A 522510-nucleotide genomic window follows, 5' to 3' on the forward strand; every position below is an offset into this window, starting at 1 on the left:
CTTATTGTCAGTTAAATTAATGGACCAGGATTTCTGCTGAGAGTGGTTTTTATTCAGATCCTAAATGTAAAGCAATTTATGGTCAAAACCACAGGGGAAAAAAATAAATTTAATTACTTCATTGGTTGTGACCTGATAGGATCCATGCTCGTTTCTGCCATACTACCTCTGGGGTTCACTGCTGATGATATAAAGGAAATAATTTTGATTGATATGTATATGACTGTTCATTCTGCTTACAGTTGGATGTATCTTCTTGCTATTAAGAATTTGAAACTTCAGTGCCAATTTCAGAGAAAGCTTTTCCCCCCATTTTGCTGAAGTAAAGCATGAAGTTAATTTGCCTTATGTGATATATGTTTGTGTGTGTGTGTGTGTGTATGTGTGTGTGTTTTAAATAAGTAAAATGAGAACTCTCTATTTGTACAGTTTCTGGAGGTGGTAGCAACTCCAGAACTTATCAAAGACTGATGGCCAATTGACTTGTTCCTTTTGAAGTAAAAGGAAAATCTAAGCCTCCTTTCCTTTGGTGATTGTACCTGCTTCATGAATGGCATTTCAGTTACTCGTGTGCATGGCTCCCAGAGCAGGACTGAAAGGAAGAGGTACTGGTTAATTAAGGGATGGCTTGTGTGTCTGCCCAGTATGCTGCCAGCTCCGCCAGTTCTTGGAGCGTTTCAGTATACTGGGGAAATGCATTCCTCTGGATGGTGTGAGGAGAGGAAGAGGTTTTACTTGTATGTGTGCATTTGTTTACATTACAAAAAAGTAACTTGTGTGCTGAGTCATCCATTAATTGTTATAGGCAAAATATCCAACAAATTGCATTTGTCTGCCTTACTGAGTAATACCCCCTTTCTCAGTAAATCAAAGTCAATATTACCATACAGCTCTAAGTATATTGGAAGATATAGTGTATGTTTCTTTTGCAAAAGACCAAAAGAAAATAAAAGTATTTGCAGTGTACATGTTTTTAAGTGTATACATATAGCATTGTGCTGTTTTAAAAACAGTGCAGTGTTTGTAACTGTGTTTAGTATCTTATTGTTAATATTGCTGGGGTTGGAAGGGGCTGAGAATAGAAAAGAGAGTTGACATTTTGGAAACTGACCTGGTATGTTCAGCTAAATTTGAGTATGATGCTACACTTTCTGACATAATGTGTGCTTTACTGTCCCTTGGCTCCTTTTGGCGATTTTCAAAGGTAATACCTTATTTTACCCATCAGAGAAGGCTTGGAGCAGGCTGAGCTCCTGATAGTAGTCACCAAACTTGTAGTGACCGCCTCCCACTTACAATGTGAAAGGCCTCTCCCTAGCGGCCTCACTGTTTGTTACTCTGGCTTGCTGCTAGCATCTGCAGCAGCGCATAATTTTTATCCAAACAACCTCCACCTCACCCACACTCTTCCACCACCAACCTGCATGCATTTGCAAGCCTGGCTTCCAGTTGTGCCCTGGTCCTCCAGATCTAGCCAGTGAGTGTTCCAATGAGAGCAGGACTTGGCTGGGGTTGGCCCTTTCTGGACCGTTTATATCCCCATCTATAAGGTAAGAAAGTTCATGAAGCTAGGAGAGACCTCACTGATAAACTTGGTGGAGGCTTGTGTGACCATGTGCCTCTGGTTTGCCAAAGAAGTAAAGGAAGTCAGATCTAAGTCTAGAGCCTTTCAACTCTTGAATGACACAGAAGCTGACAAACAGTGAATGTGTTGCAGCAAACATCTAGATAATCTTGAGTAATTGTAACCAACTTAAAGACAATTACCAAGAGAGACTACAGAATGGTGGGGTACAAAAACTTAAGAGGGGTGTTTTAATCCTTTCCTGGTCTTATCCCTGAATTTGTATCATTTAGGCAGCTCCTTCTGAAAGCATTCCAGAAACATCTTCCTTGCCCTTGTCAGTATCCAATTGCCTTATAACCATGGTACAGTATCAATAGCAAGCCCTCCTATACCTCATACTGTCTGAAGGACTTTTTAGCTGTCAAAACTCTTAACATAGGTAAGAGAAAGACAACAGCCATGTATTTCAGAAGTCATTTATTTGGTGCTTATTTTAAGTTATCCCAAAATAGAGTCTGATGCCATCTCAAATATTTTCCCTTCGGTATAAAAATACTATTTCAAAAAGCCACACTCCCAGAGCAGTGGCATATGGATTCAAGCCCTGTAACTACTCATATAGAGAAAGCTTCCTCTGCTTTAATCTGGGCCACTGGGAGCATATAGGCACACAACTTTTTTTAAAAATGTGTTGGAAGCACTTGTCTCACTGAAGAGAGTTGATTTGGTCAGGTTAAGATAACCAAGACGCAGGCTTTGGGTTTCAGCATAAGATACCAGTATGTTAACATGGCTGAATAATGTCGCTGTGTAGGTTTGGAATTGCTACAGTCTCCTAGTACCTGGGGCTGTATTCTAATCTAGATGCTCAAATAGAGAAGGGTCTCTTTCCAAGCTCCTTAGTTTGTAACAATTATTTTCCTTGTGACCGTGAAATTCATAATGTTTGTAAAACCATCCATCACTAAAGGTTATTATTAGCTGCCTGGTGAGGTCCACTAACTAGGGGTTTTAATCCTATCTTCCAAACCTTCATGTTTGCTATATTCTATTGGCTTGAAGCAGGTCAGTGGCCTTGCTCACTTTTGGCATAAATAACAGGAATTATAGGGTGTGTCTGTCTCATCTTTGTAATCGGATAACTGCATCTTGCTACCATTCACCCCAGCATTCCTTTAACACTGAACATTAGATTAGGACACTACTTGTACAGGTTATAATATTCAGAATTACTTGAGATAACACCTTTTGAATTATTTGCCAAATTGTATAAATAATTTTTATTTTTGTTATTTTAATTTTAAATAATCTGTTTTACATGTCAATCCCAGTTCCCTCTCCCTCTCCCTCCCCCCTCCCGCACCTCCCCACCATCCCCTCACCCAGCCTCCCACTCTATTGCCAATTCCTTCCACATAGGGGATATCTAGAGTCTGTCATTTCACTCAGGGCAGGGTCCAGGCACTCCCCTAAGAGTCCAGGCTGAGAGAGCATCCCTCTTTGTGTTATGGACACACGATGTCTGTTGGTATTCCAGGGATAAACACTGATCCACTGCTCAGGGCCCCATAGGTTGCCCAGGCCTCCTCACTGACTCTCACATTCAGGGGGTCTGGATCAGTCCCATGCTGGCCTCCCAGCTGTCAGTCTGGGGTCCAAGAGCTCTCCCCTGTTTAGATCAGCTGTCTCTGCTGGTTTTGCCAGCCCATTCTTTGCCAATTTGCTCATCGCTCCTCTCTCTCTGTCACTGGGTTCCTTGGGTTCAGTTCAGTGCTTAACTGTGGGTGTTTGCCTCTGCTTCCATCAGTCACTGGATGAAGGCTCCAGGATGGTTATAGACATCAAGTTCATTATCAGGAATGAGCATTTCGAGGTGGTCTCTCCACTATTGCTTAGCTTGCCAATCGGTGTCATCCCTTTAGATCACTAGAGGTCACACTGATGCCTGATCTGTCTTCTAGCTTATGATTCCCTCTTACCCCTATTCTACCCCCCCTCAACCTTCCTGTTCCCCCATGACCTACTCTCCCTCTTTTCCCCCTCTCTTCTTCCCAGCTCCCACTCTCCCCCCCACCCCTCGCCGTGTTCCCCATCTGTTCAGAGGATCTTGCCTCATTTCTCTTCTCTTAGGTACCATGCATATCTTTTAGGTTCTTTCCTGTTTCCCAGACTCTGTCAGTGGAAGTGCAGACTGGCACTATCCTAATCCATGTCTAAAATCCATATATGAGTGAGTACATACCATGTTTGTCTTTTTGTGACTGGGCTACCTCACTCATTGTTTCTTCCAGTGCTATCCATTTACCTGCGAATTTCAAGATTCCATTGTTTTTTTCTGCTGAGTAATACTCCATTGTGTAAATGTACCACATTTTCTCTATCCACTCTTCAGTTGAGGGGCATCTAGGTTGCTTCCAGGTTCTGGCTATTACAAATAATGCTGCTATGAACATAGTGGAGCAGATGCCCTTGTTGTATGAATTTGTCTCGTTTGGATATATGCCTAAGAGTGGAATTGCTGGGTCTTGTGGTAGATTGATTCCCATTTTCCTGAGGAATCTCCATACTGCTTTCCAAAGTGGCTGTACAAGTTGGCACTCCCACCAGCAGTGGAGGAGTGTTCCCCTCTCTCCACATCCTCTCCAGCATAAATTGTCTTCGGTGTTTTTGATTTTAGCCATTCTGACAGGGGTGAGATTGTATCTCAAAGTTGTTTTGATTTGCATTTCCCTGATGGCTAAGGATGTTGAGCACTTTCTTAAGTGCCTCTTGGCCATTATAGCCTCCTCTATTGAGAATTCTCTATTTAGTTCTGTACTCCACCTTTTAATTGGATCCTTTGGTGTTTTGGAGACTTGCTTCTTGAGTTCTTTGTAAATTTTGGAGATTAGCCCTCTGTCAGATGTGGGGTTAGTGAATATCTTTTCCCATTCTATGGACTGCCTTTTTGTCTTGTTGACTGTGTCTTTTGCCTTACAGAAGCTTCTTAGTTTCAGGAGGTCCCATTTGTTAATTGTCGATCTCAGTGTCTGTGCCACTGGTGTTATGTTCAGGAAGTGGTCTCCTGTACCAAATTTAAGGTACTCAGATACAAACACAGCTGTTTTATTAGGCAGGCGATAAGTTCAGGACTGAGAAAAGGCATCAACAACCCCAACCCCAAAGCCTTTTTCGAAGCTGGAATTGATGAGAACAGCAAGAAGCAGAGCCTGAGCATCTACGTGGGCAGCGTGGGAGAGGAGCCAAGGAAGGAAGAGGCAGTCAGGTGATAGGAGAACCGTGCAGAAGCAGAGTGTGGGGGAGAAAGGAGCAGTCTGCAAGGAAATCCAGGCAGAGATGTTATCGAGTAGGTAGGAGATGTGAGAAAGCCTGAGGACAGTTTGGTTCAGCACTTCTGTGCTTCAAGAACATCTAAGATTAGAGAGCTACATGTGTAGGTCATTACAGAGCACACCAGCAACTTAGGAAGCTGAATCTGGGCCACAGCAATACCTATTCAAGTGCTTTAAAGGTACTGAAAATAAAAGATATGTGACCTCACTTGCCAGGCTGAGGGAGTCACGAAGATTGATTCAGGATACTAGTATTGTGTGCTTAGATCATTGCAATTCTTGTGTAGTTGGGTGGGTGGGTTGGCAGGTTGTCCCCAAGCTCCCTTGCCACATAATAACTACAGCTAAAGTTAGTGTTTCTGCTTTATATTCAAGTAGCTGCTTGGAAACACAGATTGTATTTCCTTTGCCTGGCAAATGAAGGAAATTATTTCCCCAGCCTCATTAACTCCCCTGAAGTACAAAAATTTCTCTGACTGAGCAAGTTCCCAGCCGCCAGAATTCATGTGGATTATAAAGAAATTTCTAACAACTGCTTTTCTCTATTCCCCTTCAAGCTTGTGAGATTTAGGGGGAAGCACTCTATTTCAGCAATGCATTGCAGATCTAAAATGTGGTTACTTAAAATTCTCTCGTAAGTATTAATATATCCTCACACCTTCCCGTCTCAAGCAATCCAAGCATCCAAGAAACATTTTTGGATGCTGTTCTTGGAAAGTTCTTCCAGAACATTCTGCTCCAAGGATTATCCCTCTCTGGCAGTATGATGAGCACTTTCAAGTGTTTAAAGTTTATAGTCTCTCTAGACCAACTCTGCCCACACGCCTTCTCTAGTATGTGTGTGTCACTGTGGTGAACCCATGGGGATAAATCTCAAGTCCTCCAGTGGATGCCTGAAGGCCAAGATAGCAAGGAACCCTATATTCTGCTCAGAAATGGGTTCCAGGACTGCTGTAGAATATTAGTTGAAGTTGTGATGTGGAATTAATTTGTGCTGTGGAATATTTGTTTAATGACACAAGATGTGTTGCATTCTTTTGTGTTACATTTATTTAACTCGGTGAAGCTGTGTTACTTTGCCTGTCTAAAACACCTGATTGGTCTCTAATAAAGAGCTGAATGGCCAAAAGTGAGGCAGGAGAGAGACGTAGGTGTGCTGGCAGGCAGAATAAACAGAGAAGAGAGAAGAAGGAAGGAGAGAGAAGAGGAGAGGAGAGTGCCAGGGGCTGGTCACACAGCCAGACACAGAATAAGAAAAATAAGATACACAGAAATAGAGACAGGTAAAACCCAGAGGCAAAGGATAGAAGGGAAATTTAAATTAGGAAAAGCTGACCAGAAACAAGCCAAGCTAAGGCTGGGCATTTGTAAGAAGCATAAGTCTCCGTATGATTATTTGGGAGCTGGGTAGAAAACCCCACAAAGTGTAAAAAGAGAAATCAACACAGGACCCCCTAGTGGGTATCAAAATCCATAGCTATCTAGGTCCCAACTGTAAAATGGCACAGCATTTGCACTGGCTGACACACACACACACCTTACTTCCCAAGGTTGCTTACTCCCTGGGAAGCTTGCAAAGAACCTTCCACTACCATGAAAACTGGTCCTTAGGGAATAAGCTTTCAGAGTGGACCCAGCTCAGGTTCTCCTGGGTCTTGTGTCCCAGGCACATGCTGTCTTCTGCAATAGGGATTTACCTCCCACCTCTTCGAGACAGCCGAAGACAACAATACCCTGTAATGTTTTAGGAGTCCTCCGGACAGCTCTGACGGAAAACTCAAAAGGATGCTGCTCATGCGTGGTATTGGGGGAAATTTTCATTTAAACTAAATGGATATGAGGATATACAGATTTAGATCTATTATCTGTAGCTTTATGTGGCTAGATAATAATTTGTCTTCTTATGACTTTTCTCAGACATTCTCACTGTTATTTCACCCTCATCCTTCCGCCTGCATTTACTTCCCTCCCCACTCCCTAGTTAAAGCTCTTTCGGATCTTTGCAGCCTGCTATTCTCCCCTCTATTGTCTCCCTCGCATGCCTCCCCTACCCCCCCCCCGTTTACTTTCCTGGTTTTTACAGTTACTCCAGGGTATGGCGCCTCAGGTGAGAGAGGGCATGAGACATTTGTCTTTCTGAGTCTTATCTCACTCAACCTACTTTTAGTTCCCTCCCTTTACTTAGTGAGGCCCTGATGGAGGATGTCCTTTCACATACATTTAAGTCCTGGCTAGACTGCTTACAGAGTCTTATCCAAGGCCAATACTACATAAGGAGCTGTTATCCACTCTTAGGACAAAATAGGTCTGTATTCATTTAGAATAGAAACAATGTGTCTGATCATTTCTTTTTTGACCCTCAGTTGGTCGTAGCCAAGGAAGTGGAGCCCCTGGGTGTAGAAGGTATAGGGGTCAGTTTTTCATCACTATGACAAATGACTCAGAAACAACTCAAAAGAGGACATGGTTTATTTTGGTTCTCAGTTTCAGTCCATGTTTAGCCAGCTACGTTTCTGGGCCCCGTGAGACAGAACGTCACCAGTCAAAGGGCATGGCAGAGCAAAGCTGCTCACCTCAGGGAGGTCAGAACATGCCGTGGAACAATCCTTCTGTACACTGTGAATATGTATTACTCTCATTGGTTAATAGAGCAGACTCGCCAATAGCTAGGCAGAAAAGGGTTAGGCAGGACTTGGGGACAAAAAGAGAGAGGAGAAGAGGAAGGGGTCACCAGGGGACATGGAAAGAAGCATGAGCTCGGTGTGTTGAAAAAAGGTACAGCCACGTGGCAGAACGTAGATAAGAAATATGGGTTAATTTAAGTTGAAAGAGCTAGTTAGTTACAAACTTAAGCTAACAGTCCATCATTTATAATTAGTATTATGTCTCTGTGTGGTTCTTTGGGTGGTCCTGACACACACACACACACACACACACACACACACACACACACACACACACAAAGACTACAAGGAAACAATAAACAAGACAGAGATAAAGACATAGAGGGACGCAAGACAAGATATGGTCCCAAGGGCGCCGCCCCAATGGCCTACATCCTCCAAAAAGTCCCTAGCTTCAAAAGTGCTTATCACCTCCCAGTAATGCACTCTAACTGGAAACTTAGCAATGGATTAGTTCATTGGTTATGTCAGAGTCCTCAAGATCCAGTCACACTTCAATGATTGGATATTCAGCAGCTTGGATCATGCTTTTAACACACAAACCTTTTGTTAACTTTTGAGAATTTCATAAGTGAATGCTCTATTTATGCCATTTCTACCCTCTCCCCTTTCTACCTCAAACTCCTTTGCATCTTTTCCTCCCCCTCTCAACTTCATGACTTCTTTAATTATGTATCTATATGCATATATTTAATACAACCTGTTGGATCCATTTAGTGCTACGTGTGCGTGCATGTATATGTGCGTGTGTGTGTGTGTGTGTGTGTGTGTGTGTGTGTGAGAGAGAGAGAGAGAGAGAGAGAGAGAGAGTGTGTGTGTATGTGTGTGTGTAGGGATAGTCACTTGGGATTGGATAACCAACTGAAGTTCGTCTCTAGCAAAGATGTATCCTCCTTCTCTCAGAAGCCATTTATTTCCTGTAGCTCTTCATATAGGTGTGGGACCTTGAGAGATTTTCCCCACCTGGATAGGCATGTCAGCAGATGTTAGCATTGATCAGGTCTTATTTACGTGACCACATTTCTTTTAGTTTTCATGGATACAACTTCCCTAAAATGTATAGAAGACACTGTCTCACAACAGATAGCCTGGACTCTTACAATATTGCCACCCCCTCATCTACAATGTCCCCTGAACCTTGGGTATAGAGGTGGTATTGTAGATGAATGAATGGGGATGGACAACCCACAGTCAATTGTTCTTTCAGTAATGGTCTCTGTCTACTGCAAAACAGCAGCTTCTTTGATGAGGGATGAAAGCTCCACTCTTCCATGGGCATATGAAAAAGTATTTCGAATGCAGTTAGGAATTACACTGGTTTGTAAAAGTAGTAGTAGATTCTCACTAGGGTCCACAATCTCCAATCACAGGTACTTGACTAGACTTACAGTTCTAGGTACAAATTCCCTCCTGTTGAGGGGGCCTTAAATTCAATTAGACAGCTATTGGTTAATTCCAAAATGCAAGTGCCATTTACTGCACCCTTGGGAATATCTTGACATGCTGGTCATTGTGATTTGTAGGCTTTACAGCTGGTAGGAATAGTGGTTGTTTTTCTCCCTTGGAAACTTGCATAGAATCTTCAGATTCTATGAGAGCTAGTCCCTACGAAGTAGGCTTCTAGATCAATTCCAGCTCAATTACTCCAAGGCTTGTGTCCAAAGTGTGTGGTGTCTTCAGTAACAGGGTCTTACTTAAAGCTCTGGGAGGCAACTAAGTGCCAGGGCAATGACCTAGATTATTTTGGGACACACAAGTCTTTTTTAAAATGTATTCTGTTTTGGGGAAGCTAGAGAGATTGCTCAGTGGTTAACAGTATGTGCCCCTCTTGCAGAGAACTTGGATTTGATTCCCAGCACCCATGTGAGGGCTCATAACTATCTGTAACTCAAGTTCCAGGAGGATCTGATGCCCTCTTCTGGCCTCCATGAGCACCAAGAATGCACATGTAATGTACATGCATGCAAGCAAGAACACTCATAAACATAAAAATATACCTTGTAAAACCTTTTAATGACCATGTGTTGATTTTGCATAATAATGGGTTTTATTATGAAACCATGTTTTCACACTTGTACAGAATTTATTCTAATCATATCCATACACACCCTGTGTCTTATTTATTTTTATTGTCATAACAAAACACCATGGTCAAGGCAACTTATAACAGAAAGTACTTAATTTTGGAGTTCACAGTTCCAAAGTGTTAGAGTTATGACCAACATGATAAAGAACATGGCAACAGCAGGTATGCATGTTGCCAGAGAGGTAGCTGAGAATTTATAATTGACCCTTAAATATGAGGCAGAGAGACAGAAAGAGCTAACTGGGAACGTGTGGATTTTTGAATTCTCAAAGCCCACCTACACTGACACACCTCCTCTAATAAGACCATCCTTCCTAATCCTTACCAAATAGTTCCACCAACCGCCAACCAAGCATTTAAATATATAAGCCTATGGGGACCATTCTGACCATTCTCATTCAAACAACAACTTTCTGTTACCATTTTGTATTAGTTACTTTTCCATTGCTGTGATAAAACACCATGAACAAGGCAACTTATAGAAGGAAGGGTTTATTTGGCTTATGGTCTCAAGAGGTACGAGTCTGTCGAGGCAGAGAAACATGGCAGCAAGCAGACATGGTGGCTGAAGCAGAAAGCCACTCACACCTTGAACCACAGTCCAAAGCAGAGAGAACATGTGATGGCTATTCTTGGTTGTCAGCTTGACTACATTTGGATTGAACTACAATCCGGAAGTGGAGGACACACTGCAATTCAGATCTTGAGGCAAGAAAACAGCCTTTGATCTGGATCTTGAGGCTAGCCTCTTTCTGCCTAACTATTGGCCATTTATCTCTTTACCAAACCAATCAGAAGGTGCCTTGGCAAAGATACATCTTCAGTGTAAACAATTATTCCACAACATTTCCCCCCTTTTGTCTAAATAAAAAGGAAAGGGTTTAACTCTAACACAGTAAAACTGTATACAATAAGGACAACTACCAAGTAAGAATTACATTTACAGTATCCAGACCATTTGTATTTGACAAATTTGGAGAAATTACTCCATTATCTATCCAAAGTTTTGTACCCAAACAATTTTCTATAATAACTTGTATTACAATCCTAAAAATATCTTTTTAGGCCTAAAACTATCTCTTCAGATAAACAACTTAAGCCTTCACGCAGCTTTACATACTTTACATCACTAATGTAAGTTTCTTTTCGGAATTTGTTAACATAGGAAATTGTAACTACACTAACTGGTCTTCAACCCCATCAAAGATCCAAGAAAGATATACTATTACCTGCAATGTTTTCTGACCATGTGAGACAAATCTTCAACTGTTTGGTGGCAGACAAGCCCTCTGCTGCATAGCTTTGTCTCACAGCACTAGCAACTGGCTCTGCCCCTCTTGTCCCAGCTACACCTAAGCATCCCTGCTCTGGGAAGTTGCTGTGTGAATGCTGCAGCAGGCATTTCTATCCAGCCTCCTGCTGCAGAGTAGTACGTCAGCGGCTCATAGCAGGGCCTCTTAAATTAGCCATGCCTCTGTATGCCAGAAGCAGTGGGTTCCATGTATGTGCCGCATGTTGGATGCCAAATGAAATGGAACTTTCCTTTGGGCCACCAGCTCACAAATAATGGCATGGAGATTTATTATTAATTATGAAAGCTCAGCCTATAGCTTAGGCTTATTCCTAACGAGCTCTTTTAACTTAAACTACCCCATTTATATTAATCTACATTCCATTATGTGGCATTACCCCTCTTCTATCTTGCACCTCCTGTTTCCTCTCCATTTCTCCTGGCGTATCCTCCCTTCTTCTTCTTCCCAGAGTCCTCTCTGTCCCCAGAAGTCCCACCAAACCTTTTCCTCCCTAGCTATTGACCATTCAGCTCTTTGTTAAACCAATCAGAAGGCACTTTGGCAAAGACACATCTTCACAGTGTAAGCAAATATTCTGTAACACTCTACCTCTTGGACCATATGATCCAGCAGACCCGATGAGGCAGTGGCAGATAGGGATGCTGATTGGAGCCTTTGGCAGGTCCCCATAAGTGAATCCCAGAAGAGATCTTTGAGATTTCAGAGCAAGAAATCTTTGAGATTTGGAGCAGACAATTATTCTCCCTTTGAAAGACAGCTCTTGGCCGGCTATTGGGCTTTGGTGGAAACTGAACATTTGACAATGGGCCGGCAAGTTACCATGTGACCTGAACTTCCCATCATAAAGTAGGACATGCAAAGTAGCAATCTATTATCAAACAGAAGTGGTATATATGAGATTGGGCCCAAGCATGTCCTGAAGGCACTAGCAAGCTACATGAAGAAGTTTCCCAAATGCCTATGGTTTCTACTCCTGTTACAATGCTGTGTGCTGCCAAACATGCACCTATAGCCTCATGGGGTGTTGTTCCCTATGACCAGTTGACTGAGGAAGAGAAGACTAGGGTCTGGTTTACTGATGGTCCTGCACATTATGCTGGCACCACCAAGAAGTGAACAGCTGCAGCATTACAACCCCTTCCTGGGACAACCCTGAAAGATAATGGTGAAGGAAGTCTTCCCAGTGATCAGAACTTCAGGCAGTAAACATGGTCATACAGTGTGTTTGGAAGGAGAGATGGCCAGATATGCGATTATTCACGGATTCATGGGCTGTAGCCAATAGACTAGCTGAGTGATCAGGGACTTGGAAAGAACATGATTGGAAAATCGGTGAGAAAGATATCTGGTATCTGGGGGGAAAGTATGTGGTTAGAGCTCTCCAAATGGGCAAAGGCTGTGAAGATATATGTGTCTCGTGTAAATGCTCATCAATCTAAGTTGGTTGGTTCTTCGTTGACTCTTGGGCATACAATAATATTATCTTCAAAGAAGGCTACTTTGACTTGTTCCTTTCCCATTTGTATCACTTTTATTTCCTGGTCTTGTCCGATGGGTCTAGCTAAAATTCAAGCATTAAATTAAATATGAGTGGAGAATGTGTGCTTGTCTTGTTTCAGACCCTAGTGGGAATGCCTTGAATTTTTCTTCATTTAGCATGATATTGGCTATAGGTTAGTCATATATAGCTTTTGTTAAGTTACCTCCATTTCTTATCTCTTCGGGACTTTTTAAGTTATTTTTAATGATTTATTTTTTATGTGGACTGGTGTTTCACATGCATGCATGTCTATATAATATGCCAGGCTCCCTGGAGTGAAGTTTCAGATAGTTGTAAGATGTCATGTGGGTGCTGGGAATTGAATATGGATCCTCTGGAAGAGCAGTCAGTGTACCTGCTAAGCCATCTCTCCAGTCTCTCTCTTCTTGGTTTTTATCATGAAGTTTTGTTAGATTTTATCAAAGACCTTTTCTTAAAGTACCTATTGATGTGATCATGTGATCAGTCCTTGAATATGCTTATGTGATATTCTATATTTACTGATTTGCATTTGTTGAAGCATCCCTATATCTGTAATGAAGCCAATTTGACAGTAATGAATGCTCTCTCTCTCCCCCTCTCTGTCTCTCTCCCTCTCTCTGTCTCTCCCTCTCCTTCTCTCTCTCTCTCTCTCTCTCTCTCTCTCCTCCCTCCCTCCCTCCCTCCCTCCCTCCCTCCCTCCCTCCCTCCCTCCCTCTCTCTCTCTCTCTCTCTCTCTCTCTCTCTCTCTCTCTCTCTGGTTTTTCAAGACTGGGTTTCTTTGTAGCTTTGTAACCTGTCCTGGAACTATCTCTGCAAATCAGTCTGGCCTCAAACTCACAGAGATCTGCCTGCCTCTGCCTCCCAAGTGCTGGGATGAAAGGCATGTGCTGCCACCACCTAGCTATGAATGTTATCCTAATGTTATTATTTTTATTGTTTATTTATTTAGAGACAAGGTCTCACTGAATCATAGTGGGCTTAGAACTCATTAGATAGATCAGGCTAGACTCAGAGTCACAGTAATTTGCCCCTGAATGCAGGGAGTAAAGATGCATGCCAACATGTCCAGCAATGAATTCTTTTTTTAATGTGCTCTTGCATTCACTTTCCAAATATTTTATTGTTAATTGTTGTGTCTATGTTCAACACAGTGGTTGGTATTTCATTTTGTTGTATCTTTTTCTGGTATGGGATTTAATTGATACTGGTTTGATAAAATAAGTCTGAAAGTGTTCCTTCTTTTTCTAGCTTACGGAACAACTTGAAAAGCACAGTATTGGTTGTTTAAAGTAGGATCAGGATGCTGCAATACATCTGTGTAGACCTGGATTTTTTTTTAGGTTGGGAAAAATGTAGTGCTTCAATCTTATTGATCTGTTTAAATTATTTATCTTATCTTGAGTCAACTTTGATATGTCATATACATCTAGAAATCCATTCATTTTTTTCACATTGTACATGTATGCGTGTGTGTGTGTGTGTGTGTGTGTGTGTGTATACATGGGGTTGTACATACTATGGAGAGGGTATGGAGATTGAGGACAGCTTATGTGAGTCCAATCTATTGGTGAGAATGAGGTATTAAAGTCACCCTCTATAATTGTGTCTCCATGTCTGGTAGTATTTTGTTCTTGAAGTCTGCTGCATCTGTATTTAAGGTGCAAACATTTAGAATCTTGATGGCTTTTTTTCCTTTAGTCCATATGAATGACATTCTTTATTTCTTATGACTTTGGGTTGGAATCCATTTTGTTACCTTTATTGTGAGGTTTCAAAATGTTTATTTTAGCCCAGAACTCTGCTCCAAATTGCACTCTCCTACACCTACGGCCTCTGTGGAACTTCCATGTAAAGTCTCACTCGCATGCCCACACACCTCTTCATCCCATCCCCTCATAGACTGCCCCGTTTCAGGGCATGGTACCACCTCACCCCATTGCAGTCAAGCCACAAGTCTTTGGATGGGTGCTCCAAAATATATATTGCACCCACCCATTTTTCTCATGCCCATGATGTTTCTGCCTCGTCTAGGTGGCTACCAGCTCTTACACTATAATGACCCCCCCATGGTGCTTTTCCCAACTCCTGATCCTGATAATTTGGTAGCAAATGTGAGCCTCCAGCAACCAGATTGGGCAAAAACCAAAAAGGAACTCCTCCCTTGCCATTAGTTCCTATTACAATTCCCACCACAGCTCTGAAGACCTTGCTGTTCCTCTGCCTCACTCTTGTGCCCCAGCCTTGTGGAGGCTCCTTGCCTTTAACCATCTGCTTTGCTTCCTTTTCCTCTGCCTAGAGCACCCTTCGCTTTGTCTGCTTATCTTGTAGTTCTTACAGATCCCCTCTTCAGAGAACCCTCCCGTTCGTTTCATCTCAAGAACTCGCCTTCTGGCCATCCTCCCCTGGGAGCACGGGACCATTGTTTTCTGTCCCAACCATCTTACTATGAATGAATGCTGTGAGTGACATAACTTTATTATTTGTCTGTTCACTGGTTCTTTCATCTCATAATGACAGGGACTTGTTCTGCATTGCATCTCGGACACTTGGCATGGGACTAAGCACATGGTAATTATTGTGATGTTTGTTGTGAAAGCATAACTATCCTGTTGTTAAATAAACTTACAAGATTTTCTATGTCCCATCTATTACCATTTTAAACCAAAACGTGGCCACCAAACGTGGTTTCAAATCTTACCCCAACAGATTTGAAACCTAAAATAGTTTCTGCTGAAGCAGGCTGACCCTCTGCGTCAGAACTCGCTTTTCCTCGGGAAGCCTTCCTGTGAGATAGTGACCACCTTACACATCTCTCATCCATCATCTAGCAGATGGTTGTGGGTGCAAAGTGGCAGAAAATAGGATTTAAGATTCCCCAAAGTGGCTTTTCTGTCTCTATTTATACGGATAAGTATTTGTGTTCCAAGTGAGAGAGAATCTAGGAGCAGATTGACAGCCCTGTGGCCATCCTGCTTGTAAGCTAGTAACATTTCATCAGGGGTTACTGCCAGACACACAGCAGCATCTTCCATGTCCCCTTCTGCATGGTGTTGTCAAGGTGATGTCAACAGTGATCAGTCAGGGAGCAGTCAGCTTTCTGCCTCAGCTGTTTAGGGAGGAGGCTGCTTGCAGCCATCAGAAGCCATATCAGGTTGTGCAATGTGGACCCTGTCTCCAGAGGCTGATGCTCAACACCAGGTATCCAGCGTTGGTTTGGATCCAGCTAACTTGTCATCTATAGACGGCTCTGCTCTCATGACTTCACAAGGAGCTGTTGAAATTTGGTTTTGTGTTTACAAATGAGTGAAAATCCTTTTCCCCAAGCTTTCACTTGTTTCCATATGCCTTGGGGGAATAGATGGCATCCATTTTTCATAACTGAAAAAGAACTCTACAAATGGTGTAATCCATTCCTCACCTGGGTCCCAGACAGGTGAAAGAGCTTGTATGAATCAGAGCTGGGTGTGCCCAACCTGAGACCCATCCCCAATGCACTCCAGTTTCATGTCCTTCCCTTACAGTTCCACAAACTGCTTTGGTGGCCCTCAGCTCTTAGTTATCATTCTGGAAGTATCTAGTGACACTATTACCCATAAACACTGAGGCACTTTATCATATACATTATATAGGTCAGAGCAGTGGTTCTGAACTTTCCTAATGCTGTGACCTTTTAGTACAGTTCCTCATGTTGTAGTGACCCAAGCATAAAATTATCTTATTGCTACTTCATAACTGTAATTATGCTACTGTTATAAATTGTAACATAAACATCTGTGTTTTCCGATGGTCTTAGGCGACTCCTGTGAAAGGGTTGTTTGGCCTCCCAAAGGGGTTGTCACCCATAGGTTGTGACTGTTGTGCCCAAATTCTGAACCCCAAAATCACCAAGAGGCCCATTTCGATGCAAAAGCAAAGAGTCTTTTATTGAAGTTATTTAACAAGCTAAACCCATTAGCTCGGGCCCCTCACCCTGCCACCATGGCAGATGGCTGGAGAAAGACCCAGAGCAATCTTGAGGCAGGGACCTTAAAGGGCAGTGTAAGGGGAGTGTCTAGGGGTATGAAACAGTCTCAGGATTGGCGCCCTTCTGGGTTTGGGTGACCTGCCCTGTGTTGATTAGTCAACTGGTTGTTATGACCCAAGGGCCCTCCTTGGGTGGTTGCTATGTTCTGCACGTCACTGTTGTGCACTTGTCCGTAAAGCACACCAAGAGCCATAAAGCACAGCCCCGCCAGCTAACTTCTGATTGGTTCCTTGCCTCTTGGAGGGCATCTGACCTCCTAGTGACCAGGACAGGAGCAAGCAAGGTCATGTAAGCACATGTTAGCCTGTCATGGCTGCTAAAACGGGGTTGGGTTAGACTTCTTAAATATTGCCTTGAAATCGATATTTTTAAATGTTCATTTGCTATTAGGGTGAGATTAATATTGCTGTATCTAAGTAGAAGCTCATTAAATTGCCAAGTTTCATTTGTCTGATCTTTGTTTTTGGATATGGGACCTCCCCCTGTAGCTCAAGGTGTTCTCAAGTGTGAGTTTCTCCGGCCTCTGCCTCCTGAGAGCAAGAATGAAAATGTGCACTGATGTGCCAAGCCCAACTCCAATTCTTAAGCAAATATAAAAAAAATCAAGTCTAGAAATTTCTAATATATTCACTAATTTAGCTTAATTCCATTACACTGAAGGATCCTTCTTTGCATTTATCTTTATTAGGCATATATTTCAAAATAGCAAACTCAGTAGAAGGCCTGGCAAGGGAGGGAACTCAGCACATGTCGCTGAGTCAGGCCTTTGTCCTGGTGGGTCTTTTCTGCATCCTGTCACGGCTGCCAAAGCAGGGGGTTGGGTGAGGGGCTGGTCCCTTCACCTCTGCTTCCATAGTGCTGCGATTATAGGCTTTGTTGGATAGATTTATGTCAACTTTACACAAATTTTAAGTCATTTGAGAGGAGGAAACCTCAATAGAAACTTCTATAAAATTGTGCTGTAGACAAGCTGGTAGGGCATTTTCTTAATTAGTGATTGATGGGGAGGGCCCAGCCCATTGTGGGTGGGGTTATCCCTGGGCTGAGCAAGCCATGAGGAGCAAGTCAGTAAACAGCATCCCTCCATGCTCTTCACATCAGTCCTGCCTCCAAGTCCCTGCACTGTTTGAGTTCCTTCCTTACCTTCCTTGGATGAGGAACGCTGGTCTGGAAGTATGAGCTAAACAAACCTCCCCAACTTGCTTTTGGTCATGATGTTACATCACAGCAATAGAAACCCTCACTAAGACACAGGCCTCTGCCACCACACCACCGTCTGTGAGATTCCCTTATATGCTTGATACTAGATCCTCAAGAGTGATATGGTCTGTGAAGATTTCCTCTTTCCACAGCTTGCCTTTTCTCCTTCCTGATGGAAAGTCTTCAGTTTCCAAGTTTCCTTTATTATTGTTGTTGTTGCTTGTGCATTTGGACACATAATCAAATCCAAGGACATAAATATTTCATCCTGTGGCTTTTAGTCAAATTTTTGTGCTCATCAGCTCTTGGTTCATTGATCTGTTTGGGTGAGTTTTTCTGAAGGTGTGAGAACAAGTTCATTGCTTGTGAAATACTGGGTTCCCAGCCAGAAGCCCAGGCTCCCCAAGGCCCACATCCAGACAGGTTCCCTGCTACCTTTCCTCTGGGGTTCCTACAGGTCACCAACTCCAGCCCTGCTCAACTTCAGGGTTCCATTAGTGAGCCTGGCAACAGTGTGGCCTCTCTGTCCTTGCTCTGAAAGCTTTGGCACCCAATGTCCCATCCTCCCCTGCCTCCCACACTCCCATCAGCTGAGCTGTGTTCCTGTTCCTGACACTTTGCCAAGGCTCTGGGATCCCACGCCAAGAAACCTTTTGTGCTAATTTCTATACACAAGTGCCCCGAACACCTAACCTTGAGGACATCTGTGGAACATATGCTCACCACAGAGCTGGCGGCCACACAAGAGCACGCCTGGGAGAGGGTTGTTCAAATGTGGGTGCTGGGTTCCTGAAATCCTCTGGTCATCAAAAATTGGGGTCAGTTTCACCTTGCCAGTTTGGTTCTATGCAGAGAGTCTCAGCCTCTGCCAGGATAAGAGGGCAGAGGTGTCCACACAGTCTTGTTGCCTAGGCCTTGGAGCCGTTGACAATCTGTAGAAAGTGAGGCAAATTTCTCTCTTGCCTAGGAAACTTGAGTTTTCTCTTCAGCCCTCTCAACATCTGCCCACCCCACAAAAGCCTTTCAGATCCTGATGTGTATGCCATTTTCCAAGGACCTCTCCTGATCGGCACTCACTGATCTGTCACCGATCTGTCAGAGACTAGACACCTTTCACTCTTGGGAAGTCTCCTTAGCAGCTTCGCTTGTCAGGTTGGTGTGTCTACAAGCTAAGGTGAAACCCATGCCTTAGTCACACTGGCCATGCCCCAAGGGTTTGATGGCTGAAGCCCATGCAGATTCGACAGTGAGTGGCGGCAGTGGCCAGCTCCGAGGAAGCTTTAGAAACTCACTTCATTGCTGAGTGCATTAAGCAACCTTTTGTTTTTGCAGGTAAACAGCCAGAAACTCTGCCTTGTGGGTTCCTAGAGATGCTCCCATGGGGAAACATCAGTGCCAGCAGCCAGGCAGAGTCCACCTGATATCCGGTTCATTGCCTCACCCTGATGACGTCTTTCACCTGCTCTAACCCACCCCGGGGCTAGGAAGCAGGCGACAAGGACAGCCCTCGAGGCCCAGCCCTAGGAAGATTAGTCACACGAGTTGGATCTAGGCCTGTGGACCCTGCTCCACCTAAGCCACTGTGCTGAAACACAGAGGGTCCAAGGAAGGCCTTAATTTGAGCTCTCTCCCTCTCCTGGCTTGTCCTGGTGGTCCCTAAGTGACACCACGCCCTCGGCTCCTGGAATCTGTAGGCCCAGTAAGCTTCTTTTCCATATGTAGCCATCTCCATGCTTATGTGTCTTTCTAAGCCAGTCTAGCACTGTAAGGATACCCTGATTTGGGGCTCATCTTCACCCCCAAGGCTGCCCCGTTCTCCTTCGTGCCTCCCGTGTTTAGGCTCCTGTTTCCTGAGCGAGGCAGCTCCCTGCCTTTGTGTATACTGCCCGCAGCAGCCAGCTGAAGCTCATGTTCAGTCTGTTTCTAAGGGCCAGGAAGACTTCCTGCCACTCCCCCATCTCATCATTCCACTTCCTTAACTTGTGTTCACCCGGTATCCTTTCTAGGTCTGCCTGCAGACCTGCTGCAACTGGAGCAGGGGCACTGTCGGCTGATGCAGCTGCTTGGTCACCGAATCGGAATCATTCTTCCGCCAGCCACCTGGCACAGCAGCCAGCAGTCGGCAAAGATTCACTGCTCGGCTCTGCTCCTGGTAGGGTCTTGCTTCCAATGCCTAGCTCTCCGGATACATCCCTACACATCAGCAAGGAAATAACCAGAAACTATCTGCACTGGGGGGGGCGGAGGGGGGGCTTTTCCCTGACAACTTCCTGCTTGTAATTCAGGAGGGCCCACCCTTTCCAACAGAGAAGGCCTCTAGAGTTCATAATCTCTCAGAGGCCCCTGGAGGGCTGGCTCGTGAAAGCAGATGACAGGACCCCAGCTCCAGAGACTGCTGTAGGAGGTCTGAGATCCATGGTGAGTTTCATTTCTACCATGTTCCAGGAGATGCTCATGATGGTGGCCCATGGATCTCACCCTTGAAAGCCATTGCTCTGGATGTGTGGCCTTGAGACCCCGCCAATCCCTGGGGTACCCCGGCCCCTGTTCTGGTGAGCAGGGTTGAGCTTTCCAGAGAAAGTGGTCTTGGTGAGACTCATTAGGTTCCCCTGAAGCGGTCCTCATGTGCTTACTGCAGAGCTTGGCGGCTGGGAACAAACCTCCAGCCTCATTTGCATACCGCGTTTTTTTGACACTCCGGTGATGGTGGCAGTCTTCACTGTTCCACGGAGTCATTCATGAAATTCCTCTTCTCCCTGCCTCAACCAAGTGATAGTGGGGCTGGGAATAAATAAGGACCACTGGGGCTCATTGCCAGGAGCTATAAACATCGCAAAGAGGAACATCAGGACAGGGGTTGTTTTAGAGGAAGCTATTTGCTGGCTGTTGGGGAATATAGCTCAGCCTCCAAAAGCCACAGTCCTGTCAGCAGAACGCTGCAGAGCAAAGTGGGACCCCTCCCCCACCACATAGCGGCCTTCCTTGCAGCCTCATTAAATGACAGCAAATTGAAATTTGTCAGTGAGAGAGCTGTTTGCAATGAAAAACGGAGACCCCCTCTGCAACTGTGGATTACCAGCTGCTAACGCCTGACTGCAAGGACACCTTGAAAGGCTCCCCAGGCTGCTGCAGGTTCCAGAGCTGGACCTGGTTTCTGGAACTGACATCTGAGTGTGCTGCCTCCTGGGAGTTGGGGGTGGAAGAGCTGTTAAATTAAAACCTACAGCATCTCCCATCTCCCGGCAGAACTGCGTCAGCCGGGCGCGCTTTCTGTGCGCACAGTCTGGGGATGACGCTGATACCGGCTCAGGATGGCCTGCCATTTAATGCTTCCTGAGCCGATGGGAGAGTGATCCTTAGGAGTCAAGCCTTGAGCCAGGGACTCAAAGTACATTTTGAATCAGACATTCTAGTCATCAGAATCAGTTAAGGAGCTTTTTAAAAGTACCTGTGTCTGGAAGCTTCCCTGGGGCCAATTAAATCTGAAGTGCTGAGCTCAGTGTTTTGGCACCAGACTTTAACATCACTTGATGCCACACGGTCGAACTTGCAGCCAGGGTTGAGGCTCCCTTGCTCAAGGTCCTATCTGCCCCTTCCCAGCTAGGAGACTTTGGGAGGCTGTTTACCACCTCTGATTGATTGCACACAATGGCTCTTGGCCTGCTAAAGGTGTGGTCCATGGATATTGGGAACCTAACGAAGTAGAGGATCCAAAGCAAGTGTTCAGTAAACGGTATGTTCAATTTGAGCTTGGGTTCCGGTTGAGGGAAGCCCCAGGATTGTAAGAATAGCATGAAAACAAATGAACGAACAAAAACAAAACAAAAGAGCAAAACAGAGCTGGAGACCAAGCATATTGGTAAAATCAGTACCTGGCATATGTTGGTTAGGAATTCAACAACAGTCTTTGCCCAGAAGTAAGGACAGAGGGAGGGAGGGAGGGAGAGAGGGAGGGAGGGAGGGAGGGAGAGAAGGAAGGAAGACAACAAACTGTAGCTTACAAGAAAGTTCTCAAAATGCATCTATCTGATGATTTGAAACTAGAACACAGAAAGACAGCACATCAACAGAGAGTCAAAGGACAGGCACATCACAGCAGAGGACCCAAGAAGAGCCCACAAGCACCTAAACATAATCAACAGCCTAGGGGGAAATGCAAACATAAATCGCAGTGGAAGCCACTCCATGACTACTCTAGCTCCAGAGCTCAATGGTCTGGTAACACCCAGTGCTGGTGAGGATGGGGGACCATTAGAATGTTGCGCAATGAGGTAGAAATATGTGGCGATGCAGTCACTTAGTAAAACTATTGGAAGTGTCTCCTGAAGTTAAGCATGTAATACTGAAAATCCAAGCCCAGTTCCCATCCAGGAGAAATGAAGGCAGGAGTCCATCACAAGACTTGTGCTTGGCTGCATATATCAGCTTTACTTATCATAGGCAGAACCTGGAAATGATCCAAATGACCATGAAAAGATTAATACATTCTGATGTGTAGCAACTCCATGTTCAAAGTAAACAGACCACTAACAGTAGGGATACACCTCAAAGAAACATAAGAAAGAAGCCAAAAACTAGGGGAGTCCATTCTACAGAGTCCCACTCATAAGTCCACAAACAAATGGCATCTTCAGTGGTTTTAAAAATAAAGTCATTGGCTCCATTTGCGTGCGTGGGTGGGATCCAGCAGGAAAGAGGTGAGTGGGAAACTTCTTGTAGAAGGAGATAGGGCAACAGACACACGGAATATGCATTTATCAAAAACAAGCAAACAAAACCCCCCAAAAGACTATTAACCTGTACACACAAGAGACCTGTGTGTGTAAGCTATGCAACCTTTAGAAAGAATGTCTGAGGACAATAAAGTTCCACACAAAGATTCCTAGTGATGCAGAGAATAGACAGATGTGGGAAGATGGAAGACTGATTAGCTGCCAAGTTCATGACTTGCTTTTTGCCTCAACGATTAGGACTATCTCCTGAAAGGAGATGTGGAGTGGGTTTACAGGTAATGAACATAAACCCAAGATGTTTGTCTCTGTAGGGGAGCATGACTCACTCTCCAGTCAGACAGCCCTTCCTCCTGCCAGGCTAAGAACCTTTGCATTCTCCAAGGTTTGTACAAATGAAATTGTTGTCAGAGTGAAAGCCTCCTCTGTGCATTTTTACCCTGCATGGCGACAAGGACTAACAAAAGTGGTATGCTATGTCTTCTTGTCTTCACCTAGCATGTACTCAGGAACAAAGCAAGAGCTACCACTCGGACAGTGGACAGTCTGAGCATCACTGACGCCCACAATGATAACCACGGTGAACCAAAGCACACCAGATATATTTAAATGCATGGGTGTGTAATAATAGGAAAATGGTAAGGACAGCAAGAGTACATCTGAATGGCCATCATTGAATGATGGAATGAAATGCATCAAAGAGATAATTAAGTGGCTATCCAGCCTTGTATTTACTAACTGTGACACAAGGCAAAACAGTACTAGGCAGGTTACTTTTTCAAAGTGTCCCAACTAGTAAATGGAGAATAGTTCAGCTGTACACTCAAGGAATGAAACCAGCAAAATCCAGACTTGGGGCTGGAGAGATGGCTCAGTGGCTAAGAGCATTTCGGATTCTTGTAGAGGACCTGCGCTCAATTCCCAGCATCTACCTGGAAGCTCACAGCTACCAGAAGCTACAGTACCAGACACACATGTGGTACATACACATACATGCAAGCAAAACACTCATACAGATGAAATAAAATAAATAAACCTTAAAGAAGTCCGGATGAGAAACCATGACACAAACAACCCATCTTGTTCAACAAATAAATTGGGGAGTCATGGACAAAGAACCTAACAGCGGAACGGAAGCAATTGACATAACCAACTGCAACATGTGAACTTTGTTTCCCAACTCAAACAAGCTGCAGGAACAAGAACACAGTGACATTTATGAGACACTTGGGATTCTGGGTATTTGATGTCATTGATTCATATGTATAGCGGTGATATGTAAAATTCATATGTCTTGGTGAAATGGGGAAAATTTCTACAGATAAAATAGTATGATATCTGGGATGTATCTCAAAATAATAGAGAAGAAATAATTGATCAGGCATGAATTGGTCCATGTGCTTCATATTTAAGCTGCTGAAAATTCATTAAGCTTCATAGTAAATACTTGTCCGTATTAAAAACTTTCATGATGAGTCAGGTAGAGGTGACACATGCCTTTAGTCCCAACTCTTGGGAGACAGAGGCAGGTGGATCTCTGTGAGTTTGAGGCTAGTCTGGCCTACTAGCCTACAAAGCTACACATAAACCCTGACTCGGAAAAAAAAAAGCTTCCATGATAAACAACTGTGTGTGTGCCTGTGTGCCTGCCATGTGTGCTGTGTGTGCTGTGTGTGCTGTGTGTGTGTGTGTGTGTGTGTGTGTGTGTGTGTGTGTGTGATGTATCTGGAATCAAACTCAGTCTTTACTAACTTAGCTACATCTTCAGCCCCATAACATTTATTTTATAAAGTTATACTCTCATTTTTTTTTACAGATTAAGAATTTCATACAGACCTGGCCATGATGGCACACACATTTAAACCCCCCACCAAAAAAAACCCTTTTTTAAAAATTTGTTTTTTGAGACATGGCTTCTTTTTGTATCTCTGGCTGTCCTAGAATTCACTCTGTAGACCAGGCTGGGTCAAACTCACAAAGATCCACCTGCCTCCACCTCCCAAGTGCTGGGATTAAAGCCATGCACCACTACTGCCAGGCAAAAAAAAAAAAAGATTTTTATATACTCATATGATGTACTTTGAACAAGTCCACCCCTACCCCCCACACGGTTCCTTCTCAAGTTCCTGTGTTCTCTCCTTTTTTAAACCCACAGAGTCCTCTTAATGTTACATGTTTGTGCATGGGTTTAGGGCCATCTACTGGAGCACTGATAGATGCTCGGGGGCCACATCCTTAAAGAAAACAGACTCTCCTTCAGTTAGCAGTCATGAATTGCCAATAGCTGCTTGGTGGGGGTAGGTAAGATTTCCTGACCACCTCCCCACCTCATACTGGTGTTTTGTCTGGCTTGATCTTGTGCAGGACTTGTACATGCAACCACAGCTGATGTGTGTGAATTCCTGTGAGCAAGTGTGCTGTCACGTCTGACGACTCTTGCTCTTATAATCCCCACTCTCCTTTTTTGTTTGTAATGATCCCTGACTCTTGGAGGATGACTGGGATGTAGACATCTCACTTAGAGCTGAGCACCCCTACAATTTCTCATTCTCTGCACAATGATCAATTGTGGGTCTCTGTGTCAATTGTCATCTACTACAAAAAGGACCCTCTGATAAGAGTTGAGAGATGCACTTACCTGTGGATGTAATAAGTCTGTAGGAGTCAGTTTAATATTATGTCTGTTAGCTGAATAGGAAGTTATACCCCTGGGACCTAGTACCTACCTAGCTTCAGGTTCTCGTCTCCATGTACAGTGCCAGACATGCATTCTGTCTTCTGGAGGGTGCCTTACATTCAGTTAGAAAGGGTTTGGTCACGCCCATAACATTTGTACCTCAATTGCACCACTGGGCGTGTCTTTTTATTTTAAAAATGTGCATACATGTTTGTGTACCATATGCCTGCCTGTATCCAAGAAGCCAAAATTGTGGATGGTAGTGAACTGCCATATAGGTGCTAGGTATTGAACTTTGGTCCTCTGGAAGAACAAACAATGGTCTTAACCACTGTTGTAGTTAGGGATTCACTGCTGTGGAGAGACACCATGACCACAGCAACTCTTTTTTTTTTTCCAAGACAGGGTTTCTCTGTCTTGTTTTGAAGCCTGTCCTGGAACTCGCTCGGTAGACCAGGCTGGTCTCACACTCACAGAAATCTGCCTGCCTCTGCCTCCCGAGTGCTGGGATTAAAGGCATGCCCCAACAACGCCTGGCAACTACAGCAACTCTTACAAAGGAAAACTGGATGGCTTACAGTTTCAGAGGCTTAGTCCATTATCATCATGGTGGGAAGTATGGCAGCATTCAGGTAGACATGACGTTGCAGAGGTAGCTGAGAGTTGTTATGGGATTTCCTGCCTGGTTCCACAACTGCCTTGCCCCAAATAAACACTCAGACGCTATATTAGTTATAAAACTATTGGCTGGTGTCTAGGGCTTCTTATTGGCTAGCTCTGTCTTAATTATTAATCCATTTCTATTAATCTATGTATTTCTACATGGCCTTATCGTACCGGAGAATGCCAGGCACGTCCTGCCATCCCAGGCTCCACATGGCCACCCCTCTCTGCCTATACTTCCCAGAATTCTCCTCTTCTGGTAGCCTCACCGATCCTTCCTGCCTGGCCACTAGTCACACAGTGTTTTATTCATCAACCAATAAGAGAAACATATACACAGAAGGACAACGTTAGAGAGTTCTACATCTCACTCTGCAGGCAACAAGAAATGAACTGGCTTGAGCTTCTGAGACCTCAAAGGCTGCCCCCAATGACATAACTCCTCCAAAAAACCCACACATACTCCAACAAGGCCACACCTCCTAACAATGCCACCTCCTAATGGGCCTATGGGGGCCATTTTATTCAAATCACCACAACCACTAAGCCATATCTCCACCCACCATTATTGAAGGATTGGCAGGTAAGTAAGACTAATGATTAATTTGCTCCCCTGGTAGTGCATGTAGCATCTTCTGATACTATGATAGCTAGCCAGCAGGTACAAAGCTTCAAGGTCAGTACCAGCTTGAGTTCTCCATGCACAATGACTAAAGTATTTGGTATCTTCAGAAGTAGGGTCTTACCATCGAGTTCTGAGGGTTACCAAAGAGCAATGACAATAGCATGTAATTTTGGAGGGTCTATGGGACTCCACTGACCAACAACTCCTAAAGAGATGACTCGTTGACACTCAGCTTTATATTTGATAGCCTATTGTGTCTGGGAGAGGTGCTGTCCCCTTGTTAAAGGGTAATTCCATTTTAAAAATATATAGATGCAGAGTCAGGCAATGGTGGCTTTAATCCCAGCACTCAGGAGGCAGAGGCAGGCAGATCTCTGAGTTTGCAGTCAGCCTGGTCTACAGAGTGAGTTCCAGGACATCCAGGGCTACACAGAGAAACTCTGTCTTGAAATATATACTTACATTTGCATATGTATATGATTATGTAATACACACATTATATATACTTATACTATATATACACGATGATGTAAAACGAGCCTCACCAAGGATACTGGGCAGGGGAGTCATATGATACTTTATTAGATAGAGAGAATCACTTACATGAGAAGCTGAGGTCTGAGGTCAGCACTCTGCTCATCTCCGCCCTCAATTGCAGTCCCAAGAGAGAGAGAGCAAGCACCCCTTCCTCCTTCCCTTTATCTTTCCTACCCCCAGGTACCTCTGATCACACCCAAATGGGCGTGGTCAGTGTTGTGGGTACTGAAATCTCTCCCTACATATTCTATGAAGTTCTTAGAGTTGTAGAGTTCCATTTAGCTTTTTAAAAAGTCATTTATGTTAGTTGTCTTTCTCCATACTCCCGCCTCTACTATGCACACGTCTTTAATACCAGAACTGGAAGGTAGGGGTAGGTGGATCTCTGTGAGTTTGAAGCCAACCTGTTCTACAGAGCTAGTTCCAGGAGAGCTAGGACTGTTACATTGAGAAACTCTGTCTCAAAAACCAAACAAATAAGAAAGAATCTGCCCAAGGAAAGAAGATTTACAAATTCTTCTTATGAAATTACTATTACCTTGATATCAAAACCTGGTAAAGAGCCAAGAATAAAAAAAATATCTTTGATGAACATAGAAATAAAAATACTTGTAAACCACTGAGCAGTGGTGGTTAATGTCTTTAAACCCAGAACTTGAGAGGCAGAAAAAGATGGATCTCTGTGAGTTTAAGGTCAGCCTGGTCTACAAAGCAAATTCCAGGACAGATAGAGACACATAAAGAAAACCTATCTTGAAAAACCAACCAACCAACCAACCAAAGCAAAACAAAAACTTGAAAACCAAATTCAAGGACACATCACAAATATCATCCACCACAATCAAGTGGGCTTCATCTCAGAGATACAAGAATAATTCAACATGCATGTAATCCACTATACAAATCAACTCAAGGACTGAAACCACATAGATACAGGAAAGACTTAACAAAATCCAACACCACTTCATGAGAATAGTCCTGAAGAATACAGAGATACAAGGGACATATCTCAATATCATAAAAGCAATTTACAGCACGCCCACAGGCAGCATCATGGCAAACAAAGAAAAACCCAAAGCATTTCCAGTTAAATTAGGAACATGACAAGGATGTTTACTCTCTCCACACCTTTTCAGTCTAATGCTTAAAGAGTTAGCTAGAACAATAAGACAAGTGAAGGAGATAAAAGTGTTACAAATAGGGAAAGTAGAAGTCTTTTATTAAACTTTTATTTTTGATTTGTGTGTGTGTGTGTGTGTGTGTGTGTGCGCGCGTGCGCGCGCGCGCAAGTCAGAGGACCATTCTTCAGTAGTTGCTTCTCTCCCACATCTATGGGATCTGGGGATTAATCTCAGGTCACCACATGTAGAGACAGCATCTTTATCTCCTGAATCGGCTCTCCTAGCTCACATGACTTTTTAAAGAGGCAAAATAGTAAAAGTTTGGTACTGGTACGATTGGCACTTTGGATTATGAAAGTTTTAGATACATACCTTTAATCCCAGGACGTAGGAGAAAGGCAGACGGATCTCTGAGTCCAAGACTACCTTGGGCTACTAGAGACTGAATCAGAGCTCACGCTCTAGCCACGCTAAGTAGAGCACAGCAGTCTGAGTGAATCTGAGGAACAGTGAAGTTGAGAACAGTATGAGGATTGCCCCTTTGGTCTAAGTTGAGGCAGAGGTAAGAGCTACTGGCTGGCTGCTTTGCTTTTCTGATCTTCAGCTTGAAGCTTGAACCCCAATATCATGCTACAGGGCAGAACCCAGGATACTTGTGATTCATGAGCAACAACGTGAGAAATGCTTTCTTGTGCTTTCAAGTGATTTTGTGTGTAAAGAAGAATCTGTCTAAAAATGCTAAGAAGAAAAAGGGAGGCTCAGATACTTTATTCTGAGAGAACAAGTAGGATTTCAGTGGGAATAAAGGTATTCACTCATCTTCCTTTGTACACCTGTGCGATGGCTAATTTTAGGAGTTGACTTGATTAAGAGCTAGTTAGACAGCTGGGAGAACATTATGTCTCTGAAAGTGTTTCCAGGTTGGTGGACAAAGTGGGAAGATTTACCCTCACTTTGGTACCATGCAATCAGCTGCCACCCCATATGGAGCAAATGAGCAGCGGGAAATCTAGCTTGTTCTTTTCCTTTTGGAACCATGACATCCTCCTTCTCCTCTTAGATATCAGAGCTCTGTGGTCTTGAATTATAGGACTTGGATCAGGCACCAGTAGATTCTCAGGCCTTTGGTCTCAGAGTCAGAGTTGCAACATAATCATCAACACCTCATGGCTGTGAGACTTTGGAACTTAAATGGAGGCATTCTACCAACATCCCAGGGTCTTCATCTTGCAGACTACATATTGAGAGACTTCTCAGCCACTATAACCTTCCAATCCAATTGCCCTAATAGATCCAATAACATCTATCTTTTATCTGTCTGTCTGTCTATCATTCATCTACCTATCTTCTATCTGTCTGTCTATTTATCCATCTTCTATTGGTTCCATCTCATTGGAGAACCCTAATACAACTTAACATTATGTCAAGTTTTTAATGTAGATCTATTCATTTGGGGAATATTATTAAGATCTTTCAAAAACAAGTGGCTAATTTTACCTGTTGTCAGGAACTGCTTGGCCTGCAGAAGGGCTTGCATGCTGCATTTTTACTCCACCACAAAGATTCACAGAGTTCCTACCTCCCTCACACCCAGCCTCCACTACTGCTTGTATCTTATGTTACTATGGTTTGTTTATCACAGATGATGAGCCAGTGTGTTTGAACTGCTCATAGTTAAAGCTACTATTTTATTCATTTCTTACCAAGTGCTTTCTTTATGTCCTATGACCCTACTTGGGATGTTTATCCACTAGTTGTGGTGGTTTTTATAAAAATGACCCTCATAGGCTGATATATTTGCAGACTTGGTCCCCAATAGGTAAACTGTTTGAGAAGGGTTAAGAGGTATGGCTTTGTTGGAGTTGTGTCACTAGGGATGGACTTTGAGGATTGTGGATCCATTTGTAAAGCTCTCAGCTACTGCTCCAGAGCCATACCTGTCTGATTCCCACCATGATGATGATAATATACCAACCCTCTAAAACTGTAACCAAGCCCCAATTAGATGCTTTTGTTTATAAGAGTTGTCTTGCTCATGTGTCTCCTCACAGCAACAGAACAGTGACTCAGACAATAGGTCACTTCATACACTTCTCAGATGTGACATTCTCTAACTTTGCTTCTTTTGGTTGACCTTCAAAGATTTGAGAAGTACTGATAAAATATTTTGTAATATGTCCCCAATTTTGTCCACCACTTTTCTCATGGTTCAATGTCAGGTGTGGCTACAGGTTTTTGAGAGAATGATCACTAAGCTGCAGAGTCATGCTCCGTACACTGAGTCAATCAAGGGTATCAACCATCAACATGGCATCACTGATGATACTGAACTTGATCATTAGACATGTTTATGCCATATAAAGATGTCACAATACATTCCCCGGAGACGTTCTTAAATACAAGTGTTAGTAGCGTACATATCTTTCTCATTTTTTTTAATGAGGCAACTGAAACAATGAAAGACTGAGGATGGGACTTTATTCTTTATCACATACACGGATCCAAGGTATTTCCTGCAAGCTTGTGTGATCTACTCCAGAAGGTCATGAAAGCTTCCAGGCCAAGGTTTGTGCCTCCATGCTGATGATTTGCAGACCAGCACCAACTTAAGCTCATTAGCACTCTACACACAGTAGGTGGCCAGTATATACTTGTGAAATAGCCTCCATGGCCTTAACTAATGAATGAAGGAGGCTCTGATTTGAGTTCTGGCTTCCTCCTTGGTATTCCTTCTTATGTTGTCAAGCAAGGCTTCACACAGAGATAAAACTGAACCCTTGTCCACAGGTCACACATCATGCTTGGCATTTACAAAAAGAAGGGTTTACACCAGTAAATGTGTAACTCTTGTAGCCAGGCTATGTCTTTCAAGGACCTAAGACCTCTTGTCAAGAGTGTGGTTTTCAGAAGAATAAAACCTGGGTTTCCAAGTCTTCATGACCACACAGAGAAAATGTAGACCATGTGGGGAGGGTCCCGCAGCACTAAGACCAGCTAAGAGACTGGACTGTGGGCTTTGGAGATCTTCCTTTCTTTTTCATTTGCTGGGCAGATCTATTCTTCCCATGCATGCATCAGCTCCTCTCATCTTACAGCACCTCAAAAAGAAAAGATTTTGTCTTAGTTCTAGAGTAGATATCCAAGGACAAGGTCCTGGCTAGAGTCTGCATATTGGAAAGTAAGTGCTGAAGCCAAATGTGGCAGAGAGATGCAGTGATGGGCTGGGATGAGGGGATGTAAATCCAGAGGCTGTTGTAGAGGCAGCTGCCACACAAGACCTGCCTGCCTCCCCCGGAGTCCCAGGAGCACACAGCTCCTTTCACACTGACCTGCCAGCTGCCTGGAACTCCTGTCTGACCTTCACCCAAGCTGCTATGGAGCATCACTCTTCTGAACCCCCACAGCAGCCGTTCCTCTCGGGATCCTCAGCATAGACTGAGGATCCTGCCTACCATGGTGGTTTGAGCATCTGCTGCAGAACCTTTGGTAAAAGTATGAGCCTCTCACAATGGAAATGTCCACACCAGCTCAGCTGAAACCAAAGGCAGCTGCTGGGTACGGGCAGCCACCCACAAACCTCTATAACGGTGACTCTCAACTTTTCTAATGCTGTGACCCTTTAATACGGTTCTGCATGTGTGGCAACCCCCATACAAAAAAAATTTGCTACTCTATAACTAATTTTGCTACTATTATGAATTTTAATATAAATATCTGTGCTTTTCAATGGTCTTAGGCGATGCCCAAAGGAATCATAACCCACAGGTTGAGAACCACTGCTCTATAACATGCTACAAATGTCATTCACACATGGAAACTGAGGCATAGAGAGAAGGATTAACATATCCAAGGTCACACAACTTAGCAAGGTGTTCAGCCTGGATTGTGACAATGGTGGTGCCTTCATCTATTTAACCATAATTCTCCTGTGTCCAGTCCTTTGGTTGCACTTAGATCCATTCCAAATCTTGCTGATGCCTAATGGACTCCATTCAATATTCTCATCTTGATGTACCTTCCCCTGGTTCTGTGCCCATCATTTCTAAGACAGCATAGGCCTTCCTGCCTTGTTTATCTTTTATTCCCACTGTCTCTTCTCTTTGAGCTTTCAAGCTGGTACCACAGGCTAGAAGTATCCTGGGGAAGTATCCCCCAACCCATCAGCCAGTTCTATCATCAAGGAAACAATTTCTCTTATATGTTTTTGGTTGTGAGCCTAGCCTTCAACAGCTGAGCCATCTCTCCAGCCCAAGGAAACAATTTATCATGCCATTTCTATTGTTAGAAATTTTCTGAGTTAGGATATGCTGCAGTTTGGGTCTTGGGTCCTGAATGTCCCCTTAGTGCTATGTTTTCTAATGCATTGTTCTCCAGCTTGCAGCACTGATTGAAAGTAGTGGAACTTTTAGCATCTAGTAGAAGGAAGTCTGGTCATGATGGCCTGTCCTTGAAGGGATATTAGGATCCTAAGCTTTTACTATCTCTTTCCCTCCTGGCTGCCCTCAGGCATAGTTTTTACATGCTTCCATGACAATGTGCTGCCTCACCAAAGCTTTAATCCAGTGGAGCAAAATATGGGCTGTAAGCCCTGAATCTGTGAACAAACCTTTGTTCCTTTTAGGGTGACTTTCGTGAGGCACATGTCACTGCAATGGAGAGCTGACCAACAGAGGTTGTGGGTTGTTGAAGAGGAGCTCCCAGCTTTCCATCATCCAGGTCGGGCTGTGCCCTGAGTGCTCATGGTTTCACTTGGCAGTAGTGTGGTTCACAGTGAGTCTCCCATCCCACCCTGATGCTGACTGAAAAGAAATAAAATGGAAAGGGGCATGAGTGTTCCAGGGTATGGCAGAGGAGAAGATTTATCGTAGATATGTGGGTGAGTGTAGCCAGAGGCAGGGACCTCTGAGAGAGTCCAGAATGGACATGACCCAGAGTCATGTGAGGAGATGGGGAGGGTGGGGAGAGAAGAGAACAGATGCAGCAGTCAGGAGGCCCAAAGAGTAGATGAAAAAGCCAGGTAACCAAAATGGCTGGATTAAATAGGAAAGGGCAGACCAGTTCCTGGGCTGGAGACATTCAGGATAGGGGGTGGGGTATGCAAGCCAGTAGGGTCCTGTAGCAGGTAGGGATTGGGGGTTCAGGGAGAACCTGAAGGCCAGGCCCTCTTTGATGTATTAAACAGGCACTTTAGTCCTTTGTCCTGGTTTGAAATCTAACATTGAACATCTGTGATAATGAACATCAAGGTTCGTAAACCTTGGGATAAAAGTTAGTATTCAACTTTCTTTCATCTACTCTTTTATTTTAGGTACCAAACTCACAAAAGTCGTGGGTCATGTCTGCATTGTCATGGGTGCCTTGTGGATTGACTCTACAGCTAGGTCAACTTTCCTGGGTTGGATCAAAAGGTAATAGAAAGAGGCACAATACAGGACAGGTGTTGCTGTGCAATGAAGGAGACTAGGCATCAGCTTTTACACATGGCTTGTGCTTTTTCCCCCAGGTGTGCCTGTCTAACTATCAATGGTCACACAGTTGTTCTTTCCTTTCTAACTGCTAAAATGTGACTAATTGATGAAACAATGTGAGGAGAGGGAGTGCAGCCTCCTTGTCACAGGCACTTGCCAAGAAGTTGTACACAGATTGATTGTAGAGCTCAAAGGACTTGGGTTTGGGCAATTAGTTGGACAGGGAGAGGACTGAGAGTCGGAACAATATGAAGCTGTTGTGGGAATGCCCAGAAAAGCGGAAAATGGTGCACCGCTGAACCTTAGCACTGCAGGGTATTCAGATGCTTGATTCTGTCTTATGGAATGGCACAGCATTCGCGCCTAACCTTGCACATAGACCTTAAGTCGTCTCCAGGTTGCTTATACTACTTAATGGAACGTAAGTGAAATGCAGATACCTGCTACAGTGTATTGTCTAGAGAAAATGACAAGAAACAGTCTGAACATGTTCTGTATGGAAGCAGCCTTTTAAATTATTTTGATCTACAGTTGATTGAATTCTTGGATGCAGAAACAATGTACAGGAGGGCCAGCTGTACAAAGCTGTGTGTATTCACGGGCTGAGCTGGAAATCTGAGGTCAAGAAAGCAACAGAAAAATCTCAAGGACTCCAGCCAGGGCTGGATTCAGAATCCAGGCACACATAGTCCTTCATGGGTGGAAGAAAAGAACAGGCCGTTCATGGGTTCCTATTCATCTGTATCTGTGGGGGCTTGGACAGGCTGTCAGGATGGCCAGTCAAGGCTGTACAGGCAGCCAGAGGCAGGTCTCTGTGGCCATTCTTGCCTCTAGCAGGGACAGGCTGTCCTGAGTGTAAGCTCTGCAGGTCTTCTTGGTCATCCTCGTGTGAACTTCACTTCTGGATAACACATTGTCCACCAACCGTGCTTGTGTTCAGAAGTCACAAGAGGGCAGCTGGCAGGTACAGGCAGCTGGTGGGAGCCAAGTCCAGGGTCCAGGGTAGAGCGAGCTGGGACTTGTGCACAGCTGTGCCTCAGAGAGCATTTTTATTTTGTTCTTCTGGTTCTCTGAGCTCGGCTGCTCAATGCCCATTAGAGCTCAGAGTCAAGTCGCCTTGGTGGCTTGAACAGCAATCACAAATTGAAGAGACAGGTTTAATGCAGGAAAGTGGAGTGCTGGCACACTTGCTGGACTCCTGATAAAGAATTTGGAAAAATACAAGTTGCTGAGGACATTGCATACTTTGTTCTAAAGGATGATGGATTAGAGTACAGACCAGCGGGGCTGCCTCAGGCCAAGCACAGGGCTTGCCTTTAGCTTGCCTCTTCTTGTAGCAGCCTCTTCCCTGTGTATTTCTCCTATCTGCCATCATTGGCTTTGATAGCTGAGGGGAACTGAGCACCTACTATGTTCCAAGAGTATCTGCAGTCACTGGCAGCACAAAGAAAAAGTGTGCATGTGTACTCTGAGGGAGGGCACCACAACCCTTCTACAAAAGAGCCTAGACCAGGGCTGGCTGACGCTGGCTGCTGTGTTTCTCCTGGCCTTTAGTCTCAGTGTTACTTTCTCTTGGCAGCTCCCATCTCGTGACAGCCATTTTTGGCTACAACAGCTCCTCATGAATGGTTGTCAAGGCTATCAGTATTGAGGCAGGGACACTAGGTAACTACTAGACCTTTCTGACCCCTCCAGTCTCCTTAGATGTAAAATGAGGCCGCTGTGCTTTTCAGGGGGACACTAATTTCCTTAGTTAGGGTTTCTATTACTGTGAAGAGACACCACGGCCATGGCAACTTGTAAAAAGGAAGCCATTTAATTGGGTGGCTTGCAGTTTCAGAGAGTTAGTCATTGCGGTGGAGCGTGGTGGCATGCAGGCAGCCATGGTTCTGGAGAAGGAGCTGAGAGTTCTAGGCAGCAAAAGAAGTCTCTCCCACTGGGTGTGGTTTGAATATATATGAGACCTCAAAGCCCACCTCCACAGTGACAGACTTTCTCCAACAAGGTCAACTCCAACAAGGTCACACTTCCCAACAGTGCCATTCCCTATGGCCGAGCATTCAAACACATGAGTCCATGGGGGCCATCCCTATTCAAACCACCACACTAGTCAAATGTAAATTAGTGCCATAATGTTAGCACGCAGAAAGCAACCAATAGTTTCCAGGCTCTCTCTACCCTTACTCTTCAGAACTCTGCACACCCTCATCTACCACCATCCAAACAGCAAGTCCAGTAGACTTCTCGGGCTTCCAGGTACCTGGGATTGGTTTTGAATCATTGAGTAGCTACAGAAAACCAAGGTTTGCCTAAGCCCTTAGCTCCAGTGTCCCAGTATGGCTAAGGATAAGAAAGGACTCCCCAGCTAGGTGGTGGTAGCGCACACCTTTAATCCCAGCACTTGGGAGGCAGATGCAGGCATATCTCCGTGAGTTTGAAGCTAGCCTGGTCTACGAAGTGAGTTCCAGGACAGTCAGAGCTACACAGGGAAACCCTGTCTTGAAAAACCGAAACCAAACAAATGAATAAATTTTTTAAAAACAGGAAAGAAGCCGGGCGTTGGTGGCACACGCCTTTAATCCCAGCACTTGGGAGGCAGAGGCAGGCGGATCTCTGTGAGTTCGAGGCCAGCCTGGTCTACAAAGTGAGTTCCAGGACAGAGCCAAAGCCACAGAGAAACCCTGTCTCGAAAAACCAAAAAAAAAAAAAAAAAAAAAAAAAACAGGAAAGAAAATAAAGAAAGGACTCTTTTCAGTTATAGAGTTGGCAGCTTCTCACCTATCTTCCAGTGTTTTCGAGACCCATGATAAGTCTCATATTTCGATGTAGCTGTGCTTAACTTTTCAATTTCACATGTGTTCCAATATGGCTTTCTTCATGCTGTGCCATAAAAATAGAAGCATGACCTTTGGGACCTCAGTAACCCTGTTTGTTTACTCTTGGGTATGTTCCTGCCTCAAGAGAGTCCATTGACCCATCTTTTCCCGTGGGTACTCCGTGTTCAAAGGCTTCTTAATTGGTCCTGGAATTTTTTGTAAAGTGTTCCTTAAGTGCATTCCTTTCCACCTAATTTTAACTAATGTATCAGAGATTATCTATTAACTCTACTTTCAATATGTGTCCGTATCAGGACCAAGCCCTTATCTTTAAAAAAGATTTTTATTTATTTTATTATTTTTATTTTTTTGAGGCAGGGTTTCTCTGTGTAGCTTTGGAGCAGGTCCTAGAACTCTCTTTGTAAATCAGCCTGGCCTCAAACTCACAGAGCTCTACTTGGCTCTGCCTCCTGAGTGCTGGGATTAAAGGCGTACCACCACCATTCAGCCAAAAAGGTTTGTATGTGTATGTGTATGTACTCGCATGCATGCATGCGTGAGTGTACACACGTGGAGGCTCACCTCAAATGTCATTCCTTTGGGAGCTGATACTTTCTCTCAGGCAGGGTCTCTCACTGGCCTAGAGCATATCAGCTCAACTATGCATGCTGGGCAGCATGCCACAGAGATCCATCTGTTCCTCCTCTCCAGTACCAGAACTAAAAAGTGAGCAGGTTCAGGGGAATTAAGACCAAATCTTCATGCTTTCATGGAAAACACTTCACTGAGATTCTACTACCCGCCCTCCAAACACTACACCTTACTACTTTATTCCCTATAGTCCTAGTTAATAACCTGGTCCCTGCTGGAGTGTTACTCCCTGCCTGCTGTCTGCCCTCCATTCATCATCCCAATGCTCTTTTCTAGTTCTCAAGTTCTTGAGTTCATTCCTGTTTGCAGTGGCGTCTTCTGTGACGCTTGGTCCACGTTGTCACAGGATTATGTCTCAACTCTTCCCATAAATCTCCTCCGAGCATCTGCATGATGTGTGTGATGTCTCTGCTCTGTGTCCCTCACGCAGTTAGCATTTATTACTCTACAATATGGCACATGCAGCTTTGTGTACCTTCTGGTAGTTATCTCCACGCCAAACTGGAATGCTCATGAAGCTAGCTCTTAAGCACGGTGAATCTGGAGTCACGCAGACTCTCAGTATTTGGTGAGTGCATTAATGGATGCCTGCCTCACTGGAGGAATTTCTGTTTCCTTTGCCAGGACTATCTTTTCCTCGTCTTCGGGATCCACAACCCTTTCCCTTTTCTCCAGTACCAAGTGGCCCTGAGGCCAATTCTCATACACCCATGTGGTTTGTTGTTGTTCCAAAGTCCTTAACATTCTCTTATAGTCTTATACTTTGAAAGGGATTTTTTGAGACTTGCGTAGCATTTATTTATTATGGTCTATTACATTTCTGATGCACAACATGATATTTTGGCATATGAATATTTGTGGAATGGTCAATTCAGGCTAATGAACCTGTGTATTATGTACCTGATTTTTGTGGTGAGAACACCTAACATAGCAATTTAATGTGTGATACACTATTATCAGCTACAGTCATCATGTTGTGCAGTGTTCTTGTATTTTACTGATACTAACTTGCCTTTAAGAGTTACATTTTTGGTTCTGTGACCACTGACTTCCAAGTGACTTATCTTCTATTCTCCAGAAGTCAGGCCCACCCTTTCCTCTTGACTTCTGTTTTCAGCCTTCCCTCAGCTCAGGTGCCTGTTTTCTTGCCTAGACTATTGGAAACGTTTTTGGACCTTAAGGTCCTCTATTTCCAGACCATTAGAAAAATAAAGACATCTTAATTGACATTCTCACATAGTACACATTTCAAGTATTAAGTATATGATGTAATGGTGCTTAGTTTCCTCACGAAATTGTATAACCATCCTGACAATCAATTTTAGAATATTCTCATTAGCCCCAAAGAAACTTTATACCTTTTGGACTCCCCCCCCCCTCCTCCTAGGCAACCACCACTCCTTTCTCTGCAAAGTTGTCTATTCTGGGCATTTATACAAATAAATTGTGACCGTGGGCTTTGTGACTGGCTCCTTTTGCTTATCCGTGTTTCTATGGCTACCCCATGATATAGCACTTAGCAGTCCTTCGTTACCGATGAACAACGTTCCATCGAGTAGGTATTCCGCAGATTTGAAAACCTGTTCTCAGCTCAGGGTGTGGAGCTTGTGTTTCTTTAGGAGTTTGTTCACTTCATCCAAGTGATTTCAACTAGTCTTCGTAAATATTCTGTTACATCCCTGTTACTGAACAGCAACGTTCTTTTCCTCTCTGGAAAACTTATCTTTTCTCTTTGGTTCTTCGTCGGCTTAACTAAAACCTTGTCGGTTCTTTTCATCTGTGTGCAGAGTCTGCTTCTGATGCCTGGGTCTTTACTCTAGTCCCTAATCCATTTGTCTCTGCTCTAGTCTGCAGGGCTTCCTATAAGCATGCTTAAAAAAACTTATCAAGACTTAATGTGGAAACATTACTCATATTTATATTTCTGTATTTCTCTTCCCCATTTTATGCTATGATTTTTGTGTGTATCATATTTATAAATGTTACAAACCCAGTAATTAATTGTTAAAATTATTACTTAAATTTATACTTATTAAAGAGTCTAAAAAAGGAATATATATATATATATCATGTTTAAAGTTTAATATACTCGCTTTCTAATTTGCTGTTCCAGGTTTTCCCTGAGTCTGTGGTTTGAATTACCACATAGTGTAATTTCTTTACTGTCATCCAACTCTGCAGTCACCCGCGGACATCACCTAATTCCTTCATGCTGTTATTATCTTTCTATGTTTGCAGGTCAAACAACATAGTTATTTACATATTATCTAATAAAATTGCTTTTAAAATACAGCTTAGCTGGAAAATAAGAATTCATACTATTTATTAATAATTGCATAACTACCTTTTATGAGTGTTCTTTGCTTTTCATGTGACTTGAAATTTCTATTTTAGTTTATTTAGTTTCTGGATAAGGAATGTCACTTAGTATTTCTCATGTGGCAGATCTGCCAGTAACAGTCTCTCTGTTTATTTGGAACGCCTTTATTTCATCTCCATTTTTGAAAGGCAGCTTTGCTGACACACTCTCAGCTGATAGCTCTTTTCCTTTGTCATGTTGAACCATCATCCCATTGCTTCTAGCCCTCCCTGGTCCTGCTGAGAGGTCAGGGTTAGTCATTGGGTGTCCTTTGCAAGTAAAGTGTTTAGTTCTTTCCTTTCATAGATTTCAGGTTTACTTCACAGCCTTTTATCAAGATGTGGCTGCATGTGGATGGTTGCTTTTATCCTGCTTACAGTTTGTTGGGCTTCTTGGATGGACAGATTGGTGTCCTACAGCATTGTGGACATTTCCATCCATTGTTTCTTTAAGGGCTTTTTCTGTTTCTTTCTTCCCTTCTAACATATTAATGTGCTTAAGCATGCTCATATTTTTACGAGACTCAGTTCCTTTTTAGACAACGTATTTTCTCTCTGTTCTTTGGGAGCATGGTGGGGTTTTATTTTTACGTACTTTGTTCTTGTTTGTTTGGCTCTTTGAACATCTCAGCCTACTGCCTTTCTCCTCCACTGTCTCTGATGAACTGTGTGCTGCCGATCTTACTAAGGGTCCCTTGTTAACGGTGAGCTCTCTCTCGGTGCTGTCTAAGTCCTTATTTACTCTGGCGATTTGATTATACCGCATTCAGACTGGGCCTATGAGTTCACCCTGTTTGAGGTGTATTGAGCTTCTTGGAAGTCCCTGTCTATGTCTTTCAGCAAATAGAAGTTTCAGCTACAGGTTCTGCAGCTGTCTACTTAGCACGTTTTCTTATGGGACACCTACAATCCAGCTGTTAAATCCAGCTGTTAGCTCACCCAGCTGATGTGTTCCATGGCTTCCTTAAGTCATGTCTAGCATTAGTTGTTTTTTCTGTGCCAGATTCAATTAAAAAAATGCATTGATTCCTCCTTAATTTGCCCTTAAATTCTTATAATGGATTCCAACTTTGTTTGGTTACAAAATTTCTTTTTGGTTTCCTTTTAGGTTTTAGAAGGTTCTTTATTGACACTCCATTTTCTTAACAACCATTTACTTGGTTTTCTACACGTCTTCTTTGAGTTCTCTGACACCTTTAAGGAGGCTGCTTTACAGCCATCATCATCAATTGCATCTACGGCCAATTATTTTTCAGAGTCAGTTTTGTTCATTTATTCTTCATGATGTTTTTTTGTTGAAATCTGTCCTTTAGATTTTATAGTGCAGTAATTCCAGAGTCAGATTGTACCCCTTTCCTGGAATTCCTGGGGAGTTTTGGGTTTGATTGCTACCAGGCTATCAGCAAAAATTGACTAAAATTTGCATCATAATTAGCTTCACTGGACCTCCCAAGCCTTCCTCTGGAAGTTAAATCCTACAGTGGACTTTGGGGTTCCAAAATAGGGTCCTAGTAAGATTCTGGGGGTGTCTAGGAACACAGATAGCTGCTTCTTTCTTGCACTGTTTCCCAGAATCCCCCAGGGATAGATTTGGGGGCCAGTTTTTGATTCACCGTCTGAGCCAGGCGGGCTCTCCCTCAGTTATTTGCGGTAAAGTGACTAGCCTGTGGTTTTGTTTGTTGCTCTTATGCAAAGATGCACGTTTTTAGGCTTGATCCACATGTCACTATTTGAAATGAAGTCAGCTTCTTTGGCCAGAGTCCTCTTGTGTATGGATTGCCTTTTCCTTGAACAGACTCCCCAGGCCTCTTTTCTGACAGCCAAGAGGGTAGTGTGGCTGTCCTTCTGTTTGACTTGGTCCCTACAAATCAGTAAACTAGGATAAAAGGCAATAATAGATGACCTTGGGTAAATGCTAATTTGTTGGGTGTCTTTTCAGCACATTTCATAAAATGTAAAAGGTTTTTTTTTTTTTTAAGTTTTCTCCCACTTGAACTGTTTTGCTGGAGAATGGGGCTACAGAGCATTGTACACTAGCACATCTAAACCTTCATTCTTATTCCTTACTTATAAGTGTTGTTCTTCAGGGTATTTTGATCTTCAAAATTTCAATGCCAGGGAACACTAATTAAGATTCTATGCTCATTTCTCCCTCTTCCTCATGCATAGATTCCCAACATTATTTGAGGCATACAGGTTTTAGGTACCTCCTAATGATCACAGTTGCTTAGTGGGGTCGTAAAACACATTTTAGTTCAGGAGTTTGAAGTGAAAATGCTGTCTGAAGAAAGCCAGTGGAGTGAGTTATTCAGTCGGGAATGAGAACCCTGGCTTTTCTTGTTAGAATCCGGCCTTGAGGCTGGTGCACTCGCAGTCATTTTGGGCAGAGAAGCAACCTTAAGTTCTGCTTTAAGGACGGCCGAGCAGAAACAGAAACTCTTTTTGTCTCATTATGGTCCTTTGTAACCATGCAGAGATGCCTGTACATGCTGAGTTGCTTTCTGATGAAGGGTACAAAGCTTGTGTGTTTCCCTCAAATGTCACCATCCCTGTGAAATTTTGTCTCACCTACAGGCAGAAAGAAATAGTTTCTCTTTCTGCTGCTGAGTTTTCATAGTGCACCAACTTCCCTGTGGTGCCGATTCTCAGCATTGCATTTCCCTTTGCTTTAATGCTCTTAGGTTCTATACTATAAGGAAGCCAGATGGTCTGCTTAACAAAATCTAATCCAGGTCCTCCAAGGCTTGCTGCTGGAGATGGGCCATTTAGTCTAGAATGCTGGCTGGACCTCAAAGACCAGCTCCTTTCCCAAGATGCACTTTCTTCCCCATACTCACCACTTACTGTTCCTGCCTACAGGCTGGCCTGGGGGACCTCTGTTTTTCCTGTGAGCATTTAGCCCATGTATTAAGCCTTTTGTTTAATTCCATTTGGCACAGCTATGGATAGGCAGAAAGATATTTTTCAAAGATCATCAAGAGCTCAGGGTAGCAGGGGGAATATGTGGAGACAGTAAATGACATTGGGCAATCCACCTCACTTGTCATATTTAGCTCAGGGATCCTACTGCATCCTTTGCTGCCCCAGGTCACAGATACCATCAGTCCATTATCTCAAAGCCTTTTGGAACAGGAAGTGAGTTTGCACATGTGTCTGGACCCTAACATCTATTTTAAATTTATTTTATGTATACGAGTGCTTTGCCTAGATGGTATGCATATGCACTGGATGCCCAGGGATGTCAGAAGACGGCATTGGATCCCTAGAACTTGAATTATCAGCCACCATATTGGCACGGGAAATGAACCTAGGTCCTCTACAAGGGCAGCTGGAGCTCTTAACCACTGAAGCATCATCTTTAGTCCAGATCCTAACATCTTTGAAAGTCTGGTACCTAAGAAGATAAAAATCCAAGAAACAATAAACTCCAGTGCTTGTTCTTTGTACACTCTGTGTCTTCTTTTACAGATGAAGAAGCATAAGCAGAGGGAGACTAGCTAACTTCCAAAAGTCACACAACTAAGAACAGGAGGGATCCAGAGGCTGTGCCGTTACGTGCTCTGAGACCACTCTGGGCTGTGTCCACTTTGTTCCATAGTGATGAGATGCTGGAAGACAAACTATTAACTAGGTAGTTTATAAACAGCAGAAATGCCCTCACTCTAGACCCTGGAAAGGCCAAGGTCAGGACTCTCAGATTTGGTGTCTGACCAGGGTCCCCTCATCTCAGCACCATCTCTCTGATGTCCTCACGTGACAAAAGAGACAGACATACTATCTTGGGCTTATTTTGTAGGCTCAGTTATCTCAGTGATGAAGTATCTGCCCAAATATCCTAATGTCACCACAATGTCCCATCAGCTGACACCACCATATTGTTGATTAGATTTGAGTACAAAGTTCAAATGGCTGTGAACATTCAGGCTATAGCCCCGAGTGCTGGCAACTCTCACCACTGGGAGCCACTCCCCCCTATGAAACTGAATACTCCTACAAAACAAAAAACAAGTGATGTCTCATCTACTCATTTTTCAGCCACCTTCCTGAACTCTCAGACGTTAGTCCTGTTAGCATTCTAGTTTACTCTCTTGGGTTAGGTGGCGGTGTAATGATCTTTCCTGCGGTAATGTCGCGTGGTTTTGTTTCCACGTTTCCTGTAGCTATGTTTCCCGTTTCTGTTTTCTGTCTCACTGCATCAGCTCTAATTTATGGAATAATAAAAATGAAATTGAGTTTCCTGGTGATTGTCAGGAGAATCCACGAGATAAAAGAACACAGGGCCCATTGCATTAATTTTGGTGTGCTGTCAAAATGGTTTATCTAGGATGAAAGATGTCTTGGCAAAGAACTACCTTACCTTGAGATGAAGGCGAGCAATAAAATAAATACACGCTACCTGAAACCAAGAGATGCATGGGGTATAGTAACATCAAATAAGTGTCACAATCTAATGAGAATTTATGGCTGGCAAAAGAAGTTAAGAGTCAGTAGGCGAATGCCAGGTGATAACATTAGCATATGTCTTTTCTTTTGGTTTGAGACAAGGTCTCACAATGTTGCCCAAGCAATGTGGCCTCAAACTCTCCACCTACCTGCCTCAGCTTCCCATGTTCTGGAATTACAAGCATAACAGACACGAAACACAGTTTTTAAAATGCCATGGTTCAGTTTTCTTTCCTTGAACTGTCTGTCCTTGTTTTTACTTGCTGGCTTCACCAATGAGCTGATCTCTTTCTCTGTACCCACTATCCTTTCCTTCTAACTGTTTTTATCCAATTTTGGTATTAATTCTTCTACCATCTCGGTTTAATGGCCTCTGACTAAGATTCCCTTCACTGTCACTACAGCCCAGGGACTAGTTCCGCTATGCCGTCTCTCAGCATCTTATCTCCCCCTTTCTGATTCTCTTTACTGGCTGCAGTTTAGGGTTTGGGTGATGGGACTGTGTGGTCTGTTCTCCTACCTAACCTGGTAGATGAGCCTAAGCTCCATGAGGCTCAGGTTTATCCCTGATGGAGACAACTTACTCATCACTACTAAACATCATTTTTGTTTGTTTGGTTTTGCTTTTTGTTTTTGTTTTGCGAGACAGGGTTTCTCTGTGTAGCTTTGGAACCTATCCTGGAACTAGCTCTTGTAGACCAGGCTGGTATCCAATTCACAGAGATCCGCCTGCCTCTGCCTCCCGAGTTCTGGGATTAAAGGCGTACGCCATCGTGCTCCAAAACATCTTTTTTTAAATTGTGTTTTTATTAATTCTTTGTTACTTTCATATATGTATACAATATAATTTATCATATTTACCTGTATTCTTCCCACAACTCATCCCAGATCCACTTTCTACCTCCTCCTTCCCCAACTGCCTCCCAATTTTGTGCCCTTGATGCTGTAACGATAAACGGCACACTTACTGAAAGTAAAACTAAGTATTTATTGTAGAAATTACTCACAAGATACCAAACAAGTAACCCAGATGAGCCGAGTAGTTTTCCACCGCCGAACTGGAAGCTGAAAGCCGGAAAAAGAGACCAAGACTTCCATTACTCAGTCTTTTATACCTTCCCAAGTAACGCCCCTAGCCATGCCCAAAAGTGGGCCTGGCTAGTGACGTAGTCCACCGCCTACGTACATATACGTCTTTACGTCTATCTGTATACGTCTTTAGTCATGCCTAAAGTGGGTGTGGTTAGCGGTGTGGTAAACCGCTCTTTTATTACCTCATCTGTATGCGCCTCTAGTAAGTCACATGGTTAATGGCGGCATTGTTTTCCTCCTACATGCCCTTTTTAATTTTTTAATAAACCACTGAGTCAATTTGTGCAGCCTATATATTGGCTGCCATCCACTGAAGGGTGTCCACCTGCCAGGAACTACGGCCATAAGAAAACTTTCTTTCTCTCAGCTAGGGGTGCAGATGTATTGGCTGGCTTGATTTTATGCAGGTGCAGGTAACCATAGCTACTGTTAGTTCATGAGCTCAGCAGTTCTTTCTCGTCTGGAAGACACTGTTTTGATTTGTTCCTCTCAACCTTTGGCTCTCATAATCTTTGTACTACTCTCTCTTGGTTGTTCCTGGCCTTGGGGAGAGGTGTGATACAGATGTCCCTTTGTGGCTGAGCACTCCATAAATACTTACTGCCCGTGCTTCGATCAACTGGAAAATCCTGCATTAACAACTGTGTTCTGCATAAGGAAATTTAGTGAATGGAAGTTTCTGTACTGCCCAGACCTGCAGGAGTTTAGTCCCAAATAAACACACAGAGGCTTATATTAATTATAAAGTGTTTGACTGATGGCTCAGGCCTCTTATTGGCTAGCTCTCTCTTAATTATTAACCCATTTCTATTCATCTGTGTATCTCCATGTGGTCTTGGTTTACTAGTGATGCCCAGGCCTCTTGCTTCCTCAGCAGCTACATGGCTTCTCTGTGACTCGGCCTGCTGCCTTTCTCCATTTCTGTTTGTATTTCCCACCTGGCTAAATCCTGCCTGTCCATTGGCTGAGACAGCTTTATTCAACCAATAAGAGGAACATATATCCACAGCATGCAGTCGGACATCACCCATCAAAACTTCTCTAATGAGGTCTGAGAGCTGCACTAATTTATGGGTAGAGAGATATGAATTTAGAGACCAGTATGAGATTATGTCCATTTAATAGTAAGTTCACCATTGAGGTAGACATATGAACTCTCAAATCATGATTTCTGGATAGAGTTACAGTACCTGACCTGAGTTTCCTCCTATGGAGTGAGCCTTAAAACCTATCAGAAAGCAGTTGGTTACCCCCATATTTTGTGCCACCATGGGTACATCTTGTCAAGCTTAAGACACGTCTGTCTTAAAGAAGGAGCACTTGTGTGATACCTTTTAGTTTACAGAGACTACTTTATATCTATTCTGCCTCATCTGGTTTTGACATCAACACTGTGAGAATCACAGATCTGGAACTTTTGGCTGGCACTTCAGCGTGTCCCATGTTCTCACTGATATCAGTGTGTGAGACTCTGGACATGTCAAGCCCTTTACCCAAGCAATCCTTCTCTCAACTGAGCGTGGCTCCCCATTATGGACGCCATGTGCTCAGGCGCACTCCTCCCCCAGCTTCTGTGAACAGCTCCTAGCCGCTCCTTTCCCTGATGAACTACCTTCCTCCAAAGAACTAAGAATAAAGCCTGCTCCTCCGAGAGGAAGCAGCTGCACTCACTGACTAGCCTTGAGGCATAGAGGGCCACACCACAACGTGATGCAATTTTTGTGCTGGGATTGATTTCCTCATGGACCAGGCTGAGGGCAGGATCTTGCAGAGCCACACCCTCACTCACCTCCTTCCTGGACCTGTTCCTCAGGCCTGCCCTTTCTGACTCTCTAAGGAAGAATGCTCACAGGAATTCCCGCTTCAGTCCCCCACCCCCACTTGCTGACAGAGTCCAGTGGCAGACTCGCTGCCTCTTGTGCACCTCGGTCCGTCCTTCCTCCGTGCTTTTCCCACTAGAGGAGAGCCTCCTTTCTGGCCGCAGAGGCTCCTGAGTGCACATTGCACCATTCAAAGAGAAAGCCCCAGGCCAGGCAGGGCCAGTACGTGTGGAAGAAGCACCAAAAGCGGTGCCCATGAGGCCTACTCTAACAACTCGGGGCTGAGGACACCTGCAAACGACATTCCTTGGACAAGGAGCCTTCATGCCTCGGTGAGCAATACTCACTCTTTGACTCTGTCCTAATTTGAAGGCCTGAGCAGACAGGAGGAAAGGCTTGGATCTCCACTGCTACAAGATGACAGGGCTCACTACCACCTGATCCCTTGGCCCCCGGCTTCCGAGAGAACTGAACTCTATCTGCCTAAGACTTGTGCTCTTCTTCCAATAGGCCTATTATGGGCCTGTCTTCCCTTCTCCACTCACAGACGCTACCTGTTACCTGCTAGAATTTGGCTTTCTCCTGTGAATGCCACAGGCTCACTCCTCTGAATACACGGAGGACAACCCTAAATTCACCTCAGAGATGTGCACGTACATCTATGCCCTGCTTGTCCCTCCACCGTTGTTTATTTAGCAGATGGTAAACTCTTGGGAGGTGGGAACAATGTCTTGCTTATCTTAGTAGCTCTCATAATAGAAAGGACATACCACTGAGTTTTGGTGTGTGTTTATCTTATTTTGTTTTAGTTTTGTTTGTTTGTTTTTTATGAGACAGGGTTTCTCTGTATTGTTTTGGAGGCTTTCGGTCCAGCCCGGCCTCGAACTCACAGAAATCTGCTTGTGTTTTAGTTAAAAAGCAGCCTTACCGAGGGCTGGGGACATAGCTGAGTGGTAAAGTATTTGCTTAGTATGTGTGAGGCCTTGGGTTCAATTCCCAGTGGAACCTTATCCCCCTATACACAAGAGTTCTTAGTGATATTTGGTACAACTTCCTAAAACGAATACACAAATGAATATTGTTTTCCTTTGTAAGATCTTGTAATAGCTCAAGGCAAAGTATCTTTTAAATTATTTTTTTATATTTATTTTATACACCAACCACAGTTTCCCCTCCTTCCCCTCCTCCTGTTCCTTCCCCCTGTTCCCCACCTACTCCCCTCTCCAACTACTTTCCATTCAGAAAAGGACAGGCCTCCCATGGATATCAACAAAACCTGGCATAATCAAGTTGCAGTAGGACAAAGCAACCTCCCCTTGTATTAAGCAAGACAATCCAGTATGAGGAATACGTGCCCAGACGCCAGCCAAAGCATTAGGGACAACCCCTGCTCCAACTATTAGAAGTCTCACAAGTAGATCAAACTATACAACTGTCCTCTATATATAGAGGGCCTAGCTCAGTTCCATGCAAGTTCCCTAGATGTTGGTTCAGACTCTGTGGTCTCCTATGAGCCTAAGTTAGTTGTTTATGTGGGTTCTCTTGTGGTGTCCTTGACCCCTCTGGCTCCTACAATTCTTACTCCCTCTCTTCAGTAGGATTCCCTAAGCTCAGCCTAATGTCTGGCTGTGGGTTTTTGCATCTGTTCCCATCAGTTACTGGATGAAGCCTCTCTGATGACTATTGTGGGTAGGCACCAATCTATGAGTAAAGTAGAATATTGTTTGTTAGGCATCATTTATATTGGCCTTTTTTCCTCCAGTTGTGTTTGGTTCTATCTTAGGTCTCTGAGCCATCCAGCCTCTGGGTTCTGGTACTCCAGGAATTATCAGGGGTGGGCTCACTCTTGTGGCAAAGATCTCAGGCTGGACCAGTCATTGGTTGGCCACTCCCTCAATCTGTGGCACTAACACATCCAATAAGCAGGGCAAACTGTAGTTTGAAGGTTATGTGAATGGGTTGGTGTCCCAATTCCTCCACCGGACGTCTTGCCTGGCCACAAGAGACAGCCAGTTCAGGCTAAATATCTACTATTGCTTGGAGTCTTAGCTGAGGTCATCCTTGTAGATTTCTGGGAGTTTCGCTTGCATCAGATTTCTGTCTAACCCCCAAATACACCCCTTTTCCAGTCATCTCTTTCAAAACTCTCCTCCTCCATCCATCTCCCAACCTGATCCCTAATGTTTCCGTCCCCCGCTTCCCCCATTCCACCTAAAAAATCTCTTCTATTTCCCCTTCCCAGGGAGATCTGAATACATGCCCTTGACCCCTCCTTGTTACCTAGTCTCTCTGGGTCTGTGGATTGGGGCATGGTTATCCTTTACTTTATGACTAATATTCACTTATGAGTGAGTACATACCATGTTTGTCTTTCTAGGTCTCATTCAGGATGACTTTTTTCTATTCCCACCCATTTGCCTTCAGATTTTATGATGTCATTTTTTTAGCTGTCAGAAATATTTCTTTTTGATGTCATTGCTTTTAATAGCTGATTAATACTTCATTGTGTAAATGTACCACATTTTCTTTATCCATTCTTGAGTTGAGGGATATCTAGGTTGTTTCCAATTTCTGGCTATTGCAAAAAAAAAGCTGTTATGATCATAGCTGAGCAAATGTCCTTATGGTATAATTAAGCATCTTTTGGGTATACTCCCAAGATTGGTATAGCGGGGTCTTGAGAAACAGTCATATTGATTTCCAAAGTGGCTATACAAGTTTGTACTCCCACCAGCAACAGAGGAATGTTATCTCTGCTTCACATTCTCTCCAGCATGAGCTATCACTTGTGTTTTTGATGTTAGCCATTCTAACAGGTATGAGTTTGAAATCTCAGAGCCATTTTGATTTGCAGTTCCCTGATGACTAAAGATGTCAAACACATTTCTTTAAGTGATTCTTGGCCATTTGAGGTTTTTCTGTTAAGAATTCTCTGTTTGGTCTGTGTCCCATATCAATTGGATTACTTGGTATTTTAATATCTGGTTTCTTGAGTTCTTTATGTATTTTTGAGATCAACCCTCTGTCTGAAGTGGGGTTTGTGAAGATCGTTTCTCAGTCTGTAGGCTGCTATTTTGTCTTATTGACAGTGTCCTTTGCCTTACAGAAGCCTTTCCATTTTATGAGGTCCCATTTATTAATTGTGAATCTCAGTGTCTGTACTACTGGTGTATTCAGGAAGTTGTCCCATGTGCTAATGCCTTCAAGCCTATTTCTCACTTACTCTTCTATCAGGTTCAGTGAGTCAAGATTTATGTTGAGATGATTTATGATCCACTTGGACTTGAATTTTTACAGGGTGATAGATAAGGATATATATTTGAATTCTTCTACATGACAACATCCAGTTATGCCAGCACCATTTGTTGAAGATGCTTTCTTTTTTCAATTGTATAATTTTGGCTTCTCTTTCAAAGATCAGGTGTCCATAGGTGTGTGGATTTACATCTGGGTCTTCGATCCGATTCCATTGATTTACCTGTCTGCCAATACTATGCTGTTTTTATTACTAAAAGCTATTATATATACTGTGCAGCATAGGTTGAAATCAGAGATGGTGATATCTCTGGAAGGTCTTTTATTTTACAGGATTTTCTTAGATATCCTGTTTTTTTTTTGTTGTTGGTGTTGGTGTTGGTGCTTTTGTTTTTCTATATGAAGTTGAATATTGTTCTTTTAAGGTCTGTAAAGAATTGTGTTGGAATTTCATTAAATCTGTAGGTTGCCTTTGATAAGATTGCCATTTTTTTTTCTGTTAATCCTTTTGATCCATGAGTATGGATCTTTCCATTCCCTGATATCGTCTCCAATTTCTTTCTTCAAACGCCTGAAGTCCTTATCATACAGGTCTTTAATTTGCTTTGTTGTAGTTACCCCATGATATTTTATATTATTTATGGCTATTGTGAAGGGTGTTGTTTCCCTGATTTCTTTCTTAGTCTGTTTTATCATTTGTATATATGAGAGCTACTGATTTTCTTTTGAGTTAACCTAGTATCTAGCCACTTCACTAAAGGTGCTCATCAGCTCTAGGAGTTCCCTAGTAGAATTTCTGGGGTTGTTTATAAATACTATCATACATCTGCAAATAGTGATACTTTGACTTCTTTCTTTCCAATTTCTATCCCCTTGATCTTCTTTAGTTGTCTTATTGCTCTAGCTGGAACTTCCAGAACTGTATTGAATAAATATGGAGAGAGTGGACAACCTTGTGCTGTTCCTGATTTTAGTGGAATTGCTTTGAGTTTCTTTCCATTTAATTTGATGCTGACTGTTGGCTTCCTGTATATTGCATTTATTATGTTTAAATATGTTCCTTATATCCCCGATCTCTCCAAAACTTTTACCATGAGGAGGTGATGGTTTTGTTATCTCTGCTTCACATTTTCTCCAGCATGAGCTGTCATTTATGTTTTTATTTGTTGAACCATTCTTGCATCTCTGGAATGAAGCCTACTTGATCATGATAGATGGTCTTTTTGGTGTGTTCTTCAATTCGGTTTGCCAGTATTTTATTGAGTATTTTTGCATCAATTTTCATGAGGGAAGTTGGCCTGTAATTCTCTTTCTTTGTTGAGTCTTTGTGTGGTTTGGGTATCAGGGTGACTGTGATCTCATAAAAATAATTTGGCAATGTTTCTTCTGTTTATGTTTTGTGGAATAATTTGAGGAGTGTTGGTATTAGCTCTTCTTTGAAAGTTTGGTAGAATTTTGTGCTAAAACAATCTGGTCCTGGGAGACTTTTAATGGCCACTCTTATTTTCTTAGGGGTTAAAAGCCTATTTAAATTGTTTATCTGATCATTATTTAATTTTGATATGTGTTATGGCAAATTTATATAAAAATTTGTTCATTTGTCCAATTTTGTCGAGTACAGGTTTTTGAAATATGACCCAATGATTCTCTGGATTTCCTCAGTGTCTGTTTTTTTATGTCCTCTTTTTGTTTCTGGTTTTGTTAATTTGGATACTCTCTTTCTGTCTTATTAGTTTGGATAAGGGTTTGTCTATCTTGTTGGTTTTCTCAAAGAACCACCTCTTTGATTCTTTGTATTATTCTCTTTGTTTCTATTTTATTGATTTCAGCCCTCTTTGTGTACTTCTCTTGGGTGTATTTGCTTCTTTTTGTTCTGAGCTTTCAGGTGTACTGTTAGGTTGCTAGTATGAGATCTCTCTAATTTCTTTATGAAGACACTTAGTGCTATGAACTTTCGTCTTAGCACTACTTTCATTGTGTTCCATAAGCTTAGGTTTGGTGTGCATTAATTTTCATTGAATTTTAGGAAGCCTTTAATTTCTTCATTTCTTCTTCAACCCAGTGGTGATTCAGCTGAGAGTTGTTCAGTTTCCATGAATTTGTAGGCTTTTTGTTGTTTCTGTTCTTGTTTAACTCAAGTTTTCATCCTCGGTGATCTGATAAGATACAGGGAGTTATTTCAATTTTTTTGTATCTGTTAATACTTGCTTTGTGATCAAGTACATAGTCAGTTTTGGAGACAGTTCTGTGAGGTGCTGAGAAGAAGGTATATTCTTTTGTGTTTGGGTGGAATGTTCTGTAGATATCTGCTAGGTCCATTTGAGTCATACAGTGTTAGTTTATTTCTCTGTTTAGTTTCTAGCTGGCTGACTTGTCCGTTGGTGAGAGTGGGGTATTGAAATCTCTCACTATTTCTGTGTGGGGTGGGGTGTGTGATTTAAGCTTTAGTAATGTTTCTTTTACAAATGTGGTTGCACTGTATTTGGGGCATAGAAGTTCAGAATGAGACATCGTTTTGGTGGACTTTTCCTTTGATGAGTATTAAATGTCATTCTCATCTCTTTTGATTAATTTTGGTTTGAAGTCTGTCTTATTAGATATCAGCATAGCTACAGCAGCTTGCTTCTTAGATCCATTTGATTGGAGAATGGTTTTCCAACCATTTATTTTGAGGTAATGTCTATCTTTGATGTTGAAATGTGTTTCTTGTATGTAGTAGAAGGATGGATCCTGTTTTCATATCCACCCTGTTAGCCTGTGTCTTTTTATTGGTGAATTGAGTTCATTGATATGGAGAGATATTAATGACTAGTGATTATTAATTCCTGTTATTTTTGTTGTTGGTGACAGGTGTGCGTGTGTGTGTGTGTGTGTATGTGTGTGTTTTCTTTCTTTGGGTTTTGCTAGTGTGAGATTATCTATTGCCTGTGTTTTCATGGGTGTTGCTAACTTCCTTGTGTTGGAGTTTTCCTTCTACCACCTTTTGTAGGGCTGGATTTGTGGACAGATATTGTTTAAACTTAACTTTGCCATGAAATATCTTGTTTTCTCCATTTATTGTGGTTGGCAATTTTGCTGGGTACAGTAATCTGGCCTGGCATCCATGGTCTCTTAGTGTCTTTAAGACATCTATACAGGATCTTCTGGCTTTTAGAGTCTCCATTGAAAAGTTGGGTGTAATTCTGATATCTCTGCCTTTGTGCGTTACGTTGCCTGTTTCCTTTGCAACTTTTAATATTCTTTGTTCTATATGTTTAGTGTATTGATTACTATGTGATGAGGGGACTTTTTTCTCTTCTACTCTATTTAGTGTTCTGTAGGGTTCTTGTACCTTTATAGGTATGTCCTTCTTTAGGTTGGAAATTTTTCTAAGATTTTGTTGAATATATTTTCTGGGTCTCTGATCTGGTATTCTTCTTCTTATATTCCTATTATTCTTAAGATTGATCTTTTCATGGTGTCCTAGATTTCCTGGATGCTTCATGTTAGGATTTTTTAGATTTATCATATTCTTTGACCAGTGAATCTATATCCCCATTATATCTTGAGATGCAATAAAATGCCTGAGACTTCTCTTCCATCTCTTGTATTCTGCTAGTGATGCTTGTATCTTCAGTTCCTGTTTGCTTACCCAGATTTTCCAGAATTCTCTGTTTGTGTTTTCTTTATTGTTTCGATATCCATTTTCAGATCTTGAACGGTCTCTTTCACTTGTTTGTTTTTTCCTGGTTTTCTGGCATTTCAGTGATTTATTGATTTCCTCCAATTTTTTGTCTTTTCCTCGATTTCTTTAAGGGATTTTTTTTCATTTCTTCTCTAAGGACTGTTATCATCCTTATAAAGTTATCTTAAGGTCATTTTCTTGTGCTTCAGCTGCACTGGAATGTCCAAGTCTTGCTGTTGTAGAATAACTGGGTTCTGGTGGTACCATATTGCCCTTTCTGTTATTGATTGTGTTCTTACACTGGGATTTAAGGCATCTGGATTTGGAATGGTTACAGGTCTAGGTGTTGAATCCTGCACCTTTTAGATAGGTATTTTGTTTCTTGGTTTCTCTTTCTTCTCTGTTTTTCTGGCCTAAGTGGCCAAGGATTCTTGTGATTAGCCAGTCTTCAGGTCCAGTAGAGTGCTTTTGGGGTCCTTGGGTCCCAAAATCCAGCCTGGCCTCTAATAAAGCTGAAGTCTTCTTCTGAAGTTGTAGGCCAGAATATGAAACCCCAGGGGGAGGGGTGCAGTCTGGGGTTTTGGGCAGGCTTTAAAAAGTGTTAGTGGGAGTGGGTGGTGTCTTACCTGGGGTCTCCAAATCTGGTCTGGTCTCTGCTAAAGCCTAAGTTTTCTTCTAACGTTGTAGACTGGAATATAGAACTCAGGGGAAGGGGTGTAATCTTGGGTTGTTGATCCAGAATGATATTCTTAAATAAATCTATTCCTAAAGCTTGCCTGCCATTTTGAGACAGGCAGTGAATAGGCTATGATGAGAGTCCTCCAGACAGAACCAGAGCTTTTCACACAATCCTTGTTCCATGCATGGAACATCTCCAAATCATCTCCATTTATTTTTGGAATAGAATGAGCCAGACCCAAGCTCTGTCTCTGTCTCTGGTTTCAATGATCTTTCCCTTCTGTTTGTCCTGGTCACAGATGGAGACTTCAGATAAGCCACAAAGCATGTGATTGTCAGATAAGAGGAGGAGGGCTTTGCTTAGATTTTAATTATTCACATTTAAAAGAAGTCGTCTTCCTCTTCCCGTCTCTTCTTTCCTTCTTCCGTCCCTTTTCCTCCCTTCACCTCCTTCTTTTCATCCTTCCCTCCTGTCTTCTTTCCTTCCTTCTTTTTGAAGGTCAAGGGCTATGAATGACCTTAATGAATGACCTCTTCGTGCCCACATCAAGATAAGTGAGCTCATTCTGTAAGAACAAAATGTGTCAACTTCCCACAAGTCAAAATTGCCTGAGTAAGGAACCTCAGAAGAGGAATTGCTTGCATGAGGTTGGCCTGTGAGTATGTATGCGGCTGCATTTTCTGGGTTACTAACTGATGTAGGTGGGCCCAACCCACTGTGGGTGTTACCATTTGTAGGCAGATGGGCCTCGGCTGTATAAGAAAAGCAGCTGAATTAGTCAGTGAATAGCATTCTGATCTGAGCTTCAATTCCTGCCTCCAAGTTCTACCTTGACTTTCCTCAGTGAAGGACTGTAACCTGCAAGCCAAAAGAATCCTAGCAACAAAGAAACAAACTAACGTAGGCTTCAAACAGCAGAATGTGATTTTCTCACAGTTCTAGAAGCTGACAGTTTAAGGTCAAGGTTGTTTCCTTTCCTGTAACAGCGTCTTCTCATTGTCTTCACATGTGTAGAGAGGGAGTCTTTCTCCCTTTGTTTTCAAAATAATATACCTATTAGATTAAGATTCCAAATTTGCTGAGTCTGGTGCCATAGACCTATAATCACAGTTATTCAAGAGGCTGTATCAGTGGGATTGCAAATTCCAGGACTGTCTGGACTAAAGACCTATAGAGAAGCCTTCAAACTTAGGAACCCATTGGAATGTCATCCCACCTACAGATCCTGTCTCCAGGTGAAGTCACATGGGGGTTAGGGCTTATGAACTGGAGGGAGAGGCACAGTTTCAGCCTATGCTCTATAGTAACATTCTCTGATGCATAATATTCTCGTCCCCTCTGCATGTGTCTGGCTTCAGCCACATGGCCTGATTTGGTCAATGTTATCAACTGGTAGGCAAGAGACAGCATGACAGTGTAGTAAGCACGTGTTCACTGGTTCTCTTGTTTGCTGCCTTGGTCAGCCTTGGGTCTCTGCCTCTGCATGAAGATGTTCCTGGCCAAGTGTTGTGAAGCCAAGGCCATGCCAGGATCAGCAGATGGACATTCAGAGTTTTGAGCCCATGTTGGATGGACATAGCAGAGGTCAGCAGCCCTACCCAGATATTCCGTGGACTGTGAGAAATGATAGGAGTTTGAGAGGCTGAGGAGGAGATTGCTCAGTCAGTACCTACTGCTCAAGCGTGGAGTTCAGATCCCCGGTGTTAAAGTGTGTGTGTATGGGGTGGGGGGCAGAATCCCTGTGTAGCAATGTGTAGCCCTGGCAGCAGAGGGTGAGGTGAAATGGACAGACAGTGTAGCTGAATCAAAGAAATCCAAGTACACTGAGAGACCCTAGCTCAAAAAATGAGGTGGAAAGTGATTGAGGAAAAACCTGACATTGACCTCTGGCCTCCACATGGGCAAGCATGTGTGTATGTACATGCATGTGTACATACTTACATGAACACACACATACAACACACCACACACATGGTGTTTTAAGCCACCAACTTTTGGGGTGGTGTGTTACATGGTAATTCCTAATCCCTCTCTATCACTCCCCCATCCACCCTGGTTTGTGTGTGTGTATGCTGAAGCTTAAAAACTCAAGCGTAGTTACAGATTCCTTTTAAGTCCTAAAGCTGGAATAGAACCCCATCCTGTACTGACTTTTTACCAACCTTGCATCTTCACTCTAGCTCCTGGCCCTTATTAGTGCTATGGTATAATGTCATGCACTTATGTGTTTATTGGCTAGCTCCTTCAGTATACCATGTGAAGACTTGGACCACATCTGTCTACCTGAGACAGTGACTGGCACTTAGGGGAACTTCACTTTTTAAAAAAAAATTTTTGGAGAAGGGTTTCTCTGTGTAGTCCTGGCTGTCCTGGAACTGTTTTGTAGACCAGGATGGCCCTCGAATTCAGAGAGTTACCTGCCTCTGCTTCCTAAGTGTTGGGATTAAAGGCGTGCAATGCAGCACCACACCCAACTAGAAACCTTAAAGACATATGTAGGTGAGGCACCAAGAGGCCCCGGCCCACACCCACAGCACAGGTGGACATAAGATACCGGAGAGGCCCTGGGCTTTGCCACCACACGGCCGCCACTGTGATGAGCAAGTGTGTGGTGGAGAGACGGGAGAGGAAGAGAAGCAGAAACGTTTGTGCACTACGGAGAGAGGAAAACCTGGGGCTGTGAAGGTGGGGAGGAGCAGCCTGGTGTGAGCAGCGGCCCGTGTTACCACCAAAGGCCACGCAGACATCCCTGGTCTAGACCACCACCTGGGGCCATGTTGATGTCTAAGAGCTGCACAGTGCTGGCCCCTCCCCTCACAGGCAACAGCGCTACACTAGGGAGAGTTGGTCCCACCCCCACCTGGGCAGTGTGGGAGAGCTGGCGCTAGAGGAGGGGACACGCCTCCCTCGTCTGCGTGAGGTGGCCTGGGCACAGGAGAGACACCCATTCCTCCCCATTCCACCCCTGCCCCTATGGCAGGCAAGAAAGCTAGCCTTGAGAGCTGGTCATACCCCTCACCAGCTATAGAACGTAGGAAAGCGGACGCTGCACCCCACAGGGGTAGTGCGGTAGAGCTGGCCCCACCCTTTACCGACCTTGGCACTGGGGTGAGCTGCTCCTGGTGGCACAGGTGCAGTGAAGTGTGAAAGCTGACCAACTCAGCGACCACCCAGGCCCACATCCAACGTCTACCCTATCAAAGCGTGTGAAGTGGCTGACGCTGCAGAACCAACTCTCCATGGTACAGGGCAACAACAGGATATCTGAGAGGAGTCCCAGTGAAAATATTTAATCGCGGGCGGCTCGCTTACAGTTTCAGAGGTTCAGTCCGTTATGATAATTACAGGCAGCGTGGCAGCATGCAGGCAGGCATGAGCTGAGAGTGCCACATTTTACAGGCAACAGGAAGCCCACTGACTGTCACACTGAGGTAAGCTTCAGAAAAAGAGACTTCATAGTGACACACTTCCTCTAACAAGGCCACACCTTCTAATCGTAGAAGGAGACTTTCCTCCATGTAGCTCGAGGTCCACTTGGACCAGTTCCTCTCCACATGTTGGGTCCCAGCCCCCACAGGGTCTCTGTGAGTTGCTTGTCAGCCAATAACCACAGGTGCATCCTGTTCTCTAGTCCTGGCTTACAGCCCCAGCCTTGCCCCACTGGCATCAACCTCTAATTATGAAAACATGACACCTGGGGGTTTTCCACTGTGCTGTAAGTCTGTATATAAGGCTGCTCTCTACTTGCAATAAACACACACACACACACACACACACACACACACACACACACACACACACACTGAAATCTCCAGGCTTTCGTCCGATATGTTAAACTTGCTCATGGCACAGGTGCCACATCCACCCACTGGGTTCCTGAAGCCACTTCAAGATAATCTCTCAGAGACTTAATATGTATAATTATTTGGCAAATGGCTTAGACTCCTTACTGGCTAGAGCTCTCTTAAAATATTAGCCCGTTTCTACTAATCTGTCTGTCTCCATGTGGTTGTAGCTTGCTAATGATGCCCTTGGATCTTGTTTCCCTGGCAGCTACATGGCATCTGTTCAACCCCTGTTCAGATTTCCTGCTTAACTTTGCTCTGGTAAGCCATTGGCCAAAACAGCTTTCTTCTTTAGTCAATAAAAGAAACATGTAGTCACAGAATACAGAAGGATGTCCCCCCACCACCTAATAGTGCCACTCCCTTTGGGAGCCATTTTCTTCCAAACCACCAAACCTTTCTTGTTGCTATTTTCTTTGAATCTTACTTTCTCTTCTGGAATCCCTCCCCCAATTGTTTCTACAAATACCCTCCAATTAAATTCTCCCTATTTGGATTCTAAATAAATAAAGATATGTGTAGAATGAATAAATGAGCAGTCTTTCTCAAAACACTAGAACACGATCTCTATCCTGTACATAAATGTGCTGCATATATGCCCATGCTTACACATATCAACGTACAAGCCGAGTGCTTATAGCATGGAGTAAATACTGTGAAATGGTAGAGTTCACTGTGACGCTAACATTTTGCTGAGGTGCCAAATGAATGCAAAAAAAAAAAAGAGGACAAGCTTGATTTTCATTAATCAGGGTTGTGAGGCTGAACATCGCTAATGTGAGTACTGTAGACGTAAGGAGCGCTTCACACAGGGCTGGGAATACTTGCCAAATGGTGCAAGCTGTTGCCCCGCCCACAACTATGTGCTTCTACTAGCAGAGCCTGGAATCATTGCCAGTGAGGACAGGGTTTGATTTTAAAGTCCCATACAAATTCATTGGTTTTTCTGGGTTAGTTCAGAGTGCCTTGTGTAGTTAATTCCTTGGTAATCCAATGGCTCTCTTTCCTCTCTAAATGAACAGGTCCTGTAGGGAAACAATGACGCTGCCCACCAACGCGGGCCATTCAGCAACAAGTGAGTCGACTGGCAGAAGTAGAACCTGCCTGCACCGGCTGAGCTGTGGCCATTTCGGGCCATTTCTTTGATCTAGGGTTTAGCGACTGGATGAGCAGACAGTCGAGTGTTTGCCTGTGGTGAAATGAATGGCATTGTAGAGGACACGCCGTGCCAATGGCCCCAGTGTCTGTCTGAGGGAGGATTCCAGGGGACAAGGTGACTCCCTAAGTCTCACCGTTATCAACCCCGTGCTGGTTTCCCAGGACTTGCTTTCTTGGCACATGCTCCCCACCCTTCTCTGTCCAACCCGCAGATTATGGGGCCGCTTATGACAACCAGGATTGTCAAACCGGACGCTGTCCTGGCTCAGACTTGGTTTGTCTGATGGACGCGAACCTTCCCTGAGCGCAAATGCTGAAACAGAGGGAAAGAGTTTCTGTCATGCCCCCAAGTGTCAGGCGTGCAGCTGAGTATTCTGTGGTCCTGCTTCGAGAAGGCAAGGAGACCCATACACAAGAAGATGGACGCACACAGCAGTAGCATTCAGAAGAAGAGAAACTTTGCCGTGTTCAGATCACTGAGTCTAGATTGTTTCTGAGCTCAAGTGTAGTTTAGCCTCATAATTCTTCAAGAATGTGATTTGCTCCTTCTCTGCTTTTGTTTTAGATAACTTACATGTATTTCTGTTGCTTGGAACCCAAAGAATCCCAACTAACCACGATGGCTTAGCAATCTCCTTTCTTTCATTTCTTGGTAACTTCAATGCTGGGTCTGGGATATCAGGCTCACAAGGCCATAGGCTTCTTCTGTCAGTGTCAGAAGGAGCCCTAAGGCTGAGCTCATCTAGTCTCTACTGAGTACTAAATACTGATTGCCTCTGAGAGACCGTGAGATCAAAGAGAGAAGTCCAGAGTTCTACTGGGAAGAGGAATACGTATTCCGAATTCTGCATCTGAATCCCAATGTATTTCCTAGGGGACCTAATTGTATTGAGGGATTTTTATGTTTTGTTTTGGTTTTAGCCTTCATACTCTATGCACTCCCAGGGGCTTTCCACTAACTGTCAAGACTACCAGCAAACCCACCTGCTTTTCAATTTTCTCTAATACTTGGCAAATTTTCCAACTTCCATTCTCAGATGCCGCCATGTAACATTCCAATACCTGTCCCCCTGAGCTCACATGCTCATATTCTGATGCTTCTGCCATGATAGCAGGAAGTCCGCATCTGTGCATCTGTGAAGTTCTGATTTATGTTGCCTTCCTAGAGAAAAAAAATACACAAATCTACCTCCTTAGCAGTCGGATGAGAGAAAGCTGCCTTCCTGGCATACTTTGGAGTAGGCAGTCCTATTATTCTTTGTCATCCTTGCCAATTTAACAGGCATTCCCCTGGTTACTAATGAGGCCAAAGAGCTTTCCATGCATTTCCGGATAATTTATAATTATTTTGTGTGTCATGTTTTAGCGCACAAAGTTACCTTTTCTACTGTGCATTTACAACTGTCGGATTGATTTGTAAGGGTTCTTTATTAAAGGTATTGTGCTCTTTATCATGTATGTTACAAAAGCCTTCTTTGGCCAAGTTTTAGAATTTATTCTCCAGTATGGATTTTGATGTATAGGATCCCACTTTTAAAGAGTTGCACTGTATTGCTATTTTCCTTTATGACTGCTGTGTTGGGATATTGCTTAAATGGCTATGTCTCTCTGTAGTTTATGCTTCTACTGAGGCTGTATGAGAAAAGTGTGTATTTTGGCTCAGTTGTGTTCATTATTCTACTCTGTGCCCCATTTCTGTATAAGAAAGCCAGGAGTCCATGGTTGCTGTGACAGGCGGCTTGTTTAAATGGTTCTCAGTGGGCAGTCCCCTGAGTATTCATTCTATGCCCACCAAACCAGTGACATGCTCCTACTCACTGTAACGTGGTTACTGTCTGGTTCCCATCCTCTCATCCATTGTAATGATGCCTATTGTTGTGGGAGACCCACATCGGGAGAAACTGAGGGCAGCTTCTGGCTAGCAACCATGAAGTATCTTTCTGAGTCAGCTCTTAAAATGTCTACAGCCCTGGCTGTATGACAGAGCCCTGGGCCACAAGACCAAGGTACATGGCTCCAAGATTGCTGACCTAAAAACAGCAAGGGCTGCTTGGAGCGTTGGAGCGATTTGTTACCAGCAACAGATAACAAACACAAGTGTTGAAAAAATAAAAAGGCTCCCAGTGTCTGCATGCTTTCCCTTGACCTCTGTTGAGGAGAACCTCATCTCACTTATGGCTTCCAGGAGAATAGGAGATGCTTATGGGAGCCCCACCCCCCACTGTTGACTCCAGTGTCTGTGATTGCTGCTGATGCTGCATTGTGGGCATTAGAAAGCTGCACTTCTCCTTTCTTCTTCCCCCAGTCTAGGAGACAGGGTGCGGCCTGCAGGAGCACACTGTCTTTTTCTGAGCACGGTATTATAGTTGGGATCACAGATCTGGGACAGAGCTAGGTCACCATGGAATGACTCTGTCGGGGGAGATTCTCCTCAGAAGGAAGGAGCTATGTGGGCTATCGTAAGAGAAAGGACCCCTTGAGGTTGTAGGACACAACGAAGACCTCAGTAACATGAAGTCTTCAGTGAATTTTTATGGGGCTTGATGTGGGGTGTGTGACAGATAACGCCATTGTGTTTCCTCGTTCATTTTTTAGGAGAGTTTACCTTCTTAGTGACTCCCTGTGAGTGGATTTTAGAGTCACTACCAATGTTGAATTTGATGTCCAGGTGGGTCTGGGATGAATTACTGCACGTTGACTGTGGTGGGTTATGCTGAAAGGGCTGGGTGCTTCAGTGCCACTCACCTCCTGTACCTCAGCTACCTCCGAGGGCCAGTTCTCATTCACACGTGCTCTCCTGCTACAGGTTAGCAACCGACACTTCTTTTCCTGCTTTTCCTTGAAACCAGCGTCCCTCCCATGTGATTCCTCTATATCGTCCACTGTTTCTGTGCCAGTCCTCAGAGAGAAGAAAGTGCTCTCTCCCACATCAGCTGAGGCCACGCTAGAGAGATGCCATGGTTGTCCCTCCTTCCTTACTAAGGTTCAGATTTCTCTGTTCTATGATAGCACATTATCTCTGCAAGTTTCAAAGGGACTTTTTTTTTTTTTTTTTTGAGCATCTTTAAAACTAGTTCGTCTCCTCCTTTGGTTTCTAATCTTCACTAGGGTCAGATCTTTACTTTTCACTCTTATAAGAATGGGGCTGGGCCCGGGCAATCAGAAATGATTAGACCCACACGGTAACCTGCAGACCCCAGGGTTTCAGTTAAATGGCCATCCTGGGGACTGCCAAGACAGGAGCTGACGTGAAAATTGAAGCAATTACCTGGATCACTCAGGCAGAAGAATTTCTGAGGCTTTTTTTTCCTTGAACAATCCAGATAATTGCTTCAATTTACACTTCTTACTGGCAGTGGAGATGGGGACAGAGACTATTCTTCAGGAGAGGGCTGAATAAAAGGAGGCAGAGTGCTGGAAAATTATTCTGGTAAGCAGGGTTATCAGAAGGGTGGAAAAATTCACCTGCTTTGGCCTTGATTTCTATCAGGTGCGAGTCACTCAGAGCAGGACTGCTTGCTCATTATCCGAGTGCTGAAGAGATTTCTCCATTTTCTGTTTCATCTCAACAGTGAAGCTTCGGGCTGTGCAAGTATTGTTATAAAGGTGGTGGGAGAGACTAGAGACCTTGCAGTCTGTCTGAGGCCCTTTCCTTGCTAGCTGTGAGCCATTCATTAGCTCTCTGAAAGCACATGCAAATCTTTGCTGTGGGGAGGCCTGGCCGGGCCAGGAAGTTGAAGAGTAGGCAAGCAGCCTGCTGGTAAATCATGCTGTGAATTTAGGCATGAGCTAAAGATAAGGACCCTCATTCTCTGAAACAAATGTCTGTTGGCTAGAGTCCTCAGGATCCATTTCCCACCACTGAAAACCCACATTTTTAGAAGACTGAAATGGTGAGCAAATTCACAGAGTGACATTGACTGGGTTGTATTAATGCTGGGCCTTGGAGTTAGAAAACAATGTTATGTTTGCGTAAGCCTGTTTTGAGCCAGGGGTAGTGGCTCATGCCTACAATTTCAGCACCTGGGAGGTGGAGGCGAGAGTTCAAGGTCACCCTTGACTGCATAATGAGTTTGTGGCTAACCTGGACTACATGAGAACCTGACTTTGAAAAACCTAGGAACCAATGAGCTGGCTCAGAAGGTAAAGGTTCTCACTGCACACGACTGGCAGTCTGATTCCATCCCTGGACTTACGTGAGGGGGGAAGGAGAGAAGCGACTCCTCAGAACAGCCCTCTGTCTTCACACCTCCCCACAGTAATAGTAAATAGAAAAGAAAACAAAAAAAGTGTTATAAGTACGTACATGAGTACGCACACACACACATGTGCGTATACATACACATATTTCTAATTCCTTCCTTTCTTGTCCCATATTGTCTTGGGAAGAACAGTCCTTTCAATCTTTTCACTGCCTTTCCGAAGATTTTATTTCCAAAGCATTTCCCCCCAAGTATTTCTTTTTCAATTCTTTTTATACACCGAATAGTTATTTTTAGTTTCAGCAGATTGGATAAAAAAGTAGACAAGATTTTTTTTTTGCAGAAATAGCCTATATCTCCACCAGAATTTGTCAGCAGCAAATCTGGAACGAAAAGCAGAGGACCCTCTGCTCAAGGCTCCATCCATTACTTGGCTCCATTGCCTTCAGGTTCTTGTGTGTATTCATAGATTTTTGCCATTACTGGGAATATGATGGAAATAGATCAATCAATCATTCAGAAAATAGTGATCAAGTATGTAAGTAGGACACAGTTCTCACAACACAGAAAAAGGAGCAAGACGTAGGCACAGAGCATTTAACATGAAGGAATGACTATGAAGGGAAGGGGACTAGCACAGACTCAATACGAAGGCCTCTGTAAGGCTGCCAATGGTTAGGTTTCCAGTTGGAGGTGAAGATGGAGGTTTCTGTCCCTCCTGGTCCCACAGCTGCTTTGCCCAAATAAACACACAGACACTACATTAATTATTAAACTGTTGGCCGATGGCTAGGGCTTCTTATTGGCTAGCTCTCTTTTAATTTCTACTAGTCTAAGTATTTCTACATGGTCTTATCTTACCGGAGAAGGATCCAGACCTGTTACTCCTTCCTCTGCTACATGGTGTCTCTTTCAGATGGCTTCTCCCTGCCTTTCTACCTACCATTCTCCTTGTCTGATAGCCCCACCTATACTTTCTGCCTGGTTATTGACCAAACAGTGTTTTTATTCATCAACCAATAAGAGAAACACATGTACAGAAGGACATCCCCCATCATGGAGAAAAAAGACTGCAGAAAGTGATCGGAGTGTTGTTTAAGTTCTTTTATTGTAGTAAATAAAGCAATCACAAATTTTCATTTTAAACCATCTTCAGGCCCCAACTCAGTGGCATCAAGTACACCCATAATGTTGCTCAACCATACCATCACCTAATTTCAGAATGTTTTCATGGTTCCAAATGCCAGCTCCATGTTAGAAAATTTGATGGGTTCTTGGATATCTGGGATTTGGAGAGGTGAGAGAAAAGTACCAGGAATGGACAGACTGGGAGCGAACCATGTGAGCAGGGTCAGATGTGTGAGGAGAGAGGATGACAGACCCATGGGGACCTTCCTCTCCTGTCAACAGGACTTTCTTTCTCTGTTCCTTTCAGGGTCATCTTCCAGTAATTGATTTTTGTTTCTTTGTTTGTATTTTAGACAGAGTCTCACTATGTATCCTTGGCTTGTCTGGAACTCCCTATGTAATATCAGGCTGGCCTCGAACCACAGAGATTTATCTGCCTCTGCCTCCCGGTGCTGGGGTTAAAGGTGTGTGCCACCATGTCTGGCATCCCTTCCAGTAAAAGGTTTGGGGAAAACAGGTATTGAGTTTGTATTCTTTCCTAAGGGAGCAGCCTTTATCCTCAGTGGTGTGTTCCCAAACACCATCTCAACCCTGCTGAGTAGCATACTCTGTCTTGTCCTGTCATAGTCCCTATGCCCCAAGTCTGATTCTCCTTCAATATGTCACTGCTACTGCTGTTCCATGCAGGACTCAACCAGGAGATGAAGTGGCACACTGTCTTTTGTCCTTTTCTTTTCTTGAGCTGTCATTCCTCCTGGCATCTCTGCTATCAGGCTGTGGGGTATAGAGTCTTATGGGATGGAGATCACTAGAGGGAATTTCATCATGGGGTTATATGGTTAGATGTGGTTTGAGTGTCCTCCAAGGTATAGATGCAGAAATCTAATCTCTGGTTGAGTATAAACACAGTGGGAACATAACTTAATCAAATCATGATGTTTAAAAGTGAGGTGACCATTAGGGTCGGGGCATCAGGATTACCCCCAGTGGCTATCTCTCATCATGTGATACTGGGTGAACCATTAAGATTCCAACAGCAAAAAGGTCATCAACAGATACATGGCCAGTTGACTCTGTACCTCCACAATCTGAGCCAAAATAAATCTCCTAAAAACAAAGTAAGACCACTCTAGGCTTTGTTATAGTAATGTGAAATACCTTAATATGAGGGAATATGTTTAAACTTCATTCTAATTTTCATGATTCCAAGAGTCTAAATAACCAAGATCACCAACATTACACGCAGTTCCTTGCCAATACACTCTCTCATGCGTATTTGTTGATCATACTGAATTGGAAGTAGCAGCTAGACCAGTGCTGATCAATCAAAATGCCACGTGAGACATTTATGCTCAAACAAACAAAAACAAGAAGCCACTGAAATGAAAGAAAGAAAGATTCCTTGGTGACCCTTCCCGCTCAATTGTTCTCTCCTAGGACTCCTCATCCACCAGCCTTAGCTGGAACCCATATTCTTGCGTCACTCAGCACTCATCAGAGAAGCTTCATCTTGCAAGGGATGGTTATTCACAGAGTGACCCACAGCTGGAGAATGTGCAGTGAGAGACTATGGAGCACTGTGTAATAAGATGTTTATATGAAACTCCTCCCCTCGAGGCTCAGACATCTATGTGGAAGAGGAGAAGCAGTGTAAGAGACAGAGGTGGTGAGTGACCCCAAGGAGGCAGCATCTCCCATACACAGCAGGGCTGGTGCCCACGGGAGTTTACAGGCTGTGACAGCACGCTCGAGACCTGCTCCAACTCAAGCCAGACACAATCTCAGCACTGAGAAGGGGAAGTAGGCACAGAGCCCCTAGCCAAGAAGCTGTTTGCTTTTGCTATCTGCTGGGAGAAGGAAAGTCGGTTTTGTCCATTGGAATGTCACTGGGTAGAATAACCACACCCCAGAGAAGGCTCCATGCTCAGTGGTTACCCAACACAAACCAGGTTCCATGCCTTTTTGTGTGTGTTTTATTGACTTTTTTTGGTCATGGTTTTATGGGGGGGGGCTGTTTTTGTTTGTTTGCTTCCTTATTTTTTGTTTGTATATTTTGCTTCTGGTTTTTGGTTGTCTTAGTGTTCTACTGCTGTGAAGAGACACCATGACACCATGACCAAGGCAGCTTATAAAGGAAGACATTTAATTAAATTGGTATGCAGATAAGCTGCATTTAAGCTGGAATCTTCTACTCCTTGTTCTCATGGGCTCATGGCTATATTACAAGCAAACCCATTCAGTCTAATTTTAAAAGTCCTCACCATGAAAGTTCAGAGTCTAAGAGTCTAAGACTCAGGCAGTCTCTTTAGTTGTGAGTCCTGTACAATGGCTTTCTAAGGGTTTCTATTGCTATGATAAAATACCGTGACAATGAGCACCTTAGGTAACTGGGCGGTGGTGGCACACACGTTTAATTCCAGTACTCAGGAAGCAGAGGCAGGCGGATCTCTATGAGTTTCAGGACAGCCTGGTCTACAAAGCTACACAGAAAAATCCTGTCTTGAAAAACAAAAACAAAATAGCCAAACCAAAAAAGAACACTTGGGTATAACGAGTTTATTTCATCTTACACTTTGATATCAAAGCCAGGGCAGGGACTCAGGGCAGCAACCTGAAGACAGGAACTGAAGAAGTCATGGGTGAATGCTACTTATTACTCGTTCCTTCATGACTTGCGCAGTCTGCTTTCTTATACACCCCAGGACCTTTTGCCCAGCGATGGCACCATCCACAATTGGATGGCCCTTCCATATCAATCACTAATTAAGAAAATGACACACAGCCTTGCCTATAGGCTAATCTTACTGAGGCATTTTCTCAGCTAGTTCTCTCTTCTCAGATAAATTTAGCATTGTTAAGGTGAAACAAACAAACAGACAAACACCTAGGACAAAAGGTCTAGAGTAAATATTACCATTCCAAAGGGAGGGAGGGTGATGGGGGTATTCAATTCTTCTTCTTCCTTTTATTTAGTCCAGAACCTCAGCCCATAAAATTATCCTTCCTTATGATAAGGAGGAGGTGGAACATCTACAGATCTTCCATGATGGGTGGACCCTGTTTATTACATCTACAGGCGCCAAGTTTGAGAACCATTACCCAATAGCCCCTTGATGCCTTTTTTTTTTAAACAACACCCTGTGATTTTTCCCAAGATTTTAAAGGAGAACCCTCTATTTGGAGCTTTCTCAGTCTTTACAGACAGCCCCTCCAAGGGTTTCGAGGTGGTGGTTTCTTCTCTGGTGCAGAAGAGGGTACCCATAGGGCAGATGTCAGCACAAGCCACTGAGTTGTTTGCCTGCTTGATGGCCTTCCAAATGTTTGAGGGGGAGCCCTTTAATATATATACTGATAGTGTTTATGTTGCCAACATTGTTAGACCTTTAGAAACTTCTCCATATATTCTTCCAACCACTCAGGTTCGTTCTTTATTAGTTCAGCTCCAACATCTTATTTGGCAGCACATCTACCCTGCTTATGTGGGATTTGTTCATGCATATACTAACCTTCCAGAACCCCTTGCCCAGAGCAATCAATTTACTTACTCCTTGACCTGCCCTAGGGTCTTATTCAGTCAGGAGCAGCTTGCCCACCAGCTCTGTGAGCAGTAGCATCTAAATGCCCGCTCCATTAAATTTCACACTGGGTGCCCCTTATCCATAGCTACACAGATTACCTCTCAGTACCCTGATTGTGCCCCTTATCATAATTCTCCCAATGAGGGGGTAAATCCCCAGTGCCTCAGGGCCAACCATCTCTGGCAAATGGATGTAACTCACCTGCCCGCAGGCAGGGAAATTAAAATACATGCATGTCTGGGTGGATACGTATTCTAAACTGATTTTTGCCTCTTTCCACTCAGGAGAGAAGATTAAAGATGTTATTTCTCATTGCCTGCAGGCCTTTGCCTACATGGGCATGATGCCCTAAAAATTGACAATGGCCCTGCCTATGCCAGCAATCGCTTTGCTGCCTTTTGCAGGGAACATCACATTGTCCATTCTTTTGGTATTCCTCACAATCCCATGGGATAGGCCATTGTGGAGCACACCCATGCCACTCTCAAACAATATTTTAAGAAAATAAAAAAGGGGGAGTATGTTATCTCCCACAATATTCAGTTAAATGTAAATTTAAAAATTTTTGACCATAGACAGTAATAATTTGTCTGCTATGGAGAGACATTGGAACAAACCCTCTTTGGGATGGGTCAGATGGAAGGACTTAATTACAGGAAAATGGCAGCCACCCACTCCCCTACTAGCTAGGTTCCAAGGGGCTGTTTGTGTTTTCCCTCCAGGAAGTGAGAAGCCCATTTGGGTCCCTGAACGGTGCATCAGGCATGTCAACCCTGATACTACTCCTGATACTAGGAATGCTCACCATGATAAAGATGGTCCAAGCATCGCTGAACACTCAGGTAAGGGAAGTATGGGTGCTGTTAAGGATCCCCCCCCCTCATGTTGATGCCAGTTAGTCATTCCAGCTCCCTGTTCATCAATTTTTATAGCACCAATAATACATTGGGAGCGGCTGCTGCCAATGAGAGATTAAAAAGTCAGAAACTAAACATTCTGAGTTTCCCCCTCCTAAAGGGGAATCTCTCTTTTATTAAAAATATTTAATATCTCCTGGATTACTCTCTAGGCCTCTGCCTGACACCAAGATTGGGAAAGAAAGGAGAACCTGAGAAATCACCCTCAGTTGGAGAGTGGATTGAGTAAATCTTAAGGCTTTTGCCTGAGGGAACATCTTCAGTTGGAGGATGGATTGAAAATGGGTGAAAGGCCAGGCGTTGGTGGCACACACCTTTAATCTCAGTACTCAGGAGGCAGAGACAGGTGGATCTCTGTAAGTTCAAGGCCAGCCTGGTCTACAGAGTGAGTTCCAGGATAGTCCAAAACAATACAGAGAAACCCTGTCTCAAAAAAAAAAATTGGTAACAGTAAACGAGGTACTGGTATTAAGTAAAGAAAAAGAAAAAAGGTATATGGAAAAAGTTTGTTTGCATTTAAGGTCAATTTTGTGAGTCCTCTAAAAACTTTTGGCCAAAAGCCTGGCCTCTCCACCTTACATCTACAGAATTACAAGGAGTAGGTACGGCTGTACCCCATGACTGTAGCTCAAATGGAGGAATGATGAGGGGTATACAGGACCTTTTTTTAACCTTTTTAGTTCAAGGATTGGCTGGAGTTGTTCTTTTACATAGATTTCAATTAAGGAAGTTTCATTTCAACAGACTAATCATGACCTAGGGAAAAAGGATGACCGAAAGTTGTATGTATGTTCTGAATGAATGGTGTGGCCACACTGGTATATATGAAATGTGATTGTGAATGCGTGAGTGTGAACTGCTTATATGATTAAAAGGATACTCAAATCCCTTCAAAAATAGTTAAAAAGCTACCTAAATTGCTTTAGATATAGCCAAAAGGAACATCCAGCCAGTTGGTTAATGTCTTAACAGAAAAGTTAAGATGCAAATGAGGCCTTGTCAGCTAGTGAGAGCTCTACCGGTTAGATTGGGAAAGACTGCTCACAGACTTCAAATAATTTTCAAAAGTTATTTGGGACACAGTACAAGTTACAATTGTTGAGTGATTTTCAGAAGTTTTTGGGAAATACTTAATGGATATGTCCTTTTTAAAGGGCATCTACTAATAATCTAGATAGTGATCCCAATTCACCTAGATAGTTAACTAAGGAGGGTAGACAAATCCTTTTTCTGTTATGGTCCAGCTTCAACAGTTCAAACAAAATTTAGAAAATAAAAAAGGGGGTAATGTCCCTAGTTCCCACATAACTCTTCAAATAATACACTCCTCATTTAAACATTTTTAAAATGTGAATGCCAGTGAGCAATCTGCTTCAGACAGATTCTGGCATGACGGAACTTGAGCAACTATTGCTCAGGTCAAATGGAGACATCCATCCATGCACTAGACAGTGGAGAAGACCCTAATTTGGGGTCGAGGGCATGTTTGTGTTTCCTTGCAGGAAAAGAATAAAGCTTTGGCAGCTGTCAGAACATTTAGTGAGATACATGGAGCAGAGAAAAACTGGACCTGAGACCATGGGAGCCTACCTAAGCCAGTTTGAGTGAGATCTCCTAAATCAGTATTCCTGACCCTTGATGTCATCGAATCTATAGGCTGAGAAAGAAAGAAAACAGTCGGTTCGAGATTTCCAGTTTCTCAACAGGCCTGCTGCATCAACCTCCCAGACCTGTGAGTTTTCATCCCGAAGTCAACAGAGAACTGGAAGATTAACAGTCTGCCCTTGACACACCTTGAAACAAAAGAATTCATTTTGCCAGTTTTTCCCTTTGGGGAAAAAAGGACCCATTTAAAACAATTAGACACTGGTATAGACTGTGATGAGTGGCAAAAGCCCCTTTTCAGTATTTGAACAGGACTTGGCCACTTAAAATATCAGTCTTGGGTTATCCTGTTTCTGGGATTGCGCCTATGCCAGTGTATTTTTCTGGAGAAAAGCAACTTGTCCTAATGCGACAAAAAGGAGACTTTGGCTTAAGTCGCATATTCAACTGAGGCTGCTGACGTTAAGTCAACAAACTGCATCACCACAGGAACAAATTGGTGCTCTGTGGGTAGTGCAACAAGACTCTTGTTCATATTTTTTATCATGCCACATGTGTAACATCAATGAGTGTACCTAATGTATCTGTGCAAGTGCACTTTCTAAATGCTTTCCTGAGTAGATCTTGGAACGATTGTAAACTTTATCACTGTTTTGACCATCAAATTGTAACTGTAAATCACATGCCGGTTACCCTTGTAACAGAGAGAGGCTGGTAGAATGATATGGCCCAGATTGGGGGATGGTACGGCGATGGAGAGGCACTACGTCAATGGGGGTCCTGGGAATGGTAGCAGTGGCATTAGGCATTCTGGCTTTTATCCCAAGTTTAAACGTGCCTTGTTCCATAGGCAACAGATCTATCACCAAGTATTGCTCAGCTTAGCCCATGACAATCCTGTTAGCCCTGAAGTCTGGTTACAGGTGATACAAGGATGAGGTTCTCTGATGATGGACAACCTGTGGGGAAGAGACCTCCCACCTAAGATAGGGGTCGCCAGGTTCCCTAAGGACGTTTAAGGGAGGGTGACCCTACTTGACCTAAGACAGGAGTGCCTCATCAGAAAACAAAAAAGGGGGAATTGTGGGAACAACAGACCTTGGCCGGAGGCCCACTTCCCTATCAGCCTGGAAGCAGGCAGCTGTAAGACAATGTTTACTAAAACAATACAGTTCCCGGGGCAATAAGTTCCTGATAAGGGCTGGCCCACAGGAATGCCCTGACCTTGACCTTTTCCAATCCGGAGCAATAAATTTCTGATAAGGGCTTGCCCATGGAAACGCCTTAATCTTGACCTTTTCCAAAGACTAAATGCCTCTTCCTGACCCACCCACCGCTGCCTCTGGTATCAGGGTATATATAACCAGCCAGGGCAGGAATAAAGTAGAGCCTTCTTGAGGAGCTTTCTGGAAGCCATTGACGGGTCTCTGTGTCGTCAATCCCGACACCCTCGCCACATTCTTGGACACAGGCTGCGCAGCGGGCACAGCAGAATGGTACTGCCTAAATTAAGAGGGGCCTTATCCCCTCAGATAACCTAATTTAGACCCCCCTCACAGATATGCCCAGTAGATTGTCACCTGAGTGATTCTAGATCCTGTCCAGCTGATAATCAAAATTAACCATCAGATAAGGTTGATGACTACCCTATATGCCATCCTAGAACCTTCATCCAGTGACTGATGGAAGCAGAGACAGATACCCACAGCTAAACACTGAACTGAACTCCTGGAACCTAGTGACAGAGATGGAGGAGTGATGAGCAAAGGGGTCAAGACCGTGCTGGTGAAACCCACAAAGACAGCTGACTGGACAAGGGGGAGCTCTTGAACCCCAGACTGATGGCTGAGAGGCAAACAGGGGACTGATCCAGACTCCATGAATGTGGTACTAAACTGTGCAAAGATTTTCTTCCTGTTATTTGCTGAATAATACAGTGTAGCAACTATTTATATAGTGTTTACATAGTTCAGATATAAGAAGTAACCCAGAACTCCCGGCAGTTGTGGCTCATGCCTTTAATCCCAGCACTTACGAAGCAGAGGCAGGTGAATCTTGTTGAGTTAGAGGCCAGCCTGGTCTACAAGGCGAGTTCCAGGACAGTTAGGACTGTTACACAATAGAAACCCTGTCTCAAAAAAACAAAACAAAACAAAAGTAACCCAGAAATCATTTAAGGTGCATAGAAAGACTTGTATAGGTGGTGTGTAATGCTATGCCATTTTCTATGAGAGATTTCAGCTTTCTTTTGTTCTCTCCAGAGACAGGATCCAGGAATCAACATGCCTGATATGGAAGGCAGCTACCTGTTTCTTTGCTGAGTAACTTGTTAGTGTAGATTCTTCAAGGTTCATTCATATTGCTGCATGTGTGAGGATATCCTAGCTTTTAAAGACAGAGCAATACTTCATTATATGTTACACATTTATCAGTGATGAGCACTGGATTGATTTCATCTCAAGGTGAATAATGTTGCTATGAATACTGATGTACAAATTCCCAATTATCAATTGACTGGGGAATCACATACCTAGCAGTAGAAACTGCAGGGTTGTATGGTAATTCTATGCTTCAAGTTTTGATGGGGCTGATACTGTTTTCACAATAGTTTTACCACTTTTACTAAAAACTGTGCAAGGAGTTTCAATTTCTTCGCATTGTAAATGTTTTCTTTCTCCCTCCTCTCCCTGTCCCCCCCCCCTTCTGTCTTCCTCATCATCCTACTAGGGTTTAAGTAATGCATCTAAGAGATTTCAATTTTCTGGTCTCTCTATCCTTTCATGTGCTCACCGGTCATTTGTAGATCCCCTTCAGAGAAAGGGATCTACAAATGAAAGTTCACTCCTACAGAAAGTTTACTCAATTCCTTTAGCAATTTTTATTTTAAACTTAAGTTCATTGGTTTTGGGTGTAAACTGCATGATTTCTCTTTGCATATTTTGAATATATGATAACCTCTGTGTGGGTGTGCACGCGCGTGCATGTGTGTACATGTGTGCTATGATGCTCCTGAGGAGGTCCAAGAAAGACTATCGGAAGTCCGTTCTCTCCTTCCATGTAGGTGAAAGAGGTTGCACTCAGGTTGTTAGGCCTGTCTTTATCCACTAAGCTATCTTGCCTGGCCCCAAAGTCCACATTTTTATGTATTTGAACTTAACAAATTTTCTCTTGTTACTCATTGGTTGCCGTCATATTGTTTTCTTGGATCCCACTTATCCCATCTTTTAGATATGCTGAACACTTTATTTTCTGTATTTTTGACTTGGAGTCCCTATGATGACCTTCTTGATAAGGGTTCACTTCATACACTTAGCAACTGGGAGCGAATGTTGTTGTTTGGTAAATAGCAGATGGTTGAATGGATGAATTGATGCGTGAACAAGGAGCCCATAGACACCTAGGCAGGTCTCTGTGTATCCCTGATCATTCACAGTTCTCAGACTCTCAAAGAAATGAGTGTATGTCGAGTTCTGAGCATCTTCTACTGGGCCCGAGGAAGTTACCATGAATGTCATTGTGTTGTGGAATATTACTTTACCTATGGGAAGGTATGTTACATTTGTTTATGCTGCATCTGTAAAGATGTGTTACTGTTATACCTTGCCTGCCTAAGGCACCTGATTGGTCTAATAGAAAAACTGAACAGCCAAAAGCTAGGCAGTAGAGGGATAGGTGGGCCTGATGGAAAGGAGACGCAGAAGAAGGAATCTAGGCTCAGCAATAAGAAGAGAAGTAGAGAATGAGGGAGAAAAAGGAGGAGACCCCTGGGGCCAGGCCAGTCAGGCAGCCTCCAGATAGCCAGGCATGGAGTAAGCAGGGATGTAGGACATTGAGAAGGAAAGAAAGGTAAAAAGCCCTGAGGCAAAAATGTAGATGAAAAACAGGTTAAGCTAAGTTATAAGAGCTAGTGGGGCAAGTCTGTTGACTTATAAAAATAGGTTTGATTTGGCTCATGGGTCTGGAATGGCAGGAGTCTGAGACTGGCACCTGTTTGCTTCTGGTGAGGCTGTCCATTCTGGTGGACAGCCAGAAGAAGCATCCATCGGAAAGATCACATGGTGAATGAAAGCAAGAACAAGAAAGGGCAGAGGGAGCTGAGCATGGTTGGTAATGCACACTCCCAGGCTAACTGATCTAGTCTCACAAGAGCAAGAGTTCACTCCTGTGAAAAAGGTATTTATCCCTTCTAATGACCAAATCACCTCTTATAGGCCTCACTCTCTCTCAACCAAAATTTGACATTGGTTTTCCAAAGGCCAAGTGGCCTGTCTGTGAGCTAGAGCCTGAGATCTACTTAGTGTGAGACAGATAAAAAAGGAATATCAAAGTTCCCCCCCCACCACCACCACTTTAGCTGCTTCTGAGGACAGAAAATCAAACTGCTATTGCTTACAATGTTTTAGAAACATTCACTTCAGTGGGTCTGTCTTCTCAGCTAGGCAGGGAACTTGTATTCCTGGGTGTAATGAGTCGTTTTCTGTCCGGCCAGCCAGCTCCCAAATGATGACAGGGAGACTTCTTATATTTTTGGTTGTGAGCCTAGCCTTTAACGGCTGAGCCATCTCTCCAGCCCGACAGGGAGACTTCTTAATTATGAAAGCTAAGCCTATAGCTTAGGCTTGTTCCTAACTAGCTCTTATAACTTAAATCAACCCACTTATGTTAATTTGCACTCCATCACAAGCTATTGCCTCTTTTTCATCTTGTACCTCCTGTTTCCTCTCCGTGTCTCCTGGTTTCTCATCTCTTCTTCCATGAGTGCCCTCTCTTTGGAAATCCTGCCTATACCTTCTGCCTAGCTATTGGCCACTTAGCTTTTTATTATACCAATCACAGCAATATATTCTTACACAGGGTGCAAATATGCCACAACACCTAGGTATAACTAGATGGAAGCAATAGATATATTTCTAAATAAATAGCTGATTATTTACAATTATTTATTCAACACTTAGTAAATATATATATATATGTACATATACATACATACATACATACATACATACATCAGTAACCATGCTAAGGCTTTACAAGTAATGTTGCGCTTAATTTGCTGAAAAGTTCTGAGGCAACATTGCTATTCTAATGTCAGAGAATAGGAAACTGAGTCTGAAGGGAACTAAATACCTTGCCATGGATGAGAGAGAAAATCTTCATACAGCGTGCCTCCCGCTATGCATTCTGTATTGCAGATGGCACAAAGGCAAGGTGGTATTCACTGTCTAGATGTAGAGATGCAGACACAGGAGCCTGAGGCAGTAAGTAGGGACAAGCATCCTCAGGCCATTAGGGAAATTCTCCTGTAGAAGTAGTCTTAGGTTTGACAAATCAGTGTTGGCAAAATTCAACCAGTTATTGGCCAATGCGTTCTTCTGGGATGTGGGAGCTCATCAGTTTTCAGGAACCTTCTTACTGTGAGGGCCCTTCATGAAGTTGCAAAGTTTCTGACTCTAGTTTATTGTGCTAGCCTAATCCCAGACCATTTGTAGACCTTCCCTGGGAGGTTTCAAATCAAAACTTTGAAAACCATCTATCCTTATTTAAATTGGAGAACGACGAGCTGTTGGCACTTGGTTTCCTATAGGTGGGGATGGTTCTTGAGTAGAAACAAGCTAAGAACAGAGACAATACTCCCTAAGGCAAAGTCATAGTAGCCCATCCTTACTCTGGCTTGACTGTTTAGTATCTTCTTGAATAAATAAATAAGACCATTTGTAGTCTAATAAATTCTCCATTTGCTTTGGTGGCTCTGGTCATGTTCCTGTCAACTCTTATAAGGTCCCCGAGCCACTGATGGATGGGAGTAGGTCAGTCTGGCAGAGTCAATGACCTAAACAAGTAACAGAAAAAAAAAAGCAGGAAAGTTGAATGGAAGAAGTTTCAAGAATTTGGTACCTGTTAGATTGTAAGAATCAAGACAGGAAGTTACAGGAGAGGAAGGAGCCTAAATATATAGGGGTAAATGTGATTATGGGGGCCTGGGTCTGTCAAGAACTTTGGATTTGATCTTCTATATATTCTGTTCATTCTGCAGGATTCTAAACAGAATTCTAATTGATCTATGATTAGTTGTAACTGAGGTACTCTTTTCTTTTCTTTTTTTGTTGTTGTGTGTCCCAAACTGCCTTCTGAGTGTTGTGATTCCAAGCATGTACTACCTCACTTGGTTGAAAGGTTCCTGACTTGGGACTCAAAAGCCAGTTTCAATGTCCAAGCTCTAAAGTAGCATGCTAAATATGTGGGTGTGTGGGTTTGTTTTTTGACTTAGTTTTGTAGTGATAAAGTCCTGGACTTTCATCGAATATGAGCTGTTATGAACTACCTATGTATAGACATTTCCAGGTATAACAGGCTTCCATGCAAATCTCATTTCTTTCCTGTTTTCCTTAGAAGTCTTGCAAAAACTACTATGCCGAGAAACACTGTACAGCTGTTCAGTTGTACACTGTGTTGATCAGTATTTTTCCTTTGGGATCAGTAAAAGATGTGACCTGTATTTTTATAGTTTTACATGGGATATTAACTATGGCTTCCGTTCAGTACTTGACTTATGCAGCCACGTCAGACCTGCAGCTCCCCGGGCGTGGGTGGGAGTTTGGGGAATGTCCACACAAATAAATCCAAGCGTCCTTGCCCCCCCACCTGTAGGTAGAGTGACCGACTACAAGTCCCGGGATGCGCCACGCTCACGCCCAGGGTGGGGCGGGCTCTGCAGTGACGTCACCGTACCGAGGCGGGGCAGAGGGGCGGGCCTGGAGGTGCCGGAGCGCCCTGGTGCTGATGCAGGATGGCTGAGCGCGCCGGAGCCCGGGAGGTCTGAGCCGGGCGGGGATCGCTCCCTGCGCATCTCCTACTCCGCTCGCCGCGTGGTCGCGGGCAGGTGGACCAGGGCGCAGGACCTGGCTGGAGGTCAGCAGCAGGGGGGCCCAGCTAATAGGCTGCTCTCCTTCCCGGTGGCGGAGCTGTCCGGCTGTCCAGAGCAGGCTCGCGATGACCTGCTGAGAAGCTGCGGGAGGCTGCGGGAGGCGGCCTAGCTGCGGGCAGCGGTTGGTTCGCGGCCTCCTCGGTGGCGCAGCCCAGCCCGGCCCCCCACCCATCCCCGCGTCCCCTCCAGCAGCGTCCGGAGATGGCGGATCCAGCCGAATGCAGCATCAAAGTGATGTGCCGGTTCCGGCCCCTCAACGAAGCGGAGATCCTCCGCGGGGACAAATTCATCCCCAAATTCAAAGGCGAAGAGACGGTGGTGATCGGGGTAAGTGGCCTTGGTGTCTCGCCCCTTCCTCTGGCTTTGCACCGCAGAAATCTTCCGGACGCCCCCTCGGACATCCCCGCGGGGCTGGGCTCTCGGGTGGACCCGACGAGAGCCCTTGGCCGGTGACTCCCTCGCGACAGTGGTGGCATGGGGCGGCGGGGGCGTGCGAGGTCCGCCATTGTTCGTGGGTGGGGGCTCGGGTGGGCCTATTGTTCCCACGCTCGCCTCCGCGTGGGCAGTGTTTCGGGTTGCCCAGCAAGTGGGGATGCCCAGGCCTTGGTCAAAAGTCTAAGCTCTACAACCCACAGATGCATCCAGGCTAAGGTTTGTCTTGAGACCTTAACCAAAATGGTAGGGAGGCAAGGTGCAGGAAAAACAAAATCCTCGTCTGGGCCTTGTATAGTCGGTTTCACCTTGCTCCCTGTGTGGAAGGTGAGGGGTGCTCTTGCTATCCCTGGGAGGTCTCTTTTGTCTCTTGCTTCCTATCACCCCAAATTGTCCTAGATTTGTGCTTTGTCTGCTGGATGCCGCCTTCCCACAGATCCTCTCTTCTGAGTGTCCACACACAGTTTGATAGGTTTCGCTCTGGGTGGAGGGGAGACTGTCCAGTCTTCTGAGAGAGGGAGTCCCTAGATAGCCCCTCTGTGTCAAGAGCAGAAGTTACTTTAGCATATCCAGGGTCTCCTCTTTGATCACCTTTGGCACCCCCCCGCTTCTCCCAACTTAGCTCTGTCCCTGCAGTCTGGCTGCTGAAAGGGGGAATTATACTAATGGTTTATATACCAAATAAAATAAAGTAGTCTTGTCCCCACCCCTTTTCTTAGTCTGCTCTCTCTAGAGTGTGTGGCCCACGGTGCCCTCTTTGTATTCGAGCTGCGTGGGAAGGGACTGAGTTAATGCGAGCCTCTAGGTCCCCACTGATACGTTCCTGGCAGCCCGCTCCAGGCTGCTGATGCAGCCTTCCCGACTCCAGCATTGATTAAGTGATGTCATCTCCATCACTGAGCATGCTCGGACTCCCCCCCCCCCCAATTCCCCCAAGTGATTCCAGCACTGTTGTATTTAGGTCAAGTGATTGACAGGTGACAGTTTTCTGAGAGTGTAGCTAGAGGATACCTAGCTCTTTCCAAGCGTGAGGCCTGCGTTTCTTCACCTAGGCTGCCCCCAGCAGCTTTGGCAAGGTTGTCTGCTGCAGTCACTGCAAAGGGACTTTGGACAAGCAGGTGCCAGTTGTACTGGTAGGCGGGTATTTTCCTGTGTAGGGGATTAGAGGCCAAACCTTGGCCTAGGGGCTTCATCTTAAATCTTGCTTAAGAAGGCACATTTTCCCCCCTGCAGAGCATATGACCCCTTCCCTCCCGGGTTTCACAGTTAAAAGGAAAACACAGACCTCTGAATGCTGTGTGCATGGACAGTCACTCATTCTGATACCTAATCTATGAGGGTAGGAAAGGGATTTTTTTCTTTGCCTAGCGTTAGCATGTAGAAAAGATGTGTGCTACAGTTATCGATGAGGAAATTCTATACTTAATGGCATATATGGGCTAGTGATATACTCATGGCAGCCTGGCGCTAGGGTTACAGCTTCTAACAGGAGATCCCATCGTAGTGTGGTCTGTCCTTTCCTGAGTGAGGCGTGGTTCAAGTACAGTGGCAGTTGCTAGGCATTTCTAGTCCCTCCCTCTTGGCTTGTAACAATTTTTAAAGCAACCATTGTTTCAGCCACTGAAAATGTTCTGGTGACCTTGTGTTTGTTTTTCTTCTCCTGATGCTTTAAAGGGCCTGAAGTTCTTCCAATGCCTCCTCCTCCCCCACTTTCCCCCTCTTCTACAAGGATCCGTGAAGTAGAATAAAAAAATCCTCTTAGTTGTGCAAGCAGAGATCAATTTCAGTACTATTACTATGAGTCTATGCTTATTCCCCGCCTAAATGTACACATGTAACACTAAGTTAAAGCAACCAGATGCAGAAAAATTTTAACAGAAAGTTATGCATGTGAACATACATCCTGCACTTCAGTTTTAAGGTGGTTTTTGCTTATCCTACTATATTTCTTTAATGTGATGAATGCTTTCTTAAAGATAATCACTGAAACAAAGCATCATACAGAGAAGTGTTATCAATTAGCTTGATGGCTTTTCAAAGTGTGGGCTCCCAATAACCACCTTTCGGACTAAGAAACAGGCATTTTCAGGACCTTAGAGGGTCCTAAGTGTTCCCTACTGTCACCTTCAGTCCCCCAAACCCCAGGGCAACCATTATTTTCATTTCAATATCACATATAAATTTTGCTTGTTTTTCTTTACAGTAGGTTTTCTGATGTGTTTTTAGCAACTGACATTACAATGCTATGCTTGTCAAGTTGGTCTTGTTTGAAGTGGTGTTCTACCAAATTAATATACCTAAATTTATTTATTCCTTAGATTGTTTTTAAAGAGGATCTAACTTTGTAGCCCAGGCTGGCTTTGACGTCATGATTCCCCTGCCACCAAGTCCTGAAACTGTTGGCAGATAGTTGGACTGCTTCCATTCAGGGCTAGTTTGGGTGGTGAACATTTCTTTGTGCGTCTCTTGGTTCATGAGCATATAGAGCAGACCACTCTCAGATGGTTAAGTGCTGAGATTTGTGTTGCCTTGCCCTTAGGACCCTTCCCATTTCTAATTATTAATGTAGGTGTAAGTACAGTCCAGCAGTGAACATGAAGGCAGCATGACTCAGTCATCCATAGAAATGGCCTCAGTGGGTACATGGTGAGATGCCCAAGGACCCAAGAACTGAGAGCCACCCGGAAATGTCACTTTTACTCTCAGCAGACACAAAGGGGGACATTTGCTGGAGTTAGCTGTTAGTCCAAGGTCAGAAACCTGAAGTTCTTAGTTTTGAAGCAGAGATGGTTTTCTTTTTTTTTTTTTCCCTTTAAAGTGGTCTTCAGTTCTTATAGTGTTGCACATCAAAAGAGAAAGATTTTCAGGTGGAATTACTAGATTTCTCCTTTAGGGAAAGGCACGGTCTTGGAGGAGTGCCCTTCCTGCTTTGTGTTTGAAGCTTCTGTGCAAATTGTCCCCTCCGCTCCTCCTCCCCGACTTTTCCAGCCGCAAACAGCCTGTCTTAACTTTGACATAATGGTCATTACCTTTCTGTTGCTGTGATAGAATGCCATAACCAAAACCTTCTGGAAGAGTTTATTTGGGTCTATGGTTCCATAGGGACAGTCCACAATGGCAGAGGAGATATGGCAGCAGGCAGCCTGAGCAATAAGCTTAGCTAGTATATCCCGCCCGCCAACTCAGGCATGCGGGAAACAGGAGTGGGAGTGCGGCTATAACTAACTCTCTGAGCCAGTCCCCAGTGACTGCTTTGTCCAGCAAGGCCACGCCTCCTAAAAGTCCCATACCGTCTCCAAACATCACTACCAACCAGAGACCCAAGTGTTCAAATGCATGAGCCCATTGGGGACATTTCTTATTTAAACCACCACAGACATGTTTGTTTTGCATATGATCTCACATGTTTCCCCTTATACTATTGTTAATTTGATTCTATATCTAGTGATATTGTCAGCTACTCTAGGGATGAGGACCACCCAGGTTTTACTCCTTTGCACTTTTTAGGACCTTATGGTATTGCAGTGCTGACTGATGTTTGTTAGTATGGAAATCTGTGTGTGTGTGTATACATGTATGTGCACTTGTGTGGAGGCTGAAGGTTGACACTGAGATGCCTTCCTCAGCTTCTTTCCATCTTATCATTTGAGACAGGGACTCTCACTGAACCCGGAGTTTGCCAATGGGGCAAGGCAGGCTGGCCACTGAGAGCCCAGGATGCACGTGCCTTTGATTCCCTGGTCCTGGAAGTACGAGTTCCTGCTCTTATACCGGGCTTCTTATGTGGGACTAGGGGTTTAACTTGGTCATCATGCTTGTGCAGCAGGCACTTTCCCATCTAAGCGGTCACTTCAGTGTCTCCTTTGATACAGTAACTTATCTTACTGACTTGATTTGCTAGGCAGCAGGATGTGGAAAATAGTTAAACAATTTCAAGTGTCATCCCTCTTTATAAGAGCAGGCTTTATAAGAGAACATTAATTGTACTCAAAGGGCTATAAAAATTGGAGAAAAAAATGCTGTGCTTAGCTTGTTGAAACATTGGAGAGTTACTGTCACTGATGATGAGCTAGAGTAGGAGGGGAGGACTTATGACTAGAAAGGGAACTTTTTCTTGTACCATTTTGATTCTTCAGAGAAAATTACCGGATTTATAGGACTTCTCAGAGGACATCTTCGTAGCTGCTAAAATCCTGGTGTGTCACCCATTACTGGGGGCTCCCCCCCTTGGTTGTGAAGCATCTGTGTTGATGGAAGGTCTCTGTGTTGTCCATTCCTGAATACTTCTTTAATGTGGCCTTTCCTTCCTCAGTTTCCTCTTGTTGGGTATTTCCATTCGCAGCCCTGAGATCGTAGGCTCTTTTCCTCAGACTGTGTAAGCTTTGAGAGCCACACAGTGTACCACAAACCCTGAACCGGCCACTGGTGAGGAAAGTGACCTCAGGACTTGGGAGCTTGGCGTTAGTTTTCCATAGTGGATGGACAGAAAAGGAAGACATCTGACTGACTACAGATCCAGGTGTGAAGAAATGGGCTATTCGTGAGAGTTTTTCATTTGGTCCACTCTACTGAGCTTTCAAAGTAAGCATTGAAAACAATTTAAGCACTAGAACTTTTTTTTTTTTTTCCGAGATAGGGTTTCTCGGTATTATTTTGGAGGCTGTCCTGGCACTCGCTCTGTAGACCATGCTGGCCTCGAACTCACAGAGATCCACCTACCTCTGCCTCCCAAGTGCTGGGATTAAAGGCATGCGCCACCAACGCCCGGCTCGCACTAGAACTTTCTTAAGAGCATAGTTCTAATGGTTTGGAAAACAGTGTTCGATGACTCTTACATTAGGTTTCTATTGCTGCACTAGAACTTTCTTAAGAGCATAGTTCTAATGGTTTGGAAAACAGTGTTCGATGACTCTTACATTAGGTTTCTATTGCTTCAGTAACAAGTTGCCATAAATTTAAAGGATTATCACAGCCCAGATTAATTTTGTCAGTTACACAAGTCAGAAACCCAGTGGGTTGCCTGTTTTTTTGTTTTGAGTCTCTAAGGGTCCAGACCCAGGTGTTGGTGGGGTTTTGCTCTTTCTGGTCTAGGGGGAAGCCATAGCTCTGCTACTTTGGTGGCAGCAGCCTCTCCCTGCTGATCATCTGAGGTCTTCTTATCCTATTGTTAGATGATTAGCAAGCTTAGTTCTGTCTACAAATTCCCATTTGTAATACAATATAATATTAACATATAATGGAGTTAGTGAGTGTGTACATCTTTGAGGAACAATAATCTGCCTAATATACAACACCATACTAAGATATAAAACGTTGTCATGTCTCAGCAACGCGCACACACACAGACTCAGACAGACAGACAGACAGACAGACAGACACACACACACACACACATACATAAACACGCATGCGTGTACACACCAAGACCAGACAATAATTCTCTTTTCACCCTTCCAGCTGCCACTCACTATTTTTTGTAATTTTTCTTTTCTTAGGTTGTCATAAAATCTTAAATATATTTTTAAGCCTGGGTTTTTTCACATAGCAACTCTTTATGATTTACTTATATTGAGTATACTCATATATAAATAGGCTTGTTGCTATCTTGCATAATATTTTTCCATTGTATGTATGGACGTACCGCAATGCTTATCCACTAATCTTCTGAAGGACATTTGGATTGTTTCCAACTGGTATGATTATGAAGAAAGTTGCTATAAGCTATTGCATATAGGTTTTATGTGAGCATACATTTTTGTTTCTCTTGGTTGAATGCCCAGACGTGGGATTGCTGTATCATTTGGTAACTATATGTTTAACTCTATAAGAAACTGCCAAAGTCTTTTTCAAAGTGGTTGAACCATTTTTGCATTCTTATCTAAAAGCAGCAACATTTTAAGCCAAAAATTAAAATAGCTTCGTCAGTCACTTTAAGTGTCTGCTAATCTGGTAGTGTTTAAGTGTATCAGTCCTTCATCCCCTGTGCTCAAAATTCAGAGATGTTTTTTTCTATAAAAATGCCACCAAATATTGGAGTGCATGAACTCAAGGGAGTAGGATAGTTACAAGCTGACACATACTCCACACACTACTAAAGTACCCACTATTCCCAGGGAGGCATACAGTTGGTGCTTCATAAATGAAGAGGTATATAGAGGCAGCTGGACAGTCAGGCAAAACTGACTATGGATTCCCCAGCTAGTGGTGACATTTTTTCCAAGTGACTTAACTATTCTGGGCCTCAGTTTTTCTCATATTAGAAGTGGGGAGAATTACATAACAGGGTCATTAGTCTAAAATGAACTGGTCATTGTCTGGCACAAAGAAAATTCCAGCATTGGTTATCTCCCGGGTTCTCCATCCCCTGTACACTGCTCCCCACCCCCTTCCAGAGTTGCGTTTGTTCGTGCAGATTCTTCCGCTCTCCTCTGAACACCTTCTTGCGTTTCTTAGGCCACTCTTCATCTTACTTGTGGCCAAAGCTCGCCTTCCATGTAGCTATAGGCTCTATGAGCTGGTTCTTTATCTGAAGCAGTCAAGCCCAAGACTGCATATGTGTCTTCTCCCCACTGCATTAGAAGTTCCTGGGGGGGCAGAAGTTGTTTGTTTATGTATTTAAATGATTTCTGCCTGCTTTACTATAGATAGTATAGTCACTTGGTAAATGCATTCTGACTGAAGGTTGTTCTTTTCCCCTGCTTGGCATCCAGTCTGCATAAATGCTGATTTCTGTATTTCTTTAAAGAACTCGGCAATTGTTGGAGATATTCCTTTCTGCACTCGTGTGGCCCAACTTTTCGTGTTAATAATAAGGTTTTCCACTCCCAGCCCCTCCTCCCCATTTAAAGTTTGAGCCCTCCCCTACTCCGTGTTTCCCCTGTGGTTCACACCTCATATTTTTCACCTGTGTCTCCTTATTAAAAAAAAAAAAAAAGAAGGCAAAAACAAAGGCTTGCTCCCAAATGGTTTCTCTTGAGAAACAACAACAAAAAATGCTCCCTTGACAGATCCAATTTCATCTTATTTCTTCCTTTTCAAAAACAAAGGAAAGCTCCCCCAGTCCCTCTCTTATTGTATAGTAACCAGGTTTCTTGTGGTAGAAATTGTTGCCCCCATTTGTGATCATTTGTAAATATGGAGGGATTGGAAGACAACAGCTGAGATCCCTTCTAGCGTCTCCCAACCCCAAACATGAGAGGTCAGCCCGAGAGAGATGCCCAGATCTGCTGCTTCTTAGCTTGGAAATGGGCTGACCTGTGCTGACTTCCGGCTCCCTCATTTGGAAGACAGTGATGGCAGCAGTTCCCTTCTGAGGCAGCACGATGTGAAACTCCAGCTTCACAGGCTCAGCCGCAGGTGTAAAACAGGTATTGAGAAATCATTCCCCATGGGTGTCGAGTAGTGGCTGTTTCTCTGTACTCCTGAGGGACTGACTCCCGTGCGGGAAAGCCCAGGTCTTTCAGAGGTTCCTGGTGTCTGCGGGATGGACCCCGATGATTCTGGGAGGCGTTTGGGGCCCTCTATGCTCGAGTCTGCCCACTTCCCCAGCCTCACCCCTTACTCCATGTTCCAGCTCTGTTGCGTCATTCCTGTCTCAGCACCTCTCCCCTGCCCCCAGCTCCTCACACCTTCATGCCCCAGAGACTGCCCCATAGCTTCCCTGCATGGCTCCCCTTTCTGTTTCTGCTCCTTCAATACTTCCTCAGGACTCTCAAGTTCTCCTTTCCTATTCCTGCTGGTGAGGTAGGGTTAGTCCTTCCTTTCCCTATACTCTCCCAGCCAGGCTCAATGAATACTTTTATCCCATTAGGCTGAAAACCTGGTGAAGGCAAGGAACACATGCCCACTCACTCTGTTTTCAAGACCCAGAACCATGCCTGGAACACAGTATTGTTTAGTGCAAGGTCTGTGGAAAGACAGGCCCTCTGCCTGCTGGTGCCTGTGTTTATTTGCTTGAGGGCACAGCCCTGACTTCTCCCAAAGCATGGCTTTCCTGCCCTAGGGACCTTCACGGCTGTGTTCTCACTGTAAATGAGAGAGCTGTTCCCTGACCAGGGAGTGGTGATGCCCCCTTGTAATCCCAGAACGTACGAGGCTGAGGCAGGAGCATCCAGCCTGGGCTCCGTACTGAGATTCTATGGTGGAAAGGAAAAAAATAGCTCTTTATAGTTTGGGGAGTGCTTTTAAAATATGTGCTCATTGAAAAAAGATCATGACAATCACAAAGACAGCAAAAATAGCTCATTGTTACCGACACGGGACTACCAGTTAACTTTCCCTGTCATATACCACTCCTTCCTGTTTCCACCGTGTTACCCTTCGTTTTAAAACAGATTCCTTTATAGGGTGTGTTCTAGTACCCAGCTTACTAAGTGGCATACTTCAGACATTTGCATTTCGATTTGCATATTACTTATAAACCTCACTGTTTTCTAATCAATTATTTAGCTGCTTCATTCAGAGGAACATTTGGAACTTTCTCTGTTTTTCACCCATTATCAACAGATATTATTCACCACAGCCCACCAGACTTCTTTGTGAGTTTGCCCAGTTACTTTGGCAAAGTATATTTCTAGCATTGAGATTGCGGGGTGAAGGTTAGCTACAATTCTAGGGCATCCACAATCTGGAGAGGAAGCGATTTAGAGATGGGGAATTGTCCTGTGTTTGATAGTCTCACTTCTCTGCTTGCCCTGTGGAATTGCTGCCAGCTTGTTTCATCAGGCAGTCTGGTCTGTGCTAAATTAAATTCTTACTGAGAGTGTGTCTTCGTCATGCACTGTTAACCCCTAGATCCAGAGCGTAGCAATGCCTTCAGACTCTCAGGGTAAACTGTGGGGTTCTGTAGGCAGTCTCCTGTCATTTTCAATATCCCAGAGGATGTTGTTTCTTCCAGGTGATCAAAAGCTAAATCTTTCTCTTGAGGCAGACAGAGAGAGAGGCCAAGATGGTAGTCTTAAAGAGGAATAGGATGGATGTACCCTGCCTTCTTGTGTTGACGTTGAAAAGCCTGTGATAGCCCAGGGAAGTGGAGTGCTGATAGGGACCAAACAGCCCTCTCAGAGAGGCCCTAGGAGAAGGACTTTAGTTTCCTTTTCCTTGATTACTACTTTAAAACAAAACAAACAACAACAACAACAAAAAACCCAATAAAAAATTAAATGTACACCAGATAGGAAAGAATAAAAAGATACTCTCCCATGTGCCTTGACCAGTCTTAACCATCATCACCAAAGAGCCAACCAATCCTTTTACCCCCTTAGTCTCCTAACCTTTCCCATACTCTCTAAATTACTTTATAGAAAAAACAAAATCTCACATTTCATGTCATTTGACCCTTTATCTCTCTAAAGGGTCACAACCCCTAAATATCACTGTGAAACACCACAGTAACTAAAACACTGACAAGTACGTTTAGCCTCATAAATTTCGCCCCCCACCCCCAAGTGTGTTTCAATTGGATTGGTAGGTACTTTTGATTGGCAGGTACTCTCTTCCAATGGGGAGAGAGAAATGTTCCCCTCGAAACAACAAAAGGGGACTCTGCAGGGACAGAGCCATTGTGGAGGCAGGAACATGCACACAGTGACAAGGGCTGACCAAGATTCCAGACCCAACAGTGCCCATGTTCTCATTGTCCTTTTTAATCAAGCAAGGCTGTCGGCTTCATGGTCACAAGGCAGCTGACAAACCTCCACACTATAACTTTGCCTTGCTGCTACACTCCCTGACTCGAGTCAGCTTGTGTAAATGCCAGGGACAGGCGAATGAATGTCCTCAGCCTTGTTTGATCAAAGATTTGGAGAGGTTCTTTGAGGTGCGTTTGGGAGATTTTCATCTTATCTTTTCATCCTTGGTGCGAACTGAATATTGGGAAACACGTCTTCAGGGGAGGAAGGGAGTGTGTGAGAACAAAATTTGGTGTAGCTTCTAAGGAAAAGAGTTCAGTAGTTTCTGCTTTCTCATTGAAAGAGAAGAGAAATGGAGAAAAACGGAAACAAAAAATCCAGGTAATCGGTGTTTTAACACCTTACATGGTAGGTTCTGAGGAGCTACAGACCAATAATATTACTTTAGAAGTATGTTCTGTGGAGATCTTGGCCACACAGCTCTGGACTGACAAGCCTTAGGGAGTTTTCCTTCCGCAAACTCCCTCACAGGACTTTGCTCCAGTTTCCTGCTCGCCCTTGGCCTCCTGAGGAGCCCGGAGCTGTCTGCTTCATTCTCTGGGGAGGTTGTAGTGTAGTTTTCTCAAAACCTTTCTGGAACCTTGCTCCTCAGAGCTTATTGATTCTCTCCTGGGAACTGGGGCAAATAACCGCTCCCTCTGACATCAGAGACCTTGGCGAGTCATGGGGGAAGGGACTTTATTTCTCTCATAGCTGTTCCAACCCCAAAGGGAGGGACAGATGCCAGTCTGGCTGTCCGGTGTCTAGACCTCTGTTAGACTTGGTTTCTGACGGAGCAGGTCCAGAATCAGTACTTCCTGTGTTTGATCTCTGTGGTAACCTGAGGTAAACTGGCCTCTGTAGGGTATAGCTTCTTGGGCTGGCCACTAGGGCTGTTCCTCAGTCCTCATTAGAGTAGCTCACAAATCCCAGGCCCAGCTGAACTAGTCTCAAATTCATGTAGGCTTGGGCAGCAGTGGAGTAGGGTGGTGGGTGATGAGAGCAGAAAAGAGTATAACCCTTCTCACTTGCCCTGGGCTAGACCCTGTGTTGGGATGGTGGGTGCTGGTGCCCCACCTATGCCATGATGAATACTGTGTGTATCATGGGATTCCCGTGTGGTATAAACCCAGTGGAAGGGTTACAGAGGAAAGGAGCAGCTGGATTTTGGAGGAGATTGTGGTATTCTTGGGACTCTGGTGCTAATGTCATTGTGATCCCATTAAATCCGTGATCCCATTAAATACATGTTTATAAAACATGTGAGAGCAGCGTTAGCTTTAGAAGAAAAATGTGTAGCTCCTCCTTGCAAGTGAACAAACAGCACAACCAACTATTAACCCATTTAAGCTAGCAGGGAACAACATGCGAAGTCCTCTATGCTCAACCAACAACATTTGCATGTATGTGTGTTTCCTACATTTCCATGGTAAGCATGGCTGTGGGCATAGACCTGCTTTAATGTTTTTTTCATACATTTCCTCATCTAGATTGTCTGAGAACAGTTGCAATGGGGAGAAGAGGTACCCGTTTGCCACTTCCTAGCTTTGATGGGGTAGAGGCATGTGGGTTCTGGCGCTCCCTGGCCAACTAGTCTAGCTGAATCCTGTGACTCTGGGCTCGGGTAAAGCGCTGTCTCAGAAAGTAAGGCGAGAGCAATGAAGGAAAAAGGTGCCCTGAGATGATTTCTGCCTTCTACACGTGCAAGCAAGTTTGTGCAACTGCCCCCCGACTACCTAAAACACATATAAAGCAGTACCTAGTAGATTGTGGAAAATTTGCCATTAAATACATTATTGTCACTCCAAAAATATTTCCTTTTAAAAGCGGTATTCTGTGCATTGTAACATTTTCTTTTGAAACTCCCCTCTCAGCTGCCCAGTCTGGTGGCCACTGGTCACATTAGTCTTTTGAGCAACTTGAAATATAATCCATCTACATTAGGGTGCTTAGTAGTTCCAAAATATGCACCGAGACATTGAAGACTCAGTATCAAAAAACAAAAAAACCACAAGAAAGTAGTACCTCCCCCGACCGAAACAACAACAAAAACCTGCAGTAAAAGACATCATCAACACGGATAAGATCCATTACACATTGCAGGGATGTTTTGGATGGAATATGTTTGCCTTTGGTTTTTGCCTTATGAAGATGTGATTTCTAGCCCCAAGTGCAGTTTTAGATTTCATAGTAGTCACATCTTCATAAAGCAAACTTAGGCAACTTCCCTAGCATTTCAGTACTGTGTTCGGACTTTACATTCATTGGATTTAGTTGCATTGTGTATTGGAGACCTACTGAGTGCTCGGCCATCACCCAGAGGGAAAAATGAACCTTACAAATACCTGTCCCGCAGAGAAGTGAGAGCAAAGCCTTGTTGGCGTAGAGAAAACACATCTGGTTCTGTTGGGGACAGCAGGCTACAGACCCCTTGTCCATTGTCTTGAGGAACCCCCTTTGTAAATGTAAACTGGACTCCAGTTACTTTGCAGTTCTCCCTAAGTATTTTCTACCTTTTAGTGTGTAATACTGCTGAGGAGAGGTGTGAGCCTGGTGTGCGCTGGCCTGGTCCTTCCCTTCCCTATTTATCTGTGTCCCTTCCCTAGGCAAATACCGGGATATTGAGGGTTAGCTTTGAGAACCCCTGGGAACAGCAGCCCAACTGTGCCCTTGTTAAGGACAAGACTTTTGGGGACTGGTGGCTGGTGAGTGAAGCCGCCGAGAGCACCAAAAGCTGCCTGGATGCCCTGGATTCTGGGAAATGCCACTTTGCTCCCCGGCTTTGTAGTCAACCCTGGAGCCAGCCTTGAAGCCAGCCCAGGGCCTCGCCCATGCCCCTGCAGCTCCTGAGCTTGGAGCCCCTAGTGTCACCTCCCAGGAAGATTCGCTTTCAATTTCCAGGCAAGAAACACCGCAGTGACTGCAAATCTGCTACTTACCTTCTGTCACCATCCTGTCACCGGTGTGGGAATGATGAAATCTTTTGTCCTGGAAATGCGTTTTCCATTAGCATGGTGACTTCTAATGAGATCGCTCTGCCTAATGGGACAAAAGCAGCCATTAGGATGTGGAGCCCACGGAGCTGGAGCTGGAGTGGGAAGCCAAGGAAACCACCTTTGTCACTCTCAGGTGCCTTTCTTTTGTGGAAGATGCTACCTTCAGGTAAAGAAGGCCACACAGCTCTTTGCAGGAATTCGATTCAGTGCTGAAAATCTGCCCCTTCCCCTAGGTCCCTGGGGTCTGAATCGATGCAGGATTGATTGAGCCTCTTTGTAAATGGTGGAAACAGGCAATACCACAAAGAAAGTACCGGAATCACAAATCTGCCATTATTTAATATTCCTACCCTTCCATCTCCTGTTTGTTGGTAATTGTTAGAAACAACATATTCAGAGGTATACGTGGAGCCCTGCTCCCTGTCTTCTTGCTTACCAATATGCTATCTGAGGGCTTTCTGTGTGGCATAATATCTTCAAAATACTACCTTTTAGTGATTGCTTAATGTCCATGGGCTAGCATAGCAATTTGCTAACCCGTCTTTTCTGAGAACTCCCGTCTTGCACTTACCTTCGATCCTAGTTGGTGAGCGTCTCTATGCATGGAGCTATTTTCATTAGTTCCATTATTGATAGAGAATGTATTGACCAGAGGCAGATTTCCTTGGCCTGATGCTGTGGCTGCTTAAATCTGATCCTATTAAATACCAGCCTGTTGTTTTCCACAAAGACTCTACTGATTCTTGCAGCCTTCAAGGATGGGCGACTGGCCCATCTGGCAGCAAATCCATTCCTAAAGTAAAGGAAATGAATCATTTGAAAGGATGATTGTAGTATTAGTATAGCAGTGGTCTAATGAAAATCCATAGGGGTTCCTCCCTGGTCTTTGCTCTGATGCAGGTGAGCTTTAAATGAATGGTGTAACTATTCAGAAAACCGTCTTTAAAAATTTGCAATATTATTGCCTGTGAACAATCTCAGAGTCAGGCTGGCGTGTGTGTGTGTGTGTGTGTGTGTGTGTGTGTGTGTGTGTGCATGCACATGCATGTGCCCATCTGTCCAGCCTGGCAATATGAAAGGACAGATTTGGTAACATCAATGCACTGTAGCCTCAACATCCAGCAACTGGCAGAAGAATTGAGTGAAGGTGATGATTTCTATTTGGAATGACCTCAAGGCTCCTTTCACAAAAGATTATTTGTCTTGTTGCAGGGATGAGTATTAGCCTGTATACAGCAGCATCTGCCTGAGTGTGCTTTCGCTAGATGGCCTGGTGTGTGATGGGCTGGCTGCCGTGGGAATCCATCCTTTTGGGAGGTGGTGTCACACTACACAAAAGAAATAACTTCACATTTGGAAGGTCATGTGCCATCCAGGGACACAGCACTCTAGTTCTGGAAGAGATAGTACACTAGGTTCATCTTCTAGTCGGTGTCACTGGCAAGCCTTGTTCTGCAAAAGCAGCCAGAACCAACGGAGTTGAGTTACATAAACAGAAAGAGGAGGTCCAGGTCAGTACAGGGGGTAAAGGGTATGACCCAAGCCTGTGGTTCCTCCTGGGTGCCTTGGTTTTTTTTTCTAACAGAATACTGCTCTCTATTGCATGGTTCATTCACTTAACCCCAGAGATCCTTCTCTGTGTCCTTTAACTATCACACTGAGTATATTCACTTAAAGTAATTGGTTTGTGAAATGTTACCTGTGCCTTTGTTAAAAATCATTACTTTAAAATTTGGTAAGGGAAGACACAGGCGTTGCATACAAACCAAGTGCTGCCGCAGGAGATAAGGGGAAAAGAAGGATGTGGTAAGCATTTTACAGGGAAGGAAAGGAGGACAGCTGTCTCTCTGTGTACAGAGGACAGTGGGGCACCGGTGGCCACACATGGGAGGCTGGTGTGGAGGAAGCTGTAATACGCTCAGGCTGTGAGCCCTTCAAAGTGACTTGAGGAAATGAAATTTGACTCGGTCAGCTTGTGTCACTGCTGTGGCCCGTGACTGGGCTAGAAATACTCCCCGCAAGACATTTCCTCAGTGCTGCCTCTCTTGGCCCCGTTTAGGTTCCAAGGAAGGAGGATACAATTAATATTTGCTTTCCACAGTTTTATGGCTGATGGTGTAATATAAAAATCCATTTCTCATCAGTCCCAAGTGACTTTCAACTGTTAGAGGCTCTTGACTTGATGACAAAAGGATGAGCCGCATTTAATGCGAGTAGCTGAGGGATCAGCTTGTTCTTTTTACAGGATACTCTATATAGATCACCACATTTCAAGGAATCACATACAGCCGAGTGTGTGTAACTTAGTCTCGCTCCACGTGATGTTTTCTTCATAGTATAAATGCCCCTGGGAGGTTCCTGCGCTGTGGCCAAGACTTATCCATTTGGAACAAGGTATATGCTGTGACTCCTCAATGTATGATAGCAGTTTTGTATTATGTTCGTTGGCCTTTTCTACTATTGTTAATAGTTTCTTTTTCCATTACTGGGGGGTTAAACCCAGGGCTTTGTTCATTTTAGATAAATGAGGGAAGGCAGAGTTTCTTCTTTTTCTTTTTGGGGTGTCTGAGTGTATGCACATGCACGGGCACATGTACATGCTTCCTTGTTACTGGACCCACTCCAAAGACAGCTATCCCTTAAGGAGTATATTTTTCCCACTGAATCTAGATTGTTCTAGAAAAGCTTGTGTGCTAAGAATTACTTCCCAGTTTGGCACTTTGTAGGGATGGTAGGTAATAGTTGGGACTTTTTGGAAGGTCATAGGTCTTTGGTTTGTGCCCTCAAAGAGGTCTGTACCACCCTACATTTTCCTTTCCCTTTGCCATATGCTGTCACCACCACAAACCCACAAACAATGGGGCTAACTGATGGACCTGCACCTTTAAAACTATAATCCAAAGTAACTCTGTTGAGTAAGAGAGATGGGCAAACATACAGACACACTGGAACACACACACACACACACACACACACACACTAGCAATGCCATTGACGTGGAATAATTTATTGAAGATGAAACAACCATCTTTAAAGATATGACAGCTTTGGCAAAGTGATTTCACTTTTCAAGGAATAAAAAATTCTTTTAAACTGAATACACTCATATTGTTTTGAATTGGGTGCATTCAAATTCGTTAAGCACAGAAGATGATTGCTCTGAAATTATTTCCTTTTCTACTAAAACCTGGAGGGCACACACAAAACATTCCTCTATGATTTGTAACTTACTAATCTTAAAAAATTATTTTAATTTCAACTGAAGGCTGATATCATAAAAGAAGATGAAACCAAGAAGTTCTAAATTGAAGACATTAATATAAATGAGCCACACTTAAAATTCTATTGATAGTCTTCTGCTCTGAAAGGAAAATGTCTATAATTTACCTAAATTGCCTTGAAAGAAAAGAAATAAGAAACTTCCTTCTTTGGATGTCTGTTCCCCTGTGTTTTCCTAATAACCAGGCAGCAGAGCTATTGAATAACTGTTCTAACCCCCAGCTATTATTTTCATTGCCAAAGAGTGTGGGCTGATTTCAGCTAAGCCTTACATTTTTTTTTTTTTTTTTGGTTTTACGAGACAGGGTTTCTCTGTATTGTTTTCGAGGCTGTCGGTCCAGCCTGGCTTCGAACTCATGGAGATCCGCCTGCCTCTGCCTCCCGAGTGCTGGGATTAAAGGCGTGCGCCACCACAGCCCGGCTCAAGCCTTACATTTCAAATAAACATATATATATATGCCACAGAAGTTTGACATTCCAAGAGGTTTCTAATAATTTTTTTAAGGATGGTTGGTGGTTTGTCCTAGCTTGCTTATTCCAAGAAACAGAAGTGACAGAGGATAGAGAAAGGGCTAAAGAAAGTATCAGTGATCACAGAGAGTCTATTTTATTTCCGTCTTTTATTTTGTTTATGTGTGTGTGTGTGTGGGTCTTCTCTCTGGACATACACATATGCATGTACATGTGTCGGCAGGTGTCCGGGGAGGACAGGAGAGGGCATTAGCTCTCCTGGAGTGGAAATTGCAGGTGGCTGTGAGCAGAACTTGGGTCCCTTCAAGCATTCTTAACCACTGAGCCTTCTCTCTAGCTCTGTGTTACTTGCTTTGGTTTTCTTTTTATTTCATTTATAAAATATTCTTTAGGATCATTAAACATATTCATGAGAGTAAAATTTGGAAAGTAGAAATGCCCTCATATTGTCCCTGAATAACCATCTTATGTGAGTTAAATTATTTCAACACCTTGTTTATTAATTCAATTGTAGAATATGATACGTAGTAATATCTTGTTTATACTCTAACTAATAAAGCTTGTCTGAAGATCAGAAGGTGGAGCTAGTCACTAGCTAACCACAGAGGTCTGGAGGTCTGTACAGACAGACAGGAAGTTATATGCTTGGGCAGGGAGAGGAAGTGATAAGGCTGGAGGAGACAGGAGCTCAGTCTTTTCGTCTTTTCGTCTGGGAAGTTGAGCAGGTAAGATATGGCTGTGGCTTGCTCCTTCGTCTCTCTGATCTTTTGGCTTTCACTCCGTAATATCTGACTCCGGGGTTTTATTATTAAGACCTACTAGAATTCATGCTATGTAAAGGGAAGCTTTTTCCTTGCTAGCCACTTTGGTTTATCACTCGCCAGTCGCCTGGGCTCTGCCGCGTTGTAGTCCCCAAATAAACACACAAGACGCTGTATTAATTATGAAGCTGTTGGCATTGCTTCTTTCTTATTGGCTAGCTCTGACTTAAGTAATTACCCCATAATTGTTAATCTAAGTATTTCTCTTACCGGAGAATAGTTCCGGGCTTCCTACCCCATGGTGTTACATCTTGACTCTCTGTGTTTCTCCTTCCCAGAGTTCTCCTGGATTCCTAGTCCCACATATCTAGATTCCTATTGGCCAGCAGTGCTTTATTGACATAATCACAAGACATCCCCCATCAATGCTACAATGATACATGCAAGATGGTCTAACAAAAGGACAGCTGGGTGGATTAGGGGGTAGGTATTGAGGTTGATGCTGAAGACCACATGGTGGAAGGAGGAAACTGACTCCCTTAAGTTGTTCTCTGATCTCTACCCATGCTTTGCAGTGTGTGTGTGTGTGTGTGCGCGCGCGCACTCACGTGCGAGAGAGAGAGAGAGAGAGAGAGAGAGAGAGAGAGAGAGAGAGAGAGAGAGAGAGAGAGAGAGAGAGATTTTGCTTGGTCTTGAATCAGTAAAATATTTTTACAGATACTGTGTGCTTTCTATATCATATCTTAATATTTATATTTCAAAATAGCTTCTTGGAATTGCCAAGAATTCTGATGGTAGAAAAAAGACAGTGCATTGAAACCCAGTTCTACTTAGGTGAAGCTGCCAACATGACTGCTGCATGGGATAGGAAGGTTTTTACTGTAGATACCGGAGAGAAAACACCAGAGGCATCTGGAAGAGTCCAGTGCAGAAAAAAAAAAGCAAACCGGCCATGGCAGTATTGTGAATAGGGACTATTGATGATAGCCGATGTTATAAGGGATACAATATATTTATTTACCAGAGAGAGAGTCACACAAGCTAGGAGTTAGAAGCGTTGCTGGCTTCCAAAAAAAGGGAGGTCCTTTTTCCTTTGGCTTCCTTTTATCTCTACCTGTGCTAATTTACTTGTCCCCACCCTCATGGGCGGATAGCTTTGTGGGGTTCACTCCTACAAGGGACTGAGGGATCCAGAAGGCCTGCCTGGGCTTTGATGTACAACTACAGTATATCTTTTTTTTTTATAGTATATCTCAATGGAGCCTTATGTCCCTCCTTCTGCCAAAGGTGAGGGAAATGACTCCTTTTGGCAGATGGGGTTCGGTTTCAAAAGTTCCTAAGGAATGCTGGCTTTTACCTAGCTACCAGGAATCTAGTCCAGGTTGAGCTGGGGCTAGACTCCGTTTTGAACTGAGTTAGTGGGCCTCCCCCTTTTGTGCACGTGCAGAGTGAGGGGACCCTTTGGACCTGGCGGTGTGTTGACAATTAGTCTGCTTCACTATGAAAGCATGATACTGTAGTCAGAGTGGCTTAGACAGGAGAAAGTGATATTCTCACTGTCTGGAAGCCAGAAATCCAAGATCAGGGTACCAAAGCTGATTTTTGGTGAAGGCTATCTTCCTGGCTTTATAGACTTTTTCATATGTCCTCCCCCTCCCCCATCTGTGTGTGTGTGTGTGTGTGTGTGTGTGTGTGTGTGAGAGAGAGAGAGAGAGAGAGAGAGAGAGAGAGAGAGAGAGAGAGAGCCGATGTCTCTTCTGTTCTCTTTTAAAGACACAAGAAGCTTATTGGATTAGGGTCCCCCCCTGCCATCATCATCTGAGTCTGGGGACACATGCACTGTAGTATCTAAGGGATCAGACTTACCCCGGGATTAGAGCCATGGTGGCTCCTGAGTTTTTCCTAATAACTTGTTCAAGATCGACTAGCCAAGATCCTAGGTGAGCCCTCTTAGAGATCAGCTGGCGTAAGCAGTGAAAGCCATACCTGTCCCAAGCCTGCCAGCAGGGAGCAATGGGGCCATTGCTAGAGGCACACCAGCTTTCCCTCATTTCCCCATGGGGTGGATTCTATTGGACCTGGAGGCCTGTGTATCTGGAGACACATCCTTGAAGCCCAGGTCCTTCTATTCTAGGGCAGAATGTGCCCGTGTAGACATAGTCTGCAGCACCCAGCCTACCCTCTGGGGCATCATAGCACTGATGTCTTGCCTATTTCATTCAAGGAGGAAAGACCGGCATTCTCTTCACCTTATTGGTTAAGGCAGAGTCTCTTTTAGTTGTGTCCAGAGCTCAGTGGTGTGGCTAGTCTAGGTAGCCAGCTTGTTCTTGGATCCCGTGTCTGTAAGAGCTGGAATGACAGGAGGATTGCTATGCCCACTGAGCATTTACATGGATGCTGTGGATCTTAACACTTATCAAATCCAAGAATTTGCTTCTCTCCGTCCAACTTATGATAGTGATGTGAATGTCTGACCTGGTCCCTCTTAAGTCACCCTTTATGGGAGAAACTGAAAGATGTGGGAGAAAACATGGGTTCATTCGAGTGAGTGACAATGAATAGGGACTTATTTGCATAGTGGGACTCTAGATGAACAGTGGCTCCAAGGGTTTTCTGCATATGGACTCAGTGTATACAGATTGTCTCCTCCCCTCTCCCTTCCACCAGAATGTGGGCCTCTTCTAGTTTGTGGCAGAATAGACGCTTTCTGGCATCTGGAGCAAAAATCCTACACTGAGCAATTCTATCCAGTGGGAAAAGGCCAGCTTGCCAGGTTCTTTGAAGCAGAGTGGCAGGTTTGTGTTTAATATCACCACCAACCCTGTTAAAGTCAGAGATACCTGTGTGAAGTCAGAGTGTCCTGTGTGGAGTCATAGAGTACTTGTGTAGTCATAGAGTCCTGTGTGAAGCAATAGAATCCTGTGTGAATTCACAGTGACCTGTATAAAGTCACAGTGTCCTGTGCGAAGGCACAGAGTCTTGTGTGAAGTCATAGATTCCTGGGAGAAGTCATAGAGTCCTGTGTGAAGTCATAGATTCCTGGGTGAAGTCAGAGAGTCCTTTGTGAAGTCAGAGAGTCTTCTGTGAATTCCCAGAGGACTGTTTGTGGTCACAGTGTCTTGTTGAAGTCACAGTGTCCTATGTGAAGTCACAGTATCATGTATGAAGTCACAGACTCTTTTTTGATGTCACACAGTCCTCTGTGAAGTCCAGTGTCCTGTGTGAAGACAGAGAGTCCTGTGTGACATCACACAGTCCTGTGTGAATTCACAGAGTACTGTGTGAAGTCTCAGAGTCCTGTGTGAATTCACAGTGTCCTGTGTGAAGTCACAGAGTCCTCTGTGATGTCACAGAGTCCTGTGTGAAGTGCCAGAGTCCTGTGTGAAGTAATAGAATCCTGTGTGAAGTCACAGTGTCCTGTGTGAAGTCACAGAGTCCTCTGTGATGTCACAAAGTCCTGTGTGAAGTCCCAGTGTCCTGTATGAAGTCACAGAGTCCTGTGTGAAGTCACAGAGTCCTGTGTGAAGTCACAGAGGCCTGTGTGAAGTCACAGAGGCCTGTGTGAAGTCACAGAGTCCTGTGTGAAGTCACAAAGTCCTGTGTGAAGTCACAGAGTACTGTGTGAAGTCACAGAGTACTGTGTGATGTGACAGAGACTGTGGTTCTCAGTCTTCCTAATGCTGAAACCCTTTAATACAGTTCCTCATGTTGTGATGACCCAACCATAAAATTATTTTCATTACTACTTCATAACTGTAATTGTAATACTGTTTTCCAATGATTCTAGGCGACCCCAAAGGGGTCGTGACCCACAGGCTGAGAGCCGTTATGTTAGATGCACATGCATGCAGGACTCTGGGTGTCTCATGAGATGCCTCTCTGTGGTAGGCAGAAAAATGGACTCCATACATGTCTGCTTCCTAATCCAGCATCTGTATATGCTAAGTGCCAGTCCGAGAAGGAACTAAGATTGCAGAGGGACTTAACCTGATAACCAGCTGGCTTTCAAGTAGATTATTGTGGATTCTCGGGTGGGTCCTCTGTGATCATAGAGATCCCTCAGTGAGAGCCAAAGAGCCAGAACCATTGTGAGGAGGAGATGAGGGGCACCATTCCTGTGGAGGTGGAAGGGGGCATGAGCGAAGGAATGTAGGGGCCCAAGAACTGTCAGAAAGAAGGAAGAAGCTGCCCTCTGCAGCCTCCAGGAAGGAAAGCTGATCTGATGGTGTTTTCTATTAGCTCATTGGGACCCAGATCAGAATTTAGACCCGTGAGTAAGACATCAATTGTTAGATCATAGAGTTGTGGTGCTGGTATGTGTCTGTCAGCCTTGGGTCCTTCCTTAGGAGCTATCTACCTTGGTTTTTGTTTTGTTTGTTTTTTTTTTGTAACAGGATCTGTTACTGGCTTGGAATTTACCATTTCGGCTAGGCTGGCTGGCTAGTAAGCCCCAAGGATCTTCCTGTCAACTCCTCTTCCTCAGGACTGGGGTGACAATTATGTGCCACCATGAACAGCTTTTTTTTTTTTTTTTTAAAAAACAGGGCTTCTAAGAATTAAGCTTGGGTCCTCGTACTTGCACTAGCTCAGATCACTGTTGCTTTGAAACTCCGGGGTTGTGGTGACTTGTTATGCTAGCAATAGAAAACTAATGCTGTTATTATAGTTTTTTTTATAAAGCACACAGGTTTATTTACTAGAAATGAAAATGAGACGAGAAAACAGTTCTGTTTTGAAGAGTTCATTTTCACCTTAATCAATAGGCACTGCTCAGAATTCGCTGTGCAGCGGGAATATCAGTGCGCGTGCGTGCCTTGCTTGTGAGCCGGAGAACCATAGTAGGTTCTTGCTGTGTGAGATCGTACGAGTGGTTGTTTTAGAATTCAAAATTACTGATCTGTGCCGTTTCTGTTGGCACAGAAGACTTTTAAAACTTAAAATGGATTCACATGACCAAGCATATAAAGCCTGTATCTCACTGTTCCCTTTTAATTTTATTTCTGTTTCCAGACTGTCTGCTACTTTACACTTGAGTTTCCCTGGCAGTCTGAGCTCGTGGGTAGATACAGGAGAAATAGTTGACAGAATTTGTTTTACTCTGTTGAAGGAGAAGGTCTTGGAACTGCTTGTTGCAAGAAACAAACTGGAGAGTTATTATTCCTCACTTGCCTGCACACAGGTTCCTTAAGAAACGGCCCCCCAGCACAACCTAAGCCATGGGAATTTGTTCCTCCAGAGTCCCGAGATCTGTTCCATTCTCTCCCGTACACTATGCATCGTTCTCTATCTTGCGGCTGAATGTGGACTCTTCCTGGACTATTAAAGCAGCAGGGTGATTCCAGGCCTCAAGGAAAGCAAAGAGCGGCAGCCCCTTCTTCCTGCCTCCTTTATACTTTGCACAGTGGACACTTGGAGCTGTCCCAGAATCAGGCTGCTCTGGACGCTTTATGGAACCGTTTTCTACTCTACCTTGTTTGTTCCTTGGAAAGAGGTTCTGCAGACTTTGTGACCCCGCCCCACCCTGATCCCTCCCCACCCCGCCCCTTGCTTTCTGTGCAGCTTATTTTTCCATTCCTCAAAGTTGCCTCTGTTTTGCCAGCTCTGTCTACTTTGAAGCCCTGGAGGCTGTGGCTTTCCTCATAAAGCATCTCCCTTCACTCTACCCGAATCACTGTGGACACTCAGAGTACCCCATTCCTCACTGTCTTCCTCTAAACTCATAGACCAGCGATCTGGTCCTGCATAGGATGGGATTCTGTGATGATTTCATGTGAGTTCCAAGTAAGGTCCCTGTTCACCTCCAAATTTTGTAAATCAACTCTTGCTGTGTTCTCTCCGTCGGAAGAGGCAGATGGCTGAAGTGAAGCCCCTGCATGTCTTTCCCATCTCAGGGGCACCTTTGGCTCTTTGCAAGCATCCTGCCTCCTTCCTGACAGTGACTGTCACTGCGAAATGACATTTGCATTTAGTCATTTCCATAGCAACCGGAGCAGGGAATGACACTTCTGCTTTCTAATTATAAACTGGCTTTGAGAAAGGACTTCACAAACATTTAGTTGGTTCTTTCTCAATAGATCCCAGAGATGCTTGGTAACAGTGAAATGGAGTTTGAATTGACAGACTCTGGGAGAAAGTGGCCATTTTACAGGCTCCTGTGGATCTGTAGCATAAGGGCAGCTTGTATGGACTGCATTGGGCAGGGATCCTGGCTGGAGATGAGACACATTCTGACACTTATGGCTGGTGCTGAACAGTGTGTCTTTGTATCCTTATAAAATGCAAACAAAGCAAAAATGACTCCACATTGTCTCACCGTGATACAGAGTTAAAATGGGCAATTGCCGACACGGAGTTGACTAGAAAGGGACACAATACAAATGTGTTTTTAGTTGGGGTTATTGTTATAAAAGGATACATGATAATCAGAATCATCTCGTGGAATGTTTCATTTGTATGCACTTATTTGTAAATTAAAAATAAAACAGTATGAACTGAGCGATGGTGGCACATGCCTTTAATCCCAGCACCTGGGAAGTGAAGGCAGGTGGATCTCTGAGTTTGATGCCAGCCTGGTCTACACATCAAGTTCCAGGATAGCCAGAACTACACAGTGAAACCCTGTCTTGAAAAACCACCCCCAACAAAACCTCCAACCAACCAACCAACCAACCACGAAAGTACCTCAAAGAAAACAAAAACCAGTATGTGAAAGCTTTCCACCTGTATAGTAACATATTTGTCCATCCACAGATGTGGGGGATGGGCTCTGATTCTTCCTCCATCCCCTCTGCACAGACAGACACCAACATCTATAGACTCAAGTTCTTTACACAGAAACAAAGGCACCTGCACACTACCTATGCACATCCTTCTGTATACCTGAAGTTGTCTCTCAGCTGTTTATACCCCAGCTATAATGTAAACGCTCTGAAGCTAGTTGCTAGGCTCTGTTGCTAAGAGAATAATGGCAGAAAGCCTCCATGTTCAGAAAGACATTTAAAACTATTTTTAACTGGCAAGTGAGTAAATTCACAAAATTAAAACTTCCTAGACTAGTGATCGATGGGGGACTTCAAGATACAGCAAGTGAAAAATGCAGGGTGAGGCAGATGTGTATAAATGCCACTTTACACCTGAGGAGGTGGCGTTGCTGTGTGTCTGTGTCTGCACAGAGGACTCTGGGATGACAGGTGGGGCTTAGTCTCATGTGTTCTCTCTCTCTCTCTCTCTCTCTCTCTCTCTCTCTCTCTCTCTCTCTCTCTCTCTCTGTGTGTGTGTGTGTATGTGTGTGTGTCTGTCTGTCTTAGTACTCACAAAATCCATTCAGTGCTGCCTATATGTGGGTGTGGAACCACCTATTGTAGCGTGGGTAATCTCTTAGGGTTCACGTCTTTGAAGAAAGCCACCTTCGACTTTCCCAGAATCTATCAGTTGCCAGTAGCTTTTCCGATTAGGGTGGCTCTTCATGAGTCCCTCCCCCCAATTTGTTCTAGGATTTTAGTTGGCTTGATCTTGTGAAAGTCTTAAGCCTGTAGTCACAGCTGCTATGAGTTCATGTGTGCAATGGCCCTGCCATCTCTGGAAAATATTGTTTCCTTACAGACTCGGTCTGGATCTTACAGTTTTCTGCCCCTCTTCTGCAGTAATCCACAAACCTTGTCGGGGAGGGGATATAGACGTCTCCGGTTCTCTACTTGCTGTCCAGTTATGGTATCTGTGTTAATTGTCATGTGTGGCACAAGGAGCTGCCATACATTACAGGTGATTGCCATTGCTGATGAGTCATTGAACATGGAGAAATCAAGCTAGTACCACCTGGAAGCTTTATTCTTACTGGGCAGCTTTTGTAGAATCTGGACAGTCTATGCATGCTCTGGAAGGTTCTACACATACTACTGTAGGAGAAAATAATTGACAACATCACCTAACTGTGAAACCTGTGAGCTTCAATAATGACTGGCTGGCAAGATATGCCCGATACAATAGTGGCATGATTATTATGGTAGTAACCAATCACTGTTTGATTGGATTTAAAGCCTTCTCCTCAAGATGGTCGCTAGCCTTGGTACTGTTAACTGGCTAGTTGGTAGGCCATGGGAGAATTTGTCAATCTGCTGAATGAACAGAGTAATAAACTGCCTGATTTATGCCATAGACTGATGCATCTCTTAGCATTTTTACAGTAGATGGAGATTAATACAGAGGCTTCATGTTTTTTTTTTAAAGATACTACTTGGTGTTTGAACCATGTACATTCATTTTTTGTTTAAAAAAATTAAAGGAGGAAAAAACCAGCTGACATAGAACTAAGGGATTTTAAGCTAACATAGAAAGTGGTTTCAATATCTTGTTATGAAAGGATATTTACAAGTGAAATGTTTTCAAGCGGCCTCCTCTCAGCAGTTCTGTGGTAACCAGAGTGACAGAAGTGCCACTCCCTTGTTGGTTGTCTACAGCAGGTGCTGCAGCCCCTGCCTCCCTCTTCCTTCCTAACTCCTTGCTCCGAGAATGCCTCAGGCAACCTCTCCCTCTTCCGTGCTCCCCACTGTGTGTGTGTGTGTGTGAGTGTGTGTGTGTGTGAGTGAGTGTGTGTGTGAGTGTGTGTGTGTGTGTGTGTGTGCGTGTGTGTGTGTGGCACATACCTGCCACACCGAGGCATAATTGTGGAAATGATAGGATAACTTGAGGAGTTTGTTCTTTGTACCTGTCATGTGAGATCCAGAAACAAACTAAGTCAGTTGCTCTAGTTATCCCCTTCCTCTCTTCCTTCCTTCCTTCCTTCCTTCCTTCCTTCCTTCCTTCCTTCCTTCCTTCCTTCCTTCCTTCCTTCCTTCCTTCTTTCCTTCCTTCCTTCCTTTCCATCCACTCATCTCCCCTCCCCTCCCTTTGCAGCTCAGAGTGGTCTAGAATACACTAGTTTCTCAGTGTAGTTCTGGAACTCACTTTGTAGACCAGGCTGGCCTGGAACTCACAGAGATCTGCCTGCCTCTTCCTCCTGAGTGCTGGGGCCACCACTGCCCAGCTAGCTTGTTACTTTTTATTTGCCAAGGTGACAAAGTGAAGTCCTTACCAGATTTCTTTTCATTTCAGATAGCATTTGCTACTTTTTGCTAGTTATATGCTAAGTAAATACTCATGTTGCCGTTTTGGAGTTTGTTCTTTTGGAAACGTGGATAGTGGAATCAGCAGGTCAGGCCACAGGAGCATGGCTACTACCTCTCATACTCATTCTGGCAGAATTAAAATGGCAAAGGTTCTGAAGTCTCCTTTCTGAACCTTTGTCACTACTCTCAGCAGCCTTGATAGGACCCTTCAAGTTTCACCAAGCTTTGGAGATAGTGTGTGGGTGGCTAGGTGTACACCAAGGTGCTATGCATGCAGTGTTCTCACATGTGTCACGTCCTGACATCACCAGAAGAGCATGAAGAGGTGTGATCTGCCTGAAGTCTTCCAGCTCCAGGTAGTGGAGCCTGGTTTTCAACTTTGAGATGTCTGGATTTAGCTTGTGTAATTCCTTAGCTGCCCCAAGTGCTGGGTTACGACACCAGGCTCTGTATGTTCTTGACAAGTTGTGTCTTTGTTCTGTTTTCCCAGCTGTAAAAGGAAGGGTTGAGCATTGTGGCTTGGGTCTCCCCCAAGCCCCAGTTGACTTGATTGTCAATTACACATTGAAGTTACCCTGGTGCTTCCTTAGGATCCGCTGGGAGATCTGACTAGTAATACATGCATGCGCTGGAGGTATACCGATCCGAGTGAGGACTTGAACCTTCTCAGCACACTCCAGAATTATAGCTTGTCAAGAGCAAAAGACTTATTTTCCCAAACAATTAGAGGACACCAGTAATTATGTTTAATTGCACACCGAACAGTTTTCCTGTTGTGTCAACCCATTGTCTTAATTGTGTTTAAGAGCAGCAGGCTATTATTTTGCAGTTTGTGTGGTTGAAAATTGCTTTGGTCTTAGAGTCAGGGAAGCTGGAGCTGGACACATTTCCTGCAAATCCTGAATCTGCCACTTACAGGCAGGCTTCTTAACGTCTAAATGATGGTCATCTAATGGCAACAACCCCAGGGAGATAGTGTGTGGCCTGTCTCGCATGTGTGTGAGGTGTATGGCTGCCAATCTCTCAGATGGTGCCTATTGTTTATATTATTCTGTCTATTACTTTCCTTTTTGCAGCCAGGTTTTGCATGTTGCCCAGGCTGGTCTTAGTCCCAGCCTCCTAAATGCTGGGATTGCAGGCATTATTGTTGCTGAAGTTACTTATTCCATCAGGTCCTGCCGCCCTTCTCAGCCCCAAATAAACACACGAAAACTTGTCTTATTAAACTGTTGGCCGATGGCTAGGGCTCCCTACTGGCTAGCTCTGACTTGATTATTAACCTATTTCTATTAATCTAAGTATTTCCATGCAGTCTTATCTTACTGGAGAAGGGTCCGGACCTGTTACTCCTTCCTCCACTATGTGGCATCCTCTCACGGTCTCTCTCTGCCTACCTTTCCTAGAATTCTCCTCGTCTCCTAGTCCTGCCTATCTTCCTGCCTCTACTGGCTATTGACCAAACAGTGTTTTATTCATCAGCCAATAAAAGAAACATATATATATATGGACACCCCCATCACATTATGCCCCATCTTGTCTTAGTTTATTATTAATGATAATGTTTTGATGGCAGACTTTGGACACATTTCATGCTCCAGCCCTGATGCATGGTCTCATCTGGGGTAGGTGTGGGCTCTAGCCTAGATGGATTGCTGTTGTTCTCTACTGTTTTTGACATGAGAGTATTCATTATTCCTTCTGTTTCAGATTGTTGTCTGTAATCTCCTTTTCTAAGGATATGTGAAATGGAGCTAAGACATACAGCCAACCATTGAAGGAACTGTAACTGTGAAACTCTGATAAAAGCCCTGGGGAAGAGGATAGTTCGAGCACACAGTGAACATTGGCCACAGCACACACATATGACTTTAGGTAGCATGTAAATACAGGGAGAAGAGACTCCTTTTTATTTATTTCTCTTTCAGGCCCTGTGCGTCTATCAAAGAGAATCCTCCAGCTTGCTGATAGTCTTTAGTCTTTCTTTGGAATTTCCCTCTTAACAAAAGGAAAGAATGGATCACAGACTTGGAGTTCTTGTCCAGTAGTGATGTGTAGCTAGTCGTGCCCATTAATGCACTGTTTGTGTTGCATTCATCTTTAATGTTTTCCATTGTAGCATGTAGTTATTTTTAATATGTTTAAGGAAAAATAACTTGATTTAAGACAATATTGAGTGAAATGTAGAATGGCTTGTATGTGATTACAGCAAAAATTATGACGGTGTCATGTAGAATCCTGAGTTGAGTGACATCAGTTTGTGGGAGAGTGTAGATGGAGTTTCTGCTTCACCTGGTCCCTCAGTCATTTAGCCCCAAATAAACACACTGATGCTTATATTAACCCCGCCTATCTCCCTGCCTGGCCAATCAGTGTTTTATTCATCAACCAATAAGAGAAGCATATATACAGAAGGACATCCCCCTCAGGGGAGAAAGGGACGAAAGGCTGTTAGCCCTAGGGAAGGCCTGCATTTACACAGAATAGAAATGAAAGAACGTGTAATGCTCAAAGGAAGTCATAGCAGAAGAGAGAAGAGGCAGTGGGGGTCTGTGGTAGAGAGGGCAATAGAGGGAGGCAGGGGCGAGGCTGTTGCCTTTGGCTCTTGTTTTGGTCAGTTTAGCAAAAGGCCAGAGCCAGGGAGCTGCTGCCACCCCACCGCCACTTAGGGGAAGGATGTGGAGTGTGTGGTGGCGCAGAGGCAGATGGGTGGCTTTTATTTTCAGAGCCCCAGAAGTGCAACACACTTTTAGGTAACTGAGAAGGAGATGATGAAAATGTGTGTGCACCTGAGAGGCTACAGAGAGTTCAGGGCAAGGAGGCAGGAGGACCAGTTCACCCGGGACAGGAGAGAAGGATGAGGCTATCCCAGAGAGAGGCAGGATAGGGGGCAGGACACCTCCTTTACTGGTAAAATCTGCAAGTAAATTTTAGCCAATTCTTGATGTTAACTAATTCAGCAGAAAGTGGGAGTGGAGACTGAGGATGCGTGCCTGGAGGGAAACAAATGTCTGTGAGAGATGCACGCTCACTGATCCAGGTGCACGCTCATTGATCATCTGGGAGTCCCCGGGGAGGGAGCTCTTGAGACTGACAGGCCTCCAGGAAGGACGGGCTCGGCACACAGAGGGTGGGATTGCTGGAGAGGCTTGGAGGAAAGCTGGGCTTTGCAGACCGCTGAGGGGTACCATTGCAAATCTCCCCACTGGGCCACCGTCGTCGCTTTGGTTCAGTTTTCGCTCACTGTAGCTGATCGGCAAGTCTGTGCCACTGGCATGGTCTCCTTGGAGATGTGGCCTGTGACTCGCAACCTGCCACTGCTGTGTGGGGGCCTCACCCTGCAGGTTGCAAAGGTCAAGGGCTTCAGACCTGGTCACATTAAGGCACCCTAATATAACCTTCAAACAGGGAAGGGATCCAGATCACTGCGTGACAGGTCCCAAGCATTGGTCTTTGACCCAGGAATGTAAGTTCTCTTCTTGTCTGGTTTGCTGTATCTTCACACTCCTGTGTCGTTTTCGTCCACATGTGGGGGCAGTGCGATTTGGAATGAATCGAATGGAGAGTGGTTTCCATGAGTGGCTCCATGTCTGGGGCTTCTTGACCTCAAACCGAGGCCCATGGCATCAGTGGAAGACTGAAGAAAGCAGGGAGGAGAGGAATCCTCTGAGGAACTTATGGGAGTTGGCCATTGTGTGATGTGGCCCGCAGTGGGGGAAGGAGGGGAGAGTACTGTGTACCCCACCCCCATCACCTTGTTCCGGTGCTTACCCTAGGACATGTGGTCAGTGGATTCTTCCAAGTTAAGATCAGTGCTCATCTAGTTAATGAAGAGAACAACCTCTCTCGCCCACTGCAGACCGGGAGCTTCTGATGGGGTTCTTCCCACTCTTTTGACCTCAGGTCTTTCCAGCCTGCTCGATGTCTGTAGCCACTGCTGGCATCAGTGCCGTCCACAGCCACAGACATGGAACCAATGGGGGACAGGCATCCAGGGGTTTACCAAGGGCAGAGATAAATCTTTCCAGGCAGCTCACATGCCTGCTTTAGAAGTATTATCCATATGCATTTTCTAAGAACCCGATTGGCACAGACTAGGTAGAAAGTCCTACCTGCCTCTCTGCAGGGAGTTGCCATCCAAACGTGGACAAAGATGTGCTCTCAGAAAGGAAAAGCACTAGAAAGATGGCTTTGCAGCAGGTGGGATGTGTGACAGAAGAGGCAGTGATGGTTGGTAAGCAGTTACAGACAGCACAGCTCCCCTGGGTCCCCCAGGACCCCACTGCCTGGACACTCTTTATCCTGTCTTTTCCAGCCGGGTTGACAATGAAGACTTTTTCTTCTACTGTTAGGGGAGGTGGAGAGCAGTATCTGTTTAAAATACCCTGAGTGGGCACCAACTGCCCTTCAAAATGGCTCTGCTCCACACAGAAGAAAGTTGAGCCCTTCAGCCCTGCTTCTAAATCTGAAGTCCCCTTAAAGATCCATCCTGACCACAGCAGAATAGAAGAGGAGTTAAGGACGGGGTGCTCCATCCCACACATAACTAGGTATACAAACCTCATACAAGTTGTGCATCCACCCAAGCCTCGGTTTCTCCCACTCTGAAGTGGGCACCCTGATCCACATTCTGTGACCACCTGAGGATGCAGAGAGCTCACTTTTGCAGCACAGCCCACTCACGCTAGGTTCCAGAGCTGGGTGGCCTCATCCATTACTCACTTGCTCTTCTCTGTGCGTAGCCTCCATGACAGAGGACCCTGGTGGGCAATGCTGAGCGGTGTCGCCAGCGTTCTGAATGCTTCTTCCTTCTAATAGAAGGCTTACTTTACGTGCAACTTCGCTGTTTTTAAAACTGACACCTTTCTTCATGAGACAGAACTAGGACAGAGTAATACAATGGAAGGGATCTGTGAAGTCATCTACATAATGGGGCCAGTGTGGCACTCAGTCCTTAAAAATACATCTGAATTTTCACCTATTTATAGAGCTTTAAAGTACGTCAGAGGAAAAAAAAGACTGCTTCTCCTTTTTGCCTCTTTGTCTTCCTCGTCAGACCCTGAACACTTGGTCCTTGGGAAATGTCTCCTTCTCACTGTTGGCTTCCTAGAATCTAGCAGGTGCCTGACCAGGAGCATTGGTAGCTACATGCTGCACAAGTATAGAAACTTGTGCTTAGAAAAAAATTTTCAGATGGGCAGTGGTGGTGTACACCTTTAATCCCAGCACTTGGGAGGCAAAGGCAGCCTTCATCTACAAAGTGAGTTCCAGGACAGCCAGGACTGTTAAACAGAAAAACCCTGCTCACCCCTCCCCCACCAAAAGAAAAGAAAGGTGTGGTGATATATTGTTTATGATCTAATAAAGACACTAAAGATCAGAATGCAAAGCCAGCCACAGCAGTAGAGCCAGGCAGTGATGGCACACACCTTTAATCCCAGGACTCAGGAGATAGACCCAGATGGATCTCTGTGAGTTCAAGGCCACCCAAAGCTACATGAAAGTGAATCAGTCTAAAAGAGAAATAGAGCTCACGCCTTTAATCCCAGTACTAGAGAGATAGATAAGATAGGTCTAGGGTCTCAGATTGGGGATTCATTCGGCAGTTAGTCTCCAGCCACGTTGAGGACAGGATTGCCCTAGCCCTGGTAGAGGTAAGAGCTGTCTGGTATTTTGGCTGCTTTGCTTCTCTAATCTTCAGCTTGAACCCCAATATCTGTCCCTGGGTTTGTATTATTCATGTTACAGAAAAGAAAAAAAATGTCAAACAAAATGGGAGAGACTGAATTAAGGGCTGGAATCCAGAGTGGCTTCTGGAGTGCATGTGGCCAGTTTGTGGCTACTCTGGCCACTGTGAAGGTCACTGTCCCTACAGAGAGGCACATGCTGTGACTGAAGGAGCATGAATGATCTGGGCATAGATCTGCCACCTACCCATTGAATATGCTGTGCCTGTCATGTCACAGGTGATGCCATGAGTTTCATGGAATTGCTGTGGGGGTGTAACTTGGCAACTTGAGGTATCTCTGGGTTCTCTCTCTCCCTTGCTTCCAGCTGACACACTTGAACTTGAAGGCGGAAAGGGGAGAGGCAATCTCTAGACTACTGTGAGATTAAGATGGACAGCCTTTCTTGGCCCACTCAGCACAGATGCTGGAAATGATATGTGACCTGCGGCTCAATATGGTGACCCATCAGTTAGATTCCTAGTTTCTGCAAGAGCTTGTGGCGTGGTTCTTAGTTGTCCATGCTTGCGTTGTTGCTTTCCTCTCAACTAAGCTCCTTCATCTTCACTGCCAAGCCACCTCAGCTCTTTCAGGATTTCCACAGTTGCTGCCTCATTGGTCTTAACGATTATTTAATTTTACCATTTATATTCCCACACATCAGGCCTCTACAGAATGGCAAAATAGAAACCAGAACAGGCCATTCCTTTCCTTAGAAGGATATCACAGAAGAACATACTGCAGGGCATCCCAGCGCTGCTCTCTGAGCTCCCCAGGTGTCTCCTCCCATCCTGTGCCTTGCTCTCTCTGGATGAAGTGGCCCACTTTCCAGCAGATCAAGTGCTTCTTAAATAAGGTCACTTTTTGGTTACCTCTGCCTGGAGCACTCTGCCCTTGATTTCCCAGAGACTGGCAAGCCTTCAGGCCCTGGCTCTGTTGTCATGTCCTCTAGAGCCACAAGTTACAACCTGGCAGAAACTCCCTGGTTATTTGTCCGTGCAGAAGTGTTGCGTTGAGATGTGGTGGATTGAATCTTTGTGGTCAGGAGTCTAGAACTTTGGGAAATTGGGAGCTCTAAAATCAGCACGTCTTGCCTCTGCTGCTTGCTCTGCTGTGCCAATAGGAAGTGTTCTTTCTGACCACTGGTTTCCCTGTCTTTAGATGGGTGTTCAGTCCTCACCTTGGAGCTTTGCTGCGATTACTCAGGATGGAAGTTTGTTTTTGGTGCACAGACTTTATGTTGGCAATATTTTGGAGTGACATTTCTAAACCACTGTACTATTTAAACATCTGTAATGAATATTTAAACACTGCACTCACAGATGAGTGAGGTAGGAAATGCATTTCTTAACTAAAATTCTCAGAAAGCTGTGATGCTGGTAACAAGCCTTGCACTTTCTACAGTGATTTTATGTGCCTTTCAAAGTTGGCTTATTACTGAACTCAAATTGGTTTATTTGCTTCTATGCCAATGGTTTATTTGCTTCTATGCCAAGGGCCTGAGTTTTGAACAAGGCAAAAAGGATTTCCTTGGAATTCCAGTAGAGTAAGGTGGTGGAGTAATATCTGGAAAAAGCCATGTTAACATGGCATGAGTTTCGGGTTCTTTTGATCTGTAGGCAAAGGGAAGGCCAGAGTCTCAGTCTAGGAGAGTCTGGTGATTGGACCTCTATGTGTTGTTGTGATGGTCTGGAGTGGGGCATTGGGAAAAAGGTCAGGTGGTTTGCTCATAGCTACCAGGCCATGATGCCCCTAAAATCTTGTCAGTATCTCCATTTTCTTCATCTTGGTGTCATTAGTTCTGTTTCATTTATCCACTGGATACCTGTGCAGGCCTAAATGAAGGACCAGTGATTTTTAACAGAAGTGGTCGTTGAGTTCCTGAAAATTAACCCAGGCAACAGCTATCATCACAACATACGCATCCAAAGTGTTGTCCATAATGAAACTAGTGGGAGACAAATAATATACTACTCAGCTGTGAGACCTCCACAATTAGTGGTTTTAAGAGTCACTTAAAAATCGAGTGAAACTAGAGGGTTTCTTTAGACTGTCCCTTGTTTACATGTTCTTGGAACCAACATAGGAAGCAAACGATGTGGGTTTGTGACCCTGTGCAAGCCAGGGGCCTTTCTGAATCTAACTTTGTTCCCTGTAAAATGCAGAGTAGCAATTATGTGAAAGTGTGGTTACTTAGAAACGTACACCACAGAGGACTAGCATGCTCAATAAAATGTGTCAGCCCTGTCTTATCCTACCCTGTGCTTCAGCCCTGGTTCCTGCTTTCTTTCTATGACATGGTGCTTCCAGACGCCTGCTGGCTGAAGTAGGCTGTGATCAGAGGCCCCCTGGAGTAAGACTACTGTGGATGCTCAAAGGAGAGAGAGGAAACTTGTTAGGTGAACAAGTGACAGTTATTCTGGAGGTCACACAGCTGAACAGAATGCATCCTACTGGCTTCTAGGAAGAGCAAGAAGGAGGGGCGGGAGTCTCAAGAAAAGACTTTCTCCCTATGTTGGAAAAGAGTATTTGGCATGAGTCTTAAACGATGGGCTGTATTCTGACGGAAAGCAAGGTCATTGCATTTAATGATGGGAGCAGGGGGATGGCAGTAGGGAAGGTGCTGGCACATTGCCAGAGTGTTTGACTGGGAGGTGCCCACCTGTTGAGTTGTGAAAAGTATCTCAGAAGGCCGAGGGGCAGTACACAATAGCCATCCTCACAGATTGTTGAGCACCTTTTAAAGGGCTTTAGTTAATGGCCATGTATTTGGAAAAGGACGTAGAGATGTAGTGAAGGGTAGAGAGACTAGACGACCCCTTAGAAGGCCCTTGCAGGAAGTTTGGCAAAAGTGGTAAGAATAGTTGAGTTGTAAGACAAGAGAGACCAGAGGCATGAAGGAACCACTCTGACCCTGATATGAAGAAGATGGTCTTAAGTTTGTCAGCCTTGATGACTAGGGATAGGGATAGAAAGAGGAGAAGGCTGAGGAGAAGGAGAAATGTGTGAGTTCTCAGCCTGCAGCTGCAGATAGTAATGGCAAGGAGAAGTGTTAGTAAGAGGCAATTAAAAATATTTCAAATCCGCGGTTGGCTGATTGTTTTATAGCAGTCAACTGCATGCTGTGTTTAGAGAAGTTGGGGCATTCAGTTGGATTTAGTTTTGCCAGATAATTAATAACAGAGGTCTGGAACCCGGAGCTGGAGGTGGTTTTTGCGTCTTCTCTGAGTCTGTGGCTGAGCCTACAGGTATACTTATAGCACTGCCAGGGCCGAGAGGGTACAGAATGAAAGAGAGCATGACGGCATGATGGAACTTGGTTAGGTAGAACAAGTGACAGAGGTAGGGAGATCAGAAGAAGGACACTGAGCTGGTCCACGCAGCCGTGAAGACAGCAGTTTCAACAGGCTGGCTGGGGCTCAGGTGCGAACAGTTGGTTTTTCTTAGTTCTGTTAACAAATGAATCTGAGAAGTGAGTTGCTGCTCCTGGCAGAAGACTGGAGAGCTGACTTTGATGACACTTTGTTGTCTAACCTACTAGTGGTTCAGGGAATGCAGTCCAGGTTCAGCAAGGAGGCAGGTGAGTTAGAAACGAGTGCTGGGAGCACTTGAATTTCACCTTATCTCGTGTGTGTGTGTGTGTGTGTGTGTGTGTGTGTGTGTGTGTGTGTGTGTGACCATCTTGCCCTTCTAATACCTTAAGCATAGAGAAATGAGGTTCCTCTGTCACCAAGTGAAAAGTAAGATCATTTAAAAGACACAGAGCTGATGATCTTCCTACACTTGACAGCACTCAGACTTTTTTGAGTTGAAAATTGTGATTGAATTCAGTGACAGAAATTTTTGTTAATAGAGATTTTTGCAGGGCGAGGGGCTTTACCTGTTTTATCTGTTGATTGACCTCCCCCACCATTGTATTAAAGACCAAATGTCCTACCGTCTCCTGAGTGAGCATGGTATCTCCCTGGACTAGAATGTCTGAGCTTCATGCTCAGCCCTCCGTCCTAAATGTGGTTGGCTACAGAATCTGGTATCCAGTTTGTACCCATCAGGTTTCCCTTTCGAGCATCCATGGATCCCCCACCCCCACCCCTATGTGTGTGTGTGAGTGAGTGTGTGTGAGTGTGTGTATGTGTGAGTGAGTGTGTGTGCGTGTGTGTGAGTGTATATGTGAGTGTGAGAGTGTGTGTGAGTATGAGAGTGTGAGTGTGAGCGTGTGTGTGTAATTGTGTGTGTGCTCACACTCGCGTGCGCACATGCATAAGCACACACGTGCACGTGTTTGGCCTTAGCCATCAAGTCAGAGCTTCCCGAGCCTACTGATATCAGCTGGTTTTAGTCACTGTCATCATGTCTTCTTCATGGGAGACTTTCTCTCCTGCAATTTACAGAAGTTATTTTAGTAAGGAAGAGCAGCGATCACACTGTGAGCTGTGCAGTGTCATGTTCTGAACATGACATGTTTTATTATTATTATAGCATATTAGAGTCAGAGGGATTCCACCTCTCATTTTCTATAGAGGAGGAGGCCCAGAAAATATGAGTATGTTGTCTAAGGTCACAGATTTGACCAAATGTGTGAAGTTCTTAGAAAATCTATAGTTGAGGAATAACAGTGTTCTTGGAGGAACAATGACAAGATGCAGTATGGTCTTATGGGTGGAATGTTTGGCAGGGAGCCAGAATTCTGGTGCGTGCGTGCCTAAGCTCACGTTGCTGTTTTCTGAATGTCCAGGGGGAAGTCATTCCCCTTTCTCAGAAATGAAGGGTAATGCTTTCACCCACACCTCTGAGGAAGAAACAGAAACGAGGCACCTGAACATGCCATGAAAGTGAAATTGTTATCCAGTGTGTCAGGTAATTATAATTATGTTAGCTGTTTCTCCACAGTGGTTCGCTGAACTAGTCTAGTGATGGTCGAGGCAGAAGCTCCCATATCAAGGTCACATGAGTTCCCATGTAGCTTTGGTGTTGGCGCCACCACAGGCCTCAGCCTACCTGAGGAAGGTTTGGCCTGAGTACATGCTGCTGCTCCTGGCAGCTACTGCCACAGCGCCATGCCCCCAAAGAAGGCACACATTGTCCCTGTTATTGTGAATATGGCAAAATAATTTCCCCATTTTACCTTTAGTGAATTTTTGTCCCTGCCTCCTCTCTGAGGAAAATTTCATTTTTTGCTCACACCTCAACTTGGCACCAAATCTACTGAGATAACCAAAGCTGAGGTTTTATTCCTTTCCCTGAGAATACATACTTTAGTGAACAGTGAACTCTTGGAGTTTAAGTTTACCTTCCCTGGGGCTAGATGTGTTTGAGACAGAAACCACTTGTGAGTAAATTATAGGCTCCTGTGTCCTGTTACTGTCTAGTGGCGTGTTAGAGCCAAGGAGATTAATCATGTTACACAGGTGAGTGTCTCGGGTCACTAGAATGAGGGGAGCAAACTTCCGGGAAGGGCCAGCCATACCAACCTTCTCTGCTCTCCTCTGCACTCTGGCAGGCTAGAGCTCAGAAAGAACTTAGGGTGGGAGAGGAAGGAGTGCATTTTGCTTTGATTGGAAGTGAAAAATCACTGTTCTTTTGAAACAGCCTCCATTATTCTCCCTAAAAGAAGTCATACTTTCTGTTTCCAGTCTCCTGTTAGGCAGGCGATAATTCTGAATTTCTTTATTATCTCTCTGGCAGTGTGCCTTGCAGAATATTTTCTCGTAGCTGTCTGCCATCTTGACAGTGCCTGTGTGTCCACGTAGCGGGGGTTTTGGCAGAAGGAAGGGAATTGCAGCCCGGTTTCCTGCTAGGAGAAGCCTTACAAGAGTCATTCTTGTGTGTTACTTTTGTTCGTTCTCTATCTGGGAAGTGGTTGGCATTGCCTTGGCAACTCCGCTGGGAGCTGGGCACTGCTTTGTGGACGTCTGCTTCATTATTGACTCTCCTGGGAGCAGTCTTGGCTTCAGCCAGCATGGGCACCAGCCACCTTCCTAAGGGCATAGAGCCAGTGTGGCAGCGGTCTGACTGCTCTGTGGCTGAGTGTTTCCAGCCCCAGTCACGGGACCACCCCCGTGCAGGCAGGAAAGTGGAAGCCAGAGCCTGCAGCTGGTGTGGAGAAGACGGCTGGTTTCAGAGTCCTCTTGTGAGGCGGTTAGAGACTGGTGGGCCTTGGGGAGGGCATGGCAAGGACCAGGTAGCTGCCGGTCACTCCTAGGCATGAGAAGTTTTCCCTAATGTGCACAGAGTTCCCTGCCCCCTGCCTTGGGAACTTTCTGGCAACTTCCAGACAAATCAGAGGATGGATGAAGAGTAAAGAGAGATAAGCGGTATAGGAAGACAGGGAACCCCGATGACTATTAACATTTAGGAGTAGAAAAATGAGAATACACAATTTTGGACATGAGAGGGACACAGTGCATGTCTCCTACACCCCCACACCATGTGATGGAGTCCTGACACTCCACTTCTAGACTCCCTGGTGCCCAAGTGCATTGGGCATCTGCCCCAGACTGTTGAGTACCAAGCACCATGTTAGTCCAGGACCTTTAGCAGCTGGTAGGGCATTTGTTGTACAAATTAGGGATTAGTGATCTTCTAGGCAAGTGTGGCCCCACATGCTCCAGTTTGGCAGGTGTCCAGCACCCATATGAAGGAAAAGGCATTTCTTTTTTCCAGGGCAAAGCTTGTTAGTCTTAATTTCATTTCTTTGTTTTTTCTGTATTATTTATTACCTTATTATTATTATTTCTAGATACAGGATCCTGCTGTGTTCTTAGGCTGACCCTGGACGTTTGGGTTCAAGTGATCTCACTCCAGCCTCCTGAACTGCTGGCATGTATAGGCATGTGCCATCGCACTCGATTAGCTAGCTGAACTTTATCCATACTCCTCCCCTCCCTGCTGCCCTCCATGCCTGTGCACTTTGGGACAGGGTCACGTGTTTGGCAGTGATTTCACCAATCTGAACTCCCTTTGTACCCACTGAATGAAGGGCATAAAGGAGAAATGTGGTGGGGTTTTACCTTATTTGGGGTTCCCTAGAAGCAGAGGTTGAGACTGGGGCAAAGTGAGGTTACTCTGAAAGAAATACTGAAGAGAGACTCGAGGGAGGGGACAAAGGAAGCCAGGGTGTGGCGTCTATGCAGTCGCTGCCATGATCAAATGGAACTCTAGAGGTCAGTTGGAATACCTGCCCGGTGACTGCTTCATACCTCTTCTAGTCCAGACAGCTGAAGTCTTGACCCCTAAGTTTTATCTGCCATGGCCAACACTTCTGGGTTGGAGTCATAGACAGGCCTTCTGGCCTGTTTGTTGTAGATGGTCAGAGGGCTCCAGCAGCGAGCATAGATGATGCAGGAGATGGCAGAGGAAGGCCAGGCTAGTCTTCAAAGACTGGGAGGTGAGTCTTATCCCTAGAACTCTGCTTCATGTTGGTAGTGGCTGTTCCGCTCATGTTTCTGTAAGGCCCTAAAATTATAGTAGTAAAGTTACAGAGCCCATGAATCACACTGAGTTCCTTACCGTTTCTTCATAGGCTCTGTGACTGAACATGGAACTGTTTGTTCTGGAAGGATGTACAGAATTGTGTTGGGGTGGGGAGGCACTGTTTTGGATATGTCCCCCTCATTCTTTGGAGCTCAGCTCTGGAGTCACCAACTTGGGGGATTGGAGGAGACCAGGATTTGATGGTGCATTTCATTTGGGAATTGTGAGGGCAACAGGGTACCAAGTTCTGAATAGGTGTGTTGAGTGGTTCACTTTTCTGCATGGGAAGTTCGGTGCAATTCAAGCTATTGGTGTGCATTGATCATCAGACCTCAAACCTTGCATTAAAGGATAACACTGATCTCATCTCGAGCATCTTCTAGAACACTGGGCACTGTATGATAGATCCTTGATTTGCATGGTTATAGTTGGTCCTCACAGGAAGCCTGAACTGTGGCCTCTGTTGGCTCCTCTTTGCAGGATAATCATAGCAAAGAAGACACCAGCAAGAGCTGACAGGAGTATAGCAACATTGGAACTCATATACACTGCTGGTGGGGATAGTCAAGGACACAGTGACTTTGGAAAACAATGTGCCAGTTCCTCAAAGTTAAACTTAAATGTAGAGCTGTTTCATGGTCCAGCAAGTCTACTACCAGATACACTCCCAGAGGGAACATAGATTTACATAAGACCTTGTGTGTGAATCTTCATGATAGCTCCCAAAGTACAAACAACACAATTGTCCCACCAGTTAATGAATTGCACCTAAAGAACAGTATATCCAATCAGTGGAATGTTATTGGTATTGAAATGAAGTCATGATACACTGTGCATGGAGCTTGAAACATACAAGGTGGGGGGGAAGCTGATCAGAAGACCACACACTGTGGCTCCCTTTGCATGGAATCCCTAAAATAGGCAGTTCTGTGAAGTCTGGCGGCAGATTAGTGGTTGCCTAGAACAGGGAGAGTGGGGAAGGAAGACCAACTGCTAATGCAATCAAGGTTCTGCTGAGAGTGACAGCAAGGCTCTGGAATTAGATGGTGATGTGGGACTTGTGGGTTCGCTCCACTGAATTGCACAAAGGGGTGAAGTTTGTTGTGTGTCAGTTATATCGTAACAGCCAACCCTCAAGCTTCTGGTGAACGTACTTCTGTTGGTAAAAAGTGAGCATCAGCGCTAGCCCAAGGACTTGGGCTTTTTAGCTAATGTTTTGAAAGCATTCTTTCAGATTGTTAGGAAAGCCCTTCACAGAACGTGATTGTTTTCCTGTTTTATTTCTCCTTGTGCAGGCTAATATGATGCTTTACTGATATCCTGACCTTGGGTATCTTTAGAGTCCTTCAATTAAAAACACATCCCCCCAGCTTTTAGAAGCAAGTACACCTGTCCTGTTATTTGTTTCCAAAAGAAGAAAGTGTTCTGGGTGGTGGACACTCACTTTCAGCTTGAGGCAGAGCTGCCTTAGGCAGGTGTCTGCCTTGTTCTGGGGGACAATGACAGTGCTCCAGGGAGGTGGGCTTGAAGTCGATTCTGCATGGTGCTTTTAAAGGGCATCGCTGGCTGAGCCGTGTGTAGCCTCATGGACATGGACATTGTCACTGTAAGCAGATCGAAAGGCTGCCTTTCATACTTGGCTGGATTGCAGCTAGTACAGCCCTGGCTCTTTGTTCCTTGCCCTAATTAACTGTGTGTATTCTGAAGTGATGTAGAATCCACTGGGAACAAAACGGGGAGGGTTGAGAAGCACTGGTGTAAAGGATGGACACGAAATCAGAGCCTCCAAAGCATTTCCACAATATAGAGCTGAAAATGTGACTGGCTTGCCACTTTGCGACACGGGGATGGTAACGTCTCATAGTTACCGGGAGGAGTGAAATGGAGCACAATTGGGTGGGGACCATTGTCTGGGACGTTCAGCATGGAGCATGGTCAGCTGAGGCTGTAAGAGTTCATCCTCTCCTGTTCACTCTCCCTGCACTTTCAGGAATGAAACCATGCAGACAGCTATGACGAATGATTGCTCTCAGCTGCTGGGACTCGCCAGTGGAACCGGGGGTCCTCCTTTTAAGGTGTTTTGTTTTTGTTTTTGTTTTTTGAGACAGGGTTTCTCTGTGTAGCTTTGGAGCCTGTCCTGGCACTCGCTCTATAGACCAGGGTGGCCTCGAACTCACAGAGACCCGCCTGCCTCTGCCTCTGGAGTGCTGGAATTAAAGGCATGAACCACCACCCAGCTTTCTTTTAGTTTTTATTCTCTTTCTGTTTCTCTTAATGAAGATAGGCAAGGAAAAAAGTATTCAAATCATGGCACCTTTTGATCACAACTCTTGGTCAGTCTTTAAGTTTGTTCTTGGGTTACTTACTAAGATTCTGTAAGTATAATTAATTTTGTGTTCTGCAGTGTCCCTCTTGGTACATCCTCTGAGTATTCCTGGATCTTCGGCTTCCCTTTGTCTTTCTCAGTTTTGTTCCTTGCAGGCAGCAGAACAGTTGTTGGGTAACGGGTCAGATGTATTAATAGGCAGGCCATATGGTTCACAGACATTTTGCTCTCAACAACTTGGTAGGAATTCTGGTGGCATGATTTTTGTTTTTAATTTTAACTAGAGAAGTGTAAGGACCATCTGCTATTATTTTTTTTGCATGTGACCCTGGTAGGTCATTAATTTTAGTATTCTGCTCCTGTGCAATTGCACTGCTGTACATAGAGGCTTCGTGACAACACTTCATTGTCAGTAGTGATGAGAGCAGAGTGTGCCACCCACATTCCTGTCATGAAGTTCCGTGGGTTTGCCTACCTGCTTGGGATTTGCAGCTTCTAGTCCATCTGGGTAAATGCCTGCATTACAACAGTCCATTTCATTGGTTAGAATAGTTCACATACCCACTGTCATGAAACAAACCAAATGACCAGGGAATAGTTATGTCAGTGTGGGGTGGGCTTGCTTTAGTTAGAATCGTGGAAGCCCTGAAGGATGAAGAGTATGGCATACAAAGAATGTGCTGACTGGTTTTTGTCAATTTGAAACATTAAATAAGAGTGACCTGAGCTGTGGGAACCTCAACTCAGAATATACTTCCATCAGATTCCATTGGCCTGTGGGCATATCTCTGGGAGCATTTTCTTGATGGATGATTGACGTGGGAGTTTCCAATCCACTGACGAGACGGGTCCTGGAACAAACTGCAGAGTTTCATCTTTTCTCAGTGTCAACCAGTAATACAATCTGGAAGGCGGTTGCTTTTTTGAGGTCATTTAAAAGTGTCATGTTTGTTAGTTGATAATTGGACATTGATACCGTTTTTTAAAAAGGGAGTGGTGAATTCTTGTTTTCTTCCTCTCTTAAAGGAAAATATACTGCATGACAGCAAGCATTTACATTTGACGGCAAGCTGGCCATGCTATCATTCTGTACACCATCATTCACTAGGACCTTTTTCCTGCTGTAATGAAGGCAGGATGTACTGGGGACAGCACAGTCTACTGTAGCTGGAGTTTCTTTTCCGCCAATTAGCCCCAAATAAGCACACAGACACATATTAATTATTAAACTGTTGGTTGATGACTCAGACTTCTGACTGGCTAGCTCTCTCTTGATTATTGATCCATTTCTACCAAACTATGTATTGCTCTGAGGCATGTTCCTCCTCCAGTAGCTACATGGCTTCTCTCCAGCATTCTCCTCATCTGGTAGCCCCACCTATACGTCCTGCGTGGCTACTGGCCAATCATTGTTTTATTCATCAACCAATAAGAGAAATATATATACAGAAGGACATCCCCCATTAGTCTGCACTGCTGGTTGTCTCTAAATTTGGAGAAATAGTAAAATTGTTTTAGGTTTCCAGAGGGTTCAGTGGACAACTTAGTCAAATTCTGTAGATGTTCGCTCCCATTGCTTTTCAATGCACAGGTTGGACCCCAGGGTCTCACACATGCTAGGCAAGGGCTCCTCTGCTCAGATACGCCCTCAGCCCTCTGTAAATGTTTACTTTTACTTGGTCCTCTCCTGAGATTGGTTAAATTTTTAAAAAGTTTTTTTTAACATTTTAAATTGTTCTTATGTGCATGCGTGTGTGGATATATGTACACAGGTACTGATGCCCAAGGATCCCAGGGAGCTGGGGTTTCAGGCAATTTAAGTGCCTGACATGGGTGCTGGGAACTGAACTTGGTTGCCTCTAAGAGCAATACAGACCCTCAACCAAGCTGAATCTCTCTAGCCCCTGATATTTGGTTGAGTTTGAAAATGGATAAAACTAATGAGAAAGTTAGCTGAGGATTTGGGTAAGGAATATTTCTTGGTTATCCCACCAAGCATCTTGTTTCTTAACTGAAGGGTACCAGTTGTGTATAAAACATAAGAAAATATTCCTTTTTATTTTTATCAGAATGACTGTAGTTCTGCCTCGTCCATGAAGCAAACCTCTTCCCTTTCCTCTTTTTATATTCTATGATTAAATTAGAAGTAGCTCGTTTACCTGGCTGCCTCAATTCTTTTTTCAGAGACTGAAACTCAAACATAAGACATTGAGCGCAGGATTTCACCTCCGGTTGCCCGGACCCATGGCGATGAATGAGTAGCCATTATGTCTTTCTGATGCCTTGTGCTCACTGGTGTGAGGGTTTTAGGATGTAACAGGCCTTGTTCTTTGAACTCTGAAGAGCAGTTGTCTCCTCAATGAGCCAGTCGCTCGTAGGAAGTATGATTTTTAGCCCTCCTCTCTGCTCTCCTGTCCTCTGTCCTCCTCTTTGTGGTTTGTGGGTCAGGCTGGGTGAGGAGAGTTTCTGTTTACCTGGGCACTGTTGGCAGAGGGAACTGCAGTTTGGACCAGTTTCCCTCCAGAGTTCAGTGTCGTACCTGATGCTAAGATACCCATTAGTCCATATCAACAGTGAAGGGCAGGCATCAGGGTCTACTTGGTGGTGTGGTAGAGCTGCTCTCCTCCCCCAGAAATGGAGGTTTCTTTCAGTTTTACATATGCGGCTAAGCAACCCTCCTCCCCTGAATTTCTTGTTTTATGGCATAGAAAGACTCCTTTGTTTTGGAGGCCTCAGTCCAGTTTAGACATTGCTTCTGCATGGCAAGGAAACGGAATTGTGTGGGACAAGAATAGCTGCCCTGTCTCTCTGCTGAGAATGGCTTCTTAAGTCTGATCACGTTGTCTCTTCGGTAACTAAAACACAGGCAGGTTTTATTTGGTTACATATTTGGTCAGCGGTACCCTACATGAACCGGCTCCTAATTTTCTTGCTAGCCCTTGCTTGTGACATCCTCTTGTTTCTTGAGTATACCAGACCCTTGGCGTTCCATTCATTCCATGTCTAGAATATTCTTCCACGCCATTTTCCTGCCAGGAATCTTTCTGAACCTTTCCCGAGCCCTTGAGTTGAGACATCTGTGGCCAAGCCTTCCTTGCCAGCTCTGTCATCTCTGTCACCTTATTCCATACCTGGGCGCTCTGTATTTTCCTGTGTCTACATTTTTGACTACCAGCTATCAGCGCCACTTGATGGAACAATTCACAAATGCAGGAAACCTTCAGGCCCTTGACATCCACACATGCAGCATGCATATGGCTCCTGCTGTAAAGGCTCTGCGGTAAGGGAAAGGGCTGCCTTGTGGAGTGGGCTGTGATTTAGTTGCCTGTGGCCTAACTACTAATATTAGTGCTTTTTAGACCTAAACCCCTAATGCGTTTTCTCCACCCCTTCCTTTCATGTGCTTTCAGCAAGGGAAGCCATACGTATTTGACAGAGTGCTGCCGCCCAACACAACCCAAGAGCAGGTCTACAATGCCTGTGCGAAGCAGATTGTCAAAGGTAAGTGCCACTTTATCTCCTCCTGGGCTTTCACTAATGAAAACGTGACATTTGCTGCCTGGCAATCAGTGGGCCTTGACTGTAAGCAGAGGCCTGTTAATTGGAAACACTAAATTGCTGCCTTGGCGCTGGCCTTGACTTGCTGAGATGTCCTTCCTGTTATTTGGCCTCTGTGTTTGTTTTCTTTGTTTCCTTTGCCACCCCTTAGGTGGGGTTATTCTGCTATCTAAAAGCCGGAAAGGCAAGGTAAGCTGTGGTAGCAGTGTTTCTGCCTTGGTCTAAAGAAACTTCAGCTAGAGTGCTCCTCTTCCTTTTGAAGGAGGAAATGCATTGCTCAGTGCTTTGGCTGTACATTGTTGGCTGCTTTTTTTTTACTAATGACTGTGAGAATGGAGTCTCTCAGGTGAGAGGTTGTTCTTGCCATCAAGAGATACTCTACAGGGCCACGAAGCCCCATTATTGAGGTGACTGTGGAGCTATTCGAGCCGTGCAGCGTTCCTTAATTTCAATTCCGTCTAACCCACCCTCACCCATCCTATCTCATCCCAACATTTGTCTCTCCAAACAGGTAGCCTCAAGCTTGCCTATGTCTCAGAGATGAGTTCTTTTTTGCTGGGGCTGGCCTTGGCCCTGGAGGATCTGTGTTAAAATAACAGCAGGGCGTTGAAGCAATTTGCACATTGCTCTCCCTTGCCCTTTCAAAGCACGGGCAGGTTGAAGCATGCTGAGGCAGGGCCTGCCATCTGGACAGGACTGAGGGGCATCTCCTGCTTCCTTGCTTTTCATCATCAAATCCTCACCTTCCGATTGGAATGCCGTGGCCGTTAACGTGCTCAAAGGTCTTGATAACCCACCCATGTAGGCAGCCATGGATATGAAAGACAGAAGCATTTTTCTGCTTTGTTTTCAGGAGCTGAGCTGACTAACCTATTTGAAATTCATGCAGTTCAGCCCTGGTACATCTGTTAGATTAATTCTGACCCCAGACACCTGCGTGGGAGACTCAACGTCAGTATGCAATGTTCCTTGCTGGGATGTGTGTTTCTTCACGTTCTTGTTACAGACATCAATTAATTTGGAAGGTTTTCTCAGTGAGCTCATTATAGAAGACTGACAAGGAAAAATATGCCTAGATTGGAGCTGTTTTGAATGAACAGTTTTGGCCCTACAGGCAGTGGTAGTTCTTGTGTTTTTCCTCCTTTGCCTCTCTTTGAGTGTTTTCTCTGTTTTTGAAGTGTGTCTTCCTTGGCTTGCTCCTACTCAGGCCCGCCTCTCCCCCTCCTCGCCCTGACTGAGCTGGTTCTTTTTTTATTATAGTAAGATTAATCACACGTGCCAGAATTTCCATCGTTTTCTCCCCCCATTTCATTATCAGAAGCAAATAGTGTTTACCACATGCTGTGCTAAGCATGAAGGCCGTTTAAATACATCCAGCTACCTCTGTGCCAACGTAATTAGAAATGGATGCACTCCATTAAAAAAAAAAACCCTGTGATTAACAAACAGTAGTAATTGTCTTTGGGTTTTTATTCAGTAGTGTATGTTCTCTTTTCAATGTTTAGATTTTTTCATAGTATGAGATGTCAGAAACAGTCAGTCTCATCTCCATTAATGTGTATACTTTTGTGATTTTTATGTATCAGCTAAAGCTAAATGAAAAAAAAGTCTTTGTGAAGACATGGGCTAACCCTAGGTAACTACCCACATAGATGGTGATCTACAAAAAAAAAAAAAAAAAAAAACCACTTAAAAGAACAGGGCTCAGCATACGATAAACACACAACTCCGGGGCACTATGTCTACAATGTGAATATGCTCATTTGGTAGCAATGAAGAATACCTTATTCTCCCTTGAAAAGAAATTGTTAGGGCGACAAAGGCCTGATTGGACATTTGTTAAACCTTTAAAAAATAGACTATCTTTTATTTATTCTTCTCATTCATATAACAATACATCTTGATTATTTGTACCCCTGACTCCTTGCCTGCACTCTCCCATGGAACCTTCAACTCCTCCATCGCAGTTTTCCAGAAACCCCTAACTCATCCCTTCCTCCCACCCAGCCCATGTACCTCCAACGTGTCTCTCTCACTACCTCTTGTCCTCCCCATCCCCTTTATGTTTTGGACACTGAGTCCAGTTAGTGATGCTTGTTGGAGTGTTGACTCATCTCCTAACTGCAGTGAGTTTCTGGGTGCCGTGGCCTTGTCGTGTTCTGAAGACAGCATTTCACTCGTCATTCCCAAACTCTTCCTGCCACTCCACGATGTTTTCTATGCCCTGAGGTTTGTGGGAGTCAGATATCCACTGGAGGCTGAGCACTTCCTTGCAGAGCCACTTATTCTCAGCACTTTGATCAGCTACAGGTCTCTACTTTAGCTATGACTACCGCAGAGAGAAGCCAAGGTTGAGAGCAGTATAATCGATGGTATAGGCGTAAATATTTATAAGGCAGTTTGACCGTATGACTGTTTAGCAAAGCAACAATAGTATGCTCCTCCTAAGGGCCTGTGATCTCCTGAGCTATGGGAATAGCCAGTTTTAAAGTATCAGGCCTAAATTCCTTCCTGCGAAGCATGCCTCAAGTCTAAGCCAAAACCAGTTGGTTGCCCTTATAACCTTCATGTCACTATTGCATCATGGGGTGAGTCTTGCCTGGCAGGTTGGTATTGTAGCATGGAGGAATACTATTGGTATCTTTTCTCTCCTAATGGCCTGCATAGCACCTTCTGGTACTATTAAGCTAGCCAGCAGGTAGGAAGCTCCCAGGACAGTTACAGCTGAATTCTCTATGTTGTTCAACCAGTGTGCTGGTGTTTTCAGCAATATGGTCTTATCATCTAGTTGTGTTGCATAACCAAGAACAATGGCAAAACTGTATTGTTCTGGGGGCCTCTGCGGCCTCCCTGATCAGTACATTGTAGTGAGAAATCCATGCTTAGTACTGAGATTTCATTTAATAACTTATATCCTCTAGGGGGATCATGGTCCACTCTTGTAGGGTATCTATCTATCTGTGTTCAAACTCTGTGTGTGTGTGTGTGTGTGTGTGTGCGCGCGCTCGCACACACGTGCATAGTTTTGTTTTTTAATGAATTTACAAAGTAGTGGGTTTCCATGGAGGATCTTTGTACATCCTTAGTTTTGTTTAGCTCACCCTGCCCAGCTTCTCTTTCTTCATTTCTTATCCCCATCCCTATTAAAAACCTTAAATCCCTGGATTCTCTCCCCTTTCGTATTATGTTTTCTGCTATCCACTCTCTTAAGAGCTCTTTATGTCTCCTTTCCATGGGCTCTTTCTATCTTCCTGGGCTCTACAGATACCTGACAGAACTTTTCAAAGTAACCTCGAAGGCTTCTGTGAGAGGAAGTGATTTTCCTCTCTGCAGCATCAAGGTAAAGCGTACATAAACAAGCAAGACCTTTTTGGAGTACGTAACATAGCATAGGTGGGTTATTTCCTGTCCTACCTAAGTTAGGACTGGGACAGGGTACCGTGGACACTTTCTCTAGAGACTGAGATATGAATCAAGTGATTCTGAAGACCATTGTAGTTCCGATTCATGATGCTGTCATGGACTGATACCCTCTACTTCCTAGTCTATCTAAACCCTTAATGACTCTGAGGGTCGATTTGCAATTTCAGAGCCCTGGCATTTCCCACATCAAAATGTTGGCTGACAGAGCATATGGATCTCTCCATTTCTATGGGAAGAGGTTGTAAGGTTTGTGATTATAATCACAGTTAATAAGGCTTCTGTGGATGCCTACTCATTAAACACCATGGTTACTGGATCTCATTGTTGATCCTGGTAACTGTATCCTAGCCAGCAGAAACTGCTCTGAGCATTTGCTTTCCAAACTAAATATGGATTATGCAAATGCTAGAGAAGGTGGTTTCTGATTTTCCAGTTTGTTTTCTTTAAACTATAATTATTTATTTATACAAGTAATATTAAGTGCTTACTGTGTGATAAGCACTGCCAGGGACTGGAGTCACTAAAACTTGTAAGACTGTCTGTGTGCTAGGAGCTCTCAGTATAGAGGAGGAGGCAAATGCATATACCATTATTATGCACTTTACAGGCATAAGATGGGTGTGTGCACAATGCTAGGACAGTATAGAGGAGTTCCTCTTTGTGCTGATTTTGATTGAGTGTGGGGAATTAAAGAAAGCTTGGGCCCTGAGGACTGTAGATTTTAGTGGAGCTGTGGTAGCAGAGGAGACTACAAGAGCATAAACGTATAAATGGTGTGGTGTGCTTGGGTAGTTCAGAGGGCGTGGCAAAGGTGTTGACTACATGATGGGAAATGATCCTCTGCTGGACATGCTGGATTTATCCCATAGGCAGTGGGGGCAGACAGAAAAGCTTTAAGCTCAGGAAGGTATACTCAAATCTATTTTGTTATTCCGTATGACTCCTAAAGAACTATGTTTAGCTCTGAATTATGCTATTTACATGTTGCATCTAGAAGCTTCAGTTTATGAAGTATGAACATTACTATTCCCACCATATTAAAGTGGAATTTGATGCTCAGGACTAATGCACTTTGGCCCAAGCTAGAGGAACCAGTGGGTCGGGGACTTGATTGACACTGTCTGTGCTCTGTTTTATCTTGCCTTTCCTTTCTGATGGGTCCACAATGAGCGTTTAAACACACACAGTCATCAAGTAATTATTTTATGAGTTGTTCTTTTTCAATCAGGCCATATGGACTAGTAACCAACAGTCTAAAATGACAGGGATAGCGGTTGGTGTGGAGGACAATAGAAAAGAAAGAGTAGCCACTGAGGTCCCACAGCCTTGTGCTGGCCAGTCATGGGGCGCATTTCCATTCTGAAGTGCGGTGGCTTTTGCTTGGGAGTGGTGTCCTTCAGATAGAGTGTCACCAGGATGCGGAAATAGCCATTCTACTCAGCAGAGACTAAAGCAAATGTTTTCTCAGACCCAGGAAACATCTGCCATTTACTGAGATGAAAGTGTTTTGTGACCACTGGTGTATGAAGCTTGGATGTTCACTCTCCAGCTATGGCCAGATTGAGTTGCTTGGTTGGCTGATAAGAATCTTAGGATCCCAAACCAAGTAGCCTTCAGCTGTTGTCAGAAACCGTTGTGCCCCTGAAACGCCACCATTCCACCTGGAGAGGTGTAGTAGGCGAGGCAGAGCCTCTTAGGGAACACTGATGTGTAGGTGTGATGACGTGTCCCAGGTTCCTTCTTAACAGAGGATGCACTTCTGCTCCAGCCACACCTCGACAGACGTGAGCAGAGCCTAGGATGCATCCTTGGGCTCCTGACACCTGGAGCTGGAGGTGGCCAGTGTTTCTGAGGAGCTGTCCTCTCTCCTCCTCTTTGGGAAATAAGATGGTGCTTGTCACCTGCGACAGAGGCTTCTGAGTTTGCCTGGCTGCTGGAGGGACACACACTCGTTTGTGAGGTGTGCGGCTCTGTGGTGTGAGTTGAGAACACATCATGCCAGACACCATCCCAAAGAAAGGTTCTGGAAGAGGGTTGCCAGGGTGTTTTAATAGCCATTCTGCTCGACAGAGACTAAAACAAATGTGTTTCTGAGGCCCGGGAACTGTCTGTAGATTAACCACGATGAAAAGTGTCTGTGTTTCTGTGGGCCTTTTGGTTGGAGCTTACAGCGTGGCCCTGAGGTGGCATGGGGTTCTGCACAGAGCCAGTGCTTGGAACTTCCCTCAGAAGATCTGGGCTGGCTTTTTCTTGCCTGTACCCTCCACTAAACATAAAACATAGGCTGAATAAACAAACATGTCCTCTAACACCTGAGAAAATAGACAACCCTAGGTTAACCTTATCTTTTAAATTTATCTTTTAGTTCATAATTGAGTCTATAGAGGGCCAGCTACATTCAATTTTGATCCCAGAGATGTTCTCCAAAAATGTATTAGCCTCTAAGTTGATTTTTGGTACATTAAAGACCAATCAGAGTTTGGTTTATGTGTTCTCTGTTAAAAAAAATAAGAAGGAAATTGTGCTCAGTGTTGACATAATGAAGAGAACAGATTTTCTTGAGTACAATCGAGTCCCACAGGCCTCTCAGCACCTTAGCGCCAAAGAAGCCAGCACCACTCAGGCATGTTCCTGGTTTTTTCTCACCTTTGTGACTGTCACATTTTTATTGAAGAAAGTCATGGGTCTTAATACAACTCTGTTACAATAAGAACCTCAATAGATTATTTTTTTAAAAAATATGTATCTCCCTGGTCCCAGGTTGTAAGAGTTAGATGACCCCTTTTTTCCCTTTTATTTATTCTTCTTTCATATAAAGCATCCAGACTGCAGCCTTTCCTCCCTCCATGCCTCTCAGCCACTCCACACGAGCATGCGCGCGCGCGCACACACACACACACACACACACACACACACACACACACACACACACACACACTTCCCTTTCCCCCCAGATCCACTCCTCCTCCATTTTCCTTCAGAAAAGAACAGACTTCCCAGGAATATCAATTGAACACAGCATAACAGGTTACAATAAGACTGGGTGCAGACCCTCGTATTAAGGCTGGACAAGGCAACCTAGCAGGAGGAAAAGGATCCCAAGAGCAGTACTCAGTCCATAACCATAGAACAGGGAATAGAGACTATCTAGTTGGTAAAACTATGTACTGTGTTGGCAAGAGTGGCTCAGAAGTCTCATGGAGATGCCAGCTTCCTTCTCTCTGGCAGAAGAGGTGTGAGCTGGATTTAGGCTCCGCAGTCAGTTTCCTTTAGGGTGAGACAGGTTGCTCAGAGTCACTGCATACAGTTACTGCAGAGAGCGGGATGTCACACATGAGAAGGATGGGAGCTTGGTCAGGAGCCCAGTGGGTGTGGGTCTTAGGCTAGAGTTGGGATCCCTACATATACAGGAGGGTAAAGTAAGAAGGCTCTTCCTTGAGCTTGAGGAGAGGTACTTAATTTCTAATAAATGAAGGTTTTCTGTAGTGACAGTGACAGCACTTGGTGTTCTAGTTGCCCGCAGTTGTTTGTGTTATGAGAATTGACTTTTAAAAGCACAGGTGAAGGGTGGAGCCTCTTTCTTTGGGTCCCTCAAAGCACATTTCTGTGGTGGTGTGGAGGCACACTGCCCTGGTGCCGTCTCCATCCCCGAGGGCTCTTTTCTCTGAGAGTTGACATTTTCATGGAAACTGAAGCTTAAACTTCTAACCCTAACACCGACTTCTTCTGTGTTTTCTTCCTGCTGTTACTAGGGAAACCACCCTCAAAAACCATTTCTAGAAGACTGATATATGTAAGCATTCCCACCCCCCAGCCTGATACAAACTCTTTTTTAAAAAAAAACTTGTTATTGATTCTTTGAGGATTTCGCCCCGTGCATCCCGATCCCACACATCTCCCCAACCCCTTGATTCGGCCCTCTGCCCTTGCAACCTTCTCCACAAAACAAAATTTCAAAGTAAGACCAAAAACAAACACCCCCAAAACAAAACAAACAAATAAAAAAATCTTGGCATAGAAGCTGTAGTGTTGCCCAGTGAGTCACTCACACAGTATACGCTTCAGTCCATACATCTTCACTTGCAAGTGTTTATTGCACTGAGTCTGGTTCAAGGCCTCTGACTTCTGCTACACCCTTGATACACCCTCCCTGAGACTCCTCTTGGATGTTCTATAACTGTTGCCTTGTGTCGTGGAGATCCTATAGCAGGTCCAGCCCCTCCACATGCTCCAGCAGTTCATAGTTGGGGCAGGCTACTTAGTGGTCCTGGCTCTGGGTCTGGGTAGTACCTGGGTTGGTCAGTTTGCCCAGCTGTCCCTCATTGTCACTACCCAAGTGAGTAGCACCACCTCAGTAAGCTAACCCAATGATGAAAACTCTTAAAGGCTGCTAGGATTTTTAAAAAAATCTTATTTATTTTTTGTTTCCTGTTTTTAACTCCCTGAAGGAAAATCCTTTCTTCTCTGATCTTAAGGTATATTCTAATAATCTCAGATTAGCAAAATATGTATGTTTAAAACATTAGCAAGCAAAACAAACAAACAAACAAACACAAAACAAAAACCCAGCATAATAAGATTCAGAGAGGAGACCTTCCCGATCTGAAAGAGTTGACTGGCTGGCACACTTTTCTCACATGGCCCTAAGCAGCATCCTCTGTATAGAGCACCTGCCCTTGCCCTCACCAGCGGCCACATTAAGAATTCCTCCCTTGGTGCAGAATGGTGGGTCAAGGATATTAATTATGCATTGCTTCCTTCTCTGTGACAGTTGTATAGATGAGGAGAAGGCGGGAGGGAATATGTTTTAATCACCTCTGCTGGTTGGAAAGAATTCCCACAGTTGATCTTCAGCTCTGCAACAGGAAGCAGCCCCCACCTGCACGCCCCCTCTCATCCCTGTGTGAAACGAAAGCCAGCCTGCCATGCTTGTGGGCTTTCCCAGCGTGCTTATTGTGTAATTAAGAGAAATCCCTGATGTTGATGGGCCCAGGCCGTCCTGCTAGCAATGCAGTGAAAAAACAAGACATTAAGTTGAAGTCAGGCCTGCTGGTTTCCAGGCTGATTTTGGATTGTCTGTGGGGCCCAGTTTGCAGTGTGGTGTCTGTTCTCATGGGCCCCTGGTGGGATCTTCATGGGAAATGGCCCGAAGGATCCAGATTTAAGCTGACCCAGACCAAACCTCCAGGCAAGACATTCTGCTCTAATATCCAGAAACTAAAAACCTTCTTGCTTTTCCTTCTCAAATGTCTCAAGAGAGCAAAATATGGATGAAAGCTTGAAGTAGCTAAAAATGGTTTTACCCCTTCATACGTGCAGTCTCTAGAAATGTGAGTCCCTTTCTTGGTATTTGTGGGACAACAGACTTAGTTCTGTTCTTATTTCACAATTGTACATGAAAAGCACATGCAGTTGGCACATATCATTTGTGTAAGAATGAGATACGGGCCATTTGGAAACTGTAACTTTGATTCATGACTCATGCAATCAATACCAGTGTAGGATCAAAGTAACGAATTAATTTGAATCTATTTTATGTTTGCAGACGTCCTTGAGGGCTATAATGGGACCATTTTTGCATACGGGCAGACTTCGTCAGGAAAAACCCATACCATGGAGGTAAGTTTGCACTCTCAGTGTCTGAAGTGGCTGTTGTTCTCAGTGAAGCTTCAGATTCATGGGACAGCAGAGATGGTTAGGTTGGGGAGTTTTAAAGTAGCAGTGAGTAGCCGGGCAGTGGTGGCTCATGCCTTTAATTTCAGCGCTTGGAAGGTGAATCTCTGTGAGTTCAAGGCCAGCCTGGCCTATAAAGTGAGTTCTAGGACAGCCAGGGTTACTGTGAGTTCTAGGACAGCCAGGGTTGTTACACAGAGAAACCCTGTCCTGAAATGAATGAATGAATGAAGTAGCAGTGAGTAATAAAGTTTCAAGAATTTAGTTTTCAAAAAGCCTTTGTTGATCTCTGCCCTACTGAAACAATAGATTTCTTGAAATAAATGTAGTCAGGGTATAGCTTAGTGGCAAAGAGCTTTCCTAGCTTGGAGGAAGCCCTGGATTAGATCCACAGCGCAACACACACACACACACACACACACACACACACACACACACACACACACACACTGCTACCACTGTCGTCAGTAGGTGATCAGTAGTGTGAATCCTTATGGATTGCAGTCCACCCTAACTGACGGGACCTATAGCAAAAGTTATTTGCCCTTTGGAGGGTCTCTAGTGAAGCCAGGCTCTTTACAATAAAACCCCAAAACCCCAAACCCAAACCCTGTAGGTCAGAGACTTAAAGAAGTTGGCTTTTAAACCAAATTTAGCCTACAGACTTACTTTTATCTGACTTGCATGATGTCTGCCTGTCTGTATGAATGTATAAATGTAATTGCTGGCAGTCTTTAAAAATGGGATGAGTTCACACAATTCTAATTTTTCACAACTCTGATTTTTCCATTTTCTTAACTGAACAATGAAGATTTTGTAGGGCTGGATGAGTTTTTTAGGATAGCAGAAACTACATTTTCCTAGTGGAGGAATCTTCATTGTCTTGTTCATCTTTGTGGTCTTTTTTATTCTTTGTTTTCGCTGCTTGGGCTCAAACCAGGGCCTTATGCATCCTAAGCAAATGCTTTGCCACTGAGCTATGCTCCTAGCCTTTGTCTGTCTTCTTATTAACATGTGTGTAGTTGTCACTGAGACGAGGCCACATAAAGTATTTGTTAAAACAGTACCAGTGTGGTGACTCTGTCCACCCCGTGTGGGTTCTCCAATAGGTCCCAGTACACTTTGCCCATAACCAGAGTGAATGTGAGCTGGTGTGCACCTTCTGGTGTGAACGGGTGTGCACCTTCTTCTGAAAGGTATACACCAGGCCTGTGCCAGCACCGGAAGGGATGACTCTCTCATGCTTTGTCTGCAGAGCTTGGTGGCTTCAGGTTGCCTTCCAGATGGGGACCTTTTCTTGCCTCCTTTCCTAGTTTTTACTTGGGACTCCTGAAGGCCTTTGGTGCTGGATAATTTATCCAAAGGTTACGCCTACCTGACAGGTGAGGAGAAGCAAAAATGGTTAGTTATTCCATGAAACAGCACTGAGCAAATTTGGAGAATTCAGCTTATAAGCAGCAGGCTAGGATGAATCCTTAATCCTTCAAGCTAAGGTTTTTTCATTTATGAATCCCTCCTGGGAAGAGCAGTGAGACGGCTGCTGCAGAATAGGTTTAGCTCATGAATCATTCCTATTGAAGAGGAGATTTCAAAGGCGTGGGGCTAAGAGCCTCAGCTCTGCTGTTCTGGGCACTGAATTGACTGTGGGCTGCGGTGCTGGGGGAATCTCGTTTCCGTGGTGTTGACTTTGTTTTGCCCGTTTTGCTGAAGACAAAGTGGTTTGGAGACTGTGTAAATTAAAGAAACACGAGGCTCACTTGCCTCATCAGGACTGTTGCCCAAACATGGGCTGCATTAGCCACTTGTCTCTCCCAGCGGTACATTCCAGAAGACTGGGCTTCCTGTCCACTCTCCACTTTGCCCCCTCAACCGTCTCTCTCTTAAGCGCCCCCAGGCCCTTGATCTTGCAGGCACTAGCAAAGTTTAATTGCATCCTACTTTCCCAGCCCCACTTTTTCTGAAGATGGAGGATAGAGGATGGAAGAAGGAGCGAACATGTTCTCAAGAGGGAATCCATCAATTTTTAGGTTTCTGGAAAATTAAAAGGTGTGTGTAACATGAGAGGAACATCCTTTACTATTTTAAATCTCCAGGCTACTAGGGAGTGCTTACAAGAGTGAATGCTAAGGTTTAGGAGTCATTTATCATTGAGAAATGTAAAGTATCTGCTAAATGTCAGGAACTTAAAAATTGTAGACATTAGGAAGACTCTGGAAGAAAGTGTCTGGGTGTAGGTGATGGGGAAGGGGTGTGCTGATCCCTCAGTGCTGGTGTGGGGACACTTTCTAAAATGAGATTGTCTGGAGCCTTTGGTGCCTTTGCAGTGTAAATCAACTCATCTGCCCTGAGCACACTCCTGGGGGACATGAGAGGAACTGGATTCCACACTGATCTCATCTAAGGTCCCCAAATGCTGTCACCTATGCATATTTGTCAGTTGTCATGGGTTACTTCTTTGTTGTGACTTCTGCCTGCAGCTGGAAGGAGTTGGCTGAACCTTTTCCCTGTCACTCAGCACCCATGCTGGATTCTGTTCTTTTGTGGGTGCTAGCAGACTGGAGGAAGGTTTGGGTCTGCTAAGAGGAGACCAGAGCAAAGGAGCTGTTGCAAGCTGCTGTCATAGATGGCAGGAAACAGCAATTCAGGACCCTGGAATGCAATTAAATAAGAATGCTCTGCAGGGTTTGTGTCTCCTGAAAGGAGGATTCTGTATATTCAGAATTCTACACAGGATCCTTCAAAGACATTCAGGAAGGATGTTAGTTCCCCGAGGGCCGGGCTGTCACATTTTAAAGCAGTTTTTTCTTTTAATAAGTATTTTAATCCCCCTATTTTGGGCCTGGCATCCAGTGGTGTTGCCTTTATCTTCTGTTAAAGAGAATAGCACATAATCCTCCATAAAATTGGAAAGATTAGCTTCTCATGATGTTGCATTTAAGGGGGATTCTCAGGTAAAATAGGACCCGCTGGATAATACTGGGCCTGAGGACAGTAGGTACCGTCATGCAAGGACCATGGACTTGTCAAGAGAATATGCAGGTCCATAGAGAGGATGGCGGGTGCTGGCTGTAGACAGGCAGAGGGTGGGAGTTGTCTCATTGCTTGGACCCTGTCTGATGCCTGAAAGAGCTGTTGATTGGTTCGTGTACTCAGTGGGCCTCTTAAGCATGCCTGGAGATGGCTGGGGATACCTTGTGATGTTTCTTCTGTTCAGAGGGACATCTGGAGGCTGTAGGAAACATACAGTCTTTCCGGCCATCTTGTAAACCGGCCTCACACACTGCAGTGGCGCTCACACCCTGCAGGTCTCTTGCTTTTCCTTCTGCAGTGTTTGAGGAAGCTGTGGATGTCATCGAGGCTACTGTCAGAGAACAAAGGGAGTCTTGTTGAGGGGCCAGTGGGCTGTGTTTTGTTTCTCCTCTATACCTGCTCCTAGAAGGCTATATTCAGCTGGAAAGGTTTCTGAAGACAGTCAGATAGAACACAGCTATTTGTCCTCTTTGCTCCCTTGGAGGAGTAACAGATAGCAGCTCACTTCTTTGTTCTGTGCCCCCATCCCCGAGCCAGACTACTCTTTGGCTGTCTTTGGCAGGGCATGTTTAGTCTCATTTCCTGCTTTTGCTGTGCCAGTCCACCCCTTCTTCCCACAGCCTCTGTTCAGCCCAGATTTCAATCATCCCATACAATCTTGGGGCCCCCAGGGAAGCCATCTCTACTACCCCAGCTGCAAGAGCCTTTATATTCACTGAATTCACCTCTGTTCTTAGTCTGGTGACCACGTTGTCCGTGCATGTGTGTTTCATCTGGAAGCAGTTAACTTGGAAACAGTAAGATCTTTAAATACACACACACACACACACACACACTCATACACACTCACATGCACACGGGCATTCCATGTATAGTATACATACATTTTCCATATATGTCACACAGAGGCATTTTATATTTATCACACACATAGAGTATGCACATAGACACAACACACTTATGCAGGGGCACTCCACATACCCATATATATGCCACACACACATTACATATTCACCACACAGAACATATATGTACAGACGTCCTTCATATCTATGCATCATAAACATATATATTATGCCCCCATATGTGTACATATACACATACATTATAGATCTCTCTTCACACTGCCACATAACAAACACATATCTCATGTACATCATACCTTCCCACATATCACACATATATCCCACATACACATACACACTCGCCATATAATATTTAATATTATATACATATACAATCCCTGCCCTGGGTTATTTTGGCAGGCTAATTTTAAGTCAGGGATCGATAAAAGATGATCTGTTGGGAGAGAACAATCTAGGAAAACACATTTGAGTCAGTTTTAATGACTTTTTAGACTACCAGTTATTCTTCTCTGGTTTGGACCACTGAGAAGAATCTAAAGGGTTATCATGGATTATTCAAGAGCCCGGGAGGTTTGGGTAGAAAAGACATTTGATTGACTGCATGAGGCAGTGAAATGTGACTGGAAGGAAATCTGCCTTTTAATCATAGGAATCTTTTTGGATGATACTCTCTGCAGTGCATAGTACATGGCCATGGTCGTTTCGCTTGTGTGCATGACAGACTATGTGATTTAAAAGTGATGAAGATCTGGAACCCAAGTCTCAGTTAGTTGGTGCTGCTTTCCTAAGATAACGTGCGGTAGTAGCCTGGAGTAGAACATTGTTTTAGGACTTCTGTCGTCAAGCCAGCTCACCCCAGCCTAGAGACAGCCTGTTGAGAGGTGCATGTTACAACGCTAACATTTATTGAGTCCTGTGCTGGTGAACACTGTATGTATTCTATTGAACTTAAACTCTGCTCTAATTTTATGCAGTAAGTACTTTGCTCAGTCTCCTGAGTGTTAGGCCAACCCTATTTTTAGTGTGTCTAGAACCAAACTAAAACACAATGGAAATACATTCTCTGATTTATTGTTCTTGATAGATAAGGGCAGCATGCCAGAATAGCCAGATAAGAGCGTAGCCAGGCATGTCTGAAGTTGCATCCCTTTTGCTTTTTAATAGAATAGAAAGTCAATAGTCCAGTGTGCTGGGAAATTACAACACCGAGTTCTTGGTAGCATGTCTTTAGTGCCTTTGTCCATTTGGATTCTTGATTTTGCAAACTCAAATGTTGACTTAGAAGTCCCTAAGGAGGGTTCTATATGATGCAGACCTGAAGGTAAGGGGATTAATTGAGGAAAACAAAGCTGGCCTCAAGGTATCTGGGTCTAATTTGTAAAGGTTGTTGGGCATCCCTGAGGACAGAGGAGAGAAAACTGGCTTTTGTGTTGTTCTCAGAGGTTTATAACCCAAAAAGTCTAAAATTCTCTTCAGGTATAGCATCACCACAGACCTGCAGGCTGTGTCCATGGACAGACAGGCTGTTTATTATGTGGGAGAGGACTTGAATATTCAAGAGAAGATTCTGTGGAGGCGTATACCTTAAGGTCACACCAAAGCCACGGTGGCTTTAAATCCTTCAGGATCCATTTAGTAGGAACTGTAGGCTGTTGTCTCTCCAACTCCCTCTCCCCGTTCCCTCCAATAGGCAGTGGTCCCAGAGTTTCCTATATCTCCAGCCATTGTGGCATCTTTTGAGAGTCTTCATAGGTGGAAAATGACTTAGTAATGCTCAAAGAGAGTATTTATCCCTCTACCTACTAGGTAGAATGAATAAAAGTAGTTAAAAAATTCAAACTGAGAATTATAGATTTCAAAAAGAAATCAATGGAATGGATTTTCTTGGCTGGTCTGCACAATGATCCTGAAGAAGATACTTTGAGAGTGAGGACTTTAGAAATTTTTGAACAATGATTAATTATCCATTCTCACAGTGCTTTTATTCAGGATTAGCTTACATGTCGGTTTGACGCAGTTGTCAATATTACAAGTTAAACTAAATCATGCTCCTTCCTTACCATCCTCCTTTTCATACTCTCACAGCTTGTGTGCATTCAGATTGGCAAGGGAGGGGAGAGGGTGGGCTGACACACACAGCCAGGACAGCCCTCTGCTGGACACAAAGGGGAACACATTGAATACTCAGGTAGATTCCCCAAGGAAGCCCGAGTGCGGCTGCTTCCTGTTTTGTGGGTTCTGCTTAAGAAGCCCTAAGTTGATTGGGGACTGATGGCTATTTCAAGCCCTCCCTACCCATCATTCTGGAAACTTCTGTTTGTTGTACAGGACCCAAGCAAAATATGACCCACAAAATCAACTTGGATTTTTGTGGATCAAACAACATTCTTCGAGAAAGGATGACTTCTGTTCCTCTCCCATGTATTTCCCAGCACTCCTTTGACTTCCCGTCTTTGTCTTTTTCACTCGTAGGGGAAGCTGCACGATCCTCAACTTATGGGCATTATACCGAGGATCGCACATGACATTTTTGATCACATCTATTCCATGGATGAGAACCTGGAGTTTCACATAAAGGTATGTGCTTTTAACTAAGAACAAGACAGGACTCTAGGTCCTACGTCACATTTCTCAGTCCTCCTCCTTTCAGATAAGATATAAAAGATGTTCTCTTTTCACTCAAGTGTCACTCTGTGGGAAGCAGGCCCTACCCATACTGTTAAGGATTCAGGTCAGTACCACGCTTTTGGAATGGTCTGCTTGCAATAGCAACATACAGAAAGCATAAGCCCCCTTCAGGATTAATAGCAACATACAGAAAGCATAAGCCCCCTTCAGGATTGAATCGTCTTACTCATTGCCAGGATTCTCCCCACTTCCTATTAGTTTCTAAGGATAGGCCAGGGGCGTGTCTGTGTACAGGTTGGGACACCATTCCCCAATATGAAGTCCATGGAAGCAATTGTGTTACCAGTAGAGGAGCCGCCAGAGGAAGGCATCATATGGCCAGAGGAACTCAGAAAATACTTTGCTGACCAGTGCTAAACTTGCTACATGCTGTCTTGAATAATATGACTCTTAAATGGAATGTTTACACCCCACTCCCCTGGAGAGTGACTTGCTGAGAAGTGTTGGAAGGGAATTCTCTTACCCTTCTTCCTCTTCCTCGTTATTATTTTATTTTAACACTGATCTCGCTTAAGTTAAATGAAAGGGAGACTTCTACTCTATTATTTTAGTCATTAAATCATAAAGACTAAAATTTGAATTTCTTTGTAAAATCCAGGAGGGCTACTTGTTCAAGCAGAGAGACGTGTCATAAGGTGGAGACTGTGGCTCCTGTGGGGAAGGCTGTGGAGATCAGGGAATTTCAACCCTGGCTTTTCTGTTCTTTTTAAAGTTAAAAAAAATGAGATGTAGTTCATATGGCATAAAAACAATTCTTTAAAAACATAATTTTATGGAGTTTACTATAGTACCCAAATTGTATAGTCATCGTCCTTATCTAAATGTTGAATATTTCCTCCACTCCTGAAACAAACCGTTTTCTATCCCTGCTTGTCAACACTTAGCTTGCCTCTTTCTCTGATTGCGGACTACCTCTGTTTGTCTGGGAGGGTCTTGGCAGCCCCTTGTTGAATGTTTCTAATTCTGCGTTCTACTGGGAAGACAATGTCTGGCCAACCTAGAGCAGCCCCTGCTCTGCTTCTGTGTTCCCAGATCCACACTGTCTGGTTCTTCATCTTTGTGACTGGAGGTGTTGAAGGGCAGGGAGGGGAGACACTGTTCTAAGAAGGCTTATCTTACAGATGAGTGGATCAGTGGTCCCTAAAGCTTGACCATCGGTACAGTGGGTTAGTCGTGAGGAAGCGGAGGCTCAGACACAGACCCTAGCACCAAACTGATACTTAGCAACCTTTTCATTGTTAGGCTTTTTCTGGGCTGGTAAGGTGGCTCAGTGAGTAAACGTATTTGCTGCCAAGCCTAATCTCTGAGTACCACATGCGGAAGAGGAGAATTGACTCCTACAAGTCATTCTCCACAGGCCCTTCCCACCCCCACAGAAAAGAAACAAATGCAGCAATCAAACATTTTCAACCTCTCCACTTATTTTGTTTTTCCACAACAGACTGCTCCTAAATTTACATCGCAAAAGGCCATTGCTGGCTGTATGCCCAATTATGAATTACATCCAGCACGTCACGTGTCCCTGTGCTGTGGAAGCTTGCTTCTTTCCCCTAGCAGGCTTCCTGATGTCTGAGGCCACGGAGCTTGTTGCTTTGATGGGCTCAAGATTTAGAGGCTTAGTGCTTCTTTAAGGCTGTTTACACTGACACACTTTAAACTACTGCAGAGGTCTTAAGTGATAATCCTGAGTAAGATGTTAAACCAATTACCACCCCGAACCAGTGCCTTGTGTCAGAATCTTATTACGATTAAGAACAGTGCTGGCTTGAAATGGTGGGGGAGGGGGAGAATATTTCCTCCGCCTCTAGTGGTTAAGTCTTACCGTGCAGATTCCCATTGCATTTCTCAGTTGAGTTTGCTTTCCTATTAGCTGTGTAGACTCCGCATTCTGAACTTAACCTGCTAACAGGCCAAAAGAGGCCCTATTTGGACAGTGTGGAAAATCTGCTTCTTAGTGTGTCCCACGAAGGTTTTGAATATTATTCCTCACCATGCTCTTGTTCACCACCATTCAGTGCCTATGGTGTTCCTTCTGCCTGGTCTCACAAAGCATTCAGAATAACAACAATGAATTTTGACACCTCACAAAAGCAGAGATTAATAAATCAGAATTCCATTTTAACTTGTATTAAATGTGAGCAGGAATTTAATTGCCAGTCTTAGCAGTACATGGTTCACGACTACCTTTTAGATATAATTAATTCTCTCTGTAATTTGTGGAAATGAAATTACATGTTTAGGGTGTATGATCAAAACGTGTTGTATGAATGTATGAAACATATTAAGTTAAAAAAAACCTCAGAGGTAGTGAGAAATCTTAATGGCAGTCAGCCGTGAACTGGATTAGGTTGACACCAGAATAGGGCTGACTGCAGAGAAGGCCTGGTTAGAAGTGACTATAATTGGACATGAGGACTGGACAATGGGGAATATGACAACTTGAAAGATTAGAGAGAACAGTTAGGGGTTGGCTTAGCTCAGTGGTAGAGAACCAGTCTTGCATGTGTAAGGCCCTGGGTTCAAGCCCCAAGGAAAACCTCTAGACAACCAGAATGAACTAACGCAAACAAAGAGAGGGAGCAGGGAGACTTCTGACTGCCAGGTAGGAGTTTACAGAAGAGATGGAATGAGGAGTTGGGCACATGAACAGGCAGGTGCTATTAGAGGTACAGGTATCCAGGAACAGATTCCACAACGCCCAGCTGCTGCTTGTAAATTTCAAAGCAAGGATCTCAAAGCTGCCGGGAACTAAGAAGTGGGTGGTTCCAGATGGTGGCACACAGAAGACAATGAGCCAGGGCTAAGCTGGGAAAGACATTAGTGTGATGGCTGAGGACTCTCCACATTCCAAAAATCAGTGGTAGGGGTTGTCCTGTCCTGATTTACCTGAGTAGGCAGAACCCGGCTTTCCAACAGTCATAATCATGGCTGACATATCCTAAGAAGTCTGTAAGATAATTTTATCATTCTGTATGCATCGTAGATAGCTTATGCTAAACAGGGTGCCTATGATATCACTGGACAGTATGATCTTATGGGACTGCTACCACATTATGTGGTCTCTAATGTTATTATGTAGCCCACGTTTATATTTTTGTTCTGTTCATTCTCATACTCATATTTCAAAGATGCTTATGAGTTTGTGGGAAAGTTTATCTGGGAGGAAAGAGTCAGATACAGTGTGCAAAATCCTGGAGAGAATTTTTCACATCTTAGAGACTAATGGCTTCATTTGCCAATGAGGAAATTGAGGCTATCTGTACATCAAATTCCTCAGAACTCATTCTTAGTTCAAGCATTTCATTACTTCTGCTATTGGATGAGTCACCTGGGAATTTAGCAGCCGATTTCTGGGATCTAGTGTCTGAGACTGTGCTCCGGTATCATTGTGGTAGTCTTCAGGGCTTTGTGGTTCTTTAGCACGTGTTGGTATAAGTGGGGCTGGGCTGAGGCTTGAGAATCATTATTTAGAAGGCTTCCTTTTCCTAACAAAGTCTGATCATCTTTTGTTTGTCTTTTGTTTTTTTGAAAGAGTGTTACTCTGTAGTCCTGGCTGGTCTTAGATTCATGACAATCCTCTTGCTCGGCTCTCTGATCTGGGATTAGAGGCATGAGCACCACACCAGGCCAGTCGTCTTCATTAAACCACATTTGTTCCAGTCCATCAAAGACTCCAGCCCTGGCTACCTCCAATAATACTCTCCCAGGTGTCTTCCTGAGCCCCTGTAACCCCAAGCCTCCATAGCTTCCCCTTGCTTCCTTCATGTTAATGTGTAAGCTGTGTTCCCATGGATCTGATGAAGCTGTGGCATCATGCAGTCAGGCTTGGTCTATATGAACCCCACTGGTTTAGGATGCTTTCTCTTTTGGCTGTTACCACACATGGGCATTTACCTGGTGGGTCCTCTTCTAAGAGTCCGTCTAGCACCCAGAGGAGCCGAAAGCGTGGAGCTCCTGAGTGGCCCATGCTTGACTGACGCATAGTCACACTGACCAAGCTGGAGGGTCACATGAGAGTCACAGCTCTGTGCTCAGGACCTGGTGTCCCCTTTCTCAGCCACAGCAAAAGCTTTTATGAGGTCAGTAGTGACGTTTTTTGAATGTGCTGTGGTATTTCTATTCCAATTTCAATTTCTCTTTAACTAGGTTTCCTATTTTGAGATCTACTTGGACAAAATAAGGGACTTGCTTGACGGTAAGTTGCACCTGAGTGTGGCTGTGTGTGGCTCTGTAACTGAAGCCCAGGGGCATTGAGATGAGTTAGGGCACTTCTGCCTGGGCAGCTGATGCAAATGTAGAGAGATGTTTGCCTTCGGGCTGTGTGCTCTTCCCAGTCACAGCTTAAACTTGCAAATTATGGAAGGGTCAGACTTGCCCATCTTCTTTAAGCATTGCTATTCTTCTTGCATTACAGGGTTTTAACTTCCCTTTTCTTCTTTGCATGCCATCATTTTTGTCATTACAGTGTCCAAGACCAACTTAGCTGTTCACGAAGATAAAAACAGAGTCCCCTATGTAAAGGTATGAGGGTGGTTGGGGGTGATGCCACTAACTTCTCCCTAGTCACTGCCCACATAATTGTCACTTGAGAGCTTATAAAGAGTATCTAAAAGGCATTGCTAACCCTGAGCCTTCTCTATAATATTGATCTGCTGCTGCTGCTGCAAAAAAAAAAATCAGTGTTTAGTTTCTTCAGCTGTAGCTTTCCTGCATGTAAATGATTTTATTACACACACACACACACATACACACACACACACACACACACAGTGTTCCATGTATAAGCTATGAGCTACCATACCAGCCTTCTTTAGGAAAGCTATCATTTAATATTGCTACTTAGTATTGTTTATTTTAAAGAGATTTGGGGATTGAAAGCAATGGCTTATTCTTCGTACCTCGCAGAAGTCTATTGTAGCATCATGCGTACTCTGTTGATGACCGAAATGGTTTAAATACTGATGGGAGGTGAGGAAGTACATTCTTATTTCTTCTCCTCTTAGGGATTTCCTCCTTGTATTGTCTGCCTCCTGAAATTACTGCCACAGGGTATGAACATGATCTTAAAAAGCATTTCCTCCAGCTTTACACCTAGTTTTCCCAGGGCTAGCTCATACTTCTCTTTAATGCAGAATCCAAGCCCCAGGCAAGGCGGAAGCACAGTGGGCCAGCATCACACCCTTTCTGTTTACCTGTACCGTTAGGAAAAAAAAAAGAAGCGGCTCTAAAATGCCGTTGTTTCTCAGTTGTTGGAGTGGCCAACCTTGCTTGCTTTTGACTCTTGCAGGGGTGCACCGAGAGGTTCGTGTCCAGCCCCGAGGAGGTCATGGATGTGATAGACGAGGGCAAAGCAAACCGACATGTGGCTGTGACAAGTAAGTGCTGTGGTGATGTCTGTGCTGTCACATGGGATCCTAATACCTGCCCTCCGTGCCGGATGGCGGGGTGACGGGGCACGTGTGATTGTGCATGGGAAGGCAGCAGAGAGCGGTGAGCAGACAGACCCTGGCCCGTGTGCAGTGTGAGTGTATGCAGGAGTCCGAAGTCTTGAAGTGTCGGGTGAGATGACCTTGGGGTCTGATAGCAGGTTATAAAAGAAAATCTGAGCTAGTAAGTTCATGTCAAACACAAGGAAAAAACCACTTCCTCTGCAGAAGGAGAGTGTATGCAGAGAGGAGTCAGAGCTGGCAGCTTCCAAGAGATCCCTCCAGCATACACTTACTGTGGACACACACCCAGAAGCTAGGGTGCCAGGCAGTGGCTGCACCTGAGTCACCTGTCTGTATTACGTGTGTATTGGAGCGGCAGAGGCTCTTTAAAGAGACTAGGGCTGTCCTTTCCAGAGGGATGTGAACAAAGCAGAATCAGTTCACACAGAGCCGAAGGAACCAAGAATTTCTAGTTTGGAGGAGAAAGAGGATGTGTTGTAGGCAGTGCAGTGTCCTCCTGGGTTCTGATGCTGAGGCAAGGGAGGCAGGCACTCCCTGACAGTTGCCCCAGGTGAGCCTGCCACCAAAGAAGGGAGCTGGGCCACTGTACAGAAGAGATTCAAGCACTGGCAGAGGACTGATCTAGACTTTTCCAGCAGCTGGTCTCAGGCTCCCCCATGGATGGGCTCCAGGTCTGTGACCCAGCCTCTTCTCTGCCCCAGAACAGAAACTCTCTTAGCCTCTTCTCTGCCCCATAGCTTATCAGATGATGCTCATGGATGTGGCGGTTTTCAGAGCTGACTCAGACTTGCCTCCAGTTTAGGAAAACATTGATTCTGACCTGCCTGAAACTTGCATGTACATGCCACAACTTTCTCACTGTGCTTCTTAAGCTGTCAGTCATGAATTATACACGGTGTCCCAGAGTCGGCGACCAGCTTCACAGCTGGGGGTCTACAGTGTCTCTAGTGTTGTTATCATTCTGTCAAGGACTTCCCCACATCATTTATTTGTGAGTGTGCGTGCGCTCATGCGTGCCTGTGTGTGGAAGTTAGAAGACAACTTGAGGGAGTGGGTTCTCCCCAACATGGGGGCCCTGGAAATGAACTCAGACGTCGGGCTTGACAGCAAAGCATCTTTTCCCATTGAGCCGTCTCACCAGCTTTGTGTCTATTTTAGCGTGGTAAGTATAGCTAACTGTGCTCCGTTGTTGAGTGTATTTGCATTGTGGGCAACATCCCACCCTCAGTCTCCACCCTCTCATCTTCCCGAGCTGAGACTTGAACTCAGGTTCTCACCCCTTTGCAGCAGGAGCTTTGCTAACTGTACACGGCTCCTGTTTTAATTTTCTAGATCAGCTTGACTATTCACGATGTTTTGAGATTCTGTATGAATTAAAAAATTTTTTAGGATAGAGTCTTCTATTTCTGTAGAAAGTATCATTGAGATTTTGCTACAGTTGTATTGCATAGATTATTTTGGCTAATATTTAGATCTGTTTTTTGTGTGTTTGCATGTTTAGTGTGTGTAAGCAGGATAACATGTGGGTAGGTCCATGTGCATGGTGTGTGTGTGTGTATGCCTGAAGTTAATGTTGGATATCTCTTTCGCTTATCCTAACATTTTATTTTTCTTGAGGCAACCTCTCTCACTGACACAGAACTTACCAGTTGAGGACTCTTTGTGTTTAACGTGAGTTATGGAGGTGTGTCTTAATCTTCCTGTAAGTAAGTTTATGATAGTTCCAGTAACCCCAGGAACTCTGTCAGACACTACAGTGTGATAAAGTTGGAGAGTTTCCACAGGACAGTCAAGGAAGCTGTGAGATTCTCTGTGGGTGAGGCTAGAGTAGAATATGGGACCCAGGGCTTCTGGAATGTCACCTTAAACTGCTTAACAAGAATGCTAGGTTAATTCCTTTGTTCCTTGAAAACATTGTAAATCTATCATCTCTAGAATGAGTGGGTTTTTTTTCCTCTTTTATTCTTTTTGAAAGAAGAAACAGTGGCCTGGAATACATTCTAAAGTTAGCTGTACTGCCTGCAGAGAGCTGTCACAGTGTGACGTGACTGGTTGTCCTTTAAAGACCAGAGGTTTGCTACCTTGGCTCTCTGTAGAGCAGTAAACCATGTTTCATTTCAGACATGAATGAACACAGCTCGAGGAGTCACAGTATCTTCCTGATTAACATTAAGCAAGAGAATGTGGAGACTGAAAAAAAACTCAGCGGGAAGCTGTATTTGGTTGACTTGGCTGGGAGTGAAAAGGTAACCGGTTCATAGTTACATTGTCTATAATTTCCCCGTTATGTGCTCAAGTGTGCAGTGGTATAATTGTTGTGCTTTTGCTCCCTGATTTTAAAGAGGTTTAAAAATGTTGAGGTACAGTACTGTCGAGTTTCTTGGTTTTCTCATTTTCGTTCCTGGTCTGAAAGTTCCCTGTGTGTCATGTTCCTTTATGTTTAGTAGGGCCTATGGCATTAAGCAGGGTTAGTATGGCTTAGCCTGGCAAGGCAGCCGCACAAGGTAGCTACACAGCCTCCTCTTAGGATGGGGGAGCCATCTGTTGTATGGACTCCAGTGCACTAGGAAAGGCCCTGCCACTGGGCCATGGTGGCCCTGCTTCTGCAGCTTTGCCTTGCTGAGGAAAGGTCTGGAACCTTGGCCCTCCTAGTGTTCCAGTTCTACTGCTAGTGGGTCTGAAGTGACCGTCTCATATGAGTGACATTATTTCCTGTGGGTTAAGAAACTTTCTTTGGTTTTGTTGTGACCCTCTTTACACACTGTACTCCATTCTATGCCCCCAGGAACTGGCTAAGACCACATCCAGAATCTCCACCTTCCGGCCCCCCAGCCCTCTCCACAGCACCAGGGATGCTCCCATGTCCACACTCAGCAGGACACAACCCCTTTAGACAGCATCATAGAGCAGTGCACACGCACAATGCCTCTTCCTGCATTCACCAGTGACATCAGCTGGATGTCCTCATTAGTCTCCCTAGCTGTACAGGTGATTCCCACTTATTGCCACCTACGGCCTTACATTGCTAAGTTCCTGAAACCTAACTATGGCTACGGACATCCACGTAAGTCATGGCTGCTCGAATAGCCCTCTTACTTGCCTTTGTCCCAGGGAAAACCATCGGATATTCCTGGCTGCCATCTTAAATGTTTCATGTGTGAGCTGGCCACATTCTCAATCACTCATCAGGATGAAGGGGCAATCATTCATTCAGCTCTAGCCTGACCACTAACTGGACTGCCAAGCCCAGTACAGGCCCATGCAGAGAGCCATGTGGAAATGAGTTATTTAGGACTGAAATACCCCCTGAAAACTGCCTCTTGCTGGCAGTCGGCACTTCTTGCTAATGGTACTTACGACATATTTCAAGTGTCCCTCCTGTGGTTCGTTTGTTCCTGTCTGTTTTCCTTTCCCCTAAATGAATCCTTGTGAATGAGCTCTATTGAGAACAGAGCTCTGGCTTCAGCTCCCATCACCCCAAAGGGCCATCCTTCCCTTAGGCTGGTAGAGTGACATCTCTGGAACTCATTGTCCTTGCCTGCCAATGGAAGGTGATGGACAGCTCCTTCTCTGAATATCTCATGGAGTTAAGATGCCCGAGTTAGAGACCATCTAAAAACTCCTACATCTCTCCATGATGTTTCCGTCTGCAAGCAAGCTGCCACGCCCCCAGTTCCAGGACAGAAGTCTGTCCTATTTTCAGAACACCCCCCAGAAACATTCCCCTTTGTAGTTGAGGGGGCTTGCCTTCATATGTATTTGAAGTCCATCTTTGTTCAATTTAAAGTTATTTCTCCTCTTTCCTTTTTTAAGAGAGCAGCTGTTCACCCTGTAGCTTTTGCTTAGGCAGCCAGGACAAACCTTACCAAGTCCCCTCTCCTTAAAACAAAAACTGGCAGCGTTTGTAAACCTCCATACCTAGAGTAAATGTTGTAAATGTGAAATTATCTGTACCAATGCAGTAGAGGAGGCACTGTGTGTGGAGGACTGCAGAAGAAAACCAAATTGACAGTGTAACACACATATCCGTGTCTTTGCATGTAACACACATATCCGTGTCTTTGCATGTAACACACATATCCGTGTCTTTGCATGTAACACACATATCCGTGTCTTTGCATGTAACACACATATCCGTGTCTTTGCATGTAACACACATATCCGTGTCTTTGCATGTAACACACATATCCGTGTCTTTGCATGTAACACACATATCCGTGTCTTTACATGTAACACACATATCCGTGTCTTTGCATGTAACACACATATCCGTGTCTTTGCATGTAACACACATATCTGTGTCTTTGCATGTAACACACATATCCGTGTCTTTGCATGTAACACACATATCCGTGTCTTTGCATGTAACACACATATCCGTGTCTTTGCATGTAACACACATATCCGTGTCTTTGCATGTAACACACATATCGTGTCTTTGCATGTAACACACATATCGTGTCTTTGCATGTAACACACATATCCATGTCTTTACATGTCTCCCTATGTGTTTTGCATTTTAGATACCCTCCTTCCCTTTCTTAGTTCCCCACTCCCTCCCTCCTTGCTCGGGAAATAAGTAGAGAAGGAATAGTTTGAACACCTATTTCTTTAGTCGTTTGCCTAAAATTGGGGCTCGGAAGTGTTTTCCTCACTGTGCCCCAATGGACCCCCATCCGGCCAGGAGGCTGTGGTTCAGTCCCCCAAGACTCAGCTCTGTGTGGCGACAGCACTTCAGGAGACTGGTTTTCCTCGATGGCTGTCCCCGGGGAGTATCTATAGTTTTCCCACTTGGGGTATTGCAGCCATCCCACTAAAACCCAATTGAGAGGAAAATGACAACAGGGGAGACCAAACTGTCAGCTCCGGGCTCCAGGGACAGCTGGATCGTTGCTGTTCTCCTCAGTTCACTCCGTGCCTCCCGGGAGGGTCTGCCTGCTGCCGCCCCTCCGCCAGTCTGCAATTTCTGCTTCCTCCTGCCCCTGCCCTCACTGCCTTTTCTGTCCTCGGGTAGGTCAGCAAAACTGGTGCCGAGGGAGCTGTTCTTGATGAAGCTAAAAATATCAACAAGTCTTTGTCTGCTCTTGGAAATGTGATCTCTGCCTTGGCAGAAGGGACAGTAAGTAATCCTGCCGCCATCTATTAAATAGTATTATGGGAAACTGCCTTTGGGGCTTGTGTGTTCTCTTTGCCACAGACATTTATTTGCTTTCCTCTTTGGAAGAGAGCAGAGGGATTCCTGGCTGGGGCGCTTGTTGCTGGGAGATCTACTCCGCTAGAAATTGTGAATGGTGATGCTGACTTCCAATGATATGGGTCACAGAATGGACATTGTTTGGCAAGATCCAAAGACCTGGCTGCAAATTCTTATTCCACATGCTTCCAAGTTTGGCTTGCTTGCTTTCTGTAGTTTTTCTTTGAATGAGCTGTCAAAACCGATACCCCTTCTTTTCTTAAATAGAAAACACATGTGCCGTACCGGGACAGCAAGATGACTCGGATTCTCCAGGACTCTCTGGGTGGGAACTGTAGAACCACAATTGTCATTTGCTGTTCTCCTTCCGTCTTCAATGAAGCTGAGACCAAGTCCACGCTGATGTTTGGACAGAGGTGCGTGTGTGGGGTCTAGGAACCCATGCTCTGAGATAGGTCATTCGTCTTAGGTGTGAATGGCTTCAGACAATGGTCAGAGGGGTAAATAATTATTACATTGCATCTAGCGAATGACCTGTAAACTTGAGGCATTGTTTACTGAGGCCACTGGGATTATGTTTTCAGTAGTGGTCAGGAATGTGCCTGCTGGAAGAATGATGCTGAACAAAACAAAACAAAACAAAACAAAGCACCTAACTTGTTGGTACAATAGCTTTTGTTCTTTATGGACTGGAAACAGCCTTTAGCTGCATACAGTTTCGCGTACGTAAATCTGGAGATTTAGCTCTGGAATCTGGGATCTGTTGCAAGGTGTTCATGAGAGCAATCAGGAACTCAGATAAAGGCAGAGTAGAGGCGTGGATAACAGAGGAAAGGATCAGATGCGTTAACTCCAAGGGTGGGAGGCATGGGGTGTTTTTGGAGGAGAAGGGTAGACCACTTCTCACTGTTTGAAAGGCTCGGGTGAACTGCGGATTGTAGCAGGTGGGCGGGCATGAAGGGCTTGGTAATGAAATCAATCTTTCCCTGTGTGGACGGGCTCTCAGCCTTCCTTGCCTTTCTTAACACACTCCTCCTCACCCACGTTGCCCTGCTGCCCACAGCCAACCTCTTTCAGTCTTGTTTGCTTAGTTTGCCAGCCCGTATCTTTTCACCTGTGTTTTTTTTGGAGGGCTGGTTACCTAAGCCTGTGATGCTGAGGTTTTTGATGATGTATCTTTGGTGCACACGGGGCTGAGCTGGGACAGATGTTGTGAGATGAGGATCCTCCTACCATTGTTACATTGAACGTTGCCAGCTGACGAGCTGTGTCTGTGGCCCTTATTGCCTTGGGTGTCAGTGGGGTTCCCAGTGCTCCCCCGCTTTAGTCCTGGGAGTATGTGTTGTATGGTTATGCCCAAGAAGTAGTTTCAGATGGGGCAGATGGGGTGGGCATTCTCTATGGGAAATTGTTACAATGTGTTGGAACTGCGTCACATCCTAGTCACAGCCTCAATAGACCATAGGATTATTCAGCTGTCTAAATAATTGTGTTGAAATGTTGTAGAACTAATCTATCTTTTGAACAAGATTTGGGTCCTTTGCTTCCTCCTACGTGACTTCCTTGATTAGGCTAAAGCTTGAGGCAGTGGCATTATAGTATGGTGACACATTTGTTTCCTGGCCATTTGAGCCATTCTCTCTTTGACTTCTCTGAGCTTCACATCTCTTTGCCATAGAGATGGAGTGGTTTCTTCCAGAGACTTCTGGAAGGATGATCGAGCTGTTTGCATTTCCCCCTTGCCCAAGGGCTGGTGCAGAGGGGACTACCACTGATTTCAAGCTCACCTTCTTCTACCATAAACTCTGCAGTAGTATTGAGGGTTGGAAAGGTCATAGTAGTAGATAAGACTAGTCTACAAATAAGTAACAACATTGTAATATAAGGGACAGGTTTGAATGAAATAGGATTTCACTTATGGAACTAATTGGTAAAGAAATACTATAGGTAATTTAGGGTTCTGGGAAATAAAATGTAACTTCAAATATGTTTCCAGATGAAATAGTTGGTCTGCTTCTTTTATCAGGAGAGCAGAGAGTACATTTGCTATTGGCATGTTTTCCAGTATGGGAAGTATACAGTAGGTGATTAATAAGTACATGCTTATCGAACAAGGAAGCAAGGCAGCCTCAAGTTCATGGTGCGGGATCCATGCTGAGCTATGGCATCACTGTTCCTAGAAATCAACCTGGGTTTGAATCTAGTTTGCCTTCTTTCTAGTTAATAGTCAGAAATATGTGATAGTTCGTTCCTTATTTCTCTACCCACATATTAATTGGCCCTTTAAGGATAGTGGATTTTTCTATAAACCTTCTATCTGCTTTATTAACTATACCCATTGAACCAAATTACACAGCAGAAATGGGTCTGAACATCAGGTTAGACATGGAAATCTAATCGGCTGAACTCAAAAAGGCTGTCGGGTGTGTCCCAAGTGCCAGATAGCCAGCGTTCATTTTGTTCTTGTTGCAGAGCCTGAGTAGCGTAAATTCTATGATTTGCTCAAGGACTTAAGGGAAGAAAATGTTTTTCCTGGGCTGAATAAACAACACCATGTGCTTTGAAATTGTAGAAGGGCAGCAGGGTCTACAGGTGCCTAAGGGCAACCCTGCTGAGAGCCCAGCCAGCCTTCCTTACGATCCTAGGTTTAGTACTGGATTCAGACAAAAATATCCAGGCTGTCTAGGTCTTATTTGATCAAGCTTGTCCCTTCAGCACTCTGCCAGCACAGAGGTGGACAAGTCTTTGTATCAGAGAGCGGCAGGTAGTCCACACATCTGACAATCTAAACGCCAAATTAAGGCATTTTCGTGGATATTTTTCTTTTGTTTCTAGACTCCGGAATTTTATTCTTTACTTTTTAATTACTCTTACATAGTACTTTCCTAGCGCTTTTCACAAAAGATATTTGTAACTTTCGGAAGTGTGAACTCAAGTCACCCCATTACCTTGGAGGTCTGTTTAATGTGTCTTGATTTGGTTGGGGGGAGGGGTGAAGGAAAGAGGGCCCTGAGGATCACACCAGTCAGTGCAAGAAGGCCTGAGTCAGCGTGCCTTGGGCCAGCGCGAACCCTTTAGCCTATTTGTGTGTTGCATGTGAAAGGGGACTGATAACGTGAGAAGGGTAATAGTCTTTGTGTTCCTGGTGAGCACTGCTCGCAAAAGGACACCATGCCATCGTTTTAATTAAGCCACCTGCCATAGTGACAGCTGGATTCAGCAGAGACTGAATGGTGTACATGTAAAATTCATGTCACAAGTATGTGTGAGCAAATACCTGTGGAGACCAAGCGAGCAGGGTAGTTAAGGCACACACTTTGGTGCACTTGACGTAAAACCACGAATTAATTCACCTCTGATGGTGGACCTGTTACTGGGACTGGGAGGAAGGGATGCTGTGTGGTCTAAGTTTAACGAGAGGCCAGCTCATCACTGGTTGTCAGGATTTTAATTCCTCCTCACTGACTAGTCCCTTCTCTCAGAATAGGGAGCCCTTTCCAGGCCTGAAAAGTTCTAGCATCCTCAGCTCTTTAACATGGCCACAGTGCTTAGAAGAGATGCTGTAGATAGCCAGGGCCCTCAGGGCCCTCTTTCCTTCGCCCCTCCCCCCAACCAAATCATTGCAAGGGAGTGTAAGCAGAAGAGATCAGTGAGGAAATAGGCAAGGGTGGGGCTTGCCAGGGTGTAGAGTGAGCCCAGCCTCTGACTGGCAGTCTTCTCTGAAACATGAGGGCTCTTTTCAAGTGCACACAATGGGATGCCTTCAGTGTCAGGTGTTCGTGCCCAGCCTCAGCTGTTGAAGCTGACGTGTGTAGTCCTCTCAGAACCTGAACGTGTATTTCTTGGTGTGTAAACTGGACACTCAGGCATGGAGGGCCTGCGGGGCGCTGGGAAGGTGATGGATGATGGGCTGTCTTCTTAGCATTCCACGGAGACTTTTTAAAGAGAATCTTTCCTAATACAATCATCTCAGTGTTTGTATCCAAGTGAATGTGTGCTGTGGCCTCTGATTACTGTTGGCTGCACTTGGAACTGTCTTCCCTGAGGCGATAGCCTTAAGGACCTTTAAAATAAAACTTGGCCTCATTCCTCCCTGAGGAGAAGAGATCTGATACCCAGGCAAACCCAGATGACATGTTACGGAAGTGGTATTTGAATCTCTGCAGCCAGAGGACACGAGGAAAGCTGTGAACAGATTCCATTGATGTCCACGCAGTGGGTTTTGTTGTGTCAAGTGGATCTTCTAGGGAAGAAGCAAGATTAAACATGGATTCTTCCCGCAAGGAGCCGTTGGTCAGGATTTTGCTCAGTGTTGGCTGGGGTTCCAGCTGTAAATAGGCAAATGTGTCAGCACACACTAGGGTCAATCACAGGCTGTCACAGTTTGAGTAGTGGATAGCTAGAATACAGCTCTCGAAGGTCACTGGCTTGTTCCCCTGTACCATAGAGACAGTGTCCCCACCCTATCTGGCTGGACTTTGCTGCCCTTACCACGCTGTTTGCAGAACAACAAACTGTCACGTGAGACTATATCACCCTAGTGATGTCTAATCCATCTTAGTTGTATAAACAGACTCTGTGTTGTTGGCACAGTGCTTCCTGATGCATTTCTGAATAAACCCCCCTTTTAAGCAATGTATGACTATTAGGCTTCAGACAAAATTGTAAAACTGGCCTTCAGGTTCTTCCTTGGTGTCTGCCGTCTTACTGATTTCGTGTGTGGTTGTGAACTAACTGAAGTTCTTTTGGAAGCTAAGCTGAGCAATAAAGGCATGTATCTGGTTCTATGCCAGACTGAACAAGGCCACAAGAGGAGAGGTGGGGGGGTTGGCAAGAGAGAACAAGAAGGGAGAGAGAAGAGGAGAGAGGACAAGTGGGCCAAGGAGTTGCTAAAGACCAAGACTGTGGGCTGAGATGGCAGGCTTATCCAGGAAAGAAGCTGGGGGAGGGACGGGAAGGCCTTGAGATGGAAACATTAAGTAGGGGTGGGTTGAGAAGCGCTGGGAGGAAGCCACAGGTACTGAGTGAGCCTTGTCAAGGGTTTCTTGGGGACTTGACATAAAGTGTACAAGGCAAAACCATTTTGCATTGGCCAGCTACTGAGCATGGGGCCTGCCCTGGAGTGTGGTTGATATACCCAGTGACACTCCATTGGAGAAACTGACTTCCTCTTCTTAGCGGGCATCAATAGCCTCTTGGTTAGGGGTGGGGCTTTGTACATACCTCCTCTTTCCTCTGTGTTGAGACTTTATTGGGTCTCAACCCATGCAGGTCTTGTGTGTGCTGTCATAGCTCTGTGAGTTCATATGTGTATCAACCCAGTTGTATCCGGAAGACTCTCTTTATTGGGTGCTTTGTTTTTGTTTTGTTTTTAGCATATGTATATATATTGAGTTTATTTTGATTTTTCTTTTGAAATTATAATTATATCATTTTCCCTTTCTCTTTCCTCCCTTCAAACCTGCCAATGTAACTTCCTTGTTCGCTTTCAAATTCATGTCTTCTTTTGAAATTGTTTTGTATGTATATAGGTATCTATTTCTAAACATAACCTACTCAGTCTGTGTAACATTACTCTTCTATTTTTTCAGGGCTGACCATTTGGTGTTGGTTAAACAACTGTGATCTCCTTGGAGAAGACTGATTCTCCCAGTCTCAGTATTATTTAGTTGCCTGTAGTTCTCTGTGTAGAGTTTAGGCCTCCTGGCCTTGAGAGACAAAGAACATGAAGTTGAATGGGTAGGAAGGCGTGGGAAGGATCTAAGAGGAGCTGGGGGAGAGAGAATGACCAAAATGTATTGCATGAAAAAAATTTCTAAGACCAATAAATAAAAAACAAACAATACAGGATAAAGCTCATAGAGCCCAGGGCTGGCTGGAGATATGACTCAGGTTAAAGCACTTCCCACTCTTGCAGAGGACCCAGGTTTGGTTCCCAGTACTTACACAGTGACTCACAGCCATCTGTCACTCCAGTCCCAGGGGATCCAATGCCTTCTTCTGCTCTCCTTGGACACCAGGCGGGCATGATGCACATCCAGGCAAACGTTCATACCCATAAAAAATGTTTCTTTTGTTTTTTAAGATAGGCTCTCTCTGTGTAGCACTGACTTCCCTGGAACTCATTAAGTAGACTAGACTGGTCTCAAACTCACAGAGATCTGCCTGCTTCTGACTCTGAGAGCTGGGATTAAAGATGTGTGTTATCACACTTGACTGAAAATAAATCTTATTTTTTTCAAGATACTCTTTATTTTTTTAACTTTTATTGATTCTTTGTGGATTACACATCATGCATTTGTATACACTTATCTCCCTGTCCCCTCACATTCTCCCTCTGCCCTTGTAACCTCCTCGCAATAAAAACTAAATTTAAAAGAAAAAAAACAAAGCCAAACAGAGAGACAGACAGAGAGGGAGAGAGACAGAGAGAGATGAGACAGAGAGAGAGAGACAGAGAGAGAGACGGAGAGACAGAGAGGGAGAGGAGAGGGGAGAGGAGAGAGAGAGGAGAGAATCTTGTCGTGGAAATTGTAATGTGGTCCGTTGCATCACAGTTTACCCTTCAGTCCATTCTCCACTGCTTGCAAGTGTTCAGTGCTGTGAGTCATTGATCTGACTGGAAGCCTTGGGCTTCTGCTACTCCACCAATAATGGGCTCTCACTGGGGCTCCTCTTGGATATCCTGTTGTCCTGTGTCATGGAGATCCTGCTGTTTTGTAAGTTTGTCCCCAACAGTTCATAGATTCGGTGGATGTTGGGGTGGGCCAACTCATAGCCCTAGTTCTGGGCCTGGGTTGGTCAGACCAGCAGCTTTTCCTCATCATCAGTACCCGGATGAGCTCTCCAGCACTGCCTGGACTACCTCACCCAATACAGCCTACAGCAAGGAGCAGGGTCAGTTTCCTGCTTTCAGGTCTCCAGGTCCACACTCAAACCACTAGGGCCAGCTCTACTATTTGGTCAGGCAAGGTGCAGAACTGAGCTCTCTCTCACAATTGCTGTAGGGGCATACTGGGGAATAGGGTAAGGGTAGGGGTTGGGTTATCAGCTCTCCTGCTTCATGCCCTTAACCCACTTAGTTGTGTAAACACACTCTGTGACCCCACTATGTAGCCTACACTGATGGCACATAGCTGGACAGCCCCAGGAGGAAAGGAAGTCAGCATAGCAAAAGGTGGGGACCGATGATCATTCTGCTTGCTCATCTACAGATTTGCTAGAGTTCATGGGAAAAGGACGGAGATTACCAGTATCCCACACTGCTTTACTTCAGGTCCCTTAGGGGAAGGAACACTGAGAACCTTCTACTCGACCCTTCGGAGCTGTTTCCGGCAGTCCTAGGCAGGAGAATATTTGTTCTATTAAGAAAAACCCTCTGGGCACAGAATTCAATTTCTCTTTTAGTAGCTCTGGTTTGCTCCACAGTCTGGAAATGCTTGTATCTGATGTGTTTTCTTTCCTTTTGAAATATATGTGGATTAATTCTTTGAGAATTTCATACATTGTATTTTTTTTTTTTTTTTTTTTTTTTGGTTTTTACGAGACAGGGTTTCTCTGTATTGTTTTGGAGGCTGTCGGTCCAGCCTGGCCTCGAACTCACATAGATCCGCCTGCCTCTGCCTCCCGATTGCTGGGATTAAAGGCGTGCGCCACCACCGCCCGGCCTCATACATTGTATTTTGATCACATTCATTCTCCCAACTTCCCCTCATTCGTCTCAGATCTACCCCTCACCTCCAACTCCCAACTTCAGATCCTGCTTTTTTTTTTTTAATCCACAGGGTCCAATTAGTACTACTTACACATATCCATATATATGTATGTGTAAATGTACCCATATGCATTCATGGGTGGGGTATAGTAGACATATCAGGACCACATCCTTAAAGAAACTGACTTTCACTCCCCAGAAGCCATCATCTGTCAGAAGCTCCTCAGTTCATGATGGCTCATGAGGGCATCTTTTTCCATGTTAGAATGTGAATCTTGTACAGGTCTTGTGCAGACAACCATAGCGGCCATGAGCTCATGGCTTCTGCTGTGTTGTCATGTCTGGAAGACAGTTTCACTCATGCCCTCCCCAACCCCTTGCTCTTGGAATATTGCTGCCACCTCTTTTATAATGGTCCCTGAACCTTGAGCATGAGGGAGATGTACATATCCCGTTAGTGGCTGAGCACTTCATAGACACACTTTGCACTTTGGCCTGTTAGGAGTGTCTGGGTCACTCTCCACTGAACCTTTGTGTTTCTTTAAGTGTTTCCAGTGAGGACAGAGGGCTGCACTACTTAATGTATAGGCACAGAGATAGAGGTCCAGAGATCAGTCTGATACCTTGTCTATTTAGCAAAATGATAATAGTATTTTACCCCTGGGACCTGTGTACTCCCCAACCATGGGCTCTTGGCCAGATTCATAGTGCCAAGTATGCGTTTTCTCCTGTGGAATAGACTTCAAATCCAGTCAGAAATCAGTTGGTTAGCCCCGTAACATTGATGCCTCCTTTGTACCAGTTGGCATATTTCACAGTACTGTAATTACTGTAATATTCACAGTTGGGAAGGCAACTGATGATTTCCCCCACACTCCAGCAGCCTACATAGTACCTTCCTTTCATTCAAAATGTAGCCAGCAGAAAGAAAGCTTCTTGGTCCTTCTTGACAAAAGTGTGTGGTGTCTTCAGCAATAGGGTCTTATCACCAAGTTCTGGCGGGCAACCAAGATCAGTGGGAGTAGCTGTACTGGTTTGGAAGTCCTGACCTATGTCACTCAAGGGGAGGCAGCCCATATCTGACATCAGATGGCCTCCGAGAAGAGTAATATCTCTTGTTCATGGTGACTCCAGTTAAACTCTTTTATATGCATATATGCATATACTTAGGAAACTTTTAAAACAGGAAGTTTCCATATAGCTTTTCGAAACATCCTTAGAATTAGTTATACTTCCTCCCAGCGCCCTCTACATTTCCTTCCCGTTCAAACACAGGTGATATAAAAGGGGAAGGAGGAATAATGGGGAGGCCCGTTTAGATGGAGGGATGCTACCTTTCTGTATAAGGTTATTTCCTTAACTCATTTTATTGCATATAGCATGCCTATAGTAAAAAAGCATAGAGTCAATGTATACAATTTGTAAACATGTGCAAGTGCACACAAACACGTAACCGCCTCCCACTGTGTTAGAAGCCTCCCTCTTATACTAGCTTAGCCCGTGCTATGTTTGCAAGAGTAAGCACCACCCTGACTTCAGTCAGCATGGATTGGAACAGCAGGCCTTTGAACTCACATGTGTAAGACACACAGTACTGTTTCCATCCAGCTGCTTTGCCATTGTATCTGGGAAGTTCATTCACAGTGTTGGGAGTGGCAGTTTTGTGTATAGTTATATGGTAGCTGGTTGAATGTATTCATTGTACTGTTGGTGGGTGTTTGGACTGCTTTCAGATGGGGGCCATTATCAATAACATTGCAGGTATCTGTTGCCTCTTAACATACCTGTTATGTAAGAATAGATATGGGTCATAGGGTGTGGCAGATAGTTTTAGCAGATGTTACAAATCACTTTTCTAAAATTACAGTAACAGTTCATACTCATAGTAGATCATCAGAGGTGAAGTCACTGCCGGTTCTCATGAGTTAGCTTTTCTGTTGGGCATGGAAAGGTATCTTGTTGCCATTTTAATTGCACTGCATTTCCCCAGTAGTTAATGATGCCAACTGTTCTCTTTGCAGTGTTTATCGGCATGTCTTTCAGGAACTGCCTGTTCAAGTCTTTTCCTATTTTCCCCTTCCTGATTTATAGGAGTTACCCCAGATAATTCTGTTGTCTGTGTGTATTTCAGTATCTTCTCCTATTTTATGACCTTGCCCTTTAACTCTTTTAACGGTTTTTAAATAGGGAAGTTTTTAATCTGATAGTCGATTTTTTTTTTTTTTGCTTTTATGTTACAGTCATGAAGTCTTTATCTAACACAGGGTCTTGAGGACATTCTCTGTATTTCCTTGTAGACATTTTACTGTTTTACCCTATGATCCATCTAGAATAGAATTCTTAGATGGAACTGGAGTTTTATTGTCATATATCAAAATGGCCATGTCATGCTCTGTGGGGTGAGCACATCCCGTTAGATCAGATGGCAGCGGTGTGGAGCTGTTGGAACATTTGTCCGCTGTTTCTAGCCCAAGTTTCTGACTCTGTAATCATTTTAAGGACTATGGTTTTGTAAGTACTAATATACATTCCTTAAATACACACACACACACACACACACATGCCCCCCATGCACGCACACATGTGTACACACGTGTACACAAGCGCACACTTGTACACAGAAACGCACATATGTGCACGCGCACACACACTCTCTCTCTTTCTCTCTAGGAAATGGGAGATATTTTAAGTCTATGTAGCCATTTTGCTGATTTTTTCCATATCCTGGCCTCAGAGGATGCAAAGTTTTGCTTGAGTCTCATTTGGAGCCTAGAGAACTCTAGAGATCCAGCATGAGCTGTGGTTTCCCACTGTTGCTTGAGCTCCAGGTCAGAGTCGGGTTGCATTGTTTTCTATCTCGTCCTCTGACTCTGCCCTGTTGTCTCTGCCCAGCTCTGCTCTCTTCCCTCACTGCAGTGGCCCTCTTACCTCTGACTTCTAGTCAGGCCAGAAAGGAGAAAACATGGGTAGGTGATCAGAAAGAGCAGAGGGAATGAGTGCCAGGCGTTTATTTCCCTGCAGACTCATTTTGGGCTGGATGGCCCCAGACCACAGGCCATTACAGGTCCCACAAGCAAGTTGTCTCTTCTAGCTCTCTTTTTGAGGCTTCTTCCATGTCTGCTGATGTAGGCACTACATTGCCCCTTGTTCCTCAGCACCTTTCCGTACCTTTGTTAAACTCTGCAAAGTGTGTAAGTTGAATGGATCAGAGTTCCTCCCTGCCAGGACTCTGCTCACTACACAAGTAGAAGAAAAAGAATGTTCTGGGCAGCTCAGGAACCAAGATCAGTTATCCTGCAGAAACCTTGGCAGCTCTGCTGGAGAATGTGCCTCTGACTAACCCTGCCTGGAGGCAGTACAGGGACTCCATCTTTTTCTCTCTCGTACCATTTGGGGCCATCTGTGGACTATTGATGACTTAAGTAGACTTGGTAGTCTAAAGCAAGCATTTTAGGTATGAATTGTTGTTGCACCTTCTGACTTAAGTTCATAACGGAATGGACACTGCTCTGCCTGTGCTTGCATCCCAGACACAGCCTCACACCGCCCGAGGATGTCAGAAGGGCGGGTGAGAATGCCAGACTGCAACAAGCTTTAAAGTAGGAATGAAATTACTGCTATTGAAGAATTAGAGCTGAGACAGTTCCGGAGAGAGCAGCCTCAAGCTACAGCAAATGTGAATTACCCTAAATCTTTAGTGAGTCCAACACTGAAGTAGTTTAATTCCTCTTTCGACAGTTGGATTATTTAGTTGTCTGCTTTAGGAATTAATTTTGGAATGACATCTGTAGCAGTAGAGAGGACTGTTGAATTTCTTGCACCAAAATAGAAATCATGTCCCGAGAGTCATTTGATGACAACAGTAATTAACCTGGATCACACATCAGCTGTACCAGCAAACATGACAGTCCTGGAATTGTTTGGAGATTAAAATGAGAATGTCAATAGCAAGCAAGACAGAACATCATATATTTTCACAAGCAAGTAGCAAATGGACTCCTACTTTTCTTTGGACATGGCTAAACCTGTCCATTGCTGTGCAGACTTAGGTGAGCCAAGCCTTTTGTTTAATCTCCCCTAATACAGATGGGGATGGTTTTCTTCCCAGCCTCTTTCACTAGCTGTCCGGCTGTTGTGCACATGGCCTGACACCCCTAGGCCACATGCCCTAGGAGATAATGAAAAACAGTGCCCGTGAGGCATGTTTGTCATGCATAATTTTTAAAACATTCTGAATTTAGAAAATACAAATATTAAAAATTCCAACTTCTGACTATTTTTAAACAACGAGGCGATTTGAGAACAATCACCCCTTTACTCTAGCATGGTGATCCTTGCCTTTGATGAAGGGATCAGTAGGAAGCCCTGGTGTTCACTATCAGCCTCCCTCATTTATGTGGCCCACCCACACTATAGCCATGGGTTGGCATGTGCCCAACACTTTGGTTCTAAGTACCAAAGGCAACTAAGAGATGTAACTGATCATTCAGTTTTGTTTCTTGTAACACGAGTTCTAATAGGTTCTAATAATAAAAGCCCAGAGTCAGATATAGGGGAAATTGCTGCCCAACCATATCACCTCCTGTCTGTCTCTACAGACCTACAGATCTCTATGGTTAGCTAGTGGCTAGCTCCGCCCTCTGATCTTCATGTAAGCTTTATTTGTACAGACAAGATATCACCACAATCCCCAAGCTGTGAGAGGCTGAGAACCTTGTCCACCTGTGTTGGTATGTCCCTAGCGTTTCGTAACTGTTTATTGAATTAAATGGGAATTCTGTTTAGGAAATGAATCTGGCAGTCATTAAAGGAACATGGTGAACCCTGGGGGTTAAACAGACCTGGGGGGGAGGGCGCCAGAAGAAGTTAGACAAGATGGGACTCTGAGACACAATTTGAATAAGAGTCCATTGGATTGAAAGACTCATGGAATGGAGTGTGAAGGAGAAAAGGGCAGGTGGGTTTGGAGCCTCAAGGAGTAAGAGTGTGAGGCTAGAGGGATGGCCCAGCAGTTAAGAGTGCCTTTTCTTCTCTCATGAGGACCAGAGTTCAGACCTCAGTACCCACATCAGACAGCTCACAAACGTCCTTAACCCCAGCTCCCGGGGATCCAGTGTCTTCTAAGGGAACACATGTAAGTACACAAACACACACACACACACACACACACACACACACACACACTAAAAACAAACCTTTTTTAAATAAGTGAAATAGCAGTGCCCTTAACCCAGCTTCGTAGGTAGATACCACGGGAAGTCTCTGCTATCCCAGTCCATTTTGAGATGGGAAGGGAATCCGAGGCTTGATCATATAAAATCAGTGAGTGCTGATGACTAGTCTCAGAATTGATTCCTTGTGTTCTAACCCCAGAGCAAAGACCATCAAGAATACAGTCTCGGTGAACTTGGAACTGACAGCAGAAGAATGGAAGAAGAAATATGAAAAGGAGAAAGAGAAGAACAAGGCCTTGAAGAGTGTCATCCAGCATCTGGAGATGGAGCTGAACAGGTGGAGGAATGGTGAGGATGGATGGAGAGGGGAGGAGGCCGGGACATACGCTTTCTCCTTCCCGCGATGGGCATCCTGGGAGCCTCTTGGGAAGCGGGGATGATGGTGGAATTCAAGCATTTCCAATTCCCGGGATGATGAGTGTTTTGCTCTTTTGCTTTGCTAATGTGTTTTATTATTCCTTGGCACCATGGCATGCCTCGTTCCATCCTGTGGCCTGCACATAGTAGTGTGGACTAGGTGGCCTGAATCATCAATCTTTTTGTATGTGTGCATGGAGAGATGCACATGTGTGGGGGAGGGGTTCATGTGTGTGTGTGGAGGAGTGCACATGTATAAGGAGGAGTGTGTGTGTGTGCGCGCGCGCACGTGTGTGAGGGTTCATGTGTATACACATTTATGTCGAGACTAGAGAACAGCTATGGGTGTTCTACCCGGGAAGACTTGGAGACAGGGTCTAGACTAGCTAACAATCCCCCATAGACCAGTCTGTTCCCACCTTCCCTGCTCTGGGGTTATGAGCGCGTGGCACCATGCCTGGTATTTTTTAATGTGTATTATTGGGATGGAATTCAGGTCCTTGTGTTGAGCACCAAGCACTTGCTTGAGAAAGCAATTCCCCAGCCTGACCAGAATCTGTTTCCGGTGCTGTACTTTCTGTGGTTACTGTCCTTCATTCTCAGGGTGACTGAGTGTTGGCTTTGACTAGTACAGATTGCTTCGACTAAATGGAAAAATATGATTTGCTTCAGTCTTGCCGTTTATTTGGGGTTAAAGGTCACCTGTGGCAAGTACTTGCCTTTTCTGACCTGCCTCACTGTCAAGTTCTTCAGAGTGAAAGATACAGGGCTAAGGAAACCATGTTCTAAAATGGACTCCGACAGACACGCCTGATGACTAGCTTTCCCCCTCCTCGAACAATGTCTTTGGCTCGTTCTACAGGAGAAAATATCTCAGAGAGCTGGCGTGCCGCGGGTGGGTGGGTTGTGGGAGAGGTGTTAGGAGTGGCTTCCAGATCGGAGGGCAGACAGATTATTTTGGTGACTTTAGCATGATGACAGAGCTCAGAAGGTAGCATTCTGTTTGAGTCTGGAAGCAAGGCATTTGGAGCTGCGTGTCAGAGGATGGGAAAAGCTGGAAGCCATTCGTTCCTCAGAGTGTGTGTATTTCTGCCACTACCGCAGCCTGTGCGCCCTGAGGGCGGGAGCCTGGGGGTTGCTGAGCAGACCTGGAAATACCGCGCCTGTTTGCGACTGCACAGTGAGCTGCTTGTCGGTGATGGTTTTTGCGGCTGCATCTCGCTAGTAAGGATCCAGTGTCAGTGAGCTGCTTAGTTAACTGAAAAGCAATTACGTGGCAAACAGGAATTCAAGAGACGATCAAAAATTGACCCAGTAGCCTAAATAAGAGGATTTTCCTCTTCTCGGAAGTGTTTCTAGCTACACATGTGTTTCATAAACTGCTAGGATAACTGAATAACTCAGCACCTGTGGTGGGTGATGATTCCATGCAGATTGGCAGGGGCAGAAGAATGGGAAGTGTAGAAAGCAAGGTAGGAGGAGGCGGCTCTGGGAAGCTTCGCTGTATCTCTGGAATCCGTTTGGGTCAGTTCTCTGTGCGATGACTGGGCCATTTCGCCCTTGGAGAGGGGTTAGCTCACTGGCTTTAGAAGCACTGTGAGCTGGGCAATAGCCTGGTTATTCTAAACATTTCCCATCTCTCTCTCTCTTTTTTTTTTCTTCTTCGAGACAGGGTTTCTCTGTGGCTTTGGAGGCTGTCCTGGAACTCGCTTGGTAGTCCAGGCTGGTCTCGAACTCACAGAGATCCGCCTGCCTCTGCCTCCCAAGTGCTGGGATTAAAGGTGTGCGCCACCAACGCCCGGCACATTTCCCATCTGTTGCCTAGCTCTAGCAGTCTGATCCTTCACCTGGAAAATGCCCTGCCTCGTTTGCCTGGCTTCCTTCATGCCTGATATTTCTTCAGGGTTCTGTATCCCGTTCTTGGCCCCTGCGTCTGCCATCACATTAACTGGTTGACCCGCTTCATCCTCATTGCAAATCTTTAAAGTACGATTTTCTGTGTCTTTTGGTGAGAAGCTATGCAATCCCATCAGTTACATTCTTTGGGGAAATTCGGTAAGGCATAGGTCTGAGGGCCTGGAGCTCAGGGACTTCTTGAGCTGAGGAGGGGAGGCTGAGTAATACTGATCTTTCCATGGTGAATGAAAGAGGCAAGGCCCCTATAAGTGACAGGTGGGGAGGAGAGAGGCAGTGGAGATCGATGGACCCCCACAGCCTATCGCCCAGTAACCACGGGGCAGCTGAGATGGGAGGTCCACAGCCCATCGCCCAGTAACCACGGGGCAGCTGAGATGGGAGGTCCACAGCCCATCGCCCAGTAACCACGGGGCAGCTGAGATGGGAGGTTCTGCAGAGACCCTTGCTGATATTCTTGTTGTAAAAGTGACTGTTTTTGCAGGCACAGGTTTTTAAGTGCACATAGACTGATAGAGACTACAGGTAGGAGGAGTGTAGTGAGGCAGAGTAAGGAAACCGGGTGGTTCTAGGATGAACGTGTAGAGCAGTGTCAATGTTAACTTGTGATGTGTTAGTGTCTACCACATGTACAACAAACCAGGGCCAGGATGTGTTTTCTGCTCAGGGTTGACTGGCACCTTGGTCTCTGGGAGAGCTGTAATTCCTTCCTTCCTTCCTTCCTTCCTTCCTTCCTTCCTTCCTTCCTTCCTCCTTCCTTCCTTCCTTCCTTTTTTGATTTTTTTTGAGAGACATTCCTGGAACTTTCTTTGTAGACCAGGCTGGCCTCAACTCAGAAACCTGCCTGCCTCTACCTCCTGAGTGCTGGGATTAAAGACTTGAGTCACCACCATCCATTGAGAGTCATAATCTTCACCAGAGTCTAGTCCCTTCTGTCATTGGTGCCGCCTACACATAAAGCTAGCCTTAGTGATTGCATATAGGCCAATGAGGTGAGTGAGAAAAGTGCCATCCCAGAGGGGAATGGGCTGGAGGCCCTCCGCGCTGTCCTGCACCAATCCTTGTACTTGAGTCCTGAGGGACAATAGCCATACAGGGAGAAAAGCTCACCTGGAGACAGTGCCAGCTCCCCCAGCTTCTATCAGAATGGCAGGATATTGCCTGGATCCCTTTGAAATATGGCATTGGGTCTAAACTTCTAGGAGGCAGCTATTTAATTTACTTCAACATTCCCCGGGTAGTGATATTTCCACACTGGGATATGAACAAGTTCTAGGAGCCCTGTCAATGTGTGCTTTCCCTGGGAAAGATACTTCTTTCCTTGCGTGATGTTCTTATAATTCAAAAGTTCCACTGCTCTATTCCATCTGAGAGAGCGAGAAAGAAGTTGTGTGTGCATGCCCGTGAACTTTTGGGCTTCCCTCACTTGCTGTCATGGAGAATCCAGTGGCAATACAAGGCAGGAGGAAATCAATTGCAAATCAGTTGCAGACAAATAAACGGATAAATAAGGACACATGTCTGGCCCGGTTGATAATGACAGATAATAGAAGACATTACCCAAGAAAAAGGGATGCCTGGACTAGTATCACTGGAAAGTTATAAAATGTTACCCTATTACATGCCTAGAGGCTGATCTAAGGTCTGACCTATGCCTGGACCAACTTGAAGCTTGACTGGAAGTTTGTGTTCCCTCCAAAGGACTTGTTGAAATCACAGTTTCTGAGGCGATGGTACTAGGACATGGTTTCTGTGGGACTTGTCCAAGTTAGGATTTCTACTGCTGTGATGAAACCCAACTAAAAGCTGCTTGGGGAGGAAAGGGGTTACAGGACTCACACTTCCACATCACTGAAGGAAGTCAGGCAGGAAGCTGGAGGCAGGAGCTGACTGACGCAGAGGCCACCGTGCCGTGCTGCTCACTGCCTGGCTCCCCATGGCTGGCTCAGCCTGCTTTCTCATACAACCCAGGGCCCCCAGCCCAGGGAAGGCCCCACTCACAATGGGCTGGGCCCTTCCACATTAGTTACCAATTGAGAAAATGTCCTACAGGTTTGTCTGAAGCCGCATCTTAGGGAGGCATCTTCTCAGTTGAGTGTCAAGCTGACGTAAGCCAGCCAGCACAGGGGTTGACTGTTTCCCAAGCGTTATTGCCTTCATGTGATCCCCATGAGGCTGTGCTTCAAGAGATGGCGCCTGCAAACCCGGAAGAGCTCCCTCTCCCCCATCCAAGAAGACTTGTGCATGGGTATGGACATAAACTAAATAGAAACATAAATACAATTTTTAAAATAAACAGAGTGCCGGCATCCTGGCTCACACCTGCCTGCAACTCATGCACAGCTCATCTCCAGACATTCTAGAGACAGAGGCGGGAAGATTCCAAGTTAAAGCTAGCTTGGGCCACAGAGAGACCCTGCCTCAAAAGGAGTCATGAAATAGGATGAGAGGCTACTTCTGTGTAGCTTAAACTCCATTATTTTTTTTCTTTTTGAAATCATGGATAAGTGAATAAAAATGTAATTTCTAAGAAAAAAGGAAAATGAAACCAAAAAACTTCCAAGTTTAAAATTGAAACATTTTTTTATTTTTGAGATTATGATTTTATTACAACCTTCCTACCTTCTGTTTCATCCCTCCAAATACTCCCATGTACTTTCCCTGCTCTCCTTCAAATTCATGGCCGATTTTTCACTAATTATTATTGCCAGACTTAAACTTTTAAAAATTACATTTATGGTACTTGTGTACATGTGCCGTATGTACGTACATGACACACTTCACTTGTGAATGTCAGGGGACAACTTTCAGTAGTTAGTTCTCTTCTTCTGGGTCCCAGGGTCTGAACTCGGGAGATAAGGCTTGGCAGCAAACACCTTTACTTGGCAAGCCTTATTGTTGGCTCCTAAACCAAAATTTTAACAGAAGTCCATGTCAGAAAAAAAAAACCCGAAAGTTCAGGTGTCAGACTAGCAGGGTAAAGGCCATCTGCTGTGTCTGTCATTTCTCCTGTTGAACACTAGGTATAAAATGAGTAGAGTGGATTTGGATTACATTGTGGGAATCGTGATAGTAAATGCTTTCTTTTGTTTGGTTTTCTTGAGACAGCATTTTGCTGTGTTGCTCAGGCTGGCTTTGGCCTTTGATCCTTCTTCCTGCCTTACCTTGCCCAATGATGGAGTTTCAAGAGGGAGGGGACCACTGTGACTGTTGCTATTTGTTCTTTCTGCAGTAAGTCTATGGCGATGCTGGTCCACTCTTGGATTCGTAGGTGTGAGCTCACAGGAGTTAGCGTTTCAGTCAAGTTGTCTAATTTGTTAGGTCTCCTTTCTTACTTTGAGAGTGCAGCTAAACTAACAGGAACACTGACTGCTCAGCAAACCCCGTGGCCTGCTCAAAAGACATGAATGGAAAGCCCGTGTGTTAGAAAATTGCTCTAGACAAAATTAGGGGATGTCAGGAGCTGCTTACAGTGTTTTTAGGAAAGAGGATGAAGGATGCTATTGGTATGTAAAACAGTCTCATAAAGGAATGATTTGAAAAAAAAAAACCTTCACATTTATATAGTGACATCTTGTAGCCAGCTGCTCTTGCCCATCTGGCAACTTTAAAGACTTCCTTTCGGTGTCTTCGATACAGAAATTACTTACCAGTAGGTTTGCCTCTAGGTCTGTTTAATTGGTATTAAAACAAAGCACCTCGTTCACCAGATCTACAGTGGTTTCTGGTGGAAGCTGTGAGTGACCTGCAAATCCCTGCCTGGAGTGGCTGAGAAAATGCAATTACCTCTCCGTATTTTCCAGAGGCTTCAGGGACTCAACTTAGGAAAAGAATAACTAGCTTGTTGCTATTTCATGTGTGAAATTTAATGATTCCCTGGCAGTCTAGTGGCATTCCTAAAGGAAAAAAGGAACCAAGTAAACCCACTTTAGAATTTTTAACTAATAGACCTAATGAGATTTTGTTGTTGGTCTGACACTCTCATCCATCGAAACTGGTGGATTTCCATTTTTGCAGAGATGTTATTTATGCTCTCTGGAGGTTTTCCTTTTATAATTAGAAGGTTCTGCAAGCCTTATAGGTATGCTCCGAGTGAGTGCTCCTGTGTAAACACAAATCTTTTTAGTTCTTAAAGGTAATTACAGCTGACAATAGTAAATGCCAGGGTGCTTATTTAAAGAAGGGGACCTTGCAGCTTAGAAACCCAGACATTTCCAAGGTTATAAGCTCTTCTATAGACAGCAGGTACAAGCCTCATGGGCCGGACTAAAAGAAATCTGCTTTTCATAGAGCAGAAAGAAGATAAAAACCGTTGCTAATTTTCACTTGGTGGTCTTTCTCCCGGACTGATTGCAGGGCATTATCCCTCCAGGGCTGGCGCACAGCTCTCCTCTCTGTTACAATCAGTTATTCCCTAATCATCTTGTGGAGCACACTGCAGTGCAGGGAATATTCTCGATTAGCACGGTGAGATTGCCATGGAGACAGATTGCCTGGTGTCAGCTCTTGCACAGGGTTGGGAATTTACAGTCCCCAGACATCATCCTTACCAGGGTCACTTCTGGAAGTCATTCGCCCGCTTCTTTGAAGGGTAGCGGTGTTTGGAAACCCTTTGGTTCCTCCCTGGGCAGGAGCTCTGCTGCTTCTGCTTCTGCGTGTGGCTGCCTCGTTCAGCTCCACCTGAATGGCTGCTGCAAAAAAAAAAAAAAAAAAAAAAAAAAATCATGCCTGCCTGACCTTTAGAATATGAACTAGCAAGAGCTTGCTGTTTACATGTAGCTTTGTGGGAGAGGTGTTGACACACCGATTCAGAGAAGTGCTCATGAGAAACCAGAAAGACTGCTGTAGGTTTCAAACCCTGTTTTACTAATGTTAAAAATAACCCTGAAATGGACTTGCATAACTGGTATTTTATTTTTTAGAAGACCGCCGGCCACACTAGAAAAATTTAATTAAGAATAAGTAAAAATAATGGGATTGTCGAGCATCTGAAGTTGCCCTTGTGCCAGGGAGCAGAGGGAGTAAGAGATAGGACTTGAGCCCGTGGTGCTGTCTGTGCTCGTGGTATCTACTGTCTTTGGACAGCTCCGTGATGAAAGCCGTGTTGTTTCCTCTTCTCCTTTACAAAAAGCAAGTAGAGAGGCTAAGCAGGCTGTGGGCCTGTGATTAATTCAACTTGTGAAAACGTGTAGTGTGGCTTCAGGATAGCTTTGCAGCACTAGACATGTTTATGAGAATTTGGTGATCATTTTCTGGGGGGGCAGAGGGGGGAGGACCCATAGCAGCATGGTCAGCTTTCTGGACTTCTGGACATTACCAACTTCCTGGAAATGATGTCATTCATAGGTGACAGAAGAAGAAAGGTTTAGGGATGAATCAGATCTGTGACTTGGTTTGAGCAGGTCATCTGTAGGTCACAGGAGTTAATCCCTGGTCCCTGCCAGCCCAGATGAATTAAAACAAAAGAAAAGAAAACAAACAAAACCACTGGGTAGCTCTTCGTTCCCCTTGCCTCCAGATATCATTGCCTGTGTAGCCATTTGGAACCAAAGCACACAGGGACGGCATCTCTTCCAGATGTTTCCAGGTCTTATCTCTTTGCCTGTAGTGAGCGAGCCTGTGGAAAATATGGTCATGGTTGGCTGGTTTCTGGGTCGGTACAGTTTAGAAGTTCACCTTCAGCATGTTGAAGCAGGAGGGTTAAATTCATAGTGCACTGGACTGCTGTATTTCCCAAATTTTACAAATTATTCCTACAAAATCCCAAATATAACCATAGGCAGAACTATGCCAAATACCCAGGTGTCCGTGGGGAAGAGAATTAGAAAGGAGGAAACGGCTTTACAGTTCTGATATATGCCGCACATTGCCGGAGATGTCTGAGGGCATACTCTGACTTCTCTGTGTGACTAGAAGTTGTGTCTTCATCCATCCACTCACACACACATCCCTCTATCCAGTCATCCGTCTATCCATCTGTCTTGTCACTCTGATAGGCCATGGGCTTTACAGACTGTAGAGAATAGATTCTTTAATTGAATGGAGCCCATTCCCTACCCTAAGGTTGTTGATAAACATTGTAAACCAAGGATTAGAGCTTGATGATATACTGATTTGGTCCAAAGGCCACCATGATCTTCTAGTTTTATTTCAGGTCAATAATTTCAGAAACAGGCGTACATATGGTATGGAGTCTGGTTGAAGGGAGAAGATAGGGAGGCTTAGTTTCACATGTGGTGAAGCATGGATTATCCAGGGTTTGCTTCACGTTGCTGTTTTAGATGGAACTGACACAAAAGTGAAATCATTGATGTTTAGCTTCACCTCAGCAGAAGCCTGCATACACACAGCACAGCCAGACCATCGCAGTGTTTTGTTTATACTGAGATAATGGGCACTGTGTTCAGGTGGGTTCCCTGAGGCATGAAATACACTGCTTATGAAATTACAGACTAAGATCTCGGTTCTTCTGTCTTTGCTCCCGTTTTTGGCTCGGGGCAGTTTTCCTGGGAAATTTTTGCAGACTGGATAGTATGGACTGAGAAGTTGAGTGAGGCCTGCACTGCCTGCCCGCGTGCTCAGGGGCTGGAGGGAGAGCCTGGAGTTGCTGGGGAGTGCTGTGGTGGAGAAGTGTGTTTGCTGTGGGTTTGCTTTCCTAGAAGGCAGTTGAAAGAGTTAGGCCACGTGGTTTCCGTAGGATCTGCTCCTTGCATTCTGTCTTTGCTTGATGATTTTCGTGTTGGGGCAGCCTTTGGCCAGCTTGAAATCTGTGCCTTTTCTTCCTCCATTTGCATTGCCAAATTGAGCCTTCTTCCTTTGAAGGCCCAGCAAACCCTGCTCTGCAGGCTGAGAAGAGGTGTGTAGATTCTAGATTGGCTGTCTTTTTTTTTTTTTTTTTTTCTTTCCCTGGGACTACCTGATATCACAAGAAATTATTCTGTTTGAACTCTCCAGCAGAGCCAATTAATTCTGGCTTCCTGGGGGAGAGCATGATGGTGGAGAGAGCGATTGCACAGGGTAGGTCCAATCCTTGAGTTGAGGCTGCCCCGACACCGCCCCCCTCCTGAGAGTCTCAGGTTGGCAGGACTGGGGTCCCACAGCGTTCTAGTTAAACAGTGGCACTGTGTTCCTTGCTTTGGCTGTTTCTACTAATGACACAGTAACATAATTAATTGGTAATTAGGATGCCTCAGAGGTCTGTTTCCCTTTGAATCAGTGACTAGAGAGAATATGATTCTAGTAAGTGCTAGCAGAGTCCTCCACAAAAGGAAAATGTGTGCAGGCGCTCTCAGGCAGTGCCGGGGTTGGATCGTTTGCAAGCACTGTGACCAGTGGCGCCATATGATTTCTGCCACGTGTCCTAGACCCAGCATTGATCAATTAGCCACACCTTTCTTCCCAGATAGAAAGAACAGACATTAGCTGTACGCAGGACTTTTTATTGTGTCTTCTGTGTATTTGTCACCAGGGTGACTATTTTTAGAATTCTTCCTGGAGGGTTGCATGCTTGATTTCTTTATTCCTCAGCACCCCACTTGCTGTGTGTTCCCAGGGGAAGCTGTGCCTGAGGATGAGCAGATCAGTGCCAAGGACCAAAAGAACCTGGAGCCCTGCGACAACACACCCGTCATAGACAACATCACCCCCGTTGTTGTCGGCATCTCTGAGGAGAAGGAGAAGTATGACGAGGAGATCTCCAGTCTGTACCGGCAGCTAGATGATAAGGTCTGTGGTTCACGGCAAGAGCTCTGTCTCTGTGGCCCCCAGAGACGCCACTCAGCCCCAGTTAAAGAGATAAGTCATGTTATCTCTCAATGGCAGAGATAAGTAAGAGGAAGATTCGATCAGAGTTACCACATCAGAGAGCAGGGGGCTGAGAAAGGTTAGGTAGCGCAAATGTTTAGGTAGACACTCCCTGAATGATTAATATGCTTATATGCAGAAGTAATCAGGTGCCTGACACCAGGTGAAGAGAGATACAAAATGAAGATAGAGATGATAGGTTTTCATCTTGCTTTTCCTTGGCTTTGTGGGGTTAGTGTTTTCTAAGAGGAGCGGTTTCTGCAGGCCTATTATATGTATTAGCCAGAGACCAACAGCCTTCACCTTGGTGCAAAGATGGAAGAAGGTGTCAGGCCGGTAAGCACAAAGCCCTCTGGAGCTGAAGTGGGGCTGCAGACAACCACAGATGCCTCGCTGCCTGATTCCTGTTCTCTAGTTTGATTGCTGTGGGAATAGAAACCTTCATGGATGTTTGATCAGAAGAACCAGGAATTGGGGGTGTGGGAGGTCCAGATAGACACCTGCTCAGTCCCAGTAGTCTGTCTGGGTAGATTGCTACCCAGGAAAGGAGGGCTGTGTGGGTGAGCATGGGTGTTTGTCGTCCCCCTCCTTTCTCTGCCTCTGCTTTTCTTGGAAAAGTCAACAGTAGCCCTGGCCTGGGACAAGGTAGGTGACTCCAAAGACTCAAGTGTGACTTCAACCACGCAGCTCTAAGATCCTGAGCTTTGCACCTAATCACACTAAAGACAATGGTTTGTCTACTGTGAAGCTGTTTTCAAAGACACATTGTTGAATGAGGGAGGCTGACCACATTAATTGGGGATGCTTAAGACAAACTTCTAGGACTCGCTTAGGCATGTAACTGCAAAGGTTAGAATAATGAAAAGACTCCTTGAACAGCATATGTCATTCATCACCAGTAAAGTTAGGAATCCCAGAGGCACAGAAACTAAGTCAACATGTCATGTGTTCCTGGCATATTGCCCATGGGCTATCCTAAGCTCTTTCAGTTCATTTCATCAAGGTTGCTGATATTGTCAGTCTGGTTTAATCTTTTCTGTGGTGGGTCAGCTCAGGTGCCATAAGGACACCTCTGGCCTGGATGTAATAGCTTTGTTCTGGCAAATCACCGTTAATCTTACAGGGCTCTGTCTTTGGGGTAAAGCCCAGAGTCTGGTGTCACCTTTGCAAGCTGATTGTGACTGGTTGCCTTGAGGACAGTTGTTTACTGTTTGTGGTTCTGGGAGTTTTATGATCCCCGAAGATTAAAGCAGAGTTATCCTGAGTTTCTGAAAACACATCTCACAAAATACCCATACCCAAGAGAACAAGGTACTTTGCCCTTCGTGTTCTGGGCATCCTCTTCTCCTTTATTCTACATGGGTATTATACTTTAGACCTCAACAGGGCAAGGGGAGATCAACAGTATGTTACTAGTTTATATGAACTTCCTGATTTATCCAAAGAACTGTTATTGCTTTCAACGGTGAAGAAAAACATGTAATCCCTCCCTTCACAGATTCCCGTATCTACAAATTTCTTGGATGGCGGGTCAGAATTGGTTCTGTGATGTTGAGAGATGTGGGAAAGAACAGAGCCCAGAGGCCATGTCTACTGTCAGCTCTGTTTGTGAGCTGCGTGATTATGTCCTATCAGCTGTCATTCTTTGTCAGTCTTTAAGTCCCCTCAAAGCCTCTAAAAGATAGCTCCATGTTTCTGGTGACTTAGGCATTTGGATGGTTTGAGAATGCGAGAGTTGGAACTTGGTGTCTTCTTGGATTACTGAATGGTAGGACTGGAAGTATCTGGACATGAAGCATTAGCCTGGGTAGTTGCATGTGTCTTTCTTAAGTTTTCCCAGCCCCTTTGGTGTTGGAGCAGGAAGGAGTTCTCATAGCCCTTGGCCTTGAGTCCCACACTCATTTCATGTTGACCTTCGTCCTTTAACCAAGGAACTGGTTATCCTTAGTGAATCTTTTTAGGACACAGTGGGAGAAAGATAACACAGTTTCTCCAAAACCCTCTGTGCTGTTCTTCATTGGGCTTAAGGACAGATACACCCCAAGGCCAGCCGCTTGATGGAAAAGCATGAGCTTTGTAGACCTGTGACTTAATGATAAGAGGCCTGGAGGAGATGCCCTGCGTGCCTGTATGCTATTCTCATCCGTAACTCAGGGCTCACAGATGTCACTTCAAAGATGGCAGTGGGGACTAAAATCTTCAATATATAACAGTATACCATAACTGCTAGGTCCCTCATTAGTCTCCTCTGTGTGTTCTCTTTGCTTGATGGAGAAGCCACATCTATGATGCCATCAAAGGAGTGTCAGTATAATGGATAGCTGGGTTATAGCATTAAAATATTTATACTGACCCCATCTCTCATTGGAGGCAGTGAATTCAAGAACTGCAAGTTGATTACATACTGTACTAATTACTGAGTAGCAAAAACATCTCCAGAATTAAAAGTTGACCATGTTATTTCATGTATAAGAAAATCCAACAACAAAATTAATTTTTGAAAAGTGCTCTGAAATCTGCTGTGTGAGCATGCTTAAACATGTTCTAAGAGATGCCCTTGCTGTGTGGAAAGCACAGCACACCTCATTCAGAAAGACTTAGAAATTAAAATGAAGTCAGAACAGACAACACTAAATCCGTAGAAAGCTGCCCTCATAAAAAGGGCAAGTCTACTTCAGGATGTGTCTTTAGTACTGATTTACTCTCCAGCAGAACCCTGTCTTCATCCTTTCCGGATAGGGCTGCGCCTCCCCTGCCCCCCGCGCTTGCCCCCCCCGCTTTTCACCCCCTTTCCATTTATCACCTGTCAGGGAGGAAGACTGTATCTCCAGGTTTGCCAAGAGTGCAGTATGAGAACGCAAGTTACTTCATCCTTCCCTCACTTGGGGGCAGGTTTCCCCCCTCCCCGAAGGAATGCTGAGATAGTGACTCCTGGGGTTGAACTTCCTGGTCTTTTATGCTAAGCTGTTTACTCTTGTTCGAAGGGGCAGAAATACAAAACTGAGCCTTGTAACCGGCATGCTAAGTGTGTGGACGTGAAGAAAAGCATGTCCCACAAAACAGTGAGCTAGCTGCCCAAGCGACAACTCCTGGCAGTTTTGCTGTGCTGCCAGAGATCTGAGTGGGGAGGAAAATCATCAATATTTTACACAGCCATTGAAGAAATGTTAGTATATAAAGTTCGGTGCCAATGCGCCTTCTCTTTTTGTTGCTGTTGGTTTTTGTTTTTTGTTTTGTTTTCCAAGACAGGGTTTCTCTGTGTAGCTCTGGTTGTCCTGGAACTCATTGTGTAGACCAGGCTGGCCTCAAACTCAGAGAGATCTGCATGCCTCTGCCTCCCTGAGTGCTGGCATTAAAGGCACCATTGCCCAACCGATGCCACCACCGCCTGGCGCAAATGGGCTTTTGGAGCAGGGGAGTGAGAGCAAGTGTGTAGGAAGGGCCAAAGACGCAGAATAAGGATGTTCAGAGCCTGCAGACCTGAGAGTTCTGGTGCTCTTTGGAAGGCACTAGCTACACCGTCCACTAACCACAAGCCAGCGCTGGCACAGACACCACCATACGTGTCTGCGGAATAGAGGTTCTGTGACACCCACCCCTCTCACCTCTCCCAAGGTGTGGGAGAGGGGTTTTTAATGAGGATAACCCTGAAGCAGGGTCTGGCACAGAGACAGTGTAATGTCCTGCCTGGACTGGCTTTGACTGCTTGGTGTGCAGCCGGAGACAGGTCAGCGAATAGCACTTTTCCTCTTAAAACTGACGGATGGGTGAGCCTCAAGCCCCACTGTCATTTTTCACAGACTGTACTTCAAATGTCACTTAAATCATGGAAACAGAGCAGTAAAGGCCGCGTGCTTCTGTGGTGGTTAGGTGTCAAGCCTGGCGCCTCTCCTTCCTTAGAGGTGGCTTCGCATTCTTGCTTTCTCAGCAGCGACACCTAATGGCAGTGAAGAGAGCTGCTGTTTTTCCCACTTGAGCAGCGGCTGGGCTTGGCATTCCTGCGTGCACACCCGGTTGGTTGCAGGGTTTGTTTGCTTGCTTGTTTTGTCTTCCAGTTGACAAGACTATTGATTGCTAATCCAGAGGGATGTCTATTGATACCAAAGAGAAAATTCCACATAAGCACTAGTTTTACTACTCTAATGGGCATGGTGTGGAAATAGTGGTCCGTCCTTCCCATCACTTGGCAGCATTCCTGGACACAGATGCGCTTGGCAGTCCAGTCTGTTAACATCTTTGTTTAGGGAAGGATGGATCTGGAGTCCCTTCAGTGCCCAAGTACCAGATCTCTGATTTCAGGATGGGCAAGATTTGGGTTCGATCTGTAGATATTACATTTCCTAGAAAGAAGGCTGGGTGAAGAAACACACTAATCAGCAAGCTCTCAGAATTGTCTCTTCCTGTACCGCCCCCTCCCCCAATCTAATGAGTGAACTTAGGACTGGCCTCCTGGTGTCTGACTCTGGAAGGGAAGCCAGGGTATGGAAACTGACATAACTAACCCAAAATTAAGCATGGTGTCTCATTTTAGGATGATGAAATTAACCAGCAGAGCCAGCTGGCTGAAAAGCTAAAGCAGCAGATGTTGGATCAGGATGAGGTAAAGTATGCAATAAATTCTTTTTCACAAAAATTTTTATTAGTTTTTCTTGTTAATGTTAGTCCTAGAAATGTAATTTGCAGACGACCTTTCCAAAACCTTAGAGCATGTGGAGATTTCTTGGTAGCTCTCTTATCAGGGCTTGCTAAAGGCTGGCTTGGCTGTGCACAGAAGACTAGCGTGTGACTCTGTAGTGCTCCGAGGCCTGCGGAGTTGCTCTATGCTATGCTTCGCCCTGGAAGGGCATCCACGTCTCTCCAGGCGATAGGGTGAGGGTGGCTCTTGCTCAGCCACACAGAGCAGCACTCTGCTGTTTTAGGATACGTCACCTCTGCATTTGAGCGGCTTCATTTACACAGAATGGGTTGGTTTCACTATGACATTTTCATACACGAGTCTAATTAACTTTGATCGTATTTACTACCCCACCCCCATTCTCCCCCCCCTCACCTCCCTCTCCTGCATTCTTTCTGCCCCCTTTTCCAAGATCACTCTCTAGAGTCCATGGAGAACAGAAAGTATGTGACATTTGTCTTCCTGCATCTGGCTAATTGTCTAAATGTGATGATGTCTCCAGTCTTTTCCTACAAATGGCATACTCTCCTATATCTTTATTACTAAATAAAATTTCATTGTGTGCATGTATCTGTCAATCATCTGCATCTATCAACCGGCCTTTCCTTTTGTCCATCCATCCATCCATCATCCATCATCCATCATCCATCCATCCATCCATCTATCCATCCATCCATCCATCCATCCATCCATTCTACCTAGACATCTATTGATGGATACCTAAGCTGCTTCTATAACCTGACTATCGCAGAAATCTGGTTTATGTTTTGGCTTAGACCATGTCCTCCCTCTGTCCCACAGGGAAAACAAAGCGGAAATCAAACGTAGACGATCAGAGGGAAAGTGAAGTGGGACCCAGTGCTGTGTTACTAAAATGTGGTCCACTAAAAAAGGAGGCCGGCTGTTCTCAGCGCCCCCTGCCGGCATTCCGCTCTACACTAAATGCCTTGATTGCACTGTTTTGCCATGGATTTTACATACAGGAACCCAAGCGGAGCACAGCCAGCCAATCTATCAAGCATAGATAATTCGAAATTCTCTTGCTGAGATCGCCTAAGTGTTTTTCTCCTTTGTGCTTTACGATGCTTTTCGCTTCATTGCTAAAGTGCTGTTGATTGGCTCCTTTCATGCAGTGACGGCAGGTGGCAGAGAGATGTCCCCATCTCAGTTCCCCCACACCCAGAAATAACTGTCCCTGTAACCATTTCCTTCCTCTTTGTTTCCCGTCATCTTTACAATGTAATGATTGTGATTTTGTCGGGAGACAATCTGTGCCTTTTGAGTCACGTGAGCGGCATTTAATAGGTTTCTCTCTCACGTGTTCTTGAAGCCACTTTTTATGTTTGCTGTTCTCTGCATGTCCAAGGAGGTACAGCTGCCTTGGATCAATTCCTTTTGTTCCAGTTCAAACCTTAACATCTTTTTTTTTTCTGCAAAGCAATACATTGCTTATTTTAGGGAAATCAGAAAATAACAGAACAAAGCTAAAGAAACTATGTACGAGCCCAGGAACTCATTTTACCACATGTCAGTGTTTGGGGTATATGTTTCTACACATCCCTAAAACACAGTGAGGAAACGTGTCTTTGTTTTCATTATTTTTTTGGTGGTTGTGAAATCAACCTATGTGCAGTATGAAATCATAGCACTGATTTCAAAAGCTCTGCCAGTGTGACTTTAGTCATTAGGAATGGTTCCCCCATCTTTTGTTAAACATGGGAAAGCCAGCCAGCTCACTCGCTACACCTTGGTGTGTGTGTGTGTGTGTGTGTGTGTGTGTGTGTGTGTGTGTGTGTGGTTCATTCTTTTTTTAGGTTTGGTAAAATATTTATTTTTCTTATATTTAGCATTTAAAAACTGGATATGTTGTGTGATTAGATGGACGTAGTTCATTCTTTGACTTAAGCACAAGAGTCTCAAGCTAAGAAGGAAAAAGAAGGAGAAAAGAGTTTTGGAATAACATTTGAAGACGTGTTTAGTGTTTGTGCCATACAGCGAGAGCCCCTGACAGTCTGAGCACTGCCAACCTGTTCTCTTGTGTGTCGTTAGGAAGCTGCTCTGTGCGAGAGGAGCATAGGCCCCTGACGCATAACTGGTGGAGTCACCGTCCCTTCTGATTTCCCCAGCTTCTAGCCTCCACAAGAAGGGACTATGAGAAGATACAGGAGGAGCTGGCACGCCTCCAGATCGAAAACGAGGCTGCCAAAGACGAAGTGAAGGAGGTCCTGCAGGCCCTGGAGGAGCTGGCTGTCAATTATGACCAGAAGTCACAGGAGGTGGAAGACAAGACCAGGGCCAACGAGCAGCTGACGGATGAGCTGGCCCAGAAAACGGTTGGACCAATAGCATGAAAGGGGCGGGACTTCCTAGTTGACAGACTTATCTAGGAAGGCGCTTGGCTGAATGCTTGTTACTGGGAGACTCACATTGTTCCCTGAGGCCTCTCTCAAAGGTCCTTTCACCACAGACTGCCTGTGACAGCTGTTGTACACCCAGGAAACTTAGAACATCAGCAAGAAGGCTTTCTGGAAATAGTTGAATGCAGATGCTAGAGGCAGGAAAAGCTCAGTGAAAAAAATGTGACCTTATGACTCTTTGACCTCAGGCAAGATGTCTAAACATCTTGAATATTAATTGCTTTATCTATCAAATTGACAACAGTTTGCTCCTTGAGTGGCGTGAGTGTTAGTGGCAGTTTGTGGTAAGCACTGAACATTGTGATACGGTAATGATGTGCAATGAATAAGACAGAGGGCATTGTTATTAAAGAGCAGTATGCATTCCATTGTTTGCATCCTAATGACTGAGACTGCTCCCCGCGATGCCAGCCTCTTGTCCCAGCTTCAGGAGGCCAGAGGTAAGCCAGTCCTGGTAACTTGCATCCAGCCTGCATGTTGCTGGGGAAAACCCAGGGAGACAGATGCTGTGGCCTTTAGGTGAGCTAGTGGCAGGCGGCAGGAGCTTTTGGCGAGGTGACTGTGCCGGGTCCTTTGTTGCCTGGAGATGGGTGGTGGAGAAGTTGCCTGGTGGCAGCCTGCTGCTGTTGGTGCCTCTGCCTAATGGCCTGGTGTCCTGGACTGTGCCAGACTTATGGAAACCTCAGTCCTGGGCACACAGAGCGGGTGGTGAGGACAGTGCTCTCCACTTCCTACCGCATGGAGGGAGAAAGGCCTTCCTAGTGGCTTTCCGGAGAAAGGACTGCTGCGTGTGTAGTGTTAAGAATGAGGTGAAACAGTTGGCAATGGCGTCCTAAATCACTGCAGACTTACGTAGGGAGGACACCTACGCTGCTTCTGCCCTGTGTTTTCCCGGGTTCCAACGGCCTGTGCTTTGTGTTTTGTGCTTCTCGAAGTAAGGCAAGATTTTCCATACTGTGCTTCTAATTTTGTGGCAAAACAACTGTTATCAGACTGCTTTCATGGTTTTTAAATAAATTGCAGTGACTAGATACACTGGGGGAACTAATTTGCGAGACTCCAGGAGTAGAAGACTTGGCTCCAGCATTGGCTGAGTTAGCAGCAAGATTCTAGAAGAGACGTAGTCCATTGCTGTGAGTTAAGAACACATTACTTCTGGTGGTAATAAACATGGAAGGTAGAAAAGAGACTGCTTTGCTGAAGTTTGGTGAGAAAACAGAGCTTTTGTTGCTTCTGAAGGAGGTCTACTATGGAGTTTGAGTAATTTTGAAAAATTTGTCTTCTCCGAGTATTAGAGATGTCTTAAGTTATTTTCTATGCTCATTAACATTTTGTCTGGGGCACTGATTCCAGACCCATTAATTAGGGTATTTGGAAGTGACCCAGGGAACAGATTTTTGTTTGAGCATGGGACTGGGAACCTTTAACTAGAAGAAGGGAATTGAAACAGCACTTGGTGAGTTAGGAAATGTGGTTAAGTCCTAGGAACATAAGGGCCTCTTTCTGCACCATTGTGTGCATGTGGCTGGAGGTCAGAGGTCAGCCTTGGGCATCATTCCTCGCTGCTGTTGGTCTTATTGTTTGAGACAGTCTCATTTTTCTGGAATTCGCAGAGTGTGCTAGCCTGGCTGGCCAGTGGGGCCGCAGGATTCCTTCCCAGCCCTGAGATAAGAAGGGTGCACCACCAGACCTAGTTTTTTGTCACATAGTTCTGGGTTATTGAACTCAGGTCCCAAGTACCTTATTGACTGAGCCTTTTATTTATCTAAAAATCCTTATTTTCACTTGTGGGTGGAGGTCAGAGGACCGTTTGCTGGAGTTAGTTCTTGCCTTTACCCGCTGCGCCGTCTTCTAGGCCCTGGATTCATTTTTAATAACTTGCTTTGCTAACATGGATTTTGTCAACTAAAACATATCAGGTCTTACGCGATAACATCTCTGTATTAAGTTCCTCTAGCAGAGAACCGAGTGCCTTCCGGGTTCTCGTGCTCTGAGATCAGAGATGATCAAAGAGCTGGGTCTGGCAGGGGCTGTTGAGCTCTGGAGGCTGCAGGTAGGAAATTGACGGGCCACGTTGGTAACCTGTGGTTGAATTTGTTTTTCCAGATGACACTGACAACCACACAGAGAGAGCTGAACCAGCTCCAGGAGCTTAGTAACCACCAGAGGAAGAGGGCCACCGAGATCCTGAACCTGCTGCTGAAGGATCTGGGGGAGATAGGCGGGATTATCGGCACCAACGACGTGAAGACGGTGAGCCAGACTTCTGTCCTCAGTGGGATTAGGGCACCCGAGCCTCGGGGTGGTCTGCGTGCGTGGCGTGCTGGGGAATAATTGAAGGCAGGAAAAGAAAAGATGGTACATGGAGTTTGGAGTGGAGGAGAGGAACAATTTGCCTTTCAGGTCTGGGGAGCATCTTCCAGTCTTGATTGGTCTCGGTGACTTGGTTTATTCCTCAGCCTAACGTGCAGTGTCCCCATATTGGGGCTCAGCTGGGGGGAATTTGGGGCCTCAGGTGTCTCCCACTCATGAATCCAATGCACTGAGAATTCTCCAGCCAAGCAGTATGGATTACGAAAGCTTCCTGCTGAAATTCATAGGCAGCTACCGGTGGCTTTAGGAGGAGAAAACCACACTTGATTTTCCGCACCAGGAGAAGCCAGGCGCCTGTTATTGGGTGTGCTCTGCATCACCTGGGGATAATTAGCGATATAGACCTACCTCAGACACACTGAAGCAGAAATTAACCTCTCGCCAGGTTCTCCAGGTGACTGTATTACAGTGAGGGAAACAAACGTTGTTTCTGTGAAGTGGCTCAAGACTACAGAGAACCCAGCCATTCTGTTTCCTCTCTGGCTGTCCTTTTTGTATCTTTAAGCTTTTGCCTCATGCAGCAAGATCACTGCCACGGCGCCAATCATCACATCTTCACCCGACTACGTCCCGGGCAGCGTGGGCTGCAATACTGACTACTTTTATCCAGGAGGGAGCTATATGCCAGAAATTCCCAGGACATGCAGCTGGCCAGATGTAGGTCACGTGGACCATTGCAAAGGAGAATAGGAGAATGGCTTTCTCCCCTGGAGTTAAGCACACCGGGTTTCCTGAGGGCCCGGAAGTGAGAGAGGCGGGGAAACAGAGGGTGGTCTAAGGTTGTCTCAGAGCTGGGACGCGAAGGAAGAGAGACAAAAAGAATGTTATGAGCCAAGCACAATGCTTGGTTGTCGTCATTGACCAGGAAAACAGGGTAGGGAATTATAAAAATAGCCTCACTGGGGTACGCATCAGACGGAGTCAGCTTCACAATTTTGAGGTGGACTGCCGTCTTCTGAGGGGGGTGGTGACACCCCAAAGCGTGCCCCTCCCCCTGAAGGCTAGTGTGGCACAGTTGTGATGAGCATAGCTTTCCAGCGACAGAGCACCTCGGATGGAGTAGGTGCCGTGGTTGTGGGTGACGCCGGGCTGAGGACTGGAGTTCCTTAACCTGCTGCCCACAGATCCTGCAAACAGAGCCCTCTGAAAAGCACTTCACGCCTTTGCTGGGCGACCCTGCAGTGTGTTGGCAATGGCCAAGCACTGGGAACCCCTGCACAATTTGGAAATCTCCTCTGGGAAACAGAAAGCCGTTGGAAGGCGCCGCAGGCCTAGGCTGAACACCTAAGGCTTTGTGCCTTGGTTGCCGCTGAGTGCTTCCTGAGTCCCTGTGAGTGTGTGCTGGCCCGCCAGGTCGGTCTGTCAGTCCCAGCCTGGCGATCCTGTTAAGTTTTAGTGCCACATGTTGGTGTTGAGCACGGCAGTTCTGATGCTGGTTAAAGGCCTCACGGGACCAGGTGCAGCTGATTTGTGGGAAGTCGGCACCTGCTGCCAAGAAGAGTGAGGGAAGGCGTTTGTAAGTTAAGTTCTAACACGGAGCTGATGAACACGCTAGTGAAATCAAAGCGTGCCTGTGCTTTGTCACTAAGGTCCTTCCTGCTGGAAGTCTGGTACTTTAAAATACTCACTGGATGTTTTGAGATTAATTTTAGATTCCAGACTTTGGATGCCCTCGTCGATTTCATTGGTGACTCTCACTTACAGATGGGGGTATTAGATGGTCTTGATCTATGCTGGACCAGTGACAAGGGCTGCAGGTGTTTCCCACTCAGAGGGACGGAACGAGGAGCGCTGTTGGAAGGCAAATCTCAGGCGGTCGCAAGCCCAGCAAGGGCCTCCGTGAAGGGGAGTCAGGCCGACAGCTGTAGCTTTTCTCCGCTTTAGCTTGGTGTTGTGTGGGAGTCACTGTTAAGCACTGTTGAATTCTTACAAGTTAAAATCCCAGTGCCGACAAGCAGAGCTATGGACTTTCTATCTGCTACCAATTTTCAGGGCTCATACTCAACCCCATCTAAATCTTAGCTCTCAAATGAATACATGGGAAAAAAATGACTAGTTAATGACGGCAGTAATGACATGAGGAGGTGGGAGGGGCAGTGAGAGGACACCATGGAACATTAGAACCTAGAATGAGAAGCTTTGCCTTCAGCAGACGCTGGCCCTTGGCCTGGAGGCTGCTGGGACAAGAGTCTTCCTAAGTGCAAGGCTGCCCTCTGGTGGCCAAATATTGTACACACCAAGCTACTTTCTCCATGGTGTACCCCTGCATCTCCGTCTATCCCAAATACCTTGTTTCTGTTTTTTTTTTTTTTTTTTTTTTTTGGTTTCCAGTGGAGCTCTAAAACTTAGAAACCAGGTATAGCTCATTCAGGAACTCCATCAGAGTCATCACATTTTAATGTAAACTTAGGCTTGTTCATTAGTTATCTTAAGAAGCAGGTCTGCTTGGAAGGGCAGGTACGAAAGGCAAAGAAAAAGAGATTGGTAGCAACAGAGAGCCACAGGGGAGCCTTCACTACGAGGAATGGATGGTGCATCCAGGCATTAGAAGTTTTGTTTGGAGACTATGGAAAAGTCTTTTCTAGTTCAGCTATTGCACATACAGACATTGGGCTTCCTGACCACTGTGGAGGTTGTGGAGATTCTGGGCTGAGATTCTCTACAGGTAGGGTTAAGGGCCCCTATAGGGACACCATTGCAGTCATGGCAGGGCAAAGCTTCTGAGAAGTTTTCTCCTTTAAGAAATTCTTCAGTCGTTTTTTTCTTCCTGGGTCATCTCGTCTATCCTCAAATCAATGAAAATGAAATGCACGCTTAACTGAGCAGCATGTTGGATTGTGGTTTCTGCTGGGAACTTTCCCTGAGGACTTGACACGCACTTGGAAGTGTTTATTTTCAACTTTCCCTAAATTAGACTTTTGCGAAAAAGCTAGGGCCGTCTCAAGGACCCATGGTCAGGTGTCAAGGGATCCTCGGTCCTCTGACGTTTCTCTCTCTGCTTAGCTGGCAGATGTCAATGGAGTCATTGAAGAGGAGTTCACCATGGCGCGCCTGTACATTAGCAAGATGAAGTCGGAGGTCAAGTCCCTTGTGAACCGCAGCAAGCAGCTGGAGAGCGCCCAGATGGACTCCAACCGAAAGATGAACGCCAGCGAGCGGGAGCTGGCAGCTTGCCAGCTGCTGATCTCCCAGGTGGGCTGTCCATCCCATCCTCTTCACTCTCCTCTGTTGAGATCCGTCCCCTTCTTGGGATATGTGTTCTAGGGTGAGTCGAGACACTCAGTCTACGTGAGTGTGGCTCAGGTTATACACCCATGCCTTTTTGTCTTTTTGAGAGAAAAACATCACCTTGTAGCCCAGAGTGGCCTTGAATTCATTATCCTCCTGTCTCAGATGCACTCTCTCACCCCCTTGTTGACTGACTGTGGGTGGTCGGGGTGTGCATTACCAAGCCTCATCTCTCCGGGCTTATCCTTAAGGATAGATTTTGTTGTGTAAATTACACAAATCAAGGCTTTCCTGTCTTTAAAGGGTCTGTCTGTATTTCTCTGCTGGCCCATAGATGACTACATAGCTGGGTATATATAATGTATCTCTTAGTCACCTATTAGTTAAGACAACATTCCTACATCTGTAAACCTGCTATGGGGACAAGGTGTGTGAATAGAAACTGTTGTCAATGGTGGTGACAGGAACCGTTTCATTGTTTATCACATGCACACATGGCACTCAAAATTGTTTGCGTTTTCTTGCTTGATCTTTAAGAAAATTCCATAGGCAGAATTTATTCTTGTTCTGACACCATTATGTAAAGGGAAACCTTTTCCTTGAGAGAAAGCCTTCCCGCCAGCCTGGTTCTAGAGCCGCATCAGTCCCAAATAAACACACAGGAGGCTATATTAATTATGAAGCTGTTGGCCTTGCTTGTTTCTTACTGGCTAGCTCTGACTTAAGTAATTACCCTATAATTGTTAATCTAAGTATGTTTCTTACCAGAGAATAGTTCCGGGCTTCCTACCCCATGGCGTTACATCTCGACTCTCTGTGTTTCTCCTTCCCAGAGTCCTCCTGGACTCCTAGTCCCACCTATCTAATTTCCCTATTGGCCAGCAGTGCTTTATTGACAAATGCACAGGACTTCCCCCCAACATTTTTGTTTTTTTTTCTAAATAGAGGTGTGATTGTGATTAAGTATATTGCCCAAATCCATAGTGGCAGAACTGGACATAAACCAAAACTTGTGTCTTGGTTCCTCACGCCCAGGGCATGTGTCTTTGGCCCGTTAGCTAGCCTGCTCTTTTCCCATTGGGATGGTGTTTTCATCTCAGGAAGATAGTTCAGAGGACCGTGGAGCAGCTCTGGGCTACACTGATGTGTAAGCTTACTGTTTGGGTTTGAGATTTCTGAGATGGTACCAGGGTATGCTGCTCACTGCCGTGTGACAGTCATTTGAGGAAGCAGGGACAAGTGTGGCCTAGAATGTCTAACAGTACCAAGAGACAGGCAAAAGAACACCATATAGCTTTGAATCCACACAGTAATAAAACAACTCCAATCTAATTATCTAAAATGGGATCTGCGGTTGGTTTTATACTAAGGAAAATAATATTTAAAGGGTTATTCAGTGCTGATATGTGATAGAAAGTTGATAAACACAATGAAATACAATTTAGTAATCCTTTTGAAAAACACTTGGGAAAAGCAAAACCAAAAAAAAAAAAAACCATGTAAGTATTTGAATGTATTTGTGTGTGTGTGTGTGTGTGTGTGTGTCTGTCCTCACATGTATGCATACGTGTGGAGGCCGAAGGTTGACTTTGAGTACCTTCCTATATTTCTTTCTTCTCTGTGTTTTGAGACAGGATGTCTTAGTGGTACTGAACTTTGTATTTTGGCTAGACTGGCTGGCCAACAATCCCCGTGACCAACCTATCTTTGCCCACCCTCAGTTCTGGGGTGTAGGCAGATGCCACCACTCTCAGCTTTTATATGGCTTCTGGGTATCCAGATGTAGGTCCTTGTTCTTATAGAGAAGGCGCTTCTGCTCTCCGTGCCATCTCCCTAGCCTGGAAGTGTCTTTTGGTCCAGTAATTATATGTATTCTGTTTTTCATTGGTAATGGAGATTCAATTTTTAAAGTTGAGATGGTATTATAATTTCCTGATTAAAATATTAAAAGTTTATGTGGAAACTGTTGAATGGACTATTATTTTACATTATCATAAAATATATTACTCAAATACCTGTTGATAGACAAATGATGATGTAGATGAATATTATGTAGAATTTATACAAGTCCATAAAACGTGGGCATTTTTTTTTTTTTTTGGTTTTTCGAGACAGGGTTTCTCTGTGGCTTTGAAGGCTGTCCTGGAACTCACTTTGTAGACCAGGCTGGCCTCGAACTCACAGAGATCCGCCTGCCTCTGCCTCCCAAGTGCTGGAATTAAAACTTGGGCATTTGAAAAGTATAATTATATAAAATTAGGTTAAAATGAAAATATCAAGTTATATCTATGCCATTTTATATCTTTGTAAAATATGCCTTAATTTGTAAGGTAGTTTGTAGGTGAAATTCATACTGCATTTTTATAGATTTGCTGTGTATTTTATGACTATATTGTCATTAGCAATAAGAACATTTTATTTGCAGCAAGACATTTTTATAATTTACAAAAATCGAGAGAAAAAGATAAACAGTAGAGAAAGGTACAACTTAACTGTAGTTTCTAGGTTACCTTTGAGACCATGGCTTGAACCTGGGGGTGCTTCTACTCCAACAGTTGTGGGCTGAAGTCAACCATCAGCAGTGTCCATGGCCAACAGCCCAGCGCTCTCTGTGTCCAGCTGGACAAAGTGGCCCCATGTCCAAATCCCTTCCATACCCTGCATATGGCTCCAACTACTCAGACCGGGTCAGCTGTGCCCTGCCTGAGGGAGGGAGGGAGGGAGGGAGGGACGGACGGACGGACGGACAGACGGACGGACGGACGATGCAGCCTGCAGAGCCCCTGGGCAAGGGCACCACTCAGCCTGCAGTGCTCAGAGTGTGCCCTAGACAGATGTAGGCTAGGAGCTCTGCTCATTGGAGCGAGTACAGTCGGAGGAAGGCTGAAGAGCACTCACTGTCACCGGTGGGGTTCCAGCATCAGAGTGACACTGATTGGAATATGAGAGTTGGGAAAATTTTAAAGTTAGGAAAATCTTCCTATGTCAGCAGTGAGGGCGGCTTCCCACGGGGCTTTTGTATTCTGCTGTGATGTCCAGAAAGCCATCGATTCACTCATTGTTTCCAAGAGATTTAATACTGACAGAACCATGGCTCTCCATGTTCTGGTGTGGTTTCAGGAGTCTAACAGTATTTCTTGCTGAAATTCTTTCTTCTTTGGTTAAACCTTCCCCCAAAGCTGTTCTTATATGTGTGTCCATGGAGTTGCAGAGGCGTTGCGTCATCACCCGTCATTCTGCAGGGTCTTCCTGCTTATACACGAACCCTGATTCCAGAAGGGGACAGTCTGTGTCTTCCGTGTCTGTCTGGAAGCCACAGTTATTCCTGTCCAGTCACTGAGCTCACATCCATTTACTGACTCCTTCTACTGGTGTTCATTAAGTATCTACTCTATACCCTCGTGGGGAAAAAAAAAGTAACATCACATAGAAGCAAGAGCTGTGAGAAAATGCTGAGGTCTGATAGGGAGCCAGCAGGACATTTTTGTGTGTGTGTGTGTGTGTGTGTGTGTGTGTGTGTGTGTGTGTGTGTGTGTCTGAAGGGTTCTGGCAGAGAGGGAACTCTCCAGACAGAGGAACCCTAAGATGCAAGTCCACTAATGAGCAGAGTTGGTGCCCTATGTCTGAAGGATACAAGAAAAGCAAATGTGCTGTTTGAATCCGCAGGTGCGTGTCCAAAGACAGACAGAGGCCTTCAGCCCTGGATGGTTCCTAGTTCCCTCTCCCATCCTCCTCCTGCTCCTTACGGTGCTGGGCACTGAATCCAGGCCACTGCTCCTGCTAGGCGGGTGTTCCTCTACCAAGCGACAGCAGTAGCTATTCGGTTTTTACCATGAGGAAGGGTGGGCTTTGGGCTCCACATGAAGTGGAAAGCTCAAGAGACATGGTACGTGGTGTGTGTGGGGACATAAGCGACAGAGTACACGGCAAACACAGAACCACTTCTGTCCTCAGTGGCGAAGCCTAGGCAAAGAACGAAATAGGAGCCATTCCATGGTGAGGTCTCTGAGTTGTGGTTTCCTACTGGACAGCTCCAGACAAGGCTGGGCAAGCAGATACTCGCCACTCACATTTCCTCCCCTCTGTTTTCTTGCTGAAAGCATGAAGCCAAGATCAAGTCTCTCACAGACTACATGCAGAACATGGAGCAGAAGAGGAGACAGTTGGAAGAGTCCCAGGACTCACTCAGCGAAGAGCTGGCCAAGCTCCGAGCCCAAGGTAAGCAGTGACTACTTTGGCGGTGTCAGACGCTTGGCCCAAGTCAGTCTCCGTTTGGCCAAGTCTTGATGTTTAGTTCAGTACAGCATGTCTGTGTCTGCTGGGAACCCCAGTGTAACAGAAAGGAGAGATCTATGCTAGCCCCACTGTATCTGCTGCCTTCCAGCTTCCCTCTGTCCACCCAGCTGCCTGGACCAGCATCCCCCTCTCCCACCCATGTGGCCTCTAGTCACTCACAAAAGCTTGTCCCTTTCGCTTGTCAGATGCCCCCAGTCTGCTCATTGCTGTTATGATTGCCTTGTGCAACCTGGTTAGGGATTGTGGCTAAGTTGATATGCTGAGTGGTGTCACCTCCGGGCATCTCTGGACTGGCCACCTGCTGTACCCCAGGGGGGGATTGTCTTATGTCAGACCCTTCCATGGAGTTCTGCACTTGCACTGTGGCTAAATTGGGAAGCTCAGCTATTGAACAAGCCCTTCCCTTAGCTGTGTGGTGTCTGATGCACAGGAAATGCTTAATAGCATTGAGTAAGTAGAAGCAAACATTTAAGAGTGGCAATCAGAAACGCAGAAGCCAGAACAAGATTAAGAACTTGGCAATGTGCAGCAGGGGACCAACCATACATAGTAAAGGCTGACATGAAAAAAATTTTATAGAGCAATTTGAATAACCATAACAGTTCTTTGTAACATTTGATCTTCAAATTTTAACTATATTTTAAAATACTTATTGTGCGTGTGCACATGTGTGAGTGTGCTCATGCACATGCCTGCACTTGTGCATGTGTGTGTGTGTGTGTGTGCACTCACACATGTGGCTGAGCAGGGCAGAAGAGGTTGTAGGTAGAATTATAGGCATTTGTGAGCCACTTGGTGTAGGTGCCGAGCTGTTCTGGAGGAACAGTAAGTGCTCTTAACTACTGAGCCATCTCTCCAGCCCCTCATCACAGAACTTTAGATCAGAAAAGCATACACAAGAATGCAGGGAAGAAGAGAAGAGAAAACCATCCAAAATATCTAACAGTTTGGTAGACTTTAATAGACTATCATTGGGGATATTAGAATTCACACCGGAGACAAAACATGCATGTGTATTGCAGTGATTTATGATGCAGTGTTAGGTTAAAACCTTTATTACAGCTATTAAAAATAAATGGACCCTTGTGGTCTTAGAAATTAATATTTAAAGTGAAAATATTTTGATAAGTAACAGGATTGATGGTGTTATTATTTATTTCTTTAATTTTTATGTAAAGCTATTCACTGGATAAATACATGCTACTTCAGGTTCAAAGGCAAATTAAGAAAGAGCCCTGCCATAGCTTTGTAACAATTTATTTTAGTGGTAAGGAATGAATGTTGAGAATAGAGTACGCCACCTAGCACTGGATAAAGAAAAGCATTTTCCCCTCTTGCATGTGTGTTCCTGCAGTGGAAAGAAATACAAACAGGGAGAAAGCCTGAAATAAGGTAAAACAGACTAGAGATATAATGAGTTAGATGTCAGTGTCCAAATGACATTTGCTCCCTGCCCCCCCCAGTTCCTCAGCTCAGGGAGCCCCACTGAGCAGGCAGGCACAGAGACAGGCATGCTGGCAGCAGCCCCGCCCACCTGGGGCCTCCTGGTGAATCCGGAAAGTGTTGGAATATATTTCTGTTTCCCTGGTTTTCATCTTTAGCTTGTTTTCGTGCTTCAGATCCTTAGAAAATCAACAGTTACTCCTGGGAGGTTAATGAGCTCCTTGTGGAATTCTACCAGTGACATGAATCCAGATGTCACCACACACTCACAAGAGCTTTATAATCTGCAAGACTTGATCATGTCCTCATGCCCCCACCCTCGGGGCCCACTCCCAGAGGCCAGGTGGAAGCAGTTCTGGGGCTGCCTGCTTCCAATTACCCACCTTCCTTTCCCTGGCTGCTCTCTGCTAGGGAGACCTCAGTCCACCTGAGGTCCCAAGTGACCTAAGTACCAGCACAGGCCACAGGAGAGGTCAGTCTGGGCACTTGGGGTGCTTGGTCAGGAGGCCGTCCCTGGTGCTGCTCCGGTACAAGCAGGCTGATGTTTTCACTGCGTCATCATTGCTTTGTTTTCCGGGTTTTTGCCAGTTAAGACTGAAGTCATTTTTACAATTTGATACAGAAAAAATGCATGAAGTCAGCTTCCAGGATAAAGAGAAGGAACACCTGACAAGGCTCCAGGATGCTGAGGAGATGAAGGTATGTGTGGATTTGAGGTGCGCACATCTGGAAACATCAGTCCTCTCAGACCTGTGCATGTGAGTGTGAGACAGAGAGGAGAGGAATCATGACTGGGCCTCCAGAGCAGCTCTCCTGGGGCCTCATGGAGTCACAAAGTGATGATGGGACTGCCCAGGAAGCCAGTCACATGTGTTGATACAGTCGCGTTGCCTTGATGCCTGTGTGCCCTCTTCCTGATGAAGCAGGTATAAGGGGAGCAGAGCAGTGACCACACGGGCCATGTGACCCAGCCCCTACAAAGAAGGTCTTCACACCCAAGTTTCCCAAAATGCAGATCTTCATGGTCACGTTTAAATCAAGAATGGAAAATGTAGAAAAAATAACTGGGGAATAAGACTTCCCAAAAGTGAATAAAAGGAGCTGGAACACACAGGAACCTCACTGAGCAGAAGCTCGCAGCTGATAGTCTGCTGCACAGCCCGGCCTTGCTTTGGTGGCTTGCTCTCATGCTTTTGGAAGTCTATGGCGGGTTGGACAGAGAGAGGGGCCTGGCCCTCAACACAGCAGGTGAGGAAGTGTTCTTACAGGGGTTAAGTGATGTGTCTGAGGCCTCTCAGGTAGCAAGGGAGCTGTGTTCTGACTGGCCTGACTGGGCAAACCTTCAGAAGAGGGAAGGCAAAGACAAACTTCTGTGTGGTTGTTGGGCTGGTTTGCCTCCAAGGCCCACTCAGTTTTGTGACAGATCTGTGGGCTTTGCTGTGCAGATGAAGCCAGGCCAGGAGCCTGGGCAAAAAGCTCCCTTAATTTTTGGATTTAACATCTGAGGGAGGTAGGCATGGTTCGGGGGCTTGTCACCGAGTGGGCAGAGTGCCAACGAATTGATGTGACATTTCTCCCGGCCTGGCTTGCAGAAGGCTCTGGAACAGCAGATGGAGAGTCACCGGGAAGCTCACCAGAAGCAGCTGTCCAGACTTCGTGATGAAATCGAGGAGAAGCAGAAAATCATTGATGAGATTCGGGAGTGAGTTGGCGAGGGGCTCACGGGAACATGGGTGGGCATGCTCAGGCCTTGTGAGCCAGACTTAAAGGACAAGCCTCTTAGCCAGGGCCCTCCGTCTCCTTGTGCTTGGTCTCTGTGCTCTGCCTGGGTGGTGCTGCCCCTGAGATCTGTTCTCCCATCTGGAACCCAGACTCCTGGGGCTCCGGTATAGCAGGTGGCAGGCAGACCTGGCCACCCCTCAGCATCACACCAACCTGGTGACTCAGGTTGGGAGATACATGTCGAGGAGCCAGAGAGGTTATATGAAAGTATGAAAAAGAAAAGACTCTTCTTCCCGGAATTAATACACACTCCAGAGAAGCCATGTGGCATTGCTGCCCCTTCAGCTCAACAAATCACGCACCTGTAGCTACCTGCTTGCCTGTGTACACACCGCAGAGACCTGTGCAGTGTGTCCGTGCAAGGTGGATGCCAGGATAACATGGCGTTGCTACCAGGATGGCTCTATTGAGGCTCAGCTCCAGATGCTGCCTCACGGCCACATCCTGCCTTCTCAGAGTCTCTGGGGTTACCCGCTGCTCCACGGCACCCTCTCCTTTTCTGCAGCACAAGTCCCCCAGCTGCAAAGTTCCCTTCTGAGGGATGTCATTCTTGGGGCTCTTTGTATAGTAGATCTCCTTGGTGGTCTTTGCACCCTCTTGCAGAACAGCCCTTTAACGGTTGCCTCCAAAAGGCATACTCTTAAAAAGAAAACAGGTCTACTTGTCCGCTGTAATAAAATTTCACTCACCGCCCCTCCCCCCACACTGGCTCAAGGCCCCCTCCCCTCCTCCCCGCCACCACCAGCACCATCACTTTCTGTAGATGAAGAATTAGATATGAGAAACAAGGTTGAATTATTTACTTAAGGTCACACCGCTAAACAGGAATCAGACTGGAGCTAAGCGTTTAATTCTCCAGGCTACTGATCCAAATCTTCTCCGAGTATGTGAGCTGCTTGCTAGTGCATTTGCATGCGGAGGGGGAAGGGGCGGTGGAGGGGGAGTCTAGGTGGGGTGCTGACTCTGTGCAGTCTGCCCAAGGACAGGCCTTGGCATGTCCTCTCCCCCTCCTTCTGCCCCTGCCCCATCTGATCACACCTCGAGCTTCCCCGGACATGATCCTGATCAATCTCCCTCAAAACGTTGTGCTGGGAGAGAGGAAAGATTGGAAGGGAGACAGAGAAGGCCAGTGAGCAAATCCCTGCCTGGGAGCTTCCTGGGCTCGGGCTCTGGGTGCTTCTGGCTTCCTCCACACAGTCCTGTGATCTCAGCCCCACACACAGCCTGGTTTGTGAGCTCTGACGTGGTACGGAAGGGCACCAGACGCTCCTGTCTTAGCGTTTCTGTTGCCGTGATTAAACACTATGACTGTAAGCAACCTGGGGAGGAAAGGGTTATTTCAGCTTCCGCTTTACAGTGCATCATCCAGGGAAGTCAGGGCACTTTCTTTTCCTTCCTTCCTTCCTTCCTTCCTTCCTTCCTTCCTTCCTTCCTTCCTTCCTTCCTTCTTCCTTCCTGCCTCCCTCCTTCCTTCCTTCCTTCCTTCTTCCTTCCTGCCTCCCTCCTTCCTTCCTTCCTTCCTTTTAGTTTTGTTTTTTGAGACAGGGTTTCTCTGTATATCCCTGGAAGTCCTAGTACTTGCTTTGCAGACCAGACGGCCTTGAACTTACAGAGATTCTCCTGCCTCTGCCTCCCAAGTACTGGGACCATGAGTGCATCACCACTGCCCAGCTCAGCCTGCTTTCTTATAGCAGCCAGGACCACTAGCCCAGGGGCGGTACCAGCCCTCCCCTGTGAGCTGGTGCCTCCCACATCAACCATCAGTTACAAACAAACAACAACAAAAAACAAAACAAAACAAAACAAAACAAAAAAACCCCAGGCAGATCTTCTAGAGTTCGTTCCTCAATTGAGAGTCCCTCTTTTCAAATGACTTTAGGTCATTTCATGTTGACATAAATCTGACCAGTGCAGTCCCCAACCAGATGATAATTTTCTGTCTGTATAAAGCCCAAGTAGTGCTCTTCATAGTGCCTGTCCCAACATCCCACAGGCCTGGGGCTGCCCCCATAGCAGCTGCTGTCCTTGGAAGACAGCTTCAGATGGGGGACAAGGAGCTTGAAATAGTCAATGAGTTACCTGAATAAACAAACAACTGCCCTCTAGGTGATTACAGGGGCCCCCTCTCTCTCTCTCTCTCTCTCTCTCTCTCTCTCTCTCTCTCTCTCTCTCTCTCTCTCTCTCTCTCTCGCTCTCTCTCTCTCTCGCTCTCTCTCTCTCTCCCTCTTTCTCCCCCTCTCTCTCCCTTCCTCCCTTTCCCTCTCTCCCTCCCTCCTTCACTTCCTCTCTCTCTCTTTCTCTCTCTCTCCCTCCTTCCCTCCCTCCCTCTCTCTCCCCCTTTCTCTCCCTTCTTCCCTTTCCCTCTCTCCCTCCCTCCCTCACTTCCTCTCTCTCTCTCTCTCTCTCTCAATCTCTCCAAGTATCACCCATTTCCCAATGTCATTATTTCCCCCACAGAAACTCTTGCACTTAAACTATAAATACACCCTCAAAGCCTTTGTTTTATTTCATGCTTCCTAGCTGCTCCCCAGAAATTTGTTTTCACTTGGGCAGAGAAGAAGCTGTGAGCTTGTTCTCTGATCCCCCCTGAAATCCTCCCGAATTGCTGCCTTTATTTCACGGAAATAATGGGGCTGGAACAGACCCAGGGCTTTAGGCGGATGACTCAGAAGTTCAGGCTGATCTGGAATATATTGCTTTTTCCTTTCAATTTCAGCTTGAACCAGAAACTGCAACTGGAGCAGGAGAGGCTGAGCTCTGATTATAACAAGCTGAAAATAGAGGACCAGGAGAGAGAAGTAAAACTGGAGAAGCTCCTGTGAGTGCCACAGCATCCCTGCTTCCCATCTCCCGAGAAACGGCCTTCGTGCTGGAGGCCCGATTGGTTTAAAACAGCATGGGCTTTGTCTGGTCTGTGGTTAGCCTTGTTTATTTGCCTCAGGTGCAAACTGCATCTGCACCATTCCTGTTCTCCCTTGGTGACTCATGGTTCCTTTCTGACTCTCAGGTTGCTCAATGATAAAAGGGACCAAGCCAGGGAGGACCTCAAGGGGCTGGAGGAGACTGTGGTGAGTCAGTGTCCAATTCAGTTCACCCTCAGAGGCCTGATTTATGTGTGATCTATTGAATTATTTGTTTTAAAATTTTGTCTATGTGCCCCTTTCCTGTATAGCATTTAGACACAAAGCATTCTGTGACACACTGGCATTTGTAGAATTACTTTTTTGTTTTGTTTTTCGAGACAGGGTTTCTCTGTATTGTTTTGGAGCCTGGCCTGGAACTAGCTCTGTAGACCAGACTGGCCTCGAACTCACAGAGATCCGCCTACCTCTGCCTCCCGAGTGCTGGGATTAAAAGCGTGCGCCACCAACACCCGGCCTTGTAGAATTACTTTTAAGAGAATTAGTCCATCAATTGATTAGTCAGTCGGTCCTTAGTGCTGTAATCCTGAAATACTCGAATGAGAACTGAGTGCCATTGTAAACCGCCTTGGCACTTTGTGACTACGCTAAACTTTCAGCAGATATATAGCAAGCACCTACGGAGGCTGGCACTTGGCTAGATACTTAGATGTATCAGTTTATAGTGTAGGGAAGCCTTGCCTTCATAAGTTGACCCTGACAAAGGGAGCTGAGGGGGAAAAACATTCTGGAAGCAATAACCTGTGGCATGTGGAGGTAACAGGGACACCAGCGTGTGTCTGGACGAAGGAGGGTAGAAGACAGGCCCAAAGGACGATGCTGGAACAGGTGCCTTGGAGGAGGGCCAGAAACACAAGTAGACACCGCTTGCCTCTGGGAGGGCTCTGTATCTGAAATCGCCGTTGGGTTCCTCTGTGCTGTGCCCACAGCCATTGGCTTCCCCTGCCAGCTTTGGTTTCAGGGCCCATGCAGGTAGCAGCTGGGTCACACCTCACAGCTGTGGCTTATCACATCCACTCGAACTTCAGCGCAGTTGGGTGAAAATGTGTTTAGGCTTGCACATGTTTAAATTCAGGGCCACCGTCTGAGCCCACTCATGTGTCATGTGCGTTTATGTGGGACAGAGCCCATCCCCACCAACCCGGAGACTCAGACTGTAGGCAGATGGCTACTCCCATCTGGAGCCGAGGCCGCGTGCTGACTCCTGGGCCAGGACAAACTGCTCCTCAGAGGAATGAGGACACAAGCCTTGGGGACTGAGGTCAAACGCCTGTGCTGACAGGAAGTTGGACCTTTCAGAGGTGAAGTCTATGGGGCTGGCAGCCACAGAGCCATGCTTGTTTCATGCTTAATAGAGCACCGCAGCCTGTAACTGAATGTACTCAGAGAACTGCGGGAGAATTTTGAACATTGAAATTTCACTAGATTCCTGCCCCCCACAGGGTTGTGTGAAACTCCGGGATGTTCTCTACTTGTTCCTCCGTGGGTCCCCTATACCCGCGTGCCCTTGCTTGCCTTCCGCGACTCTGCCGTCCTCACACCCAGCTTGCACATGCATTTGCACGTACAGATTGTCGGGTGTACTGCACACCCAACATTCATGATGTCTTCTGGGCGTGGCCACATGCCCCGATTGTCCATGTGATGCTCATATATATTCCCACACACTCACACACATCTGCATCTCACTAATGCTTTTTCTCATTCAAACACACTTTGCTCATTTACATACTTTAAACTCACACTGGCCTTTTCTCCTGCTTCCCCTCGGCACCTACGGACCAGTATGCACAAATGCTCAGTAGACTGGGACATACCCACACGCCATCCCAGTCACAGCTCACTCTCATGCTGGCTCATGCAAGTCACTGTCATGGCCCCCACCACACACTCCCTCTCTTTCCCCCACTCACATGCAGACTTATTCTCACACTCACATGCTCTCTTGTTCCTATCCCTGGGAACATGGTAAAGGATTAGTAGCCAGTCCCTTTGCCTTCTTGGGTGTTCAGATATGTATTAAATGGCATGTTTTCTCAGTAGCCTCTATTATCTCCTCAATCACTCTCTCTCCTTCCCTCCCACAAGCTCATTTCCTTAATAATCTGGCTGCGCCTACACACGCTCACTCGCTAAGGCTGCCCTCCATTTACACACACATCCTTCCCACACACAGACAGACCCAGTAACACGGTGGTTCCTTTTCCTCTTCCTCTTTCCCTCACCACCTCCACACCCCCTTCCTTAAATCCAGGACTAGATTCCAGCAGCACTGCTGTTTGAATGTTTGTCCTCCACTTTGGAGTCTTCCCAAGCTGAGCTGTAAATAGTCTTCAAAGACAGGTCTTGCTGTCCTTGGCTGTCATTCGGTTTTCAAGACTCCCCCCCCCCCCAAGCCTGCCCTGCCTCCTGAATGTTGTGGGGAGGGATAGGTGATGTCTGCATATTGCACTCTGGGAATCTCACTGCAGACTGACCATGCATGAGGTTCTTTGGCTTGAGACAGTACGTTGACCCCTCTCTCTAGATCTCACTTCCTGCGATACCGACCACCACTCTCGTTCTGGCCTCATCGTCCACCACGATAGGAAGCTTAGCCTCAAGCTCTTGCATGGAGTGTGGAAGCTCATGATGGGAAGAGAACCGAGGGAGGCTGGAGGGTGGAGAAATAAGTATGGATGTGATGGAGGAAAGACCATTGCTGCAGGAAGCCAAGTGACAGCTGCCTAAGCATCACTGTACAGCAGTGCAAACCACCCTAAATGCCTTTGATGGTCTCTGCAAAACTGCTAGAAATGAGAGGAAGGGGCCATCTCAGGATTCTTAGGTGGTATTTGTGTCCCAAGGAAAGGTGTGACTTTTGGGCAGAGTGTCAAACCTTGCCTCCCTCTGGTGCTGTGGTGTTCTTCACCAGAAAATATTAACCGTGGTCGCAGTGTAGGCAGAGATAAGAGATCTGAGGTGGAGGGACAGCATGCAGGGCCTTTGTAGACATTAAGGGACGCAGGGACTGAGCTCCTTCTGCAGGGGTGGAGGGCAGCCTGGATCATGGTGAGCAGTGCACTGTGCCCCTGTTCCTGTGCTGTGAGGCAGCTTACTCGCAGATGGTACTGTGTATCACATTATTCATAATACCGGACCTGTTTGGCTTCCTGCAGAAAGCAATTTACCTCATCCAAGGATGCAATTGACTTCAGGTGCTTCTTATTTCAACACTAAATTGGACCTAATAATAAGGCCTTAAATTGACAGAATCGTATTTCAAGAAATTGTGTTTCCTTAACTCTGGGTCCTGTTCCTACATTTTTAATTCGAGCATTCATCCCGACATCCTGTCGATTTATATAGATAAAAGCTTTTAGAAGATTCTTTATCTACTTCTCACTTATAAGGAAATAATTTACACGAAACTAGCATCTCTTGTAGAGAACATATGAAGAACCGGGTTGGAAAGATGGCTCAGTAGTTACAAGCACTTAATGCTTTTGTAGAGGACCCGAGTTCAGTTCCCAGCATCCATGTAAGACAGCTCATAATCACCTATAATCTCAGCTCCAGAGGATCCAATGCTCTCTTCTCAAATATTTCATCACTTTGTTCTTATACATGTGTATATGTGTGAGCATGCATTCACACACACACACACACAGACACCCACACAACCTTGAAGAGGATAGATGAGGTAGTAGTGCACAATATTAAGGTGAGCATTTGAGAGACAGAGGCAGTGGAATCTATGAGTTTGAGGCTGTCCTGGTCTAGTTAATGAATTCAAGGCCAACCAGAGCTACAGAAATGTAGACCCTTACTAATATATATGATATATATTACACACACACACACACACACAATAATAAGACTTGAATAAAAGGAAGTGTTTTGATTTTCTGTCTTTGTTATGAAATATTCCCAGGTTAGGTTCAGGGCCCTTGTCTCATCATTTATATTGTTAGGTGCTCATTCATAGAAAATAATCCAAACTGAAGGAGGAAATTGCTAGCTCTTGGGCTATGAACTCACTGTGGTCCAGAAACCTTCCTAAAGGCTTTCTAGATCTTCTTTTTTAGTCTTAACACCAGTGAGTCAAATTCTCTTCATCTTCACATTAAAAATGAGAAAACACACAAAGTTCAGGTGTTTGCCTAGGGCCACCAGATGGAGAGTCTGAGAATTGCCTCATCCATGAACTGCTGATATGAGGCAAACATACTTGGGGATTGGGCCCATAGTGGCACAGAATCATGGGAATGCCAGTAGTAGGTGCAGAATCATGGGAAATGCCAGGAGTGGGTGCAGAATCATGGGAAATGCCAGTAGTGGGCACAGAATCATGGGGAATGCCAGTAGTGGGTGCAGAATCATGGGAAATGCCAGGAGTGGGTGCAGAATTATGGGAAATGCCAGCCAGTTTGGGTGAGAGGAGTCATGGTGACCCTTTAATTTAGCTTGTTGGTATAATGTGTTATATTTATGTGGGAAGTAAACAAAAACAAAAGCAGATTCCCCCCATTCTTGCAGGTAGTTTACTAGGAATTTTTGTTTGGTTCCCTTGAGAGCAGAGGAGAGGAGCTGGCTTACAGGCAGTAGTTGGAGTTCCCAGGATCCTGCACCATGCATGTGCTCCTGACAGCAGTGTAGGTTGAAGAATAGGCAAGGCACAGGCAGTACCATGGCACCCGCAATGTCAGTGGCAGCTCCAGCAGCAGTCAGGGGAGCTGATGCCTCTAGAGAAAGTGCATCACCAGTTCGGTCCATCACCTACTGATGCTGCATGTGAAATATCTCCTCCAGTCTAGAGAACTCCAGACCCTTCATAACCTGCGCAAACTCTTCGTCCAGGATTTGACCACCCGGGTGAAAAAGGTGAGTCCTGTCATTTCTGAACAGGTTGAGGAAAAAAGTTGACCTTGACGTATCATCTCCAGTTGAAATATCACTTGCTCAAATTAAGGCTGGTTATGCTTATAAATTAATTACCTCATGCTAGAGAATATTATTAAAAGAATGTGCTGGGGGCTGAAATTACGTAGGAATATTTTACCCTCTGATTTTCCTTCTTAGTAAAAGGAAGTTATAATGCTGTCCCTGGCTGGCCTTTATTTAAAATGACATATCATCTGTCTGGCCCCTGCTGTGTGGAGGTTGCTGTTTTGGGCCAGAAAAGTCTAGAACATTGTTGTCAGAAGATGACAGCGTGGTCCACTAGTCTAGAGAAGTGAGATGGCCAGACCTCATGTTTGTCTAGGCAGGTGGTGGTATTAGTATTGCACCTGTGTATGCCAGAGTCTGTGCAGTAGGTTCTAGCATGCCCCGGGTCGCAGGTTCTAGCATGCCCCGGGTCGCAGGTTCTAGCATGACCCGGGTCGCAGGTTCTAGCATGCCCCGGGTCGCAGGTGTGGATCTAGGCTTGGATGTGATTGAAGACTGGAGTCTGCAAGCTGTCAAAATCCTGGTGATCTTAGGGAGTCTCCATATCGGTGACTCAACAGGTCAGCTCGGAAATTTGAGAAGAGGTGAAGCCAGGGTGTAACGGACAAGGAAGGGGCAGGGCCTCATGGAAGGGGCATGAGAAGACTGAAGGAAAGAATTAAGAGAAACATGTGAAAATGTTTAGTAAAGGTATACCCATGCTCGAGTGTGCCTACATGTATATGTACTTGTACACGTGGGTATGTTTGAAGAGGCAAAGGAGAAATAGTCAAACACAGTGATAAGGGAGCAGTTGATAGAAGCAGATCTGAGGACAGAATTAACAGCACAAATGGATATGCTACTTGGTAAGGAGAAGGCACTGAGTTTTCCAGAGGTCAGAGAGAGTCAAGCTGGAACATTTGCAGGAAACCCCTGGACAGCGAAAGGCCACATCTGATGGCTGGTGTCCTCAGTGGAGGAGGGAAGAGAATGTGGAGCCAGGGGTGCAGGGCTTGTGATGAGAGAAGATTCAGCCAGATGTGGATGGAATCAACTAGGGATGAGTTAAGTGGGTTGCTGGGCAGTGGTGTGTGTGCCCAACAGAAGACAGTTGGCATGCGCCTGTGGCAGCATAGCTCTATGAGTTGGAATCTTGGTAATGCAAATGTCGGAGACAGAATCATGAGAGATTTTCAAAGCCTGAATGGCAGCGGTCAGTTCACTGTATGATGACCACAGTTTTCAAAGCACATGTTAACTTGGGGCCTGCACCATATAGGAGGATGAGGTCAGTGTAGACTGGACAGAGAGGACACCTGATAAGAGTTTATAGCAAAGAAGACCTCTGTCCCTGGGGGGAAGTCGGGTGCTGCTCAGAGAAAGGGTTAAGAGGAGGACACCAGAATCCCCTGGTTTCATTGTATGAAACATCCTAAGGATGACCTGCTTTTAGACTTTCAGTCTATGAGCCTCTGTAGCTACATTGACTCACCTGGGAATTTGTTTAAATGCTTAATACACCCCCAGATCTGAGGAATCCGAGATGGGGATGGGCTCAGCAATCTGAGTTTTAATAAATGTCCTGGGGGTCCTGGTGTATATTCCTGTTTGAGAGCTCGTGTTTTGGGCTGAATTGATGGTGGAAACCATTACCCTTCTGGAAAAGGATTGTTTCTTCCATTGTCACACCGGACAGACGTGTTTTGTTATTTTTGAACTTAGGTTGCGTTTGCACATGTATTTTAATTTATCTGTGCCACCTTGCTTGTCAAGAGTGTGGTGTTGGTGCCAATTTCAAGATCTGATAAATCTGAAGGATTTTCCCAGCACCTGGGTGCTGTGACAGGGCTGAGGCTGACTCACGGAGGAACCGCATAGCGTTGGGTGTTTAAGAGACAAGCAGAAGCCATTAGGATTTCCCAGTGGCAACAACAGCTCTGACTGACAGGTGTGGTGATTTCTTGTCTGGTCTTGACGGCTAAGCTAAACTTCAGTCTTATTTTCACACTGGATCTTCTCAATAAGTTGTGAGCTCATTCTTTCTGAAAAGAAAAATCTCTTTACCTGCAGGGAAGAGGTGCCTTTCATTAAAGAGAAACTTGTACAGTGCGCAAAAGCAGATCTGACGGTATTCTTAGTCCAGCACTCCAAAGAGTTACTCTGCCTCACAACACTTCAGTGCTAGCCAAGGAAATTTGTTGGGAAGTCCGGGGAATGGAAACTTTTACAACTTCTCTTTATTTTCACTTTCGGACTGTTTTTTAGTGGGACTGTGGGTTTTTCCTTTTCAAGAGCTTTAATGTGTCTTGAACTCTGGGTAGGTGAGTGGGAAGGCGGGTTGTGCCACTAACTGTCATGTGTGGATACAGAGTGTGGAGTTGGACAGCGACGATGGAGGGGGTAGTGCCGCCCAGAAGCAGAAGATCTCTTTCCTGGAGAATAACCTGGAGCAGCTTACCAAGGTGCACAAGCAGGTGGGTGAGCTCACTGTACCCCATCCCCAGCGTCTGCTGTTCCCTGGGTGAAGCCTTGGCTGGTCGGCCACAACACAGAATCGTTCTGGTGTTGGATGCCTGTGCATGGTTGGAGAACATGCGTGCTGGAAGGAATGTAAGTCCTTGAAAATCTCTGACTCTTGGTCAGGGATGGTGGCATGCACCTGTATTCCTGGCTACCAAGGAGGTAGGGGGATCACTTAAGTTTTTGTTTTAAAGATTATTTATTTATTATGTATACAATGTTCTGCCTGCTTTTATGCCAGCACACCAGAAGAGGGCATCAGCTCACTATAGATGGCTGTGAGCCACCATGTGGTTTCTGGGAATTGAACTCTAGACCGCTGGAAGGGCAGCCAGTGTTCTTCCCTTTTGAGCCATCTCTCCAGCCCAGCCCCCACTTAAGTTTTTAATACCAACCTGGGTACCATAGTAAGATCCTGTCTCAAAGTGACAACAAGGTCTAGGAGGAGTTAGGGTGAGGAAGAAGGCGTGGGTATGATCCAAATACATTGTAAAAATTCCAAAAGAATTAATAAACCAAACAGAAAAATATTCCATGCCTTTCACCCTCAGTAACTTCCTTTATATATGGAAAACTTCTTTGGCAAACAAGATGGCTCCTCCCATAGTTTTGTGCTGCCATGCTTGATGAGTCCAATCCTCAGAACTCATACTGTAGAGGGAGAAAGCTAACTTCCTCAAGATGTCCTCTGACCTCTGCATGTGTGCCCTAGAACACAAGTGCCTGCGCACGCACACACACACACATACACACACACACACACACACACACACACACACACAAATGAGACTTTCTTGGATGGAACCCAATATGGGATCTGTTTATAGAGAATGAAAGGGGAACTCTCTAGCACTTGGAATGAGTAAAGTGTTGAGACTGTGTGTCCATCCCGCTTTCATTCCACTCTTAGATACTGACTGGCCCTGTGCTCTCCCATGATGTCTCTGAGGCACCTCTGTAGAACAAAAGCACAGTGCATGTGCTGAGCATGCTGGCTCAGGTCCCTTATTTGACTGCCAAGGAGACATTACTTTGTCCTACAGATGGCATGGAGGTTTGAATGGGAATGGCTTCTGTAGGCTCATATATTTGGATGTCTGAGAGGGGCACTATTTGAAAGATTAGAAGGACTGGAGGTATGGCCTTGTTGGTGTAGGTGTGTGGCCTTGTTGGAGGAAATGTGTCACAGGGGTGGGCTTTGAGGTTTCAAAATCCCATTCCAGGCCCAGGATGCTGCCTGTGAATCAGGATGTATAACTCTCAGATACTTCTCCATCACCATGTCTGCCTGTATGTTGTTAAGCTCCCAGCAATGATGATAATGGACTAGCATCTGAAGCTGTAAGAAAGCCCCAGTTAAATGCTTTCTTTTATAAGAGTTGCAATGGTTGTGGTGTCTCTTCACAGCAATTGACCAGTGACTAACACAGGTGGGAACCAGCAACCTGAGCTGTTCTTCTCATCCTGCCTTGGCCATCTCTGGTGTCCCTTAGGATCATTGCCCTGACATCTGTCCAGAGTGACGGAAGGGATAAGCATGCCCAGTGTACCAGTGACTTAGGCAGGCCATTTACCTCCCTTCCTTTCCATAAATGCCAGCATGTGTGTGACTCGTTCTCTCTTAGGGTTTGGTGTGGGATACAAATGGTCTAACTCTTTGGGCCAGACAAGTAAGAGCATGTCACTTCTCTTTGACTTGTGAGGTTTGTTTCCATCAAGCTGTTGATGACATTTCCCCAGAGAGAGGATGGGAGATCAACACAGTGAAATCATTCAAGCAAATTGATAATGAGAAATACAGAAGCAAAGACTGCCAGGCATCTTGAGATCTGGCTCTGCAACTCATTATTTTATTCATGAATTCAAGGAATATTTATTAAAAGCCAAGTCTGCCAGGCATGGAGCTGCTGCTGGCATAAGCAAAATAGGTCAGAGCAGCAGCAGCTTGCTCTGATGCCTTTTCTCATTTTTGATCCTTTCTCTGATCCATCTGGATTCCAGCAATTGTAACTGGAGATTAAAGTGCAAAACCCTGGGCTGTGCCAGTGCCATCAAGCTAGGCTGGGTGGGTCCCATGCAAGGTGATCTGCAGTACTGTAGCCTGTCCTTCATCGTGACTGTCCTCATCTTGGGGTGGTATATCCTGCAAACTTGCTTGCTACTTGGGGATATTGTCAGTCCCTTGCCACAAAGGTATTTGTGGATTAGTCCTGCTGTTCTTGGAACCTAAGGTAATTCAAGAGAAAAGATTAAGGGCAATGACTTCTCTATCTGTCGTCAAGGGGAATGAGACAGGGGGATAGGGGTTGTGTGTGTGTGTGTGTGTTGGGTGGGGGGAGTCTAGCAGGGCTCTGATCCAAAGAGAAGAGACAGAAATAAAATCATGCCAGATTCTCGTCCTGCTTTTTTAGTCCCTCGTGGACCTGTAGAACTTTTTCTCCTTCCTTTGACTAAATACCTGACAAGAAATGACTTGTTCTACGTCATGGTTTGAAAGTACAATTCATCATAGCAAGAGATGCATGGAGGCAGAGTTGGTTAATAGTTGTGGGGTATTACTCAAGTTTTTAGGGTGCAAGCCTGGACGTCTGCAGTCCTAACTCAGCCAGTGTCATCAGTAATGCCAACTAAAATGATGAGGCACGGCGAAAGGCAGAGAAATATTTAACCAGTGTGGTCACATTGGGAAGAGGACAAGCAAGGAGGTCCACGACCCTCCCCTCCGCATTCATCTGTGGAGTACTTACATAAGGTTTAGGTTTAAATCCAGGGCAAAAGAGATGCAACTAAGCCACCCTACTCAAGGTGCAGCCCCGCCCATCATCACACATTATTGCCTTCGTCTCTGCTTCTGGTATGTCTTAAAATTCTTAAAACCATATGAAATCTTTTCCTGAGAAACAAGATCCTCCTCTGGCTGACACGAAGACTCCAGCCTTTCCATTTTGCCAGCATGAAATTTCTGGGGAACTTCCAATTCCTTGGTGACCATTGTCTCAATAGTCTGGTAACCGATGAAAGGGACACAAGTGTCTCTCTTTAGAAAGTCTTCCCTCCTGCCAGGTTGGTTACAGTGAAAGGAATCTTCTTTTTCTCAGTCCAGCTCCCTGTAGGGTGAGGATGCCCACCATTCGGGTGGAGCTTCCCTCCTTAGTTAAACCTTTCTGGAAATTATCAAAGATATGCCTAGAGCTATGATTGTAAAGACAGTCAAGTTGACAATTAAGCACCATCAGTACACTCCCTGTCAAGTGAACCCCAAAAAGATAAAGTTTATTTTTAATTTATTTTTTTCTATTTTATGTGTATGAATGTTTTGCTTGTATGTATGCCTGTGTACTATGTACATGCCTGGTGCCCAAAGAGGCCAGAAGAGGGTGCCAAATACCCTGAAACTGGAGTTCCAGTCAGTTGTGAGCCACTGTGGATGTTGGGTATCGAACCTGGTTTCCTGCAAGAACAAGTGCTCTTAACCACTGAGCCATCTCTCTCCAGCCCCTTAATCACATTTAAACCAAAACACTACACCTTGGTCCTTAAAGATTCATAGCCATCAGCTAGGCGTGGTGGTACACACCTTTAACCCAGCACTCAGAAGGCAGAGGCAGAGGCAGGTGGAGCTCTGTGAGTTCCAGGCCAGCCCAGTCTACAAAGCAAGTTCCAGGACAGCCAGGGCTGTTATACAGAGAAACCCTATCTCAAAAAACAAAACAAATAAAAAACAACAAAACAAAAAGATTCATAGCCTTTTTAAAATTTATTTTTATTTTATATGCACTGGTGTTTTGCCTGCATGTATGTCTGAGTGAGGGCCTCAGAATTTGGAGTTAAAGGCAGTTGTGAATTGCCATGTGGGTGCTGAAAATTGAACCCAGGTCCTTTAGAAGAGTAGTCAGTGCTCTTAACCACTGAGTTATCTCTCCAGCCCTAATTCATAGCCATCTTATGCAAAATGTATTTAGTTCATCTCCAGGAGTCCTTAAGTCTTACCAACACCAATGTTTTTTGAAAGCCTAAATTCAGACTCTGCTCTGAGACTAAAGGTGACATTTTTAACTGTGAGCACCTGCATGGGAGAAATACAAAACATTTCCAAAAGGAAGAAACAAGGGAGAAGCATAAAAAGATTGCGCAAAACCAAGTTAGAAACGAACCAGGGCAAACACCAAACAAACCCTGCATCTCCATATCCAACATCTCAACTTGTGATAGCATCACTATGCTCCAGTGGGCTTCATAGCCCCATGCCTCAGGCTCTGTTGCCATGGCTACCTGTGACCCCCCTGTCTTGGGCTGGCTCTATTGAGTGCCTGCACATTTGTAGATCTCCACCTCCTGGGGTCCCCATTGCAGCATGGGCTTTACTTTCACAGCTTTACATACACTCAATCCTAAGTTCTTTCTTCAACACATGTTGCCTGGCCTTAGCAGCCTTTGGGAATACTGGCGTAAGCTTCTACGACACCTCCCCTCACTTTCGGATGTTACATGCCTTCAAATTCAGTATCACATGAGTGGTACAAGATCTGCTATTCACTCAAAATGGAGTCTTGCCCCTTCAGACCACAGCTGCAGTAATCTTTGTGTCTTCCAGGCTGAACCTGAGAAAACACTTCCTGGGTGGCCCCATGTGAGCAGTGTGCCCTGGAAACTGTCTTAGTTCAAGTACTCTTTTCAAAGGAAAGATTTTCAAACATGTTTTGTATTGTTAGGCTTGAGCTCATGGGTCGGGGGGGGGTGAGGATCTTGTCCTAAAGGCAACTTTTCTACTGTCCTAGTTGTAATAATGGTTGAAGCTTCTCCTTAGTAGCTTTAACAACTTAATTTCTTTAACAGTTACAGTCATTCTGTCCATATTGACTTTAAGCTCACTCAGGCTCCTTTCCTTGCCAAATTTCATATCTTTCTGCTACCTCCCTTTTTATCACAAATCTAAGAACAATAAGCAATAGCCATGCCATAGCCTGAATATTATACTATTTTGAAATTTCTGCTTCAAATTCATTAGTCCATCACTTTTTTTTTTTTATTTTTCAAGACAGGGTTTCTCTGTATTGTTTTGGACCCTGTCCTGGAACTTGCTTGGTAGACCAGGCTGGTCTCGAACTCACAGAGATCCGCCTGCCTCTGCCTCCGGAGTGCTGGGATTAAAGGCGTGCGCCACTAACGCCTGGCAGTCCATCACTTTTGAATTTAACTCTGCTCAAATGTTCAGGGCAGAGATAGAATACAGCTAGGTATTTTTTTTTTCAGCTAGGTATTTTTTTTTCTTTTTGCCAGAATAGAACGTGAACGGTCTTTAGGTAGGTTCACAACAGAGCTGTTACTACGCAAGCCACTTCATGAGCCCAGCCTCCACTGCTCTTCCTTCTGTAGGCACTCTCCAAACTCCCACCAGAATAGTCCACGAAGCTCTGCCCATGACACCGGAGGGCCCCCAAATCTGCAGTTCCACTGCAGGGCTCTTCCACAGTTCCCCGGGTAAACTGTCCCAAAGCCTTCCCCTCTGGGTCCACTTTTTCTGTATCTGTTACTGTTTTCGTTTCTGTGGCCACGTGCCTGACAAGAAGCAGGTAAAGAGGAAGGTTTCATTCTGTGGCTTGAGGGTACAGTCTCGTAGCACAGGAAAAGCGGGATGGGAAAATTGACTTGTAGCAGGGCTAGCAGGAGTTCGCTCACCTCTGGGCATTTCAGGAAGCAGAAAAGATGAAGACTTCTGCTCATCCGGCTTTCTCCCTCTCCCCTTTACTCTAACGCGAGACTCCAGCCTATGGGATGGCTCTAACCACACTCTTGATAGGTCTTCCCCCAGTGAAACCTCTCCGCAAATGTCCTCAGAGACACACATCTCACATTGTTTGGGTCATGTTGACGATGAGGGTTAACCTACCACAAACCTCAAGTGAGGAGTCAGTGCGTTTTAGTGGGTACAGTTCCTAAGTGATTATCTCACTGTGACCTTTTCGTTTTGTATATGCAACTCCGCCCAAACTTGGAGTGGCTCAGCTCCTTACACCAAGTCAGGTGACAGGAAATGATAGCCTAGCATCCACCTAGGGTCAGCCTGTTGCTTCTTAATTATGGGTCCTAGCTGAAAAGGAGCCCCCACCCCCACCCCGTCTCCTGTGAACACGTTGCAGGGCTGGGTTTCCACCCGTGCCAATACAGGCAGTGGGCTGCAGGAAGGTCTGCAGAGAACTCTGGAATGTACCGATTTGCTGACTTGGAATTTCTCAGCTCATGCATGTATCCTAGAGTAATAAATTCCTCACAGCCCCTTCCCTCCACTGTACACACTCAAACAAGAGAGGCAATAAGCCCTCTCCCAGAATAAACACGTCCTGTGGCTGGATATGGCTTCTGCTTTTCTCCATCCCCTCATTACTGCTCCTGGTGAATCAGGGTGACACGGGCCACCAAAGACAACCTAGTAGCGTAATTGTTCAGCTGCTGAGCAGGGTTGTCTCTCTTCTTGCATGTCCTTGTCCTGCCAGGGACATGGCCTGGCTCAAAACCGGCTTTTTTTGTCCCTGCTGCAGCTGGTCCGGGACAATGCAGACCTGCGCTGTGAACTCCCCAAGCTGGAGAAGAGGCTGCGTGCTACAGCTGAGCGCGTCAAGGCCCTGGAGAGTGCGCTGAAAGAGGCCAAGGAGAATGCCATGAGGGACCGCAAGCGCTACCAGCAGGAGGTGGATCGCATCAAGGAGGCTGTGCGGGCCAAGAACATGGCCAGGAGGGCACATTCTGCTCAGATCGGTATGTGTGTTCTATGTGTGTTCCGAAGCTTGGGAGCTACCGTGCCTCTTATTTAGGATTTCACTCATCTGAAAGGATATGACTGTGGGACGTGGAGTTCCTGGCACCTGGGTGTTCGTGCTGGGAAAGCAAGACAGTCAGGCATCACTGTCCTCCTGTGTGGAGTGTATTCTTCAGAACTGTACGCTAAGCCCCACAAGCCAGCGGCGCCATAGCTCTTGACTGTAACCAGAGACACACTCCTGGAACTAGTGTAACATACGAATATGTCTCAGCAGGATCATGAAGGAGACCATCTGTCTGCCTTGGGAAAGTTTCTTGCAAGCACTGGTTTAGAGATAACTGGAAAGAGCCCCGCTGGCATCACTGAGCTGCGTGTTGCTGGGAGCTGATTGGTGCCCTGAAGTTCAAGCCCGCAGGCCTATGGAGTGGGGCATTTTGCAGGAATAAGAATGGTGGCTGTAGCTGCTGCTCCATTGTAGATGCCAGGCCAAAGCCAGGGGGAATTATGGGATATGCAGGTGTTCTCTAGAGTTGTTTTTAATCAAAACATCTCTAATAACATGTAACATTATTTTCCATCAGATACTGTTTTATAGCTATATTGTGAGATAGCACCTTTGTGTTTCCATTCTTAAAACCCCATAGATTAGTGATATATTGAATTTTTTGGATTTCTTACCCTTTGAGAGTCTACTGAAAATTGTGGCCTCTTTTCCTAGAAAACTCATCACAGATAGAATTCTTATGAAACCTATGGGGAACTATGGAGCTACTGCAGATGAGATCCCAAATCCTTTGCTTCTAATTTCCATTTATTTATTTATTTATTTTTCTATTTATTTATTTATTTTTCGCTCTTAAAAATAAGATGATTAATAAGCCAGTTTTTTTTTCTTCTTGTTCCCTGAATTATGTGGGTACCCTGAATTTACTAACTGTACTTCTCAAAGGTCAGACCTCGTTTGACAGAAAGGTCTAATGGTCTAGGAAGCGGTGATAAGTGTTGATAAGCATCATGACTGGTTGTCACTAATGTTGTTGTTCTCTCTCCTATCCTTGGGATATAGCCAAGCCCATCCGCCCAGGACATTACCCGGCATCATCTCCAACAGCTGTCCATGCCGTCCGAGGAGGAGGTGGCTCTTCAAACCCTACTCACTACCAGAAGTAAATGCAGAGTGAGTCCCTGCAGTCTGGGGTGTTTTCTCTTTGCAGCAGACCTGGGCTTATTTGGGGGCAGAGCCCTCTTGCTACTCCAGAGCCCTACTCCAGCCTTCAGCCACATTGTCTAATAGAAATAAGTTCAGCTCTGTTCCAGGAGAGGCCTAGGATCCAGACAAGACAACATAGAGAGCCATGAGGGTTCTGTAGCCACAGGTCCCTGGGGTTGGTGCAACCCTGAGCCAGGCCTGGCCTAATCACCCACTTCTCATGATGATGAGTGCCTCATCTGAGCTTTCGTTGGTCTGTGGGGCTTCCCTCTGCAGCTGTATCTACAAAGCCAGATAGATGCAGCAGGTGCTTTTGGTCTCAGGAACTGTCATGTTTTTGTACTTACTGTGAGCCTCGACAAACAGGGTTTTGAAGAATGTATGGTTTATATTACATCCACTTTCTTTGAGATGTGGCCTGTGAGCCCTAGTTTCTGAAACCCACATGCTCAATATTGCTCTGACAGCAAAAAAGTGATATATTTTTGAGGAGAGAGAAAGGGAAGAGCCAAGCCTATCCTTAGTAACTGAATAGGTTGGACTGGCAGGTGAACAATAGATGGTTAGAAAACTCGGACTTTGAGTGTGTAGATGGGAGGAGATGATCAGGCATGCTGCTCCCGGGCTCTGGGCCCTCACTAGGGAGGCTAGCTAACAAGGCAGGTGAGCATCCTCAAGTGATGTCCTGATGATCAAGAGCAACAGAGGAGAGCCCCCATGTATTTAGTCCTTTCTGAATGGGTGGGAGCAGAGCCCTCACGCAGGGCACAATTATGGTGCTGCTAAGGCCCAGCTTTCCACAAACAACAAGGAGCAGGGCCTGGTCAGGTGAGCAGGAAGCAGAGGGCAGGCCTAGGTAGTCTGCACTGGGACAACCTACCTAGCAGTGTCACCACCATATCTTAAATGATCTTGCCAGTGAGCCAGCCATTCATGTCCAAACTGTGCCTTCAATCTGAAATAAAATTAAATTGGATTTTACTGAATTGTTTTTGATTGCATGCTGTCAGTAGTGAGGACAAAATCTGAAAGGTAGGCATTTGGGGGCAGTTTAACACAGAAAAGCCTGAAATTCTGGTGAGGCGTGGAGGTGGAGATGGGGGTGGGGGCGGAGAATGTACTTAGCATGTAGGGACCCTGGGTTCGGTACAACACTGCAGGAAGAAAAGTGCCAGCTTTGGTGGGTGGAGGCAGCACCTTGGACCACAGGCCAAGCTGCTGGCGGGATGGGACCTTCCTGGGCCTCTCTGTTTTCACCAAGAATAGCTAGTGGTTTTGAGGGTCACCAGAGTGTAATGCCTGCTTCCCTGTAGTCCCCATGGCTCATACACAATAGCAGTTTGTTTCTCATGGGAAGCATAGGGGCTGGGGTCCACAGAGACCACAGAAACCCAGACCGTAACCTAGACCAACAGTTCTCTGTGGTGCCTCCTTTCCTCAAGGTCACCTCACGGTCCCCAGAATGACTTCTGCTAGACTTTGAGCCTCATGCCATCTTTCCACAAGGAAGCCAGGGCAAGACAAGGCAGCACTCCTGGCTGCAGCAGCCTCCCTTAAGTGGCCTCCCTCAGAGGACCCATGGAAACTGAGGTCTACATCCCCATGACAGGATCAGAAGCACATGGCCACATAGAAGGCTAGAAAAGGCAGCTCTTTAGTTGGGTTTTATATTGTTGTGACCATAACCTCAGCATTTTGGATATAGAAACAGGAAGATCATAAGTTCAAGGTCATCCTCACATCCTTAACTATATAGCCTGACATGTAGAAAGCTTATCTCAAGAAAAAAAAATCAGAACTGGTCAAAGTTTCAAAGTCTTCAGAGAAACAACAATAGCAATTCATTTCTTTCTTTACTCAGTGAGTTGCAGGTGATTTAGGATGATTTGAGCTAAAATTGAAGCCCCTCTATAGCATACTTTATCCATCCAGTTCCCATAGCTGGGTACTTCCCGTGTGTACATAGTGAGTTTCAGTGACTTCCTGAGATTTGTGAATTGTTTGTATCCTAAATGTTAATGAGGTTTTCAGGATGGAATGTTTCAATTCAGAGGACATTCCACAACTTCCTCTGTCTCTTGACATTCTTTCTATTCTCTCTTCTGTGATGTTCACTGAACCCCAGAGGAAATGACCTAGATGTCTATCTAAGACCAAGTTTTAAGCTGCTGTATCACAGCAATAGTACATTGTTCTCAAGTGTTTCACCAAGGGTCATGAGTTTCTGCGGTATGCCATCATTTGCAGGAGGACGTTTCCTTCCATGACCAACTTCTAACATCAACAGTAACCCACATGCATATGCACAAATAATTAGAAGGCAGTGTGGCAGGAACATTACATCCACTTAATAAAACAATGTCAGCTGCTTTTCCATTGGGGCCTGTGAGCATTCTTAGCTTACAGTACCAGAAATGAATCCCCTCCTACAGAGTGGGCTTTAAATCTAATCAGTTTGTCATACCCCAAACTATCTATGCCACTATTGCACCTGTGGTTATACCCTGCTTGGCGTTTTGATAGTGCAGCATGCAGGGTCCAGTGTAGGATTGTTGGTGACAGTTGTCCCCAGCAGCCTGCACAGCACCTTCCAGCATTATGAAAGCCGCAGGGAGGAAACTTCCAGTTTAGTCCCAGCCTGACTTCTCTATGTTTTATAATCAATGCATGCATCATCTTTGCCAGTAAGGTCTCACCGTTTAATTCTGGCATGGAACCAATAGCAGTGGCAATGGGCAATGGGCTTTTTTTTTTCCAGGGGTGGGGAGTAGAACTTCTCGCTAGCCAACAAATCCTCCATAATCAGGCCAAGGCTGGCTCTGAGATATTTTTTTTTCACTGCGATGTTGTAAGAATCTTTTGGCTTCTGGAAGCACACTTTACTGCTCATGCAGGATGCCTCCATTTAAGTTCAATGTCTGCCTTAACTGCTCTTCTACACGCTTTTATAAATCTGCAAGATACTCGAGAGTTGTCGTTTTATAACAAAACCTTTTTACAGAATGTGTACAGGACCTCTGAAGGACCATTGTCATCCATTTCAAGTACATGCCAGTTGCTTTTGAGCTGCTAAGGGCGTACTAGAAGAGAAATCTTAACAAGACCTAATACATACAAAAAGATCCCATCACGTTTCTAAGTTTGTTCTTCAAAAGCGCAATGTCAGAAACTAGTCATGGTGGCACATCCCTTTAGTCCCAGCACTTGGGAGGCAGAGGCAAATGGATCTCTTGAGTTCCAGGTCAGCCTGGTCTAGTTCCAGGACAGTTAGGAGTGATGCACAGAGAAATCCTGTCTTGACAAATCAAAATAAATAAACAAAACAAACAAATAAATAAATGAAAAGAGAAAAGAAAAAAAGTTCAATGTTATGTGTGGTGGTATGGATGGGAGACACTCCCCCGTTTAACCCTCTGTAATAGACATTTCCCTTGAGCCATCCAGCCTCCATCCTGCTGTCGTCACAGGGCTGCTGTGTGTCTCTTTACCTGTGCTGTTGTTGGTGAGGCCAGCTTGTAGGCTTGGTGCAAAGGGATGCACTCTTCACCTGCTGCTGGCACTGACTCCTGGGTTCAGACAGGCTGCAGCATAGCACTGTAACCCAGCCTTTTCATCAGCCTGGGCAGGTTCCACCTTAACACATGCTATACTGTGGCCTCAGCTCAGCCCAGGCCAGGGTTAGTCTTTGTCATGGATATTACTTTACCATTTCTATCTTCTGTGAACTACTACAGCTCAGGCTTTTAAGCCTTTTAGAAGCCCGCTGGCACTGCGTTTGGCTAGCACAAATCTTGCTACACTTGCTAGCCCCTGCCGATCCCTCCCATTTTGCCTTTTTTTTTTCATCATCTCTCGATTGCTGTTGTGTTTTCTGAACCCAACGTACGCGTTGGCTGTGATGTTCAGATCTGCCAGAGTTTCTCATACACCATGAAGGTCACAGATTACCACGGTGCTCAGTAAGGCCCTGTAGCATTCCTGGTGTCCCCACTGAGTCAGTCTCTTTTTAAACTGTGAAAATGGGTCCATCAGGCCCAGAAAGCTAGGCATCCAACACTGCCTCTCTCAAGCTGATTGTCTCAGTGACGCCTGTCACTTTATCATCTTCCAGCCCTTTGTATTCATGAGGACCACACCTGGTGATGGCTTTTCGTCCTAATGGTGCCTCTGAGCCCCTCCATCCCATCAGACACTGGTTCCTCATGTGACAGCTCAGCGTCCCCAGCTTTTGCCTCAGTTTCTTCATTGCCACAACACTCACACTGATCCCATCTTCACCCGTGTTCCACAGCCTCACAATTCAGGTGATGGCAGCCCCTTTTATGTTTAAAAGTCTTTTCCAGTTCACGAAACTGAGAGACGGATGCTTCCTGGTCTTGCATGGGCCATTTTAAGGCCCACATGTACTGAGTTACACATTTCCCTTCTGAGGGCTATGGATTTTATTGTTGTTTGCTTTAGAGACAGGGTTTCTCTGTGTAGTCCTGGTTGTCCTGGAACTCACTCCATAAATCAGGCTGGCCTCGAACTCACAGAGATCCACCTGCCTCTACCTCCCGAGTGCTGGGATTAAAGGCATGCGCCACCACTGTCCAACTCTTTGTGCTTTGTTAAATAACTTTTACTTTGTTCCCTTCTTCATCATTAGTTGGTTTCTTCCATAGGCTCCAGTCTTTTGGATCCCAGAAGGGGCTATTTAACATAGACTGTTCCATTCCTGTATCCAGAAGAAGTGACAAGGCAGCACCTCTATGTCATCCTCCCATTTTCTACTTTCCTTTCCAAGCTGGGCTAACACAAGCAGTTGCTACATGTTCTTTACCCATTCTAAGTGCCCCTCAAACCAGCAAGCTCTACCTGAGAAGACAGCCAAGCCTCAGTTACATGTCTTTTCATCCATGGAGGGGCCAGACCACTGCTACTACAACCAGTTCATGGTCTCATCTCACACAGGTCCCTCTCTGAGACTGTAACACATATGTAATCCATCATCTCTTTGAGGCATCCCATAGTCATGAGGGGGACTCCATTCATCAAGGATTCATGCCATCCCATACCAAAGATGGCCACAAAGATGGGGAATCCAGTAACAGACAGTGTGGCCTTGGTTTTATGTCCTATCACAAATGTCATAAAAACTGCAGCCGCCACTTACAGCAAGAGGCACACCACCCCATAGCACGCAGGGAAAGGCAATCATATTAGGACTTCCTCTCACAGTAATCAGCCTCGGTTACATGTCTTTTTTTTTTTTGATTTTACGAGACAGGGTTTCTCTGTATTGTTTTGGAGGCTGTCGGTCCAGCCTGGCCTCGAACTCACAGAGATCTGCCTGCCTCTGCCTCCCGAGTGCTGGGATTAAAGGCGTGCGCCACCATCGCCCAGCTTCGGTTACATGTCTTAACAACCATTGCAGGGGCCATGCAGCCAGTCCTTCTTTGGTTTATACCCATCCCCGATTAGGTACCATTTATGTTCTGTGGCCTTACTCCTTGGAGGTGCAGCACAAATAATTATCTTTTCATCCCAGATAAGGAACCAATTAACAGACCAAAGTAACCATTACACCAAAGTCCAGCCTGGGTGAATCAATTAGATTAATTAGGGTTGCTTACAGGAACAAGGATGACCCAAAGACAACTGCATCATTGAAAGTCCACTCTAGCTGGAACCCCGATGTTCTCCGCATGACTTGTAGGTAGCTAGGCAGGCAGGAGACTCTCTCTGTAGACCTTACTGCTTGCTCATCTAACCTTTCTGGGATAGTGGGGATGCTTACATTCCTGATCAGTTTCAGAGACTTCCTGAGACTTGTGGGTTGTTTACTTCCATAGTCTTAAGGGTAGAACTTTTCAAATTTGGGGCACATTTTTCCACAGTAGGTGGCCAGGATTCTGAAGCTCAGCTGAGGCCGGGGCCAGAGGCCTTGAGTGTGAAGATCCATAGATCGTGTTTGCGATCTGATGTCTTAGAGAAGGTCCACAGAATAGAGGGGAGTGGAGGTTGGGGACAGATAAATTGGCCTGAAAACTGACAAGCAAGGGGTCATAAAAAGGAGGTGACACTAGGGGAAGATCTGAGGATGTGAGGTTTCAGGGAGACAGTCACTAGATGGTGGTGACCTTGGACAGATTTAGGAGAGTTTGTGTGGAGCTGGATGACGGATGGTGGTGGTGGGTGGTACTGGGTGATGGGTAGCGGTGCTGGGTGGTGGGTGGGGTGGGGTGGTAAGGAGGGATGAGTCAGATATTGTGGAGCTATATTTGATGGAAGGCAGAGGTAAGGAGAGGGTAGGGTTGAGATGGGTGCCCCTCTCTTAAAAAGCAGGTGACGTTACATCATAGCTGATTACTAACTGGTGGTGTCCATACAGCTAAGGTGGCAAGAGTAGGCAGGTGCAGTGAGAAGGTAGGTGGGGTGGGCAGAGAGGGCAGCCTGCCCAGCACTGGGCCTCCTTTCTCAAGCAAGGGAAAAGCATTATTAGCAGGGTGGAGGGGAGAAGGGCTGCAGGCCTGAGAATAGACAAGGTGTGAGATGACCCTCTCAGGCTGTGTGGAGTGCTTGTTGGCGGCTCCACACTGAGTGTAGACACCCAGTTAAATATTTATCCAGCGCTCTGGTTCTGAGGGCCCTGGAGATAGCTCCTCTTGGCAATTCTTCGGCAATCTGATGGGGACTTGTTCAAATGTATCCACCAGATGGCGCTAGGAGGGCATTGCTGAATCCTCACCTATTAGGCTTTGAAAGCACATTTTCAACATTGTGTGTGTGTGAGTGTGTGTTTAGATGTATGTGGAGATATTCATGTATCTACATTATGTATAGGGGGATATAGTTATCTCTTTCCCTTATATCTAGACCAGTGGTTCTCAACCTTCTTAATGCTTTGAACCATATTAATACAGTTCCTCATGTTGTGATGACCCCCAACCATAAAATCATTTTCATTGCTATTTCAAAACTTTTATGAATCATAATGTAAATATCTGTGTTTTCCAGTGATCTTAGGAGACCCCCATAAAGGGGCCATGTGAACTCCAAGGGGTTGTGACCCACAGATTGGGAACCACTGATCTAGACTATAAGATTTTCCTCAAATAGGAATGGTAAAAATATTTCTAAGGAATACAATTCTCAGCGGTCTCTCCCCAATGTTGATTGAACGTACTTTAATACTTAAATGTTTATAAATTTAAAACAGTATACATTCCCTGTTCTTACATATTTAACATAGCCATAAAGTCAAAACCAATTTAGAAATTGTATTAAAACAAAACTACAAATCAAGAATGCAAACCACTTAGCCTTAGCATAATTTAATAAACGATGAGTTTTCATTGAGAGTGAGCAGCAGATTGCGATATGACCTCTGTGTGCTGCTGCTGCCATCCATGTACCCTTACTTGCGTGTGCCTTGACCAGACCAAGGTATCACACCCCTTCTGTTAAAAACCACAGCATGTCTCTGCTTGTGCTGGAACCCATCGCATCATTTCCCTACTAAGTGCTGGTCTGGAGACAGCTAAAGAGAAATTAAAGAGAAATACAGAGTCTGAAGCTGTAGGTGTGGGGGAATGTTTTGATAAGCGTTGGTAAAATGTTTGAAGCCATTTTGGAAACTATAGTGGTAGATGCAGAGTGTCATTTAGCGCTTGGGAAGTATATTTAATATAGCAAATCAATGGTTTTCTGTTCTGGTTTCATGTTTTGAGACACAAGGGAAGCATTTGGGCAGCCACTTCCACAGTCTGTCAGGATCCCTTGCTTAGCATGGCCCAGAGGAGCCTAGGCAGCCTACTGTGACCCGGCAGTCCCTGGACTGGTAACTATCGTTGAAGGATAGCCACCCTATTTCGGATCTCTAATGTGAATAGACTTGTGAATTGTCAGTATAAGTAGCACCTTTAAATTCCTGGATAATGGGGTGGAAATGGATGTACAGTGAAGCCTATGTTCATTGCTGACTGCTGCCACAGTAGTCCGCTGTGACCCAGCCTGAAATCCCAACTCCTGCTGCAGCCTGCGCTGTGCACCTGCTCCAGAACGGACCTTCGCCCTGCCCTGATGGATGCATCCACTTGGAATGCACATATTACTTTATGTCTCATCACGGTAAAGGGGGGCTCGTGCAAGGGAGATTCCAGATGTGCAGCTGAGACGGGAGATCAGTAATTCTAACTCAGTTCTCTCCTGCGAGTTTCCTTGGCTCCCAGTACACCCCCACCCCGCCCCCTGCCACCATCACGCTCCCTTTCACCATCTTCACTTACAAGGAAGCTGATTTTGGCCCAATTACAGTATGTGTATGTCTTCCTCGACACTCCAATGTCCTCAGGACGTCGTCCCCCAGCCTCTCCCTCCCCCATCCAGGCAGGAGTTTCCTCATGCCCACTTGGTTACTGGTAAACCAAGGCCCTTCTTTTAGGCCTTAGGCTGCTGGCTGAGTTTCCCAAGAGGACACCATTCACTCTGCTCATCTGCGTCCCTGACTTTCTCCTGTCTCTCCCATCTGTGACCTTTTGTCATAATCACCCAAATCTCATTTGTGTTGTCCCATTGTTAGGATGTGTCTCCACTGTCACCCTTTCTTGGATGTGACACCCAATCACAAGTAAATTATCTTGTGTATCCCTAAGATGTTCACAAAGCTTGCTGTACTCAGCATAAATGGGGTCACACTGCACAGGGAGGGTGGACCAGATGTGGCTGTCAGCTTAGCTCCTGAAATCCAGACACTGAGTCTCACTGGTGGCCTGTAGGCATCCTCCAGACAGGTGCAGCCCCCTCTAAACATCTAGACCGTTCATAGTGCTCTTCCAAAATCCTGGCTGCTGGTGACTAAATGATCTGTCTCAGTTAGGGTTTCTATTGCTGTGAAGAGACACCATGACCACAGCAGCTCTTATAAAGGAAAACATTTAATTGGGGTGGCTCACTTACAGTTTCAGAGGTTCAGTCCATTATTATCATGTTGGGGAGCATGATGGCATGACATGCAGGCAGACATGGTGCTGGATGAGTAGCTGAGAGTCCTACGTATTGAAGGCAATAGGAAGTCAACTGAGACAGTGGGCGGTATCCTGAGCATAGGAAACCTCAAAGCCCACCCCCACAGTGACACACTTCCTCCATCAATGCCATGCCTACTCCAACAAAGCCACACCTCCTAATAGTGCCACTCCCTATGAAATTATGGGTCCAATTACATCAAGCTACCACATGATCACAAAGCTCATTCATTCGAGGAGTCTACTACAGGAAGAAACAGTGACTAGGCTCTGACGTGGTGCTGGAACACTTCGGTATGAGTCCGGCTTACAGGGTCCTTTGAAGATCAAGTGTACCTAGGGCTTAGGATATGTGGGCACAGACAAGGCATTTGCAAGTCTCATAACCAGAGTAAGGTTCCACAGGCCCCAGAACCGAGGGTGGACCACCTTCCCATATGCCAGGCAGATGGCAAAAGTCATAGGCACACTTGTTCAGTGTGGCCACATCAGGAAAAGGGATAAGTAAGGTCTCCTGAGCCCAAGTCTGTCTCAGGGTGCTTGATGTAAGCTTAACATTTTTCTACAGGGAGAATGGGTCAGGGGTCAAGAGGTACAGTACTAGTCAAGGTGTGGTTTGTTTATCATTGTCTCGGTTCTTGCTCTATGGGGGTATACAGAAGCCCATATTGCTGGGGGCAGGTGGTTCTCAGGAGATGGTTCCTTCTATTTCAGGCTACAGCCTGACCCTCGTGGATAATTGCCTTTGTGCAGGAGTAAGGGGTGTGGGGTACCGAGGTGCACGCTTGGGAGTTAGGGTAAAGGAGTTGTCATGAAGGTTCTCCTGAAACTCACAGTGGCTGCAGGTTAGGACAATGACATCGCTGTGCCTTTAGCCTTGAAAGGACATGAGCAACGTTAGTCCGAGCTCTCTGAGAGGCTAAGGGGCCGAATTGAAGTGGTAAGCTGAGGAACCAAAGCAGAAAGGAATGAAAGACCAGGACGCCATGTTTCATCCTACTCGTGGGCCCGAGGGAGGAGTCAGGGTTTGTCAGAAGCAGCCCTGTGCCTGTTTCTGTGCAGGTCCACACCAGCTAGCCAGGGCTCCTTATTCTATGTTCCAAAAAGAAGGGTCAAAATGGGCCTTAGGCTAGGGAGTTGGAGCTGGTCTGTGCCAGTTCTTAAAGTTTTGGCCTCAGGACACTTTGTACCCTTAAAGAAGATCAGTGGCAACAAAGGACTTTAGTTGTATGTATGTATTGTATAAAAATTTAAAACTAAAACATTAAGTGAATGGTTCATTTGAATAAGTTACCATAAGTGACTTAAAAAGAAGTTTTATTTTTAATTGTGTGTGTGTGTGTGTGTGTGTGTGTGTGTGTGTGTGTGTGTGTACATGAGAACAGATGCCTCTAGAGGCCAGAAGAAGGTGTCAGGTCCCTTAGAGCTGGAGTTACAGGAGGGTGCTGGGAACTAAACTCTGGTCGTCTGCAAGAGCAGTATGGTTCTTAACCACTGAACACTTTGTAAACAGTTTATTTTCTTTTAACTGTGTGTATGTGGTTGTGTGTCTTTATTTGGCTATGTACATGTGAACGACTACCAGCATACATGACATGTTAGGGAAAAATTGCCTTTTCAAAACCCTTAGCTAGGCTGGGCAGTGGTGGCACACACCTTTAATCCCAGCACTCGGGAGGCAGAGGCAGGTGGATCTCTGTGAGTTCGAGGGCGTGCTGGACCGATAGCCACCAAAACAATACAGAGAAACCCTGTCTCGTAAAATAAAAAAAAAACAAACAAAAAAAACCCTTAGCTAGTTGGCATTGCTTTGCACTTTGCAGACCTCTTTGAAGCCCGCTCTGATAGATGGCAGCTACTTCTCCAAGCTGCTGCTACCTTCTGTTTCTCTGCATGGCCTTGGCTAGAGTTTGTGAAGAAAGCAGCCATGCTTGCCACTTCAGAGAAGATTCTTGGCTGTTGCCCAATGATGCAGGGAGAGTTTAGGGCCCTTGTGTGGGGACCTGACAAGATCACAAGGAAGGAATTTAAAAAAAGAAAGCCAGAGAAGAACTTAGCATAACTTTGACCTTCACAATACTGACTAACCTTAGCAGTTATGAGGCTGGGGTCTGAAGAAGTCGGTCTGCAGGGACTAGGACAGCGGTACCTGCAGTGGGTGGTGCTGACGGCTTGGAAACCACCACCTGGAGCGCAGAGGGAGACTTGGTGGCACCAGGAAGAACTTGCTTCAGTAATCTGGGCTATGCATTTCTCCCATCATAAATGCGGAACTATTTCTTCCCCCCTCTGCTGCAGATTGCACCACAGTGATAAGCAAACTGTAACTGGTAATTCTTATAAATGGGGATTGAACTATAGAAAGGGAAAGATAAAACTATGTACTGTTTGGATTAAGCTTAAATCTATTGCAAGCAATTTCAAAAGCCAAAGTCGAGGAGGGTTGGAATCGAAATACGTCTTGCAAAACCCTTATATATATAATTAGCTCCTTTGGCTTTCTCTGGCCCTTCTAAAACAAGGTGATTCTATTTCCTTCTAAATCTGGTCACACGTTCCCACTCTGGGCTGCTGGCCTCCGCTTGGCAGAGCCTCAGGTTAGTACACTGCCTCGTCTCTCGGTCTGGTTCCTTGCAACTGTTAGACGACTGAGCAACTCTCCTACAGCCCTGGAGAGACGGTCAACAGAAGCAGGTACTAAGACGAAAACGGGCAGACGAGCTTTTCTTGTGGAGTGAAACAATTTACCTTCAGCGTTTACTTCCATTCTCTGTGGTGCATTCATCAAAGGGAATGGACATCCGGGTAGTGGGAGGATGGATGGAGACACTCCAGCTGACCCAAAATGATCTGAGAATTTGAGCGAGGGGGGACACGTCATTGTAGTGGAGAAAGGACCCTGCTTCGGCTTCTGCTTTTTCATTCAGCAACCTGTCACAACCCACCTCTTCCTCACTGCCCTTGAGGTGACTAAACTAAGTAGGTTGGGCCTCCCTTTTGCCCTCACCCCCCATTTTGTTCAAGCTGTTAGGCCAAACGTGCTGGATCTTGTACTTCAGGGGGTGGGGGTTGTGTGTGGGGGTTGAATGCCATCTTTCTTTTGGAAATGTTGTCACTTCATGGTCTGCTGGAGTTTTTGAGGCTGTGCCATGGCATTTGTGTGCTGAATACTTCCTGTGTCAACATGGGTTGCCTGTGGTGATTGTGTCAATCTGCAACCTCACAATGTAAGGTATGCACCCAGCACCTCCCTGCCCTTGGGCACACAGGACGACCAATCCCCTCTGCCCAGGGCTCTGATATGTTTGGAAGAATGAACCCTTAGGTGAAGTACAATCTCAGGGCTGGTTTTCAAAAAGCCTTCCTGTTGGTTTTCAGCTCAAAGTGGATTGTACATGACAACTTCATTCTGCACTCAACAGGAAGTATAGATTCTCTCAAGGAAGACCGAATGTGAAACGTGTCCTTCCTACAAACTTTCATTTTCTTTCTTTCTGGAGCTTCTAGAAATTGCAAGGTTATCGTCGAAGGTTGTTAAAGTTCCTTCTAATGACGTGGGATTAGATTCCTGCATGTTTGCTGTAGGGTCCAGGAGGAATGGGCATTCTTAAGAAGTGTGAAGAGTCCTCTCTCCTCAGTTTCTCTTCTGTTCCATGCTCCCCTTCCTTTCTGTGTGTTCATACACAATTTGTGTTGTTTCTTTACACAAAATACGTGATGCTGCTTGCGGTATTACAAATGAGGGGCTGAAGAGGAGCAAACATAGCAGAAGTGTCGTGGCAGGGCCGAGAGACACTGCACGTGGGCATCAGTTTGGACCGAAGGCTAGAGATAAGCAGGAAGTACAAGTGCCGGCTTATGGAGGCTTGTTTAGACTCAGGAGGGGCAGATGAGGTTTTCTTGGGTCTGACTTGTTTCCTGTGGTTCTACTTCCTTTGTTTCCTAAGGATGAGGCTGTACCTGCCCGACATGTCCTCCACTTCTTCCTCCCTAGGGTATCAGGACCACTGCAGGAAATCCACAGGCCAGATTACAGATGGGCCAGGCCCCCAACTCAGGGTGGGGTGGAGTATGCTGGAATCCCTCAATGACAACACTGTAGGGAAACATAGCCCCACGTGTACATATTGAAGCAATATTTTAATACTAGACTACGTAAGTAGATTATTAAGATTAATATTTCATTTTAACTTCTTAATGCACACACTGGAAGAAATAGAATAAGGGGCTCACACTGCATTTGTATTGGATTCTCTCCGCTCTAAGCATGTAGACTGGAACAAAAGGGCTGAGGAACGAATCTCTGCCGATCCCTAACTCCTGTGTTCTCTCTCTCATTTCTTTTTCAACAGATATGACTCCATGTAGCATGAAAAGGACTATATTAGTCTCCAGTTCCTTTATTGCCCCCTCCTATACAGTTTCCATTTCTTTTTACACTTGCTTGCCCAGCCGTCTGTAGTACACCAGATTCAGGTGTTTGAGCTATGTAGAATTTGTGTGTACAGATATGTGCTTGGATCCTTCTCCTAAGAACTGGAAGGAGGTGGTTGCAAAATATCCACTTTCTGCTTGGAACGGTCCCCACTCACGGCCTCCAGGGTTGGTGGTCTCTGGAGGTCCCTGCAGTGCACTGACCCATTGGAATGGAACACCCTGCTGTGACATCTTTGAGGGGACAACCAAGTGCTGTGGAATCAGTGACCATGCTCTGCTTCGACTGTCTGGTTTCCTGTAAAATAAACACATTACTTTATATTTTTAGGGAACAAAAAAAAGTGCTGCTATAGGGTTCAAAATTTTCATTCTGAACACTTTTCCAAAACCAACCCCAGAGAGCATTTTAAATATCCTGATCATGTCTTTGGATCTATAAAATATACCTTTTAGTATGGCACCTGGTAAAATGAAAGCAGATTTCTTCAAGGCAGAAAAAAAAAAAACAGTTTGACAGTAGCAGTGTAGAATTTGCTCATTCAGACACATCCATGAAAATGGGAAGTCATACAATTCACCTCCGAGCTGCTTGCTGGTAAACCTGCAGTGACTAGTCTCAGCCCAATTGTTTGAACATCATTCCTCTAGAAGTACTGGAAATGCTGCAGAATTGGATGAGTGGAGATGGGGATCCTCCACTTCGCAGCACCTCCTCCCAGTCCCCTGGAACTCGGACTGGGATGACCTCTTTCTCTAGTGAGCCATCAAGCGCTTGAGGAGATGCTCCTTAAGAACTCCAGCATCATTCCAGTAGTTGGAAAAGAATTCCCTCAAGGGAAAGTAATTGATGAGATTTGTGCCTCTCTGTGAATTCATTTTCATTGTAACCCATCATCAAGCACCGCTGATTTGAATTCTTTTTTTGGTGCCAAATGGGCTTTTTCTTCTAGGCACAGAGGATGGATTTTTTTAACATTTAATTATTATTTTATTTAAATACATGAATCTAAAAGTGATTCCTTACTAAGAGAATCAGTTGCCAAGTAATAGATTTTCAAGGGAAATTGACAGGTTTAAGTAATTTGGTACTATGTGCTGCTATTTTTATTTATTTGCGGGTTAGTTGGTAACATCTCCTCCAATCTCAGAGAAATCACCCATCCTGGCATCTTATGTGCCCAAGAAGTATGAGCTTACACCATCTTCTCCAGCTGGCACCACTGAAGTAAAGTCTATGCCGGGTGGGGCGGGTGGTTGGGCGTTCTCATGGCTTCGAGGGTGAGGATAGAAAAGTTAATGTAGTTAATGTGTGTACACATGCACATGCATGTGTAAAATGTCAAGGGTCATTATGTTACCTCCAGATTCTTTTTGTATAGACTTTCCCTAACAAAGCAACATTGCTTTGACTTAATTTATTTGTTACATGTTGCCCTTTTATCCACATGTTTTTTGTTTTTAACTAGGCATGAAAAGAAGACAACTTCTATTGAAGTATTTATTTCACAAAGGTGATTCTGTGTTTGTCTAACTGTGTTCACCTGGTTTAATTTTGTTGCTACTGTCTACTTGACATATCTGCTTGGCTGTGGTCTGGAGTCTGATGGGTATTTTGCAGGGCAAGTTTGCAAGCCTTATCAGGTACTACCTGATGCCAAATTGCAAGCATGTTGCCTATGCTTGCCTCTGGCTTTGGAAGCTGAAACATTGGCCTGTAAGAGGACTGCCAATCAAACACTTCTATAGGACCTGCTATTGTCTTTTATACAACTGTACGACTTTTGTGTTTAGAAATTGGGTAATGCAGTAATGCCATATTCTTGGCTTTCATTAATATCCATTAGAAAATGGGTTATTTTAGATTCTTTCTAAAGCAGTTTCCCCCTAGGTTCCCGTTTTCTACTTTTGAAGAACTGTGGGGCACTTTCAAGTTTCAAAAGGCAGCGTTCATTTGTAGTTCCCTTTACTTGATCTCTACAAGGGCCTTACAAAATTCACTGTACTTTTATTCACAGAGAAAGTTGGCTTTGATGTCTTTTAGAGATAATTCTGCTAGTTGCTGATCAGCCAGTCAGTTCATCTAGCGCCAGTCTTTATAAGACCTCTAATCTAATTTTCTCACAGTGACTAAAAGCTAGGCACATCATTGGAACGGATTATACAGCTTATTCATGCAGGCCCCTTAATCTCACTTTGACTATTAATTCTTTTAGCAGGACAGTATACTCTTGGGCCACTTTTTAAAAAGACCGTGTTTATAAAAAATTCATTGTTGAAAGACTATTACATCCTATACTCTAAATGTAAAAAAAACCCATTTCTGAACAGCCAAGTGAAGGGTTACATTTCTGGTCACATGCTGCATGTTACTGGTATGTATGTCAATGTGTACTCTGCTCTAGATAATGTACTATTTCATGCCCATTTCTTGAAAGTTTACTCCGAGGTGCTGTTTGAGTACAGCCAGTGGCTTATACAAATAACGTCCACTTGCAGAGCCACGGGGTGCTGATAGTGATTGCAGTTATGGTTGGGACTTACACCAACAACTGCAGTTCGGTCTGTTCTTAGTGAGTCCTGTATGTCCTTTGAATGAGGAGCAGTTTGCTTTATTGAATGGCAGGTAGGATAGCATTAGAGGTGTTAGGACTTTTAAAGGGTATAGAATTGTATGGGGAAGAAAATCAGAATTTGTAGAAATGTTGGAATAAATGAAGGGATAAAAATATTTGTCTAGAATGTCGATCCAGTGACTCCTTGAAGCCTTCGAGTTCATATAGAGAAGTGAATTTTCAGTCTCAGGACACGACCAGGGCTTCACCCGGATAGGGTTTCATCAGCTTCACTCTCTTAGAAGAACAGCCAAAGGAACATAAGGCTTCAACAGTCCCTTCCTTTGACGGTCAGGTGCCATTGGGACACTAGGTAAATGACACTGGGAAAACTAGTCATTAGCAGAAGTTTGTCATCGGGCAGGTTTCACTTCATTGTCTCATCCTGGCTATCTTGAGCAAGCTAAAGAGCATCACTGTTTAAAACTGCTTCATAACGTGATTTTGAGTTTTAAAATGAGTATTGAGTAAGGACCAGATAACTGCCAAAGGAGGCACCAATTTATGAGGTCTGCTTAGTTACTGAAAATTGTGTGTCAATTTTAAACACTTGCCATGTGTGCAGCTTCAAGGGGAATAGGGCTTTCTGTAGAATTCTATCTGTCTAGTTTGTAAAGTGTTCTGTGTACTGCAGATTTGTGTTCTCTGGGCTTTATGTCCTGTACAGTAGATTTCATTAAGAAAAATTGTGGACAAACTTGTTTCTGTGGTTTGATGGGGAGAGTGGCAGTGTGTATTAAATAGCTATCCTGTGAGATAGAAATGTCCCCAAAGATCTGGAAGTAACCCTCCCTGGCCCTTGGAAAACTCTGGTTATCTCCTAGGTTCTAAATGAAGATGTATGGATACTCTGGCAGACTGCATGTTGTATAATTTGAAAATACTCAAAACTGGACAATAAAACCGAGTTAAACTTTGACTGGCCTGGTGTCCTTATCTGAGCCTCAGTGGGGCATCTGACTGGAAGTCAGGAAATATGTGCTGGGATGACCCATCTTTTTAAAGAAGTTCATTTCAAAAGAACAGCCACTCAACATGTAGCACCATCTCAGTCAGCTCCCACTGCACCCCACCCCTCCTTCTTGGCTTGGTATCTACTCTAATTTGCTTTTACAGTAAGGCTAAAATAATAATAACAATAATCTACCTTTATCTTTGAAAAAATAGCTATGGATTTTTAAGTGTCTTTTCTCATCAGCGTGACAAAATTAATGGTGGAAAGGGTTATTTTGGTTCGTAGTTTCAGAGTGTCTCTACCATGGTGGGGAAGAGCATGCTGAGAGACTTAGCCATGGCAGTGGGAGTACCCTGCCAACATCGTGGTTCCCAGGAAGCAGAAAAAGGAGGCTGGAACCCCAGGCAAGTATAACCCTCAAGCATCCCTAGTGAACTGCTTCAGCTGGGCTCCATAGCCTTCAAAATGACACTACAGGCCAGAGACCAAGTGCTCAAAATAAGGGACTGTAAGAGACATTTAAGATTTATATGTCGTGTTGGAGAGATGGCTCAGTGGTTAAGAGTGCTGCCTGCTTTTCCAGAGGACCTGAGTTTAATTCCCAGTATCCACATGGCAGTTCACAACTGTCTATAATTCCAGTTCCAGGAAACCTGATACCCATGGCAGAACACCAATGCATATTTTAAAAAAAAGATTCAAAGGATAGCATCAACTATATGAAGGCACAATCAAACTAAAGCTCAGTAGACCAGCAGGTGAAGGTCTGAGTTTCTTCCTGCCTGAGAAAGACACCCGTTCTCATGTCAGGCATAGGTCAGTGGTGAACTTCATCTGAGGAACCAGAATTCTGTTTGTGCTGAATGCCTCCTCCTGGTGGCATCTGAGAATGACTGAGCCATGTGCATTCTTGTTTTGTGTTGGTTCTTACTTTTAAGGTACAATTCTGAGCTCCCAAGAGAAGACACTAGAGTGTGAGGCCTTTGGAGAATAACCAATGGCAGGTCACAGGAGGTTTGCTTAACAACGTTTTTTAAAGCAAGAAACCCTTGCTGCCTCCACTCACCGGGGTCATGTGACTGCAATGGACCTGCATGTGTCAAGAGTCTTTGTTCTTGAGGTTTTGTTGATGTTACGTGTGGTGCATTGGAGCCAGGCAGCAAACCTCTTTGCTTCAGTCCATTAAAAATGGAAAAGATGGGGATGGAATGAAGGGTCAGTGTTTAAGAGCACTAGCTCCTCTTCTAGAGGACCTAGGTTCAATTCCCAGCACACACACATGGCGGCTCACAACTCCCTGTAACTCCAGTCCCAGGGGATCTGATGCCTTCTTGTGGCCTTTGAAGGCACTGCATGCGCATGGGACACATAATACACGCAGGAGAAAACAGCCATACAAAAATACTAAAATGATTTAAAGAATTTTTAAATGGAAAAGATGAATGCTAAATGAATGGTTAATAAGGGTCATCTGTCTAGAAGCTATTCTCATAACTCAGAAGAGGCACTCTCCAGATAGGATGTTGTGGGGTGACTTATATGCTTAACTCCACCCCTGTTTAAGATGGGAAGCAGCCCTCAGAAAGAAACAGATCACAAGGCACATTTCAGTGTCAGCAAGGTGATCAGGAATGTGGCTTTCTCTGCCACCACAGCTGACGACCATGTCAGCTCTTGGGAGGAGCGCTTTCTCCAGGTCTCCTGTCCCTGACTCTGAGCTTTTCCCAGAACCTCTGAGCTGACACATCCTTGGGACAAAGCAAACCAAAGAAGTATCTGCCATAGCAGTCACTGGTGACACGAGTGTGGCAGGCGTAGTTCTGACATTGTGACAGCCACGTCTTGTAATTTCTCTAAGGTACATAATACACTGAGGAGAAGCAGGAGGTATGGGTCTGACACCTGAGATGACAATGTTCAGTCCCTTGAGTTATGGGGTTGATGTTCTCTCCTTGGCATTCTTCATCCAGTTTGCAAAGAATACATCAGTTTCTCTGTTATTAGTTGGACTCAGAATCATTTTTTAGAAGCATAGGTAACCACTCTTGGAGGCCTCTCTTTACTGTGCCTGCAGTGACGAAGGCTGGAATTCTGCATTTGGTCTACTTTCCTTGTGAAAGGTGTGGTTTGGTTTGGTTTTTGAGTCCCAGATAACGTAGCACCTTCCAGACCCTCACCATATCCTTGATGGAACTGAAAATGAGTCACTATACAGCTCTTAAGAAGATTTATACATAGTAAAATGTCATTGCTGCAGAATGTGTAAATTAGGGAAATCTACAAACTTGTTTTTGATGACATGTGACAGCATCAGGAACTTAAAATACCCAGAAAGCCACAGTAAGCAGTCAATTAATTCACAAGTGCTTCCTGGCTGTGTGCCAGACACTATTTTAAGTACTTTACATGTATTAATCCATCTAATCCTTCTAATAACCCATGAGGTAGGCCCTGCTATCTTCTTTTCACAGGTGAGGAAAAGGGCACAGAGTGGTTAAGTAGCTTGCCCAAGTTCTCACAGCTGGCAAGGGGAGCAGCCAGGATTTAAAATCGAGTTCCAAGGCTAGTATGCTCAACAGCTAGTAAAACTGCCCCTCAAAACAATGATTTGTATGTGTGTGCTTCACGGGTAGATAAACAACCAGCCGCAGGGACCCTTTCTTAGTAAGAATGTATACAAAGCTTTATACTTGAGTAAATTTTCACAGGAATTGAAGACAGCTTCATCGTTTGAATCACTTCAACCAGTCGAGGAAATACTTGGAATAGTAAGGAGGGAAGGCAAGGGTGTCTGAGGACACTGAGCTCTGGGCTTGGAAAGAACGGCTACACTCCAGCAGCACCCTTGTCCCCGGCAGAGTCTTGTTAATACCTGACATACTTACAAGTGCATCAATCATTGTCACAAACTTGCCAACTGTGTGTTTGTAAGAATTAACTGTGCATAAGGTTTTCTTTTCAAGACAATGATCTTTGTGCTTAAGGTATAAAACAGAGTTCTTTGCCTAAATCAGAGGGATCAGCACCCCCTTGCCCTACATCAACAGGCTCCTGAAGAAGGTCTAGTGGTGCTGGACAGTGGTTCCCTGTCACCATGGATATGGGAGACCTTCTAGACACAGCCCATGCATCCCCTGCTGAAAGCTGATACTCCCCCACTGGCCTGTCATAATGATTAATTGGATTTCATTTTAGAGCTTAGGTTTTAGAAAAAGCAAACATGCCAATCATACCACACATGTACACGCAAGTCCAACTATACGAAGGGGTGGAAACAAAGTGGGATTCCCTTACAAGTTACCCACTTAGCCACAGACTCTCATTACCTGTGGCTCTCCTATGAGGACTCTTCTGATGAGCTGCCAAGGACTGGCCAGGGCAGACTGGCTTCAGATAGTGTCTGACTGACGGGATGCTAACTCCTTCAGCCAGCCCTGGCTCTTGGCTCTAGCGTCCTTGTAGATGCAAGATACTCCTAGAGTATAGGTAATTGGGCAGGGATTCTACAGTTATTCCACAACGGAAAAGAAGATGGATTTGACCCTGGAGCCAACTCTGAGTTTCTGTTTGGCCAGCTACAGGACCATAATCAAGTGTTTAACCTTACAGACTCAATGACATCATATACGCCCCTACTAAGATTTAGCTCACTACTACCCATATATTTCTTTGTGTTGTAGGAGCCAAATGAGAATCCATTAGAGAGTATTTTGTAATGGTGCTGCTTAAATGGAAGTGAGTGCTATTATCACAGCCATTCTAAGGAGAAGACATTTCACTGTGACCTCCAGCTATTGCCTTCTATGTATCTCCTCCAACACTTAAGAGAAAACCAGACTATGGAGGGAACCTTGGGAATCACTGGCTCCCACTCACCTAGTGAAATCAAATATCTTGTCCTCCGTCTAAAGGCTTCCTTGTTCTTTTCTAGTTAACTGGGGTTGCTCTGATGAAGTGCCATAGACTGGGTGACTTCTAAACAGTGCATCTACTTCTCGCCATTCTGGAGGCTGGGTGTCCACCCTAAGGATACAGGTGTGGATGGGGTCTGATGAAGACCTCTGAGATGCACACTTTTGACTTCTCTGGTCTTAACGTCACAGAACAGGGGCTCTCTGGAGATCCTTTCATATGAGCATTCATGAGGGCTCCATGCTAATGAACTAGTTACCTTCTGTGGTGGTTTGATTGAGAATGGTTCCCTAAGGCTCATATATTTGAATGCTTGGTCACCAGAGAGTGGCACTATTTGAGAGGATTAGGAGGTGTGGTCTCTTTGGAGGAAATGTGTTACTGGGGGGTGGGATTTGAGGCTTCAAAAGCCCAGAGTCTCTACATTCTCTCTCTCTCTCTCTCTCTCTCTCTCTCTCTCTCTCTCTCTCTCTCTCTCTCTCTCTCTCTCTCTCTCTCTAAGGATCAGGATGGAGGATGGCTTGTCACCATGCTCTCTGCTGTGATAGCAATGGCCAAAACCTCTGAACTGTAATCAAGCCCCAGTGAAATGGTTTTTAAAAACATATTAGTTGCCATGGTCATCGTGTCTTCACAGCAATAGAATAGTGACTTAGACACCTTCCCAGGCCCCTAGCTTCACATACCATGACCCTGGGATTAAGTTTTGGCATATGAGTCGGGAGGTGGAGGGTGGGAAGGTGGGAATGCACAGCTATTACACCTCTCCACCCTCTTTCTGCTGGAGGAGAAAGCAGCCAGTTAAGATGTTGTATGGGTGGAGCACGTGCCCTGGCCTGTAAGTAACTGCAGTGAGGTCTCAGGCTAGTTTCCATGCTATGCCTTGAGGCCTTTCACACCAGAGAGTTTGTCAGGATTTGAGACCTGACCTTGGATTATGGGCCAAGTGTGTGCGTTTCCCATGGATGGAAGAGGAAGTTTAGTAATTGCAGTTAATGCCAGGAGATGAAATCCCAGCAAGATATCTGAAGGGGCTGAGCAAGTTCGCCACAGAGAACCAGGGACACTCTGAGTGACTTAACCAAGTCACACACAGAGCAAGTTCAGCTTCTGCCAGCATTTTGAATGTTTTTGAATAGCAAGACCAGGTACCCAAGGACTCCCTTCCCAACTCCACAGACACAAGTAGTTGCCCACTGTACAGCATCAGCCCCTGTGTCTGTGAGCTGCTGTGTATAAATATATAAGATGGCTGTGCTCGCAGACTTTGTTCTGTGTCTTGTCTCTGAAAACCCACCAGCTGGGAGGTAGAGGAACCTGCCCATATCACACTTTTGACCCCAGAGCTCAAGTGCCCTCTATTATGGTCCTTGACCTGTACATTTAAAAGGTTCAGGTTGGTGACTGTCACTGAATGCCACTCCTAATTTCCCCTAAGATTTGCAAATGAAATAAACAACACCTTTTAAAGTGTCTCTCATTTAATTATGTGGAGCAACTACATTGAGGAGCTCTTAAAGAACATATCAACAAATATGTCGAGGTGACTTGAGGGACGTCTGACAGACAACAGAGCAGAGGGATGGGACGGGAACACGCAGAACCATCTAGTTCTACTCGGGTCAAATGGCTCCACTCACTTCACGCATGTGGTCAGTGGAGGAGTCCAGGCCCAGAATGATGGCCTCTCCTCTGGGTCCGTTCCGCTGCATCGACCTTTGGCACACTGATGACAGAGCTGCCGCTGCAGTGCAGAGGCTCCATGGCATTGGAAGCCTCTGTGACGCCCAGTCACATCAAGATGGACATCTGTGTGGAAATGCCTTGCCACAGTCGCTAGTCGGGTGTGTACCAGGGATCTTGGAACTGAGAGTGATTCTAGGCAATTTGGAATAGCATTCTAACAGCTTCCTCTCTCCCTTTGTGAATCAAAGGCTTCAGACACCTGGCTCAACAATCGATAGTGTCACACCATAGTCTGGGATTCTCTCCACAAACATTTGAATACAGTGTTTGGTGGTTTTGGTCAACTTGACACAAACTTAAACCTATCTGGGTGGAAGGAACCTCAGCTGAGGAATTGCCTCCGTTAGATTGGCCCATAGGTGTGTCTGTAGGGCATTTTCTTGTTTAAGGATTAAAGCGGGAGGGCCTAGCTCACCAGTGGTATAGGATGGTGCCAACCCTGGACGGTGTAAGAAAGCAAAATGAGCAAGCCATAAGAGCAAGTCAGTGTGCAGTATTCCTCCATAGTCTCTACTTTACTTCCTGCTCCCAGGTTTGCCTTGACCTCCCTCAGTGATGAGCTGCTACCCGGAACTGTAAATGGAAATAAACCCTCTCCTTCCCAGTTGCTTTTGTCCATGGCGTTTAACACAGCACCAGAAAGTGAAGATGGACACGTCTACCTTGTGTTCAGCAGAATTGGGAAAGAAGACAAAACTGACTTTTCATTTTCTCGGAGCAAAGTGCCAACCAGGCAGCGGCACTCTGCAAAATGATTTGGGACATTCCAGTGCTGCGAAGAAAATGTGGTGGGGAGGCCTCTGTAGTAGAAGGAGCCTGCTGGGAAGACTCCTGAAGAAGAGTCTGGCTGAAATGTTAGTGGTAACTTACAGAACGTTTTTTACACCCAGACGTTTCCCCATACTGGTATGAAACACAGTCTTCCCTCTACCTACTCAATACAGGAATGATGTGTTTGGGTTGCTCAAGAACAGACTAATACAGGAGCTAGTGAGGTAGCTCAGTGGGATACTGTGCTTGTGAGCCCTGGGGTTTGATGGCCAGTGCCTCAAAAGCAAAACAAAACAAAAAACACAAAAATGGCAAGCAGAATACCAAAAGGCATTTAAATATTCCTGTTAGCAAGACTGTGAGCAGATCCGAGTAGGCAGCCCATGCTTCCTCGCTACTCTGAATTCGAGTAAAGTAAGACAGAGATGTTCCTAGTCCCTGGACTTTAACCAGCCAAGCAAATTCACTCTGGGCCCCAGTGGAACTGTGAAGAGTAAGATAGACAGAAAGATAATGGTAATGCCGGTTTGCTGCTAACCCCTGGAGGGGCCACCTCATCTTTTAAAGATTCCTCAAGGATACAGAGCTACAGTGTGCCACCTTGATGATTCTGCATGCCGGCCTGGTACGTGAGATGGATGCCCAAAAACACTTTGGGAAGGTTATTTCAACGTCTTTGCTGCATCAGTACTCTGACGAACATCAAAAATCTTGAGAAACACAATCCTTGGCCGTCCTTGGTACACGTGGCAGGTCTCACAATCAGTAAGAGAAGATCCTGTTGTTTTTTTTTTTTTCTTTTTCTGATCACTCTCCCGCTGACATTCCCAGGAGCCCTGGAAAGGTTGCCCTAATAATCACTCCTGCTGTGTCCACTGCCCACTCTCAGCTCAGACCCAGCAAGGAAAGAAAGTGGCTGTCCAGGTGGGGGCCATGCAACTGCATGGCATTAACTGGACTCCGGCCCACCCCTGAAGTCCTAGGTTGGTGTTCACTCGTCCTGGGATAGTGGCACGTGTCACATTTCATAGACTTGTCACATGCAAACAGTGATGGCAAATGCAATTAAGAGGAATGAAGTGGGGAGGAAGAAAAATATCATAATACTGAATGCATTTGCAGGGCCTGGGCTCCTGGGTTAGGACGGTAAGCATTTAAAAGAGTGTCTGGTACAAAGTAGCAACCCACTAGAGGTTATTGTTGTGCTTTACATCTCCCAACTTCTCATTTCAACTCAAAGGCTCTGATCCAGAACCATGGAAGCTAAATCCTAGATTCTTGGCTTTTTCTGATCTGAATCTTTCTGGCTATTTCTCTATACTACTCCCATGTTAACTATAATTAATGGAGTGACTTCTCAGTGCCTGGATATCTACACACAGTCTCAATAAAAAATGTACCACGAGCAGAGTGTGATTGGTGCTTTCATCCCAGCACTCAGGAGGCAGAGGCAGGTGGATTTCTGTGAGTTCTAGGCCAGCCTGGTCTACATGCAGAGTTCCAGGATAACTAGGATTATTCTAGAGGGACTTGGTCTCAAACAAAACCAAAACCAAAAAAGTACACAGGGAATATAAATGTGTACATGAACTGGAAAGATAAATGCATCTTGGGGAATCATTTTAAAAAAGATTCTGTCCCTCTTTAGTATTTTCTTTCTTTTTTTTTTCTAAGATTTTATTTATTGTTGTGTTCTGTATGCATGTATCCCCGCCTACCAGAAGAGGGCATTAGATCTCATTATAGATGGTTGTGAGTCACCGTGTGGTTGCCAGGAACTGAACACATTACCTCTGGAAGAACAGCCAATGCTCTTAACCTCTGTAACACCTCTCCATCCCCAGATATTTTTATTCATACTTCACTACTATTCTTTGCTTGTAGTGTATGTGTGTGTACATGTTCATGTGTAGAGAAGGCTTATGTGGGCTGAGGCTAGTGGTCCATGTTGGGCTCAGTTACTACCTACCTTACATTTTGTGATAGGGTCTCTCACTGAACCTGGAGTTCAACAATCAGGCCAGCATCTTCCTGTTTCTGTCCCTCCAACCTCCTACCCCAGTCCTGGGACTGCAGACTCATGCGACCATGCCTGGCTTCCACCTGGCTGCTGGGCATCTCAACTCAAGTCTTCAAACTGAGTAGCAAACACTTTACAGATTGAGCCATCTCCCTGCCTAAATTTCTCTTTTATTATTCCATCAGACAAGTAGAGATTGAGGAAAAAATGGAGCCCAAATATAATTTCCTTAGACATCAGGAAGGATAGTATCAAATACAGCCATTTTCAAGAATGACCTGGCTCATCCTAGAATCTTCAGACGCCCTTCACTGGCTCTGTCCTTTTCTCCAGATCTTTAATATCGAGTAGACACAAGTGGGCTCTCTGCACTGGCAGTCAGAGCCCAGGCAATGCGACCAGGACTCCATTTACTGAGCCTCACAAAAAGGGGCCACACGAGCATTTCCCAGGCTTTAGTTCACCCACCCTCACAACAGCACCAGATCTCCAGATTCCACAGACTACTTTTCAGCAAAGAGTCTCCAGCAGAAATCTTGTCAAGTTTGGGGGCTTCATCTTCTCCAAGCAGAAGAAATATCCCATCACAAAACATGTGGGCTCAGCAGTTAAGAGCACCGGCTACTCTTCTAGAGGACCTGAGTTCAGTTCCCAGCAAACACATGATGAGATGCCTCAAACCATCTATAATGGAATCTGATGCCCTCTTCTGGCATGCAGGCATACATGCAGACACAGCACTCATATATAAAATACATACATAAACAAAAATTTTTAAAAAATTGTAAAGAAACACATTGAACTGGTCAAAGTGCTCAGAGATTGAGTACACAGCCCTAAATGTCATCTCTTCCTGAATACCCTCCTCCCTGTCTCAGGGAATATTGGAGAGAATGGAGAGTCAGATGATGGAGAAGGGCGCTTTGAAATGCAAACTTCTGTCCTTGACATAGCTATTGCATTCATGAACTCATACAAACTGTGGTTACCCGCACAGACCCTACCCAAGGTTAATCCAGGCAAAATAGGTAGGGGAGATACTCTCCCAGCCCCAGCACCCCCCTGAGGAGCTCTTGGCAATTGATAGCAACTGGGGAAGGACAATTGTTCTTTTGTTTAAAAATGTGTGGCCACTGGTAGGTTTCCCGTGCTCCAGTGAGTAACTCCATACCCACCTGTACACATATGGGCAACACTAACTGAGTTTAGTGGGTCATCAAAAAGAAAAAGGGGGGAAAACATGAAATCAGGAGGGGACTGTGTTGAGGGGAGAACTTGGGGGAATGGGTGAATATGATCGTGTTTCGTGATATACATGTATAAAAGCCTCCACAATAAAGAAAAAAAATTGTTCTATATGTATGTACAAAATCCTAACCAAACAAAAAAGAAACAAGCTGCGGGAAGGGGAAGGGAATGGGAAGATGGGTAGGGGAAGGGGATGGGGAAGGGGAAGGGAGAGGGGAAAGGAACAGGAAGGGTCCAGGATAAAACTGTGTTTTCTGGAAGGTTTCAGACTTTCCAGGTGGCATCACTCACAAGGCTGTCCCAGGCATGATCACACACACAACAGAGGCTTTTAAACCACACGCTCCACTGACTGAAACCAAAACATAAAGAGGGCTGGGCCTGCTTCTCCTGGGTGGGACCTGGAGCGGCTCCTTTGTTCAGCCTCGCCCACTGGCTGAAGGGAAGTGGCTGACCCATAGGGCAGGCCCTGCCTGGCTCCACCCTGGGACAGGGCCTCTGAACCTGCCATGGGGGATAGCAGCTGTGGTTAGGCACGCCTAGGTGGGGCATCCTCTGTAACTTTTTTTTTTTCCAAGATGGCCTGTCTAGTGTGGCCAGGCTTGCCAGGTAACACCACATCTTAAATACTCCCTTGTGTAGGATCCATTGACGAAGGAGGGGCGCAGGCCTTGATAGCGTCGTCCACGTGACCCTGATAACACCTAGGCAGAGCACCTTCAATTTTGCCTTGGAAGTTTAATATGCAGTCATGGAAGGGTACCGAAATAGTTCCAAAAAGGATGAGTTCTGTGCATCTTTAAAACTGACCGGCGCTTCCTCTATCAGGCTTGGAGTAGATTTCTCTGAGTCCATAAATGAAGCCAACTGTGGGACCAGCTGCACCGCAAAGACCCAGTGTGAGCGTTAAGGCTGTCCGTCTGTTAAATGGGAAATTTAAAAAAGCTCCACTCTTTTAGAATTCTTCAGGAACCTAGGCAATGCCATTGGTTAGGTGTCCCTTGACCTGGATGTCTAGGTGGACAAGCCCCACCTCAGCCTCCTTCACTCCCTCTTCAAACCCCAGCCCTCAGAAAGCCCTCCAAATGGTGGCTCCTCCCCCAGGAATGCTGAAGACCACGCCCACATGATATTTAAGACGCCCTTGCCAGACCTGTCACATGCTCTCTTTTCTGCCTTCCCAAGAGTCACCCAGGACTTACTTCACTCTGCTCTGCTTCGCTGTTTATTAAATCTGGATTTACTGATTCGGTCTGATTTGACTTACTGCTTCGGTGGAGGACACCCAATAACCAGGATCAATAGTTACCACTGCAGAGCCCATGGGTCTCTGTGGTGGCCATGTCCATGCCTCCAACCAAGTTTTCCTAGTGGGAGGTCCCACCAAATACCTCAGGGTTCCAGGCCACTGTGCTGCCTTTGGGGATACAGGTGTGGACCTCAGACCATCTCCTGGGTGGGTTCCCACTGGTGAAGTCTGACAGGCAGTCCTCTTCTGGGAGTCCCTCTGAATGTGACCTCCTCCTAAGTTAGAGAGTTGCCTGAGCGCTTGCACAGGTGTCTTGAGAGTGTAGGCCTCCTACAAACTGTCTGGTGGGAAGCTTTGGGGAGGAAAGTGATACTACAAGCGGGAAGCTTGCTTTCAAACGGTAACACAGAGTAAGACTGGAGCCAGCCTGGCTTGGGGACCATACCTCTTCTGCTTTTACCAGAGCCCTGGGCTGCCCTCAACTGAAGAGAAGCAAAGTCAGACTTATTATCCAGAGCTGGGGAGGACATCGCAATCGGGATTTATCTCATTTATAGCGCAATATATTCTTTTAAAAGAGGGAGAGATATCGTTTGAGGGGTGGGTGAGGCGTAGGAAGAGTAAGTCTAAAAGGCCTGAGTTCTGTTTCTGAAGAAAGTTGCACTCCTGGCCTCCTGTTTTCACCCCCGAGGCACTGGCACCCGGGTCTGTGACTGTTCCTCTAGTCTAGCTGCTCCGTGCGGGTCTGTGTTCTCTTCCCAGCCGGCCAGGCTAGGTGGGAACAGCTCTTCGGCTCGGGTGCATTAAGCGACCTCCTCGCGTTCGCTCGGCTCCGTGCCACCGGGCGCAGGATCCAGGCGGCGTCCCCAAGCGGGTGCCGCTCCCCCGCGGGAGGCCCTCACCTGTCGGCCCGCCCCTCCCGGTCGCCCCAGGTGGCTCGGGGAGGGGAGGAGCCGTGCCCCGCCCCGCGCGGTCCCAGCCAACGCCAGCCCCGGGCTGGTGCCGCGAGCCCAGGCTGGGAGCGGAGCGAGGCGCCTGGAGTCCGCGGGCCGCGACGGCGTAGGTGAGCCGGGCGAGCTCTGAGCTCTGCGGGGCGTTGGCGTTGGCGTGCGGGGCTGCAGAGCCGAGGCTGGGAGGGGCGAGCGGCTGCGGCGGGCGCTGCGCTAAGCCCCGCGGAGCCCGGGACTCTCGGAGCCGCAGGGGAGCGCAGCTGCCCACATCTGGACGCGCGGGTCTCCCCGGGACTCCGTGGCTGGAGGCCACCACGGCTGAGGCTGGGGCCGGACCTCATGTCTAAGTGCGAGCCAGCTCCCTCCCTTCCCTCTGCGGCGTTTCATCCCCGCCGGCGGGAGCCGTCGCTCCCTTTGCCTGGCGCTTTACTTTTGCTGTTAAATCACTAACCAACATTGGTTAGTTACCTAGGCTTCCGCAGAGCTGGGTCGGCGGGGGCTGTCCTTACTCCAAGGGCCATACTTAGTAAGTCCGCACGGGTCTGTGTGCCCTGGGGTGTTGTGGGGTGAAGGGGTGCCTGGTGATCCCGGTGATGAAGTAAGAAGAGTGAGTAGTCCAGAGTGGTGTTTAAATTTCAGTTCACTTACTAGCTCTGTGACCTTGAGCAAGCTCTTTAACTTCTCTGAGCCTGTTTCCTCAAAGATAAAATAGGCATTAAAATCATCAGATGGCCTTAAAGTATTGGACGCCCGTGAGGTGCCTAGCATGCTTGAGGGTTTTTTCTCCATGTTTGTCCCTCAGGCGTTAACATGTTGACACTTCATGTCTCCAGAGGTCCCTGAATCTTTCTGAATAGAAGACATCCAGAGGGAAAGTGATAGTGTCTGTGTGCATGGGCGGGGTGGGCACCATCCTGAGTATTTGATGGAGGCAGCGGCAGGGGAGGGGGTGGGGTTGTTCTAACTGCCAAAATGAAGAGGGTCAGTGCACATGTCCCCTTGTAGGAGGGTGTAATTATCCTGCTCCTGGCATTGTGGACTGTCAGGATTCATTTCTTAAGGTTAGGGTTTGGTGACTTGAAAGTTGCCTTATGCAGTGTAGGGATTGACTGGGTCTTCCAAATGAAGTCTGAGGGCTGCAGCTTCTACTGTAGAAAGATACTGTCACTCCTATGAGCTCCCCAGGCAAGTGTTTTCTTCAGCAGGCATCTTAGTTCCTTCCCCACTAGGCTGACATGTTCTTTTGTATGCAATGGTCAATAGCGCAGGCACCTTCCCTTCAGTCTTATCTTTGAGGGAAATCAGAGGAGTAAAGCAGAAGGAGGAGAGAGGGAAGGAAAGAGATAGATGTTGGAGATTTCCTCAATTTACTCTGTCCTTCAGCAGGACCCTCCTGGTGCACTGGACTGCAATAAGCACAAGCCATCTCAGCAGCTACAGAGTGGGTTTCCATAACAGTAGTAGGCCTGTATTACCCAGGTGCCACCAGCACCACGGAGGATTAGCTTAGCCATTGAGATAGACCGCCCGGTCTCAAGTGCAGGCGATTTGGAGGCCTGTTCTCAAGAAGTGATTTCAATTCTGGGCAGGCAAAAATAGGATTGTGTGTTGCACTGTGTCTGCTTTTCCTTGAGGGCACCTCAAGGAGGAGGCCTTTCTCAGAGTGTGGACAGCCTAGGTACCAGCCTGTCAGGGCCTCGGTTTGTGTTTCCAGATTTCATTCAGTGTTTCATTCACTCAATCATTCTGCATTTAGTCAATGCCCAGCATGTGCCAGAGCCTCTGCCAAGAGTGAGAGGGTGAATGCTCCCAGGAAAGACTCGTGTGCAGATAGCAGTGTTGGAGGCTGTCCGGCTGGGGACAGCCAAGGAAAGTGTAGCTTAGCTCTCAACGGGAGATGAATGGACTGCAGGACAGACCGGAGGTGCTGTCCTGGTCACAGGGTAGGGTATCTGACAGGGCACACTTTAATGCATGCTGCCTTCCTTGGGCCACATTACTGTTTCCCTCAGGATGCCTGAGGGTGAGGAAGGGACAGTTTACAGCTCTAGGTTGCCTTCTGGAAATTTCTCTAAGTTTTCCCTGACCTCCGTGGAGACCAGAGATCCTGTTGCCTTCCTTGACATAATAGCAATCACGGCAGAAGGAAAGACCAGGCTCACTCCTCATCTTCTTTTAGATAAGAAAACTAAGATTTCCTTATAGTTTTTGTCGTTGGTCATGTGCCATTAGCTAGAATAGGCAGCCTACCCCTAGACTAACCTTTATCAGCAGAGCTGGGACTGTGTTTGCTTTTGCCAGATATTCTTCTGAGCTGGAGCAGGGCTCATCTTGCCCAGGCTCTGTGTCTAGTACAATCGGAAGTGAGCACCATGGCAAGGCCATGCCTCCTGCAAATCCGGAGTTCAGTTCAGTAGGAAAAGTGGAGTATGTGGCTGAGGGAAAGGAAAGCAGCTCAGTGTGGCGTAGCAGGGATGACAGGGACACCCTGGGTTGAACTCCCTGTGGTGTCACTAAGAGTGGTGTTCCATTTGTCAGACAACTCACACATGAAACCCGGAAAAGCTCTCGACATGCCCCTTAGGATGAGTGACAGTTTTCTATGTATCACTGTCATTGAGTAAGCGATAATGGCTCACCCTGTTGGAGGAGTTCCAAGAGGGGGCCATGTGTAGTTGAAGTCTCACGGATGACTATGGTCTTCCCCTATAAATCCACCCTAGCCCAGGGCCTCCTCAGTCCTCCTGAGAGCACTCCCTTGCTCAAAGCCATGGCTCCGTTTCAGCATTGTTACCTGCCTTCAAACCAACAGGCTGGGGCTTGGTGAGCGCGCAGCTAATGGTAGATCCTGGAACTAGAAGGCAGGCTTCCTGGTCCTAAATTCAGTATGTGAGACCCTTAGTGATGGTGTTCAGTGCGTCTTTGAAGTCATTCGTGTAGTCCATTTTCACCGAAGTGATAGGCCACTGATTTCTGTTACCACTGGACCTGGTGGACATCAATGGACATTTGGTGTTTGGCTGCAGAACACGGCATGCAGCTTCCCACAGTCCTCTCTCCTCAGTACCTAGGAAGTCCGGAAGCTGGAAGAAAGTAGATGGGGAGGGCCAGCTCATTTAGCTCTGTCTACTAGGATCCCTGTGAAGTAGGGGGAAGTGATACTGATTCAAGCCTCAGGCAGTTTCCATTCCACAAAACACCTACTGTGCACCAGACACACAGTTTAAAGTATGGGGGATCCACAATCCTTAAAAAGGAGAAAATCATTGTTCCCATGGAGCTCATAGTCCCGCGTAAGGAACCATACTTACGTTAGCTAATATTGTGGAAGCTGAGCCATGAGGGGATGAGAGGGGAATTAGTCACGTTAAGAGCCTAACTGGTCACAACCTTAGAAGTCTTATTTCCTGCGGAGAACTGTGGCCCGAGTAGGTATGGTTTGGGACAAGAAAAGACAAGTGTTCACCAAGAGGTTGGTTAAATATCAATTACTGAGAGCACTTATTTTTCTTTTAATGTGTATATGTGCTTGTGTGTGCGTGCACATGTGCATGCGTGTGTGAGTGTGTGTGCGCGTGTGTGTGTGTGCACGTGTGTGTGTGTGTGTGTGTGTGTGTGTGTGTGTGTGTGTTGCTGTGTCAGAGGACAGTCTCAGGAGCCACACTCTGTTTATGAGACACAGTTTCATCTTGTTGGTTGGAGGCAGGGACTTGCTGGCCTGGGGCTTGCTAGTTTGGCTAAGCAGCGAGCCCCAGGGGTCCGCCTGTCTCTGCCTTCCCAGCCCTAGGATTACAAGTGCTCATCACTGCACCCGGCTTTTTTCATGTGGATCTGGGAGTTGAACTCACATTCTCATGCTTCAGCAGCAAACCCTTTCCAGACTGAGTCGTCTCCACAACCCTAGCCTTTTTCTTTGTCTTAAAGCGAACTTCTTCCTTTGTTATAGCTTTCCTTGTTCCTATAGTGACTTGCAAAACAGTACCAGGTGATGAGAAATGAGTGAAGAAATATGAGCAAAGGGAAAACAGGGCCATTCTTTTCATCATTTCACTCCAGAATTGTTTAGTCTGGGTGGTAGAGAAAGAGGAAGTGTGGTTACATTGCAAATGTACTCATTCATGCTCAGGGCTCATTATTTGAATAGTGAGAAAATAAATTTTGAAGACTTAGACAATTATAAACTTTTCTGTATTTTAAAGAGCCATTCTTATTTGATAGGAAAAGTAGTCCCTTTCCTAAGAATTTATATGAAATTTATCTCATGAGTTCAAAGTTGTAATAATGTTCCTGTTTTCTTTTAAAAATCTCATACGTTTATGTTTTGTGTTTAGGTCTATGATTAAACTTGAGTTAAGCTTTGAATAAGATGTGAGATGGGTCAAACACTTTTGGGCTTGTAGAAGTTCCATTATTTTAGCACAAGTTGTTTTAAAGACAAGTATTTCCCAACTGAATTTCCTTGGGTATTTAAAAGAAAATCAGTCAGGGGCCAGCCAGATGGCTCAGTGTGTAAGGGCACTTGCTGCACAGCCTGAACTTGATTCCTGGGATCCTCATGGCGGATGGAGAGAACTGACTTCAGCAGGATGGTCCTAGACTTTCAGATAGATGAATAGATAGATAGATAGATAGATAGATAGATAGATAGATAGATAGATAGATAGATGTAGTGGTTCAAATATATTTTATTCTATCTTACTTTAAATATTAAGTAAAGTATGTCATAAATATAATGATTCATTGATTCTGGAACCCTTGGTTGTGTTCTGCTATGTGTAAATATTATCCTGTGTTGACTGGATTACTTTCTGTTATGACCTTTTAAAGTGGGTAGTCTAGTTGATTAGTGTTACTCTTTCTCACTAATGTCATGGCTTCTTAGTTCCTTTGTCTTTCTATGTGAATGGTAGGATCAGCTTGTCAGTATCTACAAAAGTTTCTTTAGTTTGGGTGATCTGTAAATTGATTGACTTTTTAAAAAATATTTGAGTCTTGCAATCTATAAGTATGGTATATGTACATACAATAACTTGTCTTTGGTTTCTATCATTGAATTTTTTATAGATTTTAGAAAAAGTGGTTTGCACATAAGATTTTGCTATGTTTATGCCTTAAATATTTAATTTTAGGGTTTTCAGTCAATAAATAGAAATGTTTATTTTGATATATTGAATTCATATTTCAGTGAACTTGCAAAAATTACTTCTTGTGTATTGTAGCAGATTTGTTGGTAGAGTCATTCAGATTTTTTTTTTACAAAGAGAATCACATGCTTTGTGAATAGAAGTAGTTTTCTTTTCCAATCCAGATGTCTTTTATGTCTTTCCTGCTTCACTGTGCTGGCTAAGAATTCTACTATATTTGGGTGTGGTGAGAGTGAGCTCCCTGGCTTTGTTTCTTTCATCGGGAGGAAATACTCAATTGTTCACTGTTAATCTTTCAGACTAAAACAAGCCGGGGTTGGGCGTGCAGCCTATGCTGACTCTTGTTTTAGACATTCACTTATCTCTGTTAGCAATTAAAACTAGATACATCCCAGTCGGCAGGCTGTTTATGGTTGCAGTAGTGTAAAAAATTGTCTCCCCTGCTTTTTTTGTTTGCAGGCCTTTTGACAAGAAGTTTTCCTTCTCTGCTCCTTTGTATTTCACATTTACCTTTTCTCTCCTTGCACCTAAGATTGTCTTTGTGTTTTGGCTTTCAGGTTTTTGACTCTGCTAGAGGGGATGTTCAAGCCTGCTGTATGCAGGCAGATGCTTGCTGGTTGTCTAGCTCAGCTTTCTTAAACTTCTTGGATTTGTGGTTTGTAGCTTTCATTCATTTTGGGAAATTCACAGCAGCTTTTTTTTTTTTTAATTTGCTTTATTCCCTCCCCCCATTCTGAAATTTCAACTAGGCTAGGCTACAGTTTTTGGTATAGCTTTCCATCTTGGGCACTGTGGTGTATTTTCTTTGTTCATTGCTTGCTCTTCTTGTTTTAGTTTGGGTAATTTCTTTTCACTTGTTTCCAAGTTTGTTACTATATTTCTTTCTTTCTTTTTTTTTTTTGGTTTTACGAGACAGGGTTTCTCTGTATTGTTTTGGAGGCTGTCGGTCCAGCCTGGCCTCGAACTCACAGCGATCCTCCTGCCTCTGCCTCCCGAGTGCTGGGATTAAAGGCGTGCCACCACCGCCCGGCCGTTACTATTATTTCTTAACATGGCTGTATGAACTCTAAGAGAATCCTGTTGAGAGCATTTTTCTTTTGTTTATGGGTTTGGCCCTTAGAGATTTTGTTTTGTTTTGTTTTTTGTTTTTGTTTTTTGTGGCAGGGCTTCTCTGTGGTTTTGGAGCCTGTCCTGGAACTAGCTCTTGTAGACCAGGCTGGTCTCGAATTCACAGAGATTCACCTGCCTCTGCCTCCCAAGTGCTGGGATTAAAGGCTTGTACCACCGTCACCCAGCCCTAGATGCTTTTTTTTAATACTTTTTTCCCCCCTGCTCTGCTAAAGTGACCAATTTCTCTCAAATGGATAAATGACTGTGTTGTCTACTCATAAATAAGTATGCTTGTTTTTAATTCTCTCCCTGGCAGCTTCCCTGTCTCTATGGCATTGGTTTCACGTCTGTGTATTGCTTTATGGTTTTCGGCGCAGTTTTTCCTTGCTGTTCATATGCTCTGCAATCCTTCTGTTGTTGAGAACTAGGCATTTTGGTAGGACAGTGGGGAAGGAGGTAAAGTTCTTCTGCCTGGCCATGGGCATGCCTTTCTGTCGCTGTTTTCATTCCTTGTGAGCACTGGGCAGTCTAGCCTAGGGTGAACAGGGTCTGAAGCCCTTCTCTGCATTAGGCTTGGCGTTCCTCTACTAATGTCCGTGTTTAGGGCTAGGCTTTCCCGGTGACTGTTGCACTGTTGACCTCAGGTCTGCTTTGTGTGTGGGGCCTCTGACTGGTCTGACTCCACGTTCTCCCAGCTCTTCCCTTTATATTCTTTTGAGACTGTTTCTTAATGTTTGCAGGTGCATCTGCCAAGGTAAACAAATGCTCATGTCTTACTGCCCTACAGGTAACATTTCTGCTTGGGTTGGGCTAGTCTGTTCTCTGTTGTTCAGTGGACTTGAAAAGACTATGAACTTGACGTTTGTTTGACCTTTTATTTGGCATAAGCATGGGAATGATGCCTATACCTCTTGAGTAGAAATCAAATGCCCAAATGTTATGTTTTAAGCCTGTTCCTTTTTATGATCTTGTAAAATCTTGGCATTGTTTCTCTTCTCTCTGCACTCTATAAAACTCTATATGTCTTACACATCTAAAACATATGAAACCAGTGGGTCTTACTTGGAAAGCATGAAGGGCTGGGCCCCAGAGTCCTACATGATATTTTTTGTCATCTAATCATAAGTATGTTTTTCATATTCTTTGAGTGATTGTTATTCCTCTAGGCTGCAAAATCCTGGTCTAAATATCACGCATAGCTTCCCCTTTCATGGGGGTGGTATTTTGATATAAATGGCCAGATGAAACTTCAGGCTGTGGGTATCCACCCCGAGGGATTGTTTTCCTCCTCTTATGCCTCAGTGGTAAGGAGTGGCCTGTGATCTTGAACGATGCTTTACAGAACGGGGCTGAAGCTTGAGTTCTTGTCCAGCTTTGGGTGTTACATGAAGGTTTTCAGGGGCTGTGCCATTCTCAGTCTTGCAAACTATTTGAAAGAAATCAATGATCTTGTGTCTATGTAGGTACAAACACACACAGACACACACACACACACACACACACACACACGGCACACTTTCTATGAAACAGTACTTACTCTCATTATATGTCCTGCACTCCTAAATTCATTTCATAATGCACAAATGCATTGCTTCTTGCAGAATGAATAATACCTGTCCAGCCCATCTCCCGCCAAACAAGGTTTTGAAACATTCGGAACGGTCCCCTTGCTGCCTCAAAGCACTCTTGGGTTTGGTTTATGTGGTTCTTCCAGCAGTGTTTTGAGCTTCCTCACCATCCTGGCCAGTTTAATATAGCAGGCACTGTGGGAAGTGCTGAGTGAGATGGCCGGTGACATGTCATAGTTCAGCCTGTGTGAGAATTCGTGATAACGCATGATGAGTGTCAACAGGTCATCAGTGGGTGACTTCTCTTAAAGGTCACATGTATAAGAGAGTGCATGCTCTTGGACAGGACAAAGCCCATTGGGGGCTTGAAGGAACATGTGGGGCATATGGAGAAGAGAGGATATGACAGGAGAAAACTACTTTAGTAGTCTCCAAGCTTTGTCACCCTAGGACTTGGAGCCACAGGACCTGAATGAAGCTGGAGGTTAAGTTGAATAGGGAAACTTAATTTAGACTGCTCCTCTAGACAAAGCCCACAGAAGGCAATGGACTTGACTCCCCTCCCTCCTCCACCCCACCATGGTGAGCCTTTGGGTACCCTGACTCAGGCGAGTCTAGTTTGTTGGTTGCTTTGGAAGCTGTGGCCTATCGGGTGACTCTCAGTTTGCTGGAGGCCACTTCAGGGCTGTGTGCTGTAGCCCTTGCAGCTCTTGTGACTTTCTCTCCAGTCTTGGGGTGAACACTCCTAGCCACTGGCCTCATTCTGTTCGCTCTCTCTAGTCAGGGGGCCCTTCATAAGATGCATTGCTAAGAAAAGTTTGTTCTCAGAGCTCACCACGTTAGACTCCTAGTGACCTGTCTCATGAGTGAGGTAGACTGTTGTGTAAGAACTGCTGGATGGACATTGAAAACAATGACGTCAAGCGGGCCTGTGTTCTGTGCTAGAAAGCAGGGATGGGTGCTCTCTACAGGAAGGGTAGTGTGTGTCATTAGCTCCTTAGCAAGGCTGGGTCCAGGTCTTCATCGGCTGCCCAAAGAATTAGAACAATGTGAAGCTTATGAGAGACCCATTGCTGTGCCCACACAGGGTGACTGTTAGCGTAACATAGGAGCAGACAGCGTAGATTCTCCCTAGAATCTAGTGCCAGAATACTAGCTGATAAAACAATGGAAGGCTATGGAATTCTTTTTAATCACTTTTGCCTTGGTTTCTAGGAAGCTTGGAACTAAATGTAAAAATAATTATAGTGACAATTTTATTTCAAGTGATGGCTATAAATACTTCTTGTCTTACTATGCTTTTGCCTTTTTAAAAACATTTTTAAATTTTATTTTGTATTATTGTGATGATATCTGTTCATCATTAAAAATGTGACATAACCATTTCTAATCCTAGCTGCATGTTTTCCTTTCACACACTCGTGACTTTCATCTTCATCATAGTCATTGTAATTTATTTTAAACATGCATGTGTGTATATGTCTACATGTATATAATAAAAATAAAATGCTACCTTTCATACTGTACTGGAACTCATTTTAAAGTTTAACACTTAACGAATGTTTCCAGTGCCATGAAATCATTCTTCCCGCATTGTCCTTGGCTGATGGTCTGTGTCATCGTGAGGCTGTATCAGATTGCTCTCATAGCTTGAGTTTGCCTTTTTGCTGTCATAAACAGCTCTGCCCGTTATATTCTTATAGCACCTCTGAGTGCACCCACAATTATTCTCTCGGAGTAAGTTGCTGAAAGTGTCATAATTGAGCAAGGAGCTGGAATGTTTCTACAGCCTCGGCTCTGTATTTCCACACTGGCTTTCAGAAAGCACGAACCGTTGCCTAGAGTTTGAGAAGCCTTGTCCCCAAGCCTCCTCCCCTGTAACAGGACGGTTATTTTTTAAGTCTGCATTAAGAGGTAGGGCTTCTGTCCTTGGAGGACACAGGCAAATCTGCTTTCCCCGAGAGCTGCTGTAAATCCGGACAAAAAGAACAAACACCACTATGTTATCACACTCGCTATCCATCAAAGTGTTCAATAGCTAGAGGGGGCTTCAAGACAGAAAGCCTGAACCTGGCTGGGGATGCCCTCCCCTCCCCCACCCTCCTGGCCTGCAGAAGTGCAGCCTGGGTGAGGGAGATTGAGGGCCCACTCCTACTGCTGCCAAGACCACAGGGATCCTCTATTTGAGTGAGTGGGCGACTCCAGGCGCATGCGGTGAGTGGGGGTTTTCCTGTATCGCTGTTTGAGTTCACCTTCAATTTTCATTTGTTTGTTCATTTCTAAGATGTATTTTATTGTTTGTTTGTGTGTGAACACACGTGCGCGCATGTGTGTATGTGCACATGCTTCTATAGGCCAGAAGAAGGCATTGGGTCTCCTAGAGCTGGAATTATGGATGGTTGTGAGCTACCTGGTGTGGGTGCTGGGAACGGAACTCGGATTCTTTGTAAGAGCCGCAAGTGCTCTTAACCTCTGAGTCATCTTCCTCAGCCCCTCCTTTAATTTTGCAAATCTTCACTTAAAATAGTTACTTTACCTATAAACACTGTTGAAAAGTTAAAAATGAAGAGAAGGAAATGCAAAGCATGCAGAAGCCTGCTTGGTGCTGGCTCAGTCCAGCAGGACTTTCCAATCTGATGAAGATGCCGGTTCCCCCTTGTATGTAGCCACTGTCCTAATGTGGTGACTGAGCCCTTGACACGGTGCCAGTGCCACTGAGGAGCCAGGGCATGGTGGTGCTCACATAGTAATCATGTATCTGGCAAGGCTGAGGCAGAAGCGTTACTATGAATCTGAGGTCAGTTTGAGTAGCATAGTGAGTATTAGGCCATGGCAAGACTCTGTCTAAATAAAACACCAATAACAACAGCCAAGTCCCAGACCTTTTTAACTAAACTTGGTACCCATTAGAACTGTGCCACTGACTGTATGTGCAAGCATGTGAGAATTATGTGTAGTCAAGATGAAATACACATAGCACAGTTTACCCTTTTAAAATGTGTCGTTCAGTTAGCCTTTATAATATGTTCACATAGTTTGGCAACCATCATATCTTATTCTAGAACATTCTTGACACTTCATATGGCAACCCATACCCTTAAGACTCACTCCATAGCTTCACCTCCTTGAGTCCTGGTATGAACTAATGTGCTTGCTGTACAGGCTGGATTTGCCAATTCTGGCCTGTTCATATACTTGAAACCCTCCGATACATAACCATTTGTGTTTAATTTCTTTCACTCAAATATCTTCAAAGTAAGCTTTGAAGATTTGTAATGTTTTTTTTTCTTTTGGTTTTATGAGACAGGGTTTCTCTGTATTATTTTGGAGGCTGCTCTGTAGACCTCGAACTCACAGAGATCCGCCTGCCTCTGCCTCCCGAGTGCTGGGATTAAAGGCGTGTGCCACCAACGCCCGACAAAGATTTGTAATGGTTTTAAGACATAATAAGTCAGTTTATTATTGCTTTTGATGTCTGAATAATATATGGGTGTGATACATTTTGTTTATCCGTTCGTCACTTTGTGGACAGTTGGGTCCCTTCCCCCTTTCAATTTTTATGATTAATGATTCTCTGAACATCCATGAACAAATTTTCATGCGGACTTATATTGTCTATTCGCTTGCACCTATGTATAGTGTCCCAACTCTGGGTCATGAAGTGCTTACGTCCATGGTTAGCTTTTTGAGGAACTGCCATGTGTTCTCCAAATGGCTGTCACTTCCCTCCCCACAAGCTATGCACAAGGGCCGCAGGGTCCCAGGGTCCCTTAACTCGACTACCCTTGTTACTGTCCTTCCTAGCCATCCTAGTCACTGCCATGGTGTCTCTCTGTGACTTTGACTGGCATTTACAGCTAATGACACTGAGGGTATTTTCATGCCCAAGTGCTGTATCTTCTTTGGACAAATGCTAATATGTTGCCCTTTAAAAATTTGGGTTACTGGCATTTTCACAGTAGAGTTGTGTGTGTGTACAAATACACACACACACACGCAAGTGCATGGACACACGCACTCCCTTCCTTTCCTTCTCTTCCAGTCCCCCTCCCCTTCCTGGCTGTCATAGCTGAGCGGTTTTGCTTTACCTGTGTCACTTTCATTCATCTTAGATCCAGAAGCCACAGAGCTAGCCATCCATGGACAGAAACCTCAGAAACCCTGAGCCCCATAGTCTCACCTTCCTTTAACTTCTGGTCCTAGGAATTTGGCACAGTTAAAAAAAAAAAACTGACAGACATCCAGTTACTATGTATGTCTTCTCCATATCCTTTACCATTTAAACATTTTCTACATAGTGTGTGTGTGTGTGTGTGTGTGCGCGCGCGCGCGCGCGCATGTGCGTGCATATGCACACCTGTGTGTGCAAATGGGAATGCCAGAGTGGAGTTACTTTTCTCCTTCCAACACATGGGCTCCAGGGTCAAACTCTGTCATTAAGGTTTTTATCAGTCGTTTATGATTTCTGTTGTACAAGCTTTGAAGCTCCATTGTTAAAATTTTCAGCATCTTATTTATTCATTTACTTATCATCTATTTATTTTTTGGTGCAGTGTGTGTGTATGTGTGTGTGTAGATGTCAATTTTATTTGAGGTTGTTCTTTAATACATAGAAACACAGTCGATTTTTGTGCTTTGATCTTGTATTCTGAAACCTTGTTGGCCTCATTCATTTGCTCTAGTAATGTTTTAATGAGTTAATTAAGATTTTTCTAGATACAACACCATGACATCTACAAATGGGAATATTTTCATTTCCTATATGTCTGTATACCTGACTCACCCCTCCCTCCCTCCCTCCTCTCTCATTTCACCTCATCACCAAGACCAACTAGATGGAGCACGTTGTGAGGGAGATACACAGGAGAGTTGACTTTACTAACAGTCACAGTGCCACATTAAATAGAAGTGATGAGAACAGACATCCTGTCCCGTATGTCTGATGGTCCTGAGTGTGAGGCCAGTCTTACAGAAGCTGGCTTCCTATGACTGTCTTTACATGATAAGAGTCCAGGTGAGTGAGCAGAAGTTGCTGGGTCCAGACTAGGAATAAAAGCTCCTCTGTCCTGTCCATCAGGAGGTTTGGTGTTGTGACCAAAAGAAAAGACGTGTTGTCATTAATGCATCTGTGTATTCATGAGACATCTAGAAACCAAGGAGTCTGACTGACATTAACATGTAGGCATCTGTTATTTGCACATCAAATGAGATACTCATTTTCCATCCTGTCATTCCACATTTGGGGGCCCACTGTGTGTGGTAGGTACTGTGCTGGGGTCACCAAGATGAATTAGATGCAGCATCTCAATGGGTTTATGGAGACTTTACGGGGGGGGGGGGGGGGAACACAGGTATATAAGCTAAGTATTCTTTAACTCCTATTGAAGTAACCTGTAGGAAAGACACATATTTGGGGTTCACCCTTGGCATAGTCTCTGCAGCACAAAATAAAAATGTTTACAACTAGAGTCTTGAAAGTTCTTTTAGCCAGTCCTCTGTCTTTCAGAGAAGGACCCTCTTACCTTAGTCAACAGTTGCTGTTCTCTCTCCTGCTCACCAGGAGGGTGTGTGTGCGCTCCCCCCCCACCATTCTCTGCAGCCAGCAATCCATGCACAGCCCACTCCTGGCTCCATTTGTTGTGTCTGCTGTGGGTAACCTAACACCGCCCCTACGATCATCGTTAATATGATCGTAGCTCTAGGGTTGCTAGCCTGTGGAGAGTACGAGGCATTGTCCTTCCAGGAGATGCTATGACATGGAACTGACAAGGGGAGGGGGTGCTATCTGACTGCCAAGCTGAGCTACCCAGAAAGCTTCGGGGAGGCTCCTGTTCAGTTTAATTGCATGTTCAACTTTCATTGCAAAGAGGACGCTCCATCGCTTTTAAACTTGTCAATTCAGAGGATTAACTGGGATATATACAAAGTCATACCTGTGTGCTCACTGTTAAGTCATCTTTCCAGATGAGAATGAAAGTAGTATTAGCGGAAGCAATTAAATATTTAATTTTAAAATCTTTACAGCTTTTAATGCCTATTCGGAATTTTATGGTACACGTGTTTCCATTTTTACTTTTCTGTTTAAAAGAAATACTTTGCTCTAACTTTATTATATACTATTTATTATAGCAATGGAAACAGCATCACGTTTTTATTGCCCCACTGGTGCAATGGAATGGAAACCTTGTGGTCCTGGGCTGCAAAAGAAATGAACGAGCTCCACAAACCTTTCAGGTTTAATTAACTTTTAAACAAACCTGGAATTCTAGTTCTCCATTTTTCTTTTTATTGCAGCGTCTTTTTCCTTCTGGTTATGTGAGGGAGTGAGATAAGCCGGCCGAGTGGTCTCTGCTCACATTGTTTACTGCACAAGAAACAGCAGCAGGTTCAGTCAAAGGTGACCAGGAAAACCCCCGCTGCTTGTGCCCTGCACATGTTCAACTCCTGCAGTCAAGCACTGGCCCCTCTCCTTGCGGACTTCTGGTCTGAAATAAAATTAAGAAGTAGAGCGAACAGCACTTTAAACACCAGCCGCAAGGACTGTATGCTGTGTATGGACACCCTGAACAAATTGGAGAATGACAGGATTGTGGGCCGCCCTGAATTTGGTGCTGTTAGACATGTGGGAGAATAGAACAGGGGATGCAGAGGAGTCTAGAAAGTTCCAGGGCATGGCAGCCTCTGCTGGCCTGATCCTATTGGGGTCAATCTTACTGGGAGAGGTATAGCAGGTGGTTTTAGCAGAGCTGTTCTCTGTGTGCTTGTGTGGGAAAACGCCTCATAAGGCCCAGCAATGCTTGGTCACTGTTCCCCAATGTAGGCTCCAGCTCTCTTCTGGGATTTGCTTTTGGGAGAAGGCAGAGCAGGGTGTGGAGGACTGTTACTGGGCAGGAGGTTTTGCGATAGCAGATAATTTGAGTCTTGCTCTTAATTCTCTTGCCTTCTCTGTGTGACCTTGGGAAAATTACCTGGTCCCTTTGAACCACACTTGCCATATCTGCAAAAATTGGATTGAATGAGTGATTCCCAAACTGAACTCACGAGAGTGCATTGAGCCGTCTCAGAGATGAGCCTGTGCCCACCACTGGAGTTCCTGGGAATCACTTCCAAAAGGGAGCAGCCTCAGTTTCCTCTCTTTCATTTGTGCTCCTGCAAGGTTTGGTTTGAACGAAATGTTTGAATATCAGGGTGCCTGAAGCAGAGCTTTCTGGTCTCTCACAACCCAGTTGTCTGTGACAGATATCTTGTCAGCTGCATGGGGGTACGGGGGCATCCATGATACTGGGCCATCTGCATGGGGGTATGGGGGCATCCATGATACTGGGCCATCTGGCTTTCTCAGGTAGCACGGGCATGAGGATCTTAAGGGAAGGAAACACATGTGCAGCGAAGGGAAGCTGCCAGGTGGCGTGTGGGTTTGCACTACCTCAATTTCCGGCTAAGCGCCGCCCCCATGCTTACTTGGCAATCTTCCCCTTTGCTGTAAGATTGGAGGCACCCTGGGGAGAGGGACACAGGGTTTTGAAGGCAGCCTCGTTTTACACTCTCTGACCTCAGCAGCTCTTCATGGCAGCTGTCAGGCCCTAAGCCCTGACCCTTTAATGGCTGTCTCTGAGGTTAAGGCGGTGATTAGCACCTGTCAACTGCCCATGGGTTTCTGAGCCCGCCTCCCTGTGAGCTGCTTGCTGGCTCCTATTAAGTGGGGCTGTGCCTGTCTCTGTCAGGCCTTCCTCTGACTGCTCCTTACCCTGAGACTGTTTCCCCTAATAATGGGCCTTCCTCTGTCACAAGCTTCTTCCCTGTGCTTTGGGTGCAGAGCCTGGCTCGGCTGTGTGGCAGGGAGTGAATGCCGGGGCCATCCCGCTTTCCCTGCTGTTTTAAGAAAATGCAGAGTCCTTTTGCTCCTGTCTCCAGAAACCCTGGGGAACATAGTGGCCTTGGAATGAAGAGTTGGCAGGGGAAACTGTCATAAAAGAACCATTTAATTGAGGAGCGCTGCAGACCCAGGGGTGGTGAGCAGTTTAATTAACGTTTATTGGGAATGAAGAGCTGATGATTTAAAAGTGGAAATTCACTCTCATTTCTCTATCTCTCCATCGTGTTCTTGCCCCCTTTGCCTGATTCCTATTTCTGCCAGTTTTTATTGAGTGCCCTTGGCGAGAGCAAGCTTTCTGTTAACCACTGGCCCTGGGATGGGCAAGGATCCAGACCTATCACTAGGGGCTGGCAGTCGAGCTCAGGGGAGAGCTGAGTGGACAGGAGCAGAGGAGAGCTGGAGCCCTGCACCGAGATTCTGGAAGGATCCCCTACCAGGCCCATGTCCTATAGCGCTGATGGTCCTAGAATGGTAGCGAGGGAATCTGGGCAGGTGGCAATGAGCAAAGTTTGAGGGAGCCAGAGGGTTTGGAATGTTGTATGCTCAGATGCTTGGAATGAGGCTGGGGGACTGGAAAGGGAGGGGCAGGTGACAGGATGGAATGAATAGAGCCAGGCCATGCAGAGTCTTGAATATCATACTAATTACTGTGCTAATATGCTGGTTAATTTGGATTTTATCCCAAGGATGTGGAAATCCTCAGAAACAGTGCGAGCAGGGTGGCCTTTGAGGCTTCCTAGGCTGTTCAGCATGGACGTTACGATCAAGGGGAGTTTAGGTGACTGGTGTTTGAATCCTGCCCTGACAGCCTTCCACTTGTAGGCAGGCTATTCTGCTGGGTCTGTGAGGCCTGGTCTTTAAAACAGAGATAAAAATCCTATGGTCAGCCGGGCTGGTGGTGGCACACGCCTTTAATCCCAGCACTTGAGAGGCAGAGGCGGGCCATCTCGGTGAGTTCGAGGTCAGCCTGGCCTACAGAGTGAGTTCCAGGAAAGGTTCCAAAGCTACACAGAGAAACCCTGTCTTGAAAAACAAAAAACAACAACAACAACAACAAAAATCCCACTGTCATGAGGACTAACTAAGTGCACTCATCAAATGCTGTTACCCTCAAGGGCATATAACATATAACATATAGCATATAGCACAGCCCTCCATATAACATATAACATATAGTGCATCCCTCCACTAGGGAGAAGCTAGAACCAAGGGTCTTATAGTACTACCCTTTCTAGCAGTTAGTGGCTGAATCCATTTGGCAAAAGGCTTGGGAAGGAGCACTCGGGGTCACAGATGAGGGCCACCAGCAGAGCTCATGGGCTCCTGCATCTGCTGCTTTGTAAATTTTAGGAGGGAACTTCTCCAAAGGGCAAAGTCAGAGATTGTCTGGTGAGCCAGCACCCAGGGTCAGGTTTCCTTTGGGGGTTTTCTTTCTTTTATTTATTGAAAATAAATTTGTTCATACAATATATTCTGATCACGGTCTCCCCTCCCCCAACTCCTCCTAGATCTTCCTCACCTCCAGACACAACGGGACTGACACACAGGTGAACTCTCAGAGACTATGGCAGCAGCACACACAGGCTCTAGTCAGAAAGGGCCCCAGCGCTGAGGGGAGAAGGGGACATGAGCTCCCATCCCTAACCAAGAAGCTATCTCCAATTGACATCTGCTTGCAAAGGTAAAATCTGTTTTCTCCAATGGAGCTTCACTGGGTGTATTAGTCAAACTTACGGGAAATAAAGCCTCATGCCCCACAGTATAAGACCAACACAGAATGAATTCAACAGTATTTTTATAGACTTTTTTTTTGTTTCATATTGTTTTGTTTGGGCATTTTTTTTAGTTACTAGTCTTTTGCTTGCATATTATGTTTTCAGGCTTCATGTTTTTATGGGCTTTATGTGTGTTTCTTGTGCTTTTTCTTTTCATCCTGGCAGGCTTTTGTTTGTTTGTGTGGTTTTGCCTGTTGGTTCTCTAAAGAAAGAGAGAAAGGAATATGGAGTTGGGTGAGTTCATGCAGTTGCCTTAAGACTGAGCTTTGAGTCTTGCTGTACTGGTTCATTTTGATTATCTACCTCAGAGGATCCAGAATAACCTAGAAGACAAGTCCCTGAGTGTGCTTGCAAGGGATCCTCTAGATTTGGTAAACCCTGAGCAGGCCTCTGAGGGGTTGTCTTGGTGTCTCTAACTGACCAGGGAAGACACTGTGGCAGTGGGTGATCACCATTTCTTGGACTTTGGACCTGGACTGCTTTAAAAGGAAAAACCTCAGGCCGGGCGGTGGTGGCACATGCCTTTAATCCCAGCACTCTGGAGGCAGAGGCAGGCGGATCTCTGTGAGTTCGAGGCCAGGCTGGACCGACAGCCTCCAAAACAATACAAAGAAACCCTGTCTCGTAAAAACCAAAAAAAAAAAAAAAAAAAAAAAAAAAAAAAAGGAAAAACCTCACTGAATGTGAGCTTTCAGTGTTCTATGCTTTATAACCTCAGAGGAGACGTGGCCAGCTTTCTCAAATGCCGTTGCCAGGATTTCTCCGTCACAACGTCATACCCTTGAACTATCAACCAAAATAAAGTGTTTCTCCTGTGGGTTGCTTTTGACTCTATCACAGCATCGGAAGGAGTGACCCAGGTGTGTGCTAAGATGCCCTTTCCCATTTCTTAGTCTTCAGTAGTAAGTGCGTGTTTTTAAGGGAAATGTGCCAGTGCGACTGGTTCTAGATCCTATGGAATCGGCTAGGTGATGGGCTGCAGTCAAAGTGAGTGACCAGGGAGGGGTGTGTCTGCAGCAGCATCTGTAACTCTAGCAGGCATTTGGAATGTAGTAGCTTCCTGAGCATGACTGCAGTCCGCATGGACTGCTAGAGCAAGACTGTGATTACATTCAGTAATAAAGTGTGGGTTTGTATGTTGCTAAGGTTTGGGTGCGGTTTGTTCCCCAAAGGTTCATGCTGGAGGATTTGTCCCCTGTGTATTGAGGACAGGTGGCGTCTTTAAGAGTGAAACCCAGTGGAGGGTGAGTGGCATTGCCTTTGGAAAGGAAGACTGTAGGGCTGGGGCAGTTTACATAGAAGAGGACCATGCTATGCCTGGTTTCCTCTGCATGTGGACATTGCTTTTTTCATTTTGTTTCTTTTCTTTTATTTCTCTATTTCTTCCCTCCCTCTCTCCCAGTCCCTTCCTCCCTCCCTCCCTTCCTTTCTGTTTCTTTTTGTTTTTGTTTCTCTGCTATGCTGTTATATAGCCAGGAGTCCCTTTATAGATGCTGGTACTGCATACAGAATCGTAAGCAAAAATTAACCTATTGTTTGTGTTTCTCAGCTTCAAGTATTTTGTAACCGCAACACACGATGACCAAAATTATACATATTCTTTTAGATGCTTCTTTCCCAGGACAGTTGAAGGAACTGCATTGTTCTGAACTTTCAGCTCACTGGGAGCCTCCTGTAAAGTTGGTCTGACTCCTCAGTTCCCACCCCTAGGCAAATGCTGGGGTAGAGGACAGGGAGAAGCAGTCGGGTAACATTCACTGCTGCGTAACTCTGCTCAGCTCCCCTAGACTCCTCAGGGACTGGGAGTGGCGTGGACCAGTGATGGGAGGCAGCATGTAAGGCAATCTCACTCTTCTTCCCTGACTCCTTGTGTTGCTTAACTGATACATCCCTGCTCCAGGTAAAGGAGAGAAGCCCACAGACGGAAGATGCTCTGGGAGATTTGCTGTTCTATTTCACGGACTGAGATTTTAAGCAATTATACACCAGATTTCTTAAATCTTAGTCACTTATTAGACTAGAAGTTAAGCACTATCTCTAGATTATACTTAGTAATTAAGTATAATAACATATAAAACAACATTTTTTTTTCAAGGAAGAAAAGGGGATGCATTCTAGAATTTGCTAACAAGTGCAGCATGCATATGAGTACAAATGGGTGTTGTGGCTGGTTTGGGAGAAGTAAATGTAGCATTGATGAAACTTGTTTATTGGGGTAAGAAACCAAAGACATGGACCACAGCGCTGAGGCAACATTGAGTCCTTCCTCTCACAAAAGACAAGAAAATGAACTCACAAAGTTTAGTTTCTAGTACCATGCCAAGTATGCACTTCAGAAGTGATGACTTTTTTTTTTCTTTCTTAAAGTGGTTGCTTCTAAAAGGCACAATTCAAAATAGTTGCTGCAAGAATAGACATGCTGAAATCTTAATGGTGCAATGCTATTTTGTTGGGTAAAAAAACAGGGCTGGATAATGACGAATCATAGCTATGCAAATGAAAAGAAAGATCATCATGTCTTGTGCTTCGGGGTGTGAACTGATGGCAAGACTTGGACCATGTTTCTCAGTGGAGAGATGGATTTCAGATGGAAAGTTTCAGTGCTATGTGCACCTCCCTCCCTTAAGGTTCATTAGCAGTACATGAAATACTAAAATAATTGGTCTTCAGTCAGCCTTCCTGAGGGTCTGCCTCTACAAAGAGGCGGGCTGTGCGGCCGCATATCCTCCTAACTTCCTCTTCCTTCTCTTTCCTCTTCCCTCTCACCCGCTTTCTCTCCTCCCCATGCACACATCCTTTGCTTCTAAGAACTTATATTTTCTGCTGCATTTTTAATTAATTTAACTTTTACATTCCAATCCCAGTTAGAACTTATATTTTAATGGTAATAGAGAACTGAAAACAAGTACAAATCTATATAATGAATATTGTAGAGCTTATTTCTAATAAATTTCGAAGGAAAATCAATGGAAACGAAGGTTCTAAATCTTGACCGAATTAAACAATGGAGTCTTTTACGCTTCTGTTTTTGTTTATATTTTTTTTCCAAGCAAGGGGTGTTATTTCCAGTTGTTTCAGACTAAGAATAACATTACCACCCAAGAAGTAATAACCCAGCCCCATGAAATAAGCAGAAAATTCAAACAGTAGTCGGTGACTCAGCTACCAGGTACTTACCAACCCTGCAATTACATTCTCACAGCCCTCTGTAAGTGGGTGAACTGATTTCAGACCAGTATTATTATTTTGGTGACTGACTTCCTGCTAAAGTGGCTTGATGATAATTGGATTTGTTAATAATTTCTTTAAAAATATTGTACATATTTGTTTCAATATAGGTTTTTTAAACTTTATATTAACAAATGAAGTAATTTCCAAACTATTTTTAAGTTAATATACTAAAGCTTTCCAAATAAGATAATGAATAAAGGTTGCTTAGTAAATTATTTAATGAATGATTCAGACACAATAGCTTGTCAGCTTAGACCCTAACAATCATACTGTACCCAAATAAGTTCCAGAGAGTTGAACATTGCAGAGAAAATTGTGGGAGAATTAGCAGAATCTATGCAGGAGTGACTTTGTTCATGGGTTAAAGCCAAAGAAGGCATTAATGAGAAAAAGAGAATATTTGAATATTTCAAAGCTAAAACTCATACATGCGAAGAGGCAAGCAACTGGGGAAATTTACAGTGAGTTTGTAAAACACACACACACACACACACACACACACACACACACACCGTTTTGAAAAATGTATCTCCTACTGAAATGTGTAAGGAAAGGACTAGTGTCCTTAGAAGTTGGGTGTGAAATACAATAGCTACCTAGCGCACAGTTTTCTATGACTATATGGATTTACAGAAGCTGATTACACTGATTGTTTTTGTACTCAGAATGTGTTGTAACCAGATTTTCTCACAGACTGGCACAGCCTATGTCTCTAAGAATTCTACGGCACAGTTTTTCCATGCTTCCAAAGTTTTTATTGGTGAGAGAGTACAGCCCTATGTTGGTGGAGTTTTAAACCTTAAACTAAGTTTTCAATGTTGCATGCCAGGGTTAGAGAAATCAAAGAGATGTTTTCTAGTACCTCATCTGCTTTTATAGCCAGAGCCTATCATTAGAACTATGGTTATGGACAGATGTTTAACAAAACTGAGTGATTTACCAAGAAGCCTGGCAGTTGCTTTTATCCACTGTTCTAGAAGAGGCATTTGCCACTGGAACCTATCTTAGCAAAAAGGAAATATCATTTGAGGTCCCACGCCTTTCACAATGTGCCATCGTTATCTTTAGAGGCCTTAGTAAAAGAAACACATTAATTACCATCCTGAAGCATCTCTGGGCTAGCGTGACTTTAATATTATGCTAGGGCTCTTTGTCAAGCATGCCAGTCCCTTATCTTGTTTTTATAGCAGAGGAAATAAAGGCACTGGAGACCTATCTCTGAGGTCACACAACAAGTTAACAGCAGGTAAACATTAGAACCAGCAGCTCCAGAATTCCCACTGGGTGTAATTAGTTCACCACAGGCAGGAAATGGCAGCACTGAGAATAAATGACAGGTGTGGTGTTTGGGGACCTGGTGGCTGGTGGGAATTCTCTGTACTCTTCTGAATGGTTAATTAACTTAGTGTCTCTTTGAAGGTCTCCCTGTATAGAATGTGGAGGCCTCTCAGCCCTGTACTTCTTCTATAGGCTAAATGAACACTGTGTTTGCCCCAAGGTTTTTGGAGGGCTTGCTGGGTGATGATACTTACTGGGTGTGAGTCCTGAGTAAGTTTTAAAAGCCTTTCAGTCACTTTCGGAAGCTTTATGGAGTTTCTGTTGTTTCATCTCGAAGGATCTCAGTGTGCCTCGGAAGGATAAGGTTGGGAGTGGAGGGCAGGGGCTTCTGCTTTTGCCTCTTGGTATTGCCAGCCCCCCCCCCACCTTGTTAGTCAGTGTGTGGACAATCTGTGGCATGCATGCCTGCCTTTGTCTTCTTATATAGGTACCACATTTTCAGACATCTGTCCTCAGGCATCTGAAAATATCCTCGCAGGAAACAGTGTAGCGCTTGACAGTCCTGGGGAACACTTTCAGAGAGCACCAGGGAGGGCAGAGGCACTCTGCCAAGTTGGAACCAAAGGCTAGTTCCATCATATGTTCCAACGAGCTCATTCATCCTAGAATCATGGTCGTCTGGATTCCACTGACCCCCTTGCTAGGACTGGAGAGAGATGATGTGGGCTTCTGCTCTAGGACGTGGAGAAGGGCTCTTGAGTGGGCTGTCCTTTCTGTGCTTGCGTACTTTCTAGAAGACTGGACTTGCTCCTTATTTGATCACAGCTGTCTCTGGGGGGCACAGTCTGTAGATTGGAGGCATCAGTGCCACCTGGGAGCTTAGAAATGCAGGCTCACAGCTTTCTTCACCTGAGTCTTCATGTGCTTTCCAGGCGGTTCGTAAGTATACTTAAGCTTGGGAATTGCTGTGGTACAATTGCCACTTCTTTAACTGGTCAAAACAGCTAGTCATGGGGGAAAGCTTCATCCTGAGCCTGCTTTTTCATCTGTATACCATGACCCTTAATCACTTACTAACTTAATAACATCACATTTCAATAATAATGACATATTTCAAATTTGTCTTTATGATAAATTAAGACATTTTCACTATAAAATCCCTAAGGACACATAAAAGTGGAAAGTAAAAAAGCAATTCACCCCTCAGATGTATTCTAAAATTATTTCTGTGCATAATTAAAAAATTTTGTGTGTTTCCGCCCTCCAGCACCACCAACATTGCAGGCTCTCTGTGTGGTTACTGTAGGAAAAAAAGCAATGGGGAAAAGTGTAAGGAACTTGGAGACAGATTTGCTAACATAGTGTTGGGGTTTTTGTTTGTTTGCTTGAGACCGATCTCTGTAACAGCCCTGGCTGTCCTGGAACTCCCTTTGTAGACCAGACTGGCCTGAAAATCGCACAGATCCACTCTCTTCTGTGCCATCACCACCTGGCCAGGTGTTAGGGTTTTATATAGTAGCATTTCACAGTCTGTGGTGTTTTGAAAGAAAATGCCCTCCCCAAAGAGTGGCGCTATTGAGAGGTGTTGCTTTGTTGGAGTAGGTATGGTCTTGTAGGAGGAAACACATCACTGTGGGGGTGGGCTTTGAGGTTTCCTATGCTCAGGAAAGCACCCAGTGTCTCAGTCCACTGACTCCCTGTTGCCTCCAAGATGTTCTCCATCACCATGTCTGTTTCCATGCCTCTGTACTCCCTGTTGTGATGGTGATGGACAGAACCTCTGAAACTGTAAGCCAGCCACCCCAATTAAATGCTTTCTTTATAAGAATTGCCATGGTCATGGTGTCTCTTCACAGCAATAGAAACCCTAAATAAGACACAGCCTTTCTTTCCTTTGGTTTCAGAAAATCTCTTTAGACAATCTTTGTCTTGAAAGACCATCATTTCTCTTATTTTATTTTGTATAAAAAGAGTTCTGATATAATCATAATCATTGATGTCTGAAACAGCAGTTTTGCGATTGGATTTATGACTTTATTTTCATCTTGGTGCAAATGAAAATTTTAATTGACTACTCACTGGTGTGGCATGTTTTGTTTTTAGATAAATTGTTTTTGGCCAGAAACTTCCTGGGCCATAGAAGATTTGCTTTTGGTCTAGTCATTCTCCTCTCAAACTTGCTATTGGGGTGACCTTTGGAGGGCAGGAGTGAGTGCACGCTCAGACAGTCTCAGGTCAACTGCTCAGAAAATTCTGGATGATCATAGAACCTCACTGTGAAGAAATAGATTTTTTGTTGTTTGTTGATACTGGGAAAATGCACGCCAGAAAAAATTTTGCCCATGTCTCTACCTTTTAAAGACAGTTTGACAGGGAATTGACATGTGGCCTTTAAGCTCCTTAGAATAACTGGCTTTTACATGTGAGACAGGGGAGAAAGGTCGCCTGTATTTTTCCCTGCAGTGTCTTCACAGCATTTTGTTGTAGAGTGCATCACCACCCTAGATAATGCAGAATGTGTTATGATAAGTGAGGCACCCAGAACATCCTTATGGACCAGACTGCCCAGTGCCAGGTGCTTCAAGAGTAAAGCTGTTCAAAGCTCAGCTCAGAAACTCAGGCAGCCAACAAGCATTTCCAGATATTCCCTCTAACTGTGCCTTTCAGAGACCATTAAAAAGATTCAAAGTGTATTTCCAGAAATCCTAAGCAATAGCTAGGATAATTTCTCCACTCTGTTTTGTCTCACACAGTTTTCTTCTCAAAACCCATCCTCACTGATCATTCCCTACTTTTCTGAAGTTTCAGGAACTTCTTCTCTCCAAGTTGGCTATTATTTAGATCAGTTTATCCTCTGTGACTTCTTTGAATTTCCTGATAGCTTCCTGGGAGAGCAAGGAAGAGACCCAGCAAAACAAAATTGTCCATTTTGTGGGTTGATTGGGGGAGTGGCCTTGGGCAAGCTCAGTGGGAAGGATTGTGTCTAATGAGTCATTAATAAGATCATCTTTTTGTTACACAAGCTCCAGGCCATGCCCTGCAGTCCACACCTGTCATCTTGGTGAGGGACTATGTACACATAAGTGGAGTCACTACTTTAGAGCTGTTTAGGAACATTTGTTAATGGAACACTGTTTATACCAACTACGAAACTGGGTTAATCGGGACTGGGTAGAAATGATGGCTGATAACAGATCTTCAGATACCATCCCGACCCAGGCTGTGCTGAAGACCTTAGCTGATAATGTCTTACTATGTTGAGAAGCTGGTTGGGCAGGGAGGATGTATAGTCTGTATATTGCATGAGCCAGCTTGGCTCTGAAGTTTACCAAGATCTTGAAGCCTTGCTACACTTTTAAAATGCCCATATGGTGAATTTCAATATTCCTGTCTCCCATGACTGCAGGTTATCTTTTTTTTTTTTTAAACTACAATGTGACGCCATATTTGTGTAGCATTGGCGGGGTGTGTGGTTCCCTGGGGTGCACACAGCTGCTTTGTTTGTCACACCTGCTCCTAGCTCTGGAGGTTTCTGGTCAAAGCCTGAACAGTTTGCATTCGTATACAAAGGAGTTTAGGATTTACCCCCAGGCAAACATGTTAACTTGATGTGTAACTTTCTTTTAGCCCCCCATCCCCAGTTGCTCTTTTGAAGTATGGATGTATACATTCCTGGGAAAGTAACCATTAGGGTTCTGAATAAATGAAAATTTGTAGATGGGTGGCTTTCTGTGACTGGTAGAATGGAGCACGCCTTGCAGCAAGGCTCTGTGTCCTTCCTCTGTTCTTCTTGCTTCCTTCCTCTTCCGTCCCTGATGCTAAACACTGGGCTCCACCTCCTCCGTGTTCCAGCCTGCTGGCTATGGTCTGCTGCAGGACGTTGCTGTGAACATTTCTTCTGCCTGGAATGGTCTTCCCCACGTGTCTGTGAGATCGTTCCCTTTCCTTCGGGCCCAAATAGTGGCTTCCTACAGAATATGCCCATGGCTAGCCGTCTGTGATACCGGTCCTGCCCTGGGGGCCTTCCACGTCTCATAGCCTGACTCTCTCCTCTCTCTTCTTTTCTTTGGACTTACCGATGTCAAATGATATAAGTTATCTTAGTTGTCTCGTTGACCACTTCCGGTCTCACACTTGAATGCATCCAACACACTCTTCCTAGGGGCAGGGTAGAGTTGAGAGTTTTAGTCCCAACCAGATTCTATTATGCAGAGCACCAAAAGCGCCCCGTGAATATAAGGAGGGGGAGAAAAAGTACCAAGTGACATTTGTTGGCTCCCATCTGTCATCGCTGACCTCCACAGCTTAGACACAGAATTATCTGGCAGTCAGCCCATTCATTATGCAGAACGGGCTAGATGTTGAGGTGAGCTTTTGAGGTTCCCGTCTTCAAGCAATGTTAGCAGTGTCACTGTTAGCAGTGACAGGAAGTAAGCTCTCAGTTGGAGTTGGGGTTTAAAAGTTTATTCAGCGAATCCAGTAGCAGCTCTTGCTGTACATACATTTCTGGTCTTTCATACTTTTCCAGGAAGTCAACAGGTGGTAATGGACAAAGCCTGTGGATTTCTGGGAGGTAATGACAGAGCATATTTGCCGTGGGATAGGCAAATGGGATCTATGGCACTGGAGTTCCATTATCTTTGGTCCACGCATAAAAGGTGTATGACTTACTTATCACCGAGTCCCACACCCAGCATTAGCCTCACTGCTAGGTGAGGGGCTAGAAGGAGAGGGATTCCTGTGAGGCTCTGTAAACAGTGATAAGATGGTAGGATACGAAGCTCAGCTTGGCAGGGGCTGCCTAGGATCTTGCTGAGTCCACAGTAATACTTAATTAACTGTGCAAACATTCTATTCAAGATAAGACTATAACAGTTGCCTTGGGGAAAATTCTTTGAGTCAATATTTGTTTGATCTTTTATATAGTATTTTGGCTTTGGTATTTGTGCTGTAGCACAGTTTCTATTATAAATGCTATTTTCAAGGATTTGCTGTGTTTGCATACCAGGTCAGTCCTGGAACAAGGAAGGCTGGGAATCACTGTTTAAATAGAGTTTCTAGGGGCTTTCACTGGATCTTTAAAAGGTGAACATTTTGTTTTGTTTTAAGCAATTACTAAAAACTGAAGATTGAACTAAGTGCCCTAGTTCAATCTCTAGAACCACCACCATCATCATCACCCATAAAAGGATAAATAAAATAAAATAAATATGTGCCAAGAAAAATAGTTTGTAATAAGAATTCTGGGGATTTCCAAAATGCAGGATAAGATCTCTGCCCTGGGTTTGTTTGCATGGTAGCTGCAGAAATACGGATTGAGTCAAGATATGCAACAATATATATGTACATTGGATGTGATTTGTTGGACATGGCATGTAAGAAGGGCTGAGTCACTAGCCTGGTGCTTTTCTGAGGGTGAATTATCTCATTTAATTTCCTTAGCAGCCCAGTGAGGAGGGAGCACAGCTGGTATGAACTTTCATGTAGACTAGACAATACCACAGAAGTCTTGAGAAAGGGGAGACCAAAGAAGCAGGAAACCGGAAGGAAAATGCCAGGTCTGGTACTGGTTGAGAAGCGACAGTGGTGTAATAGCAAGAGGGGAAGTGGCCAAAGGTATGCTCTGCTTGTGACTGTCATTTCTCTTCTGCATTTACTTGGGCCTTCCTGGGCTTTTCATCACATGTCTTCTGGTGATGGAGACAACACAGTAAAAAACACGGAATGGCCATGTCACACATGCTATGAAAGAGCAGGGCAAGGAGACAGTTCTGGGTGGAGAGGGGGGGATTTGTTTTTCTTTTTCCTTTTTCTTTATTTTTTTTGTTTTCGTGTTTTAATTTAAATTAGAAACAATTTTATTTTACATATCAATCCCAGTTCTTTCTCCCTCCACCCTCCCATGCCCATCTCCCTTCTGCTCCCTAGGGAGTGTGAGGCCTTCCATGGGGGATCATCAAAGTTTGTTACATCATTTGGGGCAGGGCCTAGCCCCCTCCCCAGCCCTCATTGTGTCTATGATGAGAGAGTATGGTGAGGAGGGATTTGTAATGATAATTTGGTAGGACTGGCTGAGGCAGTTGAGTGAAAATGACAGGAGGAAGTGCTGAGGGCAAGAACTTTCTGGGAAGAAGGAGCACTAAATCCCAGGGTCCTACAATGGCACTGAACCTCATTCAAGGAACATTGACTTAGCCAGAGGGCCGGAAAGTGAATGGTGAAATAGAGGGGCATCCTCAGGGGTAGCGCGTGCTCACTGCCTTTGTTTTTAGTGATGATGATAATGTCAGTGTAAGAGGAGCTTTGCTGTCTTTTTTTTTTTTAACCCTGTGCTTTGTAGTTCCTCAGCTGGCAGGCCCCGCTTAGCATCTCAGGTCTTGACGCATTGTTGATGTGGGCACAGGTGTGACGGCAGCTGCACAGCCATCAGCTGGCAGGTGACAGACCGGTTCAAGCTTGGGAGGAAGCAGGCAGCTCACCCTCATCGCCACCCTCAGTGTCCTCTTGGCCTGTACTCCTGGGTGTCTTTTTCAGTTTTCTGTTTGGTGCTGTATGTGTTCCTGCTGGAGCCTAATCCGAAGGCTCATTGGCTGGATGCTGGGTTCTGGGATCTGCCTTGTTCCTGCTGCCCTATTGTCCAAGTGCACCAGCATGTTCCAGGGCTTGTTGGTTTTGGGACCATCCCCACAGCTGTCTAGGCCCTGTGATGGACACATGTTAGGAATACCCACAGTGTGCTTTTAAGGCATCCACTGCCCTGCTCTGATACTGGTCACCATGCACCTACCACTGCTATGCCTCCATGAACAGTGGATTTGGAGGCTACAGTAGTATGATGGGCTATACTTCTGCAGATACCGGACTCCTGTCAAGATGCCTTGAGCAGCAGGAAGCAACTTGCAGGCTCCTTGGAGCCTGGAATGCCTAGTTCTGATCCTACCCTATAAGCCCAGGCTGCTGGTCTTCATAGGAGTGAGCACAGGCCAGCTGAGATGGTGAGGAGAGGGACATGATGACAATGGTGCACCTGCAGAAGGACAACACAAGTCGAGAAAGGAAGCTTCAATAGCAGACAGGGGTCTGTTGGCTCCATGACGGCCCGGTAGATGATCAGAAACCAGATCAGGTTTGCAGGTTTAAGGAGGAACGTCAACTTAAAAGTTGCAGATGCAAAGAGCACTTTCAGAGAGACATTGAGCCAAGTCATAACCCAGCTATGTGAAGAAGTATGAGGGCAGTGGGGCCCTGGGAATGCACAGTGAGGACCTCTGGGTTAGCACAGGTTCAGGTCAGAGGCAAGCTAGCATTTACAAGTAGGATCAACTATTAGGTCACCTCTCTGATCTCTCTCTGTCTCTCTGTTTCTGTCTCTGTCTCTCTATTCCTTCTATGTAGATCTAAAACACCAAACTTAGGCTGGATTCTCAGAATTAGGGAGCAAACTCAGTGTGCATGTTCTCTTGCTGTTTTTTTCCTGCTTCAGCCATACGGGGTGCACATGGTGATTTTTCCACTTGGCTCTGAGTTGGGGAAAGCTCTCTGAGCCCTTAGCCCCCCAAGAAGAGTCATAGGGCCGAAGGAATGTTATAGTAAAAGCATAATATGCCTAGAAGGTAGCTACATGAAGGTGTGTTCCCTTAGCTAGCTTACGTAGGGTAAATGTCTCCCTGTGCCCACCACTTACTCTCCCGAGAAGTAGATGGATTTGAATTAGCGTTTACTGAGCTTCCAGAATCTCCCGTGACATTGCTTTAGAATGCTAAAATACAATTTGCTTCCTGAATAGGTAATTCTCTCGTGTGGTTCACTATTGGGAAACTGAGAAAGGAGAACCGAGTGAGAACACCGCTTCTCCCATCTACCCTACACCACTTGGTGAGTTTCCTTCTTCAAGGCAAACCATGTATGTTTACATGTCAACACATGCTATGCTGTCTTCCGTCAGGAACAGTAACTGTAAAGAGAAAAGGGGATCTTCTTTTTCTTTTCAAGGTTATCTGTAGATCCCAGATACCTAGTTCCACCTAACCGGAAAATACTGGAAGAACATTGCACTGTACAGAACACATATAGACCTTTTCTCTTGCCATGATCCCCTAAACAATGCAGCATAATGACTCTGCAAAGCACTGACATGGTAGTAGGTATTATAAACAATCCAGAGTTGATTTAAAGAACATGGAAAGCTGGACCTGGGGATTCAGGTCTGCGATCTCAGGTACCTGGAGGCTAAGACAGAAGGTTGCAAGTTCAAGGCATATCTGGGCTGTGGGTGAGCCCAAGGTAACAATTTAGTGGGACCCTGTATTGAAATTAAAATAAGAAAGGGTTGAACCTGTGTTAGCAGCCCCATGTTGGAACACTCACACAGTGTGTGCAAGATCTTAGGTACATTGGGAAAAAATGGCTACATGCAGAATTGATACCACTCACTCGATATAAGGGATTCTGATATCTAGTGACTTGTGTATGTCTGAGGGAATATAGGGCCATTCCCCTAAGATAGTGAGGTGTAATAACTTATTTCATGAGTTAGAGTGATCTGACAGTCATTTGTTTACACTCTGATCATAAATTCAAGTAAAAGGTTCCTATATACCATAGAATACATGCTTGCAATTCAGTCTGGGCCTTGGAGAGCAGTGAAGTGCATGCATCCCCCAGGCAGGAGATGAGGCAGGATCTCAATTCTCACCCAGCCTCAGGAGGAGGAGTTGGCCAGCCCACGTCTACCTGGAATGAAACAAGGGAGAGATGGTCTTGGAAGGATATCTAGGCTGCCCACATTCTTTATATCAGGCCTTAACCCCATAATGCTTATCTTTTCATGATTAGAGCCTCAAATCAGGCCCTATGGGATTCCTATAATTGGACTTCAGTGATTTCTTTTTTCAAAGAGGGTCATCTTTAGCTGTCGGGACTGGCCTCTAACTTGAGGCCTTCCTGCCTCAGACTCTTGTGTGCTGTGACTCTAAGTGTGGACCACTATGTTCAGGTCTGAGTTTTCAGTTTGGACTCTTCCTCATCTCTCCATTCATTTCCTAAATTTGTCTTGAATCTTTGGCTGTTCCTGTTGCTCCCTTAGGTGCAGTGCTGGTTCTGACTAAGAACAATAAACAAATGTTAGTAGAAATAGTGGAAGTAGTTAGTAAAAATGTGGAAGCAGCCAGTTGGGATTGCTTTTACTATCTCTACTTTGATGATTTCGTGAATATATATATATATATGTATATCTATATGTATGTATATATATTACATAATACATATTCATATATGTAATACTCTATATATGTGATTTAACATTGTATTTTGTAGTGTGTATATTTTTTTGGACTTTACACTAGTAAGCAATTAGACTTGTATGTTTGACCTAAATCTGTTCATGTGATAGAATTAAAAAAAGAGATGTATGAGGAAAAAATAGGAACCACTCAACCATGATTTTGAACTCCTTTAAAAACCATCTAGAACAGGGCATGGTGGAGCACACCTGCAATCCCAGCCCTCCAAAGAGGAAGCTGACCAGGAAGACTGAGACATGGAGGGCAGCCTCAGCTACATATTGAGTCATCTCCTCATGGAAACAGTGTCAAAACTGTGGGGGAAAGTAAGAAAGTTGTGTGTTTTATGCAAACAAAAGGCGAGAGGGCAGAGTGACTGGCTGCTCTTCTGGAGAAGGGGTTTTCACAGAGAACAACTTCAGTGAGACCAGAGTTTGACCAGGAACTTGCAGGTCATTCTAAAGCAAAACAAAATGCCTCCTGCAAAAGCAAAAGTTAGAAAGTTGGTCACAGGATGGTTAGGCATCTTGGATGGGGGCTGTTAGTTAAATAAGTCCTAAGTCACTGAAGCGCTCATATTCCAAGAAGCATGCAAGGAAAATAAACATGACTGACATATTTTGAAAAGCAGGGTTAATAGAACCTAGTGTGTCAGGACAAGTTTGGTGGGTGAATAAAAGCAAACAGAAGCAAAAGAAAATAGAAATCAAACTCCCAACAGTGAGGCTGTGTAAGACGGGTGCAGCTTAGTGTGTTGCCAACTGGGAGCCAGGGCCATCTGGGATGGGAAAACCTTCACCTAGAAAGTGCCTCCATCAGGATGGTCTGTGGTAAGTCTGTGGGGCGTTGTCCTGATTTATGATTGATGTGGAAGGGCCCAGCCCACTGTGGGTGGTGCTACCCACCCCTAGACATGTGGTCCTGGATTGTATAAGAGAGCAAGCTGGGCAAGCCTTGAGGAGCAAGCCAGTGAACAACATTGCTCCATAGTCAGTGTTTTGAGTTTCCACCCTGGCGTCCCTCATTGATGGACTGTGATTGGGACGTGTAGGTCTGTAAACCCTTTCCTTCCTGAGTCTGTTTTGGTCAGTGTTATAGCACTGCAACCGAAAGTAAACTTGATACCTTGGAGGGTGAGCCTAGCTCTGCAGCTGAGACAGGAGGATGAGGGAAGCAAGGATGGCCCTGAGCAAAGTCCTGGAGAAGAATCCAAGATGACGGGCAGTGTGGCTTTTCAGTACGACAAATGAAATGTCAAGAATTTAACACCAAAACGAATGGGAACTCTGCGACAGCATCATTATTAAGAATTTTCCACTGGTTTATTTACCTGAGCAATGCACCCAAAGTAATTTTAACTCTATGAATATGCTTTTAAAGGAAACGCTTGACATACAGAAGTCAATTTGGCACAAATGTGCTCTTTAAAGTGTAATGCATATTAATTCCAGCACTCGGGAGGCAGAGGCAGGTGGAGTTCTGTGAGTTCGAGGCCAGCCTGGTCTATACAGTGAGTTCCAGGATAGCCAGGGCTGTTACACAGACAAACCCTGTCTGGAAAAAACAAGAATAAACAAACAAAAAGTGAATGCATCATAAATAATTGAACATTAGATAGCATCTAACCAGAGAGATGGATATGTAAATTTAAGTGTATCCATACAATGGGTTGTTTTATAGATAAAATAATATTTAGGTGGGAGGCAGAATAAACAACAGGAAACTTTAGCAATGGTTGTAAATGTGTAAGAAGATTTTATTTGTATTTATTTGTGATAATGCGAACATTGATGCCTGTAGAGGCCAGAAGAGGGCCTCAGATGCCGTGGAGCTGGAGTTTCAGATGGTTGTGAGCTGCCTGAAAGGGATGCTGTGCATTGATCTTGTGTCCTTGAGCACACTTAATCACTGAGCCACTTCTCCAGCCCATGTAGGATGATTTAAAAAGCAAGCAAACAAAACGTTCTGGATCTAATTACAATGGAGGTTATATTACCTTAAAAGGTAGAATAAATAAATAAGTACATAGCCAAACCTGATGTTGAAAATGGGTTAAAAACATCATTTTCTTTATTCAGGAGAGAGTGCTGTCACCAATACTCCGAGTCTAGGTTGTTCAAGGCATTTTGATGAGTTCTTTAGCTGTATAGTGACCGTCGGTGGTGTGCTGTTACTAGAGTTGATTCTGTGGTGAGGGCAAAGAACAAATTGGGTGAAGTGAACCATTGCTAATCCAGGATGTGGATGGCTTACCGCCTCCTCCTTAACCCAGTGTGTCCCTTCTACGAGTCATTTGCAGTGATGGCCAATTGCCTGCTAGCCATAGACACTTAGTGGCTAGTCCAAGAAGGAAACTGCCACAGGTAGTGGCTCATTTGGCCTCCCAGGAAGTCCCTTGCAAAAGATCAAAGTACAGGTGTGCCCATAGAATAAGCCACCCTTGTCATGTCTTTACACAGAGCTCTGCAGGACAGCAAGGCTTCCAGCCTTCAGTGTCTGGGAAAGCTAAGAGAGCTGCCTGTACATCATAGAAGGTCTTCTCTGAAATCATGTTCTCCTTGTACTTTGAGATCTTATTTTTTTACATTTTGATCTAACACCTCCTTCAATACTCTCTCTCTCTCTCTCTCTCTCTCTCTCTCTCTCTCTCTCTCTCTCTCTCTCTCTCTCTCTCTCTCTCTCTCTCTCTCTCTCGGCTTCAAATTCACTATCCTGTTGGTCCCAGCTTCCCAAATACTGGGATTCTAGGTGTGTATCCCAACTACATCTTTCTTTTCTTTTTCTTTTGTTTTTTGTTTTTCAAGACAGGGTTTCTCTGTATTATTTTGGAGGCTGTCCTGGAACTTGCTCTGTAGACCAGGCTGGTCTCAAACTCACAGAGATTCACTTGCCTGTGCCTCCCGAGAGCTTGGATTAAAGGCATGTGCCACCAACGCCTGGCCATCTTTCTTTTCTTAAAGACAATATGGCTTGTAGAAGGGGCTGTTTATTTTTTTAGCCTGTTTTAAAAACCGTTTGATGGGAATGGCTTTGAAAGGTTGCATCCTCACTTTTAAGATGTTTATAACTAAAAGCAAGTGAGCATGTGAACACATACTGTTTTTATCTGCTCATTTTAGTTAGCGATAGATAGGGTCTAGCTATGTTCCTCCAGGGTGGCCTTGAACTCCTAAACTCTATCGATGCTCTTGCCTCTGCTTCCTGCAGAGTAGTATTTCTGGTACACACCTCCGTGTCTGGCTTAATTGTCCCATTTTGAACCACAGTGAAAAATCCCTACTATTGACATAGTGTGTGAGCTCTTTCTTGGCAAGCATCTTTTTAATAGACAGGTTTCAAAGTTAAACGCTGAAGTCCTCACATTGGCCAGTGACACTGGCACCTGTTCTTCCAATTTGTCATTAGGCTGAAGGTGACTGACTATGTGTCATTAAGAAAGCAGGTGTAATGGAATGACAGTAGGATCTGATGGTGTGCTCTAGGCTGGAATCTACGGCTGTCTCTGAAGGACAGACCTGGGAAGGGCTGTTTCTGTGCTGTTGAATTCTCAGCAGGATGCTCATGCGGAATGACAAGTCAACATTACTAGTTTGTCTGACAGGCTATCAAGGTCAGGTTATAGTGCCTCCCTGCAGGGCAGCTGAGGGCCCCTGGACTGAGCTCGTTCAGTCTACTGGTGGTGGGAGTGCCTTACATTCTCCAGGAAGTTTCCATGGCCCCAGACAGAGGTCCCTGTGTCCTACCATAATGGAATTGTTATCTGGATTGACTTCTGCTTTTGTCCATACTCATAAAATGCATTGTTTACATCTGTGAAGGTTTGGAGGGCATAATCCCTTGCATTAAACCAGAGGCTTGGAAAGTAGCTATCAGATGGGATAATGAATACTCTCTAGTAGTCACCTTGTCCTCTGAGGACTAAACCTTGGCTTTCTCTAGAGCAACCTCGGATACCTTCTGTGTCTTCCATACAGCACAAAGGGAGGTTGTCTTTTCTCTACAGTTCATTAAGGGGAGCCCGAGCCCAGTTAAAATCACTAATTTCAAAGACAGTCACATGGGTGTGGCTGACTTTAAAACTTGGAAGAATAAATGTCAATTCCTACTACTACTGTCACCAAATTTAACCTGATTTGTCTATGTCAAACATTAGACCCAGGGTCTTAACTATGTAGTTCAGGCTGGCCCTGATTTCACACTGTGTAGGCCATGCTGGGGTGACAAGTTTGTGCCACCACGTCAACTGTGGAGCTGCCTATGACTGGCAGGCTGTGAGCTAGGCTGGAAAGCCTGTGGGAGTAACTAGTCCTTGTTCCCCACTGGCCAAGCTCTTACCATCTAGCATGTGTAGACATTCAGTTAATGTCTTAAATGAGTTCATTTCTATTCTGCAGAATTTAACTCTAATAGCCACATAGTTCCAGCTAATATTAAATCCAGTCTAGAGATTACAGACATTTAATGCAATTTGGACTTGAGCCATAGTGGGCATATCCCAGAGTTCAAGTCATAAAACTGACCCCAACACTGATTGCTCTCAGGCTCGTTTTTTTGTTTTCTGTGGCTGTGTTTGAAGCACACTATGGAGTGCATGTTTTTTGCTGGACTGACATTTTTAGAAGACAACCTAGATTCATTCTGCAGTAAAGTTCAAAGATGCTCGTGAACTACCAGGCTCCCTTGAAGTCTCATTACTTATTAAAATGCCATTTCTAGTCACCCTCCCCAGCCCTGCGTGCCTCTTCTTCAGTAACTACATTCATTTTTAGCAGATTCAGGTATTTGGGAACGAATTCATTGCCACAGTGGGAATTACCAGCCCACAGGTGAAGTTGTATGGCGTTGTTTCTTTATGTGGGGTTGGGAGGCACCTCCATGAAGGTGCTTTTGCTCCCGCCGTTTGCTATAACAGAGGCCTCTTAAGCCATTCCACATGGGGGACTCAGATTGGAGTCCCCAGGTGAGCAGAGTCTGTCATTTCTTTCATGCTTTACTTCTTAAATTTTTCTGCACCGCCGTCTCTCTTGCTTCCTGTTCTATACTCAGCTGTGGTTTGCGATTCCAAGTGGTTCTTTTATCTCTCTGTGCTTGTTTCTTTGTCTCGTGAGCAAGAACGGCCCCACTTTGATGGTCACTGCCAGTGGGACTGTGAAGATATTCGCTTGCCAGAGCTACCACAGTATTAAAGGCAGCGGATCCACCCGGGAAACACAGCAGAAGTGCTCCGAGTCACTCGTGAGGCGAGACTGAAAGTCAGGGGTTGGCAGGGCCGTGCCCTTTGTCCCCTCAGTGCCCCTTTCTCTGGCTTCTGGTATTTCCTCGGTTTGTGACAGCATAACTCGCAGTCTTCATCCGATGTTGTCCCTGTGGCATGTCTCTACCCAAACGTACCCTTTTAAGAGGACATAAGCTGGGTGGATGAGACCCACCCTTCTCCAGAATGAGCTCATCTTGCCTAATTATATCTGTGATGAATCTGGCTTTCAAATAAGGTCAGATTCTGAAACTTGAGGTTTGAAATGAGCATTCGCATTTGGGTGGAGTGTGTGTGTGTGTGTGTGTGTGTGTGTGTGTGTGTGTGTGTGTGTGACCATGGCAGTACAATTCAGTGTAAGTAACAGGGAGGAAGTCAAAGCATCCGGAGGTCTGGGGAGAGGATGTGTTACTTCTTTGAGGTTTCCTTCTTGCTTGTAACATTCAACATGGGCTGGAGAGAAGGCTCAGCGCTTAAGAGTGCTTACTTCTCTTGCAGAGGACACAGGTCTGGTTCCTAGGAGATCCTCTTCTGGCCTCCACAGGCACCAGACACAGCATATATACACAGTCAAAGCACTATACATGCTGATAAAAAGTCCAAGAACAAACAAACAAGTCGCTATTACAGAACAAAGCAAACGTCTAATAAGTTAGGAAATGCTAAGTGGTAAATTCGGTCTATGACTGATGAGCAGACAGAAGGCATCTAATGTAAATATTGAAGTCTTGGTTTAAGTCATATTTTCTTTCCCAGTTTGAGCTTCTGGGGGTACAAAGGTGATGAGATCTGGCCTTGGATGTAAACAGATCAAGCCACAGGTGGCTTTGTGGAGGCCTCACTTGTTTATTGGCTTCTTTGAGATCCCAGATAGAAGACATAATAGAAGATCAAAGGCCTTTGTAATTACTTCCCCCCAGCAATTCTTGCTAATGCCTGCAGAGTTATTTGTCAGCTGTTGCTAGGACTGTGTCTAATTTCACTTTACATATAGACTTAGATGTTGCCTCCAAATTGCCTTGAGCTCTTCTCTGTCTTTAAGTTGATGATTTTCTTGTAGCACCACCATTTCTGGGGCTGCTTCAGAAGCTGTAGTGAGACAGCTCTTGGTGCAACATTTTACACTGTATTCACCAGTTCGTGTAAACCTTTTATTGAATTGTAGCAGGCTTGCAGAAAACAGTAGGGATGCAATTCACTGAATGGAACCATTTGAAGAGTATCCCATGGGAGAGACAGAGCCTTATCAAGGCATCTAATGTAAATGTAATGTCATGTCCCCTCCTGGCCACTATCCCTCATCACTATTGGAACTTTACACAGGCTCTCTCTAGTCCTGGATGCTCTAACCCTGGCTGTCCTGGTGCATATATTCCAGAATGACATCTGACTCCTCCCAGAAAGGAGCTGTCACTGGCCTGAAGCTCACCTATTAGGCTAGGTTGCCTAGCCAGGAGTCCCAGGGATTCCTATCCCTGCTTTCCCAGCCCTAGGATTACAGTGTGGTCCATACTCTGGCATGTGAATGGTGAACACACATACATGTAGGTAAAGCACTCATTAAAAAATTCTAAAACTCCAAATAAACCACTGTTGCTAAGCAAAACAAAACCAAAGTCCTGGGGTCAAATTCAGTCCCTTGGGATTACATAGCAAGCACTTTACGGAGTGGACCATTGTCACAGCTCCCCTAGCAATCAAAAGGAAATCATACAGTCATCTGTTTATTCCCCAGTGATGACAATAGAAAACAAAGCCTTGTTCATGGTGGTTGAGGTACACCATTTGAGGTATATCCCTTGCCCTAGGTATGTACTTTTAGTGCCTGGCTTCTTTCAGTTGACATTATGACATTATATGAGGTTTCATCCATGTTGTTGCCTGTAGCGATAGTGCATTGGTGCATTTGTTCTAGCTTTTCTATGATATTGCAGGAAGCCTCCCTATTTTATTAATGACAAACACTGTGGGTCTTTTTGTTGTTATTCTTTTGCATTGTCATGATGTATTAGAACTACATTCTGAACATCTTTCCTACAAACAAGCAAGCAAACACATAGTGAAGTAATCCGTTTTCTGTTTTCTAAGATTTAATATTTGAAAGGTCTCCTTATGATCTCACCATGGGGTGCTGAGAACTTTTTTTTTCTCTTTAAAAATTGTTTGCAGTGATGTTGAGGGAAACATCTAGTTGGGTCTTTGGAGTTTCCTAACAGTAATGTGTGAGAAGAAAGATGTGAGCAATGGCGACAAGGCCACTTAGAAATGTCCTGGGAGCCATGACAGGATGAGGCCACATGTCTTTGCTGCTCTTGCTTTGACTGCAGTGTAGCCTGAGCCTGTGTCAGGAAGCAAGCTGTGATTTTGATTGAGGTTCATTCTTTCAGTGATAAATGACTGTGGCTGCTGAGACTTGCAGGGACTTGGGCTGCGGAGGGGGTGGCATTAATGGTTTTAGGAAAGAAATTGCTAATGTACTCCTTCCCCTAATTCCTGCCTCTTTAGGTAATTTAACCTTCCGAATATGAATTCTGTTACTATTTTTTACCTTTTATATGAGCGTTCCATTCACTTCTTGGTAGTAGCATGTGATGATGATGCTTAATGATAATGACTAATCCCACATGAGAGTCCATGAATTAAATTAGGATACATACAAGGCACTTGGTGCCTGAGGAAAGAATGGTAGGACTTCAAGAACTGTGGCAGTTGTTATTGTTTAAATGACTATTATTATTATTTTGTCCCAGGGAGAACCCAGGGTTGTCAGATCTCTCTCTCTCTCTCTCTCTCTCTCTCTCTCTCTCTCTCTCTCTCTCTCTCTCTCTCTGTGTGTGTGTGTGTGTGTGTGGTTAATAATCACACCGTTGTAAGGCAGCTGGAAAGGCTTGTGAGCTGAACCTGGCTGAGAATGGCCATAATTCAAGCCTCCCTTTGTACCCCATTGCCCTCAGGAAATAAGGAATGCAGGGTGTGGAACGGCCTTCTCCCTAACTGCCTGGCTGCACTGGCTGTGCCTCTGTAGAGAGACCCAGTGCTGGACCATGAAGCAGGTGTTCTTGCTGTCAGATGACAAAGCCAAAGCCCACACCAGGTCCCTGGACTGGAGTCTAGGGGTGCCGAGCAAAGTACCCTAGATGGGAATAAAATGCACAGTAGGGTAACATGCAGGCAGTTACAGTAAAGCATAGTGGTCCAAGTGTTTCCAGCTTGGGTACGGTCTTTGCTAGGGTTTCTATTGCTGTGAAGAGATACCATGGCCATGGCAACTCTTATAAAGGAAAACATTTAGTTGGGGCTGGCTTACAGTTTCAGAGGTTCAGTCCACTATCATCATGGTGGGGAGGGAGCATAGCAGCATGCAAGCCCACATGATGCTGGCTACATCTTGATCAGAAAGGCAACAGGAAGTAGAGCATAGGAGATCTCAATGCCCACCCCCACAGTGACACACTTCCTCCAACAAGGCCACACCTACTTCAGCAAAGCCACACCTCCCTTTGGGAGACATTTTCTTTCAAATCACCACAGATGCTATACCGGCAAACAGTTGCATGTTGCTGTGCCTGCCCTTCCCTCTCTCTCATTTCATTTATAGCATTCCCCTCCTAAATACTTTGGGATGTATCTCAAGAATAGGGACATTTTCTTAGATTGTCATTATATTATATTATATTATATTGTATCACACCTAGGAGAATGGACAGCAATCTTTAATCATCTAATATCTAGAATATTTTCAATTTACCCTGCTTATTTAAAAAAACTTTTTGGGTTTAAGTTTTCCTTCTATTGCCTTTTGTAGGGCTGAGTTTGTAGACAGATATAGTTTAAATTTGGTTTTATCTAGAATGTCTTATTTACTCCATCTATTGTTTTCATTCTGTTGCCTTTCATAGGGTTGAGCTTGCAGATAGATAGTTTAAAGTTGTTTTCTTTTTCATGGAATGTCTTATTTTCTCCATCTATTGTGATTGAAAGTTTTGCCAGGTATAGTAGTCTGGGATGGCATCTGTGGTCTCTTAGAGTCTGCAGGACATCTGTCCAGGCCCTGACTTTGAGAGTCTCCACTGAAAAGTTGGGTTTATTCTAATAGGTCTGGCTTTATATGCTACTTGGTCTTTTTTCCATGTAGTTTTTAATATTCTTTCTTTCCTCTGTACATTTAGTGTCTTGATTATTATGTACCTTGGGGATTTTTTTCTTATTCAGTCTATCTGGTATTCTATAGGCTTCTTGTATCTTGAAAGGGACTCCTTCATTAGGGTATGAACATTTTCTTCTATGATTATGTTGAAAGTGTTTTCTGTGCCTTTGGTCTGGATTTCTTCTTCTTCCTCTATCCCTATTTTTAATAGATTTGGTCTTTTAATAGTGTCCCAAATTTCCTGGATGTTTCATGCCAGGATATTTTAGATTTAACATTTTCTTGATTGAGGTATCCATTTCATCTATCATGCCTTCAGTGCTTGAGATTCTCTCTTCCATCTCTTGTATTCTGTTGGTGAGGCTTGCCTCTGAGGTTCCTGCTCAATCAAGTTCCTAAATTTTTCATTTTCACATTTCCCTCAGTTTGGGTTTTCTTTGTTGATTCTATTTCTATTTTCAGGTCTTAAATGGTTTTATTCATTTCCTTTCACTGTGTTTTCATAGTTTTTTTTAAAGGGCATTTGTTCATCTTCTCTTTAAGCATCTCTATCATATTGATAAAGGCTGTTTCAGCCATATTGCAATACTCAATGTCTTCTGTGGTAGGGTTTCTGGGCTCTGATGGAGTCATATTGTCCTGACTATTATTGATTGTGCTTTTTACATGGGCATTTAGGATTCTGACCTGGGTTTGGGAAGATTGTAATTCTAGGTGCTGATATCTTATCTTGTCTTTGTTGAATAGGTGTTTGTTCCTTGGTTTCTGTTGCCCTCTCTGGTACTTAGGAGGGTGTAGTGGCTGTGTTTTGCCTGGTAGGATATTCTTCTGGGATCCTGATAGGTGCAACCACTGGGATTTCCAGGTAAAATGTGTTTTGAGGTGTTGGGATCTGACACTTTGGAAAGAAGATGAGCTGGGGGAGGGGTAAGTGTGCCCACAGGAGAGAGGAAATCAGGGTGTGCCACCAAGATTTGCTTAGTCCCCCTGGGAATGGGGGCAGAAAGTGAGGAGAGGCTACAGCAGGTGATCTGCTGCAGAGCTGCGGATGAGACTGGGGAGTTGGGCTTGGAGGAATGGTCAGAGAGGAGATGAACTACTTGCTTTGTTGACCAGAGTGGCCTACGGTTGCCCAGGAAACCTAGGGGAAGAAATTCTCTTAGTTATATACAAAAATATTTTACAGAATTTAAATAAAATATTACAGCCTTTACATTGGGACCGAGGGCAAAGGTTACAGTGGTAAGTCATTGACAGTTTAGGGAATTTTCACGATGGTGATTAACTATGTTAGAGTAGAGACAACAGGACAAAAGAAGTTTTCAAAATTCTCTCATTGAAGGAAAGTCATTTTATAGAGGAGGACAGTTTATTATATCATCTAAGAACATAGCTTCTGCAACAAGGACTGGGCAGAGCTACCAAGTATTTTCTGAGAATCTTTCTAAGGAGTTATTCAAATTCTTGAAGACTCATGTTTTTTTTCCTCCTCTAAAACAGAGATAATATTTAATGCCTGATGGAGTAGGAATTGGAGGATAAATGCAAGCATGTAATGTGCGTAGTATTGCACTGTTGTCTTAGAAGTGCATTTGTTTACATTACTCCAAATTCTATGATTGTTGTTTCTGAACCAAGAGCCATTTGGCATGTAGTACAACAAACAAAGGAAACAGAACACTCCAGGCAATTAGTTAACCTTCTGTTGTGTAGAAATCTATTATGAGCCCAGCTTGGGGCTGGCTAATAGGTTCTCATTCAAATTGGAAGGGGCTGGTTGGCATGTGCATTGAGGGCGGTGAGGCTGCATCTGGTGTGGTGGGAAGAGCTGGGATAAACCATGGGTTCTGCAGGGATGATAGGAATATGCATGCCAAGCATTGCCCATCCTCCCTCCAACTCATAGCTAGGCTCTTTGATCTGGTAATGCTTTCTTCCATACTTCTTTCTTCTTGTGTTTGATGTGAATCCATGATCTCACAAAATAAAAAAGTTCAATCTGGTGTTAATAGCTTTCCTGAGTAATGATTACAGTCTATTTATTTGTAGTAGACAATGTATAGAAGGTGTTCACTTTGAATAAATAAAGGAAATAAGTTACTGATAGCTTGATAACTTCTTTCATCTGTTCGAAACTTCCTGTGTTTTTTTAAAATTAATTTTAATTGTGCCGTTTTACTTGTCTCGTACCTGTCAGTTTTTTAAAAAGCATCAACTGGTCTAGGAGGAAATATTTAAAATCTATTATGAAGTCAAAATCACTTATATTGTAATTTGAATTTTGAAGTCCTGTATGTTAAAAGATTGCTCAGCTATTAGCATTGGGACACGTGGGACCTTAGGCAGTGGGAGAAGATCAGGTCACTGGAGGCACCTCCTTAAGGGGGCCATGGAGAACCTAGACCTGTCTCTTGTTTTTGCTTCTCAGCAAATACCAGACAAATACCAGACTCTTATGTGAGTGCCATGCTTCCATGGGCCTAAAGTGACATGGGCTAAAGCCTTTGAGGTGAGCCCAAACTATGCTTCACTTGTTTCAAGTTGATTATCCCAGCGATGGAAAGGTCACTAATGCAACTGAGGTGTGCAGCATGTGTGAGGGTTTGGGACACAGTCAGTGCATCCAAAACATCTATTCTTCAGAGCTGGGATGGGACCATTGGCCACTTGAACTTGTATTCTTCTTCTTTTTTTTTTCCTCAAAATTCACTTATGAGTGTGTGATGAGAATGAACACAACCTATTTGGAGAATCTGAAATTGCAGTTCAGTACTGAATTGTCTGTATGGGTGGGGTCAGGAAATTCGGTAGGTCCTTCTGTGTGTAGTTTCTAGTGTGGTAAGAATGTTGTCTCATCACAAGATACTGAATTAATGGCAAAAAAATGGGTGATGTCCTCTAAAAGACCTTAAAGTTCAAAAATATATGAACCACTCTATGAAAGGCATAGACAGAGTCCACACCATTAACATCACATAGACTTACAGGCAGTTATATTGTGTTGGGCATGTGAACTGGTTTTCTCAGAACTGTTTAGATATAATTTCCAACTGGCCAGAGAGGGACATAATGAATTAAATAGCAGAATGAATTGGTGTGCATGGAAATAACGCCTCTCTTTACTTTTCACTTCCATTTTAGATCTTGTTCTTTTGGCTTGAGAGGTCACAGTCACAGAATGTTAAGAACAGAAAAACATCTTTGTTAATTTTGTTAATATTTCTATTCTGTTTTCTAGAGGAATAGAACCAATAGGATGAATATGTCTGTCTGTATCCGTATCTATTTATACCTCTATATCTACATGAAGAATTTATTGAATCAGCTTATGTTAAAATAGTAACAGCTCTGGTCTAACACCTGAAACACTGAGAGCCTAGCAGTGGCTGTCTCACACTGTGGAGGCCCAGAATCCTGTAGATGCTTGGTCCATGAGAGACTGGGTAGTCCCAGTCTGACACTGAAAACCTGGAGGGTGCATGGAGAGCCGCTGGTCCTTAGTAACAGAAGCCTGGAAACACCGGTTCTGTTATCAGTGATGGAATCAGCAGCAGACACTTATGTCAACTGGATGACAGGTGGGCAGGCCAAACAAGGGAATGGTGCAAATCTCCTGCCAAAAGAGATGGCTCCGCTGCCACACACACCCCTTTAACCCGGGCTGCCAAGGGAAGGTACCACCCACACTCAGGTGTATCTCTCCACATCAGTTAAGGCAATCCGGACAGTTCTTAGTTATGGTTCCCTACCCAGGTGATTCTAACTTGTGGCAGGGAACCCACACATTTTCATAGTATTTTGAATGGACCAGAACTAATTAAAACAATAGTGACTTACAATCACCATTGGATCTTGCCCCATGCTCGGTCACTGAAATGCTGAAATTTTGTATACTAATGTGTACTTATGAATGCAACAAAGGAAGACTTCATTCTTGATGGCTTATGCCTACTAAGGTAGAAGTGGCATTACCTTTTAGGGGACTTGTTTTGGTCTTTTTTTATTTTTAAATTTAAATTAGAAACAAGGTTGCTTCACATGTCAATCACAGCTCCCTCTCCCTCCCCTCCTCTCATGCCCTCCCACCAACCCTCCCATCCCCCTCCCCCAATCTCCACTCCTTTCCCCAGTGAGGGTGAGGCCCTCCATGGGGGGGGTTTCCATAGTCTGTCATCTCATACAGGGCAGGGCCTAGCCCTCCCCCAAGAGTCCATGCTGAGAGAGCATCTCTCATAGTGGGATGGGCACCCAAAGTTCATTTGTATGCCAGGGATAAATACCGATCTATGACCCAAGGATCCATAGATTGCCTAGGCCTCCTTACTGACACCCACATTCAGGGAGTCTGGATCAGTCCCATGCTGAATTCCCAGCCATAAGTCTGGGGTTCAAGAGCTCCCCCCTTGTTCAGGTCAGCTGTTTCTGTGGTTTAAACCAGCCCAGTCTTGATCCCTATGCTCATCAGTTCTCCCTCTCTGTCACTGGGTTCTTTTAGGGGACTTTTGATTAGAGCTTTGCAATAAAGTAGAACCTTATACATATTTTCATGTGAATAACTTTGTTTATTCTGTGTTTTCTTTGTTGTAATTTAGAATCTAAGTAAAGGACTTAACTAAAATGAAGTACTTAACCTTTGTCTTTATTTTAATATATATTAATAAATACATATTAAATATATATGTAACACAATATGTTATATATAAATATTTAATACCATGATTATATATACACTAAATATATGTTTATATATCTAGACTTTATATAAATATTTAAAAGATTATATATAAATATTTAAAATGATGATGTATTATTATATAGAATGTATCTTAATATATGTAAAGGTTAAAGACTTGGACATTATTCTGGTCTATTGAGCTTTGGATATTGCTTCTAGAATGTTCTAATCATTTACCCTTAGCTTCAGTTCTATACTATTTTTAATCAATCCAATTATGTTCTCTTCATTTTTAGGGGTAGAGTCCTGAGCTGTGCCTTTGGTTTTCCCGGGGACTTACATTCATCATAAGCAGCATCCTTTGTTTTTTTAAGGTACAAATGCACAGATCTATGAAAATACACCGAGTGGAGTTTACATTCTTCTTTTCATCAATTCGTTTATGATGCTGTCCATCATTCCATTCATAAACCAATGAACGTTTGTGACACACTGCACTACTTTGGCAAGTTAAACGCACAGGCATTATGGGCTATGAAAAAGGGCTAAGAGAAGAGAGGGTGGCATGGGAGGACCAAGGCTGAGAGATGTAGGCCAGCTTTGAGGGCCACTGCTTTGGAAACAACTGATTTGGGATAGAGGTTCGCTGAGGAGCTGTGGTTCCATGAGAATTTGGGGTGCTGCAGACAATTATGTGAGCTGGGCTATCTTGATTTGGGGGCTGGGGGTGAGGACCAGCAAAGCTGGAAGACCTGTGGCAAGCAGGGAACTGGAGGTCTGCTATGTGACTGGGTCAGGAAGGTGGATGGGGAATGGGAATCTGGGATGGAGGAGAAAGCCTTGAGATTTAGGAAGCGAGTGACACAATTGCAGTGTTAAAGTGCTGATTAGGTAGGCTTTCTATATAAACGTGAGGCGTGTCTACAATTATAACAAGGGAGCTGGGGAAATGACTTAGTGGTTAAGAGTACTGACTGCTCTTTGGGGATCTGTGTTCAAATCCTAACACCCACAAAAGTCTGGCACTCCAGTTGTGTAAGATTGACAAAGAAAGAAAATGACAACAGGGTTTGAAATGTCACAGAACCATGGGCTAAGTATCAGTGAGTCAGAGAATTCACTAGACATGTGAGGTTAAGAAGTCATATCTGAGGCAGAGACTGTTCATTGATGTCTGTGTTGGTTCTTCATTGGCAATACACAGATGCCTTGTCTATGAATATGTGACTATTTCTCAATCTGCCTGCATCTATATGTGGTCTCATGACTGATTTCTGACCAATAGGGTATCAGTAGATTTAGTGCATCAAACTGACACGAAGCCTTCCTTCTCAGAGAGTAAAAACAAGCCTCCCATCGTTTTATCTTGTAAAGCCATTGCTACCAGTTGTGCTAAGTGCAGCAAACTAATCCTCCTTTATCTCAGGATGGAAGGAAGAAGTAGTTTCCATCACGAGAAGATGGAAACTATCTCTCTTTAAGAGAGCCAGATCACAACTGAAGTCTAAAGTTAGAAACAGTATTTTGAGAAGATGCTTATGCACCTAGATTCAGGTTTCCAGAGACAGTAAGAAAGTTTGTAAGGCCAGGAATAGAAGAAGCTCCTGGAGGAGAAACAGTAACACACACAGAGATGGGGGATAGAGAAGAGTCCTTGGGCCACAGACACAGGAATCTATATTTTTGATGGAGAACAAAGAAATAAATGCAGCATATATGGCAAGCTATAGAAGCTGGCTTCAAAGATTCAGGTAGGTGTTTGGTGTGGTCTAGATTACTGAAGATTTTGCTTGGATTGGTCCCCATGGGGAAGTAAAGTCTGTGGGTGATAAAGCTTAGGGAAGGGTTAGACCCTGGTTCAAAGGGACTTCTGGTAAACTGTCCCATGTTTTACCCTTTTCCCATTGAGAGAGGAAGGGAGTGTAGACTATTACTATTACCAGTGCATGGTGCTTTCTGACGATCTGCACACTCTCCATAAGTGCTCGTGGGCCATCTCTTTAGAAATCAAATTTAGGCCTCCCCTAGATTGTCCATTTTGCTCTGTGTGTGGTTGATTGTTTGTTTTCTGGACAGGGCTGGCCCTCTGTATCTTCTTACATTGTACCACTGCATCTCCTTCATTACTCATGACTGTCACGAGAATGTTCAACTTTCTGTAGAATTTTTCTCTTCCATTTCCTGCTTGTCCTATGAACCTACACTTTTTTTGTCTTACGTTTTCATCTCTTATCTGTTAGTAAATGGATGTTTTTCAATTAATGATGGTCACTTTGAGGTATGTTCGTATACCTCAGCTCTTGTGCTGGTTTAATAATGTGTCTGTTTCATCAGCCGTGATTCTTATCAATCACTTTGACATTCCTTTACAACAACCCAACAACTTTATCTTTCTAATTACAATGACAAAAGAGTTTTATTTCTGATGAATTCTACTTTTTGATATTGTAGACTTGGTATAAAGTGTTAGAGCAATAGCAGATAAAATAAACATGTATAATGCATGAGAAAATTTTGTCCAGGAAATAAGAAAATAATTATCTCTTTAATGTTGGGTACTGATTTAATTATTTTTGGTCCCTGTGTGAGAATGAACAGAGATAATAAGTGGTACATAAAGGAACACACTCTTTAGAAGTGTTGCATGTCAGCATGCAACTTTATCAAATAAATATACAGAAAGTTTTGACAATAGAATTTTAGCTCCCAAAGGGAAAATTGAATAAAGCCTTGTAGCTTCTAGAAAACTAGGGACTTGTTGTCTTATGAAAACATTTTGCTCATAGAGATCCTAATTATATTTGATAAGCCAAATATTCGAAGGCTTGTCTGAAAAATGCCTTGGTAGTTCTCACCCCGACACAGCTCACAAGCCCCTGCAATTGTAAATGTTTGTTGCCTTGTGGTTAGCCACTTGGGGATTGGGTTCTGGACATAGAGTAATTCTACATTTCCCAAAAGGCTGGTCAGAGTAATTCTGCATTTCCCACAAGGCTGGCCATCTCAAGCACATGTATTAGCTCTCAGAATCTTCTTTGTGAAGAAGGAAAGAATGAAATAAGTCTTATTCTATAGTATTTCAACTAAAACATTTATAAAATCATAAACCATAAATCGTAGTTAGAAATATGTAATTATAAATCTTATTTGTGCTCGCCACCAACTTCATTTCTAATCCTTGTCAACAACATGCTTGTGTGAGCAAACTGTAAGCCCCATCATGTTGGCATTGTTTTGCATTGTTCAGAGATTTTCTAAGCAGGGTGAGGCTCTTGTCAAGGGGAATTCCACAGTAGCTCTCAAGACGATATCATTATTCTAGCTTGGATGTTTTCTTAATGTTTAAACTTTTTAAGGAAACTGTGGTGTGGGAATCATGGTCCAACATAGAACTGTGCTCTAGATAAATACAGGAGAAGTCATTTGATACCCAATGAAAATTATTGCATATGCTTAGCTATTTTTTAAGTGTGTGTGTGTGTGTGTGTGTGTACACGTGAGCTTCCTTGTTTACTCACGGGTGCCACAGTGCTGGTGTGTAGGTGTGTATGGGTCTAAGGATAACTTGTGGAAGTTGGGTCTCTTCTCCTGTTATGTGAGTTCTAGAGACTGAACTAAGATTGGTAGGCCATCTTGCCCACCCTCAACTTTCTCTTATTCCAAGTGGGAGCTTGGTGAAACACATTAGTGCTGGATGCTTTGTATTTACGAGGCCTGAAAAAGAAAAATAGTTACCCTAAGCTGGGTGATTTGGTGATGAAGTGATTGGACTCTGTGGGGTGGCGAGGACCAAGAAGTGAATGTAGAGAGATCTCTTGAGAGGAGATCTCAAGTTAGTGAAGCAGGGAGGCTGTGGCAACAAGGGCTGTCAGACTGATGGAAGGGCTTCGACAGACAGATGGACAGAGATGGCATCGACAGGGGGAGACATACAGAGATAAAGAGACAGAGATAGCAGTGAGAGAGACACACACAGAAATGGACAGAGATAGTGAGGCAGAGACACACATAGAGATGGAGACAGAGATGGCAGGGAGACACACAGAGATGCAGACACAGAGAGATAGCAGGGAGACAGAGAGACACACAGAGATGGAGACAGAGATAGCAGGGAGACAGAGAAACATGGAGATGGAGAGACAGAGAGGCAAAGGAGGCACAGACGGAGAGGGAAGCAGAAGCGAGCAGTAGAAGAGGCAGGGAAGCCACAGAGAGAGAGAGAGAGAGAGAGAGAGAGAGAGAGAGAGAGGGGGGGGGGGGGGAGAGAGGAAGAGAGAGAGAAGTAGGCTAGGTGGCAGAGAAGGAACAGGTCTAAGGAGGTCTTGCCTGTGCCATGACCTGGTGACAACCACCTGCCTTGTGAGTGGCATGGAACAAATGTGAGTTTATCTCATGCTGCTTACCGAGTGGAAAATTGCTGGAGAGAAAAGTAGCAGATTTACCCTACGGGTTAAATGGCTTTAGTTTCCACCTCGGCCAGGCTTTCTGATCCTGACCCTGGGTTCCGAGCTGCATTAGTCATTGCTTAATATTAATATGGAAATGTGGTTGCCAGGCTGCATGTCCCAGTTTCAATCAGCAAGTAATTATGGAAATCAGTCTTAAAGAGCTGAGGAAGGGTGTTGCTTTCCAGGCAACAATTAAACCTCTTAGTACCCTGGGTGGTTGATGTTTCTTTTCTTGTGTGTGTGTGTGTGTGTGTGTGTGTGTGTGTGTGTGTGTGTGTGTTTTCTTTTCCTTCCAAACTTTTTGCAGGTGGAGAAAGAAGTGAGCTGCTGACTGAGGGTTCATTAGTTGAGGCAAGGCAGAAGTCCCATCAACTGAAGGCGGAATGAATGGAATGTTTCAGAGCGGAAGATGAAAAAAGTATTCAGCTGCTCTTTTCTAGCCCAACGAGAAAACTTGAACAAAATGTGAATAGAACCTTGAAAACTCCCGTTGTTTTTATAGAGGAATTTTCTAAAAGAAAATTTTTACTAGTGTATGTGTATGGGGGGAGGAGTGAATGTCCCATGGTGTGCTCGAGTGTGTGCGTGCGTGCGTGCATGCGTGTGTGTGTGTGTGTGTGTGTGTGTGTGTGTGTGTGTGTGTGAGAGAGAGAGAGAGAGAGAGAGAGAGAGAGAGAGAGAGAGAGAGAGAGAGAGAGAGAGACAGAGGTCAGAGGACAACACTGTGGAGTCAGTTCTCTTTTTCCGCCTTTCTGTGGCGGTCAGGGATCTAGCTCAGGTTGCCAGGCTTGCAGGGCAAGTGCCTTTACCCACTGAGCCACCTTGCCGGACTTTTGAGCCAGTCCTCAAAATGTGGAGTTAACTCTCCATCTTTAACAGGAAACAGCCAAACATTCTTTCCTACTTCAGTTTCTGGAAAATAAAGTTGTTAAAAAATCACAGCATATGGATGAGGAGGAGGGTGTCAATATTATGAGAGCCGTGTGTTACCAGAGAAACTGATACTTAAAGGTTTTACAGGCACCATGCCCTCTTGTCCTCTGATGCAGTCCAGACTCAAGGGAAGCCCTTCTGTCTGGAAGTGCAAGGCAAGGCTGCTTTGAAAGTCTTGAAGCGGGAAGCCTTTGGGTACCAGTCACAGAAAGAAGCAGCCTGTTCTTCAACTCTGTGCCTGTTCAAGTTATAAGCTCTTTTCCAGGATGCTAAAAAAATGCCTTTTCATACACATCATGTACAGGCACACATTGTGGAGGGTAGCATCTTTGTCTGATAAAGGGTAGGATACTGAGTCTAACTTATAAAAACGTGACTTGTTTGCCTGAAACTCAGATTTGACTGAGAACCCATGTTTGTTTTTGCTAACCTACCACCCAGCAAGACTCACCTGGACTGGATGTTGCCAGACCCTAAGCATCTCAACCGGGCAATAATTAAGCTTGTCATTCTCAGGGCTGTAGGAATTCTTGTATCTTCTAGGAGGTAGAGTGCACTGTAAGTAAAGAAAGCAACTTTGTGTGTCTGATGTCATAAGAGATGTAAATGAAGTGGTAGAATAGGCAATGAAAATGACCTTTAGAATCTATTAGATTTGCTTACCAACTTTAGTAAAAGTTCATGGCCATTGATCAATTTGTGATGAACACAAGCATGCTAGAATCTTTGTTTCTTCTCTCTCTCTCTCTCTCTCTCTCTCTCTCTCTCTCTCTCTCTCTCTCTCTGTCTCTCTGTCTCTCTCTCTCTGTCTCTCTCTGTCTCTCCCTCTCTGTCTCTCTGTTTCTCTCCCTCCCTCCCTCCGTCTCTCTCTGTCTCTCTGTCTCTGTCTCTGTCTCTCTCTGTCTCTCTGTCTCTGTCTCTCTGTCTCTGTCTCTCTCTCTCTCTCTCTCTGTGTTTTAAAAGACTTGTTCTCTCACTGTTCTGACCAGCCTCAAGGAGCTTCTGGCCTCTGCCTCATCAGCACTGGAATTATTATAAATGTACTTTCTAAAAATGAGGGTCCTGGGCGTTAATTCTAGTACTTTCCCAACTGCATTGTCTCCTCCAAATCAGACATAAGATGTGTTAGTGAAGGCCTAACTACCGCATTTTTCATTCTGTTTCATTCAAAGATCTAGAAAATTAGAAATTGCGAATGGTAACTTTTTCCCATGTTTGGTTTTGAAAATCCGAGGAGTTAAAGGAACCAGGCCCTTGCTTCATGCAGGACTTGTGTATCTGGTGATACCAATGTTGTGTGCCCTGGATTCGAGTTTGAGTTTCATTTTGAAGTTGCTCTAAGTTTTACATCCTCAGGCTGTCTCGATCCGTGTTTTTAGACCTGTTTTCCCTATGTGAGTCCTATAGGACATGATGAAGGACGTTTGTAAATGGGTCTGATGTCTTCTTACACAGCTTGCTCTGAATAGTCTACTGTGTGAGTGTGTGTGTGTTTATCTGTATCTGTATACGGCTATATATGCTTTCCCCTTTTCTCTCATATTGCTTTATAGTGGAAGGCTTGACAATAATGTGAGATGGCAGGCCTTGGATGCAGAGCATGTCCCGCACGGCACTTTACGAGGCTTCCCAGTCGGTTTTTCACATAGTAAACGGTCACAGCAATGATCAGTAGCTTAGAATGCCTCCTACATTCCTCACCAGCTGCCAGAACAAGTCCTTAAGTAAATGGTTCCTGAGGCCAGTGACCATTAACACTCCCTTCTGCAACTGGCTGTGAGCTGAGACTCTGCGGCTGGGCTGGCTGCCTGTACGTGGGACAGTGTGTGACAGAAAACTTGGCTACTGGCCCTTTGACTGAGATCTTAAGCACTTCTGCCCCATCTGTTTCTTACAGAGAAAGGGGGCTCTGAACTATCTAAGGGTTCTCCCTGGGGAGGATCACATCGGGGCCAGTAGGAGGGAATCCATATTCCCTCCAACATGAATCTGGTAGCTAAATTCTAAGCCTGGAAGATACCTCCTACTGCATGTCATGAAGTGAGCCCTAACTACTAGTCCCAGGTAGCTAGGACCCATCCTGGGCCATCTGGAGTTTTCAGAGCTCCCTATGTGTGTGACCATAGAGCTTAGTCTAGGTTGGAATGGCTGCTTTTGCAGGGACTCAATGCTCCTGAATACGCATTTGAACCTAGAGATGTTTGAAACCTTCTTTCTCCCAGACTGCAGATAGAAGAATCACTTTTGAGCCAGAGCTCTGCCTTGCCCATGGGTAAGCTCACTGGGCCCAGCACTGTGATGCTGAGTGAACAGGGCCCAGTGCTTGTCTAGAGGCTGTTTTGTAGGTTCGGCTTTGCTAGCTGGGCTTCAGTAAGTTCAGAGGTTTAATCTGTTTTCACCACGGCAGGGTGCATGGGCGGGTGAAAGCAGACACGATGCTGGAGAAATAGCTGAGAGTTCTACTTCTGGATCTGCAGGCAGCGGGAAGAGAAAGACTCTGGGCCTGGCTTGGGCTTTTGAAACCTCAGAGCCCCCCCCTAGTGACACACTTCCTCCAAGATCACAACTCCAAATCCTTTCAAATAGTGCCACTCCCTAGTGACCAAGCATTTGGATTTGTGAGCCTATGGGAGCCATTTTTACTCAAACAACCACAGTTTGTGGATTTGGACACCTGGTCCCAGCTGATGGTGCTGTTTGGAGAGAGTATAGAAACTTTGTGAAATAGAGACTTACTGAGGAAGTGGGTGGCCATGGGTGAGCTTTGAACCTTTAGATTGCCCCTTCTTGTTCTGTCTGTTTCCTATGTGTGGGTGACACGAAGGGCTTCATCTCTCTGGAGTTGTAAGTCAAAGTAAACTCTTTTCTAAGTCACTTTTGATCATGGTATTTTTCACAACAATAGAAAACTAACTAATAACTGACTAAGTCCATTAGTGCTGCCTGTGTGTATGTGGGCATGGTGGAATGCACTGGAACATAGGATATCTACCAGTAGACACATGTTAAATGAAGCAACCTTTGAATTTACTGATATATTAGAGTATTTGAAAAGAGCCACGCTTGCTGTGGAGCATACTATAATTCCTAGCAGGAACTATAATCTCTGTTAGGAGATGCACTATTATCTCTGTCAGGAGACAGAGGCGGGACGATCATATGTTGAAGGCCTACCTCGGGGATGTGTCAGATCCTATCTCAATATACAAACAAGTAAAAATAATTAAGAAAATACCCAGGCAGGAAGGGCTGTGCATTATCCAGCATTCAGCATGAAATAAGGCAAGCAGTCTGCTCCCTATTTTGTGCTAACCCTAGCCTCTCCTGCACCCAGCTCTTCTTGCTGTTTGAAATCTACACACCCATTGTTTGAACCAACCCTGTGGATGCCCTACTTTCTCAGGTTTGAGCTGTGTCTTCAGACAGTGCAGATAGTTAAGCCTTTTAGGTAACAATCGACCCTCTTGTTAGGACTGCTGGTTTCAGTAACTCACCTTGACTTGAAGTTCATTAGCATGCCATTGGCAAAAGAGGCATACTTCCAAGCCTGCCAGTCACTCAGCCATTCATCATTGCCTGAGCTGGAGGATGTTGGGAAACCCCAAAAGGACTGCTAATGATCCTCTTTCTCTATAGTCTCCTCCTACACCCCCATGGAAGTACAGTTGGTTGAGCGACGACTACACAACCCGAACGCTGGGAATGAAAGGGAATTAGGAAGCGCAGAGTCAGTGGAATGAGGCCATGCTCAGCAAGTCATGTGGAGTTGGGTCCACTGCTTCAGAGCATCAGGCCAAGGGTTACAATCCCATCTCATGAACTTCCTGTCAGAAGTTTGGTGACCTGGAGAAACAGAGGCCTTAAAAAATTCTCACACTGACTGTTCTTCCAGGGGACCCGGGTTCAATTTCCAGCAACTACGTGGCAGCTCGCAACTGTTTGTAATTCCAGTTCTGGGCATTCTGACACCTTTATACAAATGCACATAAAATAAAAGGTTAAATAAATTGTTTTTACAAATTCTCACACAGGTACTGCCTCTGACTGAGCTGTGTGAGGGCAAGAACAACTTGTCTAGAGTCGATACTGTCTCTCTTTTGCTCCAGCTGCTGTCAGGGCACAGAAGCCCAGTGAGTGCGGCTGCCCAGGGCAGCAACTTAAGGTGAGCTTTTATTTCAATCCTCTTAGCCTCAAGGGATTGAGAGAGAATGCTTTTCTGTTCAAAGAAAAGAAGAGTTTTTATTAAACAAAAATACATAAGAGACGTGAATTACTTTTTAAAATAAGTCAGTAGATAGACATGGTGCTTTAATACAGTGATTCTCAGCCTCTGGGTCGCGACCCCCTAGACAAATCTCTATCTCTAAAACATATTTACACTACGATTCATAAGAGTGCACAGTTATGAAGTAGCAACGAAAATCATTTTATGGTTGGGACCACTACAACATGAAGAACTGTATTAAAGGGTCACAGCATTAGGAAAGTTGAGAGCCACTGAACTAGATGAAAACATTAGGAAGATTGAGAGCCCAAGTTGTCACTGACTCAGACTCCATTTAAGAAACACGGATTTAAAGTAGGGGTGAGGGTGGGGCGGGTACCACAGCACGAATGTGTTGTCAGAGGACAGCCTTGCATGGGATCTTGATTCTGGCTTTTGCTTTGTTTGAGACATGGTCCTGCCACAGCTTTTGGCAGGCCAGTTAGCCTGTAAGCTTCCTGTTTCTGCCTCTAGTCCTGCACTGGGGTTATAGACACATGCTCCTATTCCTGGCTTTTCGTGGCTTCTAGGGATTTGAACTCACGTCCTTTCACTTTACGCAGCACGTGCTTAATGAACTGACTTGTCTGCCCAGCCCCAGAAACATGGATTTAGTACAGAGAACTCCTATGAGGCAGAATCATTGTGAGGTGGAAAGGCCTCACAGAAATGCAGTTTTCTGACAGGTTTGTGAAGAAGCAGAAGAGAGGGAGCATTTGCACCGTTGTGGGGGTGTTGAGTTCAGATGGGCACGTGCGTGCATGTCTCGGTAGGCGTTTACGTGTGTGCTCGTTCCCTAAGCACACGCTGAGAAGCTGTCTGCGGCCTCTGAGTTCCTGAGGGTAGGACTAGAAGACACAGCTGAAGGGAGCTATTTAGAGATAAGCAGTTACCACCACATTCTTTTCTGAAGGGCTGAGGTAGCCTGTTGAAGCAAAGTTCTGGGTGGGGGTGGGGTGGACTGGGGGGAATTAGGGGCTGGGGAGGGGAGAGAGTTGGGGGATGAACTGGAGCTTGACTCAGGCTCCCTTGCTGAATTCCCACATCCTTCACTCTTTCCCTGTTTCTGTCTTTCTCCCTCATACCTGAGTGCATGGGACTTGCCAATGGTTCAGATCTGCACGCTGCTGCATTGAGCAGTTTGCGGAGGAAGAGGCAGTATGGGTACAGGCTTGGCCCAGGCACTGGGAACTCAGGGCATTGTTCTCAGTTCTCCTGAGTGAAATAACACACGGACTGCAGTAAAAGCATTGTTTGGTATCCAGTGGCAACATCGGTTTATGTATACACAAAGAGAAAAGTGTCGCCTGATATAATCTCAGAAAACTGCTGCCACAGGCCTTTGAAACAATTAGTTTAGACTATTTCACAGGACATTAAGCCTAACAATGCCAGTCTGTTCCTAAATGCTGTTCAAGACATTTTTGCAATGAGGCCAAAATTTAGGTTGGCAAAGGGTGACCTCAAATAGACAGTCTTGTCTTATTATTTTTAACAGCTTTTCTGAAGTATAATTGACCTACAATAAACTGGCATATTTAAAGCATACAATTCGCAAAGTTTAGACACCCATTGTCTGTGGCACTATCAGCACAATCAAGGTAATGAACACATTTATCACCTCAAATGTTTTCAGGTCTTCTTGGAGGTTCTTGCCTCCAGTCCCTCTCTGTCCCTTTTCCTGGCAGGGGAGTGCATTCTGTCACTGTAGGGTACTTTGCATATTCTGTAATCTTAAATTAAGAGTGTGGTATATCCTCTTCTTGCCCGACTTTGTTCACTCTAGGAGATTTTTGTGGGGTTTGTGCATGTCATGTGTATCAGGAGCTCAATCTGTTTTACTGCTGAAAGATATTCCATCAGCGTTAATGTCATGATCTGTTTATATGCTTGTCTGTTTATATGCTCACCTGGTGAGGGCCGTTTGGGTTGTTTTTAGCTTTGGGCTATTACATAGAAAGCTACTGTGAGCATTTGTGTACATCTTTGTATGTATGTAATTATCTGTCTATCTATGTATTGTTTCATTTTTCTCAAGTAAACACCTAGAAATGCAGTGCCTGGGTCATATTGTAGTTGTAAAGTCATTGTTGCTGTTGATTAAATGGTTAAGGCAATTTAACACACTGTTTAACAGGGAAGGCAGTGTTATTCTTTGCATCCTACAAGTGGCACATGAGAGTCCAAGTTCCACTGCATCCTTACCCAAGCAGCCTGTGCTGCCATGTGCTAAGGATTCTTTATGGGCTCTTGATTCTTTGTGCAGTTTCTTTGGTGAGGAGTCTGAACATCTATAAATTGTGTTGTTGGCTCTTCCAACTTTGAGCCACTTTATAAATTCTATACCAAGTCTTTTTATTAGATGCATGCTTATAAATATCTCCTTTGTTGTCTATTTTGTCTTTTCATGTTCTTGCAGTGTCTGTCAAAGAAGAGAAATTTTAAATTTTGATACAATTCAATGTGTCAACTGTTTTGTTTTGTAAAAATGGATCTTGCTTTTGCATGTGAAAATGAAGAAAGCATCCCTTCATCCAAAGTTACAAGGATTCTTCTCCTAAGTTTTCTACTAGAGGGTTCTTGATTTGGGGTTTTAATTTTGGCTCTATGATCTACTTGAGTGATTTTCACACAGGGAATAAGATCTGGTTCGTCTTTTGCAAATCTGTGTTTGTTCCAGCACCTCTGATGAATAGTCGGTTCTTTTCCCCATTGGCTGGCTGCTGCACATTTATCAGAAATCGGTCATTTGTCAGATTTTCCATCTCCTTCTATTTCTGGACCCCTGCTACACTGATCTGTGTGCTTTTTCCTTTTCTTACTTCTGTGTATCTTTCTTTCAATATTACTCTGTGGCTAGATAGCTGGCTGGCTGACTGGCTAGGTGGCTGGGTGGCTGTGTGGCTGTGTGACTGTGTGGCTGTGTGGCTGGGTGGCTGGGGTGACTGGGTGGCTGTGTGGCTGGATGGCTGGGTGACTGTGTGGCTGTGTGGCTGGGTGACTGTGTGGCTGTGTGGCTGTGTGGCTGTGTGGCTGGGTGGCTATGTGGCTGTGTGGCTGGATGGGTAGCTGACCACTAGTCCTTCTCTCCTTGTTCTTTCGTGCTCCTTCTTCCTTCCTTCTCCATTTCTCCTTCTATTTTTCTCTTTTTCCTCCCAGCCCCGCCTATCCTTTCTCCTGCCTTGCTATTGGCTGTTCAGTACTTTATTAGACCATCAGGTGTTTTAGACAGGCAAAGAATAGCAGCTTCACAGAGTTAAACAAATGCAACGTAAAAGAATGCAGCGCATCTTTGCATCACTAAAACAAATGTTCCACAGCATAAACAAGTGCAACACACCTTAAAACAACATTCTACAGCAGAGTTGGATGACTGGCCAATGAAATATAAAAAAAATTCAACGTTGGGAGCTGGACAGATGGCTTAGTAGTTAAGAGCACTGGCCACTCTTCCAGAGGGCCAGGGTTCAATTCCCAGCATCCATATGGCAGTTCAAACTATCTGTAACTCCAGTTCCAGTGGCAGGGTGAACACCCTCATAGACACACATGCAGGCAAAACACCAATGCACATTAAAAAAAGAAAAAAAAGGTCAATTTCTGGATTCAGAATTCTATGATGAAGTAGTGAAAAATAAACAGTCTTCATGTGGGAAGAGACTTTCCTGTGACATTTTCTGTCCTGGTGGAGTGAGCAGTGTAGGAACGCATTCTTGCAGTCGAGGGAAATGATATTAAGTGAGATGTGTCACAAGCCATTAGTCTTGAAAAGAATCAAATGCACGGTCTTCTCATGTGTGTAATTCCGTCTGAGGCTTCTCAGATTCTCTAGTGGTTAAAAGATAGATGCGGGCCATTCCACAAGCTGGCTGACGGAGGAGTAAAAACCTGGATTTTCTCATGCCTGTGGGAGCCCCCACCACACAGTCTGGCAGGGGCTTGTGTCACAACATAGTGAGGTGAGGTGGCCTTCTGGAGTGAGCTGCATGGCTCCTTTGCTACATAAAAGTGTTGAGAAAAAGATGGGAGGGAGTTGGTTCTGAGCTCACCCGTTCATTTTTGAGGTAGACTAGAAGTTGATTGTGCGCTCTGAGATTTTGTTATGTGCCTTTCATCTTGACACTGGGAAAACCATCCCTTTATCTCCCTGTTCAAAAGCCCCGGAAACAGGAAAGGGAGGCCAAGACTTCAAGGGCTCGACCTGGTACCAGCTGAGGATCTCGTTTAGTACTTCCCTCAAACGCCAACTTCTGAGTTAACGATTATTGCATTGAATCTAGAGACTGAAGGAAATAAGAGCATGTGGATAATCACTCCTGACCGCATTCTATTTGGAGCAATGTCTTCCCGTCCTAAGAAATGCTTTTATCTCGGTGCCAAGTGATATTTTGTTTTGATCTTGGAATCTAGACTTTTTGTAAATATTTCTTTGGGAAAGTGTTAGTTCTGTGCTGGTGAATTAAGCAAACTCACTTGATAAAGAGAACCCCCATTGCAGCTCCTTCCTGCTGTATTAAAACCATACCAAGACCCCACATATCTGAGAGAAGGAAAGTGTACCTTAAGGCTTAACACAGAAAGGCTGGTTTCCCTTAAAGCTGGCTGTCAGCAGCCTGCAAATTAGAACTGTAGGGAATGTTGAAATCTAAAGTTGATCATTAACATGAAGGAGGTTCACACACAACTCTTCTGAGGGCTAATCTTCAGTGACAGGTGCAGAGACAGGAGACTCAAGTGTTATTAGGAAACATCAAGCCTTCTTCGATCCTGAGTCTTTTGGCTCTCTTTACAGGCATTAGCCTGTCTCAGCCAAGAATATGTCTGAAGGAACTGATCCCAGTCATTTCAAAAGGCTATCTTCCCGTAATGTGTTTAGAGAACCAGAGTGTTGCAGACTATGGTATAAATACCATAATAGCTAAGATTTCAATCACCTTGATTTTTTTTTTTTGGCTTGAGTTAATACCAATATAAACTTGTGAAAATAAAATTTCGGGAAACCTAGAGACAGTCCTCATGATAGAGGCTTGAATCCTGTGTTACAACTGATTAGGTGAGTTGATGGGACTTTTGATGCCTCGATTTCTTTTTCTATTTAAAAGTTTTTGTTATATTTATTGGTTTGTGTGCATGTGCCTGAGGTGGTCAGATGGTACCTTGTGAGAGGAGTATGTTCATTCTTCCCACCATGCAGGGAAGGGCAGGTCCCTGTTTATGGGTATGAATGTTTTGTCTGCATGTGTGTCTGATGCCCACAGAGGCCAGAGGGTACTAGGTACCCTGGAACTGAAGTGACAGACAGTTGTGGTTCACCATGTGTCCACTGGGAATTGAACCCAGATCCTCTGGAAGAGAAGCCAGTGTTCCTTTCCACTGGGCCATCTTTCCGGCCCAGTTATGCCCTGTTTTGGACTCAGGTCATTGGGGTAGCAGCAACCACCTTTACCTGCGGAACCATCTCATTGACTCTGATGCTTCGATTTCTATATCTGTAAATTTGCTGTAGTTAATACATACTGTATTGGGTTATTTTCATGGAAATGGATGATTGAATACCAGACCCTTTGAGGAACTAGAATTTTGATTGGGATGGAGGTTTTTGTGTTTACCTGTATTTAGTTGACCATATGGAAAGATTCATCTTCCTGATTTGGCAGGCCATGTGACTGGCCAGTGGGGTTTGACAAGAGTCACTTCTGTGTTAGATGATTGAATTGCTGGTGTGAGACCCTTGGATCTCTCACTTTGTGCTGTGATGATTAGTCACATTTGTTTCCACAGTTTAGAGCCACTTGGGATGTTAGAACATGGCAGCTAGGATATGGGAGAGGTGCCCTGGCCCACAGTGGACTCTGAGGAAGAAGAAATAGACCTAGATTGAGAAATTGCTTGTTTGCGTCTGTCTTTCCATCTTTCTTTCTATCTCCTCTCTCCCAACCATTCTTTTTGACAGACTATCACTGTGTAGCCCTGGATGGCCTGAAACTAGCATTGTAGAAGCCCCTGGTCAAGCTCTCACAAGAGTGAGTTCTTATGGAAATTGGAACTTGACCCTGCTCCACCAGCTGCCCTCTGACTTCCCATATTGTAATACAGTACCTTCCTCTGTTGTTCACTGATGCCATGGCTTTTGGACTTCTAGCTTGCAAAATGTGAGGTTATCAAACCTCATTTGCTTATGAAGTATCCAGTTGTGGTTTTGGGTTCTTAGCAACACTATTCAAATTAAAACTCTTTTGAACCGTGCTTTCCTAGACTCCAGATTCTCAAAAATTTCCCCTTGTCTCATGGCCACTCATCAGTCTTTTTCTGAATCCTCTCTTATTCCAAACAGCAGAGTATCTTGAGCTCAGACTCTGGTGTAAATGGAGGTAGAGCTTTTGTTTCCCGAACTGCACAGTACCAGATAAACACACAGAAACTTATATTAATTACTGTTTGGCATATAGCTCAGGCTTATTACTAACTAGCTCTTACATTTAAATGAACTCATTTCTATTTATCTATGCATTGTCATGTGGCCATGACTTTTACCGGTCTGCTGGCATCTTGTTTCTTGGGTGGATGCTTGCATCTCTCTCACTCCACCCCTTGTCATCTAAGTCCTCAGTTTGATATTGTTCTGCCTAACCCTACTGTGCTTGGCTGTCAGTCAAACAGCTTATTAACCAATGGAAACAATACATACTTATAGTATGAAGAAGCAGCCCGTGGTACCCTGCACCATTTTTCTTTGAATCTTTCAGTAATGTCTCCTTTCTGAGCCGGGCTGTACTGAGTGATTTTCTTTTTATTGATTTGTCCATTCTCTTGTACATAGAGAATAGTAACTCTGTCTATTCTTCACTGCTGATAATTTTCCTAATAAGCCGTTGGATTTTGACTTTAGTTGCAGTTTTTTCTATCTAAATAATTTACTTAAATTATACAAACAAGCATATCCTTTAAAATTTTTTAGACTTTTGGAATTAGTGTAGGATTTTGGTCAGTTGTCATCGTGTAAAGTGATTATGTTTAAAATATGAAAATAGCCTGTATATTAAAGCCACTTTTGTTGGCAGAACTGGGCCATGTAGCTCATCCGTCACTATTTGGCTATGTTCCTTGGCTTATGTAGCTCTGTGCTATTTTGAGTCGTATTCTTGCTAAATTTTCTTTGTTCCTAAAATAAGTGGCCATTGCATTGTAACCAAGCACTAGTAACAATTTATTATCTGTCATGGTTTCTAAAGGTTAGGAATCTGAAGGGGCTCAGCCACATAATTCTGGATCATTGTATCATGATGTGTTAGTTATATGTTGACCATGGCTGCAGTTATCTAAAGGTTTTCTGGGACTGGAAGACTTTCTTCTAAGGTAGGCACATGGCTAGCGTTTGATACTGGTGAATATCTCTCTTCCCATTCAAGCTTTTGCATAGCTTCAGAGAGAGAACACTCATGGCATATGCTCGGCTTTCCCGAGAAGGCCATCTAAGCAACCAAGAAGAAACTTCAGTGTAGCAGACTTTTTGTTGTGGGCCACAAGCTCCCAAGTCATAACACTGAGATTTGTTACTAGTTTTGAATGCTCGCCTTAGTTTCATTCTTGTTTTAATCTGTTTCTCTTTATCTACATTTTCACCTTGGGGCTTTTTACTTTTCTTTCCGTGTGCTCCTTCTCTGTCTGCTGGCTGGCGGCTGCCTGACTAGACCTGGGCGTCTCCCTCTATTTCTTCCTCATTCTCTACTCTTTTCTCTTTTTTCTTCTTCTTTTAGAGCCTAGATTTCTCCTCCTATTTATTGTTTCTGCCTGATAGCCACACCTATCCCTCCCCTACCTAGCTGTTGGCCATTCAGCTTTTTATACGCCAGTCAGATGCCTTAGGCAAGCAAGGTGAAACAGCAACACATCTTTTCATTATTAAACAAATGCAGTATAAACAAATGTAACCCATCTTTATGTAGCTAAATATTCCATGGCACTTCTGTTTAATTTACTTTTAGAAGTCACAAGTCATGGCTGATTAAAATCCCATTATGTATATGTACCATATTTTCATTACCTTTTCATCTGTTGAATATCTGTGCTGATTCTATTTCCTAGATATTGTGAATAGAACAGCTATCAACATGGATAAATAAATGTCTTTATAGGAATATAAAGAATCTTTTGGGTAGATGCCCAGAAGTGGTAGCTAGATCACATAAGCCAAACACTGAATGTTGTCATCTGTAGATCTTAGTTTCTAGTTTTATTTGTGAGTATTTATGTGGAAATGAGTTGTGGAGATGCCAGGAAAGAGGCCTGTGAAAGGAGAGAGTTCAGGGAAGAGAAATAGAATGGCGAAAAGAACATGTGTGATGTCAAACTGCAGGGGGGATATTGGAGGTGGAAGGGTTTAAGTGGGAGAGAGGGCAAGGAGATTTTGGGAAAGAGGTAAGGGAGAGGGTCAACTAAAATCAAGTTTGTATAAGGAAACCTGCTACTTTGCATGCTAAAAATAAAAGAAAATGAAATCTCAACACAAGTTTATAATCCCAGCATTCCAGAAGCTGGAGGCTAGAGCATCCAACATTAAAGCTCGATTTTAGCTGGAATAAACAAATGAGAACTTCATTCAAAAAACCAGAGTGGGGTGAATTTAAGGCTACTCATCGTCTTGATGCTCTGTATGAAGTTTCTTTCTTCTCTCTAGAAGATTCACACTGTCTGCCATCTTCCCAGGAGTTATGCAACTACATGAAGTGATATTGGTCTATGCCTACTCAGTGTGATACACTCAATGGGATCCTTAAACATAGAATTAATGTTCTTCATTTCTGGAAAAATTAAACTGTTGATTAAAAAAAAAGTTATGAGCTGGTGAGACGGCTCATTGGGTAAAGGGGCACACCGCCAATTCCGACAACCTGAGTTTGATTTCTAGAACACACATGGTAGAAGGTGAGAGCTGACTTCTGCAAGTTGTTCTCTGACCTCCACACACATGCCATGGCACCTCCCAGATAAATACATAACAGAATATTTCAAGGAAAATGGATTTGATGGGAAGCAAGAGGATGGTGAAAAGAGAGTAGACACAGTTTCCCACAGGAACCATCACTATGGTGTGAACCAGACCCTTTCTGTAAGTTTTGTTTTATCTAATGCTTCCAAAGGCCAGGGATGGAAGATGAGAATATCTCCATTTTTAAATCCATCAAGCTGACAAAATACATACAAGGCCATGTAGTGGATGTGTGGTCTGATACTTGAACCAATGTCTGTCTGTCTCTGAAGGCAAGGTAAATCTATTGACACACACTCACATACACACACACACACACACAGTCCTCTGTCTCTTTCACACACATACATGCAAACACCATGTGCATACATACATGTGTGCACACTCGTGTACACATGCATGTGCCTACATGTATGCTCACACATATGCTCGCATATATACAATTATATACATGTAGACATGCACACATAAACCATTCATCCACATGCTCACATTTGCAATCACACACAACATTAAGGTATCAGAAAACTGAAAAGGCCGTGAAGCTGTGCGTTATCTGGAAGGCTCTGTCAAAGGGAAAATGTAATTCTGGGTATGCAAACACTTTGAAGTTCAGAAGTGCATTATAAGTGCATGATCACAGTGTTATTAATCAGCTCAGAGAAGGAATAAAATGAGCCATGCATAATTTCTGTATTTCTTCTTCAGTCAGGTGATGATAGAGCACCTGTCCCATTAATCCTTGCCTTATTAAAACAATAACGGCCAATCCAAGGGATACACTGCAGTTGATGTGTAGTTACAGTAAATCACCATTTGCTTAGATATAGAATGAAAATAGCACTATTTCAAGTTAGAATATATTCTATATGGTAAATGTTTTAGACAGGGAACCCTGCTAGGTTCAGAACTTTAGGGCAATGTCAAATCATCAGTTTAACGCTGAGGCATAAAGAGAAGCATGTCAGTGAAGCATTTTGCCGTAATGTCAATATGGTGTCATATTTGTTTTCAGTGGGAAGACATTGCCTTTGTGACAGCCAGTATTTCAAGAAAACGGGCCTTGGGTATGGGGAAAGCACATTTCCCTTGGACTGCCCACCCCCTACTTCTGGCATGTTCTTCGGTGGCATAGCACATTAACGATGAACTTGAAGACAATCTTGAGAGTGAGCAATGATATGTGGCCCTCATTACATTGCCTTGGCACCCTGCCCGTAGACACCAGCAGCAAGAGCCTTGATTTCATTTTAAAAGGAGTTAGAAGAATGCGAAGAAGGTCATAGCCATCAATCTGTTATCACTGTGCTAGATGGGATCTCTTTAAGGAGGAGTATGAGGCATATCTTAAAGCCTCCAATAAGGGTTCCAATGACAGAACTCATCTCACCGCTTCCTAATGAAAGTGTGCTGCGTCTGAGAGAGCCCACAAACACTGAACAACAGAAATTGTCTAAGAAAATGCTTTCATTCTAAATTGTTCCAGCTAGAGTCAGCAAATAGTCAGTCTATATAGCCAGACATGAATATAAAAGTGAGAAGGCACACTTTGCCATTCAATGAGGTTTTATTAACTCCACATCCTGATGAGTGGGTCGGCAGCTGAACAGCCCCTGAAAAACTGAAAATGGATTGGAAGGTAGAGAGCAGGCTTGAGGAGCCTCCCACAAAGCACTCCTGCCACACTAGCTGTGGCCGTGAGATTTCTAGGGAGTGTGTATTGTCCTTTGTCTTATCCTTTGTGCTTCATCTTAAAGCATAGCTTAGAAAATAAGCATATAGTAGTTAACATTCCAGCCCTGTAACACAGGAGTTATCTTTGTGAGATTTTTATCGTACTTTTAGATGCATGCATATGCTTTTATATAATTACAATTCTGATGCATTTTCAAATGTTTTATTTATCACTGTTAATAGAAACTTCTTCAGTTATAAAGTTTTAACATCATTTCATAGGAGTTTTTTAATCTATCAAGTTGATGTGCTACAATTTAACTATTCTTTTCCTTTTGTACATGTAAGTTGTAAAGTTTCCTCTAGTGACTATGACAATGTAGTACATTCCTTTGTAAGGACATCTTTTTTAATTTCCTAAGATATTTTCCTAGGCTAAATTTTCTAAGAGTGGTTTAAAGGGTCAAGGCAATTTTATTGCTTATACAATTTACCTTTATATGTTTGCTTTCCTGGTAGATGTCAAGTAATCTTTCTTCTTTTATTTATAGTGTTGATTTTGGAGAGCCTGGACAAATATTTATGAGTAGATGTAGTATTGATTTGCCTAACCAAGTGTGATAATTGTATCAATAATGGCTCCAGCAAGACACAGAAGTCACACCATTGGTTTTTCATTCCTTCCCATTGCAGAAGGTAACTCCCCTCCCCTCCTCTTCCTGTACAGGGACCTAGTTGAGGCCTCCTCAGAGATGGATATCATTGCCTGAATAGCCATGTGAAATGTCCCCCATAGACGCCTGCATTTGCATGCTTGGTCCTTGTTTTGGTCCCCAGCTGTTTTGTAAAGCCTTTAAAGAGGTAGGCTCTGGAAGAGTTTTAGGAGTTTTAGGCTAGCCCCCCTAGCCATGGAGGCCTCTCCTCCCTCCTGACTGCCTCTGTCATGTAAATAGCTGCCTTACTTCTCCAGCCGTGCGGGTCAACATTGTGATGGACTGTATCCCCTCAAACCATGAACCCAAATAAATCTTAAGTTGCTTCTTGTCAGATATTGGGTCACAGGGACAGGAACCTCAACTAACAAGCAGGGGTCACCCTTCTGGGACGCAGAGCAGAGCAGACAGTGGTGGCTAGGGGGACAAGTGGCAAACAAACAAAAATCAAAACCAGCCCAGCACAGTTATGAGGGGAAGCTTGTGTCCACAGCTGCACAGGGCACATGTAGAATCTCCTTTGTGTCATCAAGTTCACATCTCTCTCAGAAAGGCTTGAAAGGCCTCCCCTCCTCCCTCTCCCTCCCTTCCCTCTCTCTTTCTCTTTTGAGTCATGGTTTCTCTATGTAGCCCTGGCTGTACTAGAACCTGGATATCCTCCTGCCCCTGCCTCTCAAGCGCTGGGATTAAAGGCGTGTGCTACCTGCCCAGCATTACTGGTTCTTTTTCTAATGTTTAAACTCTGCTTTTTGCAAATAATAGTTTCCCCCTTTTGATTTTTCCCAGTACTAGCTCTCTAAGAATGCGCTGATGAATTCCAAACTTCTTGGGGGATTACCAACATGTAATTCTCTTTGGGTACAGAACAAACTGCAGCTACCAGCATCACTTTTTCCCCATTGGGGAGAGGACATACTCTCCGGCTTGTTGGTAGTGATTATATACGTACTCAGGGCAAGTATATGCACATGGGAAATGCAGGTAGTGTGTGTTGGACGTTCCCGTGCATGGGTCTGTTCTGCAGGCAGGGGTTGTGAAACGTTATGTACAGTGGGATCATATGATACTATGAGCAGGTGTGCATGCAAGAGCAGCCTGGTGTTTCCAGCCAGGCAACATCTTTGCCCTTCGCGACCGACTTCTTCGAATCATTTCTGATGCTTCTGAAGTTGAAGTGGCAGGGCAGTTACCAATTGTTGTTACTGCTGCTCACTAATTCCTCCAGTGGAGTTCACCAGGGTGAGAGATAATTCAAATAGCACATAACTCATAACTCATGTGGCCCTGTCACAGAACTGTGAGATGCAGTTTCTCTCCAGCCAGTGAACTCTCTGCTTGTTTGCGTTAGGGTTATGAGAAAAAGAGCCTGGATTCCACAAGTTCAGATACCAGTTTCAAACACTGCTCCACCCTTCTCCCTAGACTAACACCAGCAGCCAGGGAGCAGGAATAGTGAAGGAATGGCCATGTAAGGCCTCTTTGGTAATTTATTCAGAGCTGCCCTTGCTGGGATGGGTTTTCTAAGAAGAAAGTAGATGTGGGTTGCGATTGTTGGACTTTCATCTGCTGGAGCCTTCAGCAGGAAGTTGGGCTTTTCTAGCCAAACATACTTTTCACATAACCTCACCCTCCACTACTGAAACCTCTCCACTGGCAAAATCCAGGAGGACAAACACATGGTTGCCTACCAGAGCATGTGACCACTTTACAAATTGCTAATCTCAAAGCCTGTTTGCTAGCCAAACAATGCCCTCCCATGCAAAGCCTTGCACAAACATAGCCACGCCTAGCCTGCAGTTAGGATGAGGGGATTACTTTCCAGACTTGGCTGTGGTTTCAGCTGCCAGGACACTGTCTTCTTCCTCCTGGAAGCCCACTCTTTGCTGCAGTCCCACCTCCTGGCTCAGGGAAGCCACCCTGCCTCCAGGAGGTATTCAGTTTGTTAAGTAGGACCTATATCTAAATCACAGCTTTGGAGAGACCAGCTTAAGGAAAGCTTAGGATGGGAGGAAGTGGCAGGATGCCCTGGTGCTGATCCAGGTGACTGGGGCTATGAATTCTTGTGTCTTCTGTGAATGCAGGCAGTATCCCAAGGGGGCATCTTGGAAATCTCTAGTGCAACCAGTCTCTCGAATTACATGCTATTCTTGCCAGGTGGTTTTAGTTCCGATCAACTTAGCACCATATTATAGATGTTAGTTCTGCTATTTTAGAGAAACACTTTAAAGCATCCATTTAAAATGACCTACTCGTCTCCTGCCCTTTCCACCCTTTTTTGTCTGACCCTGCTGGCTTCACTTTCCTCCTTCCTGAAGTATAGACTTCAGAAATCCCCTTCCTGAACTTCTGTTGATAGTAAAACAAGCTCTTGTTTCTACGAAACTGCATTTGCGTTAGTCTCTTCTCCGAGACATAACTTTGTTGTGTGTTTTACTAACAGCTGGGGGGCTCCTAGCTTGACCTCTGCTGTTGCCGTAGAAACCACTGCAACTCTAGTTGTTGCCTGCCCTGGCTTCTTTTCTGTGTCTGTCACTGTGTTTGGTCTTCTGCAATGTTTCCTCAGCACACACTGATGAGGAACACTTTTTAATCTCTTCTGATTGGGGTAGAAGGTATCTTCTGAGAATCTGGGGTACAGTTTTCATTAGTTCCACAAAATTCTCAGCCCTCCCCACCCCCTCTTGTGCATTCCGATTGCTTCTAGAGCGCTTTCCACATTGGTAATTCTCCCTTCAGCTATCCCAAGCTACGGCGGAACCCATCTGTCTTAGAGTTTCTATGCTGAGATGAAACACCATGATCAAAAAGCAAGTTGGGGAGGAAAGGGTTTATTTGGCTCATACCTCCATATCATTGTTCATTACTGAAGGAACCCAAACCGGTTGGGACCTGGAGGCAGGAGCTGATGCAGAGGATAGGGAGGGATGCTGCTTACTGGCTTGCTCCCCATGACTTTCTCAGTCTGCTTTCTTAATAGAACTCAGGACCACCAGCCCAGTTGTGTTTCCTCTCACAACAGGCTGGGCCCTCTCCTATCAACTACTAATGTTAAAAACGCCTTGCAGTTTATGGAGGTATTTTTCTCAATTAAGGTTCCTTCCTTTGAGACACCTCCAGTTTATGTGTCAAGTTGATGTAAGACTAGCCACCACACTGTCCATTGGTTTGAGTGATTTTTTTTATATTTTATATTGTTGTCATTGTTTTACAAAGTATTCTTTAGCTAGTTTACAAGTCCTCCTGGTTGTATTTAAAAGTCAGCTTTGTCTGTTCATTTTTAATTGCATATCTCACTACTGCATATTGAGGTGTGGTTCTTATCAGTCCTTCTAACTCTCATTTATGCTGCCTTGCTTCCTTGTGTTTTAAGGGTTTTTTTTGAGAGCTTATATTTAGTCAAATTTAATTTACAGCAATAACGAGGTCTTCAATTGAGAGCGCTTTCCTCTAGAGATTGACATTTCTTGTGCTTGGGGCTTTGGGGAAGAAGTGACCTGGGAGTGTGTTAGCACTATCAGTGGTCTTGACTTGCAGCACACACTTTGGGCTCACCATGCCTGGGACCTGAAACGAACAGCTCATCTTCTCAGAGCAAGCCTTTTTGCATATGTACTATTTACTCCTTGTATTTACCACCCCTTCTCTTTCCCTTGTTTTCTTCCATTATTCTCCCTCCTTTCCTTATATGTATATATGTGTGTGTGTGTGTTTGTGTGTCTTCAGGTATACATATGTGTGTATGTGTACCTATGGGTGAACATATGTGTGTTTGTGTGTCTACAGGTGTACAACTTTTTTTTCTAGTGCTAAGACTTGAATAACTGAACATAGGGCCTTGTGTGTTAGACACACGGCCCTGTTGTCAAGCTGCAACTGCCCCCCCCAGGCTGTGTCTACAATTTATTGGAACATTTTTTCTACTTTTTTGATGGTCAAACATGCATTACAATATTTGTTAGGAATAATGCACAGGGGAAATCTTGGTGGACTCCATGGCAGGCGAGGGTGACTGAAGTGGAGGACAAATGTGCCGGTCTGACAGAGCTTAGTGAGTTTTATTAGAAAGGGAAAGTGGGGGAAGGAAAGAGAAAAGAGGTAAAGAGACACAGAGACAGAAAGAGGACAGAAGAGAAGAGGGAGACGGGGAAAGTCCTGTCTGCCTCGGGGGAACAGCAGGAAAGAGAGGAGCTGGAAGGGGAGAAGAGAAAGAGAAGAGGACATAAGTGGGTGGGCGTCTTTCTTGTAAAGGGGTCCTTTGCACCGTGTGCAGACTATGCAACCATGGAACCCCGGGCTGACCAGGGTACTGCCTGAGAGCATGCTGCCAGGTGACAGGGGCAGGCCAGCACAATGCCTGAATCCTTACAACATTTCCTTCGTATAGTTTTGTGGGATCTTATTATATCATAGCAGATATAAGAGGGCCTTCAACAGAATAGGCTAAAACATAAAACAACACATCACATGAGAGCATGTCTGAGTCCTTGTCTTCTTCCAGTTTTAGCTAACCTATACTGCAAAGCCTTGGGGATATGCTACTCTTGGCTTATGGGGTATAATTGGTGGTTTTTGTTTGTTTGTTTGTTGGTTTGTTTTTACTTTTTAAGAGAACTTCATAGTTGGATACTGTATTTACATGATTTCTACCCCATATATTCTTTCTCCTCCCACTCATTCTGTGTCTCCTATCCCGAAACCCTGTCATACCCACAATTTCTTCTTTATTATTGCTCCCTACTGTCATGCACAGGACTTAACATGTGTCACAAAGAGGAAGCCAGTCAGGTGTCTTTTTTGAATTATGGTTTCTTGTTCAACCAGGAAAAGAGGAAAAGGATCTAACATGGCAAATGGAACTAACAACCTAACGCCCCAGCTCTAAGTGAAGCCAGCAATACCCAGAGGCGGGATGCATTCACTTACAGTAGGTAGAGGTAGCGCACATTCTATTGCCTAGTGCACTGACCAATACCCAGGGCCAGGATGAGCTCATGGACAGTAGGCAGAGGTAGCACATGTCCCTTGCTTAGTGCACTGCAGAAAGACGGGCTGCAGAAGGCTGTCTATCTGTTTGTTGCTCACGAAGTGAAGGCATGCCAATGAGGAACACATCACCCACTTTGGCGTTTTGAGAGCCTACCCTATTTTTAGTCTTCTCTGCTGTTCTGATCCCCTGGTTGTAAACCAGAAGAAAATCTGATGAGACGAACACGAGCCACCTGCCTCAGAAGGGGAGCGAGGCGGCACTCACCTGGGTTTCTTGGTTCTTTTCTGTTGTGGTGAATAGTCCCTGATTGCTTGCACGGTGATGCTGAGTGGGTGGATGGAGTTTTGGTGTCAGATGCCTGCTTTTTTGGACTCTGCTTAGTGGGTGTATTTCAAAGCCAAAGAGAGCCTCTGATGATCGTTTACTGGAGGCATGGAAGGCAAGAATGAGCATATGCAGGCATTTAGAAGGATTTCTGAAAAGGCCATCTCCCTTAGCTTTCCAAAACCGTAATAAGAAAAGGAGCAGGAAGATAAATTTTAAATTCCCAAGAACTATAGTAGGCAAAATTACTTAATGTATAGACAACATTTAAAAACTTGAGATGAGGGTCAGTGAAACGGCTCAGGGGAAAAGGCAATTTCCGTCAAGGCCAATAACCTACCTTTTGATACTTGGAATCCACATGGCAGAAAGAGACACTGCATGTATGTCATGGTATGTACATGTAAGCACACACAATGCAGTTTTTAGACAAATGAAATGAATAATAGACGAACTTTAGCCATAAGTATCTCTCTGATATGGTCTGGATAGACTAGGACAAGTATGACGCCTGGGTGCCTTGTGCTTCCTTCAGAGAATTTTCCCTCATGCTCTCTGCAAACCTCTGAGAGGCCTGTGGTGAACACCCTCATGCAGAAATGTAAATGGCCAGCACGCTGCTGGCCCCCTGCTCTGGATTCTAACTGGAGATGATTTTTTGAGGCAATGCTAGGACGCTCCTTTGCAGATGGCATATCTACTGGGTGGGAGAGGCTGCCATTGAGACTGAGTACTTTTTGGAGTCATGAAACTCTCCTGGGATGTTGGCAGCATCTCCATCCGATGGTGCTTATCGGGGCACCAGATGTACTTTATCCAGCTTTCCTCATGGAGCTTAGACGAAACCTTTTACAGGTGTGCCTCCATTCTGATAGGGTTAGTCATAAAACTGATAAATAGAAAATACCATGTGAAAATGAACTTCATATCTCTAACACATTGATCCTCCAGCTTAGCCATATGGTTCTGAGTCCCAGTGGCTTCCCCTTCTGATTGCACAGCTGGTTGAGAGTTGCATGCTCGATGCTGTGGCCCAGGACCGTGACAGCTTATCTTATATTTGGCTAGTCTGGGAAAGTGTTAGAAATAAAAAAAAAATCAGAGTGTGGTTTCAAGTGCACAAGAATTGCTTTTGCCTCCCACAAAGCTGAAAACTAGTAAACGGAGCTATAGTTAGGCGAGACTCTCCTGTTTAAGTTTCCTCATTTTGTCTATTTCTAACTCAGCACTCAGCGAAGAGGTTGGAGCTCTAAGTATCAACTGTAGAATGGGGCCAGCGAACTGCCTTCCTGATGGCTGTGATGTCTAGGATAGAAGCAGAAAGTGGAGAAGATGGGACTCTGTCTGGAGGGGCTGGGGTGTTGAGTACCAACATTGGCTCGAACTCTGAAAACAAGCTTTCTTTTTGTGTAATAAGTGGCCTTCTGTTTTTGCTCCATGTGTCAGGCTGTGGTCTTTGTTCAGCAGGCTGTGGTCTGCAGACACACTGCTCAGGCAGAGGGCATATCTCACCGCTTCCCAAGTGCTGCCCGGAGAGGCCACCTGGACAGGACTCAGTGGAAAGCACTCTTGCTTCTGCTTCTTGGTCTTGTTTCTTTTCTTAGTTTTGTGGGACACAGCCAGAAGTGGTGTTCTACCATCAGACCCTCGCTGAAACCAATGTGTACCCCTCCACTGATTGTCCCTCGGGTTCCACTACAAATATGACATATTTCCAGGTGAATTATGTCACATTGTCCTGGAGGGAAGGGTGACTTTAGTGCTTTTTCATGGGAAGGAGAAGGGGGAATAGCACTATTTGAATCTGGACATCAGGATAGTTTGGTCTTTGTCTCATAACTGTACCATAGTGAGCATTTAAGCAAACATTCATGAAATAACTTAACATCTGGACATGAATTCGAGATTTTTGTTCAAAAACAAAGGTTCCTGCATCCATAAGTGGAATCTGTCCTGGTCTAGCTGGATCAGGACTGAGCAGGATTATTAGGAAGGACCCACATCCTCCTCCCTGTGCCTGCCCGCACTGAACATGGATGTCCTGTCTGGTCTTTCTGCCTGGAGACAATGATGTACAAAATCTGTGCATTGTTGTACTTGGTATGTGAGTAGAAAAGGCTATCGTGCCTAAGGACCTCTTCTACAACTTGTCCCCAGCCTAAAGCCTCCTACTTAAAAGCCTTTTATCCCAAATGTCTACAACACCCGTCATAATGATACCTTTCTGTGCCGCTCCCTTAGATAGGCCACACTTCTGCCTGCCGTTGGCAGCCCTCCTGGACTTGCGTTAATCACATGAAGTTGTGAGTATTAAGTCCACAAGTGGGTGCAGAGAAGATACCTGATTGAATGGCAAATCCTCACCACATGAGCGATCCCTGCTACTGGAGAAGGCATTAAACAGTTATGCTCTGCAGTTTCATTAATCTCAGGGATGCTGCTGCTGTTATTGGTTAAATGCTGTGGTTTGGGTAACTTCTAACCCTAGCAACTTTTCATGGGAGAAGGTTGTTTCTACAGGAAGGTAGTACTTGATCTAATTTGCCATCCTGCATTCATTTCATCTCGTTGCCTTTTATGTTTCGGCTCTCTCAGTGCTGTTAACACGAAGTGCTTCAGATGCTGTGAGCCCTAATCCTGTGATTCTGCGCACTGAAGATAAGCAGCAATCTCTCATTTGATTCGATTTTATCATGGGTCACTAATGGGTCTAAGGAACCTCCTTGGCTATACTGGCAGCACCAGGTGAGCAGAGAGGAGCCAAGAAAGAGGGGGAAAGAAAATGAAAGGACGCGTGAGGGTGTGCAGAAGAACAAAACCGGGAGGGAGAGATGTTTTTGGCTGCGCATTGCTTCGGGGCTGCGTGTCTCCCGCATAGCAAGCCTGGAATTAGAGTCCGCCGTCAGATCCTCCAAAGAAAGTACGTGGAGGTCTGTGCGGCCAGGGCTGCTGCTTTCTTTAAGGCTGATCAAAAGATGGAAAGGCCGTCAGGACCCAGGGTGACCAGACAGCTAGTAGTTCCCGAGCCTTAATTAATGCCCAGGTGTGGATGGCAAGTGCTCCCCACCCCAAAGATCGCAGGTGGAGGCTTGGACCCCCAGTGCACCCCAGAGCTTGCACCTTTGGAAGGTGATTGGATGGATTGAATGGATTGCACCATTGTTGGGCTCATAGCTTAGTAAAAATGTTTGAGGGAGATGAGCTTTTTATAAAGTTCAATCCCCCCCCCCCTTTTTCACTCCCCTCCTTTCTCCATCTTCCCCTATCTTCCTCTTCCTTTCCTGGCTAGCATCGGCTCTGCCGTATGTTAGCCAATAAGCCTCTACCTCATGACAGGCCTAAAAGCAATGGAGAACGCTAGGCTACTACCCCAGCCCACTATGGACTGAATCCTCCAACAAGCGAAGTCGATTTCTCTCAGGTATTTTGCTAGAGGTGGAAAGCTCACTCAAGTTGGTCTCTTGTGTGACTTGAAGAGTCACATGGGAAATTTCTCGGCAAGGACATGTGGCCAGCAATGTCCTCGTAAGAAAATAAGATGGAGAGACGAGAAAGAACTGATAACGAAATTGCTTCTTTCAGAGACAGAACAGCTCAGAAACATACAGAGCCTTTGTGTAGCTGCCACTCTTCAGATATTTTTAGTCTCATCTCTGTGCTTTTTGTATAAGGAAACTGAGACCAACAAAGTGGAAACGGTATGCCCAAAGCCGTGTCATCACGATGGGCAAAACCGCCTGCCCTGGGTCCTCCTCACATTGTTATGTAGACAAATCAGGACAGACAAGAGTTCTTTTCACTGCCATTGTAAAGAAGAGCCCATCCTAGGATGAAGGTAGCTTTTTATGGTACCGAAGGCTTCAGCTTTCCAGGCCATGCCTGGCACTCTATGCAACAAGCCCAGGAGACATTCTGCATCCTGTCCAGCCTGTTGACAGGGCTGGTGTGGGGTAGGACTCACTTCTCATGTACCATGAATCAATTTCTATTTGGGACATAGGGAAGGGACTTGGCAAAGGTAGCGGGGTTTCTGAGAAGTCGAGCATGGTTCTGTGTGTTCCTTCTTCAGGGAAAGGATTGGATGCAACTCAGATGCCCCCATCCCCTGATGCCAGTGGGCACTGGGCAAAGCCCATGCTCTGGCCATCTATCGTTTGCTTCAGATGGAAATGAACTCATTGCCAGCTGCACACTGACAGGAGGAAGATTTCGAACCCTTTCGGAGCTGCTTAGCCGGGAGAGTTACTGCTGAAGAACACGGCAACGCATTCCCCGTCTTACAGAAGTGCCGTTTGGTAACTGCACTTGGCCCTGCCCCGTTCAATTAGCCTTGCATTCTCAGTAGCTGTAGGAGGAAGTCTATGCCGCCATGAAACATGTGACTTACTAGAGGCGCATACAGATGAGGTAATAAAAGGGCGGTTTACCACACCGCTAACCACACCCACTTTAGGCAGGACTAAAGACGTATACGGCTGGACGTAAAGACGTATACGTATGTAGGCGGAACTACGTCACTAGCCAAGCCCACTTTTGGGCATGGCTAGGGGGCGTTACTGGGGAAGGCATAAAAGACAGCGCACAGGAAGTCTCGCTCTCTTTTCCTGGAGTTCGGCTTCCGGTCCAGTCGCTAGCTGAGATCTGCTGGGCTTCTCGGGGTTTGGTATCTTGTGAGTAATTTTCTACATAAAATACTTAGCTTCACTTTCCGTAACTGTGTGTCGCGTATCGTTACAGCGTCCGTAAAGCCAACAACAAGTAGCTTGTTGAAAGAATCGCCAGAGCTCTGCTTCATTGCTCCTTGGCAGGCAGTTTAGTGGAAGACTTTGTTAGCAAGCGCCAAGATACAATACCGAGGCTTACAATTAAGCCTGCTCAAAGCCTAAGGCTTTTGTAGGTGAATGCTTTTGTTTATTTTCTTACCTAAAAATTATTTTTCTGCTGGGTGTTGGTGGCGCACGCCTTTAATCCCAGCACTCGGGAGGCAGAGGCAGGTGGATCTCTGTGAGTTCGAGACCAGCCTGCTCTACAAAGCTGGTTCCAGGACAGGCTCCAAAACAACACAGAGAAACCCTGTCTCTAAAAACCAAAAAACAATTGTCTGTGATGCATTCTGTTATGGTGACAGGCCAAGAACAATTATGGGTCAGGAGCTACGGTGTTTGTTTAGCCCTTTCCCAGTTCTCTTTTACTGGGTTTTTGGAGGCCTGGTGATTCTGGGCGATCCCAGCTCCTGATTTCTGTGAATATTGGAATAGCATGTTCTTTAGTCAGAAAAGTTTGAAGGCCTGTAGACCTGTATCCAGGAAGCAGGATGATTTTGACTATGGAATAAACTGGGCCTGTGAGGTCAGCTTCATGAGGTATGATTAATAGCTGCACAGTATGGTCGATGTTTGCTGCTTGCCTGGGTTTAGATGTGGCGAAGGGAGGCTCCATTTTGAGACTGTAAGTAGACACTGTAGCTCCTAGTGGGAAACCCCCAGAGAATGTGCTTGGGAGCCATGCAGAGTAGGCCTCAGAATCCAGCATATATTAACCAGTCAGTCAAGTAGAGATGTGGGACTGTTGTTGGCAAGGCTTTTTGAGGCATCTTCTTAGGTTGGCCTTGGCCTTCTGTAGGGACCTGCTCTTGGCAAGAATAAGGGAGAAGAGGAAGTCAGAAAAACATTTTTTTCCACCTTCAGTTTGCTTTGGTTTCCATGTACAGGCACATAGATTGGATGCAAGTGAGACTAAAGAGTAAAGTCTAGAAAAATTCATCTGGCAAACATTTGCCAAATTCCACCTATTGGAGGCAAAGTGGTGAACTAAACACAACCCTCCTCTCAGGGTCCTGTTCTATCTGGAGGGACAGGGTAAACAAGCAAGCATTTCCTGGTGAGAAGGATGTGCAATGCAGAAGTGTGTGTGTGTGTGTGTGTGTGTGTGTGTGTGTGTGTGAGACGGGGTGGGGGCTAGAAGGGTGGAAAGAACAAAGCCACTGCTCTGGGAAAGGGTCAGCAGTTACTATTTTGTGCAAAGGTGGCCCGGAAAGGCTTTTCTGACAATTGCCTTCTGAGCCCAGAGTCCTGTGGACTTCAGCTGAGAAGGCAGCCAGAGACGATAGAAAGGATGTGGCCAGCTGCTCTCTGCAGCTCTCCCTACTGCCCCATCCATTTCCTTGCTTATTCTGATTGAGACATGGGACACTGTCTTTCCCCACAGCTTTATGAAGTGACCATTATTCAGTATGACTTTGGGGTGGAATGTATTTTATTTAAGCAGGTGTTAAACACCAAATTCATTGTATTATGTAGAATTCTGGCTTCTTAGAAAGTCACAAAAAAGGACTCCTACTTCCCAAGCTTTTTTTTCTTCCCTTCTTTTTTTTTTTTTTTTTTTTTTGCTTTAAAGGGAATTTGTAGGCACAGAGAACCATTCCTTGGGGATGGGAATGCTTACATAAATGTAGAGGTGTTTTACTGCCTCTGCTCTGTAGATCACTAGAGAATTCTCATTTGAAATAAAAGCAGTTTTGCTCAGGGATAGATTTGAATCAATGATATGGCTTGAAACTATGCCAGCAACCCCATTCTCGTACAGCATATGATACGGCAGAGGGAAAAACTGCTATAGGAGCTAGCAAAGGAATGCTCTGGCTCTGCATTAGTCACACCTGGAAGAAAGCTAGGACCCAGAAGCCACACAGTCACTCTGGGTTGTCAGTCACCATCTGCTAGCCCAGAAATGCTCTGCAGAAACCTCTGCAGTTGGTATGTTGCATCACTGGTAGTCAAACAGACAAGGTTAAAAGTATGCTAACCCGGGGCTCAGCAGTTATGAGCACTGGCTACTCTTCCAGAGGTCCTGAGTTCATATTCTCAGCACCCACATGGTGACTCACAACTGTCTATGGCTGTAGTCCCATGGGAGCTGATGCCCTCTTTTGGTGTGCAGACATATATGCAGACAAATCCCATAAGCGTAAATAAATGTAAAAAATTAGTGTGTTAAACTAATGCAATACCTTCATGTTTTGAAACCAAATTTATTTTGGAATCACAAGAAATATTCACCGTAACCAGCAACGATTCAGATATTACTTCTGACTGTGCCTGATTTTCTCAGAGTCCTTATTGAATGAAGTGAGAACATGGCCGCTCCGAGGTATGGTGAGGAGAATGTTCTTGTTGTAGATGTGAAGGAGAGCACAGCCAGGGGCACCGGAAGAGTCTGGAACAGGAGACTAAACGTGACAGTAGGCTGAAATGGACCAGGGAGGGGACCAAGAGGGCAAAGAGAACTGAAAGGACCAAGAGAGGGCCAAGAGAGCAGGTGGCCAAAATGGCAGGGTTATAGAGGAAGCAGAAGCTGGCGAAGGGAAGCCGGTGGGCTGGAGAGGTGTAGAGGAGGGAGTGGGGTGAGAAGAACTGGGAGGAGCCGGGATGCCAGCACCAGACACTGTAACAGGTACTAGCTGGGAGAGCCTAGAGGCCAGCATGCTCTGGGTTATGGGTTTCTTTTGGACCTGACACTTACAATGCCTGGTACTAGTTGGTTTATTCTCTTTTTTTAATTTTAAAAGTTTTATTTGGGTTGGAAAGTTATTGTTTTGTGAGCTTTGTGTGTATGCTCGAGTATGTGCACAGGGATACAAATGTATTTTTTAAAACTTTTTATGGGGATTTAAAATTGATTTATTTTTTAATTTTTAGAATGACTCTCTTTGTGTTATCTAGACTAGTCTCTTAACTTGGGGCCTAAACTGACCTTTCAGCTCAGGCTCCCAAGTAGCTGGGACTGCAGGTGTATGACACCACACCAAGCTAGGGGATCTAAGAGACTGAACGTATTTGCCAAGAGAGAACTGAGAAACACCAGAACCCAAATCAGAGATCATTTGCCAAGAACCAGTGCTGATGTGACTTTAAAGGGTCTCAGTCCTCGTTGGTTCCCATGTTCCCTCCCCAGGCTGGGTGAGACGTTGCTCTTCTGTGTGTTGCAATTACAGTAAATGACTAGCTGTGGACTCAGTGTCTTTCCCTGGCTCCCTGAAGGCCAGCACTTTGTCTTTGAGCCCAAAGTCACCCACACCTTGCATAGAGTATAACATGAAGAAGGGAGCCTATATTTGTTTGTTGACTGCATAGATGAATAAATGAGTTATCAAGACTCATGACTGATTCGAAACCTTTTGGTGATCCATGCAAAAAGAAAATTATACTGGCTTCACAGGTTTTCATAAACCTATAGATCTAAACAGAACATTGCTTCAGACATGCTTGATGCTAAGTTCCTGAAGGTATTTGGTGATGACACATAGTATGCGGATATTGGGTTTCAATAGCAAACACATTTTTCTTTCCTTCCTTTTTTGTTTTTGTTTTTTGAGGCAGGGATTCTCAGTGTAGCCTTGGCTCTCCTGGAACTAGAGAAAAGAGAGAGGGGGAAATTAAAAGTCCTTTGATCTAGCACAAACAAATCTTCATTGAGATGTTTTTGATGGATGCATTTTCTTTTAAACTCTGTAGAGCAGGCTGGCCTCAAACTCAAGAGATACACCTGACTCTGCCTCCAAGTACTGGAATTAAAGGCATGGACCACCACTGTTGGCTCTGGAAACACATTTTCAATGCGTACTAAGTACCTTTGCCTTGACTGAATGAAAGAACCACCATGGGACCTGACAGCTGGGGGCCAATTCCAGCATCAGGAAATTGGGGTTCTTGTTAGCTTCCCAGTGCATTCTCTGTTGGAATTTCCCTTCCCAGAGGGCTGTGATCCTGGAAGCCAGCTTATTTGTGCCACTGGATTCTATCTCCCTGTTTGCAACCATCTAATAGATATTCTACCGCAAATTTTACTGTGCTTCCTCTAAGATGTGGCCTTAAATGAAATGTGGGTATTAAGGAAAAGCACTAGTAGAAACAAATGACAAGGAAGATGCATGCATTTGGGATTTGCAGGATGCTTGACAGGGTGTGGCCTCCCTGGGCTTTCCAGGGAAGTTTGCCTTGGATGACTTAGGCTGTATGAGAAAGTAATTATTTTGTGGGGACAAAAGGGAATACAGGTGAGGAAAAGCTAATACATTCTGCTTCCTTAACAGTGTTCTCTAAGGAGTTACTTCTATGAGGTGGGAGTAGTGCTAAGAAATACAAAACATCCTTACAGAGGGACAGAAGATTAATTGAGTTCTGCTTGTGTATAGAGGTGCAGAAAGCGAAAAGAGAGAGGGGAAAATTAAAAGTCCTTTGATCTAGCACAAGCAATTCTTCATTGAGATGTTTTTGATGGATGTATTTTCTTTTAAACTGCATAATGTGGTGATATATTGTTTATGATCTAATAAAGCTACTGAAGATCAGAAAAGCAAAGCAGCCAGCCAGTAACTCTTACCTGTACCAAGGCTGAAAATGGAGATCGTGCCCTCCCTGTGATTGGAAACTGAATCTCATGTGAGACCCTTTGCTTCTTCCTTATATACCTCTCTAGGGCTGAGATTAAAGGTGTGAGCTCTGTTCCTCTTTTAGACTGATTCACATTTGCATAGCCCTGGGTGGCCTTGAACTCAAAGTGACCCATCTGCCTCTGTCTCCTGAGTCCTGGGATTGAAGCTGTGTGCCACCACTGCCCAACTTCTATAGCTAACTAGTGTGGCTGGCTTTGCATTCTGATCTGCAGTGACTATATATTTATAATCACCACAGTATAATAAAATACTAGACAGTGGGTGGTTAAATGCTCTGAATCTGCAATGTAAGGAAGGAAGTGAATATTTCCTGTAAAGAGTTTTAGTATTTTTCTTGTCCTTGGACTCTTTTTAAAATAAATTTGTTTGCTTGTTTTTTGTTCGTTTATTTTATATGTGTGTTGTGCTGACACATATGTCAACACTACATTCGTGCTTGGTGCCCAGGGAGAATAGAAGAGGTCATTGGGTTTCCTGGAACTGGAGTTACAGATGGTTTTGAGCCATCAAGTGGGTGCTGAAAAGAGAACCTGGGTTTTTTGCAATATCAAGTGCTCCTAACTTGAACTCTTATGGGGAGCCTATGAGACAGTGATATCTGGATTGTCAGGTTAAATTCACTGTTGACTTCCTGAAATTAGCATGTGTATCAAAGCCAGGATCCCAGAGCTCACACTAGAGCCATTGTTTTATCTTTAAATAACTCTAGTACTTCCCACTTGATCAGTAGGCACCCAAAGAAGCCCCACTCTCTTTGTAAGATGTTCCTTTAAGGCAATCTGTCATTATCTAGACATAAGAAGCCATATATCTCCCAAATATATTTGTCTCTACTTCAAAAATGAGCAGCTGTTTTGGGATTTATCAACTAAAATTTTGTTTAAGGAAAAACAAAACAAAACAAAAAAGCCAGGCATGGTAGTCTTTAATCCCAGCACTGGGGAGACAGAGGAAGGTAGATCTGTGAGTTGGAGGCCAGCCTAGTCTACAGATTGAGTTTTGGGACAGCTGGTGCTACACAGAGAAACCCTGTCTCAAAAAACCACATATACACAAAAAGATTGCTTCAGAGGTTGGAGAGATGGTTCAGTGGTTAAGAGCACTTGCTACTTTTGCAGAGGATCCAGGTTCAGTTCCCAGCACCCATATGGTCACCTATAACTCCAGTTTCAACAACCTGATATTCTTTTCTGATCCCCAAGGGCACCAGCCATACATCCAGAGGAAATACTCCTACACATAAAATAAATAAATAAACCTAAAAATGATTTAAAAATTGCAACTAACTTATAAACTCTAGAAGGATGTGGTTTTGGCATATCTTATGTAACTCATGTACTTCACACCCAACTCTGCAAAACAGATGTTCAGAAAACATCTGTGTACTCAAGAGTAATCACCATGGTATTTTGAAGCTGGGGTATGGTGGTGCATAGCTTTAATCCCACTACTTGGGAGGCAGAAGTAGATAGATCTTTGTGAGTTTAGATAAGCTTGGTCTACTTTGGACAGTTCCAGGGAATACACAGTGAGACCCTGTCTAAAACAAGTAAGTAAATAATAAGCCACGGTTCAATTAATGACATTTCTGTGAGCAGATATTTGGATTATTTCATTTTTTCCACACATAACATGAAAAATTCCCTATATATTCATCTTTATAATTCATGAAGAAATTTCTTCTTATTTTGCTGAAACACATGCCTAGGACTTGCTGAGTCAAAGGAATACTCATTTAAATTTCAAAAAATCTTTTTGGGGCACTGTCTTATGAAATTACAGTTGGAACTTCATCTTGGCTGACACAGGAACTAGTCATTTCACACTTTATAAGCTGCTATTAAATTCCTAAACTCAGAAGGCTGATTATTTCCTCTAAGTTTCTTTATCCTGCTTAGACCTAGCATGGGATAGGACAGTGCCCTGCTTCCTGGACAGAAAATGTGTATATGACATTGTTCAGAGAGATGTGTGTGTGTGTGTGTGTGTGTGTGTGTGTGTGTGTATACCATGTGTGCACCATGTGTGTGCATGAGCCTAAGGCTGTCAGAAGATAGGATTGGATCCTTTGGAACTGGAGTTACAGGAAGTTGTGAGCTGCCATGTGGGTACTAGGAATGGAAGCTTGCTTCTGTGCAAGAACAGTTAGCATTCTTAACTGCTGAGTCATTGCTCCAGCCTCAACATTAGTTTTCTTACACTTGAACCATACACTTTCTGCTGATCTCTGCAGTCGTTTGAATGTGCAGACCGTGTCTCTTGTGTCTACAAGGAAAAATAAGTCCAGGACTAGTATACGGTTAGCAAGTGGTACATGACTTCTCTTGCTGAAAAACCACACACATGTTTCTAAACCCAGTTTAAACTCTGGGCATTCTTCACCACTTCAGCCCCTGGTTCTGTTCTTGCCCCTGCCAGCTAAGGGGATTGAATATTGAGTTGTCATAGCACAGTCATGAACCTATGGTGCAAGGATACAAGGATGCCACAGACCTTGACGTTTGCTGTATAAGCAAGTATGTCCTGGTTGGTTTTTGTCAGCTTGACACAAATCTAGACACATCTAGGAAGAGGGAATCTTAATTGAGAAAATCCCTCCATCAAGATTGGCCTATGGGCAAGTTTATTGGGTACTTTCTTGATTAATTGCTGATGTGGAAGGGCACAGCCTGCTGTGGGTGATACCACCCACGGGCTGGTGGTCCTAAATTGTATAAGAAAACAAGCTAAGCAAGCCATGAGAAGCAAGCTAATAAGCAGGGCTCCTCCACGACCACCGTTTCGGTTCCTGCCTCAAGGTTCCTCCCTTGAGTTCCTGCTCTGACTTTCCTCTGTGATGGAGTGTGACCTGAGAGATGTAAGCTGCAACGAACCTTTTCCTCCCCAAGTTGTTTTTTGGTCAAGGTCTTTATCATAGCAGTAGAAACCTAAGAGAGAAATTGGCACCAGATTTGTGGGATATTGTTGTGACTGACCTGATCATGTTTTGGGGAGGATTGTGGAAGGACTTTGGAAATTTTCTTTAGAAAAGCCCAGTGTTCGGAGCTTAATGAGCTACTTTGAGAACTTAGAAGATAATGCTGACAACAATACAGACAATGGAGGGCCAGGCTTGTGAAGTTTCAGAAGGAAATTTAGAGTTATTTCAAGACGCTATTGGGTCTGTTCGATATTTTGGATTAAGAGTCTGTGGTTCTGGTTAGCCGGGACTAAAGAATCACTTGTGATTAACAAGATACCAGAACTGCTAAAGAGAAATCAGTGTTATTAAGAAGAGAATAGCTTCACTGAGGGGAAGTCTTTTAGGAAGTGTTTTGTCAGGGTCAGCACACAGAAGCTGTGGTCTAGAGGGAGTCAAGATTGTACCTCATGCTGGCAGCCGGACTTGGTAATGAGTAAGAATTTCCCAGGTGGCACTGGTTTGGAGGGCTTGAAAAGGTCATGGAAAGCAGTCCAGGCTTGACAGGGCCCAGGAGAAACCATTGGCGAAGGTGCAGACTTGGTTAATTCCCAGAATTAAAAGAATCATGGAGAGTAGTTTAGTCTTGGTACAATGTGGCAGGGGCAGAGTCCCTGAAGAGAGCCTAGGACAGGCTGTTGATGTAATTACAGCCAAGTTGCAGTGGAGACCCCAACATTTGGAGATGCCAGTGCATGGGACAACCTCCAAGGACAGCATCAGGGGTGGAGTGTTAGCTGGATTGAGCCTATGATGCAAACTGTGTGTGCTGTGGATAACAGAGCCAGAGAAGTGGATCTGGCTGGGCCTTTTGGAGCTCAGAAGATCATGAGCGAATCCCAGATACCCCAAATTGAGCGCTATACATCGTTGGATTTTGGTTTTGTTTTGATCTGACTGTAACTCTTTCCTGGCTCTTCCTTTTTGAAATAAGAAGAAATCTGTAAGTCATTTTTATTTCACATGAACCACAACTGAGTGGCTGTTAATTTTAGAGCAATTTGGGATATTTTGGAGAGGCTTAGAACTTTACAAAAGACTGGGTATTTTAAAGAAAAAAGAGTGAACTTTAACGAGTATGAATTTTTAAAGACTGTGGCTCTTAGAAGTTGAAAGGTTTTATATTGTGATATGATATGAATGTGAGATCTTGGGGGTAAACAAGAAAGGAATGGTTATGGTCAAATGCTCATGTATTTGTGTGTCAAGTTGACAAAGGGTCACTTGTCTTTATTGGTTTTGTCAACTTGACAAGAATGTAGACACATCTAGGAAGAGGGAATCTTAATTGAGAAAATTCCTCCATCAAGATTGGTCTGTGGGTAAGTTTATTGGGCATTTTCTTAATTAATTATTGATGTGGAAGGGCACAGCCTGCTGTGGGTGATACCACCCATGGGCTTGTGGTCCTGGATTGTATAAAAAAGAAAGTTAAGCAAGCCATGAGGAACAAGACAATAAGCAGGGTCCTCCACGACCACCGTTTCAGTTCCTGCCTCAAGTTTCCTACCTTGAATCCTTGCCCTGACTTCTCTCAGTGATGGAGTGTGACCTGACAGTTGCAATCTGCAATGAACCCTTTCCTCCCCAATTTGCTTTTATTTATGTTTTCACAGTTTCTGCTGAGGATTTTAGGAATATATGGGAACATATGCTCTGCACTCTCCCAGACCATGCTAGCAGCATTGTGTCGTCTGAGTAATGTTCTTTGTTCTTTTTTTTTTTTTCCGAGACAGGGTTTCTCTGTATTGTTTTGGAGACTGTCCTGGAACTCACTCTGTAGACCAGGCTGGCCTCTTGAACTCACAGAGATCTGCTGGCCTATGCCTCCTGAGTGCTGGGATTAAAGGCGTGCACCACCAATGCCCAGCTCGTAATGTTCTTCTTTCTCTCATGAACACACGAGAACCACACGTTTCAGCATTATTTTCTGCTGGCTTGGGTATTGAGGAAATTCAGAATCAAGTGTAAATCTTAATATCTCATTCATTCATTCATTCATTCATTCTGGAGGAACACTGCATACCAAGCACCTGGAAGAGGGCTGATTCTGGACTCAAGGACCCAGGCGAACCTCTCCCAAAGTGGCTCAGCTTTCAGACAGGAGCATCTATTACCCTCTGCAGCCCCTTCCTTTAGATGCTCACCTAGGGAGATTGAGCACACATTTTCCCAAGGAACCTAACCCCTTCTCCACTCAACATATTAGCACTAGAAAGGAGGCGGCTCATTTTCCTCTCAGGTGTTGACAAAGGCTGCTGTTGTCCAGGGGCCAAAGGCCTTTGCTGACTTGACTAACACACAACCTGGCTTGTGCCAATTTTCGTATGGAGACCAGTGGATATCATCTGCCGCCTCATTAGGCTGACACTCTTCCTGTCCCCCTTGTAATAATGTCACCGGAGCACATACTCATTTTAGGTAAATGCTGGAAGCATACTCTCCAGAGGTAACCCAGGGTCGGCAGCGACAGATGCTCCGAAAATCAATTGCTGTCTCCTGCTGCTCTGTGTGGAGTGAGTGCAGCAGACACAGTGGGGCTAGGTGGGTTTAAATGCTTGAGGAACAGACCATGTGCGATCCAATATGTTAAAAAAGTCAGTGTTTTCTTAGATTAAGGAGATCAGTGAAATAAGCTGGACAATAATCATGGACTTTGAGAACTTGCTTATCCTAGAAAAGAAGGCAGAGACTGCCCTGGGACATTCAAAGCGCATAGTATGGAGAGTGTTTAGGAACTCTGGGCCATTTCCAATGGCTATGGGAGCCATATGACTTATATTGGCTCAAGGAGGACTTACGTCTTGAGGAGTTCCTTCCTGGCTAGAGACTGAAAAAGTCCATGAAGAGGAGCAAAGAACATTTACCTACTTTTTGCTCTCTTTTGTTGTAGTTACTGTTATTTTCTTTACTAGAATGGATTCCCAGACTGGTTCTTTGGACTGACACCAGGCAATGATCTAATTCACCACTGCATGGAGCCACTCTTCTTGGCCAAGTGGAGGAAGAAATTGTTCCGGGGACTTGTTTCCCACACTGGGGTACTGTAAAGAGAGGCCTTTTCTTTGAGAGAAGCCTTCCCGCCAGCCTGGTTCCAGAGCTGCATCAGTCCCAAATAAACACACAGGAGGCTATATTAATTATGAAGCTGTTGGCCTTGCTTGTTTCTTACTGGCTAGCTCTGACTTAAGTAATTACCCCATAATTGTTAATCTAAGTATTTCTCTTACCGGAGAATAGTTCCGGGCTTCCTACCCCATGGCGGTTACATCTCGAACTCTCTGTGTTTCTCCTTCCCAGAATCCTCCTGGACTCCTAGTCCCTCCTATCTTGGTTCCCTATTGGCTCAACAGTGCTTTATTGGCATAAGACTTCCCCAACAGGGTACTAGTGTGGTTTGAAGGTCACTGTAGTGGGGCATTGCTCCCCTGTAGTGAAAACCACCTTCTCCGTGGGGCACGGCTGGGAAAGCAAGGCTGCCAGCCAGCTTCAGGATACACAGCTCTCTCACAGAACCATAGGAGGAGGTAGGAGTCAGGGTTCCATTGGAGCAGGACCATCTAGAAGTGACATGATAGCCAGAGTTCTCTTTGCCTGGTGATGTTCCCAGGTAGGCTAGTGCCACTTCTCAGGGAAAACCCAGAGAAGATTCATAGAATTCCAACAAGGGTTGGAATTGGCAAGGGCGGCCCCATCCAGGGTTACACTGGAGGTCAAGGACATTCTCTGATTCTCTGGGACTTGGATGAGCCTGACACCTACCCAGCCACTGGGCCATGAAAGTCAAGGTCTGGGTTAGACTGTTCATTTCCAATGACTTCCTGCACGTCAATGTTGTTTTAGGACATGTCTGAAGCATTGTGCTCTGCCCATACCATCTGAGAGAAGGTTTTCCATTCTGAATTACTATCACATTTTAATGCTCTTTCTTCCTGAGGGCGTTTTTCTCCACCTGTCCTATGTCTGCTCATCAGCTGGGCCAGAAAGTTGAGAAAAAGTCACAATTTGAAAAACCAAACACTTTGGGGAGGTGCTTCGCCAAATATTAATTTTGTTGTATCTTTCTTACCTGCAAATTTTGCTCCACATATAAGAGCATTTTTTTTTTCAGTGCCTCCTGTGTGCTCCTGGCTGTCAGCAGCTAGTGGTAAACACAGACTGTGCCTTCCTTGCTGCTTCCTTTGATGTCAAGTCTTGCTGGGTAAGTGAAGGCAAAAGAATAGAGTGCAAAAAGAGTTGGAGAGATCAAGAAGGTAGTGTGTTTCAATATGCTGGTTATAGGGGACCTGTCTGATTAAGTGCCATTTGGGCACTGAGGAAGTACACAGCATGGCGGTGTAGGATGGACGTTTTCCAGGAAACAGGAACAGTATGTACAAAGGTTCCAAGTAGAATGTGTGTCGTATGTCCGAGTGAGTATGGAGGGGAGAGAGATGGGGGGGTGTACCCAGGGTTAGCAAGTGGGTTTGCTGTGAAAGGAAGCCGACCTCCATTGCTTTGTACTGTTCCTGCTCGGCAGGGCCTGGCTGAGCATGTGTCAGTCAAATACTGAAGCTCTCAAAACCCTTGTTGAACATGTTTTCTGATTAAATTGTACAGGCACGTTAGCCAACAGAAGGACGGGAAGGGAATGTGCAAAGGCATTTGGGTTTTCTGCAGTGAGTTCATTAGGCTTACCACCAGGCAATTCATCTTACAAAGATGCTGTGTTTTAAATGAATAAATAAAATGGCTAGAGGCTTTTGCTTGTTTATTATTGGAATAGTGAGACGTGAACAGCGTAAAAATGCAAGTGCTAGGAAAAAATACTCAGTGAAAGGGGCTCTCCTTTCCTGCGGCTCTTTTCTTCCAGAAGCATCTAACATCAACAGAGCCTCGAGTGTTTGTGCACGTTCTCCTGTCCTTACAAAAATGCAGCATGGGTGCTGCACTGTTACTGTGCTCTTGTGGATCTTGGAGCTTCTGTCTGAAAGTATACCAAGTTGCCCCTTCTTGTTGACGGTGGTGGAAGAGAGCCACAGTTAACCCCTTCCATACTGATGGTCACTCAAGTGTTTGTCTCTTCCACTTCAACAAATACTATGACAAAAAAAACCCATGTGTGTTATTCATTTTACATATTTGTGTTTCCATAGGAAAAATCACAGGAGTACAGAGCAATAGTTACATGTGCGGCTTCTTCAAAGAACTCCTTCCCTGTGCTACAGGAAGAGAGTGAACGAGACAGTCAGTACTACAGGAAAACAGAAACAGAAATTCTGTATCCTCATAGCTTGCTCTATAAAGGTGAAGGACAATCAGGTGTGGTGGCCCACACCTATAATGCCACTTATGTGGCCAAGGGAGGATTGCAGATTTGAAGCCAGCTTGGACTACACAGCAAGCTCAGAGCCAGCTTGGGCAACGTGATAAGCTCCTGTCTCAAAATAGAAGAATGCTTTTATTCCTTTTTAAATATTTCTCTTTTACTGAAATAGCTCTTTTCCCCCTTAGATAATATATCCTCATTATAGTTCCCCGCCCTACTCTTCTGTTTATCCCCAACTCCTCTCCTTTCTGGGTCTGCCCACTGTGTGTATCTCATTAGAAAGTAAACACGCTTCTACGGGATAATAATAAAGCATAATATAATAAGATAAAACGAAACCTATACATGCAAGAAAGACGAAACAAACAAAGAACAGGAAAAGAGCCCGAGAAAAGGCACAAGAAACAGATACAGACTCAGAGACCCACTGGTTCCCGCGCTCGGGACTCCCACGAAAACAGTAAACTGAAGCGATACTACATCCACAGAGGACCTGGGGGGTAAAAAGACAGGGAAAGTATAAATAAAATACAAATAAGATTAACAAAAAGGCCCTACATGCCGTTCAGAGAGCAGGAACCTCCAGTGATGCTGCTGACTTCACTTCCTGTTGGCATCTGCTGCTGCGCACGCAGCCTTCCATTAAGAGGAGTCTGTTTTCTCAGTGAGACTCTCTTGGAGAGAGAGTTTTCATTTGCAAGCGAGCGTCTGTTGGAGATAGCTTCTGTGTTAGGGATGTGGGCATGTGTCCACTTCTCCTCTAAGCTCTAGGACCGTACCTGGTCGGATCCATGCAGGCCCTGAGCGTGCTGCCTCGGTCTCTTTGAGTTCACGTGTCCGTAAATCCTATTGATTTGGACACCTTTATTTTCTTGGTGTCCTCCATTCCCTCTGACTCTTAGCTTTTTCTGCCTACTCTTCTGCAGAGTCTGAACCTTGAAGTGAAGGATTTGATGGAGACGTCCCGTTTAGGACTGAGTGTTCCAACTCTCTGTATATTGTTTGGCTGTGGGTCTCTGTGTCTTTTCCCCTGTCAGCTGCAGGAGGAAGCTTCTCCGATATTGGCTGAGCAAGGCACTCATCTGCTTCCCTGGCTGGAGTGCAAACATTTCTCTTTCCCATCACCCCCCCCCCACCCCTTCTCTGTCCCTAACCTAGGGATTAAACTCAGATGGTCAGTCTTCGTGGCGGATGCCCCTACCCATTGGTCAAATCTTACTGTAAATTTTGGTAGATGCCACTAAATTATATCAATTTACACTACTGCTAAGACGGGGCCCTGTTTGCTTCCATTCTTAGCACACGCCGTGTTGCTGTTTTTCTGGCCTTGCTCGTTTACTGTAGTTTAATCTGCATTCCTTTCCAAGGGAGGTAGACTTAGACATGAACAGTTTTGGGCTTTAGTCCAGGAATGTTGTCTGTGATTATTTGAAATTTATCGAGACTTCTTAGAAACCTAATGCATGAGTAGCTTTATACCAGTGTTCTTAAAAACAGAATGTGACTTCAGTTCAGAAGGAGGAGATTTTTTTTTAATTCAAACCAGATAATCCACTGGTTAGGCTGCTCCACCGTCTATAACCCTATTCATTCATTTAGTCTGCATCTTTTCTCAGAAGAAAATATCTCCGTTTTGATTCCAGGCTTTCCATTCTTTCTTACAGTCAACAGTTTTATATTTTTGTAGGTTAACATAGGAACATCATTGCTGTCTCTTTGGTTTTGGTGCATTGTCAGCACCAATTGTTCCTTTTTCCGTGTGTGTGTGTGTGTGTGTGTGTGTGTGTGTGTGAGAGAGAGAGAGAGAGACAGTGTGTGTGTGTGTGTGAGAGAGAGAGAGACAGTGTGTGTGTGTGTGTGTGAGAGAGAGAGAGAGAGAGACAGTGTGTGTGTGTGTGTGTGTGAGAGAGAGAGAGAGACAGTGTGTGTGTGTGAGAGAGAGAGAGAGAGAGACAGTGTGTGTGTGTGTGAGAGAGAGAGAGAGAGAGACAGTGTGTGTGTGTGTGTGTGTGTGTGTGTGTGTGTGTGTGTGTGTGTGTGGTATATGCCTAGGTGCACATGTGTATATCACGTGTGGGTTGTTTTTTTCTTTTACTCCTGCCAAACTTTGGAATGACAAAATCTTGTTAGTTGTTTTTTTCTTTCTGTTTTTTTTTGTTGTTGTTGTTGTTGTTCTTACTCTTTGGGCTCTTTGCTCTTTGGGGCCCTGCCACCCAGCTCCCAAATAAACCACACATGAAGGCTTATTCTTACTTATAAATGCCCAGCCTTAGTTTGGCTTATTTCCAGTCAGCTTTTCTCGTTTTAAATGATCCTGTCCAGCCTTTTGCCTTGGGGCTTTTTCTTTTTTTACTTCTGTATATCTTACACTCACTCTTCCTCTGTGGCCGACCACTAGAGTCCTCCTCTCTTTATTCTCTGGTTCCTTCTCCTTCTCTTGTTCCTGCTCTCCTTCCTTCCAGATTTCTCCTTCTGTTTAAGCCTTCTATTCTCTCTGCCAGCCAGCCCCACCTATCCTTTCTCCTGCCTCATTATTGGCCATTCATCTCCTTATTAGTTCGTTGGGTGTTTAGACAGGCAAAGAATCGAAGCTTCACTGAGTTAAACAAATGGAGCATAAGCAAAAGCAACACATCTTTACATTATTAAACAAATCTTCCAGAGCATAAGCAAATGTAATGCCCCTTAAAATACTATTCTGCAACACTCAGGACCCTGCACACCTTGCATCACCCACCCTGTATCTTGCATAACCAGCATCCAATGCACTCATTGTCATGCACACAGCTCATTTATGTGGGGGCTGAGAAAGCTTGCCACTTGAGAGGCAGGTGCTTTACAGTGAGTGCCTCCTTGGCCCAGATTATTTCTTTTTGTCTCTGACATGAATGCTGCTCTATGAGCTTTTTCCTTTTGCTTGTTTTTAGAGTTAACGTGTTGCTCATCTTTTTTCACCCTCCGTAACAAAATGTCCGAGAGAACTTAAGGAGAAAAAATGATGTGATCTGAGGGTGTGGAGGTTCCAGGGCATGGTGGGCGGGGCCATTGTTCTGGAGCCTGTGGTAAGGCAGCCTGCTGTGAGGATGGGGCTGTAGAGCAGATCTCCTCACCACTTGGCAGCTAGAAACAAAAGCAGAGGATGAAGAGGGGCCAGCGTCCTACAGTTGTCTTACATTCACAGCCCTGGTGACCTCAGTTCTTCTAAAAATCCATCCCTTAAATGTTCCACCAGTTATTAATGCTGTATGGGCTGGGGACTGAGTAAGTGTTCACTGGCGTTTGCGGGAGATACACCAAACCTCAGCAGTTAGTGTTGTGTCTATTTTTCATTTTCCTTATTCTTTGTATGTTTTGCATCATTTTGTTCTGTGAAAAATGTCGTTTGGAAATCATATTTATAAGTCGGGAGGTGGTGGCACACACCTTTAATCCCACTAGTCAGGAGGCAGAGGCAGTTGGATCTATGTGAGTTCCAGACCAGCCTGGTCTACAAGAACGAGTTCCAGGACAGCCTCCAAAGCTACACAGAGATCTAGACAGCATAGTATAAAATGAGGTGCCACAAACTCAGAAAGACAAAAACTGGGTCTTTCTGTCATTTGTGGATCCTAGCCTTTAATGTTGTCTGTGTTTGTGTGTAAATGCATGCAAATGTGGGTAAAACCCTAAAAACCACAAAGGAAACAAAAAAGGGTAAATAATGGTACTGAGGAAGGAAGTAAAAGGACACATGGAGAAAGGAAAAGAGACTGGGACATATTTATAGGAGAGAGGGGGAGAGAAAGGTGTGGAAAATACACTAAAACACACTTTGTCCGAAAATACCATGTTGTTTAATATCTTGTATGATAATTAAATAAAAAGAAAATCATAGGCTAATGAATTATATTTGTAAACCCACTCAGCATTTTTATACTAATAGACTCACTATGCCCATAGTTTTTGAATTATTAATACATTTGATTTTGCCCTACCATCTTATTTTGTGCTTGGTATACAAAATCTTCTCTTCCTTCCTCTTACTATTGAAAATATTTCCGGCTAGAAAATTAACACATTGAATTATCAAGTTTTCTCTTACTGTTTATCCTGTCATCCGTTTATTAGCTTCCTAGGAAGCTAGCCTACAAGCTGGGAGTCTTGGAAGAACAGAAATTTATTTCCTTGTGGTTCTGGAGACTAAAGGTCTGACGTTGGGGTGTCCTCAGGACTGGCTCCCTCTGAGAAGTCCTTTGCTCTCCCAAGCTTCAGGTAGTTAGTCACCAGCTGTCTTTGTATTGTTGAGTAGCAACTGAGTAATTCCAGTTTCATCAACATGATAAGTTAGTTGCTGGAGAAAGAGTAAGTTCCTCTGGTTTGGAATTCCCACAGCTATACTGTTTGAATAAGCAACAGTTTGCTTGACATATAGATATGGTCTGCTAGAATTCACCATGCCATACATCACAACCACTGGTCAGCTTTTAAAAAATGCCAATGTTCTGGTCCCCAGCCAATACTGGTTAAATGATTTCTTTGGGGGAGGTTCCTGGCCCAGGTGTGTTATTAAGACTGCCCAGGTGACTTCACAGTGCAGCTGAGGTTGGTTCCACTGTGGAGACAATCTGGATAAACACTTTTAAGTACCCATAGACTGCTAGGACTGGGGACCCTTTTATGGGACCTATGAGCCACACCTTGCTCTTTCCAGAAGTATGGACCTTTAGCATTTACAGAGGTCCTTAAACCAAGGGGTCACTTAGCATCTGCTAACTGATAATTGAATTCGAAGTCACAGATGATCTGACTAGTATATTATCCAGAAAAGCTTAGGAGTAACTAGAGCGTTGGAAGTTTGAGCCAGAGGCCCTACAGTCCTAAAACTCATCCCTAATTTTCATCAGTCATTTTCATGTTTGCTGTCCATAATGTGTGTTGATATACACTACATCCTGTGCTTGCTTCCTAAGTTTCTCAGGGGTAAAAAAATACACCCGTAACAAAAAATACCCATTTCTGCCTGATTTTGAACTACCTATCTTAAGGGACTAAGAGTATATTTTAAAACCAGCAAGCCTTGTACTTTATTTACACAGAAGCTGAAAAGAGAGAATGGAGGACACATATCCCCATGTTGCATTTGATGGCAGTTGGTCACATTTAATAAGCCAGCAATAATCCAACAGCCACGTATCTCAGATTTTCCTGGTTTCTTCCTATAATCCTTTATTTGCCCAGGATTTCATTCTAGTGTACTAAAGAGCATTTATGAACCACCCTTTGTTTTGGATATTCCATAAATCCATTGATTTTTCTAGGAAATCTAAGCTAATTGGCAACTCAGCAATAATATATATATATATATATATATATATATATAAATCAAAACACTTTAGTTTCCCTTTGTTGTTCTGTACCAAGTTCTTGTTTAAAAGGATGTGTATTTTGGTTCTGTTTTTTAGGACTCTAAATGCCAGTGATTGTTTGAACTGGGCAAGGATATCCAGTTAAAATATGGCTGGAGATGTGAGTGAAAACCAAAGGTCTGCAATACCCATTCGGGCTGTATCATTTGGAAAATTTAGAAATGTGCATTGTGTAATTGCAAAATGGTGCCATAGAGAGGATGGGGGGGTAGAAGGAAAGAGGGAAGGAAACAAGGAAGGAAGGAAGGAAGAAAGGAGGGAAGGAAACAAGGAAGGAAGGAAAGAAGGAAGGAAGGAGAAAAATCACTCTTCCTTCACCTCAGAAGGAAGACAAAGGAAACTGGCCATGGGCAACAATGGCAGCACCATGTCCCTTCAGTTTCAGTCCTTCAAGATCTAGTTGTCTCTTTTGACAAGCATAAAGACAGAACCATCCGGAAGATGAGTAAATAATCCCCACAGAGTTTAATTGTTTTTTAAAATTGCAATTATAACTGATTAAATGCTAAGATGTTTGAACAGCTGTACAAGAATACTTCGCAGATCTCTTGGTGTACCCCTCCCCTGCTTTTGATAGCACTATAAAAAGACTAGCTTATTAAAACACATTCTCAGTGGTTATTTTATGTTTCACATCAGAAACTGAAAATCAACCTAAAATTTGGCAAAGAAGACCTGTCTGGTTCTTGTCTAAACTGTTCATTGTAGATCACTTCAGTTAGTGGACAGCACGCTGTGGGCCTTGGAGTGGGCACCGGGGACTGCCAGTGAGGAGAGAGATCAAGCCTGGAACAGTTGATGTCCTCTAAGCAGCACCTTGAATGTGTGCCCCTCCCCTCAGTTAAGTAAATGTGACTCCTGTCTTGAAGGAGCATGTAGTGTGCAGGGAGGAGGGCAGATCACCAGTGACTGTGGCCTACGGGCAAGAGCCACCCCCCACTTGTGTTGTGTGGGTACTCCTGAGTTAACTAACATCTGTAGAGACAAAACAGGGCCAGATGTGAGGTCTCTTGCACTGACTTTTTAAGTTTGCATTCCTGGGCAAAGGGGAGCTCTGTCTGGCCCTTTAGATAGTAAACCAGTGTTTTGTGGGTGTAAGTCACAGTACACTTGTAGAGGGACACCTAAATTAACAGGAAATGAGAGAAGTCACCCCAGCAGGGGAGGTCTGTAGAAACAACCATCTACTTCCTTTACAGGTTGGCTCGAGTTTCCATGATTCAGTCCCGATTTTTATTTTCATTTAGGATGTCAATTGCTTTCCAGATTTTCCTGTGGAATGTGTGACAGGGTCTCCTAGCACGGAATCTTTGGGTGGAGCCTTGAAAGTTTGGTGTACCCTCACTGAAAGCAAGCATATGCATGTGTGATCTTTCTGGAGGGAGTGTCATGGCTCGAAGCAGATTCTCCAAGAGGCCCCTCATTTCAAATGCTCCAAAGGCACATTTTCGAGTTGGGAGGAACTTCTTTTAGGGGGAGTCAAATGGAAAAGTGTAACCGTTGGGCTAGGGATCAGTTGAAGGGTGTGGTTGAAGGCTCTCTCAGTTTTATAGTCATGCTAGAATTGTGGTTGTGGGGGCCGCTCACAACCGTATTAGCCACTCCAACGTAACTGAAGGAAAAATAACTCCCAGAAAACTTCTGCCACAGAAAACAGTAGGGACTGCAGCCTGGAGCCAGCAGCCATGGGGTTAAAAGACTCAACTAATTTGCCTTCTGGCACTTGGCATATTTCTCAAACACTGTGTAGGTTTATCTAGACCATCATCTTTCTAAACTTCTTAGCAATTCTGTCAGGCAGAGTGAGAAACTTAAGGTGCTCTTGTGGGAAATCCTAGAATTGAGTCTCACTGCAGGATGTATCATACTGAGGGCTTGTCCCACTGTCTTTCACAGGGAACTTACAATGAAGGATGTGTCTACCCCAGAACACAGACTCAAATTCTATGTCTAACGCACCAGTACTATGCCAGAACAACATCTGGAGACCATGCACAGATCTCAACCCCTGGGGTGCGACTCTGTCCCTTTCCCAGGGGTTGCATATCCTGCATCTCAGATATTTGCATTACAGTTCATAACAGTAGCAAAATTACAGTTGCGAAGTAGCAACACAAATAATTTTGTATCTGGGGGTCACCACAGCATGAAGAGCTGTTTTAAAGGGTCACAGCATCATGGAGGTTGAGAACCACGGCTCTAGAAGGTTATGAAATGGCTGTATAGCTAAAACCCCTGTACACTCTGAATGACATCCAAAGCAAAACAGACAGCATTCAGTGGAGCGACTGGAGAGAAAGCTCTTAACAATCCAGCTACCAAGTGTCCTTTGGCTTGTGATGAACAGAAGGATCCAAGTCATTATTAGCCCAGGAGAAGCTGTGTCTGAAGGGCAGGCTTACAAGAACCTCTTGAGAAGCTTGGAGAGGAGCCTAAATTAGTTCTTGTTTCACAGGAATTTGTGTATTATGATTAGCTCCAGTTAGCAAATTGTCTGATCCTTTAGTATGATTACAAGAAGTCCACGATGGGGTGGGGTAGGCTTGGTTGATTAGAAATTTATGCAAGTGTATGAACCAGACTTTGTGGGAAGCACACACAGACACATGCACTTGCTTGGAGTGTGTATGTCTGTCAGAGATGGCTGCAGCTGTGTCCAGCCAGGTCACATTCTGCTTCTTTGTGTCTTCAGGGTTGTCAAATTCGCTGCAGAGGTATAGGTCTCTTGACTCACGTGCACGTGTCATTTCAATGCACAAGAAATTATCGAATCTCTTGCTGCATTTCCAGCTCCCACCCCACCCCATCCCCAATTTCCTGAGGTCTGCATTTGCCTGCTGAGCTGGGCATTGCATGTGAAACTAGGCTGGAGTGTCTGAAAGGGGCCTAAAGGAATGGAATTCAGATCTTCAGAGGGAGAGCTGCTTACAGGCTGACATCATACTGGGGAAGGAAGAGGAACTTGTCTCTGGTCTCTTGGTCTCTTTTTGGGTCACAGACCTTGAGCAAACTCAGTGCAGCTCCAAGTCCTTTCTGAAAACATGGGAGCTCCTCCTATTCTGCCTGGTTTATCCATCTTCTCCTCACCCACAGATGGGTGGTACTGTGTAGAAGTCTGAGGTTGCTACATCTTTTGATTGTTCAAGAGAAGTTAGAAATATATAGATTTGTGTGAATGTTTTCATTAAAAAGCGAACTAGGCAAGATAGGTAAAGGTATTTGCTGTCAAACATGCCTACCTGGGTTTGATCCCCGGGACTTACATAGAGGAAGGAAAGAATTGTCTTCCTCAAGTTGTCCTCGACACCCACATGCACGCATCATGGCAGAGTACAGCCTCCTGTCTGCCCACTCCCCCCCCAATAAATAAATGTAATTTTGAATGAGTATCAACCACTATTTTCTTCAGTGGCAAGATACCAGGTATAATGACTACATTCCAGAAAAGGCCCACATCCAGGAGTAGTTGTCCATGCCACATCCATTCGCTGCTCTGTAAGAAAACAAGGGCCCGTTGGTGGTGGCACACACTTTTAATCCCAGCACTTGGGAGGCAGAGGCAGGTGGATCTCTGTGAGTTAGAGACCAGCCTGATCCACAGAGTGAGTTCCAGAACAGACTCCAAAGCGACACAGGGAAACCCTGTCTTGAAAAACTAAGCAAAGCAAACAAAGAGAGGGGGGAGGGAGGGAGAGAGGGGGAAGGAGGGAGGAGAGAGAGAGAGAGAGAGAGAGAGAGAGAGAGAGAGAGAGAGAGAGAGAGAGAGAGAGAGAATGAAGTTGGGTGGGGAAGGAACTGAAGATGATCAATATATACTGTGTAAATTTCTCAAAAAATGAATTAAAAAGTTTAAAAACAATGCAAACAACAACAAATAGCAGTTGGCTCAATTAACCACATAGTTCTTGTCCTTTCTGGCACCTAGTTTGCCCACCTGTGTCCTCTTCTTTCAAGGAGGTCTGAGGAAGGCTGGGGGTTGTGGCTAACATATGAGAAGAAAGCCATCATTAGCCTGTAAAATGTCCATGCACATTATAAGATGGTGGAGAAGACATATATTTCCAACTCCTACAGTCTGTGGTCAAGATAACTCCACACCCAAGACAAAAGCATAGGGGGAGCTGTGAGGTAGGGTGTCAATTGAGATTAATTTAAATTGTTTGTGTTGGGGAGGGGACATGGAAGGACCTCAGAGAAAATGGTTAAAATTGAGATTTGAAGGTTATGTGAAAGATTGACTGGGAACAAGAAGGGAAAATGTTCCCAGTGTTCAGGGATAGACAGGATTCACCAGAGTCCAGAAGGAACTTGTATCCACTCCTAAAGTGGCCAAAAAACCTGAGACTAGATGGGTCATGAGCCTAGGGAAAAACCTACTGAAGGAACATAGCAATGAAATAACTACTAGTGAGGTAGTACTATACCCATAGTTCAGTGCAGCAGTCAACCCTCATCAGAGAAGCTTCTTGAAGTAGCCAGTAATTAACAAAGAAGCCCACAACTGGACAGTGTGCAGAGAGTGAGAGACTTTGGGGCAGTCATCCCTACATGGAATATCTTTATCAAACTCCTCCCCTCAAGGCTCAGGAATCTATGTGGAAGAGGAGAAGGAAAGACTTTTAAAGCCAGCGGTGATGGGTGACTCCAAGGAAATAGTGTCTTCCAGACGCAATAGGACTGATGTCCTGTGAACTCACAGAGACTGTGAGAGCATGCATAAGATCTGTACAGGTTACACATTTTTTTCATTGCATCTATGAAACAAGAACCAAATGTTATTTTTAATTTTTTTCCACACATTGGTATTTTTTTACGTGTGTGTGTGTGTGTGTGTGTGTGTGTGTGTGTGAGAGAGAGAGAGAGAGAGAGAGAGAGAGAGAGAGAGAGAGAGAGAGAGAGAGAGAGAGAGAGAGAGTGTCAGAGGATGATTTGGGAGAGTTGTCAGTTCTCTCCTACCTTGTGGGTCCCAGGGATTATATTATACTCAGGTCATCAGGCTTATAGTAACAAATGCCTTTATGCCTTTACCTGTCGAGCCATCTCATCAGCCCCTTCTGATCCTTTGAGGAAAACACACACACACACACACACACACACACACACACACACACACACACACACACACACATGCACGCATGCACGCACGCACGCACGTACACACAGACCCCTGACCATTTTTGATCTCTGGGTGTTGCTCTTTGTTGTGATTCTGCTCAAGGGCTTTCCTTAAACGTCTTGTTCATCCTTAGCTAGAAGTTCAGGCCTGTTTGGGTCCTCCTGTAGGTAATGGATGGTGAGTAGGGGTTCATTGTTCAGTCCAGTCTCATTGGTTGATGGAGAGTGCACAAGGAACATGTTCCGTAGCTGGATATTGCTATGATGGGTCAGGGTGGTTCGGTACACAGACTAACACTTCATCCCCCAGTTTTTAGTCTTATACTTCATTCTTCTGATCCTTCATCCATGATGCTTTTGAAACCATAGAGCCTTTTCATCATTTTTTTTGATTTTTGATTTTCCAGGCCTCAGGGTAAACCACCTTGCTCTATGTGGCTGTAGAAAGACTCTGGTATCTAAATTATTAGGTTATTGTTTTCTCAGATTGTGCGTGTGTGTGTGTGTGTGTGTGTGTGTGTGTGTGTGTGTGTGTGTGTGTGTGTGTGAGAGTGAGTGTTTTGCCTGCATTCATGTGTGTGCCTGGTACTGGTGACATTCAGAAGAGAGTGTCAGATTCCCTGGAATGAGTCACAAATCCTTGTGAGACACAATGTAAGTGCTGGGAATCTAACCCAGGTCCTCTAAAAGAGCAACCAGTGCTCTTAACCACATAGCCATCTCTCCAACACGTGCTCTGTCTCTTTGAAAGAATTTCTGTGTTTCACCCAATGATGCCTGGTATTTTCTGGTGGTAAACTCTTCAGGAGAGCTATAGCACAGTTAGCATGTTTCTTATTGGTGTCCTGCACTGCACTGTTGTTAGGCTCCTAGGCTGTTAGATGCCAAATTTGCTGTACATTCTGTTTTCCCAGTCTTTATTCTACAGTTATTTCTTTCATGTTGTCATTGTCTTAATAAAGAAACACTCAACAGAATTAGCCAACCCTATATTTTAGTGGGGGGTAAGGGAGGTAAAGGGTAGCTTGTGAGCTACCATCATTTGAAACAATCAACTGATAAGAAGAAACGATTTGTTTTAGCTCATGATGTCAGTCCATGGTCACTTAGTCCTGTTCCATTTGGGGGTGTGGTGAGACAGGACAGCATAGCAGAGAATTCATTGTGGGGACCCAGGTCACCCCATGGCCTCCAGGCCTATGTCCTGATAGTCCCTCTGAGGGCTGCCCCAATGATTTCCTACCTTCCACCTCGCATTAGCGCCAAAGCTGGGGACCAAGCATTAAAGTTCAGATCCAAACTATAACAGGACCTTATTGCGTCTACTTTTATGTTTTCTTTCCCTCTGGCTCCCCCGACTCATATTTAGACAGTTAACTCTTGTTTTAAATTCCAAAAATCATCCCTCGAATTCGGACTGCTCTCAGGTCTCCCCTGCTGTTCCCCAACAACAGTGAGTCCAAAGTTGCTGTTTTCAGTGATTTTTAAGCCCATAACCCTCCATGACCTCTTCCCCATTATTGGGGTGACTATTTGAAAGGTCACCACTTCTCTAATGGCCTTTGGTCCCTGCCTCATGCTCTGCCACCGTGGGTTTCTACTTTGACTCTTCCTGTGGCCTCCTGTTACCAGCTGCCCTTCCTCTCTGGCCATGCCTGTTTCTTGAGCTCACCCTTGAATGCATGCATAGCTTCATCACCCCACCCCCACCTCCACCTCCACGCTGAAACTAATGCACCCATTGCCGGGTGTGCAGCTGTTTCCAGGAATCCTGGGCCTACTGAAACTGAGAAGCTTCTGTAAGGCAAAGGACACAGTCAGCAAGACAAAAAGGCAGCCCACAGAATGGGAAAAAATATTCACTAATCCCACATCTGACAGAGGGTTGATCTCCAAAATTTACAAAGAACTCAAGAAGCAAGTCTCCAAAACACCAAAGGACCCTATTAAAAAGTGGGCTGCAGAACTAAATAGAGAGTTTCAATAGAGGAGTCTAAAATGGCTGAGAGGCACTTGAGAAAGTGCTCAACATCCTTAGCCATTCGGGAAATGCAAATCAAAACAACTCTCAGATACCATCTCACCCCTGTCAGAATGGCTAAAATCAAAAACACCAATGACAATTTATGCTGGAGAGGATGTGGTGAAAGGGGGACACTCCTCCATTGCTGGTGGGAGTGCCAACTGGTTCAGCCACTTTGGAAATCAGTATGGAGATTCCTCAGAAAAATGGGAATAAACCTACCACAAGACCCAGCAACTCCACTCTTAGGCATATATCCGAAAGGTGCCCATTCATACAACAAAGATGTCTGTTCCACTATGTTCATTGCAGCTTTATTTGTAATAGCCAGAACTTGGAAGCAACCTAGATGTCCCTCACCCGAAGAGTGGATAGAGAAAATGTGGTACATCTACACAATGGAGTACTATTCAGCAGAAAAAAATAATGGAATCATGAGATTCGCAGGCAAATGGATGACACTAGAAGAAACCATCCTGAGTGAGGTAACCCAGTCACAAAAAGAGAAACATGGCATGTACTCTCTCATATATGGATTTTAGACATAGATCTGGGGAGTGCCAGCCTATAATCCTATGGCCAGAGAGTCTGGGAAACAGAAACTTCATTTAGTGGCTGATCGAAGAAGAGGCAGACTCCCTTGGTTAAGTACTGAGCTGAACTCAAGAAAGCCAGTAACAGAGAGGGAGGACTGATGATCAAAGGGATTAAGACTGGGCTGGTTTAACCCCCAGAAACAGCTGACCAGACAAAGGTTAACTCTTGAATCCCAGGCATCAGCCTGGGAATCCAGCATGGGACTGATCAAGACTCCCTGAATCTGGGTGTCAGTGAGGAGGCCTAGGGAATCTATTGAGCCTTGGGCAGCAGATCAGTACCAATCCCAAGTATACACACGGACTTTGGACTCCCATAGAACAGTGTGAGGTGCACTCTCACCCTGAACTCTTGGGGAAGGGTCTAGGCCCTGCCCTATATGAAATGACAGACTATGGACACCCCCATGGAGGGCCTCACCCTCCCTGGGGGAATGAGGGGATAACGGGGGGGGAAGGGGGGCTGGGAGGAGGGTACGGGAGGAGGGTACGGGAGGAGGGGAGGGAATGGGAGAGGGACCTGGAACTGACTTGTGAAGCAACCTCGTTTCTTATCTAAATTTAAACTGGAAAATAATATATATATATATATACATATATATATATATATGTATATATATATATATATATATATATATAAAGAAATACTTACACGAATGTCCTGCTGAGACCTCAGAGTCACACATCTAAACTCAAATCAGACCTGTCTCCTACAGCCAGTTCTCGCTCAGATGTTGCCCTTTCTTATCACTGGTCTTTGCTGTCCTGCCATTAATTCAACTACTGTCTTTTCTCATCCCCAGAGTCCAATTACTTCTGTAGTCTTCATGGAACTTTGCCCTGCCTTTGTTAGTTTATCACTATTGCCTTGGTTATTAATGCGTACCAACCCTTGCTTGAACCAATGGGACACATCCTTCATTCTCTTCCTCCGTCTTACTCTCCCATCTTATCTGCATCACCCCCCAATGCCCAACTGGAGCCATCAAAACAAACGGAGCTCTTCCGCTGAGGGTTTTGAATAATTAGATCTGAGTGGGAGGCAGGACTGGGTTTTGGAAAATGCTTTACAGCAAATACAGCCAACTTGCAAGTGTTGTTATTTTGCTACAGTTACCGGCAGTGAAACAGGAACCTGGAGCCAACAGTCCCACACGGGGTTTGTCGGTAGAGAAGAGAAATGGGGTGAGAAGAGGCCAACCGGAGCAAGGGAGGGGGGGATGGCGCTGAGCTTTAAAGGGGGCAGCCCGCACATGCGCACTGAGTCCCATAACCGGTGACATAGTGATGAAGTGGTCACTTCACTGTGCGAGCCCCGCCCATTGTCAGGGGGGTGGGGGTCAGTAAGATGCCGGAGTTCCAAGAATAAGGATAACCATTAAACTTGCCATTTACACAATTGGAACACCACAGCAGTAGTATGTAGTCTTTGTGGACCTATGCACGGCTTTCTTTCTCTCATTATGGACTAAAAGGATAACAAACAAATGAGAGTTCTTCTTTCAAGGGAAAGGAAAAAAAATGGGACTTCATGTAAAAGTGCGTAATATTTGTCTTAGAAATTTTAAAGAAAAACTGGCCAAGTATCAGCATGATTTTATCATCAATTGAGAAGCACTTTTTATTCTAATTCCTTTACATAAGGAAATTTTGAAAACGCCAGATGGATCAGATGTTGGGGTCCCCTGTTAAGTGATCATCTGGTGATGCATAAGTGACCATATGAGACCTCTGCGGCTCCCACCTGCCAGACTCAGCCTTTACTTGGCCCTCTGATCTCTGCCTCTGCCACTCCCCACTCACACGGCAGGCAGGCGGACATACCCTGGAATGTGGCGTTTACTTTTTCTCCCTTTGTATCTCTTCCAGACACAGTTTCTTCAGATGGGCCAATATTTGTTCCTTAAATGCTCTGACCCTCAAGATCCGCATTCTGGCCAAGCCTCCAATTCCTTTCTTTTTTAACATTAATTTACTTATTGTGCATTGTTGTTTTTGCCTGTGTAAAGGTGTTGGGCCCCCTAGAACTGTAGTTACAGACAGTTGCGAGCTGCCACGTGGGTGCTGGGAATTAAACCCAGGTCCTCTGAGAGAACAGTCGGTGCTCTTAACCACTGTGTCATCTCTCCAGCCCCTCATGCCTCCATTTCCAAAAGCTTCCTTTTCCTTGCTTCTCACAGAAACTGATCTTTCTTTCTTCTGTGCCCGACGATGTTATGAATCACCTTGGTGCTCGTTCCATCTTCCCCATCCCAAATGGCAGCTGCTCAAAGGCAAGGACTGCATTATTTTCCTGCAGCATATGTCTTCTCGTTGAGCGAGTGCTGGCGAGCACTGGCTGTATGCAGAGCACTGCTACACCCTGGCAGAGGTGTCCACTAGTCAACTGAGTTCTGTCTGTATAGTTCTGATGCTTATGAAGGTGAACCTAAGGAGCTCTGAGTCCTCTATGGAGGAGACAAGAGTCTTTCATCTGTGAGGCATGCGCTTGAGCTTATTTCATTTTATTATACACATACATAAGACACAGGATTGGGGGGGCACCCGCATGTGTGGTATGTGTAGAGGCACATGTGCGGGAAGACATCTTTCAGGAATGGCTTCTGTCCTTTAGCCACAGGATCTTAGCATCCAATTCCTGTCTCCAGGCATGCATGACGAAACACTTTCAGCTGAGTCATCTTGCAGGCCCTGATTAATTTTAAAGGAAGAATCTGGTGAGGTTGGTGAAGCTGATCAAGGGAATAAAAGAGGATTTATCATTTGCCTTGGGTCTTTGTGAGTTGTAAAGGAGATAAGGCAAGCCCAGAAAAAGAGGCAAGCTTGAGTCCCAGTGCAGACAGAGGTGAAGGAACTGAACTTCATTACTGTGGCTCAGAGCTAATTGGAATCTGAAAGCAAGAGGTTGCCGGCTCCTTGATGGTTCAAGATCAGCCTGGGTGCTGACTAGGGGATTTTGTGAGGAAAGTGCAGGGCTCCATGTTGCTACCCATGGCAGCCTCCAGATCCCTTTTCATAGAGTTCTACTCAGGTGAAGACCAGGTTCTTGGCTTCACCTAAGAAGCAAAATGGGAGTTCTTTTATTTAAATTAGAAACAAGTTGGCTTCACATACCAATCCCAGCTCCATCACCCTCCCCTCCTCCCCTATCCCCTACAAATCTCCTACCCCATCCCTCCTTCATCTGGGGCAGGGCCTAGGTCCTCCCCTATGTGTCCATGCTGAGAGAGCATCCCTCCATGTGGGATGGGCACCCAAAGTCCATTTATATACTAGGGATAAATACCGATCTACTACCCGAGGCCCCATAGATTGCCAAGGCCTCCTCACTGACACCCACATTCAGGGGCCTGGATCAGTTTCATTCTGGCCTCTCAGCCATCAGCTTGGGGTCCATGAGCTCCCATTGTTCAGGTCAGCTGTTTCTGTGGGTTTCACCAGCCTGGTCTTGATCTCTTTGCTCATCACTCCTCCCTCTCTGCAACTGGATTCCAGGAGTTCACTTTAGTGTTTAGCTGTGGGTGCCTGCCTCTGCTTCCATCAGTCACTGGATGAAGGCTTAGGATGACATATAAGGTAGTCATCAATCTCATTATTGGAGAAGGACATTTAAGGTAGCCTCTTCACTATTGCTTACATTTCCAGTTGGTGTTATCCTTGTAATCTCTGGAAATCTCACTAGTGCCAGATCTCTCCTCAAACCTATAATGGCTCCCTCTATTAGAAGTTGGAGTTCTTTAGGAAGAGATTCTAAGCTAGATTTAAGCACAGAGTGGGGGGGTGTGACTAATAGAGAGGCACCCAAGGAAAGGAGAAGACACATCCAGATGGGGGTGTGGGCTTCTCAGTGGAGAATTACGATTGATGAAGTGTCTTGGCGGTAGCCTCACTTACGGTTTTGGCAGCTTCTGAAGTCCCATCTCAAATGTTGCTAAGGAACTTTTCTTTCATGGCAAACGGAGTTCATAGGGTGGTCCCTGGTATGTATTGGATGGGATCACAGCTGACAGGGACATCCCTAGGTCATAGGGCTTGCAGAGGAAGTTTTGAGTCTTGTCTTGGGGCCTGCAAGATTGCTCAGCGGGTAGGATCACTCGCCACCAAACCTGCCAATCTGAATTCCATCCCTAGACCCCAAATAGTAGAAGGAGAAACTGACTCCTACAAGTTGTCCTCTGATCTGTGTGTATGTGTGCACAGACATTCTTTCTTTCTGTCTGCCTCTCTCTCTAAACAATTACATAAGTAGTGCATAAGAAGGATCATGTCTCATTTGAGATCTTCAGGAAATATCTGACAGTAGGAAGTGACCATACTCATATGCTCAGGTCTTGAGCAATGCTCATTGCTTTAGCTTTATTATTCAAAAATATCTCTCTACAAATGGAAAATTGTCTGCACGTAGTCAATCCTCACGGCATATGTTGTTAAATGTGCTGTGTAAAAGGAAAACTTTTCCTTGAGAGAAGCCTTCCCTGGTTCCAGAGTCGCATCAGTCCCAAATAAACACACAGGAGGCTATATTAATTATGAAGCTGTTGGCCTTGCTTGTTTCTGACTTAAGTATTTATCCCATAATTGTTAATCTAAGTATTTCTCTTACCCGAGAGGTTTCCGGGCTTCCTACTCCATGGCGTTACATCTTGACTCTCTGTGTTTCTCCTACCCAGTGTCCTCCTGGACTCCTAGTCCCATCTATCTTGCTTCTCTATTGGCCAACAGTGCTTTATTGACATATACACAGGACTTCCCCCATCAGTGCTGGGATCCTGGGTTGTCAACAGGTGAGAGGCTTTCTCCAGACCCTGGTGGACCATTTACTTCTTGTGTCCCCATAATTTCTATCCTGCCTCACTGGGTTCTGATTGTAGACACTTTAGTAAATCACATGGTATCTCCTCAAAAGACATATTCAGGTCCTCTCCCCGGTTCCTGTGCATAAGTGATTAAGGGTCTTAGGAAGATACGTACTAGACGTAGGATGGACCTTGGTTCAGTGGCCTTTTATAAGAGAAAGCAGAGGAGTTGGCCAAAAGGCACAGATGTAAGATATGCAAACACCTCTGCAGCTGCCCACTGAGGGCTGCGAGACTGCAGCAGCCGCATATAGAAGGGGGCATGAACAGATCACTCCAGATCTTCAGAGGGTCCACTCTGTGCCCCCTCGCCTTGGTTACACAGTTTGTTCTTCCTATTTCTATTGTGTTAAGCAGCCCACTTTTTAATTTTTCATTCATTTTTACATTCCTTTTCTTAATTTAAAATTTTATGTGCATTGGTGTTTGCCTGCATGTATGTCTGTGTGAGGGTGCCAGATCCCCTAGAACTGGAGTCACAGACGGTTGTGAGCTGCCACGTGGGTGCTGGGAATCAAACCAGGGTACTCTGGAAGAACAACCAGCAGTGCTCTCTACCTCTGAGCCATTTCTCTACCCCAACCCACTTTTTATTAATTTCATAGATAGCCCTGGAGGTAATAAGTCAGGTATGCTTAGATTTAAAATAGAGAGCAGGAATTAACAACCAGCTTTGTTTTAACATTGCTATTTTGTACGATCCACTGCGAAAATGGATGTTCGCTGTGGAGGGGCTAGGGTATGTGATGCCGGTAAGTGAAGCAGGTAACCCTGATTGCTTCCTACAGAGGACGCCTTTTCCAAACAAGAAGCAGCCAACACTTGAGCACTTGCAGAGATTTGGCTCTGTTCAGTGCTGCACTAGTCAGGGATACGGACAGGATCATAAGATCCCATAGGACCCTTGAGTGATCACAGCCCAATAATTAAAACCATCCAGCAAAGTCAGCATATAATTACTGGGGAAAGATGAGAAGAATATTGAATTGGGTAAGGAAGCTTAGCTATTTTTCATTTTTACTTTTTTATATTTATGTATTTATTGTATGAGCGTGGTCTTAAAAAAAAACTCCAGTGTTTGAAGTTTGAAAAAAAATGTCATTGCATTTAGAGATCCTGTGGCAAAGTCACACAGCAGGGTGTGTCCCTTGACCCTTTAAAGTCAATCACCCCTTGACTAGAGGTCTGGTGTTAGCTGATTTAATGGCAGAGTCCTATAATTTGTAGTTCAGAACTATCCTTTCTTTTTCTTACTTCCTTTAGGAAATTACTCCCTAACCCTGCGTGATCAGCGGTGGGTAGAAGGAGAGTCACCCGAGTAATGGGAACGGAATCGATTCAAGGACTGCCTTATCTAAATGGTTGACAGGTTCCCTGCTCGCCTGGCTAATTGCATCACTCTTCTCTCTTTTGGCTACAGGGAGTTGGCAGGTATGAGTGCCAGCAGCCCCCTGTGGCTGGGATGTGCACCTAACAGAAATTCCCAGCCTGTTTATGTAGCTCCCATAGGGCCTCCAAAAGCAAAGGGATTGCTCATTCACTCCTGCATACTCTGGGTAAAGGTGTGCTAGCTCTTTTTATTTTCATTTTTGTTAAGGTAGAAACAAGTTTGTTTCACAAATCAATCCCAGCTCCCTCTCCTTCCCCCCCCTTTTTGGAATTACATGTTTTCATTTATTTTACATACTGACCACAGTTTTCCCTCCCTCCCATCGTCCCCTCCCCATCCATTCCTTCTCTGTCTCCTTTCAGAAAGGCCCAGGCCTCCCATGGACTTGAACAAAGCTTGGCACATCAAGTTGAGGCAGGACCAAGCTCCTCCCCCTACATCAAGTCTGGCCTAGGCAACCACATGGGGAACTGGTTCCCAAAAAAACAGCTCAAGAGTCACGGACAGGTCTTGATCCCACTGCTAGAAACCCCAAAAACAGACCAAGCTGCACAACTGTCACCCACATGCAGAGGGCCTAGATCGGTCCCATGCAGTTCTCTAGCTGTTGGTCCAGAGTCCATGAGCTCCCATGAACTCAGGTCAGCTGTCTCTGTGGGCCTCACCCCATCATGACCTTGACCCCCCTTGGCTCAAATACCATCCCTCCTTCCTGTCTTTGACAGGACTCCTGGGGCTCAGCCTGGTGCTTGTGTGCCTAGCTCTTCTGGGCTTGCTTAGTCAGTAAATCTGAAGTCACCTGAGCAAGATCTTCAGTGGAGCTTGGTGGGTTTGAGACCTGAACAGGGTACATGGTCTCTCCATTTGGCCCTGGCACCTGGCTTCTCCCTGAAATCCGCCTTACTCTGGATCTCTGTAATTATTCTGGTCCTCTGTAAGTACTCTGGTCCTTAATCTAATCCTCTTTGAGCCTGCTCACAGTCATACGTATATATTGTAAGTGGAGGGCGTAGAAAATTAAACTGTAGTGTTTGTGACTCCAAACGCCAGTAAGAGACCACAGTCAGCACCCAATCGTTTCTCCTGTATGAACATTTCCAGTGAACGAAAAAGCAATTACTTGTGAGTTAGGCCTTGATGCAGTGGGGTGTCTTCTTGTTCTTGACTATTTCTTGCTCTGAACTTGACCTTTGTACTCTGTAAGGTTCGTCATCCTCTACTCATTCAAGGAGAAGCAGTGGAGGCTGACTGAAGCTGGCTAGGGTGTCTTAACTATATCAAGGCAAGAGATATGGCCCGTGGAGATGGCATCTGGATGATGCTCTTTAAAGGGCAAGCTCTTAGCAGCAGTCAATATTTGGTAAAGGCAGGCCAGTCCTACACTGTGGAGGCAGGAGGGCTCAGGGCATGCAAAGGCCCTCCACGTTGGGGTCTTCTTGTTCTCTTTGGATTTAGAGATCACCCTGGCTGGAGGCGAAGATGTAGACGACAGTGAGCTTCTTGAGAAGTATAGGAGAGTTCCTTTGAGACCTTTCTAGATTCTTCCTGTCATTCCTGGCAGAGGAAAAGACAAAGGGAGGCTTATCATTTTTCTTAGGTTGTCAATAACACAGTGCCAGAGACAGGCAACTTGAATGACAGAAATTAATTTTCTGTCAGTGCTGGAGACTGGAAGTTTAAGATGCAGTTGTTCCGCAGGTCTTCCCCTCCTTCAGGGCTCCCTCCTTAGCTGTGTGGATGCCTCATCTTCCCACCCATCCTTCCATGTAAACACCTGGTACCTCATTTCCTCAGATGCTCGTGCCAGTCATTATATGCTCTAATGACCTCATATTAAATTGATTGCTCCTTTAAAGACCTTATCTCTATGTAAGTTACATTCTGAGGTGCTAGGGTTAATACTTCAGTGTGTGTGGGGGGGCAGGCACAATTTGCCTCATAACAAAGGGGAATTGACCTTTAAACAAAGTCAAGATCAATTTTATTAACTGCCGATAAGCCTTTATTACTTTGTTGGAGTTCCCATCCTAAAAAATCTTTTTGTTTTGTTTTGTTTTGTCTTAGTATTTGACTATATATGGGGTATGTCCACATGAGTATAGTTTCATGCAGAAGCCAGAAGAGGGTATTGGGTATCCTGTGGTTGTAGATGGTTGTGAGAGGCCAGATGTGGATGCTGGGAATCAAATTTACATCTTCTCCAAGAGCATTGCAGGCTTGTTACTGCTGGGTCATCTGTTCTGTCCTGGGTCTCTTATCTATCTATCTATCTATCTATCTATCTATCTATCTATCTATCCATCCAAACCCATGAAACTTTCATTCTGAGTGAGGACATAAGTTGAATATAGGAAGGCCTAAACGAACTTAATGACAGCCAAAACATTGAAATACTTGCAGAATTTAAAATTCCATCACTCAGCCTGTGTATCTTGTATGTCTCCAGAACATATGCTACTGATGCCTTGAGAGTTGGAGACAGAGGACGAAGTGCCTTGTAGTTCTCAGGGTTCCTGTTTGGGTTACTTGTACTAGCATTTGTTTTAGTTCCTTTTCTCATTTCTGTGTCAAAGTACCCAACAAAAGCCGTTTATGGAAGGAGAGTCTTATTCTGGCTCACAGTTTGAAGGTAGAGTCCATCATGGCAGGTGACATATGTTGTTATGTTGTGGCATGAAAGTAAAAGAGGCAGGTGGCCACGAGAAGACAGAGAGAAGAATACAAGTGAGATATTTGGTTTCTCCCTTTTATTCAGTTGGGACCCCATCCCATGGAATGCTGCCACTCACATTTATGGTGGGCCCTCCCACTGTAAGTAACCTAATCTAGACAGTCCTTCACAGACGTGCTTTGTTTCCATGGTGGCTCGAAGCCTCATTAAGTTGATTATTAGGATTCACCATCATGGACTGGGGAGATAGTGCACTTGGTAAATTGTCTGGCATATAACCACGAGGTCCTGGGCTCAGATCTCCGGGGCCCAGGTAAAAAGCCAGTGTGTAATACTGGTGAAAGGGGTAAAGGCCGAGACAGATTCCTACAGCTCATTGGCCAGCCACCATAGCCAAATCAATGTGCGCTTGGCTCAGTGAGAAACCCTGCTCCATCTCAAAAAATATGGTGGAGAGTGATGGAGAAGGACATCTAATGTCCCTTTGGGATCAGCTTCTACAGCCCATAGAAATATGTTTCTTGTTTTAGAGGCAGTCAATTATTTACCTTCATGTTACAGTGTCCATTTCATCTTTATATAAAGCGAAACAAAAGACTTTGGCTCAAAAAAAAAAGCCAGTCTATTTTATTTCTGAATCTGCCACAACTCTATATGCTACATACCTGAGATTGGCCTTGAATTTCTAATCCCCGTGCCTCTGCCTTCTGAGTGTGGGATTGCAGGTATGAGCCACCATGCCCAGGCAGAAGCCAAGTCTTTAAAAACACGCATGAGGAAACAAGGGCTTGATTTTCCGTAATTTTCTAAAATGACTTTTCTTACTTAAATGACATATTGTCAGCTAGCTAACTGCAGAGAGTGAACCTCAACTTGGTCAAGGGCTAGGTGATATGGATGAGAACAGATGTTCTAAGCTGAGACATTTTGCCGACCAAAGTAGCCTGAGTCCTCAATGGCAATGGCTTGCAATTCTGTTTCCAAGTGAAAAAAATGGTTCTTTTTCCCTGACTTTCTGTGGACATCTTTTGAAGCGTCCCTGTGGGCCACGTGTGGGAATTCAGGTGTCTGGTGGCACCCCACTTTCACACCATCTGCTCTTCTCTCCACTTGGAGGTCAAAGCCTGAGTAGCGTGGCATTCCTTTCTGTTACTCAGTTTTCTTGTTGGAGCGCCATGTGCATCCGAGGGCTAGTGTTCCCCAGGGATGCTGCTTGCCTTCTTCTTCTTCTTCTTCTTCTTCTTCTTCTTCTTCTTTTTTTTGCCATAGAAAAGACAGCTTTTGGGTGGACAGCAGGGTAGAGGAAGACACACTTTCTCTTTGACTTACAAAGGCTGTTCCGTCTGCTGGGGTGGAACCAATGTTTCATGGTTCTGTGGTTTCCGACTTCTGGGCATCAGCCATTTTGATGGAAGCTCATTATCCCAGGAAGAGGGTCAGCAATAACAGGACAAGTTGCAGGCACTGTGATATTAGAGTTACAGTGCATATTGACTGTAGACTTGGGGATGGTTTAATTTCACTTCTGCTTTAAATATGAAGACCATTAATTAAGATTGTGTGGTGGGATTTACTAAACCCTTAGGGAAAAAGAAGCTATTTAATGATTTTTGTTTTGTTGCTACTGCTGCTGATTCTCAGGGTAGGATTTGTATAATTAATTGGCTCCTGGTGGAATATCTCTTCTGTCCCTTCTACACTCATTATTCTCAGGGTAAAGTTAGTATTTAAAAGAATTAAGACTTTTCATATTGTAAATGCTCTGTAATTACCTGGTGAGTTAATTATGTAAAGATGGGCTCCAGGATAAGCAAAACACAGCAAATAGCTGATAAGCTATCATTTATCTGTGGGAGAGTAGCATTCAGACACACGCTGTATAACGCGGATGAGTCTTGAAGATACTGTGGAAGTGAAACAATCCGTGAAGTGTGGTTCCATGTGTATAAGGTGAACTTACAGAGATTGTGTGGAGAGTAGAACTTACCAGGACCTGGGAAGCAGGAATGGGACTTAATGTTCAGTGACTTCAGGGTTCCTGTTTGGAGTGATGGAAAGTTCTGGAAAGGGAAAGTAGCAACGTTCAGTGGTCTGAGTCCACTGCTTTAACATGGCTAATGGGCATATATATATATATATATATATATATATATATATATATATATATATATATATATGCACTTAGAAGCTTTCAAAACCTGATTCTGATGCAGGGAGGGTGTAGGAAACATATGCAAGTTGCAAAAACATAAAAACTATTTTTTTATTACTTAGATGTTTATTACCTGAATTTCCAGACCCACTTGTGGGCAGTTCCTGTGGATTTACCTGGTACATAGGACCCTTTCATATCATACTCTGACCAGGATGATAGACCCAGACACTTGTAGTACAATTCTTTCCCGACTTGAAAGAAATCATACTATTTATGGAAAATATTACAAAAATCTGGAATCCCTTAATAGTCTAAAATAGTAATTTTATCCCTGGAACAAGCCAGATGATCATGTTGCTGTCTGCTGGGCACTTGGGTGGGTTTGTTTTTCTTTGTGTACCCCTAGCTGAATCACATTAGTGACTTATGTTTGCCATCATCTCTCCCATGAGGCATATGGTGAACAAATTAACTCATTCTTAAAAAAAAGGATGATGTATCAGTCAGAGTTCTTCAAAGATTCCTGTTTGTAAATCCTGTTTGGAAGAGAGAGATCTATTTTAAAGAATTTATGATGAGAGGGCCTAGCAGATGTGACGTTTGGAGAGTAGGCCAGCGGGCTGGAGACTTGGGGAGGAGTTGTTGACATGTCGAGTTTCATAGTTATTTAGAGGCAGAATTCCTTCCTGGGAGACCATAGTCTATTTTCTTAGAATCTCCCTGATTGAATCGGTCTGTCCTGGTGAAAGGTGATCCACTTATTCAAATGTTAACAACACATGTTAAAAATCTTCACTGTAGCAGGGTGGTGGTAACACATGCCTTTAATCCCAGCACTCGGGAGGCAGAGGCAGGCGGATCTCTGTGAGTTCGAGGCCAGGCTGGACTGACAGCCTCCAAAACAATACAGAGAAACCCTGTCTCGTAAAAACCAAAAAAAAAAAAAAAAAAAAAAACTTCACTGTAACATCTAGACTGGTGTTTAACAGTGGGTCCCCAGATCCTCAGCCAAACTGACCTCAAAAGTAACTGTCATAAGCTAGGGATGTGTCAATAACCAAATCATCTTTAAATCAGATATTTCCTTATTTGAGTGCATGTAGAGGAAGATTCCAGTGTCCTCCCACCTCCTCATCTAGGTTCAAGTCTCACGTTGTCATTACTTCACCAGCTGGGTAGGGCTCTCTTCCAAACCAAGGTGGGTTAAATGGCATAGAGTCTTCATTGTGGGTGCACTGAAGGTGTGAGTGTGTGAATGCAGCAGCCTGCCAAATAGGCTGGTGTGAGTCCATGCCATGGCGGGTTCTGCCAGTCAGCCCTTTGGGAACCAGCCATTTCTGTGGAGGGATGTGATGGGGAGCATGATTTCACCGTTATTGCATCCCCAATTAGTCGGGGCCCAGGTGTATGTTAATAAATGTTAGCTCACTCTCTGTTGCACTAACGACCCCACCTTGACTTGATTCCAGGGATTTCGTGCTTTTGGTATTGTTCAATTCATTGTGTGTTTGCTGTGCTATCCTGAAAGGGCTTCAAACATCTGGAGACCTGCTTTTTTGTTGTTAGAAAACATTCCAGTTGCTCAAGAATGTCATGGAGCAGTGGTGGTTTTGACTTTGCCCTTTCCTCTCTGGCAGGCTGGTTACCTCCTTGGATGCAGACCGTGTTCACTGCAGAGCAAAGCCCGACTACCAGGCTGTCTTTCTTAAGGTAAGAACTTCGCTATCACAGATAGCCCCCGGGCTTCAGTCAGAAGCATCCGCACAAACTCCTGCATGTCTCGGAATTCTGTTTTCTCCAGTTTGGGAGTTTTCTATCCTGTGTTAGCCTGCTTCTGTTTCTGTTCTGTGGCTCTGGGACTTGGAATGCTGGTTTGGGCTTGTTATGTTTTTGTTTAGCACAGGAGGGAATCTGCAAGCCCAGGGACTGCTCTGTGGATTAAAGGCTTTCCTGGTGCTGCAGAAGTCACTGATTTGGTTAATTGCAAGGGAATTCACCTAAAGTGACCTTTGTAGGTCATGGGGTTCTATGTGGGGCAGGAGTGGTGTTTGCATATAGTCATATCAAGGGAAATAATACTGCTGAAAAAAAAAACTCGGGGTGTATGAATACTAATTATTGAATGCTTGGAATTCTTGGATGTTTAAATGCTAAGGCTTAGGAAAGACATACTGACCCAAAACAGGATGAGAGTGTTATTCCAACAAAGAATCGACTGGCATAAATGTGAGCATATTTCAATCTCTGTGTTTATTGATGGTGTTGTTCAGTTTATATACTTTCAGTTTTTAATGTGGTGCTTAACACAGAGCCTGCCCAGAATAGGTTGCAAGCTCTGACCTCCATTTCCCCAGGTGAAGAGACGAAAGCAGAGGGCTGGTTTACTGAGGTCAGGCTGCACATGCCGTGCAATGCCTTTTTGTGGCTGTGAGCAGTAAGCCTATGCTGTCTGGTTATCACTCCCCAGCTGTCAGGAATGCCAGCCCCTAGCCCCGAGGCCTCTGCCTTACAAACAGACCTCCCACCTTGTGTTTGATGGGTGGAAAGGAGGAAGGCAAGTACCCAGAGGAAGTTGTCTGTGATCAGGAAGTGATTGGGCCCTGGCCATGTTTACATTCCTTTTCTTGTCCAGAGAGCAGATTGAATTATTAGCATCAGTGTTTGTTAATGGTAATTATACGTTTCAAGTACAAAGCAGGATTCTGTAAAATGTCTGGTAGGATGCCTTTCTCTTTCTGAATAAATGGCATCGTACTGTTCTAATTAGGGTTAGGAAGACAGGCAAAAATGTGTACGTTATCATCAGTTTTCCCCAGGGTAAGAGAGAGGGTGGTGTGTGAACTGCTACTTCAACTTAACAGTGTGTTACTAGCCATTCTCCAACTGTGAAGATCAGAGTCCAGCTATGAGACACTGAAGATCCAGCTATGCGACAAGAGGGCAGAGGGTCATCTTCCAAGGCAAAGAAAATTTCTTTTAACAGCGTTAACCATAGTTCTGGGAACACCATTAGCCATGGTGTTAATAATGAGCACAAGGTATCAGCTTATAACTCTAATATTAACCATCATCACCATCACCCCAGCCAACATTATTGGCTCCTACTTCCTTAGACACCAGACTGAAGTTTTATATGTGTGATCTCGTATAGTCATCATGGCATTCCTGTCAGGAAGATTCTATTAATATCCACATTTCAAAGATGAGAAAACCGAGTTACTCAAAGCTAGCCAAGCCCTCGAAGTGTCGTAAGTGGGACGTAGCCTGCAGGACATCCCAGGACAGGCCCAGCCTAGTACAGCCTAGGCAGTACCTCACTGCCTACCATGTGTCCTGCCTACCATGTGTCCCCTGCCTACCACTTACCATTAGTACTTTATCTCTTCCACACTGGGGAATTTTAATTATGTACCTATAAGAAAATTTTCAATCATTTTGACCACCAGAAGCTATCTGGGACTGCTTGCCTTCTTAGTGCCACATATTTGGACCATATCAATTGCATGGATATTTATAAGCTGCTCCCTAGATTCTCACCTGGTGATACTCACTTTGCATTGGTTTGCACATACACTGAGCAGGTCTGCCCACCTCACTAAGACCCATGGAATAAAGCACTCCTGTTGAAGCAAAGTAGAGGTCTGCCTCCCCTTCCTTCTATCATGGCTAACAAGGAACAAAATGCTGTTTCCATCATGTCTTTCTTCAAAGATATACCTTGGAAAGTTTGCCTCCGTTGTCCCATGTCTGATCATTAAATGGTCTTAGCTTCTCCCAAGCCAATGTGCTGACTTTAGTGTCCTCACTGCTCCTAAGCGGGTGGGATGAGAGCGTGGGAGCTCCACATGGTGACTGGTAAACCTGTTAGCAGACAGGTGTCCTGGTTTCATGTGTGTATACGTGTGTGGGAAATACTATTGATGATAAAGCCTCATTTGTGCAGGGCTATCGTCAGTTGTTATCTGTTGCTTAATAAACCACCCTGTACTTGTGGCTTAAAACAACAATCGTTTTATTTGCTTGTGGTTCTGTGGGTTTGCAAGTAGGGCTAGGCACTGCTGGGTGGTCCCTCCACTGGTGTCAGGTGGGTCACCCTTACCATTGTACTTAAGGTACCCAGAAGATGGGGTTCAGGATAGATCTTTGTTGACCTCTTCTACCGGTGACCACTTTTTCCTGAGAAGATTTTGCATGTCTCCAGCCATATAAAAATATTAAATAGATATACAAGTCAAATAGATATACAAGTTTACTGGCAATAAATCACAAAGAAGTTCATTTCAAAACAATTCTTTGGAATACAAACAATTTTTCCATTTATTAAAAATCAAAGCATATTTGCATACTAGTGAAATTAGATGTTTTTATTTGTCAAGCACAATAAAATCCAAAGCCATACTAATTTGATATTTACATTCTAAGGAATGACAGTAGGAAAATATTAAGTCTTTGTTTTCTGTAATTAAATTGAATTTCTTTGTTTGTTTTGAGTCAGGGTCTCCTGTAGCTCAGGCAGGCCTCAAACTTGTCATAAAGCTGAAGGTAACTTCAAGCTGCTGATCCTGCTTCCATTTTCCAAGCGATATGATTACAGGCATGTTCTACCATGCCCAACTTAAGCCTTATGTTTCAATAAGAGTAGAAACCTTTTTATGTACACTAAAAACACTGCCATTTAGAACATACAGTAATCAAATCTGAGCCAACCCATTTCGGTATTCTTTGGTGTATTGTGGCATGACAGTATACTCAGTGCAAACTGCACATGATGTGTGTTCAGAACCAAAGCTACAATGAAACGGAAGGATGCAGCCTGGGCACGCATGCCACGGTGGGTCCACTGTGTTGGTGAGTTTTCACGAATTTTGGGTCCTTGCATGTTCAGAACCCTTTTACCATTGCTTCATTGTTTGTAATCTCACGTCGAGTTATGTGGTCCCCGTGTCCCACAGTTTAATCAGTAGACTCTCTTAGGTTCTGTCACATGACAAATGGCCAGAGGACAAAAGTGAATGGTACAATCTTGAAGCCTAGACTCAAAAGCTATTCAGTCTCATTTCTGATTCATTTTATTGGTCAGAGACTATTTCTTCAAGGAAAGGGGCTGGAAATAGAAAGACTCTACCTCTTCTTGATGCCAGCTACAAATTATTCATAGCCATTTAAAATATATCAAGAGAGTCTTAGATTTGATAATAAAAACAACCTGAAAAATTGCCTTAAAGCATTTATCTTTGCCTTCCTTCCTTCCTTCCTTCCTTCCTTCCTTCCTTCCTTCCTTCCTTCCTTCCTTCCTTCCTTTGTTTTGAGACAGGTTTCTCTGTGTAGCTTTAGAGCCTGTTGGAACTTGCTCTGTAGACGAGGCTGGCCTGAAACTCACTGAGATCTGCTTGCCTGTGCCTCCCTAGTGTTGGGCTTAAAGGCCAATCAATGAGAGGAAGGTGTGGAAAATAGGTCTTCAGCAACACATCTGTGCACATGATAATGAAGATATTGGCCACCACCAACAGTAACACTGCCAGAGTTAGGGCACAGCCTTTCCTCCAGTGGATCCAAAAAGCTGGATGTGACCATCCATCCCCTATAAGACAATCAATAGACCACATAAATGGGGAAAAGCAGAGAAAGGAGATGTATTCAATTTAGTCCTATTGGGAAGAGGAACAAAGAGATTCAGGGCCACCTAAAATCCATTCTTAAAATTGCATAAAATCAAACAGAAGGCAAAAGATGTGCATGGTTAAGCAGTCTTGGTCAAGGTATGGTCCTGTCCATCATGGATCCATCATCATCTTAGCTCTAGACTTTCCTCCAAGGTGGTCTAAGTTGTCAGTAATATGTAAAACCCCTTCCCCATTGTTAGGGGCAGTCCCACCTGCCTCCAATCCTTTTCTTCTCTCCCTGTTAGATTCTTAGGGGATATTCTAGTTCACAGAGGTGCCTGTTTCACTAGCTCAGCAGTCCAGATAGAGAGGCACAATGTCTCTTGAGAATGTCCTCATGCCTTCCAGGATGCTTATTGCAATAACATTGTTCTTACTGAAACATGCCACCACTGTTTCAAGTCCTTTGTATATCACAACTCATTTAATCATTATAAAATGCTTTGAAGAATTATAAATTTTGCCCCCACTTTCAACTGGGAAAACAAAGAGAGGTTAATTATCTTGCCTTTCCCACATAGCTGCTAAGTTGCAGAAGTTGGAGGCTATTCAGAGGCCAGGCTCCAGAGACTGGGCTCTAGCTGCCTCTCAGGCTAATGGAAAGCAAATCTTCCTGAGTTTTAGTAAAGCTCTCTTGGATCATGATTTGTTTTATTTTGTTTTTTCCCAGAGACAGTGGAATTGGCAATTTGGTGAGACTGCAAAGCATTTCTGGGCACACCCTTGTGGCCTCAAATAGGTCAAGAGTAGAGATCATAAGGGTGTTTGTGTCTCATAGAACAGTGATTCTGGCCCACAGTGCATCCCAGAATATAGGTGCTTGGTGTGGGGTTGTTCTTGCCTTGCTAGGGAATTGTTTGAAGAGTGAGGATGTTTAAGGACAACCCCAATTGGCTTTCAAGTAGTCTCTTAATGTTAGTCTATGATCCTTAGATTTAACCTAAAAAGAAATGTGCTTACTTAGCCTTTTGTTTAAGGACTGTCCTGGGGACAAAGAAGGATGCCCATAGCCCCTTTTAACATATTACTCATAAAAATTAATTCTCCAGATAGTAGAGGTGGTTTAATGTAGAAAAATAGCATATCTACCATTTCTGAGGTCATCTTTGCAGCCTTAAAAGTGACCATTGTACGTATCCTAGCACCTGACACCCAGCCACATTCTTGGCAGCCAGGATCAGACTTATGGCTCAGTGGTCATTTCTCACTTGGCCTGTAGCACCAGAGTTTGGGGCGAGACCAACAATCCAAGGCTCAATGTAAGTCACTTTACCAGCCTGGCTTCTATCCCCCTCAGATGCATCTGTGATGTTTTGACTGCTTAGTCTTTTGCTGCTGTCCTGGTTGACTTGGGCTAGTGTCAGTGACTGGCGCCTGTGGCTGGAAGGAACTTGGTATAACCTCTGCATACGTCAGAACTTCCATGTTTCTACACCAAGCCTTTCAAACTAGGATATACTGGAAGACAGGCAAATGGACATGCACAGCCCCCACACGAAAAAAGACAGCACAGGCAAGATCTTCGGAGGAACATACTGTTTACTGCTCATCCCTTCCATTACCTCTCTGTCTCCCACCAGGAACCGCTCCGGAGGACAGACAGATCCCTTGATTGTCACACACGAAATCCTAGAGACATGTTCCTCCCACCAGTGGAAACTCTGCCACCCTCATCTTTCCCTTTAGCTAATCTTCTGAGTAGATAATCCTTTCCTGCATTAAGCACTCCTTCCTCGTGGATGCTTGCTTCTCTTTTCCTCCCCTTTCCAAATCAACTGGAGCAGTGTGTCCCCAGTGTTAGACACTGAAAGCGGCCAGGCACGTCGTCACCACAGAACTTAAAGCTGCCACTTCCAGACTGTGTTTTAAAGCTGCCGTTGCTGAGCCACTAAGTGAGACAGAATAGCCCAAGACAGACCACAGGCCAGAGGTCTTCTTTAGGGCCTCTGGGGCTGTTCTGCTCGTGCTATAAACCTAACTGCTTCCTGAACCGCATTAGCTTCCTCCGGTTTGGCTAGTGGCAGTCTCTGTGTCTGGCTCAGCTGTGCTTCAGAGTTCCCTGTTGATTCATGCTTTTGCCTTTGGTGTTTGCTAACACTGCTGGTTCTGGGGAGGACGAGGCTCTTGTTAAGTAAGGTGAGTGACAGAAATGTGTCTAAGACGTGTTGCTGAGGAGAAGGATGTGAGTGGGCATGTATGTGGTACGTGGGTATGTATGTGGAGGGCAGGTAGGTGAGACACCTCCCAGCCTCCTGGGCCAGTGAATGAACAGGCATGCTTTAGTAGGCTTAGAAAATTGTGGTTCACCACAGTATGGCCCATTGGAGACATGAAAAAGTCCTCATGCCTTCTGAAGGGGCTTTACTAGTCTAATCCCCATAGAGGATGCTCCAGGCACAGCTTTTCCTTGATGTCACTGCAGCATGACTCACCCTAGGATTGCCGTGTTTAATTAGTCCCCTTCCTTGTTGATTGTATGACCAAGGTTGTAGGAAAAGAGTACTTTGGAGTTTTTGGAGTCTCCCCCCCCAACCAAGTCAAAGCCATTGCACAATAATAAACAGAAAGGGTATTAGAGAAGAAAAGAGCAGAGAACTTTGCTTAAGGCTGGGGCTTGGCATGGATCCCTAAGCTGGGGAGGGCTCTGAGAGGTTAGAATGCAAGCCAACCCATCCATACATCAGCCATCCGTCAGGCTCTGGCCCACCACAGCCATTTTAGCCACCTGCTTACCATCCTCAGAGCCCCTCTCTTCAAAGGTTGTCACCAAGAGTCCAACCAAAGCACAGCATGCTAAACGTAACCTTAAGCTGCTCTTGACATCTGTCCACAGGGAGTCTGAAATAGAGACGGAAGTTTCTCATGTAAGCATGACAAGCCTATGCTTGAGCTGCCTGTTCTCATTATGATCGCTCTCCACAGTTAACTCAAACACACTGAACTTGGTCTAATTATTAGCTCTGTTCTCTTCTCACTCTGTTCTCTAAAAAGAGGAGACGCTGTTACTCCTCAGCAGAGGGCCTTTGTGCTCTCCCAACACAGCACCACCAGAGAGGGATGAAGGGTGGGTCTATTTGACGACGGGTAGGGGACCTGTGGCAAAGCGCCCACCGGTGGCTAGCCCTCCTTTCCTAAAGTTTAATTTGGAACCTTAGAGACACACACAGAGAACCATCAGTGTCACCCACTGTGTCTGTCAGGTGTTGCCCACCCTATAGTAATGGGAGGTAACATGTCGAGTTTTGTCAGCCCCTGAGGAACCCTTGCTTTGCAATTAAACGGCAGTTCAATTTATTTCCCCCAAAGAATAATTTCTACTTCTAAAAATAATTTCTAATAAGAAATTAGAATAATGCCATGGGGAAAACTGTGGGAGTGAGGAGACCCAAGGCATCAGGAAATCTCCAAGGCATTCCCTGACCTGCTCTTCTGACTCCAAAGCTCATTCGCAGTTGCCAAGTCGTAAAACTGAACTGCCAGGCTTGAGGCTTTTATTTTCTCTTATGTTTACTCAGTTTCAATAAGTCATTGTGTTAGCTTTGTACAAAGGATTCCTGAAATAACAGAGGCAGTGAGAGAGTGCGGAAAGTCAGAGTGTGTCCTTACGGACTGTCTCTCCACCGGTGCGATAAATGTTCCCTCGGCTGCGTCTCTCCTATCTCCTGTCCATCTCTGTTATCACTCGAGCCCCAAGGAGAGCTCTGCAAAAGCTTCCTTTGAATTGTGAGCTGAGCTGCAAATTTTAAATACAGAGGGTTTAAGATGTTAGAGAGGAAAGTGACATTGATTTATTTGTTCTGTTCTTGGCCGGCCTGAGAAACCTGTCCTGTCAGGTAATGAACAACTGCTCTTATCCTAACGAGTGACTTCAAGAGAACATTACTCATCTCCTCATTACCATTCCCCTGAGTCATCCAGGACGCAATATGGGTTTCCACTGAATAGGAATATTCAGACAATGGGCATGTAAGAGCCAAAGTTCCTGTTGAATACTATAAATTGCATATGTGTCTGGAATATGGAGCTGTGGCTCATCTTGGAAAGATATTCCTGAGATGATCCAGTCTTCAGCCGTTTGTTTATTTGAGAAAGTATATTGGCTAGGGTTGTCAAAAGTGGCCATGTGAATGGCCAGTGTACAACCACAAGGGACAATTGGTCTCTCTAACCTGCCTGGGGTTGCTCCCAAGAACACAGGTGCACTGTCAGCATGGAAGGTGCTGGCAGGGATGGGGGGGAAATCTTTTATCTGTGCTCTTATTACTGCTGTACACTGACCAGAGAAGCCAGTGGGGATCTTGGGAAACCCCCTTAAGGTTTGTGCCAATGTTGACAGCCCTGTCACACTTGTCATGTGCCACCATAGTGGAGTACTACTGACAGGCAGCAAAAGTAATTTCTATTTTCTAAATGTCACCTGTCTTCTGTCATGTCCCTGCTCTGTGCTATCCTTGGGCTTTCCTATATATATTTCACATGGAAAAAATTGAGATGAAACTGTCATACATCTAGTTTGGATATCTTTATAGTTATAGAGATCAATATTGATTGGCATGTGTGTTCAGTTCATTTCAAAGCTCAGTTCATTTGGAAATTCTTAAAGTCATCACAGACTAGAGAAGCCTAGCTGTATTGGAGACTCGGTTGAGCCATTATGTGTCTGCAGGACAGCTTAGTGTTTCAAGCATAAAGACTATATTCAAGGAGGATGCTGAATGTGAGCTTGTGGGATAATGGAAATCCTACCTCTTCTGCAAATTCTTACCTAATCCTCCTTGGGTTTAAATAAAACCCACAGTTGCTATTATAACAGCTACCCTGTCACCCTTCTCTACCTCCAGGCACTTGAAATACATCACTAAACAACAGCGGAATTAATCCAAGGCCCTTTAGACAGTAGAATGAGCACCTTGGGGCAGAAGTCTGTCTCCATCTTCAATTCCAAAGACTAGGAAAAAAAATAAATGTTTTATAGAAAGTATGATGGAGTCATTAGTAGCTGTGGAAATAGAGGATGTTGTAATCCAGAAGGCCCAGTGATTGGCGGCCTGTCCTACAGGGTCAGTGAATAAGAATTGGGTCACTGCAGAAACAGCCACCCTGGAGATCTTGAGTCAGGCCAGCCTGGGAGACAATAATGTGTGCCCTGCAGTGGGTTCATTTTTACTGCTGCCTGTGATTCCAGTGTTGAAATGGGAGGGCTAGGTCCAGAAAAATGCTAAGGAAACAAAACCAACTCTTTTATTACTCTTACAACATTTATAGCTGAGTCCTATTCGATGCCCTTATCCTTGGGGTATTCTGACAGCCATTTTAATGATTTATTTTCTTTTTCACAACCAGAAGACAAATAAAATATTTTATTACCTTTTGGGTAGACCTGATGTCTTTCTCTTCATTTCATCACTTTCTGGGTCTATGAAACTCCCCTTGCCTTTCAGTTTTTATAACTCACAGATAGGAATTCTGCTTGCTTCATTCCTTATGTGTTGTTGTGTCTAACATGATCTTTTTCTTCTTGGTTCTGTACTCCCAGCATTTAAAAATCTGTTTTGCTTTGTTTTCATTTGTGAACATGGTGGCTGAGAGCTGGGGAAGACGGGAAAAGGGAGTTAAGAAAGGCCCCATGTTTGCGGTAACACATGGATGGCAGAGGAATTCTTGAAGCTCCAAAAAGCATTTTCAGTTCAGTGGTCCACTCTTTTTTCTTCTTCTTGCTTTTGGAGACAGGGTTTCTCTGTGAAACAGTCTGGCTGTCCTGGAACTCACTCTGTAGACCTTGCTGACCTCGAACTCACAGAGATCCTCCTGCCTCTGCCTCACGAGTACTCGGATTAAAGCTGTGTGCAACCAGTTCGGCTTTCCATTCTTTAGAGTTCTAATAAGTAGGTTTTCTTAAGTTTGGGATGAATAAAATGCCCACTGCTAGGATTCTCTGTGTGGTTTCTTTTCTGGGATCTGTAATGAGATCCAATGATTTATGGGTGTCTACAGCAGTAGTTGCCCCTTTGGGTTCTGAATTGCATGTCCTCAAAGCCCCCCTCTTCACAGCTCCTACCCTCATTGTTCCTTCTGTTTGTTTTCTCAGCTCACCTCTGCCTCATTTAACATATGCCTCCTTATATTAAGCTTCCAACAGCAGGCCTTTCCCTCAGACCAGCTGTCAGAAACCAGAAACAGATCCTGAACACAGGTACTGATTTGTGAAGGAGACTTTTGTCTTTTAGGATCTCAAGGCTGAGTTGATGTGGCATGTCATCTATCAGATTCAATAGTATGGTTTGGATATCTGGCTTCTCAGATCTCTAGATCAGATCTAAATGGTCTTGGATTCTTGGGTAGCTGATCAAACATTACTTCTGAGTTTGACTGTGAGAGTGTTTGTAATTTGGTGACTGTCCCTCTCCAAGATGAGAACTATCCCTTCCATTAAAGGTCTGAGTAAAATGGAAGGTAATAGAAAACTGGAATTGTCCTCCCTCTGCTTGGCTGAGATGAGACATTATCTTCTAGCCTTGGTGACCCTTGTGTTAAGGGTATTCAGGCTCAGACTGGGATTTACACCACCAGCCATGGGCTGCCAAGCCTTTGAATGACACAAGCAGATTCCCAGGTCTCCATCTTGAAGATGGTTCCTGTGTGTGTGTGTGTGTGTGTGTGTGTGTGTGTGTGTGTGTGTGTGTGTGTGTGTGTGTGCAATCCGTCCCATTCCTCTAGATACCTGAGATACTCATGAGAACAATGGCCCTTAATGGAGATGCTCTAATCTAACGATGAGGCTCACTTGTGCATCAGGTTCTCTGTGAAACAACACTGTTGATGAATGTTAAAAGGATATGTTGTTTGCCAATTAGTTATAATGTTCATCTAAATGAATTCCTGTCTAGTGATGCCTTGGCCATTCTGTGCTTACTTGTTTATTATTTGAAGAAAGTGTAGAACTTTACATTTATCCTGGTGTTGAATCCATCTTAATGCCAAACCTTTCTTTTAGATCTTGATTCCTGTGTGCAACACTGGTTGCCCTTCCTGGCTCGATGCATCACTTGGTTGATAAGAAGACTTCTTATCATTACTCAAGTAGTCTATAAAGATGTTAAACAGAATATTATTTAGACAAGGCTTTACAATTTGTGTTGAGAAGTTAGTGTTGAGGCTTGTCTGTTAAGAAAACATTTCTTGGCAGCTTACAATTTGGCACTCTTTCCCCAAAGATATAAATGCCCTGTTAAAATCCTGGTCCTGCGAAAAACTTGGAACTATGTGGTGATGGAAAGGCAATTTGTCAAGAAACATTTTACCTTAATATACTCTCTTATGTCTCATTAATCTCGTTTTCCTTTTGTGTTTGTTCAAAAACCAACCACTTCTTAATATGCACTTTTATTTATTAATCCAGAAAAAATATTGGTTAGAGAATCTTCAGTATCATGCATTGTACTCAGTACATAAGACATGGTGCTTGCCTTCAAAACATTATAGTCAAGAGAAAAGAAAAGATTTATAATCATAATACTGCATTAGTAATATATATAAGCATGTATTTGTATGGGTTATATAATACAGATAGAGTTTTAGAAATACTATAGAAAATATAATGCCTAGTAAATCTATGTGTGAACATGCAGCTGCCTAGCCATCTCAAAGGTCAAGGCAGAAATGGTAGCACTGTTCATTACAGAGTAAAGACTCAGTTATTAGTCTTGGGAAAGGGAAAAGAGGTATTTGAAGAAAGGAATGAAGCCTTCTTTGGTCAGATGCCTGAAACCTGGATTCCAGTCTTGACCTGAACCTGTGACTTGAGTCTTGTTCTTGGTCACATTACCTGCCAACCTTCTTGTCCCTTTCTCAACTATCTATAAACCTCCAAACTATGTCTGGTTTACCACTTTAGTGATGTAGTTCAGGTAATAGGGGTTTATGGGCAGATCCCAGGACCTGTCTGGTGGTCACTTACATCCTGACATGACATCCAACCCATAGGTTGAACAGAAAGCAATGATACAATGACTATAAAAACACCTTGCAAGCATGTAGGATGCTCATGTAACACACTTTGAAATTAGAGAGGAATTTAGGATTTAAATCTGTAGTAAATGCATTTATTTAGAAAATACCTTCCTCATTACACCACCACTCACCACTAACAGGTGACATCCAGCCATCTTTACCTTGAATGTCTTGTGGCTTTCAACCTGGGTGAGTTGTCTGTGCAGATTTGAAGTGGATCATACCAGCTGCATGTGGGTTTTGTAGAGCCTGAAATATGGTGTTTCAGTTACTACCAGAGGCACAGCGTGTTCCTTAGTTGCAGGTGGAATTCTCAGCCCTGGTCTGGAGAGAAATGGCCTCAAAACCTGTAAGCTGAGTGAGTCTGACCAGTGTCACAGCAAGAGAACAAATGTGGTCACCCATTGCCACTGTCTTCAACCACTTTCCCAACTACTTCTCTTCTGTGGCAGGAAACACTTCTCATTGTTTTTTCATTGATGGAACAATGGTCCTACCAGCTGGGTATCCAGGTGGCCAAGGTGCTAACTCACAAAGATGCCTAGGATTCTGCTTCTTGTGTCCTGGCACTAGCCAGAGAGGTTTATTGTTTTTGGTTGCCCAAGGTCTTATTCCATCTGGCCATTTCCTGCTGTCTGTTCCCCACTCCCTTTGTGTCTTTGGAGAAGGAGTGTTGCTTTTTACAAGGAAAATGAATGTCAGTTACCAGGGGCAGTAAAACACAGGATGCTTTGCCATGTGATCTGCAAGGATGGGGGGAGATGGTGCATGCTCTGTGAGCAGATTGCATGCCTGCCAGCACTTCATTATTCCGCAGGGGCTGTGCAGAGGCTGGTCCTAGGGCTGAGGGTGGCTCAGCTGAATCTGCCATGTATAACAAAGAACTCAGACGGGGTCATCTTCTTACACAGCCTGAACTAACTACTTGCTGCCAGAGTGTCCCTACAATTGAGAGTGAAAACCTCGGAGGAAAGCTAGCATTTGTCGAGTGCTTACTATATACCAGGCATTGTGCAAAAACACTGTCGTTTTCTCTTTTCAACCTCACTGTCTTTTAACTTCCTTCTCACCAGAGACTTAGAGCGCAAGGATCGTTGTACTGATGGTAGAGGCGAATTCCTTAGTGATGGTCAATCCTAAGTTCAGGATCTGAACAAGACATTCCACACTCTGCTTAAATCCAGAACACATTTATCCTTATAGGCACCTGTTGTGTTCACTAAGGCTGGGTATTTAATCCTCAGGCTTCGCTTCCTCCATTAATGTTAGGACTTTAATATTAATTTTTCATCTTTAAGAAAAAACTCTTCCTTTCAAGGACAACACCTTGAAGTCAGTGCAAAATTAAGCAAAAGTAAGTTTCTTTCATTTTGCCACCCCTGCTGGGAGACTGAGCTGTGACCCAGCCCTGCCCGTTCACAGACAGCAGGTCAGAATTAGAGAACTTCCTCCCCAGCAGTTCTAGACCGACACTGGCTGCTAGCTCACCCTGTGTTTGAAATGTTATTTTCCGTTAAACATCAGAAATGCCTTTCTTCCTAGTCCTAATACAATGTCAACACGATCTCAGCCTGATGACTGTTCTGTGGGCTCCCGGAAGCCTGTCACTCTTCTTTCTCAGCCAGGGTCTGTTCCTGTGCTCACTCTAGCCAGTAGCTCTTCTCAGTAAATCCATCAAAGGCTGGACCAGCCTGCACAAAGCATGCTCCCACCTTCCTTAGAAAGCCAAAGTGCGGTCTTTAGAGCTCGCCTGGTGGAATTGCTTCTCTGTATTAGGTGAACCATGAACGTGTCCATCTGCCCATTCCATTCATGTGTGGCCACTGTGGTGGTCGTGAGATTACATATTGTTTCTTTGTGGAGATAATTAGCAGTTTTCCAAGTTTGGGAGTGAGGAAAAAGCCCCAGGCTATACACAGTGATGTAAGACTCACTGACCGTGGTAAGCCGAGGATAGATGTGCATGCTGGGAGTCCCAATTTCCTCCCCACGGTGATACTTAAGCACTAGTATTTGGAAAGAATGGAAGAGCCCAGTCTGTGGATTGAGTTGCCAGGTGTTGGGAGGCTGACGTTTTCCCCCCGCAATTGTGGGTCTTGGACGGAAGTCAGAAATCTCTGCAGTGATGTGGGTATTTTACCTCTCAGACCAAGTCTTTGCATTTCAGTAGCTCTAACAGCTAGCTGGCAGTGCAGAAAACTGTGGTAAAATCTGGGTCTTTTATGTCGGCGAATTCCTTGTGAAGTCTAGAGAGCTGTGTGATTTATTAAGCAGATTTTATATTCCTAACAGGGAAGATTAAAAAGACAAGCTCTAATGCTCAGATCAGCACATATGCCATCGGGGTAATTGTTTCTCCGGATTTCTAACTGGGATATATTTCTGTTAGCAGGGTAGGCCAGCTCCTGATTTGTTATTTTTTTAAACCATACATTCTGGAGATGTAGGCATTAATCAGTTTGCAGAGGGCTGCCAATTCCGGAATCTTCCAGTCTCTTGCCACCGCCAGCAAAATTGCAAGCTAAGCCTCAGTCCCCCACATCCTACCCTGAAGGGGGGTGTGCTACCTTGCTGGGGTACAGCTCTTCCACACTGTCAACTCCCACAGGGCCTGGTTTTCTCTAGCTTTCCCGCATTAACAGAGAACACTTCATTGGCTTCAAGATTCTTTTTGTTACTGGATAATTCACCAAGCTGGTAGGAAAATTTCCAGTGTGAGCTCAGACACAAACAGCTGTATCTTCAGCAGAAACTTGCTACAAAATTTTATCACCTTTATTTATTTTCCCTGACAATGAGAAAAGAGGAGATATGTGCACTGGGAAGTCTGGCGAGGAGGCAGCTTCTGGTTTGCCTAACTTTACTCCAGAAGATTTAATCAGTGTGCTCCGTCAGGAAAGAAGGATGCTTTGGCTTCCTCGAGATGCTTTGTCTGAAATGATAAACACAGCTACGGTGACAGGCAGGCTCTGCATAAAAAGTGAGGGAAACTCCTGTTTATGATCAGAATACACAAAGACAGATTTACTAGGGGCTTTCTGGCCTTTTTTTTTTTTTTCTCTCCCTAAACTTCCTGATTCAGCGGGTGGTGTTCTGGCTGGAACCTTCATATATGCTGCTGTACATGAAAAACCGGCTACGTTTAATGATTCCTCATTTCCAGGCACTTTGGGGAGTAATTCTTTAGTAACAGCAGGATCCTACCCCTGCCTCACCTCTTAGTCTTTCCCAAGCACGTGCAGCCTTCTTTAAGATGGTTTTTGGTGGTGGTGGTCTGGGTGACTTTGTATTTTGTCATTGGTTTTAGTGTACAAGAGAACACTGAAGAAAAAAAAAAAGCAAGAGTTGAAAAGCGAATACATGTGAGAAATGGCTAACTAAACCCTCTTCTTCTTAAAAGCAGCCTTGATTTATTTGCAGTAGGAGGCTTAGCTTGATGCTTCTCCCTCCTGCCCAGGGGCCTTCCTGGTGAGGGTGAAGGACAGCTGTCTTTGCATCTACCTATCTGTCTAGAGACTTTCTGCTGGAGATGCAGAATGGGGACACAGGGGAAGGAAACTGTCCCCGGGGTTTCAGACTTCATGAAATGATTCTTATTTGCCCAATTAATGTCCAAAAGGACCATCAACTAGTCTCATTTGCCCTATGGCTCCTGGACTAGGCCTTGCACCCGTCTGTCTGCCTTTTCCTTCGTATGTGACTGAGACTGGATTAAATCCTTAGGTTTGCAAACGATTTAAGCTGTTGAACCCCTGACTCAAGTGAAATATCCTAGTGATATTACCTCAGTTTTACCTCAGTGAAATTAAGGGGCCAAGAGGAATGGACTTGTTCAGAACCCCTTCCCCCGCAGAACTCTGCAGAGACCCCCATCTCCCAGACACTGTTAGGGTGTTGTGGACTGGAAGCTATATCCAACTGAGCTGTATGAATGCACAATTTCACCCTACTTCATGCGGAGTCCTGGAGACAGGGTTCCTAACAAGCTTTAGGTCAGCCAGTCTCGGGTGGCTGTGAGGCACATAGTTCGCCTTTCCCTCTCCTAATCCCCGTCCTAGGTGGCCTCTTAACTTCACACTTGCTTGGCCACCTCAGATGAGCAGAGAAGCTGAATGTGGGTTCTGTGCAGTGCTACCTGCACTGGATTCCAGCCCCCTGATGCCTTTCTTTGGGTCAGTTCTGATCATGGCCGTCCCGGAAGACCAAAACTCAACTCCTGACTTTTCTCAAGGTAATTTAAAGTTCTTGTCAAACCCTTCCTTTATCCCTGTAGCACACAGCCAAGTTTCACTGTCATTCTTTCCCTGTTTTTGTCCTCTAATCTTGTGTCTATGCTCTTCTCCCATCCATTCTTCCCCTTAGTTCATGACCATGGACATGTGCGTTCCTCTCCTTGGCCAGCCTGTAACGCGTATGGATGTGTTCTTTGCAGATGTTCTCATTTTGGGGACTATTCCTGCCTGAGTACAGCATTGTCAAATGATTCCCTACCTACTCCAGAGGTTTTAGAAGACTCTGTGCAGTGGAGGTAGCCACACTTCATTGACCCGGTAGCAGACTCTTGTGTACATGACCTTTGTCACTGTGCTCAGATCAGTTAAAGGCAGGAACCATATCTAACCTAAAGTTTCATTTCTAGTTCTCTATAGTACATACTATATACTGTATGGTATACAGTGAGCGTTCAGGAATGTTTATTAAATGAATAAAAGAGGAAAATGTCTCAGCAGGTAAAAGTGCTTGCCAGCAAGCCTCACACATATGTGTTGTAGTGTATGCATGGGTGCACGCGCGCGCGCGCGCACACACACACACACACAAGTAAATGTAAAGTTTTTAAAAATTAAAAGGATAAATGCATAAAAGAGGAAGCAGTATATGTCTGTATGACTATGTATTATATATACACACACTTAAATGTATTGTGCTTGGGTATTTTACTTTTTTTGTTTGTTTGTTTTCTGAGACAGGGTTTCTCTGTATTGTTTTGGAGGTTGTCCTGAAACTCACTCTGTAGACCAGGCTGGCCTCGAACTCACAGAGATCCGCCTGCCTCTGCCTCCCAAGTGCTGGGATTAAAGGCGTGCGCCACCACTGCCCAGCTGGGTATTTGTTTTACTTTTATAAAGCATATTCAATTAATGCTTTTTTTTTCACCAATAAAAACCCTAAAGATAAACTTAGATGGATGATGTCAAAACTCGACACTTTGAATCTAACGTACAGTATAATAACTCATACAACAGGAAGCCAATACCAAACATAGTTTGGCGTTTTGAATATGACTGCCCTCCTAAGGCTCATAGATTTGACAGCTTGGTCACCAGGGAGTGACACAATTAGGAGGTGTGGCTTTGTTGAAGGAAGTGTGTCACTGGAGGTGGGTTTGGGATTTCAAATGCTCAAGCCAGCCCTCCCCCCCCCCCACTCCTCATCCCCCACACCCCCGCTCGCTCTCGCTCTTTCTCCCCCTACTTCCTGCTGCCTGCCTGTCTGGATGTAGAACTCTTCTCAGCTACCTCTCCTACACGTGTGCCGCCATGTTTCCTGCCATGACAGTAATGAATTAAACGTCTGAATGTAAACGAGCCCTAGTTAAATGCTTCAGCAATAGAAATCCTAAGACACATGGCATCATCAGTGTGTGACCACCAAAGATCTGCAGAACCTGACTGTTTTCTTAGACCTGACCCTTTCCTTCTCAGTACCAGGGTTATAACCTAGGGTCTCAACAGTTCAAGGCACATGCTGCAGACCTCCAGCCCTCTTCCCAGGGGGCCAGAGAGCTGAAACCCCTTCAGGAACTTGAAACAACTCCCAGCCTTCTTCCATGCAGCCTCTTGCTAAGGGGTGTAGCGTGCTAACACTGAGCATTGCCCTGTTTTTTATCCTGCTGCCTACTGCACATTTCATGCCTCATTACGGGATTAAATTTCCAAGCCTCTGGGATTCTTCTTGATGGATTTCATAACTAGTGCGATTATTGGTTGACAGTGGTTGCTGTGGCTGTTGTTTGCCTGCTTTGACATCATCAGTTTAGTACTTTTGCAAACTTTTACGGTCTCGAATTAATGGTGAGAAACCAGCTAAGCATCGCCTCAGTATCTTATGGAGCAGTGGTCTTGTGGCTTAGTGTACTCCATGGTCTTTGTCAGGCCTCACTGGAGCACAGTGGATGGAATGGGTGTCCCAGTGTATGCATTTGTTCTGCTAATTCCTCCTTAGAAGAAAATGTGACTTTGCTTTCACTCCTCATTTCTTCATTCCACAAACATTTGGAGCTTTGTCCCACGCCAGGCCCATTGCTGGGATGAGACACTTTGGGGGTAAAGAGGCCTCACTGTGGCAGGTCGAGTCTACTTCCACGCTTTTCTTACTCCCACTGAAGGAGCTGGTGATTTGCCCTGGAACTACCGTATGGGCTTCTAAGGGATTCTGAAGTTAACTGCGAGCCCTCCCAACCCTTACCACCCTTCAGTGAGTTGATTACAGAAACCATCAAGGAGAGTAACAGAAGTGTAAAGCCCAGAGTAGGCACTTGGTAAACGGCAGACATGGTTGCCATCTCCCGGGCCTCCTGTGGCCTGGGGACATATTGCTGATCAAAACAACCAGTGACTCCAGGACCCCACCCGGAAAGTCTTTGCTTAACCATTCTCACTTCTCTCAACTATGATTTTGTTTAGAGTTTAGGGGGACTCAGAATGCCAAGCTTGGGGTGGGGGTGTGGGCTGCAAAGGGAAGACATTGGGAAGTGGGAATTCAAATTGATTCTCTTCCTTTGCCAGTGTGAGGTTGACAGAGAAAAAGACAATGACATCAGTGACCAGGTGCCAGTATAAAGTGGCTGATTTGAAAAATGGTTCCTTTGAGGCCTGTTTGGATGAGACTCACTGAGATCACAGAAGGAAGCAGCTGGAAAGTTCTGGAAACCTTTTTTATATAAGCCCAGAATGTGAATAATGCACTAAGTGGAATGCTGTGCATATGTTTAAATATTTATGTGCAAATGGCCCATTTCTTAGCCTGCTGGGCCACAGCCCCACGACTTGGCACAATTGTTTTTAAATTCCCATTGTCTAGATGCTAAAAGGTATTGTACAAAAGATGATGGAATCGCATTAAACAAACAAAGAAAAACACAGAACAGGCCATTGCAAACCAAACTGCTTCTTCACAGCAGACTAGAGGAAGGAATTTGAAAGCGGTGGCACGGGTGAATTAAAATGGAGGGGTGTGCTCCTGACACCAGGATTCAAATTCTCTCCATGACTCAGTAGCTCTGAAACCTTGGCCAAGTTGCAGTCCTCTCTTTGAACTTCAGACTACTCATCTGTGAAGGAGGGATAGTAACGGTCCCCACCTCACTGTGCTGAGAATTATAAGAATTGATTGTGTTGGGTGCCTGACCCAAACAAGCCCTCCATAAATGCTAGCTTTAAAAGGGAGTTACTCTGCCCGAGTTGCAAAGTAAGAGTTGCGGAGGGGAGGCACTCTGTTTTAGGAGGAGATGTCCCAGCTGTGAACACAATGGTGTCTGGCACACAGTAACCATCTGTTCCATATGGCTTAAAATCTGAATAAACGTGCGTAGAGCACCTACAGGCATGAATTAGATTGTTTTATGACATGAACTAAAATGTCCATTTCAAATGGGGTAAGCAGAAGTGGTTGTTTGCAGCAGGCAGAGGTAGAACTTCCAAACCTTTAGCATAGAAACCACTACTGTTCCTTTCCCACTGGGGCACAGACATTGGTACCACTTTCTTCCCTAGGAGCAGATGATGTAAGGATGTCTTGTCCCGTGGCTGTGTCCTTCCAGAAGGAGGGTGATGGGCTCACACCGGAATGACTGCCTACAGTCACTGCTTTCTCTCATTCATTGTGGGCCATGAGTTTCATACTCCATGCATGGTAGAGAATAGAGGCTAGTTCTGGAGCCTAACAGTTACCCGGAACTATGCACTCGCTGCAGATCTGTGAGCAGACCCCACCCAAGTCTCCCTTGAGCCTCTGTGAGCAGCTGTGGGCAGCTGTTGACTTTCCTTGCTTCTGTTCTTCCTTTCTCCAAACCTTTGCACCATTCTCTACCTCATCTGAGCCCTAAGTCAGTACTCAGACAAGGTGTGAGGAGCAAATTCTGCCTTTGCAGGAAGACCTACAGATTTGCCAAAGAAAGCAATGCAGTTCTGGGACCTCCTGACTTCAGGATTGTGTAAATCACTCAACACTGATAAAGTTATGAAATTCGGTAATTTCCATTCTGTACCACAGTTAATTAGCCTAAGAAAAACGGTGACGGTGGAGGCATTCCCAAACTTTCTGGAGCTAATCCTGGATGACTGGCTCCTGACAGTCTTGAACATAGTCACTTCCAAGATGCTGTGTGTGAGGTTCTAGCATTTACTGAGATCTTCCAGTCTCCTAGACATGATTCTAAGTGCTTGGGGGAAAAACAACTCACTCTCAAATGAATGAGCTAATTCATTATTTATTTACTTATTATTACTATCAGTCGTTGTTTTTATTATTATGCCATTTTTGTAAGGGGGAAACTGAAGCACAGTAACTTGTCTAAAGTCATGTGCCCATGCTGAGAAATAATGGAGATAATGGAAACATATCTAACTCAAACACTAAGCTCAAAAGAGATCTTTTCACCCCTTCTACTTGTGTCTAGAGGAGCACTGCATCTTCTCCTTTAGGGCAAGTTTTAGATACGCAGTCTTTTTGCTTATGGTCCAGGTGAGGGATTTCAAGCCTCCTCCTCTTTCCTGCAAAAGTAAACCTCAGAACCTCAAATACAGACAGAGGAGACCTTGAGCTACTTCTAATATGTCAAGGAGCCCCAAATAAATCACTCTTTTATGCCGTGACGAGCATGGCTTCGTCCGGACAACCTGACTGGGGTGATGGAGGGATGAAGAAAGGACAAACACACACGGAAGCGTGGATTGGATGAGCTGTGCTCACTGTGATGGAGACAACCAGTGGTTTGGGATTTGCAGCAGGAGAAGTATGGGATGGCTGGCTTTGACGGGAGGTTTCTGTTAACAAGCTAGATAGGTTCCCACCACCGCAGTTGCATCTCAGTATTTCGTGTCTCTGGGAGGAGGAAGCTGCACTTGCTAATTTTTGCATTCACCAGTCCATTGAACACCTATAGTCGAACCAGAGGAATGCTTTGCCGATTCCCACACAGGTCTGAGGGATTGATCCTTGTCCATAATCCACATTCAGCTCAGGACTTCATCTATTCTTTATATATTCACTTGGGAATACCTACATTCCCCCACGCTTTTAGGATTTTGAAACAACACAGGCCAATGAATGTATAAGACACTTGTTTTCCATTTGCCCATATAATGTGATAGTTTAATTATCTTGTGTGGATTAGATACCATTCATGGCAATTATGCTTCCAGTCTTACAGTGTGTAACAATTATCTTTTATACACATTTTGGATGAGCCCTTCTAGACATGACAGGGCTTGGAGTGGGAACTGGACAGAAATGGATGTTGGAGATGAATGGCAGCACCTACCAGTCTGTCGCAAAGAGGGACCTGACGCTGAGTCAGCCACAGTGCACCGCTGTGGGCTCGCTGTCCTGTTCAGAAAGAAGGTGACACTTCCCAGCAGCATCTCACCCTGCCTGCATACCAAATGTTTCCATTTCACACGGCTGCGAATGGCTTTCACCAAATCATCAGGGAAGGTTACCAACCGACTTTGCAGAGAGAAATGAGGATGCCAAATTGCTGGTTTCCCGTACACCCGCTGTCAAGCAGTGCACTCCAAAGCTAAAACGAAATAAAAATGCTAGTTTCCATTATCCACTGTTTGGATTTTTTTCTTCTAAATTTTATTTTCTTGTCTTTAAATGCTAACCAAAGTTTTCCCTCCCTTCCCTCTTCCCAATCTCCCCGGCCCCCCACTGCTATCTGCTTCTCCTCCACTGTTTCTCTTCAGATGCAGGTGGGCATCCCTTGGATCTCAGTCATCCATGGTATATAGCACTGCAGTGAGACAAGGCACCCACTCCTCCACCAACATTGGATGAGGCATGGATTTTTTCTTAATGTATGTGTGTATACAGGTGCAGGGCTGTTTGAAAGCCAGAGGACAGAAAGGCTGTCTACCTCCTTTTGAAACAAGCTCTGCCATTGGTCTGAATCTCACTGAGCAGGCCAGGGTGCCTGGCTAGTGAGCTCCAGGGACCCTCCCGCCTCTGCTTCCTCTGCACTAGAATTATAAGCTTTTACTGCCGTGCCTGGCAATTTTTATATGGATATTGAGGATGGAACTGTGGTCCTGGCCTCTCATCTCCTAAACAGCCAGATCACCAGAATCACGAGTGTCCACCATCCAGTTTTAGTAGTTTGAAATATTACCCAATCTTATCTATCGGCCTGCTCATATTGAGAATCATACAAATTCCAGACATTGTATGATTTTTTTCATAAGTATGTCAATATATGTTAATAACATATAAGGACTTTTAAAAGAGCATACTCATAATAACATCATTGTGGTAAGAATTCCTCAAGATCAATTGATTCCATGTAGTGTTTACATTTTCTTCTGAAATTTCATAGCTTTGGATTTTGTGTGTAACATGGGGTATGGATCAAATTTTATTTTTTTCCATCCATTCTGCCATCACAACTTAACTTCTTAAAGTCTGTCTTACCTTCCCAGTATATTTGAGTTTATTCCTAGACTTTGTATTTTGTCCTGTATGTCTCTCTAATTATAGTATTGCACCATCTGAATTATTGAAATGTTAGAGCATTTTTAATGGTTATTACGACTACTCCTTAAATGAAATGGCAAGGCTCTACTCAATGGATGCTGTATAAAGGTGGCAGATATGTGACTTACAAACAGCTCCCTTGAGCTGCTAATGTAGAAAGTGACAGTGTAGGAATAGGAGCTGGTGTATATCAGAGTGTGCTCCAAAGGAAAGGACCAGTAAAAACACACTGCAGTGAACAGCTTCCTTTTTTCCTTCTCTCTTTTTTAAATTTAAATTAGAAACAATCCTGTTTTACATGTCAATCCCAGTTCTCTCCCTCCCCTCTTCCCCTGCCCTCCACTGACTCCCTATCCCATCCCTTTTCTGCTCCCCAGGGATGTTGAGGCCTTCCAGCGGGGATCTTCAAGTCTGTCACATCATTTGGAGCAGGGCCTAGGCCCTCCCCCATGTGTCTAGGCTAAGAGAGTATCCCTCCGTGTGGAATGGGCTTTCAAATTCTGTTTGTACACTAGGGATAAATACTGATGCACTACAAGAGGCCCCATAGACTACCCAGAACTCCTAACTGACACCCATGTTCAGGGGGTCTGGGTTGGTCCTATGCTGGTTTCCCAGCTATCAGTCTGGGAGTCCATGAGCTACCCTTTGTTCAAGTCAGCTGTTTCTGTGGGTTTCTCTAGCCTCGTCTTGACCCCTTTGTTCATCACTCCTCTCTTTCTGATACTGGATTCCAGGAGTTCAGTTCAGTGTTTACCTGGGGGTGTCTGCTTCTGCTTCTATCAGCTACTGGATGAAGGCTGTAGGATGGCATATAAGGTAGTCATTAATCTCATTATTGGGGAAGGGCATTTAAGGTAGTCTCTCCACTATTGCTTAGATTCTTAGTTGGGGTTATCCTTGTATATCTCTGTACATTTCCCTAGTGCCAGATTTCTCTTTAAATCTATAATGGCTCCCTCTATTATGGTATCTCTTTTCTTGCTCTCCTCTATTCTTCCCCTGACTCAATCTTCCTGCTCCCTCATGTCCTCCTCTCCCCTCCTCTTCCCCTTTCTCTTTCTACAAACTCCCTCTCCCCTCTACCATGCTCCCAATTTTTCTCAAGAGATCTTGTCCTTTTCCCATTCTCCAGGGGACCATGTATGTCTCTCTTAAGTTCCTCCTTGTTTCCTAGTTTCTCTGGCAGTGTGGATTGTAGGCTGGTAATCCTTTGCTCTAAGTCTACAATCCTCATACGAGTGAATACATACCATGTTTGTCTTTTTGTGACTGAGTTACCTCACTCAGCATGGTTTCTAGTTCTATACATTTGCCTGCGAATTTCAAGATTTCGTTGTTTTGCTTGTTTGTTTTTCTGCTGAATAGTACTCCAATGTGTAAATGTACCACATTTTCCTTATCCACTCTTCAGTTGAGGGGCATGTAGGTTGGTTCCAGGTTCTGGCTATTATAAATAATTCTTCTTTGAACATAGTTGAACAAATAAATGTTCTTGTTGTATGAATGTGTATCCTTTGGGTATATGTCTAAGAGTGGAATTGCTGTGTCTTGAGTAGACTGATTCCCATTTTCCTGAGGAACCGTGACACTGATTTCCAAAGTGGCTGTATGTGTTTGCACTCCCACCAGCAGTGGAGGAGTTTTTCCCCTTTCTCCACATCCTCTCCAGCATAAACTGTCCTTGGTGTTTTTTATTTTGGCCAGTGTGATATGAGCAAGATGGTATCTCAGAGTGTTTTTAATTTGCATTTCCCTGATGGCTGAGAATGTTGAGCACTTTCTTAAGTGTCTTTCAGCCATTTTAGATTCCCCTATTGAGAATTCTCTATTTAGTTCTGTACCCCACTTTTTAATTGGATTATTTGGTGTTTTGGTGACTAGCTTCTTGAGTTCTTTGTATATTTTGCAAATCAGCCCTCTGTCAGATGTGGGATTGGTGAATATCTTTTCCCATTCTGTGTGTTGCCTTTTTGTCTTGTTGACTGTATCCTTTGCCTTACAGAAGCTTCTCAGTTTTAGGGGGTCCAATTTATTAATTGCCAATCTCAGTGTCTTTGCTATTGGTGGTATGTTCAGGAAGTGGTCTCCTGTACCAATTCGTTCAAGGGTACCTCCCTTTTTCTCTTCTAACAGGTTCATTGTAGCTGTATTTATGTCAAGGTCTTTGATCCATTTGGACTTAAGTTTTGTGCATGGTGATAGATATGGATGCCAGCATATAGTTATGCCATCACCATTTGTTGAAGATGCTTTCTTTTTTTCCATTGTATAATTTTAGCTTCTTTGTCAAAAACCAGGTGTTCGTAGGTATGTTGGTTAATATCAGGGTTTTAAATTCAATTCCATTGTTTGACCTGTTTATTTTTGGTAATACCAAGCTGTTTTCAGGAATATAGCTCTATAATAGAGCTTGAAGTCAGGGATAATAATGCCTCCAGAAGTTCCTTTGTTATACAGGGTTGTTTTTGGGTATCCTGGGTCTTTTGTTTTTCTATATAAAGTTGATTATTGTTCTTTCAAGGTCTGTGAAGAATTGTGCTGGTATTTTGATGGGGATTGTATTCAATCTGCAGATTGCTTTTGGCAAGATTGCCATTTTTAATATGTTGATCCTACTGATCCAAGAACATGGGATATCTTTCCATTTTCTGGTATCTTCTTTAATTTCTTTATTTTAAAGACTCAAAGTTCTTGAAATACAGGTCTTTCACTTGTTTGGTTAGCATTGCCCCTAGATACTTTATGTTGTTTGTGGCAATTGTAAAGGGTGATGTTTCTCTTATTTCTTTCTCAATTTGTTTATCATCTGTATATAGTAGGGCTACTGTGTTTGGTCTTTTTTTTTTCTTCAGTTAATCTTGTATCCTGCCACTTTGCTGAAGGTGTTTATCAGATATAGGAGTTCTCTGGTAGAGTTTTTCGGCTTATGTAAACTATCATATCATCTGCAAATAGTGGACGTTTATCTTCTTCCTTTCCAATTTGTATCCCCTTGATCTCCTTTTGTTGTTTTATTGCTCTAGCTAGAAGTTCAAGTACAATATTGAAAAGGTATGGAGAAAGTGGACAGCCTTGTCTTGTTCTTGATTGTAGAGGAATCATGTTGAGTTTCTCTCCATTTAAGTTGATGTTGGCTGTTTGTTTACTGTATATTGCTTTTATTATGTTTAGGTATGCTTCTGTTATCCCTGATCTCTCCAAGACCTTTATCATGAAGGGGTGTTGGGTTTTGTCAAAGGCTTTTTCAGCATCTAGTGAGATGATCATGTGGCTTATGTGGTGGATTACTTTGGTGGATTTTTGTATGTCGAACCATTCCTGCATCCCTGGGATGAAGCCTACTTGATCATGGTGGATGATTTTTCTCATGAGTTCTTGGATTTGATGTGTTTTATTGAGTAGTTTTGCATCAATGTTCATTAGGGATATTGGTCTGTAGTTCTCTTTCTTAGTCATTGTCTTTGTGTGACTTGGGTACAAAGGTAGTTGTAGCCTCCTAAAGAGAGTTTGGCAATGATCCTTTGCTTCTATTGTGTGGAACACTTTGAGGAGTATTGGTATTAGCTCTTCTTTGAATTTCTGGCAGAACTCTGTAGTGAAACCATCTGGCCCTGGGATTTTTTTCAGTTGAGAGATTTTTGATGACTGCTTCTGTTTCATTAGAGGTTATTGGTCTATTTAAATTGCTTATCTGTTCTTGATTTAATTTGGTAAGTGATATCTATTCAGAAAATTGTCCATTTCCTTTAAAATTTTGAATTTTGTGAGTACAGTTTTTCAAAGTATGACCTGCTGATTCTCTGGATTTCCTCAGTGTCCGTTGTTATATCTCCCTTTTCATCCTAATTCTGTTAATTTGTATGTTTTTCTCTCTGCCTTTTGGTTAGTTTGGATAAAGGTTTGTCTATCTTGTTGATTTTCTGGAAGGACCAACTCTTTGTTACACTGATTCTTTGTTTCTACTTTATTGATTTCAGCCCCCAATTTGATAATTTCCTGGAGTCTACTCCTCAGGGGTGAGCTTGCTTCTTTTTGTTCTAGAGTTTTCAGTTGTGCTGTTAATTCTCTTTTGTGACTATTCTTCAGTTTCTTCATGTGAGCACTCAGTGCTTTGAACTTTCTTCTTAGCACTGCTTTCAAAGTGTCCCATAAGTTTGGGTATGTTGTCTCTTCATCCTCATTAAATTCTAGGAAATCTTTAATTTCTTTTTTTTTTATTTCTTCCTTGACCCAGGAATGGTACAATTACACATTGTTCAATTTGTGTTTCTGTTGATTCTAACTTTAAAGTATAGTGGTCCAATAAGATACAATGGGGTTATTTCATTTTTTTTATATCTGTTGAGCTTTGCTATATTGCCAAGTATGTGGTCAGTTTTAGAGCTGAAAAGAAGGTATATTCTTTTGTGTTTGGATGGAATGACTGAACAACTTCTTAACCTGTATGTGTAAGAAGTAGGCAATAGTATGTTGAGTCCTGAAAACTTTGGCAAGAGTGAGTGAAGACTTTTGAAGGTACAAGAACCTCAGGTTAGTTGAAGATCAAATACATAACTCATCCAAGGTATTTCTGTGTTGCTCATCTGTGTTGCACCATGCTGCTTCACTGGCACCTTGGTTCTGAATATACAGCAAGCATTCTTTGTACTCTGCATGCCTACTCCCTACATGATATCAGTAAGTACTGCCTGTTGGAACAATCAGTTCATATTGAGACTGTGTTAAACTATGAATTGCAGTGTTTTTTTACTGTCAACCCAGTTTTCTGATCTTATTAAAAACATGTTTTAATTATGGAAACAGGAATTTTAATATCTTTCTACCATCATTTCTCAGCATGTAAGTACCATATTAGTGTGTGTTTGTGTTCTGTTTGTTAGGACATTTGGTTTTAAGACTTGTAAATTGTGTTCCTGACGTGAGCATCATAAAAACATTGTGAAATGCATTTTGGCTTGGAATGAGAATAGAATTTCCAGCAATTTCTCAAATAGCCATAAATGTTACTTCTGTATTTTGTACAGCATATTAATGTAAAATGGCATCTCAGCATTGACTAGTAGAAAATCAATATCAGTCAGCTCTGGAGAGTGTAGAGGATCTCTCTGTGTCCTGCAGAATCAAATATTCAGCCACAATTTACTCACTTTAAAAGTTTTTAATCCCTTTAAGAGTTTCTTTTGATATTTATTTTGTGTGGAGAGGCACGCACATGGCATGACACTTATATAGAGGTCAGAAAATTGCTCTCTTCTATCATGTATGTTCTGGGGATTGAACTCGGGTCATAAGTCTTGGCAGCAGGCACCTTTAGCCAGCAGGCTATCTCACCAGCCCAACATTTAATTCGTCATGAAAAATAACCAACTTTATGGGGACTAGAGAGATGGCTCAGAGGTTAAGAGCACTGGCTGCTCTTCCAGAGGTCTTGAGTTCAATTCCCAGCAACCATGTGATGGCTCACAACCATCAGTAATGAGATCTGGTGCCCTCTTCTGGCCTGCAGGGATACATGCAGACACAATACTGTGTACATAATAAATAAATACTTAAAAAAATAACCAACTTTATCCATCTCATTCATATACAAAGGTACTTTCATCTTAAATGACAAGATCATATACATGTCAAAGAGTTGCTTTCAATAAAATTTTGTTCTGAATTGTCTTGAGTCAGGGTTAGATTTGTATATCTATTTTATGTACCTGGGAATTCGTAAGAGTTTCTCAGGCAGAAGGAATCGTGAGTAGGAAGAGTTTCTCTGCTCTAGAGAATAGGGAAGGAAACAGTGATAAAGAAAAGGTTTGGAACTTGGAGCAGGTAGAAGGTGATGAGGAATCAACCAGAGGGTGTGGGGGGGAAGACACGGCCTTGGGGCTTGATGCTTGCTTCTCTCTGGGCAATAGCCTACCCCAGTTCTATTTTCTAGAGACAAGATTGTGCTGTAGAGCAGGGCCCCGATCAGGTGTGTGAAGAGGGCTCTGCCACTGTGTTGCTACTTTGAGTGGTTTACAGTATTAGTGTCCAGTGACACTGGGCCCCAAGGCTGCCTGCACACCAGGCTCTGAATATCCGAGAGTGATCTGGGTGAAGATATGTCACTCCCAGCCTTGTTTCTACAGGACAGGACAAACGCTATCCAGTTACAAATCTTCCTGGAGATGATCTGGGATAGTGACCTGATGCTGAGTTAGTGTAGAAATAACACATGTGAAGTTGAACATGGTCTTTCATTGAAATGCTCCTCTCTGCTGGACTCTGCCTGCACCTTCAACAAAGTTCAGTGAGGAAGAAGTGGACAAAACGGGGGTAAATTCTAGAATGGGCAGAGAAGGTGAGTCAGATTCCTGGATGATAACAGAATTCCCCCTGCCAGCATCCATAATGACTTTAGCATAACCTGTGAGCTCCCCAGCTCCAATTCCCCACACTCTGGCAATGACCACATCATTCACACTTACCTCACAGTCATGTGTGGACAGTTCATTAGTGTCAGATGGGAATGTTTTTAGGGATGAATCATATTGTGTAGTGAATGTGCTAATTTGAGGGTTCAAGGCCTTTGGATTGGGATAATATCCTGCTGCTCAAGCCCGAATACTGAAGGGTAAATGGAAACTGCTCCACTTTAGAGCCTAAGGGAAAGAACCAGTTTCCTGATTATGGTGTAGAATATGGATTAGATCTCAATGTGCATTTTAAGCTAAGTGTTTTTTGTTTTATTTTGTTAGATGTCCTTGAATGAGAGAAGCAGGGACTAGAAAAGGAAGAGGAAGAAAAGGAGGAAGAGGAGGAAGACTTGATTAAGAAAGGTGAGTTTAAGTTCACAAGGAAAGTGAAGTCAAGCAGTTCCCTTTACTTGGGCAAATGAGTCTCCTGAGAACACTGTCCTGGGTGAGGAGTTTGGGGGTTCTTGGGGGAGGTTTGGGGTGTGGAGGGTGAGAGGCTATCAGAAGACTGAGAAAGCGTGTTGCTCAACTTCTTGTGGTAAATACCCGTGGGGCGAGGGGAATCCACCTAAAGGGGAAGGATTAATTTATTTTAGAGACTCCAGTCCATGGTGGAGTGGTTGTGTTGTCTCTACACCAAGGAGGCAGAACACCATGGTAACCAGAGTTGCTTACCTCATAACGGTGAAAAAGCAGAGAGCAGAGCAGAGAAAAGGGATGGCCCAGGGATCAGTCACTTTCCAAAGTACAACCACTGAACATTATTACATTGGGAACTTTCATTCCCTCGGCCTATGGTGGACATTTAAGATCCAAACAATAACAGACACTTTGGAAGAAGGTTCTTTAGTCTTTTCTTTTCTTCCTTTTCCCTTCCTTCCTTCCTTCCTTCCTTCCTCCCTCCCTCCCTCCCTCCCTCCCTCCCTCCCTCCCTCCCTCCCTCCCTCCCTCCCTCCCTCCCTCTCTCTCTCTCTCTCTCTCTCTCTCTCTCTCTCTCTCTCTCTCTCTCTCATTCAAGACAGGGTTTCTCTGTGTAGCTTTGGAGCCTTTCCTGGAACTCACTCTGTAGACCAGGCTGGCCTCGAACTCACAGAGATCCTCCCACCTCTGCTTCCAGAGTGCTGGGATTAAGACGTGGACCACCACTACCCAGCTGGAAGAAAAGTTATTAATTTAAGACAGAAACCCAATGTCAATTGAGAATCCAGTGTTATTTTATGAAATAGAATATCTTAGGAAGGAAGCTATGGGGCATAACACAATTCAGTTAATTACAATGCATTCAGATAGACTTGTTTCCATGTAGATATGTGTAAGCACATATACACATGGAAACAAACTGAGCTGGAAGTACATACACATATCTGTGCATGTGTAATGTAATGAGAGGGAGCACCTCTGGACATACGTGGCTTCCTGAGCTTCACTGCTGTGTTAATAGCTGTCTGTGTTCATTTTCCTGTGGTCTTTTGTCTGATGTTGCTCACCTCTCTGCTTATTCCATGATAGACTTCATGATCGTCGGGTTAGGAATCACTACATTTTGTTGAGGTTGTAATATTTGAATGAGGTTATAAAATATTCAGCTACATTTATCTTCTGATACAGAACTCGGTGGTGTTTTCATTTCCTTACTGATTGATTTGCTGCACTGCCTCGTTGTTGGCTCCTTATAACTTGAGAGAATGCACGCAGTTCTTCCACAATTACTGGTAACGAGACTTCTGTGCACTACAGCTTTTCCTGTGATTGCTTTGCTACAACAAAGAACAGTGTTGTCCAGAGCGGGTCTCTTCCTGATGTTTAGAGACTGGATTCAAGATTCAGTCGGAGTTCTGGCAGGAACCAGATGACATAATCAACTGGTGTTATTTCAGAAAGTTAACCAGGGACAATTCACAATGGCCCAGGAAGCCCTCAGCAGATAGTACCAGACTGTAGAGTTAGCAGCAGGGAAGAATCATTTGCATCATAACGCAGGCCTAAAGAATAAGGGGAAATGGTTGCCAGTGTTTAAGAAGTTCTAGGTATGGCATGCCCCCTGGTTGGCTGTAATGGACATAGTAGCACAAGGGAAGTAGTCTCAGGAGTCCATCCCCAGCCAGGCTTTCCAACTACTTTGCTATCTGTGAGCACTTTCTGTTGACCAAATCAAGCCTGGGCTATTAGGGAAAAAAACTCTGTGCCTTCCCAGCACAGATGGGGTGGAGAGAGATGGAGGGTGATGGGTTTTGAAGAAAAAGTAAATGAAGTAATTCTCTCTTCAATAGACTGAGACTGACCAGCTTGGGGAGATCATGTTGCCACAGTGTATTTAAGGGAATGTGTGCCTTGAACCATATAAGCTTTAGTTGCTGAGACTAGAGATCTCACAGCCTCCAAATGAGAAGCTGGTTGAGTGAAAGCCTGTTCACTTAGATAAATTATCACAATGGAAATGAAAATTCTGTTTAACTGATGGTGCCTTGCCTGTGATGTTTATAAATCTTGTAGAGACTTTAAGTGTCAATTTCCAAGCAAGGATTGGAACTTGTTCCTCCCAGTTCTGAAGAAGAATAGTGGTACAGTTTTGTGTGTGTGTGTGTGTGTGTGTGTGTGTGTGTGTGTGTGTGTGTGTGTGTGTGTGTGTTTAGGTGCACACACACGGGGATTAATGCATGTGTGGTCAGATGTCTTCCTTAGTCTCTCTTCATCGTAGTTTTTGAGACAAGGTCTCTCATTGAACCTGGATCTCACTGATTTGAATAGGCTGATTGTCTAGCAACCTCCACCAATCCATGGCTAGAGATGTACACCACTGCTGCTCCAGCTTTTACCTAAGTGCTGAGGATCTGAACGTGGGTCCTTGTGCTTGCCCAGCAAAGAATTTACCCACTAAGCCATCTCCAAAGCCCCCCCAGAAGGTCAGCCTGTATCTTACAAACAAGCTTCATGATTTTCTTAGCTAGAAATGATGCTACAGGCTAGAGCAGATATAAAAGTTTCATGAATGAGAAACGTTTGACCTAGACCTTCCAAGCAGGATGGGAGCTGTGACATGCATTTATGACATGCATATGTGACATGCATATGAGAGAGCTTATGGCTTCATAAGGCAAATTCTGTAAGAACTCGTATGTCTTTGATGTGTGTCAAGACTTTTCCTGGAGAGATGCAATACACATGTCTACTCACCCCAGTTAGGGAACCCACATCAGAACCAAGTACAGATACTATTAAATTCCGACTTGGTAAACCAATGAGTTTTGTTGTGGTTACTTACAAGAATATGGTGAGGAATTACTTATAGATACAGAAATGACTCAGAGACAGCTGCATCACCAAAGCCTGACCCAGCATGGATGACAGCTCACAAAAGCTGGGAATCTGGAGCACACTACACAGTCTTCAGGTGGCTCATCTGGTTGGAAAGTGTCCTTTCCAGGTAGCTCAGATGGCTTAAGCTCCTTTTAGGTGGTTTGGCTGGCTTCTGCTTCTTTGGGGCTGTGTAATTGGTAAGTTGACAAGGTGACAACATTTTAGTTTTCATTTTCCTTTAATCTCTGAACTCTGCAAAAATCATATATGATATTTCTATTTTACTGATGGAGAAACTGAGTCTCATAACAATTGAGAGGTAATAGGGGTGACAGTCAAAATTTCTGCTCAGGCCTGGTGCCTCCAAAGGCCATTTTTCCCCCATTATACCAGGCAGCGTCTTCACTTGACTTTATCCTTGTGGAACTGTGAACCACGTTACCAGCTATTGAATATCGTTTTTCATGTTGCAATTAAAACGCTATTTAATGCACGTAATTTTTCAGTTTCCTCTGGGAATACAATATTATGCACATATATATCTTTATATATGCACAGTTCCTTCTGCTCCAATTGGTAATAGTGGCGATTTATAGTGTAAGTGACACACTGTAACTTCGCTATATATGCAAGATACAGAATTTTTTCCTTAGGACTGCTTTTTATAAGCTTGTCAGCTTCCAGAGAGTTCTTTGAGTAATCTGTTCTAGGTTTTATGACTATGCAAACGTCAGCATAATCTTCTTTTGCCATAGTGTGCCGTTTATTGTGGTTTTTAAATGCCCTTCCATTTCAGAATGATATCTGCAGGCTTGTTGTTTGCTTGCACAGTTTGTTTTTAGATGGAGAATTGAGAATAAAATTGAGCTAGTTGGGACTTCATAAACAATGACCAGTGACATAAAACCCCAGTACAGTAAAGAAAACAGGACAATGTGTAGTAGCAGTTGGGTTCACCCCATGGGCAACTGTGGGTGCTGTAACTGTGAGATTATTAGTGCACTGGTTACATATTTTGTCAACTTGACACAAGCCAGAGTCATCTAGGGAAAGGGAGCCTCAACTGACACAAAAAAATTGCTCTTCAGGTTGGCCTGTAGCCTATGGGGCATTTTCTGTATTAAAAATTGATATGCGAGGTCCCACTATGAGTGGTGCCACCCCTGGGTAGGTGATACGGGGTGGCATTTTAAAAAACTGACTGAGCAAGCCATAAGGAACAAGCCAGTAAGAAGCGTTCCTCAGTTCCTGCCTCTAGATCCTGTCTCGTTTGAGTGCCTGCCATGGCTTCCCTCAATGATGGACTGTCATCTGGAGGTGGAAGATGTTAAGATCCCTTTCTTCCCCAAGTTGTTTGGGCTCATAGTGCTTAGCACAGCCACAGAAAAGCAAACTAGGATAACGGGTGATTCAGTCTGCTAAACAGAATTGTAGATCTGGTTTCACAGCTTGGCTTAAGCAATCGAGTCATTCATAAAACACATGTATACATTCGCACACACATGCACACACACACATGCTTTTGAGTATCCATATATACATCTACAAATATGGGTTCAAATGAACTTATTACCTATGATTTCTCCTTTAATGCATTCTGTCATGTTGGAGTACGTTCAGAAGAACTAAAATAAGAAATGCACGTGTGTGAACACATTGCTTTTATGCTCATTTCTATGTCATCTGAGATAAAGCAAACACAGGGAATGGCTGAGAATGCTCACTCTCGCTCTTGGCAGCACACACTACTCAACAAATGGAGAGTAATGGATCCTTAGCCAGCTGTCAGGCATTTCAGCTTGGGATTCCATTAGGAGAGTTTTGATTGGTTATTAAAGGAAATGAGTTCAATAAAATAAGCACCGGTGTGGACCATAAAGGCCATGTGTTCCCTGCACACCCCATGTTTCTGTTCCGTTTGAATCCGTGCAGTTCTGCAAAAGGTGCTCAGTTACAGCATGCTGCGACCTGTGTATCTGCAGCTCCTGTAAGACTTCTTTCTGTACTGTTAGGTCTTTCCCTCAAGTTTAAAGACATGCTTCTTCAGGCTGGAGAGATGGCTCAGTGGTTAAGAGCACTGACCGCTCTTCCAGAGGATGTGAGTTCAATTCCTAGCAACCACATGGTAGCTTACAACCATCTACAGTAGGATCCTATACCCTCTTCTGGAATAAAGATATATATGCTGATAGACCACTCTGATAAATAAAATAAATAAGATCTTTTGAAAAAGACACGCCTCTTCCATGAAGAAGGGAAGAAAAACTCTTGTATTTGCCTACCTGAGAACAAAAGAATGACAGCAGGATTACCTTCCAGTATTATGCCTTAGGCCTTTAAATATATATATATATATAAAAATATATATATATATATATATGGGTCTCACTACATAGCCCTGACTGACCTTGAACTCACTTTGTAGACCAGGCTGGCCTGGAATTTAAAGAGACTCGCCTGTTTCTGCTTCTAAATGGTAAGATTAAAAGCGACCACCAAACCAGGCTGTTGGCTTTTTTGTTTTTAAAACAAACGGTCAAATGACAGCTGCATCTGGAGCTCATCAAATCAGATCTTAGGCGTGATCCTACATCAGACAGTTTGCTCTCCCATAGTAAGTCACAAGACACATTGATTTAAACATTGGGGAAAAAATGCCTTTTGTGACAGAGTGATGAGTTACATGTTCTACTGTGTCTCCTTCAGCTCCTAAGAAACACAGAACAAATGGTAACACAACAGAGAGAGAATACTGTTCATGGAAGGAAATCACCATTTATGGGCTCTTTTCTATCCTGCCATCCAACATAGGCTTTTATTCAGTATGCAAAAGGCATTAATATGTAAATGATTTGACATAAGCCTCCTAAGAAGCATTTATGGAAGTGAACTGCTAAGAACTATCTATTCCACCTGTGTGAAGGAAAATCTCAAATTCAGTCAACATATTTACATTAGATTCTGCTACAGATCAGATCAAAACTGTCCTTCAATGGCCTGTGTGAAAGTCTTGGTCCCCAGGCCACTGCTGTTGGGATGAGCAGAACTTGTAAGGGGTAGGTCCTAACTGGGTGTGGTGGCACACACCTTTAATCCCAGCACTTCCAGAGGCAGAGGCATGAGTCTGAAGCCAGCTGCATCTACATAGAGTTACTGTCTCAAAACAACACAAAGAAAGACAAAGAAGAGGAGGACAGGACCTATTGGAAGGTCTTTAGGTCATGGGGGGAGGGGTTGCTCTCAGAGGAGAGAGTGGGGCCCCAGCCCCTCATTCTTTCTTTCTCTCTTCTTTCTGGCCATGAGGTGAGCAGTTGAGGTCTGCTGTGCACCCTAGCCATACTGTGCTGCCTCCACATGCTGCAGACATCAAGCCAAGGGATGAAGCTCTCGTTCGAGTCACAGTAAACGTGTTTCTCTCTAAGTTGGTTATTTCGGATGCTTGTTGCTGTGGCAATGCTGACTAATGGAGCGTCCTACCATTTATCTGTAAGTGAAACCTGACAAGTCATTCTGGATCTGTTAAAGGAAACCTCCTTGTCATTATTAACCATAAGCTTTTAAATCTTGTCCGTGTGCCTCGTTTTTTAACCATTGTCCTCTTCCAGTATGAAAGCCTTCTGAAAGGGCATAAAATCATGTCTTTGACAAAACTGCAGTTGAAAAGCTACAACCCTGAAGGCATATTGTAGCATTTCCCTAAAACTTAGGAAAAGTCTAAGTTTCATTCTTACTGGCCCTGTATTACCTCACAATTAGATTTAAATTGATTTGAATAATGAAATCTTTTTTGTCTCTGAAGGTTCTTTTTATTTTTCCTCAATATATGTTTTTATTTAAATTAGAAACATGAATGCTTCACATGTCAATCCCACCTCCCTTTCCTACCCCTCCTGCCTTGTCCCTCTACCAGTCCCCTAGCTCCCCACTCAATCCCCACATCATTCCCCAGGGAGGGTAAGGCCCTCCATGGGAGGATCTCTAAAGTCTATCATTTCATCCTGGGTAGGACCTAGGCCCTTCCCCATGTGTCCAGGCTGAGAGAGCATCCCTCTATTTGGAATGGGCTCCCAAAGCTCATTCATAAACCATGGTAAACACTGATCTGCTACCCAAGGCCCCAGTGATTTCTTTGGCCTCCTCCCTGGCACTACATTCATGGAGTCTGGATCAGTCCCCTGTTGGCCTCTCAGCCATCAGTCTGGGATTCAAGAGCTCCCCCTTATCCGGTCAGCTGTCTTTGTGGGTTTCATCATCATGGTCTTGACCCCTTTGCTCATTACTCCTCAATCTCTGTCACTAGGTTCCAGGAGTTCAGTTCAGTGTTTAGCTGTGAGTATCTGTCTCTGCTTCCATCAGTCTCTGGATGAAGGTTCTAGGATGGCATATAGGGTAGTCATCAACCCCATCATCAAGTGGGGAGGCATTTAATGTAGTCTCTCCACTATTGCTTAGTTTGCCAGTTGGTGTTATCCTTGTAGATCTCTGGAGAGCTCACTAGTGTATTTTAACATAGCACTGTTTTAGTCATTATCATTGACCTGGTTACACATGCAACAGATAATGAATTACATCACAAAAAGCTCACCTTTATGCTTGGAAATGAGGTGTCACTTATGAGGTTATCCTTTGTTCAATGAGAATTTTTCTGTTTGTATTTTTGTTGTTGTTGTTTAGTTTTTCAAGACAGGGTTTCTCTGTGTAGCCCTGGCTGTCCTGCAACTCACTCTATAGACCATGCTGGTCTCAAACTCAGAGAGATCTGCCCCACCTCCTGAGTGCTGGGATTAAAGGTGTGCACCATCACTGCCCGGCTGTTTGTATTTTTTATTAAGCGTTATAATGAGAATGTAGAATCTTATGGAAATACCGCATTACATTATGAGTCTTTATGCACAAGTGGAATTCTTCATTAATATCCCTCCATCTAATAACAATATCGTATGTTATTAGAAGAGAAGGAGTGTTGATGCACAGCTTTGCACCTCCCGCTTGGTTACAGTTGGAAGAATTTCTGAATCCTAAGAAATTAGCTCACACACCCCAACATTATCCCACTTGTCCCAGCTAATATGGAATGTTTGCACAATTATATCTTTTGATCTGATCTTTAGTCTGGTATGATGTGTATAGGAAGGGGAGGTAGGGAGTAGAGGGTGAATTTTGGTGCTTAAGATTCTTGAGGTTAAATAAAGGGTATTTTAAATGTTAATAGTCCGTCTGAAGTCATACCACAACCTAAGTTACCAGCACAACTCGGAGCCCCACTATCCTTATCGCCAGTGGGGACTATACTTCATAGCTCTGTGGTTGTCTGATTAGTAACTGTAGATCTGGAATTTTAATCTGTGGTCTTTTGAAGCTAAGGCATTTTTCTTTATTTCCCTCAAGGAATATTGTCAGCCATATCCTCAGCGGCTCATACTGCCTTTATGTACCAGTAGTTTATGGGAACTCAAGGGTTCGCTCCTTCTTGTTTACTGCCTTAAGCTAAGTACACAGCAGAATCTTGCTGTAAGGATGTGACTTCAAATTATGACCTCTCAAGATGTGGAGAACCTGAAGACCTCTACAAATACTGTCCCACAGAGGAAAAACCACCCCCAAAAGGTAGAAACCACAGCCCTGGGAACCGGCTCCCAAGCCCTGGAGGGCTCAGCATGGTAACCTTTAGCTCCTCTGCAAGGAGGCAGGTAGACTGGACACCCCCTGGCATGCTTCCAAAACCGAACAGGACCCTGAGCATTTCTCTTCACCAGCTGAGTTTCCCAGCCAGAAGCAACTGGTAACCCCACTCTAGCTGTGGACAGTGACATTTTCTTCTGGCACATTCCCCCTTTCAGGAAGAGTTTCACCTACTCCATTCTTTCCCAGTAAGATGTCAGCACTCACTCTGAGTTTCCACTTTTTTTTTTTAAAGCGAAGCCAGGCTTATTAAGATTGCCATTAGTGCGCCTGCATGCTTGCAGGGAGGTGCGAATTTGAGCCTTGATGGGCTGGCTGGACTGCTTCCTTCATGAAAGGCTGCTTCCCTTCAATTATCCCTCTTCGTGCATTTCATTAGCAGCTGAAGGCGCTTTTGTGCTAGCTGACTCATATTTAGGAATCGTGTAAGAAATGCAGTGTTCGCTGCCGGACTTTAGGAGTCCGTCATTTAGCAGCTTTGGATACCCTGCAGATTGTTTACTGTACATAACTTTGTTTTACTCACCCTGAATGGAGCTCCATCTAGGTCATAGATAAATCGATGTTGGTTCTGTCCTGAAACGTATTTAGTGAGTATGTGGTGTGTGCTGGGCATACATCTGGGGAATATTTTTAAAAATGTAGATCCTTTTACTGCCTCAAAAGATGTCAGCGATATGATGCTTCTTGGGGTCCCCACCAGCTCTGTGGAAGTATCGACTGCATGATTAGGAGGACTGGGGCCTGGGAAGTTGTTCTCCTTCTGAACCACATGTCCTCCCGTGAATCAAGTCTTTTATTCTGGGCAGGTATGGGCCAGTCTCCGGAGTGGGGGTTCCTTAACTTAAAATCTGGCTACCTGCCATTCTCCGGAAGACCTGAGAGTTGCTTCCTGTATCTCTCCAAATATGCCTGGAAGAAGTCTCTGTCCTGGCAAAGAAGCTGTTTGCAATCTGGAGCAAGAGAAGGGACTCAAAGCACAGGGGAGGCCAGCACCACACACATGGTGTCTCTGTCCAAGCCTGTCTCTGGGAAACACAAACCAAAGCAGTAAGATCTGTTGGAGAAAGACATTTTGAGCTTCCATTGAGTGTGCGGGCTGTAGACACACATCCATGGTATACAGTGAAACTTTTGTCTCAGTGCCAGACTAAAACATCCTCACAGGAAGCCAAATCATTGACAGCTGTGTTATAAAGCAGTAGACAGCAATATTTGACCATTATGTGTGTCTCAGAACCCTCTCAACTCCACCCAGACAGATGAAGATACACAGAGATACCAATTACCTTGGGAACCTTCACGGCTTACTCCTCATCCTACATGATGAAGTAACAGTCGTCTGAGTGATGTCCATGGACTAAATAGCCTGGTTTGCTCAAGCACATACTGTAGATTCCACACCCTTCATGGAACAAAAGACAAGCTCTCCTGTGACCTTGCCTATGACAGAGGGGAGTGTCTGCTCAGCAAAGTCTCTCCAGACGTGTTTTAGTTCTGTGCGGTGCTTCTCAGTGTAGAGTGACTCTAGGACACTCTACTTAACCATTTCCCTGTTCATTACCCTAATATCCTCTGCTTGTAAGAAATAAAACAGTCGTAGCAGCACAAACCTGTATATCGAAGAAGATAGAGCTAGGTATTGCTCAGGGGACAGTGTACGGTAGCACATTATAAAGCCTGTCCAGAAACTAGAAGCACTTTTAGTTAGTTCATTCCTCATTTGACAGGCTGTGTAGACATGGAACTCAAACTGTCTTTGTTTTGCATTTTGGTAATAGTCAGACAGTACAATGTGAAAAATTTTGCAGGGCTACTATGTCAGTGGCAGTATGACTGTGAGCCTCAGTTTACCCAGCCGCACAATGGTAATGACCCAGTTTCTGTTTTAGAGCATGGAGAATCCAAAAAGCAAGCCTTACACTTAGATTTGTGTGTGTGGGGGGGGGTATACGAACATGTGTACAGGTATGCTTGTGCTTATGAAGGTCAGAAGTCAAGGTTACTTTCTACTGTACTTACTTATCATAGTGTCTTTTATTGAACCTGGACGTCACTGATTGGCTAGGATGACCGACCAGTTAGCTCCAGGGATCTCCTTGTTTCCACCTTCCCGTGCTGAAATTATAGACACACACTGCTTTGCCTGGCTTCTTACATGGATGCTAGAGATCACACTCATCAAGCACTTTACTGACTGAGTCATCTCAATGTATCCACTCAGTAGTGTGCACTCTTCAGAGGACCCTTTGGTGGCTCTGAATTCCGTCCTCCACTGCCTTCGCCATCACGTGCATCCCTTTTATTCTGGGAACAACAAACAAAGCTAGGGATTTGAGACCAATGTCTCTACAGACACAAGACATTTGTGGCTTTTTTTCCCCCTCAAGTTCTCCATTTTCCTGGATCCAAATCTTTACAGTACATGCTTATGAGAAGTAGTTTTGTCCACTACCTGACTGTCTATCCCTGCAAACCAGTACACTGTGTGCTACAGGCACACTTGATGCTATCCTTTTCACTGTGTGTGTGTGTGTGTGTGTGTGTGTGTGTGTGTGTACAGATGTGTGTGGAGTGTGTGCATGGATGCTTTTCCAGTGTGTAGATGCAGAGGCTAGAGGAGGAAATTAGATATCCTGCTCTTATCACTCTTTACTCCATTGCTTGTTCAGTGGGAGACCAGGAGCCAGACCGACAGCTAGCAAGCACCATCAATCATTTCTCCACTTACACAGCACTGGGGTTCTAGGCATGCATGGGTAGACCTGTTACATCTGTGGTGTACCTGTCTTTCTATATGGATCTGAACCCACACCCTCATGTTTATGCAGAAAGGGCTCTTATCCACTGAGCCATCTGCCCAAACCTGTTCTCTGCAGTTCCCTCCATAAGAGGGATTGCTTTTTTCATTTAGCTCTTGTTTCGTCTCTTCATTTAATTCATCATCTGCTCATATGTCACTTACTCAGAGAGGTGTGTACAGACTGTCATATTTTTACAGCTCCCCCTTCCTACCAAGTTATTGCCTTATTGCTTTAACTTCATGGCATTTATTACTGTCTCAACTTACGCCGCCCCCCCTTTGTGTTGCCTTTTCCCTCTAAAGTGCGGTTTTTGTGAGAGGAAAAGGCATTGGTGGGAAGTCAATAATAACACTGAATGAGCCATAGGAGCTGTAAATAATGTCATGTTGAATGAATGAATAAGCTTTGGTTTCAAAGGGAAGTTACTTTAGGAAAACCAGAGATTTTGATCTGTAATATGCTTACAAGAATTAGTCAAAACACAGGTATATAACTAACTAAATAATTCAAATATTGTATGTGCTTTAGCCATTTATATTCCCATAGCTCTACAAGATAACATTACTACTCCCATTTCACAGGCACAAAAACTGTGCTCTAGAGAAGTTAATGCGTTTGAACTAAGCATCACGGGAGTTGGGTCTAAAAACAGGTATTTGAGCCAATGCTCTTTACCAGCCAATAGAAAGATTTAATTGAACTGTGGCTTAATGCTCAGCTTCAGTCTTATAGGCATGAAGTCATGGAAACCCCACTTCAAAACTGCTATTGTTATGATTGTTTTACAGAGGGAAGCTGGAACTGGGAAGCTTCAGCAACCTTTCTAAGGTCCCATAGCAGCTTAGTGATGAAAGGGGATCCAAGTGCAGACAATGTGAGTCCAAAATCCATGTTCTTTCGAGTCTTGCCCTTATTATACAAGCAATGTGGATAGCTGTTTGAGCACAGTCATTCTGAGGTTTGGGGGCAGTCTCTCTTGGGATATTGGGTTCCATCCTTTGGCTACAGATTCGTGGTAACTTTGGGTTGGACCAATTTAGATGTGTGAGTAGGAAAAGCAGCATAGTTTTTACGCATAACCAGTTGACTTGATAATGTCTGTGTCTTCGGGAAGACCACAGGAATGAAATGTGGAAGCATGACTACTAAAATTTCAATCTTGGTTCCTAAAATGAACTAGAAAATATATTTAACATTTTTGGGTCTATATGCTGATGTAAATAAAACAAAATCTATAAAGCTTAGCCCCATTGTATTCTTAGAAATTCCACACCAGTATGCTTTCTTTCACTGACTACACACCTAGTGACTTGGTCTTGCTTTCACAAAGGTCCTCTGTAGGAAGGGAAGGCTTTATGTGATAGTCAGTTCAGTACCCCTGCTTATGTGGTACTTGTGTGTGAAAATTACAAGAGAAGAAGAAAATTCATGAAATCCACACACTATTACTGTGGATTCAAAAGGAGTTAATGTAAAGAACCATGTGTGTGTGTATATGAATATCAAACCAATTTTTCTTTGAAAATTTCCCTGAGCCACTGAGATCAGTTAATTCAGCAAGAAGAAAATGAGTCTGGCCTATTCTATTGAACTCCAGCATTTCCACAGAACTCTTATTATGTGTGTTTTATTCAAAGCTATGTGATCCTATCTGAACCTGTATTTGATGCTCACAATTATCCAAATGTGTGGGTAGTGTGGGTATTATTAAGCCATTTTACAGATGGGGAAATTGAGGTTAATAGAGTTTAAAGAGGTCGCCCAACGTCAAGAAGCTAATAAATAGAAGAACCAGCACCTGAACCTTTGGACTCCAAGTTGTATGTTGTCTTCTGCAGCCACCACTCACCTTTCCCTGGCCAGACAACCCATCAGTGATGAGACTGCGCACTTAACTGTTTGCCCAGGCTGGCTTCCCAGGGTAGAACCTGCGGGGTTCTATGGGGGCCCGAAATGCCAGGTCCTTTACTCAGTGCTGTGTGCCTAACTGTAATTCCATTGAGCTTCAGTCCCATCTGCTCAAAGTTAGGAACACAGTCAGTAATGTTTGAGGACCGGGGGCATTATTGACTGTTTCCTCTGGAGCATCCTGGTGGTTTGTCCTTGCACCCAGTGTGACAGGTGTCGGTGGAGCTGGCACCTCACGTGATGCTTCCTTCTCATCTCGGCACCTGTGAGCTCTGGGATCAGCACAGATTTGGGTTCAGATTTATTGAGCTTTACTCAGTATTTACCCGACCGACTTTACTTCCATGGTTCCTCCCAGGACTTGATGGAGTTGCCAAATTGATAGTGTCTCTGTTTACTCGGAGAAAGGGTTTCAGAAATAAGTGGTTTAGTGACTCCAGATGAATAAACCAGGAGCCAGGCTTGATTGGAAAAAAATGCATGATTCAGCACAGCATCAACTAGCTAGCCCCAGACACAGAAGGAACCTGGTATAGCCAGATCAGGGCAGATGTTTGTGTTCCTGGGCAGGGCGTTCACTGGGTGTTCTGTTGAAATTCAGCAGGCCAGTAGAAGTACCGAATGGTACTTGTGGTACTGACCCTTTTCGGCAGGCTGAATAATTGAGCTTTCTAAGCAGAAGCAGAATACAACCCCCATTGATGTATAAGGAACAACTGACCCAATCTGTGCTTTTGTGGCAGACATACCAATTGGACCTGCCCCATCCGGGAGACCAGAATGCTGCTCCTCTGCCACATTTTAGCCGTCACCATCCTCCAGATCTTGATCTTCTCAGAAAACTGGGCATTTGCCAAGAACATTAACTTCTACAACGTGAGGCCCCCTCTTGACCGTAAGTAGGAGTTGTGGTTCTCATTCTGTGTCTGCTTGACTTCCCCCTTCCATCTACCATACCTTTGCAGAATGGCTGGGTTAGCCACTGCCAGGATGAGGGTGTAATAATGGAAGGCATCTCTTTACCATGGGTTGGCTTCCTGCTACAGGCTTACAAGGCTTCTACTTTAATAATGCAAGAGCCAAACAAGACTCTTGGGAGCACTGTCTCTAATCACGGCTTAGCAGAAGTTCAGTGATCTTTGTTGATTTCTCCACCAGAAGATTACCAGCTGTGGAAAGTTTCTTCATAAATGATATACCCATTCCTTCAAATGGCCGTTAACACTATTTGAAAACTCATCAGAAAGTTTGAAATTGGGGAGAGAGTGGGACCTGGGTCTTCACTGTTGTTATGCATAATTAATGGAGCATAAAAGTTGTGCCACTAAAAGTAGTCAAATAGTTATCCAAAGGGGGAGGTGTGGGGAACATGTTTTTCTTTTCCTTTCTCCTCTCTTTTAAAATGACTTCCTGGTGCTGGCGATACACAGCCAGGGTGTATCCTAACCCTACACGAGATGTATGTTATTGCTGTTCTTCACTTTGCATTTTCAACACTATTCAGGATGTTCCATCTAACCTGTCTCTGTCTACCTCATTCATATGTGTGTATGCAGATGTAGATTATGTAATCTCTAATACTGCTATCATCCTTGCCTGTTCCCTCAACCCCTCTTATTTCAGAAGATAGAATGGGATAGAATCATACCATGGATCTTTCAAAGTAGCTCGTGGAACATTTTCATTTCTCTACAATGGAAGATTGTAGTACTCACTAGAAGGGAACAAATGAAATGAGCACAAGCCAGATGGGTAGATCCAGCTTTTGGGACACAGGCACTCCCAAGAGGATGTCTTGTTTCATCTAATAAAGTGGCTAATTCTGTGCTATTTTTTGAGTTTGAAAATTTCTATCTTTTGTGACCTTATTTCCCTTTTCTTTAAAGCCACACCATTTCCAAATAGCTTCAAGTGTTTTACTTGTGAAAATGCAGGGGATAATTACAATTGCAATCGATGGGCAGAAGACAAATGGTGTCCACAGGGTGAGTATGTGAGCTTGGGAGACTCTTCTGGATTCTTGTGTGTCCTCACTTTATTTAGGTCCTTCCCTTAACTGGAAGAGATGGCTTATATCATTGATTAATGAATGTGCCAGCAGCCCAGTGGCATTCTGTAGGAGTCCTGTATGTCTTGTGAAAGACTATCCAGACAACGGAATATCCTGAGAGAACCTGGAAGTGACTGACACAGCTTCACCATGCAGTTGTATGCATCATGAGGAAACATTTCTTAAATGATAGAAGCCACAGTGTTGACTAAAGCATTCAAACAATTCCAGAAATGTTTGATGCTTGATGATACCTTAGGAATGTCATACTTATTGGCTTAAAGCAAAGAAAGGTTTCTGTACTCTACTCTCAAGATTCATTGGTACTTGGGAAGCTCATCCACTCCCCTAACAAATATCTAATTATCCTTACTAGATTACTAACACATCTCCAGTGCCCAATCTGGTACCTGGCTCCTACTATGCACTCAGTAAATACTTGCTGACAGATGAATGGATGCATTTGACTAGGTAGCCATAGGAAATCTTCTGTGAATGTACATTAAAACAAAGACTTGAATGGCCAAGACAAGGAAGCTTGGTGGAGATCTGCAGGATTAGTGTTTCTGGAAGGAAAATGTCAATTGTAAAGGCTCCCAGAGTCAACAATTGGTGTGGCCTGTTCAGTGACAGGCTGGCCACTGTGGCACAGCAGGAGATGGAGAAACCATCTGAGAGAGACCCACATTCACAGACCTGCAGATGTTTCTTTCTCTGATAGAGTGTGGAGGTCCGGACACATGATACTGATTGTGATGTGCAACATTGTCGTGGCTGCTATGTGGAGAATGCATAGCTGGAGACAAAAGTCAAGGAATACATCAAGTGGGGACTGTCATCACGTTTGCTTGGAAGGTGGGGGCTGGAACTCCCAGACGTAGAAATAGAGTCGTGAGGAAACTGAATGTTTTCATACAAGCGTTGGAAGCAAAGTAGACAGAATATGCTCATAGGAGTTTGGGACTGAGAGAGCTATAATGAGACTGGGCTACTCTGATGTTAGATTTTCAGATGCAATGACCCAAGAAAGACAGTAGAACAGATTTCCAGAATTAGAAATTGCTGGTCTATTACTATGAATCTTTCTATACTATATCATTTATAATAGTAGAATTGCCGGATTTTATCCAGATACAAGAAATCCGTGGAACTCCCCGTCCAAAAACAAAAAACAAAAACAAAACAAAACCCTACTTGTCAGATTACCAAGAATCACTGCTAAGTTATGTGTGCATGCCTGTGACTTCTTTCTTAGTCAGGGTTTCATTTCTATTGTTGTGAAGAGACACCATGACCATGGCAACTCTTGCAAAGTAAAACATTTAACTGTAGCATAGTTTAGTTATGCTCCATGTTGAGTGTACCTTGAGCAAAGGAAATCTAAAAGCCTACCCCCACAGTGACACACTTCCTCCAGCAAGGCCACACCTCCTAATAGTGCCACTCCCTTTGGGTGGCCATTCTCTTTCTAAACCACTGCATTCCACTCCTGAAAGCTTGAAGCCTTATTATAATGCAAAAATGCACTCAGTCCAACTTCAAAAGTCCCCCGTAGTCTGTAACAGTCTCACATTTAAAAGTTTAAAGTTCAAATCTCTTCTGAGATTCATGTAGCCTCTTAACTGTAATCTCCTGTAAAATCAAAATCAAACTGCAGGATCACATACATCCAAGATAAAATGGCACAGGATATAGATTACCGGTCCAAAACACAGGGAAGGGAGTGTAGTGTAGAAATACTAGACCAAAGCAAATCTGAAAATCACCTGGGCAAACTCCAAAGTCTGCATCTCCATGTCTGATGTCAAAATGCTCTTTAGACCTCCAACTGCTCTCATCTCTGTTGACTGTAACACACTTCTTTCTCTTTGTCTGTTTCTATTCCCTGTTATCAACTTTCCTTGGCAGGTATCACATGGCTCTGGCATTTCCAACATCTTGAGGTCTCCAAGGCAACCCAGACTTCACCTTCACAGCTTCATGTAATGGCCTCTTAAGTCTCCATTGTAGAGACACCCCTGACACATGCCTGGCCTCAGAGTCTTTCCTTAATCATGCAGAAAGGTTCCACAACCCCTTTCTTCTATCCTTAGCTCTGAAGCCAGAACCATGTGACCAAAGCTGCCAAATTCTGCTGCTTGCTGGCCCTGGAACATGGCCCGCTTGTTCAATTACATCTTATCTTCATCAGTTTTCAGTTTTCATTGGATTCCTTTATTGCTTAAGCTTGGCTGTCCTGAAACTGAGTCTATAGACCAGGCTGGCCTTAAACTCAGAAATCTGCCTGCCTCTGCCTCTGCCTCTGCCTCTACAATCTTTTTTGACTGCTCTTAAATGTGAAAGTATGATTGTGTGCATTTTTTCATGCTTCCACAAAAACTTTTCTTAGTTGTTTTAAAAGATTTTTTTTTCTATTTAGATTTTTTTCCCCAAGATGGGGTTTCTTTGTGTAACCAGGGTGGCCTTGAACTCATAGAGATCCACCTGCCTCTGCCTCCCAAGTGCTGGGCTTAAAGGCATGCACCACCACTGCCTGGCCTATTTAGAATTTTTCACATGCATAAAATTCATTTTAATCAAAGCACCCTCTTTACACTCCCCTCCAGTTTCTCCCTCATCCCCTTCCCCTACAAATACACCACTATTCCTTCCCAATTTTGTGGGCTCTTTTTTTTTAAACCCAGTGAGTTCACTTAGTGAGGATGGGTAATGGACCACATCCTAAAGAAAATGAGCAGCCATCAGTTACCAATAACTTCTCATCCAGGAGTAGAATTTCATGAGCCCCTTCCATGCCTGTGCTGGGTTTGTGTTTGGCTTGATTATGTGCAAGTCTTCTGAGTTCATGTGTGCAATGGTCCCGTCATGTGTGGTAAATACTGTTTCACTACAGACATTCATTCATTCTAGCTCTTAAAATCTTTTTTGCCTTACTTTCCTTGATGATTCCTGAGCCTTGAGAGTAGCAGCTGTGATACAGTTGTCCCGTATAGCACTGAGCAGTCTACATTCTTATCCTGTACACACTGACCTGTTGTGGGTCTCTGTATTAATCACTATGTCCTGTAGGAAAAAAAAATTCTTTGAGGAGGGTTGAGAGATGCCTTAATCTATGATATAAAGGTATGAAGGTAAGAACTTAAAGGATGGCTTATTGCTATGTCCATTTAGCAGAACAAGAGCAGAAGATTCTCTCTTAGGACTTAGGACTTAGCTAGCCATGGGGTTTGGGCCCGGTTAATAGTTTCATCTTATGGAATGGACTTCAAGTCCACTCAGGAGAAGATAGAGTGGAGCAATTGTTTTAGTTTAAGGTTGCTAGATAACTATCTCTCCTAATTTATTCCAGATGGTCAACACCATTTAACAGTTGCTTTAAGTTTCCCCTGAACACCAAACAGAAGGGTTAGAGTAGTTTTCAAGTTTGCCTGCTCGTACACTTTCCAGTTATGGAGTGTGCTATTCTTTGAATTGACTCTCCAAGTCTGTTTACTCTGTCGTGCACAATGCTCCAATTTGCTATTTATAAGCCAAAACCTTTTATCTGCTTTGGGTTTTAGAATATCATCTCCTTTGTTCATTTAAGTATCTCTTAAGGATTGCCTTCTTCATGTGTATGAGTATTTTGCTTGTATGTCTGTCTGGTGTCCAAGGAGGACAGAAGAAGGCATTGGAGCCCCTGCAGATGGAGTTATAGATGCTTGTTAGTTCCCGCATGGCAGCCAGGAACTGAACCCAGTTCCCCCCAAGAGCAAGAAGGGCTGAGCCATCTTTCCAGCCCTAATAACATGTCTCTTGAGCTGCAGATAAACAAAACAGGAGACCTTAGCTTCCCCTCCCCTATCAGTGTCAGCAATAGCAACCACAGCCTGGTTGGCTCTGCCAAGCCCACCTGAGAAGCCAACTCTTAGAAGTGTGGAATGATCTCACATTCCAGCACAGCATGAGAGCTCATTTTTGACCATCTGCTATTCAAGTCTCAAAGACATTAGCCATCTGGAATTATAACTGAGGTGTCATTTCTTACTTTTCCCTTTGCTGTTGTTTAGGGAAGTGATGGTCAACCATTCATCCAGGACAAGTGGGCCTGGAGCTATTGTTCTTTGTCATCTCAAATTTCCTTTATCTCCATAAAGCTGCACTTGTGGCCCCTCAGTGTTTTTAAAAGAGGATCTCTCTGTAGCAGAACATGACAACATGGTATTTTGTGTTGACTGATTAGAGGATACTGCCCAGTGTGTGTTGTATACAATGCTTGGATAAACACAAGTAGCCATGGGCTTCCAATTTTTCTGAGTTTGCAATATACACTTAAATGCCTTCTCCAAAACATTCCATGGCTTCCTCTCCTTCAGACTCCAAAAGTCAGTTACTTTTGTCCAGTTTAATGTTGAGTATCCCTGGTGGTAGTCAAATGTACTGATTAAGATCACAAACCCTTGAAACTTGCCTTGCTTGATCCTACCTTACACCTCTGTAACCTTCCTATCAGTATGACAGTAGATAAGATATTGGTGCATACCTTTAGCACTCCACTGAGGAGGCCGAGGCAGGAGCATCTCTGTGTGAGTTCTAGGTTAGCCTGGTCTAAATAGGGAGCTTCAGACCAGCCAGGACTACATAATGAAATATTGTCTAAAACAAACAAACAAAATAACAAAACAAAAAAGGATGTTAATATGGTCTATGGCCTTCCAAAGGCTCATGGTAAGGATTGATGAATGAACACAGTTAGAACATAACTGACTACCAATCTACAATATGAATATATTTGCCATTTTAAATATTATTAAAGTTATCAAAATACCACTGTACATGTTTTTTGCTAAAAAAAAAATACAGTGATCTCAAAGGATGTAATAGGCCTTATTTGTGATAGTCCTAAGAACTCTGTCTTCTCAATTTGGTCCATTATCCCCGAGTCAGTTTTTATTGGGATTCATGGTGAATAAATTAAGAAGCATTTCCATGGTCTTTGGTAGCAACAGAGGAAACACAGAACCAAAACAGAATATCCCATGATAACACATGAACCACTTTCTTAGAAGAATGCTGTCATAACATGGGTGTTTAAAGCAGTGAGACTAACTATATAGGAATGAGCTGACTATACAGAGCAGGCATGAATGGGAAACAGGAAGTGAAGGGGAGAGGAAAAGTGGAGTGCATTGATGAGGAAGAGCTTAGAATACGAATAAGCAGGATGAGGGAGGAGGTGACCTGATATGTAGCTAGAGGCCCATTAGCCACTTAGCCTGTAAGAAACGAATGTTGAGTGAGGCTCCGCATTTCAGACACAACTGTTTATGTGCTCACAGGTTTTGCCTTAGTTTAGAGTTCTAGATCATGAGCCTCAGAGGAAAAAAGGGCAGACCAGGGACATAAAAATGTACGTATTTGGTGAGCAAGCACAAAGACTGATGAAAACTGCACATTTTTCTCAGTTTCAGCTAAAGCCAAAGTAACTGGATACCTATTTATATTCATTTCCAAAACACATGCGCACTTAGGAGCTGATGTCTTTGCAGAAATAGCACCTACAAACTCTAGCTTCCACTGCTATTAAATTTATCCCCTAGAAGCCTAAAGATTATCTTGAATTTCAGTAAATTTTGGCATGATAGTCTAGGGGTCTCTTTTGCAGTATGGAAAATAAAATTGCTTTTTTTGTTGTTAAATTTTTCTAGACACACAGTATTGTTTGACAGTTCATCACTTCACCAGCCATGGGAGAAGTACATCCATCACTAAAAAATGTGCCTCTAAAAACGAATGTCATTTTGTTGGCTGCCGTCACAGCCGAGACTCGGAACACACGGTAAAGATTGTGTGTGTGTGTGTGTATGTGTGTATGTGTGTGTGTGGTTACTTTCCCAGGTTTCATGGTGATGGTGGTAAGTTATGCATCACAGGAGAACCAAGAAGGAGAAGCAATGTGTTAGATTTGTTTGTGCTCTGACAAAAGATGCCATTACAGTGCCAATGAGGAGAGCAGACATTTGAAGATATTCTGTCTTCAAAATGAAATGTTACTAAGAATGAATGCCAATTTCCAGGCTCCAAAGCCGGACTCTAGGCTTCAGAACTTACATGAGTAGTCTGAAACCTGCTCTAGAAGGTCAAAAACACCTCATCCTTGAAAGTAAGGCGCACTGGAGTCTTGATGACATGATCTTTTCCTGGCTAAAAACCAACACCCCCTACCCAAGGTAACTTGATGGGAGAAAGGAAAAAACAGGGATGACTTTTGCCATTGAAACTTTGTCTCATCCTCCATCTCTGCTCAGAGGAGAAAGAGCCAAAGAGAATAAGATAAATTCTAAACACATATTGCATCGATTGACCCTTTAATGCCCTCATTCTACCATCTCAAACAAGAATGTACCCTTACATGCAGAGATCCTAAAATTTTGGAGGGAAAAAAATGACTTGAAAATACATGTTTCAGCGGGTGTTGGTGGTGCACGCCTTTAATGCCAGTACCCGGGAGGCAGAGGCAGGAGGATCTCCGTGAGTTCGAGGCCAGCCTGGGCTACAGAGTGAGTTCCAGGACAGGCTCCAGAACAATACAGAGAAACCCTGTCTGGAAAAACAAAAACAAAACAAACAAAAATAATACACGTTTCATGAGATTTTACAATGTGGTGTAGCATGTTAAGTCAGTGACCCCGACATCAGTGGCTCTTGACTCTGCTCACACAAGGGCCATATGCGCAGCAAGGACAAGGACGGGAGCATCCTAGCCTGACTGATATGGAACCTCACATAGAGGTCTAGGGCATCAAGAAAATACTCCAGGCTGGGCAGCACGGCTCACACCTGCCGTCGCAGTACTCTGGAGGCTGAGGCAGGAGGCTTGTGAGTGTGAAGGCAGCCTGGGCTACACGGCAAGATTTAAAAAGGAAAATCGATATTTCCCCAGGTGGATCTGATGGGCAGCTGGCTGGACAGCCAATGATGGCTGTGCGGGGAGCTTATGCTCTTCTGCTGCCTCATTGGCCTGGAAGTCTGTATGAGTGACTGGTTCATGAGGTCATGACTTCATCCCAGCATTGCCCTTGCGATCAGAACCTGATTTTTTTTTCAAACTGTCTCTGCAATAATAATGGAACTTAGGTGAAGTTGCAGACAATAGCAAGCCACTATTACTAAGCAATACTAAGAAAGAAAACCAATGACAAGTCTAGAAGGTTCCCAACTTTTACTTTGGTTTCACAGTTTTCTAATAAGCCTGTCAAGATTTGGTAACTCGGGCAGGCTAATTGAGTTTCCCTTCTTCACCTCCCTTATGCTTGGGTTTGACACAGAATCTTCAGGAGTCAGGCGGACGCCTCTCAGGATGCTCTTCACTCAGACCGCTGCAGGGGAAGGTACCCACAGGCCCAAGCAATGCACAGGCTGGACTGTCAGCTCCGACATCTGTCTTTCTGTCTTTCTTTTTTGGTGCTGCTTTCTCCTTCCCGCTGTTCACTCTTATCTCTTTCCTTCCTTGTACAGGAGTGCAGGTCTTGCTGCGAAGGAATGATCTGCAATGTGGAGCTGCCTACCAACCACACAAACGCAGTCTTCGCTGTCATGCACGCGCAGAGGACATCTGGCAGCAGTGTCCCCACGCCCTACCTCCCGTTGCTGGCTTGGCTGTTCGTGCTTCCCTTGCTATGATGTTACTGTTCCTAAGAGGGACAGAGACAAGCTCTGTAAACAAAAGGCAGAAACAGCGGACTGGTGAATTTTGGAGCGTTGGCCCATCTTGCACTTAATAAAGACGATACACTGGACCCCAAAGTAGAAGGCAGAGGCTTGCTTTGCTGAAATGCTCCTGCATGAGGTCACAGCATTGAGTGAGCATGAGAACTTGGTAGGAACCAAGAGGACTACTTAACTCCCAGTGTCCTGGTTCAGGGGCACAGCATTCTGTCTCTTCTGTAAGAAGAACATCAGTATTGTTGATGGTTGCATTAGCTTGGTAAATCCCAGCCTGACCAGAAGTACTTTTTGACTCAAGGACTCCCCCAGAGGTTGCTGGGTCAGACGCTCTGGCTTCTGTGATCATCTCAGAGCATCTCTGTGACATTTAATCCTTCTCTCCATGGGAAAGCCGTTTCTCCACTGTGTTAACTTCCCATTATGGTAACGAGTACCTGAGATGATTCTTTTATAAAGATAAATGGTTTATTTGGGCTCACAGTTCTGGAGATTGAGGTGCATACTAGATAGGGGCTTTTGTTAGAGAGTGAATAGCCACTCACTCATAACAGAGACTTGAGAAATGGCTGGAGAGATGGCTTAGCAGGGAAGGGCACTAACTAATCCCCTAGAGGACTCAGCTTTGGTTCCCAGCTGGAGAGATGGCTTAGCAGGGAAGGGCACTAACTAACTGATCCCCTAGAGGACCCAGGTTTGGTTCCCAGCTGGAGAGATGGCTTAGCAGGGAAGGGCACTAACTGATCCCCTTAGAGGACCCAGTCTTGGTTCCCAGCACTGACATGGCAGCTTATAACTAATAACTCCAGGTCCAGGGGATCCAGTGCCCTCTTCTGGACTCTCTGAGTGCTGCATACATGTGGTACATAGAAATATATGTAAGTAAAACATTCATACGCACAAAAACAAATAAAATTTTCTTTTTAAAAAGGTGAAGGAAGGAAAGAGAGAGAGAAATGGGGTGGGAGAGAAAGTGAGCGTGCATGTAGGTTTCAACAGTACCCTTCAAAGTCATGTTCCCAATGTCCTAAATCTCCCCATTAGTCCCCACTTCCAAAAGTCTCAACCACCTCCTTAATGGCACCAACTGGCTGAGGACCAGAAATTTAACCTTGTAACAGTCAAGATCCAAACAATAGCACCCACTAACCACCTAGCCAATGAAAAAGGCAGCTGTAATAGGGAAATTTCCAGTTGAAATTCTATGAATCTGTTTGCCAATTATGAGGTGGTTGGGGCTGGGGTATAAAACTTTGAGTTAGATAATGTCATGCATGCTGTGTGTCTCTTGACGACATGGAAGCCTCTGATGAAGCACATTTGCCAATGTCACTAAAGTTGTGTTTCCAGGCGCCATGGGTGGCATCTGCTATCTGAAAGAATAAAGTTTTATGGCAAAGTGGCTTAGTTTTTCTTGTTTGTTTTTCCTTGGGGGAGAGGGTGAGGGGATAAACTCCTCGGGGAGGCTAAATACAAAGAGTACAGTGAGAAGGTCGGTACCTCCCCTGACCAAGGGTGATGGATGTCCCTGTATCATGTCTACCCTCAACAGCAGCCACCAAAACTCACCAGGAAGTCACTAGGATTCTTTTCCCCAGCCAAATCACCTACTCTTCTCTGAACATCAAGTCCAGCAGAACAGCTCTGGTATGAAATGAAGTGATGGGTCTCGTTGTCCCTTGTTTCACTTTTATAGCACAGTTTCAGAAGGTCAAGTGAACATTTCTTTGATGTTTCTAGGATCCTGATTTCTTCCCTTCCCATTTCTGAGCAGAAGTGTGTTAGAAAGAAACTTCTATGTGTGTTAGAAAGAAGCTTCTCCCCTCTAACTAAGCTTGGGCCTTTAGAATGGGCTGCTTTGTTAGAACTTAGTAGTGACTCTGTCCTTGTTTGGGCTCATCTGTGACTTAGGTTTGCTTATAGGCCCAATCCATTCCACCACCTAGTTTTTGTTAATAAAATTTTATTTGAGTACAGTTACCCCATTTGTTTCTGCATGGCAGTATCTGCTTTCAGTACTGGGTGATTTGGTGCAGAAGAGAGTTTGGTCTTTGGGAAGACTCCTACACAGGAGAAGTTCTCTGACCCCTAACCTATAGGAAGCTAAGACTGATTCAAGAGAAAGCTATTTCTGTAGGGTTCATGGTGTGAATGCTGAACTCATTGGGAAGTGATCTGCTGGATATGTTTTTGACTTCTTCATCTCTGAGTTTGTCTTCTCTGTTTTGATTTGTTGTTCCACTGAGTTCAATCTGATGCTGGCTATAGGCTCCTCTCAGACACGGGTTGTGTTTGTCTCTTTACCTTGACACTCTGGGAGTGTCTTATCTTAAGTAAGACTTTTCAGTTCTCCATAAATCAAGGAGTGGGCAGGTATATTATCTCCCTAGCTGTCCCAATCTCAGAGATCTGGAAGCATCAGTTTTGAGGTCTAATATGGATTCACCCTCTTTTTCACTCAGAGCCTTGAACTATTTGTGCCTTCATAGCTCCTGCTTCTTTGGTATTAATTATTTATGGCTTCCTTTGGGACATTTAAAGCATCTTTGGTGTCTTTTATTTCCTAGAGTTTCTCCCTCCACCCCAGAATATCTTTTGACTATGCAATTGGTATATTGTCTAGTAAAATTATAATCACTAGTAGACTGTAACTTTTTTCTGATTTTGTTTCTGGTGTCTATATAATGAAAATCTCGTGTGTGTGTGTGTGTGTGTGTGTGTGTGTGTGTGTGTGTGTGGTGTGTGTACATTTGACAGCATATATGTGAAGGTCAGACGGCAGTTTTCAGAGTTGGTTCTTTCCTTCCACCTTTGTTCCAGAGACTGAACTCACATCATCAAGGGTAACCAATGAGCCACCCCAGCCCAGCCTTCTATGCCTGTGTAGCTGATGCTGTGGTCTATTACAATGAACTTTGAAAAGTAAATCCAGTCATTGGATCTCTCACATGGATTTTGTTTTCAGTTTCATAAAGATGTGGGATGGCCAGGTATCCAAGACATCAGATTAATTTGTCTTTAGTGAGTAAGGAAATTAGGTAATATTTTGGTTTCAAAGTGTTCAGTGACAATTGGAGTAATGAGCCAGGAAGAAGGGTGTGTGTGTAGATTTGCTCTTACAAAGGAGTTGTGGGGCGAGTTATAAATATGAGGGGGTGTTTAAAGGAAGAAGCTGTCAAATTCCATATTAAATAGCTCTGCATTCTAGACTAAACTAGGAATTCCATCAGTAAGTTTTTGGTTTTTATTTTTTTTAAAGAAAAAGAAGGGCTAGGGTGTTTGGCAACCACCCTCCACTCCCAGCATTGTATAAAGTCTTTAAATTCAAGTCTGAATGAGGCTAACAATCAGAAATTCCATGTACTACGTTCCATGAAGTCTGCATTCCATCATTCAGTCCCTGGGTAAAACAGTTCCTAAGAAAGGGGAGGGAGGGGCACTTACAGCACAGAACATAAACTGAGCACTGTTGATTAACAACCTTGGGAGGTAAAGTTGTGTTATGGAACTCGAAAGAGGTATTTCACATGTATGAATTGAGTTCATGCTTAAGTCACGTTTCTGTTACTTGTAGATTATAAGCAATCAGAACTGTATTATTGCCTTTGAACCATGGCCATTTTCTGCCTCATTCTTTGTTGCTGCCTGTCTGGCTATTTGGGTGCAAATCAGGTCAGAAGAGGAGGAACCACAGATGCGTGGGTGTGGTTGAGGAAGCTAGAAAATAAATGGTTGCTGTCATTTGTGTATGTCTTGGTTCAGTACTGTGACAGTCCACCTGAAACAGTTCAGTATCTTTATCACACTTCCCATTTACTCTGCATCCTTATAATTCTCCTTCTCTGCCCTCTTCTTCATCATCTGGCTTGTGCTCCAGGAGATGCTAAGGCTGGAAGCCAAGCTGACTCCAGGAGGACACAAAGTGTGAGATAACCATGGTTTGAGCCAAGAGAAACAGGACCTCTGCATAGGCTGTGGAGTTCCAGCGCAAAAAAACATCACAGGCCACTTAACCCTCCACAAAGGACCTTTGAAAACCAGTTCCAGCTAAGAGGCTTGGAAGAACCTGGCAGACACTGGCAAGCCGGGGCGCCATGTTGAGAATGGTCCAGAGTGGCCTGGGAGGAAGGATAACACTAAAGAGGCAGTGAGGGTCCCTTCAAGCAAGTAGATGATGATGACTCTAGCCACCAGCCGTGGGCTCTGGCAGTCACGGAAGCAGTGTGACTCAAATGGGAAGGCAAACCTGTGTGCAGAGGCTGAATGGAGATTAAAAGTCAGATCCACTGTAAATGCTTTTCAGGGAAGCCGGGCAAAGTGTAGCAAGCACTTCCTGGAGACAGAGTCCAATAAGACTTTAGAGGGTTCCTAGGCAGGGATGGGTCTTTGTGTTTAATTGGCTGTAACCACTGGATGACTTCGGTGACAAGCTAAAAGAACCTCAATGAAATTGTCACTAAAAAATTTCTTGCTTCAGATGTCAGGGAGTTCAGAAGAAGCCTAGGTTTAAAGATGGGTTTGATCCAGTGGGTTCAACTCCCTTTTTCTTTCATGTCCTTCATGTCTATTGGTAAGCAGATGTCACAGATGTGACAGACTGTCTACTCAGTGTCCTGCAACCTGGTGGAAGAACTTCAAGTGAAATCTACACGCTGGTCCCAGTAAAACACAGACAGGCAGGAAGATGTCACCATCAAGTTATTGCAGGTTATTGTGGCCCCTTAGGAGCATGTAGAACATGATGGGAGATGTTATTCTGTAAATCTGTCTCTTATTGGTTGTAGAATAAAGCACTGTTGGCCAGTAGGGAATCAAGATAGGTGAGACTAGGAGTCGAGGAGGATTCTGGCAAAGAGAGACACAGAGAGACACCATGTAGACCGCCAGAGGAAGAGGTCTGGATCCTTTTCTCCGGTAAGAGAAATACTTAGATTAACAATTATGGGTTAAATACTTAAGTCAGAGATAGCCAGTAAGAAGCCAAGCAAATGGCCAACAGCTTTATAATTACTATAGTGTCCTGTGTGTTATTTGGGGGTTCAAACAACAAGGCAGGGCCCAGGTGACTGGCAAGGAAGACTACACTCTACAGGTACATGGTGGAAGAAAGACACTTGAATCAATCGGGAAACCAGGAAGGAACCAAGAAGAAATAGATCTGGGTGGGCAGCTGGAAACATCTGCTGCTGGTCCCCACAGTGAGAGACTGTGTGGAAAGGCAGCTGTCAAGATGACTGAAGTAATGCTATGAAGCTAGAGCTGGAGAGGGGAGAAGCCTACGGAAGCCCTACAGATTTGCCGAAGCTGAAAGCAGAGCAGACAGAGGCCCTCACTGCAGAGTGCAATTCCCTCCCTTGGCGCATGACTTGATCAATGTGCATTGTAAATCTACAAGCAGGTGGAAAGTACATAGAGCATTTCCCAAATTGTTCTATCAGAGGACTCTTCCTCCACCAGAAGTCTGGAGTGCAGGATCACATTTTGTGTAGACCGCACTGCCTTGCATATCCTGCAACAGCACGGAGTGCATAAGACTCTCCTCAAATATACAGCACGATGTCCCGGGTCCTTATTGAATGCATACTGAGTGAATGAGTCAGACATGTTCAGGAATACTCCAGGACAGTAGGCAAATGGTGACAGAAAATGTGGGAGCTGCCCTTTCAAAGCAAAGGCTTCAAGTTCTTTTTATTCCTAGTTTTGGACTAGTTGGTATTAATTTTCCTCCAGTGAGCAGGCCTGAAGGACTCCCTGCAATCCGCAGGCAGGCAAAAATGTCTTCTAGATTGCTTTCTTCTTTCCTCTCCTGTATGTCCTCTGACGTCTCAGAAGCTCCCATGTGTCCTTTCTATACATTTCTAAATCTAGTATGAAGTCAATACTTCGTCAGAGTGGATCCTGAATGTTATGATGCTTCCTTAATGTAACTAATGAATTCAGACCAGGAGTCCTTAATGGACTTGGAATGCATCTATGTCAGCTGTCTGGACATGCCCTCAAGGATGCCCTTTTTAATCTTAGCCAGAAGAAGAAAACAAAGCTATAACTATGGGAACAGCGTAGTGTTTTTCCCCCCCAGTTTAGATAAAGCTTCATTGGTTCTGTAGGTCTTTTGTCACAGTGAATCATAAGTCCAGATGTCCACCACTGCTTTGAAAATTTTCTTGGCTGTTTCAGACCTTGAACTCTTACACTGAGTGGGTTTTAAAATTTCAGGCATGTGAAGAAAGGCAAGAAAGATTTTGCTCATATTTGCAACAGCGTCTCTCCTTCACCCGGGGGTAGCCTGCAGCTGTTGGACTCATGTCAGATTGGCGGGATCATTCTTCACAGCATCTGTGTATTCTTCTTAGTGCAAAGCTTCCAAGTGAAAAGTGAGTTGAAGTGGAAATACAATTCAAGCTTAAATAAGACCATGAAGTAAAAGGAGCATGTTTTAAAATGTAGAATTCACGGTTGGGAGGTAGAGGAGAGTCAAAGAATTTGAGGCCAAACTGTCTTGCCTGCTTATTGGGGAGGGAAAGCACAGTTCTACTCTCTGCTTTCTGAGGGAGGCAAGGGACAAGGCCAAGCCTTTCCTGTTTCATTATCTACCGCTCTGGAAATGCAATTACCCATGGTAGTTTGATGTCTCTTGTCAGCTGTGCATAAGCGTTTGCGCTAACGATGCAAGGACAGCACAGGAACGGGCGGGATGCAGTTCCCAGGATGCACATGCAGAATCCTAATAAGCCTTTACTTCTCCGGCTCAGAGAAGCCGGCAGTGCTTGAGGGGGAGGTGTCATAAGAGACTGGCATAGGTGAAGGGGGAAACAGCGCATGCCTGCTATTGAAATCTCTAAATACAAGGGGCAAGGTTGACAAAATGAGGACCTTTAGTTGTTGTAGCATTGTTCCAAGAATTTGTAAGCAGCCAAGGTTTGAATGACATTCTTCCTAGACACCGGACCCAGAGTGGTGGCAGTGGCCTTTATTGCTTGCAGTTCTCTTGAATGGAAGATGTGGGGATGCTGTCGTATTGCTCAGTCAATGGGAATAACTTATACAATAGTCCTGGAAATGACCTCATGTACCATCTCATTTGAGCACCAAGTCTTCCTCACTCTCCATTTTGTCCCCACACAGCTACAATTCCTGCCTTTTTATGATAAACCTCTAAGGTCTTTGTTGTTTGTTTTGAAACACGTGACTTTAATGGACATTTGTTATAATTATTAAGGAAATTGTTATGATAATTTTTAAATTTTTTAAAAATAATCTTTTCTCATTTTATTTACCAATCTAGTTCTTACTCCCTCCCCTCCTCCTACTCTCCCTACCTTTCCCCTACCCTACTATATCCACTCCTTAGAGAGGATGAGGCTTCCCATGGGGAGTCAATGAAGTCTGGCACATCGTTCTGAGGCAGGACCAATGCCCTCCCCATATCTAGGCTGATCAAAGTATTCCTCCAAAGAGAATGGGCTCCAGAAAGCCAGTTCAAGTACTAGGGATAAATCCTGGTCCCACTGCCAGTGGCCTCACAGACTGCCCAAGCCACACAACTGTCACCTACTTTCAGAGGGCCCAGTGCAGTCCCATGCAGGTTCCCCAGCTGTCAGTCCAGAGTCAGTGAGCTCCCACTTGCTTGGGTCAGCTGTTTCTGTGGGCATCTCCTAAATGATCTCGACACCTTTGCTCATATTGGACTCTGGGAGCTCGGCCCGTGCTAGACATACAGCAAAGGATAACCAGCCTAGTCCATGACCCTAGAGAAGCTAGGTAACAAGGAGAACCGTAAGAGAGACATAACATGGTTACCCCTGGGAAAGGGAAATAGACAAGATCTTCTGAGAAAATTGGGAGCCTAGTGGGGGGTGGGGAGAAGGAAAGGCAGAAGAGGAGGGGGAGGAGAACATGAGGGAACTAGATGGTGGAGATGGGGGAAGGACAGAGAGGAGAGCAAGGAAAGAGGCATTTTGATTGAGGGAGTCTTTATGGCACTAGTGAAAAACCTGACACTAAGGAAATTCCCGAGACTGCACAAAGATGACCCCAACTAAGACCCTAAGCATTAGTGGAGAGGGTGCCTGAACTGGCTTCCCCCGTAATGGGAGTAATTGTCTTTTGATGTATTCATGCTTTGTTGGGAGCAGCTAGCAACTTGTTACAATAGTGTTACTCATCAAGCAGACAATTAGCATTGTTTCTAAGTCCAGTATGAAGTCAATACTGAGTCAGAGAGTGGGTTCTGAATGTTTAGTATGTGTCCTTGACCTAACTCATGAACTCAGACCAGGCATCCTTAATGAACTGGGAATGCATCTTTGTCAGGTGTCTGGACATGCCTTCAAAGATGTCTTTTTTCTCTTAGCCAGAAGAACGAAATGAAGCTAGAGTCACCTAGAAGATGGGCCTCTAGGCATACCTGTGAAGGATTATATTATTTTAATTGATGTGGAAAGACTCGCCCACTGTGGGCGGCACCATTCCTTACCCAGTCCCGTAGTATACAAACACAGAGAGGGAACTAATAGTAGCAGCATGCATTTACTGTTCTCTGCTCCCTGTTCGTGGACGTCACGTGGCGAGCTGCTGCAAGCCCCTGATGCCTTGACTTCCCCACCATGACAGACTATACTTTGAACTGTGAACAAAAATAAATCCCTTTCCCCCTAAGTTGCTTTTGTCCGGAGTATTTTATCACAGCAACAGGAAAAATAAAGACACCAGCCTCTAACAAAAGCACAAAATTGAACAGAAGGGAGGAAGAATAAAGGGGCCAACAATCCTCAGAGCTTATAATTTAGTCTTGAAGAACTGAGCACAGCCTGGCCACACACAGGATGTGATTATAAATGAAAAGCAGAGGCTCTCCGATGCTCCGTCTCCCACTTTCTGCCACGCCCACACTGTCCTCTGTAATAGGAATAACAGTAGGTGACCCGTGGCATTGTCATTAATGCACATTGACTTGACCCCATGAAACACTTTCTGCAAAGTGCTTAACCTCACTGTCACATGATTTCCTAATGGAGTTTATTATTTATTCCTCATCTGTTTTTTATGACATTGCAGGAGGACCAATCAGTGACATTTTAAATTATTTGACAGAAAGTACAGTAAACAAATAGAAACTGGTATTACCACAGTTTTAAGCCAATATTTTTCTATACTATGGTTTATATTCTCCACATTCCTAAAGTCACAAAACGCCCCTTCTGCATATCACTAAACTGGTTTTGCTTTCCTGACAAAAGGGCTTTCATTTGGTTTGTATCTGCTTAGATTTTTTCATTTCCAATGCCTCTTTTCTAAACAATAGGAAGTACCTGATTTTTCTTATCTGGTATACATAGCTTCCATTTGATGAATTGTTTGGCTGGTTTTCTTTTAGGCAAATAAGCAAATTAATTTACACAAACTATTAATACCAATTATTAATGCTTTTCATTTTGTTGGTTTCAGCAATCTGTGCATGACAAACACTGCAGCAAAATGGAAATTGATTTCACTAGCTTTGGTAACACTGCAGTGTTTTGTAACCTTTGCAAGGATGTTTATTTGAAAAGCTGGGTTTAATTATCCTTCTTTTGCCTGCATCTCAAGAGGCTGATGGGTACCAATGCACTTGACAGTTAAAAGTGAATTCATCTCAAGTGTTCCTACATTGTCCTTGGTGTTTGTCACACAAGGAGACTCTAACATACCCATCAGGAAACATCAGCCTCACTTACTTGAAGTTTAGATTGGTATATGGCTGTGTTGCTTAGGTTTAGTCAATTTGACACAAGTTAGAGTCATCTAGGAAGATGGAATTCAATTGAGAAAATGTGTCTATCAGATTGCCTGTAGGCAAGTTGGTAAGAGCATTTTCTTGATTGATGATTGATGTGGGAGGGCCCAGGTTCTGGTAGGTGGTACCACTCCTGGGAAGGTGGTCCTGGGAGATATAAGAAAGATAATTGAACGTGAGCCTAGAGAGCAAGCCAGTAAGTGGTGTTCCTCCATGGTCTCGGCTTCAATTCCTGCCTCCAGGTTCCTGCCTTGAGTTCTTGCCCTGATTTCCCCTTCACAATAAACTATAAGCTGCAAAGAGAAGTAAACCCTTTTATCTCCAGGTTGCTTTTATGACCAAACAGCCCACAGGGTTTCAGGGGGGTTATAAAATATGAATGTTTGGTGTTCAACATAACGCAGTACCTTTACTTATGACTCTCCAATTATACCTCCTGTTGGTGTCTTCTCGCTTTCTCCCTCTTAGGAACTGGCTTATTGACATTGTCTGTGCTTTTTTATACCCAGAGGTATAAATCCTCAATAACTGTTGCTGTCTGGTGATAGTCAAGTCTTTATATTGTTTCTGCCAATTGCACAATTTTCTCTGTGCTTTCTTATGCTTGAGCATGCACAGGTTTGAGTTTCACACAGGCTGCCATGCAGCCTTGATCTTGGCTTTCCTGGGCCCAAGGTATTCTGGTCACATAGAGCAGGGCAGCATGGCTCACAGACATCTGAGATTGGGTCACTCATGTTTCCCCCTTGCTTGGACTTGAGGTAGGATAGTTCCCTTAGTAGTGACCACAGATGGAGGAGTGGGCTGACAACTGCAATTAGCTGGTACCCCAAACAGTATGTGAGAATATCCCTTTAAAGGTCTTCTAAAGCCAAAATGTAGCTATATGGGGATATGTTTCTCTCTTGGTCTCCTCTAATGCTTCCAAAATCCAACTCACACCAGCACCATTCTTTTTTTCAGCAGCACATTTATTTCAATAAACATGACCATAGCAATCACCCTGTGTCTTGGAACATTGAAGGCTAGTTCTGGTGGGAGACACTCTTTGTCCCTGTGTCCTAGGAAGGGGGATTATGTTTATAGAAGAAGAAAGTTCACAAGTGAAAGAGGGGACAGCCTGTCACGTTTGAAGTTCCTTGGAGCTGACTCTTCCATTAACTGTTCTTAGTTTTCAAATCAACACTCAGAGACAGAACACGGCAGGAGGCTCCAACCCAGGTTACCATGGCTGGGGTAGGAATTAGAATGTGTGACTTTTTTTTTTATATGTGTAACATCTAATTAAGTCACAGGGAAGTGAAGTCCACCCTGAGTGCCTCTGAGCTGTAACTCTGGCAGTTTTAGCTGCTCTAATAATTGATGGACCATTCATTGATTGGTCTCTCCAAGCATCCTCACTGAACCAGCAGACAGATGTGGATCTGGTATCAAAAAATTATGTTCCAGATATCCTAATGTTGCATTTCTAATTTCCTGCTGATCTTGCTGAATGATCAGGCTATGCAGCAGAGGCTAAACTGCTTGAATTTGCCTGAAGAAAGAATATTAAAGTAAGGAATAAACAAGATAGGCTTTATTTGGTCAATATTCAATTATATCTTTCTTCTTTATCATGACTTTTTTTAGGTGACGAAGTTGCATTTCTTTAACATTCATGTAAGATTTATCTTTCCTGAGGGTACGTTTCTGCGAAATGCTTGAGATGGCAAGATGGCTAGATTTTTAAAACAAAGCCACAGGGGTAAAGCTGTTTAGTAAAATGATAGAAATAGCAAAACCAGAATCTGATTAAAAAATGCAAGTATGCTTTAGAAAACCTTCCGAGTGGAGTCCTAGGAGACAGCCTAAATTTGAGAAGGCTACCTACTCTTTTTATTTTTTAACCACAAATTACCTAAGCAGCAATCCTTACATTGGGTGAATGTGATGGCTTCTTTCTGTCCCCTGCTGGAACATTACAAGATCTCCATGTCACTGGCCATGTGTTATGCCTGGCTGGGCACCCTCATGTCCTGGCTCTGCTCTCCTTTACAAGGCAGGAGGGTCCTCCCTGACCTTTACATTTGCCAGTGGGGTTGGGGAGGGTGACAAGTTCAAGTGGAGGTCGCACATAATATCAGTTTTCTGGGTCATTTGATTTATTTAAGTACCTGCAATGCCAAGGCCCCTGGGCATCCATCCAACCAACCGCTTATGTTTCCATAAATAATGTCAGCTCTGGGACTCAGCTAAATTAGGCCAAGGGCTGGATACGGGGCTTCCTCTCATATCCCATGAAGGTCATGCCATTCAACCTATGAGTATACAGGAGCTCTTTGAGACCAGCACCCCAAGATCAAAATTTCTGATCAATCTTGTTTGGTGTTCCCTTCTAGTGCATCTCATCAACCTTCACGCAGGTTTTATTTAGGCTAGTGTAGATAGGGGTCCTCAAAAACACATGAGGAAGGCTTAGAACCTAACCCATGTTGGTTAAGCCTAACAGATTTATATTATTCTGCAAATTACACCATACTGGTTCTTCATTGGCAAAAAAAAATTGGGAGAATGATGAGTTGGGTTTGCATATGTTCAAATCCAGGGCTGGAGAGACAGCTCAGCAGCTAGGAGCATATGCTTTTCTTTCAGGGGACCCAATTTTGTTTCCTAGTGTCTACATTGGGCAGCTCATAACCACCTGTAATTTCGGCTTCAGGGAATCTTATGCTTTCTTCTGGCTTCCATGGTCACTGTCACACACATGCACATACCCATACTGAGACACAAATACATATACACAGAATTAAAAACAAAATAAATCTTTAAGAAGTAAAATTCTTAAAACCTACTCCTGGACTGTAATGATTAAAGTAGTCAGGGTAGTTAAGATGCACAATTTATTAACTTTGATCATTGCAATACACCAGAACAGTAAACAATAAATAGCCTTTGCTCCTTCTACCAAGTATCTTGGAGATGAGAAGCATCTGGGTAGTACTTGCAATGGGCACTCACGAGAGGGAGTCACTTCTGGCTAGTCCATGACTCTGGTGGACCTATGATGCCTCAGCACCATGTAGAACAGGCTCCCACTGTAAAGACTGAGGATGCCATGAAATGTTCCTGAAGTGAGAGGACCTGGACACCAAGGACCAACTAATGAGTCTAGTTACTCTGGATCTTCCCTCAAAGAGCTGGTTCTGTGGGAACTGGTTCCCTGTTGCTTTCTATTCTGCCTCTTCCCCCTTTTAACCAGTTTTGTGTGTGTGTGTGTGTGTGTGTGTGTGTGTGTGTGTGTGACAAAAGAGAGAGAGACAGAGAAAGATAGAGACAGACAGAGAGAGAGAGACAGAGAGAGGGAAGGAGAGAGAGACAGAGAAAGATAGAGACAGAGAGAGAGACAGAGAGGGAGGGAGGGAGGGAGGGGAAGAGAGACAGAGAGAGAGAGTGAGAGAGAGAGAGAGAGAGAGAGAGAGAGAGAGAGAGAGAGAGAGAGAGAGAGAGAGAGAGAGAGAGAGAGAGAGAACAGGTAGAGGCCAGAGGATAACTTTCTAAAGTCAGTCCTGGAAATCAAACTCAGGTCGTCAGATGCGGCAGCAATGCACCTTTGCTCACTGAAACTTCTTGTGAGCCCAAGAGAAGAGTTCTCTTTTTTGAAAGATTTATTAATTTATTAACTATGTATGCAGGTCAGAAGAGGGCACCATTTCGAATTACGGATGGTTGTGAGTCACCATGTAGTTGCTGGGAACTGAACTTGGGACCCCTGGAAGAGCAGCCAGTGCTCTCAAGTGCTGAGCCATCTCTCCAGCCCATGAGAAGAGTTCTTAGTCTTTGATTTCTTTGCTCATTTGAAGATATTACAACTGTTGTTATAGCTGTACCCCCTAGTTTGTCCTCTGTTTCAGGCCTTAAACACATTCATTTTTTTTCCAGGCCTCCCTATTGTGCCTGAAAAGATCAGTGGGTCTGAAGAATGTTTAGTCTTGGCTCCCTAGCTATCTGGGACAGGTTCTTTCCCTCACTGTGTGCGCTGGCCCTGAAGGGAAGTCCAGTCTTTTCTTCTAGTCCCCAAGCCTGACGTTCTTTTCCTTCTTTGGGTAAATGGCATTGTTCCAAGACAAACCTCCATCTCTTCATAGAGTTCTGCATCTCAGAGTAATGTGCTGGAGAAAAAGTATGCTGTAGTCAACTGCACCCACTTCCTAGACCATCCTTACACCTTCTTCCATGTGGAATGCTTTCCTCTTTCCTGAGTCAAGATGTAAGACTATGAGCAAGCCCAGGAACTCAGGGTGAGCATGAGGATGTGTCATCAATAAGAGGTGAGATGTGCCCTTGAGGGAATATACAAAGAGGAAATCACGAAAGAAGCTAGAGAAGCTGATAGATAAAAGGGGAGGAAAGACACGGAGGATAAGAGGCAGGGGTGGGGAGAGAGATTGGGGGAGGGAGGCAAAGAGAGCAAGCATGTCCTTTACTATGTACTATCTTTACTGTGACGAGAAAATAGGAGTCATATGTAAAAAGAAATCGCACCATTAACAAAGGGAATCCACGAAGTTCTATAGCTGCAAAGGGTCACACAGGGAAGATAAAAGGATCTGCAGGATATGATAGGGCACAGGAAGGAGTCTACCACTGCTACTCTCTGGGCAGATCAGCATGTCATAGGCAAAATAGTCAGTGTAATTTCCCTTTAAGATTTCTGCTGCAATGATTTCTACAAATGTAGTATATTACAAGGCACATTTCCCTTTTAAAATGTACATTTGATTACCAGTGCCCCCACTCTCCTTGAGCTGAGGGTCTCTTTGTTACCTTTTTGGTTATTGTTCTCTATTAATGTACCCAGGAAAGATGCTGGAATTTTTCACAGCCATTCAAAAACAGCAGTCCCAGAAGTGGTGTAACTGGTGCCAGGCTCAGAGCTATTTCCTCGATGCTCCTAAGTGATTGTGTCAAGGCAGGGTATGCTCAGGTTCATGTCACCGACGCCATCAGCCAACACCCCAGTGTCTAGAACATGAACAGCCTTCTGATCTAGTCTAGTCCCTGATACATTATTGTGAATCAATAAATTTTCTTCATTTCCTTTGTCCTAAAAGCTTTGAACTCTTTTTCAGGACAGTGCTGTTCCAAGCTTAGTTGAATGAGTGAGTCTAGCCATTTTATTATTCGTGGCATTTATTAACTCTTCTTTTCATGAGAAGCAGAATAGAAAATATGGACAATAATTCTGTCATGGATTCGAGATCCAAAGAGCTACAGTGTCAGTTCCCTTGCCAGACTTCAGTGAATATCTATCATCCTTCGCCACCCACATTAATTCACTCAACACATCCTTCAGTGCCTGTTATGAGAACACAAAGCAAGGTTTTAATGACCTTTATGTCCCAATCAGTGTAGGCATCAAAATGCATACTTGTCAAATGGTCCCCGGGAAGGACACCTAACATTACATGTGTGACTGCTTTCAGCTTCAGAAGGTCATTTGTGGTGAATGTGTATGGAATGGTTATCTTATGACACATTTGCATAATGAAGGGAGTTTCCTTTTCAAGTAATGTTATAGTTTACTTGTGTAGTTTCAGGCATGAAGGAGGTGGGAGCTGGTAAACTGAGTTTAAATCCAACCATCACATCCTTTTTCCATATCACTCCGTATGGTCCAGTCGTGATGCATACAGGTAGTCTATCCACTGTATTTATAAGCCACATTTACATGCAATAATTCTACCCAAAATGGCCTCTTTATTCAAGGTCCTGTTTTGTTCATGAGCAAACTCAGTTCATCCTAACTGACAATGAGGTTAATTTCATCCCTATTTGTTTCAGCATTTTCAAAAGTCAGACTTCCTTTTCATCTTCTGCCTTTCTGATGCTTCTGGTTAGAAATGTTTTAGTTTCATCTTTCCTTCTAAAGCCCTTTCTCAAGGACTACTTTCTATGTTTACTTGGAACAAATATCTCCACCTATGTATTTGGAAAGTTATTGTATTAACCAGGGTTAGGGTTTGTTGGTGAACTTCTAAGCTGGATAAATATATGACATGATTTTCACAAAAAATATTTTGGCAGATTAGATATTGCCATCGAGGTGGAGTTTATCATCCACCTACCCATATCTGTGTCACAGACCTTCAGAAGAATTGCAGAGAGCCTTCACAAATCATCTTCCTGCCAGAAAGCTTTGAGGTGAAGGAACTAAATATTCAGGTCTATAACTCTAGCACTGAATCCTCACCTTCTAGGAGACCTTCAAGATTTGCTCTATTGTGTTTCATCCCTATTTATTTCAGAATTTCTCAAAAGTCCCGCTCTCTTTTCAGGTATCCATCATCTCCTGCCTTTCTTCTGCCTGCTGGTTGGAAATTATTTAGTTTCATCTTTCCTTCTAACGCCCTTTCTCTGATCTAGCTTGCCTTTTGGTTCATGGGCATTAGGCCCTCCCTGAGCCAAATCATCTATTTGATGGCCCTATTCTAGTTAGTTGTATGACCTCAACTGCAAATAACCCCTCATATTTCTAGCATAAAGTTTTCTTTGCTAGAAAATTTCCCAAGTTGAAACTTCTAAGTTACAAAAAGATTTTAAGTACATGTGTGTATGTGCAAGCATACACACAAGTGTGGGTGTAGGTCAGAAGAGGGTGTTTGATCACCTGAAGTTAGAGTAACAGGTAGTTGGGAGCCACCTAATGTGGGCACAGGGAACTGAACTCCATCTAATCTTAGAGCTGTAACTAATGAGTTAGCCCATCCCCAAACTCTGTTTTAACTCACACCCTTTGATGGCTCCTGACTCTATACCAGGCTCACTGATGCACCCTCCTTCACCGCCACGAGCCTTCAAACTCATCATGACCTTCTTCAGTGGACACAACACTTTCTCGGTGATAGGTTCCTTTGTGTCTTCAATTTCCTCATCTATTTGTTTCCATCACTTAGTGAGATTCAGGTTCACTCTACGTGCCTTGCAACTCTCCCTAGTCTGGCAAACCTTCCATTCATGTCATGCAGCATAATGAGGAAGTCATGAAAACAGGTTTATATAAGAATACAAAAGAAGAGGAATCTAAAATGGCTGAAAGACACTTAAGAAAGTGCTCAATGTCCTTACCCATTAGGGAAATGCAACTCAAAATAACTTTGAGATTCCATCTTACACAGAGCAGAATGGTTAAAATCAAAATCACCAATGATGGTTTATGCTGGAGAGGATGTGGAGAAAGGGGAACACTCTTCCACTCCTGGTGGGAGTGCAAACTCGTACAGCCATGGTGGTTCCTCAGGAAAATGGCAATCAGTCTACCTCAAGACCCAACAATTAGGCATATACCCAAAGGATGCACACTCATACAGCAAGGACATATGTTCAACTCTGTTCATAGCAGCATTGTTTGTAATAGTCAAAACCTGGAAGCAACCTAGATGCCCCTCAACCAAAGGATGGATGGAGAAAATGTGGTACATTTACACAATGGAGTATTACTCAGCAGGAAAAAAAAACAATGAAATCTTGAAATCCTCAGGCAAATGCATGGAACTGGAAGAAAATATCCTGAGTGAGGCAACCCAGTCACAGAAAGACAAGCATGGTATGTACTCACTCATATATGGATATTATACATAGAGCAAAGGACTATCAGCCTACAATCAACACCACCAGAGAAACTAGGGAACAAGGGGGACTCCAAAAGAAGAACATATGGTCCCCTGAAGAAGGGGAGGGGCAAGAACCCCTGAGCAAATTGGGAGCACAGGGAGGGGATGTGGGAAGGAGAGAGTAGGAGAAGGGGGGGTGGAGAGCAGGAGGGATCAGGAGGACTGAGACAGGGAGGAATAGAGGAGAGCAAGAAAAGAGATGTCTTGATAGAGGGAGCCAATATAGTTTTGAAAGATGTCTGGCACTGGAGAAATGTTTGGGGATCCACAGGGATGATCCCAACTAAGAATTCAGGCAGTGGTGGAGAGGCTGCCCTTGATGCCCTTCCCCTATATGAAATTGATGAATACCTTGGTTGCCATTCCTAGAGCCTTCATCCAGTAGCTGATCAAAGCAGAAGCAGGCACCCACAGCTAAACACTGAGCCATACTCCTGAATCCAGTTGTGGAGAGGGAGGAGGGATGAGCAAAGGAGTCAAGACCCTGCTGGAGAAATCCACAGAAACGGTGGCCCTGACCTAGTGAGAGCACGAAGACCCTAGTCTTACAGCTGGGGAACCAGTGTTGAACTGAACCAAGCCCTCTGAATGTGGGTGCCAGCTGGGAGGCCTAGGCAGTCTATTGGACCTCTAACAGTAGAGTCAGTGTTTATCCTAAGTGCACAAATGGACTTTGGGAGCCCAATCCCTATGGAGGGATACTATTAGAGTCCAGATACACAAAAGAGGGCCTAGACTCTCCCCCAGATGATGTGATGAACTTTGATGGCCCCCCCGTGGAGGGCCTCACTATCCTTGGGGAGTGGGCCAGGGGTGGGATGGGGTGGTCAGTGGAAAGCATGGGAGGAAGGGAGAACAAGGGAATTGGAGGACTGATATATGAAATAAGATTGTTTCTGACATAAAACATTATGAAAAAAGAATACCAGTTACTGATCATTCCCTAATACTGAATTTTCCAGCTTTGAAAATTCATTGCTACCTCTGTTTCCATGTATACTCTGTTGAAAACAGGTTTTTATTTCCTCCCCGCCCCAAGTCAACTGTTACATAGCAGAGTTCTGAAATGTCCCTACTATAGAATCTGAAAGCTGGTCTTCATCTGTACCCAGCATCCTATTTTCTTCCCTCTCACTGTAGATTTACTTAACTTGAATCTCTTGTTTTTTGCCAGGTACCACTTCTCCCATATTCTGGACCTACTATCTCTCCTTCTGCACCACAGAAAACCTAAAACTCTTGAGCTGAAAAGCATATTAACTGAAGTGAAAATTTCACTTAATAGCAAATTGGAGATGACAGGATGGTGGCTTAGTGGAACTGAAGGCAGCTAGGTAAAAAATTTATTATATCTAGAATTCAAATAACAAATATTCATGGAAATGACCAAAGGGAAATTTCAAGTCATCTGATTTAATAGTTGAGTCCAACAGGATGGTAAACGTGGTGGAAAAAGATTGAAGTATGTGAAATTAATTTCTCAAAGTTGATGAAAATCTTCACTTTAAATACCAATGAAACTCAGTGATTCCCAAAGTGGAAATCACACTCTGGTATATAATCATCAATGTCCTGAGAGCCAAGAATGCATAGACAGTCTTTTTAAAGATAGTATTTTTATTAATAAGTTCAAACATGAGCACTGTATCTGTATCACTATGATCCCTTCCTGCCCCATCAAACTTCCTCTGTGCCCCTTCAAAACTCATGGTCTCTTTTTTCAGTTATTGTTATATGTATAGGCATATATGCATATGTGTATATACAACCTACTGAGTCCATTCAGTGTTGCTCACATGTACCTGTGTCTAGGGCTAACTACTTGACACTGAACATCCTATGTACGAGGTCATCCCTGGAGGAAACTAGTTCTTCCTCTTTCAGCAGCCATTGATCACCAATAGCTCATGAAAATACAAGCTTGAAAGTAGTCAGAGAAGAGTGTCATACTGCACAGAAAATGATGACATGACACTCCTCCAAAGAAATTAAAAATATACATCTCCCCAAACAAATGACACAACCCCCCCCCCTCTGTGTGTGTGTGTGTGTATGTGCATGCGATCAGGCACAAAATACTTTGAGCCTGGAAATATGGAAGAACTTGCCACAGAGAGGTTTATTTTGGCTCATGTTCACTGCCATTTCACACCAGTAGAGAAGCTGTGATGGAGTTCAAGATGGCTCAGGCCGTGGAAACAAAATATTGCAGTATGGCTTGTTCAGTTCTGGGTGGACTGGAATTTGGACAGGTTGTATTTCCAAAGGCTAGCTCCTGGTAGATTATTTCTTATCTGCAGACCCATGTCCCAAAGGTCCATAACCTCCCAAAAGAACAGCCATAGCTGAAGGGCAAAATTTCAAACACAGGAGCCCATGGGGGACAGTTCACACTTAAGGCACAGCCTGTAGGATAGTCGTGTTGTGCACATGAAACAGGGAGCCACTGTTTTAATGCTGCTGTGTAATTATAAATATATAAAAGTTAAAACTAAGCCTTTTTATAAATCATAAGTGGGGAAACTTCTAGAAAGTAAAACTGTACCATAAAAGGAGTTAAAATAATCTGTGTTCTTCAGCTGTCTGTCACTGTGACAAAATACCCGATCAGAACAACTTAAAGAAAAAACGTTTTATTTTGGCTCAGTTTTTCAAAGGTGTCAATCTATGATAGCTCATCTCTGTGGTTTTTTTTTTTTGGTGGTGATATTTTGTTTATCATCTAATAAAGCTCGCCTGAAGATAGAGGCTAGGCAGTGGTGGTACAGACCTTTAATCCCAGCACTCAGGAGACAGAGGCAGAGGGATCTCTGTGAGTTCAAGGAAACCCTGGGCTACATGAGAGTGAATCAGTTTAAAAGAGAAACAGAGCTCACACCTTTAATCCCAGAACTAGAGAGAGGGAGGCAGGAGTGATATGGCTGGGCAAAGAGAGCCCAAGTATACACACGGTCTCTGGACTCCCATAGAACAATGTGAGGTGCACTCTCACCCTGAACTCTTGGGGAAGGGTCTAGGCCCTGCCCTATATGAAATGACAGACTATGGACACCCCCATGGAGGGCCTCACCCTCCCTGGGGGAATGAGGGGATAACGGGGGGGGAAGGGGGGAGGGCACGGGAGGAGGGGAGGGAAAGGGAGAGGGACCTCGTACTGACTTGTGAAGCAACCTTGTTTCTTATCTAAATTTAAAATGGAAAATAAAAAAAATATTAATAAAAAAAATTAAAAAAAAAACAAGGTGGGAGAGGATACAGGAACGCATTGCAGTCTCAGTGAGTCTGAGGAGCAGTGCAGATTGGAGATGCGATCAGAGGACAAGATCACCCCTTGGTCTGAGCATTGGTAGAGGCTGGCCACTTTGCCCCTCTGATCTTCAACTTTAACCCCAATATCTGTCTTTGGGTTTTTATTATTCATGCTACAGCTTTTTCTGCCTTACTGTGAGGCAGACATTATGGCAGGGAGCACATGGTGAGCATAGCAGTTTACCCATGGTGGACAGGAATATGGGGCAGAATTTGAGAATAAAATAAAGCCTACAGTTGCACAGTCATAATGACCTGCTTCCTGCAGGTAGGACCTATCACCATTCTGTAATGACTACACAGATTCATTCACTGATAAGAGTAGATTAGCACCACTACCTGGGACCAAGCCTTCAATCCAACAGCACTTGGGGATATTTATTCTATAAATGTAGATAATGTAGAGGTCAAGAATGGAACAGTCATTGCCAAGGAACTGGGAGAGTAAGAGGGAAGGAAGACAAACAAATGATGGGTTGATGGGTCCAGGGTTGTAGTTGGGAAGGAATAAAAACTTCCAAGGCACAACAACTAACTGTAGTTGACAACAAGTAGTTGCATATTTAAAAATACCTAGGAGTGTTGCATTGCAGGTCCACCAGAGACCACCACACAGACACTTGTGAGTTGAAAAGAAAATCTTTATTACCAGTCAGTGGCTGCATGAGGAACTTTCCCAAATCATGCAGCCCCAAGTCTTTCTGTTCTTTGTCTTGAATGCACAACACCACATCCTGGCTGTTACACTTCAGTTAGCAAGAAACAGAACTACAGAAGTCAAAACGTAAGGCTAGTGCATCTAGGGACTTTCCTGGAACTATTGACTAGGTCTTTGATGGATTAGGTCTTTGTTCCCATTTTGGCAGGTGTTAGGGCCTACATGCTAAGTCTCAAGTTCAGAATGGTACCTCTAATGGGCATCAGTCATGCTAAGGTCTGCAGGCCGGTTACAGGAGAGAGGGTTTTGGATGTTCCAGACAGAATAAAGGGATAAACAATTGCATTGACGTGATCCTTGCATTACTATCCTACAGGTATTTACGATTAGTGTGTACCAATTGATTAAAAAATGAACAAAGGGGGGAAACAAACCAAAAACTTCAAGCTGAGAGAAATGAAACTGGATTCACACAGGAAATGGAAAATATGTGAATACACAGGGACTATAATTCTGTCTTTCAGATTTTCTTAAAAGACATCTAAGTGTTTAAAAAACAAATGGTTACATTTTAAGGGGTGGTGTATACTGTGTGTAAAAATAGCTTTGATGGCAGTGCTGTAAGGCTGACGGGGACCAATAGAAATCCACATTGTGAAGCTTTGCTTTGTTATTGGCAGATGGGAAGAGTGAAAGAGAAGGCAGAAGCATCATCAGAGGCGGCTGTGAAGTGATGGAGCCTAAATGCTCGTGATCTCTGAGGTGGAAAGGCCCTGTGCTGAAGCCCTTTGGTGCTGTGATGTTTCTGAAGGTTTAAAACCATCTGTATACCTTAAAACACACTTTAGAGTGTACTAATGAACAGGGTCGCCATTCTGTCATCCCTTCTCCTTCCTGGCTGCAAATCTTCTCTCTCTGCTGTCAATGAGAATGAAATCTCCCCAAAAGAAACAGCTTTCTTTTCTCTAAATAAAACAAACCAAAACCAAACACAGAAAGGCTATTTGGAAAGCAGACCAAAAAGCAGCAGGGGAGAAAGGTGAGAGGTGACCTTAGGTCTACTCAAGCTTGTATTCCCTCTGGTTTATAAATGAGTGATTGTTTCTATCATTGCATATCTTTGTAACCACTGAATCCAGTTCACATCTGAGACTATTTGATGCATCCATTTTTTCTTAACATTTAATATAAGCTCTTAGTATATAGAACCTGGCTTCTGTGTGTTTGCTTTATGTGCGCCAAGATAATATGTCTAGTAATGATGATTTATTCATTCAATGGATATGTATTGAATGCTTTCCACAAACTAGGCAGTGCTTGCCAGTGTGGGCACATAGTAAATCAAAGCCAAAGTCTATGCTTTGGGGAGTTTGTCTTCTAGTGTAGGAAGCCAGTGAGCAAGCAGACTCACGTGACTAGACATTGCTAGGGAGAAAAACACGGCAGCAAAGGGAAATACAGATCCATGCAGGTGTGTGAATGGTAGAAAGAACACATCTGGGGACAAGTTGGCTGTATTTTCAACTGTTTCTAGAAAATATGGCACGTGAGCAGAGACCATTAAGTTGTTTTCCTTTAAATCTGCTTCACCTTGCATTTATTTTCTTTCCCAGCTGTCATGAGTTAGATCCACTCAGAACAGATGCTGAAACAGATTCAAAGTTACCTGGTGCCAATTACAGAGCAATGCCTGTGAAAGGAAGGAGAGGAAGTTGGGTCAGGCAGAAGAAGTAGAAATGTTGGGTGTGTTGGCTAATCCATGTCTATAATACAGGCCCTTTAAAAAAAACAAACTGCATTTTATCCTAGTGACAGCTTTGTTCAAACAATCCATGTAATCAAGTAAGTCAGTGAGTCACCAATAATTATTTAATATATATTAACTATGAGATAAGCACTCAGATAAGGACTGGGTGGGTAGAGTAAGTATCCTGCCCTCTTCGAGCCTGTGTTCAGTACTGTAGAGGTATACAGGAATAATTTCATCTCAATATGGAAACTGTATTACGAGCAGGCTCATGGTATGACTGGAGGAATATGTTTAAGTCATTTACCTGGAGGTATATTTTGTAGCAGGCTCATTGGTGTCTTCAAATATCAAGAAGTCATCTGGAAGAATAGTGTATTCTGGAGAAGGCAGGGAGTTAGGGAACCCACCATCAGGATCTCTCGTATTTAGGACATCTCTTCCACATAGAACTTTGGGACTCCCCCTGATTATTTTTTAGAACATTTGAGGAGATGATGACTAAATAAAACTTTCTTTCAGGTGAAAGAATAGGAGTTATGTTAGTTGTGCACTTAAGCCCTCCCGCATAGTTACAACTGTTCACAATCATGGATATACACTTTCGCCACACTTAAGGCATATATTTGCTGAAGGGACGATACACAGACACTCAGGAAGCATTTATGTTTATAGAACATTATAATCTATCTGTATTCATATCTGTATTCCATGGATATCTCCAAGTTCTGGAAATGCTAAAGAAATAGTGACAAAAATGATGAAATAAATTGAGTTTGAAATAAACTTGAAGACTGCATTTAGAAAAATCCAGATGCTGTTTTTAAGAAAAATATACAACAACAATATAATTATGATGATTGTTTGTTTTCTATGTGCTTACTTTTTATGACTAGTACAGATACCTGTATAAGGACTCTAGAACATTTTTAAGAAATATTAAAAAAGAAATAGAAATACTAGTTCTACTAACACATTCTCAAAATCACTATTATATCTGTGAACCCTTTCTTCACATTGGATTACCAAGAACAGTTTTACTTATTTAGGGATTTAAAAAGAAATACAGGGAATTGGAGGCAGTTTGGGAGTGAAATTGTTGTTGCTAGGGTTGTTTTGGCCTTGGAATCCTGTCCTTGAGTGCCCTCCAGTCTAACATGTGTCTTCATGAGAACCAGTTGAGCTTCCATATCTTGGAAGCTTGGGGGCAAATCATCCCTTGCTGATGAAATATGTCCTCATTCTAAAGCTACACACCCGTTTCTCAAACAATACGCATGGTTTTGAAGTACGTGGGGTGTGGTGAGTGTAAACATGTGCTGCTGTCTTTTTGAGCGCACATTGAGTAAGAATGACTTCCCTGCATCTGTCTGTTAGCTGGGCCTCTAATCCACTTGGCAGAGGTCCAGAGACTGCTTTGTACCTTTGTGCTTTTCTTAGGGTGACTTGTTTGATGAGAGGTCTTTGTGTGAGGACTGCAGAAGAAATCACAAGGCTGAAGCTGGGCTTGGTGTGAAGAGAGTAGGGTTGAAGACCTAAGAGAGAGCCTGGGAAACTCACCCAGAAGTGTGTGAAGGAAAATCCCTAGGCTTGCCTGGCACAAAACTGGATTGTCATTGCTTTGTTTTGGTAACTTATTGACAATTTATGTCAGGAAGACTCTTTCTCCAGGAAAGCGCTTCAGTTTCTCCCTGGTGACACCATTTCTTTGTTATTACATAAAGAGGAGAGAGGGGGAGTGGGAGAGAGGGAGAAAAAGGAAGAGAGGGACGAGACTGGCAGGGGGAGACCACATACACACACTCACACATTCACACACACACTCACACACACACTCACACACACTCACACTCACTCACACACTCACTCTCACACACTCACACACACGCACACACTCACACACACTCACACTCACTCACACACACTCACTCTCACACACACTCACACACTCACACACACACACACACACACACACACACACACACACACCATGCAGGAGATCATCTCAAAGCAGTCTTGAGATTTTAAAAGGAGTTGGAGTTCATTTTCAGTTGTTATTGGCAGATGCAACATGGCTGAATCCTAATGCAGTTCCAAGCACATCAGCCTAGCTTTGCAAAAATGGCTACAGAAGCCAAAATCTAATATGTAGTTTGTTCTGTTCTCTGGGCACATAGAACACTCCTGGAAAGGAAAGTGCCTCTCCAACACATGCTGAAAATGAGTAGAAGTCACCATAGAGTTATACTATTAATTAAAATAATAATTATAATAATATAACCAATATAATTATGTTAAAACTGATTATATTGTTGGATTCCATTGCCTTCTACACAACAAGGGATTTTGAATATTTCTCAAGCTGAGACAATTATGGCATGAAGGATTACTTCAATTCTCAACAATTTTAGAAATGATGCTTCCACAGGTGTGTGTGGCAAGGGACTCTGACTTCTCCTTAGTGGCACATACCATCATCTCCAATGCAGACACTTATCTATGTGCATCCCATACACCCCACAGGGCCATCTGTCAGGGCCCCCAACTGGACTTTGTGATGCTACCTTCCCTGCTATTTCAGGCACCAGACAAACATATGCAAAAACATCTCTCTTTATTCCTACCCTCTATTGCCAGTTATTTCATTTAGAAGTGAAGATTTAATAATAGAAACACAGTAAGGACTTAAAATGACTTTTCAGGCTAGGTGTCAAAGTCTTAGGTTTTGGGACTTTCATTGTGGTATGAAGAAAAACAGATTCAGTACTGAGCTTTTCCCTTTTGGTGGCAAACAGATTGAACTTGAATGCATTCAATGTTTCCATCAATTCGGGGTGCTTGTTTTCTCTTTCTTTCCTTGCGACACCAGGCCTCACACATGCTAGGCAAGCCTCTATCACTGGGCAGGAGCCATATTGGTACGGCATATTGTGCATGTGCTGCCACTGAAAGAAAAACTAGCATCTGGGAACAAGATGTTGAATTTGTGCTCACAAATTGTTCAGATATCATCCAGAAATGAACATGATATTTTAATTTCATGAACATCTATCTGACTACTTGCCAACCTTTTCAATACCCTTTCAGGACTTTATGAGTCATCATGTAGTTGCTGGGCATTGAACTCAGGATCCCTGGAAAAGCAGTCAGTGCTCTTAATTTCTGAGCCATCTCCCCAGTTCTGGCTGTTCAGGACTTTGAAGCTTTTCATTTCTAAACACATGTCTTAAGATGACATGAAGCATGACTTCACTGGCATGACCTGGCGGATGAAACTAGGAGGAAGTCTTAACATCCTTGTTCTGGAGTGACCAACTTTAAGAAAGTAAATGCTACTCACCTGGGGAACCTAGCTGACAATACACACCTGACTGTGCAGCCCACTGGAGCTCTCGCTGGTCATGGGTCTGCTCTACACACTTGGAGAATGCTAACTCGAAAGGGACAGTTAGAGTTTGGAGTCTGACAATGGGATGTGTGAGGGTTTAAGTTTGGAGGTAGCATGGTTACCACCATCACAGCCTGATGTCCTTTTGCTGTAGCTTTTCTCTCAGGCGTCTTAGATTTCTAAGACCAGCAGGGAACAGTCAGGACTGGGGGCTGAAATTACCGCAGATGTTGAAGCAACAGCTCACCTGTCTTCTTTGCTAACAGAAGCCTTCGGAGGAGGCAATATGTTCAGCGACAGTGAAACCCTACCCCATCTTGCTAGGATTCTGGGAAGGGCTTTTGTCTGGGAGTTGGGTGAGCGTATATCATAGTTTTCCTCAGATTTTGTATATATGTGCATTGCTCTGGTATATTTAACAGTGTCTCGTTTTTCTGTCAAGATCATCTGGTTTGACAATATATTTATTGATCTTCCTAATAAATCATTGAATCATCGAACCACATTTCTTTCTTGTCTGATGATGGAAAGGTAATGTATGAGGCTTAAAGCTGAGGACAATAACGTCACAACTAGGAGGAGAGTGGGTTTGAACTAAGAGATTCCAGAATGACAGCGACTGTGGATTGGGTAGCAAAACTGAAGGTCATTTTTATAGTTTAAGGCACTTGTAGGGGAATTTCTGTTACCTCCAGGGAAGGGTACAGAACAAAGAAACAGCAATGAGACCTTTCTATGAATGTCCACTCAACAGCAGAACTCAGTTTTACTGTCATCACCACTGTAAATCAACCTAGTATAATCCCTTAAATTCTGAAAAGGAGTCATGAGGGAAATTACACTAAATAGACCCTATGGTCTTTATCTCACATAAAAATCCACTGCCAGCTAGGTGGTGGTGGCTCATGCTTTTAATCCCAGTCCTCGGGAAGCGGAGGCAGGCAGATCTCTGTGAGTTCAAGGCCAGTCTGGTCTACAGCGTGAGTTCCAGGACAGCCATGGATGTTACACAGAGAAACCCTGTCTCAAAAAACCAACTCCCTCCTCCACTGTGACTAGAAAGTGATGTCATCTCACGCTGCCTCTCTTTTCACCAGTTAGCTTAGGGGACTCAAAACTTACTCCTTGAACTACTGATTTTTCTCAACAAACCCAACACCTTCACATATTAGTGACAATCCATGTCAGTGAAAACTTGTTCCTCTCCAGAACTTCTGCCTCCTCATGTACCAGAAGGATGAACATGTGGTCAACGGTCCTACAAGATGACCCAGAGTGAAGAAAATCTCCACTTGCTTGCAGCAGATAAAAGTGCTAATTTCATCACATATTGGTGAAAAAAATAACACAAACAAAAAAACATTGATTTTCTTATATCCAAATGGCAATGCCTTTTAAGCCTGCCAGTTTGGGGGCAGTGCTGCCAAGCTTGCCCTGGTGGTGAGGATGAGGGAAAGCTGGGGGACTGATCAACCCAGCTGCCACCTAGGCCCAGAGCCAGGGCTGTGAATTGGAACACCCAAACACGCATTTTATCTATGAACTGCTGGAGCTTGTAAGGGGCCAGTCCTGCAGACCCAAAGCTGCAGGATCTCCGCAACACAGGGCAGCAACAGACTATCCAAGAGGAGTCTAAGTGAGGGCCCAACAGCAATAGGGTAACAGATGCCAGAGGCCTCGAGCCAGACCAATAACTAAATTGCAATGAACACTTGCAAGTAAAGATAGATGAAACGGTATACTGTGTGGCTCACTGTGTTGCACTACAGCTTCGACAACAATATATTTTTATTTTAAATTTTACTTTGCAATGGGGAAGGGAGGTCGCAAGGGCAGAATGTGGATACAAAGGGACGGGGAGATGAATGGGATTGGGAGGCATGATGTGAAACCCACAAAGAATCACTAAAAAGCTAATAACTAAATCAATAAACCTGCCCGTTCTTCCTGTCTAGATATTATTTTTTAAACCACTGAGAAAGACATTTATTTCCTCTTTTCTTTTGAATTACTTGTTCCCCTCTTCTCCCTTTCTGTTGTGTTGTTTTCTCCTTTTAACTTGGATTTCTATCAGAGACTGTGCCTCTGCTTCCCAGAATCCTCCTTGACTCCAAGTCCCACCTATCTTGTTTCCCTATTGGCCAACAATGCTTTATTCATCAACCAATAAGACAAGCATATACACAGAAGGACTTCCCCCATCAAGTGATCACAGGTCTGACAGACACCAGGCCCAGCGATGCAGGTGCTTTTAGATACCAGCCAATTAGCCTCACTCTGAACATTCCGCTGCCTCCTGACAACGGAGTGTGATGTCTTCCTGTAGTCCTTGCTTCCTCTCCATCCTTTTCAAGTTTTCCATGGCCTTCATCTTTCCCTCCTACCTGATGTAGCTGTGACTGGGATAGATGAGACAGGGGCAGAGACCAGGTGAAGGGATTCCTTTTCATTTTGCTCATGACCAAGTCCATTCCTGGTGGGTATTTTATTATCACTGTCAAGACACTAGACCAACCTTGCTAAATCTGGCTTAGTCTTGAAATGAAAACCATCTTTGGGTCCCCTCACTACCTTTCTTCACTGTTCAATTTACAGAGGAGGCCGAGGAGAGTAATGCATGTCCTCAGACATTCTTCATTAACGGGCTCTATTAAGTAGCCTTTCCTTGGCCTGACTTGGTGCTACTGATGTTGAGGATAAAAATGCTTCTGGAATGAAACTCATGCAAGGCACTGGTGTCCAGCGCTTTTTCAGGATCAATTTTCCTTTTGTAGCTCACGTCAAGCCAAGCCGAAAGCTTGCTTTCATTGGTGCCTATTTCATTTTTGTGGTGCTGGGCACTGGACCCAGGGCTTTGCAGGTGATGGCCAAATCTGTACCCTGAGCTACAGCTACAGCCCCTTGTGTGTTCTTGACTTAGAGAAACTCGTTCATAATGACTCTAATTCATCTTGCCTGTTAAGCAAAAAGCCTACAATTTCTTGTACTTAGTTTATATATTTTATGTATTAGAATGATGTTCTCAGCGATTCATTGATCCCTAACTTTTTCTCCAAAAATTTAAGTAGGGGTTTTCTGAAGTATCTGTAGATATTTTGCCATTTATCATGATCCTTGAAAGGTAAAGCCCAGTTCACCTTGTTAACATTAAATAAGTGACTGGGCACTAACACCATTGTTTCCTTCCTTAAGACTATAGTATAACAGAACAAGATACAGTAACAAATGCCAACACCCCATACTCTTGCCTACATATTGATTTACTAGCAGCATCTTTAGTATTATAGGATCACATGTGTTCATAACAGCAAAGCAGAAGCAAAGCGTCTTTCTGTGGTTTTCTTTGCTCCCATTTGGGTCAAGCACTTTTTCCAACTCCTTTTACAGTCATTCCTATTTACAGTTAAGCATTGACCACCAATCACTGATATTACAGCAACAAATAATTCAAGAGTGTTCTAACATAAGACGAGTGTAAATCTAACTTTAAAATGGACTTTGGTGCTTTTGTTTTTAATATGGAGCAATGAAGATTAATGCTGCTTTCCCCAAGCTGGGGTGTCTATTGCAACACTGTAGGAAGCCCAGCTGAACAGGGCAGTGTTGTGGGGAGAGTGTGACTGTCAGGAGACAGGCGTGTCTACACTCACATCCACACCCTTCCACCTGAGAGACAGGCGACCCCAGGCAAGCCGTTAAACTTGGAATGGTGACAGTGCTTGTGTCATGGGTCATTTGGAAAGATGAAAAAGAGTAAGAACCCACTTAGCAGGTGGTTAGTGTATGGCGTGCCCTCAGTGCTGCTTATGACGGTTGTCATTACTGAGTAAGTGTCATTACATAGGCATCGGGCTTTTGAAAAGTTATAGACTAGATTTCATGATGAAACAGTTTGAAGACAGCTGATTTCAGAATTTGGAAACCATGTTACTGTAGCGGCATCTTTTTTTTGCCAGTGGACTTGCGGTGGTGGCCTCATCCTAGGGGCCTGTGCAGACATGACTCCTTATAAGGAAGAGGAGGGGTTGGCTTACTCTCTCTTGGGCAGTAGTCAGTAAGGGCAGAGGCTACATCTTCAGGAGCAGGTTAACCATGGCAGATATTACCATAATTGTGTAAGTGCTTCCCTAATAAATACCTGTTAATCATTTATCTGGGTCTTGTGGACTCCTTTAAACCCGCCTTTATGTTACCAAGGATAAGAAATCAGGCAATTGCTGGGGTATATAAACTAAGAATTGAATGTGTACTTCTCTGGATGACCAAGGCTCACCCTGAGGTCACAGGGGAATCACTGCCAGATTCATTCAGCTTCGTAATTGTTTTGGAGGAAGGAGTAAAGCGCTAAAGTTTCCAAGTGTGAGAACAAAATTAGAAACTCTAGGAAACATTACTATGGATTTATGTTAGAAAGCTCACCTAAGGTTATGTGAGTTCTAAAACTGAGGTAGATAGACCTTAACTGGGCAAACACAAGTAGTGTTTGTTCTTCACAACACCTGTGAGAAGTGAGATAACAGCCCTGATCCAGACCAGTGATGGACGTTTTCCTTGAAAATGCCAATGAGGGCATGAGAGGCTGTGCATGGGAAGGTGTTGTCTGATACTATTCTGGGGAGACATGAACAAACATTACTCACCCCAAATAGAGAACCAGCAACAGGTCAAAGTGTGGATACCACCAAAGTCCAACATGGTAAACTGATAAGCTTTATGGAAGTCACAGGAATATAGGTGAGGGGTTACTCACAAGAGCTGAAATGACCCAAAGGCATTATCAAAAGCCCACCCCAGCATGGGTGTTAGTTCATGAAAGTTGGGAAGCTGGAGCATAACACATAATCTTCAGACAGACAAACAGGTTGCAGAGTGTCTTTTCCAGGTAGTTATGAGCCTCTTACAGGCAGTTCAGCTGGTCTCTGACTCTTCCAGGCTGTTCTGCTTATCTGAGAGTTTTCTAGACAGCTCATCCTATCTGAAGGTGTCTGTTGGTAGTCCTTACTGTTCATATAAACCTAGTGAATCTTGTCAGTTTCAGCGGCTTCCTGAAGCTAGTCAGTTGTTTTCTTCCTGAGCCGCCTACTTACAGGATGGACTGTTTCACCACCCTTTAGAACCTTCACCTTGATTTACTTCCATGCAAACATCTTAATGAGCTTCCTTATAAGATCGGAGGTTTCAGAGCAAACTGCTACACAACAGAAGAGATGTGTCAGTCAGGGATTGCTCCTCCTGCACAAGCACTACATTGAGACTTCGGGAAAAAATAATTGTGTCTCTGGCTTGTGTCCAGAGAAAGCAACTAAGATAACTAGAAAGCCAGGACACAGATAAAAAGAAACACCAATTAAAACACTGGAACTGTTGAATCTGAAAATCAATTTTTAGAAAATATGCCAAACATATTGATAAATTTAAGAAACATGAAAATAGATTTGTGAGTTAAATTTGGGTCTGTTGGTAGGCAGCAGTCAATCCAGAAACTTGTAAGTGGTCAAATTTAGGGAACTAGTTAGCACTATGGAATATTTTAGAGAGGAGACAGAAAGAACGTAGAAGCAGGAGGATGGGGACAAGCTGTAGAATGTGTCTTCTAAGAATGGCATGGCTTTCTCACTCATGAACTCACAGCAGCTGCCATTTACCACACAAAACAAGCAGCCACAATTCTAGCACAGATGAGAGAGGAGCTCCTAAGGCCCCAGCTCTTCCTGAAGAGTCATTGGCAACTGATAGCTACTGAGGAAGCTAGAATTGTTCGTTGTGGGTACTGGTACATTACCCACATTCCAGGGTTGACTCCACACCCACGCACATGTGGGCAGCACTCAGTGGTTTCCAGAAAAAGAAAAGAAGATATGAGGTTGGGAGGGGTGTATTGGTATTGGAGGAAAGCTGAAGGGATTTAGCAGGTAATGCTGGAGGGGTAATCTTATTTCATTGCTTTTCCTCACCCTCCTGACTTGAGACAAGAGCCTGGCAACTTAAAACAAAGGCTTTGTAGGCTTTTGTCTTCCACCAGCAGGCCCTCTGCTTATGGACTTGCTTAACAAGTTCAAGGCCTGCTCAGGATAACTCAGAGTCAACCCATCCTAAATTAGGGGAGAAGAGCTTCCGAGGTTTTAAAACCCCAGACCTCAAGAAGAGGCTAGGGGTTCTGGCTTTCCAAGAACCCCCCTGTTTTGCTGGTCTATTTCTCTGTGTGCCTGTTGCATGTGTGTTTTTCCTCCTCCTGACTGACAGACATCTTTCTTCCACTTAAAAACAAAACAAAACAAAAAAAAACCTCAAAGAATAAAACGTAAAGCAAAGTATTTTTAAATATCGAACAAAAACAAATGAATAAATGAACAAATAGACACATAAATTTGGGTCTGTCAAGATAAATTTAGGTTGCATCTTAATAGCTTTTTGTTTTTTTAATATATATAATACATATAAGAAGGACATATTATTATTCATAGCTATAATGAATAGATATTTATTTGTTAAGTCAAATAAAGTAATACAACTTCAAGGAACTCATAATGAATTATTGGATTTGGTCTTCAGAGTAAGTCATCTGAGAAAAAAAACCCCAAAGCTTAAAATAATGAGGAGGCTACAGCTAAGAACAGTGCATCTCTTAGTTTCGTTATGAGTGATTAGACTGAGGACCAGAGACATGTCTCAGTGGGTAAACCTGACAACCAGAGTGTAGATCCCAGAATGCACATGCTGGGAGAAGAAAACTGATTCCAATGAGTTGTCTTCTGTATTTCACAGCGTCCTAAGGACACACATCAGAGACTGAGAGCATTTATGCATTCACATACTAACAAAGAAAATAAATGTAATGCATACATAAGATACATAATATATATTATATGTGTGAAAAGAGGAAATTGTCCATTAGTTCATCCCAATATACCATTTATCCCTCCCCTCCCTTTTTGGTGCTAATTCTGTCTTCTTTTGTGCAATGGTCAGCACGTTAGACACAAGAAGAAACACAAGATCAGGGCAGGGAAATTGCTATGTTCACAGAGCCTACAGGCATTTGCCTTCCTCCGACCACTGAGTTTGCTTTCACACGTGACTAAGCTTGCTTCTTATTAAGAACTTGGGAAATGTTTGCCATTCGTCAGGAATTGGTAATGTCTAGAGAGGACTTTGGTTTTTTTCCTTTGTCAACAGATGGATACCTAATGAAGGATGAATTTTTCCCTGACAGTTTCTGAGCCAGACTCTCAGGGATGCTGTTTTAATGCTGAGTGATCTGACTCTGGCAGCCAGGCACCCTTTCTTCTGCAGTGGGGGCAGCATGCGTTCCGAGCAAGAGGTAGGGGAGTCCATACTTCCACAAATGCTTTGAATGGAACCTAAGCAGTGCTTTGATAGAACACTTCACATCTTGTAGAAGGGATCAGCTGGCAGCTCACTATGTGAGCTTGTCCATCCAGTCTCAGAAGATTGGTAAGCAGTGAACAGTTTGTAAAGACCTCATTGAATCTGTACCTTGCATGTGGTTAAGAAGTAGAAACATGATGCCAAACTTCGTTTTCTATCCACAGTTCCTTACATTTGCCTTGCCTCCCTTTTCCTCCCCCCGCTCCCTTCTTCATTCCCTTCCCCCCTCCCCCCACTCCACTCTCTTTGCTCTTCTGTCCCTTGTTTGTTTTTTTCCTTTTCGTTTTTCTCCTTTGTTCTCCAGACAGGATCTCATATAGCTCAGACAAGCCTCAAGCTTGTGATCCTCCTGCCTCTGCTCCTTGTGTTAGAACCATGAATTTTGAAGACTTGGTAAGTATTTATGTGTATGACCTTATGTTCTAGTTTTCTTTCTATTGTTGTGACAAAATGCTCTGACCAAAATCAACTTGGGGGGGGCAGGTGATTCGGTCAATTTACACTTGCAGTCATAGTCCATCAGTGAGGGAAGTCTGGAACTGAAGCAGGGACCATGAGAATGTTGCTTACCATTTTTGCTCCCTGACTCATGTTCAGCCACCTTCTTAGGACTGCTTACCCAGGGTTTTTACTGTCCACAGTAGCTTGGATGCTCCCATATCATCAATAAGCAAGACAATTCCTCACAGACATGACCATAAGTCAATCAGATCTTGTCAGTCCCTCCACTGATACACTGATACACCTTTGTGTAAGTGTGGGTTGTGTCAGGTTGACAACTGAAGCTACCTCACATATTTTGCAGGCATCTCTGAGTTATTTGATTTGGATATTAGAATTTGAGTATATAATGCCCACCTCCACTCCCAGACTCACGCTGATGAGTCTTGATCCTTACTCAGCTGCTGAGGATTTTGGTGTAGGTTCTGGAAACTTTAGAAGTAGGACCTAGTAGGATAAGCTATGGCACTTGGGTGGGTCCTTAGAAGTAATCTTGTCTCTTGTCCTGTCCTGTTGTTTTTTTTCCCGTCTGATATATATATCTGACCTGAAGTGAGAACCCTGTACCACCTGCTCCTGCCGCCATAATATTCTCCCCCAAGAACATGGGACCAAGTGATAAGTGACTTGGCCCTTGGAAACCATGAGTGAAGTCAATCTTTACTCCTTCATGCTGCTTTTGACAAGTCCTTGGTGTGTCAAAGGAACGATGATGCAGATAGAAGATTGACAGAAAAGACATGTTCTACCCAACAATAAGTCAATGGCAACAGTTGGTGGCAGAGTCAAGAAATCAGAAGTAAGCTTCCATGGACTCTCCTACTGAATACATGTGTATTTGCAGGCTGGCTCTCCATTCTCTCTTAGCTGTTTGGCCCTTTCGCTTGTGACAAATCCACCTTTGCTTCTTGATTAATAACTTGGCAGCTGCTAGGTTTCTCTCCTATAGGACCATCATTCACCACTTTTATCATCATCTCCCTTATTTATTAGTTCCCAATCCTCTCAGCCAAGGAGGTTAACACTGCCTGGGTTCCCAGCTCCGTCAGAGAATACCTGATACTTTTGTATAATGATATATCCAGCTCACAAGTTCTCCTCTAAACCTTCTGGTCTTTGCACAGTGTTTTAAGACCGGATCGTAGCCAAGAATGGTGTTGTAAACTATACCATGTTGAAGCTTTGCAGTAGCACGGCTATTTTACATGGCATGCTGATGCTTGAGGATGGTGTATGATGCGAGACAGATAAGAAGGAGAACTAGGAGGTAGGCAGCAGCTAATTACAACATGGAGAGGTGTGCTTACCCATCAATAAAGATGGGAAGATAAGTGCTTGCACAAGGCTGCTCTTAATTGTTCATGTGTTCCTCATTGTGTACTAAATTGCTTGAGTTGGCAGAATGAAGAAATAGCAGATTGACTTGGAAAAATAACATAAAAATCATTTCAGGAGGACACAAACCAAGGATTCCAAGTGGGACTTACATTAGCACAGTTTTGGGATCACATTTACAGCCCATCTGCATACATGTTCAGGTGGAGACCTGTAAAAGGCACTATAAAGTGCAGGAATAGCCATTGTCTACCTCATTTTTGTAGACAAAAATGGTTTTGATTTGCAAAAGGGCGCAAATCTATGATAATTCATAACCAGATTTCCCAACTTAAAAACCAATCATGGGGGGGGCAGGGGATAAGTAGAGGGAGAGGGAAGTGGGATTGACATGTAAAACAATCTTCTTTCTAATTTAAATTTAAAAAAAGAAAAAATCAATCATTTATTTTTGTTGAAAGACAGGCAGGCAGGGAGAGAGAGAGAGAGAGAGAGAGAGAGAGAGAGAGAGAGAGAGAGAGAGAGAGAGAGAGAGAGAGAGAGAGAGAGAGAGAGCTCACACAGGCATGTGCATGTCACAGTGACTGTATGGAGTGGAGGCCAGAGAACAGTTTCAGAGTCAAGTCTTGCTCCTCCTGCCTTGTGGGTCTCGCAATTGAACTGGGGCCTTGGCATTCTGGGTACAAGTGCCTCTACCAACTGAGTCACCTGGCCCCCAAATTCAAATTTCATGTTCTTTCTATCACATCAAATTGCCTTTTATTTTATTTTTAAATAATTTATTTATTTATTTTTTATTTCATGTGTATGGGTGTACATTTGTGCACATATTTGCATGTGGTGGCCAGACAGGCCAGAAGAACATACTGCACTCCCTGGAACTGGAGTTACAGACCATTGTGAGCTGGCATGTGGGTGTTGGGAACTGAACCCAGATCCTTTAGGAGAGCAGCAAGTACTCTTAATTGCTGAACCATCTCTCCAGGCCTTATTTTATTTTTTTAACCAGAGAGTAGAGCTACGGGCTTTGTCTCCACAACAATAAGACCATGTACTGTGTATAATGTCTGTTCACTAAAACCAAAGTCAGGCTACTGCTTCCAACCACGTCTTCAAAAGCATCACCATCTAAGAAATTCTGGCACAACTCAACTGCCATTCAATGAATTAATTCAGCTGTGAAACTGAAAGTATGTAGCCGGGCATTGGTGGTGCACGCCTTTAATCCCAGCACTAGGGAGGCAGAGGCAGGCAGATCTCTGTGTGTTCAAGGCCGGGCTGGTCTACAGAGTGAGTTCCAGGACAGCCTTGAAAACGATACAGAGAAACCCTGTCTTAAAAAAACAAAACAAACAAACAAAAAATAAAAGTATGTAATGTAACCCAAACCTAATTGTCCTTAATTTATTATTTTTGGCTATTATATATATGTTCAAGTGAACATACACTAGATTATATGTCTCTCTCTCTATATATATATATATATATGTAGGAGTGAACCCCACAAAGCTATCCGTCCAACAGGGCGGGGTCAAGGTAGAGATAAAAGGAAGTGAAAGGAAAAGGGGCTTCCCTTTTCTCCTGGAAGCCAGCCACGCTTCTAACTCCTGGTCTGTGCGACTCTCTCTCTCTCTCTCTCTCTCTCTCTCTCTCTCTCTCTCTCTCTCTCTGGTAAATAAATATATTGTTTTCCCCATATAGCTTCGAGTATCATTATATATACATTTCTATTAATTAAATTTATTTATTTATTTTACATCCTGACTGAAGCCCCCCCACCATTTCTCTCCTCCCATTCCCTCTCTCCACCCTACCCCAATCCATCCCTCCTCTGTTTCTGTTCAGACAGGAACAGGCCTCCCATGAGTGTCAACAAAGCATGACATATCAGGTTGAGGTAGGCTAAGATCTTCCCCTGGCTGGGCAACGAAGTCAACCCAGTATGAGGAATGGGTTCCTGGAAGTCATAACGCATTATGGATAGGCGTACTTCCACCACCAGGAGTCCCACAAGCAGATCAAGCTATACAATTGTCACACATACAGATAGGGCCTAGATCGGTCCCTTGCAGGTTCCCTATCTGTTGGTTCAGGTTAGCTGTTTCTGTGGGTTCCCTTGTGATGACCTTGACCTCTCCTGGCTCATACAATCTTTTCTCCCTCTCTTCAACAGGTTTCCCCGAGATTGGCCAAGTGCTTGGATGTGGATCTCTGTATCTGTTCCCATCAGTTAGTGGATGAAGGCTCTCTGATGGCAATTGGGGTAGTCACCAATCTGATCACAGGAGATGGCTAGTTCAGGCTACCTATCCACTATTTCTAGGGGTCTTAGCTGGGGTCATCATTGCAGAGTCGTGGGAGTTTCCCATGCACCAGGTTTCTACCTGACCCCAAAATGTTTCTCCAACCAGATTTTTTTTCATTACTCTCCCCTCCCTCCACCTTCCCTTAAGCCAATTCCCCATATTCTCATTCCTGCTGGACTCCAGTCTACCCATGAGATCTCTTCTATTTCCCATTCTCAGGGAAATCCATGTGTCTCTGTACCACTCTGGACCTTCCTTGTTATCTAGTCTCTTTGGAGCTGTGGATTGAAGCATGATTGTCCTTTACTTTACAGCTAATATCCACTTGTAAGTGAGTAAGTACCATGTTTGTGTTTCTAGGTCTGGGTTAACTCACTCAGGATGACTATTTCCTAGCTCCATCCATTTGCCTTCAAATTTCCTGATACTGTTTCTGACAGCTGAGTAATACTCTGTTATATGAATGTACTACATTTTCTTTATCCATTCTTCAGCTGAGGAGAATTTAGGTTGCTTCCTAGAGTAAAATTTATATTTAAAAAACATTTAACTTATTTCTCTCTCTCTCTCTCTCTCTCTCTCTCTCTCTCTCTCTCTCTCTCTGTGTGTGTGTGTGTGTGTAGGTATGGATATGTGTGAAGGTCTGAGTATACCTTGGGATTTGGTTCTCTCTACCATGTGGGTCCCAGGGATGGGATATCAGACTTGGTGACAGGTGCCTTTACCCAATGAGTTATCTTGATGGTCCTGTGCTTTTGTTTTTAAAGTTTTTTTTTAGTTTGGAAGGTATGTGATATATCAAATGTAGCATCTTAACATTTAAGTGTAGTGTATAACCATGTTACATGCATCCATGATACTATGCTGTGTGCCTTCATCTCACACAACTGAAACTCTGAACTCTTAAGCAACTACTCACTATTCCTCTGGGCATTGATGTGGCTTTGCCTGGTAACTCATGGAAGTGGAAGCTTCAGTGTTTGTCTTTGTGTGTTTGGCTTATTGACTGAGCATAATGCCATTAAGTCTCATTCACTGCAACATGTATCAAACTACCTTTCCTTTTTAAGGTAGAATAATATTCCATTGTATAACATACTCCATTTTTTCAATCTACTCAGGTGTCAGGGGACACTGAGTGGCTTCTTTCTCTAGCTATTTTGAATAATGCTGTTGTGAATACGGGCTTAAGGTATCCGTTGAGATCTTGCTTCTTTTGACAATATACCCAGAAATGGAACTGCTGGATTATGAGATAATCCCATTTTCAATGTTTTGAGAAACTCTCAAACTGTGTTGTTAACCACATGGTTTGGCTTCTCTACCGACAATGACATCCTTGAGAGCATTTGTTATTTTCAAAATTTTTAATAATGCACAACCTTTGGCTGTGAGTTGCATCTCACTGTTGTTTGACCAGCATTTTCCTAATTTTTTTTAATGTACTGTGGTTTTGACTTGCATCTTTCTAATTTTTGTGATGTTAAGCATTTTTGTTCCCAATGGCTTCATGGCCATTTATATGAGAAATAACTATTTGATTCCTCTGTTCATTTTTTCTCATTTGTGTATTCTGGATATTAGCTTCTTATCAGATATTATGTTGGCAAAATCTTCCTCCCGTTCAACAGGTTGGATTCCTCTCTGTTGCTAATTGTGTACTTTCCTTTCTGAAGTTCTCAGTTTTGATGAAGCCCTTTTTCTCTTCACCGGGTGTGGACTTGTGTTTCCTCTGAGAAGTCAATAGAAGACATAGATCATCTCCCAAGGAAAGTCAAATATATACCCATTCAGACTCAGCCTCAGATGCTCACTCATGAGGACTTGAGTCCTCCACAACTGTCCAGGAGCTCAGGGGAAGTGCTCAATTTTCCATGCCTGGCTACAGTGGGCATAGACCCTGGGTACTGGGTGTGCTCTGATTCTGTGGCACTTTGAATGAGGGTACCTGACTTCGAATTTCCTGTAGTAGAAGGAAGGGCCTGTGGTTCCTATGATGTCAGAAATGTAACTGAGGTGGCAGCCGGAAGGCATGGATGTGCAGGTGATGGTTACACCCGTGTGCTATGTGGAGTCCTGGGATGGTTGGGGTGCTGTTGCAGCTTATGAAGGGGGCTGCTTCTTTGATGTATCCTACAAGTTCCCCAGGCACACGGAAACTACTGAGCACTTAACGGAGAGGGAACTCAGTTCAGGAAATGGTCTCACAACCAGAGACAGCTTTTTCCCAACCCAAGTCCTGTAAAGCAGAAAATGGGGGTGAGAAACAGTCCAAAGCAGGAAAGAAAAGAAATGAACTGTCCACTTCTGCCTCCTTCCAGTCAGTGTCTCTTACTGGCCAAGCCAGCCAGTCTCTTGACCTGACAGCCAAGGAAGCAGAACACAAAACAAGTAGACAGGGAGCCAACCCAAGATGAGGAGGCCCGGTGGGCCAGGTGTACGAGGGACAACTGTACTGTGGACCATCCACCCCTTCCTGCCAGACCTGGAGGATCTCAGTGCACTTTGCTAGGTAGTCATGACAGCTCCTTCATAGGTCGGCTGACTGAACTTCATGGGCTGCTTTTACTGGAGGAGCTTTGACTGTCATCCTCAGGTTTAATGGAGGCTCCAAAAATTCGGGAATACGGGGCAACATGGTAGATATGTCAGAGAAGACCGGGAGGGGTGAGCAGCCCAGTGACTGGCCTCCTGATCTTGGCTAGACGGTGTAATCAGAAAATCTGCAGAAAGAAGTCTGGCTTGCTGATTTGGGAATGCTGAGAACGGGATGCTGCCTTTGATGATGCAAGGGGCAATTTGAGATGAGACAAAGGCTTTTCACATGCCTCCTTTATGTTCTGTATCTGTTTCTTTACATGTGGCTCAACCGACAAACCACAGTGACTCACACAAGATACTTCAAACACAAAGACACCGTGGTGATAATAAAAGGTGATAAGAGGAGAAATGGGAGAGAAAGGATAAAAGCACAAGAGAAGCAAAGAAAGGAGAGAACAACATAGAAGTTTTTTTTTAAGGTATAAAGGAAAAGCTAACAGGAAAGCCAGGCATAATAAAATAAAAAGATACAGAAAAAACTCCAAGAAGATTCAAGACGGGGGGGGGTGCTAAAAAGGCTAAGAAGTTTCCTTTTTCTAATTAAGATATAATTATATAATTCATCCTTCCCTCCAGTCCCTTCAACGCTTCCCCTTCCATTAAAATTCATGGGCTCTGAATTTGAAGGATAATGAGGGGTATATGGGAGGGTTTGGAAGAGGGAAAAGGAAGGGAGAAATGTTGCATCATAATCTCAAAAAATAAAACAATTAATAACCTCTTATTCTTTAATTACTATGGTTACATACATCTACATATATAAATAAATATATAAACAGAACCTGCTGCATCTGTTTAGTCTAGTATTGCTCGTATGCATAATTTTTAGGGCTGACATCTTAGGATTAGATAACCATTTAGGGAGCTCATCTCTGGGGAAAACTAATTCATTCTCTCTCTCTCTCTCTCTCTCTCTCTCTCTCTCTCAGAATGGGGGTACCATCTAATTTCCTCCATCTACCATAGTATATCAAATGGTGTTGTCATTGTTCAGGTCTTGTTCAAGCAGCCACAGTGTTTACATTTTGTGGGTGTAAATTCTCTGTCACATCTAGAGGACTCAGTCTTTCAGCAGACGTCCTCTGGCTCTCACAATCTCTGTGGCCTCCCTCCCTTCTGTTTTGTTCCCTGATCCTTAGGTGTTAGGGTTGTACGGTAGATGCAGCAAATGGGGATGGGTACTCACAGACAGTTGTTCTCTGCATTTCGCCAGCTGTGTTCTGGAGCGGTCTCATCTACTGTGAAAAGAAGAGCCTGGATAGGGGGCGGGAGCCACACTTACATGTGGGTGCAAGGGTAAGTGTTTTGAAAGCAGTTAGGATACTTAGAAAAATGGAAGTAGAAGGCTTTTCTCTGAGGTCTATGACCTCACTAGTCACAGGTGGCTGGCTAGGTTTTCAATACCAGTCACGATTTTCCTCCCGTTCTTCCAGCATTAGAAGCTTTCAAGTGTCAAGTGGGTTTTCCTTGAGGTTAGCCATCAGGTACACTGACCTCCCGTACAATCAGTATGAACTCTGTACTTTACACAGCTCTAGTTCTTTTCTGAAATCTGTCAGCCCCTTATTTTGTACATTCATCCAGAATGAAGCAATGTAATGAAAAAATTAATGTGTTGATTTAGCCACCCCTCAGCCTGAAATTCTTCTATCCATTCCTCCTCACTGTTTAGTATCAGCCCCTAAATAGCTATCCCATCCTGAGGGGTAAGTCCTAAAATACAAGCTCACAAGCAATACTGACTCCATCACTCCTGATGACGCCGCCCTCCCTCAGAAATCAGGCACTCCCTTAACTCTTGCCTCTCAACCAGCACAAAGGGTCACTCCTGTGACAGGAGTGTCTCAGTTTCCTGCTCTGGAGTCCATATATTTTTTAAATATTCAATAAAAACATTTTAAGTATTCCCCTTTTGCTAATCACATTGGAATACTGGGCATAGCAGAATTTTTTTTCTGAGTGTCAGCCACACAGATTAGTGTCATTCTTCTGCAGAAGAAATCAGAACAGGACACAGGCAAGGTATGAAGGCCAGAGGTACCTGACTCTGGGTTAAGTGAAAGAGAAATTGCAGTCAGCAGTACCAATGTCTCCCGCTTATTAGACAAAAGCTGACATTGGACTGAGATGCCTCCAAGCAGAAGTAAGGTGAAGACAGTCAACTCAGTTGAGCATAGCTTGTTGGCAGCACTGGTTCTGGAGAACAATTGCTCTCTTCTTGCTTGAGAATTTGACCTCTTTTAACCGGTCAAACTTCTGGTCAAACCTTTCAAACACATTTCCTCATCAGAGTTGCAGACCTGAGGAAAGACTGTGTGAGAGGGACACGGAAGGTCTTGGGCATGTGCCTCTGAATCCCCACTAGTTTTAGGCAGCTGTGGTGGTGGTGGTGTGTTAGTCGCCTTTCCTTCCTCTGCTAACTAGATATTATAAATAAAATAGCACTGGTCAATATTTGAGTGGAATTAAAACGTGCCATTTTGTTATAGTCACATATCTGCAAGTCCTTGGATGTTTGCTTGGGCTTTTACGTTTTGGATCTTAGTCCTTATATCTTTTCACAAGAAGTTAGCAACTTTTATTTCTATATGACTCCAAAATTCACCTCACATATAACTTGAATTACGACTTTGCCAGCAAGCATTTTCTTTCTTTTTGAAAGGCATGATAGAAGCCTGCTATTACCTAGCACCTGGGGTTGGTTATCTGCTTATTTATTAATTTTGGGCCTCTCTTTCCTTCACTGAAGTCACGTTCTCCTCGGGCAGTTGGCTCTGTCTTCTGTCTGTGCTGTATAATAGGAGAGGAACCTTGCTGCAGCGTGTGTCTAGCAGTCACAGTGCGTTTCATACCGGGATGCGGTCTGAAATAGCACTTTCACACCTATGTAGGAACATAGCCCGCAGGAGGGCCTCTCTGGAAGCTGGAGTCCTGTTTGAGGAATCCTGGTGGCGATCACAGTAGTTTAGGGCATAGCAGTTCCCACCCACCATTGTGTGGGGACACATGTCTACTGTCACGACACACCAGGAGTGCAGGTGCACAGTCTTTGTGTGTCTTCTTGCTTAGTCCCATTGTCCAGTTGGCTGAAACACTTAACAGTCTTTCCTGCCTTCCCTCGAAGGATGATTGACTTGCCTGACAAGCCACCATGCTCTATTCTGCGAGGGGATGTTGCTTGTTTTTGTTTTGTTTTGTTTTGAGAAGGAGACAAAGTGAAGATCCCTCAACTGCAAACAGTGTCTGTATAGCCTAAGCAGACACCTGCCAGTGGCACGCTTCCTGGAGAGAGACAGATACACACACACAGAGAGAGAGAGAGAGAGAGAGAGAGAGAGAGAGAGAGAGAGAGAGATAGAGAGAGAGAGAGAGAGAGAGAGAGAGAGAGAGAGAGAGAGAGAGAGAGAGAGAGAGAGAGGACTGACTGAGCCCCCGAAAGCCACCAGGGCACCTACTGTAGGAAATGATTCTGCCTGTGCGTGGGAATACACTGGCCAAGGCTTAGACAGCTCTGTGGTCTCCACGAAACCTGGGCTTGCTGCAGGGAAAGCCTGCTGAGGGAACTGCCGAAGCTGCCCTCCCCCATGACCAGAGAGCGAGCTTGTCTAGGTTCAGACTTCAAAGTACAAGCTTTTATTACATTTTAATGATCAGAGTCATATTTTATTCATATAACTCAGGCTGAGCACCCTGGAGTCAGTAAAACACAAGGTTTCCATTTCATACTTAGGCAATCCCTGAAAAGTTTGAAATAGGAAAACAATTGTGGATTTGGGTATCCTTATTAAAACTGAATGCAGAGGGTTGGCTGAGCACTAACATAAATATCTAGGGAAATAGACTCGACTCGTGAAGCCTTTGAGGGCTCCTGTGAAATAAACAAGTAGTCACATCTCATTTGCTAGAGTATTACTCTTTCATTAACCTGCATTCCTGTACCGTATGGCACACCTCCGGGAGAAATACAATTCTCCTTGAGATTCCTCTCCAACTTGCAAAGTTCTAGAACATTCTGTATTTGTGTTTTACATTTTGGGGGAGAAGCAAGGGGTGGCTTGTTGTGTTCCATTTCTATATATAATATGGAGAAGACTGAGTGAGGCTCTAATTCATTTTACATGAAAGAATGAAGAACAATTTAATTTCCTTCTTACCTTGTTACTAGATCCAAGTAGCGATAGAGGCTGATTAGTTTCTATGTCTCTGAAGCATTTTTACATGAAAGTCATTTTCAAAAAAATAACAAGTAAGCCTGGGATTAGAGTTAGTTTCAAAGTGACCTCTGCATTTGGAGATTAAGACAATACCAATGGGTGTGTGTGGGGGGGAGTGACACTCAGATATATAGTTGATACTCAGTTGGAAAGATTTATCTGAAAATCCACCTCCTGGCAAAATGCAAAGCTGAAGTGTGTTCAGTGTCGACTTTTCTGTCTTTTGGATTTTTACACCTCTACTAGAAGATCAAAGCATACTCCTGGGAGGAGGACTTAGGTTAGTGCCCTTAAACAACCACTCAACATCATTGGTTTTCCATGCTGTTGCTTAATTCAGGGCCATTTTCCCGTGTATTGAGCAGGTTCTCTGTAATTATGGAGCAAGTAAATGAATGTGTAGAACAGAAAGAAACAGGAACAGAATACCTCCTAATTAACAGATAATCCAAAAGCCATTTTCTTGGCTGTTACAAAGCATATATTATGCTTTTTTCTGCTATAGATTTACTTCTTTAATTACATTTTGATGGTTTAATATGAAAATGCATATTTTTAGTACTTTCATGCTTATTTCGTGAATTTATAAATCTAGAGGGTATCGAATAACAAGAAGACATCCAGAATAAACTAAAACTGTTCAAGTGATAATTGTCAAGTGAATAGATACATTCACAATTGATTTTTCTAAATGACAGAAAAAGTTATCCAGGCATTACACAAACTGTTGGAGCTCCTAGACACTTGGACTTTAATAGAAATGTGACTTCACATCTATGGTTTGTACATTACTAGTGAAATATTTAAAGCTACTTTTTACAGGTGTCTTTCATTCTTGAAATGCTGATGTTCTTTAGACCCAGCAAGGGCAGGTGGAAGTTGGTCTCCTCCAGGGTATTTGTCTTCTTTATGAAACGGATATAAATAAGTTGTCTTAGGGTTTATGGGAAATAATGCTTGTAGAGATAGCTGGAGAGTTGGGTCTGGTAACAGCCAACACTACTAGGCAGTTTGGTTATTTCTACTGTTACCAGCTTTGTGGAAACGCTGAATGCTACCTTCCACTCTCCTGTGAAAGTGTCAGTGAGTGGGCTATACTCTTTGACACTCCTCACATTGCTGGTTCACAAACTTTCCACCACCAAAGAGCTCTCATTTTTCATAGCACATTCAATGAATTCGTCTTATTAAGGAATTAAAAAAAATCAGTCGAAGGTGCTTAATGACCAGTTGGAACTTTTGATTAATATGACATACTAACTGCTATAAGAGATTAATGTAATTCCAGCTGTTTGGAAAATTGATATGCATTTTTAATTAGACATGAGCTACTGTGACTTATAATAGGTCAAAGAACCTAATTATTATCACTAGTGGATATAGTCCATTTATTTTTCAAAACATATGGGTTTTGTTTGTTTGTTTTTAAGACAAGGTCTTATGCAACCCAGGCTTTTATCCTCAAACTTGGTATACAGTTGAGACTGGGCTGGAACTCCTGATCCTCTATCCCTTATCTCCAAGCTCAGTGACTTGTACTCGTGCACCATACCAGTGATGTAGCTATCTCTGGAAGCCAATTTGTTTCTCTTTTGCATTTCTCTAGAGCATAATACTGGACAGAAAGAGGTAAGATGATAGCAGTTGAACACTGACGCCTGGCAGGGAGCTGGGGGGAAGGGGTGTTGGGTGGGTGGTGGTGGTGCGGTGATTCCTAGTGGCAACACAGAGACCAGAAAAAGATCTTCAGATACCAAGCCAAGTACCACACCACTCTTTCTCCACCTTTTACTAGAAGGATGCCCACTAATGATGAACTATATTATCCTCTGATGGTTTAGTCCATTTTCAAGGAAGAGTTGATGTCCTTTGTACAAAATAAAGATAGGAATCCACAACTTAGTAGTTCCTCTGTGTCACTTATATAGGAAGAAACCTTTATATATTTGAATATTCACAGTAACTTTATTACATGGAAAATTTTAGTATCCTTGTATTAAATTTGGGCATGTAGGGCTCAGTACTTTTAAGAATTTGGACTGTAAGGTGTGAGGCAGGATTCCAAGTCTAGACAGCCTGAGTTTTCATCCCCCTGTACATCACTGAACCACCTCAATAAACTATCCATCAAAGACACAGGGACAGTATTTGAGTATTTTTGCTTTCAACATTTACCACTATTTTCTGTGCTTTAGAAATATTAGAAATATTCTCCACAGGCTGTTTTGTATTACTTTCTATTGCATGTGCTCTTAACTTACATACATTTATGCATTGCTGGGCTAGGTTTCTAGATCCCTGGGCCCTTAATAAATTGCAAGACGAAACTCCAAGGCTGTTAGAAAGGAGAAGGAATATATCAAAAAAGTGACTGTGGTTCACCTGACTATACAAGATAGGAGATGGAAAACACTAGAGAATTGTATTAAAAATTCAATATAAGTTATTTGGGGCCAGGCGGTGGTGGTGCACTCCTTTAATCTCAGTACTCTGGTGGCAGAGGCATGCATATCTCTGTGAGTTCAAGACCAGCCTGGTCTACAAGAGCTAGTTCCAGGACAGCCTCCAAGGCCACAGAGAAACACTGTCTCAAACCCCCCATAAGTTATTTGGGTTATTTAATGTAGATCTAACTTTTGAGTACTTTAGAGATTTCAAAACCCTGAGACTTCTGCTAAATAGTTGATATTTATAAAGATCCAGTCTGTAAAATAAGTATGTGCTTACTCAGAATCAGAACATGTCCCTTGGACTGAACTGGGTCATGATGAAGGATGGAGAAAGCCTGGACTCAATACTATTATGCCAGCTGGAAAATACATTAAATTTGAGTCTGGATTTATGCTCTGTGAAAAAAAAACAAGGAACACAAATTTAAATCAGCTCATGAAATAGTTGAATTAATTATTTGACAAATATTGTTTCCTTTGGAAAACTGATTGTGAAAGCATTCAAATTTGGGATTGTCCCATAGTATGCACAATTCTGCAAAAGGGTGTTTCCACCTTGGGCCCAGTAGGGACAGCTGAACTATTACAATAAACAACTCATCCTTGACATATCTCTAACAACTAATTCTACCTCTCTATCTCCTTTCTGACTTGCTCCTTCCTTCCTGGCATCATCATACGGTTTAAGAACAACTGCCTGCCCCAGTAGAGATTTGGAGGGACCCACTTCTCTTGTGTGTTGATTTGATTGCTCTGAAGATACCCTGGCCCAGCACTGAGAGAACAGGGGGTTAATCTGCTCATGCAGATGAAGCCAGCCTTGGTCACTTGTATAGTTGAAAATCAAGATTAGTTCCCATTTGTCAAAATATGCTGACAAGGGCTGGGGAGATAGCTCTGCATTGAAGAGCATTTGTAGCTCTTGCAGAGGACTTGGGTTTAGTCCACATGGCTACTTAACAACCATCCATAACTCTAGTTCCAGAGAACCTAATACCTTCTGTTCACCTACACAGGCATCAGGCATTCATGTGCTGCACATTCGTACATGTAGGGAAACCACTAATAGAAATAACATAAATAAATCTAAACACTTGTAGATGCTATCTTAATACTTTGTAGAATTTTATTACTTTTATTACTTACTATTTATTCTCTGAGAATTTCATACATTTATACAATGAAATAAGATAACAGTATTTCACAGGTCCCTTCTGTATGTTCCAGTTCTTACATCCTTTCTGCTTCCTCTTCTACAATGCTCCCTGGGCCATGGTGGGTATGTGACTGGAGGGGGTTGATAAAGATATTCCATTTATGGCTGAGCACTTGTTCCCTTTGACCATTCATGAGTCTTTGCACTGACTAATAACCAAAGAAAAAAGAAACTTCTCTGACCAAGGTTGAGATCAGCCTACATCTACAGGTTTCAAAGGAAGATATGTAGGTGAGAATTTGACAAAATAACAACAGCAAGTTCTATTGTAAGGCCTATGGCATCCCTGCCATGGGATAGTACCAAGCATGAAATACTCTAATACATTTGCCCGTAAATTTCATGATTTCTTTTTGCTACAGTGGAATAGTATTCCATTGTGTGTATGTATCTTATCCATTCATTTGTTGGCAGACCTAGGTTGATTCCATTTCCTAACTATTATGTCTAGAACAGCAATGAGCATGGACAACTAAGTGTCTCTGTAGTAGGTAGGGTATAAAGTCCTTTGGGCATGTGTCTACTATGGGTATAGCTGGGTCACAGGGCAGTTCTGTTTTTTCTAGATTTTTTGAGAAACAATGTGGCTGCAATAGTTTACACACCCGCCAACACTGTATGAGAGTTCTCCTTTTGCTATATCGACAACAGCATTTGTATTTCCAGTTCCATCTATTTACCTGCAAATACAAAGCTATTTGTAGTCTTGATAATGGCCATTCTGGCTGGATTGAGATGGACTCTTAAAGAAGCCTAAATCTGCATTTCTCTGATGGCGTGGCATATGGAGCACCTTTTAAGGTGTTTCCAAGACATTTGTGCTTACTTTAAAATTTTTCTATTCAGTTCCATAGCCCATTTTTAAGTTAATAGTTTCTTTTCTTTCTTTTTAAAAATTTACTTAACTTTATTTTGTGTGCATTGGTATGATGGTGTCAGATCCCCTGGAACTGGAATTACAGACAGGTGTAAGCTATGGTGTGGGTGCTGGGAATTGAGCCCGGGTTTTCTGGAAGAGCAGCCAGTGCTCTCAAACACTGATCCATCTCTCCAGCCCTGATCATTTATTTTCTTAATGTTTAGTGTTTTGACTCTTTTTTGTACATTACAACATGACTCCTCTGGATGAATAGCTAGCAGTGATTCTCATGTGTTGTGTGGGCTGCCTCATCAAGGTCTAAAAGATTCCTTTTCTGTACAGAAGCATCTTAGTTTCACGAGACTCCCATTTGTTGAGTGCTGGTCTTACTCTTTGAACCACCAGTATTATTTAGAGCCGTGGTTCTCAACCTTCCCAATGCTGTGACCCTTTAATACAGTTCCCCAAGTTGTGGCAACCGCCAACCAGAAAATTATTTCCATTGTTACTTTGCAACTGTAATTTTTCTACTGTCATGAAATCATAATGTAAATATTTTTGGAGATGGAGGTTTGTCAAAGGGATTTGGACCTACAGGTTGAGGACCAGTCCTTTAGGATTTTCCTGTATTACATTGAAGTTCTTAATCCATTTAGAGTTGAGTTTAGTACAGGGTGAGAGATAAAGATCAAATCTCATTTTATTTTTTTGCTGAGCTAGAGCTTTCCCAGCATCACTTTCTGAAGATGCTGAAAGTATTTATCAGCTTTAAGGGGTTTTTAGTGCCATCTTTAGGGTCTCACATATGTGACTATGTCATCTGCACAAAGGAATACTTAATTTTTTTATTTGTATCTTTTTCATTTCTTTCTCTTGACTTATTGTTCTACGTAAGTCTTCAAGAACTATATTAAATAGAAAGGAAAGAATGGGCACCCCTGTCTTCTTGTTCCTAATCTTAGTGAAAATGTTTTGAGTTTTTTCCATGAGGTATGTTATTGACTATAGGTTTGTTGTATACATGTTTTATTATGCTGAGGTATGTTCTCTCTCTTTCTGTTCCTTGCCTTTCCGTGACTTTTACCATCAAGCTTTAGCCAAAGGAAACAGGAAAATATCCATGCCAACTTGATGTTAAGCCATATATCCAGAACCCAAGACAGAAAAACCTCTCATGTAATTTCTAGTCAATTCTGTTTCACTATAGAGCTAAACTACTCCTCTGATTTTCTAACAACACATATTTTTAAAACCATATGAAATTACTCATGTTACACTATGTGCTTTTATTTTTTATTTTTTGAAGTCTGGCTTCTCTTAGTCAAGGAAATGTTTTTTGATATGGTATCACACATTGTTGCATTGAAACAAAACAAAGAACTAAAACACAAAAAACAAAAACATACATGGCCCTTGGGAGCATCACATTTGAAAGTCAGCTTGTGACTGGATTACTTAGGCTGATTTTCAATGTGATGTTCCTGAGGTGTGTGTGTGTATGTTCGATTGTATATGTAGATGTATATAGATATGTGTGTGAATGTATGCATGTATGAATGTATGGTCATAGCTCATGATCTTTGTCAGATCATTTAACCTCTTGAAGAATCAAGTCTACCAACTCAGAAATGTAGAAAATTATGATGTCTTAATTTGCCTCATATTATTATCCTGGGGACTAAATGAGACTGCATTTGCAAAGTGCTAAATACATACAGTATGGATGATGTCAGAGAAGCCACACAAACTTGAACACGTGTATGGTCCCCTTATGTATAGTGTTGCTTGGTAATATTACGTGTTTTATAAGCAACTAAAATCCATTCTTGTGTTAGAACTTTTTATTTTGTTTTTTGTTAGTTGAAAATATTGCTAAAAGTATCCCTTGTATCTGTCCTCTTCTTAGTTATATACCAAGAGACCTGCTCTGCTGGGTACAAAGTACAGAGGACTCTAGAGAAAAAATGTATATTCATGTATAGCTCTGGAATCTAAGTTGTTGTAGATTCCGAAACTTAAATCCAAAGGTGACACTGAACTGGATATGAATCTCAAAATAATGATACGAAAATTTTCTCAGTCCCATGCCGAGTTAGAATTTGGCAGCCTAAGACTATTGAGGCTATTGTTAGTTGCTGTTCTCCAAGTTCTCATTACCAATGACAAATGTGACGCTATAACAAGAGCTTAGTGGCTGTTGGTTCACACTGTCCACTACTCCAGAGTCAGTAGAAAGATTTTAGTGCCATCCACGGTCTTTCGGGCTTTCATACAATTGAGTAAAAGCATGCTGCATTTCAAAAGAAGAAGAAGAAGGAGGAGGAGGAGGAGAAGGAGGAGGAGGAGGAGGAGGAGGAGGAGGAGGAGGAGGAGGAGGAGGAGGAGGAGGAGAAGTTCTAAACCAGCTAGAGGAATCATCCTCCCTCTACCACATGTCCACATAAGCAAAGATGTTTTCCTTCCATGTAGAAACAGTTTGTGAAGTTACACGGCAAGCTTGATCAAATGTGCCATTGTGACAGCAGCAGTTATTTCCTTCTTTGGTTCTCTTGCTGAACCAACTCAGGAAGTTTCTTTGTTGCAGTACTCGGTGTGGTAGCTGATGGTGTTGCATTCTGACCTTTGACTCTTGAGTGTTGTTGCTGGTGGGGAAAGTTAGATTTGCTTCTGAATCTGAAAGACAGCACTTATCTGCCAGGAAAAGAAAACCTCTTCAGAGAACTCAGCAACTGCAGGTGTCTCTGGTGTCTTCCCAAAGTCCCAGAAATGGGCTCAGGCTTATTTCCCTGGGATGGGTAACACTGGTTGGAGCACTTTCCATCAGTCTTTCCATCCCTCCTCTGTCCATGTCTGTTGCTGAAACTCAGGGTTCCTGGGCATTGCACTGCCATTCTTGGGCTTCCGTTAGCTACTGATGCTGGTTTGGTCTTTAGGCCCCGGCTGCTCACAGCAGTTCATCCCGCCTCACACACTTTCCGTTAGACAGTGTTGCAGCACATGCAGAGCCTCCTGTCCAAGGCAGTCAAAGAGCAACAGAAAGATCACTGGATCTGATCTATGTAACACAGGCACACTGGACTGCAGAGAAGGGACAAGACTGGGACTGTGTTGTGCAGGGGAAGGGAGACCAATGGGGACGAGGATGAATGTCAGAGTACTCAACAGCTGGAAGGAGGGATTTTAGATTTGATGAATTTGGAGAAGCTCACTGGAAATGTTGGTATGAGAGAGTGAAAAGATGAAAGCAATACCGCAAAAAGATTCACTTGGCTATTAAAGTATGTCAAATGAATTTGAGGCAGGGAGAATGCATTTAGCAAGGTTTCCTGGCAGCAAAAGAACAAATATCCCTGGACCAGGTTTATGGGAATGAACAGAAAAAGGTAGAACCGGGCCACTGAGATGGTCTCACAGGTAAAAGGGCTTGCCACTAAACCCATGATTTGAGTTCAATCCTTGGGTCCCATAGGTAAGGAGAAAACCAACATCCACACATGCACCCAGAAACACAATAGATAAATAAAACATAATACAGACACTATCTATTTATTTACTTATTTATTGTTTTTTTCAAGTTAGGATTTCTCTGTAGCTTTGGAGCCTGTCCTGGAACTCTCTCTGTAGACCAGGCTGGCCTCAAACTCACAGAGAACTGCCTGTCTCTGCCTCCTAAGTGCTGGGATTAAAGGTGTGCACCACCATCTCCCAGCTCTACAAATACTATAAAGAGGAAGAGGCAAACCCAAGAAATTCTTTAAAGGAACAATAAATGACAGCATGTCAGCAACAGATAGACATATATGCTTAAGAAGTAGGAGAGAGTGTTTGGAACTACAGATTTATATATTTATATTTTATACATTTGTATTTAGATATATATTCAATCCTTAATCACGAATGAACCACACATCTACATGTCTAAAAGCACCTTTGCTTTCTAATTGTTGATAGCTAGACTGTGAGCACAGACATGCTATGAATATCCAAAGCCCACACTGTTCAAGAAGAAGCTAATATATCTTCACTACATGCAGGGGCTAGTTAGTAATGATATTGAAGTGTAAAGATGATTTGGGTAGAGATGTAAAGGAGCCTTAAGAATTAAAGATAATAAATGATTTTTTAAAATGTCTCTTCAGCATGCACACTCATAAGACAACTTGCTTGCCCCGGCTTGTCTGGGAAAAATATATGGCGGGCCATTAACAAAGAATGTGAATTTATTATGGCTCTTGCTTAGAGAGAGCAAGGATCAGAAAGTCTTGTTCCGTGTCTTAAAGAAGAGTTTGGTTAAGGGAAGAGCAGCGATAGGGTGTATGATAGACAAAACAGCTGTTTTGAAGTCAGGTGGGCCTGGGCACCCGTCTCCCTGTTACTCTTCAGCAGCTGCGTGATTCATGCACACTCACTTTACCTGGGAGATGGTCGTCTTTCTGTTTTTAAAGCAGATATAAGTACATAATTCATGAGGCTGTTTGCAATAATTAAGTGAGTTAATGTGGCATAATGACAGATATACAAGAGGTGCTCAGTAGATGCCAGCTCTGCTCTGTACAAAGCTTCAAAAGATTCATTTGCTTAGCCAACTATTGGAAGGTTTATCTTGAAACCGTGGGGAACTAGTGCAGGATTAACATGACTTCAAAGAAATGTGTGCACAGCCAATGCTGTCTAACTCTTATCAAGCCACTGTAGGCCATTGGTTCTAGTAGACAAAGAAGGGTAAAGACAGATGTCAAAAGTCACCCTCTGCTCTTAAAGTGAGAAGCTAATTGTCTTAGTTACTTTCTGTTGCTGCGATAATACACCATGAAAGGCAACTTACAGAAGAAAGAGTTTATTGGAACTAACAGTTTCAGAGGGCAAATCTATGACCATCATGACAGGGAGTATGGCTGTAGGCAGGCTGTCAGGGTGCTGGAAGAGTAGCTTAGAGCTTACACGCTGATCCACAAGTACTAGGAGTGAGAGATGGGTGGGGATGATGTGGGCACACTTCCTCCAACAAGGCCCTGAATTCTGATCCTTCCCAAACAGTTCCATGAACTGGTGGTTGAGAATTTGAATATTCCCATCACCTTTCTCATTCATACCACCACAGTAATCTAGGAAATCAACCAAAGAAATAAACTATAGTTCTGAATTTTGGAAGATTTTATTTTCATTTTAAAAGGAAAGTTGCCATATAAGTGAATAGATGGAAGAGTGGACAATATAGAGATAAAGAAGGGGGCAAATAATGATGATGTGACTAGAAATCTGGAGCTTCCAGGGAAGCCAGCACTCAAATGTCAAGGCTAACAAAAATCACTATCTCCAGCTTCATCTGGAGACTTGGATGCTCTTGAGGATAGGACAAATCCTGATTGTGGTGTGAATTGCCAAGGCTTTTGCTGTATAAGAAATGCTGATTTAATATTCAAGAGATTTTTATTAAGAAGCTTAATCTAAGTCTGGTGGAAAATGAGGACAAATGATTACTAATCAAGCTGAAGGATGAAAACAAGGAATGAAAGTTTGAATAAAGGAAAAATGAGGCATAAATTTATTTAAGGAAACCTGGTTAAATTATGACATTCAAGCCCAAATGAGAAGCTCTAAGCTAAGATAGCAATTAGTGAGGCAATGGACTGGTATTAAGTAAACTAATATCTTTCTTTCTGTGTATGTTATACATGTATATATACTGGATAATGCTATGAAGAAATCCTTATCAAAACAGAATGAGCTTTGCCACAAAGCAAGGTCCAAATATTAAGACAACTAGCTTAGGCATGTATGTGTAAATTGTATCATTTTGTTTATCCATGAATCCAATTTGAGAGGAAGAAAGAAACACTAAAAGACCTTGAGAAGTTTGTAGACCATGGGAGAAGCAGAATGTAAGACAGACAGGGAGAGTGTGAAGCTATCTAAGGAGTAATTCTTTACTTTGTACAGATGGAGGGAGGATGCCAGTGTGAGTCTCTGAGGATGTAGGTGTGAGTCAGGGAACCTGTGAAGATGCTCTCTGAAGGTTTTGTGAATCTTAGAGCAATCATACACTCCTTGAGACAGGAGATCGTTCTCTTCTCTGTGTATCTGTGTTCAGGTGTTCTCTACAGAGTATGAGTTGCAGAAACTGGAACTATAATGAGATGCTGTGGAGTAGAACATCCAGTTCTCTGTAATTTGAGTCATGCCCGTTATGATGTGGACTATAAAATTGAGGGTGGTCTTCAGAAGTCTCCTAGCTATCCCAGATCCCTCCCTCATGCTTCTGATATAAAACTTTTTCTAATGTTTTTGTATACTTGAAACTAAAAAATTGGTTAGGAGGACCACTGTCTAGAGGCACATTGATGGCTTCGTCTACAAACGTAGGGTCACATCTGTGGCAGCTTATTCTTAGAATTTAAACATGAAATTAGAAGGTGCAAAACACTCAGCAGTTACTCTTAGTTAAGCCTGGTGAACAAGGAATGAATGGAAGTCAGTATCTGATCCACAAGTGTCAACCTCTGTGCCCTTGCTGTTTACCCACACAGACATGCAGTTCTTTGCTGTTTTATGGACTGACCCATGTAAATTCTTACCTGATGGGAACTGGTAAGTGAGCCACAGGTAGCCCTGTCTCAGGTAATAGAGAGTTGACATGGGCACCCTGCGTCAATCTGTAGCCCACCATGTTTATGGATGCTAGCCTGGCCTAGGACCAAACCCTCACGAGAACCTTGCTGGAATCATTTTATGGATCTTTCCAGAGACCCCCGGCAGCCAGGAATGAACAGGCTTCATGATAGACAGTGAACCACCAGGGTCTGTATTATACATCTACAAGGCAGGCAAGAGAGAGACTTGGCACGAGAACCAACGAGTGTGCCTTTCACAAGCAGTGCTACACACCCCCAAATTCCAGGAGATGTGGCTGCTGAGTGCTGACTTGTTCATGTGTCACCTGAGTTGCCTGTTTGTTATTCCCCACCATTAGCTCTGGCCATTATATGTAGAACTCAGCAAATTCTTCGCAGTAGGGAAAGGCCTCCTTGCTATGTGAGGTATACTTTTCCTGTCATCAGTTACTAAAACCACTCACTATGGGGGAGGGGCTGCAGAAATTACTGAGGAGCCCCCCTGTCCCAGGCAGATGGGCCTGCAGCTTCGAGCTGACCCTCGCTGTTGCTGCTTCTGCCACAGGACAGTAACTCTTCCCCGGAGGCAGACAGCACTCAGGTAATTTCAGAGAGGGCAAAGGAGCAGAATTATAGGTTGTCTGGGAAGGGTTGAAAGACTAGAACTCTGGAGAGAAAAAGTAAAATGAATCATGTCAAAGTGTAACTACTTCTTAAGGTCAAAGTTGAAGAGTCTGTAACCAGTGTTTTTCCTTGTCTTGTTGCTGGGGTAACTCATGCTCTTGGGTCTTAGATGAATTGATGATAAAGAATTACATATATAACAGATGAAATCATTTCAAGAAACAAAAAGACATTCATTCAAGACTCCACCTATCGGTTACTGAAGAGACCCATACACTACTTCCGTTTTCTGAAGTCATTTCCTTCTTATTATTTTCATCTGCACAGATTACAATGGCTTTGCTTCAGGACAAGAGCAGTGCAATGAGTTACAAAAATAAATTTACATGCAGTAAAAGGAACAAGAACAGTGGCATAGCGCAGTGGTCGAGCTGAGGTTTCTTTCCCCTCCTCTGCTGGCAACTTCATCTGTATACATTTTAATGCTTTGCTTTAAGGCCCTAAAGAAGATTTGGGAGAAATGAGATGCCTTTGATCCTACTGTCTGAGAAGGTGGCTGTAGACAGCACCCTGGAGGTGACTGGAAAGGAACAAATGTCAGAAGCTGTCTCCTGTACACATGGGTGCCTGACTGAGTTGGGTGGCAGTTAAGGTCATTTTTCTCCCCAGCAGCAAAAATAATCTGGTTGCATTTTTCACAGTCTTCTTGGACAGATATTAAATCTGTCTGGTTCTCTAGAAACACTGATGCTGAGAATATAAATATTTTTGTCAGATCAAAAAAGAGAATTTTTTCTTCTCTCTTCCAATAGTACAAGTATTTAGATCTTTATCTATAATCTGACTGAGTTATACTGGGGCCATAGAGTTTACACTGATGCTTAGTATTGGGAAAGTGAAAATGCAAATCTAGCTGATATTGCACATAGAACTCTGAAAATATCAGTTTGATCTGGTATAAATAAAAGCATTATACCGAAGTGAAGTTGAAGCCGACGACACAAGAAGAGTGAGTCCTTGAGCAAGTCAAAACCTGTTCAGTATTTTGAGGCTCTTTCTGGATGTCAGCTTAACTGAAAACGGTGACTTCATTGTGGGCAGCTAGTCTTGGGCCCTTTCACCAACAGGATTTTCTCCTCACACGGGAGCCAAAATGGTCCTGTCAGTTTTGCTAGATCTGGCCAATGAGTTGCAATGACTTAGATTCTCTGCTGCCGACCTTCTCATTTGCTGTTTCAGAGTCACACAGAAAAGTTAGGTGAGGACCATTTATCATGACTCTCTGTGCTGCTGCAGTGGTTCTACTTAAGCACCAATAGTGGAGGCAATGTATGGCTTTGGCCATGATCAGGCAAATGGATGCTGCACCAGCCTTGGGTTCTAATGCAATCCCTCTGGTCCCTGTGACAGATAGAATTGGAAGAAATTATTCAGATAAAGCTGAAGGAAAACAAAACAACAAAACCAATAAACTCCCTAAACCAAAATACTGGCTGTAAGCAAGAAACAAGACCAAAATCCAAAAAATAAACAGCATAAATCGTATCTTCTACCACAGATAATTTTATCAGCTATTTTGAGGGAAAATGGCTAACAATGTTAATTTCTGCGTTATTGCTACATTATCTCAGGTATTTGCATTCCTTATAGCCATAGTTCCATGAACACAACCCTCTGGTGTCTCCATTTTAAGGACTAGTGGCCAAAGCACTGTTCATTGGAAGCTGCATAGTAGAGTCCCTATTTCCTTAAGGGAAGATCCTCCCTGGGGAAGGATGCATCACAGTCAACCAACCCGGCTAGAATGAAACAGACAATTTGCCCACTTGGCAGAACCTGATAGCAAAATAGTGTCAGTTATGGATCTATGTGGGTTTGTTACTCTATTCTAAGCCGTGTTTCATGTTACTATAACCATCTTTGATGAATCTAGCAGATCTCTGGCTCTGGGAGATTTGATTAACTCAAAAGTTATGTCTGTTGGAAGCTCAAAGAGTTAAGCTCTCTATGCTTATTAGAGTTGGTTGCTCTCATGGACCTTCTGTGTGTGCAACCTGAAGCCTCATGCCAGGCATAAAATGGTGTTTAAAGAAAATCACTTGATAACATGATTATTAAAGATTAAAAAGTAATTAAAATGACTGCTATGACAATCATGGCATCAACAACACGGAAGAGAGCCTGCTTTTTAAATGCATAGAAATGTGTGGCTAGGACTTGCAGCCACCTGGTGTTCTGAGGTTTGTGTGAATGGGTAAGCCCTCTCACTCCCTGAGTGGGGGGTAATCTCATTTGGCTGCATGTGGGTCTTTAATTATGGAGAGGCTGCTCAATACACACAACAGCCTCACCCCCTGCTCTTTCCCATTAATTTTGAAGTTGTAACCCAAGTCTGGAGCTGTTTCAATTCAACCCCAAGGTTACTTGAGTTTTCCATTTGTATTTCAGTAAATAATTGTGATTAGTAATTTCCCTCTGGAACCCTTAGAGTATGGCAATTGCATGAAGTTGCTTGGTTTTTTCATGCATACTCTAAGTTAGAAATGAGCACACTCGACACTGGGAATGATAATTTCCAAGATAGATTTGTGTCCATCAATAGCTCAGTGCTCTGCTCTCTCTTTGCCCTACCAACATTCCCACTGCCATTTTAACCTGTACACACTTGGGAAGGCATTAGTGTACACTCCTGAACTCCAGAGAAAACATTCTTCTAGTGTCTTCTGCTAAGATAGAGCAATATATTTTTTTCTGAGTATAAGAACTATTGCTTAACATAATGATTTTATTGTTTGACTTTTTGGACAAAAAGTGTTTTGATATTTCTAGGATAAACTATGCATTAGTTTGCTAGGAGACATGCTATAGTTTGGAAATGAATGAGATAAAGTATTTTGTCTGAGTACCCATTTAAAAGAGTATTCACACTCACCACAGCTTTCGGGAAAGGCAATCATAATCGATAATGATGTACTGTTTGGCTCTTCTAAAACCAAGCCCTCTGCGAGAGGAAAACACAGTTTTCTGAGAAATCAATGGACATTAATTTTACAGAACCACAAGTCAAACATTACAAGTGGAAAGAAATAAAAATCTTCATACATCATCGTCACAGAAGCAGGGTCAGTGTTTAATTATGTAGCCTATTTTACCACCACAGAGAAATTCTAGAAGGTTCTGTGTCTTGGAATACAAATAGCACTATACAGTTTTGTAACAACTAAACTATAAACTGGTGCTATAAACTCTGATAATTTAAGAAATAGTAAACCATGATAGAGTGGATGACAAGCAGTGAAGTAGGAAGGGTCTAAATTTGCTAATAAAAAAACCTGTCAAATCTCCACTGTGCAACTTAATAACCACAAGACATTGAGCAAGCTTTTAATATCCATGAACTTCAATTTCCTGATTTATCAAATAGAGATCCCAATATTTTACTCAGGTCACAGGGTTACCGGGAGGAAGATGAAATATTTATGGCAGTGCGTATGGCTCGGAGAACAAACACACCACTTCTTATTTCACATGTTAGCTCCCCATTGTCCATTTTCCATGAATATCAGGTTTACTCTGATCAGCTCTCTAGGGCTAGCAGAGGGAAAGGTATCATCCCAAACCAGGAACTGTGTTTTATTATGTAAACTTCATGTCAAAGTACACACCAGCTATCGGGGGAAAGCTAGAGGTTTGTTTTATTTTAAAGCGTCTCTTATACCCTGGAAGGTGTCCAGAATCAAAGCTCTCTAAGATTAAATAGCTTGTGCTGAGACACGCTGCCCATTTTGCTCGCACCTGAGAGCCACATTGCAACATTTGGTGCAGTAATGGCCTTTGCGCCTGCTTGCGGTCTGACCTCCATTTATTTGTACATACTGTGGGTGAGGTGTCTGCCCCACTTACTACCATGGCTAGTGCTTGATTCACCACAGTTTTCAGTCGCTACTGCTGGTAAGAAAAAAAAAACATTGTAAACAGTACAGCTTTGAAAATTCCCAGAACAGTGAGACCTGTTTAACATGCTAGTTCAGTGTTTCTTAAGTGAATTTAAACATACGAAACTTGCCCCTTGGGGCTGCCTCATGAAGCCCCCATCTGGAACACATCATGGGAAATGTTATATTAGCCAAGAAAAGACAGAGAAGCAGAGGTTAGAATTTTATCTTGATGTAGGTGGAGACTGCATGAGCCATTACCTTGTTAGCCCCCCCCAGGCCCTTCTCTCCTCTCCTCCATCCAGACTGCTGTAGGGACCATGATGCAGAGGCATCTCTACCTTCTGGCTCTTGGCTGCATTTGTAGAAGGTGACGTAATGCAAATCAAGAAACAGAAAGAAAGAAGGCATAGCATGCTTTTCCCTTCTTCCTCTGCTTTGACACCTAGAGGGCTCTAGCACCGCTGAATGCTTCCACGATGATTGACTTTCCCTCATGACACCGTCCCACCCTTCCAGTTCCCAACAGCATGTCCTTTTCCCTCCCCCATCAGGACTAAGGTTGCTAATCACTCCCTCTATCATGATCCTGGGATAATCAACCTTTGCTGAACATTTCTTTGACCACACCAAAACAGCTGCCGACTCCTAGTTCAACCTCTCAGGACCCCACAGAAGCATGCCTTCTATGAACCTTCTGATCCTTCTGATTGCTTTTTCCATGATTCTCAACCCGGGTTGTACACACAGCAGGAAACGGCTGTCCAAGCCTCACTTCCGGGCTTTATGCTTTTATTGATGTTGTGTGAACTCACTGAATTTCACCCACATCTATGCCAGTTCATAGACAAAATTAGACCTCAAATGCAAAAGTAAAACATTCTTATGAACATGCACTTTACTGGTTCACAATGGAGAAGTGATCTGTCTATTAGATAGTTTTGATCTATTCCTCAGACAAGATTTGAGGATTCAAAGAAAATATGAACTTCTTTCCCAGAGCCATCAATCCACAACTTAATGTCATTCTGGACATGGTGAAGACTCATTGAACATTAATTCAATTCATGTATTCATTACGTGATGGCCACAGCTGCTTAGGGGAGATGGAGTGGAGGCTCCCAGCCATTAGCTTCAGGCTAAAGAATAGCATTTAGCATCTCTGTGAAGAAATGTAATGAAAGATACATTTGTGAGAAGAAACAGCCAATCCCCAGGTGTAATGCTTAGCCTCTTCCCATGGCCTGTAGATACAGCTAATATAGTTACTATTTATTTTTACTGGCCTAGTAACAGTTAGAGTCTTTGTAAGGGTGCAGAAAAATGTCTAAGATTGCATAACAGCACATGTCCTGTGGGGTGATTATGATATTGTATGAGGAAATTAGTGTTTTAAAACAGCGTTAGTAGTTTCTCTGCTTCAGAAACCAACTCACATACAGAAAATATTGCTGTAAGATAAAATCTATAAGATCTATGGATGGAAAAGTTCCCATTCTCATGCAGTTAACAACATGGGTGCCTTGCAGAGGTTTCTGGGGAATCTCCTGAGTAATAGGAAGGCTACAACAGGGGGAACAACCGGCATAGGCTTGACCCTGCAAGTCAGTCCCTAAGTTGGTTAGGCATCAGTGGAGTAGACTTGTCTCAGGGAGACTCCAATAGCATTAACAAAAATTCTTGAGTATTGGTTAGGGCTGGTCTTTCCCATCAAAGATTTTGAGAGGAGGAAAGCCAACGTTTTGTTTTGGGCTTTTGCTCATTCCTTTACTCCATTTCTCCTTGGCAGCATTAGCATCAACTCAAAAATAAATTGGTTGCTTTTCAGTTGGGTGGGTCTTTGATATGCATTGAGTGTTTTCTCTCTGAGGAACCTGTTCATAGGATTTTAGGCTAAACCTGTTTGGGCAGCTGAACTTGTGATGAGAATAATAACAGCCCACCTCTCCTGGTCCATCTTATAATTATTTCTTTTAATAATCATTTGTTTATGTGATTATTTTCTCACAGTATCAGTTCCTTGAAAGCTGTTCTCTAATCTTTATCTTGTCCTAGGAACTGATGCTTTTCTTAATGCCTGAGAGTAGACACGACCCAAGGAAAGCCTCCACCCCCCCTTGTTATCTCCTAAGGAAAAGCGATCTTGGAATATATGTAACATTCCCAATACCCAAGAGGCTTAGCTTAAACACCACCTTTAGGACATTGGCAGTCAAGGTTAAGCTTTACCCAGCCTAGTCCACAGTTACTTCTTCCCAGCAAATTTAGGGTAGTAGTTGACACCATCCTCACTTCATACTCTGTACTCTTAGCCCCCTTATCTATTCACCATTCTTTGCTTAAGCCTAGGGAGTTTTGGGGGTAATCAACGAATCTGAAAGTTCTTATTTCTATCCATGAGGTCTGGACTTTGTGCAAATCAGTGGTTAATTCCAGGAGTTTTCACCTAGCAAACTATGAAAGATAGTGGGAAGGAGCTGAAGGTAAGCTCGCTTTTCATCTCTACTATTATCTTAAAGGTTCTGTGGGTAAGCTGTGAAGAGAGTACACACTCAAGCTATCCTTGCACTCCCTACATTGGTTTATGTATTTAACACAGCCACCTCGCCATTGAAAACTTGGGGTTGATTGTGGCAGATTACGGTGGACGACCATAAACTCACAGAAGCATCAGCTTCAATCACAATCGCTGCGCTGGATGCGCTGTATTTACTAGAACATACCAACACAGCTACGTAAATACAGGCACTAGCTGCATCCAAAAGTGGGCTCAAAACTAGTCTCCTTTCACCTGAGATGGATAGCTGTATCTACTCAAAGTCCTGCACCAGTGGTATGCTAATGTCTAGCGCAAGATAATCTGTAGAACTTTTCTTATCGTGGTCTTTGCACAGAACATCACATTAATTTACAGTAGCAATGTTCATTTGTCTCCTCATTCTACACTTTCCTGTACTGCTGATCCGAGGTACAGCTAAGAGCAGCCATCCCAGAAGGCAGCTCCCTATGTGCAAATATCTTGGAGGCACCAGAAGAGTCAGCTATTACAGGGAAGACGGCTTTACAGACCCAGACAGAGGTGATGGAGAGGGTGAAAAGACACCAAAAAGTACAGCAGGAATTCTAGTCTCTAAAATGGAAGAAATGAATACTTCCACATCTCTCCTTCTTTGTAAACCAGAACAAGCCTAATGCCAAATTCAAGTTTTGGATTCCCTAAGGTGGAAAATGTGGGACCAACTTCTGTGCCTCCAAGCATGTGCCTTTTGTTTTCCTCGTGGAAATTACTAGGAAGACCATATTCTCTAGTTCCTATCACAGTTTATGTTCTCTTGGGGGAGTCTCATTTTTACAGCACCCGGGATTGTAAGATATTCCAGATCTGGAATTTCCCAGCCCTCATCAGAGTAAGTCATCTTTAATGTTCCTTAAATACAGTGTTGGAGCATTTAATTATATTATACAAAATTGGTAAACAGCCATTTCGAGACTTGGAGTGATTAAAACAGATCCACAAGGTGTGGTGTTTATTAGTGTATTTTCAGAATCAAGTGAAATAGTACATTAGCTCTTGAAGTTGAAGGATGAGCAGCACCCAGAAAATAATGACACAGATGATGGCTGGTGTTTAACTCGCAAAGATGGTTTCACATAAAATTGACTGGTCTTCTGAGGGACTGGCTGAAAGATAAACATGTAAAATAAACTTTCTTTTTCTATTCCCATCTCTTATTCAGCCCCACAAATGCTCTTTATCTAGATGGTTTGCTTTTCTTCATTTATAAACACATTAGATGTCCTGTCAGTTGGAAGAGGAGCTGATGGGGAGGAACCCAGAACTATATGAAGATGGTCTGGGACAAGGAGATGGATTGTAAAAGAAGGATGGTGACCACAGAAACTGAACAATGGGCACATCCTTCTGTGATGCCATCATCATGAGTCAGAAAGAGATTCCTGGACACTGCAATGTTCAATACAAGCTACTATCACAAGTTGTGTTGGGGTGTTTGTAAATAGAAGCTGCCACGTGCAATGTATTCTAAAACACTTCTTTCATTTCTGTTTCTGTCTGTGGTTTCCTCCTTATCTGTTTGTCCTTTAAATTGAAAGTGAGAAGAGTTATGTACTTGATACCAGATAGCTTATGAAATATGCCCTGACTACAGATATTTATCTTTAACAAGAAAGCCATTGACCCAGAGACTTCCTGGAGATTCATTTTGGACCCAGTTAAAACCTTGGATTCTATATCCTAAGGCCTTGGCTCTCAGAGCCATTTGTATATCTTCTAGAATTGTAGGTGCTCGTGCATGTGCACGCACATGCACACGCACACACAGACACACACGTTGTTTTTTAACAAATTCATATATATGGATGGTGCATTCTGATTTGGTACCCTCACCTCCCTCACACTTTGTATCCTTAAGTGTGTGTGACTCACTGAGTTTGACAGGGGCTGTCTGTGTGACTGTGGATAGGGAATTATCTATTGGAGCTTGGTGAGTTCGTCAGTGGGCACACAACTGAAAAGAATGTCAGACTGTCCCCTATAAAGCATCAGTGGCCCTTAGTCCATCAGGAAATGTAGAAATGATGGCCCCTCCCTAATCTGTGATTAACTACTGATAGGTCCAGTCTTGTTCAGACCTAATGTACGTAGCCACTACTGCTATGAGATAACACTTGCATTTGCTGTGTCATGTGGAGAAGATGGTATTTCATAATCCCCCGTATCTTCCAGATCTCACATTCTTTCTGCCTTCTCTTCTGCATTGTTACGTAGCCTTAGACGTGGTGGTACTAATTTTTCTTCAGGGCTGGCTGAGCACTGGACCATCTCTTATTCTTAGTACCTAGAAAAATACATCTCTGCATTCACCACCATTCCTTGCAAAAAGAATTTCTCTGATTAAGATTGAGTGTAGTATCCCTTTGCCTATGGTATAAACATTAAGTATTTAGAAGGCAGCTTGGTCTTGTGTTAATTTAGCTAACCAGTAATATTAAGTTCCATTTTTTGCATATAACCCCTTCAGCCAGGGGTTTTTAACCAGGTTTAATTTGTACCAGACATAAATTCCCCCTAGTGGAATGGGCCTTGAAACCAATCAGAGAGCACCCGATTATCCCCTGTAACAGTCATGCCAGCATTACACATGTGGGCACACATTGCCTCACAGGTTAGTTTTGCAGTTCATGGGGGTCTCAGCTGAGTAAAAGTAATTCCCCCGACCCTAGTGGACTGTATTGCGCTTTCCAGCACTATGAAAACTGACCAGCAAGGAGGCAGCTTACAGCTTAGTTCCAGTTTGCTTTCTCTGTATTTTGTACCGTGGTATGTTGTTATCTTCAGGCAGAGGGCTTTATCATCTAATTCTGGTGTACAACCAAGACCAATGGTGAGAGATTATGTAATAGTTGGAGCCCCTGTGGCTTTCCTGACCAACAACTCAGGAGGAGTTGAGTAGTGAGATACTTGTTAATAAGTGTGACTATTGGGTGTAGCATTAGTTAACCACGCAGGTAATTATTTTAGAACTGAATATTTTTTAGTCAGCTCACCATAGTGGTAGGTTTCCCTATGGCTTTTTCATGTGCCCTTCATGTTAGTTAACCCTTCCTCCATGTCCCATTCCTGGGTAGACTCCCCTAGTACATCTGCTCCTCCCCATTCCTTGAGACATCTCCTCAACCTTTATCTTGTACCCAGGCTTCTACAAGCACACAAATCTAATGGATCTGCCTGTAAAAAAGACTATGTAGTGCTTGTGTTTCTGAGCCTGAGTTACCTCACTTGGTCTAATTTTTTCCTCCAGTTCCATCTATTTACCTTCACAGCTGTTTTTATGTTTGTTTGTTTTCTTTTGGGGAGCCTGCCTCCCAGTTTCCAAATAAATACATGGAGACTTATTCTTACTTATGGGTGTTCAACCTCAGTTTAGCTTGTTTCTATCCAGCTTTTCTTAAATTGTCCTGTCTACCTTTTGCCTATGGGTGTTTTACCATTCTCTATTCTATATACCTTTCTTTCCTTCTTATGCTGTGGCTGGTTGTGTGTCTGGGTGACTGGTCCCTGGTGTTTTCCTCTCTTTCTCCTTTTCTCTCTGCTACTTCTTCTCATTCTTTTATTAATTATTTCTGCCTGGAAGCTCTGCATACCCCTATCCTGCCTACCTATTGGCCATTCAACTCTTTATTAGACAAATGAGGTATTTCAGGTAAGCACAGTAACACAGCTTTACAGAGTTGACCAAATGAAATCTAAAAGAATGCAACACATCTTTGCAACATTAAATATTCCACAGAATAAACAAATGTAACACATCTTTAATTAATATTTCACAACACCTTCAAATTTCAAAATTTTATTTTTCCTTATTACTGAATAAATCCACTGGGCATGTACAATACATTTTCCCCCTCATTAATTCATTTAGTGGCTATCTAGACTAATTCTATTTCTACCTTTTGTGGATTTGTGAATAGAGCAGCAATAAACATGGCTGAACAAATGTCTCTGTGGTAGGATATAAAGTCCTTTGTGTGAAGAGTGGTGTTTTTGAATCTTATGCTAGCTCTATTTTTAGTTTTCTGAGGAGCTTCCACACAGATTTCTTCAGTGGGATTATATTGAATGTACAGATTGATGCCAGGAGGGAATTGTTTCAATGTGGAGGCAGTAGCTAGACAAGAGGACAGCAGAGCAAACATGGGCTTGGGCAGCGTTGAGTCCTTGAGATATTTATATCCAAGACTTTAAAGGGTGAGGGCCTTTCCAAGTATGAGGGATAGATAATGTGTTCCCTTTCTTTCTGTCACAGTATCTGAAAGACCTAATGTAAAATGCCAGTTAGAAACATCATGAATGTTACCTTAAACACAGAGCATCCCACCAACCTGTAAGTAAAAATGTGATGTCAAGGATATTAATGGATTATGAATGAGAGAGGTGAGATTCTGGTCATATGGAAAGTGAGGACAAGGAAGCAAGGTGTCTACAGCTACCTTCTATCCAGCAGGGTGCTCTCTCATAACTTTTAAAAGAAGTCCCTGGCATTCTGTGTGCATGGTCACGCAGTCACACCACTCCTGCCACTTTTTATAAAGAGTTCTTTGTCTTCCTAATGCCATGGCACCATCACCAAGCTGGTTACTTTGTGATTTATCATTTCTCCCTGAATTGGGACACTACCACTGGTATGAAAGTATAATTTAACAATGTTTTTAGTTGGCTATACCCTTAGCCTTCAAGACCAAAAGGGCAGAGGTCAAGCCAATCATCTCAGGTTCTCCAGGCATAGCTATCCCTCTGAGTCAAGGCCTATGGAAGAATTGCAGTTTCTACTTGTTTTTATTTTAATGCTCACCTCTTCAAACACTATTTCCTATATCCAAATAAACTTGTTCTTAAATTAGTTAACAATGCAAGTACCTTCTTCATGTGGTGAAATATTACTCATAAGGCATATTGGCTTTCTTTTGTGTCCCAACAGGATAACTCAACATGGTAGCCAGCAGTGTGTCCAGTCTTCAAAAGTGACTCAAATGTGGTATGTCCAGCCCATCCCTGTTGACTTTCTCTTGCTAGTGTCTCTTACCATAAGACTTGAAGATCACTTCTTAATACGTAGGCTGCCTAGTTAACACACACTTCTGAACACTACCTAGAGTTCAAATTCAATGCTCTGCTTCTAAGGAGCTGTGTGACCTTCTGGAAGGGCCCTTACCACCTGCAGCCTTATTCATTTATTTATATTTATTTATTTTCAAATGTAAACCACTGGCAGGCATAATATTCACTTTAGGCAGGACAAAAGAGAAACCGAGGCAGTATACAAGAAAGTGCTTTGCTCAGTGCCTGAATTTAAAGGTTTTCATAATGTTTTCTCCCGCTCTTGGCTCATGCATTCTCATGGTTTTGGTGAGGTGAGCCACTTGTCTAATAAAAGAATATATCCACAGCTTATGAAGCAATTGCAAAGTACAGTATATAACCTGCCTGATGAAACCTAGGTTTCCTAAGCCATAAAATGGAGACAGCGCTGGTGTCTATTAGGGCAAGTCTCTCATTAGGCTCTCTGGCTTAGAGTTTTTAGAACAGTCAGTACCCAGGCTAAAACATATGTGTTTATGTCAAAAAAGGGCTTCAGAGTTCACCCATAGGAACCGTGGAAGGAACTTGCTTTCTTGGTAGTAAAGGGGCCTTTTAATAACTCTTCTGAATCCAGAAAATGGCCTCCTCCAAAGATTACAGCAATCTTCTACCTCCTGAGAAATGTATTCTTTCTTGCAATCTTGCAATTTTACGGTGTTTTTCCCATCTCTGTCCATCCCAGTTTCAAGTTCCTGCTAAGTGTTTATAATTTATCACACTCAAATCATTATTAGTGTGAAAGAAACAGCCATCTTTTTGGTGGCAGGGTGGAGAGAGTTTTATGGATGAACACATTTATCATTCACCTACTCTGTAGTTCTCGGTAAGGTGCTAAGCTTGCAGTTCACAGGAATAAAGTAGGGGCTGCCTCTGCACTCCTGAGGCTACCAGTCTAGCAGGTAGGCAAGTGCTGAGTAAGTGTCTGAACGGGAGGCTCGTGAAAACAAAAGCAGATTGCTGGGGTAGTGGAGAGAGGACATGGGGGATGTTCTAATGTGACAGTCAAAGGTTCCATGAGGAGGACACATTTCAGTCAGTCCCTCCAACATTAGAAAGAGCCAGGAAGATACAGTATGTTTCCAGGTTTGCAAGAGACTCAGCGTTTTCGAGAAATGTGAAGGGAAGTCGGATGTAGAAACAGGAAGGGAGAGGGGGAGGCAGGGAAAGGGGAGGCCAGGGTAGAATCACCTGCTTATAGATAATGCCATTTTATTCTAAGTGTGGGTGGTCGCTGTGCAGTTTCCCACTGTTCTGATAACTCATCAGGATGCTCTCAAATGGCTGCTGGGGATTCTGTGTGGAGACAAGGCGGCAGGAGGAAAATCTGTCAAGAATGAATACAAGGAAGAAGCTTCTGTGAAGGTTGAAGTAAAGAGGCCTGTGCGAAGAGATGGTGTGATCTGTCTGGGAGGCAGGAGAAACAGTTCACACCAGAGGGACCAGGGGAAGGTGTTAGGAATGACTCCTAAGTCCATGACATATACCTTTCCATTACTGAGCTGGAGAAGAAATTGGGGAGGAAATGTCTCTGGGAAAAGTTTTCAGACTTAAACATAATAATTTTGAGACCCATCCAAGATTTTTACATACAAATACCACATAAGAAGGTGAATGTTACAGAGAGGAATTCAGGGCCTGGAGTTGTATTTGGGAAACTCCAGCATTAGAGTGAGTGGTATTTAAAGCTATGAGCTAGCTTAGGATAGAAACTTAGGATTAAACTGTGGAATTCCAATAATTAATGATGAAGTACTTTGAGAAGTAAATGACACCATGGATGCAAAAAGAAAAATGTCCATAAAGACCTTACACCAAAGGGAGCGAGCCCAGCTGTGAGGGACCTAGAAGAAAATCAGAAGAGCAAAGCAAGCCTTGGGTTTTGCTGCAAAGGAGAGACTAGCAACTCATTTACTCATTCACTACCAAGCTTATATCTGAGATTCCCATAACAAAACCCAACTTCAACAGAGGAGCGTGTTATGGTTTGAATATGGTGTTCACCACAGGCTCATGCTCAGTGTGCTGGCATGAGTTTTAGGCAGAGGAATCTTTAGGGGGGGGAACCTCGATGGTAGTAGCGGGTCACTAGAGATGGGCTTTTCAAGGTTACAGCTCCTGGATCTGGCCCGGCTTTCCACATCTGTCCCACCACAATGCCATGTGAGGAGCCTCTGCCATCCATCCTGCTTCTGTGAACTCTGCTCTCCCCACCCTCTCACCACGAGAGACTGAAACTCTAAGACAAAGTCCATCTTCCTCCCTGAAGCTGTTCTGCAGGAAATTATGGTCGCAAAAGTGGAAACATAAATGGCACAGAAACCATGCACATGAAAGTTTACATAACACAATTGCCTTCAGAAGTAAAGATCCAAAGGAGTAAGGGAAGCCATTTTTATGCTAGACCTAAGGGAGAGTGAATGGTCATGAGGAAAGAAGAATGACGGGGCAAAGAGTGTCTGATGCAATAGTGACGGGCTGGAAGGAAATTGGAAAGACGGGTCTGTTCTTCTTTGTATTCCTGTGTCATCAGAGGGAAGGTGTTAATAGAGGTTTTATAATTTACTTCAGGGGAGAAGGGATGGAGAATGTCAGCGTGACCTTCTTGCTTCTATGGGGCTCTCAATATCCTTCAGCAGAAAATATTCTGGCTATGAAGGTACCAGACGTTGGGGTAGGCTGTTCTGGAGCTTGTAATCACCTACTTGGAGATGAGGAACTTTTGGTTGGATTATGAGTGACTAGGAAGGAAGAAAGGGATGTGGAGATGGAAGGGTCTCGTGAGCTTAGAAGTAGGGAAGTGCTCATTGACAGAGGTACAAGCCTAGGAGCGTTTGGGTTTGCTCCGAGAGTACATGACAGTGTTCACTTACTGATAGGACTGACCTGTTGCGTCAGTGGGGAAAATGATGACTCCAGAGAACGAGGAGGCATGAAATTCCTAGGAAGGACTATCAAGAGTAATGCTTACACACACACACACACACACACACACACACACACACACACACACACACACACACCACACACACACACAGGGCTCAGTGGTACAACATTTGCCCAGCATTCCTGTGTTTGGCCTCCAGCATTGCAACAAACAAAACCAAAACACATGAATAAATAAATACAAGATACACGTGGCCCTCACTCTACACCACTGCTAGTACCTTATGACCGGACATATTTTGATTCTGTGCTGGTCAGATGGTGTCTCTGGGAGTCTACATTTCTAGCATTTTTCCCAGGTGCTGCTGGTCCACAGAGCATAGTGAGTAGGGGGAGCTTGAATGGATATGCCTTGGGCTAAAGCAATGATTATCCCAGTTTTCAGAGGATAGGAGGCAGGGATCAGGCAGCTGCTGTGGAAGCCACAATAACTCAAGTACACAGTAAAAGAGTAAGTGGGGGGGGCTAAGTGGGAGGGACATGGGAAGTGTGTGTTATGGAATGGGTTAAAGAAAATTGGATTTGGAGCAGAGCTGAGGAGTCATAGGCTGCCTGCAACTATGTCTTAGTAGGAAACCGGTCTGTAGTGGGGAGCAGGGAGGAGGTAAGGGCTGGATTTCTCTGTTGCTGAGGTTTCACCATCTGAGTATCAGAGAAACAATGGGGCTTAAAGGGGAGAAGGGTTTATAAGAACTGTCATGATGACGACAGTGTGTAAGCTAAACAGGATGGAGGTGGACTTATTACTCCTTCCACATGTATGTCAGTTGGGACAGGAACAATAGTCTCTGTGCAGAGACATCTGAAGGTCATTCTGAGAAAAAAACACAGCTTATTATATGAGACATGCTATTATCTTCAAAAAAAACCTGCGATTCTAATCAAGCAAATAAGAAGGGTGGAATGGCTGTGGTTATTCTGTGATCTAGGTGTGTGAAGTAAGAATACATTGCTGGAAGAGCAGATTCCTCAATGAATATTATTTTAAATAGCAGCTAATGTAACCAGAACTCTGGAGATAAAAGCCATTGCTATCATTCCTTTAACTGCTTATTGATGCCATCTTGGACACAATCTTGTCCATCCCTTTTGTCCTAATAGGTATTGCCGCCTCCTTAGAAGACACTGCTGCTCCAGCTAGCTCCTTTCTGTTCAAGTCAGGATGAAAGAAAGGAGGGTGATGCTAAACGTGATTCCCACCCCTCCCCCTCTAAAGTCTGAAAAATCAAAAGCTCTTTCAGACACCGACAGAAGAGTTCTTGTTATGTGTCACTGGCAGAAGATTCATCAGATCTCCACTCTGTAAGGGAGGTTATGAAATGAATCTTCCCCACTTTCAGTGATCTGGATTAAAGACAGAAACCAGGACTGGGTAGGGGTATGACTCAGCCCACCTCCAAGATCTCTCATCCAGTACTCCCTGACGAGTTCAATTGTTTCTTTAAGGCCATCAGACTGTGAGCCATGTGTTCTTAGAATAAGTGTAGGATAGTCGGTATTAAGGCCAGCCTTCTCTGCCTCGTGACTTTTCTCTCAGGCAGTGTGAAGGTCTGAGTGTGAAAGGGTATATGGGATAGGTTGGGACTCAGTTCTTTTCTTGGTTCATGCTCCCGGCTGAAGTTAGTGGTTGTTTGAATGAAAGAGAAAGTGAGGAGTAATGCCCACATTTTATTCAGGGACAGCAGTCAGTTCTGGGCCATCTATGCTCAGACAGTTTGGCCAAGGAGTACCTGCAGAGTACTGAGAGGTGGAAACTGCTTCCTCTGGCTAAATCTTGTGCTTTCTCTCCTAAGAATATTTCTTGGGGTTCTGAGAAAAACATGGAGGAAGTTCTGTTACCACACAACTAAGCAATGGTTGCACTGTGTTCTACAATTCGGAGGCAGGGAACACCTGTTGTAAGGCCACCAATTCTGAAGAAATCACTAGAAAAATCCCAAATATCAACCCCAGCGGCGTGAGCAGAGTCTTTGGGATAAAGCATAAAGCCTCTGACACATAACTGGGAGACTCCATGAGACCACACCTCGGAGCCATCTTGGCTTCAGCTCCCCGCTCTGATTCTTGAGCTCAGTCCCTTTACGTCTCTTTTGTGTACACTTCTATGCCGGGATGCTGCGTCATTTAGGGTCTCAGTGGAGCAGCAGATGGAGCATCCAGAAAAGTGATAGAACACAGTTAAGTGAAGGGACTCTTTCAGAGGTTTGGGAAGGAAAAATGAAGCCAGGAGAAAAGGGTGGGTCTCTGTCTGTCTGTCTGTCTGTCTGTCTGTCTGTCTGTCTCTCTCTCTCTCTCTCTCTGTGTGTGTGTGTTTTCTGACCTTCTGCTGGTGTCTCCGACTAATATAAAACTGGAAGGCAGAGAACAAAGGAGGACGTGGTCCACATAAATCCAGCAGTTAGGATGCACAGCAGAGATGAGACAAAGAGCCTGGAGATGCTGCTCTGCATCTCCATGTGACTCTGCAGATCAGATCCATCATGCAGGGCTGCCCAGATGCCTATGCAAACTTGCTTTCACCTACTAAGATCTATGTAGCTTGTTTACTAAGAAGCCCTCTTCAGTGCCCCTCAGTCCTTTCCTCTGTATCTACCTTCACATAGCCATCTAAGCCCTGCACACTTACCACTCAGCATCACACTGCTGTTTGAAGAGGTCAGTGCCTCCAGTAAACTGTGAGAGTGCAGAGACTAACTACCTCAGGTTTGTTTTTGTGCACGCATTTTTGTGTTTTTAACCTTGACTTAGTGCTTCCAACAAATGCTCACAGAACTTGCAATGATCAAAGTGGGAAAACAAAAGGAAAAGGTCCAGAGACATCTGTTTCAAGCATCACTCACTCTGTGAATTCTCTTCTAAGTAACAGAAATTTTGCATTCAGCAGTTCAAATGTTGTATGAGTAACTTTTTTGTTTGAATTTGTTTCAAGATGGGGTTTCTCTGTTAACCGTGGCTGTCCTGAAACTTGTTCTGTAGATCAGGCTGGCCCTGGACTCGCAGAGATCCCCCTGCCTCTACCTCCCGAGTACTGGGATTAAAGCCCTGTGCCACCACATTGCAAAAAGGGTTCAGGATGCGTACCATGAGTCACCAAGGTTCCTCAAGTGAGATTTATTGGGCATTTTCTTTACATAGATTTGAAAACTCTGGAGTTATTAAGGAGTTTACTGAATGTCTACAACAGGAGATTTTCTGTTAGAAAATTCACAAGAGGAGCTGGGAAGAAGTCTGAATCTATAAAACACTTGCTTTGCCCACATGAAGAACTGAGTTTGATCCTAGATGCCCCTAGATAAAGAAAATGTTGTCCATTTATACAATAGAGTACTACCCAGTGGAAAAAACACAATGAAATCTTGAAATTTGCAGGCAAATAGATGGAACTAGAAGAAACCATACTGAGTGAGGTAACCCAGTCACAAAAAGAGAAACATGGTATGTACTCACTCATAAATGGATATTAGACACAGAGCAAAGGATGACCAACTACAATTCACAACCCCAGAGAGAAGCTAGGAAGCAAGGAGGACCCTAAGAGAGTACATTAACACCTGGAGAAGGGGAAAGAGACAAGATCTCCGGAGCACAACACAAAGGTGGTAGGGAGGCAGGAGGAAAGGGAGGGGCGGAGAAAAACATGAAGGATCAGAAGAATGAGGCAAGGTGAGGAAAAACTAGAGAAAGAGAGAGAGAAAAGAGATACCTGAATAGAAGGAGCCATTATAGGTTTAAAGAGAAATCTGGCACTAGAGAATGTTCAGGGATCCACAAGAATGATCCCAACTAAGAATCTAAGCAATAGTGAAGAGGCTACCTTAAATGCACTTCCCCTATAATGAGACTGATGACTACCTTACATGCCTTCCTAGAGCCTTCACCCAGTAGCTGATGGAAGCAGAAGCAGACACCCACAACTAAACACTGAGCTGAACTCCTGGAATCCAGTTGTAAAGAGGGAGGAGTGATGAGCAAAGGGGTCAAGACCATGCTGGGGAAACCCACAGAAGTAGCTGACCTGAGTGAGTGGGAGTACACGGACATCAATTTGACAGCTAGGGAGCCAGCATAGGACCGAACCAGGCCCCCTGGACGTGGGTGTCAGTTGGGAGACCAGGGCAGTCTATAGGGCCTCTGGCGGTGCAACCAGTATTTATCCCTAGTGCATGAATGGACTCTGGGAGCCCATTCCCTATGGAGGGATATTCTTTCACCCTAGATACATGGGGTAGGCCCTAGGCTCTGCCCCAAATGATGGGACAGCCTTTCATGATTTCCCATGGGAGGCCTCACCCTCCCTGGGGAGTCGATGGGGGTGGGATGGGGGTTGTTGGGGGATGGAAGGATGGGAGGGAGAGGGAACTGGGATCAGTATGTAAAATAAGATTGTTTTTTTAAATTTAAATAAAAAATGAAGAAAAAAATTTTAAGAAGCTAGGCTTAATAGTGAGTTTGTAATCTGAGCACTGGGGCAGCACAGAGAACTCACAGGGCCTGCTTGTCAAGTTCCTTGGTTTCAAAAAACAAGGGACAGTATCTCTGAAAAATGATATTCACTCTGGAGTCCATACACGCACGCGCGCACACACCACACACACACACACACACACACACACACACACACACAGAGAGAGAGAGAGAGAGAGAGAGAGAGAGAGAGACAGACAGACAGACAGACAGAGACAGAGTCAGAGACAGAGTCCAAAGACTTTGAGAAAGTGATGTTTTTAACCCCACAATGTACTGAGCCCTCACACTCAGCCCAGACAGGATACTAAGTGACACAGTGACACCAGGCAGCATTAGAACTTCTGAAGTCTACAATGTAATAGCAAGGATTTTATCTGTCAGCACAGCTGGCTATAGCCAGGCCAGCCACAGGTCCAGTGATGCCTAAGAGAGATAACTCAGAAGTGAGGCTGGTGCTGCAAGCAGCTCTCTATATGTAATGGGTCAGCACCTGCACATGCAAAGGTGCTCCCTGGAGCATGTGTCCACATGCCTGTGAGTATGGATGCTCCAACACGGCAGAGTCCTTGCTCCTCACTTTGCATTCCAATCTCACATGTGTGATTTGCTGTCTGGGTAGGAAATGGAAATGCAAACCATCTTAAATAGAGACAGACCGCCATTCTTGCTTGTCTTCCAAACTAGCTTGACAGTCCTTGTCCCACCTCCCCAGGTCCCATTAGCTTCTGCCAGGTACCTAACACTCTGTGGGGGCATGTTGATGAGTGAACGGGATGTAAATGTTTGGATATTTCCAAGTGGGCAAGAGCTCTGGGTTCAGCACGAAGCAGGAGAAAACCACAGGATTCAGAGTGGCTGAGCCCCCAGAACTTGCCCTGCACTGTGTTTTTATGACCCATGGACTAGGGAGGGAACATGTGCCCCTTGTCCACATTTCAGGCTGTAGATGACAAGAGGGTCTGTAAGGGAAAGGCTATGCTTTGGAAAATGGGGATACAGCAGAAGGATTACACGGGGACACAAGCAGGGTAACAGAAGAAAGTGGAAGGGGTGTGTGGAATTACCAATGCTAATTAGAGGCATTAACGAGCAAATTTGGCCACCCCAAAATCATAGCCAAGATTCACGTTCCTGGGCAATATTAAGGAGATGGCCTTGGTACTGAGATTGGAATGGGTCAGAGTGCATGAGTTGATGAGGAAGGCCTGGAGAATGGCTCAGTGGTTAAGAGCACTGGCAAATCTCGCTGAGGACCTGGGTTTGCGTCCAAGCATCCACACGGCAGCTCACAACCGTAACTCCAGTTTCGGAGTACTCAGTACTACCTTCTGGCCTCTGTGGGCATCATACACATGCACAATACACAAATGTACATGAAAGCAAAATGCTAGACATATAAAATAATAAAAAGTAAAGGGAACCAGTCACAGACCCCTTTCCATTGAAGTAAATTAATGAGTTTCTTAAATCTTCAATTTTTTCAAGGATGAAAAAAATGTTTACCCTAGAAAACTTGTGTTTGGTTGAGGATACTGATATCATGCTACACTTGACAAAGAGCAGGAGGTAACTGGTGAACAACTTGGGAGGGAAAGGCACAACCAGCTGCTGCATTTGCCGTGTACACTTATCTATGGCCTTAATGACGTTCAGAAATGATGCAGAACTTAAAAGGTCTTCAAACAGTCACTCATCTCTCTTTGGCATCACAGATGAAAAAGAAGAATACAGGTGGATCCCAAAGCAAATGCAGGCAGAACGCTGGTTAGGGGGCTGTGTTAGTCGCATCCAAAGCTCAACTCTGCTGCCTGCTGGATTTAGAACCCTGCGAACTACTTGATGTGTCTGTTTCCTCATCTGCAAATGAAAAGCGATGGATGGTCACATCTGTCTTTCCCAGAGTGCAATTTACATGACTGAATGATAAAACACATGTAAAGTGATTTGAGCAGCATCTGCACTTAGTAAATTGTGTCACTAGTGCTACTGTTACTATTATCACATATATGTTTAAAATCAAATTTGTTCTTTGACACCCTCCCCCACCGTGTGTGTGTGTGTGTGTGTGTGTGTGTGTGTGTGTGTGTGTGTGTTTCAATTCCAGGTAGTGCCTTGGATATAAGAGCTAGTCAATGCACATCATTAAGCAATCCTTTGAAGGAAGACGAAAAAATCTAGATGGGAGATAGTAAAACTGGTGGCATTTATTATAAACAGTATTTTTCCAAGAAACTGGAGAGAATGAGGAGACTGTGAGTGCATATGTCAGAGAGAGGTCACAGCTATTTGCATCCAGAGAAGTGAAACTCCCGTGTAACACACGCCAGCTCTCAGCACTCCAGACCAGTGCCGTGCCTCTTCCAAGTTGACAGCCACCTGGAGGCCCCTGTGGCCTGTTCCTGGGGGAAGAACAGGCCATATTGCTGAGGTCCCTGCTTCAACCAGTACAGTACCACTCTGAGCTGCTTTCTGCAGAGTGGTTATGTTGCTTTAAAAGCGTTTTTTTTTAAACCACCATGCTACATACAACAGAGAAAATAGCAACATGCCTTTTAGGAATCCAGTCCAACTGACCCAGACTCATATCCTGCCATTTGCTGAGAGCTCTGTGTACAGTGATGTGTGAAATGCCCTCTGATGGGAAAACCAAGCCAACAACAGACTGGTCTGCAAAGCTTTCTTCCATTGCTCTCCCTGCTTCGTGTTTCTTTCCATCCTTTATACACCACTTATACTGTGCATTTTCTTCTTATGCTTTTATGGCGGCCGAGGTTACTTTCTCAGGGATCCCATAAGACAGCGAAGAAATTAATGCACCGAGGGACCTCAAGCAGAAAAATCCATCTGACCTGGTGACAGCCGGGAAGCATTAGAGACAATCTCATTTACTTGAGAACCATAACTTTGGCAATTTCATTTCGGTTTACTTCGCTGCCCTTCCCAAAGCCTCGGTTCAATCAGTGGCAGGAAGAAAAAGTAGCTTCACTGAATTTGGCCAGAGAGAGGACTTCAAAGCCGCTGTAAGGCTGTCCAGAGAACAATCTCATTGTTGTTGGTCCAAAGCTGACTTAGTGACTCTCTATTCCATTTTAGTGAAAACCTTAAGCCATGTCCCAGGTTTCCCTCTAAAACTGATGAAAGGAAGCACTGCTCTGTAGGAAGGTACTCATGCCGTTGCTGCCTTCTCTTCTGGCTGTCTTTAGGACCCATTATCTCCACCACTTACCATTGTTTATCATGGATGTTGTCTTCTCACTCATCCTGAAGTGGAATGTGCTCATCCGCATGCACAGGCTGAGAAAGGATGTCTGAAGAGAAAAGTGGCGGAATTGTCAGTGATGCCGACCAGACAGGAAGGGGAGACTCCACACTCACAAAGGGATAGTCAACTGATGAAAGGTTAGCCCGATGGCTTCACTCGTCAGCTGGGATCATCAGCCTGCAATTCTGTGATCTTGTATCTAATCTCAGGGCAGAGTGACCCACAGGCTGCTCTGGGCTTTGCAATGTCATGGTCTTTGAAGATTGTGATGGACAGACATTAAGGGTTTTATCAGTAGCCATGGAGGCCCTCACTTGGAAGACCTTTGACCTGGGTCTTGTTCTTTATATTTTTAGTCTTCTACCTGCCCCAGATTGAACTCTTCCAAATAGGCCTGAGGCTAGCCTTTCAAATAGGCATGGGTCTAGCCTTCTTAATGTAAGTAATTTAGTTTAGGACTCAAGTTAAAATGAAATCAACTACATGGATGAGACAAAGTCCACTTGTGCTTCAAACTCTTACATATCACCAACTTTTGGGGGTATTGCACTTCCTATCAGAGTCTATAGTAGTGCGTTTTGTGTTATAATAAGATTCTGGAGGGTTATAAGTTTAAGAGTTTTAAGTAGCTCACAGTTCTGGAAGCTCAAGGGCTCACCTGTAGTGATAGTCTTCTGCTAACAGAGACCCAAAATGTACTGAGCCTCACATACTTATTAGTGTGTTGATTTGTGTTACTATAATGAAATACTTGAGCCGCCAACTTTTCAGGAGAAGAGGTTTATATTTATCCACAGTTCTGTAGGCTGAAAATCCAGGTAGATACAGGGTCTGACTCTGGCTGGGACCTCATGGTGGATGGTGGAGCCCGTGCCAAGGAAATACCACATGATGGAGAGACAGGGGACAGGAAGGAAAGGGTCAGACAGTATTGCTCATTTTATAGCAATCCTCTCTATTGTGACACTAAGGAGGTCACAATAGAACAACCTTTTGAGAGTGTGTCTCCAGTGAACTACAGACTTCTTTTAGACTTTACCTCATAGCTTTCTTCCCACCAGGGTGCCCAACTCACTCATTACAGTGAATTCTTAGAGACGTGTGTATCACATTAAAACTCAGCGCATGGAAAGGCACAGGGAACACACATGTATGCTTTCTGTTTGCTCTCTCTCATATAAAACCACTAATATCACTATTAATCAATCATAAGGGTTTAATATGGACAATAGCTTTACTTAATCCTGATGTACTTTTCAAAGCCACACCACAGCTCTAGACACCATTGTTAGATCAAGTTTTCATCCCCCCAGTACCTTAATAATGAAGATTAGATTCTAACATCTAGACCACATTAGCTCAAATGCCTTTTAGAAGAAGAAAAAAATACTTTATAATAAATATTATTTTAGTACCTGTGAGGCAATTTATAATTTGTGTGTGGGGAGAACCAGACACGATGGAGTTTTGCTTTATCTTTGATGTGAGGCTTAAACCTAAGAGTCAATTAACTGTCGGTTATATAACTGTGTAGTTATTAGATGTATAGGTTTATTTTCGTGGTTATGGTATGCCAAAGTGTTTTAATACTCTTTGTTCACCAGAAGTATAAAACTGTGTTGGGGAAACAAAATATTCTCAAATGGCAATTAGTGACAAGACAATGTGATAATTAGCTATATTTTATAGTGACAAAAATGCGCTGAAGAGTCAAGTGCAGAGAAGGGAATGTGGTAGAATGAGGTGTTAATTGTATGTGATACAACAAGCAGGAGGAAGAAATCCTTACAGAGACTCCTCTGATGTTTCTGAGTGGGGAAACCACTTTGGAGACCTCTTTAAAAGAGCATTTAAAAACCCTGCTTCAGGTTGTATTCCATCCCTCTGACTGTGGTTTATGATTCTTGATATTATAGTCTATCTTAGTATCTGAGAGAAAAGGAACAAAGCAAGAGTTCTGGTAACATGTGCTGCATTGAGGAGTTGGTGAAGCTAAATTATTATTGTAGGGTTAATATAGGGATCAAAGAACTAGGCTTCAGAACAATTAAAGACCTTCTTGACCCCTAGGAAATTACAAAGGGTTAAGGAGCCCTGTGTCAGGAATCTAAATGTTAATACAAAGGATGCTGTTAGCATCCCTTATCACTTAGGAAACTGAAGGTTTTAGAAGCCGTGTGTCAGAAATCAGGAGCATATTTTTTCATTTTGTCATTGAATTTCTTGAAACTAAGTAAAAGGGAGAGAGGATACTTGCTTACACTGCTTTCACAAGTGGCTTTTAATCCCACAGGTTCAGTTCACTCTTTCCTCTTACAAATGTTCCCTTGTGATTCTTAAAATGTCTAGCAATGATCACAAAGATTAATGACAGTGTGCCTTTAAAAAGAGTATATTCATTAGTTGGTGGTGGCTCATGCCTTTAATCACAACACTTGGGAGGCAAAGTAGGTGGATCTCTGAGTTTGAGGCAAGGCTGGTCTAAAGAGCAAGTTCCAGGACAGCCACAGCTACACAGAGACACCCTGTCTCAAAAACAAAACAAAATAAACCAAAAAAAAAAAACCCCACAAAAACAAACAAGCAAAAAAACCAACCCCAAATCCACACCAAAGCAAACAAAAAAGAGTGGATTCTACAACATGATTTCACTTCCCATCACCCATGTTCCTGCACTGAGAAGTGTGAGTTGGGATCTCAGCCGTGCCCTCTCAAAGACCCAGTGTGTTTATGCTCCCTCCCTAGTGAGTAATAAGGAGCTGTCTGCAGATGTATTTACTGGGAAAGCTGGAGAAGGCAGAGACGGCAATATGAGTGGTATTGTATGAGGATTCCTTTTGCAGATTTCTCCTTAGTCAATACCCAGTATCACCTACACTAAGAACTTCTCATTTAGTCTGGTCTCTCCTCATCTACTTGGCCATCTGCATATAAGGAGGCTTAGTGCTAAGTGAAGGTTTATTATAAAGGTTCCAGTAGGAAGTCTGTAAAAGTCATAGTTAATCTTACATTTCTACTTTGTGAATGCAATGGAAACAAAAGTGCTTATGTGCTTTGATTGATCAGACATTGTTAAATAAGCTGATTATCTGATGGGCTGCCAGGGTCCACAGTAAATCTCTGAACCACACAGTGAGTGTCTTAGTTAGGGTTTCTGTTGCTCTGAAGAGACAGCATGACCATGGCAACTCTTATAAAGGAAATCATTTGACTGAGGTTGGCTTACAGGTTCAGAGGTTTAGTCCATTATCATCATGGCAGGAAGCATGGTGGTGTGCTATATTTGGATTAGCAGGTAACAGGAAGACAGAGTGAGGCATTGGGCCACGTTTGAGCTTCTGAAAAACCCGGCCTACCCTTAGTGGCTCATTTCCTCCAATGAGGCCACACCTCCAATAATGCTACTCACAATGGGGGCCATTTTCATCCAAACCACCATGGTGAGAAATATTGTTTCCGATCCATTGAGGGAAGGGGCTACATTGTCTGAAGAGAGACAAGATGAGACTTGATTCTGTGCAGGCAGAAGAAGTCTGAATATGGAAGACAAACTAATTTTCCTCACTCTTATATTTCAGACAGCAAATATATTGGGGACAGGGATGTACCACACCAACCAATCCTCGAACTCTTCAATCAACAATTATGTTCTGTAATTCAGTTATGACACAAGTTAACTACAATTTAGTTCAGACTCCAGGGATTAAAACTTCAGAAAACTTCTGCCATTTCAGATGTCAGTTGCAAATAATGAGTTCCCATGATACCCACATTTCTGTCTAACGTGGCTACAAAACTGAAGGCTCTTATCACCCATGCTTAGATTTGATAATTTGCTATAACGATTCAAAAATGCAGGCAAAGATTTGCTCATGTTTCCAGGTTGTTAGAAAGGCTATAACAAGGGAATCAAAGGAACAGCCAGATGAAGAGGTATATGGAGATGAGATCAGAATGGTGGTGATCAGAGGACCTTTCTCCTTAAGGAGTTGGAATGTGTTACCTTCCCAACACACAAGTTCTTTGAGCTCTCTATGTTAAGAAATTTTATCAAGTCTTCATCATGTAGACATGCCAGATATGAATTAGATAGTCAGTCTTTCCCCCCTTTTTGGAGGAGCTGGGTAAACTTTTAATCATGGTCTTGTCTTTATAGTAACCAGATACCACCCAGGATTGCCTCAAAGCCACAGGTCTTCCTGACTCCTAGGATATTACAAGGAATTAAGGAACACTATGCCAGGAATCATTGTCAAAGACTAAGTTATCAGTACAAGGGATGCCTTTAGTATCCTTATCACTTAGGAAACTGAGGGTTTTAGAAGCCTTGCATCAGGAACCAAGAGCAGACATTTTTCATTACATCACTAGGTCTGACACTGGAGTATCATTGGTTTTCTTGAACCTATGTAAAAGGGGAGGTGATGTCAATAAAACTTTTAAAGAGATAGTAGAATGTCAGATGGTGATGATTATAGAAATAGAAGTAGGAGTCAAGTATTATAGACGCAAGTGTCCTAGCAAAGATCCCCTTTGCTGAACATGGTGGGTATAGAAGATAGTTTGAAGGACTGCCAGTTGTAACAGATTTTTTGTATCCCTGAAATAAGGAACAACATCTTCCCAACGGGATTACCCTCCACTTTTTTTGTTTTTATATCAGTTCAGGGATCTTGTAAAATCCAAGAGTAATGATGGAGTCCCAGTAACCAAACTCACCATCATTCAGATGAAAGTGTGTTGCAAGAAGATATATTTTATCTTCTTAGAAAATTTTGAGAGCATAAGTGCTATAACATTACAGAAAATGAGCACATCTGATTCGTTTAAAGTCTTCTACTGAAGATGACAGAGTGACAGACCTGCTGCCATCAGAATGGCCATTTCTCTGGTCTGATTGAAGAGACAATGTGAATTTAATTTAGCAAACAAAAGTATAAAACAGCCAAGAATTCCAAAAATAATATTAGGTTAATAAAGAAAAGTCATCACCAGACATCTGTTCATTGGAGCTCAACACTGTTCTTAAACAAAGACCACTTAGATCTCATTTATTTTCCCTTCCCAGGGTGATTCATGCATCCCTCTTGGGGTTCTCCTTGTTACCTAGTTTATCTGGAACTGTAGATTGTAGTCTGGTTACCATTTGCTTTACATCTAATATCCACTTATAAGTGAGTACATACCATGTTTGTCTTTATGGGTCTGGGTTACCTCACTCAGGATGATTTTTTTTCTAGTTCCATACATTTGCCTGTAAATTTCATGATGTAATCATTTTTTTACAGCTGAGTAATACTCCATTGTGTAAATGTACCACATTTTCTTTATCCATTCTTCTGTTGAGGGGCATCTAGGCTTTTTAAAGTTTCTGGCAATTATGAATATTGCTGCTATCAACATAGTTGAACAAGTGTCCTTCTGGTATGATTGAGTATCTTTTGGGTATATGCCCAAGAGTGTTATCGCTGGGTCTTGAGGTAGATTGATTCCCAATTTTCTGAGAAATCACCACACTAATTTCTAAAGTGGTTCTACTAGTTTGCACTCCCTCCAGAAGTGGAGGAGTGTTCACCTTACTCTACATTCTTTCCAATGTAGGTTTCATCAGTGTTTTTGATCTTAGCCATTATGATAGGTGTAAGATGGTATCTCAGGGTCATTTTGATTTGCATTTCCCTGATGACTAAGGATGTTGAGCAATTCCTTAAATGTCTTTCAGTCATTTGAGATTCCTCTGTTGAGAATTCGGCTTAGATCTGTACTTCATTTTTAATTGGATTATTTTGTATTTTGAGTTCTTTATATATTTTGGAGATCATGTGTCTAGTTTCTTGAGTTCTTTATATATTTTAGAGATCAGTCCTCTGTCAGATGTGGGGTTGGTGAAGATTTTTTCCTATTTTTAGGCTGTTGTTTTGTCTTATTTACCATGTCCTTTGCCTTACAGAAGCTTTCCAGTTTCAGGAGGTCCTATTTATTGATTTTTGCTCTCAGTGTCTGTGCTGCTGATGTCATATTTAGGGCGTGGTCTCCTGTATCAATGTTTTCAAGACTAACTCCTACTTTCTCTTCTATCAGGTTCAGTGTACCTGGATTTATGTCGAGGTCTTTGATACACTTGGACTTGAGTTTTGTGCATGGTGATAGATATGGATCTATTTGTAACCTTCTGCATGTTAACATCCAGTTATGCCAGCATCATTTGTTGAATATGCTTCTTTTTTCCCTTGTATGGTTTTGGCTTCTTTGTCAAAAATCAGTTATTCATAGGTGTGTGAGTTAATGTCAGGGACTTTAGTTTAGTTCCATTTGTCCATGTACCTGTTTTTTTCCAATGCCAACCTGTTTTTATCCCTATAGCTCTGTAGTAGAACTTGAAGTTAGAGATGGTGATGCCTCCAGGGGTTCCTTTATTGTACAGGCTTGTTTCAGCTATCCTGTTTTTTTTCCATATGTAATTGAGAATTTTTTTAAGGTCTGTGAAGAATTGTGCTAGAATTTTGATGGAGATTGCATTGAATTTGTATAATGCTTTTGGTAAGATTGTCATTTTTACTGTGTTGATCCTATGTATCTAAGAGCATGGGAGTTCTTTCCATTTTTGATATCTTCTTGAATGTCTTTCTTAAAAGACTTAAGGTTCTGGTCATACAGGTCTTTTACTTGTTTGGTTAAGATTACGCCAAGATATTTTATGTGGCTATTTTAAAGGGTATTGCTCCTCTGAGTTCTTTCTCAGACAATTTATCATCTGTATATCGGAAGAATATTGATTTTTTTAAAGTTAATCTTGTAATCTGCCACATTACTGAAGGTGTTTATCATCTGTAGGAGTTCCCTGATAGAATTCTTGCGATCACTTATGTAAACTATCATATTATCTGCAAATAGTGAAAGTTTGACTTCTTTCTTTCCAACCTTGATCTTTTTTTGTTGTCTTACTGCTCTAGCTAAAACTTCAAGTACTATATTGAATATATATGGAGACAGTGGATATTTTTGTTAATGGAACACTTTCTATGGCAGCTGAGTTGTCCTTCTCATCATAAATGAAGCAGAGTTTACAAAATAAGATGACCTCAGGCCAGTATCAAATTCCATCACTGACATGAAACAAACCTTTTTCTTCCCAGATGAACTACAACGTTATTTAATTTTAGTCAAAGAAATGTAATTTTCTCCCTAAACTATCCATAGAGAAATTGAGCATTTTTACCATGTCATAACTAAATTGAACCAGGGGCTATTTTTTTAAATGAATTCAAGTGCATACAAACGCATTGTCATTTGATTGAATATATCTTGTAAAAGTATGGAGTCTGTCCTTTTTAATTGGTTGTTCAAAGGTAGGTTAAAAGAGTGAAATATTGTCAAGGATAAGGGTCACAGTGAAAGAAAAGATGAAGTTACTTTACTCCTTCCACTAAGCAATTGTGTGGGTATCATTTCATCTGTTGTCCTGTTTATGACCTGGTTTCCTCCTTTGAATATTGAATGGCCAGGAATAGACATTAAGCTTTAGCTGATGGCCAGTGATATTTGAGAGGAAACAAGTGTATTTTTAGAAAGGATTTCCAAATATGACCTTGGAAAGAGTAACTCCAAAGAGCCTGGCAACTTCCCAAAGTTGAGACAATGGGACTGGTGGTAAGGATGTCAAAGAGTTGTGTACAAAATAGCTGTGCAACGAGAAAATTCAAGATGTAAAGAGGATTTTTCTCAAGTATTTAGCTGAGTATCAGTCAATGTATAGAAGCATGTAAGGAATCTGTTTGCGACTGAATTGTGTCCTATAAGAGGTCATGCTGTACCTTTTTCATTCCTAAATCTACATACTGAGGAAGTGCATGAGGAGTCTCAGAGGTGCTTTGAGTTGGATGATGTCATGCCCCTGTATTAACATTCATGGCTTTCTAGAAATTGGAAGCATGGTCTAGCCTCACACATGTGCTTTTTCTCATCCTGTGATGCCTCCTGCCACATTATACCGCAGCAAGAATGCCCTCAGTAGAAACCAGGCAAATGCGACCACCATGTTCCTGAACTTCCCAGTCTTCAGAACTGTGAAACAAATAAGCTAGTTTTTATAAATTATTTGGGTTTGGGTATTTTGTTATAGCTACAGAACATGACTTAAAAGATTACTGAAAAGCTGAGGAAAAAAAAAAACATCTGAAACATTGGAAGTCTGGAAAAAGTGTCTGCTGCCACCAGCTTGACCTCGTCCCTCGTCATCAATGACTTAATAGGTATTCATGATGGGATTATCTCAGGAATAGGAAAAAATTATCTTCAGACTAAATTCTACTTTAGTCTTACCTTACAAAAAGTCTACTTGAAAGTAAGACATAGCTAGTCTTAATCATTTCCAAGAAATTTGACCTCATCTCAGATCAATGTTCAAGAATATTTATTTAAAGGCTCATAAAATCCAACATCCCATCACCCCACCTCCCTTTCCCTGATCCTGCACCAACAATTCTGCTGTGTGAAGGCCCTCTACTTCCTCCTCCGAAGGCTAATCAAGATAGCACCTTGCTTCATCAATGCCTTATGCTGATTTCACTGTTGGTAGGGCCTTCTCCTCTGTCCTCTCTAGGCTGTCACACACTCCCCCTGCACTCACAAGGACCACTATGCAGGCTCTCCAGGCTGTATCAGCCCACGAAGTGCAACCTCTCAAAAAGATCAGCATCAACTTCACTCTTAGCTCTGCCTCCTGTGTCTTGGGACCTGCTCAAGGAAACCAGCCCCTATGGACTACCCACAAAAGAGAACTGCCCTCCTGCCTGATAAGCTAAAAACCCATATCAGAAAAATGCAGCCAACAACCCAATCTAGATGTCCAGTTCTTTTCTCAAGAACATAAACAATATGAGAAACCAAGGCAACATGTCTCCTTTAAAGATCACCAAACTCCACAATTGTTCCCAGTGAGAATAACTTAGGTGAAACTTGAGATGTAGAGTTTTAAAAGAACAATTATGAACATGCTCAGTAGTTCAGAATATTCAAAGAGGGCATGAATAAACACTTGAATGAATTTATAGAGAATAAAATTAAACTGAAGTCCAAGAGGACAATTCAGGATATAAAAACTGAATACGACAAAGAGATAGAAATTGTTGGCAGAAGTTTCTGTCCCACAAACCACTCCCAAGTAACACACAGAGGCTTGCTGTGTGTTATAAATGCCCAGCCAATATCTCAGGCCTGTTACTAGCTAACTCTTATATTTAAATTAGCCCGTATGGCATGCCCATCTTGCTTCTCTCTGCATCTGCTCGTGACTCCTCACTCTGCTCTTCTCCTTCTCAGCATTCTCAGCTTGGCACTTCCAACCAACCTTATCCTGTTCAACTACTGGTCAGTCAGCTTCTTTATTAAACCAATCACAGCAACATATACTCACACAGTGTAAAGGGATATTCTAAAAGAAGTAATGAAGAAAACCTAGATAGAAGTGAATGCAGAAAATGAAAATTTCCACAAATCCATTAAAAAGCTTACTGGTAAGCCGTACCAGCAGAATGGACCATGCAGAAGATATACCAGGGCTTGAAGATAAGGTAGAGGAAGTGGATCATTCAAACAAAGAAAGGGATCAATTTCAAACAACACAGTAGAGGCTATGTAAAAACTGTACTACCATAGAAAGACAAATCCATAAATTATGAGTACAGAAGAAGGAGAATTCCAGGTCAAAGGCTGAGAATACACTTTCAATAAAATCATGGAAGAAAACTTCCCTGTTCTAGGGAAAAGCTGACCATCTCGTCACAAGAGGCATGCAGTACAAAAGAAACTCCCATGCCAGATTGCAGCTAAAACACTCAACAAAGCAAGAAAGGGTTTCGAAAGCTGGAAGAAGGCCCAAGTCGAATATAAAGGCAGTTCCCTCAGAACCACAAGTATTTCTCAATGGAAGCTTTAACACCACCACCAAGGCAATGCAACTCAAGTCCTGAAAGAACAGAGGTGCCAGAGCTACATTGCAGACTAAACTGTCCATCGCAATTAAAGGAGGACGAAAGCTTTCCATGTTAAAGAAAAAAACCAAGCTAAAGGAGACCAGCCCTACATGGAAGACTGAAGGAGGAATACTTGGGACTGAAGAGAAGGATGAACACAGCTAAGAGGCTATGTGGGAAAAGGAAAAGATGGCTGGACAGGAGCTATGCAAAGTAGGACTGAGAAAGCAAACCACAGAAGTCAGCAAAATGGTAGCAGTTAGTACATCCTAACTCTGGGTTAGTCAATCATAACTCGTGTTAGTCAACGGACACAGGATGCCTGACTGTGTTAGAAAACAGGATCCGTAGTTTGCTTGACTAAAAGTAACATACCTCATCTTCAACAATAAACATAATCTTAGAATGAAAGAATGGAAAACGTACTCAAGGAAAACGGGGCCAGAAAACAAGCAGGCATTGCTATTCTAATGCCTACAAAATAGACTCTAAAGCAAAATGAATCAGGAGAATAAAGAATGGCACTTCATTCTGATCAAGGGAACAGTCTACCAGGTGGACATTGAAATTCTAAACACAATTTTCAGCACCAAACAAAGTAAAATTAGAATTTCTGATAATGGGTGAAAATTATCAGACATGTAAAGGAGCAGAAAGAGAAAAATTCATGACACAAAGCTGACCCTAAACTGAACAAATTATAAAAAGGCATTAATCCAGTTACAACTACATTTTATGTCATAAAAATGGCAGGGAAAAGATTGTTAGAAAAGTGAAAGACGAAAAGGATGGAAATAAAACTTCTAGACATAGAAACACAAACTTGAGGTCACCTCTATGCCATATAGGACTTTACCAGGAAAAATACAGATGAGCCCAAAGACATGAAATAGAAATTATCTGAAATGAACCCAGATGCAAAAGCAATTTTAAAAAGTGAACAGATTCATAGACTTGTGGGAAAACTTTATGTTGCCAAAGGGTCAGGAGAGGAGACAAAAATGGATTTGAAAAGACGTTGACTAAAACTTATCTAAATTATGTGAAAAACGATAAGGCCACAATACCAGAAGTAGAAAGACTTCAAAGTACAAGAAACAGAAATACCACTGGGGCAAGGTTCATAATAATCAAAATGTTCCAAGCTAGTGATGAAAGTAAAATCTTAGACAGCCATGGAAGGGCTAGTGGGGCAGCTTAGTGCTTGCTGTGCAAGGATGATGCTTTGAGATTGACCTCCCCCCACCTAGAAGCCACGTGAAGAAGCAGATCACAGTGGCTTGCATCTGTAAAGTCCAGCACTGTAGAGGTGGAGACAGATGGAACTCAAGGGTCTTTAAATGAACCACTTTTTAGGCTGGCTGGCAGTGAAGGAAGATATTCAGTGTCAATCTCTGGCCCCGTGTGTGCACATAAATAAGCCCACACAGACCTGTACACACAAAACTACACCCTTACAGAACTGTACACACAGAACTACACCCTTACAAATGTGTGTACACATAATAAACTCACACAGACCTGTACACACAGAACTACAACCACACAGACCTGTACACAGAACTACACCCTTACAGATGTGTGTAAATATACCCACACAGACCTGTACACACAGAATTACACCCCCCCCACACCTTACATACAGAACTACACTCACATAGACCTATGCAGGATATGGGTGTAAGTGCAAATAACACAGATGAAATAGTTAAGGGATTAAGATACATTGTAATAACAAATATAATGAACAAAATAAAGACAGTGGCAGATTTCTCACAGGAAATTATGAATATGAGATGACCAGGAATAAACAATTCTGAAAATGCTAAAAGATCATGTACCTAAAAGTCTAAATATGAAGAAAATGCTTTTTAGAAACAAGGACAAGTTACAACGGACTTTTTGGAAGGTGTGAAGGATTTTTTCCCTGCAGACTTAGACTATAAAACAAGAAATAAAGTCATAAGACAGAAAGGAATGATACTACATATAAATATTAATCTGCACAAATATAAGTAACATACTATGATTTCTGGACAAGGGCAAAATCACCTAAGGATGCATCCTCAAAGAACATGTTCATAATGGTGTGTGAATGCATGTCAATCCTGAATACATAACTAACAACAGCTACAAAGCCATGAGGCTAAACTGTTGTGGGGAGAAACAGATGAGTTCAGAGCTAGGGTTTCACCATTACCCAATTATTGATAGATCAAGTATGTAGAAAGTCATAAAGACTTGAAGAGTATTTTTAAAAGATTTTTTTATATGTGCACGCAGTGACCACAGGGGCCAGAAGACGGTGTAAGATCCCATGGAACCAGAGTTACAGATAGTTGTAAGTTACCATATAGGTGCTAGTAACCAAACATGAGCCTTTTGCAAAAGCAAACTCTTGAACAATATTTCCAACCCACCTGACATGACTGACACTTATAGAACATTCCATTTACTTAGAGAACAATATACATTTTTCTTATGGGCACACAGATCATTTTGTTTGTTTTGTATTTCCATGAGAATACTGGCTATCTCCTTTGTTTTTATTCATTTTTTTATTTTAAACTAGAAACAGTTTTCGAACCCCTCTTCCCTTGCCCCCCCACCAACCCACTATCTCATCCCCTTTCTGATCCCCATGGAGGCTGAGGCATCTTCAAAGTCTGTCACATCATTTGGAGGAGGGCCTAAGCATACCCCTCTATGTGGAATGGGCACCAAAAGTCCATTTGTATACTAGGGATAAGTACTGACCACTACCAGAGACCCCATAGACTGGCTTCATAGAATGCCCAGTCCTTCTAACTGACACCCACATTCAGTGAGTTTGGGTTGGTCCTATGCTGGTTTCCCAGCTATCAGTTTGGGGCCCAGGAGCTCCCACTTGTTCAAGTCAGCTGTTTCTGTGGGTTTCTCCAGCCTGGTCTTGACCCCTTTGCTCATCGCTCCTCCCTCTCAGAAACTGGATTCCAGGAGTTCAGTTTAGTGTTTAGCTGTGGGTGTCTGCTTCTGCTTCAATCAGCTACTGGATGAAGGTTCTAGGACAGCATATAAGGTAGTCATCAATCTCATCATCAGGGAAGAGCACTTAAGGTGGCCTCTCACTATTGCTTAGATTATTAGTAGGGGTCATCCCTGTATATCTCTGGCTATTTCCCTATGCCAGATATCTCTGTAGACCTATAATGGCTCCCTCTATTATGGTATCTCTTTTCTTGCTTTCCTGTATCCCACCCCCCCCCTCAATCTTCCTCCTCCCTCATGTGCTCCTCTCCCCTCCTCTTTTCCCCTTCTCTGTCTCTTAATTCCCTCTCCCTTTCCCCCATGCTCCCAATTTACTCAGGAGATCTTGTCCCTTTCCCATTCTCTGGGGTAACACACATGTCTCTCTTAGGGCCCTCCTTGCTTCCTAACTTTCCTGGTGGTGTGTATTGTAGGCTGGTAATCCTTTCCTCTATGTCTAATATCTATATGTGAGTGAGTACATACCAGGTGTGTCCTTTTGTGACTGGGTTGCCTCACTCAGGATAGTTTCTTCAAGTTCTATTCATTTGCCTTTGAATTTCAAGATTCCATTGTTTTTTTTTCTGCTGAGTATTACTCCAATGTGTAAATGTACCACATTTTCTTTATTATTTCTTCAGTTGAGGGGCATCTAGGTGGCTTCCAGGTTCTGGCTATTACAAATAATTCTGCTATGGATACAGCTAAACATATTTCTTTGTTGTATGAGTGTGCATCCTCTGGGTATATGCCTAAAAGTGAAATAGATCTTGAGGTAGACTGATTCCCATTTTCCTGAGGAACTGCCATACTGATTTCCAAAGTGGTTGTACGAGTTTGCACTCTCACCAGTAACGGTGAGTTTTTCCCCTTTCTCCACATCCTCTCCAGTATAAACTGTCATTAGTGATTTTGATTTTAGACACTCTGACAGGAGCAAGATGGTATCTCAGAGTTGTTTTGATTTGCATTTCCCATATTGCTAAGGATGTTGAGCACTTTCTCAAGTGCCTCTTAGCCATTTTAGACTCCTCTATTGAGAATTCTCTACTTAGTTCTGTACCCTACTTTTTAATTGGATTACTTGGTGTTTTGGTGATTAGCCTCTTGAGTTCTTTGTCTATTTTGAAAATCAACCCTCTGTCAGATATGGGGTTGGTAATATCTTTTCCCATTCTGTAAGCTGCTGTTTTGTCTTGTTGACTTCGTTCTTTGACTTACAAAGGCTTCTCAGTTTCAGGAGGTCCCATTTACTAATTGTCGATCTCAGTGTCTGTGCTACTGGTGTTATGTTCAGGAAGCTGTCTCCTGTACCAATTTGTTCAAGTGTACATTCCACTTTCTCTTCTAAGAGGTTCAGTGTGGCTGGATTTATGTTGAGTTTTTTACCCATTTGGACTTAAGTTTTGTGCATGGCGATAGATATGGTTCAATCTGCAGTCTTCTACATGCCAGCTCCAGTTATGCCATCACCATTTGTTGAAGACGCTTTCCTTTTTCCATTGTATAATTTTAGCTTCTTTGTCAAAATTCAGGTGTTCGTAGGTGTGTGGGTTAATATCAGGGCCTTCAATTAAATTCCATTGGTCTACCCGTCTATTTTTGTGCCAATACCAAGCTGTCTTCAGGACTATAGCTCTGTAATAGAGCTTTAAGTGAGGGATGGTGATGCCTCCAGGAATTCCTTTATTGTACAGGGTTGTTTTGGCTCTCCTAGGTTTTTTGTTTTTCCATATAAAGTTGAGTATTATTCTTTAAGGTCTGTGAAGAATTGTGCCTGTATTTTGATCGGGATTGCATTGAATCTGTAAATTGCTTTTGGCTAGTTTGACATTTTTGCTATGTTGATCCTACCTTTCTAAGAGCACGGGGGAATCTTTCCATTTTCTGGTGTCTTCTTTAATTCTTTATTTCTTTTTCTAAAGACTCAAAGTTCTTGTTATACAGGTCTTTCACTTGTTTGGTTAGCATTACCCCAACATATTTTATGTTATTTGTGGCTGTTATAAAGGATGATGTTTCTCTGATTTCTTTCTCAGCCCATTTATCATTTGTATATAGTAGGGCTAATGATTTTTTTTAATCTGCTGAAGGTGTTTATCAGCTGTAGGAGTTCCCTGGCAGAATTTTTCACGTCACTTATGTAAGCTATCATATTATCTGCAAATAGTGAAAGTTTGACTTCTTCCTTTCCATTTTGTATCCTCCCAATCACCTTTTGTTGTCTTATTGTTCTAGCTAAAACTTCAAGTACAACATTGAAGAGAAAGGGAGAGAGTGGAGAGCCTTGTCTTGCTCCTGGTTTTAGAGGAATGGCATTGAGTTTCTCTCCATTAATCTGATATTGGCTGTAGGTTTACTGTATATTGCTTTTTATTATGTTTAGGTATGTTTCTGTTGTACCTGATCTCTCCAAGACTTTTATCATGAAGGGGTGTTGGATTTTGTCAAAGGCTTTTTCTTCATGTAGTGAGATGATCATGCCGCTTTTCTTTTTCAGTTTGTCTATATGGTGGATGACATCGATGGATTTCCTGGATATTTTGTGTTAGGGATTTGGTGACCTTAAGATTTTCTTTGGTTGGTGAATCTATTTCTCCTAGTGTATCTTCAACGCCTGAGATTCTCTCTTCCATCTCTTGTATTCTGTTGCTGATGCTTGCATATGTAGTTCCCGATTGTTTACCCAGATTTTATAATTCCAGAATTCCTTCACACTGTTTTTTCTTTATTGTCTCTATTTCAGCTTTCAAACCACGCACTGTTTGAATTTTTCTTGCAATTTTTGGTTTGTCTTTTCCTTCATTTCTTGAATTTTTTGTTTTTTTCTTCAATTTCTTTAAAGAGTTTTCTCATTTCCTCTTTTAGGGTCTCTGTCACCTTCATGTTGTTTTGAAGGTCGTTATCTTCTGCTTCATCTGTGTTGGGATGTTCAGGGCTTGCTGATGTGGAGTTTCTAGACTCTGGTGCTGTCATATTGGTTTTTCTGTTTTTGAATATGTTCTTGTATTGTTGCCTTCCCATCGCTTCTTCCAGTGGATGCAGGTGGGGGTCTCTTCCTCTCCTGGTAAGTATGGGTCTAAGTTCTCTTCTGTTGGTTGCAAGCAGGTCAAGTGCTCTGATATGTCTCATGGTGGGTGCAGTCAGGTCTGAAACACTCCCTCTCCTGGTGGGTGGAGGCAGGCCTACCAAGATGTCAGCAGATTCTGGATGGCTTGTTTCTCCTGGGGCATGTCAACCTGCCTGCATTCCCCAGGCCAGGAGACCCCAAAGAGGATAAGCAGAGACCATGCTCTCTTCTAGAAAGCAAATATCAATAAACTTTGAAAGATTTGGATTTCCAGGAGGTGGTGGTGTATGCCTTTAATCCAAGCATCTGAGAGTCAGAGGCAGGTAGGTCTCTTAATTCAAGGCCATCCTGGTCCACAGAGCAAATTCCAGGACAGCCAGGGCTGTTACACACAGAACCCTCTTTGAAAAAACAAAAACAAACAGAAAACAAAACAAAACAAAAGATTCAAGTCATACACCATGTATATGAAGCAATTTAAGAGGAAAATGGGTAGACAATATTGAAACAGTTGAAGATAGCATACTTGAATTATCATCATGGATCAAAGAAGAATTTAAGAAGAAAAATTATAAATGTTGTTAGTATTTTACACAGGACTTCACTGTGCATTCCATCCTGGATTAAATTTTACTATGCAGTCTAGGCTAGCCCCTTATTCTCATCCCTCCGCCTCCTGGGTACTAAGGTCCAAATAGATGTCATACAAGCTGGCTACAGAGAGTATTTTGAATGAGCTTATGGAAGACAAAACCACACCACATCTCAGAACTCCATTAAAGCATCAACACCTTCTGGTAAGATAGAAGAAAGAGCTCACACTTAATAAACCAGGAAAAGGAGAACTAACCCACAATGAGAAGGAGAAAGGGTGGCTTGAGCAAGCATTGCTCTTTACTTGCTACCTGGTTGCATCTCTTAGAAGATGAGGATAATGACAACTCTGGTGTTTCCCAAATGTGCTGTTTGTGCACAATAACCATGGTAGAAACATGTTAGCAATGTTCACTTCCAAGCTCCTCTCCAGTTCTAGGAATCCAAGCTCCGGATGGATCTGGAGGACCTGTGAATTTAAACAGAGAAGTGATGTTAATTTCTTAAGAGAAGTAGGACCAGTGTCCTGCTTGATGGCATACTGTCAGCTGACATGACTTTTGGGGTAATGCAGGAAGGAGGTCACAGCCCTGAACTCTTGCCTGTGCTATAATCCCTAACCCCCTGTAGCTCACACAGCTCAGTCATCATAGGAACTGGAGGGAGCTTGGATTCATCTTACAGTGCCATGTGAGCTTCCCCAATTGATTATCTCTCATAAATAGGGGACAGAATCTGACTGTGACCTTAGTTTGGCTCCTAGAGAGTCTAGCAACGTGGGAATGGAGGATTCGAGGACGTGATTTAATTTGTTCATCTACATTTCATTCTGTCTATTTCTGTACCATAATTTATTTCTCTAATGCATAAACGGCTTTATCTATGCCTTTAAACCACCCTAACAAATTTACTCTGCTGTCATTTCATACTATTCTCTGAAATAAATTTCATTTGAAATGAATTACTATCATAAGTCTTTTGTTCCCCTCTGTCCTTTGAGAGTTCAGAATATGTTTGTTTTGGAATTTTTGTTTGCAGGCTCATTTTTAGCACCAGCTCCCAACTTTAGCTTGTCCCAGAATTGAAAGTTTTTCTTTGCCTTGCCAGCTCTTTTACCCCTAACCTAGGATGAGTCTCATAATTGACCTGGGGATACATGGCTCCTGGAAGGCACAGAGAATAATAACAGACTCACCCATCATGGACTCCATAGTCTGTCTCAGTTTCTGAAAAATTGTATTTTCTTTACTCTCCCCACTCTCATAGATTCATCTAAAGCCATAATTACAGGATAATGGAGGCTCTGACCACCATTTGCAACCAGCAGAAGCCTATTCACTGGTCTTTGTTCCAGGCCTCACTATGTCTGTAATTCCTGATCACACAGGGTCCAAGCTCTTGATCTACGTAGAGTTCACACAACACACAATTTGTGTTTTCCTTTTGTCTATTGTCCAAAGAAATGTTTGTCTCACCCAAAGGCTGACTTAACCTTTCTGCCTTAAAAACAAATATTTCATCTATCTGTCAATGCAAAAATCATAGTTCTCATCCTAAAGGGAAGAGAACATCATATCATGTATTTTGGGGCCATTCTGTGTGACCATAGCCTAGGATTACAGATTTAGGTCACCCCAAGTTCCATGTTCCAAAGTGGGAATTTCATAAAGTTTTTTAAATAGTTTTACAGAACGACGAAAGTCATAAATCAAGGTAAATTTAAAATGCATTGGTGGATATACCAGAGAGGAGTACAGCAAGATTGGCAAGGTGATGGTGGGCAGATTTTCTGTAGGCCCAAGATGCCATCTGATAACTTTCTTAGCTTTTGGATGTGTGGAAGCTAGTGGTCTTATACGTTAAATGTTTGAAATGTGTTTTGTCTATTAGACACAGGATGTTAGTTCTGACACAGAGGTGAGAAAGGCTAGAATTACCTTAAGATAAGGCAGCTGGCTTTTTGGCCCTTCAACATTTCAATTTCTCCACAATACTGAACTTCTATCAGCCGATTGGTCACTTCAGATCCAGGTTCCTTTCAGGGGTTTTCATTAACACATCATTTCTATGTGTTCAGAGCAGATTACTCTGAACTGCCATCAGATTATTCTACAAGTCTTGAAATTTGAGTCAGGTAAATGGATGATACTGCCCAAGCCCAAGAGTAAGATCTATGTGCCTTACCGTCACCTACAGACTCCTTGTGAGATATCCCTGCAGTGACTCTTACTCATTCCTCTTCTCAATGATGCCTGAGCATGGAAAGTCTTCCATGAATCCCTGTGATATGTTTCACAAGTTGGTGCCTGTCAATTGATTAGAATATGTGTGCATGCTCTGTTCTGTAAATGGTCTGTTGACTGCTTGAAAATATAGAGACCAGAGCTTGTCATTAAAGTGTGACTCAAATGACATATTCCTTAGTACAAGTAGACTCAATAAAAAAGCAATTATCAGAGTAATTTATCCTGCATTTCCTTAACACCCTATCTTTCCTTAAGAATTCAAATGCTATGTGCTAACTACTAACATTATCTGAACTTTTAAGGGTAGCACAATATAAGATAGAGTAGCTTGATGTACAAATGTGTACACATTTGGCACTTTTAGGGGTTATTTTTCCTTTCTTTGTGCTCTGAGAGCAAGTGTTGAATTGTCTTAAGACATTGTATGGCTGTCTACAATTCATTTCTGTCAATATGCTGAGACAAAAATTCCTCCCTGAAAGAGGCCTCCAGCCCTGCCCATCAGGAAGTCAGCTACCTGTGACCAGAGGGCCTGAGTAAATTCTGATGGAAGCAGGTGTTAGCTCACCCCAGCTTGTTAAGAGCCTATAGGGCCTCAACCTTTGGGAAATAAAGAGGCAGCCTGTGTGGGGCCCTGTCTCCTCCCCCACAAAACCATTTGTTGCTGAAGATACACCCACTCCAGAAATCTTTCAGTGCTTTTCAAATTGTGGGCATACACAATGCATCTGACCTTGTTCAAAGACTAGGGCTGCGCTGCCCCAGGCAAGGAGTAAAGAAATACAGAAAAAAAAATCCTGACATCTCCTTACAGGCCTTTTTACTTTGTCGTATGGAAAGGTTCCCATCTGTCAACTAAAATGCTTATTAGCTCCCCTTACTTTTCTTTTGCTCCAGTAAATTAACTAATGCACACCATCAACTGTCCATGATATAGCAATAGGCATTTTGCCTTTGATAGGATGGAGATGGTAGGGAAAATGCAAAACTCTGCAACCCCACATTTGATGTCATTTGTTTACCTTTGAGAAGAAAGTTCTTTGTGCCCTTCACTGAATAAGGAATGGAGCATGCTTTATTCCATAGAAAGGATAAAACCATTACAGGGTGGCACTTGCTCAAAAGGAACAGATGTCTGTAGGGTGTTCTCCCCATGGTGGGGGTTGCTGGTGACAAGTGTGACATCTGCAGAAGAAATACAAGCAAAAATTTAGCCATGAAAGTGCTTACTTAAAACACAACAGAGGAAATGAATTCTTGCTCTTGCTGGAAGACATGGGACTCTCCCTACCTGATGACCCCTGCATTTTAATTGTAACACAGGAAAAGAGAAGCAAACCTATGTGAAGTCACTGCATACTTACACATACATGTGATACATGTGTAATTCCTGGTCCAGAGTGGCCAAGACTATTTTCATAGGGGCATACTTTTAAGGGTCAAGTAGGTAGGTTGAGCCTGTGTGGTGACCACATCATACCACATCATGTTTTCAGATGTCCAGGCTTTGACAATTGGTTGTTCTGTGTTCTGGGAGTTTAGTAGACCACTAAAATGACTCTCAGTCCTGCTACTTGCTATATTCGGGTTTGTCTGGTCTGTCGGTCTGTCTGTCTATCTATCTATCTATCTATCTATCTATCTAACTATTGATTTTTCAAGACAGGGTTTCTCAGTGTAACATCCTTGCCTACCTTGGAACTCATTCTGTAGACCAGGTTGGCCTCAAACTTACAGAGGTCCTCCTGCCTCTGCCTCCTGAGTGCTGGATATGGAACTAAAATGTGTTTTGGGAAGTGACTGAAGGTCTTTCCTGTGCTCCATTTCCAGGGCTCAGCTTAGTCATACAAAGACAGTCTAGGGAATCTCATCATTCCATAACTCCTATGAGAAGGACTTGAGCACACAGACTTTTAAGAATGTTTGAATTAGGGGTAGAACAGTAGGAAATGCTTTAATCCCCCCAGTGAGTCTTAAAAAGTGAAGTGCATTAATGAATGAGCATGAGAGCACTTGGTGTGGTTGAATATATTTGTAGAGACATTAGATTCTAAAAATGGGACATTGTGGATGATACAGGTAATGGGGCTGGGCCTGACTTCAGGGAAAGAAAGAAAGAAATTGGAACTATTTAGTGAAGTCTCTTATCTTATGGTAGGGGCAGATAAGAGGAGGGAATATACAGAACAGGTTGAATTGTAACCCCAAAACTTAAGTTGAAGTCACGCCTCTGATATTTCATAATGTAATATTACTTGAAGACAGTTTGTAATCAGTTATGACGATGAGATAATACTGGTTTAAGTGGGACTCTAGTCAATGGCTGAAGAGAGAACAGAGGAGACAAAGACAGAGGGAGAATGCCTTCAGACAGCAAGGGGGAGATCAGAATGAGGCCTCTACCAGCTGAGGGGTAGAGAAGATAATTGGCACAGAAGCTATAAATGAACACAGTAGGGACTCTTCCTCGGTGCCCTCTGGAAGGACACCTGCAATTGAGACCTCCATCCTCTACTAATGTAAGAGAAGAAATCTGGGCTGTTTTAAGTTATCTCATCTGTGGCTAACCCAAAAAACATATACAGGGTAAAACTCATGTATTAGGTTTCTGATAACTGAATATAGATTTTCACATATCTAGCAACCTACTCTTAAATCTTAACCCTTTGGAAGTACTATGTGAGGAGTATCTGGAGCAGAGGGAGGGCATTATATTATCATGAGTATTTTTTCTTACAAAAATCCACATTTATTAATGTATATCAACAATCAGGGCTATTGTATTCATTTAGCAAGAACAGGGTCCAGGAACTAAGGAAACAAAGAACTCTTGGTAATGAAAGCCAGTCAGTAGAAATATCTAAATTGTTTTAAGGATTAGAAAATAAATTGGAGAAAATGTGTGGGAAATTAAAATGTAGAGATAGATGGAAATGGAAAAGAAAAGGTGAGAAAATTAAGGAAAAAGTAAATTCGAGCAGGCATCCATACAGAATGCAGATGACAAGAAAATATGAAACCAGCCACCAAACTGAAATGTTTCCATTACTATAAAAACAAATCATAACAAAAGAATAAATAGTAAACACCATTGCTGTGGTGGTTTTAAGATGTATTCTTGTTTTTCAAGGTCTCTATCGAAAGGTGGAATGTAGTGGTTTTCCTTGAATGAGTCAGTTCAGGCAGTGGTGACAATGAGTGATTCCTGGAACTAGATACACAAAAGGCAGTCTATCTGAGGTCTTCTATCTTTCCCCTTAGGATGCTTATCCCTATACAGGATGCCAGCCACTGTACAGAGAGGATATTGTCAGAGGATCAACAGCGACAACGTTACTGACCATCCTAAGGACCATGACTCACACCTTTACAAAAATGTCAGGCAACATGATGATAGCATGATACATTTGTTTAATGAAAGTGTTTTGTGCCACAGAGCCATCAGAATGATGATCCAAAGGCCTACAGAAAACAGTCTACTTCTATGATTAGATTTAGTGAAAAACAAATAGTTACAATGAACAAAATGGCGAGGTCCAGAGGGGAGCAGCAAGGCCTACCTGGCCAGACTCTGCTTGGCTTCTCCTGGGTATGAAGCAGGCCCCCTTCTACAGGGAGAGGCTTACAGACTACTCTCAAATAAGGTAAGGCAAAGAATTTCTTTATGGCCAGCTCTGACACAAAGGGACAGGCAAAGTCACAGTAGTGTTTTCAGGTTTTATGGCTTGCTTGAGGGGACAGTGTTGGAGTGTGTCTTACAAAGGAGGAATTACTGCTTTTGTAGCTTGGTTTGTGAGAGAATGAGGGATAGATACAGGAGGAAAGGATGAGGTCAGTGCAACATTAGTTCTGAGGCTTTCCTGTGTCCTTTAAGGCAGGCAGCTTACACAGTGGATGTAGGTATTCCAGTTGTAGGTCATAGCAGAGAGCAGTGTCCTGTAGTGAGCGATGACAGTTCAGCCTTCAGCCCTCCACTCAGATGCTGCAGCTAAAGTCAAGAGGAACAGAGACAATCCATCACCAGTTAGCTTGTTCAGTCACCCATTCATTTCTGCATAGATTGCCAGGGGAGTAGGTAAAAAATATCCAGGGAGTGGGGCCGGGAATGGCCTTCACCTGTTCAGGAAATCATCCTGAAGTCCCTGTAGAAAGATCTGGAATACGTGCTACATTGTAATTTGCCATTTATACTGAATTTTGTTTCACTGAACAGACTTTGAAGAACTTTCAATGTGATGACCAACTCACCATTTTTTAAAGAATTGATGGTTTAATTTATGAGTTTTCCTAGGCTTCATTATGTTTTAAAAGGCCTCTGGGTTTTTTGTTTGTTTGTTTTTAATGCTTTATATCTCTCTGCAGAACATACCCTCCCCTCTTTGCATTGTTTCATTTCAGGACTGTTGGTCTTTTCCGGGGGTCTGTGAAAATATTTGCTTTGCTTGTGGCTTAGGCAAACTGACAAAGCAGGCATAATCCACTTCCTGTATGGCCTCCTCAGTAACTTTTAAAATGTCTTCAGCCACAAGCTGTAGCCTCTTATTTGGTCCTTTGATTAGGTCTACCTAATTCTAAGGTGCTGTTGGTGAGAGAAGCTGGTTGCTCCATGGTGAACTTGTTCCAACCAGCTTGGGGAATTACTGAAGTAGCCTTGTGATTCTCTGGTAGGAAGGCTAGATAGACTGTGTCAATATCCCTATTTCCCCTTAATCAGATCTGATCCATATTCCGTTTCCTAGAAACATTGCATGGGTCCTGTGGAAGAATAGCCAGTGCTTGCCACTGTGAGCCATCTCTCTAGCCCCTTGATATTAATTCTTTACCTGACAAAATGCTACAAGCTGACTCTGGGTCTTTAACCATTAAATATTGATTGCAACATGTCAGCTTGTAGCATTTTGTCAGGTTTAGTTCTCAGCACCCACACAGTGGCTCATAACTATCTGAAACTCCAGTTCCAGGGAATTCTGATACCCTCTTCAGTCCCTTGTGGGCACAGGCACAAACATGGTGCATGTACACACATGTAGGCAAAACATCCATACACATAAAATAAAATAATATGCATTTAAATTAAGAGGAAAAATACCCACAAATTGCACGTGTAAACTAGAAAATATAGTCATAAGTTTACAGTAGATGGTTTATAGTTTATGAACCAGTTTTATTTCTAGAAATGTCATCTTAAGATGTTTTTATTGCCCCGGTGGGAGCCAAGCACCCCAGATCCCAGGTCTTCTCTTCCACCAACGAGACCAGGGGACCAGCTGGTCCAGCAGGACCAGGAAAAACAGGTCCTGCATCCAGGCCTGCATTACAGTGCCTGGGGATTGCCTGGGGACTGCAACAGAGTTTCCTATCCTGGCGGGAGCCACGCACCCCAGATCCCAGGTCTTCTCTTCCACCAAAGGGACCAGGGGACCAGGTGTGAGACTATGCACCCCAGATTCCTGGGCTTCTTCTGCACCCACGGGACCAGAACTAGGACAAGGAATAGAAGAACTACCAGAGTATTAGACTTGCTTGCAACCACCAAAAGGGAACTCTGGTCCCCTAAACACCAGACCAGTAAGGGGCTCTTTCTGCACTCACTAGAAAAAGAGAAGGGAAAGAGACAATACAAAAACACACTAACAACAGAAAAACAAATATGACATCACCAGATTCTAGAGACTCCATACCAGCAAGACTCCAACATTCCAATGCAAATGAAGCAGAAGAGAATGACCTTAAAAACAACTTCATGAAATGATAGAGGCCCTAAAAGAGGATATAGGAAAATCCCTCAAAGAAATGGAAGAAAAAAAACAAACCAAAAAATGCAAGAAACGGAAGAAAAAACAAACCAAAAAATTCGTAAAATGCAACAAATGGACGAAAACATAACCCAAAAATTGCAAGAAACAATTCAAACAGTGCAAGGGTTGAAAAATGAAATAGAGACAATAAAAAACACAATCTGAAGGAAGGCTGGAAATAGAAAAGCTGGGCAAACAGTCAAGTACTACAGATACAAGCATTACCAACAGAATACAGGAGATGAAAGAGAGAATCTCAGGTGTTGAAGATACACTAGGAGAAATGGATTCATCATCCAAAGAAAATCTTAAGTCCCACAAATCCCTAACACAAAACATCCAGGAAATATGGGACACTGTGAAAAGACCAAACCTAAGAATGATAGGTGAAGAAAACCACTTCAAAGGGGCAGAAAACATACTCAACAAAATCATAGAAGAAAACTTTCCCAACTTAAAGAAAGGCATGCCAATGAAGGTACAAGAAGCTTACAGAACACCAAATAAAGTGGACCACAAAAAAAGTCCCCTCACCACATAATAATCAAGACCCCAAATATACAGAATAAAGAAAGAATATTAAGAGCAGCTAAGGAAAAAAGCCAAGTAACATATAAAGGAATACCTATCAGAATTACACCTGACTTCTCCATGGAAACTCTGAAAGCCAGAAGGTCCTGGATAGAAATTCTACCAACACTAAGAGACCATGGATGCCAGCCCAGACTACTATACCCGGCAAAGCTCTCAATCACTATAGATGGAGAAAACAAGATATTCCATGACAAAACTAGATTCAAGCAATACACATCCACTAACCTAGCCCTACAGAAAGTACTGGAAGGAAAACTCCAACCAAAGGAAGTTAACTACAACCAGAGAAACATAAGCATTAGATAATCCCACTTTACCAACAGCCAAAAGAAAAAAAGGGGTGGAATTCCACACATAATTCCACCACCACCAACCATTGCAAATCTAAGAAGCATGAGCAATCAATGGTCATTAATATCCCTCAATATTAATGGCCTTAACTCACCTATAAAAAGACACAGGCTAGCAGAATGGATTCGAAGACAGAACCTGTCTTCTGGTCTATACAAGAAACACACCTCACCCTCAAAGACAGACATTACCTGAGAGTTAAAGGTTGGGATAAAATTTTCCAATCAAATGGATCCAAGAAACAAGCAGGGGTAGCAATCCTAATATCTAACAAATTAGACTTTAAAATAAAATCAATCAAAAGGGATGAAGGAGGTCATTACATACTCATCACAGGCAAAATCCACCAAGATGAAGTGTCTCTCCTGAACATCTATGCCCCAAATACAAAGGCATCCACTTTCGTAAAAGAAACATTACTAAAACTTAAGTCACATATAAAGCCCCACACACTTATAGTGGGAGATTTCAACACACCACTCTCACCACTAGACAGGAATACCAGACAGAAACTCAACAAAGAAGCAAAGGGTATAATAGAAGTAATGGCCCAACTGGGATTATCAGACATCTATAGAACATTTCATCCACATAAAAATAGAATATACCTTCTTCTCACCACCACGTGGAACCTTCTCAAAAATCGACCACATACTTGGCAACATATCAAACCTCAGCAGCTTCAAAAAAATTGGAATAACTCCATGCATCTTATCAGACTACCATGCGTTAAAATTAGAATTCAACAACAACACAAATGGCAGAAAACCTACAAACTCATGGACATTGAATAATGCACAACTGCACCATTCCTAGGCCAATGAAGAAATAAAAAAAAAGAAATTTAAGACTTCCTAGAATTCAATGAGAATGAAGACACAACATACCCAAACCTATGGGACACTTTGGAAGCAGTGCTATGGGGGAAGTTCATAGCACTAAGTACCCACATGAAGAAATTGGAGAATAGTTATACTAGAGAATTAACAGCACAGCTGAAAGCTCTAGAACACAAAGAAGCAAATTCCCCCATGAGGAGTAGACGCTAGGAAATAATCAAATTGAGGGCTGAAATCAATAAAGTAGAAACTAGGAAAACAATACAAAGAATCAATGCAGTGAAGAGTTGGTTCTTTGAGAAAATCAACAAGATAGGCAAACCTTTGTGAACATGCAAATTAACAAAATCAGAAATGAAAAGGGGGACATAACAATGGACTCTGAGGAAATTCAGAGAATCATCAGGTCATACTTTGAAAACCTGTACTCCATAAAATTCGAAAATTTAAAGGAAATGGATGACTTCCTGGATAGCTATCACTTGCCAAAATTAAATCAAGAACAGATAAGCAATTTAAATAGACCTATAACCCCTATGGAAATAGAAGCAGTCATCAAAAGTCTCCCAACCAAAAAAAGCCCAGGTCCAGATGGCCTCAGTGCAGAATTCTACCAGAAATTCAAAGAACAGCTTATACCAATTCTTCTCAAAATATTCCACGCAATAGAAGCAGAAGGGTCTTGGCCAAACTCTTTCTATGAGGCTTCAATAACCTTAATCCCCAAGCCACTCAAAGACACAACTAAGAAAGAGAACTTCAGACCAATATCCCTCATGAAGGTTGATGCAATAATACTCAATAAAATACTGGCAAATCGGATCCAAGAACACATCAAAACAATCATTCACCACGATCAATAGGTTTCATCTCAGGGATGCAGGGATGGTTCAACATATGAAAATCCATCAATGTAATCCACCATATAAACAAGCTGAAAAACAAAAATCACATGATCATCTCGCTAGATGCTGAAAAAGCCTTTGACAAAATCCAACACCCCTCCATGATAAAGGTCTTGGAGAGATCTGGAATAACAGGAACATACTTAAACATAATAAAAGCTATATATGGTAAACCAACAGCCAACATCAAACTAAATGGACAGAAACTCAATGCAATTCCTCTAAAATCAGGAACAAGACAAGGCTGTCCACTCTCTCCATACCTTTTCAATATTGTACTTGAAGTTCTAGCCAGAGCCATATGACAACAAAAGGGGATCAAGGTGATACAAATTGGGAAGGAAGAGGTCAAACTTTTACTATTTGCAGATGATATGATAGTTTACATAAATGACCCAAAGAACTCTATCAGGGAACTCTTACAGCTGATTAACACCTTCAGCAAAGTGGCAAGCTACAAGATCAACTCAAGAAAATCAGTAGCCCTACTATATACAGATGATAAAAGGGATGAGAAAGAAATCAGAGAAACATCACCCTTTACAATTGCCACAAACAACATAAAATACCTTGGGGTAATGCTAACCAAACAAGTGAAAGACCTGTATCATAAGAACTTTGAATCTTTAAAGAAAGAAATTAAAGAAGCCCTCAGAAAATGGAAAGATCTCCCATGCTCTTGGATAGGTAGGATCAATGTAGTAAAAATGGCAATCCTGCCAAAAGCAATCTACAGATTCAATGCAATCCCCATTAAAATGCCAGCACAATTCTTCACAGACCTTGAAAGAACAATAATCAATTTTGTATGGAAAAACAAAAGACCCAGGATAGCCAAAACAACCCTGTTCAACAAGGCAACATCCTACGGCATTACCATCCCTGACTTCAAGCTCTATTAAAGAGCTATAGTCCTGAAAACAGCTTGGTATTGGCACAAAAATAGACAGGTAGACCAATGGAATCGAATTGAAAATCTGGGTATTAACCCACACACGTATGAACATCTGATCTTTGACAAAGAAGCTAAAAATATACAATGGAATAAAGAAAGCATCTTCAACAAATGGTGCTGGCATATCTGGAGGCTGGCATGTAGAAGAATGCGGATCGATCCATGTTTATCGCCATGCACAAAGCTTAAGTCCAAATGAATCAAAGACCTCAACATAAATCCAGCCACACTGAACCTCTTAGAAGAGAAAGTGCATGGTACCTTTGAACGAATTGGTACAGGAGACAGCTTCCTGAACATAACACCAGTAGCACAGACAGTGAGATCAACAATTAATAAATGGGACCTCCTGAAACTGAGACGTTTCTGTAAGGCAAAGGACACAGTCAGCAAGACAAAAAGACAGCCCACAGAATGAGAAAAAATATTCACTAATCCCACATCTGACAGAGGGTTGATCTCCAAAATTTACAAAGAACTCAAGTAGCAAGTCTCCAAAACATCAAAGGTTCCAACTAACTAGAGAATTTTCAATAGAGGAGTCTAAAATGGCTGAGAGGCACTTGAGAAATTGCTCAACATCCTTAACCATACAAGAAATGCAAATCAAAACAACTCTGAGATACCATCTTATTCCTGTCAGAATGGTTAAAATTAAAAACACCAACGACAATTTATGCTGGAGAGGATGTGGTAAAAAGGGAACACTCCTCCACTGCTGGTGGGAGTGCCAACTTGTTCAGCCACTTTGGAAATCAGTATGGAGATTCCTCAGAAAACTGGGAATAAACCTACCACAAGACCCAGCAACTCCACTCTTAGGCATATATCCAAAAGATGCCCATTCATACAACAAGGATGTCTGTCCACTATGTTCATAGCAGCATTATTTGTAATAGCCAGAACTTGGAAGCAACCTAGATGCCCCTCAACCAAAGAGTGGATAGAGAAAATGTGGTACATTTACACAATGGAGTACTATTCAGCAGAAAAAAACAATGGAATCCTGAGATTTGCAGGCAAATGGATGACACTAGAAGAAGCCATCCTGAGTGAGGTAACCCAGTCACAAAAAGAGAAACATGGCATGTACTCTCTCATATATGGAATTTAGACATAGATCTGGGGAGTGCCAGCCTACAATCCCATGATCAGAGAGTCTGGGAAACAGAACCTTCATTCAGTGGCTGATGGAAGGTTAGCTACAGCTAAGCACTGAGCTGAACTCAAGAAAGCCAGTAACCGAGAGGGAGGCCTGATAACCAAAGTGATTAAGACTGGGTTGGTTTATCCCCCAGAAACATCTGACCTGACAAGGGTTAGGTCTTGAATCCAAGGCTGATGGATCAAGACCCCCTGGATGGGGGTGACGGTGAGGAGGCCTAGGTAAACTATTGAGCCTTGGGCAGTAGATCAGTATTTATCCTGAGTATACAAATGGACTTTGGACTACCATCCAACAATGTGAGATGCCTTCTCATCCTCAACTCTTAGGGGAGGTCTAGGCCCTGCCCTGGATGAAATGACAGACTATGGACACCCCCATGGATGACCTCACCCTCCCTGGGGAAATGAGGGGATATTGGGGGGGAGTTGGTGGGAGGGCACGGGAAGCAGGGGAGGGAAAGTGAGAGGGACCTGGAATTGACATGTGAAGCAACCTTTAAATTTAAATTTAAATTTAAATTTAAAATATAAAAAATGATGTTTTTATTATCATGTTGCAGGTGCTGCTATTACCATTATTACTGTTACCAATTGGGCTGCATTTTAAACAGTTATTGTTTCCTTATTAACTAATGAGCTGAAGAAAAACTTTGGCGTATACTCATTTTGTATTTGAATGAAGTCATGCTTTTTAACATTTTGAGAATTCCACCTTCCCAAGAACATCTAGGAACTGAGTCATGATATCAGTGTTCCAAATATCGGAATGTCAAGATATTCAAGTTTTTGGGGGGTTACAAACAAACTTATGAACTGAATCATATCTTCTTATGGGAATTCCAGGGAGAGAGTGGTGATAAGGAGAGAAATAAAAAGACATGCAAAGAAGTGATTTTAATTTAAAAGGTCCCATCTTAACCTACCTACACATGTGAGACAAGGGATAGAGTTCCTGTCAGGCTCACACTTCAAGTTAATTCTATTGAATTTTTCTCTTTTCTCGTATTTGTAGCTTTTGCTTTGCACTGAGAGAGATCCAACAAGAATAGTGTTTAAGTTTTCTGTCCACCAGGATTATGTCTTTTGAAGTCTGATCTTCAGCCTCTTACAATATCGCCTGGCTGTTAGTTGTTTTAGTTCAAGGTGTAAAATTTGATTCCAGCTACTCTGTCTTCTCTGTTAACAGAGATCTACTAGTGCCCATGTAAGGAATTGCTTAATGACTTGTTATAAATACTGTTGCATGCATGGATTATATAATAAAACAAAGTGTTTAATCTCTCAATCATACATTTTGGAACTTTCAAATTACCCATGTTAACATTCTCAAAATCCATATTTACTTGTTAGAATATTGATCAATTATTTTGCCTTTCACTAGGCTTAAAGATTAACAAGATGTAATTGACATTAATTACGTCTTTATTTTACTCATTGTTTTTTCAGGTATATAGTATATAAATTTAGTTTGATAGTAAATGAACTTTATAGTAAATGAACTTGTTGAGTCACAAAAACTCAATGCTATTCACACAGAGTTTCAGGAAACTTTATTACTTCCATATTTGATTATTCTGTATATTTTTATAGCATCCATCCTATCTAGTGGTCAGAGAAAATTTTGGCAAAGGAATACTTTTGTGTTAAATTGACAAGATTTTGCATTATGAGCAGTGATAAAAGAGGAATGAGTTACTGCTGGGATCCTGGAAGCTGAGCTCTAGAAACCTGTGACATCCAAGGACTTTCCAAAATAGGATATTTATACCCCACATAGAAGGTATTGGGAAGCAAAATACTACTAGAGAGCTATAGGAACCCATTGAAACATCCCATCCAGTGTGTGATATTAGATTATCTGATGTTGAGTATCTAGAGTAGGCAACAGATTATCTACTGTTGAGTGTCTATAGTAGATGACAGATTATCTACTGTTGAGTACTCTAAACACCACCGAATAACCTATAACCAAGTAGAAGGCTATTGGTTTCTGTCACATTTAACCCCAGAGAGAAAAGTATGGTCTTAGACTTGATTAATATAAGGGCATTGAATTAATTGGTTTCAGCTCATGGGATTGGGATGTATGCCTGGTAGAGTAAAGTTCTCTAAAGTTCATCCCCACCCCCACCCAGAAACACCAAGTTAAACAGAATTGCCTTGACAAAAGAAGCCTGTGAACAAAAAAGGTCGAACAGACTAAATGGATTGTAACATAAAAAAACAGCTCCTGGATATGATTTTATTCTTAACATCCTGAAAATTAAAGAAGATATAAGCATATGTACAAACAAATGGGCAAGGATCAGCCCAACCCAGGAAACCAACACTCAGAACCTAACAACGAAAACTAAACATGCCTGGATAAGATTGGTGACTTTCCCCATTGTATCTTGTACAGAACCTTCTGGCACTACAAATGCTTACCTTCTGTGATACTAAAAATATTTTATTTATGCTTGTGTGTTTGTGTCTGTGTGAGTGAATGCTACATATATCCAGGTGCCCAAACAGTCCAGAAAGTGTTACTGGATCACCTGGAATGAGTTAGAAGCCAACGGGGAGATGTTCGACAGATGCTGGGAATGGAACTTGAGTCCTGTGGAAGAGAAGCAAGCACTTCTAACCTCTGAGTCATCTTTCCAGCACAACCCAAAACTCATATGGAGATCCGAAGGTAACTCATGGCAGTCCATTCTCTCTCTCTCTCTCTCTCTCTCTCTCTCTCTCTCTCTCTCTCTCTCTTTCTCTCTCTCTCGTATGTATGTATGTATGTATGTATGTATATGTATATGTATATGTATATGTATATGTATATGTATATGTATATGTATATGTATTTCTGTGGGTTCTGGGCATCTAACTCAGGTCTTCAGGATTGGCAGTAAGTGCCTTTATTCACCGAGTCGTCTTCCGTGTCCAGCTTCCATCTTACACTAAGTCACAGAGTGCCAAGCTTGCTATTCCTAGAATTTATGTTGAAAATTACCTGCCATTTCACTTTCCAACTGTTTGTTGGTGGCATTTATGAGAAGTATACTGAGAAGGGGCTGAGATGAAGAACATGATTGCTTTACAATGTTATCATGGGAACATAAAAGAGTGGTAAATGCATTCCTTTGGAAGACTGTCCAGTCAGACGCACCCTGAGTTGTCTCTATGGACTTTCTTCGGGACTTCATTTGGAAAGAAAACAGACTGTCAAATGGGAAGATGTCGACAAGGAAGAGAGGAGAGCCAAATGCTAGCATGCCCTCTGCCTCTGCATACCCGTGCGCTCTGTGTGTTGTTCTGATAGCCTGTCTACAGCTTGACTAGCTTGGAGTTCAGGTAATGGTGGCAATCCTGACATTCTCTGTTGGAGTTTAGAGAGATGTTAAGATGTCCAGTTAATGTCTTATTTCCTTTATGTTGATCAGTCTTTAATACATGTGCTGAATCAGAAAAACCTAAATAAAGATAATTTTTTAAAATGTAAAAAAAAGAGTGGTAAAGCTTTATATAAGTGTCAAAAACAATCCTACTTGAGTTTTGAGCCCACCTAATCTACATCATACTGGTGGTCCTATCGTGATAATCTATAACACTCAGTGTGACCTAGTCAATGATTTCAACAGCTAAGATTAATTGCTAGTCCATGGCACTCTGTCTAAAGATGCACATATGCTGTTTAGTGTATCCATAGCAGACTACCCAAGACTAAGTAGAAAGAACAGAGATTTATTTCTTAAGTTTTAGGTGTTGGGAAGTCCAAGAGTGAGGGGTTGGCATCTGGTGATGGTCTTTATGCTATGTCTTCCCATACAAACATAGCAAAGGCACAATGTCTGGTACAAGGAATATGAGATGGTGCAGATACCTTCCTTTATAACAGACTCATTCTAGGAGGGTAGCACACACTTTCTGAAGGTTGAGCCATTTTCTGAAGAAGCCTGATTCTTAAAAGAATTAAGACTTAATTCTGTTACACTAGGAAGAGTGTTTTTATTACACACTTTGTATGAGGGTGCACATTCAAACCACAGTACCTTCTTTGCCATCAGGTCAAGGAATTGTTCTGGTGAAATTATAGGCATCACTGATGGGGATGAAGGAAGAAGTTGATGGGATGATAGGATTCTAAGGTCATGAGATCTTCACTATTTTACCTTCCTTGGTTTTAAGTAAAGGGGGGAAATATTCATAAAGAATAAGTCAACCAGCACTTGCTTATCTCAGCTACAAAGAAAACTTGGGAAAACAAAGGTAGTAACTAACACTTTTAGACTGTTCTGTAGTCATTCTTGGCAATATCCTATTTAGCTTACATATTTCTGCCCATGTCCTTCCACTTTTCCCACTTTCCTCCCAAACATGTTTATTGTTGATGGTTCCTAGGAGACGTGTATTTCTTTGAAGAATTACATGGAAGCACATGTAAGAAGGAAACTGTGTGCTCCAGTTTGATTTTTGTTGCTGTGATAAGATATGAACTAAAAGCAACACGAGGAGCAATGTGTTCATTTCTGCTTACCGGAGTCCATCCTGATGGGAAGTCAGGGCGGGAACTCCAGGCAGGAACATGGCAGGGACTGGAAGTAAAGACCCCGGAGACATGCTGCTTACTGGCTTGCTTTTCCTAGCTTGCTCATTTGGCTTTCTCGTGCAATTCAGGACCATGGGTGGCCTTACCCACAGCGGGCTGGGCCCTCCCTAATCAATCATTAATCAAGACCTCCTTCCTGTCAATCTAATGGAGGGTTTCCTTTTCCCAGAAAGCTGTACCTTGTGTAACATATAACTAACCAGCACACTGTTTTTTACACACCCACTCACACCCACACCCCCCCCACACACAATGCTCTGTGTGAGAAAGAATGTATCAAGCGAGGCCTTAAAGCAGCTGAGCCCATCTCTGACTGCAGCTAGGATCACTGTTTCCCAGTAGAAAACTGGTAGAGAAAATTGAGTTCCTCTAATAAATTCCACTGCAGCAGCTTAGCTGTAAATGATTTTTTAAAAGTTACTTGACTGTGCAAACTGGCTAGAGCAGAAATATTTTAATGATATTTCAAGAGCTTAATGTCAGCCATCAGTGTCCAATAAAGGAAAATTACTTTTACTGATACATCTGGAAATAAGATGGGGTTTTGAACCCAAATCTCTCAAGCTTTGCATAAAATCTGGAGTTTTATTTGTACTCTGTGCCTGTTACATAAACTTCTTGTATTTGATAGAGATAAAGAAGATGCATTAGACATGACTTGTTACATCAAAAACTGAGTAAAATGTTAATGCATGTTAAATTTATTGTTTGCCTATTGAGGGAAAAAAGAAAGCAAATAATTTATTTAAGGGAAACAGCTTTCTTTAATGAAAGGACAATATTTTAATAAGTAGAAAGGGACAGGGAATGCATTTTTAGATGGAAGCAGCATCACTATGATGAGAGATGTGGTGTGCCAAAGTAGCTACTTTGAAGGAGACACCCTGATCTGAATATAAAATTTTGTTCCATTCCTGTAAAATCCAAGCTGAATCTTCATTTGTAACTGTTTATGCGCCTAACTAATATTTATTGCATAGCTTCTCTGTGAGCCAGCATTGGAGGAAGCACTGGTAATATTTCAGCAAATAAGATAAGCATACACCAAGTGGAATTTTCAAACAATTAACTCAAGAACTCATAGATTAGGAAAAATGAAGTTTAGCTCTGGGTCGGTGGCATGAAACCCATAACAATAGTGAACACAATCACCTCATCTAACTTTAGGTTGTCAGACTCCAGAGAGCCTCCATCAGCATGAGAATCCTTGCTGCTCAGCCTTTCTTTGTGTTTCTTTTTTCTTTCGGATGTGTGTGTGTGTGTGTGTGTGTGTGTGTGTGTGTACATGTGCACAGCGACTGAAGGAGGCTGGTAGAGGTCTGAATTCCCTCGA

The 522510-nt window shown here is 43.8% G+C and overlaps 2 protein-coding genes and 1 long non-coding RNA gene across 18 annotated transcripts; all 3 read left to right on the plus strand.

Annotated features, from left to right (window-relative positions):
* The first annotated feature begins 77508 nt into the window (after window positions 1-77508).
* On the plus strand, window positions 77509-228334 carry Kif5c (kinesin family member 5C). Its single transcript, XM_040745317.1, has 26 exons — window positions 77509-78012; window positions 123329-123419; window positions 132445-132518; window positions 138941-139045; window positions 143303-143351; window positions 143622-143677; window positions 144444-144531; window positions 146728-146852; window positions 149621-149725; window positions 150068-150216; window positions 162888-163036; window positions 172572-172744; window positions 177354-177422; window positions 179624-179830; window positions 182021-182167; window positions 185291-185479; window positions 189616-189733; window positions 191877-191953; window positions 192847-192956; window positions 195753-195854; window positions 196044-196104; window positions 200749-200820; window positions 203238-203342; window positions 209928-210144; window positions 211215-211325; window positions 224719-228334. Exons 1-25 carry the CDS (start codon window positions 77887-77889, stop codon window positions 211316-211318), a joined length of 2868 nt encoding a protein of 955 aa, XP_040601251.1. The 5' UTR covers window positions 77509-77886; the 3' UTR covers window positions 211319-211325; window positions 224719-228334.
* Window positions 228335-240267: 11933 nt separating this feature from the next.
* Window positions 240268-409596, plus strand: Lypd6b (LY6/PLAUR domain containing 6B). 15 transcript variants are annotated; one of them, XM_040745329.1, is made up of 13 exons: window positions 240269-240379; window positions 257473-257645; window positions 270035-270123; window positions 285902-285979; window positions 355507-355579; window positions 385032-385112; window positions 391350-391532; window positions 393435-393653; window positions 397321-397406; window positions 399184-399335; window positions 400327-400425; window positions 406178-406308; window positions 407988-409596. In XM_040745329.1, exons 10-13 carry the CDS (start codon window positions 399221-399223, stop codon window positions 408150-408152), a joined length of 510 nt encoding a protein of 169 aa, XP_040601263.1. In that variant the 5' UTR covers window positions 240269-240379; window positions 257473-257645; window positions 270035-270123; window positions 285902-285979; window positions 355507-355579; window positions 385032-385112; window positions 391350-391532; window positions 393435-393653; window positions 397321-397406; window positions 399184-399220; the 3' UTR covers window positions 408153-409596. The 15 variants fall into 15 exon arrangements, with proteins under 15 accessions (XP_040601252.1, XP_040601258.1, XP_040601253.1 ...); XM_040745327.1 differs by lacking the exon at window positions 393435-393653; XM_040745318.1 differs by lacking the exons at window positions 393435-393653; window positions 397321-397406 and having other exon boundaries at window positions 240268-240379.
* Window positions 409597-422133: 12537 nt separating this feature from the next.
* LOC121140170 lies at window positions 422134-430790 on the plus strand. 2 transcript variants are annotated; one of them, XR_005876976.1, is made up of 4 exons: window positions 422134-422276; window positions 425486-425551; window positions 426793-426952; window positions 430266-430790. It is a non-coding gene; the product is annotated as an uncharacterized LOC121140170 (long non-coding RNA). The 2 variants fall into 2 exon arrangements; XR_005876975.1 differs by lacking the exon at window positions 425486-425551.
* The last annotated feature ends 91720 nt before the right edge of the window (window positions 430791-522510 follow it).

Source organism: Mesocricetus auratus, unplaced genomic scaffold (assembly GCF_017639785.1).
Source record: "Mesocricetus auratus isolate SY011 unplaced genomic scaffold, BCM_Maur_2.0 Super-Scaffold_100004, whole genome shotgun sequence".
In the NCBI taxonomy this organism is placed as follows: Eukaryota; Metazoa; Chordata; class Mammalia; order Rodentia; family Cricetidae; genus Mesocricetus; species Mesocricetus auratus.

What these genes read in the sequence shown, in the direction of transcription:
- Kif5c (XM_040745317.1), top strand. Translation starts at nt 77,887, where the DNA reads ATGGCGGATCCAGCCGAATGCAGCATCAAAGTGATGTGCCGGTTCCGG. An exon ending in ACCGGCAGCTAGATGATAAG is followed by an intron (nt 172,745 to 177,353) that starts GTCTGTGGTTCA and finishes GTCTCATTTTAG; the next exon opens with GATGATGAAATTAACCAGCA. An exon ending in GGCACATTCTGCTCAGATCG is followed by an intron (nt 210,145 to 211,214) that starts GTATGTGTGTTC and finishes CTTGGGATATAG; the next exon opens with CCAAGCCCATCCGCCCAGGA.
- Lypd6b (XM_040745318.1), top strand. Translation starts at nt 391,510, where the DNA reads ATGGAGCGTCCTACCATTTATCT. An exon ending in AGACAAATGGTGTCCACAGG is followed by an intron (nt 400,426 to 406,177) that starts GTGAGTATGTGA and finishes AAATTTTTCTAG; the next exon opens with ACACACAGTATTGTTTGACA. An exon ending in GCCGAGACTCGGAACACACG is followed by an intron (nt 406,309 to 407,987) that starts GTAAAGATTGTG and finishes TTCCTTGTACAG; the next exon opens with GAGTGCAGGTCTTGCTGCGA.